Source organism: Strigops habroptila, chromosome 2, assembly GCF_004027225.2.
Source record: "Strigops habroptila isolate Jane chromosome 2, bStrHab1.2.pri, whole genome shotgun sequence".
Taxonomy (NCBI): Eukaryota; Metazoa; Chordata; class Aves; order Psittaciformes; family Psittacidae; genus Strigops; species Strigops habroptila.
This window is the reverse complement of record NC_044278.2, coordinates 114,220,521-114,797,236: the sequence shown is the minus strand read 5'-3', so window position 1 is coordinate 114,797,236 and position 576,716 is coordinate 114,220,521. Positions and strand designations below refer to the sequence as shown.

At 39.2% G+C, this 576,716-nt stretch overlaps 5 protein-coding genes across 8 annotated transcripts; 1 reads left to right on the top strand and 4 right to left on the bottom strand.

The window, feature by feature from the left end:
• Nucleotides 1-7,809: 7,809 nt before the first annotated feature.
• On the bottom strand, nucleotides 7,810-29,402 carry RAB38 (RAB38, member RAS oncogene family). Its single transcript, XM_030476714.1, has 4 exons — nucleotides 29,383-29,402; nucleotides 26,547-26,809; nucleotides 18,479-18,759; nucleotides 7,810-7,962 (listed from the first exon to the last, which is right to left on the bottom strand). The coding sequence occupies exons 2-4, from the start codon at nucleotides 26,749-26,751 to the stop codon at nucleotides 7,810-7,812; spliced, it is 639 nt and encodes a 212-aa protein (XP_030332574.1). The 5' UTR covers nucleotides 26,752-26,809; nucleotides 29,383-29,402.
• Nucleotides 29,403-39,180: 9,778 nt separating this feature from the next.
• Nucleotides 39,181-57,958, bottom strand: CTSC (cathepsin C). Its single transcript, XM_030476788.1, has 7 exons — nucleotides 57,567-57,958; nucleotides 55,966-56,111; nucleotides 48,615-48,781; nucleotides 48,050-48,205; nucleotides 46,015-46,130; nucleotides 41,712-41,843; nucleotides 39,181-40,968 (listed from the first exon to the last, which is right to left on the bottom strand). Exons 1-7 carry the CDS (start codon nucleotides 57,730-57,732, stop codon nucleotides 40,466-40,468), a joined length of 1,386 nt encoding a protein of 461 aa, XP_030332648.1. The 5' UTR covers nucleotides 57,733-57,958; the 3' UTR covers nucleotides 39,181-40,465.
• A 47,979-nt stretch (nucleotides 57,959-105,937) lies between these two features.
• Nucleotides 105,938-359,058, bottom strand: GRM5 (glutamate metabotropic receptor 5). 4 transcript variants are annotated; one of them, XM_030476429.2, is made up of 12 exons: nucleotides 358,999-359,058; nucleotides 357,535-357,690; nucleotides 348,434-349,314; nucleotides 238,152-238,401; nucleotides 162,122-162,357; nucleotides 147,254-147,500; nucleotides 141,923-142,091; nucleotides 138,849-138,975; nucleotides 128,446-129,385; nucleotides 115,785-115,880; nucleotides 114,028-114,189; nucleotides 107,247-108,069 (listed from the first exon to the last, which is right to left on the bottom strand). In XM_030476429.2, exons 3-12 carry the CDS (start codon nucleotides 349,110-349,112, stop codon nucleotides 107,247-107,249), a joined length of 3,729 nt encoding a protein of 1,242 aa, XP_030332289.1. In that variant the 5' UTR covers nucleotides 349,113-349,314; nucleotides 357,535-357,690; nucleotides 358,999-359,058. The 4 variants fall into 4 exon arrangements, with proteins under 4 accessions (XP_030332288.1, XP_030332292.1, XP_030332291.1 ...); XM_030476428.1 differs by lacking the exon at nucleotides 358,999-359,058 and having other exon boundaries at nucleotides 105,938-108,069; nucleotides 357,535-357,875; XM_030476431.1 differs by lacking the exons at nucleotides 114,028-114,189; nucleotides 358,999-359,058 and having other exon boundaries at nucleotides 105,948-108,069; nucleotides 357,535-357,900.
• Nucleotides 359,059-388,344: 29,286 nt separating this feature from the next.
• On the top strand, nucleotides 388,345-437,379 carry TYR (tyrosinase). Its single transcript, XM_030476334.1, has 5 exons — nucleotides 388,345-389,261; nucleotides 399,090-399,306; nucleotides 409,649-409,796; nucleotides 429,724-429,905; nucleotides 436,897-437,379. The coding sequence occupies exons 1-5, from the start codon at nucleotides 388,419-388,421 to the stop codon at nucleotides 437,118-437,120; spliced, it is 1,614 nt and encodes a 537-aa protein (XP_030332194.1). The 5' UTR covers nucleotides 388,345-388,418; the 3' UTR covers nucleotides 437,121-437,379.
• A 21,414-nt stretch (nucleotides 437,380-458,793) lies between these two features.
• NOX4 (NADPH oxidase 4) lies at nucleotides 458,794-560,932 on the bottom strand. Its single transcript, XM_030477485.1, has 18 exons — nucleotides 560,861-560,932; nucleotides 560,152-560,247; nucleotides 549,792-549,902; nucleotides 548,710-548,794; nucleotides 547,971-548,068; nucleotides 545,987-546,014; nucleotides 542,628-542,700; nucleotides 539,265-539,345; nucleotides 534,644-534,869; nucleotides 532,442-532,606; nucleotides 532,234-532,296; nucleotides 515,177-515,237; nucleotides 494,642-494,723; nucleotides 470,825-470,944; nucleotides 467,269-467,377; nucleotides 466,629-466,697; nucleotides 464,559-464,659; nucleotides 458,794-459,510 (listed from the first exon to the last, which is right to left on the bottom strand). The coding sequence occupies exons 1-18, from the start codon at nucleotides 560,915-560,917 to the stop codon at nucleotides 459,390-459,392; spliced, it is 1,746 nt and encodes a 581-aa protein (XP_030333345.1). The 5' UTR covers nucleotides 560,918-560,932; the 3' UTR covers nucleotides 458,794-459,389.
• Nucleotides 560,933-576,716: the final 15,784 nt, after the last annotated feature.

Genomic DNA, 576,716 nt, shown 5'->3' with positions numbered 1-576,716 from the left:
ACCCTCCAGACAACCTTGTGCAGATGGACACATTTTATTCTATTCTGCTTTTTCAGGCTGGTTAGAAAATTGTGGATCTTTGATGTTGTGTTTTATGATAGAAGATTCATGTTCTCACATGTTACTGAAAAGGTTTTACCTTTTTACTATTACCACAAAGGTTTATTATTCATGTTGGTTACTTGTACAGTCCAGGCTTTAAGATTTCATCTGCCTAGGATGCATGGATCCCCCCACATATCTTATGGATTCTATACATCCTGTTTATAAAATATCTAAAGGGAGTGGGACGATCTTATTGTTTATTAACCCCTTTTCCCATTGCGATGCTTGGGTGGAATGTACCTTTTCCCTTGGCCCATTAACCAATTCAGGATGCCTTTTAGGAAGATTAATCTATTAGCCCTGGCAAAAGAAACTAGAAGTTTTTGCTTTATAAAAAGCTATGCTTTATGAACCAATTGACCAAATAATGGTCAATGGTCAAAGGATAATGAGTTTATCAAATGGGAAAAATAATAGGCTGTTTTTTCCTGCTCCTTTTTCATCCAGCAGATACAATTAAAACAAAGTCTAAACTAAGGCAAAGTGTGAAGCAACGTCTAAACTATGTTTTTTCTTCTAAGCTCAATGAGATGCCAGGAAGGATTTACTACACCACAACAGGCATAAAAACCCCCCACAGCTTCCTTCTGCGTTTTCATTATAAAAGGCCCCAAAACTTGAAGACATATCCAGGCTAAATAGCTGTGTAGTTGCTGTCATGCAGACAGCCTTCCATTGCATAACAAACACATAGCCATTAGCAAACAGGGCAATAAGGTGCTCCTCAACAATCAATCAGTAGTTTGACAAGTCTCTCTGGGCTTCACAATAAATGCTATAACTGGCCTCTCAGAGATTCACTTCTGTCTGGAAATTATACCTTTCTTGCACATGGCTCCCAGGGAAGATACAGGGTCCTGTCAAATGAGTCACTTCTGTCAATATATTGCTTTTGTCAGGGAAAACTGAAGAAATTCATAAAATAATGTGGCATATTTAATAGTGCTGCTTCCATCCCCATGCTGGCTGTGTGCTGTATTTTCCAACCTCTACATCACCCTTAGGTGTGGAATCAGGGGTCTTCTCTCAGAGTTAAAAACCTCAAGGTGGAACTGGCATGTTAACCGAGCTCAGACAGAGCCTTAAATATCCATTACCAGTATATTGCCCAGCAACAGACACTGACTTCCAGGGGCAGTTGCCTTTGGGAAACTTTTTTTTCCACTTCCATCAGGTTTATGACTGTTTATGCTTTGCCTGCAGAGTGGTTTATGGATGGTTTAAAGTATCTATTGTCTTTATGAGCCATGTGTTGCAGCACTATTGACTGCCACTGGTGATTAGAAATACTAATGCAGGGTGACACTTGGAGGCAAGATCTAGATGATCTCCATGCTAGTTTTCACTGGGATAGAGTTAATTTTCTTCCTTTCTTCTAGTTGTTTCGAGGCTATGTTTTGGATGTGTGACTGTCTGGGCATTGATTGGTTGGTGGTAAGCAACTGTTTTCATTTGCTTTACTTGTCTTTCTTGGGGTTTATTCCTCTTTGTTATTTTCCTAGTATTATTATTGTTGTTGTTGTTGTTATGATCATTATTATTAGTAGTAGTAGTATTTTTATTATTAAACTGTTTTTATCTCAACCCACGAGTTTCCTCCCTTTTATCCTTCCAAGACTCTCCCCCATCCTGCTGATGCAGAAAGTGAGCAAGTAGTTCCGTAGTGCTTAGTTGCTCGCTGGGGTTAAACTATGACAGCCCCAGTCTTAATGATTCCAATAAAAGCTCCTTACCCAAGTGTCAAGACAAGGGGATGAGATGATAGCAATGGCCAGAAGGAGAGAATTCCTGAAATAAGTTAGGCTTTTTTGGCAAGGCACCCAGTAAAGAAGCAAATTTCAAGACACACAAGGTAAAGAAAAAGTTCTTTGTGTCTTAGAAAATTCATAGAAAATTCATATTAAGTGATAAAAGCTTAACACTGTCAGATTTTCACTAAGTGATTTCTGCATCTTGCTGAGGAACTTGTGGAGCACCTTTCAGTGCCTTTGAGTACGTCTTGAATTGGTCTTGGACTAGTCCCAGATGCTCCTGTTCATCCTGACTCTGGTTGGTTGAATTCCTTGCCTCTCCATTCATTAAGTTGATCTCCTTTGGATATGGCTGAAGCATCTCTGCTAAAGGAATATCTTATAGTGGCCCTTTCCTTGCATGGTCTGTGAAAGCTGAAGGCACGAATTCACAAAACCAGAAGACACGTGGATAGATTAGCATTGGAGCTAGATACCCAGAATTACCTGCTCTGTACCCAAGAAAATATTTAGGCACCTTTAACAAAGATGCCATTCCTGAAAGAAACTGTAGCTTGTCTTTTGAAGTTATTTGAACTCCAGAGATGCCAGGTGCAAAAATTACCAATTGCTATGGAATTGAGCTACTATGGCTTAACTGAAAGCTCATTTCCTGGAAGAAATCAGGCAAATATCAGACTAGAACAACTTTCTCCATTGTTAACATGCAGAAAAGTCTACCAGGAGATGTTCATTTGCTTAGCTTCCACTCCAGGGAGCCGTATGCCGTGGCTTTGCTCAGTTTACTATCTTATCTTTGTAAACTGTTATTACTGCATTTGAAACATAAAACATGGAGATTCTAGTCCTAATTAGGCAGCTGATGCACTGCAACTGTAAAGGAAATGATTTTCAGGAAATGAGTGTTCCCAAATTGAGCAGTCAAAGATATCTCCTTGTTATGAGTGCTAGTGTAGCTGCAACATGGCACTAAATGCTGGGGACTTGGCTGTGGGTCCTGCAGTACCTCCCACCATTAGGTATGAGTATGTCAGGTTTCATTACGAAAAAAGGCAATGATGAAACCAGAATATTAGTTTTGTTGACGTTGTCACTGAAAAGATAAAAGCTATAAAATAAATACTTCACTCACACCACAGGCAAGCACCTCCTCTTCTTTTAATTAATAAAACAATCTAATATTTCTAAGGAATCATGAAAGATCAAGTGTGTAACATTGCTGCAGGTACCAGGTTGTAGGTATAAGGACAGCTGAAGACAAATGTAGTTACTACACCCTAGATATGCAGCTGCCTGATTAACAAATGTAGGCCATTTATTACCCCCCAGACTTCTGAGAATGGAGTGTGTGGTTAATAAAGAGCCCCAAACTGGTGATGTATCAACCTGTGAGCCAAAAATTCTACCTGTAATATCAGACTTTGAACTAAGGTTCTTTGAAGAGCTGGAGCCATGAAAGTTGCATCTGGAATAGCAGTATCAAATAGGATGATAAGGGGACAAAAGGTGGAAAGTTTCTGTTCAGATTGTTAATCATTTAGTCAATGTTAAACAGCAACCTGGATGGTTTAAAAGGGAGGTTGAACAGAAAGTAAGCAGCCTAAATGAAACTATTAATATATATATGAGAGATTGGCTAATAGGATTAAAGCTGAATTAGCTTGTGGCTACTTGTATGTGCTTACTTTGATAATGAATTGATTTTACAAAACACTCATATTCCATGTCTTGTCAGAAATGTCATTTTTTATTACAATAGAGCCTGCGGTCACATGCGTGAATATTGGTGCAGTAAAATATATTTTCATTGATTGTTTCCTGGCAATTGACATACAATTGCATTTTTCACATATATTTAACAATTTGACTTCATTCATGTAGACCAGCTGTTTTAGGAAGCAAAACAAAACTGCTATTTAAACATGTGCCTTCTCCTTCCTTCCCTTCCTCTCTCCCTCCCCTCTTATATGGTCAGGTAGGTTAAAATAGAAGCTACAAAAAAAAGTCTGAAGATAAAATATTGATGTAGAACAATTCAAGCTGCATACACAAGGTGCTGTTGGGAACAACTATTCCTGAACAGAAAAGTTCAATGAAAATATAAGATCTAAAAAAACTGGTGCATAAGAAGAACAAAGCCAGATTTTCAGAGTCCAAATGGCTTTCTGTTGAGAGCTTAACTTGGTCAAATAAATTATGATCTATCTGGAATAACAGAGGAATATTTACTTTTCACTCCATCCATTTTCCTCTCAATAATATGTATATACTTCCCAAGGTATTTAGAGTCATGAGATTTTGTTTGTGTGGAGCTTCGAAGATGGAAAATGTCATCCTTTCATTCCTCATGTTGTGGCTGAGCTGGTAAATGAAGCCTTGGGGTGGAGATGCTCAACCACCATTTTTCATGAGTCATTCAGGCTTATCCCTCAAGCCCGGCCCCTCACTTGTACATCAGCTTGTGGTTTTAGGTGCTGGGGCACCCAAAGGGGCATTTGTGGAGCATTAGAATTAAAATGAATTTTAAACCCACTTTGCAGTATCTTTGCTCACTTGGAAGGTGATAGACTCATGTCTTTTATTACTTATTGCAAACGGAAGGGGGAAAGTTTAATTTTTAAATTGCTGTGCTATTAGGATGCCTGGTCCCTAATGACCAGCAAACAGGACATAGCACAGAATGTATCAATAAAAAAACAAGGAAATTAAACCTGTTAGGGACTGACACAGTATAATTAAATTTTACATTTGTTCCTGAAAGGGTATTGGCACAAACTGAGCTCATTAATTCTAAATTAAAGCTTTTATTCTGGCCTGCCTACGACAACCCCTTCTAAAAAGGCTCTGTTTGCTAGATACCCAGGTGGCATTCACACATTTATTGCATTATAGAAAGAGACTTGACAGATTCTTATCACTTCAGTGCAAATAAAAATGAACATTTAGAATTACCTGCCTTCCTCGGGAAGCCTGATTCTTCATGGTACTCTTCTAATTCTTACAGCACAAAAATGTGTGAGTTTAGAACGTATACCTTGTATAGTCCTTAGTCTAGAAATTGGTCAAATTCTATCCACCATCTACCAGAGACAGAAAATCTGCCCAAGAATTGTAACTGCAGTAAAACCTGACTCAGAAACAATGGAAACAGATGATGAGTTCATAGTTTAAAACAGGTTTATACAATACACTGAAAAAAAAAATCTGTATGTACTTTAAGTGTTTTATTTATGTGGGTTTCTTTAATTACTGTTATACCAGATCTTTAGCCATAGCTCTCAAACATTTGAGAAAGTTACCATTAGCCTTAATGAATATTGCCTAGAAGCTCCCAAAGACAAGTGATCTGAAGATAACTAAAACACATTAGCAACTGTTGTTTGTTGCAAGTTGAGCACAAAATAATTTTTGGGAGAAACAACGACTTATTCTGCTTCACCTGAGGCATCAGATTTATAGGTAAAGCATGGGATTCAGCTCATGAAAACTTAGCCCTTTAGAAGCCATCTGAATATTTAGGTGCTGTGCTCCCCACAGTGTCGGCTCAAGGTATGAATCAAGAGTTATTCTTAATAAGGCATCCATACGACCTAACTTGAATAGTGCTTTCAACTTGAACTAGCTGGTCTGGCACTAGTTCTGTATTTCAGCTTTGTTGCTGAGATTATTAAACTAGTAGCATGACATCTGCAGAGCCACAGTTTCCGTTTCCAACCATTTGCAGCTAATCTAATCATCCCATGCAGTCACATGTTGCTTTACAACCTTGACTAGGTTAACTGAGCTGGAATAATTGAAGCTAATTGTTGCAGCACAGACAAGCCCTGGATAGATTTAGAACATTAAGTCATTACAGCACCACGTATTTATGCTAGAGGGCACTCATATTTCATTCTGAGAAGTAACAGAGCTTGGCATTTGTATAACATATATCTTCAAAGCACAGTGCCAACAGTAACTTTCAAGGAGTGCTGTGAGGTAGGTGTGTACATCAATCCCTATTTTCCAGATGAGGAAATGGAGGCAGAAAGGTTAAGTTATTTGACCCAGTTCACAGCAGGAGTTAAAGGATGTTTAACGCAAGTGTTAAGGGGTAACACTGAAATCAAAACAACTTGAAAATTACTGTCCTTGAAAAAAGCCAGCTCATTATATATATATAGATCCTTACCTCTTTGTGTGTGCACAGATTGATTCTAGGTGTGGATTTTTTATTTTTAAAACCACAGACCTTGTTTTCTTATTCTAAAATTCTGTGACAAAAATATATCAATTTAAGGCTTTAGGAAGACCACACAAAGAGCTATGTCTGTGTCCCTGGCTCTCCTTTGCAGTGCCTACGAAGCAACAGATCATTCAGTGATAAAATCATCAAATAATTTGGGCTGGAAAAGACCTTAAAGGTCATCAAGTCCAACCATAAACCTAGCACTGCCAAGTTATAGGATGACCTTCAGAGGCACACGAACCCCATAGGTCTCACAGAATAAGGTCAGCTTGAGGATTTCCTAAATCAACACCTATTTACTAGCCTTTGAGAGTTTCACTTCATTTCCAACTAAGTGTTCAGTGAAGTATTGCAGTGACGTCTGCAAACACAAGATGTCGTGAGATTCTGCCTCCTCCTCTCCATGGTGTTACACATCTTTAAGGAAAGAAGCCCATCTCAGAAGACAGCTCCTGGCACTGAGAGTTCATAGCTTAGGAAGGAAAAGGCTGAGTACGAACAGAAAATGCAAGTGATTTGTCTACAGCAGGAGACAGGCAAAGTTTGTCTTGCAGGGGCTTGAGCCAGATGTCAAGACTTCTTGTCTAGACACACTTGTCTGAATGACTGCAAATTTTGTGAGATTCTGAAAATCAACCACATCATTTCCACAGTGCAGCTCAACAAATTCTGCACATACTCCAGGAGTGGTTATTAGGACCGTTTCATTTTGCTTCCTGTGATCATTCATACAATTGTGTGTTTTAGAAGAAATGTTCTCAGAAAGCAAATACCCTGCTATTAAACACAGATGCATTCCTGAAAAGTTCAGCTGTTACATTATAGTGTGGATACTGGATTTTTCCATGAGAATCACCATAATGGAGGGATGCATGCAGGGACTTAGAGAATATACACAGTTCAAACACACTGGGACATCTGTGGCATTAAGGATGGAGAGGTAGGAACAAAATGAATTAGTATTTTTCAGAGGAATTACTGGCTTTATAGAATAGATAACCTTTCTGAAGACTCTTAGCTGCTTCACCTTTGAGGCTGTACCCCCGATTCCCTGTTTTGTCACCTCTCACCCTTGACTGATTCCATTTTGCTTCATCTCAAGACAATGCTAACAACTATGAGAATGTAACTCTTCAGAAAGAGGGAGCAAATACTGCATCAGGGTTCAGTCTCAGAAGCTGAAATCTTCTGGAGAACTGAATGACATGAAAGGTTGTTTCATGTTCACTTGTGCTACCTTCTTGTTGTCTCTTTCTGAACAGCTATATTTTCATTATCATCATCTTCCTCATATGAAACAAGATCATTGAAGCCTGATGTGTGACAAAACAGTGCAATTACGATGGTTGCCTGCTCAGTGTATTGAGAAAACAGGCTGGAGGACCAATGGACAAGTAGGGTATTACTGTAGTCACATCACAAACATGAGCTTTCAGAAACCACATTGCAAAGAAATAGGTTTTGGTATCACTGGTGGTGCTATCCCACCAGGAAAACACATCATCACCATGAGTCTCATTTGACCAGTAACCAAGGACAGTTTTGAATAGTTGCTATCAATGAACATAATAAATTTTAGCTGTGAAAAAAATTATGGAAAAATTTAAGTATATTTTTGAGAAAATGGCAATCTGCTTATGGACAATCTGGGCAGGCTGGGTACATTGGATAAAGTATAAATTGTGAATAGTAGTTTTTCAGCTCTTGTGATAGTCTGGAAGTCTCTTAGGATTTGAAGCAAGCTGAACAACTGACAATCTTGGAGGAATTCAAGTGTGGTTTTATAATATCTGGTTCAATAGACTGAACTGGATCACTCTCACTAGCAATTATGTGTTTCACCAAGCATCTGGAAGCTTCATTGATGTTTATATTTTCCTGCATGTGAAAGAGAAAGAGGTTGATTAGTCAATATTAATTACACCAGGCTGCAGATTTCCTGTGCATAATTAAACTTTTTTCTAGGCAACATCAAAAGTTTACTTTCCTTAATAAACAGCTTTCAAAAATTGACAGTATTAGCAATGCTCACTGTAGTTTTTAAGTTAGTTAGGTTTTATATTATGATATATATCTCCTTTAAATTATACACAGAGCTCACTTTCAGTTACTCCAAACTCTTGGTGATTTGATTGCTTCAATAAACCAAACAAACAAGTGTCAGAGGGACGTTAAAGACAGATGCCTGAAGTAAAGCTCTGGAGTCCATATTTCACTGCTTGAATAACAGTTACTCTCATGTTCGAATTATTAATTACCTATCAGCAATTACAGCCATCAACAACACTAATCTTTTAACCCTTTTCCACAGTTTCAAGAGATTTCTGTATACCATGCTCAGAACGAAACCCATGATGATCCAGATTCATTGAATAAATGATACAATTTCAAGTTATTCACAAAACAGTAAAAAGGTTCTGTATCATCTGAAGTCCTCACTTATTTTTAGTTGAGGCTGGTTTATCTCAAATGTACTGCTTCAGAAGAGATATATCACCATTGGTTTCATTTATGAGACAGAAATCCTCACTCTAGGAGTTTAGAAGCAAAGACAAAGAATGTCTTTTTCTACCTGTGGCTTACTTCAACAGCACGTTTAATTTGGAGCAACACTTACTCTTGTTTGTAGAATAGGCAAAGCCGAAACAGCCTGATCAGTGAGACACAGCTCAGAACAGCATATAAAATAAGTAGTAATACTGAGTAAGGATTTTTTTTTTTTTTAATAAAAGCAACTGATACATTTGGAATAAAACCTCAAGTTGTCTGGCATAAAGGCACTCTTCTACTCTAACTATTGGCACTGATTATTTATTTTATATGACAGGATATAGAAACCTCACTGTAGCTTCAATCTTCTGGGAAATCATATCACACACCCGCACTACACACATATAGAAATGCATATAGACATGTATGTATATCTTTATGTATATGCAGATACTCCTCTTCGTCCATAAACACTATGCTTTTACTTGCAATCTAAGATTACCCAGATTTCCAAGCTGGATCTGGAGCCTGTTGTCCTTACACCATAAACACTCATGCACGAATGCCATGAAGTCTACCTTCAGCAAATGCTCAGCATCAATTCAACATAACCTGTAAAATTTAACATGTGAAACCTTTTTCTGCATGTGCATGTTCAAAAACAGTCAGATGAGATGTTTAAGTATGAAGTTCAGCTATAAAGGAAAGAGACCAAATTACATGTGCGTGTGTTTCAGTTGAGATGATAGAACTATATGAAGACCAAAAGCTAAAGTAATGGATTATGTGTAGGTGATTTGTCCTTGAAGTCAGTGGCAAAGCTCCACAGACTTCATTGACTATCCCTTTACACCGCAGTAAAGAGCTGAAACCTGGGGGTCTAACTGAAAATATTAATTAGTGCTGAGATTTCACAGGTTTCTTCACCTACACAGGTGAACTTAAATATTTAATCTTTGACCTCTAAATAGTATCAGTTGGCTGTAAAAAAACAAATCTTCAGACAAAGCACTTACATACTAACCCCTAGAAAGTACTACAGACCTGAGAATCAGCTCTGTACTGAGATGTTAAAATGTTACTGCATCACATGGCTTTCTCAGACTAGACAAGCAAATTCCTCAAGCATTCACCAAATCGTTTTCAGGACACTGTGAAATTTTGTCAGAAAAAATAGACATGAAAAATATCTCTCAGTACTGCTGAGAAAGCTGAAGACAAAACAAGATTGTTAAATGCACAAAACCATGTTAAAATCTACTGCATTGTGTTTTCCTTTATTAATGGAATAGTAAGCACTTCGTTTACCCATGTGCTGCTTCTCTCTTGGGATAGCAAAGTGCATTATTTCAATAATAGGTAAGGACTATCTGAGGTTGTGCCCAAATTGATTGATGCTCAGATGTACTAACAGAAACCATCTTTGTCAGAGACTTAAGATCAGCATTTTATAAGGGTGGGAAAGGGAGAAAGAACCCAAGACCCCGAAAGCATAAAATGGGTATAGGTGGACATCCCTCTTCCCCAGTGGTGGTGGATAGAAGTCCATGTGCCAGACCGGAGACTAAAATTTCAGAAGCAATACAAATACTGCTTTATTTCAGCCAGAAATCAAACCAAAGTAAAATTGGATCACTAAACCTCCTTTTAAACTTCTGTAGCTTTCTGGAGGAAGAAAGCTAAATTTGAACATGCAAATACTGTTTTGACACAAAAAGTCAAAATATTTAGTTTTGGGAATATGAACATTAAAAGCTTCTTTTTTTTTTTTTTTTTTTTCTGCATTGCTCTTTCTTATTTTTAATTAAATTAGTCACCAAATTTGACCCATATTCTTTACCATGTTGTCAACTGCATTTAAGATTAAGTTTGCTGTTTCCCCAGTAGGTGTCTGCACATATCTAGATCTGCTAGATATGTGAAGTGGAATAAGATACAGATAGAGATCACTCGCAGCTCTTTCAGGCCATTCCACCTGAAAGGGCTTCATGCCCATCTTCTTCTCTGCCAAGAGCCATCCCTTCAGATGCGCCTGCTGAAGTTTGTGTGACTGAGCTCTTCTTCAAGCAAAGTGTGCTGGTTTGCTACCTAAAGCATTCACACCCATGTGAATAAAATTCTACCTTTTGTTTTGTATAAGAGGAAAGGAATAAAAAGACCTGTCCATAGTGTGTGTTGGATCAGAGTGGCATTTTCTCATCCTGAACATTTATGTGAACTGTCTAAGCTGCATGAATGGAAATTTCTGTCAGATACAGCAGAGCAAGAGAGGAAGAGTGACTCTAGCAGACAGCACAACTATTTTTGAGCTTGTGTTAGCTCCAGCCTTCTCCCATGGTTCAGATGACAACTGGTACGTGGATGAGAAGTGACATGTTAAGCCACTTGCTGGCAGGAGCCTGTGCTTATGCCAGCAAAGCAACTCCTACTGTCCCAGCTCTATGCCTTGATTGCTTCCTTTCTGATGCTATGTTGCCTTTTGTTACAACCCTAATCCTATGGTGTCTATTCCGTGTCCTAGGTCTGTGGATCAGACATTGCTGTATTCTGGTCTGTCTAATGAAATATTGATTTCCACACCCCTCCTCCTACAGTGTGTTTTGCAAAAGAAAAATCAATATTCTGCTAGGCAGCAAAGCAGCCACAGACAGTAGAAGGTGATCTGCTATCCAAACACAGACATCCAGAGACCTGGTAATTTTAGAGAACAGGAGGTGTTGAAAGGCAATCTGGGGAAGGAAGGAGAAAAGGAGCAGGTGAAAATCCACCCACCAAATACAAAGAAACAAATAATCAGAGCGTAAAATTGTACAGAGAGGAGTAATCACAGACACCCTACTAGTTATATTGAAACATGGAAGCAGCCTCAGTGACACAGATAGAAAAGATGTCTTTCAGTGGGTTTCTGTGTTGAAATGTCTTAACTGTCATCTCCCTTACGGCTTTTGCTCTACACAAAACACCACAGGAACTGTGATAATTGCTGCAGTTCAGACTTTTTTCTTTTGCCTTGCCTTGCCTTTCTTTTCCTTGCCTTGCCTTGCCTTTTCTTTGCTTTCCCTTTGCCTTCCCTTGTCTTCCCTTGCCTTTCTTTTCCTTGGCTTGCCTTGCCTTTTCTTTGCTTTCCCTTTGCCTTCCCTTGCCTTCTGTTGCCTTTTGCCTTCCCTTGCCTTTTCTTCTCTTTCTCTTTCCCTCTTCTTTTCTTCCTCTTTTCCTCTCTTTCTCTTCTTTAGGTTTTACTGAGGAGCCTACTCTGTCTCCTTGGTGGGGCCACTTCTTAATGTCAATATGTTCACAGGTTAGCTAGCTCTTGACATGATACTAGATGCACCTGTAGTGCTGTAGTTTGTTTTCCAGCCTCTTCCATATCACTTCTAGCTTTACAATTCTCCAAACACGGTGGAAGGTTTGTCTACCTGTACTACTTTTAAGGCTGCTATTACTCAGCACTGCATCTTTGATGTGTGATTTACACGGCACCTTTCTGGAATACGGAAGTGCTGCTATGGCCATTTATCAAATGGAGAAAAAGCAGAGCCCCTAACAGAGGAAACTGCATGATCCAGTACATGGTGGCTAGTTGGAAAGTGGGAGATGGCATATTTGATGTCTTCTCTTGATAAAGTAGGAATACAATACCTTTCCTTTCCAAGGCTTGTGGGGGAGCTTTTACTGCAAGACCAAAAAGGAAGGATTTTACCCATATTATGGTTCCTTTGTTGCTCCTTATTAGCCTCCTCTTTCTGCTTTTACTCTACTTCTCACGTTGACAGCCTGATTTAGCAGGCTAGCTTTTATGAAACCCTTTCCTGAGCAGCTCCCCTTGCCCTGTCCCCTGAGATGTCTAACCCATGTCATGACTTTTGTGCCTTAGTAAATCCCAGCACCTGAAAGACACTATCACAGTCAGTGATGCAAGAACTAAGTTGTGAATCCAGCACTCAGTGACTTACTTACCCTGCATCAACCTGCTAATGTCTGCCAGAGCACCAACCTGAACCCAGCTCCTGTGATTATGTCTGACTACTAAAGTTGGTCTTTCTCTTGACCCCATCAAGAAGGAATGCAAAAGTGAAAATCAGCACATGCTACTCTTCATTCTATTGCCAACACAAGGCAAAGGAGGTAACTCCGAGCAATCTCTGAAAGCCAGAAAGGAACACTGGAAGACAAATGAAATTACAGTTAGCTTCGTAGATTGATCTCCTTCAGTTGTATCTCTTCAAAGGGCAGTTCTACGGGAAGAATAGCAACTAAGGGCAGAAAAGGAGAGTTGCATGATTTAAAACCTTTGAACCTATTGCTACAGGAAATAATGTCATAGTTCTGTAATGCAACAATCTACTGAAGGGAAAATAAATACTTTATTGAATGTATCTCAAAGCAGTACACAAGCTCAGCAATCTTCTTTGCATTCTGATTGCCTTCCCCTTTATCTGTCGTCTCTAATGCAGATGCAGGACATTAACATTTAGAGCATTCCATTTTAATACATGAAATATATCCCTGCAGACTAGACTGGTCTCTTAGCTCTTTACAGAAGGAAAAAGGCCTTTGCTAGCTTTATGGGCCTGTCCCACTTCCAGATGAAACTTCTTCCTTTGCCATACAGATATCTTAGTTTTGTCTGTCTGGTTGTTTTCTGGTACAAAACTGCTCTCTTTCTACATTTGGGTAGTTTCATTCTCTGACTGAATCTGGTGCTTCTGAGTCTTACCTTGAAATTCAAGGTGAGGAACAAAGTGTATGCAGGCATAGCTCACTACCATGGGCTCTTGGGGATGTCTAAGCACTGCTTAAAGGCATGACCTACTACTGGAGTTGAGGAAAATCAACTTCCCTTAAGTAAACATTTACAAATTCTGAAATATTCAGGTATTAGATGGGAATTACATCTAATTCTCATCTTTTGCATTTTATCTCTACAATGCACCAAAATGCAGGAGCAGGGAAATTACTTTCAAGATGTTTTAACCTGCACTCCCCTGCAGCAAGCAGTCTGAGAGAATGGCTCCACACACTCCCTTAGCAGAGCTCCCTTGGAAACTACCATCAGCAGAGCTTTATGAAGATATTGTACCATATTGCTGTGGTTGTGTTTCTAGGAAACAACTATACAAGTTAAAAGACATCCAGATGCATGAACATGAAATTCAGGGATGTGAACTTCTGTGGCTGCAACTTTGAAAACAAAGGAATTTCTCTGATTGAATTCTTATAGCTGGTTGGATGTTCTCCAACAAAATTGTTTGACTAACTGACCTTCTAACCTCAACAAATTTATGATTCTGTGAATTTACAGCTTTTGGCCAGCACTGAATACTGTATTTCATTAAAGTGATAGAAAGCTATAGGACAACTCTAATACCTGTGGGATAATCTGAGTCAACTCCTAGTTACAGGAGACAAATTCTGAAAAGGATTCTGCACAGAGTAACTATATATCTGAACTGAAAGCTTCTGCCTTAGTGTCAGCTTCATTTCTTGGTTTATGGCAGAAGCTGAAATATTTTCTAAGGCTCTGTTCAGTGAGATTGGTTAGACTGCGGATGTTTTTTTAGTGAATTAAAAAGACAATGTAGGGACCCACACATCCCTAACTGGGTCTGGCAGTCTCAAATGGACTGCTTTGGTTTGAGTTACCAGATCAGCAGATTAGCTGTAGAGTGTCAGCCTCATTCAAATAAATGTCCAAACCTTGTTCATATTTATGGAAATTGAAACCACATATCACATTCCTCTGCAAGTACAGCTTGGTTTTTTTCAACTTTCATAGTAATTGTCCAGTCAGAAGAACTGATGAATGTGTGATTTAAACAAGGGCTAATAAAGTTGGTTTGTTCACAGAGTAAGAGAAGCAGAACTGCTCTCCTTGCTTTGTGGAAGAAGAGGCTAGATCAGAGAAGAGAGTGACTTTCTGAAGGTCATCTGGTAGATCAGTGTCAAAGAGGACTACTGATTCTTAGCCCAGCATTTGAGCGATATGGTGCACTGTGGACTGCCTGTCAGACCAGAAGCTGGAGAAAGGGCACATTATTATCTAGGTTTCTTCGAGGAGGAAATATTCTATAACATTTTCCTGGTCCAAATATGATGTGTCCAAATAGGTGCTGAAAAACACAGCATCCAGTGCTTCCGGACAATTTGGACAAAACGTGAATGTCCTTTCACCTAATTCTGTATTGCTGACAGCAGAATTACAGCAGAGAAAAGAGGAACTCAGGCATAATCACAGCACAGCTATGGTCAGTTGACAGGTATTTCTGAAGTAGGTATTTTCAAGCACATTCAGTTTTGCCTGACTTGTCTGTTTTGATACACAAATGAGAATGCGTTAGGTGGCTTAAATGTTTAATTCTGAAGTTGTTGACTTAAGAAAAATGGCACCAGGGAATAATATGGAGATGCTTTTTGGTGTAATATTCCAGTGCTACAGACAAAAAATTTCAAATCACTGACAGCTTGAAATATGGTAGGTAAGTTTCAGCATGCTGCTCTCTGCAAGACAACCAGAACTAAAAGATGTATTTTTATAAGTAATCACCTTTGTTTTTCCAAAATGCATAAATCACATTTGGTTTGCTCTGAAGGCTATAACATTTCTAAGCACGTCTCCAGAAAACCTCTGGAGATCTAATTATTCCAAGATACCACAAAAAAAAGAGTTATTACTTATTTGAGCTGCTAAAACTGCTAGCTGCAAGATGACGACTTCTCTGTCAGTGTTACTCTCCTTCAGAAAAGAGTTTCTAACCTCAATAGCAAACATAGCCAGGTTTTTATTTTCCCAGGACCTGAGTTCAATCATTGAATATGCCCTAGGCTAAAAGAACACCAGGTACATGCAACATCCAGTATTTTAAAATAGCAATAATAACTTTTGTTTAGAAAAAAAGCATAGGGTTTAGTTCAGAACATAGACCAAATGGGGAAATTATTCTGATTTAACTTAGCTTAGATGTTGTGATTCTACCATCTTTAGTGGAATTACTCTTATTTGCATCATTTTAAAAATCAGAAGTCTCCAATTCTGGGTGGAAACCAGGTGTGGGATTACAGAAGAACAGATCCTAACCCTTAGTCTATAGCTAAGATCCTAGCCCTTAGTCTATGTCCCCTTCACAGTGGTCTTTGAAGAAAAGTCTTGACATAGATGGATTTTTTTCTGTTCCTACATGATTGCACTGGTAACCTGAGGGCTGCTTGGGTTTCTGAGATAAACAAAGTAAGAAGAATCTAGGTATTTGCTTCGCTTAAAATAACTCAAAATCTTAATTCTATGTGGCTTAGAAAAAACTTGGAAAACTTCCTCCATTGTGTCTATTTTAAACTTTACATGTCCTTTATACTTCCATAGTTCTGCCCAACACTGGCTCCATCATCATGGTAAAACCTCTCTGTGACCTTTGAAATTGTTTGTACTTTCACTCTCTGTCATGACCTGAAATGGCTCTTGGCACAATAATTGCGGTTGTTCTTAAGACATGGACACGTGCTTGCTGGGCATTGATGTATGGAATACATGATACAGCTTCCTTTCTCATAAACCAAAGAGCAGTAACCCACTGCATGACTTTGCTACTTCAAACCCAAAATAATGAAACAATGGCACTGTATACATTGGTCCATCCTGTTCCCTCTCGTTCTCTTTCAAAGTCTTCTAGATGCAGACATTTTAAAAGAAGTTATTACTCATTTCTCTCCATGTGATTTTTGTGGTGGTTTTGCCCTTAGGCCCCATTTTTAATGAATTAGTTCTTGTCCCCAGGTAATGCAGACTCATGTACACATCAGAAATGAAGAAAAAGTAATTCCGAAGAAAACAGCCATATACAGTGCAACACACCACTGGTGAACTGGATTCCAAATAAACACAACCTGGTATTTCATATTATCTGTAGCCTGAAAAACAGTTAGACACATAACATAATATTGGAAAGAGCCAGAGTATGTAACCCTTACAGAAATAATAACAGTTTGTGTTGTAATAATTCCCTAACCCTCCACATCTTCTAGTGACATGTAAGAGATCTTGGCCTCTTTCTTAAAACAGAATTAGGCACTGTCTATAGTAAAATTTAGGTTATCATCTTGGAGAGGAACACTGGATTCTGGTAGCCCTGTGCAGCACGTGTTAGCAAATCAACCATAAATCTGAATTCAAACCAGGTCCTGCACATGAAGGAATGGGAAGCACCCTATTGGTAGAGCAAGATAATTTGAACACTGACCTAGACCAAAATGACTCTCTAAAAATGGCATTTTGAGGAAACAGTAGCTAGTTTTGAGACTAATTCAGTAGACATTGACCAAAAAGACAGAAATCATAGCACCATAGGATCATAGGATCATAGAATCATCATAGAATAGTTTGGGTTGGAAGGGATCTTTACAGGCTGTCTAGTCCAACCGCCTGCAGTTAGCAGGGACATCTTCAATCAGATCAGGTTGCTCAGAGCCCCATCCAAACTGGCTTTGAATGTCCCCATGGGTGAGACATCTGCACCCTCTCTGGCCAACCTCTGCCAGTGTTTCACCACCCTCATTGTACAAAATTTCTTTGCTCTGTCTAATCTAACATTACCTTTTGTCCTATGCTAAAAATATTGTCCCCATGTCTCTTATTAGTCCCCTTTAAGTATCCAAAGGCTGGAATCTCAGCTCAGAGTTCATGCAATGCTTGAGGCAGTCTAGGACATTGTTGTAGTCATCTGCTGTTACTTCTGCTGATTACAAGTGAGATTTCTTGTAAACATTGATGCTTAAAACAGTCAAGACCAGAAGAGTAAAATACAAGTATACACTTCAAAGGTTCTTAAGAAACTTTCATAAAGTGATGAAGATAAATTAAACAATTGAATGTAGCATTTTGGCTTTCAATCTACTAATAATCTAGGTCGAACCAGAGCCAAACTGTTTACATTTAAAACATCAAAATGTTCCCAAGAGTTGTTTAATGACAACATCAGCTTTCGTAAACACGGTATCCATTGAATTGTTCTGTTCAAATTAATATTTCAGACACCAGCTCTCCAAATCTTACATGCACTGAGATCATCTGGGAAATCTCAAGAGGATATACAGGACCACTGTAACTTGGGCCTTTGTACTCTGAAAGTCCCAGTGCTTTTTCTGATTTCTATCTCCATTTTCTTACAGGCACCCAGGAAATATGTACCAAGGCAAGGAATCAAACCTCAGAGCAGCTCATTCATGACTTTGACCATTGATCTTTCCTTCCTTCCCAAATATGTGATTTTTCCTTTTTTTAAAGGCTTTTGAGAATGAATACTTATAACATTAAGCATAGTACAAATGCTGCAATGCTCCTGACTTTGTCTGGAAACTAGCACAGTAAAGCTGTTGTCTCAAATCAGGCAAAGTGTTTACATCAATATTTAGAGATAACTTACTGTTAATAATTATGAAATATTATTATGAATATCATTCATAAGAGGTAGCTTTTGTGTCTTGCCAAAGGTCATCTTCCTCCCAAAGCTCTTACACAGTAAGTCATTAACTGGTTACATACTTTACTGCTGGCCTATCATATTAGAGCAGCTGCAGTTCACAATGTTGCATATAATTCATGGAATCATAGAATCATAGAATGGTTTGGATTGGAAAGGACCTTAAAATCACCTAGTTCCCACCCCCTGCCATGGGCAGGGCCATGTCACACTAGACCATGTTGCCCAAGACTCTGTCCAACCTGGCTTTGCAATAAATTCACTTTGCAATAACAGGCCTAAAAGAAATAGAAATGTATTAATTTACAAATTCACCTTTAACTAATTCCACCAAGATTGGAGCTTTGCAAGGTACACGTTTCAACTGAGTGAACTATTTTAGGAACTAACTTCTTGTACTTGGAGAAACATTTAAAAAGAAATGGAAATGTTACCTTGGCTGATGTTTCAAACCAGCCCACGAAACCATTCTCTTTGCAGAACTGATCCATCTTGATGCCGTTGTTCATAAGAACATCTATTCCCTGGTCGCATTTGTTTGCTAAGAGGACTGTTGGCACAGGTTTGCCGTTTGGAAGGACCAACTTAGAGTCCAAATCCTCTTTCCATTTTGTCACTGCTTCAAACGTTGCAGGTCTTGTAACATCAAAGACAATAAATGCCCCCATGGCTTCTCTGTAATATACCCTGGTCATGTTTCCAAATCTCTCCTGACCTGTGATAGAGAAAGTAGGAAGGGGAAAAAAATGCCACCTTGTAAAAATCACTGCTTCCAATCTACGTTAGTATTTCACATAGCAGGTTTTCTAAGAGAACATTATTGAATGTAGGACTTCTTCATTTTGTAAGTCTCTGGAAAGGCGCTCTTTGTCTAAATAACAAGTACCATGCTAAAGTAATTTGTATGAAAATGAAAAAAAGTATAGCACGAAAAAGGAGTTTTAAAGCAAAGTCCAAGGAAAGTTAATAACTTTTATGACAAGATTGAACTTCAGTGTACAGTCTTATTACACTGCCAGACTTCTAAGTGTGAACGGTACCAAGGGTCTTGGTGTACATCATAGGACTTTAAACAGGAGTCACAAAAAATATAGGTACCAGATTGGAAGATGCTTGATACTATGGTATTTTGTGGGAAACATCTAACAATTGATCTGCTCATGTAGGAAGAGGATCCTACATATTCTCATGCAAGTGATAATAATCAACAGTAACATATGGCCTATAATCTGAGGCCATACCAGGCATTAAAGTAATTATGAATTTACTTTTACTGGCAAACTAAAACATAGAGGTGAGAGAGGTGAATTTAAAGCCTTGCAAACATGGAAAGTTTTCTAAGAGCGAGCTGTATTGCTAGAGTGAAAAGCCTCCTCTGGGAGGAGGCGTTTCACACTAGCTCTATTCAAAAGCTTTATGGTTTTATTTGCTGAATTCAAAGCATTTCTTGGAAGTTATTTACAGTATTTTTGTAAGCTAACGATATATTATTATATTTGAATGTGGACATTTGTAAATGTCTATCATTTTATATGATTAGTATAAAAATCAACACACTTGGCATCAGGATGTGGTATGTTGATCAGCTGTGGGTTTGTTATACACATGCTGTTTTCATGGGAATTTTGAAACAGTATTTCCAAGAATGGAAATAAATTACACAGAATTTTTCTTGAAGTGAAAAAAAAATAGAATTTTCATTCATGTCTACTGCTGAGCTATGATCTGAAAAAGAAGAATTATAAATTCCTGAAACACTTCACAACAGAGGTGTTAAATACAACTTCAAGAGTTTAACAAAACTCCTGTATTGAACTATATGCCTCCATATAGCTGAGAAAAGGTGAGATGCAAATAAACAACACACAGTGGAAACCTATTTCTAGCCTTATTTTCTCAATGTGCATAATTTTGAGGTTAGGAAGACAAGAAGATTGGCAGTCTGCCTCTGACCCTAGGAAGGCTACCTGTGGAGATTTTATCTGGAAGTTGTGTTGCCAGATGGAAGGCTAGGTTGAGAACTGAAGAGTACTGATTACTGGGCTTCTAGACCATGCATTTTCACTTAATGGAAGTAGCATTGAATGCACTTCTGGGGTCAACACTTTCCTTGTTGCAGCAAGGAGAAAGTCATTCACATGATACAGGAAACAAATGTTGGTATCTGTCTTCTCCAAGTTAATATCAGGTTTTTTGCCTTTAGCAAACACTGTGTTCCACTGATAAAGCAGTCTGAAAATACATAATTTCTGGGAAATATGAGTTCTTATTGAAAATTTCTTATGGCTGTGATTTCTTAAAATGTCTTCTGATTCCTGTCAGTAGACTAATCAGATGAATGGCTAAGTCATGTGCTATTCAATAATCTCCTTCTTGAGCAATTTTTCATTTGCAAAAAGGTGCCTTTGAATAAAAGTCAAGGTCAGATTAGAAACTTAGAAGGTAAGTAGCTACATGTAAAATTAGGTTTTGATGCATATTATACTTCAGTGATACTTTATACTTCTGCAAAGTTCTTGAGATGCTTACACTGTAGATGAGATGTAGATGAGTAAGAACTAAACTTGGGCCTTACACAAGAACTAAGTTATTAATTTGCAACATAAATTCATCACAAATGATCAGAGTTATTAGAAGAATAAAAGTCTCTTATGATGTGATCTTCTGGCTCATAGTGGCCCACAAAGTTTTGACAGATAATATGCCACTGATTCCTCCTCCTGCTTCCAGCTGCTTTTGCAGATATCTAGGTTTTTCACTGCACAGAAAAGCCACTGTGTTTGTAAAAGCAGCTTTATGCAGGGAAAGAGAGCTCACCAATTTCCATTATCACTTCAAAGAAAGAGAAAGAATGGAGCTGCTGGCTTAGTAATGTCTGCAAACCCTTTCTGAAGTGGTCTTTCCCCCCGTCAGTTCTAATAAAGATATGAACATGCTTGGCATAAAGACATTAAGCAATTATGAATGGAAAAAGGTGGTTTGTAAACCACAGACTTTTATGTCACTTGCATAATGGCTTTACTTTTACTTTATTTACATTGTAAAAAAATGATCTCTAGTGTTTGCATTGTGCTTGGAGAGTTACATACAGTGTCTAAGGACCCAGGAGGACTCTTTTTGCAGACATTCTCCCTTATGTGAACAAATTCCTATCTATTAGATGAGGTTTCTAAAACTTATTCATTTAACAGAATTACTTATGAAAATGGGAACTGTTTGATGTATTAAAGGTGTCAGAATCTGGCCTTAGGTTTTCAGCAGTACAATGGCTTAGGCAGTAAGTAGGTTAGAAAATAGATCAACCATTAGGCATTCAGTGGTATCTCGTGGGCAGACTTGAACATTATAATTTGTTTTATTGGAAGAGGGACTGGGGGAGATGGGTTTTGCTTTTCATTGGAATGGTCAGAAACTTGTGAAATGTTTGTTTGATCTGGCCCATTTTACTTTACTGCATCCCTTGCAAGGCCACTGGCATCTGGTATTAAATCCCACAAGTCTGATGGCCTTTGCCCACTGAGATGGTGCTTTACGCTGGGATTTATCAGCCCTCATTTAGGTTCCACAAAATTAACTGGGTGTATCTAAGATTAGAGTCACTTTGCAGTCAGAGGCTGAGGAGAGATATTTAGAGGGCACCTTCTCCGCAAGAACAGACATTTAAGAGTGGTCTCATAAGCTGCTTTATGGAGGTATTTAATGTCTACTCTCAACCTCCTGGTGAGCCCAGGGTGAGTAGCTTACACTCAGATGGTTCAGTGCAAGATGCCTAATTGTTAAACCAAGGAATCCTACCCCATTTTGAAGTGAACCCAGTGAGACCAAGGTGCCAAACCAACAAGATTTCCGTTAAGGGGAAGGGCTCCCTGTCTAAAGGGCACCTGCCTGCACATCTCTCCTAACCTCAGTGGCACCTCTAAAGCAGGGATAGGTATAATTTCCTGGGCTTAAAGCAGTCAACAGCTGAATTTTCATAGCTTATAAAAATTCACCCCTCATAAACTTGCCAGCACGGATTGTACAAAAACCTACAATTTTCACTAACCACTGTCATCTCTGATAAATTTGTAAAAACTAATGATAAAGTGCTAACACTCAGATAATTTCCACCATCTCTCCATAGTATTTGAACTATAGTGCTTCCACCATCTCTCCATAGTATTTGAACTATAGTGCAATATAAAAGTTAGTTAGAACTGCTTAATGCCCAGTTTTCCAATGGGTTTTACTTCTTGCCATCATTCCTTGTCCTAAGAGGCAAAAGCTTCTGGGAACCACCATTGCTATATAGAGTGCCTTTAGGTAGCACTGAGAAGTTGGAAATCGTGGAGAAGATCTAAACATTGCAATAAACCCTTCATACCTTTCATTTCAATATAACTTTTGTAATTTTCATCCTTGAATTCAAGTCATTGTCTTTATGGGTTGCAACCTAAGCAAGCCTTAAGATGGTGATTACCACCCCAGAATGTGGAAAAGCAGGCTGTCAGCAGGATCAGGCCCATGGATCTCACCACAAATCTATACTGAATTAAAACCACCACAGGCAGGGACTTATTTATGTTTGCAGAACAGTAATTTCAAGGTAACTTAGCCTAGAAATCACCATGACTATCTTATTTATGCATATGTACTGCAGTGCTTAGCAGCGGCTAAAAGCCTAAACCACTGAGGATGTGCTGTGGCTTGCATTAGTGAACAGCCCATGTACTCATTCTGAAGCATAACAGTCTTAAAAACGTTACAACTGCAGAGACATTTGCCTGTATCTGTGCAAAGACTGACGTTTCCAAAGGTGAAAGTTGCAGGGAAAGGAAATGAAACTGTTCTTTTACCACTGGTATTGCATGGATGTCTCCAGTAGATTGGTCCAACTCTTTATGAGATGATAACCAGCCTTGTAAAGGCAAACCAACATATTTTGGGTAGCAATGAATAATCTAGCCCACACACACGCAGCAGGAGGGATAACAGTGATGCTGTCAGGGCTGTGAAAAAGTAGCAGTGGAAGGGGGAGGCTCTGAAGTGTTGCTCTCTGCCCTCTGCTGCACTCACAGAGCTGCTCCCTGCAGTAAATCTGCAGCTAAAGCTGGTCTTCAGGGATCTCAGGGCTGTGTGGACACACAACATGGAAAGCAGCACGGAGAGCAGCCTTGCAGATAAGCGAATAGCAAATACACCCAGATCTGCTGCCTGCAACAGTTGGTTTCTTCAAAAGCAGCCCCAGCCTGTATCTGCAGGACCACCCCTACCACAGCGCCCTTGTTCAAAACAGGATTAAGAGTTTCTTTTAAAGCTTTCTTTCTGTCAATCTGTTAATTAATTTAAAGGATACTCGTACAGAGGTGGCAGAAAATATAAGGAAACAAAAACAATTGACCGAGGACCAAGATTTAAAGATGTATGACCTATTAGTAAAGGTGATGGCACACTTTCACAGGGACATGAACACCAAAACTGACAGTTTGGGACATTCAATGAAATAAATTGGAACTGTTGTGAAGAAATTAAAGACAAAGAGAATTTTACCATGTACATCTCAACCCAGACACAATAGGGAAAATTCAGTCACCACAAACTTAGGCACTTGACTGAATCAGACATAAAATCATACATTTCAATGCCAGCGTGGTGGTACAGAAATCATAACATCATAAACCATGAAGCTTTGTCCAGTTATTCCTGTCTAACACCCCACCCACAGCTTCAGGAATATATTATCTGTTACAAAAAATACCCAAGTCTTAATGTAGTAGCATGTGATGCAGAACCTACCTTATCCCTGAATTAAATTTTCTGATGTTTAGTTTCCTTATTGTTCAGCATTTATGTCTCATCTAAATAAATGTAGTTTCGGCATTTAGCTATTAGATCTTATTATAGTTTTGTTTACCAAATCAAAGAATACAGAAAAATATATTAAAGAAATACAAACTACGTTTATCTATGAAATTTGATGGCACCAGATGAACCAAATTTGCTTTTTTTTTCTTTTGTCTGTAAGGGTAAATGAGGGTAAACTTCTTGGTGCTACCACAGCTGGAGTATGTCATTGCTCCAACAAAGTCACTGTGTATGTAAATCCTACTACTAATGCAGATAAGCTTGACACTAGTTTTACTCAAAACCTTTTTGAGGAGATTATTTCTACATTGTTAAACAATTTACTACCCACTGACCCACACAGTGAAGTGCACATTACACTTAGTGGTAAGTTCACTGGCTGTATAATGGAGAGGGAGGAGAGGATGTAAGAGCTAAAATGATAATTGAGATATATATATATACATGTACCCACATACATATAGAAACATGTAAATACTGGTATGAGACATTATTGATAGATTTACAGCATTTGTTTCAATTTAAGATGTTCTGAAGGCTAAGCCAACGTCCTTCAACATGGTCAGAGACCAAAAATTTATTTCTTCACCCCCAAAGCTAAACATCGCCTAGAAACAGATTCTACCAAAAGAAAAAGGATGTTCTGAGACCAGTGATTTTATTTTCCTTCCTCTTCTCCTTTCATTTTTGTGTTTTCCAAGTGATGCTATATGACCAGACATAGCCAGGATAAAGCATTTCCACTCCGTCCATATTTCTAAACAGTTCTACTTTGCTTTTATTTTTAAAACATCTTTTTTTCTCACCAGCCAGATGCCTTATTCATGGTAACTACTACGCCAGCACCACACTGATCTGATTTCAATGTGTTCCTTACAGAACTTACACTCTACATACATCTATGAACAGCTGAAGCTCCTTACACAGAAGTCATTAAAACTGAGACAGCAACTCTTTTTATTACTGGCCACTGTCTTGACCTTCGCAGAGATGCTTTGAATTGGGCAATTTATATGAAATTTAGTACTGTGGTGTAATTCTCTCTGTCATGTGTGATAACTCAGAAAGCATGCTAGTCATTCAGTACTACAACTTGGTGTAATTGCTTCTGCAGCCTGACTGAAAGCTACATCATATGATCCACCAGCACATGATTAGTAGTGTAATACATCTCTGAAACTAGGCATGCAAAATACATTCTTTAAGTCCCTGATACATTCAGAATTTACCATTAAATGCTCTTTCTCATGCAGAAAACTTCTGGATGTGTATGTATTTATTGTTATAACTGGTAAGCCATAAAAGCAATGCTTACCCCATCATTCCAACTCTTAATAAAGAAAACTGAGTGTATACGTATTTAATATCATAAACCCCAAAGATTTTACTGATTGTAAAAAAGCCAAGATGATGCATGTTTTCCATAACACAGTGTTGTTGCATAAATTTTAGTACCTTGGTGCCAAATTCAGAGCTTAGACATGAGGCAGCTCAGTGCAGAAGAAAGGCACTCCCTCCACTCATAAGAATGTCAAGAATTTTCTCTTTTCACTAGTTTTACTCTGTGCCGTTCCAGACCAGATCACTGAACCCACAGCTCGGGCCACAGGCTGGCTCAGTTGCCTAACAGCTGATATAACATTCACCTCTATTCTCTGCTTAACGAATGTAACTTCTTAATTTAATTGAGTTTTTAAAATGCCCTCCTTTTTGCTGTAAGCTATTGTGATACCCCTGTACTTGTATTCCTATGGACACTAAATGAGAAATGATTACTTAGAGCATGCAAAAGATGTTATCAAGATAAACTTCTATTTTGTGGACTGAATCAAAAATAATTAATTCCTAGTAAGGGGGATGCCAAAAAAATTGTGGATTTAATTTGAAGCCAAATATAAAAACTCCAAAGCATTGACAGCAACAACATCAAATTCTGTGGTATTTTGATTGTGTAAGCATGCAAGGATAGCTCTATTTCTTTATTCCTTTTCCCCTAACAAAGTAAAGTATCTTTGCTTCATGTTGGCATGAGGACAAGTAAACATGAATAAACAAATTTTTAACAACCAGGATTATTGCCACATAGAAACACTTCTCTTTTCAAAGCATGGCAGAAGTTGTTAATGTTTCATTGGGCTGAAGGAGACGAAAGAAAGGAAGGAGGGTATTTTGAGAAAGTAACTCAGTGATACTTTTTCCTTATTTTTTAAACCATAAAAAAGATTTTAACCATCTTGTTGAATCCCTCATCTCTTCCATCAAATAAACAGTTGTGACAGGAAATTCTTGTTTCTCTCCCTCCCATCACAGAGATCTGTAAGGCTAATGAGGCAAACTGAACAGTGGTAGCTGCAGGGGAAGTGGGGCATTTGAAGTGGGGCATATATCAAGACATAGATAAATGTCCCCACATATATCTAGGGACTTGGGAGGAACACCAGACAGAGCAGGTTTCACCCTGACACCCCTTGTTTGGGGTTTGTTGGCTTTAGGAAACTCCAAAATGTCAATCTGACCACCAAGTTTTCTCTATCTCTTCTCCCTCACCACATAGGCACTGGTAGTTTCCAGCTTAAGGATTGCTACAAATTAATTTGGGTCTATATTTTGTGTTATCTCTGGATGGGTTACAGACAAAGGATTCTCCTCTGTACTCACCAGCGATATCCCAGAGCTGCAGCCGTACCACAGTCTCAGCATCCCAGCTCAGCACCTTCAAGGCAAAGTCCACCCCGATGGTGGCCCGGTAGTGAGGGGAGAAGTTCTGGTGGACATAACGCTTGATGATGCTGGTTTTGCCCACTCCCAGGTCCCCGATCACCAGCAGCTTGTAGAGGTGCTCCTTCTGATTGTGCTTCTGCATCCTTCCTGTGGCTGCGGCTGCTCCCTGCAAAATGATTGCATGCTCTGCCCGACGAATCCTGCCAGCCCAAGGGGGAGAGAGGGAGTGAGGAACCGGGGAGGGAAGGAGAGCAAGGTAGGTGGAGGCTCTTTCCCTTTGTAAGGAAGCAGGATCACCAGGTCCAGCAGGCAGCCCTGCTGGGAGATGAAGTAAGCAAGGGACTGGGGGAAGAAAGTATCCCAGAAAGTTTTGTGTGATGTGTGTAAAGATCAGCACGAGGTGTGTCTGGGATTAGTCTGGCTACTAAAGACCTTGTAGGAAAATTCATGCAGCAGTCCTGTTTCCTGCTTTGTTCCTTGCTGGAAGGACAGAGTTGCTGTTGTGCACTAATTTTACATGCTGTTTTTTAAATGCTGTCCTCCTGGTGACAATTTATCACCCTATGCTTGTTTCCAGACATCTTTAAAATGCCTGTCACAGCAAAAAGAAGAAAAGCAGAAATCTCCTTTCAGAAGTTTCATGCCCCCTTTAAAGTGCAAAAATTAAACCCGTGTGACTTTAACTTTGGATGTGATTTGGTTTTAATCAGTGTAAGTCAGTGTGAATGCAGTTGTATTATTAGAAGGGGCAGTTACAGCAATATAAATCATCTGTACTTGTGTCCACACTAGGATGGCTGGATGAATTTAATTATAACAGAGACATATTTTTAGATTCTGTTAACATAATTGTGGTTGTCTGTTTGTACCTATAAGCATGCTTATAGACCTCATAGCAACCTTCCAGTATCTGAAGGGGGCTACAAGGATGCTGGGGAGGGACTCTTCCTTAGGGACTGTAGTGGTAGGACAAGGGGTAATGGGTTCAAACTTAAACAGGGGAAGTTTAGATTAGATATAAGGAAGAAGTTCTTTACAGTGAGGGTGGTGAAGCACTGGAATGGGTTGCCCAGGGAGGCTGTGGATGCTCCATCCCTGGCGGTGTTCAAGGCCAGGTTGGACAGAGCCTTGGACCATATGGTTTAGGGCAAGGTGTCCCTGCCCATGGCAGGGGAGTTGGAACTAGATGATCTTAAGGTCCTTTCCAACCCTTACTGTTCTATGATTCTATGCTTACATCTGCTGAATGCAGCACACAGCTAATGCTTTGTTTTTTCTTACAACTGGACTCTACAGTGCAAAAAATCCAGATTTATCCCATGACTCCGATAATCAGAAGTTACGAAAGCAGAACAGCATTAGAGTATATGAATGCCAGGGTCTCAACAGTCCTCTGTTTTCCAAAATAAGTGATATCAAACTTGCAAACAATTGCGTGCGTTTGAGTATATCATTCTGCTGACATGACTGACCCTGTATTTTAAATGAAGAACACAGGCACAGTTCAACTAGGCAGCTTATCTGGAGACCACTGTCCATTGCCTAGCGGTGTTTGATTCTTTTAATAGTTTTGATAGTAAAACTCCAGAATTTTCACATTCTGTGAAAACGATTTTTACATTTTTTGATGATCTTGATAAAATGAAAACATATTTTACACTTACTGAAATATTATTTGATGGAGTTCTTATCCAAATGTGCACTGAAATGGCATTAGAAATCTGTCATCTATCCAAAAAGCTGGGTTTTAGTAGACAAAGAATTCAGAACACTTATGTTATGCAATCTTTTATAATCAGTCTTTAAACTCAAACTTTGAAGTTTTTGTATATACACACATGGACAGTGGAAATGGGTAATTTGAGAGGAAAAATTGTTCTGTTTTCCTTCGATTCTTTTTGATTTTAGTAAGAGGCTTTTTTTTTCAGTTAAGATGAATTCTTGTTCTAAAAACAAGCTGTCATCTCTATCATTCTGTTTGGAGAGAAAAGGGCTTAGCCTTGTTAGCTACAGCCATCATAGAATCATAGAATCATAGAATAGTAAGGGTTGGAAAGGACCTTAAGATCATCTAGTTCCAACCCCACTGCCATGGGCAGGGACACCTTGCCCTAAACCATGTGGCCCAAGGCTCTGTCCAACCTGGCCTTGAACACCGCCAGGGATGGAGCATCCACAACCTCCCTGGGCAACCCATTCCAGCGCTTCACCACCCTCACTGTAAAGGATTGTAAAGAATATCATAAAGGACTACAACCAGTTCACTCCAATTGGTCACTACCTTTGCATGATTCAAGCTTATTATAGTTGCTACTTGTAGTGTACAGTCTGTGAATCTTACCTTCACAACACCGCCATTTTTAGGAGAGTATACAATACCCAATGCACTTCTAAGCACTCACAATTCCCTTAAAATTTGATGATTTCCCATTTTAGAGGTTTAAAAAAGAGCAGGCTGAGAGGGTGTAACAATTCAAGACATGACAAAATTGGTGCTTCTGATGAGATTGAAATTACATCTGATCTTTTATACTTCTTTGATGATGGCCAATGCTTGGAGAGCAGCGCACAGAAGATCACCGTGAGCAGGTATTAAGGAACTGGAGGTCTTAGGCTATTAGCAAGAGATTGGCCTACACCCAGAAGCATGAGGCTTTACCTCTCTTCCAAAGTTTTTGTTAGCATTAGCTATAATAGCTCTGGATAATCGTGTTACTTGTTTAAGTTTGCAATTCTTCTTTGAACCTGGCTAAATTCTTGGCCCCAGCAGCACCCTGGTACAATGAGCTCCTCATAGGCTTAACCAAGGTCATCCCCAGATGGCCACAGGGCTACAAGGAAGGTATTCAGTGAGGTGCTCAGATATGGGGTTAGCACATGGGAGGCTTCATTGTATTCAGAGTGATGATTTGCTGAGCTGCTCTGAAGCATGGACTGGAGTGTCTTGCTGAGTGAAAGCTGTACCCAGATCTCCCAAATTTCATGATGAATTGGCTTTGATAGACACTGCCTGCTGAAAGCTCCTGAGGCAGGAGCAGGCCTTCAGCCCTTTCTGGAGGACTGTTCCCACGTCCTGAACTATGTGTCTGCACTGGTTTGGCTTCCTTGTCATCTATAGTCACCAGGGCAGGAAGGTGTGGATGTATTCCTCATTTGCAGTCATGGGGCAGAAAATCTGGACTGGCCAAGTCTTAAGTGATCACTGCAAGACTTGTTTGGTGATACCACCTGACCCCTTCAGGCACATGACCACGTTACTGTGACTCCATGATTTGGTGCAGGGAGAGGTGTCCAGGGAAGTGCACTTAGCCTGGAGCTGGTGCAATGCACTCTGTCTTAGCTGAGACCACAGTTAAAGGCAGCTAATATAAACCATATTAGTTTACACTTAGCACCCACAGGTAGGTAGTTAGCAAGGCTCAGCTGACATAGACAACTTGTTAAGCTGGGAGAACCAGATTGTGCCTCTCAGTCCTTATGTTGCTTCTGGTCCTCCAACAACGCCAAGGCAATAAGAACATGCAAACATGCCACCAATTTAGTTGATATTTCAGTGTTTGTATTTTGTTTGTCTGTGTTCTTCTCTGGAAAATACATACATTTTAAGCTTTATTAAATCAATTATTCAGGTTTTTTTAAATTACTCAGTTATTAAATAATAACTGAAATTCCACATAGCATGTATACCTATGGTGTTCTATTTTTGTATTCCCTGCCTATTCATTATGCTATTTGCCACCATAGTGTCATTCAATGCCCTGCTATCTCTATTTTAACACCTATACTAATATTAATAGAGTATATTAACACTCCATTTTAATTGGCAGGAATTGATGCAAACTCTACACATCTCCATTGTAAATAACAACATTTAAGAGAATTCCATCAAATTAAGGCATTACAAACTGTTTTGGCCTCAGCATAAAAGTGCAACTCATTTTACAGTGTTAATTTTCAGGAATTTCTCGCTATTTCTCTGTCATTAGTAGAGATCTTTTTCTCTGAGAGAAGTGATAAAACTGAAGATGCAATTACGTTGACAGGAATCAAGGACAGCATAACTGCAACCTGGATTTTATCACTCCTCTCTGCGTGGCATATACCACAGAGAAAGATGTCAATCCTGACTGAGCACTACGGTTGTTACTGACGTACATTTAAAGATGACAATGTTGTCTGAGATACTGAAACCACAAGGTAGTAGTTTCTGTCCAAGGAATCACATTCAGACAATTAGAAATGTAGGTACTCAAAGAATTGCCCTCTCATTACCTGTGTTTTTTACACCACAGCTATTAATATTATACTTGGTAGGTTTAAATGTCTTGAAGGGATTGGCTATACCATCATACTGACCTTACTGAATATAACACAATATAAATGACACCATAATCCAGAGAAATGCTAACTATACGTCTGTGTGTGTATGCATATATCTGTATATATACACACACAGAAACTAATATGCTAGATCAGAAGATTATTTTATGTCTTGCTTTAAAACCAATACAAAACATTGTCATTCTACAGGTTTTTTGCCAGACTTTTGTACCCCAATTAATCCTGGGACATGGAATAAATACTAAGTTGTTAGCTACACAGAAGACTGTTCATCTTTTATTAATATGTTGTCTTTCTCATTTCAGTCACAGCATATTCACTGATTTCATTATGGGAATGGTCGATCATGACAAGAATAATCTTTTACACAGAAATAGATTGTTTTAACAAAATGGTGCATTTCCCCCAATTTTATTTTTAGACTAGAATGACTTAATTAGTTTGGATTTTCCCTTCTTCTATTCCAGTGGTTCTTGTGATTAAGACATTCAGTTAAAAATTACTATGACTCATCAAACATACCCATACTGGAATGGTTATTGACTTCTCAAACATAGCTAGAGCTCTGTTTGGATTAAATTATGATCTTCTTAACTTATAATTAACTTAGTAGAAAATGCACTTTATCAGGAAAGATCCCTCAAGGAATATTTAAATAAAAGTTTATGCAACCAATAGAACAGATTTGGTGGTCAGATGCCATGTTACTGTTCTGAAACAAGTTATAACTCCTACACTCAAGTATTATCACTCATTAAAAATTCAGTCTACACCCTGGCTGAAAGCACTCTACCAATAACATAACAATGCAGATTGAATGGGCATGCCCAAGTGTTACCACTTGGGAATTATTATCCAGATGTCCTACAAAACAAAGTCTGGATGGATACAGCAGTGTCTGTTTTAAATCAGGAACTACACTTCCTACATTTTAGCTGAAAACAGCTAAAATCTCACAATTGCAGCCCTGTTATAAAACTGTTAAACAGGCACAAGTTACTGGCTGAGTGTCCAGTTTTGCCCTCCTGGAGCAATGGATCTTTCTAGGGTTGGATATCCTGCAAGACCAAACCTCAAGGCAAGACAGGATTCAGGCAAGAGAAACAGTGAGAACACAGGAAAAGAGATTACAAATTTCTTTTAACATTTAATTCACACTTTTAACATTTAATCTTCTGTTAACAGCCCATGTGTGTATGAATCATTGTATTTAAAGAGTGAGAGTTTGTGGCGCTCTCACAATTACAAACCTTTAGTCCGATAAAGGGACCCTGCTTGGCTACTTACTGCATACTCCAATATATCTTCCATACCCACCAGCCCTGTACAGATGCCTCAGGGCATCTCAGATGGTTTTAGTTACCTGTGTGATTACAGTCAGTGCTCAGATGCAAACACATGTTTCTATTCCATCAGACTCAAAATATAATAATAATTTGATGTAATTCCCTTTCTCAAAACTGATTTTTATTATTATTCTTTTTTATTTTTTTATAGATCCACAGCCTAATAAAATCCAAGTTAAGGTCTATCCTTTGGAGCCTGCAGCGAAATCTTAGATGGGTTGCAGTGAATTTTACACCAAGTACATTTGAACAGTCACCTGGGAATTCACAAACAAGGTGCGACTCAAAAAGCAATAAGGGGAAGGGCCAAAATGTTTGCCATGGGTAAAATCTAATAACAGGGGGTCAGTAATACTTTGGGAAAAATAAAATGGCTTGTCCCTGAGGCAGTGAAAGCATCAGACAGCACCAGAACTAGTTTGTAATGCACCAGCTCCAAATGAACACAGTTGTGTCTCAGATTTGATAAGCAAAGTGTAGGAGCACCCACTGCAGTTGTAGATTGAACCATCACACTAGTTGCAGGGTTGCTACTATGGAGCTACCATAAAAGCCTGGTCCAAACTGACGGTGCTGCAGGTTTAACCGCCTTCAAGTACTGTGAATTATCTGTGTGATGAGGATCAAACAGTTACAGTGCTATAGATAAGTACGTCTAAATCCAGCTAGGAAGTTTCTGATACTCAGTGATCTGTATTATGCCTTCCCATGAGGGTCCACATGCAATCCTCACAGCAGGAGCTTAGAGACTAATTTACCCTGTCCCCCACAGAGAAAACCTTCTTTAAAAACAGGGCTGAAACACACCAGTGAAACTCTTCTCTGATTCATGTAGATTTAAGTCTGATTCCTGGAGACTATCAGTCTCTAATAGTATTCACTCAGCAGCACCAACTTCACGTGCAGGAACATTTTCAAGAGTAGATCCCAAATCGATATGCATTCGCTTAAATAAATTCGCTCGAAACTGCAAATTTAAACTATGGAACACCACAGGAAATATACTCCCTTTACCTGATAAAAGTATCGGGAGTATAGTTTGTAAGTTGTATTCACTATAATTTAAAATATCACAGAACTACTGAGATAGGAAGGTATTTCCTCCTAGAGATCTCCCCTTGCTTGTTCTCCAGGGAAGGAGTAACTCAAGTGTTTTTCCAGAAGGAACCTCTTGATGCCAAAAGAGCAGCCAAAAGGCCACTTTTCTTCCTGTTTCCCAGAGACAAGACTTCAAAAAGGGAATGAGACACAATAAAAGTGTTTATAGAGATAGTGCTGGGCTTGAGCTCCTTCCACCTTTTATTGCTCATTATCTAGCCTGCTCTTGGCACAGTGCTTCAGGGCTCGAGAAGAAAGGCTTAATGCTGCTCAGGCTCTGGATGGTGGCCAGGTCTGGTCCTGGAAGCCTTATCTCAACAGGCAAGACAAGTGAACATTAAAGATAAGGAGGATAAGTAACAGTGTGTGGATCTCAGTCCATCTGGTGAAGGGTTTCCAGATTGGGATGTTTGGCCATGTTCTGAACTGTAAAGAAAAGGGGAAAAAAGAGTCTTTTCTGTTTGTGTATATATTCATACACACAATACATTCTTTTACATATATAAAAAGAATTTCAGGATATATTGCTAAGCAGCTGCAGCTTTTTGTAGCTTTTTATGAACACATTACAAAATAAGAAAGAAATCACTAATCCAGAAATGCAGAATGGGTTAGCTTTTCACATTTTTGACTGCTTTTATCCTGGTTTTAACACTGGTTTCAAACAAATAAACAAAAAAACCCCAAAACCCTGTCCTGGTTTGTCCATTCTGGAAGTTATTTTAGCAATGAGACAGCTGCCCTTTCCACAGGGAACCAGGCTCACATCCCGATTCTTTATCTGATCCATAACACAAGTAAGAGGGCCATCACCCGCCATGGCAGAGCCATCATTTCTTTTCTTTGTGGAAGTGGGATTGCAGGGGAGGGTGTAAATGAATTCGACGATAAACATGAGCTTTGCCATACATGATTGTTCACAGGTTCAAACCACCACAGAAATGAATGCTGAGGATGGGAACTGTACTTGGAGACCTGCAGTTGAACCCTTAAGCCAGAGATTTTGCAGTAATTAACATTGCTTCTCCTTAGCAGCAGCATAGCAAAACTCAAGACCCATAGGAGGGGAAACATACAGCAACACTCTCACACCCACCTTCTTACAAGTGCCATGTTGTATGTTCAAATAGCCTGTTTACCTATACCCACAAATATCACAGTGCTTTTGCCAGGTTTCTTTGCAGCAACAGGGAGGAAGAGGGATGCAGCTACCCATTATCTCCTCATCCTCAGAATAGCCTTCAGGTGCTGGTTTTGGATGAGTCGGTCTTGTACTGTTTCGGGTCCAAAAGTGGTCATGATCTTTTGCCTCTCCATTCTGTTCTGCTTCTGTGAAGCATTGGGATTTGCTTATTAAACTATCTAGTCGTCTTAACCTGGAAGCTGCTGAAAAGGATTTGTCCTTTGGATTGCTCCTTCTTTTAGGATATCCCTTGCTTTATGTTACCTCTTGTTATCTGCTCCAGGTGTCCTGATGGACTACATGCAGATGTGCTGGGAACTTGATATGCTGCATTGCCTCAGCGCCTGCCTTTCCTTCAGCTCATCTCTTCACATCCCTCCTGGTTCTTCCATACCCAGATGGTTCCATTAATTTTCTGTTTGGAGCAGTTTTAATGTTGCTATTACAAACCTCTACCATCCTACTGGCTATGATAGAGCTAACATCAAGTTCTGTTTTGCCAGCCTCTCTAATTAAAAAAGAAAAAACATCACCCTCTCAATGTTACAGCTGAAAAATCAGCCCCTGGCAACCAGGAAGATGCAATCACCGCATTTCTACTTCTTTCCTCAGGGCAGCACACACAGAAAATAGATACATTCTGTGAAAAGAAGTATTGCACTACTTCTATCATCCTACTGCTGAGTTTTATGTATTTGACTTGGCCTTTTAGTTGATTTCTTGTAATTGATTCCCCCCCCCCCCCCCCCCCCAACTGGATGCAGTTTCCTGCAATTATCCTGCTGAAATTTAAACCTGTGCATATAATCCCAAGGTTAATAGAGGGCTTCCGAAAAGGAGGGAAAATTGTAACTGAGCGACAAAATTCACAGAAGCTGCATTAATTTATGAGATTTAGAAGGAAATCTTTGTGCAAAGCAACAGTACACTACAAACTGCAGACTCCATCACCCAATCTGTAAATGCTGAGCTTTTGGAGTATTCCTATTTATAACTAAACAACACCTACATGGTGAGGTGAGAGGGTCCCAAAATAGCATCAGGATTTTAAGTGGGCTCAAGAGATTTAAGAGAACTGTGACGCAGAAGTGGGGCTGGGAGCAAGAAATGGTGCAGTACCAAGAGCAAAGCAGCAAGCCGAAAGTCAGGAGACTGTTGACTTGGGCATCCCAGTTTTCAGGTGAAGTAATGGCCTCTCAGAGCTCACAGCATGTCTGCCTTTAGGAAGATTTATTTTCTAAGATACTTGGTTTCCTTCAGTCATCAGTGCTAACGGGAAGAAAACTCTTAGGGAATCCCATGTACAGTCCAGACCAAAAATCCTATTTATTCTGGTTAATGCTAAACAGAACAATAAAAAAGGGTATAATTTTATATTCTATTATGTCACAAGTGTTGCTCCGAGGGCTGGAGCACCTCTCCTTCGAAGACAGACTGAGAGAGCTGAGCTAGTTCAGCCTGGAGAAGAGAAGGCTCCGGGGAGACCTTAGAGCAGCTCCCAGTGCCTAAAGGGGCTACAGAAAACCTGGAGAGGGGCTTTCTACATGGGCCTGTAGGGACAGGACAAGCGGAACGGCTTTAAACAAAAAGAGGGGAGATAGATTGAGATTAGACATAAAGAAGTTCCTCCCTGTGAGGGTGCTGAGGCGCTGGCACAGGGTGCCCAGAGAAGCTGTGGCTGCCCCATCCCTGGCAGTGTTCAAGGCCAGGTTGGACGGGAGCAACCTGCTCTAGTAGATGCCCCTGCCCATGGCAGGGGGCTGGAACTAGATGAACTTTACAGTCCCCTCCAACCCAAACCAGTCTGGGATTCTATGATGCTCTTCTGTAGCCTGAAACTGCTGAAAAAATGCTTCCTCTCAGTCCATCTTTTTTTCTTCTAATTAATTAAATAAATATGTAGAAATTGTCCCATTTTAATAGAGAAAAAATGTTTTTCAAAATCATCTGACATCCTTGCAAGTGTTCCATTAACAATACCTATAACTGTGTTTTAATTACACCTTGAAAACCACATAGCTGAGAAATATAGCTAAATATTTTTGGAGGTTGTAGGAAGCTTTCAAACAGAACCTTTCAAAGGAGACCAATAGTCTTCACTGTACAAACTAGTTCTAAGCCTCCAGCAATGGAGAGGAAGGAAGTGGATGAAGTGTAGGTCATTTAAAGAAAAAATAAAAGACAGCTTTCAAAATATAATACTGTCCCAGGCTTGCTATTTTAATAAACTCCATTAGTACACATTGTGGTTTTCACTCTCTTCCCAAGACCCCTGGACCAATACAACTCTACAATTACTCAGTCCCAATATCAGCAGTTTGAACAAACCTGGGCAAAAGAGTCTGCTGTTGCTTTATTTGCAGTTTATGGTGCAAAGACTGAGAGCTTTGGAAGTTAAAGGTCACCTTGTGTTTCGAGTTCTCAGATCACAGAGCAAGGAGTCATGATGATCTGGCCACATCCCCTTCATAAACCAGTTGCAGGATTCCCTGAGCAATTCTTTAGCCAGGGGAAGTGATCGAAGTGGAAAATCACCCAATTCCAGTGATGGAAACTCCACCACAGCCCTTGATAGGTTTTAAGGATTTATTACCCTCGCTGTTAAACAGCTACAGCTTATTTGTCCTCTGTATGTATTAAATTTCAAAACACCAAACTTAATATCTCTGTTTGCTGGGCTGATGCTCAGCTCTGTTTTCCCTGTAAGTATTTATCAAGCACGACATTGTCTATTAACCTTCCTTAATCAGTTAAATAGATTGGGCCCCTGCTTGTTCACTGCAAGGCGTATTTGTCAAACCTGTAATTATTTTCCTGAGCAATAGCTTGTTTCCCATTTCAAGCTACTCCAGATAACACATCATTTATAGCTAGAAACCATATAAACAAACTCTAGCCTCTTAAAAAAAAGGTGAAGTTGCAGAGACTTCTGCCAAGCTTAGCCCTGTTCCTCAACTTCTGAGGAGCTGAATACTAGTGGGTGAAGCTGCATTACAGCCCGCACCATCGCAAAATGCAGCAGCACCTCCTCACTTCTACAGTTTACCAACTTTTGAGTTCCTTTTGTCCTGCAGGAAGGAAACGATCTGGCTGATCTTCAGCCTGTCGCTCCCAAATGTACTTTCTCTACTTGGCCCACAATCCCAAATAAAAGTTGAGGATTCAAGCATGTCCTGTTGGCCACGTACTAGCTCCATCGGGATGACTGACATTTCTCTGTGCAACTCTGAAATACACAAAACAGGGACATTCGTGTACTGCAGACAGGCAAACAAGTACTTGAGATGATAGTTGCTGAGGGCAATGATGGTGACAGTCCGCTCCAAGAACTCTTCCATTAGCACCCGTGCAGCTGCCACACACAAGCAGCGAGATAGACAGACATGGGAATCTCTACGAAAATAAGTGTCTTATCCAAAACACATGTACCTAACATGATACGAGGCATGGCAAAGAGCAAGTATTTTTATATTCGTAGTGCCATAAGTGTCAGCAGCAGTTTGATAATGAGCTGATTTCCTAACGGCTGAAGGATAGTAAAAATATCAAGAAACACCAAGATTTATATCCTTATGCTCAAGTGCTATAGATGTTAAAGAAATCCAAGAACCAAGTACATCCATACAAAGCTGTAACTTCATCAAAATACCTGCTTATTAAGAACTGACACTTACAGATGTATGGGTTATTCAAAATGCACTCTATCTGTGTAGTGAAACCACAGGAAGGACAAGCCTGCAGACCACCTACACAACGAAGACCATCTTTTGCACCTCATGAGAGTTTATACTGGTGTCAGCATGGTGGCTTATGTACAGAAAAGCTGCTACCAAAGTTAGGTCAAGCTGTGTAGCTGTAATGTCAGCACAGCAGGAAGCCTGCTGCTGGTATTGCACTGCAGCCAGCAGCCTTGTCTTCCAAAATGAAAGCACAGATGACAATTTTTTCCGTCCTTGATTGCTGCAAGTAATTTTCAGCTTTAGTTTTATTACTATAATTCAAATCAATGCCTGGAAAAGGGTAGTGGGTGGCCTGCTGAGCGCTGTTTATGAGCACATGAACTATCACACCATTATTATGCCCAGTAACACAGCACACAAAAACCATGCACATGCTGCCAGAGGAAAGCAGTATTGCCTCTCCCATCTCAATACGTTTTCCCCAGGGAAAAGAGTTATAGGAGAAGGGGAAGAAAGGAAGTGCAAGAGAAAAGCTGTGGGCTTGGTTTTGTATTTTAGGCAGAGGTAGGTAGAAGAATTGTGTGTCTTCATGATGTTCTACAGCTGCTACCAAGGGGTTAAGGGCTCTTTTGCAGTAACACCAAATAATCCAAGTGGGAAGGAACAAGTGCCCTACTTCCCCCCCAAATTCCCTCAGCTAAAACAATCCAATGCACAATATAAGCTATCCCAGAAGTCTTCGTTCAAATTCTGCCAAAACACAAGTTCTAAATTTCCAAACATGGCTTGGTATTTTTTGGCAGGGGGTTTAAAATACAGAAAGCTAAAACCATGAAGCTATCCTTCACCTGCCACCCAATTTGAGCCAACTGGAGTCAAGTGGCTCTTGTGAAATTCTGCCATTGAAGTAAAAGGGAGTTTTCCCTCCTGCATTAAATAGGATATTTTGATTACAGACAACAGTTCCATTGTGCTGTGTTTTATAAATTTCTCTACACACCAAAAAAACCAAACACTCCCCCCCCCCCCCAGTCAAAACCCAAACCGTAAGATTCTATTTTGTACATAAAAATACTACTTTGGTCACATATTATTTTATCAGATTATCAAATAAGCCACTTACCCATGTATCTGGGACTCTCCTCTTTACTCACTATTTACTCATATGAAGAACAGCAAACACCAGCCCTGCATTAACTGAGTACCATGTTGCAGCTGACTTTCATCTAGCAAGAAATGCTTTATCCAAGTGTTGCAAACCCACCCTCTATATTTCTACCTTGTATATTTGAAAAAAAACAGGGCAACAGATTAAGAGAGCACTGAAACAGGATTAGTGAGGAATTAGCCAATTTACTCAATGAGCTGTCCCACCTCCACAGCAACGACTACCAGACTCCTGGACAACTTGCTTGATAGTGTCTGCTATGATAATCCTGGTCTCCTCTGGATGATTCCTTGTTCCTCTCCCCTTTCATCCTCCTTCCCCACTACTTTAGGTCCTGCTAAGGTAAAAAGTTCTTGACAGGAAGTTCAAAACTGAAGACAAGTGACTGAAAGAACCAACTGCTTCCACAAGTACAAGCTCCTCTAGGAGTGGGGTAATTTTTTTATTGAACTCTGAGATGATCAATTGCAAAGCACAGCAATAAAATCCAGAACTGGAACATTTAGTAACAGCCTGAAATGTAGAATTGATTTTCATTGTCATAAGGGTTTGACATGCAGTTTTTGCAGGGCACTTAAAGCTTTCAAATCTCCTTTTAATCAGAGTAATTGCCCTTTCCCTCCCCAATACACGTATGTTCTAAATTGCAGTGATTTCCTGATTTCTGAGAAGTAAGGCACTACAGTGTCCTTTCAGAGTAGTTAGAGATTATCATAGCAGATGCTTCCCTCTGAGATCCAAAGTTCAAGATTGACTAAGGAAGAAAATACAACTGGTGACTGAAGATGTATATCCAATGATGATATCACCACTGTTATCAAAACAGCCACTGCATTCTAGGTGATCTACTGTCAGACTTGAGAGGAAGCCTCCAGCGCACAGAGCAGAGCTAACAGTGTTCATCCTCTCACCTAGGGACACTGTCTGCTCTATTCTTGAAAACGTCATTAAAGCTCCCCTGTTCAAGCTAGGGGACAGATCCCTATCAATCAGTATATTCTTATGGCTGGGGACAAGGCACTGCATGAAGACCTCTGCATTTATAATTTTGCAATAGGAGTTGCAGCCACTGCAATGCTTTCAATTGCACATTCGTCAGTGCCACGGCGGATTCTGAAGTAACCATCTTCTCCCCATGAGGTGCCCCAGCTATTCTTTACAATCCAGAACTTCTCACCACTTTCTGGCTCTGTACCATAGCCCACCAGCAAGACAGCATGATTGGTCAATTCAAAAGGATTGAAGTGATCCTGAAGCCCAGTGTGATGGTAGATCCCCTCTTTATAAAGCATGAAATCATTATAAACCTCAAAGGCAACAGCCATTGGCCCACGCAGAACAAGCTCAAGCTTCATCAGGGCTTCATTGCATCCTCCATAGAAACCACCAACATAGTGGTACTCAGACGTGTAATAGTGGTAACAGCTGTGCTTGAAAGTGCATGGAGTATCTTGTGCTGTGTAAGGGAAGCAGTCCTCTTCCACCACACCGAAGTCTTGGACATACTTTCCAGCAATGAGGTATGGGAAGCCACCATCGCAACCTAAACAAAAACGCATCTGCTTAGCCCCTTGGAGAGTTATTTGAGGTGGGAGACTCTCCTACTGAAATCTTTTGGAATGCTTTTAGAAACAGTATTGAACACAAACGGCAGTTTTCATTCCAGTAATATTCCCATTATAGCTAGCTATCTGAAACACACAAGATAAAATTCACACCAGTGAGAGCTATACTGGAAAAACTGATGTATGGACCACCTTCTCCAACTGCTCCTAGCATTCCTCATCAGGAAGAGCAGTTAGATGCAGTAAAAAGACCTGTCCTAACACAGAGACTGTCCTTTAGAAAGCTTTAGTCATTGCTTTTGTTGATCTCCCCCACCCCATATGCTCCTCCTCCCTGCAAATATGGTTTGGGAGAATATTTAGTTACACTTTCCCAGGTATGCATTGCAATTTAGCTATATTTTTAGCCCTACTCCTTAGATATTTCCCATCTCCCAGACAGATCTACCTAAAATCCAGTAACATTCTCAGCATGAGGCCACCTACTCCTTGTTCAATCCCATCCCTACAAGTAAAGGTGGGCTGACAACTCTGGAATATTTTCTGCATATATTTTTCTTTAATATTGTAAAATCTTTTTAAATATTTATCTTTCTGAAAAAAATCCCACCAAAATCTAAACCATGGGTGATGGGGAAGGCAGAGAAGTTTTTAATATACAGTTTCCTTCTGCAGCATTCTCACTACTGAAAGTTGTCTTTGCAAGCACCAGCGTACTTACCCTGAGAATACTGGCTGCAAGACACAACCTGCTGTGGACTAAAGATTGGGGTTTGAGTGTTGTTTGTAAGGATACGTATTCTTGCTTCCAGCATGCCCATGGAGGAAAATGCATAACAGCTACCACAGGAGCCTGATGAGAAGAGAAAAAAGAACCATGAAGAGCAGTCAGCAACATAAACAAGGCAAGTCACTTGCATTCAGTTACAACTATTGCTAGAGTTCCCTGGAAAGTGTCAAACCCCACCAGACAGTGATTAGAAGTTGAACACTGATAGAAAAATAAAAAACAAAACCCAAAACGTTAAATATACATTTAGTATTTAGCTTTTAAGCATGCAATTCAAAAAACTTTTTGAGAACTTCTGAGGGAACACTGAGCTTGAGAATCATTGAAGGGTTTGGGTTAGAAACGGCCTTAAAGTTCATCCAGTTCCAACCCCCTGCCACAGCAGGGACACCTTCCAGTAGAGCAGGTTGCTCCAAGCCCCTGTGTCCAACCCGGCCTTGAACACTGCCAGGGATGGGGCAGCCACAGCTTCTCTGGGCACCCTGTGCCAGCACCTCAGCACCCTCACAGGGAAGAGCTTCTGCCTAAGAGCTCATCTCAATCTCCCCTCAGGCAGGTTAAAGCCATTCCCCTTGTCCTGCCCCTACAGGCCCTTGTAAAAAGTCCCTCTCCAGGTTTCTTGTAGCCCCTTTAGGCAGTGGAAGCTGCTCTAAGGACTCCCCGGAGCCTTCTCTTCTCCAGGCTGAACAAGCCCAGCTCCCTCAGCCTGTCTCCATAGGAGAGATGCTGCAGCCCTCGCGGCATCTCTGTGGCCTCCTCTGGACTCGCTCCAACAGCTCCGTGGGCTTTTTGTGTTGTTGCCCCCAGAACTGGACGCAGGACTGCCAGTGGGGTCTTACAACAGCACAGTAGAGGGGGAGAATCCCCTCCCTTGACATGCTGGTCACACTGCTGGTGATGCAGCCCAGGACATGGATGGTTTCTGGGCTGCAGGTGCACACTGCTCGGTCGTGGGGAGCTTCTTGTCAACCAACACCCCCAAGCCCTTCTCCTCAAGGCTGCTCTCAAATCCAGTCTCTGCCCAGCCTGTAGTTGTGCTTGGGATTGCCCCGACCCAGGTACAGGCTCTTGCGCTTGGCCTTGTTGAACTTCATGAGGTTGGCACTGGCCCACGTTCTAGGCATGTCAAGGTCCCTCTGGATGGCAGTAACAGACAACAAATTGCTCTACAATGTTGTTGTAGAGCAACACACTACCGGTGTTTTCCAGTAGTATCATTTAAGAGCTATGCTATTCCTTCAGAATGAACCAACAGGGACCACACCAGCAGGGCTGAGAAGGCTCATAAACTACTGCCTTAAACTATAAGCCTTTATGGAGCATATATGTTAAGGGGTAATGATCTACTTTAAGTGAATGCTGACAATATCCTTCTGGATTATTTCTACCTAACAGTGCATTTATTGCTGCAATTTCCAGTTGAAAAAATATTCCACCTGTATAGCTACCCCTAAAATAATCAACTTCTGAAAGTCAAGTGGTACAAACAGCAAGCTTGATACAGTGGATTCATCCCACCTCCCCTTACTTCCCAAGGACATGTACACTGGCTTTGCAGAAGTTTCCCTTCTGTTTCCCGGCAGAGTTAAGTCTCTCTACTTTTGCATTTAGTACTGGTCTAGTTTTAGGCCTCTTCACTTCCTAGAAGCTTCCTATAACACATTATAAACCTTTGATAGTGGAATGACAAGCATGACAGGGAACGACAATTACTTGGATGAGATCCTATTTTATCTACTGATTGCCACCAAGGTGCCAGATTTCCTTTTGTTTCCTGACAGTAGGAAAGGCAAATATTGCAGAGCTATGAAAATGAGGGAGGCTTGAGGAACAAAACAAAATACTTTCTCCTGAACCGTGTAGGTGTATAAAAGCAGAGCTATTACAAAAGCAAGACTTCATGAAATTGCACCTTCGCTCAGTTAGACATATCTTTGAAGACAAGGGGCAAAATCAGCCTGAACATGAATGCTCTTTGCCCAGCAGGGCAATCCAAAGCAGTGAAAGGTGCCTCCCACTCATTGTACAGTCACAGCATCCAAGAAGGGCCATGCTGCAGAACACTTTGTTGCATTTTGTGTGCAAAAATGTAAAAAATAGAGTTAACAGAACCACTTCAGTCTGAAGTCTGTTGGGGTGGTTGCTACGTTTCTTTCCTGCTATCAAAGCCCTATTTGTGAGGCCCATAGCATAACAACCACACTGTGTCAGCAATGCCAGCACAGCTGCAGTAGTTGCTTTTCTGAGACCTCCCACAAATTGTCTTCCAGAGACAATTAAAGCTTAAGCCCCATCAGATTCCACTTACTGTGTCGCAAAGGGCTGTTACATTATGAGCAGTAAGAAGGAAACACAGCACATCTAGTGAACTATCAGCTGACAAGGCTTTTCACTTACTTTGATTTGCAGAAAAAGCTTGCAGAAAAGCCAGCAAGAAATTGGAACTGCACTCTGAGGCTAACAAAATCTGTACGTTCCCTTCTTCTCCCGCCTGTAAAGTTGATAACAAGCAACAACGAGGCTATCTTCAAAGATGACATCTCTTGGCTCGAAGATGCAGTTACTGCTCTATAAAAAAACTTGAGAACTCAATCCTTTACTTTCTTGACTACAGGAAATGCTACCAGGGATGCTAACATGCTAGCAGTAAATATTACAGTCCAACACAACTGCAGTTGCCTGAAGCCCACCATGTCTCAGAGGATGCACATTTCCCTTTTAATTCTTGTCCACTTCAGATGCTGTATTTGTTTCTTCTCAGGCAAAGAGCACTGACTCTGTGATACCTGGGAAGTCATGATCCTGTTATTCAAACAATTCTCTCTGCATGTGCCAGACAACTTGTATCTTACTGCTTGCAGCCTTTTCCCCCACGTTTTCTTCTAATTAGTCATCTAATAATCTTAATGATATACAACTAAGACTTTCTAATACTATCATTTTAATGAAGCATTGATATCCAGTGCCTCAGAAAAATCACAAAGCTACCATAAGCAAGACTTAATTTGTATGTGAGCAGTATTTGGCACAAGGTCATCTGGAGGGCTTTTTTCCCCCGAAAGCCAAAATTCTAATTTAATGGAACAGAATGTATATTTCACAGAGATTTAACATACTCAGCATGGATTCTCAGATTACAGGAAGAGTGTAGGCAGCTTTATTATTGGAAGCAACAGACTAGTTCTCATTTAGAGAAACTTTCAAGCAACACAATAGAGAGAAAAGGCAAGTTTGGAACCGAGTGTTCAACTGTTTGGAAGGTAAAAGTGCCTTGGGATATTCAGAGTTTACACTAGGAGAAAGTACAGAACTTGCACATACATAGGTCTGTATCATTTCCTGTTACCATCTTTCAGTGATGCCGTGTGTCAGCTTTAGAGTTAGAACTCAAAGGCCTTCCTAGGCTGCTTCTGCTACCAGTATTTGGCAGAACCACCAAGCTATAAGTGGGAGACCTGTGATTTAAGTCATCCCCTCCCCACCATGCTAATGTCTTGATCTCTTCCCCTCAAAGTTGGAATGAGATAGCTGCCAGTAAATGCAAGTTTATTTGGTAGTGGTAGAGCAGGATAGAGCACACCGAGTCCACTCCTGGACTCCAGTATGTAACCATCTAATTCAGGTATCCCACACCAGAGTGCTGTAAAAGCAATCCCTATAAACATACACCAGAATGGTATCCTTTTAAGTCTACTTTGAGTTAAATACTTGCCTATCACAGGAACAAATGTTTTTACAAATATTCTATATTTATCAGTGTCTACACTTTTCATAGTGCATGTACAAGTAGCCATTCAATTCTTGAAGTTATCAGGTTGATAAGATTGAGAGGCAGTATAAACAATTTCATGGGCTTATTCATGAAAACTGCATGATAATTTGCCATCAGCAGGAATTAGGGAAAGAATTAAATGTACATCAGTTCTGTCAGTGTGCAGAAAACCATGACTGAGACTGCTTGGACAAAAACTAGACAGCTGTCTTTATGCAGGGCACTGTGGTAATTGGCTTTCACTCCAGCAAGAGACACTGCTGAGTGGGTACGCCAGTACCACCACCAATTTTGGCACAGTGTTGTCAGCTAGGATTCCACCCATTTCCACAGGTTATTTGTAGTTAAAGGTGCAATCTGTCAACTGCAAGACACTAGACAAACCTTGCTTGTTAACAGGAAATTACAAAGTACAGCAAGGGAGCTCTACAGCATTTCAGAGTCTTGATATTACTTTTTTACCTTGATTCCGAACAGGGCTGACATAATTAACACCATTCACATTTCTCCAGTCCCAGGATTCTGGCAAGCTTGAAGCTTTTTTGAGTAACTCGGGTGTTAGAGGTGCAGGCTTCGGTCTAAAGAGAAGAAAATGCTTCTGAGTAACATATCACACTCTGGTCAAGGAACCAACCGCATAACGCTCAGTTGTCATCTTCTGGCTGCTACTAGTTGTACTTCACACTTAGTGCAGTGCAGTTTGAAATAGACTTCATCTAAGAAGAGTGGGTGTCAATCTCAAGAGATTAGTTTCAGCAGGATGCAAGACCTACTCAAAACTCTCCCTGAGGGAACTATATCATGAAGCATCCACAAGCCACTGAGGTCAAATGCTTCTGAACCAATCTGAAGTGCTGAGGTGACTCTCAGCAACTGTATCAACACAGCTCTGCAACAGCTATTTTACACCTCTGCCATCACGAGTTATCTGACTGCAGAAGGTACTATGCCTTGGCAGCATGCACTGACAGCAACCACAGACTGTTTAACTGCAGACACAGACACAGCTTACATCAACACTTCAATAACTGCAGTCCCACTTACCCTGGAGACTTCCCTGGAGCAAGTTTTTACTGTGACTATTGAAGTATTAATGTTACTTGTCCTTATCTGCTACTTGCAGCCAAATGATGCTTATATATTGGATGCCAGAGAGGGACTATCCATCAGGGACTGCAGTGACAGGACAAGGGGTAATGGGTTCACTTAAACAGGGGAGATTCAGGTTAGATACAAGGAAGAAATTCTTTACTGTGAGAGTGGTGAGGCACTGGAACAGGCTTGACCAAGGAGGTTGCAAATGGGCAGTAAAAAAAAAATCCCTTGCAGTATTCAGGGCCAGGTTGCACACAGTCTCGAGCAACCTGGTCTCGTGGAAGGTATCCCTGCCCACAGGAGGGGGGTTGGAACTAGGTGATTTTAAGGTTCTTTCCAACCCAAACCATTTTATGATTCTATGATATATCTGTAAACCAAGAGCTTCCTGCACTCAGCTTTCACATAACCTGATGCTTGTCCCATAAATCATGCCATTCACAAACACCACGCACTGCAGTCCATTCTGAAAGCATGAGAGGACCAACAAAATACTGTCATGGCACTGCATGGTGCAACAGAGCTTCTGAACAGATTACTGTATTTAAGACCATCTATAAAGTTAATCCTGTCTGTAGGATGAAGACATGATAATCCGCATAATACTCCCATGCAAATCAGAAGTTTTACTGTATACTAGGATCTTCCTCTACAAACATATAATTGCCACAGCTTGGACAAAGTAGCATTCCTACCCGCAGCAGTATTATGAGTGGAAGAAGCAAAAATACAAAGAAGGTAAAACAGCTGTAAAGAAGGGATCTTCAGATCAAAGAATTCCATTTCTCAAATTAATGTACAGGATCATGCATCTATCCCCATCACCACTCTCTCCCATGTGATCTGTAAGACCCTGAAGGCACTCTTAGGGGTACTTCACGCTTCTTCATGAGACAGTCTACTTCTGTTAGAAGACCCTGGGAGCAGACATAGCAAATGATCAAAGTAACCAGGGAACACCTTCAGAAAATCTTGATTAATCATGTTTAATAGCAGAATGCTGTTCACTGCTCTTTAATTGCAGTTATTAACTAGCAGAATCAGGAAGACAGTCAAGCAGAAACTCCTGACTATGGCAAGCAGCTGATAGGTAGACAGGAGAGCAAGATGACGACTTGAGACTGTCTTCACTTCTTCCCTGCACATATGAATTCAGCAGTTGATTACTGGGCAAGATTAAATGGTAGATGACCCTATTTGTCTCAACTGTTTGAGAAACAGGTGCTCAGAATAATCATTCAAATGAAGATGTGTTAGCACTCCATGAAAATGAGCTGGAAAGTCTTGAAACTTGATTAAACAGCTGAACTACAAGCCAAAACACAGCTAAGAAAAGCCAGGACAAATATAAGCAGATTCTCTGTAGCAGTAGGGTTTATGGCAAAAAAAAAGGCCTTAGTACCTTGGAGCTCTGGAATAGACACCCCCAGCTCTTCTAGTTAGGTCTTCTAGGGAAAAGTGCTCATACTCCTTGTATCTTGTTGCTCTCCAGGACTTTTGGTGAGCATTGATAGCATTTACGAAGTCAAAGTTGTGCACATAAGGTCTGCCTGAAAGTCTGTGAACAAAACCAAACAAACAGAACAGTAAGAAAAGGATTGGTATTGAAAAGTAATTGTGTTCTCTAAACTGCATATGGAAAACTCTTCAAATCTGGAAGAGTATTCTGGTAGGTACCGATAAAACATGCAATTATTTGATCAAGAAAATGTCAGACAGACTAACTAGAATGATACAATCATCTTTAGACATGCCAGATTTGTAATTAGGCTTTGCCACAGACTCAAGGTGAAACTGTGTGATGTGATGGGTACACCCTTCTCTATTTTTGTTCATTCGGGTTTATTCCAAACATTATCACTGGCATTAACTTTGCCCTCAGCAACAGAATTGGTCCATACAGTTTAGGTGAAATCTGAAGCAGTTACCAAGCATTTTACTCCAAAGGTCGCCTATCTCTTGCTTACCTTCCCCTGGGTTTCTGGAGAGGTAGTTCGTTTATGTGAACATTTGAGGGAGATGAAGAAATCTTCTGTCCGGTGAAACAAGCCCAATTGTGGCCAAGTACATCATGTACCCACCCTGGTAGAGTCTCATTGCAGTAGCTGGTTACATTCTGTCCTTCTTTTTTGTACTGTAATGAGAAGAGGTTATGCCTGTGTTGAGTAGATGCATTTGCTGGAATAGCAGTAGTCCCCACCCACCCAGCTACTTCTAGCTTTTGTTTCAGAGCAAGTGGCCACACATACTGTAGAGCTTGAGCAGATGAAAGAAACTGATCTTTATCAAAGTGCTACAGGAAGACAAACAGGTTCTGACTTGCACTTTTAGCAACAAACATCCATTACTATCAGTATTAACTAACAGGTGCTAATTGTTTTGCCTAGAACTGAACTCAAACGTAGAAGACAGATTTGGGACTTACCTTCATGGAAAAAAGACAATGAAGTATCTGCTAGATAGCAATTTATAACAAGAACTTGCCTTTTTTTTTTTCCCTTCAAGAAATCCCTCTCCTTTTTCTGAAGATTAAATTTACTGCCTGTTTGGTTTTCTTTTTTCTTGAAAATACAGGTAGATAACCTGAGCAGTATTCACAGCATTTGTGCAACTTTCAGAAAAGTGAATTTAGCAAGTTTCTCACACTGTTTTTTCAGTTCAAACATATCAGCAAAACTAGGAAGGAGGTGAGGGGACAGTCAATAGCAATGCTTCAAGATAAACGAGAGACAAAGAGATAGTCTGTGTAGAAGCATAAAATTAATCAGCCTACCTTTTTGTAGGCTGGCAGACTGTAAACTGCTATTGAACTGGCTTTATAAAGGGGACATGGAGACTTTAAGACCATAGCTCACCAATGACATCTGGATAAAGGGAATTTAAACCGCAAAAGCCATTTTCCACTAGGAAATGAAAATATACCCGTAAGGTCCCAATTTGCTTCCCCCTCGTCCCCCCTAACTTTTAACTGAGAGCCACTGATATGCAGAATTGGCCGAGAAACCTTTATAAAAACTCAATACTTACCGTAGAATCATATCATAGAAAGGTTAGGGTTGGAAGGGGCCTTAAGATCATCTAGTTCCAACACCCCTGCCATGGGCACATGCTTAATTTCTACAAGGTAGTTAATTCCCCAGTGGGTTAGAGGAACTAAAATGAGATAGCAAAGTCATCAGTGCCACAGTAATGACGCTCTCCACTTACTACCACAAAGTAAACTGTCAGATCAGTATTTCATTGGTAAAACCACCCACACTATTTGTACTGCTGCCAGAGAAGGGCTCTGACTAATTAGATCTAGCAAATCCAACAGTATCAGTTTTAGAGGACCTAGCATGAGTCTGCCTGCCCAACAGTCATACAGGGGTGTGACATGGTTGGATGAACAACTGCTGACTCAGGTGAATGCAAATTACAATGCCAGACTCAATCTAAGATGCTGACACTGTACCCAGCACATCTGCAGAACCCATTACAGAAAAGCATCCTTCATGGAGGACAACACTGTGTGACACACACAGGTGTGACCACCAGCAACTGATGGACAACTGCTGCAGGCATTTCCTCTGCAGACTTAAGAAGATGGGTTAAATTTTTAAGTTAATAAAAGACCACTGCAGCCATGCCACATGTGATAATTTCACCAGCCAGTGCTCACAACTGTAGGAGTTAACTCCATCCAGTGATCTGACCAATCTGGAACAACTCCTGTAGAAAGGCACCCAAACTATATTCACAGTTCAAATTCTGAGGTTTGAAAACATTAAGCTTTAATTCTATTTCAAACACATATTCTTGAAGTCCGACAACACACATGACTTTGCCTAATGCGAGAATTTAGCCAAGCAATAACAGCATTAACCTTAAAAGGTTTCATGTACCTAAATTTCAGGGCTTGCTTTTAGATACCTGAACCTAAGGAAGCTTTTTAGTCAAGTTTTTCCTGTGTTGGTCATCATGACATAATTGAATTGCATGTTCAACTCTAATCCTGGTAAAAAATATAATTGTTTAATGCACTCTTTAAAATTTTACATAACCCTAAAAGGAAAGCAAGAAAGTGTGAAGACCTTACTGGACACAACATTTTAACAGGGATTCAGCAGTGCTACACACACAGGCTGCCATCCCATTCTCTTTTACATCTATTGTTCTCAATTTAAGCAATGTTCAGGCAATAAGCCAACTCGAGTTCCAGGAGGCAGGACGACCCTATACATTTAGCCTGGCGGAAAGACTTACAGCTCATCTGTCATAAAATTTACAAGTATGCCTGTGATTTTAATACAGGAAGCACATTCTTAATTAGAACAGGATTGCAGACTTGCAGATGCCCTATTGTACAAAACCACAGAAGATGGTATTACCAGAACAAACAACTGCATCTTGCTACCCGACATAAAATGCAGACAAGTATCAACTAGATACACTTTCTTTCCTCTAGGGAACATTCTGCAATTCAGAGATTTATGCTTTCCGATCTACACTTTAGGGATGCAGCTAAATCCACAGATCTACACTGCCAGTTTAGTAAGCCCAACTAACATGCTGGTTATTTCAGAACAGTCCTTGTTTCTAACCGAATTTGGGGAGTTGGGGAAGAGAGAGAAGACGTGACAGAAATGTTACGTAGTCACTCTAGAAAAGATTAGTAACTTGGGTAGTGGGATATTCTATAATCTCTTTCTTTTTGCTGAAGTAATGCTGATGTTTTAATATGAAGATATGCCAGACTTCTTGTTTTTACTATAGGACTTCTCAAAAGTCAGGAATTTTACCACCTAGCTTAATGGACAAACATTGAGAATCTTACAAAACTGTCTCCCTTTGAAGTGGTAGTTTTAACATTAAATAAATATCAGAAAGATATCGAATAATTGAAATAAGTTAGCCCAAACTTTCCTTTCAGCCTGGCTCTAGGTTTTTATATTATGCTGTTCCTGTTTCTTTTGCATCCCTTGGGGGGAACCCCTCCCCCTGGTCTTTAAAGCTTGATATCTTGCATAGCCCTAGAGAATCCTTCCATCATCCAGCAGAAGCATACACTCAAGCTTCTGCCAAGAGTCAGTATATTAACTTCCATATCAAGTTCAGTATAGGGATGTTTCAGCACACATTAAATAAAAACAAGAGCATTCCCATAAAACAAACAAAGTTATTTTGTGCTGCAAACAAACACCAGGCAGAGAACTACAACTCGTGTGAGCAGAATGCAAGAATGCAGTAGAATGTCACACTTAACTTGCAAGCCTCGAGGGACAAGTCTAAGTACAACAGTTAAGAAATAAGACACTGTTACAGCATCTTTACTTAAGCTATTAAAGCAAACTGAGGAAAAAATACATTGATAAGCTCACCCAATCCACTCCTTTGGTGAGGAAAGTCATTTCCCCACAGTCCCCAGATGAAAGAACAAATAACTTGCAAAAGCAGTGAGGCCCTGAAAGAAATTTTAGTGGGTGTCTGTTTAGCCACAGGAACAAAGGGCTATTAAAAACCCACCAAAATATGCATCACCATTGCTGTGCCTATAGCCAACACAGCACTGCAGCTCTGATGAAGCCACTATTTAGACAAGCCCACAACATTCTTGTTAGTAATTAACAGATTCATTCTTTAACATTAAGCAAAAATACACTGGAGGTTCAATTCGCATCAGTTGCACTTCTATGCTTGGAACACATGAAGTACTGTACTGGCTTAAATACTGCTGTTCAGTTTGCCTAGCAACTCCATCTTCTCTATTGAATGGCAGAATATGAGAAAAGAGTTAAAGCATCATCATAGGTAAATCAGGATGCTTTACCTGCCCTGTCACCTTTAAAATTTAAGAGTAGCCTTTAAGCAATTCATACATTCCTGACAAGCCCAAACCCACAGCCATGGAAGGAGATGTGCAAGGCTTTCTGTGTTACAGCTGCACCACCGCCGTAAACTGCTCCATGAACCAAAATGTTATTCCACAATCAAGCAGTAACTCTAGAACAGTGTTAACACTGTAAGGTTATTTCAGAGTGAAACTAAGCCATTTTACCAAGTAGTAAAACAATAGCAAATTACTCCCTATTAAACATACCAGTTCTGTACCTTCTTGCCGTAAAGCAAGAGACTGCCAGCAAAGATAATTCTTCCTTCCCATGAATTCCAAAAGAACTTTGTCTAATGATTTTCCACATTCTCAACAGCAATCAAGGGTAAGAAAGAGTCTAAGATTGCTTTTATGCTTTCCTCTTGCTGCATTTCTAGGGAGGAAGGCCATTGCCAATTAGCACTCTATTCTACCCCAAGGGCTTCTTGATTATGACCAACTCTAAGCAAATGAAGTCTGATGTGTTTATTTTGCTTTCAGGTACAAATGGTAGGAACATTTTAAACAATAGGCAATCACTCTCCAAAAACCTCTGAAGCATGCATTGATCTGAATATACTACTTGTCCCCTACAAAGTTTACGTAGAAGATGATGGGATAGGTTCTAAAAGAGCATTAACTGCATTTGGTAGAAGAAAATGCATTTTTAGATTATACCAGGACTAGATCTTTTTATTTCTATTTCATATGTAATGCAATATTTACTGGATTGAAAGTAAACAGATATACATCTAAATATGTCACAAGGTCAAGTAGTTCATTAGGAACTACTTTTTTGCCCCAGGTCCCCACTGGCAATTGTGAAATAACAGTTTTGCTGACTATCGGTATTGCAAGTTCTTGCCTAACAAAGTCAACTGGTCAACTCGCTGTCTACAGCAGAAAATGCATTTATTAAGTGCTGTGGTATTTCCTCATGTTTCTTGGACATTATACTTGCCTCTTGGTATTTTGTTGCTTCCTTTACAGCAGCAAAATTATAGAGAGGGTAAATGAAATGGGCTCTAATCCTCTCTATAATATTCAAGGAAAGAAGGCTTTAATTTAAGCATGTCTTGCTAACGGATTCCCTACTACTGACCAATGAGCCCAACAAGTTTGCTATTTCTCAATACCAAAAGCAACTGCAAAACTATTCATTGATTTGCCTACAAAAACTAAGACACAGTCATGACCATGAAATGCAATTAACTGTGAACTGCTGCTGCTCAGATGGATATTCAATTTATTGTTTTGAGTAGCAAGTTGGATCAGATGATATCTAGAAGTTTCTTCCAGCCCAAACTATATGAAAACTGTATAGAATATTGTTTAAGAGTACTCTTACAAATCAGTGCATTTACATTTTCATAAGCACAGAGTAATATACCAGATCAGCACTTCTTAGTCACTTGACTTAGTGTTCATCTTCCAGGGATGTATTTCACATGGTATAGATAGCAGCAGCAGAGCCTTCAGTGACTCTCAACTGTCTTAAAGTTGGTGCCCTACAGACCCATTTACATTCCAGAGCAGGCCACTTACTGTTTCTATGATTAAATTCCTCACATTTAAGACTTAGTTTGATAATCAACACTTATCTCGAGTGCTTACCATAACAACTCTGCATTTCAGTGCAAAATACCAACCTAAGGATTCCCGGTCCGCTAGTTCAGCTACATTCTCCTCAGATGAGTCCACAAAGGCCAGCAATGACTGCTGAACTCCACCTGCCAGAGATGACACCTCAAGCCTGAGCTCATGGATAATACTACAACATACAGTGCCCCACTGTCCTCAGGGAGGCAGCAATTCTGCTTTTGAGGCAGGCCATCCCACCGTAGGGAAGATCTCAGAGATGTCCCTGCCTGGGAAACTTCAAAGTAATTCTGCTGAGTCAAGTATTCTTCAGTGCTATAGCTTTTGCTGTATCACCTGCCAAACCTATGAAGTGCACACAACAGCAATTTAGCATCACTACCTTATACATATGAGAGAATGTCAATCACATATTTCTCCATCACATTTTGCTCTTGCTCAAGTATAAGACACAGGGTCTTACACAGAAGTTGTAAATCTAACAGTTAAGCATGATGAAGCCCTGATTTCCTGGAGATGGCTGAATACCTGCCTGCCAGTGGTAAGTAGTGAATGAATTCCTTATTTTGCTTTGCCTGCACGTGCAGCTTGCTTACCTGTTAAAGTACTTTTATCTCAACCCTCAAGTTTTCATACTTCTACATTCCCCCATCTCACTGCGGAGGGAACGAGTGAGTTGCTGCATGGTGCTTAGCTGCCTACTGGGATTAACCCAGAACAAACAGCATGTAAACAATTCCACCATTAGTCTTGTAAAACAACCTACACAGTCCTTTAACTTAACTGAGTTCAAATCAGCATGGACTAAGTTGCAATTAAACTGGAGCCTCATACATCATTTTTATTCAGTAAGGATTACAGTTCTGGAAGAGTGGATCACTCACTTTCGTTAACATCTGAAAACACTGACTTGAAAATAGCTGCTGTGAAATAAACCATTTACAATGGCTCCCAGGAAGACAATTTAAAGCAAAAGTCATTTCTTTACCCTCCTTATTACTAGCCAAGGTTCACAGATTCTATGCTTGGACAAGGCCTGGTGATTAATAGCAGCTTATGTCAGCCAGACACAAAGATAGTATGTCCTGAAACAACATGTTCCACTGCTCCTGCCTAGACTGCACTCACCAACTGAGCAGACTTGCTGCACAAAATGTCAGTCTCTCAGGCAGCAAAGTCATCCTGCAGAGATTGCTTCAAGCCACCCATCACAGCAGCACCAGAGCACTCCTCACCAAGTGGGTTTTCTCCTGTCTACCCCCTGCCTACCAGCACTGTTTTCAGCTGGATGTGAAGTCATTAACAGGGACTGGAGATAACAGCATTACTCCAAAAGAACAATTATAGGCAGCAGAAACGTTCCTCAGATACTAAATTAGTATTTTGGAATTAAAATCTAAAGATGCTAGAAATCTTCCAGCACGGAGAGCAGATGACTTTTCTAAAGTTTCATGCATTTGACAACACCTTTCAGAAAAGAGAAAAGCAACAATGTTTGCTATTTCACTTGGGTCTCCAGTGCCAGGAAGAAAACATATAAGAAAAATCAGGTCCAGACTACCAGGATAGTTAGTTTCATGAAGGCCTTCAATTGCTTTAAGCATGCCCAGAAGGGAAAGCATCAGCATCTGTAACAGAGTTTTCAGACAATACCTACTGCGGAATATAAATACCTCTCCCCTCCCTCTGCTCCATACACAGCCGCTGATAAAATAAAGTCCTTTATTTGGTAATCTAGACAAACCTTACAGTCAAAGATAACCAAGCATCCCAACCGCCCCACAGTGGCACTGAGGGACTAAGAAGAAGCCTAACTACAGGCCCTTTTAGCAACAGTCAGTGGCACAGAACACTAAAAGTTAACTCACCTTAAAAAATGCAAACCATTTGTAGTCATTTAGCACCATTTCAAAGCCTTGATTGTAAATCAGAGTGAAGAAACCATAGTTGCCTAGACTATCCTGAGCCACATCTAACTTCTGAAAATTCACAAGCACCTTTCTTTCCACAGGCCCTGCAGGAAATACAAACATTATTGCATGATTACTGAATGGAAGGGATAAAAATTAAAAATTAGTACATTGCAACATTTTATTTCAAAAGCGATGCTAAAATAAAATACAGTTGTTGTACCGTCTTCTGCAAAAAACGCACCAAGCAAACACACTTGAGGGACTACACTTACCTGCCAGCGGGTATACATACTCATTATTGCCACTGCTAGACAGTATTTGCACATTTAATTATCAGCACTGAACAGCTGTTACTGGGAAACATCAGCTTATTTAAACGTAACTTGCTATACAGCTACACAGGACTCGGATTCTGTGTCATTCACACATTGTGTTTCCCCCTAAAACATCTGGAATGAAGTATGAGCCACACCATGCGCCTTCACACCAGTGCTCAGGCTCCCTCCACCACCCACCTGACCTCCACTGCTGCCACTGAACCTGCCTCATCTGATCAAAGGGCAGATGATTCAGAAAAATCTTAGAATCAACCAGGTTGGAAAAGACAACTTTAAGATCATCAAGTCCAACCTTTACCCCAGCACTGCCAAGGTCACCACTAACCCATGTCACTGAGGGCCTCATCTACACTGTTTCTGAACACATCCAGGAATGGTGACTCCATCACTGCCCTGGGCAGCCTGTTCCAATGCCTGACCACCCTCTCTGTGAAGAAACTGTTCCTAATATCCAGTTTAAACCTCCCCTGGAGCAGCTTAAGGCCGTTACTGCTTGTCCAATCGCTTGTTACATGGGAGAAGAGACTGACTCCACCTCACTACAACCTCCTTTCGGGTAGCTGTAGAGAGCAATAAGGTCCCACCTGAGTCTTCTCTTCTCCAGACTAACCCCCCCCCCAGTTCCCTCAGCCATTCCTTATAAGACTTGTTCTCCAAAATAAAAAGTATCTATTAATTTTTAAGTAACACAGACATACAGTGATTAAGTAGTAACTCCCAACCACTATCATCCCCTCTCGTAACTTCCCACTCTCTACTTCCTCAAGAGAAGCAGTATTTCTATTTCCATGCTTCCCATAGCCAGCCCTGGCCAGGTGTCACCCTCAACAACCACACTCTGCCCCTGGGACAGCCGCTTCCAGGAAGGGCTGAGGGTGTCTGTGGGCTGTGAGGGAGGAAGAAGTGAACCGGTGGCGCTCATGAAGAGGCTCAGCTGAGTCCAAATCAAAACAAACCCCCAAAACTTGAACAGTAACAGCGCTGCCCGCTGTGGTCACCCAGAGCCGGGGACCCCTCCATGGAAGCCAGCACCACCGCGGGGCCGCTACGGCCGAGACAGGAAACTGCTTCCCCACCGCCCGTTTCGGTTCCAAGGCCGCTCCCTCCCTGGCCCACAGGGACACACACACACACCCGCCACCCCCCAAGGCCGGGCCTACCCCGGGACCCCACGGGCCATGCGGAAGGGGAACGGGGCAAGGGCCGCCGCGGTCTCACCCGCCTGGGAGCAGTTGCCGTGGCGGCCGCCGCCCCGCCAGACGCGCAGCTCCCAGGCGCCCAGCAGGTCGGCGAAGGAGCAGTTGGCCGGCGTGTCGGCCCGCAGAGCCGCGGGCAGCACCGCCAGCAGCACCAGCACCGCGGCCCGCAGCGCCCGCCCCGCCATGGCGCTGCTCTCGCCGCCGAAATGGGCCCAGCCGCCGCGGTCCCCCCGCCAAGAGCGGTGCTGCCGTCCCGGGGCGGGCCCGGGCCCAGGGGCGGGGAGGCGGCGGGGCGGGGCCGGGCCAGGCCTCCACGCTGCCACCGCAGGGGGTCTGGGCTGGGCTGAGGGTCGGGGGACGTGGGGGAAGGCGTGGGGGTGTTCATATATGCGTGTGTCCCAGCTCCGGCAGTGGAAGGTGGTGTCATGGCCCCCCTGAGGGCCATGACAAGGAGATGGGCCCTCACCCAGCTCTCAAGGATATCACAGAATCACGGAATGGCTTGTGCTGGAAGGGACCTTAAAGCTCATCCAGTTCCAACCCCCTGCCAGGGACAGGGACACCTTCCACTAGAGCAGGTTGCTCCAAGCCCCTGTGTCCAACCTGGCCTTGAACACTGCCAGGGATGGGGCAGCCACAGCTTCTCTGGGCACCCTGTGCCAGCGCCTCAGCACCCTCACAGGGAAGAACTTCTGCCTAATAATCTGATCTGAATCTTCATTTTAGATTAGATATTCTTTCACTTTAAAGCCATCCCCACTTGTCCTGTCACTACCTGCCCTTGTAAAAAGCCCCTCTCCAGATTTCTTGTAGCCCCTTTAGGCACTGAAAGCTTCTCTAAGATCTCCCTGGAGCCTTCTCTTCTCCAGGCTGAACAAGCCCAGCTCTTTCAGCCTGTCTTCACAGGAGAGGTGCTCCAGCCCTCTGCTCATTTTGTACTCCTCCCCAAAGGGTGCCCTCCTCTCCGGAGAATGTCCTTGCAAAGATCATCCTCCACCACAAAGGGCATCCTCCTCACTGAAAGGTATCCCTCACCCCAACAGATGTCCTCTCCAAAGGAAGTCCTCCCTTAAAGGCAGCCTCTTCCCAAAGCCCATCTCCCCCCAGAGAGCATCCTTCTTCCTAAAGGACAGCCTCCTGCCCAGATCCCCTGCCCTGCTACCCAGCCCCAGGTCTCTGCACTCAGAGAGGTCCCCTGCAGAGAGTGGCAGGCCAATGGGGTCGGTCCCTGGTGTTGCTTCGGGTGAGTGCCCTGCAGCTGTGAAGGGCAAAGCTTCCTGTCCACCATGGGTTTAGCAGCACAAAGTGACTCAGAGTTTCCACAGCAGCCACGTTATAGCTGTGAAACCATGCAGCACCGGTCCTGCACAAGGCATAGACTTGCATCCCCTTTTGAGACCCTTTGTACACAGCAGCACTCAGCAAAAAGTGCAGAAAATTCCCCCAGAAGCTTTAGCAACGTCTAAAATCTCCCACACCCAACAACCAGACTGTTTGCAGGGGATGGGTGTTGTCAAAGGGTAGAGATGTCTCCAGTGAACTGTGAGCCTCTGAGTGCAGCCCAGCACATGGCTGCGTGTGCAGGGAAGTGATGCATGTTTCACTGTCTCTCCAAATTCGAAATGTGCATGTTTTCACATCCCCAAAGTTATATATGGAGTCATATATAGATTTACTAATAAGTAAATATACCCTCATTTAAAAAAGTTATACAAAAAATAACCCCTTTCAGGGGAACAAAAAATGCATGTAATAGTATGTTGGCTACGAAAATGATGCACTAGCTAAACTATGGGTACAATTTTAAAAGAATTTTGTTAAACTGGTATAAATGTACATGTAGATACTCATTACAGATTTCAACATTTCAGGTTTAACTAAGTCACTTCTGAGCTGAACTGGGTTTAAAATATAAGTGTCCTAATGTATTTTTTATTGATTTAAATCAGATTAGGAATAACATCAGTAAATTTTAACTGTTTTAAGTAATACAATATTCTATCATCATTACTTTGCTTTTATGCCATCTTCTGAATCTTTTGTGGAAGGATTAACTTGACATTTTGTTACTGATTCTTAGAGCAACCAGTTAATAGATGCTCATACTCAGGCCGACAAAGAGATCAAAACAGTGCACTTGTTTTGGGACAGTCTTTTAAGGATCCTGAAGGATGGACTAGGTAGGAAAAGCAGAATTTCCTCTGTGTTACAGACAGGAAAATGTTTTTTCAGTTCACTAAGACTGTGTCAGACAATAGTGTCGGCCATTTCCTTTTAATGCAGTTTGTATGCATTAAGAAAAAGACTTTTGGTTTTGGTTTAGTTTTGTCTGTTTGGGGTTTTTTTCCTATAGGCAGCTACATTTTACTGGACTTGCTGTACGTGTACATATGTTTTGCCATTCCTGATCAAGCCTTTCTAATGAGATGTGGCTGCACAGCATCATCCCATCTCCTTTCTTTATTAATGACATTTGGTTTTTTGGCTCCACACTTTCTGAAAGCAACATAGTTCCCAGTGACCTTAGGAAAAAATAGGTATCACAGTTCTTCATGTTTTATATGCAGGAGCAGCAGAGGTCTGTGGTATCTTCATCTCATCCCCATGACATTGGTTGTGTGATCCTGCTTCTTTGCATTTTACTGTGCTTTGAACCTCAATATTCAGTCTCAGTTTGTAGCCACTGCAGGCTGCCATTGCACAAAATCTTATGGGTTTCTCTTTAATTGCCTTGGAGCCACAAGAGATAGTTGCAAATAGAGATGTATTTTATGTAAAGGGGTTGTAAAATCATTGCCGAGACCAGGCAGAGGTGATTTGGATTCAGTCTGCCCTTGTTGAATTCACTCCAATTCTGCTCTTCAGCTGTAGTTTATTTTACCTGTTTTGGGCAAGGTACAAAATCCCTTGTCTCTAATAGTAATTCTGAGTCAATTACTTCAATGGAAAAAAACCCTCCCTGGTTCACAAGCTTGTCTATATGTGTGAGACACATGGGCCATCATCTGTGTTTAGAGACAGACTTGTCCTTTATCATTACACTCAGGTAAGCTGTTATCTGCTTTCTTGAAGCCAAAATGTTATCAAATCTCTTATAAGACCTCCCTAAGCTATGCTTTATCAGTGTTTTACAACGGTGCTGAGACTGATGGCAAATTCATGCAAGGATGAGCCAAGTCAATGTGGTAGTTTATTGTCCCCAAGGGGAGTGGTTAGGCAAGTAACGTCCTGATAGGTATAGTGTGCGCTCCTCTCTTTTGTAAGGTAATTGAAGTCACTATCATGGGGGGAACACCCTCAAAATCAACAGTGAAAATCCTCCAGAAAGTGAATAGCTTTCTGCTGAAACCAGGACACTGGGTTAGTCAGTTGAATCAGCTCAATGAAGGATCCAGCAGCAATTGCCTAGGGTAGAGGGAGATTTTCCTTTGGTGACAACAGATGTGAAGATAAGCTTACCACATGTCGAATGCTTATGAACAGAATTTTGGCAAATAATGACAAATAAAGCTTTTATTTGTAGCCTGTCCCAATCCTGGCCACTTTGACCTGTCACTGCCTGTGCAAATAGAAGTGGTGTGTGGCGGTATGGTGATGTGAGGCTGAAAATAAACTTGGGAACAAAAACCCCAGGGATGGTTGTTATTCAGTCAGGCCGGTCTGGGAGCTAACCATGACCTGGGTGGTAATAAGCGAGGTAAAGGAGAGAACACAAAGATTATGTGCCTGGAGTGCTTCACAAAAAAGCCTGTTTTAGGGAAAACTGAACTAAAAAAATAATCTTTGTACACCAAAGCTATTCACTCATTTCAGTTGTATCTGTCTGATAAAAAAAATTATGTCTCCTTACAAACTCTGCTAGACCTCTATCAATGTATCATCACCCTTACTGATGGTAAAGCTGTTAGTGCAGTATAATGGGACTAATTTTAAAAAATACAGAACCTAAACATAACTGAGGACTGTCTTTTCCTTTGCTTTTTTGGGAAAGGTGCAAAAATATGAGCATTTTTATGGTCCTGTGTAGGCTCTGAAATGAATTCCTTACTGGAGAATTGTTGCTGTTCTGCAGATGGCTCTCTGCAAGAGCAATGCCCTAATTAGATGCCTTTAGAAAGTGAAGAGCTGTACTCAAAAACTTATTTTTCAGAGTATTAATTCATACATTATTACTATAAAATTTGACTATATTTTTACTGCAGGGTAGTTAAACCAGCTTAGCACTATATATTTTTATGCATGATTGAACTTATCCTGTTTACTTCAGAGTGAAACTACAGAGCCTTACTCCTGGAGGTTTTTAGGAGGGGGTAGCTAATATGTATTTATTTGTTGCTCCTATAAACTTGGGGGTTTTTTAAGGAAGACACTTGCTGTATGGAACAACTCAAATAGTTTCTAGCAATTATGGAGATTAATTTTGTGAACAGAATGAAAAAGATGGTTTCTCAAGTGTGTACGTACAACTTGATGTACAGCACTTGCCTGGGGAGGTCTAAATTGATGACTCAAGTTTATAGCTATCTAGGAAAGAACTATTATTTTTCAGACAGTTGTTTTGTTTTTCCAAGGGGGAATTTATTATTTATTCCCATGCAGGGATAGTAATAAGTAAAACACATAAATAATAAATAATAATAACAAAGCAGTGTGGAAGAGTTCAATTTAAATTTTTCTTTTTAGAAACTGCCAGTGTTTTCCCCAAATATTTTCAGTGTTATTTTATGATTTTCTTCATTGGCTCTAGTGAGCAAAAAGGTAGCTTTCTAAAAAGCTACCGCTGTCCAAAGCTTAAATATTAATAATCATAGAATACTAATACTAATAAATAGTATTAGGGTGGAATTTAAGCACAGTCTAAGCCTGTGATTTTGTGATCTGGTGGGTTCTCTGACTGGGAGCACCATTCTTTCTGGGTACACTAACACACTTGTCTGCTGTACAGACAACATAGTGAGATGCACTGGGAAAATGATAGAGCTGAATAAAAGCCTGCAAAAAAGGGGGAGGGGGAAAAGGGAATAGGAGAACATCTTTAATTCAGATCAATTCACCAAGATGGGCTTTAGCATGTGTTAAAGCCAGTTGTGTTGTTCCACCTGGAAGAACATCTTGCTAATGCACAGGACTGGGAATAGCTGGAGGTAGGGGGAAAGAAATCCTGTTCAATGCAATTGCTTCTGAAGGATCCAAATTGTAGAAGGACATTGGTGGAGGCTGTTTGTTTCCTAAAGCACACTGCAAGGGCGGTTTTCATAGTGGAATCCGATCTCATAAGTCAAATATAAATATCACCTTTCAGTTAGTTTGCCTGGCTTTTGTTCATTGATGACTTATTTTTTCTGCCAACTTTTTCTGAAAGATGATACACAGAATGCTTGGCTGCATAGCGTGTGTGTGTACAAACATAAATCCCTTGTTCCTGGAAAAACATGTCTTACTTTAAATGGTGTTGAATTCACGCTCCTATTTAGAAAGTTAGGAAATTTGGGTGGAAGCTTCTAGAAATTACTTCTGTGATTGTTCTGACTATTAAAATAACAATCCTAATTCCATGTTAAGGCACTATTAAAATATCCAGCTAATGTTCCAGTTGGAGCAGAATAACATGAAATGTTGCTGTAATTAAAAACAACATGAAAATCCTATTATCTTCAAAACTGCCAGGAGCTCCGTAAGTTTTAATATAGGCAAGCTTGACTTTAAAATCTTGTTTCTGGCAGGTATTTAAATCTGTAGGATATTACAGCCTCAAGGCATCAAGGAGGTCTCAGTAGGATGATTTTGTCCAGTTTGGTGTAATCACTCCCAGAAAGATACATCTGAGCAGCAGCATTGCTATGTACTGCTATGTACTGCTGCCTGCAGACGGCAAGATACGTTCTAGTCCTATATCAGGTATGCTGCTATTTGAGAAAGAATGAAAAAGCAAAGGCTATTAGCAATTACAAGTGCTTAGTGGACATCTTTTCTATTATTACTACCTAGAACTCAGCTGAAGTCCTGCCTGGTTTTAAAATGGGGCTCACAGGGTGAATACCCATATGCAGCTTTGCAGTGTGACCTCAAAGCCAAATGCCTGTTAAATTCCGTGTGTACCAAAGAACCATGTGCATACTCCAAATATTCATAACTGCTTTTCCACCCTGAGTTTTGAAAACAAACACTAGGTGCTTTTTCTTTTTTTCTCATATGTCTTCATTTGTTACTCCAAGCTGCCTTGTGGAATATAAAACTGATGCATTTTAAAGTGTATCAAGAGCTTGTCAGTTGGTAGCACTCTTTGGAATGCTGCCAACCCAAAATGTTCCATTTTTCGATCAAACTTGACGTTTGGCAGGAAAAAAATGTCTTCTCCCAGAAAACTTTCTGTAATTACCTTCCTGTTTATGACTAACTTCAGTCTCTAATTGATTTTTACTCCTTCAACACCAGGGCCACAAAAAATTGAGTCGTTCTTGAACTCCTCTTTCACCTTGTTTTACATATGAAATTAAAAAGCTTTTTATCTATCTGAGGCTGTTCCTCAGCTCTTTTGAGACACAGATACAATCAGGCTTCAATCCAAATTGCATATTTTGCAAGTGCACTTTGGTTGTCTCCATTTAAAGGAGATAAAGAAGTTTATTATCAGCTCTGCCATTGCATCTGGGCAATTACGAAATGTGGGACACAGCACTGGTGGCTATTAATGCACTGGGGAGGTGACACCAGAGATGAGGACGTGTAACCTGAAGCCAAATAGCTGCTGGCAGAGCAGAAGATGGGCACATACTGGCCGGGTCAAAATTCAGTTTGGAAATCAGAAGGTAGCTTCTAACCTGGAAGCAGCTGTATTATCCCAAAGAAGATGGGAAAACTGGGAGAGCCCTTAGGGTGGAGCAGAGTGAAGGATTGCAGGGTGCCTGTTTGCCACAGCCCAGACTAAGCTCAGTGACTCGGAGGCACATCTCCAGTCCTACAATTCTGGAAGAATAAGTAGGCATGTATATAAAACGTATTAAGAGCACTTTAAGGAGGCTAATTTAGACTCCTGTTTTGAATTGCTCTTTGATGGAGCCTCTTTCTTTCTGTTTCCACTGTTTCCCACAGTGGGAACCTAAAGAGTCACACAAACATATGCCACCAGGTTTAAATTTGCCTGTTTTCTGAAAGATGCTGAACGAAGAAAACAAATAACAACACTAGGCTGTTCATTTCCGTTACTCAATAGCTGATCATTTTCTATCTTTAAAGAGACCAAAGGTCTTTTTCGGAGAAAATCTTAACTGAGTTACTGTCAGCTTTAATAGGATAAATCAAGTATCAGAAGCTGCTGCTTCTGTTTTTAATCTATAAAGCCACTGAGTTAGTTGTCTTGAGTCATCTTTAAACATGAGACTTAGCTATGAATACATTTGAGAAGCTTGCAGCAAGCCATTCAGTGCACATTCATTTGTTTTTCTTAAAAAAAAAGGGAAATGTTCCCATAATTTCCAAATGTAATTTTCCAAAATATTATTGACAAAAATGCAATGTGCAAGATATTTAAAAGGAATTTGCACCTATTTTGAGATGCCTTAAAACATACCAATACTCTAAAGTTGTGCCACAATATTCTTTGGAACATCAGCACGCAAATACACAAGGTTTTGGACATCATCTGCATGAATAGGGATGCTTTCACTTCTTTTAAATGTGAAATTCCAAGAAGGAGTTGTCTTGTGATACTCAGAATTGGCACACATGCATTGTATGGCATGAGAAAACTAACAGGAGGCAAAGGTGCTTTGCTCTGGCTGAAGTTATCATAAACACATAGTACACAAGCACAGAAAGCCCGTCTGTTCAAATCAACAGTGTTAATTAAACAGGGGAGGAGCAGGCAACAATGGAGCAGGGGAGGTTCCAGGCCTCCAAATCTGAGCCTCTTTTCCAACTCATGTCAAGTGCAAGACAGTTCATGCAGGTGGAAGTGGTACAATGTCAAAAACAGAGGGATGTGCCACGAACCCTCACTTATCTGTAGTGCAACAGATATGTCTTAATCACCACAAAACAGATGTCACCCACACTGAACTAGACTTCTGCCTTTTTTGCATCACTGGTTTTAGAAACAAAGGCAAAAATGTTTTTTACATGTAATTTTCCGCCAGTAGTGGAGGTCACATGTCACAGCATTAACTAAGCTTTAAACGTTATAGAACTACCATCACTATTTTTTCTTCCTTTTTTGCCCAGGGTATTTTTGTTTTCTGGTGGTTTTTTTGTATGGGGTTTTTTTTTTTTTTTCCATCTTTCTGTTCTCAGTTCTCCCTTTCTCATTTCCGCTGTGATTCTCCTCAGCTTGTTCCCTCTTGCAAGCAATTTTTACTTTATTGGAAGTAATATCAGACCTATTACAGAGCTGCAGCATTCGCTTGCATTAACCTTAGGATTGCTTCATAACACTTTCAGTAAGAAGCTGTGGGGTAGTTTTTCACAATGTTTTTCTTTGTACTCTCCATCTATTGTCTCTAGTTATTGTCTTGTCTAGTGCATGGGTAATCACAGGGAGACAGAGCACAAGGGTTAGGAGTTGTGTATTTTGTTTTCATACAGGACCTACCTCAGTAAAGTCCTACAATTCCTATGTACTGTTGCACTGTAAACAATGCATTATTTAATTCATTTGGCTTGTTGGATAATCTTGTGTAAGTTTACAAATGCCAAAGCAGGAAAAGAAGGCTTCGGTAAGACTAAAAATCCACATTTTCTCCAGCCCTGCAGACATGATTGTTTTCATAGCGATAGCATTCCTGTGCTGATCCACATTCAACAGAGACTTTTCATGGCAGCACATAGCAGAAACCTATGAGTTTCTGCTTATAGGTTTACACAGTGTCCACTGTGTCCTCTGGAGACATGCGCAATGATGCTTTCATAGGGAGGATACATTTATTTACACTAGCCCTAGTTTCTAAACCAGCAGTGTTGAGATGGGAGGAGAGGAATGAGGCCTGAACCACCGAGCCACAGCTGGTACATTGTCTTTGTATGTAACCTTCATTTTACAGGAGTGTAAACAGATGCATGAAGCTGCAATCAGCAGACAGGTGTGGCCCATCTATTTAAGAGAGTATAAATCCATTTTCTTACCCTGCCTCACAGTACATGGACACTCTGCATGAGAAGTTAGAAATGCAGAATGCATTCATGCAATCCCAAAGTACTTAACACCACAGAAACCCAGGAAAGACACTGCAGAGAACATCTTCCAGGCTTGCATCAAATATTATTTGATTTGTAGTTACCCAAAATGTAGTCTGGGTAAGTCACGATCCAGCTGAAATACAGTGGCTGGTAATTGTCAGAAGAGAGCAGAGACATGTGGTCAGCACAAAGGCCTGTTTTCTGGAGTGTCCTATCAGCCTCGTGGGATTATCTTGTGTGTGCTGCTATGCTTTTTGGCTGTCCTGCGTCCTTGGGGTGGAGGGGACATCGTAAGATCCATACTGCCAGGATTTTCTATGTGACAGTGGGTGCTAGCAGCTTTGTGTGTTTGAGAAAGGAAAGGTTAAAGCTCCATGTGATATGATTGTAAAAGGAAGAAAGAAACTCCATCTGGGAGGTCTGTACTGAGATTAGCAGTGTCTGCAACTGTGAACCTGCAGCAGTTTTGCAAGCAGCACCCAGATCTCCCCCTTCGGAGCAATATTGCTGCTACAAGGTTGTCCTCTCCCATTCATAGGAGAAGCAAAGTGCAGTCCTTGCTCTGGATTCTTCAAAGACTCATTTATAACAGAAGAGAGTGAATAGGCTGTGTACTTCATTTAGAGAAATAAATGACACTTCTGTTCAAAGAAATCTCTAGCAAGTGTCAAGTGATCATGTCACTTCTTTGGTTACCTGCAAAAGGAATCAGAAGAGTTTAGCCTTCTCTTCCCAGCGTGAAGTGCACATTCATAAAAGCATAGAATCATAAGATCCAAATCAAAACCAAATTTGAGTTGGAAGAGACCTTAAAGCTTATCCAGTTCCAACCCCCTGCCACAGGCAGGGGCACCTTCCACTAGAGCAGGTTGCTCCAAGCCCCTGTGTCCAACCTGGCCTTGAACACTGCCAGGGATGGGGCAGCCACAGCTTCTCTGGGCACCCTGTGCCAGCGCCTCACCACCCTCACAGTAAAGAACTTCTTATATGTAATATAAATCTACCTTTCAGTTTAATGCTGTTCCCCCTTGCCCTATCACTACATTCACTGCTCTTTACACTCATTCTTGCTTTCCTACTTGTTTCTCTATCTCTTGAGTTCACAAGCTTTCTTACTTACATCCTCTCTTCTGGGGAATTGCCTCCCTGCCTGTAGAAGAGCTGCTGAATATAGACTGAATGCTGCAGAAAAGATCTTCCATTGCTGAGTATGAAATGGCATCAAATCCTACTGCAAACTGGAATTTAAGATAGATAGACACCCAAAGATATGGTGCACACCTGTGTGAAATATTAGAATATTTAAGAAGTCAGCATTGCTTGTACAGTCCTCTGGTTGCTCCTTACCTAGTAGGAAGAGCATGTTAATTGTTAGCATTAAAAGCTAAAATCCATGAAACCCAGCACTTGCTTTCATTTTAGGAAGATCATAAAGAAATACGTTAGCCAGTAGGACACATACTGATTGAGCAAGAGCCTGTCTAGAAAAACAAGCATGTTGCAAACTAATAAGGGCTTTCTCATAACTAGTTTCGCAATATATTTGTGTTCTCCAGGATGACATTTAATTCAGTGTTTTCACTTCACTTATTTTGAAGCAGCTGGTTTTGTTCTGAGTTTTGCTTTTAAGCAAGCATGAAAAAAATACAAAATCAGAAGACATGAAAATGTGTTATCGACATTAGATCAACTCCTTTACTGGTCATTATAATTTTGCATCTCCTGACTAAGTTACCCATGCAGAGAGCTCATTTCCTCTGTCCAAGGAAGGGCTAGAAAGCCAAGGACTGAGGGATTTCATGAGGCAAAACAGGAAATTCCATAAGGGCAGAACAAGAACTGCTTGGGTTTTGACATAACCCTCAAAGAAGTTTGAAGATTGATTATTACTATCTTGACAGAATCTGGAGGCTGCAGGCAAACTGATGTGCCTAGATACCTCGTTACCTAAAAAGGCGTTTGGGACAAATAACAGATGGGAGAAGAAAGCAGAAAAGGTATAATTTAGGAATGTGACAGATCTCATTAGTGTTAATGTTGCTACCTCAGCTGAGCTACCAGGACAGAACATATACGATATAACCTCCAACACACATGCAGTACAGCCTTGCTAGACCACAGCCTGGCTTATGAGCTCAGATTGAGGGTGGAAGGACAGGAGTGGGTTACTCAAGGCAGAAGGTTTGCCGCAGGCATCTGAACATCTGGGAGAGTGGTTGCAGGTCCATGTTCATGAGGCCTAATGGAGCTCAGACAATCCAACTGCGCATCAAAGTTTGCAGCTAATCAGCCTTTTGGATTAGCTTAAAGCTTCCAGACAGATGTGAACCCAACCATGCTTCCATGGAATTAATATTTAATATAACTCTGCTTCTCAAGAAGAGGGTGCCTATGAGACGTTTGTTTTCCTAAAGCAGAAAGTAAGAACGCTACACATTTTTTTCTCTCTAAAAAATTGTGTAGCACTTAAATGCTAAAGTGGTACTGAATCATAGAGTCATCATAGAATCATGGAATGGTTCCGGTCAGAAGAGACATTAAAGATCATCTAGTTCCAATCTCTTGCCACGGGCAGGGACACCTTCCACTAGACCAGGTTGCTCCAAGCCCCATCCAGCCTGGCCTTGAACACTTCCAGGGATGGGGCAGCCACAGCTTCTCTGGGCAACCTGTGCCAGCATCTCACCACCGTCACTGTGAAGAACTGCTTCCTTATAACTACTCTAAATTTCCCCTCTGTCAGTTTGAAGCCATCCCCACTTGTCCTATCACTACCTGCCCTTGTAAAATGTTCTTCTCCAGGTTTCTTGTAACCCCTTTAGGCACTGGAGCTGCTCTAAGGTCTCCCCTTAAGGAGCCTTCTCTTCTCCAGGCTGAACCAGCCCAGCTCTCTCAGCCTGTCTCCAGAGCAGAGATGCTCCAGCCCTCGTCGCATCTCTGTGGCCTCCTCTGGGCTCGCTCCAACAGCTCCACGTCCTTATGTTGGATGAGGTACCCCAGGTGGAGTCTCACAAGAGAGTGGGAGAATCCCCACCCTTGACCTGTTGCTCATGCTCTGAGGGAGCAGCCCAGCTCATAGCTGGTTTCTGTGCTGCAAGTGCACGCTGCTGGATCATGGGGAGCTTCTTGTCAACCAACAACCTCAAGTCCTTCTGCTAAGGGCTGATCTCAATCCATTCTCTGCCCAGCCTGTGTTTGTGCTTAATACGTGATACCTGGATTCCTGAGTTCTCCAGGCAAAGCGCTGAGCAGCCCTTTAAAAGCGCATTGATGTTTATGTGAGCAGAGGATTCCTGATGGCTTGTGAGGTCTGGCTGAAGAGGTGTTCTTCCTGCTTGACCTGGGCAGTCCTGTTGCTGCCCTCCCTTGTGAGAGAAACCTGGCATGTACAACACTAAAACAGAGCATGGTGCTAAGCACTGTTCAAAAGTCTCAGGCAAAGCAGAGTGCCTGGGGTTTAAAGTACCAACCTCTGACTGTGGAGAGAGCTGCTGATGAAAGGGACTAAGCAAATATTCATCCCTTAACACCCACTTCTTTTGTGTACTTGGCTTGCAAGAAGCAGCTGTTGTTACCCAGCAGCTAGGTTGGACAAAGTCTATTCGGTTAACGTGAAGTTAACATTTGTGGTGTGTATGGGTGGTAACACAGGGGCTTGGAATCAGTCATTACCACAGATCTCACTGTGAGGACTAATCCTGAAAGCCTTTTCTTTTTTCTTTCTGTACACAGAAAAAAAAAAAATAATTCTGAAACAATGTCGATTCTAAGAATCACTGAATTTATTTTGTGAAATTGTGCCGAAAGGTTTTCTATTCAGACTGAATTTTGGCAGGATGTTTGATAGAATACTAGCTTAGAAATGAAGCACATATAGAAGAAGAATCTTGTTTATTTGTATTAGAGCATCTGAACTATTTCTAGTAGTACATGAAAACACGTAATTAACCTCTTCCCTGAATTGCTGTTTCTATGATTCCCCTTTTTCATGCATGAAGGTTAACAGTAGTTGTTTGATTTGGTAAAGTGGTTTTTATTTGATAGGGGAAAATAGTGCTTTTTAGGTAAAAATCTCTCAGTCTGGATGCTCCTATCCTTTTTCCTTTCACCAGTACAGAAAGAATATGAAACACGAATCCACTGAGATTTTACATTCCTATTGCTCGAAAGCAGAAGCAAAAGACAACATGGATATTGGATACCTGGTGCAAACAAGACGTGTTTCCTGTTGCTGCCCTGCCACCATCTCATTCTGGGAAGAGTCAGAGGACTGCATGGTTGCACAGTTCATGGACCTTGCCGAGAAGGTCTCAGTGCTCTGTTTGCTACTGCATCTTTGTCTCATGGAGCTGGAGTCACATTGCCGGTTATGGGTCTTGCTGACTTCTGGGATACTAAAAATATGCACTAACCATTGGTCCCAGGGTACAACTGGGAAAGGCTGTTTTCAGTTTAAATATATTTCAGTGGTTGTATTCCAAAAAATGAAAACGAACATGTGTTTTTCTAAAGAATGAGCTGCCAGCCAAGACTTTAATGGCAAAATGATCTAGTTTTCAGATAAAACATGGAGTAATAAAACACAGAGAGAGTCATTTAGGTTTTGGAAAACAAGTTGGAGATAAAACCTCAGGGGATTTCTTCCTCCTTTGAAGTGCTCAAGCAAATCTAATTCAAAATAGTGAGAGCTGCACACACCTGACAGAGAGATGTGTTTAGCAGAGCACAGCTTCCATGGCAACTTCAAATGTAGTGAAATCACCTGATTTGGATGGCTGGAGGAAGTGGGTAGTGGAAGAAGGATGTCTGGCTTAGCCACAGATCCACATGTGACTTTGTACAACTCATATGTAAGCATGCAAGTTCACTATCTGTGGAGTTGGGCAGTGCTTTAACATTTTGAGTCATCAAGGGAAAAACAAGAGTAGTTAGCAAACAGAGATGTTCTTCTAGGTGGTCCCAAACATGGAAAAAGGATAGGGGAATGTGATCTCTTCTTATTACTTGAGAGCCAAAACCTTCTCCAAAGATGTATATTAATTTATCAAAAGCATAGTCATCCAGCTGCAGTCTAGCCCATTACTTCTACCTCCCAGACACAATACCTAGCATGTTCAGTGAGAGCCAAAGGGACAAGCTGCATACATCCATGGCATCTCCACCAGCCAGCTCTGTTCAATACCATTAACAGATTTTCCTGAGCTGTTGCCTACTTGTTTTTCAGGCAGCATTCAGCTGTTTTCTGACTGTGCTAACATAAAAGATGATGAAATGTATTCATTCACCAATGCTTCATGCATATAGACGAGCCTAGCTGCAAATAAAATATTTCTTGGAACCTGAGAACTGCCTTCATGCATGCTGATGTTCATTGTGGTGTAATGATAGAGATTGGAGAAAGGAACAAGTGGTAAGCTATGAGTAGGAAATAAAGAGCAGAGGTTTATTAAAGTAACTTTGCAAAACAAGGGTTTAGTAGGAAAAGAGGCAAGGTAATTTCAACCAAGGGGCAAATATAATAAACAGGTTAATGTTTCTTTTTCAGATAGCTTTGCAGGTTTTGTTCAAAAAAGAAAAAATAGGTAGTGATGCATGCACCCTGCAAACCCTGCATTTGTAATCAATAGATCTAATTACATCAAATATTACTCCTCAAATCAAATGGCTTTGAAATAGGCAAAAGCGGTTAGCTGACTAGCAACCGGGATTCAGAAAAGATCTTTGAGCTGAGGCATTCAAACCGTAGCTTAATGCCTTGTGACTTGAGGAGTATGATTAACTCTTGATTCACAGTTCTGAGAACAGCAGCCAGCAGCTACTTCCTCTTGATGGTGCTGATATGCAGTGCACTGCCTTCAGGCAGAGAATGTGTATCTTACATGCTTTCCCAGAAATTCTGCAAGTGCTTTCTATTGCCCCGTGCACTGGTTCTGCTCATACACTTAGATTGAAGATCTTCTTATGCTTGTCAGAAGACACAGAACTTGTAACACTGTGCAAGTCCGCTCTCATGCATTTGGTGCCTACAATTCTGATGAACATCCGTTAACAAACTGGGGAGATACCCATACATTGTTTGCCAGTGTGATATTAACAACATGATGAATGCCAGTTTGTAGGAAGCTACAAGTTTGTGTGCTTGAATGAGGTACATAGATTAGTAAAGTATGTTCCTACCCTTTGCCAGTGGAGAAGAAAGCATCAGATAGTAACTCAGAGCCTAGAATTCAGAGGTCGTTATTGGCTGGAATCAACGTGAGTGGCCATGTGCCTAACCTGAGTGGGTAAATTAAACTGTCTGTATTGCTAAATCAATTATCAGTTACAAACTCATTTTCACACTGTTTGGACTTGGCCTTCTCCGTAGCAGATGTTTTATGGGGAGAGCTGGCCCCAAAAACAACCAAGAAGGAGAGAACTAACTAGCAGTGCAAACCATATAGATCAGTGCTTCAGCTTGCTTTTTGAAACTCTTTGTTTAGCAGCACTCATGTACTCTTAAGGTGCTTAAAGATGAGTAGGATGGCTCATTACCCTGTGGGGCTGGCTGTGTTGTCTGAGTGTACCTTTTGCAAATCACTCCATCAAGAGGCTTTTTGCTTGTCATTGAACTCCACCAGTCAGAGCAGTTCCAGGGGTTATACCTGGGGAATTCCTAGGATATTCTTTTCTAATGCCTAAGCACAGTACTAGTTATTCAAGATAAGGAAATAAGGGGCCAAATGCTCTTTAACAGCCTGTGTGGGCAATGCAGAGGTGATACAGCAACTGTGTTGCCAAACCATGAATAGCACAGATCATCCCTGAAGGTCTAACATCCTGATTATTGATCCTGCTACTACTAGACCAGGCAGCAAAACACTCCAAGCAGTCATACTTCTGCTGAATAAACCCAAAAGCTCATTTTGATGACTTTTTAATTTTTTTTTAATGATTTAGTCTGTGGAAGACACACAATACCTGGTAAGATGATGATATTAGTGGTGTGGTAGACAAAAACCTCTCAGAGCCTGTGGATGCACAATTAGCCTACCAGTATTTTGTGAAGAAATGTAAATCGATAGAAAGAGTTTCCTCATTTTGAAGCCTGAGGCTATGCTTGTTATCTGGTAATAAGAGTCTTATAGCTACCTCCACATGGCCTGCAACTGTAATTCGAAGAGAAGAGGAACAGACAAGTGACACACAGTGAAAGAACAAGAGAAGTTCTAATCAGTGGTTTTATGTGATCTTACTGTTCACTCGTGTTTCTTTTCTTTCCAGTTTCCATCACATGTTTTTGTCAGTTCTAAATCTTCCCCTTAAAAAGGTCAAAGTGCAGCTAAAATCTTATCTTCTGATGTCAGGCATCTTCCTGACTTTGCATCAGACTCTGTCTCATCTCTAAAGATTAACTTGCCTTTGACCCTCCCTAGAGGCCAGATTAGCCCCCTTCTTATTGACTGTTACAGTTCTCCCCACTTGCTTCATTCATTTCAAGTCCAGTGCTTAGAAGGCAATAATTGTTATTAGATGCATTTCAAATCTTCCACATTCAGGACTAAAAAAAGTAACCTACCCCAAACCACACCAAAAAACCTCATCAAACATTAAAACACATCACTTTCAAGAAAGCCTCAACAAGAAAAATTATTTACAAAGTAGGTATATTCATTGTGTGTTAACAGTGCAAACCATACTGTTGCAAAGTGTATTGACCTGTTTTTCTCAACACTACATGTACAGGTGATTCAGAGTTCAATTTAGCATGAAAAGAGTTTGCAGTTCTTGCTAGATTTCTAGCTCCCTCAGCCAGAATAGTATCTATCCTACTGATGAGATAATCTCACCTAGTATTTGTAGCAGAGGATACCAGATGAGAACAGAATAGGGTACAAGATGAGAATGGCGTCAGCAGAGTCTCACCCTGTACAAATTGTATCTTCCTGTACATTTTAGAATTGCTTAAAAGCCAGATCAAGGAAACAACACAGTGGATAAACACTAGGATCTTGTAGATCTGTTCTTGTCTCCCTTCCAAATCTTGCCTGTCATTGCTTCAGATTCCCAGCTGTAAGATAAGGGAATAATTACCTATTAATTGTGGTATTAATTTATTTTCAAGTCATTTGCTTGGACCCAAAAGACTTTTGTTTAAGGTGTGAATGTTTTTGCTTTTCCAAATAAAAACCGTTAAAATGAGCTGGAGAGGGACTGATAAGTGGGCACATATGCCCAGAGGAAATACTCATCCACAAATTCTGAGTAGGAATTTGTCACGTTTTGCAAGGACAAGTGCAGATTTACATTCCAGCTCTGTATATTTTACATTCGTATATTGTGGCCCAGAGAAAAGTGTTGTTCATGTTTGCCTGATTGTCCTAAAAATAGATGCAGACACTACAGTAAAGAAAAACACAGCTAACACCCATAACACCCACTCTCCCCCCCCCAGCTTTGTGTTTAAAGACAGGGAGAACATGAGAGTTTCTGTTGCAGGTTCTTTCTCACTCAGGTTTGAACTGGACCTGTTTTGCTTGTAGCCACACACTTCACCTCCGTTTTTGTTCCATTTGCAGGTCAAATGTGTTGGTTTATTGCCTGAGAGGTCTTGCAGTGTCAAAGAAAAGAGAGCCCTTTGCTGCAATGTGAAAGCTGCGTCATAATAATCTTTGGGAGAGGAATCGTGTCTCAGGCAGAGTTTACAAATACTTTAGTGGGGAGACTGGCTGACCTGGGAGTTCATTTGGAAACTTTTCCAAGATGCTGGGCTGAAAAAGAGAGAATATTCTGTGATCTTTGGAGTAAGAAACTTGGTTGAAAGTGCTTTCTGGCTTTATATAATTTTTCCTTCATCTGGCCTACATTTATGAGCTTCTTTTTTCACTCAGAAGGACAGCTGGATAGAGTTTTTCATAGCAATAGAGGTTAAATGAAATATTGATGGCTTGAATCCTGAAAATCGATGGCTGGAAAAGAGGAACTCTGTTCTGCAAGAAATGCTAACACTTTGAATTGTTAAAATACAGAATTGTAAAAAAAAAAAAAAAGGAAAAAATGTTTCCATAAAATATAATTTCTGGAATAATTAAGTTTCTGAACCATTGAAGTATATAAACTAAATGAAATACTACTATATATAATATATAAAAGATGTATTTTATAAACAATAAGAAAAATAATATTTTAGACTATAAAAGCCATCAAAATGAATCTTAGTTAAGTAGCACTTTCTGAATGTCAAGAAAAAAACTGCAATAAAGGACTCATTGGGCAAGGTCCTAGCTTTTTGAATGTGTAATTTTGATCACGTGCAGGGTAATCAAAAGTGCTCACAGCTATAATTATTTGGCTGACTTTTCATCTTTCCTAAACAACCCCCTAATGCCTATAGTCTCTAGTTGCTTCGATTACAATCTGCTTACCCTGGAGGGTCATAGCTCACTTGGGAAGAAGTAACTTCACAAGAGGGAAGTTTTGCTGTAGGCAGATCTGCTATTTTTGTTTCATTCGTCCAGATCAAATTATTCACAGTCACCTTGTATCTTATCTAGACACGCTGCATGAAGCATTTTCTATCAAGCATGGTTACCACATTGTTACTGTAAATGATGGATTCATTTCAGTGGAGTCATTTTAATCTTTGAAATGCAATTCCACTCCTTAAACCAAGTGTTATGAGGATTCCACCATGCAAGCAGTATGAGTGCTCAAGATATATACCATGTTATTCGTGCAAAGCAAAGAATTAAGAAAGATTTTGGAAAACTCTTTCAAAACTGAAGCAGCAATTAAATCTGGATGATGAATAATTTAACTTGGAAAAACTAGTAAACAGAAAATTACCTCTAATTAGTATTTGCAATGGTTAAGATGACTAATCAGTCCTGAATGCACTTAGGGTTGAATTCATTGCACCTGAGATCACTTACATGAATGGTCAATATCTCTTAAGGCATTGGTGATAGGATGGGATCAAATCAAATTAGAGTTGTCCATTTTTCTTCATTACCTGTGAAGAATTTAGAGGAGTCACCTGGATTTAGCCTACTTAGATGACTTATTTCTGAGTTTTTCAATTTAGGTGAAATGAGTATCACCCTAACTGTAATAATTTAACTTGTACATGTCAAGGATATGCAAGAGTACTGTATGCAGAAATCTACCTCCAGAATACTCTTTGTCCAAAAAAAAGTGATTAATAGTGGGAAAATTAATCCTCAAAGCTGACTTTTCATCAGTTAAAATGTCACTGGCGAGGAGGGCAGGCTGGTGACTAGGCTCTGGCCTGAGGCTTCACTAGCATGAGATACTGCTGGTTGTAACAACTCACAGGGTGAGGAGGTGACAGCAGTCATGAATAACACCATGAGGGATGGACAGATTTTACAGGGGGAGTTGTGTGAGAAAGAGCCACATTGTGTTGATACCTGCAGGCTGGGCACTGGGAACGTCTGGGCCACTGAGGTCACAAAACCTGGGAAACCACTTCAGCAATGCCTGGTATGGCTGAGGTGATTGAGGTAACAGCACCAGACATACCAAATTTGGATAGAAAGGTAGCAAAAGTGGGACTGAGAAGGAAAAATAACTGGCAGCGTTGTTTATTTGGGCCAGGAAAAAGGGAGACATGAAAACGAACTGGAAAAGAACAAGCTTGGGAAAATGGGGAGAAGGGGGAATAAAAGGAGCTCGTATGTGTAAGCAAGTGGTTGGTTAACACTTTTGGCCAAGCCCACTGCCCCATCGTGCAGTCTACTCTATCTCCTTGTTAAAATATGCTTAATTTTTCTGCATTAGCACATTTTCAGTTATGTACACGAGATGTTCACCCACCTCACTAGCTGGTGAATAGGACAAGAGGACTTGTCTGATTCGAAAGAAAGTCAAGATGTGAGCCTAAAGAAAAAGAAGAGGTGAGACAGCTAAGGTAAGACCTATAGACTTCTGTCAAAGGGCAGGTCCTACTGCATATGGACTTCATATTACACCAAGGGATGGTAGCCCCATGGTGCCTGAATCATTGACCTTGTTTTCTGGAACTGAGTATGCACCGACTCCATTTTGAGTTCTTTAGAAAATAGTTTACTATCAGTTTAATAATCAACTTTTGATTCTACCTGTTCTTCAAAGTCTGGCTGTGCTTCTGAGAAAACCTGTTTTGCCAGGAAAGTCTGCAGTTTCTCATGCTTGGGCCAATTCTGATCCAACAAATAACTTCTGTAAGTCACCAGGGTTTAGGAAATTGACTATTCTGCAAAGTAGATGAGCTCTCATGACAATAGGACAACAACTGGAAGGAAAGCAAAGTATGTGAAAGAATGAAAGAATCTCATTCTGAGATTAAAACGTGTTTTTTTAGGCAAGTTCAACAATCTATGTCAATATGCAGTGCTCATTTATTTTCTTTTTTTCTGAAATGTTCAGTTTTGAGTCTGACCTTGAGAGAGCTAAGGAAAAGCACAGAGGAAAACATGAAAGACCACAGATAAACCTTATAAGGTCACAGTGTACTTTGTAAGCCAGTCTTTTTCCAAGACAGTTTCTTACCCTTTGGTTTCTTCAAGTAAAAAGCCTATTGCTAAAGCAAATTACATCAATAGGATTAAATATCAACTGTTATTCTTCACAGGTTTATTTCACCAAAGGTCTTAAATACGCCTTTTTCAAAAGTGCAGAAACACCCTATCATAGCATTCATTAAAGAGACTGTTGTATCCAGTAGAGCTTCTGTTTATCAGCACTGTTTCCATTAACTTCTGTTCTAGGACTTCTAGGGTTTTTCCAGCATCATCTTCATGGTGAGAAATTGAACTAATTTTACGCTACATCCTGCATGCAGTGAGGTGGTACCTTTCAGAAGCTCCCTATGCCCTTGGGCTCTTCAGAGAAAAAGCAGAACTTGTGGATTGTTGCTGGCTTGGGAGATTTATTTCCAGTCTTGAGAAGGTAACCCACTATGACTGAACTCTAAGCATCGACTCTAACTCATTATTTCGTCCAGCTTTTGACATAGAAAATACATTTCAATTTCAGTGTTACCAGCACACAGGTCAGATTTATTTCACTGTAAAATTGGTTTCAGAGACTTGAGATAAACTGTTGTAAAGATGCTGCTAATTCACATCAATGGTTATAGCACCAGCATGGGACACAGGTGTTCAAAATGCTCCAGCTGACTTTGACAGATATTTTTGTTGAAGCTTGCAGCAAATACACCATTGAGCAAAACAAACATCAACAGCAATCACTTCCATGAAACTGAATTTATAAAAGCAAGATGCTCTCTTATGTGTCAAGTCGACAGACCAGGTGGATACCAACATGTTTCAGTGGGAGGAAGAAATACAAGTCACTTTCTTCCCAGGGCTTTGTGTTTCAGCTGCAGATTAATCTTTTTAAAGTTTCTCTTCAGATGATGCTTCTAAATACACTCAGTTTGAAAGGAAAACACAGAATTGGAATAAAGTGATTCCAGGTCATCTTGAGGGGTAGATATCTTGTCAAGAAATTAGGAAATGTGCATAACTAAATATGAAGGAGAATGACAATTTGTGGCAAATTTATTTGGCCTATGATAGCTCATGGAAATGCAGCTCAGTCTGTTGCTAGCATTCTTAAGTTGAAGGCCTATTCAGGTTTGAAAAGTCATGGTGCACAGCAAGAAGACATCAGAAGCTGTAAAACACAAAGCCCTGTTTTATGAATGTGGGTAGGATTTTAGCTTTGGCCCAGGGTTTTCTAGTAGAGATAGATTAACTTTAAGCACTGAAATATGCATGATCTGATACTTGGTGCTTGGAGTTCTCAACGACCTAAATGTGAGACCAAACAGACTGGCTGCATATTAGTGACATATTCATGCTCATTATGAGCTTTTAATGTGACTTGATTTCCAGTTATCTGGTAGGACTACTTACACATTTCTGTTTTACATCTTGAATACGTGGAGACTTTGGAGTGACTGTTGTATACCATGGATACCTAAAATTGGTGAATCCCACCTACAGTGTTCAGGGCTGCTAGAATCACAGCCACTTTGATGATGTCCTGAAGAATTTACAATTGAAGATGAAAAACATGTGGCCATAACAGATGGGGAGAATGAATGTGCCAGTGAGATCAATATATTACCTGTATTTCAGCTCAGTTAGATACAAAATATTTCAAATGGAGAGATGACCTTTAGCAAAATTCTTGCCATACTTCTGGTGTTTTACAGAGAATTGATAGTAACACTTAATTAGACTTCTAAAGTTCATGGTAAAATATTGAGTGCTCTGCTGTGTATATTAGCTTTAGAAACCAGATTTGCAATAATCATTCAGCAAATGCATCTGCTTACCATCAATATTTTTCTGTCACATTCTGATTTCTTAATTAGTGGGATCGACTGGTGGAAGAGACAATATGTTGATATTTTTTTCCCTGAGGGCTACTTATCATCTTTTGATGACCATGTCAAGCTCCCATTCATTTTTGCGATAGCCATTTCCTATCCAAGGGTGTAATTTAGCCCAGGGAATATATCAGCTACAAAATAGACATTAGCAGCTCAAAAGCAGCATTAACACCATATTTTAACTCGTCCCATCGTCATTATGCTTGATGAGCTATTTCTAAGTCTGTCACTAAGGGAAATGTCATTAAAACTGAAAGGCTCCAGATGTTTGGAGCAACTCTGTAAGATGACTTCAAAGAACCAAAACAATCTAGGCGTTATGGGGCAAAATTCTGTAGTATCTAATTCAACAAAATTCTTAGTGAATGTGAAGACATTTTGTGTTTTATTCTCCACATAATTCATCTGTGTAGAACAGTCACTGCTTCTTCCATCATTAAAGAAGAACCTACAGCTCAGACCCTGGAGCAGGCAGTGACAGAGCACAGCCATTCCACTTAACTGCAGCTGGCTACAGTTGCTGCAAGCTCTGAGCAAAGACAGTTGGAAAGGCTAAAGCCAAACTTTTGGTCTTGCAGGTAGCAAAAAGGAGAGAGCAGTTTGGATATGCTGCTGAGACCTAATGTATACGCAGAGAAATAGACTTCTGGAGAAGTATCAGTAAGCTGCTTGGTAGAAATGTATAGAAAACAGAATGGTTTCTCTACCAAATCAAACTAGGAGTGAGAAAAATTGGTGTTAAAATAATTGGTCTCTGTGAGAGATCCAGCCTCACTGGCTTCCTGAAGGGGTGAATTCCAAAGAGACAGAAAAACCTTCACAGCTCAAAGGAGCATATGTTGTTACAGGAAGGTGGACAAGGTCCGAGAACAATTGTGTTAGCGTAACAGACATCTATGATATATAGAGAACAAAGACACAGCTAGGAAAGTATATACAGTTCATAACCAAGAGTCCCAGAAGGGCTTTTATTCATCTGATTTTTTATGACCAAAAGCAAGATGATACAGAGAAGATTTTAGGGAAGGTTTGGAAGGAAAAGGAAAAGCTAAATCTGGGATGAATCATTCCAGTATAAAGAGCATTTTACTATAACTAAGACTTTAGGGCAGACTAAGAAAATAGCGTACAAATGATACAGTCATTAGTGGATAGTTAAATGGTGCGCAAGAACCACACAAGCCAAATTATTCAAACTTGGCTGCTCAGTGTCTGCAACATTTAGAAGTCTCGTCAAAAAAAGCCAAACTACTTCCTTTCAGAAGTGCGAAGGTATGCCTTTCAAGGATGTTTCACCTCAAAGCCTATGGTGTAAGTGAGTACAAAAAAGGTCTTTGTACTTTTTCTACTCTACAAAGCCAAAATCATAGAAGAGTTGAGATGGAAAGACACTTCTGGAAGTTGCCTACTCCAAACACCTACTCAAAGTAGGGTCAACTAAAGATGGTTTCCCAGGGCCTTTTCTAGTTGCGTTTTGAGTATCTTCAAGGATGGACACTCTCCAACCTCTGTGAGCAACCTATGCTGGTGTTTGACCACACTCACCATGAAACAGTTTTGCTTACATTTAAGTGGTATTTCCTGTATTTCTGTTTGTTCCCACTGCATCTGGTCCTGTCACTAGGTGTTACTGAGAAGAGCTGCGCTCCATTTTCCCTCCCCCCGGCCCTGCCCAGGTATTTCTACAGGTATCCTATTGGCAGGATTCCCCCTGAGATTTCTATTCTTCAGGCTGATCAGTCACAGCGCCCTCAGCCTCTTCTCACACGTCAGATTTTCCAAGCCCTCAGACATCTTCATGGCTCTTTCCTGGACTCACTCTAGTATGTCCATGTCTCTTGCACTGGGGAGCCCAGCACTAAACACGGCACTGCAGGTATGTCTGACCAGTGCTGAAGAGATAGGGAAGGGATCACCTCCCCTCTTTAATCATGCCTATATCCTTAATGCTCTACTGATGTAGAATACCGCCATGCTGTACCCATAATCATGGCAAATAGGAAGAAAGGGATAAAGTATCAGTCTGTGAAGACTTGATCCCAAACACTGGTACAGATTTCTGAGCCTATAACGGAGCTGCTTTCATCCAAGACTGACAATACGGGGAATAATTCCTCCACTTATACCTCTGCCCACCCCTCTGCAGTGCACTGGAACAAAGTAACAGAAGCAAAACGTCTCCTTGCAGAGATGACTAACAGCATTTACAGCAGGGATGCTGCCAATAAAAGTATAAGCGGCATCCTAGTGATGCTGCTCTGTTGACAGAGACATCTGACAGCCTTCATCAACAGAGATGCTGTCTATATATTTGGATCCTTATCTGCTTATTTTACTGCTTATTGCTGCTCCTTTTCTCCTCTGCCTACAGTGGTCTTACTAAATTCAGGGCCACCTCGTCATAAACATGATCTTCTCCTGTGCTATTCAGTGCAGCACAATTGCACTGTTTGCAGCATGATTTAGCAGCAGAATTCAGCTCTGGCAGATGAATAAGAGCCCTCACTGCAGTTAGATCAATTAATCTGCAAAGAAATGCTCTGAAAATGTTCTCACCCTGTGGACTGAGAGTGGAATACATTAGCACAGAAGAGTCTATAAGTTTTTGTCAATATACTATCTAATAGTTCATTATTTGGAGGAACAAAAGAGCAGTTTTTACCAATTTGAATAAATCCATTTAAATGTTACATAAATGCATGAGATTGTATCTAGTGTCTGTTATAATAGGTAAGCATTTTAGAAAAATTCTCCTTTACAATAAGGGTATGCCAGATCTGGAATATATTATTCTAGAATAGCCAAGAATAGAGTACATTAATATATCAAGATTAAGGAAGCTATAATACCTAATGTATTTCTATCTGGTGCAGAAATCTGTCTTCCATATAAAAACTAATGAATCATTTTCTCAGTATATCAGACTTCAACTCTCCTGTAATAGATGATACTTTTCACAAGAGTGCTGTATGGACTTTGCAGCAGGAGTGAATTCTGATTCTGGTATTGCATTATCAGTTGCATTGTCTTAATTTTAAGTAATTGTAGGATCTTGGATTCCATAGACATTTTAAAAGATTCTTTTGCAATTAGATTGTCCAAAGAGAATGCCTGACATACATATTTTTCAAAATACACTAGGTTCCTTGGGCCAAACATCAGTTTGACATGTTTCATGTATATCCTGAGGTATTTCACAAACATCCAGTTCTGTATTTCTGTGGATTCTTGTAAACAATTACATTTACCTTTGAAGTTACTACTGTCCCTTCTTTATACAACTCTTTTACTTTTTGTAATTTTATCAGTATCTTGATGTTGATAAGTGTTGAGTGCCTGATGATCTGAGTGTGTGATACACTGTCTCAATTACTGGGAACCATAATAGTTTTAGATGGTCCAAAATGGTGAGACAGAGTCACCTCTGAGGGGTAAGATTGCTTTGCTGTTATTTGGACTGCAACTTCCACATGGACTTTTCTTATCTAATTGTTTACCTTGAAAAAAATTGCTGTGAAATCATTGCCATCAGCACTGACTATTATAGTAACCCATATACTCAATTAAAGCCAAGAAATAGAGTGTAATTGCATTTATTAGCCAGACATTTAAAAAAATCTGATCTGAGTCTACTAAGCTTTTAGCTGTCCTGTTCAACAGCCAGTCCATAGGAAGAAGTGTCAGATAGCTGCTCCAAGAGCAGTCCATGCTGTTACTGACCTTATGCAACTCAAAGTCCTCACAGTTTTTCTGTCTCGCTGGCAATCAGTCACATATTGTTACATGTGCTGCATCCTTAAAGATGCATTCATTTCAAGAAAGTGAGCTACTGAAACGTTAAACTCAATAAAAGATGAAAACACATCATCTTTTGTTTTTATAATTACTATTTTGGCAACCATAAAATACCACAACTCAGTAGAAAAGAATATTCTGCCTGGCTTGCTGACAGCTTTTACCTGAATTCAGATTTCTAGAGTATTCCTAAAAATTGTTAATTTTTATTTGCAACTGATACCTTTGTAGATTCCTAGGATGAGATAATTGGGCAGATGGCAGTACCTTATGGCACATGCAGAGTCAGGTCCTGACTGAGTTAAGTAAGAATATCTCTGAAGAGTTAGGTTGTAATCCTGCTTTGTTGTCAATAAATTTTTCTGCTATGATGAAATTTTTCTGCTATGATTTGGTCACAAGTTCATCACAAATTCTGATACAAACAGAAGCTGTTGCTTTGCAAAGACCTCAGTTTAGAAAAGTCAAGGTGCTATGATCTCTATAGAATTCATAAAGAAGCAGGAGGAAAAAACACATCAGAGGGGTCACCAGGCACTTAATCTGCATGGGCATGGCTGGAACATTGGCTGAAGCTCACTGTCTAATAAATAGATTTCTGGCTAAAGATCCAATTTTAGTTTATATGCTTGGAGCTCTTGTGTTAGTATTTATGTATGTATTCATGTATCTGGATCCTGGTAATGAAAATAACCCCGAGATAAAATATGATCTAAAGGCAAAAGGGAACAGCTGAAAATGCATTAAGAAAATGGCATAAAGGAGCTCAGCCTTCTGAAGATGCTGGATTTGCAACACAATGGTGAAAACAGAAGAAAAAGCAAGAACTGAACCTGTGTCACCCATGAACAAAAAAGATGAAAAGAAACCAGAGAAGTAAGTTAGATTTTTTTTGTTTCATTGGAGGAGAAGAATAAGGAGTGAATGAGATCCTGCTGTCACGAATAATGCATAACATGCTGGAAGACCCCAGGTGACTGATGAGTGTTGTAGCACCCCACACAATGAGGCTGTGGAGAGAAATTTTTTTTAAAGCCAAGAACAAGCAGCAGAAGAAAGAATACATACCAGAGTGAAGAACTTCTGCATCCACATGGACCTCTGAAGGCATTACACAGTCCTATTGAAGGCAGCATCATAAGCAAGGCAGTTGGTTCCAGGTTTTAGGATATACCCCTGAGAGAAACAAATACAACTGCAGAGAAACCTCACCTGCTATCAAGGGCACAAGAATTTGTCCACTGAAAGAACGAAGAAATAGTCAGTAACTCAGAAAAAGGTCACAGGACAAAGAAAAATAACATTTTTTGGACAGGGACAACAGCATCAAGGAGATAAACAGCACAATCCAGTTTGTATATCATAGAAGTCAACAGGAAAGCATAAGCTTCCTACTCCTCTGAAAAATCTTCGAACAGGAATAACTGGGTGAGAATGTCTTTGCGTCTCTTCTTCGTTGCAGAGGTGGTCAATGTAAACCGAGGAACACCCTCGCCAAAAGAAAATCCTGAGCACTTGGATTTTTACTATATGAATTTAATATGAGAAAAGAAACGACATGTTGCTGGAGATTGTTGCTGGAGATTGTTGCTGGCATGAGGAAACTGAAGGCATGCACAGCAACGACAAGCATACCCCATTCATCCTAGTGAAGCAGTGAGTCACAGAACCTGCCACTGAATTCAAACAGTTCAACACCACATGGGCACATGAGCACAAGATGTCCTGTTTTGTGTACTTACAAAGCAACATGAAAATGGCATTGATAGTAAAATGACTGATGACAATGGCAACACAGATAGGAATGAAGAGACAGTGTTGACTCATTGCTTGGATTAGAAAGCACGGAGACTAGTTCTGTGGTTGTCTGCCTCACATGATGGAAGTCTACTGCTGCCAAAGAGTGTTGGAGCCCCTGTGCATTGGGAATGACATCAAATAAAAACACAAAGCAAGAGCGGCCATCCAAATACTGTGGGATGCACAGCAGATGAAGTAGAAGCAAATCAGGCAACATAGAGACAATACTGAAGATAATTATTTCTGTCTGAAGATAGATTTTCAATTTTCTCCAACAGAATATTGACAAGGAGTTAGAAGACCAGGATTGCAGCAAGACTAACACAGATGCATTGGAAAGAAAGAGGCATATAAGCAAGACTAACAATGTAACTGAAATGCTCTGAATCTTAACAAGGGTTAGGAATCACAGTTAAGGCACGTCTCTTTGATGGGATATGTGTTAATGACCCCTGCCTTAAAAAGTGCTTGCATTGCTAAAGCATCAACCAAAATGTTAGAAAAGGCAATGATCTCTATGAACTTTGGAAAGAAGACAGACTACAGAAGGAAATAATAGTGAAGAAGCACTAGAAATTTTAAACATGGCTTGAAAGTAATCCTCAGATGCATCACATCTGTAAAAAGTTCTCATTGAAAACATCGTGTTAGTTTTACAAACAATATTATCCAGCATATCATATATATTACCCAGTGTAGCATACATGCAGTGTTGCAGATACTGCTATGAGAAATTTTGACTTGTCAGCTATGTCCACTGTAATTTTTCTGTGTTATCCTTTTCTGAGATGCCTATTACTACAAATCTTTGGTGGGATAAAACAATAAATAACTAACTCAGAAGAGCTCATCAGCTTGATCATATACTCCAGAACTGACACTTGGCAAGTTTCTGTAATGAAGACATACTGCATTCATCTAATACATGTTCATCATATATGTATACTTCTTGCTTTCATCACCCTGGCAATGAAAGCATCTGTTGGCACAGTGCAGTGACTTCAACAATTTTCTAGGAGAAGGTTAGAACCTCTGGTTCATTCTCAGTTCAAGAAGTGGTAATTGCTATAGAGTTTATTTAGTCATTTTTTACATATATAAGTGATTACTTGGAACAATATGCTAATTTGACATCTTAGCCAAGCTGTCATCAGAAAAAGACTAGAAAAACACCATCAAGTTCTCAAGAGCATCTCCCTAGACAGAGAAGGAGAATGCAATGGACAAGCAAGAATGTCTACTTTTGTAGCACACAGAGCCTTTAAACCCTTTCAATCAAAGAAAGCTCACAGTGAAAGCTGTCTCAGTGTGCGCTTGAGTTGCTCTACACTAGCTCCCTCAGAGGGATAACCTACATTACCTGCTAGTTTATCTGCGTCTTCATAGCAACCATCTGGAGATTCAGAGGGAGTCCTGGAGGAGAGGACCAGAGCAAGTTACTATTCTTCGGGACGAACAATTGCCCAGAACGGGGGATACAGACACATCCTCGCTCCAGGTCTCTGAGGATTTCCATCAACATTCATCCACAAGAAAAGAGAAGTCACTTTTTTCATATGCAGTGAGAGTAACACTAAAAAAGAAAGATTCTGTACTTCCCTCAAGTCTGAAACAGAGGGTCCACCAATACCAAGCCACGTAATGCTGTGCCTACACTGTGAATCTACACTGTGTTAAGTGAACTCTTGGTTAGTTATTTTATTTGATGCTTGATGAGGACTACAGTCACAGCATCCTTACACCTACAGGCTCAGGAATGAGGTCACGATTTCCTTTGGTTGTTCCACAGTCAGGATCTGGAGTTATGATCTTTGTGTTTTTTCTGCCTCTACTTTGTCATTTTGTACTTATATTATTCCATACTTTGAGAATGGGAAATGCAGTCTAAATCAAGAGAGAACAATTCTTGTGGGTGGTCTGTAATAGATTTTTTTTTCCCCAGGAGAATGTTTTCCTCTGTGAAAGAATCACCTGTGCCCAATAGTATCTATCTTGTGTAATTTACTGTCAGCTTACACTGCTATTTCAACTATTGGATATTTCTAAATATGTCTGGCTACACATTTTAAATAGAAGAAAAGGAAAGAAGGCAAAAGGAATTTCACCAAACCCACCAGAAGTGTCATATGAGCCAGACATTTTGGTAGTGCTTCTTTTGGTGAGTTTGGAAATTATATTTTGCCAGAGCAACAAAAATAAACACAGAAGCAAAGCTGAAAGCATTTTAAAGTGACTGCAAGACTGAACAAGGAGCATGATGCTTTGGATTTTCTGGAAATACTTCAGTGGAGGAGTTGATTGTAGTTTAAAATTATGACTGTGCATAGCAGGAGGTGAACAACCCCCTCACAGGAACAAAATGTCTTGCTCTGTGTCTCCACGGGAAGCCAGAGAATACTTGAAGCATACAGAAAAGCAAGTACAGTCATCACTGGAGAGTCAGGCTTTGTAAATCTTGCTCACTTTTGTACACAAAACCAACGAAGATTAAACACCAGTTATCTAAGCTTCCAAACCCATCTCTCACCCTCTGGATTTGTATAGTCTGGTGGCATCCAGTGGGAGGATTTTGTGAAAAATCATTATAGAACTGCTTGGGACTGCTTTATCAAGGTATTCTAGCTAAAGGGTTATACCATCTTTTGGTCACCAGCTTGGGTTGAACATGAAGAGAATCCCTAGCAGTAAATACTACATTATTGTCAATGCCATTGGTAATTCTTTGGGACATCTTGCTTCTTTGAGTAGCACTGGAGAACCAGCTCACACAACACTGTAGAAATAATTTACTATTTCATTCTGATGTAAAAAAAGACAGAGTATGAAGGAGGAAAATCTTGGATTTATTGCTGGTGACATCACATTTTAACTCATTTCAATAAATATGAAATTTTTTCTTGTTTCCACCAGGAATCAGTAAAAAGTATAACTATTGTGACTTTACCTAGCACATACTGAAAATAAATCTCATTTCAGACTAAAGGCAGCTGGTAAGACAATCTTGGGAACAAGTTCACTGGCTATTGCATACCTTTGATATTTTTGAAAGGTTCAGTAGTGCTATCAAGCTTTTAATACTTCACTTTTCATCAGTCAATCTCAAAATATGGGATTTAATTGAAGGACCCACTTAACTTTGCCAATCCAAAAGCCAAGCATGTCTACAAGTGAATTGTCTAGGTTCTTTTCGAGGGGAAGAAATAGACACGACCAAAGTATGCTCAGTCTCCACGGAGAGTGGTGTATTGAAACAGAGGATTGGAGGGACTAGCTCAGAATTACACAGCAACAACTATGGATCGTTTCTACTAATTGGACGGTCCAGTGAAGCATTGGGCAGAGCTATTCTCAGCTCCACGATGAGTTAGCAACTGTGTGTAAGTCACAGTCACTGTACTTTTTTTTGTTTTGTTTTGTTTTGTTTTGCTTGTCTAAATGTCCAGCTCACATAAATAAAGATCAATTAAATCAGACTCCATCTTAATTGTAGCATATTCTAAGATCCATTCTTGGAGTGGAATATGGTAGACTCCAAGATTATAAGATATTTGGACTTTCCCAGTAGAGGACTAAGACACAATAGGTCTCAGCTGCAGAATGAGAAAAGATCTTACTCCTTATTTTTAAGAATTTGTGATAATTAGATGTAATTTTTCCAGGCAAACACATATTTGAGAGTCTGCAGAAATAGGGTGGTTGATACTGTGTCAGAGCTGAAGTTGTGATAGCCAGGTAAGTTATTTTAACAATGGTAATAGGTTTTCTTCTGATGAGTTTCTGGTCCCAATATAAGAAAATCTGAGAAAAAAATTATGTCACTTGAAACATTCAGAAAGTTAGAGCATATGACCAGGTAATCTTAAGTGGTCTTAAAATGTTAAATCTATGTCAGGTTGCCTGTAACAGTGACAGAATAGTAAAATAATAGCCATTATACAATTATATTCTCAAGCATATTGTCCTTTATGTGTATAATGTGACATATGTAAGTGCTGTCTTTCTTATTCTTGGCAGTGATAATATTTAGTGCTTATTTAAGTTTTTTGATCTTCAGAGTGTGTTCCAAACATCTTTCTAATGCCTTGTAAGGAAGGTAAATGCATGATCATCCTGTATTAGGAAATGAAAACAAAAAGATTTAGGATTTAGGATTTTGAAGTTTCCTTGAAGCTGGTATTTTGTGCAGGGGCTTCATCATGTCGCTTACTGTTAATTTTGTCTTTAGGATTAATTTTGTGAAGTTGGCGATCTATATGATGGACCAGTGCTTGTTTAGCTCGTCTTGCCAAAACCAAGTACTTTTGCATAACTTTCAACATATAGAAGTCTCCAAAAATCAATGTTCATGAAAATCTCTCTTCTAAACCATCAAGTTGTAGTGCTTTCCAAACTGCTTCATTTTCAATACTCTTCTGTGGCTCCCAAGAATGTCACTAGTGTTTCTTCTTATTGATTACATTTCATTTATAGTCTCATTGAAGCATACAGGAGACCATGGTCCTCATCCCTCTTCCTTTAATTTAAATCCTCAAGCAGTTGCATTCCTGATTCTCCAAGCACCTATGAATTACTTTATGACAGCATATACTATGCAATGGATGACCATGAATTTTTGTTTTGTTTTTCAATTACTTTATATTTTCTCATTTGCAAACAATGCATTAAATAAGCAACAACCATCTGACATGTCTCTTTACTAGATTTCCTCCTCTCTATGAATAATCTTGATGACTGTTGTGAAAATTGTTATTTGCCCAGTACCTGAAATGAAGAACTGCATTCTGTTTAATGGTATATATATAAAAAATCAGAACCAAAAATCTGCTACAAATGTCTTCTTCTTTAATGGACAAAACCAACTATTTCTGCTGCACAGAAGTGTTAGTGTCATGACATAAGAAAACACTTCTCAGTTGGAAGGCATTAATTTCAAAGAAAAACCAAGCGAGAATTGAGCCTTCAGGATGGCGTGAGTCTCAGCTAGTGCCCTTTGTTTATCAAACCCAGATGATTTTCGTACAATACATGTGATAGTTGCATAAAAAAAATTGTAGCTAATATTTTATCATAATCAAGAAATACAATATTTGAACACTAACATTTAGCCAGGTCGCCGTTAGGTTTCCATCATCTAAATAAAATATGTATGATGTGAGCAGCATGTTCCTCTTCATTCACGGATCACAGGGTGTTCTCCAAAGCTAAGAAAAACAGTATTTCTGTGTCTGAAGTGACAGAAACTATGATGAGGTTCATTGATTGCCTGATGATAATATACTAACTTCTAGAAATTCTGAAAAATGCAAAGGTAGTTAAATGGGGGTCTTTCAATTTCTCTTTTAAATAGCCAATATTATCAGAGATCTGGGATCTACCCATGTTACTTGTCAAAACACAATTGTTTTTTCCTGGCTTTGAAGGTGAAAGTGATAGTACACATGCAAAACAGCAGATGGAGGTAGTAAGATATGAGACGTCATGGATGAATTTATGCATTTCTGTTGTTCCAGGGAAAAGCCATAATGTGGAGAAATCTTCAGCTGAAAAATTTTGGATTGCTCATGTTATACAGGTTTTTGGATTATTGTGTTTAAAACTGAGAATGCAGGTTAGAGAACAGTCTGTTATAGTGTTTGCTGTTGTGATATAGTGTTTGCTGTTGTGATCAGGAGAGGAGCTCAGTAATGCTGTTCAGGCATCTTGTTTTGTTAAGTGGGGGAGAGTCTTCCTCAGATGAACCCATGTGGATGCAGAAAAGGCAGGAAATATTTCCCAAAGCATTCACAAATCAAACATAAAACTGCTCAGACACCAGTTTGTTGCTGCCAAGGGGAGATAGAGCCCACCTTATTTTAAAGAGCTGACCTCCCGAGTTGTGTTTGCAGCTCTTAGTGTCATCACTTCTGTATCATCACCTCTGCAGAGAGGTGCAGATACATCTGCCCTAGCCCTAGACCACCCAAGGAAGTTGTCAATACCTTGATGAGCATGAAAAATAATGGCATGACCTAATGTCTAAGTGTTTGTAAAGTCACAGGCAGATCCTGTGGTACCTCTGGTGAACTGCTACCAGTCCTCAGGCTGGATGGTTTAAAGCTTTCTCAGATTCAGCAACACCTTAATGCTGTGAGCAGCGTGGAGCCTTCATGCTAAATGCAGCCCTGCTTCGTGACAGTGGATGTATCACTTTCCTGGTGTGAGCTTTCTGTTTCTCCTCTTGACTTTTCTATTAGGTTTTACAGTCTTTTTTGTCCAACCTGGCTTAAAAGAAGTGAAAGCCAAGCCAGCTTTCGCTGGAGTTGTTAGCAAAATTGAGCTCACTTCCTCCTCTGTTACCCAGCTGGTGTAAATCAATACAGTTCTGGTGAATTCAGTACTTTATGCCAGTTGCTCTGGTTACAAACTCAATCCAGTATCTCCCTGATAAATATAGTGGACGAGAACAAAGAATATCAACAGAACAGCACTGTATCTTGTATTTCTCCAGTGGAGAAGGTTTCCTTCTCTGCGGTCAGCTATCTGGAGAACAGTGGTGTAATCTCCTTTTGTTACACTGGCCTTAGTGCAGAGTTATCCCCTGATACCCCAGGGGTAAGCTAAACAGGTTCCAGTGGCACCTACTTCTTGATAACTGCAGAGGCTTTAAGTAACAGTTTTAAACAAGAAGAAAAGGCTCCCAGAATGCTAAACAGTTCTGTGTGGTTCACCACCCACTCTCTCTGCTAAAACGTGGTCCATTAACTTGGTATGGCTGATGCAATTTGAAAAGGGGCACCAGTTCATAAAGCAGTCTGCATCTGCCAGTAATAACCTCACAGATGCTGGGGGAAGAAAAAGAGTGGCACAACATGATGTTATGCAGGAGTACTTCTAATTCACTCTGAGAAACATCTGATACTTTGCAGTGACTTTAAGGAGCAGATGTCTTCTGAGGTGAATTATTTTGAGCATGATACGAATGAGAGCCAATGTACAAAGTTTTTCAAAGTTTGTTTTCATCTCTTTGGATTTGTGGACCACTTACGTGAGACTTAATAAGAGTATATAAATGAAGAAAGTTATGAACAAACAGTACATCTGCTAGGATGCAACTATCCATTTATATATGTTTGCATTAAGACCGGAGTATTTATTCAATTGTGAAAGGGTCATAGCAGTATTTCCAGTACATGTACAAAATCAATCCCAAACCTATCTTCTCTATAACAAGCCATATTTCCAGATCTCAAAAGGAGGACTAACATAACAAATATTTATGGGAAGAAGTGGGTAAAAGGAGATGAAAGAGGGAGATAATAGCTATTGCATTCCTTTGCCAAGTTTAAATGGCCATCTCTAGAAACGCATATTGGGAAAACCCAGCTCTTTTAGTGGGGCATTCAGCAATAAATTTTATCTGGCTCCAAGCAACAAAGAAGAGCCAAATTGTCATTGATTTATTGGGGTGAGAGAAGAGGTGTTAAGGGTGTTGCATAGAATTTAGGATTAATTCAATTCTTTGTGCTGCTTAGACTTTGTATTTTGGGGAAATCACCTCATTAGAGGTTTGATTCAAACACAGAGAGGAGATGCTGAAGCTAAGGATCATCCGAGACAAGTAATAAGGCATAAAAAAGAATTGAGGAGGTTGGAATGAAGTGTATCACCTGAAAATTTCCTGATATTTACAGCTTTCTCTACTCCACAATGTGTTGTGGATTTTATTTCATTTTTCTATCTCTTGGTTTATAGCTTTTCATTTTCTTCATCCTTATGAAGCGAGTTCAAGGAAGAAATAATAGGATTATCTCTGATGTGACAAGAGAGTAAAATCCGCAGAGCTGACAGCCAGCACCATTCTTGCTCCACCAAAGGGATTTCTGTCATTAGGAAGTAGGGCTGTGCTAGACAGAAGAAAAACAGTGCTTAAATAAACCTATTTGGAAATAAAACCCTCAGGAAGAGCTTTGCAAAGATATTTTTCCTTGCAGGCTCTTTTTGCAAATACTTTAACCAAGTAGCAGTTGAGATGGGAAGTGCAGAAATGGCAAAGCTAAGGTTCTAGCTGTAAGATTTATTGCACTGGATCAGAATATTTACCTACAGAGCCTAGGCTGAATGAAGCTGTGCTAAGGAAGTAGGATGGATGTGAGGGTTTCAGACCTTTTAAACTGACCATTAAATTCTTCCTGCAGCAGAACAAGGCTCTGTCTTTTTACAGGTCATAAAGATAATTAGCTAAATCCCACTGACTACGAGGTATGAGGGATAGTTCACAGGATGTGTTTGGGGTCAGCCTTAAATTATCCACCATGGACTGACCTCAGTTTACTGCACTGCATAAAAAGCTATCACTGCCTTGTCTTCACTTGGATTTTGCAAGTGCTAACTGCATCAGTGCAAAACATGGTTTTATTATCATTATCAAACACAGAAACACAGCTAATGTAATTAGAAAGGCAGAAATTGCATACTGCATTCTATTCTTTCTTTTAGCAGACTCATTAATTTGGAACTTGGTTCCTCTTTGTCAACTTCTATTTTGACTTTCCATAATGTTTAATATTTAAAGACAGAGAATTTTAATAGGATCATCATACAATGGTTTGGGTCAGAAGGGACCGTAAAGCTCATCTAGTTCCAATCTCCCGCCTCAGGCAGGGACACCTACCACTAGACCAGGTTGCTTCAAGCCCCATCCAACCTGGCCTTGAACACTGCCAAGGATGGGGCAGCCACAGCTTCTTTGGGCACCCTGTGCCAGTGCCTCAGCACCCTCACAGGGAAAAATTTTCTCCTAATATCTAATCTAAATCTACCTTTTTTCAGTTTAAAGACATTGCCCCTTGTTCTACCCCTACACATCATTGTAAAAAGACCCTCTCCAGCTTTCTTGTTGGCCCCTTTAGGCACTGGGAGCTGTTCTAAGATCTTGCCTTAAGGAGCCTTCTCTTCTTCAGGCTGAACAAGCCCAGCCCTCTCAGCCTGTCTCCAGAGCAGAGCTGCTCCAGCCCTCGGAACATCTTCGTGGCCATCCTCTGGGTTAGCTCATGCAGGTCTACATCCTTCTTATGTTGGGTGCACCAGAGCAGAATGCTTTGTCTAGTTAAAGGGAATAGTAGAAAGAAGGGAATTTGGTTGGGTTTTTGGTTTTTGGTGGTTGTTGTGTACCACTCAGCTTGCTGAGTTACCATATTTTGGCTGATGCATAACAGACCATTGGTCTGCTTTAAGCTTGCGCAAAAGTAAGGCAAGCATTCTGTACCTTAAAGTTAAGGGAAAAATATTTGAAAGAATACATTTTACAACAGTTTCATTAGTCCATCAACATGCATGAATTTGGGTGGCCATGGCCAACTGACTTAGTAACTTTGTGTATTTATGCCAATAACAAAGACCTCTCAAAGAAATGAACAAAACCCCATTATCCTTCCTATCTTTATGACTGAGACATACTTTTATTAAGACAAAATACTAAAATAATACTAAACCATGTAAATTTTCCTTTTAAAATCTGTACCACTTTGCCTTAACTGATCCACTTTTTGTGTCTCTCTACTTCTCATACAAAAATATTTATTATGAAAAATTATTCAGATGGAATATGGATACAATTAGTCAGTCAATTGCTATAGATAGTATCACCGTGGCTTTGAATATCAGAAACCTCATTATTGTCTGTCCCGTCTAAATTGACAACAAATAGAAATGTTTGAAGACTGCAACCATGTCATAAAAACCATTATTATATTTGACCTGTTCTGTGACTTCTGTTTTGATGTATAGGTGGAGGAAAAAATCAGTGTTATATCCTCATGTAGGATATATCCTCGTGTTATATACTGAGTTATATATCATTATATACTCATGTTATATCCTCCATGCTTCGCCTGTCGGGAGCTGTGCAATGTGAGCTGACACACTGCAGAAATACAGCATCAGAGGTGCTGATCTGCTCTAACAGGAAGTTGTAAAAAGAAACAGGAAAACAAAGGTGATGAACAATTAGAATATTTTTACTGCCGTCTAGTGTTAAAAAAGCGTAAGCAGACAAAGTCAATTCTAGTGTTTGTATAAATGGCAACTGGAAAACACAAAGTGCTATGTGAAAGAGCAGCCCGTACTATTTGCTGAAGGCTGCATAAAATGCCAGTCATGTACCAAACCCGCTAATGCAAAAAGCATATTCTATACACAAAAAGTACATGTTTATTACCTACCCAGTATGTATTAGGAATTAATGAAATCTGTTTAACCCAGCTAAACAATCTTTCACTGCCTTAAAACTTCATTGAAACCATTGCTGAGGAGAATGAAATATAACCATTGAACTGGTTACTAGGATTTGATTTCCCAGCATCTGCAGCAAAAACTCCTTGAGGCTGGCTTTGAATACTTGTTTGGAGCTCTTCCCCTCTTCCTCGTAGGACAGAAGAAGAGATGAGACTTGAAATTTGTTAAATTCAGAATGATTTTGACCACAGAGTAATCATTTCCTGCAGTTTTGATCCAATTATGTTCACCTCTTAGTGTTCCACCCTGATTTTTTCATGTTAGAAGTTTGAATAAGTCCAAAACAGAGAATATGACTTTCTAGTCTACTCTAGTAAATTTAAGATGAATGGGAATATTTTCTGGCACTGAGATTGACTGACATGATGTAGCCTTTGACTATCCTAGTGAACTTTCTCTCCCAGAAAACTGTATCAAAGGTAGTTGGTGCATTGTAAACCAGGGTATTAGTCAGGAGGAAGTCCAGCTCTAGTCAGGAACTGTGTTCCTGAGAACATGCAGTCTTCAGAAGATTATCCCACTTAGCTGTTACCTGCCAGGAACACTGCCCCTGCTGTGAATGTGGACTGTTATCAACTCCAACACAAATATGGTTAACAATAAACTTCAGACTTACTCACTGGTTAAGTAATGCCATCCCTGAATTCCCATTCGCTTAATTAGAACTGGAATTTGTTTTTCTAGGTTTTAGTTTAAGTAAAAAATAACCAGTACTGGCAGTAATAATACAAAATTAGCAAGTATTGATTAAAATAAAAAAAAGTAAAAGGTTTTAGGAGATTTCCAATGGAATTCAGATACACTGGTTTTTGTAGACACCTTTTTGAGGAAAATTCAAAGCCAAGAAATTATTGAAATTATCAAATATAGAAGTTGGGAAAACTAATACTAATTAACAAAAGCTGCACATTCTCTGGCAAACTTCTGCTGTGGAAACATTATAAGAAAAATTAAATACAGCAAGTAAGACACTGCCAGTCACTCTGAACACAGCCTTGGGCTCTGATCTGTTACACACTCAGAAGTCTCATTCATGCTCATCACCAGTATTTTCAGTGAAATTATTCAGGATTGATATTGCTGTAATCTGAGTCTTTTTTCCTAACCTTGTTTGGTAAAACATACGCTGTGTTTTGCTTCATTCAGCTGACTGCATGTTCCCTCTCAGCCAGTGTTGACTCGTTGCTTCTATCTCCCCATCTATGTTGAAGACAACTGCTATCAATGCAGTATGAGATGATTGAACATCCCCTGTCAGTTATCACTTTGTGAATTTGTTGTCTGCTTGGAGTAGTGAAAAGATAATGAAGGAATTAAAACCTCGCTATGCCATGGTCTGTCATCAGCAGATAACTGAGGAATAACAGAGCAAAAGATAATTCCTATCTTTTCATGTAATCCATCATAGCAGAGCTGGCCTTTTCTATGCAGTCCTATATGACTCCTTTTCTTTGGCATTCACCCTATTTTAACAAAGCTACAGGCAAAGTTTTGCTGCATGGTACAAGAAACATGCACCTTTTGGACTGAATTCAGGCTGCTGTAGCCTGGTGAACTCCCCTTTATTTCCATGTGTATTTGCAGTAGACATGACTTCTCTATAGCTGTGTTCAACCAGGGATTTTCATCTGTGGTTAAGGGGGTTTTAATAAATTTAATTTTAATGGAGACATGCATTTCTTGTTACATCTGGGATACCACTGTGCTTTTCCCCAGCCTGAACAGATGCTGTTTGCTGTTGGAGCAGCAAGGCAACCAAGAAGCCTGGTATTTTGTAAGCTAATGAAATCATCGTTCCAAGCCTCCCAGGGCTATTTGGAAGGCAGCTGGGGTAAACTGTGAGTGGCACAAGCCAAGGCCCACTATTACATTGTTTTAAGATGAAGCTTGGTGAAGCCTGCTGTTTGGCTGAACGCTTTCTGATATTTGCTATTCATATATGGGCAGTGCTTGCCAACTGTATCTTCCCAAAGAAGAATGTGACAAGTCTTTGTGTTTTCAAGTTTGCTGCACTAACTTGATAACAGATTTTTCCTATGGCAATTATCTAACAGCATCTTTCTGGTCAGAAAATAACAAAGACTCAGAAGTGGAAATGGGACAAATTAATCTGCAAGGAAACATTGGCATTTATAATTTATAGCTTGTGGCAGGATTTCACTGGCATGGAAGTCCAGTCACCTTATTAATATAATTGTCCTGCTCTTTAATGCTCTTCCATCCACAGTCTGCTTCATGGCAGTGTAGTAGTGAATGCTTTTGACCGATTTACCTTCAGGTGGGCCTCCAGCTTTGTGCTGGCCTCTTCAGTTGCTTCCTAAATTCATAGTCTTATGATTACTTTCCTAGTAATACCTCAGCAAGTACTTCTAATAGTCATGATTTTTTTTTGTTTTGGTGTCATTTTCCTTATTTATCCTAGTCAATTTATTTAATATTCCATATGCTACTTTTGTTCTTTCTACATAGGTACAGGACATCTCATTTTCATATATTGCCTTGCCGGCATTTAATTTGTAAGTTTGTCATTGATGCCTTAATTTGTGAGCACCCTATGGTGGTTTTCTGTCTGCAGAAGCCAATCTTGTCCTTTCAGTCTTAGACTGAGATTCCTAGGAGTCAATGTCCTCTGCATCTTCTCCAGATTCATCAGTGACGTATCTACACAGTTAATTGTGAGTTTAAAGCTATTCTTAAGGTGAGATTCAACCGACATCCTTCTTGCTTGCACACACGTTTAAGCGTGTTCATAATTGAAGTTCTGGAATGGCTCAGGCAGAGGGTGCTCATGGAGGAGACCCAGATTCTGAGAATTGCTCTCATGAGGGCCATGCATCAGCCCACAGTGTGTATAACACACCTCATAGATCTTGTGACAAGCATTTGAGCCTACTCTTTACCTTACTGAATAAGCACAAATCTGAGGTTCCGCTAAGTAGGGCCTAGGAGAGCCATGAACTTGCTTATCTGCTTTTGTCATGCTCTGCCTCACTTAAGGACACCTTTTGCCTATTGCTGCTTCATGCCCTAGGCAGCTGAAGTAGGACGAATATTATAAGGTGGGACTTTTTAAAAAAACCAGCCTTCTACACTGAAAACAGTGATTTGTTTTTTTGTTTGGGTTTTTTTTGGCAGGAATATAGCAGCACTGGCAGTAAGGGTTCTCTGGTATCAGGCAGCATTTATGGGCCAAACATGAAAGAAAGATCATACTCCAGGAAGCCAGAGAATTAAGACTTCAAACTTTCCAAGAGATTGAGCTTTTACTTTTCTCATCATCGAGTGTCCTGATATTTCTGAAGACATTTAATGGAATAATACCCCTCTCCTTTCATGTGAACACTAATTTGTGATTAAGTCTGGGATGAGATTTATTAGTTTATTAGTTTCTGAAGGTACTGTAGAAATAGAAACTCAGGAAACAACTGAGAGGTAGTGACAGAGCATGACGTAAATTATTTTTTCTTGAAAACAAAACAAAAAAAAATTGGATCCAGTGTTCCAGAGAATGCAAACCCCTCCTCCAACAAAATGTTCTCCGATGAAGCAAGCTATTGCATATTGTTTTCTAAATCCTTGTCTCCAAAGTGCAATGTAATTGCACTGTTTCTTTTGCTAAAACATTTTTCACCTAAAACAGTGTATTTCACTTAAACAACTGCCATGGAATTCTGCACTAGAAGAATTTACTTTGGGATGTGGACTTTTAGGTGGTTCAAAAACATGACATGAACTCACATTATTTTTAGCTGGAGATGGGTATTTTGTGCCTACCAGTGTGTTATGAAACTATTACCCTAAATTCTTCAACACCAAATAAAACAAATCAGGTTGGATTTTCTTTATTCTTTTTTTTCCATTTAGCAGGATAACTAAACCAAAATGTATTCCAAAATCCATTGGCTGGAAACAGAATATATCCAGACTTGAGGTAAGGCATTGATTTCCAGTGGTGACAATGCAGAGCACTAGAAACCAAATTACTAAAGGATATAGAAAATTTTTCCAGATGTTCTGTTTGTAACTCAAGATTAGATGTGAACCTGAAATGGTAGGAGTAATGTGGTTTCTTACTGCAGCTATAAAAATGATGCTTTGATATATGAATTCTCAGCTGAACAGCTTCATTTTCTGTTGTTCAAAACTAGATTATTAAACTGTGTCCTCTTGACCTGAAAATCCATATAGATTGTGTTTGTTTTGAAAGAGAAAGATCAAACTATACTAGAATGGTATGTAACTATTATTTATGAATGTAAAGTTAATCCTTTAAAACAACAGAGAGGAGAAAAAGATTATCATTGAAGAGTTTGTATATGGGCACACTTGGTTTGCAGCAAAAGGTACTGTACTGAAAACATAGCTGTAAGTATTTCAGAGAAAAAAAATCCAGTTTTCAGTCATATCACAGAATTTTTTAATACTGTTCAAAAAGTACCTGACTCTACATAAACACCAACTATAACATGATGTAGACAATCGAGAAACAAGCAAATGTATTTTTCAATGCTAAAATAAATTACATTTGTACAAGTAGAAAGCAAAACCAAAGCTGATAAAAATGTTAAATTTTATGAAAAATCATTTTCAGTTCACATCAAAATAATAACTTTACATTCTCTATTTTTAATAGTATAAGCAGCAACAACATAAAAAAGAACAAATGCTCACAGAATGTTTGAAACCAGTTGTTCATAAGTCATTAGCAAATTAAAAAAAATAATAATTACAAGCACTTGTAGCCCACACAAATCTTTTAGAATTGGCACCGTCTCTCTAAAACATCTATATTCTATATAGATTTCTAATTACAAATACCACCAGCAGCTGCCATATAATCCTATTAGTACATGTAATATACATAGTATATTTGTTCCCATTTGGCAGATTGGAGTGACTTAATGATTATTGTTTGCTAGTACTGTCATTACTCAGATGAGACAAAACCAGCCATATACATCAATTCATCACCTAGATGAATTTTTTACTTACCTTTATGCTTCACTGGTCTGCATCTTTCCTCCTTTTCACAGTATAAAATTGTAAGTGGCAATTGAAGAGATTTGAACAGAGGGTATAGTAATAAACCATAGCAAAAAAAAGTGAATTCAGATAATTCAACTGAAGTCTTTAATATGTGCAGTGCACACTGAAATGGGTAGCAGATGAATTATTTGCCTGTTCATGGAGAGAATTGACTTCCTTTTATGAGATTCATGAAACTGCCAGAAAACTGTGACCTGTTTCTTATTTTTGGGCATATTCTCTTGCATCACTTAACACATTTAGTCAGTACAATTTTCCCATTTGGCATACCTGCTAGAGTAGCAATGATGAAGAAGAATGGTGGGGAGGTACTATTCACCAAGCCTAGCAAGTTGCTTCAAGAATTAATCCAATAAAATACATCTGCTTTTTGATTCAAAAGAAAGTGGGCAGAACATCCTGTCCTTATCATTCTCTGCTGAACCAAATAGCCAAGATCTATAGACTTGGTTGGCCACTATCAAACTTCGATTTTCTTTACATGTATATTAGTCTGGAGTGATTCCATTGACCTCAATAGGTTAAGGGCCAATGCCAGTAAAGGACTTCAGCACTTAAAGTTATGCAGTGTAATAGCTATTTTTGTACTATTTGGCTCTAGTGTGGAGGCCAAAACCCTTTGTTAAATGTCTGGCCTTGGTGTGAAGTTTGTAAGAAGACTTAGGTGCCCAGGAAAGCAATGTAACATGGAAAGAGAGGTCTGATATTACTCTGTGTGAGCCAGTATGGAAATGAAATGCACAGAAAATACTAATTTTCAACTGGGATCCATTTCTGGACATGGCTATACTTTTTGCTTCAAAAAGGGTCCCTTTTTTCTGCAGGCTCAGAGAAGGGGGAACCTCAAGTTTAATTCCTTTGCCTACCCAAGAAGACTCAGAATTTCCCTTTCCGTGGAGGAGTCTGAAAACTCCAGGTGGAATACAAGATGGTTGCAGACACAGAGGTAAGGAAGGGCACGTCATTCCCTCCTGTCACTAAAGCACTTTTCAGGGAAGTATTTAACAGGATGGGGGTGTTAGCCAATGCATATCATAGAAAAAATGTTGTCTCTATTTTGTAGTTGCAGTCTTTGTGTCTCCACTTCTTTTGCAGTCATCTGGTCTGTGCTCCAGAGATTTCTGAAGTATTTTGTGCTAAATGGTCATATACCATCCTTAATTGCATCAAGTGTATGTCCTATCAGGGTCCAGAGTAGCTGTTCCTTTTCTATGCTGGGACTCAAATTTGTTTCTATCTTGTGAAGCTGACATACCTCAACACTGAGTCATTTGAGCACTTTTCAGCTAGGGGTAAGTTTTCAATCACCTCCGATAACGGTAGGGTTTGAATTTAGGTCTCTCACCTGTCCAAATGCTCTAACCCCAAGGCTTATTGTAAGAAAACAGCAGCATAACCAGACCCACAGCCTTAAAACAAAGGATGATTTCTACTCCATTTTGTTGGAAGTATGATCCTATTGGTCTTTGAGGAGTTGTACGCTCTATGTACTCACTCATGGGATATACAGGGATTTAATGTAGGAACAGCTGTTTTCTGGATCCCTGATGGGTTTCAGCATGAGTTAGATGTGTCAAGATAAGGATAGTTCTAAGCATGCGCAGATGTGCAATGCTAGATGCCTCAGTAACGTGACAGTTGAATAGTGATTTAAAAATTGAGTTTTAAATGTAGATATTAAATTCTGCTGAAATCTTAACTTTAGACATCAAAGTCCTTTTTTGGGTCAGCCCTGACATTGGTCTCCAATACAATAAAAAGTCATGGTCACATAATTAATCCTGAGCATAGTGCTCCAATTTCCCTAAGGACCCGACATTTTTTGTATGTCGTCTGTTGCTGTCACGTTTTTTCTTCTCACCTCATAAATGATGTATTAAGCAGAATAGCAAAGTCGCACACTTTCCTCTACAGAGTTTACAACCACAGCTGTGTTGTCTTTCAGTCTGGTCTTGGTGTCTCTAAAGAAAACATCCCCAGGTGAACTCCACTATCATCCGGAGTCAGAATCATGGATTGGCCCTCCCAATTACTCTCTTTGGAGATCTTATTCTCACAGTTTTGACTGCTAAGTTTTCCTTTTGCAAACACAGCAACTGAATAAATATCCAAGCAAGCTAACTTTCTTTTTCTTTTAAAACTTTTAACTGTTATTTTTTAATTAACATTTAATTTGCTTTTGTAGCTGGAAATTGATGGAAGAAGCCAGCACCTTGCGACCAACTAGGCTCCCATGAAACATCAGCAAGTGCTTTGTGGACCATGGTCTAAAAATCTCTGGTCTAAAGCATCTGTATGAGTCTAGGCACCAAATGTTCAGATAGAAATACAAGGAAGCACATCTCTAAATGTCATGCAGTTGTTCTTCAGAACCAATTTAAAATGCAGTTCTTCTTCAGTATTGCTAACACTTCTTCCCAGCTGGCCTGCCAGAACAATTCATTTTATTTCAAGAGCACAGATTCCAGAAGTGGTTACACCTTCACTCGTCAGGGTTGGCCTCAAGAACAAAAGAAACAAGTGATTTTTCCAAGGTCCCTGCAGTCAAGAATGACAATTGTTTCAACTCCTTTAATTCCCTTTCTGGCAGCAGCACTAAGTTGGAAGGCAAAGTCAAGCCATTCAGTTGGTAATTGCACATTCTTTAGTTAGATTGGGAAGTACTCATAACCGTACCCTTTGCTTTATGTTTTCACCCTGCCAATTAATCTTAATGCCCTAAACAGACTAGCATACAAACAGCATAATGAAATCATATATGTCTTTCATGAGTTTCTTTTTCTTGTGTCAAAATATTTGGCTTCTATCAAACGACTTTCCAGCCTTTCAGATCTCCTACTGGGCTCTTTTGAATTACTACTACAGTCACTACCTTCTTCTCACAAAAAAAACTTTCCTCCCTTTGTTGAAATCCAAGCATATAATTCAAAGTGAGACTGGTACATTCAAGCTTGTACAATTAAAATGAATTCTTCCTTCTTTAAATGCCATTAAGGCTGATCTATCTTTCATTAAAGATAGACTGACAAAAAGGAGGTACAATCTCAGCAGGGTCCATCCTTGGTTCCTTGTGCAATTAAAATTTCTGCTGTGGCTAAACGGATACACAAAAATGCATGACTTCTCCCAGAGAAAGAATGAACAAAGTGCTCAAAATTTGGGTTGTATAACATTGGGGTTTTAGCCTCTTACAACATGGATTCAGGTGTTTGAGGGGTTTGTATGTGTGTGGGTGTGCACACATGCATGCATACATCATCTTGGCAATATGTATGAAAGCTGACAAGAAGCTCTGAGCAATAGCTACAGCCAAGGTTGAGCAGAATTGCAATTTGGGAGCAGAAGAGGTATATTTGTGCTGAGTCATGGTTCGACAGTTTCTATTTCTCATTCCTTTTTACCGATTTTATTTTTGAGAAAAGATTTTTATGTCTATCTGTATAATCCTTATTTTCATTGTCGATTGTTTCACAGTGCAGTGAAGCCCACAGATTTTAGCAGGATTACGTTAGTATCAAGTGTCCACCAAACATAAGAAAAGACTACAAAAACTGGAACCTAAAAGGCTAGGAAAAGACCAAGGTGGAGAATGTTCTAGTAAGGACAATTGGTCAACAGCTTAAAGAGTATGAGAACAGATAGTAATAGAAAGCCTTTGAAATTCACACTAACTATCTCAGTACATTCTGTGTATATCAAAACAATATTGTACTGATGGGAAACATATATTATCATATAAGTATTCCATGAACAACATTTAAGTGGTCCATAATCCCTAAACAAGAATGTTTGTGTCACAGACTGATTGGACATGCTCTTCCTTTGAATGTGGGTTGTAACCTGTGAAGAAGATGGTTTCTGCTAAAGACATGGCGAGTTAAGGAATGATGAGACATGCTAGTACTGTGAACCAGGAGGGCAAACCCAAGCCCTGGTCTGGAAACAGTACAGCTGCACGGAACTGAGTCTGTGCTAACCAGTCGTGCAAGGGGCAAGAACTACACATAAGCAGCAGAGACCTACAGTCATGACTTGGTGTATTGACCTTCTTTCTGGAGTAGAGTTGTTTTGTGACCTGCTGATTCATGCTATAGGCATAGCTAGTAAACGACTTTACCTGGCAAAATAAGCATGCCAACAGGCTGCTAATGGATAACACTTCCTTGTGCAGGATGTACGGAGTCACTACTGTATCTCTGTGAGGTGCTAGCCTGGATTCAGTCATCTATTACTTTTGGTTTCTAATGTTGTTGAGCAGCAAGTTGGTTTGCAGCATGCAATGGTGAAATTAGCTTTCCAAAGGAATAGAAAATGCGCTTTGCTAAAGTATGTGAATGTGCTTTCATCTTTCTTTTTTTTGTTTGCTAAAATATCTATTATTTTGGACATGGGGAAGAGAAAGGGAGTATGAATTTCGATTACAAAATATTTGTTATCTTTGAAGAGATAAGATTGAAAGGTTTTGAAAATGAAACATAGCAGCCTTATTTCAAGGCTCCCTTCCAAGAGGCTGTCTTCTATATAAGGCTACATCAACTCAATTTTGAATTGAAGTACATCACTCACCACTTCATACTATCCTTAAATAAAATAAAACAAAACAAACCCATAAAATTTTGGCACCTGAGGACAGCTTTGTCACAAGGAGAGAGCCAATACAGTGTGCGTTTAGGGCCTGACTTACAAGTTCTATGTAACCATACCTATCAAAAATTATTTAGCTCCTATTCAAACTTTAAAACCCTTCCCTGCCCATATTAAAAAAGTGCTGTGACAGTATGAAGTGCACTAAAATGTACTACCTTGATACAGGAAAAGAATATGAGGAATCCCCTTGCTTCTATCAGTTGCTAAGAAACAAAGAAAGACTCTGTTGGTTCATGTCTCATTAGGTCTTCTCTGTTTTAACCTTTGCTCTGTATTGCTTTGAAAGTATTTTTTCTTTTTTTTCTTTTTTTTTTTTTTTGTCACAGTTCATAGCTGCAAGGCATCAGCAGCTAAATACAGTTAAAATCGATGCTTATTAAAGAGTAGCTAAATCACCTCTAAGCAGATTTTGACATAGGGTTTTCTTTGCCCTGTATATGAATTATGATTACGACAACCTTTCCACTGACAGTCAGCATTCATCATAATCCAGATCAGTCTCCTAGAATTCTGTCATTCAAAGTATGGAGAAAATCCTTAGGGTGTTTACCTGTTCCTTAAAAGCAAAGACTATGGGAGCCCAAATAAGTATTTTAACTGGTAACGTTAGCATAAGAATGTCCATAGAAATGTTTTAATTTCTGTAGGGAGTGCAGCTATGATATAGCTTGATAGTGCTGCTAGAAAGAGAATATTCACCTCAACAACTTGCCCTGATAAGGGAATTACAAAACAGTACTCCAGAAAATATTTTTTGCTACGTCATTATTAGTTGGCAACATGGTGAAATAGTCAGGAAATCTTCCTTGGATTTTGTTGCTGTGAAGGTGAATCCAATGTTAACAAATTGAATTTTTGATACTGATAGAAGAGAATTTCATAAACAAATGTGTAGGTTGAGAAGTCACTTGTAAAGCCCTCCACATTGCAGTCACTCACTGCAAAGCCTCAGCTTAGTGTTATCCACGTGTAACGTACCACGGACACAATATGCTTCAACAAAAAGTTTGGTAGTTATTGAACATACATTACTGCTTTTTGAGATCTTCATAAAAAAAAAAAAAAGAAAGAAAGCTTGACAGGTTGGTCCCAGATTTGAGTCTGTTAGAAAATGTACATTCAATGTTTGGTCTTCTATTCTTGATAAAAGATCAAGGTTCACTTCTGGGTAAGGAATCAGCGTAAACAAACCAACCATTGTACAGTTGTTTACAATCTAGTTTCCCCCCCGCCCTGTATATTGTACACACGGTTCATTGTAATACTAAAGCAAAGCACTTGGTATGTGATTGATTTAACAGACTCCTTATAAGCCCTCAAAAATGGATTCAGTGTTTCTGAAAAGCCCATGTTTTTTTAAGGCCACGAAAATCTGCCGAGAGTCATTTTGTCTTTAAAACAGCATAATTAATCTGATGTTTCCACTTCTCAAGTTACTCCTCTTCTTGCTCTCCACTTCTGACAAGATGACCCAATGCCTCTCACTCTGTCTACGTAAACACCGGAGATCTTGAAGGCTTGGCTGTTCCCTCACTACTTGCTTGTAGTAATTGAGATCCAATGTTCCAACGTTGTCTTGAACTACATTCACAACGAAGAAGAACTTTGAGTATAATCTCTGATGAGGAGCGTGTCATACTTTGGGGAGGACGGAATACAGAGAGCTGATTCAGAAACCGGAGAGCTGGGAGATGCACTTCCAGAATCGATGGAGTCTCTAAAAGGAGAAGGAGGAGTTAAAGCTACCAACTCCTCAAGGTCTTGCTTGGTTGATGGGGTCTCTGAAGCGCCTTCTTTGATGCTGCCATTTGAAGGTTTCCTAGCTGGCTGTGAAGCGCCATTAACTTCAATGGCAGGAAGAGGTTGAATCTCTGCAAATGTGGTCATTGTCGTAGGGAGCTGGATTTCCCGTGGAATCAAGTATGAAGAGCAGAGAGGAGTGGACACCATTGTCCCTGGAGTGGCTGTTGAAAGCATCATAGAGTTCAGCTCGCTGATATTGGCTGTGAAGCGAGTAACCACACTACTGATCTGCTCCATGAGGGAACCTTGAGAGGAGCTACTTCGCTGAGGAGGCTCTGACTGGAAGGTGGGGGCATCATCTTCTGTTCGGCTAACGGAGGCAGTTCTGTGGCTCAGGGTGCTGATAGGCGAGGGAGTCTGCGGTCTGTACTGAGCTGGGTATTGCTCTTCTGCTTCTGAAACATCATAAAGTGTTTTGGCACTGGCCTCAGGAAATGTAGCGCTGCTACTATGTCGGCTACTATCTGTGCTTTTGGAAAAAGGCTTGATCACTGCAGTTTGATTTGGGTTCTCTTTTTTGTTGATGTGGATTGACAGCCGCTGCCAAAGGTGTGCTCCTCTGCTGCTTTTCTCATTCTGGGCCCAGGAAACTGATTTCCCATTAGAGCTGTAAACAGAAATGAGATAAGATGGTAACTTGCATCAAAATTGATGGCATAATCACTGTACCTATACCATGGGTATGTGGTATCCCAGAGCTGACTGTATGATTATTCATCATAAAGCTGACTGTAATTTCATCTATATCTATTGCAATATATCTGTATCTATCATTTATACCTATATGTTCTAGGAAAACAAGAAGAGTGTGCCAGTTCATTTCACAAGCCATTTCGTGCCTCCAGCTGTGACCTACTCTTGCTAGTTCATGACCACTACTGACCCCTTTACTGCTGCCATTGGGACACAGGCAGTGTTCATCTTGGGGAAGGGAGCAGTTTGATGGCTTTCCTTCTCTTGGAATGGTGTCAGAAAGGGGGGCTATGGCACTGATGGATGCATGGAGGAGTGAGGAAGAAGTAAATGCTTGAAAGGAATAGGTGAGAGACCTGGACTAGCTGCATTACAGGTGGCAGGTGTGTAGGTTGGTCTGGGAGCATTCAGTGTTAAGGAGCTTGGTGTAGGATGCTGGCCATGGATTCCTGGTGTGGGGCAGGGAGTATAGGCTGGGAGATGGAGAAGTGTAGTCTGTTATGTCTGGGGGAAAAATACCTGTTTATAACCTACTACTTGAAAGTGCTGGAGCAATATTCATAAAGGAGTTAAACTGGTTGTGGGTGCAGAAACGGTTCTAATGGGTGACTTCTTCATCAAGGTACTTGGTAAGTTAGTCACCACCAGCTTAAAAAAAGTAACTTTTAATGGCAGGTCAGCTTATAGAATAAAACTATATTCCTAGTAGGAAAGAAATAACAGACAATATATAGAAGCAGCTCCTCATGATGACCTGAATTTGGAGACAGCAATACACATTTTGCTCTACTGTCCTGCAAAATGAGTCCTCTCAGGGTAATTTCTCTTCTGATCCCATCATACCCTCCTCGTTATCAAAGTTGCTTATTTTTCTTCTCTTGCTACCTAGGAAAAGCCAGCTGTGGCACTTATAAAGACATAGTATGAATCCATTCCTTTTCTTTTTCATCTTCCTTAGGCTGATGAGCTGGTGTTTATAGATACATTAACCTATAATTCTTGGGATTAAGAAAGACCATTAGAAATATTTCTTAACTGAAACAGACAATGACTCTGAAATTATGTCAACAGGAAAAACATACCCTCCACATACAAATAAGCATGATTTATATATAAAATGCAACAGAACTTTAAACAATTCACTTTGGTTTCCAAAACATTTGCTAAAGCCATTTAGGATTTCAGAAAGACAACCACATTGGAGACCCTGGCAAAGTATCACAAATTGTTTGCTTGTTTGTTTGCTTTGAAAGCCTGAAATAGATAAACTCACACATTAGTCTGCAGTGTAACAGTTTGCAAGACACATAGTTTACTAAACACAAATGACTTTATACCAGCCTTTATGTGGAGGTTTGCCACATACTATCAGTTTAATAGCTCTTCCAGTCATCTAGAAGAAAAAAATTATGTGCTGAGTGTAAACAAAACCTTCTTGTGGGTTCACATCCATGATTACATTGCATGGAATTATGATGGATCATGTAACACAACATATGCCAACAGCTTTCCCCTTCAAAAGCAGCATGACAGAATCCAGTAGACAAACACAACATAAACCAGTGGGTATTTTAAGAGAGGCTAGACTGGGAGATGATCTGTGTGAGTATAGAAGGGTTCAGCCCTTTTCTGCAGTTGTCATCTAGAACTTTAACGTCATCTGGACGTTAACTGTTATATACCTACGCCAGAATGCCAGGCAGAACAGCTGGTGCCTTGTTTTGCTGTACCTCAATCAGAACAAGAGAGAAAAGCTAAATCTAACCTGTAGCACTGATTACTTTGAATTTTTGCATCACTGTGGATGCAGTTCTGAGCTGAATAGGAATTGGTACTAACATCTTCCAGAGGCAAATCATTGCTTCTGAGGACCGCATGCTCGTCTCACTAGAACATGTACTCAGTGTGCGTTGAAAGCTGTTTGAGAGCCATGGCTCCTTGGTCATGCTGAGTCCTGAGCTCTGTGGGAGCTTGGTGCCAGCAGCAGGATCTGCATACTTTGGAAGGTGAGATCTTGGTCCTTGTTCTGGTATGATGATTGTGATACCTCCTTCCAGCTCCTGCTGAGTTTGACCTGGACCAGGAGACTGGGTGACCCAACACTTGTAACTTTGATCCAGCAGAAAGAGAGGGCCTAGTTCCAGTTCTGGATGTCCTCCTTGGTGGAGTCTCAACTCCTGCTGAGTTCAGAGCTCAGATTTCAGAGCTGCCTACCACACAGGTGAAATATGCCCTTAACAAGAAGGGTTAGCCAATGCAAATAGAAATGCTTGCCAAAAGAAAGAGGTGTAATCTAGCACCATTCCTGACTTCCAGCACTAGCTTAGAATAGAGAATGTGTCAGTCCCTTCACAGTCACCCTTCAGGAAATGATTATTAAGTAAGGATATGCGGCTGAGGAGCCTGGGGAAAGGAAAAGGATGAAATCTGAGGATGTGTCCAGCCCTTGGCAAGGGCAGCTGACAGTTAAATCTTCAGTGGAGCAGCTGTCACCAGCCCCCAGTTTGTTTTTGGGTCAGTCTTGACTAATGCACTCGTTTACTGCCTTTGCACTGTGCCCAACAGTAACTAAGCTGTATATGTGACTCTAATGGAGATCTTAGTGCTCTAGAGGAGAACAGTGGCTGTTTAATGTAAATGTGATGCAAAAGCCTGAACTACCTGACCATCACTCATTGTGAATTCCTTGCTGTAAAAAAACTGAGTAGAAAGAAAGCAGCAATTTGTCAGTAAAGAATGAACCTTATAGTTAAAATCCTAGTAGTTTGCCGAAAGATAATTGGAATTGTTATCTCAGAAATGTATCATCCACTTTATTATGCTGCACCTACTTACTACAAAGTCAACACTGATCTGGGGTTTGCAATCATTTATTGCCTCTGTTTTCTTATATTGGTTATGATGCTGGGTTACAGATAAATTGCAGTGATAGTACTCTAAGGTTCTGCGCTAACTGCGTATTGCTACTCAAGTTAACTGGAAACCACTGCAATGCACATAATTTAAAAATAGAGAAATAAAGGTAGATCAGAGATATAGACTATGATGTCTACTAATGGAATTGTTTACATTCATTATGCCCAGCTCTGCCCATCCCCTTCGGTGATGGGAAACTTTAAGTCAGGGAAATTCTAGAGTTTTCTTGCAAACGGATTTTGGCTCCTTCAGATGAGAACAGAAGAATTACACATTTGAGCTCCTAAAGGAATTCCACTGGTAAGTTTGGCTGAATCCACATTTTTCTATCCCAATCTGCTTTTCTGCTGGCACATGGCACTGAATAGAGCAAAGCAGAGTACAGGTCATATTTGTAGAAGAGCAAACTCCAATCAGTGACATAATTTCCAAACCAAAATGTGAGCAAAATACTTTTCTTTTGGTAGAACAAACCCTTCTACATGTTTTGATTTGATTTGAAAGCTAGGCTTTTTCCCAGCTTGCTAGACCTACCATGATGTAATATATACAATACATGAAAATGGTATAAACAAGAGAGCTTTCAAAGTCTTTGATATTTTAAGTATTTCCTCTACAATGGTCCACTTGATGACAGAATAGCAATTAGTATATTTTCTCATTTTCTTCCCTTAATCTTTATAGTGAGACTAAAGTTTTGTCTTCAAAGCTTTGTTCTGTGTTCGTAAGGGATATTAACTTCTTTTTATCCAGTTAGGTGTTAAGAAAAGTGTTCCCCTCCCATTAGACCTGTTTCTGTTTGGTTTTTTTACTGTCTAGAATAGATCACTTTGTCCTTTGTTTTGGTTGAGGTAGCAGAATTTTTCTTTCAACATTTCTTGCTCTATTTTATGATTATCTATGAGATGAGGGTTTGTTTAGCCAGATGCTATTAAAGGAAGTCATTCAAAATACAAAAGAAATTAAAAACAGAAAGAGGAAGTGTGAGTCACAAAAGCTGAAAACTCTCATATTTTAGCAAGGTTGCCATTCTCATTAATTACCCGAACTTACTAAGATCAGTTCTAATGATGAGTGCCTAGGGACTAGTATTCGGACAGTTACTGATATAATGTGTAATTATATCAGTATTTGAAAAATATTTTTCCTATAAGTGACCTATATTTGAAAATAGGTCACTTATTCACTTGTTACTAACTTTAAATAAAATAGGAAAATCAGTTTAAAATTATGCAGTTTAGTATTTTCTAAGAAAGCTTAGAATGGATATATGCATAGTATTATTCAGCAGTGAAAACTGGAATACAAGGGGAATCAATAAAAATTAATACAAAATTTTAAGGAAATTTTTGTTCTGTATCATGTATCAATATCAGTATCTAATTCTAGATTTGAAATGATCCAGCTGAAAACAGATACTGGACAATAACTTGATGGAAACCTGTGTTATCTGTTTGCAACCTGTCCTCACATGAACATAATAAGGAATGATTTCAAATTCTTTAATTTATAAGTCAATGCAGGAAAGTTTGTATTTCAGAACACTGATCTAAATTTTCTTGAGCTAAAATTGGCAGCAAAGTTATGCTTAGATGTTTGAATGACTGAAGCAGAGTGTTGCATTCGAACTTGAAGCAATATCATTTTTTTAAGAAGTTGACATAGTGTACTGGTTTCAGCTGGGATAGTTTTCTTCCTAGTAGCTGGTGCAAGTGCTGTGTTTTGGCTTTAGTCTGAGAACAATGCTGATAACACACTGACGTTTTAGTTGCTCAGTAGCTCTTACCCTGATCAAGGACTTTTATATCACTCAAGTAATTTACCTTAAATTATTTCCATGCTGCTTGTTCTATAGAGCTAAATAACAATGTAACACAAAAGTGGAATAATCCAGAGCAAAAATTCATTTTGTCCAGTCTCAAGTTCTAGAAGTAAACAATATCTTTTGCAATTATTTTTCAAACAAGGAGAGCTGTTTTCTGTTAACAGCAAGAGCATTTATTCATATTACTCCTCAAAATGTAATCTCTTAATACATCCTTTCCTCATGAAAATCACAGCTGACATTTATATGAATGACTTTAATGTATAAGGGTGAAGGAAACTACAAAGTGAGAGAGAGTTGATGACAGAAACTTTGCCAATGACCTCCCAGTGCAGTCACCGGTGATTCTGGAGGCTAATGCCAGAGCTGTTTCAGCAGCATGCGTGGTCAGAATGGGAAATGAAATGTCTGATGTCTGAATGAAACATTTCTAGGACACCTATTATCATGACCCAAAATGCAAAAATCATAGAATAAGAATGGTTTGGTTTGGAAGGACCTTAAAGATCACCTAGTTCCAACTAGGTGGACCCTGCCCATGGGCAAGGGCACCTTTCCACTAGACCCTGTTGCCCATCCAAATAGTCTTATAAAGCATCACATGGTGTACCCATTATGGTTATTTTAATGTCACTTTTCACCTGGAAAAATCCCAAGCCATTTGTAATATATAGAGATAGTCAGGCGCTGATGTGAAAATAGTATTGCATGAGGGATTTGAGAACAAGAGCTGAATAATACTGCCCGGTATGAAACAGTACAGCATTTTCCAGACTGAAAGGATGTAAGTGGGATATAGTCAGTACCATGGAACCTCTTTGTCCTGTGAGATGATGAGGTTTTTGCATTATTCACAAATTGTCAGACCCCTGCATCTGTCTTTTTCCACCTGCACTTCATCCCAATGACTTCTAGCACTGGTCTGATACTTACTGACAGGAGAATGGCACCTACTTTCCTTTCTGCAACACCTACGTTCTCTCTAGGAGGTTCCCAGGCTATTTAGTGGCAACAGTGCTTGGCTCATGGAAATTTGACAAGGACCACTGGCCAGGACACTGTGGCTGGAGACAACAAAACACAGCCATCAAATGCAATTGCACTCTCTGTTAAGCAGCAGGTGTTCTTAACTGTTTGAGTAGGTCTTGCAGCTGACAGTCTTGCTGTGGAACTATTAGACTGACACAGTTTCCACTCTTTTTGACTGTTAGGGCATCCTCTTTAACAGGAACCTTTTTCTCCTCTCTACTTGACTCAGATCGATTACAGTCTGGAATGCAAACAGATTCTTCACTGTGAAAATATAAAATATAAAAAAGAAGTTTTTCAAGTGTACAAATATATGGCCAGGCACAACAGAGCTGAACACTGTACAACAAAATACAGTTGTTTGACATTTACATGTACTTTTCTGCTCTTCAAAATTCTCTTATATAGTGACTCCGGATAGCTTTTAAATGAAGAATAAATATCACTGAAAGAAATGCAATGTAGGAAAAATAAAATAATCCAGACAACACACAGACAAGAAACAGAATCCCAGCTGACAAAAAAATAATAGGCATGTATATATTTTATACAACACTCAGTGATGAATGTTCCTGATGTTACTTAAATAGTAGGGGTCCCCCAGGCATGTGCTATGTGGCGTTATAGTTAATAGCCTTATGTACGTAAGTGAGTGTTGTACCCAAGGGGAACATAATAATGTGCAAGTGTTTCACTGAACACCCTCCTGCAATGATAAAGTTCACCTTGTGATATGTAACACTTGGGAAAAGTAAAGGTATAATTTGGTCATACTGTGCTTAAAGGGTACATTGATAAATGCCTTACAGGGTTTGATAAGGAATGAGCAGATCTTTTAATAAATGGTAAACAAAATGCTTCTAACTTGTAGTAGAGTGCGATACAATGATACAACGCTTATTAAAAGTATTGTTTCATGAAAGATTTATAACCATCTGTAACACATGTGGGTTATTAATTTATTACTGAACATGTCTGGAGAAATGAATTTTCTGTCCCATGAGGGAGTTCAACATTTGGAAATCTGGCTGGAATTAAAATGAGATGAATAGCTGAAATTTCCAAGTATTTCACAGGAGTCAAATAGTTTGAAGTATCTAAGTACAAAAACATCAAAATGGCCATATTGAAACAGTTCATCCCAGTAACATTGAAAAAATGTAGATTAGATTATTAATTAAAATGGTAACATTGGTGTATACTGCCATGCAAAATATAATGGCCAAAACAAAATTGAAAATAAATATATAAATTAAATAAAATTAAATTAAATGGAGAAAGTTATGAAAAAGATGTTTTGAACTCTATTTAAAAGTTCCTTAAATCTTTCCTTTAAACCACTGTAAAACTCAGAACTTTCCCCAAGGTATTTTGACTGAGAAGAACCAACGTTTTCATACTGAAAACGTTTACATCAATCAATTTTTCTCTGCTCTTTATAAAAGCTCTTTTGATTGGTCCTAATATAACCCCTAATATGTAGTGGCACCACTGTTCCAGAGGAGTTCTGGAGCTGCTTACTCCCAAGTTTGAATGCTGCCTCTTTCCATCTGCTCTATTAGTTTGATGGGTCAGGTGTAAGGTTTCTCCTCCCCAAAGCACCATTATGACAACATCACACAGGACATGTGGTTCAGATCACTCGAATGAACACGGTGCGGGGGTTTTTTGGTGGTCAGATGGAACATAATACCAGCAGTGGTGACATGTTTTCTCTTCTTTTTTTGTCTTGTCTTAACATGTTATATGGGATGCACAGGAATTACACACAGAGGATCTGGCCTGGCATTGTCCCAGGGCTGCTCCTCTTGTTCACAGACATATCACACTGCCCTATAGGCCACTTGCTGTTTGCTTACCTGGTCATTGTAGCTCTCCCACCATTCCCCATACTCCCTTTTGGGGTGAAACATTCTATTTCCGACTTGTGCGGGGCCAGTCTCCTGCCTTTGTACCTAATAAATCACGACAACAACAGGAGCAAACAGAAAGAAGTGATTGTGTGCTCAGCTTTCTGTGACAGCTGCTGTGCAAAGGGCCATGCACATGAATGCTACTGTGGCAGTGGTGGGGTATAGAGCGAAGCAGACTTGGGAGCGGTGGCATAACTGCATAAAACCCCAGACCTGTGCTAAAGCAAACAGGGCTGTGCAGGAGAGGTGCTCACCATTTTCTATTTTATATATATAGGAGGAGCAATAAGATTCCACAGAGTAAATAACATGCTAACCTTTTGTCTTTAATAATTTCTGGAGTTAGACCATAATGTTTGGCTAAGCAGTTTAAGGGAAACAACACTTAAATTAAGGATCAGCAAAAAATCAGTTGGTGACCACATTTTTAATGCTAAGTTAAACTTTTTCTCTGATCCTCCATCTCTGCAACACTTGACTTATTCCTCTGCCTGTCAAAGCAAGCACCAGTGTAATTGGTTGCATGGATAAAATTTGACTCAATTGTGCTCAATGTTCATACCACAAATGGGCTTTTCTCTCTCTGTTAGCAATAAAAGGAGGCTAGACGACTTGCTGAGATGTAGACATAAAGTCCAGTGAAATCACCCCCAATCACCCTCAATCCTAGAGCCCAGTGTGGTACTATGACTGTTTTGCACTTGGATAAGAAATTCACTTGGATAAAGAGCTTAATACTTGAGGATTTTATCAATCCCTGGATAGGATCCCAGGATAAGACCTAATAATCATTTACTCTCTGAGCACTTGACTGGGATGTGGACATTGAAGAGGTCTTATTCCGGCTCTCTTGCCAGTGGTGAATTTCACCATAATTGTACAAATTCTTGTGCTAGGTGTTGAAATGCCTATTTAAATGCTTTAATAAAATTTGGGCATAATTCCTGCAGATGTCTTCTCAAAGAGTTTTTGATATCCCATTCCCACATGCTATGAGCTGCATTTTGGGTATTTAACACACTTCTGTGGGGAAGCTTGTACATTTTAACACTGCTATGTAGTAGTAATTTATTTATACATTTATACTGTAATGGAATGTAATTCCTTTACAGAATAAATGACTTTATTGTTTATCCATTAACCTAATCTAGATACCAAAAGGTTCCTTGAAGAGGACAACCCTGTAAAAGAGAAATAACCTGAGTACACACAAAGTGAGGCTAAACTCTGGATGCAGTTGTAGTAGATCCTCAGAGGCAGTGCATATTGCATAAATAACCGAGGAAGAAGCTTAGTGAATCTGAGAGTGAACTGGACACAAGTAAAATGAGGTGTGCTCAGTGCAGAGAAGTCCTTTCATTTACAAATTATAACCTTACTGAAAGGAGGAGCAACAGGAGCTCTGTGGACTGGCTACCAAGGTTTTAAGGCAATCCAGAGTACGGTATATGCAGTGCTCCCAGATAGGCATGAAGCTCGCGCAGGACACATACATATTAAATGGAAGTTGATTCCTAGAGTAGAGGAAAAAGTGGAGGGGCTTAGAGTAGATAAATTCACTGAAAATCACAAAGGAAGTCAAACTGGGTCATACAAATTCAACTGGGGCAGCCAGAGAGAAAGAGCAAAGAGAAAAGAATGTGTAGAAACTTCACAGGAAAGAAAAAGGAAATAGAGTTGGAGTGAAGGTGTTAGACATCAAAGAAAGTAGAGTTGAGGAAGAGCAGGAAGGAAACAGAGTTACATTTAGAATCAATAACTAAAAGAGAATCTTTGTGCCCAACAAGACAGAAGGAGAAAATGTCAAGACTAAGAGAAGGAATTTGGAGACTCTAACACTCACAATAAGCTAATTACCAAAAACTAGTCAACAGAAAGAAACAAGAGGTAAGCGTCCTTTATAACTCCGTCCTGAAGAGTCCCTTGTTAGGATGCACGTGACAGAGAAAGAAACCCACCAAATTGCCCATTCCCCAGTCATTAGCATAAATTTCACTGTTCTGAAAGTCGATAGAGGGACTAGTATGAATCTCTCAAGTTTTTCCATCTACTCAAGAGCAAAGTACACCATCAGAAATAGTATGTTGCCACAGAATGCCTCAAAGCCTTGAACTATAGTAACTGCTCCACTGCCATTCATTCAGTACTAAATATCCATGCAATTATGAAAACTGTGTCCAAACTCTAATCAACACTACTAGTGCAGAAAGTGCAGCTAACCAGTGCATGGAAGCTGCAACATTCTTTAGGTCACCATTCTGGAAAGCCACACTAGATGTTCTGCATAGAAAGAGTTTTCAGCTTTCAGAGCAGATAAAGGAAGTGATTTTGCGTTAGTATGTCTTGTGATAGAAAAACGTCTCCTTCCTGGTTGTTAAAACAGAGGATTGCTTTAAAAGGTTTAACCCGAGGAGAGAAAAAACCTTCAAACATTTCTTTGCAGTTGTCATAAAAAATGTTACTGTGAAAACTAATTTTGCATTTCAGCTGGTGTATGGAGGAGGCATAAAACACTATAGTGTGAGCAGTATTTGCAAGAACAGATTTCTTTTTTCATTGTCAGTTCCAGGACTACATATTGGTTAGAAAAGAGAGAGGACTTTGCTTCTGTGAAGAAAGGCAGCTACTAAATTGAAGGATTTAAAAGATTTTGGGTCATTTTTTTGTGTTTCTTTGGAGATTTTGGGTGTGACATTGTGGGCTGTGTAAGTTTTTTGCACAGCGTTGATTTGTCTGAAGAAAAACAGTTAATGATACATACAAATATGTTTTACAGGAGTTGATCGGTGACAGGAAATTTGGGAAGTAATTCCAAGTAATTCAATCACTGCAGTGCTTGTCCATTTGCCAAATACTTTGTTAGGTAAACAGCAGTGTTTAAGTGTCTTATGTTAAACAGCAGTACTCTGCACTCTCCAGAGGGGATCAGTAGAGAGAAAGAAACATTCTCCTGGGCTGAGAGAAACCATATCTGTACTGCCTTGGGTTTTAATGAACTCGAAGTACATGTGATACATGGCAGGAAACACCAGTGCGACTACTCAGGTTTGAAGTTTTTTGTTAGACCTTTTCCTTGCCTTCTTCACCTTCCAACAAAACTCCTCTCGTAGACCAAAATTAGTGGATGCTACAGAAAACAAAGGGGGAATATGGGGATCATCATCCTGAATGAGACCAATAATCATCCACTACAGTGCTGGAGAAACCAGTTTTTACAAGTAGATCCCAACTTTTTTTTTCATCCAGTGAAGGTGTGGGCCTCTTTACTGACAAGAACTGGTAGTCTTTAGGTATAGACTTTATTAGACTATGCTTACATTTTAGAACCTGGCCCCCCTGACTTCATGTTAGGGTGAGACCCAGTTGTGCTCATGACTCCTGAGAGGATTCAGAAAGATTTATAGTGTATTGATGAAATACTGTCTTTTCGCTTTCCATCATTTTGTTAGTCTTTTCAATGTGCTTATAACTGGAACTTGGACAGATTGCTTAATGTTACAAAGCCATCCACCTTTCCATATCCAGTTATATATTTTAGTTGCAACATCTTACATTCAAGTAGTATTTTTCATCTGCAATATTACTTGATCTTGATATTAAGAAATGCTGAAAAACTTTCATTTCCTAGCAGCAGAGTTAAGGCTGGCCTTTAGACTCAGTTAAGACTATCTATGTATGAATATTTGAGCATAAATTGTAAGAATGAAACACAAAATGTTTAGTGTTGTCACTCGAGGGGCTGCTTTGAACTACAAACATACCATGTTCTTGCAAATAAGTTTTGTGAGATTGGTCATGCTATCTTGACATGTGTCACTTTGCACCAAATGCTTTTAGAGGGGTCTCAGCTTATCATCTGTCATTTTCCCATTTATATAATGGCTAAAATAAATGATATATTATTAAGCATGGTATTTTTTGTTCCTTAAAAAAAATAAATCACCAAATAAACATTGTTTGCTTAACAGCACAATTTCAGCAAGCAAAATTACTTTAAAGCTAAACTCACAATTTTTGTTTTCAAGTGCAGCATAATCAAGCAGTCATATGTGATTGCAGCTGGTGAATTAAAATGATATATTTGATGGAATGATATACAAAGCATTATACTGGCTCTAGGGAAGATCAGACCAATACCAAAATATTCCCAGCATGTTTATTTACCTTCTTCCAGAAAGTATTGCTGAAATGCTGGACAAACCATTGTAAAAGAGTTTTGTACAGCAGGGTTTTATTTACACAAGATTTCTTTTCCAGCCCATTCTACTCACTATGGTGAACTTCTATCCTCTCTTCTTCAGATATACATAACAAAAGATGCCATAGGAAGGTCTCATTACTTTATTTATTATTTTCTTCATTATGTTGAAAAGGGAAACTACATCTCATTTGCTCTGCAGCATTTTAAATGATAGAAACTTCTGTAAGTTTATGAAATGGATGGATGGGGCCTGCTTTGCGATGCATTACCTTGGAATTGAGCTTAACATGACATTTTTCAATTTTGCTGAGTTAAAAGAAAGAAATTTCTCTTTTCCAATGTTTTTTGTCAGTGAGCTCTGTTATGCTATGCTGTATATTTAACATATTAACTCTATTTGTTTTTCTAATGTTTTTCATCTTTAGAGCTTGTTTATTAGATTTTTAACCTTCTATTTCTGTTACCTCATTGCTGAAAAGTGGACTGCAAAATTACTTTTCGGGGTTTTTTTGGCAGCGTATAATTTTAAGTCATCAATCACTGCAATGTATAATGCTATAACAAATTGAAAGAGACTTTTGTGTTTATGTATTTTAATGGACAGCTGCCTGGAATTGTATTCATGGTTATTAATTAAAACCCATCTGTAACCAAATGCAGTTCAAAGCCAGCTGAAATTCCAGCTCTTCTACCAGTCCACACTAACTTTCAGTACTCAAGTACAAATGACATTCTTGATAGTTCATACAGGTATTTCCACAGAGGCAGGCTGGCTCATGTCTTGTTTGGATCTTGGAAGGACAGTGGATGGCCTAGTCTTCTGTTTGTCAAATTGATTACAATGCCAGTTCATATCAAAGTTTAGTTTGGAAAGAACCAGAAGTTCCTTTGGTAGACAAATCTGTGCTCAGGTCAGAGGGTAGCCTGCAATAGGATCTTCATAGAATCATAGAATCACAGAACAGTTTGGGTTGGAAGGGAGGAAGGGACCCTCAAAGGTCATCTAGTCCAACCCACCTGCAATGAGCAGGGGCATCTTCAACTAGATCAGGTTGCCCAGAGCCACATCCAGCCTGGCCTTGAATGTCTCCAGGGGTGGCGCATCCACCACCTCTCTGGGCAACCTGTGCCAGGGTTTTACCACCCTCATTGTAAAGACTTTTTTCCTCACATCCAGTCTGAATCTGCCTCCTTTGGTTTAAAACCATCACCTCTCATCCTATTGCACATCATGAGTGCTGATGGACATGAGACCATATGCATGGCTTGTCTGGGTGCTCTTCAGCATGACCAATAAGGACATTGATATTAATGGTATATGGTGATATTTATTTGTCAGCAGAATTTTGGGAGACAGTCTTGAAGGTGATAAAAAGGTAAAAGGGGTAGACAATGCTGTCAAAAACCAGAAAACTCCTCCTCAGCTATTTTTTCCCCTAAAAAATATACAACTGCTGTGTCTCATCTTCACTGTTCTTTCCTTTTCTTTTTTGTAGTGCACTAGCAAGACTGTTTTTTGCAATTTTGAGCATATTTGTGTAACAGTAGGCAGGGAACTGTTTACAACATCAATTAGTTTGCTCAGTTCAACTATGATATTTCATTCAAAATGAAGGGAATGCTGTCTTAATAATATAAAGAATTCCCAAAATTAGGCTTGAATATATATATGCATAGTTAATGCAGCCAAACAACTTATATCAATCAATCAATCAATCAATCAATCAATCAATCCAGCAGTCAGCATTTTAATTAAATTTGAGGGGAAAATTCAAAACAACAACACTAGCAGTGTACACAAATAAAAACCACTGTAATCAGGGCATTCAATATAAATTCATTATACATATGGAATGTTTTAACAGCAGTTTATCAAAATCTTTCAGATCTAATAACTTTCAATGAGTTTCATAAAATCTTCTTCAGCCATTTCACAATACTTGAAGTTTAATTAATCACAGTATCAAGCTTGTCCAAAAAGACACCAAAACTAAATTATATAGGGGAAAATGAAGGACTCAAACTATTCAGAAATCTCTCAATCTAAATTTTTGTAGCATATTAGATTAAAATAGCTCTGAATGATCCATTTGGGAACCGATTCATTAATAAATGCAGACTAATCAGTCAAAAGGATAATGACTTCTGAAGAGTCAAATATTTTTTCCTGCATTCATCAAATTTTTTTTCTAGCAAGGCTACAAAGCAAACAGATACCTGGTATCACTATGGCTAGCTTTTGGTTTTTAAAATAAGAATGATACCTACTGAGCCAAACCTTCACCTCGTGTAAATTGTTACCTGCTCTAATGGCATGGCATGACATCATGTAAACTTACCCCTCACTGTTTTCCCATTGTCTCATAGTACAAAGCCATCTAAGCACTTTTGTGCAATATGTAGTTGATGGTCCCTTAAGCAGAATCTGTAGAAATTAACGTATTTTTCACTACATGATAATTTTTCAGTGACATCTTTTGCCTCAGAGTAATCTCTGGTCCTCTTTCGTGCAGTACTTTCACTTTTCAGCTTCCACTGGGTTTTATTACACTGGGATTAGCAACGGCTAAAAGCTGGTCACTGCTACAATTCAGAGATGGTGCCAATCATTTCTATAATGTAACTTCTTAAGCATTAGTTCTCCTGATTTGCATTCCTTGATAATCTCTTGGCTAGTTCTCCATACGCAGAAGAGTTGATTTAAAAAACTAAAAGTCACCAATTAATTATTTGTCTATTCTATAAAACTTCACGATTTCAAATAATGTCCCTCCAACCCCCCCTTTTATTTTTTTCCAATGACATAAAACCAGAATTGTAAAGGTCTTTTAGTGTAAAGCTAATATAAAAGCCTGATGGATGTGGCACTCATGGGGTACAAGAGACCAAGGCTGGAATTAATTCTCTGCCATTGTCTGATGTTAAAAATCGTTGTTTTCACCAGAGAGTGATTTTCACCAAATCACTCTCTGCCTTTTCCAGTCAATATTTGTTTTATACAAGACAGAATGGTTCCACCAGGCTGCAGTAGGAAAGCAATCCATGCTGGAATAACTGACAGGCTGCTTATATAACTGTATAAGAGGTGATACACGAGTCTTGAGCTCAGTAGCATGAGGCTAGCTCTTCTATATTAGGTTTCATGTTTCTATGAGTAAACCAGTGCAGCTACCTGCAGAAACTGAAGAACCACTGATTTTTATAAAGTCTGTGACTGTTATTCTATGGATTGAAAAAACCTTGTTTTCCCAGGCAATGGACCTGATGGACCTGATGTTGTCTTAGTGTACCATATGACCAATCAGACCAACAAGAGTCTCTCAGCCCTTTGGTTGTGAAAGTTGTGAGTATGAAGCTATAACCCATGCCCTGGCAAAGTGTGGTAAGTGAAAAGTTTTTACAAATCAGTTTGAAAGAGAAGTGTAGTGTTCTTTCATCATCATTCAAAATGTGTCAAAAAAAATTGTTCAAGCTGCATATAAATGAAGATAAAATTGGCATTTGTGCTATAAAGAAATATGTCCCAAAAGAATATGCTGTGGCAGAAACTCACGATCAGTATCTTTTTCAATGGTGTACACATGAGGAATGTGAGCCAGCTTCAGCTTTCCGCAAAACTCCCCCAGTTTTTCTTGTACTCTGTCTTCTTTACAGGACTTAAAGCTCCATGTCAAATAACAGCCCTGTTTCATCTCTCAAGCAACTTATCTTCCTGACGCACAGGGAATTTGAATGCCTCACATTTACATCTACAATCTCTATGCTGATAATGCGCACACATACTCTAAAAGCATTTGATCACGTCTTGATGGCCATGGCTTCAAGTCTATCCATTTATTCATGGATGTGGCTTTCAACCAGTCAAAATTTGCATGGGCTGCATCTGGGAGCCCCTTGGCATGTTGTGTATAAGAGTGGCAGAGGTTTATTCTGATGGTGATTTTTATTTGTCTGGAAATTCAATGTTTTGCAAAGGCTTTCTTAATAACGCAACACAGCAGCAGTCAGACCTCAGAGAAATTGTAACGGCTAAGATTGCTCAAGTTAGTTCAAGTTTACTTGATTTTCAGTGCTCTAAATGAATCTCAATCAGATTCAGAATGTGAAGGAAACTTTAAAACACATCCTGAGAAAAAAAGAAACGTGGGATTTTGGGGAGAAATTTCAATCGGGCTTCTGAAAAATCTCATCACAAGGTTTTGATGCTGAGATAAAATGTGCTGATGTATTATATAATATTTAGACTTCAATATTTTTAAACCATGAATGTCAGCTTGGCTGAGCCAAGCATATTTTTTGTGTTTTATGGATCAAAATAGCTCCTGTTTGAATTGTAACAAAACAGATATAGTCAGTCATCAGAGGGAAAAAGAGAGAGAACTGATAAGGAAGAAAATCAGCTGTTCCTTGCAGAAAACAAAGCAAACAGTGTGATGGTAGACACCTGTTTCCAAAATATTTCATTATGGCACAGTTTGGGACTGTCTGATGTAAACACTAATTATAACCATTGGTGGTCCAGGGCTGAATCCAGTCTGATGGAAAAATCTACCTTGCTTATCATGTTTTCCTCACAGAAGACAGCGAATAGCATTTAACAGCATGTGAGCTTGGACACCTGAATGCTTTTTTTGATGCCTGTGCAGGGCAGACGCTCTGTGCCTTAAGCTGCTACTACTGTACCAGTGTAGCGCTTGAGAGGGAGAAAAATGCTCCCAAATGACACCTGGTTCTTTGTCTAAGATAAAACAAAGTAATAGTGATTATACATTAAAAATCTATGGTTCACCTGATGGTAAGCGTTGGCTCATTAGAGCAAAGGATCCCTATCCTGAATGAAGGCTGTCAGTCCTATCAGTTCTGCAGATGCATACAGAGCAGTGCCCAATTCTGTAATCACACAGTGGTAAACAAACTTCTTAGGAGGAAAGGTAAGAGAAAGTTTGGAACATCTGCTTTATCCCCCAGGCCAAGGTAGCATCACTGAGACTTTTTGGTGTGCAGTCCTGTCTAGAAATACCATAGTAGGAGCTCTGGTAGCAGAAACGGTCTTTATCTCACCTGGGATATAGAGTTATTTGAGAATGAGAAGAGGATAAGTTAGCCCTGTATTTTGGACTCTTACAAAGGGACCGTGTAGCATAGATTATAACAGTTTCTGAGACCTTAAGGTAAGATTTGTTTTATTTATTTATAACCTTCCTTATAACTATGAAATTAACAGGTAAGGTAACTGGGAGCAGGAGGTCCAGATACCTCTCTACTCAGGTTGCTATGGCTTTGGCTCCAGAAGCAAAGTGTTCATCATTATTCATTGTGGAGTCACTTCTGATAATGTCTTGTTTGTTAGCCTTGCTTTTCATGGTAGAATATATTTTGGTGAGTACTGCTGAATCACAGGAGCCCGCATGAAATGGTGTTCATTTCATTGGGTAGTGAATAGTTTTACTCTCTCCTTCTATATATTTAAGTATGTGAAGATTCATTCCAGCACATATCCACAGCTTGCCCGATCTTTCTTAACTGAAGAATACCCCATGCAAAAAGTCATTTGGGACTTTAACAGATGCACTTCTTTATTTAGGCAAAAGCAGTCTTGTGATCTGCCATTTTGCAGCTGATGGGAAAGCTCTGAATGGAGCATTGGCATTATCTGTTTGACAATGACTTGATGCAGTACTACATTGCGCTATAAATTAGTGTCGAGAAGCAAAATGCTAATGATAGGGCCCCCTCCATACACTGGTGACTTAAATAGTATGTTTCTTTAAAATTCAGCAGTGACTCACTCTCTTTTAAATAAAACCCCTCTGAGCTATTTAAATAATGCCATGGAGCTCTAGCGCATATTTCCTTTGATTCTGAGTACTTTAGTGTTTACTTGAATAACTATCCAAACAAGCTTTTGAGTATCATAGTGATTAATACCTTGAAGCATATTACTTTGTGCAGCAATATTATTTTAAAGAAATGTTTGAGTATTAAGTCAAATGGTTGGCTTCTCTTTGCTCATTCTCTACAGTAAGCAGAATTGAAGCTGAAAGTGGTTTTCTGTTCTTTCTTGAACATGATAACAGACATAGCTAGAGTCCTGAGCAGCGTTTTAAATTTATGCAGCACATTTCAGGACTCTATTTTATTTTCTTTCATGCAACCAAATAGGCATTGATTAGAGATAATTTCCCATGGTTACTGGAATCAATTTGCTCTTGGATTCCGCACCCTTCAGGCACACACTGACTAAGCACTGCTATACTCACTGGCATCATCACAGTTTAACCAGCTGATGATTCAGGCACATGGATTTGGAGTGTCGTCTTTGTTGTAGTTTTATGTGTTGATGAACATTGCTGATGACATAAAAGATTTTCTTCAAGTTTCAGATGAAATGTTCTAGTTCTTTATATCTAGGCAAATATGTAAATATGTCAGCTTTGTGTTGCCTTTATAATCCCTATACACACGTATTGGGCACTCTCAATGCTCTTACAGATTGAAAGCATTCCCAAGACAGTGTTATTGAAAAAGAAGTTATTGCTGATGATGATCTATTACATTCTGCTAATAACTCTCTATTTCAGGTGTTATCTATATATTGTGGAATATAAAGAAGTAGAAGCAGTCCTCAAAAAGAAGAAAATGCATCTTGTCTGTGAAGATATTTAACAGCAGGGTACACTCCTTTCTTTTCAGAACGAAACAAAGATTTTAGAGCAGTATCTTTCAAAACTGGGCCTTAACGGATGACGAACAAATCCCTCCCAATCCCAAGATCTTCCCATCATCTATAACTTCATCTTGTTGAGTAAAAAACTTGTGAGATGGCAAATGAGCCCTGAAGCAAAGTTAGGGAAAATAATAATGATCTCAGAGAGGAAGAATGCCCTCCTATTAAGGACATATTATGAAGAATGCCTCTTCTAGCTAGCCTAGAAGTTGTTGCAGGGCTTCTAACCTGAACATCTCAGGTCATTCAGGCATACAGACAGAGGCTGTAGGAAAGGACATTTCAGATAACCATCACTTAAGCTGATAAAGTGTTTATAATTTTAAAATAGCGTCCTACTCTGCACCTGGAAAGGAAAGGGCAGATACCATCATTAACTGATCTCAGGTATAAAATATCTTGTAATAGGCTGGCCATTTCTGTTCCAATTCAAAGTCACTGAAAGAGAAGCATTAGTCATAATCTGACAGAAACAAGTCATCACTTTGGCATAATCTGTCCTTCAGGTATCACTAAGAAAATCCTTCCTAAGTATAAATTCTGGTTCAAACAAAAATTGATGTAATAATTTCTCCTACTTCATGCCAAATCCAGTTGTGAACAACAGCATGTCTTAAAATTCACATGTGTTTCAGTGAGGAGGAAAATCTAGCTACTTGTCACTTCCAGGCTAAGCATAAGTAGATGACTAATAACAAAACATTTTCTCTGCACTTTCATATAGGCAGAATTCTTTGTTTATGCCAGCAGTTAAATAACCTAAATCATCCCCATAGCACTCATACCAAAGTGAGAGGGATCAAAAGATGAAAATGAAACACGGGGCTGGGTGCACTTTTATATGTTCTACCTATGAAGCAGGACCATATTTCTACTCCAGAGCTCTCCTTTGTCTTTAGCATTGACTTTAATTTTTATACGCTGAACATATAAGTTGTCTTCGTGATCACTGAACTCAAATAATTCCTTGGGAAGAAACAAAGGAATATCTCACAATGAGCATCTGTTCAGTGGCAGTAGTGAGCGTCTGAATTTGATGGAGTTAGGAGAATAAATACAGAAAAAGGTATCAAGGTAAAGAAGAGAAGACAGGTGAGGACAGAGAGAAAGCAGGAAGAGATAATACAAGAAAGGAAAATCAAGGGGATAGGAGATACAAGGATAACAGAGGGGTCATATGAATCAAATCCTCAGATGCCTGAGAGCGGCTGCTCACAATGTCACATGTTTTTATTACTCAACGTTGATTATGTAGCACTAACAGCAACTCTGTTGTCTTATTGCTGTGACTAGAGGCAAAACACAGACACTATGCAAGTCATTTGAGGGAAAGAGATTGTAAATGGGTGCATTCAGGACAAGGCAATGAGTTACACTTCTTGTTCTGTTGTTCTTTTCTCCTAAGATCTTGCTTCCCTCTCTACATTAAGTGTACAGTTGACACAGCCAGTAATTCCAGCCTTGTAATTGTTTGCCCACTGGTCTGTCCCCTTTTTGTACAGCATTGGGACTAAATCAAACCCCAAACTGTTACAGGTGTGCGAGAGAGGGCTCACTCCTCTCTCCTCTCCCAGTGCAGAAGTAAAGGGGATTACTACTTTTCCCTTTGTCCTTCTACCATTAGTAACCCTCAGAAGATCAAAATTTCTTCCCCACACTCCCACATTAGCAAACTTTACCTAAGGGTTTCACCAGATGATCCCCTTCGCTTCCATAGGTTGACCAGGCTGCTTGAGCGGCTTGCAGCTGAAGATGACTTTCCATCCCCTACGTGCATGCGGACCACTGTCGATGTGGTGAATGCGCTGCGGACATTTCTTTCAGGCTTCGCAAGGATGATATACACCTTGGGAACAAACATACAGCCGAGGGCCACCGTGGCACTCAGACTCACTGAGAAACACATCGTGATTATCTTGTAGTTGCTTCCAAAATATATTGGCACAAAAGCCAGCCAAATGATGCAGGTGGTATACATTGTAAAGGCAATATACTTTGCTTCATTGAAATTAGCTGGGACATTTCTTGTCTTAAATGCATAAAAGGTGCAACTCAAAATTAATAATCCATTATATCCAAGGGGAGTTACAACACCCAAGTTGGTGGTGTTACAAATCAGGTAGACCTCTCGGATGCTTGGGTAATCATGCATTATGTCTGGTGGCTCCATTATAAAGAGGGCAACAATTATGCCTAATTGTATACATATCAAGATAAATGCAATAACCAGTTGGGCACAGGCACTCATGAACCTAGGTTTCTTTGTACAAATTTTCTTCTTGCTTCCAGCCAGGATTCTTGCAATGCGGTTAGTTTTAGTTACTAGAGCAGAATAACTCATAGCTGGGGAGAGGCCGATGCCAATTCGCTGAAGATAACAGTAAATCTGTTGAGGTTTTGCAATGAGACAGAAAGTGCACAAGTAACCCAAGCAGATGCCGGCTAGAATGATGTAGCAAAGTTCTCGGCTGGATGATTTGACCACTGGAGTATCACGGTACATTATGAATATAGCTGTAACAAACAAGGTGGCCAGCAGACCCAGACATGCAAAAACAACTGCTGCAATTGGTTCAGGATCACCCCATCTGAGATACTGGACTGGGATGAGGTCACAACCTAGAGAAAAAGGAAAATCAAAGGTTAACAGAAGTATGTAGGAGTGACATTCTTTAATGGTATAGTTACATAGGCTTTCCTGTTATTTCTCTTCTTTTACTCTTTCAGCCTTGATGCTATGTGAGCACTGCTTAATAGTAGCCAAAACACCAGTGTGTTGTCAACACCCTTCTAGCTACCAATAAAAAGCACAGTAGTATGAGGACTGCTACAGGGAAAATTAACACCTTCTCAGCCAGAGCCAATACAATAGAAATAAAGGCAGAGGACCTTGATGCTTTGGAGTGCAACTTCCTGACAACAGTAGACATACTGGCACTGCCAGCCAGGGCAGGACAGCTGGAAGGAGATGATGGAGTGGAGGAAATGCAACTAAAAGCTTTAATTTCTCCTATACTTGTATTAAGCTTGACTGCAAATCCTAAATGACCTCAAAATTTGTGACCGTTGTGATCAGTTTGCTACCTTCTGGTTAGGTCTGACAGAATGTCTGATGTCAACCTGACTTGGGGTGGGTCATGGCAAGGCACTTCACCCCATGGGGATGGAGCACCAAGTGCTCATATCTGTATTTTCAGTGGTGAGGGTAATTACTACTGTATGATGGGTATCTGGATGCCAAGCAATCTCAGTTAATTAGGGAACTTAGGACCTCAATGATGAACTTGACTTGATGAACAGGAGTAAATGTAGACATCAGGACTATAATTTGGGGATTTCTACATGTAAGGTCTACTCTTTGCCTTTTCCTTTATTTTTAAGTGGAGATTAAATGTTTTCTAAATCTGACACTGACATTCTCAGTAGTATAAATAATTTCATGAAAAGGTATGGGTAGAAATTAGGCTTAGATCCTCTCATCTACCAGTATTTCTGTATTCTGTATCTCTTCACCATTAATATTATCAAAAATACAGTAGCTACAATGAGGCGGTATACTCAATAGATTGTATGGCAAAAGTACAAGGCAGATAGTTCTGTATTCTTGCAGAAAGCAGAAAAAGCAGAAGGATAAGGGTCAACAAGTCTTTGACATTAGTGCAGTTAAAGGATATAAATTTGCAGTCACTCCAGTGTAACAGAATTGTGCTGTTCATTACTAAATTAATATTAATTTGCCATCCATATTTTAACTGCATTCCTGCGCAAAGCTTTCTGTTGTGATAACAAAAGTATCACCATGTCTTAATGTAACAAAGACATCTACATTTTTATGAAACACTCTTATAGCATTAGCTGATGATAGTTATTTGACTCTTGTTAATTTTAAAGGGTTTACTTATTCATTGTGAAGAAGACAATGAATTTCATTCTGAGTCCATCAAGATTAATGTAGCACAGGAATCACGTAATTAAAATCAAGTTTTTATACCAGCGAAAGTGGTGGAAGAAAAGTGAACACCAGAAAGCATACCCTGGTGTGTGCAGATATCCCCATATGGGTTCTTCCTCAAGAAGTTTTATGGGTAAGTGACCTCTAAATCTATTTGTGGTTTTACCAAAATGTAATTAATATTTTGGTGAAACAAACTGTTACTAGCTTCTAATACTGCTATATGTTCTTGGACAGCAAATTTAAAGAGAAAAGTTCATTATCTGACAGTTGGCCTTTACGTACGGACAATGATATAGGGGCTGAATTTTGCTCGGTTTCTAATGTTGCAGCAGAGGTGAATCATAACCAGGCATTTTTCATTAGTTTCAGTCTATTTCACGCCTTCCTTGCTTTATTACTCTTTTTACATTCTCTTAATAAAATACCTGAGAAAAGAGCTGAAAACTTGTCCCATTTTTTCCCCTATTTCTGGGTATAATTTACGAGGAGAATGCTAAACTGTGCAATGATTTATTCCTCAATTACAGTTTAAGGACTGAATAGTCTTCATAAAGCAACGATTGGTGAGGTTTTCATGTAATAGCTTTGCAGCTAATGGTTTCTGACAATGGCACTTTGCAGAAAGGGACAACTAGATCAAGTAAAAGAAATATGGGAGAACAGCACTATGAGTACTCAAGTTAGGTTGATGGCCAGGATTATACTAAGGTAAAAGCCGAAAAATGGTAATGAAAGAAGAACTAATTCCTATCCCCTAAAAATGTGTATGCTCAATGGCCACTTGGGCAAGATCCTGCCCCACAGCCCACCTCTTATACTTCATCAATATGTCCAAGCACCTGGAAAGTCTTTTCTCCTACCCGGCTCAGAAACTGCAGGTGGAATAGAGCCAGCAGCCTTGTCTTGTGGTCCCTGCAGTGTGATGAGGCAATCTTTGGCTTGTGGAAAGGCTGTTAGGAGCCAGTCCAACTTGGAGCAGATATAGAATTGTTCTACTCTGTGCTCAAGAATGCACTGCTTCTGGGACTGGAGCCCCAGTAAAATTGACATAAAACTGTCTATATGTTATTCTGGCCAGAAATATAGCCAGTGGAAGCAAGGTACTAGATATGCATGTGAATAGCAAGAAAAGCAGATATTAAAAATCAATTTGACATGCTAGGGAAAGGTTTTCTGAAAGGAGCATCCACCAACAAATTACAGATAAGGATGCATAAGGGTCTTATGTGGAAAAAAAAAAGGTTATGATATTTTGGAAAAACATCTAGCTACTTCCGTGATGGGCAAAATTGTGCCATAAACAAGGAGAGGAGAAGCTCTAGACAGCTGGACCACTTCCATATGTGTATTATAACCTGTGCTCTCTCTATAGAGGTAGGCTTGTCACTTATTTCTGATCTTTCAAATTGCATTAAAATTATCTCATCTGGGAGAAGAGTTCACAGATATGAAGCATTGTATTACAGTCCATACTTTCTGGAGGTTTGATCTTGACACTGTTTTAACTTGTTATTATAACCTTGACACCTAAGAGACCTTACCATGCCTTCAGCATTCATAAAAATGTATTAGCTTAACACTGAAAATCCTTTTCATGTTAGGCAATATAAAATATATAATTAAACTAGTTCCAAAGGTAAACATGACACACTAAGGCTTGTGAATAGGAAGCACACTGGAAAGTGACGGGAATTCAGTGAAGTCCCTTAAGTCAACATCATGAGCTAAAGCTTACTGAATCTGCACATGGAGACTAAAACTGTCAGAAAATTACTGCTGATTTAGTAAATTCTAAATATTTTTCAGTGGGGTTTGTCACTCTGGGCAGTGACTTCAACCTATTAACTAAAGACTTGATTTTCTTGGTAACTTCACAGACCCTTCCAAGGATAGCAGAAGTCTAACACCAAGGCTGAAACCTAAATAACAACATAGCCACATCTTATTAATGAGAGTCTCCACACAGAGTCTGGCACATGTTATCCAAAGTGCATTGATGTTATGCTGTTACATATTTTATATTAATGCTTGTGAATATTTCCCTATTTATGTTCCTAAAATTTGGGAAAAGGGATATCTTGATTAGTTATTTGAGTTTTCCCATGCGGAAAGCTGAGATACAAAAATGTAAGAATCAGAATAAAAACTGCATCAGAATAAAAAGCTACAGGGTACCTTTTTTTTTTTTTTTTCCTTAGTAAAACCCCAACTTGTTACCCAAACAGACAAGACAAAAGTGAGGATTATACTCTCCAAAGTCCTGGGTGAGAAATCACCCCCTGACCTCTACGTGGCATGTGGACCAACTAAAGCATGAAAGGACATCTTTAATGCTTCAATACTAAATTCTGGTGCCATGACAAACTACTATCATCTCCAGATCTTTGCCCAATAACAGGGCATGTAGAGGTGACCATGAGCTAGCTGGCTTAGCTGCTGCAGTTCCCAGGCTGACACATCAACTGAAACCACCAGCAAAAGCGGGTTTGCAGAGTCAAAAGATGTAGCTGAGGACTGTGAATGTGTTTATTCTGCCACCTCTGCAGGGCAGGAGTTGGGATCAATCACATCTTAAACCATGAAAACTGGGGCATCTGTAGCTCAGGCGCCTAAATATATACTTAAATATACTGATTTAGCTTTTTACAGTAAAAGGCAAAGCCAAGAATCTTAGAACAATACCTGAAAGTTACTCTGTGACCTCATGGGAAATGATTCCTTAATTACACAAATGTGCAGAAAGAGAGGAGCAACTGATGAATTGCAGAAATCAGCTCCATCCTTATGTCAGCTCTAGTGTTTCCTTTTAAGTTTCACTAAATAAATGCTGGATCTGTGTGTTGTAAATATTTTTTTCCGAATATGTCATGTTTAGCAAACTTTCCATAATGTAAGGCACAATTACAAGTGGATCCGTCTGGCTTTGTTGGCAGATGTCCCTTCATCCAGAGCTGTTCATTGAGCTCAGCATTCTTGAACCAGCTCACCTGAGCCTGAAGCACTGTGTGGCTGATTCTGGAGACTTGGACTGTAAATGCACTGGAAGCTAAAGTCCACACCTTACTAGGAACAAGCAATTGAGGGAAGAAAAGCCCACAAATCCAGCAACAAGAGAGCGAAGAAAATGGCAGCCACAGATCCTGGTCACAATATTGCCACCTGAGCCCTTAACTCATCCTCATTTGCTTTCTCCAAGGTGCAAGCATGAGAGTGACTATGGAAATGGTTACATTTGAAATAAGAAAGAAAAAGAAAAGCGAAATACAGGGCACAGAAAGTCAGGGTGAAAACTGGACATAATCTCTGATGATGTGCATTTATAATGCTAAGAACAACCAGATAAAAATTGTGTCCTCCTACCTTCAGTCTGAATTACAGCCTTACCAATTATGGCCAAACCCAAGATCCTTCAGCAGCAAAATCAATGTCAGCGCTAGCTAAATTGTGTTCTGCCTTGTGCTCACAGCTGTCAGACTACTGCTGTAATTACCGATGGCCATAACTTTATTGCAAGCAACAATGCAAGAAAGCAGTTTGATGGCAGCAAGCAATTACTGCTTGAAAATATTTTGTCCAAGAGATGAATGATTACTTTGCTTGGGGTGGGGGCAGGACGCAGTCTTAAGAGACATCCCAGCCTCAGCCTGAATTGGCATGCCGCAGGAAGAGCCAACCAAGCCCTTATGGGGATCCATCAAGATCAATCATCAAGCATCACCCCTGCCCTTGGTCCCACGAGTGGTTTGCATGAGCCATGGCAGTGTTGTCCCAGACAGTGCCCAGAGCCAAGACAGCATCAGCTCTCAGCACTCTCTGTTCTCTACAGCTCTGGCTGACAGTACGAGCAATGCCCCCAGGACAAGGGAAGCAGTTGTCCTTGTTTCACAGTGAGGAATCCAGACTGGTACTAGCCAAATGGCATACAGCATCAGTGTTGTCACTGCTCTTTGAAATGGCTGCTGCGTCACTTAGGGGTCAGGTGCCCTTTTTTCAGTCCTTTCCATTCGAGGTGTGTTTGGATAATCCAGCTTTTATCTGGCACCTTCAGACAAGTAGACAAGATCATGATGCTGCTATTACTGTACCTTATTTGGTGAAAGCATTTTTGTAACTATAATGAAAACTGATTTCTGATACTTAGCCTTATCCTGGAATGACAAAAAAAAAAAAAAACCAACAAAAAACCCAAAACATTTCAAGAGCTGTAAAATATTTCAGCTCTTATTTCCATGGGAATCCAATCAAGAAAATCAAATAGCCAGCATATTTGGACTACACAGAGGATGAGAAAAATGTCAATACAGCCTGAAGAGAATCCAGGTGTCAGTGAAATTAATATCACCTGCTTTCCTTGCAGTCCCAGAGGTTGCTAGACAAAACTTTGTTTCTGCTATTGTATGCTGTCCCTGAATGACAGAGAGAATAATTGCCTCTTTCTTGCCCCAAAAATGTCCTTAAACAAACACTAGTGATAATTGGACCAAGATGTTCCTACATTCAATGAAAAAACTTTGAGATGCTTAACAAAACTTAGTCTAGTCTTTTCATGAAGAAGGCCATGTCCTCAAAGCCAAGTGGGTTTTTGGTGAACCAAAAAGCCATTCCCATCAAGCTACTGAAAAATTCATATAATTGAAGTTTAGTCCTCAGTGTTAAGAAAATCCCTTCATTTGTATTTAAACATGCCTAGCATCTATTTATCTTCCCTCCACTGTGGTTAAAACACAAAGAAGGGCTTGGACTTAAGCCCATGTGTTTCTATTTCTCTGACTGAGCATGTGGCTCAGCCATATTGGCCATACTAACATGTGAAGTGGTGCTGTAATGTACTGATATTGCTAACACAATGCATGGGGAAGAAGGGGAGTTGCAATAGATTGGAAAGCACATCTTGATACTAAACCAGAAGGAAGAAAATTACTTGGGTTGTGTTTTGGGATGGAGTAGACAAATTTGGAGAAAAGAAATCGAATGACTATTTTTTGATAGTATACCTAAGCTATGAAACTAGAATTTGTGAGGAAATAAAATATGGATGGCTAAATATTCCCTTTCTCACCTCAGCTTCACTTCTAGATGGAGACATTTGCCAGGAATCAAGAGAAACTCAGTCAAGAGAAACTCTTCCTCCTATTTGTCTTTCTAATTACCTTTGGACTTCCTGTACCTTTCTGTACTTCAGAACTCCAAAGTCTTTTTCTGCTCTGAGAATAATTTTGGTTTTTTCCTACATGTACTGCATTCCTTCTGTCTTCTCCCCCCTGCATCTGAGTTCTGATTTTCCACAGGCAATTGAAAAAAGGCATTAATCTCTCTTCCTTTCTGTGAGCACATTACAAGTTTTATATAGTGAAGTTTGTGGCACAAAACTGATGCTGGTCAGTGAGCATAAGAAAGATGAAGCAATGTTTTGTTGTGTTAGCCAAGAAAGGATTCCAAAAATGTTTTTATCCAAGTTCAGGTCTCTGGCAGACAGTGAGGTACAGCTCCACATTGAAAGCCTTCCCAGGCTAGTGGCTTATACATTTACAGGACTCTCATATAAGGTGATCATGCAAGGAAGACTTATTCCAATGAGCTTTTTAAATGTGTAGCCTTGTGGAGCTGTTATTACCTAAGACACAGCTTTATCAAGCAGTAAGGAGACAGACTGCTTCAGTATTAGATGTAGGGACATTTCAAGGAGATTGGTGTATGCTTTATTAAACTGAAGGGAAATTTCCTTGCCAGAATTCAAAGTACATCTCCCTCTCCTTACTTTTTATTCACATGTATTACCAAATCTTATGTTGTAAACAAGACTGAGAGGCAGTTTTTAACAAGCTGCAAAAGTTGGGACTATAAATATGACCATTCAAAATACAGCTCAATATACTGTATGGGAATAGACTTTTTAAAATCTGTTTTTGATATGAAGCTAAATAAGACAAGATCCAGCCCTCACATGAATAGTAGTTAAAAGGGGACTAAGCAGCCGTGAAACTATTGTGATGGGTACCTTGTTATCAGGAGTGAATATTATGTCGGCTGTGCTCATGGAGGCCAACGGGGGGGTTCAATTTCCAAACAGTGCCTGCTGAATTTGTGCCTCACTGAGGAATAAGGTTAGATCTCCTGAGGAACATTGTTTGGCACTGATGTCGAGGGGTTGTTTTGTGTGTATATTGACTTTGGTCCTTATAAACGCATAAAATTCATGTCTAAAGCCAGATGAATGGTTTGCAAAATGTAGCAGATCATGTAATACAAACAAAGCAGTTGGCTTGACTAAAAAGACAACTACTTTCCTTTAAAACAATCATAACTGAGTAGAAAATCATTGACTCATCCTACAGGAGTTTTCGAGGTGCCACCCCACCCTGGTTTTCCATCCTGAGGGCAAAGTAAGACTTTCAGAGGGTAAATTCTTGCACAAGCCCAGATTGATGCCTTGCCTGAGGCATGGAGGTCTGCATGCCCTGGGGAGCCACTCAAAGCACAGAGCCCAAAGGCCAACTTGGCCTGCGATACGGTGCTTACAGGATAATTACCCAAACTTCACCAGGTTAATGAGCAATTCCCATCAGTGGTGTTTCAGAAGTGGGCCTTCTTTCGGTCTGATGAGGCACTTGGAGCAAGTTCCCTCCTAACTGACTTGTAGTAGCTCTTTTTCCAATTGATCTACATTGGGTAAAACCTCAGATGCTTATGGAAACAGAGAGATGAGTTGGGATCTGTCACATGTCAAACAAGAGCCCAACTGGTTGAAGAGTTGATGATTTGCAACTAGTTGACCTTCATAAACTGACCAGCCTGGTGTGGTGGCCTTGTCGTTGCAATGTGGGCTTTGGAGGCTTCTGGATGGCCTATCTAGGATGTGAACCTGTATGAGCTTGCTCCACACCCTCAGTACTCTGCTTTGGGTGACATGTGGGGCTCGGTCTCTTTTTATCCTCTTCTCCGTTCTCCTGGCACAAGAAAACTTTCCTTGATATAAGAAGGCTTTGCTGTCTGATTGCTGAGTGCACTTGAAGGCAGGGCTGGGGGAGCACTTGCAAATCCATGTTATTGCTGTTTCAGTTTTTGCAGTTAGAAGTTTTTTTCTCAGGGAAAGTTTCATGTTTGACATTTTCTGAAAAATAGCTCAGCAGTTTCATAGCTGAATGATATTTTTGCAATAGTTAAGCGACTTAGCTCATATATTACAGCAATGCAGAGTTCCTTACCAGGAAAGGAGTAATTTATATATACAAATCTTTCTACTGGGCAAGCCTTGCCTAACACTCTTCCACTTACATAAATTCATCCAGAAAACTTATTCCTTTTGCCTTCCCTCTCTTTCACCCTAAAATTTTCTCCCCTCATCAATGGAAATTATATGACAAACAAGCCTGTGAGCTCTTCTGGAAAAACCCTGTCTCATCTCCTTTTGCCCATACAGAGCCTGGCACAATGAGAACCTGATCCTTGAGGTGTTTTGAAGTAGTTTGAGTTCTGAGAGTCTGAATTCTTGAATTCTGTTTATTAGTCACAAAGAAGAGAGGCTGTGGGATACAAGTGTTGGAGTAATTTATCTCTAAAGCAGCCAAATTGGTATTCTGCAAGTGCATAGAGATCTACACAAGGAGAACATGAACCCCGTAGTCTAGCAGACGCTGGTGAACAAAGGACTAATGGAGCACTTATGCATTTAGCAGCAGTAACTACAGCAACTAGTTCATAACTTTTTCAGATTAAAAGAAGAAAGTATTGTGTGACTCTTCTGTACCTGCATGGGAGGAAAATAAAACTCTGAAAATTGAGCTCTCTTAATAATTTCTCTGTCAAGGACTTAATTTCCTTACCTGTTTGGGATATGACAAGATCTGCACCACCAGTTAGATGTTAGGACAGGGTTGAATGCAAAATCAGGACTATTTTCTTATTTCTAGATCTAGTAATTCAGGTCTTTAGAAAGCAGCACCAATAATTCCTGGATCAGGTTGAGAAGAGGGAACAAATACCAGCCTCAGTTCAAATGTCTGCTCTGTCCCTGGGTTCAGTCTGACTGAAACAGTCCTCATACTCACTCGTGTCTGGCATTTGTTTCTTCAGCTCAGTAGATGAGCGTTTTCATTGACAGCATAAGCACAGCCACAACTCATTTACCTGTGAGGTCGTCATTGGGCCAGGAGCCGAGCTGGCAGGCTTTGCATGTGTATTCATCATATACATATTCATTCTCTTTACAAGGAGTGCAGGTCCAACAGCAACTCACTTCTCCTTTACGGATCACCTGAGACAAAAATTGACATTCGATTTAATAATGTAAATGTGCATTCATACTGCCCCAGTTGCTAATTTAATTTTTTTAATGCCCCCTTTTTTTAGTAGAGGTTTTTCAGAAGTTTATTTTAGAGGAAGTTTCTTCTAATGATACTTTTGCTTATACAAAATGACACAATTTCTCAGTTCTCCCATCATGTAGGTACCAGAAGAAAGAAACCATCAACGCCAGAGAAATATAAGTGGAGGTACAGAATGGCAATAAGATGCTTTTTCCTCTCTTAGAATTAGTGAAACTCAAAATTTCATAGATGGCAATGTGCCTACAGAAGCCAGCATGTGATACGCAAGGCATATAGTTCACTCCATTGTGGTCCATACAAGGAAGCGTGTCAGCAGTATTATTTCCCTAAGGGCTCATTACCCTAAGATTTTTTGGTGCTTATTTTTCACACAGATGTGAATAATTTGTTAAAACTGATTTTTTCCAGACATAAACTGAACATGCCTTTTCCAGAATTATTTAATTACTGCAATTCTAATTAACATTTAAGAGTGAAAATGTTATCTTTATTCATTTTAACATTTGACCTGATTTCTCATTTTATGATTTACTGCCAAATGTTATTGCATGCTCATAACTGAGATGCAGATTTTTCAAGATCCTTATTTATCATCTCTGGGCACTGAAAACATCTGTGCTTCTTGTCAATATGTCTTTCTTTTGAAATAAAATGTTCCCAGTTTCTCTGCTCTTCCCAAATATTTTCTAAACGAATACTCCCAATTAGAGCATAAGTAGGTTGACTTACGTATCTTTTGCAATGATGAATTTAGCAGGTGGCTTCAAAACCAATGTCTTTATTGCAATTTTAATAAATGTAAAGGAGTATAATCAAAAATAACTAGATTGCTCTTTGCAACACTGCAGTGAAAAAAAAAGTAAATTATATCATTTTCATCAGCTATATGGTGACTTTAGAACTTCAATTTTTTGTTTTGTTTTTAAAATTGTAAAGTATGAAAAGAAAAAAATGCCCCATTGAAACATCTAAACTGGCAGAGAGGCCATGGGAGCATAAGTCATTTGCTCTGCAAGTGTTGAGACTAGAGCTACTTGGAAAACAGAGTATCTGTCCTACAGAAGAATTCACATATCAGGATTTCTTCCCTTTTGAACTAGAATAAAAAGTTTAACAAACAACAAAATTTCTGGTGTCTGGGAAAATAAATTCTTAGAAAGCTCATACTAATTTTTAGACACATATTTTGGTAAATAGGGTGCATTATAAAAATCCATAGTTTTACAATGTATAAAGTATTTAAGAAAATGAAATGGCAAAAGAGAAACCATATGTTATTATTAAACACCTAAACATTCTATCAGAACAACATGTTTATACTTCACTGTCAAACTTTCCACTAAATTAGGTTCTTTTATAAAATACTCAGAATTTGATAAATCTGGCAAAAAAATGATACACCGATAATTTCTTACCCAGCACTAACTGGGGGTTAATCCAGAGAAGTATTATGTAGCCTTCTATGGAATCAAAATAATTGTTATCCACTATTCAGAATCAGGTCAAACTTTTTTGTATGAAATTGCTCAGTCAGCTATTTCTTCACCCTTTTATTTTTCATTTTTTGAGAAATTGTTTGTTGTAGCACTTAACTAAAACCAATCTCTTCTGTTCCTTGTAACAAAAATAATTCTCTTTAAACAAAAATTTATTTTCCCTTCCCCTTGTCATCTGGGCAACCCTTTGAACCTGTACACATTTAAATAAACATATGTCTACACTATTTCAAATGTATAGAGTTGCTTGTATTTGGATTTTATCAAGTCCTTGTTGTTGAGTTGCATCTTCAGTGTTTTCAAAGCCTACATGAGGATGACTCCTGATCTGGAATAATAAATTATTTCCATTGACAATAAAAAAGTTCAGAAATGTCATATAACTGTATATGCCTACATTCAAGACATATACTTTTGGTCTGATGAAACTTGCTAGTAAGTAATCAGTAGATTCTGCCAAAGACCAATTAGTGAATAAAGCATGGTGGCTGTGTCACAAAACTCTGGAAAACTCAGTCTGAAGAGATTCACTTTGTGTCGCAAAGCACTATCAGCCTCCCGTCAGACCTTCATTGTAGCTGCTTGCCAGTTTTGCAGGCATGCCATGTTAACATAGGAGAAGAGTGATGCAGCTTCCAGTGAAACATGTCAGAAACTGCACTTGCTTTTTTTCAGCCTGAGACACTCTGTTGTCCATACTCATCCCCTCATTCCACAGGCTTCTATATAAATGACTGCAAGATAAGCTAAGGTCTTGCAGTATATTGTTTTGCAGTGCCATACTGAAGGATAATAGACTACAATTAATACATGACAGATTCATTTACCCTCCTTACTGCAACAAGAAAGGGAGGAAGGAAAAATCAAAAACCTGGGAAATAAAGAAGCGGTAAAACAAATATGACTAAAAAGAAATGTTACCTACATTTCCTGAAGTTCTATGCAGTGGTAGTTATTGATGTTCTCTAATGATACCACAGATTTAAGATCTGAATAATAATGTTCCAGTCTAGGTGTCTATGTCTAGCACTGCAATAATAGCAATTATTATTTATAATTTATGTGCAATTGTACTGGCAAGTCCCACTTAGGGATTTGCAATCCACTGAATCAGATGCTGTAAAAATATGCAGCAAAAAGCCAACAAACAATAAATGTTCTAAAGCATTTGGAATATAAGTGAGAAAGTCAGTAATTCACAGATATAGGAGTACATGAAAATGGCAACTTATGAAAATAGTGAGATGACTATGATACGAGTAAGTACTAAGTACATAAGTCTTTACATTTTAGTTAAGGATGTGTGATTCTGTCTTCATGAAAGGGTTAGGAAGAACTTACATTCTACACAACTGAAGTAAATGGAGAAAATATTTACCTTTATCTGGCCTTTTTCACAGGGCTCACTGCACACAGATCTGATGATGTTATTTTTCTCTGACCATATTTCATCATCGTCCATTTTCAGCTCACCATTGTCCCAGCTGCCAACATTGATATAATCAAAGTAGTCCTTCCCCATTTTCTTAAAATTCATAATTTCATATCTTTGGAAACAGAAAGGGAAGACATAGCTAAGTTGAAGAGAACATCATAAAATGTTTCAAATTAAAGGAACACTATACAGTCAATATCAAGCTTGCTGAAATAAAAGCAGCAAAATTTCAAGCATTATGCTTGCACTTGAGTCTGTCCCAATAATTTTTATGATACCATAATGTTTCTTTTTCTTTGTATTTTGATTTCTTTTTCTTCTATTAGAACACTTTGGGATTCAGTGACTGAGCTTCTGAGAATGACTGTGTTTATTTAAGGAAATACAATGAAATGAGGCAGACAGGATTCATCCTGTGTAACTTGCAGCACTGAAGCCAACTGCATAGGGAAGCCTAGCTGTCTGAGGATGCCTCCATAGAAAATGCAGAGAAATTTAAACCTATAATGGCAATTCCCAATGCTGAGTGCTTCTCACTGTGCAGATGCTTATTCCCCTTCTGAGAGAGGAAGCCTGAATACAGTTGAGCTAGCAAAGTAAAATTGAAGCAACCTAGGTTTGTGGGATCAAAAGAAACTTCCCATTCTGTTGGACCACAAGATGCAATTTGGTGTGGCACCAGAAAAGAGCCAGGCATCATTTGTCAGCCACAGCCTCCAGGAATCTGGGACTTGCTGGAGGCTTCAGGGAGACCTTCTTATCAAAAGGAATCTTGTTGTCCTGGCATTTGAAGAATAAAATTGAGATTTGCCTTTTTTTCCCTATTTCTTCCACGGCATTGCAGCAGCAAATGCTATTGTCTCCCATCCACACAACCCGGTTCATGTTTATATGATTCCTCAGTCATCGAAACACATTTGATTCCTTGTACAATATGGTATGGAAGAGAAAGAGTATTCATGCCTCCGTCCTGGGCTGCTTTTGGGTCAGAACTGGGTTATCTGGGAACAGAAGTGTTAGGAGCAGACCTAGAGCTGATCAGAGTTTTTAGGTTCATGTTCCTCTTCCTCCTACTTTCTATTTAGCTCCCACAGAGTCTTACAGAAAGTTCATGGAGCAGTGTAGGACTTGCTAGGCATGCCGAACACCAGGCCACCTTTCTGCCTTACAGGCTAGTTCATTTAGCACTTACTTGTAAAGCATGCTTGGAAAGTTGGGCAACTCCTGAAGTGATGATGTCATTCTTTTCTTTACCTCCTCTTTAATGGATTTTGCAATAATTTGATTAAACAACATGAAATTCACCAATGGGAAAAAAGCAATCAGTAAAGACTGAGAAGATAGATTAACATTCACAGGTTTAAAAAACCTGACTGGTTCATAAATGAGGAGACAACTTTTTCCTGGCAGCAGGCACAAAATTAGTCCCCAAGGCAAAGCATATGGACAGGATTGGATTAAGAATGATATTGTCAGAGTGTAATTAGTGAAGTCCAAGTAGAGATAAGTAAAAGAACCAGCTCATTAAATCAAACAGTCTCTTAAATAAGATACCCAAGTATCTCTCTTAAGGTTTGAAGAAACACTTTTAAGACTGACAAACTGTAGCCATACTATATATAGCATCAATACTTTTCCCATGCGGACATAAGACATTTACAGTAAAACTATTCTATAATATTCTCCATCCATGGATTCCAGGATGCTTTGCATCAGGAGACAAACTCTTAACTGCCACAATGGGGAAACTGTGGCAGGGATTGAATGCCAAAATCACACACAGGTCTGGATCAGGACTGCAAGCAACCTGTGAAAGAAAATGAAATGGAGTGTGACTGAATGGGCAATATGATATTATCGATATCATATGATTCAAGAGTCTTTCCAAGAGAAGAAGAAATGATCAATAACAATTTATGATACTCCTGGAGTTTGGAATATTTCACTTTTCATCCTGTACAAAGAAGGAAATGTCTACAGCTTTGAGAATGGCCTGATCAGAGTTGGAGGTGTGAATGCCAGACTGACACAAATGAATTGAACACAGATAATACGTACAAAAATACGAATAAACAGGCTTTTACACATGGTTCTAAACTGAGGGTTTTTGTGTGATGTTCACAGGCATAGTAACGATCTCTTCAAGGATTAAGCAGATTAACCAAAAAGTTAGCCCAGAAGCCACTGTGGAGTCTATTCAACATTGTCATGTCATTGTAATGTCATTGTAATACTCCTCTGAGTATTGCTTTCTTACAGCTGTCAATTCATAGATTCATGGGCAGATGAATGAAAGTACTACCAATGTTTAACAGGCCACAGGACCTAATATAATTATGCCTCCAGTAGCAGTTCCATGCATACCTCCCGAGGGAAGTGCTGGAAAGAAACCTAACAAATTAAATAACCTATTGTCTCAATATGTTTATTGTCTCTTCTCTGTGTAAAACAGCATCGGTGGAATAATAGTAGTAGCCAGACTCAGTAAGTCCATTTCTATAGTGGAGATTCGTGAGTTACTGGATTCCTGCAGCTTCCTCGAGGTACCACAGGGGCAGTTTGTCACTTTAGGATAGGAGAGACCAGATGGTGCAATAACACATTTCCGGCAGTGCCCTAGTCACAGTGTAAAACACTTGTTTCAAAACAAAAGTGCCATGAAGTTGCTGAGAAACTATATTCTATTGGTAGCACAGCCAAAACATCAGCATTTTGTTTTTCTTGCCTTCTCTCCTTTTCTTAATTCCTTCTTTGGAGTTTCAATAGTGTTTACAGATAGTTGTTAATCTTCCTGAGAAATCATGGCTGTCTCTTCAATACTCATTTGTTTTTTCCATGTCTTCTGTCTCACCTAAAACAAGCCCTTCTCTAGACTGTCTATCTACTTAAAGATCAACATACACATAAAGCACTTCAGAATAGGGCCAGGATTCAAAGCATCTTGTGGGATTAATCATCTGTTGTATAATATCAAACCCCTTTTGCTGTACATCAAAATCCTGAGCTATCTAGGTCAGAAAGGCTTTTTATGTTCTGATTTCCTGCTTAACACTACCACCACAGTACAGCTGCAAGGGTTTAAATTTCTGCTTTACAAAGTGAAGATGCAGCTATCAACACAAATGAACAGGGTAGATAAGTTGTTCCAGTATGATTGCACCATCTCCCAGCTGTTGTGAATAGTGTTTGAAAGTGTTCAAAAGACTATGAACTACTCAAAACCTGGACATTAGAGATGGAGCTTCCTATAAAGGCTTAATATGAAAAAGTAAATTTAATTTCAGTGTTGGTTAATTTAAGCACACAGACTGGTTTTAATGATGTGACTGTTATAGAAGAGGGAACAAACAGCTATGTTTCAAAAGCAAACACACAGGGACCATTTTGTCACCATACACAGTTTGAGTAGACAGAGCACTACTGTATCTAACACAACTCCAGTGAGGCTGGGCTTTCTTAAAGTTGAATTACCCCGAAGTGGTCAATTAACATGATGCCTCCATGCTCTTCAGTGAAATGCTGTTGTCCTACTGTGACTGAGCAAATGACTGCACATGATATAATTCCTTCATCATCATTCTTAGAATTGAATTTTAAAAGGCCCAAGACATTCAGTTAAATTCCTTGCATCAAATGGAATTAAATCATGATTGTTAAGCATGCCAACATGAAGAAAACCTAAAGCTAAAGATTTGTTTGCAACATTTAGATATTGTCATTGGTGGTGTTGTGCCATATACCATTTATTTGTGGCAGTTTTCAGTCTTTCTGCAAGAAATGAAGGAAACAGATAGGAATGAGGTAGGATGCAGCCCACTGCATCTGAGTACCATTAAAATCAAATAGGAATCCTTAAAGAGAAGTCTGGAACAAGTCTTTTTAAAAATAATTTATTCAGAAAAATCCAGATTGAGCACTTTTCTTCAGAATTCAGCTATTTGTAAAAATAGAAATGTTTAGCGGAAGTCAGCCTTGTTCACCAAAACAGTGCTGAAAATAAATTTCCATCTGAAATTTTCCTGGGTTTCTGCCAGTTTGTGTCTGAATCCTCCTACCAGCCCACAGTGCATTTCCTTAGAGTCTGAGTATGCAGAGTTTGAGAATTTGTGTCGCCAGAGACACAAACAGACTGCTTTGTATGTGGCTGTCCTGCTCGCTTTTGGGGAGAATGCTGACTTTAGAGGTTTTCAAATAAATCAAATACATAAATAAATAGTTTCTAAAATAGCAAAAATTTTGGAAACATCAAAATATTCTAACCAGTGGATTTGCCTTTTCCTTGGAAGTTAATGCTTTCCTTTCTGTTCACATTAGTGGGAGAAGACAAAATTTAAATGAGTGTACAGGATGAACAATTTTCCCTCTAGTCATCTGTTTACACGGTGCCATCACAAAGATGTATAAAAACTTTCCAATAACGTAGACAAAAAAGGCAGCCTCAATAAAACTGGAGCAAAACCAGTGAATAAGCAGTAATCTACTCATTGAAATATAGGGAAAAAATATAGTTTGCATGCTATCACACTTGCTGTTCATTTTCTGAGAGTTCAATAGGCAGAAACCCAGAAAAAAGGCTTATTACTCTTTTTAATGTACGTTTGTATGGATGCTGCATATATGTCATAGAAAAAGAAAAAACTTGTCTTATATTTCATAGATGTATGTATATACATGTATGTAAGTTATCAGCAAAAGAAGCTTTGTTTAAATTCAATTTGGATTGTAGCAGCACAGTATGAATTTAATAGCAGTCTGTTATGCAAGCGGAAATGTTTTATTTGGAAGACATGGAAACAGATTTTCAATAATTCTGGTGGGAAAAAAATCCCAGATAAATCAATACAATATTTCTGATATTGTTTTACCTTTCTTAACAAACAAACAATGTCTCTTATGATTGCTTATTGCTCAATCAAACACATATATTGGAGCACCTAAAGTGAGAGATAGAAAGCAATGCTGTGGTGGCCATCGTAGTCTATGAACATGAAGTTGAAAATCTGATGGTTTGTAGCGTGAAGTAATACCTATAAATGGTACAGTTGAAAATGCAAATTCATGCAGAAAGATTGTATGGCTCAAAGTTCAAATCTTTAACATGAAACATCATAAAAAATGCACATTAAAAAAGTTATTTTGGAAAAATAAATACAGAAAATCAGGAAATGTGAAAATAAAAGCATGAGATTTTAGCTCTGATGTCAACTCTGCATGCATCTACTATGTACAGTTAACATATCTGGTATTAAACAGTTTGACAAACATCAACGTTACCTTCCTGGCGAGTCACCATTCTCATCAAACAAGATCATGTCCCCAGAGACCCCGGTAAAGTTAGTCTTCATGAGGGATTCCAGGAGCTTCCGACCGTCGATGGGCTTCATGGCGTCACAGAGGCCCACATAGCCTGGACACAGCGACATCTGCATGTTGTGGAGCCCGTAAGCCATTGAGTATATTGCATTGATTACAAAGCCCATCTTGGAGTCCTGAACGTGCTGTGTCCTCAGAGTCATCTGGCCTGTGAGCAACATCTGGGTGGTTAGTACATGGGACTGAAATATGACCACCTCTTCAGACATTTGTTGGTGAGATGGTTATTAATGGTGGAAAAAGTCCTCTTAAGTGCCTTAAGAAGCTCACAGTAGGTGCTCTTACTGGTACACACAATGACCATGTTAAAAACCAAAAAGAAATAAATGAAAGATGATGTTCCCCTTAAATATTATACTATCCAGCTGATGCCTTTCTTTGTGCAGCTCCACAGCAGTTGTTTTTCAATTACTTCTGTTCCATGTGTTTTTTTAAAGCACACATCATGAACATTATAAAATATTTCGGGGAATCCAGGAATTTCTCCCTGCCTGCAAAAATCTCTTCAAAGTCTTAGAAATCTTTTGCTGAAGTGTAAATGCTGACATGGGGTCTATTCTGTAGTGACCTTGCAGACAACACTTTTGTTTCAGAGACATGATAAGTAATCCTGTGCAAACAAACACAACAATTGCTTTACTGTACCAAAAGTTCCTGTGCTAACAGCTCTCCTACTTCTGTATTTCTTACTCTTCTGTATTTATGAAGAGAATGGTGCACTGCAGATGAATGCATTAAAATGTCTGTGAAGGGTTTGATGATGTGGCTTAGGCAATCACTGTTTAACTGGAATTGGTAAACCTTACTTTGTTTGGCTTTTAAAAGGTAATGTCTGGATTTCTATTTTCTGTTTAAGCTTCTGTGAAACACACAATAAAAATTCATTCAGCAACACCCTGAAGGCCTTTTTTTTATAACCCAGTGTTACTAATGACACAGATTCACTCTGTTGGGAGCATCAGTCCAGCTGAGGAAGAGAATGTTGGAGGTTTTCTGCCTCATATGTCGTCAGCAAAGCTGCCAGCTGCACTCCAGCCACCAGATCTTTAATACCGGGGAAGTGGAAAGAGTCAGAGATAAAGCAACTGCATCAATGGTGCTGGGAATTTGTCAGGCACCTGGAAAGATTTGGCTCTGGAGAAAGGACAAACAAAGAGCTCTACTAGAACATTTATTATCCTTTTATCAGCCAAGCAGCAATCCCTAGGAGTTAGAGAGGAGGATGGAGCTTACACCTGCCCATCTGAGCTGCAGGAGCAGGTCAAAGTAAGAGGTAATTTATGCCATGAAAAGACTGATGTACAGACAATATTTTCCTTGAAAGAAATGAAGACTAATATATGACTCTGAGGATGGCACTTGTCTAGTTTAACAATATCCATACAGAAGGCAAGCATACAGTCTGATGTCTAGGCACCTTGGAGACAAGTAAGAATCTCCAGCTGGTGGTTGATCCCATCATAAAACAGGTACATCTACAAGCTCACCTTTTCAGTACTGAACATCACTACACAGTTCTAATCACTAAAACACTTTGGAGTACTAAAAACATCAAGAAGGGTAGCAAAGATACATAGGTTGAACTGAAAATCGTTGTGTAGACGTCAGTAATTGAATAAGGGAACTGAGAGTTCCCTTTTTTCCTTGTTTCATGCAAGAGCTGGCACTCTGAGTTCCAGCCAACCTCGGGAGCAGTGATTGACATTTTGGATAGTTAAATGGCAGGAGCTTGAAATATCTGTAATGGAAAAAAACATTGGAAACAAAACACAGCATTGCTCATTTGTTCTGTTCTAGCAAGGTATTGCTTTTTCCTAATTAAAAATAATAGGCATAAAACCTGCAACAGTGCAGTACATGTAAAACCCATATTAATTGAAATTAAGTGGAAAATTGAACAAGCCTACTACATTGCAATACACAAAACTTGGTTTAACCAATTATTCATCCTCACAATTAACAACTCAGAAACCATACAGTTAATTATAGTAGCCATTAGAATGAATCAGATTTGCATCAGCAACAGTATTTATTATGAAACAGTATTTCAGCTTCTTTATTGCATACGATTACTTAAAAATGTAATAGCTTAATTCTTTCAGGAACACTCTCCATTGGGCTTTGTGCTTCAATTTGACAGCATTATTATTCTGACTTCCTTTAAACATTAAACCTCATTCAGTTCACCTGATCATTTGTAATGAGGCTGCTTAGCTCTTCATAGAAGCTGCTGGCAATTGCCAAAGGAGTTGTGAGGGAATTAGCTGTTATGAGAATTTTAATATACTTCCTGCAGCTGGAGAAAACTTTTCCCTGAGATGTTAACTGCCCCACTTTGCTATACAGGGGCAAATCCAACCTGCCAAGCCTGACTGTCAGTTTGCAGTACTTCAAGACTCTCGTAGTTAAGGGGAACATCTCAAAAACTGAGACAAAAGAAAATTCTTGCTCTCCAATTTACTGTAATGCAGTCTTTAAAAATGCCAGTATTAAAAAATTAAGTCTGAAAGTGGTTTTCAATCCACTTCACAAAGTACTTAGGTACATTAGACTTGAAGCATATAAATGACCCTATTTACCTCAGTGATCCTATGAATAGTTTTGAGGGAAGGCTGAACATTCAAGATAAAAAGTAGTCTCTCAGTCAGAAAAAAATAGCAGAAATATTTTAAATCTATTTCTGCAACAAGTATTATTTAGGTAGCTTTAAGCACATTGTCTATTTAAATGTTAGTGCCTGTTGTTCTTCCTGAGCTGGAACACATATTCTTAAATTTATACACAACTGCTGTCTTCAGTCAAGAACCTTTCCTGACGCAAGATCATCATGAGATGGAGGGGTAGCATGGATGAATTTAATGATGATGACTCCAGTAATGTTCAATAGAATTGACTTTACAGATTAAACTCTTAATAATGAATAGTGAAAAAATCTAAGAATTTGAGGAGTTCCTACAGAATTACTGGGCAGTGAATAAATATCCACAGACTGTAACCCATATGCTTATTTATAACATTCACAGTAGAACTCTTTTCTATTAGATTAAAAAAACCCCATATTTCTATAAGATCTGTTTTTCTCCATCTTTACCATTCCCATACGAGAAAAATTTTCAAAGAAGGAAAGCAAAATTACTTGCTTTCCTGTGGGCTGGGAAAAGCCAGCCTGATGCCATTTAATCTTGGCATGTAGGGATAAGCAGGACATTCAAATGAATGCGTTCATTCAGGTGTGGGCTTTCAAAGCCAATCTCCAAATTGTTCCTGCACACTGTGCTTTGGTTTGGACTGGGTGTCACAGTTTGGGAGCAATGTATCAGCTTTCTTTTGAAAGACAGTAAAAACAGATAAAGTGCCCCAGGAGAGCACCCAATGAAACACAACTGCAAATGGATGTTCAAACTTTAGGACTAGGTTACATCCAGTTTAAAGTAAACCTCCCCTGAGCTGTGAATTATTTTTTGGCCCACAGAGTTTGCAATCAGACTCATCATCACTCCCAGGATGCTGCAGACAGGAGGAGCTGGGGGTACCAAGGTGACCATATGTGTGGGTTAGATACAAAGCTGCATTTCATAGGTCTCCAGTCCATTCTTACTGCAATTGTGACAGGCTTCAGCACCTTTTCTGTGGTAGGACTGGGCAATTTTTTCAGGATGTAGCTCATTTTTCCACAAACATTGTTTGCAATAATATCAACTATTTATGAATCTGTGCTGAACTCGGCCATTATGTCCAAATGATTGTAGAAAGTTATCTGTACTCAGTACCTCAGAACCAATAAATATTAACACTCTATCATGACAATTACTGCAGAATTAAAAGAAAAAATTCTGCCTGATGCAATTAAGATGCACAAGGCAATGGAAAAAGCAGCATGAATCAAAACATACTTAATGAGGAAAGTGGGACAGTACTTGCAATCATAAATGATCAAGCTTTGTGGAATTCTCTGAGAAATGAGGGCATTGCAGGGGTTAAAACACATGCACAGATCTCCCAATTCTGTTCTGTTTATTCCCTTACATTTCTTGTCCAAGTAATTTTGGTAAGTAAATAAGATCTTATTCTATTATTTTACAAGCTGTGAGATCATGAGGCATTCTAGATTTGAAGTCACAGCCATTTCTGTCTACAAAATATTACACAGACAAATCCTCTTGCTTCTGTGCCAAATCTGATAGCATCTATCCATCCTTCAGTTTGCCATCTAATAATACTTCCTTTCTACTACTTTTTATCTATCATCTTTCTTTAGACTAAATATTCCTCAAGAAGAGAATTACTTCTTGTTATCTTCCTGGTTTTCCTCTGCTTAATGCAATGTGGTTGTTATTGGCTGGAATTTTTAAGTGCTATTGCACTCTCTGAAATGGAAGCAAAATTATCCTGGATTTCATGGGAAATATAAGTATGTAAATATTTATTCCATAGATCATTTAGGGATCTAAATATACAGGATTCAAGTGAGCCTTTGCAATATGTTTAAATGCATTAAATATCAGCTTAGGAATTTGCTGCCACTGGAGCAGGTGGTTAATATCCATATTTTTTCCTGCTCAAATATATATTCTGGATATGTCTATATTTAAATCATAAGATCAAAGAATCATAGAATACCAGGTTGAAAGGGACCTCAAGGATCATCTGGTCCAACTTTTCTTGGCAAAGCATGGACTAGACTAGATGTCCAAGCACAGTGTCCAGCTGAATCTTGAAAGTGTCCAATGTTGGGCAATCCACCACTTCCCTGGGGAGATTATTCCAATGGCTGATTGTTGTCAATGTGAAAAATGTTCTTCCTGTGTCCGGCCAGAATACCCCCAGAAGAAACTTGTGCCCATCACCCCTCGTCTTTTCCATGTGACTCCTTGCAAAAAGGGAGTCTCCATCTTCTCTGTAGCCACCCTTTAACTTCTGGAACATGGTGATAAGGTCTCCCCTTATCCTTCCTTTCTCAAGGCTGAACAAAGCCAACTCTCTCAGGCTTTCTTTATAAGGCTTTCCAATCCTCTGATCAACCTTATAGCTTTTCTCTGGACCATCTCCAGAGGGATACAGATAGCTTGTATGTATATTCCCAGATTTATTATTGGGCTGCAGCTCTACCAAAGATGAAGAACAGTCTGAGAATGGTATAAAATCAGAGCATCGCAACATGCCCCTTTTCTGCCCATGCTTCTGGGAGTGACCCACTTTTGGACACTCCAGCAATATCACAGCAGAGGATAACTGTGGGACAGTTACACACAGTGCTGCTTGGCAATACCTTGTGAAACAAGGCTTGTGGTCATGCGAAGGCAAGCTCAAGCACATGCACATTGATGGAGCTTGAGCTGGGGCAACCTGTTAGCATGAATCAGGGAACTCATCTGGGGACCTGGGCAGGGATGGCTTCAAAATCAGCCTTGAACCTATGATTAGCTGTGCAGAGACTGCCCAGCACTAAACTCCTGATCCAAATTTGGTTTTTTCTGTTGTCACTTCTCCAAAACACAAATATATAGATGGTGGAAAAGAAATCACCTTCTTTGACCAGGAAAGTGATCCCTACTGGCAGCAGTTGATTTCTTGTATCTATTTAAAAACAATTAATGTACCAATCCAAGAAAACCCACAAAGAAGCTCATAGACCCACTGCAAGGTGAGCTGATTCTCAGCACAGACGGTGTGGGGCTCTTCTCATGCTCCAGCATTCCTCACACAGTGCCCAGATCTGGCTGCCCCTGCTGATCCATGGTTCCAGCCATGGGATCTGCCTGGAGAGGGGCTGGAAGGAGGAGTCAAACAACCTGCCCAAGACAGCCCCTTTCTCCCACAAGTATGGAAAAACAAGACAGAACCAACCCAAATCTTGTGGGAAATGCTGCAATTTCACTGTTGTTTCCTGTACTTAGCATGCAAATAAACAGAAAACATTCTTCAATGAAATTCCTTATTTTACGGATTTTTGATGTAAAACCTGTCATTCCTCTTTTATTTTCCCCCTAGTTTTTACCCTCAAGGAAGATGAAATACAGTTTTTTTTTCTGTTTGCCAGCTGGTGACATTACAAAGTCTCATCAAGCGGGGCTGCTAAAGAGTGCAAAATTACCATGGTTCAATGTGCTTTTTCTGCTTTCTAACTTTTCCAAAGCTGAGAATACTTTGAGTTTTAAAGAATGGGGAAAGGGTAAAAGGAAGAGTGAAAATACTTTACATTCCAGGCAGTCGCCCCCTTATTTCATTCTCTCAGGAGAAACAAGAGAATGAAATATGGGACAGAATATGAGAGAATATATTTTTCAAAGTGCAGAGCAGTTTGTTTGCTATGCATCAAGTTTAACATTGAAATCAATATAAATTGGCGGGTTTATTTGTTTTATTTTAAAATCTCTCAGTAACGAGAATGCTGTTTTGACAAAATCCCAGGGGACATCACAGAGGAAACCAGAAATTTAACTTAAATTCTCCGACTATCTCATAATATTTCTCCAGTACTAATTAACAAATCACTTTCTATAATTAACAAATCACTTTCTATATAGTTTCTGTACATATGTAATTAAAAAAATAAATTCTTTTTGTTAATTGTTGTTTTGAGAGACAAGAGGCCTACAGAAATGAGTTCTAATTATGCTAGCAAATATGTCTCATGTTCACTTTCTGCTAGTGGTATTTGAAGTTCCAGCCAACCAGTGGGTATTTTCCTTTTTTCCCTTTGCCTCAGTGAATATCTCAAAAACAAAAAAATCAGGACAGCAGACTAATCTTTGCAACAAAGACACATTAGTGCCTATCTCCTGCAGAATATTGTGTGTGATGACTTTGATCTGTCATGGGTCCGTGCTGTCAGAGGTGTGCTCCTTGGGAACACAACAGCAACCTTCTCATGACCTGCATGTCCTAGATGGCATGCCACAAAGTCAGTCATTCCAGAAACATGCACATCTCTCCAGTGAAGAAATGAGTGGAGTCTTATACGGTTGAGGAAAGGTTATACATATGAACTAAGGTGAAGCATAATGTTCATTGATTAAAGACACAGAAAAAGACTTCTTTTGGGACCTTTTACAAAATCCGTCATCCGAGCTTTCTGTTAAAGCAATGTGAAAGAAAAAAGTGACTTAAAGTAAGTTCTCTGTTATTTGTTAGGTTCCAGGTGTATTTTTCTGCTAAAAATCAAATCCAATAGTTTATTTATTTATTTATTTTCCTAATTTGTTTCTTACAGGCTCATGGACTGAAGAACAGAGATAGTTTCTGCTCTATAGGAAATTTCATGTAGTTCAAGTGTCTTTTTCCATTCAAAATTAATACAAACCCTCAAGATTAGATTTAATCTTTTCTGAAAAGTAAATTCTGAGGAAAAAAAAAATATTTGGCAACACTGGAAAATGTCATTTTGGTGCTGAAGCAAAAAGCATAGCGTAACACCGAAACAATATAAAAACAAATTATAAACTTGAAACAAAACACTTCAGTGTTATTGAAATAGGGAAATCAAAAATGACTCATTACAGTGCTTTTCTTTCAAAGTGTGTGACATTGCATCAACATGCTACTATGAAACATTTTTCAAATTTGACAAGCATATATCTTCTAGTGGAATCCACTCAACAAATGCTTTTGACCAATTCTAACTCACTATTTGTAGCTGAAAGCCAATACGAGTGCTGTTACACTTTATGTGATAATTACCACTAAAATGTTAAATTTGAGAATGACTGAGGGACCAAAAGCTGTGTCCTGAAGTGCAGAGAGGAGTGTCAAAAGACTTTTTCCAAATACTTCGTTAATTTTGGTTTTTTACATCTATTTAATCCTATGTGAACAAGACATGTCCAGAGCTCTCACAAATCTGACTTGAGTACTCCTTGGGCACCTACAAACCAGTGGAAGCCTAGCTTCTGTTGTCAAGTTCAGTAAAATCAGCAAGAAGAATAACATTGACAGTAAGCCCTAAGACAAGGCATGTAAATAAATATCTATTTCCTCACACCATTTTCTTAACAGCGTTACTATCCTTTCACCTTCTACAGAATTCAATTTCTTTGGTCATAAATTACGATGAAACACAACTGCTACAGATGCAAAAGCACATTAAATGCTGGCAGACTGCTGAGAGAAAATGACAGAAGCTACTCCAGTTCATCCATCTAATAAGAAATGTATATAGTCTGAATACATTTAATTATAATTTTCTTTTATTCTTAAGACTGGAGAGACAGTCTACCTGTACAGTGATATTATTCTCTTCCAGATAGTTTTCAAGGTTCAAAAAGGCAATGAGAAAAAGAATTCTAATACAAAGAATAAAAATATCTAATATATGGAAAGAGGAAGGCAGGGAGCATAAAGTGAAGGCAAAATAGATGTAGTTTTGTCGTTCAGATTTTGGAGGATTTTGATGAATTTCGTAACAGCAGTGAGAAGACTGAAGTTATTCAAGGGTTTGAGTTACAAATGTCTTAAAATCAGGATCAATGTATATCAAAAAGTATTTCAAATAGGTACAACAGGATATATAGCAGTTTTTAGTGCCACACTTCTTTTTCCTCCAAGTGAGTCAAAAAAATAGTGACATGTCTGTGTCGGCTTCTGGCTCAGATAAATCACGTTTCTAGGAAATTCACATCTGGATCTATGCCTTATAGCTAATCTGCCTTTGAAAATTTCTGGACATTACCTAGCATCACTGTAAAAGTAGTGGTAAACTGTGTTTGAGCTCCAGATCTGAAATGTGAGCTGTAAAAATGAGGTCTGGACCACCCTTCAGTTTGCCACTGCAGAAGCATGAGATGCAATATATCAAGTATCAAACTGAGTGACAGATAGGATATGTTCAGGAGAATTAAAATGCTCTTGAATTCACTGTTTAAGAAAATAGAAATGAATTTTAATTTATTTTTTGCTTTATTTTTAATTGCAGTCAAAAAATACAAGTATAGGAATGCTAAGTTTGGGAATATGAGCTTTAAATGTGACAAATTTCTTGAAATATAGAAAATAGCCTTCCGTTATGACAGCATTTATTTTATTATTGCCTGGATTCTGATTAAAACAACTATGGCATTTGAACTTACATTTAACCAACAGATTATTAGCATGCTGCAGTGGGAAGACTAAACAGTCATGTTTTATTCCTTAGTTCTCTCTGGAAACAAAAGGGCCATTTGTTAACCTAAATTTCTGTTCAGCTGAAATTGTGGGACTTTCTAAGGGTAATTTACACCTCATTAGAAGTAGCTGGAGCTGGATCAGATTCAGCAAACACATAGATAATTTTGTCATTTATATTTTTTGAGCCCTTCTTTACCTTGAGCTGCAAAACTTTTCTTGTATTTATTCCAAATCACCCTAATCTCCCTTTCTGCAAATAAACTCTTTCACTTCTAATTCTGTTCTGTTTTAATTCTGCTTGGAGATATATTTGTTACCCTTCTATGTCATTTTTTGAACCCTTTGAAAGTGTGTTTTTGTCCCAGAGAATCTACATGGTTAAATCATGACCAGAATGTTTGGATTTCTCCATCCTGCTAAGACCCATTGAGAATGATGCTGCAAATCTCATTTTCCCTGTTCACCACTTTGAGTATGTTCTTTTTCCCTATTAGCTCTGCCACTGGCTCCTTGCTCCCAATCATGTCAGACATGAAGGACCGTCCAGAGGGATGACCCTGGCAGGCTTGAGAGGTGGGCCTATACAACCTCATGAAGTAAGTCCAAGGGCAAAGTCCTGCACCTGGGTCAAGGCAATCCCAAGCACAAATACAGGCTGAGTGGAGAATGAATCGAGAGCAGCCCAGAGGAGAAGGATTTGAGGGAGTTGGTTAACAAGAAGCTCAACATGACCCAGCAATGTACACTTGAAGCCCAGAAACCAACCCTGTCCTGGGCTGCATCATCAGGAGCATGACCAGCAGGTTGAAGGAGGTGACCCTGCCCCTCTACTCTGCTCTTGTGAGTCCCCACTTGGAGTACTGTGTGCAGTTCTGGTGTCCTAATCATAATAGGACAAGGAGTTGTTGGAGCAAGTCCAGAGGAGGCCACGAAGATGATCAGGGGCTGAAGCATCTCCCATATGAAGACAGGGTGAGAAAGTTAGGGCTGTTCAGCCTGGAGAAGGGAAGGCTCCGCAGAGAACTTTGAGCAGCTTCCAATGTCAAAAGGGAGTGTATAAGAAAGCCAGAGAGGGACTTTTTACAAGGGCATGTAGTGACAAAGGGGGATGGCTTTAAACTAGAAAAGGGTAGATTTAGATTAGATATAAGGAAGAAATTCTTTCCTGTGAGGGTGCTGAAACACTGGAACAGGTTGCCCTGAGAAGCTGTGGCTGCCCCATCCAGGAAAGTGTTCTGTGACATAAGTTTCTTTCTTCACTTACAGTGCCCTCTGTGTCTTGTCTGTGGTTGATCTTTGTGATTATCCAGCCTCCATCATTTCCCTTTGTGCTTTCTGCACTGCTGCTTTGAACCACAGTATTTACTGTCAGGACTCTGCCACAAATACCTGCACAAGTGCCCCCATCACCTTCCTTCAGATTCTTGTTTCTATTGTTCCTTTAGATGAAGCTACCATTTTTTTTCTGTAACCTCATTTTGTCTGTAACCTCTGCCAGCCAAACTAAGGTGTTGCACTGTTTCATCAGCATCAGTCTCTATTTGCTCTTTCTTGTCCTACACTTAGATCACAAATACTTGGAATTAGTATTCTGCTTTTGCTCTGTGTTTAAGTAACACTTAAAAAAATGCTGTTCCATCTGTGCCTCTGGCTTTTACACAGCATGGGAAAAATAAGGTCTCTTAGCAGCAGAGGCAAACTGATTCATTTTACAGACTGGTAAATGTAATATATATGCTGCTGTTCCTGGTGACTTTGGCGACTTGACTTTTTCCACTATTGTCAGTTGAGCCAGAGTTTCATAACATACTTTGCTTACATTGGGTTTTGTTTCTGCTCTAAAATACATTTATGACACATGAGGAAAAAGTACTAGGAATTTGAGTTCTGGTGGGGACCCTTGTCTATAAAAAAGCAAGTGCATAAATACCTAGTCTTCAAAGGTCCAAAGGCAATCAATACCAAAGGATTGGATTAGCCTTTTATGACCTGAAGATGGTCACTGTGTGGAGTCACTCATCTGGATCAACTTGCACACTTATTTACGAACTTTACTGAATTGCCGCCTTAGGTAATAAAAAAAATATCTGACTGATGCTGGAGGAGAAGCAAAATCCAATTCCTGTACAATCCCTAGTGTTCAGAGGCCATTACATGTCTGCTTTTAAAGATGCATTTTAAACTCTTTGGTCTGACTCTTGGTGTTCAGAGGTGGCTTGTAGCAGCTCTCCTGTGGCATGGAACTGATTACACTGAAAATCAAGTCAGGTAAGTCTGCAAACTTCTCACTTTCTGTAGTGCTCCAGCTGGGCAGAAAACCAATGTACTTAGCAACAGCCCTGACACCCTTTTGGATTAAAAGTGTGTTCAGATCTGCAAATGAAAAGTGGGCTTGATGTTAAAATTTTCATCTCAGTGTGAACTAAGTGTATGCGAAGGGATGGAGACTATTTAGTGCTTGATAGAAATGAATGGAAAAAGAATTATTTTGGATTATCATTTCATAATATCTGCTTGGCATTGTCTATGGGTAGCTTACATAAAAAAAATTAATTTGATTATTGCGAAATCAGCCAAATAAAGAGAATCCAAAACCAAACCCAAAATAAAAAAAAAATTAATAAAACCTCACTCTTCACTGGAGTTGGCTTCATTAACGTGTGATTTCATGTATTTTCTGTCACAGAGGTAAATGTAACTTACCATTACACTAGGCAGGGATGAGCAAAGTAAAACAAACAACTAAATTCATACCTGGGACACACATGAAGTCAATTATATTATCAGACACCTTTCATATCTCATTGTGCTTATTTTCTTGCTGTTTGAATAAGTTGTTTATACTGTTAACCATTTTTCTTTTTTTAATGATAGTGCAACCAGGTTGTGGAGAATAATTCATTGTTTTCCGTGAAAGTAATGGTTATTGCTTCTGGATAGACACCTTCATTTAATATTGACCTTATCTGTCAACACCAATCAGCTTTATGTTCATCTTTTCATCATTATCCCGAGAAGTAAAGAATGGCTTGCCTTTTGGCACAAAAATAGATTTTTATTTCTCTCCAGCACTTCTCTATAAACTCAATCTCTCTAATTGGAATCCTGAGAAACACTTTTAGCATCTTTTTTTTTTACTTAATGCATGCAGCTGTTGGATAAGAGAATGTATTCAGTGAGATAAACTGATAAACTAAAGGGCACAGTCCTGCTTTCTTATCAAGATAAATTTGAAGTAGCACTAATATATTCATCATCAGGCAGAAACTGCCAGGATAGTCTATGTTTGTGACCACTGTGGGCAAGCATCATCTTTACAGTTGTGAAGTCTGAACTGAGGGAATTTAAGATTAAAAATTTGCTTAAAGTTAAGAAACCAAATATGAATGTTGGAATAAATATAAAGACATGATTTTCAAAGTCATATGGGAGATAGGAAATCAGGTAGAAGCAAAAACTACGATGACAGTCTCAAAAATTCATGTTAATTTTAAAGTTAAACTTCCAACATCAAAATCTCTCACTCCTGCAATTCTCAGAGAATACATTTGTGTTTTATCTGCTGGTAAATGTACAAAGTTGTCTAACTTCAGTATTTTTTTCACTTTATCATACACCCTTGCCTAGTTTGGGAATATTATGAGAAAAACAGCACAGGTGTCTTAGCAGTTATGACACACAAAGTTGTGATTAAGAAAATCTACATGTCTTCTTTTTGGCCAACCTTTGAGTTTTCTTTATATAAATTTTGACAGATGGTCTAGACCAAAATCAGAACTATAAAACTGAGTAACATGATGACTAAAAACTTCCTGTGTGAAAACCCTGATCAAATGGACAGTTTTAATTGATTGCTGTGTGTAGTGTTTTTAATTTGGGGAAATACACAACTGAATTAACAGTTTTCACCCTACAGCAACAAGAAAGAATTAAAGCTATTATAATCTGGTTTTCACACTTTTACTATAACCATCCTGGCCTAGCACTGAATACAACAATAAAGCTACAGGAAAAGTAATTGGGACAATCTGTATATTGTGTGTTTGACATTCACGGGTTTTAGGAACCTATTTGAGCTGAGGAGCATTCAGGATCTCTTTATGGGAAACCTTCCAGTGATGAGTGCTGTTCAAAGCAAGCTATTCACGCTTTGTGATTAAGTTGTCTCATATTCATGACTGGTTGACTTCATGTCTAAAATAGGATCTCCCTGCAACCAGAGATAGTGTTTTTGTGTTAGCGAATTTTATTTTAGGCACTGTAGACTAAGACTACGAGTCTTAGGTATCTACGTTTCACAGTTCCCAACCTTTCATGTAAAACAGAAATTAGATTCTCCCAGTGTTGGCAAAAAGTAAGTAAAAAAAGAAACCCAGAAAAGTCAAGTTGAAATGCTGTTGTTAATACAGCACAGTGATAGAAAACAGGTCTTCATTAGCCTGTATCTAGCCATACCTATTGTACTGACATCTCAGGAAAAAGGTCTACATTATTTGTGGGGAAATCAATGAAGTTTACTGCTCAATATGCAGTATCTGTCAATAGTGCAAATAAAACGTGTCAGGTGGTGTTGGAAGAGTAGCAGAAGAAAAACAATGGAGAAAAGTCAGTTGAATGTTGAAAATGTACACTGAGGTTTTGAGATTCCTAGATTCAATTTCTATCTCAGCCAAAGATTTCCTCTTTGACCTTGTCCAAATCAAAAGCAAGACTTACGAGTGTTAAGTGGGGCTTAGGTGGGGTTTTGTGTTGTGTAAATCCACAACTTTTGTCCTTAAAGATATTTCTTGGTCGCATGGGTGTGTGGAATATACTGATATTTTTAGGAGGCAAGGTCCCTTGGGGCTTAGAACTGTGGATGGGCTAATGCCCAGTATGGCACCACCTTATGCCTCAGGACCAGCAGGATGCCCATTGCTTTAGTACTGCTTGGCATCTCATGAAATAAAGAGTTATTAACAGAAGTAATTGAAAACCAAACCACTACCACCACCGACAAACCAACAAAACCCCACAGCAAAAGAAATAAAAACCCCAAACCACCCAAACTGAAAAACCCCAGAAAAATGGATCATATCTTTCTGGGGAAAAAAGGTTTTGACACCGTTTTGCAAAAATAACAAAATGTTGTAGCAGTTTTTGCTAAAATCAGTATGATTTAATGAAAAAGATCAGCTTAAAATGGCATTTCCTGAAATGACTCATGGCTGAAAGAAAATCTGACAAAATCTTTCAAACCAGTTAGTCTTCTACCTGGAGTACACAAATAATCATCACTACCATATGGACTTCAAGTAACTTTTAGTTTATTAACTCTGTCATTGCTCCTGTGAGCTAAAGCTAAAGCAACTCCTTTTTCAGAAAAGAAGCACTGAATTTTGTATTACAAGATTTTTGAAAGTGTTTAGATGCCCGTAGAGTAACATCAAATTTTCCAAATAAGAAGAGTTAGGTATTGAGGCAGTATCTGTTTCCTTAGAAGTCTGAATACTTTTAAAATTGTGATAGTCATCATTTTGGAAAGAGCAAGGATTGCAATTCCAGCCTCTTTACTTCCAACCCCATTCACTATTCCACCAGACCAGGCTGCATCAGTCCAGCATGAGCTGTTTACGCCAGACTTTTAGTCACACTGGTTTATACAGCAGGAGTAATAAATTCACTTACTTGTGCAAGTCTTGTTGTATTTAGGGTTCTCTTGAGGAAACCCTTCCAGCCGGCACTGGAACCTGTGCTGCCAAAATTCCTGAAACCATGGATTTCGGTGATTTGTTTCTGGCCGAAGCTGTAGGTAGTAATCATCAAACCATTTTACATCAGGAGACTGGAGCTTGATCGTTATTCCGCCAACAGCTTCACGCTGGTACCCGTCTGTCACGTCGTACCTGTCTGCCCAGCCATCACTGCAGGGATAAATGGAAGAGGGACAACATTAATCATTCAAAGGAATAAGAAAAAAACTTTCTTAAAAACAAAATTTGGAGCCTAAAAGCACCCATGCACACCTGTGATTCTGTGTGGAGTTTAGTAAAGCACCTGTAGTACTTCTAGTAGAGGAATTCAGTGTTTTCCTTTTCCTTATGTTTGCTTGTCATTGGCACCTTCTACTTAGACGACATATTCTTCATAGAATCGTAGAATCAACAAGATTGGAAAAGCCCTTTAATATCATGAAGCCTAACCATTGCCCCAGGACTGACAAATCCACAACTAAACCATTGAAACAACATTAAAAATCACAGATCCTGAAATCCTCCATCTATCCTCCATCTCTGCATCACACTAATCCTCACCGAGCTCTGAGGAGAAAGTCTTGGATTCAGTGTTTTACTGGTACTGGGTTGATACTATTACCTGAAAGGAGGTGACCTTGAGAACAGGAGCTCTTACAGCATGAAGGGCAGGACTGTGTTGCAGACCATGCTTATTGAGCATGCTTATGGAGTATGGCACGAAGAACCAAATGGAAATTCTGAATGGAGTGATGCTGCTCAAGTAGAAATATCATCTCAGAGCTCAGATGCTAGATAGTACGACATTGCATCTGAAGCAAGAAATCCTCTCTGCAGACATGACTAATGAAGCTGGACAAAGCATCCATGCCTTTCTTGGTTGTTCATAGCTGGAGTATTACAGAGTTGTATGACCTTGTACCACACACAGAATTTTAATCCCCTTCTGTTAACATTTCTGCTTGCAACACTCTAACCACAAGTAGCCAGAAGCGACTGAAAATCCAAATCAAACAAAATGTCACAAACTTCTCAGGGTAATTCTCCTCTCACCAGTTTCACAATGGAGTTTTTTGGAAGTACTGACATTTATAAAGTTTCACTCAACTTCACTACAAGTGTACATATCTAATTAGAACATTGCCAATTTCTACTGTTTTATCATGAACATGTGTCGTGGTTTAAGCCCAGCCAGCAACCCAGAACCATGCAGCCGCTTGCTCACTCCCCCCATTCTTTGTACCCCAGCTCCTGGAGGGATGGGGAGGAGAATCAAAAGAATGTGACTCCCACGGGTTGAGATAAGAACAGTCCAGTAACTAAGGTATAGTACAAAACCACTACTACTACCACCAGTAGTAATAATGATAAAGGAAATAAGGGGAGAGAATACAATTGCTCACCACTCGCCGACCAATACCCAGCCCAACCCAAGCAGCGATCTGGGCCTTCTGGGTGACTCCCCTCAGTTTATATACTGGGCATTACGTGATGTGGTATGGAATACCCCTTTGGCCAGTTTGGGTCAGGTGTCCTGTCTCTGCTTCCTCCTGGCTTCCCCTCCTCCATGGCAGAGCATGAGACTGAGAAAGTCCTTGATCGGAGTAAACATTATTTAGCAAGAACTAAAAATATCAGTGTGTTATCAGCACTGTTACCAGAGTAAAGTTGAAAACACAGCACTGCACCAGATACTAAGAAGGAAAAAAATGACTGCTACAGCTGAACCCGGGACAGGGCTTTTCTTCAGTTTTTCAAAAGCCCCAAGTCTTATGGTGAGAGAATTAAAAGAATCTCAGATTCTTCTCTAAGAATCCCCCTCTTCTCTACTCTCCCTCTAATATGGCACTGATGTTAATGACTATAGAGATCACCTTTAAATCCTAAAAATCAAATAGCTGAAGGATTAAAAATAAGCTTAATTTGTCTTATTTTAAAACTTCATGAGTTGTTTAAAGGGAGCCCTATTTTAACTTAGTGTAACTGATGTAGGCGACCTTTATCTATGCAGTTCTGTTGTTCTATTTTGATAATTTGCTGCCTAGCCTAAACTTTGCTTCTGTGCTGCAGAACACGGAGGAAGCTTGCTGCAGTCACTTGGTTGCCAGCATATTCCCCTGTTCTCTGCACTCAGCTGTCCTCACACAGTGCAGAAATCAAGACCTCAGACAGTGACTTCTTCTGCACGAGACACTATTTTCATTGAAGCCTGGACTCGACTACGTCTTATTAGCACAGCTGCAGTGTCAATAAATATTAGCTTTGCCAGAGGCAAAAATAATATCCAGTGTCTGGAATGAAAATGAAGCGACCGTTGAACATGCTTCAGATTTCAAATGCACTCATTTACTCAGGACAAAAGAGTAAAATACACATTCATGAAAGGAGAAAGATGAACACTGATGTTCAGCTTGAATACAGCACTTGGAAAATTTACCTTCAAGCTTAGATCCAATTAGAGATGGACACAAATGTTAATGTTTCCAAACACACTCAGGAGGCTCAATACAGTCAAATGCTCCCCACTTTCCACCAGCACCATTTGCTGGACAAAGAGTTAGAACCATTTATGGGTTGTTTTGTGCTAAAAGCCACAGAAGATATTTTAAATTTATGGGCGATTTAACTTTTTCTTTGAAACATTCATCTTAATCTCTGGCAAGTTTTCAAGCAGTTTTATCCATCCTCATAAAATCTGACAAGTTTTATAAATGCAGGAAGCGATAGGTTGCCTGTGGTGTGTTTTATTTTTAAAACTGAATAGAATTTAAGCGAATGAGACTTGTGCTGTCAGTATCCCAGCTTTATGAGTTGTCGCATAAACAACTTAGGAAAAAAAATGTTTTCTTATAATTAATTTATTTATCATTTTTCAGAGGAACAGTTTTTTCTAATCCAGCAGTGCTGTAAAATTTATAGCAATACTTAATGAATAGTTATCCCCTCCAAGAAGATTTGCAACAAAGATACCAGTTTATAAATCTAAGTTGTTAAAAATGGCAGAAATAACAACTTCATATTACATAACCCTTCTCAACTTCTCTGCAAAAGGGCTTCTTAATTCAACAGAGCTGCTTTTCGTTCAAACAAGTATTTCAGCTTAGCTTACTGGGCAAATAGCATTTGGGAGCTTTATATAAAAGATGTACTCAAAGCGCGTATTGTAGAGACAACAATGTAGAGATAAGAAGCTTCAGAGAGACAAGGTAGCAAAGCAAATGCTAAACTGGTATCAAAAGGCCAGTGAAAGTGGAGCAGGAAAACAGCTCGCATGATTATAAAAAAAGCTCTGGTAGTATGTGGTATTTAGATTCTGCACCCACAATAGATTAACAACACTTATGGGATGTCAGTGACAAGATGATATAGATATATTTGGGATATCTGAACCTATGACATCCTCTGAACTCAGTAAGAGGAGTAAAGATGAGAAAGAAGGGAACACTGAAAGAAATACCTGCTTACTTTCAATGTCCTGCCTGTCCCTCCTTAGACCTTGTTTCTTCTCCTAATGGCTGGAGATATCACAGTACTCCATTGGTGGGTGCATTATGAAAGGTTCAAAATGGTATTACCCATTGTTAAATTCTGCTGGTTCAACAGAAATTGGTTGTGACAAGGATCTCCAAATATAATTTCCAATATAATTTCCATTCTCACCCACAGAAGTGGCAAGATGGATAGGTTGCCACTAACACCAGTGCAGGACTGTTTGCTGGTGAGACAAACGGTTCTTTAAGTTAGCAGTGGGGTATATAGAATATTTAAGAGAACAAGTGGTTAAGAACAGCTTCCTCACAGATAGTAAAACAAATATGGGTGAACAGTATTCCGGTGATGATTATGAAGGAGTGCTAACATACTGAATGGGACATGGATATCCTTAACAGATCACTATACAAGGTTGTTTTTTCTCCCTTGCATGGACACTGTGCTTTCCAAGTTTATTCTGATTAGGTGAATAGGCAATTCTGATTATCAAAAAAAAATGATGTTGCTTTTTAACCACTGGGCAAATGTCCTTCAATGATCCTTCCAGGACTTATAGATAGACTTGCACATAAAGAAATATTATTGTGAAAGAAAGCACAGCTGCAGCACCAGCAGTAAAAGCCCCTTGCTGAGATATCTGTCAGGTGTACACAATAATTCACATATCTCATTCATCAGCTTGCCAGGGTAGAAAGCTGTCAACAAGGTAAGAGGCCTATGATGTGCAGATCTGGCTGCCCTCAATATTACCTTCACATTCAGCACAGTGGGGAATTGTCTTTCAGGATCATGACATGTTTTCCCTTCATCCAGTTCTTTCGTGTTTATATTCTTTGCCGTCAGACTAATGCCTGGTTTCCTTAAAGGCTGGTGGTGTGATATAGGGTAATATAGGATAACAACCATACTGTATAAAAAACTAATATTGCAAAAAATACCATTTGAGAAAATTCTTGCATACCAAATTAAATAAGGAATCATGGAAAGAAGGAAAAAAGGAAAAATGACATTTGCTGTTGCAGTACTAGCAAGAGATGAAATTAAAATAGGAGGGCCTATCATAATGATCTTTACTATTATCATAATGATCTTTATATGTTATCAGACTTTGTTTGCATGTCTACGTTACCCCAGCTCCCATTTTTTGAAGGATATTCTAGTGTGATGGAGATTTTAGTGAAAACAGTACCCTTCAGCAAACAGAAGGGAAGAGTTCTGCTCCTTTGTTAAAGGTCTCTTTAGTTTACTCACAGTAAATCACAACATAGTTTTATATCACAGAAAGGGCGCAATAAATGCCATGACAGAGCCACCAACATTCACAAAATTAATTAATTAATATAGCAATTAATAAATATAAGCTCAATAAGATAACTTGATGGTTTAGATCGTTACTGTATATACAGTTATTTTAAAATATCTGAACAGAAAAGTAGAGGCAGATGAGGCAGATGAGATCCTATTTAAATGACTGGGTTGCACAGCCATGACCACAGATCACGAGCACCCTGCTCACTTCCTCTCCCACAACCGTGGATACCAATGGTAGGGAATAGGTCTTCAGACTCCTCTAACTGAGCATACCTGAACAAGTAGGACTGTCACTGTAGGACCATATATTGTTATACTGTATGTGCATCGAAGATAGAGGTGCAGAGTTTTTAGGATTATGTTTGCTATGGTAAAATGTGAGAAACTTGAATGTGGTTTCCTGGATTTTTTGTGTTTTGTCCTTTCCCATCTTTCCCATCTTCCACATGAAGTAGTCAGCACCAACAAGAGCTTTCCCAGATGTGTGGCACCGTTTTGCTGACTTCAATCCACTTCGCTTATAATATACAGGGATTGTGGGAGGAAAGGAAAGCAATCTCTGGCAATAAAGTGTTGATATCCAAGAAAGATGAAATGCAGGACTGCGTCTGTTATAAAGAAATCTCCACCTGTGTGAATGAAGTATTTTTGTTTCTTCTGGAAAGAATCACCATGGAGAGAGGAGAACATTCAGGTGAAGAGCAGTACAGGAGCAAGCTCATGCTTGAAGCGTCATGAAGATGTCATCGGAAAGGCAGGTAAGGACTATAAAGACCATTTAATATGCGTGATGGTGATGGCTGTTTTGGGATTATACAGTGCAGTCAAGAAATTGCTAGCCTTCCTGGAAAATATTTACAAAAAGGTGAAGTTAGTCAGTCCCTGCCAACAATGACCTAAGCATTTAATTCCACAAAAGGTCTTCAAAAAGACAAGATGGACATTGCTCCAAGAGTGCTCATGACAGTCAACCGCATGACAGTCAACTGCATGAAGCATGACAGTCAACCGCATGAAGCATGCTACTGATATCAATCTGCTTATTAGGGATAACAGACATTTGCAGACCTGACTGACACCTTCTATAAGACTAGTAAATTATTAGAGTTGCACATCACTGTAAACAAGACAAAGGCAGAGAACTATTGCCAGCTTAAACTAGATAAGAGAATGTCGAAACCTGAATTTCATGGTCAGATTAGTGTGAAAGAACAATTGCTCAGAAGAGATCATTAGAGACACACTTAAATAAATAGATACTATTAGAAAGATTTAATGGGTTCCGGAAAAACAGGCAAATGGAGTAGGAAGGAGATGTTGGCTCAGGCATCAGGGTTTCATTCACATGTCCAGAGATGCAGAACACGGAAAGAATTAGGACTATTCATTACTGGTCATGCTTACAGCTGACAAGCGTATGGTCTGTCCTGTGATAAGTATCTGATTAATGCCATCGAATCTGGAATATGTGAAGAAAGGTTTTTGTGAGCTGCTACCAGACCATTCTCCAAAGCACAGGAGTTACTGATAATAGGGGGTAGGAGAAAAATGCAGTAGCTTGTTTATCAAGTTCTCAGACAGCTTAGGTGACACTACTTGGATACAGGCACAAGTGACAACAGAGACGAGGCTCTTCTGTAGGTGTTTAATCAGTAGGTGAGGACTGTTTGAGAAGTTTAAGACAAAAAGCAAATTGGGTGAGAACAACCATGAAAAATAGCATTTGTGACTTTTAAAAGAGCAAAAAGGAAAAATAGCAGACTTCACCAAGCCTAGAAAATCTCAAGGTTAGATCTCTTATAAGGAATGGAATTGAAGAATTAAAAAGTACTTAATTAAAAAGTGCCATGCAGAGGAAGGATAGGAAATACAGTAACACGTTAGTGAGCCCATCTCAAAGATGGAAATATATGAAAAGAAGCAAGGTCACATTTTCAAGGATCAACATGAAAGAAAATCATTAGATAGTGATAAAATAAAAAAGGTCAAAGCACAAAACAAGCTGCAACAGACAAGGGACGTCAAAAGTAACAGAAAGCACTTCTCTAAGCACTTTATTCTTGGAGGAAAAGTAAAGAAAGTCTTGGCCTGCAGTTCACTACAGGACTAAAGTTACCCAGGACAAAGAGACAAAAGACAAAAACAGGACAGCTTTTAGTATCAAACTTCACAAAAGGAAAACCTAGTGGTTAGTGACAGAGGTAAAGGGTCAACCAAAAAGTGGGAAGGTGATCTAGAAAACAGGCTTATTTCAATTAGCTGAAGATTTATATCCTAAAGAACCACACGCAATCCTAGGGGAGAGATGTCTTCACATACATAGAAAGCTGCTTCAAAAAGATCATAATTTTTTTATCATGTTGGTGTAAGCATTCATGACTTAAACTGGAAGAAGACTCATTTTAGACTTCAAGAAAGTGTTCCTCACAGTAAGGAGTATGAGGAACTAGAATAGCTTGGAGCCTTCTGGGACTGTCAGAAAATAAGATAAACAAATATCCACCTGATATAAATGGTCCTGCCTTGGTGAAGGGAGGGCACTAGGCCACTGACGTCCTGACATTCACTCTGCCCTGTGTTTGTGCTAGCTTATGTTGAGGTTTGACATATGTCTGGGAATGATAATTGTGTAAAACCCAGTGGATTAGAGAAAAAAATGCAGACAGTTACAATAATGTCCCTCCCTCACAGATTCCCTATCTTTTCATGGTGTTTTACCTCACTTCTTACTGTATTTTTCCTCTCCCTGCAGTTGCTGTGGGAAGCATCAATAAAGAACAGAAATGGATTTAGGTTTAATTCTGTGTTTGACTGTGTACACAGCTAGTTCCAGTGCTGAAGTCGGAGTATGCAAGAGCGTGCAGTGGGTCACACACCTGTCTGATGCCAAGCAGCATCAGGGCTGGAAGCACCAAAATTTAGCCATGTGGAAAAAACACTTCCCCATGCACAGGGTGAAAGAAATGGGGTAAAATTCTCCTAATCAGAGATAGCTAATAATTTTGCACAGTCAAGACATTTTAAACAAAAAGGCCTTTTTTTCCCTGAACTGGAAAAGCTTGTTTTTATTGCTTTTAAAATAGTCAGTCTTCTCAAAATTGCTCCAAATGAAAATGATTCTGTTTTATCACTTTTTTTGGGGAGGGTGAAAGAAAGGATTTAGATATATTCCCCAAATAACACTCTCAGTATAATTAAGATAATCCTTTGTATTTTCAAAATAGAAGACAAATTCTGTGTTCCTTAATTTAGTCACTTTGGCCAACAGTCTGCAATAGGAAGAGAGGTTCCTGCAACAGCTCCTCACCATGTTACATGTTGTCTCTACAGCTAACACGGTGCTCTGTATTTTTACACCAGCATAGAAAGCTAGAGACATGTCAACTAGTCAGGTCCATTAAGTTACTCACTATACCAAAAGTAACTTTCCAGTTATTGGCTCTGAACAAACTGTGATCAGTGACAGACAGTGACAGTGAGCTGGGGAGTGAAGCTTTAGGTTCCCTGTGAACACTGCCTGGAATATTCAGCACACATTTCTAAATCACTGTTTCTAAGATTAGACAAAATACTGAGATACGTGTACACAACAAAAATAGATTCCCCACCCTCCTTTTTGTAAACAGTTCCACTTATTTTCTAAATTGGAAATGCAGCAGTATCTTGGAATCAGTTGAGTTGATTTCTTGTCCTCTAAAGTCCCTCCCCCTTCAATCTATAGCTAAAGCTATTACAGTTAATGAGTGCATTCATTAGGCTGTAGACTGGTCTTTGTTATGCAAAAATCTGTTTGTAGGCCACATAATGATGATGGAAACTGCTGTTCTGCCCACGTGTAATCACTTTCCTGCCAAAAATCTGACCGATAGCATTTGAGAATATAGTTGAGATTCTTTCTCCACCTATGTAGGAGTTTGTTGACTGAGTGGCTGTCTTTAATTTTCCTTTCATTGTATTTCTCTGTTCTTACAGGTTTTTTCTATATCTTAAAAGCTCTAAAAATATTAAAGAGTCCTTATGCTCTTCTGCAAAGTGCTGCCAGTCTTGCAAAGGTAAATTTGCTTGATTAATATTGGGGGACTTGGAATTGCTTTTGGTGAGCAGCTGTAAATTGTTGCATTTAGGTGAGTTCATTTTATAATAACTGCGTACGCAATGAATTCTTGTCTTGTTACCTGGCTTTTTTAGATTGCAATTCCTCATCTTTGTCTTCCTGTTCATGCATATTATAAAAATAAATGAATGTAAGGGTAATTCAAAGGAAAGAAATGAACTGATTATTTTTAGGAAGTAAGCCAAACTGTTTTCCCCAAGATGATATTGAGAAGTAGTTATGCAGTGAATTTGATAGATACCTTGCACAGGGGGATTACTTGTAGATTTGCAAAGGGGATTACTGGTACTAATTACTTGCAGAGTATCCAAATTTCCACCAGCTGAGAAAGGTTGTGATGGCAATTTGAGAGATTGGTAGTCTATAGCAACATCTAATTTGCATGAAAACAGAGTTTTTCAGCTGTCCACATCTGTAGTTCAGAGGTGCAAAGTAATTCAACCTGGCTGTAGTCAGGTCTACAACAAAATATAATTCCAAATGTGTGCTGCCCCTTCTTCATGCTAGCAAACTCTCATAGCTAATCAGACTAACGTATGGAATTTATATCCATACGTATAAATTGTATAGACTGTCGCCTAAACTAAAGAGAAATCTGACTGTATGTTGCCCCTTAAAACACCAATGATGTTCATCTTGTGAAACAATTCTTTTTCCTAACAATTCTTTAGGGAGGAAAAAGTAAAAATTTGACATATTACCAGGAAGAAAGGCATTTTGGATGCCTAGGCAAATTAATCAGGTCTCAATGTTGTTTTTTCTAAGATATAATATAAATGTTTGCTACAATTCCAGTCCCTCACTTTTTTTACTGCCTTCATTTTAGAACAATCATTTACATAGAATTTCAGGTTTGTCTAGACTAAATAAACCCAGTTCTTTCCAACTTTCTTTTCAAGAGCTGCTTTCTAAATTTGCTGTCATTCTTCCTGAAAGTGCACAGCTGGTCATTGTCTCTGCAGCCTCAGTGCTACCTTGAGATGCTCTGACAGCGCTGGCAAACAGTGTCAAGTATGTGACCTGGGTGCGGCTGCCAGTGAGTATCAAATTGAGAACTCTGTGGACCGAAGATAAGAGGGCAGTGATTGACTATTGTGATCCATAAAGACATAGGAACGTCCTGTCCTGGGCTAGGGACCCTCTCACGCTTGTCCACTGAAGTAAGCAGGCAGTTCCCACACTGTCTCCAGTCTTCTCCTTATGGCTACCAGGAGAAACTGCTAAGCCTTTAATAAGGGGGTGGGAAGAAAAAGAAAGCTTGCTGATCAGTTTCCTTTCATGACAATGTGTTGGGAAAAGAGGAGCGGCAACCATTATTTTTTTCAGGTTTCACATTAGAAAAGGACTGCTAAAAGAGAGAGTAAAACTAAAGGAAGGCGTGTGTGTTGTTGGAAAACCTAAAATTTGTTTGGGATTTGGCCATCAGACATTAGAACTGCTTCTATCACTGCTTTGTTATAGGGTATAAAGATTACTTCACATCCTTGAAGTATATTTTCCAAATATGGCAGCAGTTTTTCTTTTCAACAATATTAATGCTGTTGACTCATAATTCTCTCTAAGCTCCTCAAACTGCAAACTTCTCATAATGACAGCCTAAAAACCAGCAGTTACATAATGTCAGCAACAGCAGAAAAACAGGAAAGAAAAAAGAATTGGTTCATCTCTAAAACATTTCAAGCGAATACATATTTTTACTGTGAAAATACTGATTTTTATCTTCCTTGGAATACCTGACTTCAGTATAGTTTCTCAGGCACTCAAATGTAATGCATAACGCAATGCAATAGTATGTACATACTAAGCTTATTTAAGCAAACACCAAAAAAATGTCATGTACAGAAATCAGATGTTGGCAGAAATTATAAACAAACCCTACTGTTTTTAAACACTTTCACAAGGTACTTCCTGTGCTTCCCATGCACCCGAAATGGAATCATCTCTGGGATGACCCTGAATGCAGGAATATCCTCAGTTTGTTCTACAGCAGCACAATATGACCGTAAATATAAGCCAATGCTATTTTTCTACTCTCAATTGCCTTTGCTTGCACTGATTGAGAAGATTTTTCATTATATTAAGTCCACCAGGAGAAAAATAGCTTATTGTGAATCACAATTATCTTGTGTCGTTGATTTACTAGGGCTGCCAGGAATGGAATGATTCTCCATTAGACATCCATCCACTGATTTAATGGATATGCAACAACAATCTTTCTTTATGATAAATTTAAACATAGACACATGAATGAACAGGTAGCAGGTAGCCTTACTACTTTAAAAATCTTTCAGAAATGGGTAAAAAATTGGTTTAAGTAAAACCATTCAGTTACTTGACAGAAAATGTAGTACACAAACATATGTGTACACATATATGTATCTATATATGTATACGTATATATATTTCCTATGAGTATATTTTTGATTCATTTTTAGCCTGAAAAAAGTAGCATGCAATAGAAAATCTCATGTCTGTATAACAGCTGTTATGTGCTGCTTTGTATATATTTGTGAAATTATTAAACCTATTAAATGTAATTCAAAATAACACAATGCACCTAACTTTCTGTAGAGGAAGACTTTTAATCATAAATAATTATGTATAAACAATGGAACAGCAGGAGTGAATCAGTATATATGAACATATCTAGATATTCTAAGGAGGTGCAAACACTATACAGACTTAAAATGTCAGACAACAGAAAATTAAATTTAAAGAAACATAAATACGTAATTTAAAGAGTTACTGGAGTTATTCATAACAATGAATATCTTAATACTAAACTTTATTACTTTGGAGACAATTTGTCTGTTTATGACTAATCAGAAACTTTGGGTTGAATCTTAATGTTGTGCTCACACAGAAACAATTTGAACAGTGAACAAAAAATATATATTTTAACAATATTATTTGTATTTTTAGCCTAATAATCTAATAGTACAGGGTTAAGCAGCCTCTTACTTTTTTTACAAATGTTAAATCTCCAGACGTAAGTGTGTAAGTAAGCTCTATGGTAATTCTAGAAAGATTGATACAAGATTTGTAGTTGTACAATGGACAGCAAATTGTGTGTGCAAAAGTTTTAAACTGACAGATATTATGTAGGGTTTTTTCCAGAGAAAGAATAAGTCATTTCAAGCTGATAATTGCAATAATTAGCACACATTAATTAATAAAAAATACAAAGAAATTAATATTCAAAGTCCCCCAGGAAATCATTAATTTCAGTAGTTTTTTAAACATCTAGTTCAGCAAACTAAGCCAAATACGGCAAACGAAACCAAGTCAGACCTAGAATAATGACCCAAACAGGCCAAATATGCTGAATTCCTCCTCCTGCTGAAGTTAACTGAAACTTTGCCACTGACATCAGTCAGGACTGCATTCTTAGCTCTGTGTTCATATCAAGACATATCCCTCTAATTAATTCAGTGCCTGTCTTCAGACAATGTAATGTGTGATCGTTAGCTCATCCCTTGCACTCATGTTGGTATTACCCACAGACATCCATAGAACTGAATTATGGAACAGCTTTATAAGCCCTTCATCTTCTAAAACTCAGTTCAGAATAACTCAGGTGTCGTAGGCTATAAACACCAGTTCTTCAGTCAACCATTTAAGGAGGTAGACAGACACTTTAACGATTATCAGAGAAGGAACATCATTATAAAGGTACATTGTCATCAGAAGGAAGAAATCGTGTCAAAGACCTTGCAACCTGACCATTTCATCGCTTGCTCTACAGCATCCAGTCAGCTTCTTGAAAAGAGTGTGTCATAATAAATCTGCCGACATGACAGAGCTAATCTACACTATGAACATCACAAGATTTGAGAAGTCTGGACTAAAAGATTCTTTGCTGGAGAAAATCATGAATCTCTTATAAAACCCAAAGCAGGTCTACATAGGAATACATTCACATATTGCTGGCACAAACTAATATGAAAACAGAGTGATGTATTTCTTTTGCTGAAGCAGCTTGTATTTCTTGTTTCCACAGATTTAGAAGCATCATTATTAAAAAAGTACGCATGTCTGTGCACTCAACTCATTTTAAATCAACTACTTGAGTTGTCCAGTGCTTGGAGTTAGAAATTTAAGTAAGTAAGTGACTATATTTCCCACACTGAGGCATTGCCTTGATTTCTATGTTGACATCCACACAAATACGACAAATTTAGTATCATAAATACACAGATTTTGCTTTACTATACCCAAACCAAAACTCACCAAACCCAGTATTCTCTCCCTGATGGTGTTCAGTCAAAAATTCTTATATTCATTGAAAAGCCAAGGCAGAATTTGAATGAGTCTAGCAAACACCAACTCACAAGTTCTACCATTTTAATGGCTGAGGATTTATATCAGTAACATAACGGAACAGAAGTCTGATCTGAAGTGGTCTTTAGGCGTAAGGGACCATTCCTATTTGGGTGAAGTTAAGACTGCAAGTTGTAACAACTTTTTCCGACCTCACTTTCAAAACAAGGGAGTACAGGAAATCCTAAAAAAATGTGCAGCCAGTGGCTTCTTTGCCATCCCTTGGTGTTGTGGTATGTCACAACAACCCCCTAACTTCTCTCAGCATAAATATTGCTGAGATTTCTTTAAATTGCAATGACCCATGTGGAGGAAGAACTTTAAAATAAACTTTAAAATGTGTGAGAGAACTCACACGTAAGAAGACCAGAAGATGTCATTAGATCAGGACCATTGCATTTTGCTTAGTTTCTCTGCGCGAGTGGGCCTGACTCTCCTTGCACAGCACTTTTATGGCTCTTTTATTGTACTGATTTGGCAGAGATTAGCTTAACAAAAATAAGAATGAAGCCCAGGTGTCATCTGCACAATAGGTGTGTAGTTGCCTTCTGTATAAGAAGTCTGCCCAAATATACAAGTAGCCAATGCATAAAGTTGAAAACAACAGCGATCCAGAATATACTTGAGAGAAAAGCATAAAAATATAATGAGATGGTCACACGTTAAATAAAAATGTGTCATTTAACAGAATATCTGTATCTAACTGTAAGTCTGTGAAGAAGAAAGCATTAACATACGACTCTGTTCTGGGTGATACTACTGAAAACAATACTTATATTCATGTAAAGCTCTTACAACATCATAATCGGGCTTTAGGTTTCAGAACTCTGGCTATGGTTACCATTAATAAATACTTCATGTGAAATTAATCACCACTTCCAGATCTGTCTCTGCAAACACAGGTCTACCACTAAAATTACACGTTTATCTGCAAATATTGAGGTGCTGTTCTGGGGTTTTTTTGGCTATAAATCTGGTAGAAAAGGCTTTGAAAAGAAATGAGTGTAAAAAGCCTACAGAAAAAATAAAAGCATGTAGAGGTTATCTAGAAAACTTAACTTAAAATCTGTTCTATAGTACGATAACACTATAGGTTGTTATTTAACAAGATCTTTCAAAAATGATATTGCAAAATACAGTTCAGAGTTAAATTATACGCAGATGCACATGGATGACATACATTTTAGAAAATAGCAATGCAAAACCCAATACCTGATTCTCTTTCATAAAATAAATTATAATTTCATCAAGTCCACGTTCTTCTGTGTTGCAATCATATTTCACAGAGGTTGTTTGACAACTGACATTTGAGAAGTACCTTCTTAACATTTCAAAGTTATAAGCAAGACACAGGGCCAGGCAGTATGATTCCATCTGGATTTTTTTATTGCTTTCCTTGATGTATCCAAGCCTTTGATGTCCTAACCCAGTGATAACTTACGATAATAAAGCATAACCTATCATGATTTATCAGTTAATACATAGCAAGCTCCTTCTCTGTGACAGCTGGGTAATTGAAAGGTCTCCAGCTAAACCAGTAAATTATGTGGCTCACATATGATAATATATTTTCTAGCTGTTCCACTGTAAATGGCACAATAATTGTAGGGATAGATCCCTTGTTTAAAATGTTACATATGCACATTTCCATTCACCTTTTCATCAGGATTCATGCTAAAATAAAGGGCAAGACTTCAACTGTTTATCACTAGCATTGTGGGCAAAAAAACCATTGTTTATTACTGGGAATAGTTTAATGAATTTATTTGTTAGAGTGTGTTTGAACTAACCCCCAATCTGAATATTCCAGGTACTAGAAAATTAATTCCACGTTTTATGGATAGAGGGTATATGTTTGAGTAATTTGATTGATACTGGTGAGTATGAACTAAGAGCAACCCAAGCTCTACATATATGCTTTGATTTTCTATATCTTAATTTTAAAATTTAGATCCATAATTTAGCTCATTAATTTAGTTCTCTATTTTTAGTTCTGTGCCTACACTATTCTAGATATTTCATAAAAGTTTATGATAACATTTCTGTAACATTACAAAAGCTGAGGAAAGAAAATCTGTTTGTCAAATGATAAAAAAATGTAATCCTTCAAAGCTAGACACCGTATAATGTGCTGAATCCATATCCATGTTGCCAAGCAACAGTTTACAAGGAAGAAAACGTAAATATAAAAGAAAATATTAGCGTCAAGATGAGATCTATGCTATAGCAGACCTCTAAGCCATGTTGAACAATGAATGTATTTTCTTGAATGAGAGCACTGAGAGATATTATTCTGTTTCACTGGCATAAAAGAGATATTAATCGAGGGCATAGACTTGCTTTCCAAAGTACAAGAAGGATGAGAAAAGCTAAACTGAGAAGTGACTATGAAAAGGGGTAAAATTAGTGTGGTTATAGCGCCTGAGTGACTTTGGAGCACAAAACCAAGTAAGTGCCATGGGAAATTTGGTCATGATGACATGTCTCAACAGCAGCTTTTATCAGCAGAGTTATGTCATTTAAAAATTGTAATAATAGGCTGGCAAATGTCCTGTTTTACATAGAATAAGGGGAAAAAGAAAGGAACCTTTCAAAAGGGTTTATTTTGCTTATGCATCTCTTTTGTCATGAGCTTACGCTAGATTGCTTGGAGTCTTCAGAAGTACCTAACAATAGTAAACCAATGGACTTACCTGACCTTCTCAAAGAAAGTGCACAACAGCTTAAGAAATGCTCTATGCAGTCAAATTCTGGTCTCATGGAAGTCAACACTAATATTTTCAGTGGCTTCAAAAAGAGCAGAGGAAAGGAAACAATGTGAAGAAAAAAAGAAGAAACATGATCTTCCACACTTTGAGGGACATTTTAAAGTTTAGTAGAAATAACCTGCATGACAATTTTGTTTCATTTTCATTTCAAAGTCTATTTGAATATGTTTTCTGGGCCATTTAGTTCCAATTGATTTGCAACAAAGCTGTTGTGGCTTTTCGTACCAGCTAACCCTTTCAGCAAAACTCTGGCTCATAATAAAAAACTTGTTAGTCTAGATATTTGAAAAGGTTTTATTGATCTTTTGAATGCAACTCTGTGATAATTAAATAAAAATTGATTCTTTCAGCTGAGTGTTTCATTTGATGATTTTTAAATGTAGCTTGTTTAAAGTAGAATAAAATTTACCATAAGGTCACAGTTCTTTTCTTTATTTCTTTTTTTACTCCATGTTAAACTGTCTTGCTTGTTTTTAATAAGACAGAATAAGTTCACTTATTTTCCTTTGTCAATCTCAGACAGAAGTATGAGAACATCAGCAAAGGATGCCAAATTTTCATTGGATGATGATTCTTAATCCTGTTGTATTCATCATCCTGGCATGAATATATGTTTTTACTACTTAAAATGAAACAAATATTTATCATCAGATCTTTTTTGGCATCACCCTTTCCTATAAAGTAACATTTTGATATTGTTTTTTAATAAAACCCTGCCTGAAGCAGTTTATTAATTGGGTTAGAAAGTGTGAATGGACATGTGTAAACAGTTTGATGATTGGACCATTAAGCTGGGAGATAAGCGACTTCAAGAACATTTTGGTAATTTCTATGTAGTAGAACAGAAGCAGTGAGTAGACTGAGGGATAAGCAGCTCAGAATAACTTCTGAGGACCTTACTGACAGCTCAGTTCAATATCTATCCTTACTGGAAAGAGAAAGGAGCTAAACACGCTTCCAGGAAGGAGAGCAAGATGGAGGGTTGCGCAACCACAGTCTCGTGGTTGCTGATTTGTTACAGGTGAAATGATGGTGGTATTCTACTACAAATGATTGCTTAGCATGCTTCTCCAGAGATATGTCTCCTGCCGTTACACTATCAGCCCATGAATCCCTTTCCTCTCAGTAGTATCTTGTGAATCTTTTGGCCTGTATCAAGCAAATACAAACAGACCCAACTTCAAAGGTATGAAGTTTGAACATTGTGAAAACCAACTGCTGGAGAGAGGGAAGCAGGTATTTGTTCTGAGTATACTATGCAAGGAAACACCACTGCCACTGCAGCTGCTTATGTAGTTGTGAGCTTACGCAGTAAGACGCTTAGACACTTTCACAATTCATAGAAAATCAGCTTCTTCAGTGCAGTGGGACAGAAATTTAGCAGTGTATTGTTGTATTTGTGTTGGGGTGGTATTGGTTTTCTTGGGTCTTTGGTGGGGACAGGAAAGACAGTGGGGAAATACTGTTGGGTAAATAAGGAAAAATAAAACTCCTCTTGAAAAAGTACTGTTTGAAAAGATAGAGGTGTGTAGTAGGGGCAGAACAACAGTTCACGTGTTACAGATGGGTAGGTAGGGACCATGGTATGCAGACTGCATGGTACCCAGCCATGAAGAATGACTGTTTGTTGGAAACACAGCTACATCATCCTCTGAGACAGAAATATCAGAAGTGGGCAGAAATCAACTATACTTTAGTCAAACTAGTTGTGTCATGTGAAGTAAAACTAGGTCTAAGTAAGTGGCAGGCTTGGCCATGAAAGCCAGAATATTGGTGTAGGCAAGCAGCAATAACTTTGGGCCTGAATAAGCAGAACACAATTTTCCTTAAATGAATAGGTCATAAATTGCATTATGTCTCTTTTTTATTTCTTTTTTTTACCTCGCTCCAAAGTGAAACTGTAGTAATTAATATAATATGATAAAACGTGAAGTGAAGGTGCAATTAATACTGTGACAAAAAAATTACAAGTCATTGCAGACATAGAATTTTTCAGGAAAGAACCTAGTGATGTACAGAAACCAGTTTTACTTTGATTCCTCTCCAGCGTTTATGCAGATTAAGCTGAGTGGGAAAGGTTTTATAATTCGGGAGGAAATACCCTAGTACAAAACACTATCAGATTACGAAGTGTGAGCGTAAGTGGGGTCTGCAGAGGCATTATGTAGGTGGCTCCCCCTAATGGTCGGGCAGACGATGTCATGAACAAGAAGCTGTTCATCCTCCTACAGATTTCACAAATATTTGTTTGGGATTTTTTCTCTGTTTCTGACAGTAAATCAGAGTATCCATAAGGCTGGAATAGTCGAGGGTGTTACAACTGTCTATCTACCCACACAGCATTAGCGTTAAACGGGGTGTGAAGCAGAACTCCAATGAAGGAAAAAAAAAACACCCAGCAACTTGTGCAGATAATTTCATAGCTCTGAAAAGTTTTTGAAATTTGTCAATATTCTTATACTTGATGCTAAAATAGGATTATCCTATCACTCTGTTTTGTGACATTTGAGGTTTTTATTTTGAGCTCATACCCTTAAAATCTCTGCTGTGTTGCAGACCATCCACCCTTATACAGATTTGGAAGAATGAGAGTTTAATCAGTTTTAGTGGGATAATACATTTGATATCTTTAATGAAAAAGGTGGTTAGTGGTAGTGATGATGAGAGTGCTCTAAGCATTTGGGACCTTACGCCTGAAGTCTCTGTAGGCTAAGAACACAAGACTCATGCTTGTCTGTATTTGTCACACATCTATATTTATATCCATCCGTATTTTTACAAGTCTTTTAACCACTTGAATATCGCATAGAAAAGAAAGGTGAAAAAGAGGTGTGGGGAGGTGAAGAGACAAAAAGGAAAGCAGAAGTTCTTTTCTAGTAGGAAATTGTTTCAAAATAGACTCAGCAGCTGGGGTCTGACACAGCAGAAGATTTCTTACATTTTATTCTCTTATAGCCCAGACCGCCTTCTAAAGGTCTGCCAAAAGGTTTGTACAGTAAATTTAAGCACTTAATTTAAGTGAGGATTGCCCAACTCAGAAATTATAAACACTACCTTATCTAAGGTGCCTATGTTAGTCACAGAAAGTTTAGTCTGATAAAACAGTTTTTGAGGTAGTTTAGTGTTATTCAAAATTGGGATGCCTATGTAAGGAGGAAGAATTGTGAAATAAGAATTAAAAAACCCTTAAACATAGTTCCTCAAAATAAAAATATAATTTTAATTCATAGAAAAAAACCTGACAGCTTAATCCTCTGAAATTCAAATTTCCATTCTCTGTGCAGTAAAAAGGGCCAAAGGTTTTATTGCTTTTATATTGTAGAAATGAAGAGAATGTTAATGTGATGAACTGTTAAAAATGGGAGAGGGGGAAAGGAGGCAGGAATCATGAAAATACACAAATAGATGTTATTTTCCTAAACTAGGGCAATGGTTCCCAAACCATGAGGTATGAACCCAACAACCCAAAAAATAAATTCTCCTGATGTATACTCTCAGAGGGATCTATTTTGGCTTTATTAAATTTGGATTATAAAATTGGGAATTACTGATCCAGAACATTGCATGTACAACATCCCCATGTTACTCAGAAAACTGTACTTAGTTTTGCTATAGCATCAATATTCTGTGTCAACAGCAATAATAAAAAAAATTAGAAGTTAAGCTGCTAAGAAACTTCTGACAGCAGAATAAAACATGAGGCTTTGATCACAGCTAGTGTGATAGGGAAAAGACAGAGGGCATCTGGAATGTAGGGGAGGTTTTAATTTGATTCTCTTCTATTCATGGGTTTCTTGGTGTTTTCCAGCAGATTGCTGTCAGCTGTCTTGGGACACTTTCATGGGATTGTGTTTGGCAGCAAAGACTTGGATCATTCCCTGAACAAAATTAACATTATAAGATACAGTTTTTACTCAGCCAACCGAACTAATACAACCAACAATATTTAATGCTCCTAGGTCTCTGCTTTGGCTCAAAGCATAACACTGCCAGTGGCTCATAGAATAGACAGCAGAGAATTCCTTTTTCATTTTAATTTAGGGTTTACTGATCTTCAAAGTATTCCTGCAGGGAAGGAGGTCTTGGCTGTAAAAGTATACACAAAAAAAGTGAATTTAATAATAGAGCAAGACTGCATCTGCAGTGCCAAACTGAAAAAAGAAATACAACTCAGGAACTATCCAACCTGGAATTTGCTGTCATATGTGAATGAAAATAGGAAGGAAGCAATAACTGAAGGCTTCAACCACAGAAAACAATAAAAAAAACCCAGAAGAAAACAAAGAGTGTTTACAGTTAAAGTATAAGAAAACTACTGCAGTTAGTTCTATGAGAGAGGGAGAATTTTTCCCTCACTTTATTCTCTAGGATGCTTGTAAATGCCAAACAACAACAGTAAAACATTCCAGCAAAGAGGCAGCAGTAGTGCAGACTCCAAATCTAGAAGGCGATATTACAGAAGTACTATTTATATTAACAAATATATGGGAGGGGTCATGTTCAGGAAATAGAAGGTTTGGATAGCTGACTATGGTCATTGAACATCCTTCAAGTGACTTATCTCTTGTGTTTCCACTTCCTTTAACGTCGTGTATTTTACCAACATCTATTGCTTTTGCAATAGCCATGCATTCTGCCATGGAACAGCATGATGCCATCGTGTCATGTCTTTGATCTGATGCCATCTTTTTGATCCCGTGCCCTTTCCTGAACATGTCAGATTTTGCATGATGCATATTGTTTTCACTATTCCTTGATGTTTTGTTGATCTAGTAACACATTAAGAAGCCCAAACTATTAAAATCAAGCGCTCAGTAGTGCTGGACATTCATGAGATTTGAGGATTCCTTATACTTGAGAATTTATAATGCAGAAACTGCCCTTTTTGGTGTTTTTTTTTTTTTTTTTCCAAAGACTCATTCTTGAAAGACAAAGATTTCTACTGATGTACAGGTATGCTGTGCAAGATGCTGATTCATTAGAACCATCTGCAAAAGTAGTGTGGATTTGATTTAGATATCTTTTAGAAACCAATTGTAATTCCATTCATTAGAATTGCCTGCTTTATTATAACTTAATTCAGAGTATGAGAACTAAACTTCTTGTCCTAGTATTTTATTCTCTCCTCTGAAACATTTACTATGGCTGAATAGAGTGATGGACAGTGCGAAACCTTAGGTGAACCTGAAAAATATATAATAATATATGTTCTTCATACAGCAATGTGTTTTGAGAACTTAGATGAAAAATTTAGCAGAAGCACATTTGCTTTTTCTTTTTAATGAAAGAAAAAAGTGAAAGGGATTTAGTCTTAAGTATGCAGGCCTCACTTCCACTGAAATAGATGTAAGGCAGTAAAATTCTCTCTCATTTTATCAAAAGATTTGAGATTCTATGAACTTTGTGACAGGCAATTTTCTCTCCTATCTCTTGTGCTTCTTGTGTCTGTAAAAGACAGACAGTCCTATTGGTTTGTTTTTTGTTCCAGGGTGCAGCAAAGTGAGACTTCATGACTGTGGCCTCTAAGGCATGAAATAATTAATAGCTGCCTAAAGTATTGAACAGTGGGACTTCAGCCTTCTGTGAGACAAATTCAGTAATATATTTAATTTCTGAGTTTATATTTAAGTTAGTTTTCCTCTTGTCTTGTTTTATGTGACTAGAAGTAGATCCAGAAAGGAACTTTATGAAAAATCGCTCACTGTAAAGAAAGAAGACAGCTGGTCCCTACTTTCATCTTTTGTATAATGACTATTTCACAGAAACTACAACTCCGGTCCTGCCAGCAGAGGCAAATATCCAGCCAACATCCCTTTGTATACCATTCAGGCATCTTTTTCACTGAGGATTTAATGCTCTCTCCCCATCCCATAGTCTGCTTCTGAGGATGTACACCAGGCTGGATAAAGGAAGTGTGATGAAATCCTCTTGATTGTTCTTTCAAATCTAGCTTGGGTTGAGGGTGTTTTCTTGAGCAGCTTAAGCCCAGTCTCCCTTGGACTGTGCTTTCTCTCTCCTAGTCAAGTGCTGCAACATTAAGCTATTACATGAAAGACAAGTATTGTCTCTGACTACCTGCTTCAGCAAAAGTGGTAATGGTGACTGTTTTTTTTGGGGATCAATCCTGAAACTCTTAGGTTTTCTATGGCACATTCCCGAATTAAACCTGTGAGAGGACTGAGACACTTGAATGTCTAGTTGTAAGTCCCAGTGTGGGCATGGGGTATTAGGACTGCATTCGGATCTATGGAAGTGTATTGGTATGCACTGGGGAAGCCTAATGGCATGGACATGGGCCTCTCCCACCTCTCAGGTCAGTGGTCAGGCAGAACATGGAGGACAGCAAGGTGAGCAGCAAGTGCCTAACTCTGCTTGCAACCTCTGAGACCCAAAGGACTTTGGTCGGTTTGAAGTCACAGGAAGCATTGTGTAATAATGCAAGACCAGAATAAAAATGATGAAAAGAATATTACTCACTCTCTGTATATAGATAAGCATGATTATACCTTAAGACTCTGATTCATTCTTCTACTGGGCTTTTCCATGCTACTCTGCTGGTATTTAGGTGTCTTTCATACATAGCCACACAATTTCATACATCAGTTAACTAACTGATTTAATCAAATCTGGTAGGATTCCTCCTGTGAAAAGCAGTTTGTAATCAACATGAAACCATCATACCAACTCTGTTCTGTCTTCCATTTTGGCCACATGGAAGAGCACAGTGAGTAATAAAACAGAAAGAATAAGGTCAACTACTGCAAAAAAACCCAAATGCATTACTAAGTAAGCAGTTATGTCTGGGGAGCAAGAATAGAGCTAAAACCACTGCTCACCTTGCAGCTGCAGCAAGAAAGTTCAAACACCTAGTATGATCTGAAGTCCTTATAGTCAATTCAGCTTCACTCAACTCGACATTTTTGAAAACTGCAGTATGAATTATATTCATCATTACTAACTAATTCTCAAACATGAGGAAACCTGGGTTTACATCTCTGCGCAACATAGCAGGAATCTCATTAATTTTAATGTTAAAGATTTTACTAGATGTGAATGAGCCTGTGACATTCACCAGACCTGTGAAATATAGTAGCAGGTAAACATTTGTTGTAATAACAGGAAAATAACTTCCATAAAATATGTGATTTGTACTAAAATTCCTTTATTCTTCTGTGCACAGTGACATGACACAGCAACTGATGAACACACCCAGATTCAATTATTGGACTTGAAGTCCCAGCCTGGAAGCAAGGTGTTAGGGCTGTAAACAGTGGTTATAAGGAATGTTCCATTTACTTTAAGTACTGTCTTCAATGCCTGGCCAGACCCTCAGAAATGAGTGGTTCCATTTGGAACCAGACACTCAGAAATGAGTGGTGAGTGGAACTCACTTCCAGCATGCATTGCTGGAAGCGCTAGAGTAAAGATGGCTTCATAAGTTGATTGTTACAAAAGGAGCATTGGGAGACAAAAGAGCAATGATGGTTCCAATCAGTGTCTCATACTCCCAGAATAGCCCATTCCAAAATAAGGCTACTTAAACTTCCACTACAAATGAGGCAACAAGAGCTAAAAATGGAAAGCAGAAACTGAAAGGTATATACAAGATATCCTTCTCAAGGAGAACTCACCATGTGGTGAGAATGAAAAGGAATACATTTGTCCAAAGCCCCTCATTCTTTGGACAAAATGCAGGGAAACAAAAAGACGGTTCCTACTCAGGATCTTGGAAAAAGAAAAATGCCCCGGCTCAAATAAAATAATGGTATAACTTTTAATTGTTATACCGTTACTATATTGTTAATTGCTCAGCAGGTTGGCAAGCAGCACCTTCAGAGGCATAGAGCAGTGACTGGGCTAAACAAGTAATTCTGTGAATTGGCATGAGGAGACACTGCTAGCCAGAGTGCAGTCCCCAAATCCCTGTTACTTGTTTGGTGGCAGTGCACAGGAATCTCAGCAATGGACCAGGGCTGTGGTAATGCTATGTGGTACACAACCGGTGAGTAAAAATAAAGCCCTGTCTCAAACAACCTACGATAGGAGGAGAAAAGATTTTTGAAAAGATGAGAAAATAGTTACAGAGACTCTCTGACATGCTAGGTCAGAATAGGTAGTAATGCAGGGTTGCCACTTGGTGTGAAATCCCTTCCCACATACGGGTGTTTCAGGTACCCAACTTAGTGACACTTTCAGAGGCTGCTAAATGGCCTTGTGGAAAGAACAGTAAGTCTGTGCAAAGAAGTAGAAATTATGAAGATGGATGAATGCAGTTGAGTTTGGAAAATGACCTTTCTGTAGCTCAGCTACATGCCAGTGGCCATTCTGGTGCATTGCAGATCATTAAAAGACCAAAGAGCAGGACTAAAATACATCTAACTTATGCTAGATAACCTGCATCGAGGAGTCAGAGGATTGAGAGCAAAATACCCAACCTCTGGTCTCTCTGGCAAGATCCCTGGGAGGAATATAGTGAGTGATTTAGGATTTTCTAAGAAAATAAGCAAAAAAAAGTAATTTACAAAAGTCTGCACAGTGACGTGCTTATGATTTTATGAATAATTATAAGCACGTCATTGTGCAGACTAGGTAGCACCACAAACTGGTCACTGCTACTAGTGGGTTGGAAATCCCTCTGCTGTACCACAATGGCAGCTGGCTGTATCCAGCCTCCAAAGGCTAGTCTCCTGCTTGAAAATCTCCACTTTAGACACAATACCTAGTTCAGTTACTGAGAATACAAAACTTAAAGGATACGTCTTTACTTGTAAAACATTCTGGGGTTATTGCCTGGCACTGCTGACAAATGGCACTGTGAAATCTGCCCCTGACTAAATGTTCTCTTTCTGTCCATCCCTTCAGCAAGACAGTTTCATCCGTCTGCCTGCTGGGAACAATTCATGTTGTGTTATTTCCCAAACCATGTTCCTGTCCAGGAAAGTGCTGCTGGGTTCAGGCTAAAGTCAAGCCTCGGAGGGTGCTAACCATATAGCGGTTGAGACAATGATGGATTAGTGTTAAACTCTGTGTCCTTAACCAGTTTCTTAACTAGTGAAGACACACAAGAAAACACCTTCTAAGTTATCATATTCAACTGATTTTTTTCATGGGCAATGACTGCTGGACACAAGCTCCATCCTTAAATTACCTGATTTTTCTCACTATTCTTTGGAATGCTGCTCCAGAACCTTAGGGGTTTTATCATTGGGGGGAGGGGAGGATCAAATTTCTAGCTCTTCTTTACTCAGAGCTAATCGATATTAATTTCTTATTTTCTGGCCAGGCTGGAAGGGGCTTAGAGCAACCTGGTCTAGTAGAAGGTGTCCCTGACCATGACAGGGGTTTGGAACTAGATGACTTTTAAGATCCCTTCCAACCCAAATCCTTCTGTGATTCTATTATTCTACGATTTTTATTTATTTTTCTTCTCTTCTATTTCTCCCACTCAACCCTCAGCCTCACTCTTTCAAAGGGAACAATTCAACCCTCTCACTGTCTGTCAACTCAATAGAATGATTTAGTATAGCCTTCCTGTAATATAAGATATTGTTTAATTAATAAGCTTTCCCCATTCCAATTTGAATAGATCTCTGTGGAAACAAGAGCATAGTAGAGTATGAACTATTCCTACTTAGGGCTGTTTGTTAGTGTTTATCTGGTTGGAGAAAAAGAAAGTATTTTAGGTGACCTGCCTCTTCTCTGAAGCTTATTCAAATCCAACTGAAATCAATAGAAAGACTGCAGTTTGCTTCAGAAGTATCTCCTACCTAGTCTTCTGTGAATTTGTACCCTTTTCAGCATGGATGCTTTAAAAACGGTGACAATATAAAATTCTTTATTTCAAAATTTATTTCCTCACTAAAGAAGTTGTTTTAAATTTCCATTGTGGGAAAGTTAATTCCTATGTAATGATTCATGTTGTTTATGACAAATTATGCGAGTGATCCTTGTGGCAGTCCAAACATTATGTCCTGCACAATGTCAGCAAGCATGGGCTGTACCTAGATGTGGTACAACTATGTTGAGAATCTCCCTTCATAGAATACTTTGTTTTGCTCAGCACCATTCATTCTGTCTGCATGGCACCGCACGGATGGATTTAAAGGGTATGAGATGCATTTGCAGTCCAGAATGCTGCCACAAACTTCTTTGGATGGAAGACAAGGAGGCTTGTTCACACACTCCTTCTCACAATATGGTCCCATCAGTTTGAGTCATTCCCTATGTCAACAAGCCTTCATGGATTTGGAGCTGACACTACTTTTGTAATGTTGTATAATGTCACTTCTTGTAATTGTGTTTCTTTTGGATTGCATAAAAGGATTCAGTAGTTCCATTTTGAAAGGATTCCAAGTGAGAATTGCTCTCTGATGCTTTCCTGCTACCCTCAGATCAGAGTCAGCTGAGTCGCACACCCAGGTTTCATATATCACTTTCTTGTTTTCTAAGCCAGCAAGTTTGTTGTAAATTAAACATGATATATATCCTTAAAATAGCAAGTTTATACATGCTGCTCTATGCCAGTTATTGGAAACAGCACATATACTGACAGATCTATCTGGAATTCTCCTTGTACAGTGAATTCATATTTTTAAAAAGAGGCTTTTATTCATTAAATTCATTGACATTCTACAAGATGAGAAGTCATTGTTTTTTCAATAGGTATTATTACCTCAATTCTTTCATAAGTTAGATTTATCTGGAAAAAGCACTCAGTCAAAACCAAACTCTAAGGAAAAGCTTTACTTTCTCAATTACCTCTCAGTGGTAGCTGAATTTCTGAAACAGTAAATCTCCCTTCTCATCATCGGATTAGCCATGATATTTGTCTCCCTTCCTGACATCTGAATTTACCTAGGCTCAAACTTGCTTTGCTTACAAAGAGGAAAATTCTGGGCCTTTGGGTTGTTTTGCCGCTCTGACTGAAATAGATACAACTGTAGCTCTAACTGCTCAAAAATTTACCCATCAATAAAATGAGATATAGGAAAATGACTAAAAATTATGCAATGATTTCTGGATTTAGATTTGTTTGTTAAAAATAGTAACATCAAACCAGGATAATTCCTGATCCTCATGTTATTATATATATTAAATTTCATATTTCCGGTGTTATTTTATAAGGGACAAATATTTTTGAATACTTTAATACAATTTTCAAGTATACCTTTGTTTAGAAGTAATTTTTTTCTATTTATGGAAAAAAATCACATACTTCAGTTTTACACATCAATCTAATAATTTATTTTTGGCAGTTCTATATTTTTTAATCTAGTTTCCACATTTAAAAAAGACAGACTGAAACTGCAGGCACTTGAACACCTGTGAGTTATCAAACTTAAGGTGTTGTTGCATGATGCACATCATATTAGAGGAGGTTTCCAATGACTCAAGGTGAGCTATAGAAGTATTGACTTTACATTTTCCCATTGCAAAATGTAAATTATTGTTTTAAAGTATATCATTAGGTATAATTGACACTCCAGACCTTCTCCAGTAATACTGATGTGCAGTGGTGGCTGAATCAGAGAAATAATTGTGGCAGTCAGATTAGCAAGAAGTGTATTACTAAAGCAACGTCGGGAGTCCTGTGACTTCATAAGTTAAGAATGAAGAATTTGATTAGAAAGTTCCAGTCAACACTTATGGGACATTGTACAGGAGTTCTGTGAGAAGATTTACATTACACATACATGTAAATGTTTCATTTGTAATAGTCCTTGCATTTTTGATACTAAATGTGATCAGAGCAGGCATTTGAGAATGAACAGAACATGTAGGATAGCAGTGGTGATATCCAACCTCAGCATAAAGCATATACACTTAGGTTTCTCCATGTAAATGTCTACATGCGAAGTAGGCATCCTGTTGTAGTGAATCTACATCAAAGGATGATTCTGTTGTTTGCGCAGAAATACCTCGTGTAGCTTTAGGCATGGTGAGATATCCTGCCTGACTCCCTTCTACCACTCCGGAAGGTGAATGTTTCCCACAGGTCTTGTGCCATATCTGACACCCTTATATAGCTGTTTTATATATCTTAGAGCATATTCAGTAGGTCCAGATACCAGTGTATAAACAATGGAATTGAACTCTAGTTTTCCCAGTATATATTGACTAAAGTTCAGTTCAGTTGTTTACATAAGAACCTGGAGATCATTGAGATCCAAGAAAGATATTTAAAACCTATCTGGACATGGTCCTGGGCTAGTGGCTCGAGGTGGTCCTGCCTGAGCAGGGTGTCAGACCAGATGACCTTCAGAGGTTCCTTTATAACCTCAGCTATTGGGTGATGCTGTGATTAATGTAGTCAGATACATTAAAAAGTATGTGACTCTTTTCATATGACTCAGGAGTAAAGGCAGAGTCTGAGGTAAGAATACAGAGATCAGGAACCTTCAGAACACAGCAGATGATAGTAACATTGGCTTAAAGACAATGCACTCTCAACTCAAGCTCTTAACTTGCCCATGATGCAGTAGTAGGAGTTGGGGCAAGAAGCAGATTAGAGACTACATGCTGCTGAAGTGGTGCTGAAGCTGTATCAAACGTGCTGCAGAAGGCTGAAGGTTTCTAAATGGTTTTGAGTTTTAGCTGTATTCAGTGCACTATGAGTTGAAATAATTTGGTCTAGAGGTAAGAAAAACTTATTAAAATTAAGGCTAAGTTGGACAGAAATAGGCACGAGAGTGCTGGACAGACAGCAGTATATAAAAAGCCAATGGATTCACTTATATTAGGTGATTGTGTAGAAGCTGTCAAACTGACACCCAAGGTGTGAATGCTGACAAAAAAAGCTTCAGACAAGGACCAAGATGGAAGTCAGCTGTGTCCTTCAGCAATTTTCCTTAAGCCTTTAGAACCACTTCTGTCTTCTCAGCTTTGGACTTCCCTAGCTGACTGCTGTCCTCATCCTAACCTTGCCACGATACTGGGAAAGGTTGCCAGACAATCTCTCTCTATCAGATGAGACAGTGGTAAAAAGCTGGAAGACATGAACCAGTTAAAGACAATACAACCTCCTTCTATCATTCTCCCTAAGTCTCAAAGCAACCATAGAAACACTGAGCAACCTAGGCAAAGCAGATCAGTTTGACAAGAGATATGACAGAAACCTTGAGACTACAGAACATCTCCAAGCATTATACTAGATACGTTTTTAAATGAGACTAAAATAGGCACTGAGCATAGCCCTGTTCATTTCCATTAATGATTGTAAGCCTTTCAGTATGTCTGTATGCTTGTACGTTTGTATATGCTTGTTCATCCGATATCCAGTATGGGATTGTAGTGGGTCTCTGGCTGAGCAGGGTCTCTACCACAGGGAAGAGAAAATATAACAAAATGCTCATGGGTTGAGATAAGAACAGGGAGAGATCACTCACCAATTTCTGTCACAGGCAAAACAGACTCGACTTGGAGAAATTAATTTAATTTCTTATTGGTCAAAGGGTAAGATAATGAAAAATAATATCAAAACTTAAAACACCTTCCTCTCACCTCTCCCTTCTTCGTTGGCTCAACTTTACTCCCAGTTACTCCACCTCCTTCTCCCTGCAGTGCAGGGACATGGGGAATGGGGGTTGTGATCAGTTCATCACGCGTTGTCTCTGCCAGTCCTTCCTCCCCAGGGGAGGACTCCTCACACTCTTTCCCTGCTCCAGCATGGGGACCCTCCAATGGGAGGCAGTCTTCCATGGCTGCAGGGGCACAACCTGCCTCACCATGGGCTGCACCATGGGTTGCAGGGAAATCTCTGCTCTGGTGCCTGGAGCACCTCTTGCCTCCTTCTGCACTGACCTTGGTGTCTGCAGGGCTGTTGTTCTCACATATTCTCACTGCTCTGTTCTGCTGCAATTGTGCAGGGTTTTATTCCCCCTTCTTAAATACCCCCTTCTTGTCCCAGAGGTGCTACCACCATGGCTGATGGGCTCAGCCTTGGCCAGTGTGGGGGTCCATCTTGGAGCCGGATGGGGAAAGCTTCTGGCAGCTTCTCACAGAAACCACCACTTTAGCCCCCATGCTACCTAAACTTTGCCATGCAAATCCAATACAGGGATTCTAACCTGTGCCACATGCATCCATCAAATACAGGAGTAATAGACTCTCTTATTTCCTTCAATCTTGTCTTAACACACAGAAACAAAGAACTCCAAGGACATATAGAAGTACTCACTGCTCTGTGTTTATTCCTAGCACACAGACACTAGAACAGCAATAAAATTGCTGAACTTGAGTTGGAAAAGCATTATGGCTGTTGGCAAGCAATGATCACAGAAAATATCTTGCTTTGACTCTAAAGTTCCCATATTCGGAGTGTCGGTTCTCATACCAGTAAGCAAAAGCTGTTCCAGCTTCTAAGAGAACTCAGGCTATGATTAAAAAAGAAATAAATATCTAAAAGCATAAGCACTAATGCAGTGGGTCAGACTAAAATTACATGGGGATCGGTATGTTGCCTGTGATGTTTGCCAGAAGTGGCTGTAAGTATAGTTATCTTCCCACTGCTAATTTATGCTCATTTCCTGCTACTGGCAATTTAGCAGCTCCCTGAACGAGAGGTGGCACTTGGACCTGCTGCATTGAATAGTCACCAGTGAGATTACCTTTCCTGAATTTGTCTCATCCTTTTTTATTGCAGCATTTTAGGCTCAAACATCTTAACTAAGTCCCAACACTAACGCTGGCCATGCAGGCAACAAGCTGATCCCAAATTCTTTCACTACCCTGTGGCTTTAAGTATAGTTACCCAATTTTCTTATAATAGGTTAATATTTTGATGTTATTTACATTTTCTTTTTCACATTTTTATGAAAATATGCTAGGGATGATATAGGTGCTGATCATGCAATAAAACTTTAGGTTCAGAGAAAGAAGGCCAAAATAATAAATTCTACTTCATGTTCTTGCCTATGGTGAAGAGAGTTTCTAATGATCATATTTGTTTGCAGTTGTTTCTAAACATAAAGGATCCCATGGTCCTTTTACAAAACACTGACATTACAAGTAAGTGTAGGTTAATCAAAGCCAATTTTGAATATATGATGTTTTAAAGCATGTGATGGGTTATCTGATTTTGTTCAAGAGTGAGAAAATATTTAAAACAATCATCTCCACTTTTTTTTTTGTTTTCTATGCTCTGCCCGAGAACAGAGCAATGATTTCAATGCATTAAATCAGGAGAACTTTACCTACATCCCAATTTATTTCGTACTATAAAGTAGCAAAACACTCTTTCCATTGCTTCTTTTTTCCATGGTGCTGGTTATAATAGATTCATCTGTGCTTTCTCAAGATTGACCTCAAAGAACATGAACTTTATTCAGTTTTGTAAGCAGCAGAGACAATGAAAATACAGAAGGTTGGTCTTCTGAAGAGCTTTGCACCAAAGAGAATAGCATGCTCATCATTAGCCTCTGCAGAAAGCTAATTATCATTAATCTGGGGTGTTTGGGAACAACGTTTTTGTAAACTTAATACAATTGTTACAATGCAACAAAATATCAGAGACAAACTGTGAAATTCATACAAAGCCAGTTAAAGGCAGCAAAAAAATCATGGCATATAATTTTCTATAATTTAGCTAGAAAATGCAGTACACACTATAAATGGACCAAAATAACCTTCACTTTAGGCAGCCTTCTTTTCAAAAAGCAATTACAATTTATTAGCCTTTGAATTTTGTTTCTCCTTTACAGCACTGAATAGAACATAGTTTTTAGCTTCAGAGGTCTAAAATGTTTTATAGAAGCTTTGTTATAAGGTTGTTCCATGTGGCAAATATCCTCTATCCAATTTTAGGAAAAAAAAAATTAAGCTCAGTGGTGCATTTTTGATCCTTCATTTCCAACAGAGACATTCTTCAAATCTTCTCTATTCTTCTATATTGCATTAACTAATATGGTATGTAATCATGTCTCAGTTTTGCACTGCAATCTGTTATCACAGACCTTCATACTGACACAGTCCTATTGGCTTATATGAAACTCTGCATGGGTGAAAGGGACTGCTGTACGGCAGAGACAGATGTTAAATTGGAAAGAGTAAGAATAACTTTCCTATGCAACATGTGGAGGTTAAGGAGAGTTTGCAATACACAATTCTGCATGGAATTTAACTCAATGGGCTCTCAAATGGAAGTTCTCTTATGTTCAGATTCTTGTTTCTCCTTCGTTGACCAGACTGACAAAAAGCAATGACTCCAGATACTAAGTTGCAATTAAATGGAATAACAGCAAATGAGATTTTCCAAATAATGGGGAGGAAAACACAATAAACAAACTAAAGAAGAACATATATTCTGGGACACCTAGGGAACTTTAACAATTTCCTTTTGTACAGGAAGGTTGGACTATCATTAACAGTTAATAATAAATAAAAGACAATAAAACCCCTCAAGTAAAAGACAATAAAGCCTTAAATAAAGGACAATAAAACCCAGTAAGATTAATGCTGTTGCTTATTCTGCATAAAAGAAGTTATTTCTTTCACAGGGTGCTTATTTCTTAAGCATTTGTTTCTTATCTTCTCATGGCATGGCAAGCAGGGGTTATTTCATGACAACCAAGCGGCATGAAATCAGAAGTGTGCTGTCTCATTTTTATTGGATTGATGTCCACTCCTGTTGCAAGCAGTTCACAAAATCTCCTAAAAGTGAATGCAATCCAGTGCTTACCACTGCTCCATTGTTCTGTTACCACCAAATTGGAGAGAAAGAACACGCTGGCAAATCAGTGCGCAAGAAGAAGATCAGGGCTCAACACAGCAAGCTGTGTAACACTGAAATATAATTCACTTTTATGATGACACACCTCATTACTTTCTTATTCCTTTTGAGAAAAACAGATTGGGGTTGTACTCTATGTCTTGCCAACAATTGATACCCAGTTATTACAGACAGAACACACTGGCTAAAGAAAGTAGCTGGTCGAAAAGTGTTTCCAAAAATAAAAATGATATGAGGAAAATGGGAATGGAATGTCTGTAATGTAATGTAAATGTAAAAGTTTGGAATTATGCTCATTTGCCCTTGTATAATCAAACAAGGGAAAGAACGATAGCAAAAAAGTTGTAGAATAATGGTATTATTTTCCTAAGCATAATTATATTTCTACCTTTTTTAGTGGAAATGCGTTAGAAACCTAAACAGGTAAAAGGCTGGCAGCCTGACACACATCAGCTATTGAACTGCTTAGATTAAAGTTTAGCTGTCAGGAATATCATGCTCATTTTAGTACACGCTCTATCAACCAGGAAAAATCGAGAAAAAGCAAAGATTTAACAGGTCTGTCAAATCTGTTCAATTTGACAGATTAAGCCAATGCACTAAGGTATATGGTTAAGGAAATGAAAAACATATTTATATTTGGGTAGGTAAGTTAATTTTTTTTTTTCCAATTAGTTTTATTTTCTGGTGAAGATGAGTGTTTTGCCACACAGCTGCTTTGTGAATTAATATGATCTTTGTTGCAGGTATTCACCAAAAGAAGAAATCACATGCAAAAGAATATTACCAGCCAGTCAGGGAAGAGGTCTTAATATTTCTGTTTGATTTTAACCTTCCAACGTTCATTTTTCCAGTATGAATTCCCATGTATATGGATATAATGCATATACAAAAAATACAGAGAAAGGAGTTTAAAGTAGCACAAAGCTTCACTAAATAAAACAAAGGTAATGGTTAATCTGGATCCTCTCCTAGAAAAGTGTCACTGAAGATAAAGATGCCTATTGTCCTGTTTAAAGTCCTTCTAGTACACAAAATGGTTGCAAAGACAGCTGAGGACACTTACCTCTTTGCAGTAATGGCTGGAATCAAACATCTCTATTTTAAAGTCTGCCTGTAACTCAGAAAGCGTATTTTTTATTTAACCAAGTACAAATTCCCTCACTATTACAGTAACCTTCAGGAGTTACAATTTAGAGCCTCATGTGATGGGACCTGTTCATCAAGCCAGAATTCATGTACCAGTGCCATCAGGTGTGAGAGATTAAACTGAATCAGAGGTCTGCACTACCTCTGCAGATCTGAGGAAGACATCATCCTTACAGGGTACAACACGGAAGAGCAGGGCTGCTTACTGGTCTGTGAAACACTGATGCTCCTGATTCCTCCACTGAGGAAGGAAAGGCGGCTGTAGTGCTAAGAGATTTAAAGAGCTTGCATCTGGCATTGCCACCTGTGCTTGTATAATTGCAGCCAATGCGATCTGAACAGGGCTTCCATTCATGACAAGGAGTACAAGACCTACTTATGATTTGATGGTGTGAGCAAAAGCTGCTGGAAATGGCCTTCGTGGTTTTACTGAGACGTGTGAGACTTTTGTTTGTGCAATGGATACTTTGGTAACATCTCTTCCTTCTCTCCACATCCCCATACACAACACATGACTTTTCCCTCACAAAGGATAGAAGCTCTTTAGTACTAGGTCATCACAACATCACAACACTAAATACTTCAGTTTCAAATATTGGTGGTCCTGCAGTTACTGCTTAACGAATACAATTTGCTTAAAAATAAGATAATCTAGAAGCCACAAAAGCTGCATCATTTTGCAGTAGATGTTGATAATCCTCATTTGTTTTATGACTGTACTGATTTGAGTGGATTATAAGGACAGCTCACTCAGAGAAAGCTTAGTGCAGCTGGGTATCATATTGAAACACAGCTTCCATGTTTGAGCTGCAATGTCCAAAGGAGATCATCAATTTTAAATCACATTTCTGCCTCAGATTGTTTTACTGGATGCTATTATGAAAACACCTGTGCTTCTCAGAACTGTAAATTGTAATTTATCAGAAATTTGAGTATTTGCATTAGTCTGTGCCTTTGACATCACTTTGTGTCTAGTCTGTGCTATTTCTCAGGCTGCTACTGTAAAGCAAATGGTTTTACTTGTGCATTTCCTTTGATCTTATATCTGAGATCTACAAATGTAATTAAGTGGGATATCAACATTCCTGTCAATTTGCCAATATTGTCCTGACATGCAGCTTCCAAAGCAAAGAGAAAGCAAACAGCATTTATTTAAGATATGAAAATATGACTGTAAAATAATTATCTTGGGGCAACTGGTCGTAGATATACACCTAAAAGAAATTTCTAACCAAAACATGGTTTTAAACTTTACTTAGGTTTCCTGAGGCTTTTCTTTCTATTCTTGTCCATTGGTTCTAGATATTTATATGTACTCTCATAAATTGCAGTGTTCCGACTTCATGTGTTTTTTCACCTGTGTACTGTTTTCCATATCAATAATAGCTGTTTGATAATTTAAGAATGCTGATAGAAAAGGCTGTTGTGTGGTAGCAAGGAATATGTACATGATAAGGTAATTTTATGACCACTGTTTGTGTGCTGGTCAGTAAACAGCTATTATAGAGCCAGGATTAGAAAGTTTTCAAATATGAATGCTCTGGGGTCTTCATTGCAGCTTGCAAAAGGACTCTATTCCTGGGATTGTTTCACACATAAAAACCCTGTACATGATCATTGCATCAAAAAGGGAAATTGAGTCAGGCTGATTTTATAGTACAACCAATATTTAGTACTTGGTTAACAGAAATTGGTTATCCTCTGCATCCCTTCCATAGTAGTCAGTAGGCTTGTGATGCAGATGCTTGCCTACGGCTGGCAGTGCAGTACTAGCCACTTGGAGGAAAATGTACTTCTCTTCTTTACAGCTTAGAAATCAAACTGAAAGTTTCATGCAGTCTCAACAGCTTTCACAATGCAATAAATATATAGTGTTAAACAAGGTTTGAGAATTTAAGAATCTAAGACTTGCAGGATTTTTGTCCAGAAAAAGGGTGGTAATGGGTATATAAGATAAACGTCTAGAGCCATTTCAAATGCTCTACAGTCTGCCACAGGACATGAACAGGGCAGGATTCATTTTCATTAATTATAAGCATCTAGTTCTATTTGTGATGTCTAAGGGTATCCCACCCATTTTCCAACTGCTGCTTCAGAAAGAATCAGTAGATCCTATGTCATGTATTCCAGCTCTGTGAGGATGTCCTAGATATCTACACTAAACACATACACACTTGCACACAAACCCTGTGGTCTGGATGACTTCCTGGTTACTAAATTCATAATCAACACATGAATCGCAAAACACTAATTGACAGATATGGTCAAAGGTATTATGTGGCAGCTATTTGCGAGCTTACATTACATAATATGCATTCCTGGTGTAATTCTATCTTCTAGTGGATGAATATTTATTCTGTAAAATTATTGACTTAATTTGAAACCTTTCTGAGTAGACACAAGAGAGAGATAAACAGGTTTTTCTTAATCTTTCCCATGATTTATTTTATATTTGCTGCATTACCCAAAGTAATGTCACTGCAGTTTGAAGCTCTGATATTTTCCCATCAATGTCTTGGAAATGGTACTGATTTACACCTTTGGCGAATATTGTCTCTAGCATCTCATTCTGTGTCAGACTCTCACATTCAGAGTCTCATACTGAGACTCTGCAAGTGGTGGTCCCAAGGACATCAGTATAGGTAATCAAAGAAAACGTGAGTTAGGATTAGTGTGGCAAAGCAAATGTCTACAAAGTAGATGTCAATGTCTGATTAATGACTCTCTTGCTAGTCATTAGACAGAAAGAGAAAAAATCCAACTGTAACAAACGTAAAAAAATGTGATGGGAAAAATTACACTAAAGGCGAAAATTATACTCCACATCTGTCTAAGGGGATGAGCTGAAGCCACACCATTTCTGAGGTACAGAAGATGAATCTACCCATGATATCTACTTAGAGAATTTTTAAGATCTTGATTTATTTTGGGAGTTCTGATAATTGCAGTAATAATTTTTTAAAAAGATGAAAATATCTGAGTTTATCTTGATTATTCTACGCCTAAAACCACATACACCCTGTCTTCCAGAAATGCAAGTCAGCAGTTCTGCTAAAACCTTTGGCAACACTCAAAGCTTTACCATTATATTACTTATATAGGGACCAACCATGTAGGTTATATTAGAAATACATAGTTTTATAGTCCTCATAACTGCAACCCATGACTCTGCCAGCTGTGCGCCTGTCCCACTCCATTTCTCTCTCTCCCTGTGCCTCAGTTGCTGGGAAAAACTGTGTGACAATGGTGAACGGAGGAAGGATGGTGGAGGAAGGGTGATCTCCCGTCACACTCTCAATCACAAACATTTCCTTGGTGAGACTTGTTAAGGTCAATCCACTAGTGCAGGAATAAGGGCAATGAAGAGGAAGTGTATTCACTATCATTATTTGTGCTGCAGAGCTCACTTGAATAAAACTTTTGTGCTACTGCAAGTTGTAATGTAGCTGACAACTGCCATGGCCCCTGCACCCTGTCATCTCAAAAAAACCCAAACGGACAAGTGTTGTCTCTACATAAATCTGTACACAAATCACCCACTTGTGTAGACATATTCAGAGTTTGAACACTCTTCCTCAAAGAGATTCTACTGTGGGGAGAAAATTCTTCTCTGCCTACTGATTCCTGGAGCCAAATCCACCACTTTCTGCCCCAAATCCACACGTTACAAGCAAGAAGACACTAATATGTTTTTCTGTGACAAACAATCTACAGTGCAATTTTTTTATGATGTGTCAACCAGCCCATGATTTAACACTTTCACTATAAATTATCTACAAAGCCATTCTAACAACTATGACTTTCTGTACAGTGGTGATTTTCAGGTGCTTTCTAAAGATGTACAGATTAGAGTACTCAAAAAGATTTCAAAATCAGGTTCTTTTTCATTTTGTCTTCTAAACTATTACTCAGTTCCAGATGTTCTTTTCCCAGATAAATCAAAGGCAAGAGACCTTGTACTGAACTCTTTTTCCAGATAGAAGGTTTAGATTTGATGCCATTCATGTTCTTGTTCTAAGGTTAAGAAACTGCTAATTTAGAGAATTACTTATATAAACTCCAATCATCTTCTGTTCTTCCAGGGTTCCAAAAATGAATTCATTTCTTTGGCTATCATCTTGTAAAAGAAATAAAGACAGAATAATGGCAAAAAAGACTAGATTTTTTTCTGAGAGAAAACAAAGCTGTTATTCTATTTCAGCAGTGCATACGGTGCTTCTGTTTTATTCTGCAAGCACTCCTACAGGCTTACACATATAAAGTATGACATTTATAATGGTTTGTGTGTATGGCAAAGCATTGCTTAGCTAAGGCTGTGTTAATGAATCTGCTGAATAATACTCTTTTTTCTACTTGTTAACTCAGTGTGTTCTGTTTGTTTCCATCTACTACATTCTTATATGTTTCTTGCCCAAGCCTCAGGTGTGTCATAGCAGCACAGGGACATCCTGATGCTGTAAGAAGTGACTCTGGTGTCTAAATCTAGAAAACTGGACATTCTGATGGCATCAACAGGTTCTCTGAACATGACTCTTGAAAACATGGTGACTGAACAGGGATTTGTGTTCATCAGTTAGTTTATCCATTTCGTAGTTGCACTGGAGATATATGCATATATATAGTTTCTTCTGCTGTGCCCAGACATTAGTAACTTTACAGAGTCTCTGAGCAGGTGTCAACCATTGCCGTCTTTTGTTTATATTGCCACATGCTTCCTTCCAGTCAAGAAGCCTGATGATGCTCAAAGGGAAAACAACAAAATTATGGTTTGATAGTCTAGAACCATAGAACCACAGAATCATAGAATCATAAAATCATAGAATGGTTTGGGTTGGAAAGGACCTCCAAGGACCATCTACTCCAACCCCTCTGCCATGGGCAGGGACAACTTCCACTAGAGCAGGTTGGTCCAAGCCCCGCCCAGCCTGGCCTTGAACACTGCCAGGGATGGGGCAGCCACAGCTTCTCTGGGCAACCTGTGCAAGCACATCACGATCCTCATAGTAAAAAATGTCTTACTTTTGTCCAATTTAAGTCTATCTTCTTTCAGTTTAAATCTATTGCCCTTTGTCCTGTTACTACAGGACTTCGTAAACCTTTTCCCAGTATCTTTCTTATAAGCCCCTTTTATATACTGAAAGACCTCAATAAAGTCTCCCTAGAAACTTAATTTCTCCAGGCTGAACAACCCCAACTCTCTCAGCCTCTCTTCACAGGAAAGGTGTTCCAGCTTCTGATTATTTTTGTGGCCTTCCTTTGGACTCACTTTAACATGTCCCCGTATGTTTTGTGCTAGGGGCCCCAGAACTGAGCACAGCACTCCAAGAAGGGTCTCACAAGAGCAGAGTAGAGGGGTAGAATCAACTCTCTTGACCTGCTGGTCGTGCTCCTTTTGGTGCAGTCCAGCACACAGTTGGCTTTCTGGGCTTGAAACACATATTGCTGGGTTATGCCCACTTTTTCAATCACTAGTATCCCCAAGTCCTTCTCAGCAGGGCTGCTCTAAATCCCTTCACCTCTCAGCCTATATTGATACTGGGGATTGCCCTGACCCAGATGCAGGATCTTGCACTTCGTGTTGTTGAACTTTGTAAGTTTTGCCATGGATCTACTCCTCAATCCTGTCCAGGTCCCTTTGGATAGCATTCCTTCCCTCAAGTGAATCAACAAGGAAAATAAAACTTGGAAAGGAAACTTGTACTGCTTTAGTGATCAAAGTGGTCTCTTCCACTCAGAGTTTCTGTAGATTCAAATTTGTGTTCAGGGTAGGTAGCTTGAACCTGAGCAGCCCAGTGGGCAAAAACAGGGAAAATACTGCTTTGCTTAAAGCTACTTTTGAGGGTGAGACAGGCTTCCAGATGGGAACATTTGTAGTTTTAAGGGACATTTTGCCACTGTATTTTTGTTCCTTTCTGTCTCACAGACAATATAATTACATTCCAATCATACACAGCAGACTACCAGAGAGAAATGGTTTGCTGTATGACACTTCTGTTCAGTAATCAGAGATACTGCTGAACTACATTGGGTCAGGCTCCTGAAAATAACCCTCGTTTACTTTCCATCCACTAATAAAGATGGGAAAACAAGCAAACTGCTTCTTTATGTTCTTTCTTTAGGAGTAACAACTTATCAAATCCTTCTGAAGTGAAATACAACGTCCTTTAAGCTAGGGTCTTGAATACTTCCAATAACATGTGGTTCAGGGATGGAGATTGATGAATGTCAAAGGAGAGAAGCCAAGGACTGGACTTCAAAGACATAGTGGAGTGGCCATTCTGGGTTTGAGCATGATTAAGGGAGCAAAGTGGGAAGAGCTGTTTTCAAGGCAATCATTACAAAGAAGTGACCACAGTTAAAAGCAGGGAATATGAAAGTCGAGATGTAATGGGTAGTCTCCATGTGACATTTAGTTGACCAGATCCACGTCCAGCACCACCCTCCTGAGAGCATGAGCTGGAAGAACAGATCACCACCTCTACATTTCTCGTCATTTTAGGACAGATATGTATTAACCACACTCCTTTCTAAAAATTGTGTGAGAGGAGAGAAATGGCAAGAGAAAGGAGGAAGAGGAAATAAAACCAGGAAAAAGGAATACGAAAAGAACACTAGAGGCATAAAAAGAGACATAGATTATGTCAAATGAAGAGATAGGAGCAGCAGGAATGGAGGAGCAGGTAGCAGCGTATGGACAAAGAATTATATTCCTACAGTGACAATGAAGGGAGATGTACTAGCAGTAGTATAACAGCAAATAGGATCTAAGTATGAGATTCACATGCTGACAGAGGGACAGTTTGACTTTTTATGCGTTACCAGTGACCAAACTGCCTGCCTTATGCAGAATCAGGACAACTCAAGTCATAAAACACCATGTATACAAAACTGCTAAAGAAACAACAATGAAAGAGCTCCTACTGTTCCTGCCCAACAGCAAATACACAATGAAAAATGGCAAACTGCAAAAGTGAAGTTTTACAGATCAAGATGACATTTCTGCTTCAATTTTTCCCAAAATAACATTCTAAAATTGATACTTTGTATCTCCATACTGCTTTCCTGTTCTCCCAGCTCATGCTCTCTGTGGAGCTTGTTTCAGTGCTTTCCCACCCTCACATTGAAGAACTTGTGCCTAATATCCAATGTGAACTTCCTTTGATGCGGCTTTAAGCCATTGCTTCATGCCCTGTCAGGAGTTAGCTATACTGTGCTTAATGCATCCCAGGATACATTTGGCCCTTTTGGCCATCACAACAAGTTGTTGACTCATGGAGTTTACCACCAACCAAAACCCCTAAATGCCTTTCTGCAGGGTTGCACTTGAGATGCTTGTGCCTCCATCTATATGTACATCCAGGATTATACCACCTCTGGAGTGAGTCTCTTACATTTGGTCAAGGATGTTTACCCTCCTGATTATTCTCCTTCTGCACCCAGCCAGAGAAGAAGCAAATCTTTACTGGTCCTGGCTATTGAGTTTAACCTAATTGTATCTACTTGCATGTTCAGACTTAAAAATTCCCAGTTCAAACACGATATGATCCCTACTGAAGCAAAATAAATTCACTAAAAAAGTGGCATCATTACAGGTCTCCTGATATGCGCATAATATTAATAAGTACTAAATCCAACTAATGCCTCTGTAGACATGGCCTTCCCAGTGTTTCCAAATTTACATTTTCCTCATCTGAGTTTCTATTCTATGAAAGAGTGTGGCATTTTGCTTTCCTATCCCAGTTTCAGTGCAAAAACCTCTTTTTGCAATATTAACACTACCCAGAGGACAGTAATGGATTTTTATACCATCTTTAATAATAATCTACTTATAAATAAACAGGGACTAAAATAGCTCTGAAACCTTTTTTGCTTCAGGGACATTTGTAGTCAAAATACAGAACCAGAGTGTTTATTTGCTAACTGATTCCAAACTCATAAGGAACTGAACCAAAGTCCCAAATCTAAGGCCTCACCAAGCTAAGCTAAGTAAATGAGAAACATGAGCTTTTCAATGAAAACTTATCTCTAAGAGTAGCAGTTAATCAAGAACATCCATCAAAATCACACTCTGTAAGCATATGTGCATGTGAGATGCCTGTTTTATCACAGATATTTTAACAACCAAAAGGTTTCTGTCCATGTCTTCTCTCAATCCTGAGTTTCTTCTAGCCCTCAGCATTATCCATTACTACCTCTCGACTTCTTGCCTTTTGCTAACATGCTCTACATCTTTTCGTAAGGAAAAGCAGGCTTGGACTTCTTTCTGTTTCCGTGGAAAGGATAAGGAACATAGTACCCTTTGCTACCTTAGACCAATATTCTATGTTTAACTGTGTAGCAGATCACAGTAACATGGAAGATCCTTGTTATCATTCCCCAAGGTTGATATTGCTTGAAGATGGTTTTGGTGCATGTGGCCTTTGACATTATATCATTTACACCTAGTTCATCAAGATACAGAGGCTAAAGCCTGTAGACTTAACTTTTATAGGTCATGACATTATTTCAAGTCATCTCAGTGTACAGGAAAACATGGAGTCTACTAGTAATGATAAGAGCTTCATCCAAGTTCCACAATGAAACTCTCAGAACAAAGAACCCAGCCTCTCCTAAGACTCAGATCATTCACACATCAGGAAGGACATTCCACAGCTTTTTTTTATTTTAAGAAGATTAATCTTTCTAATGTATGCACCAAATAAACAAAGGAATTAATCAGAAAAATAGCATTTGATTTCTTATGCACCCAAATATACTAGTTGAGTACTACTATGTCGGCAGCACCAAAAAGTGAAGCCCACTTATTACTTTTATTTCCTCACACCTGAGCAGCTCTTATAAACCTAATTCTTGCTCCTGGCAGAAGTATCTTGCTCAAAAATCTTTTTCAAATAGGTGAAGTACTTGATATATATCCTTCATTGAAAGATATTTCTTAAATGAGAAATTTTCGTACACATCCAAAGATGTTCTACTTTCTGCCTTGATAATTCAGAGAAAGGGCCTGAAATGTCTCCTGCTGCTGCTAACAACCTTTCTCTGTGATAATTAGCAAAACTTCTTCCAGAGCAATTTACTACTCGATGTGAGTAAAAGCATCAGAATCTGTCCTGAATTAGTATCTCCATTTACAAAGTATCTGTCTTCTAGAATAAAAGATCTTCAGAAGCCCAAGAAGCCAAGCACTATTGTTAACAGAGAGAAGATAATTAAAATAATTGGTAGTTCCTTGGTGCTTGAAGTGCCAAGGTAGGCAGTGAAATAGGACAAGATGTTTGCCTTCTGTTAATGTATTCATGCACTGTGGTTTCATAGACCTTTGCAAGAATTAATGCAGATTGTATCCTTTAGGCCTCCCCATGTTGAGCACTTTCTGGAGCTGGCACTGGGACTCCTTAAAAGTTTCATAGTTCAGCTGAAGGTGGCATCTATTTCTATGCAATGAATATAAAACCTAGCAAAAGATTCTAATTACTGAACAATTACTGGTGTACATCCAGACATATCTGTATTAAGTGCTTTATAAATCCAGCTTTACAAGTCTGCCAGTAAGCAAGGATGTCAAAGGTTTGAATTTTGCTTTGCTTAAAAAAAAAAGAAAGAAAAAGAAAAGCTTGCTGGTACCAGCATTCATTCAAAGCAATTGGCAATTTTTACTTTTGTACAATGTATTTGAACTTTAACGCTATTTCAGCTTTCCTGCCTGACTTTCAGATCACTCCTTTGGCATAGTCTGATAATCATAGAATCATAGAATCATAGAATCGTGAGGGTTGGAAAGGACCTTAGGATCATCTAGTTCCAACCCCCCTGCCATGGGCAGGGACACCTTGCCCTAAACCACGTGGTTCAAGGCTCTGTCCAACCTGGCCTTGAACACCGCCAGGCATGGAGCATCCACAATCTCCTTGGGCAACCCATTCCAGTGCTTCACCACCCTCACTGTAAAGAACTTCTTCCTTATATCTAGTCTAAACTTCCCCTGTTTAAGTTTGAACCCATTACCCCTTGTCCTACCACTACAGTCCCTAAGGAAGAGTCCCTCCCCAGCATCCTTGTAGACCCCCTTCAGATACTGGAAGGCTGCTATGAGGTCACCACGCAGCCTTCTCTTCTCCAGGCTGAACAGCCCCAACTCTCTCAGCCTATCTTCATACGGGAGGTGCTCCAGCCCTCTTATCATCCTCGTGGCCCTCCTCTGGACTCGCTCCAACAGCTCCATGTCCTTTTTATGTTGAGGACACCAGAACTGTACACAGTACTCCAAGTGAGGTCTCACGAGAGCAGAGTAGAGGGACAGGATCACCTCCTTCGACCTGCTGGTCACGCTTCTTTTGATGCAGCCCAGGATACGGTTGGCTTTCTGGGCTGCAAGCGCACACTGCCGGCTCATGTTAAGCTTCTCGTCAACCAACACCCCCAAGTCCTTTTCTGCAGGGCTGCTCTGAATCTCTTCTCTGCCCAGCCTGTAGCAGTGCCTGGGATTGCCCCGACCCAGGTGTAGGACCTTACACTTGGCTTGGTTAAACTTCATAAGGTTGGCATCGGCCCACCTCACAAGTATGTCAAGGTCCCTCTGGATGGCATCCCTTCCCTCCAGCGTATCAACCGAACCACACAGCTTGGTGTCGTCGGCAAACTTGCTGAGGGCGCACTCAATCCCACTGTCCATGTCGCCGACAAAGATGTTGAACAGGACCGGTCCCAACACTGATCCCTGAGGGACACCACTCGTTACAGGTTTCCAACTGGACATCGAGCCATTTACCACAACTCTTTGCGTGCGGCCATCGAGCCAGTTTTTTATCCACCGAGTGGTCCATAATCTTATTGTTCAGTTTGCATTAATAAGCTTTCTGAGATAATTCTGAATGCTGGTAAAAATACATATGAAGGCAGCTGTATGTGAGCAGGTGGTGGGATTGTCCTGCGGATCACAGAAATGCAGGAAAAGAAACAAATACAACAGACCTTTGGCATCTTGATGGTTTACTTCATATCATATTTGATTCACCTATGTGGCAGATGTCCTTTCTTTAACCCTGTTCACCGTGTTGAGAGTTTGCAGTGGGACTTTCCTCAGCTGAGGCCACCTGATGAATAGTTTTCCACAGTAACAGGGGTAGCTTCTCCAATAACATATCAGAGAAACTGGAGAGTTACCTCCATATGGCTATATCTATATGGGTGAAGAAAGCAACTTCTTAGATGAAGACTAACTTCGAGACTTTTCTGGCTTTGAAGCCAGGAGTACAAACTGGTCATGCTCAGGTTAGACAGTGTTTGTTCCTGGGTCCTCTCTGTGCTCCACACAAGGGTGCCCAGGACATAATTATTATTTTTGTCATCAAGAAGAGTCCTTTATACAGGATATCTAAATAATAACACTTCCAACTTAGGCATGTCATTTAATGCTCCATTTAGGTAGGATAATTCTGGGCTGTAGATATCTACTTTCTCAGAGAAAGCAAAGATGTTGCTTTGCTTCAGGTGCAGATCAATAACAACTACATGACCACTATTACATGACAGAAGGCAAGTCAATAATATCATGCTATCACAAGCCAGTAAGAGGCAAACTGAAATGCCCAGACAAGCCATAGCACTGTGTGACATTGCTAGGTTTATAAAAACTAGATATTTGAAAGAGAGCTAGTGAACTCTGTAGGCTTTTCTTGGGTCTCATCATTGGGGTTTCTGATTATTTAAGTTTCTCCTATTCTTAATTCTTACCCTATTTACTACTATAGCTATAATATTCTGCTATATTTTCTTATCTGAAACATGATTTTCACATATCTGTTGATTTCAAGGTACAATAGCATTAATTGGTGTAATAACATGAAGATTCATGTGTTCAGGTGAACTGAAGGTTGAACATTCTGTGCTTTGGTGTTTATCTTAATTTTAGAAAGATCTAAAACCTTCAGAAATTTTTTCTTTTTTTTTTTTGTCAGTATTTTTTATGATGATATTGTGCATAAATCTACTCGGTGATATGTAATCCTAAGATGTATATAAACCTAAGATAGAGAGGACCCAAGTCTTCCAGTTCCAGAAATATCTAGGGTAGAAAGTATATGCTCTGAATCAGCATTTGTAAACACTGGCCTTCTAGGGTTGGAGGAATCACTCAGCTGAACATATGTTCCATTTGCACAGGGAAATGAATTTGGTTTGAGGATTATTACAGTGTGAAAAGATAAAAAGAACTTGAAATTACAAAATTTTTTGTAAGAAGCAGCATGACCTTTTGGTCAGCTTGTCTCTTTTTTTCTCCGACAGTGAGATGGGTACAGGGCAGGAACATAAAAAGTGATTCAATCTCAAAGAAGAGATAATTTTCTTCTATCTACCCATAAAGTCATTGGCCAGATTTACCCCACAGTCTGGCAAAACCCAGGCTGAGATCCCAGATATGGAAATTCTGCCAACTGCAGAGAAGGCAAAATGATGTTGTACTTTGCAAGATCTTCAGCCAGTCAGTGAAAAACTTGGTGCTCAAATATGAATGAGATGTCCAGAAAATGTGCTAATTCAGAGTGATTTACTAAGAAAAGCTCTTGAAGCTAAGATCAGGCGTTAATGTCTCTCAGGATGCTTTTGAGGGTTTCTTTCATTAAATTTTTAACAGATAGTTGGCTCAAATAGTGCTTATATTGTTAACATATTGCTATCTTTTACTTGTAGGGGTTCTTGGTATGCCTGTACCATTCAGTCTTTGGAAAAGGCAGGATTGCTCACTTTGTGATGCAAGTCACTAAGGAAGGAGCTGTTTGTTACAAGCAATAAATGTCACCTTTCTGCTATAACCTTTACAGAGAAGAAACACACTCTTTTGAAGTACAATTTCTGGCTAACATTTTTCAAATGGTTTCTTTAAGTCCTGAGAAAAATATATGTTTTCTATGCTGTATTTACACAGCAATTTTACATTCCAACCAAAAGAGGACTTTGTATTATTCAGTCCTTGTGAAGAGTAAAGATAAAACTGCTCTTCATGGCAGTAGTGCAACTCTGGAATGGAAGCATCTTGTGCCTTTACGAAGCCATATAACCAAAAGCATAATTTGGCCTATGATTTTCCATGTGTTTTGGAATAAGAGTGACTATACAAATGTAAATGGTTGTTGCTGTTATTAGCACTGGCAGTACCAGTGTGACTGCAAGAAAAAGCAACAAAGTATTCTATGTATCCAACCAGTTTTCTAGTGGTTATTTCTTTTGCATCTATAGTTTTGCATGATATTTTAATAAAGTACCAAAGTCTTCACTCTGATGCCCATTCTCATAATATTGATTGTATTATGATTGTCTGGAATAAAGCCTGCAATTATTTCAAGTAAAAAACTGGATGAAAAGACAGTTCTCTTCAAAACAAATACAGCTGCTACCGGAGGGCAGCAGTTTCTGACATTTCAAAGGGTTAGCTTCTCATTTTTCCTTCCCTTCCCTTCCCTTCCCTTCCCTTCCCTTCCCTTCCCTTCCCTTCCCTTTCCTTCCCTTCCCTAGAATATGCCACACTTTGCTTCAGTGATCTTTAATGACATAAATATTAGTGTATCCATTAAGAATAGCTAACTCACAGCATTTCAATATTTGAGGAACTGATGAGTAACCCATGAAGTACTACAAAAAAACACCGATGTGAGATGCGGAGGAACTTATTTGATTCTGCCAGAAACCAATTGGAATCCCTCAGCTCACTGCAGGTCAAAAGAGTATATTAAAGAGAAGGACTGACTATAACTTAGATTCTGATGGTTTCATAAGGAATTTTTGTACAGTCAGCATAAGCTTACATTCTGTTGGGTCTGGAATGGGTCATGACGTTCCCAGCAAGAAAATTCATCATAGCTGGATTTGAGTTTCATGAAGTGAATGTCAGAGTTCATTATCTTTTCTTAAAACTGTCACTGGGGTTTTCGGCAGCCACCAAGGTAAAATCATCATATCTTTAAAACCTCTCTTCATATATAGTGGTGGCACAGATAGGAATCTAGTGAGGATCTAATGAGATACTGTATTAACAAACTGGCAGGAAACAGTTACCCTAGATTTTGAAAACTGTTGGATACTTTCTTGTATCTCTAAATCTTTTAATCCCTTGAAAATAGTGCCTTGAGGTAAGTGCTTGTAAGTAAAAGACAGTATCTTCAAAAAGTTTCTATTTAGGGTGGGATTGTCTCACTTTATTTAAACTGCTTTAAAGTTAGCTGCAATATTCATGCAGAGCATGAATCACCCACTCAAAAGACACGCATTTAAGCCCATATGTCCTAAGTGCAACTCATCTACCTACACAACTGTAGAGAGACTAAATGACCGCATTATACAAGACAGTCAACATATAGGTATAGTGGGATAAATCCTACTCTTAGGCTCTGCTAATCTACAGAGATCACACACAAATGTCACTTAAATTTTAGAGTAGGGGTTTGATGAGAACAGACTAGTGTTTTATAATGTGACTTTTTAATAAACTCAAATCCCTTGAATAAAAGGGACATGGAATGGGAAGATTTTGATCCTGAGGGATTAGATTAATCTTTTTTAGTAAATTGATGATAAACTCCCTCTATATGACAATACATATATACAGCATAGCAAATAGTCGAGTCAGTGTAGACAGTATGGTATAGAAGGAGAGGACATTGGAAGAAAGAAATTAATTATTTCATAACAAAGCTAGAGACAGGACAAGATTTATGAAAAAGAGGAGATTTTTCATACAGCAACTGAAATCAGTACAAAACTTTCATCTAACTTTTCAGCTGGATTTTGGAACATTGTGAGAGAAAGTTTCAGGGTGAAAGAGAAGAAAGAACCTCATTAATTTTTAAGCTTAACAAAAGTTGTCAGTGAAAGGCATTATGGATTCGTACTAATTATAATTTGTTAAATGTAAAACAAATCCATTTATTTAGACTTCTAAATTCCCTTCTGGATAATTTAACAATTTGGATGATTGGATTTAGCTGGATGCTGGATGATTGTGAGGGAAGATCTTCGCCCTGAACACTTTTGAAAAATGCCAGACATTCTAAATTTAATATTCTGGCTTTCCTATCTCTAGTTAGTGGTGTGAGTGGTCAAACATATGCTTTATATTTACAGTCTTACATATCGTATAGGCTTATGTCTAAAAAGAGTCAAATAAATTAGCCCATCTTTAATGAGCTAAATATAATGCTTTATTTTATGCCTTCATTATTCCTAGATTTCTTTTTTTTTTTGGCTGCTGATGTGAAATTGTACTAGAGACAATCCTAATAGAAAACACAAAGCCAGAGGTTAATGCCTGAATAATAACAGAGAGACCTACCCAGACAAGTTTTGCTTTCTATGTTTCTATATGGCTGAATTAATAGTTCTTCACATTATTTCAAAATCCAAAGGTAAAAATATTCATTCTACTTCTTTTCAAATCTTTTTCATCCATTCACATCAGTCAATTACACCTCAGTTCAGCAAAGCACTTAAGCACCTGAAAAACTTAATGACAGTGAAAAGTGTCACCAAATATTTCCTACAACCATCTTTTCCAATCTTATTATAGTGTTAAATTGGTTTTGTATTTTTGCTGATGTATTTAGAGGCCATCTAATTTAGCCATAACTTATTATTACTTACATTTATTTTTGTCCTGCTTCATTTTATCTAATTTTAAATCTTTCAAATGCTAAGGTTTTGTCATCTTGTCTGTATACTGGAAGAGTATCTGAGGTTGCAGAAAAGGACCACATGCTCATAGTTAGGCAATATGTTAGTGCAGGGAATGTGGGCAGATGAGTTTGAGTATGATGTGTCTATATAAAGATGAACTTGACTGTGGTGGTTCTGAGTATATAACAAGATATCCTTTCGTAGGGAAGGGTAATCATATCCAGTAGCAATGCCAAATGTGGCTCAGTAGGAATGTTATCATCCACTGTCGTATTCTGAGCACTTGGAGGAGAGGAACTTTAGAAGACCCAAATGTTAATTAGATAGTTATATGCTATTGACTTTAAATGGTTGCACCTGCTAAAGGCAAACCTGTCAACATCAAAAGGATACTGTAAAATATGATGGTGTTACTATTATGGGTCTAGTCTGCAATTTAAATAATGAATCAGATTATTCACATGCACTGTGAATCCTGCCCACTTCTGTTTGAGGTTCTTCCTTGTAAAAAATCTTTTCCTCTTCAAATATTTTAATATATCTATTTGATCTCTTGAGCAGCCTAAATTGCTGCTCTTGTCCTTGTATTGCTTGACAGAATGCCTTAATTTCCTCATGTTGTGATAGAAACAGCAGAATAAGGGTTACTGGCTTCTGTCCTTAAAGTGTGAGTGTTAATCATCATTCTCCATAAAAATAATGAGTTCACATATCTGCTTCACATGGGATGCTTAAGATACATGTAAAACTATGACTATCGCCCAGTTCTGAAATCAAAACTTCTAAAACTGTGCTGGAAATGTACTTGAATAAGCTTTTACTGTGGTCTCTGGTTTGCTCCGGCTGAGTTGCAAAAAAACAATTTAGAAGACTTAGAAATACAAGTGCTTATGGAAAGTCTGTGACTCACTCACTGCTCAGCAGCCTCACTAAAAAACTGAGAAAAACATAGGACTGGGAGAGTCTTCCCAGCTCACTAAGACCAGTTCCCTGATGACATGGATACCACATGACATAATCCCTTTCATAAACTGCTCAGGATCTCTCTGAAAGATAATTGGGTTTTGGAAGCTTGGGTTTTGCTGCCACTACTTGATGTGGAACAACTGTGTAAGAATTGCTGGATATTGGTCTTCCTAAGAAATATTTCTTCCTTTTCAACTTTTAATGACATTGTATTTACTCTGACCTACTGTATTTACTGAGAGGAAATATGTCATCTTTCTTCCTTCACTGTGCCTCACAACAAGCTTTCACTATACAGGTTTCTGAAATGGCCTTTTAACTCCTCAAACCACGCTCTAGTACTTTTTCATGCACGTGCTTCTGCATGCATGTTCAAGTTGTACTGGTTTTTTATAAACACAGAAGACTCTATAGACCCTTCCAGACGAGACTGTAAAGACAACCATAGTGGATCAGAAAAAAAGGTTCTGATCTATCTATTCAAGTATTCCTCTCAGCTGTACCTTAGACAGTGGTTCTACATGTGGGAGCAGTACTACCTGATCCTTGCTGGAAACATCATCAGAACATTTTAAGATGAGCAAAGCACAGCCATAGAACATGTATGTGGCTACCCCTTCCTGGCAGTGTTCAAGGCCAGGTTGGACAGGGCTTGGAGAAACCTGGTCTACTGGAAGGTGTCCCTGCCTGTGGCAGGGTGTTGGAACTAGATGAGCTTTAACCCAACCTCTTCTATGAATCTATGATTTTATGATGAATTACGATGTGCATGTGTTTACTTTATGATATTTCTTATTAAGTGCATGCTTACAGGGAAAGTCTTTCCACTGAGGGCAAAGAGTGGAAACTCTGACCTTGGTCAAATGATCTAAAAATTAAGTGGTGTGGTGATGCATACTTTTGAACATTGTAGCATAACATTTTCCTATTTGAATTACTACAGCCTTCTTTGTCTTCTCGTTCAATTTTCTGTTTCTTTTTTGTTTTGACAGGGTGTCTCCATATTAGCATATCAGCAGCTTTCATTAGTGTTCTTCTATTTTTTGTGCCTTGTGCCTTTGTAAAAATAGTAAACTTGGCCCCAAGACACATCTTTACCTTTCCTTTGCTGCAATATTTTCTCTTTCAACAAAAATAGTAGTCATGAAATTTTGATCTTTTTTTTGATTTTTCAAAATGTTTACTCTTCATTTCATTTCAGCTAACATTTTCTTTTACTGGCACTATACCAGCTGCCTCACAGAAATTCAGGTGATGGATGGAATGCAATCACTTTTGTTGGAAATTTATTTGTTTTCACAAAGAAAGTTACAAGGTAATTCCTGTGCAATCTACCTTTGGTGAGTATGTTGCATTTTATTTAATTTTATTCCATTTTCTGTTTATCTCTGCGTAGTTTGAAGCAAAATTTAGAAGTCTTTAGTTATCTGCAAGTCATCCCCATTAAACATGGACTTTCATTTACCAAGAAGCCTTAATACTACCTTCACAACATCATTTACCAATTTCAGCAGCATTCTGGGATGGAAAACTGTGTCATTGGGTGCATTGGCTACACCTCAATCAAGCTGAAAGAGCAACCCATAAAAGGGTAGTGAGAACAGTGTACTCCAAATACTCTCCAATCTCTACCTTCTGTTGCTCAATGTGACTGCTTTATGCAAACACAAAGAAGCTTTTTCTGCATGTCCAGCTGTTTGTTAATCTGTTAAGCATATTCAGATATGGTTTCATGTGTTCTGAACATTACATTCTGACCACTCAGGAGTCTGGAAGCTTTCAGACTAACAGTTGGTGTAGTCCAGACAAGAGAATCTAATCCTGAGATAGTGCTAAGGACAGCTTTTAATAGAGGATTAAGATACATCTTCAGTTTTACTCCCACCTCAAATAGTTGAATACCAGTTCCATACTCATGTCTCCTCCTCCTCACGTGGCAACATCACCTTTACTGAAAAATGAGAGGAAAGTATTTATTCAGCTTTTGCACCATAGCTAGGTTATCTACCATAGCTGGGTTATTCTTTTTTTCCTAAGTGCTACTTTTTTTGATAGAGAATTTTTGGAAATTTCGTGTTAGCTTGGAAGCCAGCAATATTTTTTATGGCTTGCCATTGCCTACAGAAATTGGTTTCATTTGTCCTTTCAATCACTGCATGGCACTGAATGATAGTCTCTGGGTATTGGCAGCTCAAGTTCAGCCTATAATGAAGAAGACAGGGAGGTAGATCCTACAGGTTTTATACATCTCCATAACACAATGTAATATTGGGCAGATACTAGCCTGGCTCCCAAAACCACTTAAGCGAAATCGCGTGGTGCTGATAGTGAGTTAAGAAGCCCTGTCCCTTTTAAGAAGGAATGGTTAGTTGTGACCCATAGCCAAGCTGATTTTGGCTGCATAAAATGATCAGTTGCAGACGGTTTGGGGTAACATTCAATGACTTTAATGTGCTGTGTGGCAAAATTCGCTGTTTTCATTTGTAGCAGTATATAAAAGTGTGATTTAAATATAGTTATACACTTATACATAAAAGAATGGCTTGCTGCTGCTGCTTTTACTGTTTTTAGTAAAGTTTAAAGATTGTATGATTGTTAGTCTTACTTGTCTTTAGGCAAATTGTTGTGATATCTTCAGGCAGAAGGAAAAAAAAACCTTCCACTTTTGCTTCAGGTTAAAGATTTTTTTGTATGAAAGTTACCAAAGCTTTAGAAAAAGTATAACTCAAACTTCTGAAAACTTCTACTAAATAAATCCAGGTTTCACTTTCCCCTCACAAAGAGGGTATATGAAACCAGAGAAGTCTAATGAAAGCTCACTCCTCCCTGACTCCTTCTAAGTGTAAGCTGATCTTTTGCCATGTGTTTAAACATCTGAGTTGTTGCTTCTTCCATTTAATTTCTTCAGGAAAATTTATGGCTTATTGTATTTCACCTGGTGTAGGTGGAGATTAATCATTAATTAAATTTAAATGATATAAAGGCAACATCTGTTACTTAGTAACACAAGTGTATGATTATACTCTGAGGTAGTTAACTATTTTCATAAGCCTTTTTGAGTAAATTACATAGCTCATTAGTCTTAGAGTCACCTGCACCCTACACAGACTCTTTGCTAGTGCAAATTATGCACACAAATTGCTTTGGGGGTATGTTTGCCCTAAACTATGCCTGCTGGGGCTGACATGATTAGAATAGGGCTGGTACCTGCTTGAACTGCTGAGTCACGATACATCACAGCTGGATTCAGCATGCGTCTGTATTTTGCAGCTTGCAATGCTACAACTGCTATTGCTAGAGATTCAAAGAGGACTTCCTGAAGCATTTAGCCTTATAAGCAAACAGAGAAGTTGAGGGAGAAATAGCTAGGTAACGAGGAGATGGTGGAAATCCATATGTTATTTAAGATGCATGAAAATATACTTACCCATAGAAATGGGGTCATCTGAGATAAAAGGGACAAAAGAACAAGAAATCTAGAGGGCTCCCTGGAGCAACATAAAAACTTGGGGAAAGATGGGACAAACAAGATAAATCGATGATTAAACAAGATATTGGGCAGGTTCCCAGCTGCTTTAAGGAAGCTTACCTTCCCTGACATGCAACTAAGCATGGATGGCACCCCTACATGATTTGCAGCATTTCCGGTTGAGTCACTTGTTTCTTCTCTGTTGCAGCTGATGAGAATGATGAAAATCTGGCTACATGAAAATCAAGTGTCTCTTGCATGAAGTGCATCACACCCCCCACGACCATTGCATAGCTGACTTCTGCACTGTCTGTGTTACGGAAAGGTGTGTAAAAATGAGACAAGACCTGAAGTGAGGTGAGAATGAAGGAATTTGTATCATTGCAGATCAAAGGTTGGATATTGCATCCTGAAAGAAGGCGTAAACAAGAAGAGAATTACCATTTTGGGACCTGATGATTTATCTATGTTCTCTAAGCTTTGATAACTTGTTTACCTTCTTCCTTGTGTGCATGTGCCACCCACAGATTGCAATATCTGTCTCTAGCAGCACCTGAATGCAGAACCACCAACGAACGTTGAAGCATTACCAAGTATTTGTGCAGAATCAACCACTGTTACTCCAATTCTGCTACCTTAGCTCCTGTTCTCTGATTGCAAATGATATTTTTTTCCCCAATCATTTCCTAAATATTTTTAATTCCTAGCTGAGATTTAAAGCTGAATATCCCAGATGGACATGGATAAGCATAAACAATTATTAGGAGAATGACGCAAGCCAAAACAGGATCTCAGTTGTATTTCTTGTGCTTGATCCTATAATTTTTGTGCTCTATTCTACCAGGAAGTTCTGATAAGTCAAAATTATTCTATTATTGCAACAAGTGGGAGAATTTCAAAAAGTCCTTTATAATGAGGTACCTTCTAAAAAGTTGATGCTTATTAACCAAATCTTTTAAAAACCAACACAAAATAACCTTTCCACTTAAAAATAAATCTCAGGAGAAGTAACACTTCAGGTTAATTTTGAACTTAACTTTGCTTTCAGTTGATGAGAGTCCATCATGATCAGGATGAACTGAGAGTTAAATGACACCCTGAAAGTTTCTGTCCTTCTGTTCGCAAAATTCTTCTTAGCATGTATAAATACTTAAGGATAAGACACGTACTATTTATCACAGCAAGGCCCCAGCCTTCTCTTTATACTTACAGTCAACTCTAAATACTAAAATAAAAACTTGAAACAAACCCATTTAACGTAAAAATTCCATGAGACACAACTGAAAATCACTGAAGTACCTGGAACGACAGAAACTGCACATGGAAATCCATTCTGGGCCATAACCAAACACAAGGACTTCCTACCACTCTCAAAAGATGTTTTATTCAAGAACAAGTGGCTGAGCATATTCTTATTGTAAATATTTGAAATAAACAAGTCTATTAAAAAAACCCCAAAACAAACCAGAAAAGGGCTGGACATAGCTAGCCTGTGATTAGACACTGAACAGACTGTTTCTGACTGGCATTTCTTGGAAAGCTATCAGACTTGCCACCTGGCTGTAGCTGTTTAATTTGTTTGTTTATTAATTAATGTTACGTTGTTCTTTTAATGCACATGTTTCAGAAATGTATACTAAAATCTTGTGAAGACATTTGGCACTGTTTATAAAATGGCTACTACATTGTCTCAACAAAATGAAGGGCTCTGTTAACCTGCGGCTATCACACCGCCTGTCTGGACTGTCTGTGCATGAGAACAGATTAGGCAGGCAGAACCAGATGCCGATGTTCACCTCCCCTAGCTGTACACAGTAATGGAAAATGGACATTTGGATAGGTGCCTTGCCAACAAGCTAAAGATTTCAGTAATCATTGCTAAAAAACCCTCAAACTCAGCTTGACAATCCCTCAGATCCTATCTACAATTAAAATTAGGCATATGTTTAACATTTTTCAAGGTCTGTGTTTAAATTTAAAAAATGGAGATGAGTGTCAAAAGTTTGGTTGAAATCATGTAAATGTTTAGAAATAAGTAACTGAACATATTCAAAATACTACACGTAATTCCCCAAGCCCACACATACACACAAGATTTTGCAAAAAATTATTGTCACATGCATGAAATACTTTCTAATATCTTCTGGAACTATAGACTGAAGAATAAAGAAGCAGAACAAGTGTTGTATGAGAATAGTCATATCTATCAAGACTTTTTGGAAAATAAATTCCAGAGGTAGCAACACATAATGGCTACTATTCCTGATGACTATTTCAGCAGGCATTTTACTAACAAATAAACATATATAAATTTTCTTTACTTGTTTCATGGAAAACAAAACTCACTTTTTGGATTAAAGCCACTGACAAGTACGCAGACATGAAGAAATGTATTTATTCAATAGAATTTGATCTAGGTGCATGCCTACACTCATTCTGAGATTCTAAGCAAATTAAAGCCAATGCTGTTCATACTAATCAAATATTTAGCCTTAGATTCAGTCCCCAAACACATGGTAAACAGAACCACCATGGAAAATTACAAAAATGTAATAAAAAAAGACCCGTTACTAGAGTAGGTGATAACTCTGTTAAATGAGCTTCCTCCTGCGTTCTTTTTCTACTTTACACTATGCTTTGAGCATTGGGACCACGCACTTTTTATTTTAGTGTATGTTTTAAATAACATGCAAGAAAAAGCAAGCTCTGAATTTCACTCTTTGATCATGAAGCTGGCACTCTTCTTCTATCAAATAGTGCTAAGTTGAAGTAAGTTTTACTACTGCTTTGCTGTATTGTTTAAATTGATAGGTCCTTTTCAGGGAGAGAGGAAGAGAAAGATTTTCAAAACCATAGGGGTGAGGTTAACTTTTAAATCATAGAATCATAGAATCATAGAATCGTTTGGGTTGGAAGAGACCTTAAAGACCGTCTAATTCCACCCTCCCTGCCATGGACAGGAACATCTTTCCACTAGATCAAGTTGCTCAAAGCCCCATCCACCCTGGCCTTGAACACTTCCAGGAAGGGGGCAAATCACCTGTGAGTTGTTTAGCCAGATCTCACCAACTGGAATTTGATTCAGTTTCCTATATGGGCTAGGTTAACAGATATAAAACAGGACTTAAAGGATATCCATACTCTTTTGCAGTGGCAGCTAGGGGCCAGACAGAGTAAGATGCAACATCTAAAACTGACCTCTTGGATTCCTTCTATAAGAGAATGAAAGACAGAAGGAGTCTACTTTAGGAAGGATGACTTGCCCTCTAAAAATGCCTGTCTCTTTCAATTTACCATAAAGCAAAACTAATTTACCAGCTTGGGCCAGATATTCACCAAAACCATCCATAGCCATCCATGGCTAAACCTAAGTAAAGCGAGTCCAGTCCTAAGTCAGGGCCGTTAATGACTTTTTCTAAGGATCAAAGATATATTTTTACCCAAGTTAAACAGTTCTAGTCTACATAACATACCCAATATTGCTTCAATGTCTTGAGTAAACCCTTTCCACCTATTCTGTAAGTCATATATATATAACATACATTATATTATTACCTGGAAGTCTTATGTAAGTCTTTACTACAGCTTAAGTTGGAGAAGAGAGCCAGCTGGCTCCTATGGACAACTTTTGACCCAGACTGCAGTTCGTTACCACTTACAGAGATAAAGTTTGGTAGTGCAGATTTTAAACCCGAACACATGCTAAGTAGCCACAAATTTAAAATCATTCAACTTCAAGGTGACAGACATGCTTATACTGCCCAATTTCTTTATGTAAAATTTCCACAAAATACAACACACTGTTTTTGTCTGTGTCACCACTAAGTGATAATGAAATACAATGGACAAGATCTTGATAAGACGTTTACAGCTGCCTCTGATTCCTGTTGAAATCTTATATAAAAGACAGCAGCTAAAAAGCTAAGTGGTGTTGCCACTTTTCTGCATTGATACTTAAATAATCATAATTTGAGCTGCAAAACTGGCATCAAATGGGATGTATTATTGGCTTGCCATAAACACAAGTAGTGCATCTTTAAAGTAATAGCTTTGTCTGGACCTGTTTCAAGCCCTGAGGATGGTTTAAAACTCAAATTTCTACAAAATTCATGTGATGAGAGGTAGTTACTAGTTGGAATTGTTAGTTTCAGCAGTATGTAACTAATACTCTTCTGCAGGCATAAGTGCAAACTATATTCCAAAACACATCTCCTTTTGGTTTTGAGTTAACAATTCTATAATTCTATGATTCTATGATTCTGTGATTTTCTCTTGTCATAGGGCATAGGGGTTACTGCTCACTACCAATTAAGATTTTTGAGAGCATTCATAATTACTTGTTTTCTAGCAGTTATAGGAGAAAAATGACTACGAAAAATCGAAGTGTTTTGTATTATTTTTGGTAGCCTTTGATGATGAATTTTTAAAGCCTTGTACTAGTAGGATGAATGGCTCAGGGGAATTAAGGAAGCTTCCAATTTCTGCTAAGGAAATTTTTTTCCAAGTAGAAGCGCAGCTGATGATCTGTTTCATTATCACAGTAGTTGTCTTTGTTCCTTAACATCATCTCTTCTGTAACTTTTATGTTTCATTTTTCCTTTCCATTCAGTTTATGATTGTTTACATTCTTCTCAGTGTAACAGTTTTTCCTCTGTCCTCCAATATATTATTATACTGTGTCTTCCTTTGTTTGTAGATACAATTTTTTTCTAGCTCTTATCCATTAGTTCAATTTTTTCTTCATAATTCATGTATCCTTAAATTTTGGAAGCCATTATCCATCATTATTCAGAGAATGAGTAAAAGCAACTTAATTTGCCTATATACTGGCATGTAACATCAGATCTTCTCTTTAAGTCTCTCTTTGATTTTTCTCCAAGGCTTTTGAAAATAGAAATAAAATTTATCGGCTATTTAAATAAATTTTTACATATATTAGCTTTATTTGCATTAGCTCAATTCACACTTTAAAGTTCGCACAACATCTATAATAGTAATAGGAGTATTGTTTTCTTGCTAGCTGTACTTACTAGCTTACTGAGGAATATTTTGCTAGTGGTTGTAAATCCATTGTCATAATTAATTCTAGGATGAAGGACAAAACCCCAAACATGACATTTCATTCAAATCAAAGAAGGCCAAAATAGTTTGATTGGACATTTTCAAGGAGGGAGAAAAAGGAAATGCCTTTGGGTTCTTTTACAGTTAGAGAAAATGTCACATATGTAACAAATCTTGTGTTATTTTATTTATTATTGATTTTAAACACACAAATATCTTCTGAGTAATCCATGGGCATAAAGGACAACTGCTTTACTTTTAGAATTTGGACACCAAAGAGACATTTAGTATGAATAAAAAAGAACAGGTTTCTTTTTAGGATATGCAAACCCTAGACCTGGTTTTAAACATTACCACAGAATTTCCATATGAGCAACAATTTCTACTTGAGGAACAAGTGATTTTGGTAATGGTTATGCAGATGGATGTGGGCTCCTTTTTCTATTTTTGAAGTTTTTTAAATATAGTCCAGGTTCAGACCATCAGGATGACACTGAACTTGTGTGAATATACCCTTCCTTGGAGATCATCTTAATGAAAATTGTAATTGGGGATTTACCCATATGGTGCATACAGCCTATGACTATATTTAAAACAGTGCAATTAGTAATTAGGCAATATAATTTTCAGCTATTAAGGAAGTAAAGTCCAACAGTGCACATTTTTCCCTTATTAAAGGTATTTGAAACTCTGAAGGTTATTCGAAACATCCAGTCTCAGAGTCTAACATTAGCTGATTAAGCTAATTGGCTGATTTCCCTTTATAGACAACAGAGGGGATGATTTATAGCAGGTGCCTCAGATTTCCAACCCAAATGTTGAATAAACAGCATGAGTGCTACCCACTGTATCTTCCATACTCATTGGCTTATACTGATCTTAAAAGTCTACTCAGGGATCACCATCATCTTTTTTCACCCAGAGAGGCCTGTGAATAGGACTGGGTGGAAATCTCATTTTCATCTTGAGTAAAAGCATGCCTACACTGTAGTAATTTCAGTCAATGAACCTGTGTGCCCAAGACAGAGGATGAGATGACACTACCCCACCTGAAGCCCAGGACTGCAGTCGCTCAGCTGTCCCAGGACCCAACACATCAGACATGATCTCCCACATGGAAACACCTAGGACATCTGAAAAATGCTTGCAGATTCAAGGAATGGGAGACCATGCACAAAAAAACATCCGGCGTACATATAATCCGTCAACTTTTCCCTTCCTGTTAACATTTCAATGTCCCTGCAAAATAGATAGTCAGCCAAGAGTTTTGGTTCAGAACAAATACAATTCATTTCCCTTAAAATGATACATCATGTTTGCATAAAGCACTTGGGTATTTTTAACCTAGTGACTCTCCTTCATTGTGCTTTTCAGCCTTCTGGAAGCTTCTCTGTGTTGTGAGCTCCTTGGCATGCCAGCAATTCAGCTGCCATAACAAAATGCACAATTTTAAAGAGCTTGTTTTTAAATTAGTGTCATCATGAGATATTCATTTGTGAAGTGCTTATTTATCATCTGACATAGATTTCCATGATAATTCTCAATTACTTTACTTATTGTACTTACAGGATAGTGAAGTCATCAGAGAGATGATGCACGTAAACACAAAGTCAAAGGAAAACTGACAAAAGTGAGAAAAAGTATATAACAAGTATATGCCTTTAGTATCCAAGAATAGCACTATTTCTAGGATTTCAGAAAGGAAAAAAAATCACTTTTACAATGACAGAGTAAAAGATCTGGTTATTCCAATAAAATTTGTCTGTTAGGATCCACAGTCCAGGGTCTTTTTGAATGTGGAATTTCTTGTCTCATCAGAACTTGAAAATGTCCCCACTTTCCAACCGGAAGACAAGTTGAATATTACAGTCATAGAATCATAGAATCAGCTAGGTTGGAAAAGACCTTTAAGATCATCAAGTCCAACCATTAACCTTGCACTGCCAAGTCCGCCACTAAACCATGTCCCTGTACACCACAGTTTTTAAATATCCCCAGGAATGGTGACTCAACCACCTCCCTGGGAAGCCTATTCCAATGTATGACAACTGGTTTCGTAAAGAAATTTTTCCTAATATGTAACATAAACCTTCCCTGGTTCAGCTTGAGGCCATTACCTGTTGTCCTATCACTTGTCATTTGGGAGAAGAGGCCAACCCCCACCTCACTACTGCCTTCAGACAGTTGCAGAGAGTGATAAGGCTCCCCTTGAGCCTTCTCTTCTCCAGACTAAACCCCCCCAGGTCCCTCAGCCATTCTCATCACACTTGTGCTCCAGACCCTTCACCAGCTTTGTTGCCTGTCTCTGGACCAGCTCCAGCACCTCAATGTCTCTTTTGTAGTGAGGGGACCAGAACTGAACATACTCTTCAAGGTGCAGTCTCACCAGTGTCGAATACAAAGGAACAATCTCTTCTCTAGTCCTCCTGGCCACATATTGCTGATACAAGCCAGGATGCTGTTGGCCTTCTTGGCCACCTGGGCACAAGCTGGCTCATGTTCAGCTCCTGTCGACCAACACATCTGAGACCTTTTCTGCTGAGCAGCATTCCAGCCACTCTTCTCCAAGCCTGTAGTGTTGCATGGGGTTGTTGTGACCCAAATGCAGGACACAACACTGACCCTGCTGAACCTCATACCACTGGCCACATCCTATCGATCCAGCCTGTCCAGATCCCTCTGCAGAGCCTTCTACCCTCCAGCAGATCATCACTCTCACCCAACTTGCTGTAAACTGCAAACATACAGAGCGTGCATTTGATCCCCTCATCTAGACCATTGATAAAGATATGAAACAGAACTGGCCCCAATACTGAGCCCTGGGGAATGCCACTTGTGGCTGGCCACCAGCTGGATTAAACTCCATTCACCACCACTCTTTTGGTCCTCACCATCCAGCCAGTTTTTTACCCAGCTAAGATTACTCCCGTCCAAGTCATAATCCATGAATTCAAAATAGTAACTTAAATAATGTTCAGCACTGACACAGCTATCTACTCTCAACACATTTCTTAGAACATTGAAATTGAAACGTGAATTAATGAATGACAAATTCCTCTTACACAGTCTGTAATAATCTGGCACAGGACTCTAATGCATAGGTAATCGGTTAGTCTCTCTAACCTAACACTTGAAGAACATGTCATATAAGAAACGCAAGCTGAATAGGCAGTGTAAAATCTGCGACTCTCATAAACAAGTATTTTTTGTTTCAGAAAACCAGTTTTAGGTGAAAAGCAAGGCAAATATAGCAAAATCAGATTTACATTTTTTTACCTCTTTAAAGGTAAAGATAATTCAAGGCTCCAGAGAATGATTAACCCAAACACAGAACTTGTTTTAAATGTAGAAGAAAAGCCTTTATTAAGATACTTGTTTTCATTCAATTGATTTTTTTCAATAACCAAATCCTCTAGGATACAAAATTCAATTTAGAAAACCAATTTAGTATATCTTAATTAAATACCAAAGAGCGTTGTAACATTTTTTCTAAGATATAATAACAAGACAGACAATTATGATGTTAATTCTGAAATAAAAGGAAAATTGTGCCTGCAATTTGCATAATGTCTCTGAGTTTTGGATTACTTATGTGAGGAATGGCTGAGAACAAGCTCTGATTTAAATGACAGATTCACCTGTTTTGTCGTGAATGCTCAAAATCTCCATGTCTTCTTTAAGCATGTGAGAGATGATTCACCTGTAAAAAGCTCAGACAGGGAATGAATGGACTAATATACTTTAACGCCTGAAACCAATAGTTGGGAAACTACTTAATTAGGAACTGAGAGTAGAATCTATCATTAATATTAATTTAGAACTTAAGCTTCATAGATGCCATATAGGAGTGTGGGGTGTTAAGACCTCTGCAGGCACAGGACATAAAAAATCCTTAGAAAAATTCCTACACAAAATTAAAACCAACATAAAAATACATGAAGATAGGGGAATGCAGATAGTATGATCAGGTAAAGTGATAGCTGATGCTCTTAGTATGCTAACTATTGGCAGGCTTTTAGAAGGAGCACAGAGGAGAATATGCGAACAGAGACTTAAAGGAGGATGAGACATTTTGTGGATCTTTACAGAAAGCACGTCCCAGCTGTAACAGGCTGCCAAGGCAAACAGTGCTTTGGAGAAATCATATCTCTCCCTGAAATACTCATGGGCAGAAGCTTAATTCATAAACATTATTTTTTGCTATTCCTCATGGTTTGGCACAGAGTAAGGTTAGCATCTCGTCTGAAATGAATTTTTCTCAAAAAAAAAAAAAAGATCAACAATAAACAAATAAAATAAACCACCACCCAACACAGTCAAAGAAAATAAATGTTTATTGGTATTGGTTACAGCTGCTGTGTCTGATTTGATAGCCCACATAAATGCCATCTTTAGAACAGTTAGGAGAACTGCATTCACAGTGTGATACAACCATAACGAATCTTATCACAGGAAAGGAGGGTAGTGCCCATGGAAAAAACCCACAAACAGTGTAATAGCAAAACTTTCTAGCTGCAAAATTTTGCAAATGAGGTATTGAAAATAATTTAACTTGTAACACTCTAGAAAGTTTTTTTACTCCTGGAGATTTTTTTTTCAGTACTTTGAAAGAACACAGATTATTAGAGTTGAGGACTTCTAGAAAAATTCTTTTCTCTCAAAATAATTTTTTCATTTTTTTCTAAAGTGAATAATGAAAAATTGTTGGCAATCAAGTTTCAAATGCAATTATGTATCAATTTCATTACTGAATATTAATCAGTAAATTTATTTAAAAAAATAAAAAGATTTCTTTTGAATACACAAGTTTCCTGGTTCTTGACCACTGATGCACATTAAAAAAACACAACACCCATGTCTGAATTAGGAATGAAATTATGATGTAAACCATCACTGCTTATTCTGAAGAGAAATATGTCCTTTTCTCTGACATGTATGACTCAACGTTCAGACAATACTCATCTCAAAGAACCAAAAAGGGTATATCTTGAGCTCAAAAAGAGCTTCACTCTTTGAGAAGAGGAACAGTCAAGCACTGCCTGCTATAAGGAAGCTCTCAGAAAAAAATATTATTATTTCCCTGCCTGGGATCTATATCCTAACCTTGGGCAGATTCCTGGGCACTTCACAGGAGAGCTCAGACCAAAGATGTGTGGTTTCAACTGGTTGATTCGAAGCACCTTGACTGCATTCCTGTGAGCATTCCTTTCTGCACCTCCCAACTGAAGTATTGTAGCTGAACGAAATGCAAGCTCTGTGGTACCTGCTGCTGTTTGTTATTACTGTTGTTCCCAGGGTGCTGTTTTGGCCCTATTGTTTCCAACTGTTTTCAACTGAGGAGTTAATGCTTTGTGGAGTATGAATCATTTAGTCTTCTGGCTACAAGAGCACAACCAGAATGAAATAGCAAACTGTCACAGGGCTCCTGGCTGCCAGTAGCTGAAATTGGCATATTAAGTTCAATGTAGTGTAAAATAATGGGGAGAGATGATTAGAAAACACTAATTACCTTTACCCAAGCCCTTGTGCTGGGAGATCCTGCATGACAAGAAGTTATGGAGCAGGAAGAAGTAATTAGATCTCTGACAGAGCAATTGCTGCATAAGTAATTAAGTTATCTATTCCCTTATTATTGCTACATGACATCAGTTATAGATCTTATAGTAAAAAGAAAAAATATACATAAACCTTCTCAAAAGCTTCAGCTGTGAGATGACAGCTTCAGAAGCGGTTCTATCTTTGATTTTTGTTTTTAAAGAAAAAAAGCAACTCTGTATTTTTTACTTTTCTTTTTTGTAAGGTGATTTCAAGTAATCAGCCATTGACAAAACCAGATGAACAACCTGCAGTTAGTGTTTTGGTTTCTGGACATTCACTAAACCATGACACACTTCTATGCAGGAGTTTCTAGATGTTTGTATAAATATCTGTAGTCAGAGCAAATTACTAAATACCACATTTTAGTGTATTATTTCTGCTTAACCATCTGCAAAATCTCTATTAAGCGTACAGCTAACATCAAGCCCTCTGGTTTGTGGCAGTCATCCTCCTCAAAATATTGCTGAGCTGACAATACATTACAGTATAATTTTCATCATGTCAAAAGTGCTCAGGTAAAATCAGGTTATGGATGGTTAACATGCACTTTTTGTCACTCAGACAACAACTTCTGGGTGATGCACATTTGGCTGTGAAAAGTGAACTGATTTAGCCAAACCCTGAAACCTTTGAACACATGCAGAATTTGGAAAATTATTCAAACAGGAACAACTTTTGTTGTTCTAACTGCTAGGGTACTAGGAATAATTTTTCTTTTGGTATGCATTCATATAACTGTATTAAAAATCAGCTCAGCCAATCATGGTTAAAAAGAGTCAGCATCCAAGGTTGACATTGATTTGTACATATCAGCACTTAGAGACGAAGAATGTATACCAGCATACTAGTTAAAATGTATTAAATCACCATGCTTTATAACTATACATTTTCCCAGGATAGAGATAACTTATTATGATTTGGCTAGTCTCCATTTCCTTTATTGTTGCTAATCAACATGAATAAAGGTTGAAGAATATAACCCTTTAGTAAATATAGATTTTAGTTTATTAACTTTGCCTTCCTAATTAAAATACTGTTCATTTAATCCATTCTGTTATTACAGTATTTCTAATTAATAGGAAAAAGATCAACAGAATTCAGCTCGGGCATCATTCCTTGAAATAGTACATGGCTTTTTTATCTGCTCTTCCTGAAAGCAGAATATTCTTGCCAAGATTTATAATGTCTTTTCAAGGCAGTAGTATACTAAATTCCACCACAATGTTTAGAGAGTTTTGGTATTTCATCCACGTTATCAGTCGCCTTCAGCCTTAGCCTCTGGAGACACAACAGCTTCACTAGAAACTATCAATTCAGCCATAGTGAGGGGGAAATGCACTGCTCAGTGTGCTACTTTGTCATTTTAATAGCATGATAGAAAAATGAATTACACCACAAGTTTACAAATCAGAAGTTTTCATCACTCCAAGTAATATTCTTCCATAATCACTCAGCGGTGTTAGTGTGGTGGGTTCCTTGGTATAAATCTCTGATGCATGGGTAATGTTTTTATGTTCAGATATTTGAGGTGTTTTAAGTACAATTAAATCACCTCAAATGTGGACTTAGAGAAAGCATCTCCCTGCCTTTATGACTCCCATTTTCCTTCTGTAACCAAAACATGGAACGCATATAATAGCCATGGAGCTGGGACAACTGAGTGAATAATGTCCTCGTGGTCCAGTATTTCTTTCCCTTTATCTGCCACACACTTTTCTCCCATTATCTACACAAAGGACCTCCTTAAGTAAGATGCAAACAGAATTGATGGCAGATTTGCTGAGAGAAGAGACTGTTCCTGGACCACATGATCTGGAACAGATGCTTGTTATCAGGAAATGGTCACATGGAGCTACAAATCCCTGGGTCTTCCCCTCTTATAAAAACCTTCTCTGTACCCAGACACGTGTGTGTGGTTTGTGTGTGTGCAGAGAGTCACTAATCCTAAGTGCAGATTCTGGGAATGATGCAGATAAATCAAAAAAGGAAAGAGAAAAAAAGAAGTAATGGGAAATAACATACCCACATACTACAGAGAAAGATAATAGAAAGGAAACAGATCTTACCCACTAATCAGTACCTTCAAGCAAACACCTATGTGTCACCATGTTAATTTTAAAGGAACAGAAATAGGTTTGGAGTTTTTTTTTGGCAAACATATGCCAAGCATTTAATGGAGATCATTTTAGGCTCAGTTAACTTCATTAACAGAAAGTCTATAGCTGCTCTAAAAATCAAAAAAATCTCAGGATAATACAAACTTTCATCCTGTTCTGACCACTACATCACCTTTAAACCTTTCTAGGAATATATATTGGATCACACTTTCAGTCTTAGTTTTAATGTTTTAAATAGTTTCTTTTTATCATGTAGCGTACACAGAATGGTGGAATAACACTGCTGGAAATTAAGTTCTTAATTTCTTTTCACTTCTTGAATTCTCTCTTCTCAAGCTTGAATAGAAGATGTCCTCATTGTTCCAAGAGTATTTTTAATTTCTTTTCTTACCCTTGGAAGAGTGTCTTTCATCCTCAAAATAGGCTCACCTCCGGAAATTCTCTGTAGGTGTAGCCTGTCACTCTCAGTAGACATATTTGAATCTTAAGTGAGCCACACACAGACTTCTCCAATTCTAAGTTTTGATAAACTGTAGGATAGAGTAGAGCTTTGAAGTCAAAAGTAAAATCAGAACCTTATATTTCTTTAGAGACGCACCCACAAATCATAGAATCATAGAATCATAGAATCATAGAATAGTCAGGGTTGGAAAGGACCTTAAGATCATCTAGTTCCAACCCCCCTGCCATGGGCAGGGACACCTCACACTAAATCGTGTCACCCAAGACTCCATCCAGCCTGGCCTTGAACACTGCCAGCGATGGAGCATTCACAACTTCCGTGGACAACCCATTCCAGTGCCTCACCACCCTCACTGTAAAGAACTTCTTCCTTAGATCTAACCTGAACTTCCCCTGTTTAAGTTTGAACCCATTACTCCCTGTGCTATCACTACAGTCCCCAGCATCCTTGTAGGCTCCCTTCAGATACTGGAAGGCTGCTAAGAGGTCTCCACGCAGCTTCTCTTCTCCAGGCTGAACAGCCTCAACTTTCTCAGCCTGTCTCCATACGGGAGGTGCTCCAGCCCCCTTATCATCCTTGTGGCCCTCCTCTGGACTTGCTTTCCCCCTAGTGCTGCTGACTTGATTTTATGCAGAACTGCAAGTACGGATCTATTGGGAATATAGAGGTGTCTTTGAAATGGCCACACTATCTGTTTTTTAACACTGTAGGTCATCTCATGGATTTGTCCTTTTGCAATGAAAATAAATCTTATATAATACTTCAGGATTATTTGCCACCTCTTTTTCTGTGCTTTTCCCCATGTCTTATTTCTGCTGGGAGAATAAAAATCTCATGTTATTCTGAAGTGTAAAACGTTTTCCTTTCATACTGAAAGTTGTCAAAGCAGATTGAGGGTAAGCATAAGCATAAGTCTTCAAATATATAAATAGTAGTCTTAGAAAGGCAGTCTTAAAACTGCTTACTTTGTTCATATAGATGGGACAAGAAGTAACGGGCTTAAAAACCCTTTATAAAGGCAAGTTAGACATTAGGAAGAGTGTAAGGAGTAGTTAAACATAGAAAACAGTTGCCTGAGGAGGCTGTGGAATTTTTATCTTTAAAAGATTTGAAGCAGATCCATCCAAAGATGGATCAGACATGAGATAGAGATGAAGTTGCAATGCAGAAGTGATAGGCTTGAATCGTGAGTTCCTAGGCACTGCCATTTTCTACAGTACTAAGGCACTATTCTACTCAGGTATATTGGCTGATAAAGCTATCTTCCCTTTGTTGTTAATGCTAGCCCTAGATGAGAAAGATCACATCCCTCAGGAAGTAAATAATTTAATTGGACACAGTCATGATTTGTCATGTCATGAGAAGGATATATTCATTACCAGTGTCAACTCATTATTTGTTTCCTATTGAGCAAGACTGCCTATTGAGCTCACTGAAGTAGTGTTGCTTTATGGTAGCACCTGCATAATCAGAAGAGCTTGGAGCCTCATGGTCCAAACAGCAACACAGGTACATAGTGAAATACAGTGTCTAGCCTGAGTTGTTCACTGCCTAAAGTTGTCATGAAAGACAGTTACAGGAAAAACCTGAAAATATATAAATGTAGTAACATGCAAAATCACTAATTAACATAGTGCCAGTACTACCATTAAAGCTCCTATCTCCTAGGACTAAGCTCTGCATTCATGACATATTCCTGTCTGTACTTCTTCCTTTTTAGTCATAGAAGTGTGCTGCACATGGGCTTCCCTTACAAAGACTCCAACTTTGATTGAGGATGTTCCTGAACTACAGATCAGCTGTAGATTTACGAATGCTCTAGGCAAACTTTGCTCCCTCCATCCTGGCCTGGTGTCACTTTTTGCCAGTCACCTGCTGTTGGCCACTTCCAGAAACTACATATCGATTTGGTGGACCTTCGATCTGACCTGATACCACCATGTTTATTTTCTGATGTTATGTTTTCAGATGCGTATGACCTGGATTTCCTCTCAAAGACATATGTATCCCTTATTGGCATAAACAGAAGGTGTGCTCACTTGCCAATATGCACACTAGGAAATTCTCTGATGTTTGACACCATGTCACACCCACACACAACCCAGGAAAGATAGAGCATTCCTGCAAGGGCAAAATGAAAACATTCTTCCAAACGTGCTTAGGGCTTACCCCCATTCCCATTACCTCATCCATATAAGTGACTGTGAAATTGCACTGCAATATGCAATATTTATTAGAAACAGGTCAGATAGATGGATACAAAAAAACCCACAAAAAGAATTTAAAGAGAGAATATAAAATTAAGAAACAGCCTTGGCCAGCCACTCCACTGCTTACACTACATCAGGACACAGGTGGGGGTTGCTATTGCTCACCTTGAGGGTCTCTGAGCTACAAGGCTGCCAGGCAAATGGGGATCACAAAGCTCCTTTTCAAAAGTAAGTTATTCTTTACCCTCTAGTCTGCTTTAGCTCTAAATACCATTTAGATGTTTGGATAGACGAGGGAAGGCAGCTTTTCACTTCCCTAATCTCCTTTACAACTCTAGAAAAGCAAACCTTTGTTTTACTGTTAAGTTCTTTGTCTTTTGGGTAGCAATGAAGATTCTGACTTAATGCTGCTAATTGTAGTGCATTTAATTACTAGGTATAATATGATAGCTGCTTCCTTGTGCTACATATTGATGCCTGAACAAGGGAACTGAGAGATAAATAAATGAGACAGTTTCATTAGTAGAAATTGCATTCAGGTGAGGCTGTAGTGGGCTCCTACCTACTATGGATTGAAGAAGAAAAGAGCAGACTTTTCATATAGGCTGGGGTTGCATGACTGTACTCTGAAGGTATTTTTTCACCTGATTATTTTGTCCCGGGAGAAGAGATTTGCGCATTTATGTTACACTTAGCTCCCACATTTTTGTCCAAGGTTATCCCCTTAGAAGTATTCCAGATAGAAGAATTTTGGCTGATTAATTTTTCCCTGAAGCAGCAGAAATAACCAAAAATGAATTTAGAGCATATTTCAGCTCTGCAAAATTTCATATCCTGATTTATTTTACAAGAACTTCTCCATCAGTTGTGCTTGTACAAACAGAAAAAGGCACGTTAACCCACACAACCCATCTTTCCCTACTTTCAGAAGGGAAATTACATCCTCTGCAGTGAGATTTTCTTCATCCAACAGACACTTTTATAAGTCACATGAAAGATCTCTTTTTAAATTATTGAAAAGAACTCATTTCCCACAGATCATCTATCTTTAATTTTACTTCAGCAAGAGTTACCCTTTTTGGTTGCTAACCAGATTTTCTTCATCTATTGCTGAGTTTCCTATCAGCCAAATTACTCTGGGGACTTCTTGGAACTAATGGTCCACATTTTATTCTGTCTCCTCATATCTGCTACTCACACTCTACTTAGCTCTTTTTGCTGTAACATCTGTGGGACTCAGAATCAATAAGAATTTCCTCCAATCCATCTCTTTAGCAGCTAAGCAGGTTTCTTTTATTAGGAGTGGTGATTTGTGCAAGTCACAGAATACATGCGCTGTTCTGACAAGAGTGGGCACTGTTTCACTGGGCCTTTTGCCCTCCTGCAGAGTCTCACTTAAATCACTTGTGATCATCACGCTACTAGAACTGGTGTCCTCCCTTTAACCATCGTCAGTTGGACATGGTCTGCACATGATGGCATGCTCAGAGGTACAGTCTGAGACATCCTGAGACACAGTCTTTTGCAGAAAGAACAGAGTGAAATGCGGTTCTTAATCTTTGCAAGGACATTTAAGGACACAATCATCAAGTCCTGATTGCACTTCAAAGAAACTCTGTGGGATGCCGTGTAGCTCTAGATTTCCCATCCCTTTGCTGCAGGTACTGTAACCAAGACACAATTTTATATTGTTTCTCTAAACCTTTGACTGAATAAGTATCTAAAAGCCATGTGGAGATTGAATCAGACTGATAAATTTTGGACATGTTTCTCCAACTGGACAGCCGAAAATCAGAGGCACTACTAGAGTCTAAGGGAAAATTTTTCTATATGTGTTAGATTTTTTTTTTTTTACTGGTGGTGTACAATTTTGTAGAAAAGCAAGTCCAGATAATCTTAATTAACTTCTCTTTACGCAGACAAGGTAGTTACTAGTGGAGTGAATCTGGCACATGATATGTATACTGGAACGTGAAGTCCAAGTAATTCCTTGCAGATCAATTCTGCCTCTGGAATGCCATTTGGAAGATGGAGATGTTGATGATTTTATCTCTATATGCCTCTGCTTTCCTTTCTCCTTTACCTTCTCCTCTCTTTAAGATAGGAAAAGTCCTACTGTCTTCCATTCAGAATGACAAATCCTTTGCAAAATTTCTATCTTTTGCTCTGTAGGTTTGTACAATATTTACTTTTATACTATTAAATAAACCAACTCAGGGGCAGTTCTCTTGTCTGGAAGTGAAAGGAGTGCAAGGCTTGCATCCATGAATCTTAACATTCTTCTACCCCAAAACAGAGTAGCTGTTGTATATGCCTAATAGTTTCTATTGTATTATAGAAAATCATGTGACCTGGCACCAGTTTGTTTAATCATTCCAAAAGATGTTTTGGAACACTTCTAGATGAAAGACATCAGATAGATTATCACTGGAGAGAGTTATCACAAAGATTTTGTCCAAACAACAGAAACTATCAATCAAGAGGCGTACGTACATGAAAGACAATTTCAGCTATTGGGGCTGACTATTACATAAAATGAGGAACAGCTGAAAATCTCCTACAACCAAATTGATTTTATGTACAAAAATGGTACTCCATATTTCCTTCTGAAATATGTTCTAAAGTTATTTTGCTATGCAAATTTTCATTTAGTTTCTAATGAATTTTATCTGTGGTGGCATGTGACCTGTAGATGATGGAAGCAGAAAGGACAAACCAAAGAAGCCTATATCTTGATCAAGTTCAATAACCATTAGTTTAAAATAACTTCTCCTTTTTTCATGCTTGAATGTCAGCACACTCACCTTTTTATTTGAGGTTAAGTCCAATTCTTCAGGGTGCATGAGGTAAGTATTTGCTGAACATTTAAAGTGTTTTCCAGGAATCAAAAAGCTCTGGAATGCTAAAATCACTAATATCTTGCCATCCTTCACCTCTCACAGACAGGCAATGCAGTTTCAGGACTACATAGTACGTCAAGAGTGGAGTGTTTATTGAAGGATATATTTTCTTCCTCCCTTGGGGCTGTACAGGGAGATTTATTTATACACACTCTTCTTGGTCACTCCATTTTCTGTCTATCTGAGCATAAAACAGGTACTGTGAATCCATAACTTCCAAAAAACTCAGTAGTTTTGCAAGGTTTAGGATTGGAAATGTTAGAATATCAGAAATGGAATGAAAAAAAACTAACAAAAAAAGCTAAGGGGAAGTGGAAATGTTACTTTCTTGTGTTTTGCCATAGAGCTACTCTGTGGCTTTGGGACTTTAGTTATCTCTGTACATTTAAAAATAAAATAAAATCTTTCTCCACAGAACAAGGAGGAAGCAAAATGCATTTGTGGAGTAACAAATAAGTATTAATTAGTAGATGAAGTTTTCTGTGTGAGCCCACTGCATTTCAGTGACAGGCACTCTCCCTACACTTAGAGTAACCCTTTAAAACCTTCCCAGTTGAATGAGCAGCCCAGAGCAACTCCAGGATCAGAGCATGAATGAAAATATAAATCCTATCCTAGTCCGTTTTCTAGCATAGCTTCACAAGACAAATGAGTTGCATGAGCCTTCTTTTATTTCAGATGTAGCTCTTTCCCCTTTGAGTGCTCTGAACCATCTGTTCTTTTCAAAATCTTAAGTGCTTTTTTTCCCCTGCCTAAATGATGCACAAAAGAGTCTCCAACATAATCTACTTGTAAAAGCTAGATTTGTCCTAATGTCACATCCATCCCAGGTCAGCACCTTAGGCTGTTCTCCACAGAACCAACCAACAAGCCTAGCTCTGAACCAGCAGTTAAATATTTATAGCCAACAGAGCCAAACAGCTTAAGCCAAGAGAGCATATAGTACATGAAGGTACTGGAAAACAAAGCTTTAAATCCCTACAGGAACTCAGGCCATCAATGGAAAACGACAATATTGACTTGTGCCCCATCTACATCAAGAAGCTTTTCTGCAAGTTTCCTGCTTTTTCTTTTCCTCTGCTGTGAAGCCCAGAGATTATCCCATGGTAGATGGACAACATTTTTGTAAGAATTTACATTTTTGTGGAACATAACTGCTCCACGACATCCCACACTCTGCGTGAGTCTTGCTGCGCTGCAGGGCCATAAAACAGTCAGCTCTCCTGACTAAGGGTGACTCAAAGCCAAACAAAAGTCCTCAGTAGGCAAAACTAGTTGTTTTATTTCTGGCTTATAGCTGGTTTTAGTGCCAAATCTGAACCAAATCTATTGAAAAGAGATGGGAGGCTCCTAGATCCTTGTGATCTCCAAACTGCAGAGCCATATGTGGAGACACTACATTACTCCAGCTATTCTCAGCTGTCTGGTGCAGCCATAGGAATGCTCTGGTTGGGTGAAGATAAGTGTAATTAGTTTACATATGTACTCAACAGCTACTGGCTGGGGACAGGTTAGCCTATGTCTCAGTAGCCATTACCTTGGAATCTCTGCTAATAGATAGAAAGGATAGAAAAAAGTTCTCTCTTCTTTTTTCTTTTTTTTTCTTTCTTTGTAAACAGTTCATGTTCATGTGCATTTTTTGCACAAATAAATTGTATAGTACTGACATAGGCATGGACACACATGAATTGTTCCAGTATAATTAAGAATTTTTGTTTTAACTTGGAACAGTTTACAGCTTAGACTTTTGAGAGAAGCTATCACCTTCAATTTACTGAATGGAAGTCATATGTTGAATAACAACTTTCTTATAATTAGGCAGGACAGCTCCAACTGCAGCTAGAAACAGGTATTTTTCACTGAAAATAAGCAAAGCCAGTTCTCTCTAGACCTTGCTTTTTTGAAGAGCTAAGCTGTATTGCTCCATTCTTATTCACAATCATCAGTTCCTGAGGTCCTTATTCATAAAAGCATCTCAGAGGACTAAATTTAGCACTGCTGTACATAAACAAGTTCCATAAAAAATTAAGTGTGATTTGGAGTCTGGAGGAATTAAGGGCCAACATTTTTTCTGAAAATGATGCTTATGTGCTTCTAAATTTGGGTGCTGCTGCAGAGAATTGGCAACTTCTTGTGTTTAAGATAAAAGAAGACAGCAAAGGTCCTGTGGCACTAGCTCTAGCTAGAGAGAGTAGATGTGGCATTTGATCTGCTTTACTCTAAAACACTGGCAAGTAGGCTTTTCCACCAAAGCTAGTCATGAAGAGGGTCTTCATACAAGCCCTTTTCTAGAACGTGATACCACCAAGCTACTGGAAATGTCCACATTACAACCAGGAGACCTAAGAAGGTCCTATTTTTCTCCATTAACTATAGAGGGAATCCTGATGGTTAGCCCTCATGGAAACGTCTAAATTGTAGACATCTAAATATGCCTAGATGAATCTCACTCTCAGAGCTCTAGTCCACTTGGGTGTCAGTCCAGAAAGGGACCAAGATAAGCCATGGAAGACCTTACAAATAAAATGTATTTGAAAGGAAGGGTGGACACAGCTGCCATAAGATAGGGAAATAATTAAGAAATTCAAATCTGAAATTACCAAAATGTAGATGATGCCAAAGAGAAAGGGCAGAGGCAGGAGGTCCTGTTGTTTCCTGTTTTCTTTCCTCTTTAGGGAAGCTGCATGCAACAGGGCAGACTGGGAATAGAGGCTGATGTCCTACCATAAACTCAGCATCCCAGCTTCCCAGACAGCTGAGCAGGGCTTCTGTCCTTTCAAGTTTCCCTGAAGGTCTCAGCAGGACATTTGTTTTCACTGACATGGTTATATTTGTGTTCCTTTAGGGTTCATGCTTGGGACAGCGTTGGGTCATCCTTCTAATAATGTGCTGGAAAACCAGGAGGCCACATCAGCTGACTCTTAGTATGCTCCATTTTGTGGTCAACACACCATTTTTTCTCATTTCATTTGGGTCCACTTGTTGAATATGTGACAGAGATCCCATTAGGTTTACATCAGTATCTTTATTTTTATGCTGACTAGCCTAGGGTCTTTTCCTGCTGAGTGAACACATCTGAGGCAGTTTTTCTTTCTCCCTTTGGCAGTTATGGAAAAAACCACTGATATCACTTAGCTGAGAGGATTACCTACATGTTGCTTTTAGGACAGTATGCACATGTCACCATATTGGCTCAGGAATAAAAGGTGATGGTTAACAAACTTTGTTTGGGGAGATCTATTTCAGGTCCACCCAGAGGGCACATGAGCAATTCTTAACACAGAGTTACTCAAATGAAGCATAGCTTCAGGCTGTATATGTACACTATGCATTTTAAATTGCAGAGAACAAAATAGATGATACAGATCAAAAGTTTGTGTGTCAGTCTTCCCTTACACAATGCTATTAAGACTGGCCAAGCAGCCTCGAGTTTGCCTGGCATGTCATGAGAATGGTGCATGTCTTTGTAGAGTGTGTACGATCATGATGTGGCTGACATTGCTTTCTGTCCTTTTAGATACACACATGTATAGCAGAGACTATGAGTATGTGCTTTACATATGCTTGACTGGACTGTCTTATTTTTCTGCCTTACTTAGTGAAAAGGCTGGGTATAAGTGCATGGTGTTACTCACCTGCCCAGCAGCAAAAATTCTCCAGCGAGTCCCAGGCGTCTCATAGCCATTAAGAGACCTCTCACGGTCATGCCTTCACAGAAGCAGGCAACCACTCTTGCCTTGGGCAGATGGCTCCGAAGCTTTCGTAGCAGCTTGTCAAAGCTCTGTTCACCAGCATTGCTATAGATCTTGTAGGAATGTGCAATGCAGATCCCTTCCTTGGCTGCCATATCTTTGAAAGCTTCCATTCCACTTTCACCATAGTTTCCTAAATACAGAAACACATGTGCATGTATTAAAATTTGCAGAAGCTTTTCTGGCTTTGTTAACAGCAAATATTTTAAAGAATTTAGAGCATATCTACACAGAGATCAGTATACCAATCTTAACAAAAGAACATTAATATTTTTCTTAATCAAATTTTCAAGTTAAGAGCAACAATATGTCTTGGAAAGCTCACTTTTGCCTGCGTCTCTGCTGAAACCAAAGACTATTAGATACCTCAATAGCTATGAGGATCTGGTCCACAATGTGTACAACAATGTATGTATAAATTGCAGTATTTTCTCATTCTCTTCAGTTGACTGAATGTGGACAAGTTCTTTGGGGTTTACTTCAGGAAATTTAAAAATACACATTCAGAATTAATTTTTATGTGTAATATTTTAAATATAAGCAAAATAAAATGATGATTCATAACAACATGACTTTGTTCATAATGCAATCTGAAAAGCAACAAGTTTTTAACTACACTGAAAGATAAAAATTATTCAGTTGAAGAAAAATCTTTTAGAGAATAAGCAGCAAAATTGAGAATTAGCATTATAAGGATCAGAAGATCAAAAATGGACTAAGTTTACTTCTGTGTGGATTTTGTTTGGTTGATTGTTGTTGCTTTTTTTTTAAAGAAATATCTACCAAACCAACAGGCAAAACTTCAGATTTTCTTTCAATCTTCTCTTATGGGATAAACTGGTAGTAAATATTAATATAGATACATTATTATTCTTTATTGTGTCTTACCATAGAAAATGTCTTCATTGCCAAGCCTACATAAAAGGCACAGTGGGTGTACTGATGGGGGTCAGTCACATGTAACTCCCACCACACCCCAAGGCCATCTAAAATAAGCTGTTTGACAGGAAATACAGTACTTTGTTTAAAATTTTTCTCATTTAGGCCAATCTGGATCACCATTAAATGTTCTGTTTCACTTTTCCTAACAGAAAATAAATAACAGAAAATAAAAAGGAAAAAAAAAAGACCATATCGAACTTTGCTATAGAAGATGAAAATCTGAGAAAAAGCTGATCTATAGTACATCTCAAAGAGATTGAAATTCTGAAGACTTAATTTTCTGTCAAAAAACTGTCAATGGTAAATTCCTGGTCAGGTGTAATTGACTTACAGAACCGGATCTCTTCAAAGCTCCAGATACTGCAGTCTTTTCTTGGAAGTGTTATAAGTGTACAAACTGTTACCATGAGGCTTTCTACTCAGCTGAGAATAGGTTTAATTACAGTATGGAAAAATAGTAGGTCTTGCAATGAACACGAAGTGCATTAACTCTTTTCCAGTCAAATCAAGGTTGCTCTGGCACAAATGCCATGGTTTCATCATGTATCAAAACAGGGAGATTTTGTGGAACCATACAGAAAGCAGTGTGTCATCCAAAATGAGGGGAAATATATTAAACTACCAAGGCCACTTAATAAAGTGTTGCATTCTTAACATTTGGAATAAAAACATTTTATTCCAAATCTGAGAGTGACTGAGTTCTCCAACTGGGAAAACTATAGCTGTATGGCATGAGCTCAGGGGAGATTTGATGAAAACAGAAAGCAGCTTTGCTTCAAGACACTCACACAAATACACCAGTGGAGCTCTTGTCATGATCATTGCTAATTAAACTCTACTTAATTATTCATAGTGAATTCCCCTGTTGTGCAAGAGGTTTGATGAGGTATGTATATTTAATTTGAGCTATACTGTGGGGATAATGGACACTCCTTGATGGAAAAAGAAAATCTTTTCTGCTAAACTCTGCTAAACATGTTAGGATGAATTCCTTCTGGGCTATCTTTCTTTCTATGTAAAACCTGTACGTGTATGAAGGTATACACTGAGGGAATGGGAGTGGGAAACTGGGTAAATTACATTACATCACATCATTTACTTGAGGATGAGTTGTGAGGTTCACAAAGGAAAAACATCTCCATGCTTTCCGTATGGAACTAGGCTCCTCATGGACATTTGATTCTTGAGCTGTGGCATATCCATGGTAGTACGACCAAAACTGACACAGCAAGAGCACATTTCCACTGACAGGCAGTTCCCGCTCTTCAGCCAGGTCTATGGCACAAGGAGAAGGGTAAAAGGACTTTAGAGCTTGCACACATGGATGGACAAAGTGAGGACTTCGGCAGCCTGAGTCTGAGAAGGAGTTTGTAGTTTCATTTCCAAGTGAAAATTAATTCAGAACTGCTAAACTGGAATGAAAACAACATCTTCTGTGAGTCCCCTGTGATGGAAGCTGTCTACATCCTGGCAATTTATCCATGTAGCTATTTTTTTTCCACCTCTAAAATTTAAAGAAAAATCCTAAGGAAAAGATAAGCAGAAGGAAGGATTGATTTATTTTTGCTTGGCTAGTTCCAGGAAAGACTCAGCAAATAACACAAGCTGCAGCTGAAGTACGGTCAATTTATACTCAGTTCTTCCTCCCCCTTCAGACCTCCCCACTTCAGCATTTGGAAAATGGTATCTCTGTATTGTGACTGGTTCTGCTGTAGGAGGTATCACAGTTTTTTACTGGAGGTACATCTCCTCTTGAAAGTTTGTCTATCGGTGTAGTAATCAGAGCTGCTAGCTGTTGATGTCTTCTGTAAATACACCCTATACTCACAGCAACAACTGGCAGCTGGGTTCTCTTCAAATGCCAGCCTGAATCCTGCATGTTGCCTACCTGAACATCTGGCCTTAAACCCAGTTCAAAACCGACTTGCATACGTCTCTCCATGTTAAAAAAAGAATTGATTGCATCACCATGTAAAAGACATGTATCCCTGCTTCAGATTTGGAATTTTGTTCAAAACTCAAGCATATGCATCCCCACCTACAGTCTAACTATAACAATCTGTTAGTTCCACTTCCCATGAATCAGTACTAGAAACTATTAAGAAGCTTGAAAAGAACAGATTGTGCTTTTTTTCCAGATGAATCTTAATATAGTACGGTACATAATAATACTTCAATTTGATGGAAAAGGGTCAGGCAAACTGCAGGCTGCTCTTGCTGCTCCACCTGCCCAGCAGTTGAGCCAATTAAACTAACTAACCATAAACCGTTAAGATCTTATCTGTATTTCACAGCAAACTAACAAGGCTTTTAATCTTAAAAGAATAAACAAAATACACTGGCATCCCCTTTATGACATTAAAGGTTATCAATATGAAATAAAAAGTCCATACAGCCAAATAGAATAATGAACTACGTTTTCTCCTGTCCAGAGATTTTTGCGGCATCACACATTCATTTTTTATTACAAGAGCTTTTTTATCATTAGCTGTAGCTGCACTTGCAAATTGTTATCAGAGAATTGTTTGGTTTATAAGAGAGTTTCAGTGAACATAGATGAGAATCAACCTTTAGGAGAGATTTAGGATGTAACATTGCTTCTGGCAGGACGCAACGAAAATTCACAAAGTGAAAGAAGAGGAGGCTCAAGTGAAACTGCAGAAATGTATTATGTCATTCATTTAGAATCATAGAATCACAGACCGGTTTGGGTTGGAAGGGACCTTAAAGCTCATCTAGTTCCAACACCCTACCATGGGCAGGGACACCTTCCACTAGATCAAGTTGTTCTAAGGCCCGTCCAGCCTGGTCTCGAACACTTCCAGGGTTGGGGCAGCCACAGCTTCTCCAGTAGAGAAGTTGCTTTAGCTGGTAATAATCCTACCTATCACAAAGCATATTTATATAGGTAGAAGTGCTACCATCACTTTATAGACAAGGAAGAACAAAACACAGGATAATATTCTATGCTGTATCTGAACCACGGAAAAGAAGCCAAGCCGGGTTACAATTCACAGTAGATGTTTTGCAGGCAATACAGAGAATGGAGAGCTTCATTTTTTACCAGGTTTCATTAACATCAATAGATGAACTTTGCCAGAAATACCTGAAAAAAATCTGAGTAGCTATACTTCTGAAAATCCATGTGGGCGTAGTAGAAGATATTTATGAAAGGCAACATTTTGGTTGATTATCAGGATGATCTTCCTGAAAGTCAAGGATATGGGGGTGTAGAATAGTTTCCCATACGGAAGTGTTAGAGGTTTCTTTGACTGTTACAGTTCAAATTAATCATGGCAAAACACCAATAGTACCTACTAATAGATATTGGCCACATTTAACTGCTGTGACTGTATGAATAAGGACATAATAACAAATCTTTTGAGCTCTTACAGCAACAACATGCCTCCAATAAAACATGATCAAAATCACAGCCTCCCTGTTACAGTTATGTCTGCAAATAGAGCAGGACAATAGAGAGTTATTTCATTCTAAAGGGTACAAACAAAGTGAAATCACATGTGCCTGAACTTCTGGAGTTGTCTGTGTGATAAAAAAAGAAAAATATTCTAACCTATTTTGGTTTGATAAAAATATTTTATTTATATTATTTTTAAATGGGATTTGAGTTTTTATAGTAAGTATATATGTATAAAACAATAAAAAAAAAAAAAAAGTCATTTTGAAAGCAGCCCATTAAAAAATACCTTAAATGAGAATAGTTCCTCAAACCGTATTTTGCTGAAGTATCTCCAACCAGATCTTTTCCTTAATAATCATGCGGAGACTGGGCTATTCCACTTCAATTATCTTGCATGCTAGATAACAAATTCAAGGCCTTTGAGCTCTTTCTTTGTAAGATAGTAAATCTGAAAGTCTGAATTTAGTGGAAATATATATATGTACACACACCTGTAAGGATACTACCCTTTTTTAATAAACTAATTTCTAATATTCTGAACACAAGTAGCTAAATGCTGCTCTGGTGAAAGGGCAGAAAACCAGAACAAGTCTCATTAGGCTTTCCTCAACATGACACCATGTTGTATTTCCAGTGTCATGTCTCATTTGGAGCTGCACATCAAAACAGCAGTTCTGAAGCTTCTTTATAGGGGCATTGCAGAACTGTGACACAGAACAGTATGCCACCAAGATGGCAGAACTCTTGATGAAAATATGTCCTGTTGTAAGCAATTAGGTCTCACACCAGAGTTGTTTTGCTGTGAGGTTATGCTCTTTGTCAGGAGTTGTTCAGAAGGTTGATGTGTTGCTCCTCATGCAGACACAAGTGATTATGTCAAGGGAAGGTTTCTCCAAAGAAACAACTACTTAAGCAAAGCAGCCAGGCAATGTTGCTGGGCTTAGAGAGGTATCAGAGAACTAGAAAACAGTAATGGAGCAGCACAGGGCAAACATTCTCCCAGTAATTAGTTTAAGAATGCTACCTACTCCATCATTAAAATTGTCGTACCTGCCTGCCTTAAGCACAGACAACTCAAAGTGATTCAAAGGCATGATCTAACAGCTAAAGCCTTAGAAGGGACATAAACCGCTGATAACTTCATTTAGGACTTGGTCCTTAGCTATCTATCTGATTATGGAGAACTCGTATATCTATTTCTTTGGATGTTTTTTTTTCCATTCAAATTGAAAGCTCTTCGAACAGCATTTATCTATTGCTAAGTGTCCATAAAACTCAGACCCGACTGCCTATATCCCCAGTGACTTGACAGATGAAGATACTACAAGATGTGTTAATATAAAGAAGCATTAGTGCCATGACATCATACTGGCTATAAACTTAATTTCCTTCTCTGTGAACAGTTTTGAGATATTCAGTTTTTTACATGTGAGGACAAGAAATACCTTCATAATCACGAAAATATTAGCTAACCAAAAAACCCCATTTCAAATCCTCTTAAAATTCAATTTAGCCTGATTGAAATAATTTGTTGATTTTATAACATTTAATTTAGATATTGACCATTTTATCATTTCATATAAGCCTCATATTTCTTCCTTTGGTATAAAATAAAACCAAAATATGTATTTTGAATCAGGAATATATTTTTATTTCAAAAATAATGAACTAAACTATTTTGACATTTAAAAATAAATTCAACATGTTTAATTAAGAAATTAATTAAGGTCTTTTCTGTGAGGTTTTTAAGTTTCAGCTACTAGGTATTTTCCAACCAGAAGTTTTCATTCAAAGGTATGCACACCAGCTTCATTCATAAGGTCTTTGTTTAAATAACTAATGTTTAAATTGTTTTAGTGAAGTAACACACAACATACACCCAACATAACTGTACTTAATTAAATTAAATACATCTGTTCATTATGTCCCCATTTAAGAGAGCTCAGAAGTATCACTTTGATACCAAAGTTTCTCTTCTCTTTCTCATCTTCTCTTGGCTATTTTGAAATAATAAATTCATTCCTCTTAAGAAAATGATGACCTACTTTCACAGTTTAATGCACCTCATATCTGTTTATTTTTAAATTATCACTTCATAACTTTAAAAGAAAGTCTCATTTAAACACTGCTGCTATGTGAGAAAAGGGAACAGTCTGGAAACAGCCTTTTCTGTATGCTTCCTTTGATCCATCCTGCTAAGTGGCGCGTCTGCAGCTTTGTGGCCTTGTCCACTGAGCAATGTTTGAAGTCCTCTGTGATGCTAATGTCTGTTAAAGGATTTTAAGCTTGACAGCTTTTTCAGAAACCTGCTGCTATCTCTGACTACTCTCCTGGTTTTCAGACTGGAGAGATTAAAAATTTTCTGTACTTTCTGTTTGCAAAATAGCTCTTTCTATCTATCTAACTAGGATATTTCCCTTGGATATTTCCTGTATCATTTCATCCTTTCATTTCAAAATGAAACCATTAATGAATGCACTGCTCCTGGTGGACTCCACGGATACTCTAACTTTTCTTTCATTTTAATTTTTTTGTTTGATTTTCAGATAGAAATGAGGACACATGAGACTGACAGTATTGGGCTGGAGGCTGTTCCTTTCAGAGACAAATGCTGTGTCAGAAAGAAGAATTTGCAGTGGGAACACTTCTGTTTATGAACACCCCTTCTTTGTGGGTGTAGTGAATTCCCAAGGAATGCAGCTACCTGGGGCTTCTTCACTGGTGTTTGGACCCAGTCCCAGTTCTGGCTTAGGCTACTAATTATATTAATAATATTATATATTATTAATCTCAAAAGAGCTGGCCCCTTGTACTGAACAACATCACACTTCTGTGTATTCACAACCTGGAACATACCTTCATGTAATATTAATTCTTAATTGTGTTGTGGCTTACAACTGGTCTTTTCTGAAATATACCTGGTGTCCTATTCTGCTGCTGCTGTAGTTAAGCACTACCAAAAGTCATCAAGAAAAAAAGAAATATAATTCAGGGATTAGATAGATTCTGAAGGCCTTCAATTAATCTTTTCAGTTTTCTGGTAAGCCCCTCTCTTTCTGTTTTATCTCTTAATGTATGAAATGGAGGTAAAAACATTCTCTTGACAGTGGTGATGTGAGAATAAAAGTAGTATAGATTGAGAGAAACTCAGATAACTGCAATAATGAAGGCCACATTTATGCTGAGCAGACTGAATGAAAACTTATAGTTTTGCCTCACAAAAACTTACATTTAGTTGTAACAATAACCACATTGTGTTTATTACAGCAACAATTGCTATCCAAACAGATGTCTAACATCTGTTTTAATAATAACACCCAATATTTGCCACGGTAATTGTAGATGGTGGCATGGATACTCCAAAGAGAGCACCTTAATTTCATTTTAGCTGATTGTGCAGATTCATATTCAGCATGTTCGTTTGGTACAAGAGTGGGTTTCATGACTCCTGATCTGAACTTTGAACGGAATGAGGTCTATCAGAAATCCATGAATAATTAGAGTAGTAACTGAAGGGCAGATCTATGCATTTCCAGGAGTGCTTGTCAAGATATTTTGAGGGGGATAATATGAAGTTTCTTGGGCCATATTAATAATTCTTTCAGTATACTGTGTAGGATGAGAAGGCGTATAATGTATGACTAACTACTTTCTTGGAGATAGTCTTATTTTAAACACATATTGGATAATTGTTTCCTCTTGGTGGGATAGCAAAGATTGAATCTCAAGAATATTTGAAAAATGTTAGGAGTAGAGGTCAACTTCGGATTGTAACTTCAGAGGGTATTACCAAGGACGACATTACCATACTCAGCTTTTGGATGCAGAAACTAAAGAAGGAAAATATAGTAATAGACCAGGGTTGAAGGCAGCAGTATGAGTTCCTGAATTTCAGAATAGGCTGTCCTAGGGCAAAAGAATAGTTAGCTATTAATTAATTACAGAATATTTTTTGTTTGTTTGTTTTAGAACAGTGGTGGAGATTTCATGGCTACCTTGGACAATCTGTTCCAAGCCAAACTAGTCTTTTCATAAGTTTTCTTTCCCCAGTTCTTAACTTGTTTTTCTATTGTCTTCTTTCAATTTAAGCCTCCTATATCTTGTCCTATCAAATATGAGAATAACCTCTCAAGTGAATGTTTTCAGAAATCATAGAATCATAGAATGGTTTGGATTGGAAGGGACCTTAAAGATCATATAGTTCCAACCCCCTTGCCATGGGCATGGGCACCTTCCACGAGAGCAGGTTGCTCCAAGCCCCTGTGTCCAACCTGGCCTTGAACACTTCCAGGGATGGGGCAGCCACAGCTTCTCTGGAAAACCTGTGCCAGGGCCTCACCTTAACAGTTTTGAAAACAATCACCATGTCTCCATTTATTTTTGTCTTTTATTTATTTAGTTTTTAAACAAAAATTATACAAGACTAGTTTTAAGCTGATGACCCTGCTTTCCACACTTCTTTTCATATTTCCAGTTTTCTTGTGGTTGATCTACAATTAGTTCATGTTGTCCATACAGGATTATGTTCAGGTTTTGTGAAGATATGGTATTTTTCCATCTTGTATCTTGCCTGAGCAGGGTAGAATTGAAAGACTACTTCATATCTCCAGAACATGCTACCTCCTTGTATACTTTCTGTATGATATTTCCCTATTGTAACAATGGAATGACACTGTTGACTCAAGTTTAGCTTGTATCCATTTTAATCTTTTAGGTCTTTTTTTTTTTTCTGCAGAATATCTGCTCAGTTGATCATTCTTCATCCAGTATTTAAGCAGTGGATTATTCTGTTCTAGGAGTAGCTTCATCCAGCACAGTGCTGTTTACAGATTTAATAACCATACCCTGTTTATCATAATTCAATTCAGTGTTGGAAATATGAATTAAAAATGATTCCAGGAATATCTAAGAAGGTCATTAAGCTTAGCTCTGTTGTTGGAAAGCTAACAAGTGAGAAATACAGTCTCAGTAAAGTTTTAAAGTCAGTTGCTCACCTAACACAGGAAAGTCTAGATTCATATCTTCTTAGTGTGCTTATAAGAATGTTCACGTGTGATAATAAAAAAATTGATTTTTAAATACAGTCACTTGTAGATTGACTTGATATGATTTATTTTTGAAGAATACACATTGTGCTTTCTTTATAACACCAGAAGGAAATTGCTTGTTTCTTGTAAACCATTGTTTATTTGTTGCAGAAGTTAAATTAGGTTGGCTGAGCTCTTTCTTCACTTTCTTTTTCAAGATAGGTAGTGCTACCTCATTTCAGTTTGTTGGAACCTTATCCTTGTGCCAAATTTCTCTAGAAGAACCATTAAAGTCTTCAACACTGTTTCAATCAATTCAGCAAGGTAGATGAACCAGATGTTTTGAGAATTTATCTTTATCTAATCTCTGGAAATTTCTATAATTTCCAAATTATCCTTTACTTATTCTAGCGTGAGGTAGAGTATGACAGAATTTAGGTACTTGAACAAAATGCAATCCTAAAATCCTTAAGCAACTGCTGCCTAGATTTCAAATTGTCACTATTTATCAAGTCTTCTTAACATTGAAGTCTCCCAGTATGCATAAGATGTCTCTACTTCCAAATGAGTCACACATCCTGAATTATTTTTTGGCCAGGAAGGTCATTTTAATAAGATGAATAGATTGTGGTCTCATCTCTTTTGAATTATGTCTTTTTCACCCTCTTTCCAAGAAAAATAGCTTATATAGTGGTGAGTATAGCACTTTTTTTGGAAACTGAAGAAAATGAGTTTGAACTCATTCAGGATAAGGAGAGAATGAAACCTAAATTTTAAATATGTGCTGGGAACATATTGTAGTTACTAGGATACAGCATAAAAAAGTCAATCTCCTCCTCTATCCATGTCTTAAGAGAAAACAAATCTATTTTCAGGATGAGGTTCAGACTAGGAAACCAGGTGAACAGTAAGAATTTAAAGATTTTGTGATCTATATCTGCTGTGTTCTTTATTTACTTACAGCATGGTTAGGAGCCATGCTACATTTTTTATGAACAAATATATTCTCTACAAGAAGGTTCTATGTAACCTGAATGCCACTGTTGGGAACAGGGATGGAGCAAAGCGAAGCTGATCTTATAGTATAGTTGACATTACATTGCAAGTTTCAGTGTTTTCAGGATCAGCACTGGCACTTGGCATGGCAGATTAATGAATGTTGAGAGCATTCAGGACAATCAGTCTGTGCTCATTTAGCTGGATCTCTGTCAAAGTGCCCTCTCATCATCATGATTTCAAGGCTGCCATTGACAGTAAAGGAAATGCGTTTTGGGCACTGCCGTTGTTTGCTTAGCCATTAGAAGGAACACCATCAGCAAAAGGCTTACAAACAGCAATAGTGCAGATAAGTTTTGCCTAGAGGGGCATTTAAACATATATGCAACTGTTCTAGTGCTCTGGGCTCTCCTGGGAGAACACAGGGTAGGAGCCTTTGGGCCAAAGAGCAGATGGCAAAATGATCAGAGGACCCAAAACTCTTTTTGACCAACCGTATCAAGAAAACTCTCAACTTTATACATGTAGTATCTTGTAAAGTACAAAATATGACACAGCAGGATGTTTACTCATATTGTGCCTGAAGTTGTCATGAGAGTTGACATGTTAAGTATAGGAATGAAAATTCAAGGCATGAAATGCCATGTTTCTAGAACGATAATGTACAAATGCAAATATTTTAAATATACAAATCGTCTAGAAAGCAATTGTGGTAACTACTAGCGGGAAAAAGGAAAGAAATGTTCCTTACATGAAATAAATCACAAAATACATGGCAAGGATCTTAAGAAATGTGAATTAAAGACTAAGTTTTAGTTTAACACTTGTGCAGTGTCTAGCTTGAGAAGATCACTGCCGGAGTAGTCATAAGTACTCTTAGATCTGGAGTAATAATAGCAATAGTGGTAGTAGTAATAGTAGTAATGCTGCTACTGCTGCTAATGATGATGATGATAATAATAATAATAATGATAATAATGACAACAACAATAACAACAACAACTGGTAATAGTACCTGAAGCAAGAAAATGGGAAGAACAAAGAATACTACTTAAATCATTGGTAAACTGACTCTAAAGTGCTTAAATTAAACAGTGTTTTAAAAACAATGGTTATACTTTTCACTGTATATTAACTTTGACATTATTTTTAATGGGTAAAGTTTATCTTGACGCCTCAGAAATGTCAGCCTGTCTTATTTGAGTTCATTTCCCTCAGACCAAAATAATAGAATATAGATTTTCTTGTGCACTACAATATAATATGGATAATATACTACACCTATTGCAAGTAGATTTCTTTTGTGTTGTAAAGTACATGTTACATTTCTATGCAGCTAAAATTGCATATATTATAATAAAATACAAATTAACCAAATTTATCAAAACATTCCAAATGAGCCCATAAAACAAAACATTCCTATAATGTTGAAGCAAAAGATTTTAATGGTTTGTAGCATTTTTCTTTAAAGAATTGCCATTTGTTAAAGAATTAAAAAAATTTACTTTTTCTTCAGAGCTAGAATTTTAAAGTCAGAATATTATAAACTGGATTCCCATCAGTACCTGATGCTATTTTTTATCTTAATTCCAGAATAGACATATATTTTTAAAAAGGCTAGAAAGATACGTGATGTTACATCCTTTTAGAGGTATACCCAAAGGTCACAATTAGGTCAAAAAGGCTGTGGCAGGAGACTTTCCCTCTGTGTTTCTATGAGTAGTTCTGAAATCTAAACCTGCCTGGACTTAGTTTACTTTGAACTATAAGTAAGGAGCACATAGGAAGAAGCGGCAGGGAATAGACTGAGATATTAAAGGGATTTTTTTCCTCCGTCTGTTTTTAAACTTCCTCAGAACTTCATTTTCATTTTTACCTTCTCAAAGCCACTAAATCACAAGGCTCTTGAAAACCTCACAGACCTGTTTAAACACCTGATACTGAATTTGGTGACAGCGTTATCAACAATTAAGTGCTTCATTATAAAATGTCTTTTATAAAAATCCCCAGGGTAAATCCCAGGAGGAGGGAGAGAAGAAATAAAGCAAAAAAATAATAAAAGAACAAACCAAACCCAAACCATCCAGTGTCTCTGGATTTTTTTTTTAAGTACTGCATACAAAGAAATTACACCAGTCTTCAGGATTTCAGCCCCAGATTAGATATCATCTGTGCTCCCTATCAGGCACAAGGATCAGGGCTGACTGAGGAAGTCAAAGTCCTTATCATTGCATATACACTCAGCACATTATATTGATTTCAGATATTAATGGAGATCATAAAAATCAAACCACACCACAGCAGCAATCGATTTTCAGAATAGTCTGGCCCTAGTGCACTGTGACAGGCAGCGTTCATGTGAGGTGATAGATAAACAAAGAAAAATTCTCAAAAGTACAAAGGTGGCACAGATAGGTTAGAGAGAAGAGGTAAACTAAGAGGGAGACAGATAGGTAGCAGGGGGAAGATTTTTTACTAATTGCTTTGCTATTAAAGCAATGTTGTGTTAAGTATTTCTATTCTTCAACCGTGTATCTTTAAGTACTATCATTATGAATGCAACTGGTACTAAATATTATTTGGACATCCCAGCTAAGGTCTTGGCCTCAGCATGTAAAGCATGACACAAAGGCAGGGTAAGAAAGTCTATTTTCTAAAATAGAGAATTCTAATTAGACAAGAAAAGCAAAGAATGAGGAAGGAAATAAAGTCACATGAAATGAAAGGACATGCAAAATGTCAGGCAACTGGTTACTTACTTACAAAAGAAAGATGGATTGTCCCCAGTAGCATTTTCTAGTTGGAATTTCAACCCTATTAGTCAGGATCTTAACAGTCATTCTCCTGGGTGGTCCATAGTTTGTGCTCCACCTATATCAAGTGGAGTGCAATCTATAGTTCCATCTATAGCTTCCAGCACCTGCAGGAAGTGATACATCTACTTATCTCACACATTTGTTTTTCTAGATGAGGTGACTAGAGTTTAAAAGTGTATCATAGAATCATAGAATCATTGAATCATAGAATGATCAGGGTTGGAAAGGACCTTAAGATCATCTAGTTCCAACCCCCCTACCATGGGCAGGGACATCTTACACTAGGTCTTAAGTCTTTAGCTTGTGATTATTCCTCCATCAGCAAATTAGTTTAAGTACACCACAGCCTAAACATTCTCATCCTGCATTCATGGAATTCTCATAAATGATAAGTGAGTTGGGGTTTATATCTCCTTGGGAACAGAGGACTGAAGCACAGATCTGCTGTTCAGCAGTGGAGTATCTTCACCACTGAACCACTGACTAAAGTAGGAATACCTCTGCCTTTCTGATTTGTTAGTCTAATTCCAAGAAAATCCTCCGTTCCTCTCCTCCCAGGGAAAACTTCTTGATTTGCAATGTGTTTTTGGACCAAATATTCGATGTACTTTTAGAACAGAAAAAAGATTTTTTTTATCACCCTTAAAAATAATTTTCCAGCTCTAGTGAGAGCTTCGTCAAAGAAACAATTTAGTCTCCCAGTTAAGGGTAGGAAACTGAGCCAGAGAACAAATCCAATACTAGGGTTAGGAAATTTTAGACTATTAAGTTCCAGTGAAAGAACTGGGTTATTTAGAAAATTTTTGGTTATTTTGGGAAACCTCCCATGTTTCTGTGTGCTTCTGTGGATCCTTCCACTGGCTGACTGTGCCTTAGGGGAAAATATTAGTTAAAAAAAAACTTCCTAAGGATAAGGTGATAGACTACTTCCTTTATCTTCTTTTGGATGGCTTAGAACCAGCTCTGAAGATTTAATGATTTTATTATGGAGTGGCTGGTATCCCTTTCACTATTGAAGTCACAACCAAAACCGTTAATCGAATTTTGATCACCTGTTTAAGCTGAAGAAAAAACAGAACTTCAAACTAGAAGTTATTGAAGAATAATCAGTGGCAAATTGACTTTGTTTGAATAATTTTAAGTGAATTTGAATCCTTTGCAAACTATTCGTCTGAGGTAAATAGCTTTTTCTAAGGACTTTTTTTCTCTTATTTATTTAGCCAAATGTAATCACAATCACTATAAAAATTTGAAACAAATGGATTTTATTGTCCATGCCCAACTCCAACATATTGCAGTGTTGTTTTTTCAACTGGTGCAATCTTCACTGAGTACACAATGATAAGTTATTTAGACATAAAAATATAAAAAATGTTAGGTCAATCCGCCTGTCTGTCTTGCAGTGCAAAGATGCAATATCATATAAGAAGTCCTTATTTGACAAGTGTATTGCTTATTTGTGATTGAATTTGATAGGGAGTATATCAGATCAGATTTTCCCAAGAAGTTCATGTCAACAGGTAAAACTTTTAGCTGAGGTTATTCTCATCTACTGGGATTTCAATGCTATGTGAAACTCACACAAGCATTTAGTGCAGAGATTAATTGTTCATTATTGGTGCAGGAAATACAAATGTTTCATTTGAAACATTGCTATAAGACAGAGACCAACCTGTAATTTACAAAAGTGGTAATGAAGACATTGATTCCTGTCAGCTATGCAATTTCCTTGCAGTACTCCTCCTGACGGTAAGGAAATACATTTTTATCTCTTCAGCCACTATTAAGTAATTAAACAACCACTATTAACTAGCTGGACCATTGGCAGATATTATTGAATCCCTCCTTATTGTAAATTGATGATTCTTTCAGACTAGTTGTTTTTCAGTTTAAGCAGCTAGGTCAAAAAATGCCCTCTTGTTTCAGTATGATTTAAGTGACTGTTGCCCTTTATGTACATACATCTGGATCCTAAGCCTCATTTAAACATTTCACTCTTCAAGTTAGTCCATTATTACAAACTCAATTCTAGATTATGTATGTTATGCAATTTAAACAAACCTTCACCATAAAGGTAAAGACAGACAGCACCTCCATACTTGAGGTGCATAACAATTTCACCCTGGATCCTTCCCTTGAGTCAGTTGCATCTAAAGCTCATTTTCCATGCTTATTTCAGGACATGAAAACCTCATTGCCTTCCTTTGCAGTTTGTCCTCACAGTTATACAACCTCAGTCTTACACATATATATTCCCAACAGTTTTTATATTGCCTTCATAATAAATATTTACCCTGTTCAATTCAAAGAAACACTACTCGAAAACCAGGTCAGTTCTTGTGACAAACTTATCTGATTTTTCAGACCTTTTTTCTTTTCTAATTGTCTCATCAACTGTAATGGTGTGTTTGCTTAAAAAAGGCCACAACAGTGCTGAATGTTGATGCTATGAAATGTATTAGCATTTCAAACTGAGCAGACTGCACTGTCGAACACACCACAGCTGACTGCTCAAATTGTACAAGAACTAATGGACCACAATGAGCAGGTATCACAGCATGTTAATCTCAGTGTAAAATAGATTTGAGTTTAAGTAATGATGCTCCCACTTGGACGAGATTCCAAAATTAGTGCAGAAAGCAGCAAGCTTTTGGATCTGGTGCCAGGTCATCAGGCAGTGCCTTGAACAGATGCTCCTTATGGAATTTATTGTATGAAAGAAGGAACACCAGTTAATCTGATTTACAAGGTTATGCATAATATTTCTGCATCACAGATTTCCAATTTGTTATAAGCAAACAGCTTTAATTCTCCAATAAATACATTTGAGAACATTTGCAGTGGGCTTGTTGGTATGTATATAAAGAGCTGCTTTGCAAAGATCCCTATCCCTATAACATGTAAAATGATTTTTAATTCTGAAAAGTACATGAATAATGTGGGTAATTTTAACCAAAGGCTGCAATAGCTGTATAAATTAGGTTTATAAGTAAAAATAACATTAACAAGGCTGGCAGGTGGAAAATCTCTGCAATGATGCCTGCTGGCCTCCAAATGATCAGGCACATCCCTATGTGTGTTCCTGTGTGAGTGAACTCACAGGTTTGTCAGCTTATCATTGCTGTATTGCAGTATTAATGACACTTTTTTGCTTTTGGGTATGGTTCCTGCATAAAGCTTAATGATTTTATGTTGATTTCCTCTCACTATAAGCAGTTTAAGGCAGCAAATCCTGATTGAAATTCTGCAAACAAATACATCTGTCTTTCCTGCTTCTGTTTGTGGGGTACAAAAGGAACAAACGAAATTCTACATTTGTTTTATTTTACCTTTTTCACCAGTGCACGACATGCTTTACGGGGTTTACTTGGGTATCCACTAATGTTTTTGCTATTCCCATTTCAGCTATAATACATTATTATGTGAGAATACCCTGTTCTGAAACCAAAGACTGATTTCTTGCAACCTCCTCTCTTCTTTTGGAAAGATTATGTATTAAAACTTTCCCATGAAATTTCCAACCTGATTTCCAGCATCTGAAGGTTTCAAAGAGAAAAGGGCCTGCTCCCATCAGCTTGTTGTCATCTTTCAAACAAAGGATTTTTTTTGTTTCCACAAAATTAATTACTTGATTTTGGTCAAACTAAATTCTTCAGAATTCTCTTTAAGCACAGCAAAAACACAGGGAGTTACTGTTTTCTTTAAGGTTTAATATAATTAATTTACTAGTAAGATCTACAGCTTAAAATTGTTCCTCTAACCTGATGTTCATGTAATAACCAGGAGAGTATCTGCTACAACGTCTTGATGGCAATGTCCTTGCAAAGCTGGGTAATATACCATCACTTGAATATGGCACGATGAGTCCTTACCTTTCACTAAGGCATGGGTCCTGGACTAATGACAGTGGGGAGATAGCAGAGTGCCTCCTGCATTCTGAGCTACTGCAGAAAATAACCATGTAATACTCATCAACTAAGTAGCAGGGCAATAGCAAGGGAACAACCTAGGATTTTAGAGCCTTGAGGAAGACTTTTGCTTGTGTCTGTGGAAAGTGTGTTCTGTATCATCTTTTGCAGCTAGAACTGGATTAGTGACACTATTCAATGTTTATTGTCATTCACAGCTGCTTGGCTATTATCTGCTTTACGGTAATGCACAGAAGCTGCGATCAAAGGATCTTGATCCATCGTACTAATCACCATGAATACAAACTAAAGACATTTTCAGTCTCAAAGTGTTCAAAATGTGATGGAACAAGAAGATGTGAAATTTGGAAAAAATGAAAAACAATGGAAGATATGGGAAAAAATAATAAAATCAAAAGTTAATGTTTTGCAGAGAAATCAGAATTTCTACCGTAGAATTCCCTCCCTTGAAAACAGAAAAGAGTAAGGCTACAGTGTGAAAGTGGGTGGAGTGAAAAGCCAAATAAAATGCAGTTTCTGCCTTAAAGATGTGCTGTCAGTCGTACAAAAAGTGTGTTGTACTACTGCTTAATAACTGTTCTGCTTATTCTTACTGCTCAGTTTAAAATATATTCCTTATAGCCAGATAGAAGGTATAGACATGAAGAATATCCAGCAGCATTACTATCAAAAGTGAGCATCCTTGTGTCTTCATCCGATTCTTCACCCAATCCTGTCTTCAGAAAACTGTCCTCCATAAATTTTTATTGTTCAGACATCCCTGCTTATTCCTGAAACTTCTTTGTCCTGGTTTCAGTTGGGATAATTTCTTCCTAGTAGCTGATATTGTGCTGTGTTGTGGCTTAGAAAGAGAATAATGTTGATAACACATGAATGTTTTAGTTGTTGCTGAGCAGTGGTAACACTAAGTCAAAGACTGCTCAGATTCTCATGCCCTGCCAGTGAGGAGCCTGGGGGCTCAAAAAGCTGGGAGGTGACACAGCCAGGACAGCTGACCTCAACTGACCAAAGGGATGTTCCATACTGGATTGCATCATACTGAACAATAAAACTGAGGGGAGGTGGCGAGGGGCTGGTGCCCAGTGCTCAGAAACTGGCCGAGCATCTGTAGGCAGGTGGTGAGCAATTGCATTGTGCATCACTAGTTTTGTGTATTCTTTTATCATTATTGTTTTCCTTTTCTGTCCTACTAAACTGTATTTATCTCAAGCTTTAGCTTTTTTCTTTTCCCGAATCTCTCCCCCATCCCACTGCCAAGGGAGTAAATGAACAGCTGTGTGGTGTTTAGCTGCCTAATGGGTTAAACTACAACATCCTTTAACTTAAAAAAACTCTGGTCTACCAATGGTCCTTCTGCTTCCTACACACAAAATGAATCTACATCTCTGACCATGTCTTCTATGAAAGTGATTTTACTGTGGTTACGGATTATGTCTGATTTTTGCTCAGTTCCCAGTACTGCTATGGACGCCTTGAGGAACTGAGGGAAAACACTGAACTTTCTGTATTCTACGTCAACACTGCCTGTCAAGAGTTTACATACATGGAAGCCAGGTAATGTAAAACTGGAAGAAGTTGGCCATAGTTACCAAAACTTTAAGTTGCTACCTGACGTGCTGGGAGTCAAGGAACAGAGCACATCCAAAATATTTGTCCAAAAGCACAACTCATTTCTTGGCTGGGGGGAAAGGCATTGCTTTCAGCCACCCAGGCTCACCAGCTCCTGCTGTACCAGAAATAACAATTCCTTTGTAACCTCTTGAGCTAGGATTCATCTCTTATTACTTTAAACATTTATATTGTAGACATTTGGTTAGATGAAGACATCACACAGTGTCTTGCTCTTCCTGTCTCTCCTCCTGTCCTTGATTTGAAGTCCAAGTTTTATTTGCCATGTTTTTATTAACCTTAGCATTGGTTAGCAATTCTCCATCTAAATAATGCAGCTTCCAGAGTCTAGTCCACACAGAGGAATGGAATTGAGACACTCCAAATTATCACTTTTGTGGGCTATAAAAAGAAGTTCATTTTCATTCTGAGTAGCCTATAAACACAATCAATCCCATGAGGATTTGCATCATTATTCAGGTGTAAAAGCTAATGGGGTTTTGGTCCAATTCCATTTATTTAATGTTCCTCAAGAACCTTTGGTCCTTACTGCTGCTGCTATGAGCATCAACATAACTCTAAAAAGAAACTCAATAAAGCTGATTAAAATAATCAGAATAAAATTAGACTGTTCCTGAAATGAAACAAGAATAACTCAAACTAATAGAGGAAAAAAAAAAAACCCAAAACACCCAGAAACATGGGAAATGAACTAATTAAACCATGAAGAAAACAATACTAAATTTATTTTCCCAAATTGATAATAATTAGTAGTAATAACTTTTTCTTACATTCAATGAGTCACTCAAGAATCTCTAAATGCTAGTTAAAAATGAATGTTAATTTTTTCCTCATAGTCACTGCTTTGGAACCTGAAACACTATGATTAGGTAAATGCCCCAGACTCTTTCTCTAAGCTATTGGCAGAGTACATAAACTGTCACAGTCCATTGCTCTGATCAGTTGTCTGTCAGTTCTTTACTGCAAATCAGAAAAATCTTTGAGAATGATCATTGTTGTAGTTAATCCCAGAGGGCAACTAAGTACCACACACCCATGATGGGATAGGGAGGAAAATCTCATACCCTTCGTCGCTGGCACAGCATGGGTAACTGGAAAGTCCTTGATTTAGAGTAAGCACTGCTTAGCAACAACTAAAACATTGGTGCGTTATCAATCAGCATTATTCTCACACTAAATCCAAAACCTAGCACTGTACCAGCTACTATGAAGAAAATTAACTCTATTCCAGCCGAAATCAAGACAGTCATGCATACAAGCAATGAAGCATGATATTTTGTATTTTTATCAGGTATAAAGTGGTGTGTGAAATCCTGTTTAAGCAGAAAACCCTTTCCTCTCCAACTCTGCTGACCTATGGCTTTGTATGTGTCATAGAATCATAGAATCAACTAGGTTGGAAAAGACCTTTAGGATCATCAACTCCAGCCATTACCCCAGGACTGCCAAGCCATTAATACGCATCAGAGAAGTTAATGTTAGACAAAAATGAAGGGGCATGTGGTTATTCTAGTCACATAGCGCCAGGAAAAGCAAAGGGCAGTATTATGGTTTCAGAAAACTGAAGATAATCACTGCTTAATTTCTGCTTATTATTCAGGAGAGACATACCTGGCCTTCAAGGATCATTCCAAAATATCAATTACAATAAGCCTTAAATAATTAATCAATCAGTCAACCATATAACGCATATGAAACTAAGCTGTTTTGCAATACCGCAGAAGAAAAAAGAAATGCCTGAAGAATAGCCTAAGGGCTAATCTAACAGGAATTGCTGAAAACACACACTTCAGTATGTACTCTCTAACTCTGCACTTGCTGTAGGAGTGGAAAACCATATAGGATCTAAAACGCCACTTAGTTTCAGGGAAGATGATGTATATTCAGTTTGAACTACTTATCTAGTATACAAACCAGTTTTTAAAATCGTTGTCGTCTTTCAGTATACCATCATACTTTGTAAAAATCATGTTTATTATACTTTTAATGTAATCCCATGGTTCAATCTGAACATATCAGAGCACTCTAAAGTGGTTAATAAAACCACAAGTGCCAGAGTTAAATAATAGCAAAAAAACCAAATAAACATGATTATGGAGTATTTTCCTGATTTTTGACAAGTAAACAGGCAGAAAAACCTTTCTAGGAACTCTTATGCGACAAAAGTTGTTGTTTCAGTTCTGCAGAGCGGTGCTGCAGAGGGGCTTGGGACCTTCCAAAGGATTTCATCATCTTTCAGAAATCCAACATTAGATATTTCAGACTAAACTCTTGAAATGTGAGGCCCTTCCCCCAAATTCTTCCTTTTTTTTTCTTTTTTACCCTTTTAAGCTTTATGCCTTGCATGATGTGACCTGAGATGCACCATCTTTCTCTGCAGAGCAGGATATTGAGGTCACATTTTGTACATAAGCAACTCAGACAAAATTAAGCTTCTCTTCAAGCATTATCACTGGCTTTAATATGAAAATACAAGGTAAAATTTCACTTAGGAAACCTGAACACTGTTTTGGGTAAAGAGTCTTCTAGAACTATAAATGTACAATATGTATAGAAAAGTAGATATCTTCATTTAAACACCTGAATTTATTATACTCTCTGCATTCATTTCATATGGAAATCTGTTAAAACCAGCACTGGCTACACTGTTATATGGAGATGATTGGGAATTTATGAGATCCCTGTACATTAATGTTGACTGGCTCATTGATTATGCTCTGAGGCCTCTTCCGTACCATGAGACAGGCAGAATATGTTCTGCTTTCTCCCTTTCCCAAGGCTGTGATGACCTCATGTTGTTTTTCCATTCCTTCATGGTTGTCCATGAAAATAAAAAGAGAAGAGCTAAGGAATCACAAAATACTTTTTTCATCAGTCATAGCTACAGGTCAATTCAGTCTAAAAATGGATTACCACGTTTGTATCATATCTGTGAGAACAGGTATGATGCTTGCCTTTAAAGCTGTGAAAGCATTTTAACTATTCACTGTGCCTTTAAACCCCTATAGATAAGCTTTAAAACATTCTATAGAAACCCAGAAAAATAAACTTGTTCAAGGTCATATAAAACCACTTAATGAAACAGACAATCAGTGATGGAATATAGAAGTCTAGTTTACCTGGTCTTTATAGACGTTACGAATCACTGACCTCAGCAGAAGTGCTCTAGAATAATAGACCACAAAGTAAACTCAGGACAGACTTTCAGCCTTCCCACTGAGTGAGCTGTCTTGCATTACCGGGTCTGTCAAATGTCTGTGTTATTTGAGCTCAGTTTCTGCGGTCGCATATTCCTTTATTCTGTTATTTATTAATATGTATTGGCAGGCATCATCATCTCAGATATTGTGTGTTTCACTTCAGAAGGGCTGCCAAGATAATACATCTTAGTCTGAGGGCATTTCACTGATGTGGACATAGCATCCTCAAGGGAGTCTCCTCAGCAAAGATGCTGGTTATTAATGCAGGCATGTATCTATCATAGCTAAATGTATCTCTTCCTCTCTGGCATTGTGGAGATTTAGAAATGTTGACATTTTTCAATAGAGTCCTTTCCTGCTTACCACATGAAGAGAAATTCTGGAAGGACAGCTGGCCTTTTAGAAGTGTGAAAGAACACATCCTGCAGCAGAATTTAGAAATATCTTTCCCAAACACTAATAGATGTTCAGTAAATAATTCTAAAAAATTAAACAGCCATCATATTCTTATTTTTGGGTTTATGATTTTATCCCCCCAGCAACCCAGGGTATTCCAGGTGCCTATTCCTTGTTGCTCCAAATTAACAAAGTATTTATAGATACGCTTAATTAAGGTAATTCCAGTAAAGTCAGCTGGATTATTTGTTTCTGCAGTTAAAGGTGTGCTTAAGTGTGTCTTTCCATTGGCTCCCTGCCAACATACTTGTTTTCACTTCCAGTTGTTTTTCCTTCCAAGGCTGTTTGCAGCTTCTCCTCGCTTAATCTATCATCTCTCACTGCATCCTGAAACATCACTTTCACCTCTGATCAGCCTGTGATGTCAAGCTCCTGCACCTGCTTGTTACATTTTTAAATAGGCATTTCTGTGTGCTCTGTCACAGCTGGGAGAAGTACTTCATAAATATCTCCAAGCTCACTCCATTGTTCTCTTTAAAACTCTTCAAAACCATGACGCACCCAAAACTCAATAATGATTTCATTGCTGTAACACTAAGAATAAAGTATCACCTGTCATCTTGTCAAGTCTCATTTTCTTCGTATGTGCATGTTTTATACATTGATTGTAATATAAAATTAGTTAATCGGGGAAGAAAACAACCTCTCCCCTCACCTAGAAACAATACTGCCATTGAAAGAAGTCCCCCCATCCTGCTCTTTGTGGTGTCTTTTGACTCCTGCCTACCTGACACAAAAAAATAGTGCTGTCAAACCATTGACTGGCTAGGTGACAAGGATATGCTTGGTGAGATTTGAGCAGATCTTAGAACTGCCACTAGGATGCTAAGGAAACAAAACAAATGTATGAAGATACCTAATATGTGCTACGTCGACTTGTACTTTTGGTGGAACAGGATGCCCTGGCATTGCCTCCAGAGACATCCACCTTCCTTATTCAGTCAATAGGAAAAAAGAGGATCAGTGAGACATGTGGACTGGATAACTTGCTACTTCAGAGGACCCTGCCTCATTCTTTGAGTGTTTGAGAGCATAGTGTGTCCTTTCTTTTAGTTAGGAGCATATGAGGCCAGCTTCTCAAAATTTCAGGGCTGTTGTGCCCACTTATGACATTTAAATCACGTAGCCTGGACTCTACAGTCATATTTTACAGTCTTTAGAGCAAAACATCTTTTAGCTCTGTGCTTGCACAGCTCCTAGCAGCATGTGATCCTGGTGTGCAAAAGAGTGCCATATAAATGAGACATTCATAGTGGAAGCAAACAAAACATCATCTTTAACCTTCCCCACACAACCAGTAAATATATTCTTTAGCCAGAGTGTTAGTCTGCTCATGAATAATTCAATTAAACTTTTACTACTCTGGTAGCAGAACAAGGCCATTCAAATACAAACTGGCTAATCATTTATGGGAACTCATCAATTAACTTTTAGTTGAAAACGTAGTCCACTTTCCTCTCCTGAGCTACCTGTGAACACAAACTGGTTTAAGAAAACAAGGGTTTAAAGCTGTTTGCTAAAGAATTAATGCAAAATTATATCTTTCAAGATGCTTAACCATTTTCTGCTTATGGGATCAACACAAATCACATTGACTTGTGTCTTCACTGAATCACAGAAATAAAATAGTACAAAAGCATTACATTGGCACATTTTCATGGGGGACATATAATTTGGGGTATAACTGGTGCAACTTATCAGGATTTATGACAACTTGCATGAACCAACAGATGTCAGAAGACATTTAAGTTAAAAATTATGTGATCCCACGAATAACTGTCCTGAGCCAATCATGTATTTGCAAAAAGATTTCAAAAGCATATATCTAAAATTTTTTATGACTGGCTTTTAGTATTCTCTACAGTAAGATAGCCATTTTTCAAACAGACACAAAAGTTATGCAGAGTACAGAATTTAAAGTGTATTTTTACCAAGCTTGTAATTCATAAAATAGTACAACCAAATACAGTTTCATTCTACTAGGAGTCCTAGTAAATTTTCCAAATGGTAAGCCTTTATCAAACTAACTAAATTTCTTGACTACTCTCAAAATTCATTCTCAGATCTATATACAAAGACAATCACAGAAAAGCCTGAAGTATTTGGCATACCTTTCTTACTTTATTTTCCTTTTATATTCCAAAATTTATTTCAAAAGCAGTTTGTTGAGAAATTTAGTTTTAAAGCTCCATGCAAGGAAATTTTGCAGAAGCATTTTTCATACAAGCAATTTCAAGGTCTTCTTTGGGGGAGGAGATTTGTTTTCCTATCAGTAAACACAAATAAGGCCACATGGCTTAGTTTCTGTGCGATTTATAGACTCCTCATTGTGAAAAAGGCAATTGGTCAGAAACTGAAACAGATGGCAATGTTCAGAAGGAGATATAGATGATCCTGGGATTGACTAGAAATATAAGCCCTTATAACGGGATGAACAGAGCTGTTGTATGTGAGGTAGGCTGGTTGATATCTAAAAGGGCTCAGGAGATTTTCAAAACCTAAAGGAATTAGCAAAACCCAACTGAAGGAGAATAGATAAGCATATGAATAAGCATGTCAACATCAAAAAAATCTGAGGAACAGCTTAATGTAAGGCCACCTACGACCATTTTCTTGACAGCTACGTATTTCTTCCTGCCCCCACATTTAGGACTTTGAATAGAGGCTCATACTGCATATACATGACAGGAGTATGGAGCATTTCTTTTCTTCTATATGTGCTGGCAAAAGGGCTGGGAAATGCTTCCAGTGCCTCTACGGTCATGCCAAAACTGTGATTTTGTCCCTCTAGCTGCCAAGACAAACTGGTGACTTAGACTATGATATAAGATGACTTCAATATCCTAATTTTCTTCCTTAAAATAGAAAACATTCATTTTGCTTCCTTTTGTTTTAAACCTCTTGCAAGTTCATTCACTTAATTCTGAAGGTAAAGAATCAAATCATATTCTTTGCATCATATCTACCAAGATTTATGTAGTGACTGAAGTCAAACACTGGAGAGAGTTCAATACATCTCAATTACTTTTATACCTGTGCCATGCACTCCTTGGATGAAACAAGAAGTCACCTGATGATGATGTGTCATCAATAGCAAAGAGTCTTGGGTATTCCTAATCATTAGAATATAGGAAAATTAAATTAAATTTATCCTAACTAGATGTTTCTTTATTTCACAGCTTAACTTTCTTCTTTTGCCTTACACTCACATAATTTTATAAATCATGAATTCTCTCTAAAATGCTTTCAATAATATCAATAATTTAATTTATTTTTATAATTCTATTTGTGATGTTTTATATACTGAAAATTAAACGATCAGTAAATTTTTAAACAATTAAAAAAGGAGCTAAAAAAAGCTGTTTTTTCTTTCTCTAATCTACATTTTCTTTTCTCTGTAGGGAGCCTATAAACTCTCAAAGTCAAAAGACTCTCTTTTCTATCTGTCTTATACAGAAATCCAGTCTTGATAAGGTGTAAAATATGGATTTCAAAGTAGAATTTTCTGTCAGAGAGACTTTCTGAGACAAATCTCTCACTTAAAAAAAATTTCATTTCCGTATGTTTTCCATCCTCTTCTACTAGTCTGCACGTAAGTAAACGAGTTGGACAAGATTCTGCTATGTTGGTAACTGGAAAGGCAAACTTTACATTTATTCTTAATTTTTTAAAATTTATTTCATGTGAAAATATGTTTCTTGAAAAATATTTTCCTATATTTTTTTTGTTTTTTTTTTTTTTTTTTTTCCCTAGGACTTTTTTTTCCTATTAACCCCAAATTTTATCATGGGAAAGAAATTCACATCGAACAGCTTTAGTTCTAACACAGTCTCTAGTCTTGAGCAGTTTCTGAGAAAAGGCAATCTGGCATATCTTTGTGATCAGGTAAAAAAGTTAAATCAGCTGAAGAAGTTCTTTGTTGCAATTAGCTTTGAAATGCCTTCTTTTAACTTTCCTACATGATAAAAAGCCTGAGGAAATATCATTAACTTTTAACATTCATTATCCATTTGAACCAACTAGTAGGTTCAAAAAACTGCCATCTTGCACTTAATTCAGCTTTAACGAGCCTTGTTCATAGATACAAGACATAAACTAGTATCTTGCTTTCTCCCTAGATATCTTTTTCTCTGTGTGAAAGTCAGTGATCAAAAAATGCTGCAGTTACAGCCACTAATAGAAAAAAAAGATGTTAGCCTTCACTGTCTCCATCAGGAATTACTTATGGTGGCTGCCTTAGCCCTTAGCTCCTTCATGTAAAGGTACTAACCACTGAGTTTGAAAAGCAGTCTCATTACTGTGTCAATCCACAGCAATGCTGCCCCTGACAGTGTCAGTCACACCCTCTCCCCTCTCCTAGTCACGCCTTCTCACCTCCTTCTTTCCCTAGCATTATCAAGCTCATGACATTGCAACCACAGAAATCTGATCTATTTTCCTTTCCCAAGCCGTCTATGTAGCCAGTGCTAGGCAGCAACCGGAAAACACAGCAGGGCAAAAAGGTGGGTGGAACAGATTCTGTAAGAAGTACAAGCTCAATGTGAAAATTTCCCAATTATCACACAACGGGGGTGTACGTGTGCATGTGTCTGTAGGAGTGGCACTTACACCTCTTTAGATCTGGCTAAGAGCTTCAGTCAGTATCCTTTATTTTTTCCTACAGTCCTGTAATTTCTAAGGACTTTATTGGAGAAGGTCTCTTCCTTAACCATCTGCCACAAAATACTCTTAAAGGAATGAGTGCATATACGCAGAGAGATCACTACATAGACAGAAAGATAAACTGACAGATTTATATAGCTCCACCATATATTTATTTGGATGCAGTGACAGAAATGTTCATATTCAGCTTGTTCCTGAATAAAACATTTCCATCTTCGCACCAAAATGAACCGGCCTGTGTTCACCTTTTTTTTTCCTTCTATTTATCAACTTTGAGCTGAGTTTTCAAATTATTTTGTTTACTTTTAAACTGCACTTTTCAGAGAAAAAAAGCCTTGTTAAAATAATATCACATGGTTTTAGAAACAATCAGTGTTATTCCCTATTGCTCTGAGGAGACGCCATTCAGGGGAAACCTTGAAAGAGGTCAGACTAGCAAGACCAAAGGAAGTCACAGGAATGCTTTGACAGTTAGCTTGTTTTCTACTTCACCTGATGCACTAAATGGCCCAAAACTGAGTTCCCAAAATTTAGTTATCTGCTGCAGACATCCCTCCAGAGGCATAGAAAAATTGAGAGGTCTGTCTGAGGGTCAAAACTCCTTTAAATTAAAATATTGTAGCATTTCTCCTGCACTGCTGATGCCTCATACTAGTGCTAGTCCCTCTCTCATGCTGTAGATCTGAAATTCCCACTGTATCCTTTGCCACCATGGCAGCTGAGGTACCTTTCTTCCCCTCCCTCTCCAGAAACAGAGTCAATCTGATCCTCCCAGCTTTAGGAAAAGCAATTTAACATCATCAAAGAAAACTTTTTTCACTGGCTTCTTTTGTGATGTTTCAGTTATCTTTACTGACTAAAACTGCTATGCAGCCAATCTTAGCATAATACATTTTATTGGACTCTATAGCAAGCTCTCTCCTTTGGCAACAAGCCACTGCATGAGCTGAAAACCAACAGGTTTGGATGAAGATTACAATCTTCAATATTTATGAACTACTCTATTGAGAACCCGTCATTGTTTGGGGGTATTGAAACTGAAGTATTGTAATAATACATAAAATGAAACATATCAAATTAAGTAAATGGACTTCATACATCTTCCGGTACAAAACACTTTTTTCTTCTTTTTTAAAAGGGATTTGTTATCTTCTTTCTTTCATGTTCAATTATGTATAATGAATTCAATGATGGATTTTGATAAAAAAATACTTTGAAACATTATTTATAGCTGAAAACTTCCTGTTAATGAATATGTATTATATCAAATGCATCATGTTAGAAAAGAAGAATGAATAAGTATGGACTTGTCCATCTCATAGCTTCATTTAATCTCAGAATCTTCGCACCCCAAAATATCTAATATCCTTCTCTGAACAGAAATAAAAGTATTTTACAATTTAATATCAGTGCTGTTCTTCTCTGGGTTCAGTAAACATCAATTCTGGTTTTGACAGGGTTTACTGAACATGTTTTTTACCATTTACACTTCCCGAGAAAATCAGCAGCAAAGCTAAGAAAGGAAGCAGTTTTGTAGAAGATGAAAATACAGTGCACATCTTCCTATTGTTGTAGAAAATGAGGGAAAGACAAATGTGGAAGTGCCCAAATATTATTTTCTAAGGAAATATATCTCTTTTTTTACGAGCAGAATTGCGATAGACAGCAGAACTCCAACAGAGAGTGTTGTAGAGTCCAAAAGTGTACTGGGTTTGCATGTCAAGGTTTTGGTAGTGGATGAGATGCAGTGATGGCTTCTGTGAGAGGTCAGAAGCTTTCCCCGTGTTGAATGGAGTCAGTGCCAGCTGAATGGACCTACCAGTGGCTGAAGCTGAGTCCATCAGGGATGGTTGTACCACCTCTGGGATAACGTATTTAAGAAGCAGGAGAAATTACTTTACAACCAGGGAGAGGAATGAGAATATGTGAGAGAAAGAGCTCTTCAGACACCAAGATCAGCGCAGAAGGAGGCAGAAGGTGCTCCAGGTGCCAGAGCAGAGATTCCCCTGCAGCCCGTGGTGCAGCCCCTGTTGAGGCAGGCTGTGCCATGGAGGTCCATGGTGGAACAGATATCCGTCTGCAGCCCATGGAGGATCAATGCTGGAGCAGGGGGATGCCTGAAGGAGGCTGTGACCCCGAGGAAAGCCCATGCTGGAGCAGGCTTCTGGCAGGACCTGTGGCCCTGTGGAGAGAGGAGCCCATGCTGGAGCTGGTTTGCTGGCAGGACTTGTGACCCCACAAGAGAACCACGCCAGAGCAGCCTGTGTTCCCTTGGTACTACTACAGGACCAGGAGGTCCTAAGCTGAACTTTACCAAAAGCTGAGAAAGCATGTGAAAAAGAGCATTCTTTGCCACAGAAGGGCATTTCTTCATATTCTTTCTATACATTTGGCCAAACTTAGAGTGAGAATACCAGTCAAAACTAGTATTTCTCTGCTCTACTGCAGGTATTTTTATACCCTGATCAAGGTATTGCTGCTATTTAAAGCTATGGCTGTGCAAGCACATCTTGGTTTTTTAACCCATTACTACCCATAGTAGCAATGTTGAGCACATCAGGAAGAAGCTGAAGAATCAAGATCTATGTGAGTGGTTTCACTGTCTTCACCAGGGATTCTTACGTAAGTTAAACAAACATGTGCATATTTGCTGATTCATGCCGTAGCGATGAAAACAAATTGACTATGATTTCCTTGCCTGGAATCAGATTTCCAAAACCTTCACACATTCACAATGCCTACCACACAGTTTTCTTTATTGCACTTGACAGAAAACATTACATTAGAAAATTATCACTTTTGAAATTACATGTGAAAAAAATAAAACTGGAACATTTTGATCTCATCAAAACATTAATTCTGGTATTTTTTAAATGGAATTTCAATTTTCAGTTTGAAATGTAAAGTTGTAAAAGAATACTACATTCTACGGTAACATGGAACAGAAAATGCCAACAATATGAACAATTCTGATTAATTCAAAATAAATTATTTTTAAATTTGTACCTTTTAGAACAAAATAAAAGCCAAAACTTCATTCTCTTTTAGAATGAAAATAAATGTCAAAATTGAAGATACTTTAAAATGAAAACTCATGTTTTGTTATTCATGTGAATTACTGGTTTCATCAACATCATTGAACTACCCAAGTGCCTAGATGTTTTGTACAACTGGAATTCTTCTGCTACAGTGTCTTCAGTAAGTCAGCCAACTATTGTCCTCATCCTAAATAATATATTTATTAAAAAACCTTGTTTGAGATCTGAAATAATCTAGCTACATGATATTATGGTCTCATATTCTACTCTATTCTGTGCCTGGTCATGTTGTTTGTTGGATACATGTTCCAAATTACGTCAGAGTACATTTCTTCATGTGGTACATAGCACAGAAAAAACAGATCTCTATGCAAGAGCTGGGTAGCACTGTATTATAACTAATAAGTAGTAATCAGCACAAAAGCAGGAAAAGCTTGATTGCAAGAAACAATAACCAAGGTTCTTCCAGGTCACAAATACCCATCTGTGAAGAATCATATCATTTATTCAACTACCCATTTAATGTATTTGTAGTTAGTCCTTGCCAAGATATGAAAATACCAGTTGATGCCTTCCAAACTACACAATTTAAGAGTAAAGTTCATTTGATGGAACTAAATTATTAGGAATATTTAAAGACCTTTTTTTTTCAATATAAAAACATTGAGCAAACATGTTATTGATTCAATTGTCTATTCATGGTTTATGTCCAAGAGTAAAGGGAACACTGCTATACAGTTTATAATTTGGAACTGATTCTCCTTTATTCGTAATATAGCTACTTTGAAAACAATGTATCAGAGGTAACACAGAATACAGGCAACAAAGCCATATTTGAGGGTAATTAATTGTTAGGAAAATGGATGAAACTAGCACAGAATGCTCACAAAAGATTAATCAATAAAGATGAAGAATGGTGAATGAGGGTGTTTGCCAGTTTGTAGGAAAGTTTGGTTTCTAAACTTTCCTTTTTAGACACACTGCTCCTAACCCTCACTATTCCTACATTCAGTACGACAACACCAGTAACGACTGCAGTGCCAGGTCTGAAAACTAGCGGTGCAAGGTAACTGCTTACTGAGACCTGAACGAATAGAAGAGGAAGTGCTAGCTACCTGCTAATTACATCACACCTCTATTAGACTGTTCACTGGCTACTCAATCTTTTATTCATGTTATTTTGCTTGAGACAAAACCTTTTCTTCTACTCAGATCACTTGTTGTTTATGAGTAGTACATCTTTTGGACAGTCAGCTTAGTGAAAAAGTGGCTTCTTGAAACAAAGACATGCTAATGAATATGTTTTTAATTCCTGACCAAAGTGTCCCCAAACATAAGTGATGGGTGACCTTTGTGTTGTCAGCCTAAAATTTTCAATCTCATTGATGAGCTTTCAGAAGGAACAGTACAGAAAGGTCACCAATACATATTTAGCAGGTTCAGTTTCATCACTATGTACAGTGTTTCAATGTCACAGTGAATGCGATAGCACAGAAAACAGCATCTATGTTTAAATATCAGATTGGAGAAGAGCAAAGCGGCACACTCACCTATGATTAAATTTGGTTTGACCTATTACAGCATTAAAGACCATGTTTTACCATCTAAACTTGGACTTGAATGTGAAACTTCTCTCACCATAAAAGATTCCAGGTCCAAGGTCTAGGGTCAGATCTTCATGTTGTATGAAATATGATTCTGAAATGGGCCTCTTAACAGAATGCACACTTCCCAATCAGAACAAAAATATTTTATAGCAATTTCATATCAAATGAGGAAGATTTAGATTCTCAGTGTTCTAATATCAGTTGCAAATTCCTTTTCCCTTATTCTTGCCAGAAGTCTTGACCTTTGGAAGTACATTCAGCAAGACTGTCAACCAAACAGTTGAGAGGAGGAAGAAAGTCTAAAATGAATATTGTCTGTCTAGGTGAAATAAATTGCTTGGAATAAGATTTCTATTTAAAATATTAGAAGTGTCTAGTGGAACAAATCTACCTCATCTTCATTCAGCATAGTTACATGCAACCTCCTGGCTTTCAAACTCTTAAAAAGGTGGATCCCTCCAGTAAGGTGTCATTTCAGTAAAATATTTTGGGGTCTAACACACTACTACATTAATCCATAATCATATGCTGATGGGAGATCAGAAAGACAACAGAGAATGATTTCCAATAATGGAACAATGGAGCATTTAGGAGGATTCACCTGCAGCTTGTGTGGATCATCCTTGAAACATCCTTTAAAGTCTGGGTAAGTTGGCCGAATTTGTAACTGGTCCCTATTCATACTCTGCTGGTGACAGTCTTGTGATAATTTGGTAAGGCCCCGGGATCGTTAATATTATGGCAGTGTCCTGCAATGGAGTACTTGCCAATGAAAAATCTAAAGGAAGAAGTAATTAAGCTCTCAAAAGCTTGCAATATAATTTAAATGAAGATGTAAAAGGGGATCATAACTCAAAAGAAGGGAAAGTAAAAATGTAGTAAATGGTAATAGAAGCATAGAATATATTGGCCACTGATGTAAATGTATATATGACTTCACAAGAAGATTGGGAAGTTTAATTTATATTTGATCTTCAGAAAAGAGGTCACTCTTAATTACTAAGTGTTATTGCCATTATCTATTATTATCACTAATGTTAGCTTTAAGGATCAGTGATGGAAGGCATGATGAACCCAGGAGGTATCTTAATAATTTAAGTCATGTAACTACCTCTTAAAAAATAATTACTTTTTAGCTGTGAAGCTTCTTAAACAGAATGTTCATCAGTCTTCACACACTTACTTTACACTTATCCTCAAAACTTCTTGCTGAAGAGTTTATACTTTTTGGCACCATGATCTTTGCAACGTTAGTCATCTTAAGACCTAGAAATATGGTGCTGAAAAGGAAATTCTATTGGGTAAAATAAATTAACACAGGATGGAACTCAACTGATCAAATACAGTCTGTTATCTGGACTCTCTTCATGGTGAAATGATACAGGCACTTTTAAAGCAAAATCCACCTTATTTTGAAGGAAACATTTAGTACTGTTTGAAGAAAATGTGGCATGAAATGCCTATTTCTCTGCAGTTTTGTGTCAGTCTTGCAGTGGGTACAAACAGATGTCCTGTGTTTCAAGAAGGTATCAAATAAGGAGGTGCAGTAGGAAGAAGATAGAGATTTGAGTTAAGCTATAGACAGTAATTATTAGTGTATCTGACTAGATGGCAAATCTTCAAAAAAATAAGCTGCATATGAAGCTATATTACCAGCTTAAAAAAACCCATATGTTTGTTTGCATATTGATTTTGAAAATACCTCTATTTCAACATTATTTTGTCTCCACACATCATACAAATTGGAGTGTTCACAGACAGCGGGGCAGAGTTCATTTGGTGTTGGTGGCAGCAGTGCTCACTCTTTCTATATTTGTGTCTCATCTGAAAGACTTGTCCCAGAAGTGGGAGATTTAGGCTTGATTCCTCCTCCTACAGGAGGACCTGAACATGCAGCTACTGTTGTTGAAAAGTAATAACACTAGTTATCAGGTCATATGCTAGTATGGTTGGAAACATCTTCCTCCTCTCTTGATGAGACATGTCAGTGGGCTCATAAGGCCAAGTAAACAAAAGGGATTCTGATTTCTATTCCTTTTCTGTAGAGATGCACTTTTAGGAGACATGGAGAACAGTAATGTGGCTATCCCTGGATCAACCTGTTGCATGGTCAGTAGGCCTTCCCTTCCCCTTTATTTTCCATCTAGTAATTACCGACCATAAAGAGTGCAGGAAAGCAGATGCCTTCTCTGAAGAATATTCAGACACTCCTAGACTTGATATTCCATATGGACAGACTCAGGATGTTTCCCAATGAGTGTGCGGTATCTCTGAATAAACCTCTTGAGCACTACCACTACCTCTCTGTCAAAAAAGAACACCATCTATGTGGAGAATTATTAAGGCCTAGTCTAAGTGCTCTGAATAACTCCACAGGACTAGATACCTACAGGATTAGATGTTATAATGCCTAATTTATTACTCAAAGTAAATGATCTGACCATCCCTCTGTCATCCCATTAGTGTTCCATAAGTTTTCCAACACTTTTAATACCGTTAAAATATTTTGGTTTTCCTGTTTCAGAGGATTTTATTTTTACTTTGAATATGTCTGGTATTTTTCCTCTGGGAAACAAAGAATTCTTATGAATGCTTGTGTTCCTAATTCTGTCAGGACACAACTCTAGTCTTGCTTCCATGTAGGAGTAATCTGTGAGATAGGAAAGAAAAGCATAATCATGGTGACTGACCATTTCTTCTCAACATGCTACATATGGAAGAAAAGCATCATCAATCAATTTTCAATTGCCTTCCACTAGAATATTCTGATTTACCTTTTTAATATTTTTCATATTGCAATAGGAGGATGTGAGTGGAGTGGCATGTATTATCTTCACAGAAAAATAAAATAGCTCAGTATGTAAATTTGAAAAAATCAACTGCTATTTTTAGTCACATAAAAAAACTGGCAAAAAGTCTAATTAAACTTTTTTCCTCTTTTGTATGCCTTGCTACAATCTATGGCAAGAATGGAAACAATAACTCTGAATTATTCAGAACCTCTTGTTTGGACACAGCAGGAATCTGCCTTTGGATAATAGACAGCTTTGCAAAGGTATTCATCTGACTGTCTCCCACATATAGCTTCTTTTCTATTATCCTATATATTACTCACTGCAGCTGATGCTTTCATATCTCGCCTTTGCCCCCTATGTTACCCCTCTGTTCTTTTGTTCTTAGACTGTCTATACAAATCAAAGCATGCACAATGAGCCCAAGCACCACTACCTGCTTCTCCACCTTTACCCTCTGTAATTTTTGCACACCCTTTTTGTAGATCTCACTATAGATCTAGCAAATAGAATAAGCTACATTTCCCTCCTCTTCCACACCTACACATTCAGCTTAAGGAAACATTTTATCATTTGTAAGAATACTTCTCCATAGACCCTCAGATTAATAGAAGAAGAAGAAACAAAGAATGCAGCCAGCAAGGAATTTGTTGTAAGATATCCAGTATGATCTCATCTGCAACTCCATTTTGAAGGTGCAAAACTCCCCAGCCTGACAGTACAATTTAGAACAGAGAAAAAAAGTGATATAAAATGCTTCCTAGTTAGAGTTAACTTCCATTTTATGTGCTGTTTTCCTAACCGTTAATGACCAAACCAGGGGCAAATAATGGTGAGTCATGCCCTAAATGCTTATGTATAGCTTTTAAATTGCTCTGAGTATCACAAACCTCTAGTCTGAGTGTTCAGTAATGGGAAAAGACATTTTATTGGTACTGCCACATTCACATGAGCAGCTGATGTAATTATACAGATGCATATCATAGGAAGCAGAGCACCTGGAAGTTCTCACAATAACAAAGCAACGGCATTGGTCTTCAAGCCCTCCAGGCTGCAGACTGCCCATTTACTTCAGGCTGCAGCTGCAAGCTCTGCCCAGTGTGGGAGCAATGCAACTTCTATCACTCCTTGGTGATTATTCCTTATCTGGCCCTCTGTTTCTTTACTCTTTTTCCCTTCCTTTACTTGGAATTCTTGCTTTCTCATGAAACAATTCCTATTGCTAGCAAACAGATTATTCAATCCTACTTTTCTCAAAGTGATCAAAACATCTCATGCCATATTTAATACAAATGAACTGGTTCTCAGATTTTGATCACATTAGCCACTGACTGAATTAGGTTGAGTTTCCTGCAGCTTCTTTCTACTGCTAAAGTTATCTTTTTCATGCCTTTAGCCTACTCAGTATATTTAGTTTCTGACTCATTTCTTTAGAGCTTTGAATTCTTTTCTGACTCACTGGGAATAATTTATTCTGTTTTGGTTTCACTAGGACAGGTTTTCAGATTTCATCTCTTAAATGTCATCACTAATGTCTCAAAGTTTGTTTACAAATGACTTTTTGTCTCACACAGAGGAACACTGATGTCAGATGGTGTTTCACCAATCAAAGCTGTTCCAAAGCTTCCATCTCCTAAGATATTCTCTCTGTCTGCAGCTTGTTAATTAATGATTTTTTCCCACAGTTCACTGGTGGTTAGCTCTTTCCTCTAAGGTAAAAGGTTGCCCCTAAGCTTGTTTTGAATAAATGTAATATCATCAACTATAAGTAAACAAAAATAGCAGGGATCCCATGTGCACTGTCTTCCAAAATTAAAAAAATAATTAAGTTGGCCAAAAATGATATGAGGTATCATTAATGAATGTGGGGTTCTACTTATTTGCCTTCTGGTCCTCAGAATCTAGGATGTATTTGGCTGATATTTCCATTTTGTTCCCTGCAAACATAAAGCCAGAATTTTCATTTGGCTTTTGAAATATGAATTTTTCCTCAATTTATGGAATGGAAGGACTTGGAAAGTTTAAAAGAAAACATGCCAATACTATCATTATCATTATGAACTACGTGATAAAAATTATATCTGTATTATTAAAATAACCACTACAAAAATTGATTACTGGCTCCCAGCGCCATTTATGTGCCCTAGTGTATCCAAACCATCTGCACAGGGTTGGCACAAATGACACAGGCTTTACAGGAAACCCAAATCCTTCTGGAGCAGCAGCTGAAGGCAAGGTGAGATATCCGTTAACACATAAAATAACACTGAATATTTAGAATTAAGCAACCGAATCCTAGTCTCTGTGTCCACAATGTACAACAATGTCTATTCTAAGTCTCACACGCCCATGTCACAGTGGCTTTTTCACAGCATGACACTGAAGAAGTTTATCTATAGCCTGAGGAAGCATAAGGGCATAATTCAGTGCTTCGGCAATACAAAGTCCATTGGGATAGTGTAGCAAGATTGTATAGAGGCCACTTGCATGTACCTCAGCTAACTGTCACCAGCACCACAGCTAACTGAGAGCAATAGACAATACATGGTGTGACACACATTGCAGTGTACCTAAGTCAGGGCCTGGAGTTCAGAAGTGGACTCTGGATCATAGTTACTACATTAGTGTAGATGCAACCTTAGTGGCAGCAAGGGTGAAGGCCAGTTCAGAGACAGTCAGTCAAGACACCTAAGTTTAGACATCTACACTGAGTTGCTTGCATGATTCAGGACATACAGGATATACATATCTTTTGGGACTGGCAGATGGAGATCAATCAGGACAAGTGTATGAAATCTGGTACCTAATTTCTGGTGAGATGACTAGTCTCTGGGCTCCACTGAATAGATCTCTAATGACTATCACGGAAGTTTAGACCAACAGTTCACATACACCCAAGCATATTTCAATGTCTTAATCTGAAATTAAAGAAGTCCTCTAGAAGACTTTTTTTTTTTTTTTAATAATTTTTTTATCAATACCATCAGCAAATTGTATTATGGTCCAACTTTCAAAAAGTTTACTTAAAAAGAGAAATTAATAACTTGGAGGATCATTAACAACTTGAAAGTATGAAGAAAATGAAGGAGTGTCCATAGGTGTGAAAAATAAGAACTAAGCAAAAGCAAGAATTTCTGCAATAGCTAGGATTATTTCATTCATCATATCCTCTGTTTCAGAATAGGAGTTGAGAACTGAGTTGTCAAACAAAAAATGTAGGCCAAACATATTGAAAAAATTCAGAAAATGTCAATGCACAGTATTTTGATCTTTTTTCTGATTCTTATTTGTTTTAGGTTTTTGCCTGTAGATTTTTGTCTTTGAAATGCCAGTTGTTTTTCTTTGAGATAAGAACAATGATGATATGTTGGAATTCATCCCTTATTTAGACAAAAAACGGCCATTGCAATCAGCTTTTCTGAGGTATCCAGGGGTCCAGAATGGAATTATTTGGATACCTGAAATTTTTCCAGATTTAAATAGAAAATTAGAAATGCAAGAAATATTCAGTGAATCCCTGAGTTAGGATGGCATATCTCTGTTTTGTGAGTCACTCACTTACAGAAAATTAACAATTAGGATATGTATTTAAAATAGGTCACCTTTTGATAAATATTACATCCATGACATAAAAAATAGTAAAAAGTAGGGCAATATAAGCAAGAATAAAATAATCTCTTTTTATACCAAAACAATGAGAAAGAAATTAAAAAGCCAAGATCTTAATGTCCTTCAAAAGGATGCAGCTTCCTTTGAAAGTAGCTTGCCAAATGACAAAATATACTTTAATAAATTTAATGTGTCTTAGCCCCAAAAATAAACACAAGTACACAATGAATGGATCAAACTATGTGAAAACCTTGAAAATGTGAGTTAAAAATTCTCATTATAATCCATCTTTTAATCTCTGGTTACTATGTAGAAGCAATTATTAGTGCTTCTGGGATTCATAACAATAGCAGTGAAAAATAACTTATTGACATCAATTTTCAGTAGCAGATCTTGTTTTCTAAGAAGTGGAAGCGGCTGGTCTCTCTGCCTGTTATTGCTGAAGAACATCTCAGGCGTTCCTATTTTGTCTGTTTCCAGATAGTCTACCATATAGTCTGTTTTCAAACCAGTAGCTGAGTTTTTGGCTGAGTTTTGGCAGAATAGGCACATCTATTTGATATAAATCCTAACCAAAGAAGATAATGAAGTTTAGCCAACTGAAAAGAAATCAATTATGTATCATGTTTAATGGGATGTGAAAAATTGGTGTTATCAAACCAACATAATTTTTAAAATTAAATTAGAAAATAGCTTGATAAAGTTAATAGTGTCGATAAGATTCATTTTAACCTAGTAATTCACAATATTTTAATCAAGAAACCTGGAGAAAAGTATTTTAGATATTAAACATCACTTTAAGAATTGACTGATAATTTGCAAATCATGTAAAAGGGGAATTAATGAATGTAATGTAGCCAGATCCTGCAGGGAGTAATCCTGGACCTTCTGGCATTTAATGTTCCGATTAAAGGCCTGGAGAAAAATTAAGATGTGTTAATCAATTCCAAAAACAGCATGAAGAAAGACGAACTGCAAAATATAAACAAAAATAGACCAAAGTTATGGAACATCCTGGATGATTCAGCAAGTTGGGCATAAACTAGTGAAGTGTTTGAATATAGCCAAATGTGAAGTTATATGTCTAGGAATAGAAGAAGAGGTCTCTGTTGTAGAATGGAAATCTCTATTCAGACAATCAATGGCTCCTGGAAAGGACTTAAGATAATTCAGTAGCTAAGCATAGGTTGTTGGGCAGTAGTATATTCAAAGGCCCTGTATAACCTGAGGTAGACTGAAACAGAGTAAAGGGCCACCTTATTGATATGTTTGGCTTTGATATAACTGCTAGTGTTAGACTAATTTTGTATAAAACAACAAGGAGAATGATAAATTGATGATCATTTGGATAAAGACCATCAAAATAATTAGAAACCGTATTGTATAACAAAAGATCAATCTGTTTGGCTCATACAAATGAAGAGCAACTTCTGTGGCTCATTCACAGATTACTAAACAGAATAGGAGACACAAACGGACATGCAAAGTAGGATTATTCCATTTAACTTTAGAGGTCTACTATGTAGAATTTTTACATCTTTATATAATATTGTCTTGTAGCTTAAAAATGGGTCAACACAAGGAATCTCTGAAACATGTTAGAGGATTTTCATAGCAGTGCCTGTCTAGCATCAGCTAAGCAAGCATCTGTAGTAACTTCTGCTTAACAGAGTTGCCACTTTAGTAAAGGAATGAACTGTGCTGCTAACTGTAAATTTATATACAGAATTCAAACCTGTCTTACACAGAATTTTTTATTTCTTTTAATTATAACAAAATGAACAATGAAATAATTATACTGTTAATCTTTGCTTTGTTTATAGGAATAATCAGCAGAACTTAACAAACAAACAGACAAACAATCAAACAAATTTCTTTCCACTGGAAAGTTATTGGTGCTATAATGGTGCTATTCTGATACATGCAAAAAAAGAATATGGTCCAATAAAAAGATAAACGCATTTTTTTCTTGTTTTCACAGTCCTCACTCTGAATGTTATGAATAAGTATTCAAATAAAATGATCACAAAACTAAATAAATTTTTAAACAACAGTTCTTAGAACAACATCATGCCTATGTACAAATGTAGTTTGTTGTTTGATGCTGTAAAAGGTGTGTCTAGAGAAGGCTGCAGGAAGGTACTCAAACAATTTCAGGCAACAAAATTACCATAAGACTGATTTTTTTTATCTTCTTATACTTACGGTACAGACTTTGTATTGTTTTGTGCATTTTTTCTTTTATTTTAATATTCTAATCCTGTGAATGGCAAAAGAAATCAGTCTTTTATTCCTCCTGGGCAGCCAGACATCAGTTTTAGGTGCAAAAACTCACACTGATTACTATCTGGTAAAGGTCCATTGGGCTGACTTTAAAGACCTAATTTTGTTGAAGATTGGTCATTGCCAGGAGATGTCACCACTACATTTGGTCTTCCATTTGTATACATACACATTGGCAGCTTCAGGAAAAAGACTGAAAAATCAAATGGCTATCATTACACTCTTCTGAATGCTTTCTTTCTTCCCACACCCAAACACGACATTCTGGGAGGGACAATCATACTGATTTTCACTTACTGTATCTGTTCTGCTCTTATATAAAATTGTTTGTTGTCCAGAATTGTCACTCAATCACTACTCCATAAGAACACTCTTCTGTTTTAAAAGTATTAATCTCAGCTTTATACAGGCTGAGAGCATGTAAACAGCTAATTTAATAAAACCAATCAAAATTCATGTTGTACATTTGACTTGTGAAGAGAATGTATTTTTTCAGCAGATTATCATATGCAAGTAAGCAGCAGGCTTTGCCTGACCTTATTTGCTCTAGTTGAGAGGGACAATTTTCTCCTATGTTAGAAGGATGGAAGAAGGTGCAGAGAACACTTGCTCCCAGGTTTCAAATTAAGGTTGTGTCAGACAGGCGCTCAGTCAGGCACAACTGGTGGTACAAATATGTCCTGGTCCAAGGGAGAAAGGACTTCCTCAAGCTCAGAGGGAGAAGCTAAGTGACTCTACAACTATCGAATGAAGGACATTTTTCAGAATGCTCATGTTCTGTTTAAAGTTGTTTTGAGCCCTCTTCATCTACACTGACACTATGTATTTGTGGCAGATAATGAGGGACTCAAACTGAAATAAATGTCCATATTGTGGCCTGATTCAAGGAGAGACAATCAAGTAAATTAGGATTTATGGCTGACATGCTGTCCTTACGTGATCTCATTATACATCAATACTGCAATCTTCTCCACCAGTGGGATAACCATCATACGTATAACAGTATGTGGACATTATAAGGGTGATTTAAGGATGGAGCTTAAGTTTTAATTTGGAAATTTCTTGACTTTGTTTAAAGGTGGCTTGCAAGTGACTTAATACAGAACCTAGTTATGTAGAGATGTAATGCAGAATGATGTCTTGTGTTCAGGATTAGTTTGAAGGCCTTGGGCTGAGACTGGTCCAATTCTGCTGGTTCTCAGTCAGACCCAGTGAGCAATTTTTAGCCTAATCTTCACAGCAATTTAAGGCTTATTCAACAGTTATGAAGATCCCCAGCTTCCATAATTGACAAGAAATAGTTCAATAAAGATCATATGATGCAGGTTGTTGCAGATTAAATGCAAATTAAAACTTTCACATAAGTGATAGTGCAGGAAAAACTGGAGAAGGTTGGAAGAATTTAGTGTGTGATCACCATTAGGAAGAAAATCTTCCAGAAGGATAAAACTTCCCTGTTATAGCCACAAGAATGTCACAGCATTCATATACCCTGTTGCTTCAATATTAGAAGAGATAGACAATCCATTTCTACATGGTAAAATATCCCAATATTCTCATTTTTGGAAAAGGGCAGGTAAAATCCCACAGGACATTTTCAAAAACTCAAGAAAATGCCTTGTATTCCAGACTAATGAAGCTTGATCTCTTTAGTTTGTCAGAAATAAGAACAGGGTGACTTGATTATGATACATAATAGAGTGGCTGATGCTAGTATGATGTTGGGTTGTTAGGAAAATGTTCTCAGAAGTAAGAGACTTTTATCTATAGGGTGGACTAGTGTAACAGCAGACCACAAGGAAGTACATTTCTGACTTGATCTAGCCTACATGCTGGCAGCTGGGCCATGCAGTTTTGAAGGAGGGAAGCCATCAGTTGTTAAATGTCTATATCTCCCAGAAACCTGGAACTGGAAGCAAGAATTTCTCTCTTGTTAAGCTGATCAATATACAGAACAAAAAAACAGGTGAATCAATCAACTACAGATGTCTTCAACTCACAAAATCAGGTACAACTTCGGCAATGCAGGAGAGAGCTTGGTGAAATTCATAGGCTTTGTCAAAAAAGAGCTAGATGAGCTATTCTGAAGGCTCTTTGTTCTAAAATATGAAGAATGATATTCAGAACAAATATCAGCAAGTGGTAGAGAAGGAATCAGAAAAGCGATGGTTGTGGTGAAATGATTTGGAAATATTTTGACTATGTTTTCTTATTTCAAGATAATAATTTTAAAAATTCAGAGCAAAGATCAAAACCACCATGCAATCTGCTGCTTGAAAATAGTAATTCTATAAATTTTCTTTGATGAAAGGTATAATGTACAGATCTTAAAAATAAGTATGGTCCAGGTGGAAGGTCAAGTACATAATGACATTCCAGGACACTGGAAACAGATTTTTTCTTTTTAAGGTAGGTTACATCTATATTAAGCTTTTACCCAAGTGGGACAGTCCTTACATAGGCCATAAAAAAAACAGTTCACATGTTCACATAGGAGAGAAAATGAGATTATTACTTTCACACTTCAACTTAGAATCATAGAATCATAGGGTTGGAAAGGACTTTAAGATCTTGTAGTTCCAACCCCCCTGCCATGGGCAGGGACACCTTGCCCTAAACCATGTGGTCCAAGGCTCTGTGCAACCTGGCCTTGAACACCACCAGGGATGGAGCATCCACAACCTCCTTGGGCAACCCATTCCAGTGCTTCACCACCCTCACAGTAAAGAACTTCTTCCTTGTACCTAATTTAAACTTCCCCTGTTTAAGTTTGAACCCATTACTCCTTGTCCTACCACTACAGTATCTAAGGAAGAGTCCCTCCCCAGCATCCCTATAGACCACCTTCAGATACTGGAAGGCTGCAGTCATGTTTTCAGTTAGATTCTTTCTGAAATGTTATGAAAAAAATATTAATGTATTTTCTGCTTCAGCTTGTTTCTCTGTGATGTCATAAAACAATGAAGCTAACCAACTCATCAGAGAACAAGCCACCTCTAACTGCTATAGATTTTAGGTATCCTTGCTTCTTACCACTCTCCTGCTTTCAGAAAGTCTGTTTCTAGTTTCTGTAGGGTTCAAATAATTTCAACTCATTTTGCACAAAACTTGGGAGATTTTGCAGGTGCGCACACTGACAGCAATATCAAATATGAAGGAATAACAGTGAGAATTTAAACTAACCACTATTAAACTGTGCATACTATCTGTTATTAAGATCTTGAGCCTTTTAAGGTTAATAGGGAAGTTTTAGTGGGAAATGATCAGATTCTAAAATGGTTTTATTATATTAAATCAATGCAAAATATATCTGGAAGTATGGAAAAACAATATTACTTCAATAAAGGAAGCACTTGTGAAACCCAGAAACTGTAACAGAAAGAGATGGCCAACAGTTAGTTAGTCAATTTTAAAAACAATAAATAAGCATTTCAGCATTTTTCAGACTGAAATTGAAACCAAAAGTTCAGAACTTACTGTAAAATGAAAATTTTGAAAACTTTTCAGAATCGATTACTTTTTAAAAAAAAACTAAAATGAAATTTGAGGCTTAAGGTACATTTCTGGTGTGAATTTATGTTGTCATTTTTTAATGTTATTTCACAATGTGTAAATATTTGTAGAGCAAAATGATGCATCATTGTTTATCAGATTTTGAGATGCCATTCACATCATGCATGAAGAACAAAATGTCTTGAATAATTGCAAAAATAGGAGTTGTGAACAATATGACAAGTCATCATATTCTGAAGTGATGTGACACGTCATTTTGCTCTACTACTATTGGCATATCATTGAAATTCTGTAAAGCAGGTAAAGCTGTATGGAAAAAGTGGTAGTACAGATTTTGTCTTATGTTTGTATTTTATTTTTTTAAAGTTTTTCATGGAAAGAAACAAACATTTTTCAAGAGGCCTTTCATTCAACTCATAATCATATACTACTTTTCTCTAGTCTTTCAGATTGTTCCTATGTCTCAAAGAAGAGATGAGATGTGGTGTGATGTGGTGTGATGTGATGTGGTGTGGTGTGATGTGGTGTGATGTGATGTGGTGTGGTGTGATGGGAAGGAAAGGAAATGGAAGGAAAGGGAAGGGAAAGGGATAGGAAAGGAAAGGAAAGGAAAGGAAAGGAAAGGAAAGGAAAGGAAAGGAAAGGAAAGGAAAGGAAAGGAAAGGAAAGGGGAGGAAAGGAAAAGGAAAGGGAAAGGAAAGGGAAAGGAAACGGAAAGAAAGGGAAGGAAAGGGAAAGGAAAGGGAAAGAAAGGGAAAGGAAAAGGAAGGAAAGGGAAGGAAAGGGAAAGGAAAGGGAAAGGGAAAGGGAAAGGGAAAGGGAAGGGAAAGGAAAGGGAAAGAAAGAGAAAGGAAAAGGAAGGAAAGGGAAGGAAAGGGAAAGGAAAGGGAAAGGGAAAGGGAAAGGGAAGGGAAAGGAAAGGAAAGGAGAGGAAAGGAAAGGAGAGGAAAGGAAAGGAAAGGAAAGGAAAGGAAAGGAAAGGAAAGGAAAGGAAAGGAAAGGAAAGGAAAGGAAAGGAAAGGAAAGGAAAGGAAAGGAAAGGAAAGGAAAGGAAAGGAAAGGAAAGGGAAATAGGAACAAAATAAAGAAAAACAACAGCAAAAGCAAAAAACAAAAAAGAAAAGATAAAGGAGAAAAGTCAATCATTCTTACCAGGACTTAATCATGCTCTAACCAATAAGTGAATGAAAAGGCCATATAATCTAAATGTCATTCTAACTCTATCAAAACATGTTTCAGCTGACTTTAGCAAATCACATGCATGATTGCATTTGTTTGTACCTAAGTAGAGCAAAATAAACTGAATCTTGCTGATAAATCTAATAATAGTCTATTCCTATTAATACTTTTACTAGGAATGAGGTCTGCTGCAAGATTAAGAAGGGGAGCTCTCCTCCTATTCTTCAAATTGCTCTTCTCTGATGAAATATGATGTTTTAGATATTCCCTTCCCCCCATTATGAACTATATTAATTCTTTTCACAACATCTCTTGTGGGACAGAGATCTAGCCTGAATGAGGGAAGGAATAAGAGTTCTGCTGCTCTCGTAACCTTGTATGCTTTGGGAGCAGACACTACAGTTCTGGACCAGAGCGGGAGAGGAGTAAAGCTGCCTTAGCTCATCCTGCACAGTAAACCACAACTAACTGACACATCTTCAATTTTCAGTGGTCAGTGTTCACAGTAAATGGTTTGTAATCAATCGGTGCAGTGAAACAAACAGAGAAATCATGTTAAAAATACTGAGTGAGAGAAAACAGTAAAAGCCCTTGAAGAAATCACAATTTTCACTTCAATATCCTAGAAGAATAAGAAAGATCTGCTGATGAATTATATTTACATTGTTGTCTCAGATCCTGTCTGCTTCACTTCAATAATACTGCAAGACAAAATCATGATTTTAATGCTGATTTCTAAGTACTTCATTGTTGGCAGTAACAGAAATGGTTTGCATAATTAGAACAGATTAGGCAGATCAAAGTTCTTGAAATCACATTGTATTAAGAATAGTTCTATGTTGTGACATCTACAGATCTCACTGAAACCGTCAACACTGGAATGTGACATGCTAACCATAAACCATGATAATCACTGTGAAAGACACAAATATTTTATCTACCCTTTTTTTAGTGTTAGTCGAGTTTTTTTTCCCTCAGTTATTATAGAAAGTTATGTGCAAATATACTAACAATCAGTTCATAGAAACTAATGTACCAGGTACTTTAAGTGAATTCCCATTCCTGACAGTGTTCAAGGGCAGATTGGATGCAGCTTTGAACAACCTGGTCTAGTGGAAGATGTCCCTGACAATTGTAGGGGGATTGGAACCGGGTGATCTGTAAAGTCCCTTACAACCCAAAATGTTCTATGATTCCATGATTCTTGGTTATATTTTAATCAAATTACCAGTCAAAAAAAAGGTACTATTTACATACAAATAAAAGAACTAGACGAGGTACAGATAGATTATTTAGAAGTTCAGTAAAGATTTCATTTTCCTCCTCATCTGTCAATTTTCTAGATTAATCTGGTAATACAAGATCATAAATACATATTACAAGACTCAGTGATGAAGACAAAGACCCAATTTATAAAAGGTAATCAGGTTTGTAGAATGTTCACTTAAAGCACCTCTGATAGGCTCTTTATTTTCCAAAATTAATAAATTTAATACATTGTATTTCAGCTAGCAATTTTAAAATTCTCATTTGGGAAATTCAATGAAGCTAATAAAATCTGGTTTTATACACACTGATTTAATATTAACACCGATTCTGAGTTTTAGGACATCAGAGACATCAGGTTTAGGACATGCACTGCATGCAGCTTTGAAATAAACCAAATCAATTTCGGGGTGTTGCCAGTTAGGTGATCATTTCCATAAGTAAATATTGTACACTACATAAATAACAGATGGTGGCTGTGGACAGGGTTTTTTTTTTTTCAGTTTGCTCAGAGGACTTTATGTTTTTCTAGTTTAAACAATACTATGGAGATGTCAACAAAAACATCAGGTAACATCTGTATACAGGCTGCATTTTCATATATTAGTGTGGAACTTTGAAAGGCTTGATGTAAAGAAAACTGGAATAGATATTATTCTATGCAGAATATGTTCCTAAAATAATCAATCAGATCTGATTACTGCAAGTAAGCATGGTCTGTGTTTGGAAGCATAATGCTGTTTTGTGCAACAGACTTGCACTATGTGACCTCACATCATGGTATCTGATAAGGCAGTTGGGGAGGTTCAGATGATTGCTTTCTTCTGAGGAGGTGGAACATTGCTGAGAGAAACAGAAAAGTCTCCTCTGAATAGATGGGTTCTTGGAAATACATCAAGTTTACCATGCATTTGGGCAGAAGTGCTGGATGTTAGGATTCCTGAGGTCACATTCTCCTCCAGCAAAGCTTTCTGATGGTAAAGACAACACTGAAAACTGAAAATTATTTAGAAATTAGAATTATTGGCACAGATTTAGGTCAATCATTCTGGAAGACATAGAGGATAAGTGAGAGACAGAGAGGGAGCCAGAGACATAAGCCATAGGATCTCCCTGATGACATTCTGTGAAACCTCTCAGACCAACTGTTTACACAGTAGAGGATTTGCTGCTGTCCCAGGGTGGGTTGATACATGCTGGCAGAGATGTGCATATGGGAAAGAATTACCCTGGTTTTATCCTAATCAAAACATTTCACACTGAATATGGCTCCCAAGACACTGATTTCACTATGCTAAACCTAAACAATGTTAGAATTATCTGCAAGCTAAATATGCAACTAAGCTCTTTAAAATGTTTGAATAAAAAGCATGAAGCTATCAAATATTTGGCAGATGTGTTACCATTGACCAATCTCATAATAATCTGTTTTACCAGCATGGGGCTTTTTTAGTTGCAACATCAGTGCTGCTGACAGCAGGATACAGCTTGGAGCCTGACATTAAATGACTTCTTGCTCAAACAACCTACATCATTTCCCCACAGTAAACTGCTGGTGTTGTCAGCTGCAAGGTTACAACTACCATCCATCAGATGCAACATCATTACTAGCCAGTTCTAAACCCTGCAAGCCACTTGCAGCAGTTAAGGCAATTGATGGCACATTCAATGCAAAAGAGAACTATACAGTCAAAACCAAGGTAGTAGATCAGTAGTTTTGCCTTATACTTTTTAATATAAAGAACTGCAAAGTGAAGGGTAATTGTTACAAAGCTAGTTGAGCAAATGTCAAATCCAAGAACAAGGGACATGAACTTAATCTGGCAAAGAGACAGCTACTAAATTACTTTGGTCAGAATGTCTTTCCAGATAGAAGAGCTGCAATATGAAATAAACCATCAATGTCAAATTCGGCACAGTTGACATATCTGTTTCTTTAAAACTGGATTGAAAAGGCATTTGTATGAAATAAATATGGCAGAGTAAAACTGTTGAAGTAAATATGGGCTTGTTAACTTTTCTTTTAGTTAACACTTCTGTTCTTCTGCCTTTCAAATAAATGTCAGCTTAATACAGTTCTAACAATTTCTTTGTGAGCTTTTCCAATATAAGGAATAAACATAAATGTATTGGTGATGACATTAAGTGTTTGGCAAAAGGTAAACACTAATGCCTATAATATCTTTATTTTATGAGAAAAATATGCCATAATACAGGCCTCAAGGGTAAGGAGACAGCAAATGTAATGAGAATTTTCCATGTGATATATCAACAACAAGGGACAAAGAATTTTTAAATATTTTAAAGTTGAGAAGCCATATCCCATGGGTCCTGGCAGGCAAGGGGATAAGGAAACAGAATTAAGTAGCTGCTATAGTCTTCCAAAGCAAATAAGGGGCTACAAACCAAATCCTTTTGTCCTTTGACTGGAGAAGGGATTTAATGGGCTTCTGTAAGGGTCAAAAATGTCTAGATAGGGAAGTTGCAAAACCTGATGGCAGACTTAGAAGTAATAGAGGTGTTTGAGTGGATGTCCTCCTATGTCCAAACTGCTTGCAAGACTTCACTCCAGGGATGAAGGTTTCGAGACCAAGGTCTGAGAGAAGTCTGTTGACATTACTGATTATAGTAGCAGATTCGGAGTACTTCTTGTGTGAATTGCTAACACCTCAAAGGCTATTGGAGAGTTGTCCTTTCACCTCACTGATTGTTCAGAACTTCCCAATTATAAATAAGCCCCTTTGCAGTCTAAATATCCATCTGAGGAAAATAAATCTGCAGTGCAGTGCCATGGGAGATGAAATGCTAAGTTAAAAAACTCAGTTGACTACTGCTTACAGTAATCAGTGTCCATGGCCTGAAGCATGTTAATCATCTGTTTATAAATGCACTGGTAACAACTGAGAAAGGCCAAGCAGTTGAAAGTTCATGTCAATACTGAATTTTTGCCCTCCAGGAAAGAGGAAAATTTTCCAACGGATGCTTCCCTTGCAACCTACAGCCTTTTCACTGCAGCACTGGAGCATTTCAGTGTCAGAAACCCTTTTCGTAATAAAGAACACTAAAAAGTATTTAGGACTTGATAAATGGGAACTGATCCTACTGTGCCCTGAGGAGGATAAAGCTCTCTGTAATTGTACAGTCTTTTTCCCTATTTATGGTCAGGGTAAACAGAATATATTTATAGTCACATTCATAAAGATGTTAGCAGAGAAAAGGTGGGAGTGGAAATCCATCTTCAGATACATAGCCAAAAATAGGTATCAGGACAATAGAAAAATATATGCATCTAATACGTATCTAAAGATTTTATAATATTTACATTTAAATAACTTGCAAGTACCAGAGCTGAATTAATTCTTCTTTATTCATTTGTGCACAAAGCAAAATAAGGGCAGAAGTCACAGCTGTTTGGATTAAATTATTTTGCAAATGGAAGCAAGATATGGTGGTTTGAGTAAAGAGGATACACCAATCTTCTAATTAACCACACAAACCTGGTCATTGATAGCTATTTGAAGATTGTAAATTAAAAATTAACAGATATGTTTTCTTGTGTATAAATCTATTTATAGTGAGATTATTCTATGCAATAAACTGTAACAATCTTTACATGGATCAAGGAGCACTTTTTAGGGTCACTCAAAATTATTATTATGAATACTTGGTTAGCATAAGGGATTTAGTTATGATTCTGCAAATAATTCAACTGTATGTTTGGGGTTTTTTTAACACAAATTGTTTATTATTGCATCCACAATGGAGTGTTTGCTCCAAGTATTACTGGCTTCATCTAGCTACATGTTTTTCCTGGAGTACAGTAGACTAGACTGAGTCTCATGTTATTAGTTCTTTAAATATTTCATTTATAAAACTTGAAGAAAGCTTTTTTTTTCGTAGAGATAAATGTCAGACAGTGTTAAAGTGCTCACAAAAATATTCTACATATTAACAAAGCAATGCTGTGGAAAAACACTCTCAAAAATATTGCCACCTTTTCATGTTCCACAAACGAAAATATGAGAGAACACCCTGTCCTAAGCTCATGGTGGTCATTCGTGACCCCTTCTCAGTTTATGAAGAAATATAGCCACCTAGAATGGGAGATGTCACCACTGAAACTTTACTCTTTTAGAAGAAAGCAAGCTAGCATCTAGCAGAGCCGCATGAGCATGTATTTCTAGATCTCCCCAGAAACACATTTGACTTCTAAGGCAATTTTATGTTCTGCATCAGTATTTATAAGTTATGATGTTATTAAGTCTCTGACAGGTTCCCTTAAAAATTAGTTAAAATTAATCACATTTGTACAAAAATGTAGCTTTGAAAGGAATGATTGAGATGTGTTTAGCAACTCATTTTCACAGGGGTTTGGTTTTGCCATTCACATTTAACCTTTAAGACCTGCAACCCAAATATTCTTTTAATGAAGTCACACGGAAGTATCTAACCTAATAATGCATGCCCTCCATTTCAAAGAGCAGAGGAGACTGTGCCAGCTCTTGAAGTGAATTGTATTATGTTAACTGGGAATATGATGAAAAGGGTGCATGTGTTTCTTCAAGATTTTTTGTAATGATGAGGAAAATACCTGCTGTTTTCTATCATCTATCTGTTTATTTCCATTATATTTAAATATCTTTTCAGTTGTTTGTAAAAACTGCAAGTGAAGATTAAAAAACATTACATTGATTTGAAAATCCATTGTCCAAACTGATGTCTTCTCTTCACACTTTCCCATAACAATCAACAGAAAACTAAGCAAAATGTAAGTGGATGGAAAGAAACAGATTATACTATGCATGATATGTATTATTGTAGTGACCTCTACAAATCCTCCCTTTGCCTTTACCATTGCCTTCGCCATTGCCTTCGCCTTCACCTTCACCTTCACCTTCACCTTCACCTTCACCTTTCCCTTCTCTCTCCCTTCTCCTTTTCCCTTAGCTTTCCCTTCCACTTCTCCTTTTCCCTTAGCTTTCCCTTTCACTTCTCCTTTTCCCTTAGTTTTCCCTTCCCCTTTCCCCTTAGCTTTCCCTTCCACTTCTCCTTTCCCCTTAGCTTTCCCTTCTCCTTTCCCCTTAGCTTTCCCTTTGTGCTGGGGTAGAGTTTTGGCTAGGGTACAGTTAATTTACTCTACAGGAGCTAGTATGGGGCTGTGATTTGGATTTGTGCTGGAAACAGTGTTGATTACACAGGGGATGTTTTAGCTATTGCTGAACAGTACTTACACAGAGTCGAGGCCTTTTCCGCTCCTCATACCATCCAAATGGGCAAGTGGACTACGGTTGCACAAGGAATTGGGAAAGGACACAGCCGGGACAGCTGACCCCAACTGACCTTTTCCCTTTCATGTCACTGAACCTGCTTCAGATATAAGAAACACCAGATGGAAATGGTTTGAGAGAAGTCTGTAGCTATTTGAAAAATGTGTCACGTTCTCTACTTTGCTCAGTCTAGAAAAGGAAGCTTTTTTCTGTCTGTACTTCAGATCATTCCATGTAGAATTCTTTAGCTCAGGCTTCTAGCTAAGGAAGCCGTTCTTCCCTGTGTTCGCCCAAAAAGTGATAATTACAGATTTTTCACTGCATCCAATCCTGAAGTAACTATCTGGTCTTCATACAGCTCATTAGAGCTGATGTTACAAGCAGCTGTTTGTTTATCACAAAATCCATGGCCAGGATCATTGGAAAACCCTGTTGGCCTTTCCAGGACTATTTGAAAACTGTAAAGAAATTTGCACTTCCTTTTTGGTAGAAGACAGGAATTAAACACCTCCCATAATAGGCAATGTATTATTCTTTCTACACCTCATGATGCATCTTTCATGTAAAAGTAGGGGTGAATAGCCTGGATATGTGGGAAATAGAGGCGGTGATGTAGGAGGCATAGGCGGCAATATAGCAGACATGTCTCTTGTTATCTACACTTTCTCTACAGTTGAAATAGACTGATACAGCTCTGCCTAGCCAGAATATAATGACACACAATCACAGCATGGCTGAGGTAGGTTGGAAGAGACTTCTAGAGACCATCTGGTCCAACAGCACTTCTCAGGCAGGGCCACCCAAAACCAGTTGGTCAGGATTGTTGTGTAGATGGCTTTTGAACATCTCCAAGAATGGAGACTCCACACATTCCATTTCATACTGTTAATAAATGAAAAACTTCAAAAAAATTATAAAAGAAGATAAACAACATGAAATGTCCCTCGGTTCCCCACAATTGTTTGCACTGAGTTACTGCAGAAAGGCAGTAATTTTCTGAGTGTTTTTTTTTTTTCTCAGTGTTTTTTGCTATTCTTCGTAATATAGTAATCTGTGAATACTCATCATTATGTGTAAGCACTATGGAGAACTTAGCCTTTGTCCTGACATGAACTGCTTGCTATATCATATCAGCTTTAACAGGATCAAACAGGGCTAAACAGCCTTATTTAAAAGCCAGCTTTACTTAACCAGCTTTTTACAGTTTTTTTTTATAGGTTTCCTCCAGAAAGGGTGAAGGTTGTGCAGACATTGCAAATCATAGTTGATAATCTTGTCATGCTTTATTTTAATGTTTCATTTATAATGTCCCTACACATAGTCATTGGAAATCATTACTAATTCATGTTATCTCCTTGGGAACACAGTTTGGATTACAAATTCCAGGCTCATCAGCAAAAAACGTTATAACCTAAGAATATAAACTGAATTTTAGTTGTTTCTTGACAATCAATAACAAGAAAACAAACACTGAATAAAAACCCTCTGATAATCTTTTGTCCTAAGGAAAACAAATAAAATTGTCAGGTACTTCATTCCACACCAATTTAGGACTGAATTCTGCAGCAGGTCAATTAAGCTCTACAGTATAGCTTTTTCTATCACCAACCAGACATTTGTAAGGATTTAGTAGAGTTGCTTCAAGCTACTCCAAACTAATCAAAATGTTCTACAAACACAGCTGGTTTGTGAGCACCTTTCCAAATCTTTGCATCCTCTATTTGTACCTGTTTCAACAGGTTTTATTTTTAATCTACATTTCTAAGTCCAGATGAATTAACTATTGTTCTCTCGTTATTCTTTGTAAAAAAAGATAAATTACTAGTCTCCTATCAGTTATTGCTTAATAAATGCAAGTCTCCCTTCTAAGATGCCACTGTCTGCAGATCTCGTGAAAGATTACGACTAGAATTCTTGAATACCTAAGCAGCCTCTTTCTCTTATTCTTTCTTCCTTGTTGATGGTGCAGTGTTTAAAATCAATATTGTGATTAGCTAAGGAACAATTTATTGTATTCCATTCAGTGGCTAAACATGTATCTCTTTTTCTTTTTTCCGCCCTTATCCTTTGAAACATTTACTTCATTGTAAACTGCTAAAGAAAAAGAGGCTTAGACTAAAAGCTTGTTCTGCTGATTCCATCAGAAAAAAAACCAACAGAACAACGACAAAAAAAAAAGACGAAAGAAAAACCCCCAAACCAACCAACTAAACAAAAAACCCCAAGAGACTGTATGAGAGAGAAAAGAAAAACAGAAAACAAAAATCCCACACTTCTGCAGTGGGTTAGAAAACAAAAATAGTTATGTGTACTAAGTAAGGTTATTCAGATTTTTTTATTCCATAACAGTGCTTACAAATCGAACCACCTTTTTGTGGCTAAACTGTTTCAACTGGTTTTGTATGGAAGAAACAGGACTGTCTTCCCCATTTCCCTCCCTGATTTTGCTTGACGGTAGAGATTTCTTTCAGTGTCCTCTGAGAAGCTCCATTTTATTGAAACTAGTCAGCTTTAATGTATGCAGCTGGCACGTTCCCATTTATGGTAGCTGCCAAATCTCCAAAAAAGGGGACAACTTCTCCCTCAGAGTGCTGGGTTGGTCTCAGCATCTTGAGGAAGTACCTTGGGCAGCTTGGTAGCTTCACCAGCTCCTCCACAGAGGACCCAACAGCCTCCAAAATCCCTCTTTATCTCCTGTGATTATTTTTTGCAGAATATCTCATATTCTTGACTGCACATGGCTTATCCATACTATCCATAAAGAACTACAGCCAGGGCCTTTCAACCTGATGTATATCCAAGAAGGCACAGTTTTTCTTCTTTTGTTGAAGATGCAACTGCATGTTGATGTTATGATTCACCAGATATTGGAGAAATCTGTGAAATCTTGTATAAATTTGGCTGCCTACCTCTCTATATCCTTAATGAAAACCTCTGTTTCCTTCCCCATCACCAAGACTACTATAGTTAGAAAGGAACATCTGAGACAACCCACATTTCATACTCAAGGAAGCTTATTCCAGAAAAAATGAAATTAAAAAAGCCAAAACTTTATCCAGAGAAGGGTGATGGCTAGAGAAAATTAACCCTGCCTTGTGCTTAAACTGAAGCATCCCAGGAATCAAGTCAGCAAAACTGGGGCAAATTTGGAGAGTAAACAGGGATGAGCTGTTTGCTACAAAGAAGATGAGGGTGGTGAAGAGGAAGAAATTTGGAGGAGAAAAAGCAAATGTAAGAGACAGTGAATCATAGTGCAAATAGGCATGTCCAGCTTATTTCTGTGGTCAGGAAATACCCGGGGTTCTTTCCCTTCCATTGGCAACTGGGATTGCTAAGAGTACTACTGAAAAAATAAAAATATATAAAACAATAATAAAATAATAACAAACCAAATAATATTAAAATAATAAAAAAGAAACATTTTAAAGCTTTTAGTATTTATCTCTATTTGAAGAGAACAATATTAGCTTTCAAATTCTCTGAATTCACTAATGATTTTTGTGTCTGTCTCTCTTCTCTTGTCTCACCCATGAGCAAACATGGGATTCATTTAAAATAATTAATGCATCACAGTAAAAAGCGACCAGAATATCTCTCAATTAATACCTGCCACACTTTCCATGTGGCTTCTAGTAGCACATTTTAAACCTGTATTTTTTCTTCCAATCATTAAAACATCTTATTAAAGAAGTATTCCTGGAGAGTAAATGAGTACTCCAGTCAGCTTTAACCTGTGAATCATGAGGAAGAGGTGTTAACAAGTTAAATCTGCTGCTGTCCAGGTGTGCAAAGAATTCCTTCAAAGCAGTAATTTCATGAAGATCATTAATTCACTTTTTTTTTCTACAGATAACCAAGAACAGACTTACATCCTCAATAGCATCTCATGTTATTGAGACTCCTGCAGTACCCTCTATGTGTACAGAACTCAAGACTGTAGGGGTATAATAAAATCTTACTGCACCTTATTCATAGAAGAGTGAAAATACAAGGCAAAATTTTATTTTTTATCCACTGTCTTATGGCAGATAAGAGATCCTTCTCTCCTCTCTAAGCTACATGTTTTTCCTGACAGATTTCAGGTCTGTAAGTTATTTTGCTCTTTAAATTTTAATATAAACCCACCATCCATCGACCTAATTAAATGAAAAATCCTCTATCAAGCACACAGAAATTTTATGTGTGTTATTGCTGGTCCACTTTAACATTGCTACATTTGAATTTCACTCAGATAAGGTTTCCTCTAAGTGTCCTCTGGGCTACTGAACACAAAAGCAAAATCACAACATTTCCACTGGGGTTTCTGTGCACACACTGAAATTCAGTTTCTCTCTCTGCTGGATGGTTGCAGAAACACAACAGCTGCCTCCTAATCACTTGTCTCTGCTGTTCAGTCTCCCTAATCACAGAAATATTGGTGGCTGAATAACTGAGCAGGGAGTATTACAAATTCTAGTTTTTACTAAGTTTAACAGAAAAGGAAATATTCTGGTGACTTTAAATCTCTTGTGCAACCTCTGCAGCAAATGGTGGGCAAAAGGGAAGGTGCACAGAGCACCTCCTCCAGCACCCCATGAGTGTGAGCTTCTGAGGCATAGGGCAAGAAAACTCAAAGGTCTCTGAGGCCATAAACTACCATAACTGTCCTCTGATATCACTTCCAGCACAGAATAGGTCACTGAGGGATGGAGACCGCTTCTACTGGTTTACCAGCAGTAAGAAAGCATATTTTAATGTCTCAGAAGAGTAAAAGACTTTGACAATCTGAAAAAAATAAAGAAACTCAGGCTGAAATCTCAAAGCCTGGAGTCATTTTTATCAAGGTAGAGAATAGAGAACTTATGTTGGACATCTATACTCCCACATTATCAAACCAGGGGCACATAGGCTTTAAAGGACCCAGCTACCTGTTATCTTTATCAAAGGATGCCATCCTGCATACATCGCAGCAGAAATGAGCATGGACCACTACCTGAGAAGTGGAGTCAGCTGCAAGTGAGGTTGAGTGGGATATGATTAATGCTTTAAGAGATTCAGTCTTGTGAAGAAAAATCAGACCTACTCTGCACATCATTTAACAGGCAATTATGTTTAAATAATTCAGTGCTACCACTTAAAGGTGAAAACAGCATTTTCTTGCATCTGACTTTCTAAGTTGTCAGCACGTTTCTATTACTAGGTAATAGACTAGGTAGTCTAGAATTCCTTGTTTATTGAATGGACCTTATTAAAGCACTTCATATTATTTTTATGTGTAACTAACTTTTCTATACATGACCATTTTAGCAGTTATTCGAGGCTCTAGTAATACTCCATATCATATCATACCATTGGCAATTGACACAAAGACATAAGGGAATTTAACATAAGAAATTACAGACCTTATTCATTTTGTGTGGGATCAGTAGCTTCAGTATGGAACACATTATGGCTTTATCATAACCAACTGCCTTCTGTTCCATATACTAGAGAATGTCTCAAGGAAGAGTCATAGAATCCAAGACCAAAATAAGCAAAAGAAATAGTCTAGCCTGATAACTCTTGCTTTTACTTTTAAAATACGCTAAATCTGTTTATCACAAAACCTTTTAAGTGAATTTTTATTTAAAGGTTTGTACACAAGTTATGTACAATGAATTACACAGGACATAGCACATTCAATCTAGGAGGTTTTGATGTCTGTTGGCAATCAACATTCTCCTCGCTTCTCGATTTAGGTCAGACAGCAGGATGCTAATAATACAGATCACAGTCTGCATGGTAAATTTTCTTCTTTAATTCTGAAATATTTATAAAGGTCTCAGATCTCTAGATCCAGCAGTGGTAACTTAAATTGGAAGAAAGAAATTTTCTATCTGAAACAGTGTTCTCTGATCATATTTTCATCTCTTTTCTGCTTAGCAGGAGACACAGAAAATAATGAGATTTTTATTATTCTAGAAACTAACAAAAAAAAAAAGCCTATACTTAAACCCTCAGCTGAATCAGGATTTCGTATCTTAAAGCAATTACATTATTAAATCCCAATTCTTCAAAACATTTAATTACTGCACATATCTCTTCACCTATTATGGAACTGAGAAGTACACGTTCCTGAATCGGGGTCACAGAGATAGTCATCAATGTTTATTTAATCTCACTGTGACACAAACTTATTGAAACCTTCAGTAAAGAAATGGACCAGACTCTACTCTTGGTTAGTCTTCAAGAGCTCCAGAAGAATGGTAACCTGTCCTTTCATGTTCCCAGAAACAAAAATATGAGCATTCTTTTTTTCAGCTCCCTTACAAGAGTTTTTAATGTTCATTGCTTTTAATTAGCCAGAACATAACTAGTATTTGTATTAAGAAAAGTTCATGCATTCAGTATATGTATATACTGAATTGAGTAACTGTGTTTAAATTGCTGTCATTCTCTATCCTTTTTGAGGATCACCATCTATGATTATGAACTCAAATGATTTTAATTAAAACATCATCAGATTCTGAAATTTATATATCAAACGAGAGGTGGCATTTTGTGTAAGAGGCGAAAGCACAGTTTCAGCAGCAGCTTTGCACACATCCCACAGTGCGTACCACCATAAATTCACTGAAGGAAATGTCACCAAAGGACTTATACCGTGTAAGTACAGCAAAAGGCAGACATACTGGAGGGCAGATCAGAGCAACATACATCAGCAGGATGCAGGAAGCACAGGGCCTTCATTAAGGGAGAAAAATTAACATCCTGTACAGTCATAAAAGCCACCTTAATGGTGTGACTCAGCTTTTCAAAGAGAAACTATGGCCATGTATTTTCCATGCTGTGATTTACTGTTGGTAGTTGCCGCCACTGCAAAAACTGCCTTGTTTCATGAATTATTAAGTAAGGCCAAGATGATTGTCCTACTTGCCACAAGGTCATCACAGTCACAGCCCTCTGCATTGTACCTGTGGTGTTGGGGGGTGGGATTTGGAATACAAGTGTCTTAACCCATGCCTTTAGGCTTTGGAACCAAGTAAAAGAGTAGTAGGAAAAGCCTCAGCTTTGTTCCACTAGTAATATCAATCTTTGTTTCACAGAATCAGGAGATAATTGAAGCTGGAAGAGATGCCTGGGCATCATGTGGTTGAATGACCCAATTACGCTTGGATCAACAGGGCGTTGTTTGGTCAACCTTTAAATATTGTCAGGGACGGATATTCTGTATCTTTCTGTGCAGCTTATTCTGTTGTTTGATCACCATCATTGTGAAATCAGAATTTTTTTATTTCCTGCTTTTTGGTTCTTTGATGGCTTCATTGTTCTGTATGTGTCTTTAAATATGGAAACTTCTCTGTGGAAAATATGCTTTGTGTTTCTTCAAACTCTTTATTCACACTCATTTCTGGAATGGAAATTTCTGCATCTAATTAATGTTTTGTCTCTCCTAGTACCTTTCAGTTGAACTCCTCCATACCAGTAAGTGAAATAGGGTTAAGACATGGATTAAAACATGGGCCTGCTGTTGACTATACCATTTAACTGTAACTGAAATTCCTTACGTGGTTTTGCTCAGGTTAGACAACAATGTTCCAGGCTGGCATGGTTCCTAAACCAGCATGGACCAGAAGACATTCTCACCATAGTCAAATTGCCATGAGAGGAACATGGACTTTTTATTATAAATCTCACAGGATGGGTTTTTCAACTGCTTCAAATTTCTAGGTATAGTACAGGATTTACTTCTATAAGTATACATACTCTGAGATTCAAAGGATACTGCATCATGCTTTTGAAAACAACAAGCTAGTTCATTGCATTGAATTGCCTGTGTTCCTCAAAGACGGAGATAACGAAGAAAGTGCTGAATATTGCAACACATTCCGTATGTATAGAATGATAGTGTGGACACAGGAGTTATACAGACATGGATGACAAAAAAGCTCATATGCTATTTAAACGCCTAAGAAAATGTCAGGATCTGCTCTTTCACAAAGTAGGGCATAGGTTTTTGGAAGTAGATTGGGAACTTACTTTTCTACTGAACAGCATAATTAGGATCTCATTCCAACGGAAACAAGAAGTCCACAGCTTAAAAACCCAAATCCTATATCATTTGGTTATTCCAATTACACTTCTGCGGAAATCTTCGGATTGTATTCACGCAATCTATAACTGATGATAGAAGCTCTTGTGAAATGGTGACTGATTTCAATAGTAGTAGAATCTATTAGCAGTGACCAAATTGATGAGTTCTACTCTTATCTGTAGAAAATACTCAATGCCTTGAAAATTACTTGATTTCTTCTTATTGCAGGTTTTGAATCTTCTTGATAAAGCTATTTTAAAGAACATACAGATTAAAGCAGAGCTAGTTAATGTGTGCATCCTCCAAAAAAGGTGTAATAATTTCTAATTAATTAATTGCATAAATATTTATCTTAAAAATTAATCTGATCAGAAACAGTGAATTGTATTCACTATTTCTTAACATTATAGCTAGTCAGATTTGTTGGGCATTCTCAGGAACACCATTCCTTGGGATCAGCTAAACAGTGGGGATTGTAATACAACACTGATGAAAAAGCTCTTTAAACCACTCCAAACTCCTTTAAAAAAGACAAAAAAATACACAAACAATATTTGTATGATAAATTTATTTAGAGGCCTTTTCCTTACTATACTAAGAGAGTGCCCTACTATACTAAGACAGAGAATCTTTTCTTTTAAGAGAGTGCTTCTTCACAAGGAAACGCAGGATGAATATCACTCATGAATTTTTCCTCTCCATTTCACTTTTTGAAGGTGCTTTCCCATTTTAAACATATTCTTATTTACTTCCAAGGAAAGCTGAAGACTCAACATTAAATTCTCAGCCTGTTTCTAAGTCACTTACTGCAGTAACACTTCAGATTTGGCAGCACAAGCAACGTTTTTTCACACTAACCCTTTCCTATTAGCAGCTGATACTAATTGCATTTTTAATAAACTATGTCTTGACAGAATGTCTTACACAAACCTATTGCCTTCTACAGCCTGGGGCTAATATCAACAGTATGTTTTTTCTCAATGAAATTCCAGCAGAAGGTTACATATGTACCCCTGTTTATTATTGTCACAGACGTGGGGTTAACAGGGTAGAAATAAAATCTGCCTGGATTACAGTGGTACTAACTCTCACAATTTAATGCAAACCACAGCTGATTTTTTTTTTGTTTTCTTAACATCCCATGTCCTGAATTCATGCTATTTATAGGGAGAAATACAGTCTCTTCTGGAACAGAAAAATTCTTAGTCCAGTAGATGCAGAAAAAAACTAGAAAGCACAGCTAAAGTGTACCTGAAAGGCTTATAAATCAACAAGCAATAAATGACTATTGATTAAATCAGTATTATATCATTAGGAAGAGGCTTGGAATAGCTGGGATGAAAGGCTTGGATTGCCCATGGGGAAGGAAAAGGGCAAACTATTACTTTATCACATAGTTTCTTAGTGCAGAGGTACCTAAATTTATTACAATTTTAAGGCATGCAGTAGGGGCTGGTAAGGGCACTCATTTGTTTTAATGATCATAGATGTTAGTAGATTTTATGCTTATGCATGATTGATTGAAGACAGTAATATGTCATTCAGGGATCAAGAAAATTAGATATGTCAATTTTTTGGCTGTCAGGACTTGAACTTTCAAAGACTGATAGAGCAGTCAATGAATACCCAGGGACTGAAGGATGCCCACTGATAAAATAAGTTCATTTCCACAAAGGTGGAAGAGTTAAGGAAAGAAACTTCACCCTAAACTTTCCTCTGCTTTCAGGGTGATTACGCGAAGCCTTTAGAACATCACCAATTAATTGTTTATGTATTCATAAATATTTATTTTACTAGTTCCAAACCATTGGTGAACTATTCGGTCTGAAAAGGCATGGAACAGTGGCACAGGGAGGCCCAACATTTCCATTCTCCTGAGACAACAAGGCAATACCTGTGTGCTGTGTTGCCTTGAAGAAGCAGCAAGTTGTTTTATGCCTGAGGAATTATGCTGCTACTTTCCTTCCGGAAGAGCAGTATTTTGAGATCCTCAGATACAATACACTTTTTTCTGAAGTACAAAATTATTAATAATATTTAAACAAGTCAGCTGTCAAGGTTTTTGTATCCTAAATCAAAGCATTGTTCCAATGCTTGTTGCCATAGAAATTAAACATCTCAAATCCTTCATACAACGCTATTCACTTCCAATACAGCCAGTGTACTTTTCATACTAATCAGTATTTAATTTGAAATGTTTAAAGAAGTATTATACCAGTCCCTGAACATGGAGATGGCAATATTACTAAAGACATTTCTGTTTTCCTGAGCAGGCTTTCAGTTCAAGAAGAAAATTGCTGGCAGTTTGAAAATGGAAGGACGTATTTCTGTAGTGTAAGAAAATAAACAAGCCTGTTTCTTTATCTAATTGAGTACTGGTCTGATTTTTTTAATATAGAAATTTTCAAAACCACAGAACAAGAGGTTTTGATTGTGTTTTTTGTTAAGTAAAGATTTATTAAACATAAATATAAGCTAAATTATATATGAAGATGCCTTCAATAATGGAAAAAAAGAATTATACTGTGTGAAGATCTTGGTAGCATTTCCAGAGTGGAAGTCAGAGAAGACAGTGGAGGACCCATTGTGGTTTCAGGCTTTAACCAGAGCTGCCTTTTCTGACACAGCTTCTAAGAGACCTCTCTGCACATCTGCTTCTTATTCACAAGCTCCCACAGTTCAGCCACTCTCCAATTAGCCTCTAACTTCAGCAAAGATACTTCTTGATCAATCAGGTCTAAGGCTGTCAACCAGCATGGGCTAGCACCCACAAAATTTCCGTTCTAAGACTTGTGGACAAACACAATGCACAGCAAAAGAGGCTGTTTCTCCAGAACAAAGGCAGATTCATAATACTTATAGGACTACAGCATTCAGAGAAAAAACTGGCTTATGCTTTACTAATTTTTTACCGTCTAGGCTTTTAATGATCTGATTTAACCTTGGAATCTTCCATTTGCCTATAGTTTTGACAGCTATTTGTGAACTGCAGATCTTCACAAACTATTCTTCAGCTGCTGCAGAGGATTTGGCACCTTTTCCTTCCTTTCTTCCCTCTCCAAAGACCAGCCCTCTTTCTCTTCTAAGCCATTATCAGCAGTGTTGGGATTAGCCATCACCATGGTTATTTGTTTAAAAGGATGCCCTATATTCCCACTATTGTTTTACGATTTATGCCTGGTTTCGATAAGTCACTTTTATCTATCTGTATGAATTCAAGCTGGGTGATATCAGACTGACAGACTGAGATGTAAATAAGTTTCATAAAGAAAACACACTCATCCAAAAATTTCTGTGCTATCTGTAACATATTGTTGTCTTCCCCATGAAAGTCTGGACTGTAAAGAGAAGCGGGATTGCTTGTCACAAGTGAGGCATGCTCACATCCTTTTCATGATCATGTAGGTGGGCTAAATTGCTGGATGGGGAAGGATGCAATTGCCTGAACACAGATTCATAGTTCTGTTTTGGAGGCTGTAGAATTGTAGCCCTGTTCATATATATTTGTCATTAAAGGTTAAAGGCCACAGTCTTTTTATTGGCCTAACAGTGTAGGGTTTTCTCTTGGCTTGCACTGGTTTTAATTTGTCTTAACTGTGATAAGAGTAGTATAGTTGTCAGTTGACAATTGCCTGAACTTATTTCAGTTTTAGTTTGGCTTTGTAAAATTGTGTGTTGTAACCCCTAGTGTCAACTAGTAGACAGTAAAAAAGGCAGCTTTCCTGTGTAGAAGGAACTATCTATGGCCCTAGAATAAAAATATGAACACAGAAGTCAATTACTGGTCCTTGAGTGAGCACAGCCCTGTGCGTCAGGTAAAACTAGTTTCAGGGATAACAAAGAGAGAAAAAAACCTTAGTGTGATGTGGAACTGCAGTTCGGTGAGGAAAAAGCTAGTACGCAGATTGTGTCAACATATCAACCAACCTGAATCATATGCAACACCATAAAATAGTGGGGGAAGAAATCCCTGCCATCACTACCATACTCCTCCTGGTGAAGAATGGGGTCTGTGATATGTTACAGTAGGACACTCCACATACGCAACAGCACATGCACACACACTTTCTTCTCAGTGAAGATCAGCTAATACTTTAGTTAGATCAATACTGAGTTTGGGGCTCTGCTTATCAACTATATCCCCTTTTTGCCCATAACACAATGTTAAGCTGAAGACCGTGTCCAGCTTGGCCATTAGTGCTCTAGGGTGGAGTGGGTCACCTGTAGCTTTTGCAATATAGCTGTGTGCCCCATGAAAGTGCATTGAATGCTCTAGGATGTTTCAGTAGCAATCAGAACCCTGTTTTGCAGCTGAATAACATCCTCGATATCTATTTCTTTTTCTCCTTTCTCTTCCAAACCACCCTTTCAGCTGCAGAAGGAAACCACCATGGAAGTAGCTTTCAGTCATACAAGCTGTGCCTGCACAGGGCTGTTGCCAGCTACATCTGGCAACCACCCTAGCTCCAGTGAAAGGGAACTGGAACACAAAAGCTCACTACAAAATGTTGTGTCTCAGTTCTCCTCCTGTTTTACGGTAGAGCCAGATGGAGATGATGAGCAGGCCAAAAGGAAGGTCAGCAGGAAGTCAGGCAGGTGAAAGTGAGATAGTTGACAGGCATTCTAGATATGCAAAATCTCAAGTAGAAAGAAATTCTGGGCAGCAGGCAGTGAAGCGTGATGGTTATGGTAGCAGATTCAGATTTGCCATGTCAATGATTCTAAAACAGCCATCAAAGAAAATAATTTATTCCTTTCACCTGTGTATCAGTCTTGTTATACAAAGGAGTTTTATTGAGGCTTAATGAAAGACATTAGGTTTTGAACCCAGAATAACTGCTTTTGCTCCCTGTTGTTGCTCTTCAGGTTTCCAGCTTCTCATATGACATGGATCACATACAGTGCTTGGGTCTCTTATTGCATCACCATCAAAAGGAGGTTCACCATTAATTTCAATAAAAACAGGAATAATCACCCGTAGATTTTAAAACATACCACAAGATCTATTGGGTGTGAATAGTTCGTTTGTGATGTCCCAGAAAAGGATTCTTGGAGCAGGAATCTTGTTGTTCATTCTCCTCACCTGATCAGAGCAAATGGAAATGCATTGATATGTCAAAAGAAGGATGAGTTCTATGGTGATTTTGTCCTTGCACACTAACAAACCCTCAGGGGATAACACAAGAGTTGCCACAGTGATCAATTTCCTTATTTCATAAGTACATGTTTGCCAGTGAGGCAGCACACAACTGCATTTCTCATCTGTCACTTAGCAAAGTTGCCACCAAGTTCACTAGCAGTCTGGCTGAAGAATTTGCCTGTATTGCCAACATATGAGAGTGCTACTTCTTCTACTAATACAATCTTTTATGGCAAAACACAATGACAGCTTCTTCTTTCTGTTCCACATTAAGGTTTCTGCATAAATTTAATCAGTACACCGTGGACCACCCACAGGCTGTCACACAAAGCACTTCCAATGTAAGAGACAAGCTTACTGTACAGCTTCTCAATTATGGACCAAAACTCTCTCATCTAAATTCTGTTCATTCTTTAGTCAAGTATTTCTTGCAATCAGTGACTAGCAATCTAATACATAAAGTCTCTTTTCCCCTGTAATTTACTTGGAGAAATGAACATACTGATCTAAATAAAGATAGTATCCAGCTTCTCAACTCATTTTGGCCTTTCTTTCAAGTGTATGGACAGACAGCAACTATTTAATTGATAATTCAACTATGCAGATTTACAGATCTGAATATTTAGAAGGTATATCTTCAAATATCAAAAAGGCGTACACTGAATATTCATTTTGAAATATTTTTTAACATTTTGAAACATATAGTCATTCAAATATATTAGCTATCACCAAGCATCTACCCATACTCTGTAGGCTTTCACCTTCAGCAGCCAAAGGATGATGTTTAGAAAGAACATACTGATAAAATTGCAAAAATATCATGATTGTAAAAGATTCTCCCTCAGCTTTCAGCTGAACACAAAACATTGTTTCACCTTTAAAAGAAATTCTGCTAATGTACTAGCATCAATTTTCCAGCAGTGGTAAACTGTGATCCAGGAAACTCATTTTTCAGCATAATAACCAGTGAATTGCTCAGCTTGTATCTTTGAATGGCATGTAGCTGGGAAAATCAGCAATTTACTTTACCTCTCAAAACAGAGAGCCGTAACAGACATTTTTAAAGTGGCACACATTTGTTATGCAATGTAGTCAATGAGCTTTAGATTATAGATAGTCAATAATTATGATTCCTGTGTGAATTACTTTTGAGAGAGTTCTCTGTATGCCTTCCTGAGAGCAGAGGAAGCTGGAGAAACTGACAGAGGTGGTTCTGGGAGTTAGATTTTGTCAGTGAAGGTGACGAAGAGAGAGACACAGTCATTAGGGATCACTTGGGGTTGACTAGAATAGTCTCCCAACTATCGTGGTGGCGTCCAGTGACTGACTGGAGTGTTACTGCTACTGGATGAAGCTTAGAGTGCAGTTAACGGGACTGTGAAGTTGTCCTGATGGTCACTGATAGCTGTGGTTGTGTGAAATAATGTCGGGATGAAACGGATCTCTGGGTAGAAACATAACTGGGCTATGGAGAGTGGCGAATGGGCAAGGATGGTATGGTCTGAGGACAGTGAGTACTAAGGTGAGAAGGCTGGAGTGATACTACCAGGACATGGAAGAAGTTAAATGGGTACTGAGATATTGGAACAGTGCTTAAGTGAGATTGGATGTGATGGAAATGAGGGAGTGGGAATAGTACAAATACTAAAGGTTAGAGACACTGGATATGAAAGGACTATATAATACTGGGGTTGGGAGGGCTAGAACAACCCTGGAGATGGGAATTTGTATGGGAGGAGACTGGGGAGATCTGATCTCACTCAGCGGACAAAGAACAACAGGGAGAAGACAGGCTCAGAGACACACGCTGGCCTAATAAGGCACAGGGCACACGTCTAAAATGGAATCAGCGAAACATTGTCTCTAGAAGCGAAAGATGAGGGATGCCATATCTGCTCCGTGCCTTCCTCTGAGATAGCTCAGGAACCTCACTAGCCCAATGAAATCATACGTGAAATCTGTTTTAGCTTAGTGAAATCATTCCCTTACGAGTACAAAATGCTATCTGATGTTTTATCTTTTTCATCTTTACTTTAAAAGCAGTATCATTTCTATCCATCTTACAGACGTGCAGGCAGGCTTAATTTCTGAACCACTTGGAGATTCTCAGATGAAATAGCTGCATAAATGCATGTCAGTTGGAAGAGTAGATACACGTATCCTGGTAGGTATCTGTTAAGTGCGCATAGAATAGCATGAGATCTACACTAAACCATGTGAGGCTTAACTAGGCATACACGATTTTTTTTCTTACCCTAACACCATCTAGTACTGAAGCTCACTAATCCCAGTGGAGTTCGTATAACTCTGTCTTGTCAGTACTCGTTACAACATATTGGTGATATACGGGTCTTACAGAAAGGTTGGCAATTGTATAAGCATTAAGATGTATCCTAGTGATAACAGATTGTCAGTGAAATAGGTTTCCAAGGGAGGTAGTTGAAGTTCTATTCCTAGAGAAACTGAAGAACGGGTGAGATAAATTGGTGGTGAGAAAGCAACAACAGAGTCAGGAAAATAGCAGGGGACTAAACCAGATGTGGATTTATTCTGATCCTGTTTTGTGATATATCATCGGTTTTTCAGCATTTGCTTATTAAACACGAGAGCAGCAATAATAGCAATTGACACTTCTTAACAATAAATCTGAGGACACCGAGTACCTTTCACTCATGAATAAAACAAAATTAAAAGCAAGGTATAAATGACTTGGATATATGTGATCTGAGTTTAGAAACATAGGCTGGGAGAATAGTAGATTCTTAAAAAACTATCCAGAGTTCTAACATAATTATTGCTCATAAGGTTTCATAATCACCATCTAGAAGTGACCATCACTATCCATGTAGAAAAGACAGATGCATGGTACTGTGGATGGAAGACTGAGAACCCAAAACCTGCCACTAGCAGATAATTTGGAACTATCAGAGCAGAATCAGATTCTCAGATGAATTTATTAACATATATTTCTTCTTCGCCAAGATAATTTTCTTGCTTTTAAAGTCTACAAGGAAATTACAGTCTGTATGACTATTTTCACAATTTATCTTAATTAACAGCCTGAGCCTTCATGTACATTCCAGATATTTTAATATTATGCAACCAATTAGTACTATCTTTATTCCCTTAACTCATCAATGGAAATTTCCTTGCATATAAAGATAATTCCCAGCTTGATCTCATTTGAAGATAGAACTAAAAAGATCTGGAAACCGAAAAAGGTTTTGTAAACATAGGCATTTTTAAGTATTCTGATTGAAACATTTTAGCTATATAGATTACACAAGGGAAAAATTTGTATACTGGGGTACAAAAGCTATCAGTAAGAGATGACTCCAGCTGATGTTAGAGGTCACATCCATGTAGCTGTCAAGTGCCCGGTAAGCTAATATCTCTCAGTGTTATTTCCAGAATTTAAATTGGAAATAAGCCGTATGCTTTTAATACTGAAGGTAGTTAGCAACTTCAACAAGCATCCAAAGGAAGCAAAAAATACATTATAACTTTAAGTTTTTGAGTAAGTCTTTTCTGACACAAATTGGCCAGAAGCAGCAGTCAGGTCCTGCTACTCAAGGTCCTAAGCTATGCAGGTCAGACAGAACTGCAGTTTTTCTTTCTAAAAATCTGACTATATAGGGAAAAAGCAGCCAGATCCTTTACCTCAGCATCCATGCTAGTCTATGTCTAGCATCAAAGCAAAACAAACACACCACTTACCATCAACTTTCATGATCCTGAACTTGTTTACACCAAACAGAAACCTGGATTTCAATGGGTTGCCAATACTAAGCATTCTAAATTTAAAGGTTTTTGACATCAAAGCATTTCCTGACTGGATAAAAATAAGTTGCGTCTGTTTTCTTGCAGCTATGTTTTTCCTATTTAACACAGAATTTGCATTTTATGTTGCTATTTTCCCCACACACACACCCCGGTCTTGCAACTGTGATTAAATATTATATGACTGTAAGGACAAGGTGAAAACTGTAGACTAGAATTGACTATGTACAAAGAAAAACGTTAAACAGTGTTAATGATGTGTAATTTGTTTGCCTCCTGGTGACAACAGGTATTTATACTCTTTTCTGAAAGTACATCTCTCTTGCGGTTGAGGAGATTTAGGTAACTGGCATTATCAGAGCTTATATTAGTTTTTTAGTATATTCGATGTTTAGTAAATATCCATATAAATGAAAGGCTATATATTCTAATTACTGTCTGTTTGGGTTCATTGCCAATGTAAGGACATACATATGCTTATTTTGGTAGATACAAATGTGTTACCTTTTCACAGTGAAACATCCCTAGTAGCATATAAACTGTTTTTCAGACATTCGAATTCTTTTACATCATTCTTCACCTAAGCAGAGAATGATTTATAGAATAAATGAGTGTTACATATCAATAACTTTTTTAACAGAAATCTGACAGTGATCAAAAATGAAAGGACATTCTCCACTTGTTTTAACAAAGATATCTGTGCAAGATCTATTTGCATAATATCACAATATTTCACTGCCTGTAATAGTGTTACAACAGCCTGCAAGACTGGGAAATTTTAAATTTGAGTTCATTAGGGCAATAATGTGGTTATATATCAACATGTGGTGAGACTGCACCTTGAACACTGTGTTCAGTTCTGAGTCCTTCACAAGAAAGACATGGAGGTGCTGGAGCAGGTCCAGAGAAGGGCAAAAAAGCTGGTGAAGGGCCTGAAGCACTCCAGAGAAGGGCAAAAAAGCTGGTGAAGGGCCTGAAGCACAAGTGTGGTGAGGAATGTCTGAGGGACCTGAGGGGGGTTTAGTCTGGAGAATAGAAGGCTCAGCTAGGACCTTATCACTCTCTACAACTACCTGAAAGGAGGATGTAATGAGGTGGGGGTCAGTCTCTCCTCCCAATCAACAAGTGATAGGACAAGAGGAAATGGCTTCAAACTGCGCCAGGGGAGGTCTAGGTTGGATATTAGGAAAGATTTCTTCCCCGGAAGGGTTGTCAGGCATTGGAACAGCCTGCCCAGAAATGTGGTAGAGTCACCATCCCTGGAGGTATTTAAAAGATGTATAGATGTGGTGCGTAAGGACATGGTTTAGTGGTGAACTTGGCAGTACTAGGTTAATAGTTGGACTCAATGACTCCAACCTAAATGATTCTGTGATTCTATGTTAAGACCATTTCCAAGTTAGTGTCCAAACCATTAGACTATATTCTCATACAATTCTTTTCTCAATAAAATCTCATAGCTAAATGTATTTATCTATGTCTATTACTTTAACTGGGAGTGGAAAGGAGGATGGTAAATTCTTTATGCTGCCAACATAAAGAAATCTATGGCAAATATCCATATCACACACTTCTATTCTGTACACTAAAACACAAAAGATCTTATTCCTCCCTACAAAAATCAGTGCCAAATCTCTTCATGCTAACAGTGGGATAGGAATTAACCAATTTTTTTCTGGTGCAAACAAAAATGAAATAAGCAAGCATGGACTGGTTGTTGAAGCACTAAGCTATGTAGTTTTAACACAGATTTAGTGTACATATAGCTTGAAAAAGGGTATTTAATTAATCTTCCTAGTGAAGATGTTGATCTATATGAATGTTACGGAAGAATTACTAGAACATAAACCCCCATTTTCTTGATGGTTGTTCTGGACAGTTAGTTGTGAGGGGGAAAGGGTAGCTTTATGTAGTTTTCCCAGTTATCTTTTCTCCTTGGGTGGTATTAACTCTGTGAGCACAATGCATTAAACACTGCATTATTAATAACTATCTGATGTTAAATTAAGAGGGTTGTTGGGGAGACAAGCTGAAAGAGAAAGTCATGATCTATGAGAACTGCTGACAAGCTGAGATGTTTCAGGACTGCAGAACCAAAGGCTCTGAGGAGATTGACTTGACCTTCAGACTAGCTTGCCAAATTGTTTCATGACTAGCAAAGCCAAAAAAATAAGAGAAATTATGTCTAGACTAAAAGTGAGGAGCATTTCAGGCCGATGCCAACCTTATGAAGTTTAACCAAGCCAAGTGCAAGGTCCTACACCTGGGTCGGGGCAACCCCAGGCACTGCTACAGGCTGGGCAGAGAAGAGATTCAGAGCAGCCCTGCAGAAAAGGACTTGGGGGTGTTGGTTGACGAAAAGCTTAACATGAGCCGGCAGTGTGCACTTGCAGCCCAGAAAGCCAACCGTATCCTGGGCTGCATCAAAAGAAGCGTGACCAGCAGGTCGAAGGAGGTGATCCTGCCCCTCTACTCTGCTCTTGTGAGACCCCACTTGGAGTACTGCGTACAGTTCTGGTGTCCTCAACATAAAAAGGACATGGAGCTGTTGGAGCGAGTCCAGAGGAGGGCCACGAGGATGATAAGAGGGCTGGAGCACCTCCCATATGAAGACAGGCTGAGGAAGTTGGGGCTGTTCAGCCTGGAGAAGAGAAGGCTGCGTGGTGACCTCATAGCAGCCTTCCAGTATCTGAAGGGGGTCTACAAGGATGCTGGGGAGGGACTCTTCCTTAGGGACTGTAGTGGTAGGACAAGGGGTAATGGGTTCAAACTTAAACAGAGGAAGTTTAGATTAGATATAAGGAAGAAGTTCTTTACAGTGAGGGTGGTGAAGCACTGGAATGGGTTGCCCAGGGAGGTTGTGGATGCTTCATGCCTGGCAGTGTTCAAGGCCAGGTTGGACAGAGCCTTGAGCCACATGGTTTAGGGCAAGGTGTCCCTGCCCATGGCAGGGGGGTTGGAACTAGATGATCTTAAGGTCCTTTCCAACCCTTACGATTCTATGATTCTATGATTCTATTCTATATTCTGGACACTTGAGGATAGCCAGAAAATCTGTTTAGATCAAGTGTTACATTTTTCCCCTAAGTGTTGCATTTAAATTAATAAAATTACTCTGGCTTAAGAAGGCTCTTTGATGCTCAGTTCTTCACCAAAATGGTTCACAAAGGAAAGAGCTGTAGGTACCAAACCTGGAATTACCATGCAGTAACAAAGACACATGACAGCTTTGAACCAGGCAACAAAGCACAACACTAAGATGACTAAGTCAATGGAGAGCAGAGCTGGAAAACCCACTCGTAACAGGACAGTCTGGCTTTTTCAGACAAAGTCCAAATAAGGTTCATATAACTTATCTTGGCACTGCACCTTACTAAGAGGTGTATTGTATTGCATAAACTTAGAGCTACAGTGCTTTACATCCACTATAGAAACAGGAAAAAAAATGTGTGATTATAGTCAAGAGGAAAAAATCAAAAGGATCATCACTTTTAAAAGAGAACCAAGGTTAGATATATATTATCTAACAAGACAGGTTCAGAGGTTGGGTATGAACACCAGCTGTAACAACATTCATCCATGCTATTTAATCATTATCATAGTTCCTATGAAGTTTCTGTCTACATCAGCTAATACTGTTCTAAACAGTGTGTGGCTATGGCTCAGGGACGAGAATGGACAAAGACTATTTCCACTGGACAGCTGTATGTGACTTCCTATATAATAAGAGTTTAGATGTACAGATTCAAGCAATATCATGTCAATGGGCCTTTGGTTCCTGTGTTGTTTTATTTAGTAACACCGATGTAGCCAGAGAGACTGGTGGGATGGTGGTGGTGGTGTGTATGAGACGGATCCAGCTGTCTTTGAGCCATAATATTTTTCTCTATAATGCACTGAAAAGGATCTGAGAAAGAGTATTGGTAATGCAGGATGAAACTCAGTATCTTAGTGTCGTGGACTCAAACAAAATAATTCACTTTTTACAAGGTAATTAATTTGCCATCAAGCTTTTGAAGCACTGGAGAAAATGTATTCGTAGGAGATAATCAACGTGTTGTTGAAGAGGTCAGATTGGCACAGCATCCTTACAAAAACAGACATGCAAGCTCAACCAGAGAAGTAAAATTTACATAATTCCTGATGTAGGATACAGTCAAGCTGATGGATGAGGCTGGGAGTAGCAAGACTGAGAAAAGACAGTACTTAAAGCTCATTTCTGCAAACTTTCAGTATAGTGCACTGCACATATACACCTCCATTCTCAATCATTCCATATGCTGCAAGTCTAACTGCTACACACAGGAGAATAAAATATCTTGTAGGGGCTGGGTTATGGGAAAAAAATATTTCCTCATGTAAATTAGAAATTGATGAGTAAGATGCCAATGCAACTGCAGGAAATGCAGCCAAAATTACATGAAGTGTGGCTTTAAAATTATAAATGTGGTGTCTTTTGTGAAAATTCTGCATATGTAACTCATAGAATTAAGAGTAAATGTAAACTGAAAAATCTACACAGAGAAAACAAGCCTGTAAAGCTGATTTTTCTCATCTTGTTGTAATTCAGTCAAAAACAAATATGTATAATCTTAGTCAAGTTTTGATGACTGGCTGTAGTCTAGGTAAGTTTCACTGAGCCTGAGATTCTCAAAGTGTCGTAAAAGTTGCATGTTTCTACTTCTGCAACTTGAATTTATCTAGCGGAAAATATTGATAAAGAAAACAAAAAAATTGCAAACCTTTGTGCAGCTGAAAGGTGGAAATCGAGTTCTTTTGAACTAAACTGAAATTGAATCTTTCTTTTGTGGCTGAAGAACAGAAGCAGAAAGAGAATCGCATTTGAGATAGGAAAATATGCAAAATGCAGACAGATGATGAGAGTTTATGAAGAGGAATCAATATCTTTGAAATTCAGTGGGAACCAAGCACATGACTCCTTGAAAATCCTAAACACAATTCAAATTTTATTTTTCAAATGTGTCAGGCAGCATTCGTTTTAACCATCTTATTTACTTCTAAAGCATCTGTTGTGCCTGGATCTAAGTGCTACTTGGAGACAGAAACATAACTGCTCTTAAAATTGCAACTTGTTCTGTAAAGAAGGCTCAAAGGCAAAGGAATCAGTAAGTCAGAAGTTAACTGGGATCAGCATTAATGAGGAGGTAGAAGGGGAGAATGTGACAAAGGATAAGGCGAGGAAACCAAGGCCAGGGCCATGGACTCCCAAGGCTGCAGGTAACTCAGGCTCAGGTTGTTACTGGAACTAGCTGTGGCCTGGGTCATTCTTTCTCACTGGAAAAAGTATCACAGAGCAGCCTTTGACCCTATCTTTTACCTTCCAAAACAGGGTGGCTGTAATCTGACTGCTTATCCTGACTGCTCAATTGTCCCCTGGACTTCCTGTACAAGCATTCATCTGACCAGTTCAGGGAGTTTGCTGCCAGTTTAACAGGACAGATGATCAGATATCATATATTTCAATAGGCAAGGGACTAACTGCCTAGGTAGTAGCTCTGTGGGAAAAAGACCTAATGGTCCAGGTGAACAAGGAGTTAAACATCAAGTGTGCTCTTGCAGTGATGGAAACTAATCACATCCTGGAGCAAAAGCATACCTACCAAAGGAAGTGACTTTTCCCTTCTGTTTAGCAATAAGATTAACAACAGGCAAGGAAAGTTGAACTAGCAACCCAAGATGAATGCCAGACTTGAACAAATCTCTTCAATAAGGAGGAACAAACATGAGAATACCAAAATTTCTACTGCTGTTTGCCATTTCTCTCAAGAAGTTACCTAGATTATTGACATACAGACACACAATGACCTGGCTTTTTATAACTGTGATATAACTATAGCCACGATTGTCACGCTAGGCTTCCTCTAAGGTCAGTGGGGGAAAAACAGATGCTTCTGGTGCAAGATTCATTGATGTCACTGAAATGAAATAAATTTAATTCTGGAAGTGCCTATGTTTCTCTTTTGGCAGTAGAGACCCAGTCATGACCTTCTCAGCAGAAGACACTAGTGCTGTAGACATATACCTTGCTTGGTGAATCCCTCATGCTTTACCAATTTCAGTATGAAGAGTGTTTCAGGATATAGGACTGCAAAGTGAGGATTGTCTAATGGAGCTTACATAAGCTCCCCCTGCTGCTGACCAGTACTGTTAAAGTTTTGGTGCCAGGGAATGCAAGAACTTTATTTTCTGATGAGCTTGCTTTTCCCACCCTTTCCTCCCTAGTTTCCAGCCCTACTCCTCACTCTCAGCCATCCCAGAATCACTCATTACTTGTAATAAATCTGGCTCAATTAATTTCCTGAACATAACTAAAATAAGGGTTCTATTGTCCATTAAAAGCAATGCTCATCATACTCATTTATTTATTTAATAGCTTCCTTTTGTTACTTTGGAAACTTCAATATCACAGATTATGTTCAAGAGCAATTCAGTTTTCCACTAGTGAAATTACTTTTTCACCCTATCATATTAAGATCTACATTTTGATTTTTCCCTTCATCATGTACAAGCCAGGGATATAAGAAAAGAGCACACAAAGGCAAGATAAGGTAGGGCACCTTTTGCAAGAAGAAGAATAAAATATTTGGCATGTGTAAGGAGGACAGAAACAGGTTCTAAGCACCATACTTGATAAGTACACCAGGCACTTTCTTTATATTTTTTTTACTGGCTTCAACAAGCTCTCCTTAAATTAAAGAGACTTTTCAGAATAGTGACTTCATAAAGAAAACTGGAAAGGCCTCAAGATAGGGCCTATGGCCAAAAGATGGTCATTCCTTCATTCACTGAAGTTGCTAAGCCACTGTCCATCATATTCGAAAAATCCTGGCAGTCAGGTGAAGTTCCCGATGACTGGAAGAAGGGTAATATAACCCCCATTTTCAAGAAGGGGAAGGTGGAAGACCCGGGGAACTACAGACCAGTCAGTCTCACCTCTGTGCCTGGCAAAATCTTGGAACAGTTTCTCCTGGAAAACATGCTAAGGCACATGAAAAACAACGAAGTGGTTGGTGACAGCCAACATGGCTTCACTAAGGGGAAATCCTGCCTGACCAATTTGGTGACCTTCTATGATGGAGCCACGGAACTGATGGACAGCGGCAGAGCAGTTGACGTCATCTACCTGGACTTGTGCAAAGCATTCGACACTGTCCCACATGACATCCTTGTCTCTAAATTGGAGAGACATCAATTTGATAGATGGACCACTCGGTGGATAAAAAACTGGCTCGATGGCCGCACGCAAAGAGTTGTGGTAAATGGCTCGATGTCCAGTTGGAAACCTGTAACGAGTGGTGTCCCTCAGGGATCGGTGTTGGGACCGGTCCTGTTCAACATCTTTGTCGGTGACATGGACAGTGGGATTGAGTGCGCCCTCAGCAAGTTTGCCGACGACACCAAGCTGTGTGGTTCGGTTGATACGCTGGAGGGAAGGGATGCCATCCAGAGGGACCTTGACACGCTTGTGAGGTGGGCCGACGCCAACCTTATGAAGTTTAACCAAGCCAAGTGCAAGGTCCTACACCTGGGTCGGGGCAATCCCAGGCACTGCTACAGGCTGGGCAGAGAAGAGATTCAGAGCAGCCCTGCAGAAAAGGACTTGGGGGTGTTGGTTGACGAGAAGCTTAACATGAGCCGGCAGTGTGCGCTTGCAGCCCAGAAAGCCAACCGTATCCTGGGCTGCATCAAAAGAAGCGTGACCAGCAGGTCGAAGGAGGTGATCCTGCCCCTCTACTCTGCTCTTGTGAGACCCCACTTGGAGTACTGCGTACAGTTCTGGTGTCCTCAACATAAAAAGGACATGGAGCTGTTGGAGCGAGTCCAGAGGAGGGCCACGAGGATGATAAGAGGGCTGGAGCACCTCCCATATGAAGACAGGCTGAGAAAGTTGGGGCTGTTCAGCCTGGAGAAGAGAAGGCTGCGTGGTGACCTCATAGCAGCCTTCCAGTATCTGAAGGGGGTCTACAAGGATGCTGGGGAGGGACTCTTCCTTAGGGACTGTAGTGGTAGGACAAGGCGTAATGGGTTCAAACTTAAACAGAGGAAGTTTAGATTAGATATAAGGAAGAAGTTCTTTACAGTGAGGGTGGTGAAGCACTGGAATGGGTTGCCCAGGGAGGTTGTGGATGCTCCATGCCTGGCGGTGTTCAAGACCAGGTTGGACAGAGCCTTGAGCCACATGGTGTAGGGCAAGGTGTCCCTGCCCATGGCAGGGGGGTTGGAACTAGATGATCTTAAGGTCCTTTCCAACCCTTACGATTCTATGATTCTATGATTCTATGAATCCCCACTTGGCAATACAACCAAAAGAAACCCTGTGAGAGTGTATTTTTCCATTGTTGTTGACATGCCAAGTCAGCATGTTCAGCAAATATTCAGCTAAATGAAGATGAACAACACAGAAGTATTTGACTAATATCAAGTAGCTGCATATCTGGAAAAGACAGAAAAAGGATGGCTGTACTAGCATTTTAGTAGTAGAGGGGGTTGTAGCCCACATGCATTTTCCTTCTGGTGTAACACTTCTGCACCCAGTCTGTGTCTGTCTTTGTGGATTCAAATGTTCTTTTATGACTTAAAAAAATTATCAGAGGGATAAAACCCCTTTTCTGTGAGGAAAGGCTGAATTTGCATTGTTTAACATGGAAAAGATAAGGCTCTGGGGAGATCTAATTGCAACCTTTCGATACTTGGGGGCATATAAGAAAGATGGTGAGGGACTTTTTAATAGCGCCTCTGTCAATAGGTCAAGGGGTAATGATTTTAAACCAAAGAGGGTACATTCAGACTAAGTAGAAGGAAGAAATTTTTTACAATGAGGGTGGTGAAACACTGAATCAGGTTTCCCAGAAAGGTTGTAGACACCCTATACCTGGAAACATTCAAGGACCTAGTTGCAAAAGTGTTTTATTAATGTAACCTTTATATACTGAAAATGAAAGCAAGTAGAATATGCACCAGACCTTAAAGCTGACTTTGTAGCCTGCCACATTCGTTTAACCCATCATTTGATATAGTGTTACACAGCAAACTCTAATTGTACTGATTGGAGATCATATATCACCTCTTCCCTGAGACCTTTTTTTGGCTATATAACTACTGACAGCCGAGTTCTTTTGCATACCCACATCTGTCTTGCTGTGCTAAACATCTGCTGAACCTTTCAGAAAAAAGAAAAGACCATTTCAGAGGACAGCAGTCTGGGGATAAGGCCAAGAAATTCACTATTTATGCTGTACGGCTTTCACTTCTCTGCAACTTGTCAAGCTGGTATACCAAAGTCAGCCGAATAGATATTGCTGGCAAGATTGGCTTGACAGCTTACAAAAGAAATCCAGGGCTCTCATTTTCTGCTGTCTGAATAATGCCTCTAATAAGTACAAAAGCAACTGGGTATTTCTTCATTCTGTAGCGGGTATTTCTTCATTCTGTAGCAGGTATTTCTTAGAAAATAATGGGTGTATCTACATTTAGTTCAGACTAAAAGTGTACTTCTGAAGCAAATCTCCCAATTTCCCCTTTTATTGTGCTCTGGTTTACATGGTGATATGCTCAGAGAGTATGACAGCGAGGTTCCTGGTGAATGAAACTAAACAGGAAGGTGTGCTCCAAAAGCACACCTATTGCACAACAGCAGTAGCACAAATTAACAAATGGACATTAACTCTCAAGGAGTAGCAGAGAGCTACTTGCAAGTTAAAAAAACAAACAAGTTGACATTTACAGCATTGACATCTGGTCCTTAGTATCAGCAGTCTTCTACAAACGTAAATGTTGTGACCCTACTTTATCAGTGCACTGATACTGGACTGATAGTCCACCGCTGGGACAATATTACCAAGAATTCTGACAAGCAGTTGAACTACACTTCCTCAAGACAGTAGCAATTCTTCGTTGTTCACCTTATTTTTCCAGTATCATATAAGGTACAGCTTTTGCTTGGCTTATGTCAGTTATCAAATTTCTTTTGTGAGAGAAAAAATCAAACTCCACAAAGAAGAATTTGATTTTCCTTATGAAAAAACAGCTGACACTTTTAGTGAGTTTCTCTGTTTTTAATCTTAAAAGTAATGAAATGTCCTGTATGTTTTTAAATCCATTTGCTTTTTAGCCTGACAATAGATGGATTCAAAAGATGAGTGAAGATATTACTGAAGATTTGTGAGTCACACTAAAATTTGTCATCAGCTCAGACAAATTGTTAAAAGTGTTTACAAGTTTGTTCCATGGTACCATGTTTGCTGAGTCATGAATATGGACATGTTACTGTGACTGTTACTTGCCCAAAGAAGTGGTAAATGCTCCATCCCTGACAGTGTACAAGGCCTAGCTGGACAGAGCCTTGGGTGACATAGTCTAGTGTGAGGCGTTCCTGCCCATGCCAGGGGGTTTGGAACTAGATGATCTTAAGGTCTTTTCCAACCCAAAGTGTTCTATGATTCTATGACTCTATGACTGAAGGAATGAAAGGCACAGAGAAAATTGTCCAGGAGCTTGGAATTTTAAGTCTGTTTGCCCTTACAGTCAGATGGCAGAACAGAAAATCCATATATCAATCAAAAAGGAGCTGCAAATGTTTGAATAGAAAATATGGATTTTCTATTCTGCATTCTAAACCCATTATGAGAAGCACTGCAGAAAACTCAAGAAAAAATCAAACTGCGGGCAAAAGTTTTGTTTTTCTCTCACTGGATGATGTTAGGGAAACGTCACTGAGCACACTTTTGTGATGTGTAGAATGAAGAAAGTAATTGTTATTTCATGGTTAATGATTAGGAATAAAGCTAAGATCAAGTTCCAAAGCAGTGTGAACTGAATTGTTAAGAGGCTAAAAATCATGAGTTACAATATTTGGAAGACAAAAATGGTTTGGGAATTAAAGGATGGCAATTCAATTCACTGAGAAATGTATTCCGAGTTTTTTTCCCCAGGCCTCCTAAACAATATTAACTGGAATGAAGTAAATAGATGAACTGACTGTTATTGTATGTGACTTCTCTTTTGCATACAGCCCTAATCTATTTACATGAGGACAAATCAAGACTAGAGAAGTCTGACAGATGACTTAGTTCATTTATTTGTATGAAAAAGTAAAACTCTAATATCAGTTTTACACTAGATAACACAGTATTTCCCAACCTGAAAGCTCCGCCCTTGTGGGAAATGTGAGGGACTAGTTCAGGGTAAATGTTCCAGGAAGGATTTTAGTCATTTGCCACAGTCTCTGGGTTTTTAAATTTTGCTTCATTTTTAAAAGATAATTTCCAGCTGTTAAAGACTTAAAGAATATTTTTGGAGTCTGCTTCTGAATCTGCAGAGAGCTCAAGGAATCACTTTGATGTATCAAACTGAGACATTCCTTCCAGGGATTGCTAAATTCATATGCCAGTATTTTAAGTATCATCACAGTAATTATTTTAGTATGATCAGAGTATGTGACAGAGGACAGAAAGTTAAAATGGGTGGTGAAAACTACGCTAAGAGGTTATGCAGTAAGGTGGCTGCAATAGTGTGATAGATTTAAATCTGTTGTTTATTTTTGGGTTTCAGTTTTGTTTTTTGTTTGTTTATTTTTTCTCTGAAGTGCATGTTTGGTTTGCAAAAGGTAGGATGAGAGCAGGGCTGTAATATGAAATAATTTCACAGAGGCAAAAATACCACGTACTTGCGACTTTAGCAATAAAAGGCATAAGGAGGCAGTAGCTCTGAATTGTAGCTGGACATTTTCCAACTGCAGATTACACATGCATTTCTAAGAATGAGACTAACTCAAACCACCAAGAGATTCTCAATCTGTTCGTTTTCCAGCTCAGCCTCTAGCACCTTCCTAGAAGCTCCTCTTTAATTCAGAACAAGCCCCAGAATCCCCATGGATGCACTGTAATAGGCAGAGGCATCCAGGCTAGATGATCTAATGGTCTCTATATCCTTGAACACTCTAAAACTTCAAACCTATGAAAAAGGATTTGAGAAACAAACCTTGCTTCATGTAACACTGCAACCAGACTACTGTCAGCTTCCTTCTAGCTCCTGGCTGCATTTTTGCTGTTTGTTTTCCTCTCTCAGCATGTCTGGACTTCAGTTAGATTATTTAGCCTTTTAGAGGGAGGCTGCAGCACTTGACAAGTGGGGATGTGTGTGGTGGAGCAGCAGCCCTGACTGGAATCCACTGAGTAAATCAGTGGAAAAGCAGATCTTACAAAGGGTATTCAAGAGATGGCAGTGTTGCACTCACCATCCATCCCTGCTGCTGGAGATTTCATCTCAGCTGGTCAGGTGTCAGTGGAAGTTTTCCAGGCTTTTCAGAGACCTCTTTTCTTTCCCCTCTCCAGTCTTTCAGCTTCTGGTTTGCAATTTTAAATTCTAATTATGCAACTGAACCATACCCACTAAAAAGAATGTGTAAAATGCATGGGTAGCAACCTCAGGGTAAGGGACATGTTAGAGGTTCTCCAAAGCTCTCTGAATGGAGTAGCAGTTTTCCTAACAGCCCCACAGTGAAATAAAGCTGTTTTCCCTCTATCTGGAAATACTCAAGAGTGCCCAATACCGCACAGATGATCACATGTGTTCAGCACCATGCATTTGAGGGACTGTTGAATGTCAGAGCAGTAATCCAGCAAGCAAAGTGTGAACATCCATAAGCAGAGTTAGCCACTGATTTTAAAAGGGAAAAAGAAACAAAGGCTGACTGATACAGGAAACAGTCACTGCTGATGTTATATTGGCTGGTGTCTGCAAGCTGCAGTAGAGCAAAATTATGTTAACATTATTCTGATGATATTCAGAATCAATAATGCACAGCAGCAAGTAATGGGGAATGTCTTATTGACTTTCTTGTCTTAGCTTGCAGCCCTATGAATTGATACATGGCAGTACTGCCCTAGAGGCAAATACTCAGGCAATTTTTCACCACGTGTGGTGGAAATCGGGTGCCAATTCCTCCAGTATCCAACTGGAAGCCAGAGGAGTGTCTGCAGTGGGGGATGAAACTGGGAAGGGGCTGGCAAAGACCTAGGTGGTATGACTACTCAAAAGTGTATGCCAGACTCTTCACATCACATCATTCTGGACAGCAAGAATAGTTTCTTAAATTGAAAAGGTGTCAAAGCCTCAGCTAAATTCTAATCACTGTTTAAATGTAAATGGATATGCCACCTAGAAGAAAGTTGGAACTTCGCAGGGATGGTTCCATTCATCAATACTTAATTCACATATGCAGGATCTTAATTTATATGTTGTTCCACTACACCACTTGGCACCCATCAGCAAGAACAGCTGAGCTATGCATCTGGGACTGGCATCTGTGCTGACAGGAGTCTTGTGTTCACATGTCAAGTATTGGCACAGGGCACCTTTTTTTTTGACCTTATTTAAGGCAGAAGTCTGATGTAGAATATCACAGCAGTCAGAACCAAACCACCGTGCTGATTTCAAGGCACAGAGTCTCTTCGAACAGCATCATGAAGAAATGCAGTTTCCTGTGTTTTTAGAACTGGATGGGTGCATATAACCCATTTTAAGAAATAACAGGGACCTTTGCTCTCTTCATTCCCAGAGACTTCACAGGATGTTACCAGCTCTCAGTCCCTTTTAGCACTAACCCATGGGTTGATATATGAATCAGTTGATATACGAACTTGATATATGAAGAAAGGTTGAAAGAACGGGGTTTATTCAGCCCGGAGAAGAGAAAGCTCAGAGGGATCTAATTCCTGTCTTCTAGCATCTAAAGGTCATTACAGCGTACACTACAGTGCTCTTGTCACAGCAATCCATGTGATGGGACAAGAGACAAGGGGAACAGGCTGCTTCAGGGGAAATTCCGTCTACACACACACAGAGACACAAAAAAAATTCTTCACCATGAGACTGAATAAAGATTGGAATAGATAGACCTGAGGATAAATGGTGGAATATGCCTCACTGTAAGTTTTAGCTTGACAGATCTTTTTTATTTGCAATAAAAAGCCACCAGTAATATTATTTTAATATTGTTTTATTAAAAAAGGATGTTTTAATGTTTTATGTTCTTAATTTCTGAAGTGCTTAAATGCAATACAATTACGTATCAACAATTTCCCCAATGACATGCTTGTCTGTATCTGTTTAAGAAACAAAATCATCTTTTAGCATTGTGATTTTTTTTTTATTAACACACACGTGTCTTCCAAGATATAAAAAGCCACATAAATGCTCATTGCCTTACTCCTGTGAGTAATTTTGCTTTATCTGATAAAAAAAAGTGTGACTTGATGCAGAAATTATGAACACAAAGATTTGTCCTATAGGTACCCAGAGATGATGCTAGGTAGCCATAAAAATGAAATGCAATTAAGGCTTAAATGCTACACTGTTATTAAATTAATTCAAATAGTGGAAGCTTTTAAGCCTGTTTTTCCCATCTGAATCATCACTTTCAAAATGCATATCTTTGAAGTTCAAGATTTCAAGGTTGGGTTTCTTGATGAAAAGATAAACATTTTCACTTTTCATTCTGTTCCCGCAAAGGCTTCTTAATACTTGTAGATTGTTTTCTTCAGAAGACATTGTGTATTTGTCAATCCCCTTCTAATTGCATCTTGTCTAATTTCAGCCATATCAGACAAAAAAAAAAGTGAAAGGAAGTCACAAAGATGTTAAGTTTTCCAATAAATTTCATAAAACAAAAATCATTGTCAATGTAAAGGGGAGTTGCTCAAATCTCTGCCAAGGGAGCAGGGGCTAGAGCTCAGCCCTTTTCTGCTGTGTTCAGCAGCACCTGTTGATAACAGTCCATGTGCTGCCTTTTGACTGTGTGGAGGAAGCAGCAGACACGTAGTTGGGTACCAAACCAGGGCTAGTGAGGTGGAGGAGTTAAGGAGGAAAACCCAGAAATCTGGAGAGGCTCACAAGGGGCTCACAAAGCAACTTCGATTACAACCTCAAAGAAAGAAAAACAAGCAATGAAACAACAACAACAAAACATTTTGATGACTCTACCTTGTCCTGCAAACATTCCCCAGAGCTCTAGATTTCACCACTCCTCAGCAAGGAAGCAGGGAAAGTTTCACTGAGCCCACCCTCCTCCTCAGGTTTGACATTCACCTCTACCACTGCTAAATGTGGATGTCTAAAACAATCTAAACTGTGAAATGTGCATTATCTTAAGTCCTCCTGACTTCCATATGTTCATGCTTCCCTGAAGCTTTACACAAAGGTAAGGAAGATCTGAAAAACTTTCCATGCCATATTTATTATTTTAGACACCGGGGTCAAGAATTCATGAGTTTAAGCTAACGGCTGAATACCTGTACAGATAACTAATAGAATGATCATCTTTACAGAAATCTGAAGGTATTAGGTAAAATAGAGATTTATCTGATGAATTGACAGACAGAAAGGACTTTGAGGTAATCCCAGTTCTTTGAGGGCATGCTTCAGGACATGCACCACTCTGCACCTTTCCACCTCATGTCTTTTGTATGCATGCTATGGCTAAGTAAACCTTGACATGAGATGATTTCTACACTTAAAAAACAGAGGAAGATGAATAAGGGTACAGATTATCCAACCACAGGATTCCCTTGAAACATAAGCTATGAGATATTATCAGACATGACAACCTGGGACAAACAGATCTTCATTTACATGCTGGGAGGCTATTCCTCTTTCTCTAGGCATCTCATTAGGACTGGTATTTTCTTTTTTAACTGCTGTTGTTAAAAGTTGACCAATTTGCAGACTGGCTTATTCCGTCTTTTACTCAATCCCTTTGAAATCATTAGTGAATTAAAATGTTATGTGAGCACAGGCGGTAGAAGTCAGCCTAGACTCTCCACCCCCTCCAATTCACAAATTCCCTGAATGTTGCATATGTGAGTCAATATCAAACCCCTTGTCTCCATGGAGAGAAAGCATGGCATTAGGTCGGATGAAGCTGAAGAGTTGATGAAAACAACTCCATATCCTTTCTAGCACAGGATCCTGTAACCAGTATGCTGTTGGTTTTAAGGTCTTTTCCTCATGCAAACAGTAGATGATGTTTGAGTAAGAGTAAATGCAAAGTATGTTGGTTCTGAACATCTCTGTCACTAGTCAATGCTATCTAGTGTACCCCAGGTCAGTAAAATTAGATTTTTAAAGCACTGATCACATTTTTAATTATTCTGGTATTTTAAAAAGGTTTTATCAAGAAGAAAAATACACATAGCCAAATATGATTGTTTTGGTTAAGCTTAGTCAGAAACAGAGACATATGTCGAAGCTCCCCAGTCCTGGATCGCATAAACTGATTTGGGCTTGAACAGAGTGTGATTGTTTAGGAGCCGCTGACAGTGAAAGAGAAGGCAGGAGTGTGTCATGCACTGCCTTGAGTAGTCATTGACTCAGAATCCCAGATTTCAAATCCTTACTAAGTGATGCAAAGAAATTATCTCCAGAAAATAAATTAATAAAATAAAGGGGTCAATCTCTATTTTCAGCAGGCTCCTCAAGCCATCACTACTGACTGCTGAGTAATTGCTCCCTGACATCACAGCATAATAAAATCAGGTTGGTATCAGTAAAAGGCAAGCCTCTCCCTGAGAAAGATTAATTTCTTCTTCAGTACGTCTTTATGAAGGTGAAATCTTCCTCTCTGTGAGGCTGATAGCCAAGCAGAATTGAAATCAGAACTGGAAACCTTCACTAAGTTTGTTCAGGAGAAGCCAAATTGAAGCACATTTTACAGACAAGGATTTCTTCTAGCTATAAAGAGCAGCATGTATAAAGAGCAGCATGTTAGCTGCGAGAGCCAGATTTTGATATCTCTCATACTCATGTAAATCTAAAGCACATTTTTTGCATTGATTTGAGGAGCTCTGTATTTATACCAAGCTATCAGGATGCATCCATCAGTCAGGACGATTGTAGCCTGAGATTAAGACAAACAATCTACAAATAAAGACAACAAATAGAAACCTCTATGAAGAGAGGTCACGGTGAACTATTCTTTCCATAGAATAATGTCTCCATGGAGACAGACACATTCAGATTGGAAGCAAGACAACTTTTAACAGCAACAGTAATTAACTGTTGCAACATAATTAAAGGATGTAGCTGATTAATCATCTCCTGGAGGTCTTACATTTAGACCAAATGTCTTTCAGTAAGATATACACTGATTTAGTCACAAGTTCATGGGCTTGATAACACTCACATTAAAGGAAAGAATGATTTCTTCCACTGCTTGATTTACTGGGTAAAATTCCATGACTTGTGTTACGCAAAAGGTCTGAGTGTCTGAGCAGATGGGTTTCTTCTGGCATTTAAATCTATGGAGCAATGTGAAAACTCACAACACACAATCCTGCCTTTGAGTGAGCAGGTAAATAAACCATGGCTTCAGCAGTATACAGAAAGCAATCTTTAACATATTCTTTTAATTATTCATTTGACAAGAGGGTCTGCACATGAGTGGGATGAAATCTGGCCTTCTGCTTCCTTCAGACAGGTAATCGTTTACTACAAAAGAGGAAACTCTGCTCCCCACATTTGTAAAGCTGGCGAGCAAGAGCAAATGAGGGACAGGAAAAATAGAACATACACCATTGCTTCCTCTGCACTCCCTTCTCCTTATATACCTTTACCTCTTCTCCTTTATACGTTTACCTCTTCTCTTTATATACATTTAACTTCTTTTGCATATTTGCATTTGGATATAACAGATAGACCCATGCAATTTCTTCTTTGGAACAGACCCCAATCATTTTACATAAGAGATATGTGAGTATTTATTTATTAATGTAAACGTGTGAATGTTCACATAAAATATGTGCCATATATTTATGTGCCCATATTTATGTGCCCAGAAATATATGTGCCCCACTTCTTACTCTTAAAAGTTAATTAGTTTGAATTATTTAAATATACTCATCATAGGTAAACCTGAATACATCTTTGCTTTCCTGTGAACAGCATTTATTCAAGATAGAATCCACTTTAGATCTCTCGACACAGTGAAATATTGCTTGCTGTCTGAATGCATTTGTCAGAGAAAAATAAAGTCAAATCATCAGCACTGAATCATTGTAACATAGACAAAGGTGTCAGAAATCTTCAGTACAGCTCCTGGTACAACTGCTGATAATATTGTCTTTCATCTAAGAATGTAGACTTCGAGTGACCACAAAGTCATTCCACATGACATAGAGACGTTAAATTACGCACATGTATGAATGCATACACACATGCCGTACAGATTTCCAAATAGACATTCAGTAATCCTGAAATTAAACCCTTTCATCTTTCTGCAATGACCATAAAAGCTCTAGTTTGTTTTCCTAGAAAGGGTCAGGCTGGAACAATTCCACTCTGCACCAGTCTGATCACAGTGTCTGTAAACAGGCAGATTCTCATAACACAAATTTATTTAAAATTAACAGTTATATTCCAAATTAAATTTCCAGTGTTACAGAAGATAATAAAAGATTAATTTAAAAAAAAAAACCCTTAGCAACATATTAGCATCACATATTATCCCACATCCAATATGCCTACCTCCCATCTTGAAGTTCTTTTTAGCTTTTAAAACTATTGTTTGATACCTAAGAAAGATACCACAGGACTTCAAAACTCAGCACTGCTTATATTCACATCCTCAGCTCTATAGGAACATGTTCTTTCTCTTGACAAGAAATAGGGAACATTTACTTCATTTTCCTCCACCTACCTACTTCAAGTTACCCTGAGTACATTGTGAGGAGCTTTGTGGATCTGCTGCAGAAAGTTCATACTCTGACAAAATTAATTCAGATGCAGTTCAGTGGGAAAAATAAGGAACTAGCAGCCCTACCTCTCTTGGACACAGTTCAGTAAGACATGGCCATTCCCACCCCAAGTGCCATCAGTGAGATCAGGACTCAACCTGATCTTGGTTTCTATTACTTGTACTTGTATCCTACTGCATGAAACAACAGGTGACCCAGGCTTAGTTTTAGGATTCTGAAGTCCTGCTCCATGAGCACAATTTAGAAATATCCAGTGACCACTGCCTCATCCCGTGTCCCTCCATCCTGCAAAAAGGGGGATCACAGTCTGTCTCATAAGACTGTTGAGAGGATTATATCTGAAATACTGTGTTAAGAGAGGAGTAAGAGTCAAAATGCACTGTGGTTTATCTCCTTGCTTATCTCCCACATAACAATTCATCCAGAGAATAGAATGAAGTTGGAAGAAGCTTCTGGTGAAACCCTTTGTTCCAAGGAGGGGCAACTTAGATCAGGTTGCTCAGGGCCTTTTCCAGTCAAGTTTTGAATACCTCAAAGGATGAAGACTTAACCTCTCTGAGGAATTTGTTGCAAGGTTTACCATCCTCTTGGTAAAAAAAGAAAACCAAAGTCGTACTTCCCTTTGGTAACACTTGTGATCCCACCTGGATAAGAGAGCAAACAAACAAAAATGGATTCAGGTGTCCAGCTATCCAGTTACCTCAGCCTAGAATTAGGGCCTGCCCTGCATAAGGCTGAAGGTGCCTGATTAAGCTAGATCAAAGCCCTTCCCCTTACTTGAATTTCACATAAAACCTTTACCTGGGGTTGCTCACTTCTTCAGTCCTTTTTCACATGTGATTCAGGCATAATAATTCCTATGCGAGAAGTGAGCTTCTGTTTCCTTCTGTGCTTCACTTGAAGCAGAGACTGCAGATCTCCTAGCAGTGGGAACTGTAAGGCATGATGATATGGGTTTCCTTCAATTTCTCCAGTCAGAGATTTTAGTATTGTATAAACTACTCAAACAGTCAGTGTGCCCAGGGAAGAGCAAGAATACAGCTTTGAAGAAAGCACTTGCCTTGGGCAGTGAGATTCCAGTCTCTGATGAGGTCAGTAATGTGGATCTTATAAAAAGACAGTTTCAAAAAATCCAGTCTCTGGCCTAGAATTTAGAAGTATACTGAGATATATCTCATGTATGGGGGGCTTCTTTCTTCCTTCTTTCTTTTATTTCTTTTTTTCCTTTGCTTCTTTGTGTAGTCAGTCCCTAACTGGAATCTACTCCTACACTGAGAAAATTTTATTGATCAATTATTTTTTCCTACAATTTGTAATTAGCATATTAGGCAGCCCAAAATCCATTAACTTATTTCTTTAGAATTATGCAGATTCCCTCTATGTACAAAACTACATTCAATTCAATTCTGCTTTCTTTTTTTATTGCACAGTGGAGTTCAAAAAGAGAAGGGGACAGGAGAATTGAAGAACAAGCCACAGAATTACCTCTGCTTAAGCTAACTAATGAATAACAGAGCATTTTTCTTGTCTCCTTATCTAACTTGAACATGGCATAACCATTGGTTTATTTGAGTGATGGTGTAGATTTCAACATCAGGCTGTATACCCTGTGTTCTATTTATCAGGGTGTACTGCATCCAGTTTATAAATTGCTGTTCTTTCCCTATTTGCAGTCATGAAGCTCAACTCATTTCAACAATCGTTATTGCCAGTGTTTTTTCTGAGAAGTGAAATTAAGGTAACCTGAAAATTCATTATGTCTTACTGTCTTCATCAAGATTAAACATGCCAATGTTCTTACAAGCATTTTCTTCTCCTCACTGTTATTTTCAAAGGTTGTGGGAGTGTGTTTTCAGATGCATCTCAATTCCACTGTTTCTTTCAAAACACATATACATATACTGCTGAAGATCATGCACGAACTGTAACTCAAAACAAAACCAGCTGCAGTATGGACAAAAAGTTTGTCCATTGAAAAGTTATTCTAGAGCCATATTCACCTGTAGTGTTGGAAATCCTTCTAACATTCAGCCTACGCTTATTAACAGTTTTCTTTCAGCCATCATTTCCATTCAATGTGATGTCTTTAAAACACTAACAATATTACTCAGGTTTCATTTTGCTCCACTAAACAAAGAGAAATCTTCTGGGATCCTGTTTCAAGATAGGCTCTTCAGATTACACTAATAACCCTTCTCCACTTTGATTCTCTCTTCCCTAGGCAACAATGACTACCAGTCTGCAACAATCTCATGATGATTTACAGAATCCAATATAGCAGGACAAACACGCTTCTGTTTTTTCTAACAGTACCACTTCAAAATTCCATTGGCCTTTTACATGTCTGTATCGTATTGGCTTCCCCTTTCTCCCACACCCTGTCTTCATAAGTGATGAACTCTCGGGGAACCACAGAAATGAACATTAATCAGTAAGGAAAAAGGAATACTTGTGGCAGAAAAGACAGGAACTTTATCACTCTGAGCTTCACATTTAGTCAATAAAGATCATTATGCACTTTAGAACTACTCCAGAAGCCACTTTTAAAAACTTGAGTCCCCCTTGGCAGGTGTCAGAATTTCATACTGATTTACAGAAGAAGCTTAGGATGACTATGCTCCTGGATTCAACTATATAGGCTAGATACCTAAAAGCAGGGAAGATTTTAAGTGCCTTGTACAATTTCTTTTAGCCTAGTCTCCAAAATCATCTAAGTCTTCTTGTACAATTGCCGTTTTTTCTCCTTTCTACTGGTTAATGTTTTTCCATCATTAAAAAAATCACAGAGATTAAACTAATTATATTTACATCATCAGTTACAAAAGATCAGCATGAACCTAGTCACAGTGTTGATCACTAAAGACTTCTATGAAGAACCTTACATAATGTCAAGCCTTCTTTTTCCACGTCACTCAGTTTCCTGCACACCTCAGTTTCATGGCAGAATTTTCCAACCACTGGGAAATCCTAAGCCTAAATCTAATAGCACTGTATCAGCACTTAACAGACCTGAACAAGGAAACTCATACCACATTTTCTCTCTTTAGGGAGAAAAAGATAAATTTAAATCAGTAATCCCATTAAAAAAAAAAAAAAGAAAAAAAAAAGAAAAAATATTTCAAATATCTGAATATTACATTTACTTCCATATCCTTTTCTATAATTTCATGTGAAAACAAACGTGCTACAGATACATGGTCTGTGGATGAGGAGATCATTCCACCTACACAAATATGCATCAAAGCGTATCCATTGTCTATGCTACTCTCCAGTATCACACTGCCACCCCTGAAAAAAATGCTTTCTTTAAAGAACCCCAAAGAGATGGTCTAAAAATCCCTCTAAAAAAGACCTTGCTGTCAAGTTCACGATTTCACAGATAACTAGTCTCAATCCTATGGGACCAAAATTATCCAACAATCCCTTTGATTTTACTGAAGAGTTTTTCTTCCATTTCAGTTGTGGTCATTTCCACTTCCATATTCTCTTTCCTGCTAATCAACTGGATTTGCCTTCATATTCTATAGTCTTCATCTTTATGAAGACTGTTATTCAGCACGTGAATTTTAAATACATACCTAAAGTACCCAAGTTAAGAAGGCAGTAATCCAAGGTCACTAATGAAGAGGTTAAATAAAATGAAGGGTTGAATCATCTCTTGGAAGGGTCTCTCCATGGAATGGATAGGGTTTCTGGAAAAAATCAGTTATCAGCTTGAAGAAAAATGAAACCGAGCCATCTTTTCTACCACTTTTATGCCAAGAAATGTTTGTTTTGTCTTAGGGCCAAGATTGAATTAATGTTGACTCAATCTGTTCTTCTTGTTCTTCGTAACTTTGCACACAACAATGGCAGATTTTAGAGATCTGGTTTTATTTATTTTGTGAGATTAAGCTCTTCTTGACTTTTACAGTTTTTACTTTATCACTATTTTAGACAAATTTGGTGGTGTTCTATGACAGGGCTACGGGATTAGTGGACAAAGGAAAAGCAGTGTTATCCAGGTAGACGTCATCTACCTGGATTTGAGCAAAGCATTTGACACTGTGCAGAACAACATTCTTCTCTCTACACTGCAGATGCATGGATTTGATGGATGGACCACCCATTGGATAAGGAATTGGGTGGATGGTCACACTTAAAGAGCTGCAGTCAAAGGTTCGATGTCCAAGAGGAGACGAGTGACAAGTGGCGTTTCTCATGGACTGGTTCTGGGACCAGAGCTGTTCAACATCTTGGTCGCTGCCATGGACAGTGAGATCAAATGCACCCTCAGCAAGTTTGCCAACCACACCAAGCTGTGTGGTACGGTCAACACACTGGAGGGAAGGGATGCCATTCAGTGGGGCCTGGAAAGGCTCTAGAGGTAAGCCCATGTAAATCTCATGAAGTTCAACAAGGACAAGTGCAAGGTCCTGCACCTGGGTCAAGGCAATCACAAGCACAAATACAGGCTGGCTGGAGACTGGATTGAGCAGCCCTGAGGAGAAGGACTTGGGGGTGTTGGTTGACAAGAATCTCAGCATGATCCAGCAGCATGTGCTTGAAGCCCAGAAAGCCAACTGTATGCTTTCATGCAGGGCTGCATCAAGAGGAGCAAGGCCAGCGGGTCAAAGGAGGTGATTCTGCCTCTCTACTCTGCTCTCATGAGATCCCACCTGCAGTCCTCCATCCAGCTCTGGGGACCCCAACATTAGAAAGATGTGGACCTTTTGGAGCACGTCCAGAGAAGGGAAACAAAGATGCTTAGAGGGCTAGAGCGTCTCTTCTACAAAGAGAGGCTAAGAGAGTTGGCCTTGTTCAGCCTGGAGAAGAGAAGCCTCTGGGGAGACCTTAGAGCAGCTTCTAGTGCCTAAAGGGTCCAACAAGAAATCTGGAGAGGGACATTTACAAGGGCCTGTAGGAACAGGACAAGGGGGAGATTTAGATTAGATATAAGGAAGAAGTTTTTCCTTTCAGGGTGGTGAGGCCCTAGCACAGATTGCCCAGGGAAGCTGTGGCTGCCCCATGCCTGGCAGTGTTCAAGGCCAGGTTGGACGGGGCTTGAAGCAACCTGGTCTAGTGGAAGGTGTCCCTGCCCGTGGCAGGGGGTTGGAACTGCATGAGCTTTAAGGTCCCTTCCAACTCAAACCATTCCATGATGATATGTTGATTTTATGACATCGAGGGTATATAATTTAAATAAACTTTCTGAGGGATTTTAGAGCTCTTCCCTCCATTCCTGGTGGGAAAATCTATTCCCGACAGATCTCATTCCAATAGATACTTTTAACTGGGATGAAAACTTTGGATAAGGAAGCCATGTATGCCTTAGCGCCCTTTTTGCCTTATATTTGAATGTCTGATCCTGAGTAGTTTAATTAACATAATTCCTTATCTTTATTAATTTCTCAAATACCTGCTCTTTTGAAATTGCCCATCTTCCAATAAACAATAATGTTTATACAAAATATATTCATTTAATTAAAACTGAGTGAGCTCACAGCTAGCACTTTTTAGTGCCTCGTTATTCATTCCAATAAAACAAATCACATTTAATAATAATAATACATTTTCATCTATTAAATATCTCAACAATAGGTAGAGAACTGCAAACGAATTATGATCCTTGGAAATCAAAGAAAAATATACAAAGATTCTAGTGGATTGAAGAATCTATGTGTTTGTGCTTGTAATCATAACTGCTTTCTTTAACCTATGCCCGCAGGTTAAGAAAGATATTTATCAGGAAACCAAGGTAGCATTTATATTAGTATATTAAAGCATCACCAGAGAACATTCCCTAGTACTGAAACATGATTCTCTGTGGCATTAAATTGTTATAATAGTCCCTGGAATCATTTTTGCCTGGGTCAAATAGGCCTGTCCCAGATAATTCCCAGGCACAGTTGGAGACAAATGTGAGTCATGAAGTACTCAAAATAGGCAGGTCTGGTATGATAAGATTGTACCAGCTTTTCAAGAACAATCAAATGAAGATTCTTCAGGTATAGCAATGGAGAATTCAGACTTACATGGCATTTGCTACTGTAAAGCTCTCAAGGAGGATTCTGTCTCTTTATGTTCACACAAAGGCTTCTGCATAATGGAAGACTGGACAAGAGGTGGGACAAGGACAAGTAACATAGATCGGTCTGCATCCACTGCTTAGGTCCAGTCCTCATGATAGAAGATTTGATTGTGTAGGGATCACTGCAGTGGTTCAGAAGGGAAGCAGGATATGAGTTAACAATTAGAAAACGCGGTGCTTAAGCTCAGCCCTTGGCCTTTTTTTATTTTGTGATGTGCATATTCCCAAGGAGATTCCATTCCCTGTCCCAAGCAGCTTCAGGTTAATATATCTCAAAAAGGCTAGAATTACTCTAGAAATATGAGAAATATAAGGTTTTGACACCAGAACTGGAATAGTGTCCAAAGTTCCACATGGGTGCTTAATAATTTTCAGATACAGTTTTGAGCTACCAACATATTATAAGTACCATTTTTCATGTCAACAACACAAATATGCAGAAACGACATTTTGATAGCCATCGGTGATCTCCAACAGAGAGACATAAACTCAAACAGAGTTTATTCCAAGATGCTGGTTTTACAGAATTTACAGAAACATAGCTGGTTTTGCTTCAGATAAGACCAAAGACTAAAGGGAAAAGTATTGTAAGGAAGAAAAGTAATAAACTGATTGCCACACACAGTAAGAGTGCTTGACAAAACATGCAATTAAGACAAGAAGGCAATTCACTCATCAGCATCGTTCTTGTTCTAGCAGATAATAAAAACTTGTCCAACATGCATCCAGAAGTCTATTGTCTATCAGCAAAGGCTATTTTTTGATTTGACAATTCTTAGCCAGTTGAACTGCTCAGAGTAGAAATAGCAAAAAGGTTCAGAGCTCTTGCTGAACAAGAACCCTGCAGAGTACATGATGGATTGAAACTGCCATCTCTTTTTGTCTAATCCCTGCACTTTCTGGACTAAAGAAATAAAACAGTCAATGAAAGAAAAAGACTCAGGCTTTAACAGCAAAGTAAGTCAAGACTGCATGTGCTACTATATGAGAATGGAAATTCTTTTCATAAATTACTTATAATTGCATATATGTGCAGGAGCTAATATGAAGGTACCTTGGTGCTAGGTGCTGTTCAAATGCATAACGAGAGAAAAAAAGTTTTCAGTTCACATTAATAGACAACAGCATCACCATGATGCACAAAAAGGTGCAGAGTGGTAGAATAAAATAAAAAGTAGTTTTCTTGGCTTGTGAGAGAAATCCTGATGTTCCTGTTGAACAACCTGGCAATGCATGTGTACACTAATGGTGCAGTGCAGAAGTGCATGACAGGATGCCATACAAGCACAGCACTGAGTCAAGACTATGTAGCTCAGACCAAGAACCAATCTAAGCACCCAAAAATTGCTTTTTCTACAACTAGTTTATCCACAGACAGCTCAGATATCTCTGCTTGGTACTGAATTCCTGAATAACTCAGGAGATTGCTTGACTGCAGAACCCAGGGTTTCAGTACTCCTGACCTAAGAAAGGCTAGATACCTAATTAATATGTAGTTTGTAAGTAATTGGTAAGCACTTATTATTTTTTTGTAAACTATTTATACCCATAAAGCAATGTGTGATTGAAAATAAGGCAGTAAATATCCTTTCTTACTACAAAATCTTTCATATCAGAAACTGTCACTTGGTAACTTTTTGGAGAGTTTTCAGTTGCAAAGATTACACTGAGTCAAAAACCTCACTATGGACTTTAGAATTAGCACAACAGTTTATAAATTGAAACATTTCAAGCAAAACCCATAAATAGACCATTTTCACAACCTGACCAAATTCCCGAGATATGTAATTACTTGGTATGTTGCCCCAAATACTTTTTAGATTATATTTAAACCCACAGCAATCAGTCTTATTATTTATTCAGTAAAATTTATGTGCCAGGCAAAATACTAATCTTTGAAGTCAGAGCATCTTCTCACATACCCATGCAGATTAACAAAATAATTTCACTGCAAATGTCACCATTGCTGTTTTTAGAGGATAGCAAAAACAGCCATTGGGCAGATGAACTCTGACCCATGGCTGTCCAGAGGTGTGGTGTGTAGGTGATAAGACTATGGCAATTTCCACTAACAGAAAATGAAAATGCACAAACACTCACTCTTCCTATTTTGAAAAACCTTTTTCATTTTAAAAACCTCCAACTCTTACCCTTTCTTATAAAATGTTTATCTATTTTCTAGAAAGAAAAAAGAAGGAAAATTCTATAAAAATATTTTCCACCCTAATGAAGAGAAATATTTTCCACCCTAATGCAGAAACAAATACGCAGAAAAAAACTTTCAAATATTGTCATAGTTCTAGTTATGATTTTTCACAAACTCCTCTACAACACTGTGAAGTAATTACTCATTTCTTGCTTATGTAATGAAGCTAGTAGCACCTCTACCATGATCATATCAAAATGACATATTTATCTAGCTAGAAAGAAACAATCAGCTTATGAGAAGTTATTAACATGATTGATTTGAAGAGCCATTTTATAAAGAAATATTCAGTCATTTCTACTTGACACTTTTAGGACAAATCAACTGCTTATAAATGCAAACATAGTTTTGAGTTATTGCTGTATTCCGTAGTCTGCTTTTGCTTGAAATTTAGCTATGTCTGAAGAAATATTTAGTCCCTTGAGAGCACCTTGCTGCATTCTCACTTCTGATCTAAGAACAACTTCAGGCCTTGTGCTCCCCACTGACCAAAGGTCTGGGAAACAAGATAGGTGTCATGGTTGACCTCCAGCACAACATATCAGCTCTCAGTCCTGTGGTTCCCTAGTAGTAAAATTATATTAAGTTTGTGAAGCATTTCTGAATAGGGTCCAGGGTGTATTAAGTACTCAGATCTAGAAATTTTATCAGTGAAACAGTTCATCTTAAGCACCATTGTTATTTCTGCCCTTTGTTTCTCTTAACCTTGTGCACTCATCTTTCTCCTTCACCTAGACTTTTGACACCCTGCTTCCTCCCCTCTGACTCCTATTGGCATTCATATACAATCTGCACAGAGTTCACTCCCACTCTTCCACAGCCCACCTGATAAAATCTATGATGAAATTGCTGCAAGTGGCATTATGCAGTGCTGATATCTGTGAACTGACATCCCAGCGAGACAGACAGGACAGGGAAAGCACTGCCAAATCCAGGTCGCTTTGTTCCAGATTGTCTGTATACAGAAGATGGCAACGGTCCATTGTTTTAGGGACTGTGGCTACCTTTGGCCAATTTTCTGTATGGACATGACTGCAAAATTCTGAAATGCTACATTCTGGGAAGACCTTGACAATTCTTTTTCATTTATCTGTATGCACACTCTTACACTGCCCTTCTCTCCCCAAACGTTCCACCTTGGAAGTAAAACCTCACCTTTTATTTCAGTTATATATTAAAGCTTATGCTCTACACATCTTGATGAAGCCATGCGTGTTGCAAATGTAAAATGAACTCCCTGATTTGCATAGGCAAACATACTGTAAGTTTCTGTAAGGCCCATGCACGTATAGCGAATGGATCCTTTGGGACTTGCACCTGTATTTCAGCTGGCAGCATAATTAGGTCCCATATGGTTAATGAAATGTAACATGTCAGTATTTTGTAGGCTGAGATTTGTCACACGGAGGTGTTGGATGTAACACCCACTCTACCAACTGTTCAAGAGTAGAAAAAACAAAATCAGTTAAAAGCTTGTATGTAAAAGAGAAATAGGAATCAGCCTTCAAGCTTTTAGTTTTCCAGGCTTCCAGTGTCCTCTGTCTCTCCGCTTTCCTAAGAGAGGCATGTCAATCAAGGTACTTCTTCTCAATAACGTTTCATGGTACCTTCTCTAAGGGCACAAACTTACACTTGGTATCGGAACATGTACACAAATTACATGTCTGTGAGCTTCTCTGCCCTACATAACTAATAGTGTCTGAGTGTCCCTTACTCTCCAAAGCATTGATCCCCACAACACTTCCATCACACACTTGAAATGTGGGTGTTTGGAGCAAATGCTTCAAAGACACCCATGCGTGCCAATCCTCAGCCTACAAAATGCCAAACCATTACAAAATCATTAAGCAGGCCCCCTTGCAGATGGCTGAAGACATGTCCACAGCAGGCTACAGAAGGGGCTGCAAGCACATGCAGTGTAGCTCTGATCTAGCAGGTTGTGCTGAACCACTAGTTGAGATCCCCAGCACTTCAGCATAATGTCCCATGCTGTACTTCCCAATGGACTGATCAACTTGAGCACAATACTGCAGTGATACAGCCCAATGCAACCTCGGTGTTTCTGTGTGGTGGGTTGGCTCTGGCTGTATATCAGGTGCCCACCAAAGCTGTTCTATCACTCCTCCTCATCAACTGCACAGGGCAGAGAACATATTAAAAAAAGGTTTAGCTGTCAAAATAAGAACAGGGAGAGATCACACCAATTACTGTCATAGGTAAAACAGACTCGACTTGGGGAAATTAGTTTAATTTATTACCAATCAAATCAGAGTAGGATAATGAGAAATAAAACCAAATCTTACAACACCTCCCTTCTTCCCAGGCTCAGATTTATACCTGATTTTCTCTACTTCCAGCGTGGGCTTCCCATGAGGTCACAGACTCCTTTAGGCAACCCCCTTTAGGCATCCCCCTGTTCCACCATGGGGTCCTCCATGGGCTGCAGGTGGATATCTGCTCCACTGTGGACCTCCATGGGCTGCAGGAGCACAGCTACCTCACTGTGGGCTGCACCACGGGCTGCAGGGGAATCTCTGCTCTGGTGCCTGCAGCACCTCCTCCTCCTTCTGCACTGACCCTGGTGTCTGCAATGATGTTTCTCTCACATATTCTCACTCCTCTTTCCAGATGAAATTGCTGTTGTGCAGTAACTTTTCCCCTTTCTTAACTGTGTTATCCCAGAGGTGCTCCCACCATCGCTGATGGGCTTGGCCTTTGTCAGTAGTGGGTCCATCTTCGAGCCAGCTGGCATGGGCTCTATAGGCCATGGGTGAAGCTTCTGGCAGCTTCTCACAGAAGCCACTCTTGTGTCCCCCCCATGACCAAAAAATTGCCATGCAAACCCAATACAATCTGAACTAGCCTCTCCACCTTAAGGCGCGAGCGTGATCTCTAAAATGTGACCAGGACCACATGTGTAATCCAGGAGAGCACAGAACTGGGTCTCTCACTTCCATGTAACCATCCTAAACTCCCTGCTACAGAAGCCACTGCACTGTCTTGCTCTCCACACCCAATATTCTCAGGCCAAATTGTCTAGTTCTGGTGATTTAATTTGACTCCACTCCTGACCAGAGCAGTTTAATGGGGCTAGAAGAACAGATAATACTATTTTTCTATCCCAAAGAGACATAAGCTAACCAAACGTTTTCAGCTGATCTAGTTAAAGATGTCCCTGCTCACTGTAGGGGGGTTGGACTAGATGACCTTTGAAGGTCCCTTCCAACCCAAACTATTCTATGATTCTATAAACCACAAAGGCAGAACCACAGCACAGAGTTGGGGATATAATAGTCTTCCGTTTCATAGCCTGGCTTATTGTGACACAAAGACATGTGGGTGGACGAGCTTCACCACTGACCTGACAAGGTCATAAGCAACCATGCGTGACTGAGAGGCTTCTCAGTACCTTGCCTCCTGGGTCAGCACCATTTACATGTCACTCCTCCCACAGTGTGATGCCTAAAGGCGCTGTCTAGCCCTGCCTGAACAGCCTGTGAACAGCTCACATAGCAGAATCTGTCTGCATAAACTGCTGGCTGAACACACATGAATAATGCATAGACCTGTAATAAAATCAGCTTGGGAGCAGGGAAAGAAAAGGACTATGTTAGCCTGGATGATTGAGACAATTTTAGTTAACAGGAAAGAGGCCAGAGGGAGAGGTAAGGAAGGTCATGTAATTGAGGAAACAGCCACATCGGAAATGGTGGAAGAAAAGAGAAATTGGTAAGTCTACAAGTCAAGTAACCTTCACTCTTCAATAAAACCTAATAGCAGAATGTTGTTATAACTGTAAAGCTTACGCTCCTTAGCTGAATCTTAGGTAGTTTACCAAAAGGAACTGTATTTCTGTCTTGTTCCAGTCCTTGCATAAATCCAGCTTCTATACAAAATCCATAAGGTTGAGATCCCTGAATGCATACTGTACCAGATGCTTCATTTTGAGCTGCTTAAGCATGCTGACATTTATGCTTTTGCAGAAATGCCTTTGGATATGGGAAAAAGAATATAAATCCCTCTATAGAAATTCTGAGACAAAAAAACTGTCAGCCCCTTATTGAATAAGACATAGACCATCTACATATCCTTTTCAGTAGGTATGAAGTTACCAAAAAAGAAGTGGAGTATCTAAATACCTTGTACAGTGGGCTTTCAGGGAGACATGCAAGTCAGAGAAAGAGAGCATCTGATTCTACTTCAACATTTTCTTTAAACCCCTTAAATTTGAGCTAGTCTCATTCCTTCCCTTTAGAGAAAGAAATAGGTCAGAAAAATTGCTTGTCTTTTTGCATATGTATGAAAATGAACAAGGTAACTTCACATCCCACAGCGCTGTTGGAAGAAAAAAAAATTATAAAGCACTTTATATATATATAACCATGACTGAAGACAGATGAGAAGCTTATATTCAAAAGATGATATACACACTCTCATATTCTCATTTTGGGCACATATCCTAATCTTGAAAGCTTCTGCTAATGTGGAAAGCATTTTAATCTTGTATTTTTGTGTGGTAAATATGAAAGAAAAAGGAAGAACTGTATACCTATAAAATGCAACCTGAAGTTCTGTTCCACTCATAAAACTACATGAGCAGTACCTGCACTGTTTTTTACTAATTTTCCTCCCTGGACTTCTTTGGAAACCTATAATAAAATTCTTCTCTGAGCTGCAAAACCAGCATAGAAATGGAAAAGGAGGTGAACCGCTCTGCTAGTCCTCTCTCAACAGAAAGTACAAGATCCCTTTCCAAATTGCTGGCTTTTGCTCCTTTTCCAACCCTAAATATGGTTCCACCCGCTGTCAGGATGCATCTCTCTTGCCTGTTCAGCACAACGTTGAGATCACAGCCATCTACTTTCTGCAAGCCAGGGTGCACCCTCAAGTGAATGTCACCATGCTCCCTGACTGCTAGCTCGTCTTGCTTACAAAGACTGTCTCTGAAGCAACCTGGTGGAGAGAAGGTAGATAGGACATGGTGTTGGGTTCTTCAAGCGCAACAGATAATTTGGCCAAGAACCTTATTCCAATGTAATTGAGAATTAAACTGGGTATGAAGATTGTTGAAAATGATGAAGACAAAATAGAAGAATTGCAGCTTATCTTTTAACTTCAAGGCTTTGTTTCTAAATGAAAAAAATGTCCTGTTTTTCACTAGATGTTAAATTTAGTGAAATTTAACAACTGCAAATGGAACAACTGTGATATTCAAGCTTTTAAGGCAAAACAAATATAGAAATTCTGAATAATAATCTAGTTAGAATTATACATTTTTAATGAAAATCCAGACTTTAAAGTCTGAACTTTAGAAGACATCTGAACTAAGTCTGAATTCTTCAAGTGAAAGAACTTTAAAAATAGTGTGCAATTTTGATGGCCTTTACTTTAGCTAGGGCTTGGTTGATAGCCATACTTCAAGTAATAGCCATTCCTCACATATTGTTTGTCTGCCCTTGGACAATGTAATTGATTTTATGTGGACGCTTCCACATATATCACCTGGATCATTTGTCTGGCCAGCCATAAATGTCACCAGACACTTCTAGAGAAAAACAAAATCAAACCCCTCAGTTAGAGGAAATCTTAACTGTAGTTTTTCCAGTCAGCATATTTAAAATTATAAGTTAAATTACTTTAGTTTAAGAACAAGACTGATATATTAATGGGATTGTCTCAAAATTCAGTTGCCAAGCTACATGGTAATTGTTCTGTTAATAACCTTCCCAATCACTACTTTAATGTGTACACATACAATGTAGTCTTGTATAAAAGTCTGCATTACAACATGGTATGCCTCCACATCATTAGAAGCCTGCAATCAGATTTTAGTAAGATGGATGTAATGTTATCCGCTCTCCAGCGGCCTCCAGATTAAATTAAGGAAAAGTCTATAATTTTTGATTCACCTCCAAAATCACTGTTTTCTCTATGATTCAAAAATCGGCTACTTAGAACTGCCTTAGGAAAGACTGAAAAGTTTAAAAGACTCAGCACAAGCCTTTTTCTTAGCTTTCAGAGAAATCACAAGTTAGTCCTTGTAAGTAGTATAAGAAGTGGACCTTGATGTGTGGACCAATGTAAATATCTATTCTGCTTTTTAACTATACACTTAAACATTTTTCTGTGATATTAAACTACCTATAATATGCTTTTGATGTGTAAAGACACAGAAAAATGCAGGGCATCTTTCTTTTCCTATTTTATGTAGGAAATAAAATTCTGTTGCCTAGCAAAGTCCTTTCATACTTGGTGTCTTAAACTAGCACTCTGGAAAGTGAGTTCTCATCCTACTGCTTTCAGTGATGTTGGGTAGCTTTCTTCTATTATTTCCCTCCTCCTCTTCCTGGTTCCTCCAACAGGGCCCCGATGTCCCCTGAATTCTCTATAGCAGCATCTATGCTGAGGAACATAAAATAATGTTGGGTTTTTGACATTTTTGTCCTTAAAATCTAGGAAAAATTAATTCACAAATTCATAGTTTAAATTTCCCATTACTAGGTAGCATGTATGGAGAAAGAAAAATCTATGGTATCAAGAATAAGAAAGAAAAGGAATACAACAGATGCAAAAATGTTCTTTTGAGCAACCTGGTCTAGTGGAAGGTGTCCCTGCCCATGGCAGAAGGGTTGGAACTAGATGATCTTTAAGGTCCCGTCCAACCCAAACTATTCTATGGTTTATTGAATACCACAAATAATCACAAATAATGAATAATGGGACCTAGTTCATCAGCCCCTGCTTAACTATTGTATTAATGAGTTGTCAATGTATCTAAAAATGTTTAATTTGTATACAGGAGTGGTGGTATAGAAGACAAATAAAATTGGCAGGGAGGGAACCTTCCAGCTCTTCCTTGAGTAAAAAACTTTGTATCAATCAAAACTGTCAGCATTAATATTTGTGTAAAAATTCTAAAAAGTTGGCACCATTTTAAATGAAATTTCCATTTGACTTATAAAGTTATATTTATCGACTCTTAATATAACCACAAAACAAGCAGTTTATTTTGATCAACTTCTGAATTTTATCATAGCTTTCATTCACTGATAAATTGTTGTTATTTTCGCTCTCAATTCTGACCTGAGGTAAAAAGTACTTCAGGAACTTTTTTTTAATTGCATGGAGTATGTTTTCCAGTCAAGCCTATAGCATGTAGTCTTTCATCTCAAAGAAAAAATATCAACAAGTGATACAGGAAAGTGAACCACTGTCACTACCCATGGTCGCCTGATAGAACACGTTAGAAGGACCATCTTTCATAAAACTGATCTGACCCAACAGGTACTGTGCAGTGCAACCTTGCTTCCTGAAAGACTTCCAAATCTCATCAACATGGTAGATCCCCACAAATGAAGAGGTGTACTCTGGGGATGGGGACAAGAATTGTGACATTGCTAAGCCTAAGGCAAAAGAAAAATTTAAGGTGAAGCTGGAGGATGCTGGACTCCCACTGTCTCTTCTCAGTGAAGGCAAGTTTCATGACACTGTGGCTTTCATTGAGTAGCTAAAAAGTCTAAGTGACAGAAAAAGTGACATTCAAACACTTAACCCCAAATGAAAACAAGCAAAGCAATACTTTGAAGATCCAAATGTCCTGTTTTTTGCTGAGTCCACCTTATATCATTCCTTTCAAAGTGATTTTGTTGGGGAGTGCTTTAGCTTTAAAAGAGTACACCTCCTTGCTCAGCTTCCCTTTGCTGTCTTATGGTATTTCCCCTAAAATCCTTCATCTCCATTTCGCTCCAGAGTATACCTCTCATTTTATATTTTTCTATCAGTCAGGCTACTTTACAGTGGTTATGTCTGGCCTGAGCAGTCTGCCAGTGGTGTTGAAGTGCTGTGTGGCGCATCAGTCACTGCAGAACAGAGTAAATATTAACTTGATGCTACTTCAGTTTTCTATCTCAGTATTCCCAGTTGATTGATAGCATTTCCTTACTTTTCACAGTTGTGATGGTAGGATAAATATTTGGAACTGGGCAAAGAAAGTGCCACATCTGTTATAGATGTCAACATTCAATAAAACTGAGCAAACACCTCAACAGGGTAGGACTGGAACTGGCTTTTTAATTTCCCATATTTTCTTTTAGACGGGAAATACTCTTTATTTTTGGTAAAAGATTAGTGTGATTGAGAGCATACAAAACTGTGTTCATCTTGATCCCAATATTTCTGTTTAACACAGTTTTAAAAAAAGTAATTTCAAAAATAAAAAACCCTAAGTATTTATTTTGCCCAAGGGCAAAAAATAAACATTGCTAAAATAGAACATTCTTCTGTATTTAGATAGAACATTCTTCAATTTTCAGAAACAGATTTTTAGAAAAAAGATTTTATTGAAATTGAAAATATTCTCATGGACTAATAATGACCTCTTTTGCTATACGATTTGGGGGGAGAGGGGTTCTGCATATAAAGCATGAAAAAATATCACCTATACTTAAAATAAAATTAATCTAATTTTCAATCATATTGTTATCATAGTCACTTGCTGAGGTGATCAGCTCTAGAGCAGGCATGTTCTGCAACAGAGCACGGGATCATCGAGTACAGGGTGGTTTTCTGAGTCTGGGAAGCCTCAGGGGAGCACAGAGACCCACAGCCTCTGGCCAAACAGCCAGAAACTCCCCCAACAGCACACACAGAAGGAAGGGGGGGCAGTAAATTGGAAGAATGGAAGCTTGCAACACCAAGGACCTGAAGGAGGAAGATACTTCCCCCGAAGTCTGAGGTGCCCTTGCAGAACTGCTTCACTGCTCTGCACACTGAATATGAAAAATCTGTCACATCAAGAGGGATGTTGTTGAGCTGAGTAAGGCAGCCAGATCTACTCCCTATATAACAACCATCACAACTAAGAAAAGTGATGGGTCATAGTAGCAGGCAACTCTTTTATGAGAGGCACAGAGGCACCCATTTACTGACATGACACACTCTATAGAGAGGTGTGCTGCCTAGCTGGGGCTTTTATCAGGGATGCCACAGGGAAACTACCAAGCCTTGTACAGTCCACTGACTATTATCTGCTGCTATTGTTTCACAATAGAAGATAAAGAAGCCATCATGGAGAGGTGCTGTGCTGTGTTGGATCTTGTTCTCACCAACAAGGAGGGGCTGGTGGGGAATGTGAAGCTCCAGGACAGCCTTGGCTCCACCTGCATGTCATGGTGGAGCTCAAGATCCTTAGGGCAGTGAGGAGAGTGCAGAGCAAGCTCACTACCTTGGGCTTCAGGAGAGCAGATACTGGCTTCTTCCCTGGCAGTGTTCAAGGCCAGGTTGGACGGGGCTTTGAGCAACCTGGTATAGTGGAAGCTGTCCCTGCCTGTGGCAGGGGGTTGGAACTAGATGCTCTTCAAGGTCCCTTCCAACCCAAACCATTCTATGATTCTATGATTCTGTGATTCTATGTTTCTATGATTATATTTTGTGAAAAGGAAATAACATTTCTGACCATGATGTACCTTTCGTATCTAAAGGAGAAAAATCTAGAGTCCAAAGGAAAAATCTCTGCAACGTCATATAAATACAATTTGTTCCAAGCAGCAGGTTTAAGGTCAACTGGTTGCAGCTCTTTCATTCATTTCTTCATCCTATTCGCACAGACTATGACTAATTTTCAATTTGCTCTTTACTTTGTAGCAAAGGATGCAGCAAAAATAGTTTTGCAACCAGGCATATTTGAACAAATAGGAATGGAAATGTGTGAAATAACCTTCATCTACAGGAAAAATTAAGTTCTGTTTTTGTTATGCTTGCCTGAGTACATCCTAAGAAAATGAATGTGAACCACTTCTTTATATGCACTTATGATAAATTTGAATGCAGCAAAGTGATATTAAACAAAGAGGACTTTGAAGATGAGGATAAGAATGACATTTGCTTCAATGTTTACCTGCAAAGATGTCTAAAGAAAATGTTAACAAAGTGTCTTCTTTCTTAAGGCTGTGCTCGAAAGTAAATCACGCCTTTTACATAATAGAGTGAAATTTATCCCTTGCCACCCCCAATAAATTTGACTTATTGTGCTTCAATTGTACCCCTGTGCAGTTCTATTTTTCCAGCATACATCACCTCTTAATTCAGAGTGGCAAAATAAATGGTTTCCAAAGGCAATAAAAATTGCCTTTCAAATTACTAATTCATTTGGCTCCAGGCAAGTTTTAAGCACAGACTCTCAGGGATTGACCTTGTTTCTGACTAGGAAGGCCTGATCCAAATGTCAGTCTAGTCAATGGAAGTGTATTGACTTCAAAAGGGCTTTAAGAGGCCTTCAAACCACAATGATGGGAGAAGAGAAAATTGTATATATTTTCCTCTGATCTTTCACAAAGATCAGGGAATGCTTTTGTATGGGAAATGAGGTAAATAGTTTTTTGCCTCTTGTGGCAGACAGCCAGCTTTTCCCTGGTTTCCCTGACCATTTCTGATTAGTTGTGCTGTTGAGTGGCTACGCAAGAAAAGCCTGAGACACAATGCTTCAGCTGCATGTCCCATTTGCCTGCCAACCACCACTACCCAAAATCCAAGTAAAGGCACTTATTTTCTTCTCTACAGCCTTCTATGTGCATTAGTTTCCCTGGGGGTGGATAACAGTTACATGAGCTAAATAGGATTCCTTATGTGCTCTGAGAAATCAGGGAACTAAACTAGGGGTCTTCTCTCTGCTGAGCTACTTTGTCTCAGAGAGAGGCACAGACTGAGCTCTTGGCTACATTATTGGCTTGCTGTCTGCCTGTGAAGTTGGTTTTAGAAGTCAGTTGGTTTAGTTTAAGGAAAGTTTGTTTAAGCTCTGCTCCTGTCACATTGATGGAAAAAAAAAAAAACAAAACCAAATATCTGTAAGGTCAGCTCAAAGAATTAGATCAGTATGCAAACTTCAAACAAAATGGTCTCCAGTACACTCTACATGCCTGTTGTAGCAATCCATAAATTTGAAGACACTTGCTACAGGCGTTAAGTCCTCAGTACAAGGAGTTTCCCACTGGAGTTTCTGATCAGTTTCTCTCTTTGCCTGCTCACTTCTACCTCCCTGTCACACAGTGCTAAAATCTCTGTTCATGAGAACACAGTGTGACCTGGACTTCAGAACTGATGAGGATTTTTTTTTAAAGTTCCTTTATGATGGGTGAAAAGTGTTTATTTTGAAGCCAGATTGGTTCAGAGTAGAACCCCACAAATCATTAAATGCAAGGAAGGAAGAGTTGGAGAGTGAGGGAAGATAATAATGTCAGTGGCACATATCATTCCTGTAAGACCTGAACAAGGGGAGTTACAACCTAAGACTATCTAAAAGACTTGCAAGTATTTCTGATTGGCGTACTTAAAACACATTGCAGTAAATGGCGATGACTATTGCTTTATAAGAAATATCCTTCATTTGTTACTCATATTTCCTATTAATTGAATGGCAGAAACTTCCTCCTTAAAATTACAAGAGCTCCACTGACAATAGAGTTTGCTACCTTCCCATTCTTAGAGAAAAAAATTACTCTTACTAATTATTAGTACACCTTGAGACATCACCTAGATTAAACTGTGATGGTAAATGTCAAAGGAGCAAACCTTATGAGAACTTCTCAAAATTTTTTTGTATTTTAAATATGGAAATCTTGAATAAAGATTTAACTACACAACTCTAGGTCAACCTTCAAAAATATTAATCCACTGCAGACACAGAGAAGTAGTCTGTACAAAAGGAAAGATTCAAACAAGAAGCTTTTTATTACGAAGCTGCTGACTTACGCCAGGCTCTTCTTATGCTAGACCAAAAGGAGACCTATAACTTTATCTGCTGGTGGAACTACTAAAGCCATCAAATGACCAAGCTTTTTCTGCCTCTTCTTTTCTCACCATCCACCTTTGAAAGAGAGGACCCTCCCTCTCCTTGGAATTTTTTCCAAGAAACTAAAGATCATATTTCCCAAAAGTCTGTTTAATGCACGAATATTAGCTAAAGATAATGGATGTAGATGGCCAGAATTACTGGAGGTGCTGAAAGAAGGACTACTTTCAATGGGTTGGCAAGAACTTATGTTGACAAAAATTGCAAGAAGCAGGATTCAACTATTTTTTTTTCCCTATTTTGAAGTAGTACCCAGGAATGTAGGACACTGAGTAGAGGGACATATTCAGGATGTTTATAAGTGAACAGATACTATATTAAAATGAAAAACAATTACAAAAATAGAAATAATATAAATAAATCTTTTTTTTTTTTTTTTTTTGCTTGTTTACTTGATTTCTTTTCTTTATCATTTGACTATAGTGTTTTTTCATGGTGTTTAAAAACAAAATCCTGTTACTGGAAGGGATAACATCTGCCATTATCTTTGGAAAATGCCCAGAACTTCAGACATTGTCACATTTCAAAGAAACACCTTGACCAGTTTGTATTTTTCTATCAGATTACAAATACCACCTGTTCTATTGTTAGAAAACTTTTGTGTGGTGTTATTTAACTGGAGAGCATATTCATCATGACCAGACTATATAAATGGATGTTAGAATCATAAGGTTCCCAGAACCCCAGTTGAATGTTTGTTCGCTGGAGTCCAGAATTATGTTGCTGCAAATATGCTATGAATGATATGAGCCCAATGTGAGGCTTCAGGAATTAACAGTGTACCACCTATCCTGTCCACTTTAAAACTAGGAGAAGTGGGCACATGTACTAGATATATCATTCATCATTTCTCCTTCTTCACATTCAGCTCCTCTGTCATTTACTACTCTTGTCTTGCCCATAGCAGGTATCTCTAGCTTCAACCTTTTTGTCCCTGTTCCCTTCTTTTCAATGAACAGGGCAAAGTTCCTCTGCCATAAGATTAACATGCCATATGTTACCATCTGCTCCAAACAGAGTGCCCACAGGAAGTGGTAAAAGTAAGTATTCTCACTCTGTGAAGAATCAGACCTTGATATAAGCTTAACAATTCCCACACTGAATAAATAAGCATCCCTTCTCAATAAGCAGAGGTGTAAAAATCGTTCATCAAAAGTAGTAAGGATAGAAAATCTTATGCTAATGTATATATCAGTGGCGTTATTTTTGACCATGACGTTATTCATACATATTTGTGAAGCGAAAGCTGCGCACTAAACCATGCCAAAGGCATCAGCTGGCACAGAATACCTTCACTACATGATGTGACGCAGAGTGATTTATACACTGTTATATTAAACTGATAATATATTCGTGCATCCCCATACAAAAGAGACTGCAGTTATTTACCAGCTTTCATTATCGTGATGGAAACATGATTTCAGTAATCTGCATGCAAGTTCTAACTTGTTTGGGTTTTTTTAATACTGCAGAATGAGATCTCTACATATCTGTAGGAGGAAGATCTCTACATACTAGCACTGGCCCAGCATCTCCCCGAAAAGGGCTTTGGATAGTATAAAGTCTGCCAGAGAAGCACACTCAGTGTGTGGGAAGGACAATCTGCTTTCTATTGGTTGTAATAAAGCCAACAGCATCTGCTGCTGTTCAGCAACGTTGCCACCACTACTCAATCTCTTAATAACATTTTTCATTCCCAGATAATATTCTGAGCTTTCCATTCGGTGTTTGCTTCTTTGAACAGAGATGGCTCGGTGATATCCTAAAATTCATCACAGAACCTAATTCCAGAAAACTCATTATGTACTGTTGTCATTAGACAGGAGCTGGTGAAACCTGCTCTTAAAGCAGTATGAAATTCTAGTCACTTACAGCAAGATGAACCCACTCAATTCTGCCAGTACAAGGAATAATGAAATCAGGTAAGCTTTTCCATTGCAATTCCCTTTAATCATGCACTCTTTTGAACACTGGGTAAAAAGCTTAAGCTCTAACTCATACTCATAAAAAGAAAGCAATTTAGTACACAGTTCTGATCTTCTGGACATCTGATGAAGCATAATTATGTGAAGAATATTTGAGGAGACTTCCCTTGCTCACTCCTGAAACCAATGGCCAGATGCAGAGCAAGAATTGTGCGCAATACTCCATGAAGTACTATTAAAATTTAAATATTAGCCAGAATTATGTTTTCTGGTATTCATGCCTCTGTGGTTCAGGTATTAAGGAAGAACACATTCTGACTCAGCTACAGTTTCAAATTATGATTTAGCTCTCTTATGCACTAGGAAAACCAGACACTTTCTCATTACCCGCTGATAGTAATATCGTCAAAATGATTATTCTATACAAATACAGTGATTGGTAGATAAAGAAAAATAAATACATGTCGACTAAATTAAATTAAGGTCACTTAGGAGACTCCAGAGTAAGCACTTCTAGCAATAAGTAGCTCTAGAGTACGCACAATACTATATTTCAAACTTTGTTTTCAGCAATTATCAACATGATGCTACTTCAGCCCCATAGAGAAGGTGAAGTTATTTTTAAGTAAAAGCCTATCTTGTTGACAACTGACTGACGAAAATCCAACATTGAACACCGTAATCTATTAGACCACATCAAAGTAGTTCAAAGTCATTCTTAGATGGAAAAAAATAATCTTTTACCTTCAGTATGTACAGCAGAAACATAGGTCCAGTTATAGCGCTTGACAATGTCCACCATAGCCCGTGCTTGCTGTGCATCAGATGGCACAACTCTCATAAAATACTTGAACAGAGTTTTGTCACTTAGGTCCATGCTTGTGGCAGAATAAGCAATCTGAGGTATATTGAAAAGCTGCAACAAGTTCTGGACCTGGATAGCAACTGAGCTAGAGCCAGGTCCAATGACACCAACAATGGGTTTCTTGGAGCGGAAAGATGATGACGATCCATCCACACATCGAACCATCCCTTCCTCTTCTTCTGATGAAATAAGAGAGTCCCTTATGAACTCAATGCTCTGCTCCAGAGCCACAGCAGAATGCCAGCAGGAGTCTCTTATTTCACATCCTAGCGTTATATTTGGCAGCAGTGTGGGGTCCAAATTAATTCTGTCAAGGGTATGTAGCATTGCCTCCACTCTCTGAATGCCATACTGCTCTCTTACTGCACCACATTTCCTCTCATGAACCTTGTCAACGGTTGGTTGGTGATGGACAGAGAATAGAGCTCCAATGATAATATCACCAGGCATGTGTGCAACCACCCTTCTTTCATTGGCCTGTGCTGAAACCAAAAGCCTGAAGTTCCCACAGACATCTTCCTTCAACAACAGGATTGCAAGGAACAGCAAAAGGACCATTTTAGGAATGGTTTAGGCTGGTAGAGACAACATGATGGAACAAAATCGGAGAGCTGGTGAAAAGCAGTTATCAAATCTTTTGGATAAAAGGAGCACTATGCTGATGGTTAACCAGGAGTTTGCATGTATTCTCTAATGAATTGCCATCATCTCCAGGTGGACAGCTATGCAGAGTTGTACATGTGATCATAATCTTCATAACCTTCAAAAATAAATAGAGAACTTTAAAATTAGTTATAATGTCAGCTTTATAATCTGTTCTAAAATTGCACCTATTCCTACTGCTGTCAATCATTGAATCATAGAATAATAGAATGGTTAGTGTTGGAAAGGACCTTAAGATCATCTAGTTCCAATCCCATGCGCAGGGACACTTGATACTAGACCAGGTTGCTCAAGGCTCTGTCCAACCTGGCCTTGAACACTGCCAGGGGTGGAGCATTTACCACTTCTTTGGGCAACCTATGCCAGTGCCTCACCATCCTCACAGTGAAGAACTTCTTCCTTATATCTAACCTGAACTTCCCCTGTCTAAGTTTAAACCCATTACCCTTTGATGCTTATAATACATTGTCTCCTATATACACTTACTTCCATCATTATCAAACTGGAAAATATGTTTCAGAATCTTAGGCTTGTCCTTCTGCTGGTATAAATCAGTGTCTTTCTTTCTGACACTCTTGTTTAAAAATTCTTTTGGGAAATACTTTCCAAAGCACAACAGACAAGTATTTAATTCCATAGAAGAAAAATATTGCCATTCCTAATGTGTGTCGTTAAAAACAAATCCTTTTACTTTCAGACACTTTCTATATCACAAATGCATATGTCACACTAATGCACACTAATGGCAGCACTATGTCATCAGCTATAGCACCAGGAAGCTGCTGTTGACAGACCTGTTTTTGAAATATTCTAAGGAATGCAGAATCTGATTCTTCAAATCTGTAAATCTGTTTTTTCTTTGTAAAACATAACATGGAACAAATTAACTTTTAAAATATGTTAGGATTAAGGAATCTGATTTTGGTATTAATATTTGTATTTGTTTCAAGCAGCAAATTTTTTAGCAGAGTAACAACAATTCTAAAACACCAGAGCAGAGAAATTCTTTTCAGCTTTTTATATCCTTAAATCAAAAATCACCAATAAGCATTTTGACAAATCCTGGTGTTGTAGACAACTATACAGACCTCACTGGAAGAAAGAAATCAGCATGAGACTATACAAATGCGTTAGTACCTAAAATATTTGATCTGCTATGTTTGCTGATAGTCTGCAATGCAATCTGCACTCAACTTTGGTGTTGATGAAGGATTAGAAAAAGAAAAGAAAAAAGAAAAATATTAAAGAATTTCATCTCTTGGGCTGTGGTTAGTGGAACTTGAAAATGTTCTGTACCTAGCAGCGGATTTGCAGCAGGAGGCTTCTGGTTTTAAACATAGGGCTTAAACATTCCTGATTCCTGATTCCTGAGCACATTAAAGTATCATCTATTGATCTACACCTGCCAGTGCATCCATTGATAGTACAGAAAGTTAAGCACACTCTTAAATCTAGGAAGATGCTGAGCTACTTAGTGAACCATGCACCCAGTTCCATTATTGACGAAACAACTGCAAATTTGTGGGACAGAGCCTGATCTCAGTTTTATTCACATAAATCTTTAGATATAAATAAAACAAAACAAAAAAAAAAGGGGGAAGAAACCTTCATACATTTCAGACCCATCGATCGTTCCTAATCCATTAACAATGACTCTAAGAATACTTAGGTTTGTAAAGTGAAAGAAACCCTTGTCATAGAAAATCTACCTCTGTTTCTTATGGTCTGAAAATCTAGCAGTATTTTAATCTTGAATTTACCCCTCATAGCTAGGTCATTCCATATGGTGCCACAGAGAAAATCTTCCTGACTCTAAAGATGAGACAAGAAAACCTAAAACCAGTTTTCTGCTTGATGTAAGCCTTGTTTAATTATTATTTCATCTAGACACCTATAGGTTATAAAGCTTTACACAGAGGAAATAACGCCATACTTCTGTGAGCATTCCCAAATGAAATCTAAATCCTTAAAAAAAGAATGTAATAAAAATGGCTTTGTAATACTAATTTCAATATTAATAAATTCACGTAATATTCATTTTTACTAATAAAAAGTGTTAACAATGAAATAAGTTTCAGATAACTGTAGAGAACTTCAAGAAGGTTTTCTTAGTCTGTGAAGAGTTGGCTTATCAATACTGCAAGCCTTTGCCACTAAGGAATAACAGTAGTTCAATTAAGGTTAATTAGTCTCTAATTACAGAATATCACTACTGTTTATGTCTTCCAATTGTTTGTTCCATGACTCTGAAGATGGTAGCATATAATTTGTAAGCAATATGAAGGATGATGGACAGGGGATATCTTTGTACTATATCACAGCTATTAAATTCCTATACCTCCAATTAATTTAATATATTACCACTTCAAAAAAAATCGTTAATTACTTACTAACTTGCTAACATTTGAACAGAAATAGTACTCTGTTATTTAAAACCATGGATGCTTATTCTTCTGAGCTTCTCAAATTAAGGTTACATGTACAGAGCACAAGTATATCTAGACAAATGCCAGCTCTGCCTCAGACTGTAACTGGATGTACAATTAGATGCCTTTTTATAACCTAGCTGCCTATGCAGCTGCATATGTACAAAGAGAGAATTCAGAGGATTGGGGTGAGCTTGTGACACACAGAGACAAAAAAAAATCCAATCCCCATCCACCATTTGAATTATACAACACACATCAATCAGGTTTCCGGTCAAGCTTATTAATACCTGTTCTTGGTCTTATGTTTCAGAATTAAACAATTTCCTTAGAGGATATACAACAAAAAGAGGGCAGCAAGACCATTTTTGTACTTCACTCTAAAGAACAGCTGTTTGCTCTTCTCAGTCTACAGTTGAATCTATCAGTATAAAATTACAGAGTAAAGAATGAAGTAAAGCTGAAGGTCTCCTTTATATTTCTGGCTCCATAGTAATTACAGGTCTCATGGCTAGGCGGTTCCTATGGCCCAAAAGCAAATTCTGAAAGCATTTAAATCCTTCCATTCCATAGCATCCAAGGGAAAAGAAGAGGCCAGATGCAGACTGCAGTTGCTCCACAATTAATGAACTTTCTTCATATAATCCACTGTACTAAAGTGAAAGTCAATTTACTTGGGACTTACAAAGCTCCTACTAATTACACTATGAAAACTGCCTATGTTTTACACAGTTAGGCTTAGGACTCATATCCAAAGCATCTGAAGTCAATGCTTTCTGTGGGATTTCATGATGCAGTGAAACAACCTATATATTGAATTTGTATTGACATGACTAAGTGAGCCTGCTAAATTTCAATGGATTTGTATTTGTAGAACAGATATCTGGTTCTATGGGCTTCCTCTTGCTCTCATAAACCTAAAAACCACAGAATGATTGAGGTAGGAAGGCATCTCAGGAAGTTGTCTGATCCATGCACCCTGCTTGAAGCAAGTTCAGCTAACGCAGTTCTCAGCTTCATGTCCAGTCAGGTTTTTAATAGCTCTAAAGATGGAAACTCAACCTTTCTGCGCACCTTGCTTGACCACAATCACAGTAAAAAGGGTTCTTTTTTAATGCTTACACAGGATTTCCTGTATTTCAATTTGTGCTTATTGCCTGTCATCCTTCCACTGGACACAGATGGCTATGCCATGCAAAGATGCCATGAGACTAATCAAGTAACACATCCCATTTTAGGCCAAAATGACTGAGCAGAGAGATGATAGACTAAGCACACTAATTACATTTCCTGGAGAACATCTTCCTGAAGAGAAAATGGCCAAGGGAACTGTTGTAAAATTCACAATTTTACTGTTCTTCTTCCCCAAGAGAATCACATGCAAGTCACTTTACATTTTGATTACTATTCTTTCCTACTATAGGAAGCTTATTATTACAAGCAGAACGAGTACTAAAATAAAATTAAGCAAAATTTCATAAGCATAAATGTAACTCCTGCTTAAATTGTTAAGGATAACCCTAAAGGGAGTTTGACACACTGCAGCCTTCAGACTGCGAAGAGAGGTAGCAGCAGCATGGAACACAGTGAACTCTTGAATGTATGCATAAAGTAATGGGAATTGTTTCACAATTAATAATTTGTCTGCATTTACTTGTTTTCATTGATGGACAAGCAAATCAACATGAACAGCACTTAGGGTCAAATTTACTTTTCACACTGTTCAATTTTTTCAGCATCAAGGGAGTTATTCCCAGCTTACTGCAAGATAGGCAAAATGGAAAAAGGCACTTAATTACTGGTATATCAAGGTTCCTAGCTTATTTCAGCTACGGATCTAACTATAAATGAATCCTGAAGTCATATGCTTTAACAACAGATGACAGACACTTTTGTCTCAGTCTGCTGGTGCACCAGCTTCACACTCGGAGCAACTGCAGAATAAGACAGAAAGATATTTTTGCCTATGTGTCCTTTGCTCAGTCTTGCCCTAGACAAAAATGTAAGGGCTACCCAGATGGCTGAAGACACAGTTCTGATGAAGCACTCGACATGTTCCTATAACCTCTGCTCTCCCTGGCAGCAAAAACTTTATGCCAAGTGTCTGTCAGGACAAATTCTCAGCTGGGCCTTTAAGGCAGAGTTCCAGCTACTTCATGTTGAGGTTTAACCGAGTAGAAAATGAGCATCTGCAATATTCCATGAAACATCACACAAACCTTTAAATTATTTACTTTAATCCCAAATGCAAGTCCACCTACTTACAGTCTGTACAGACCAAAAGAAACAAAACGAGTTCTAATATCTAACAGCATTAATTAAATCTTAATTAAAAAAATCAGACTATGAACAGCAGTCCACAAAGTGCTGATTTTCCACTTCGTATATGGCCGAGAGTTTATGCATGGGGCACGTCTGACTTTTCTTAAGGGCTTCTACTACCGCAGGTGTAACAGCGTTTAAACCCGAGGAATGAAACCCTTTCCCGCTGTGACTTACATCATTATAGCAGCGCCCACTAGTGACCCCAAAGTGAAGGACCTTCTTGTCCTTGCAATCCGAATTCTCTTGGCTGTGTGGCTTCTGGCAGGTAAAACACAAACTTAGCAACGGGAAGTCTTTGATTTAGCCTGGTTTTTATTAGGAAAAAAAAGCAAAATAGAGAAAGAGCGGCACTTTCTTTCAAGTTTCTTCTTTGCTACATAAAATTTTGTGCTTTTACGGCTTGTGTGTTCATAGAATCTAGATCTTCAGGCAGATTTAAATTATAAAAATAAAATGTCAAATTACTGAATCACAGAACAGTGCTGTGATGGAATGAGGAATCATGGCCCAATCTATGAAAGCACTTAGGAATATGCTCATTATTAAGCACATGAAGAATGCTATTGATCAAACACCTGTGAAGACATCTAAAGTTTAAGGTCTGTTTGAAGGATTTTTGGTATCAGAGCAATCACAAAAATTTATGCTCCTAAAATGAATTGATTTGTAGTGAAAAATTTTACTTACACGCTATGTTTGTATAGCTTCTGACCATGTACCTGCCAATTCAGTGCTTTCCAGGCATTCATTTACAGTACATACCACAACTAATTCAATGTCATAAGATATGAGAGAATACGATGATCCATAGGCTATGGAATGAATCAGTATATCCCAAGGAGCTAACCTAGGTTTCATCATCAGAGAAGACAAAACCTTAGCAAGCAGCAACTGGATTACTGGTTCAGAATCAGTCCTGCCACTTATCTCACAGTGAAGATCATTAGACAGCAAAAGATGGAACTGCCTTAGAAAAACGGTTACATAAGGAGAGAGACCTGTCAGCTCATCTCAATGGGGACTGAAGTGAGGAAAAAGTGTACCTTCAGGATGCTAAGCCTTTGCTCAGTTCAGCTGTTGGCATTGCAAACTCTAAGCATTGGGTTCAGTCTATTCTGGCAATCCTCTTCCCAATGCCATGGAGAGGTTCTCTGCAGGAGGTCCCATTCCTTGAAGGTAGTTCACTTTGGTCACAAAAAACTTGATGCACTCAAATGGTCCTTAGTCGAAAATCATGAAATATGAGCACACTGTTCTGGTTTGAGATTTCTACTGATGTTTAAATTTTCCATTCACCAAAACACACACACACACACACAAAAAGAATTAAAAAAATCAAACAACCATTAGTTATTGCATTATCGGCTCTGTGAATTCCAGCGGGCGTTAGATCGAGCCCTTTGATACAGGAAACAGCCTTATACAATAGGAAAGACTATGGAGCAGCTTTCTGTAATTCCACTTAGAAATGGGAGAAACTTAATCAGTGCAGAAGAATTTTAACCATTTGGCCAGAACAGCCACTGAAAATAGCAGACTAATGTGCTGAACTCATGCCTTCATAGATAATAAACACAGAATGTTATAATTAGATGCAAGATCTTTAGCAATCCTGGGAAGTTTTTCCCCATATTATGCCCACACACACTTTCTGGTTGATGGAACAATTTTGGTTTTAATATGCAGGTGCGTAACAGCAAAACTTGCACTGATCTCTGCAATTCCGCTAAATATATATACTAGTTACTGCTGCTGTTACCAAAAACCTGTTATACCCTATGATGAGGGAACTAATAGCCCTTGTGTAATCTCAGCTGTAATCATAGACATTTTATTAATTAACAAAACTATTATCTGAACAAAATGTATGATCTGGAGGAGATGATCAAGAAAAAGCAATAGCAATTCCAAAAAACACCCATTTTCTAGCAAGTCACAACAAGAGTGGTGTTACAAGGACATTCCGGTACTACTGCTATACCAAAAATACCACAAACATGTTGGCAAATAAAACAACAAAGAACCTGTGTAGAGACCCCCAAAATACTCTCTGATCATTTGAAGTAATTATTAACCCTGGAATACCTGATCATGTAGCATAAATATTAGTATGCAGTTAAAGAATTTGAGAATTCGCAAAGTGTTAGCATGGGATAGAAATGTTTAGGAATAGAGTAATAAAAAATAATCATAGAGAATGAAAAGTCTGGCAGTTAACTCCTCTGTATATCTTTCTTTTTCAGGATTGTTTAGAGTGGTGTGTTTTCAAGACAATCCTCCACCACTCTGCTTTCAAGATGATCCCACCACTCTCTCCTCAAGAATAGAAGAAAGAAACATCCAGCCTCCCCCTACACCCAGTCACCCTCATTGCCCCCATAAAACCCTTCTGGAGCAGTAGATGGAATGGAAGTGGGGGTGCTGGGGTGGTGGAGCCCCGGGGTGGGGGACAGCGCTGACTATGGGCATCGGGCTGTGGGCAGTGGGCAGCAGGCAGCGGCAGAGTGGGCAGGGGGCAGCTGGCAGCCGGCAGCAGGCAGGGGGAAGGGAACAGTAGGCAGTGGGCAGCAGTGGGTAGCAGTGGGGAGGGCAGGGGCCAGCGCACAGGGGGAAGGGGGCAGCGGGAAGCAGTGGGGCGCGCAGGGGGCAGCAGTGGGATGGACCGGGGACAGCAGTGGGGCGGGCATGGGGCAGCGGGCAGCGGGCAGCCGGCAGCAGTGGGGCGGCGAGCAGAGAGCGGGCGCTGTCCCTGGTGCTGAGCATCTCCGGCCGCCAGCGATCGCCTCCCCGGCCAGCTTACGAAAGGGAAAATAGAAACCGAACCTTAAAACGAACCAGTGGTGAAAATTGCCGTGGTGGTCACATTTGCCATGCAGGACCACGTTCTTTACAAGTAAATTCAATACCTGAAGCTGGTTCTTACAGGAAACTACCGGACAAGGTTAACTCCCTGCATAGCTACCTGCGCTGCTACAACTCGGTGGCTTTGCATACAGACGTGTATCTATGCACACACACAGGTTCTTAGGTCTCTGTCTCCCTGCTTGGCTAGTGGTATCGCTGTCCTTCTCAGCTCTTAATGAATCATTTCTGCACGCGGAGACATTGGCTCCAATTATTAAACAAGGAACAGACGGGACTCGCCGAGCAGAGCCAAAGTGATTTGTCCCAAGGTCACACAGAAAAGTCTGTGGCTGAGCTAAGCCTGGCTGTGTCTGGAAAAAATACATTCCCGCTTCCATTATCTCTTCCTGGCAAGACAGATCCTCAATAGTGAGCATAAGGACTATATCACACACAACACCAAGCCCAGGTGTTGCAGTACCCTGGTCTCTCCCAGTCCCGCAGATATGCTGCTCCTGGGGATGGATCAGTGCCTGCTGCCCTCCAGTGCTCCGACCAGTTGGCTTGCTGGTCCCCCAAGAGCTGTGCTTGTCCTCCGGCAAGTAGGGCACAGGACAAAAGCAGGAGGGAGGGAGGGAGGGGAAAGAGTTACTCCTGCATCCACAGGGTCTCTGCCTGCAACCCAGGGCACAAAAATCCCCTCTCCCACCCCGCAGCATTACCTTGTCGGTGGCAGCAATTGCTTCTTCCTACAGTGGCGGCAAAGCAGTTCTTTCAGTGGCAATAATCAAGACGGGTAGGCACCTCCTATTTTCAGCCACAGCAGAGATAGCATTCCTCACACAGACCTTCTGGAGCTGAATAATCCTCAAATGCCTCTGCAAAGATCACCAGCAGGTGAGCCCCGCTCTGCTAGCATTGTCACTCCTCCAGCTATGGGCACATCCTGTTTTCTTCTGATCACAGGCAAATGCTGAGGACCGAATACCCTACCCCCGCGAATGCGTGCACATACACACGCCACGCAACACGCTGCTCTCTCAGCATCACCCAAGTCTCATTTGCAAGAGGCGTGAATGGTCCCTGGATTTAAGAGGGGGGTGGGGGTGTGGGGGAAGTGGATGGGAGGGGGAGAAGGCTTTAGGAGGAGGAATAAACAAACAAACGATGAAACAACAGATGGGTCTTTGCTCTCTGCAACCACAGTCTTTGGTCTTCCTAAATACTTGCTGCAGCTTGACCCACCTGCTTAAACACCTCTGTCCCTGCTCTATGCACGGCAGCAACCTCCCTGCATCTATAAGGGGCTTAACCCTGAATTCTGCCCTGCAACAAAATCTCTCCGGATGATCTGAAGGTTGCAAAGTCCCTGACACCTCCCTCCTGCACTACCGTCCAGCAAGTAAGAAAGCAGTATCATCCGAATAAAAAGATTAAGAAAAGGAGGTGGGGGGGAGCGATAGCTGCTTCGGGAGGGTCTGTTTAAAACCGAGTCTCGGGGCAGAGTTTACCCCTGCGGTCCCAGCAGCCGTTTGCGAACGGCCGGAGTTTGCCTCTCCCCCGAGCGCTCCGCTGCCGCGGGCCGGGGCTGCGGGCTCGGGGGCACTTTGCACAGGGAGAGCACTGGTCTTCAGAGCAACTTTTTAGTGCCACCAAGTGGCATAGATCCCTCCAAGAAACTAAGCAGCCTGAAAGCCCTGGGCACTGCCTGCTCCTCCCTGGCAAGCGGAGAGAGGGGGATGCGAGAGCAGCGACCACCCTCCCCACACGCACACACCCAGCGCTATCAAGCCAAAGGAGGGACTGGTTGCCACTAGAAGGACAGGCTGCCGTCTCCAGCCCTACGCCCCTTCCCTTGGCTGCAGGGTGGCAGCACCGGGCGAGAGGAGGAGGGATGCCTGTGCCAAGGGCAGCCCGGCGGGACGTGTCCTTTGCCCCATCCCCGCCTCTCCGCAGAATCCACCCCCTTCCTGCCGAGCTCCCTCCCGTCCTCTCCCTGTCCCCTGCGGCTCCCTGCCATCCCCCTGGCTCCACAGACAGCATCCCTGGACCGTTTCTGCAGGCGCACTGGTGTGCCTACCTTCTGCCCACCAGCTCGGTGCCCTTCGGCCCTTCTGCCTCCTCACCCTCCCATTAACCCCACAGCACCTCTCTCCCTGCTAACTACCTGCTCCCCACATACCTACCTTTCCTTCCCGAAGACAGCCGAGGCTTTACCTTCTCCTCCGGCATCCCTGCATCCTCCCAAAGCTCCCCCCCTCCCTCTCTCCTTCTCCCCCTCACGGCTCAGCCCTACACACCCAGGCTCCTGCTCTCAGCCACACTCAGCCCTGGGCAGGGACCCCCGGCACAGGCCCCGGTAACCACGGCTTTGAAAGGGAGATAAGGGAATTTCGGGGGGTGGGCACGCGTGTGCGGGTGAGAAGTGTCCTAGGTAGCCTGAGCCCCGACAAACTCAACACGTCCCCACACTCCTACTGCAGCAGCAACAACAACAAGCAACCAGGAACCATCGCAACACAATGCCAGAAGATCATCTCTTTATTCAAAGCTATTATTAGTAAATAAATAAATAAAAGGAAATAAATTAAATAAATAATAAAGCAAAATGCCATTTAAGTTAAGAGCTGATCTGGCATTTAAAAGGCTGCTGGGTCCGACCGTTTACCACACTGTATTTGCAGGGAGGATTAGCTTGTGCATCCATTTTTGAGAATTAGAAGCCCTTCTCTGCTGCTGCTACACAGCTTGGCACTCCCTGCTGGTCCCCCCCTCTTTGCGTTGCTGCTTAAAATATTAACTCTTTTTTTTAAAACAACTACCAAATGACCCAAATCCTGGCCACTACATGATGTGGGTCCTGCAGGGTGATTGCACTGCCTCATCCAACCTACATCGTGTCCTCCTCCACACCGCTGCCCATCTGAGGTAGTTTTGATAAAGTTGTTAGGGAATAATGGAAGAGGGACTGTCTTGCTACAGCTCCATCCATGCTCCTAATCCCCTGTGATCCCTTTACTGCTGCCTCTCTTCCACCAGATGACCAGCTTGATTGCTCCTTGCATCCCAATAGATAAAGAATAGGGATCCCATACATCCTTACCATGTGTTGGAGCCTGACCTCTTTCTCCTTCACATCCTTGTTTGGTCCCAGACTCGGGCTGGCTGGGAGCCCATCAGCTGGCACCTGCTTCACATCCTTCCCCAGCTCTCCTGGCTCCTTCAATTGCTGAAGCTCTGGCAGAGGCCAGTCATTAAAACAGAGGGCCTTGTTAGTGTGTTTGCTTTTGGTTCTGTTTCTTCCTTTTACTCAGCTCCAAGACCCTCTGTGCTGGTGCTTAGAGGGATAGAGGTAGGTTAGGTGGGAGGGGAGAGACCACTAGTTACCAGGGGCTTCCCCTTTCCTGTCACTGCCCTGGTGGAGAGATGGGTAAGGAGGGTCCTTCCTCTTCCTTCCCACATCTGTGCTCCTCTCAGACATTCTTTTTTTCATAACCATGGGCTGTGAAATTATTAGAAGGTCAGAAAGCTGGAAACAGAGAAAAAGAGGGGACAGATATTGTAGAGAAAGCTCAGATCAGAAGGAGGAGAGAAGGGATGTGTCTGTAGGAGGGGAAGGTGAGACTGAAGGTAAAGTGGTATTACTGTGCACAGAAGAAGGAAGCAATGTCAGAGGGACCTGGGGAGAATAGAGCCCCATTGCTCCGCTGGGGCTGCCACAGTAGTTCTCTGGCTTCCCCAGGAATGGTGTCTGTGATGAGGGAGCCAGAAAGCAGCCACCTCCCGTTGACAACAGCGGCAGCCAGATGGCTGTCAGAAGGGTGGGTGATTGACAGCAGATGAGGAAGATGATCCCCACACAAGCAGGACACACAGAGTTGTATGGATGCAGCCCCAGTGAATACAGGGCAGCTTCTACATACACATCCCCAAGGACTCCCCATGAATCAGAGCCCAGAGTCAGAGTTCACTGTGCCAGATGTTTGGAGCAGCTGGATCAAAGATTAAAGGAGGCAAACAGAATGGATGGGGGTGGCCATGGCACTTACATTCCTAATGCCTCTTATTAACCTTTTTAACAGGGTCCCAATACAGGCTCTTTTCTTTTTCGCTCTTCCACCCCCTTTCTCTCCTCCTCTCTTCCCATCATTCACAATTGTTTTACAGAACCCATAAAATTAGTCACCGTCTTCTCTGTTAATGCTAGATTATTTTTTCCCTATCAGGAAAATTCCTCTCCTATTTTGCCACTATTTTAAAGGTAAATAAAATGAAAGCTTCCTGTACCTGTTTGCAACAGCGTCAGTAAAAAATAAACAAACCAGTACCTGAATAAGGAGACACAATGACTACATTTTATAAGCCCACTACTGGTAACACTCCTTGCTTCTGTGGCAGTAGCACCTATAGACACTAACACATTGGCCAAGGCTGAACACATTCTGAATCTCTGCACTCTGAGGAGCTCATGCATACAGAAAATTGCAGGGGTAAAAAGGGTATGAATAAGTCTCTAGGTATAATCAATATCTCCAAAGACCATGTTAACTACTCTACCATTTTAAGACTAAAATAAAGAGGTTAAGGGAATACTAATTTGGGTTCTTCTCAGTTCCAGAATGAATAAACCTGTAGGACACAAGCAGCACAATCAAAGACTGGGTGTGGAGAAGAAGGTGATATTGTATTGGCCAGCTCATTGGCAGCTCAAAAAAACTCCACAACATATATATACAACATTTAGTGCCTACTAGACAAGATGGAGGAGGTGGAGCCAGGGGGGAACAATCTATCATGCTTATAGTTAACGACATAATTAAAATCAGGACAATTATTCTTTCTTCCCAAGCAAGTATCCTAACAGCAAGTCTGTTACACAGAAGGAGACTAAAAAGGTGCAAAGTATGCTATACAACACATTTTGAAAGAAAATAGTAGCCTGTCAGGGTATAATAAAGGTGCTACTCTTAAAATCCTCAGTTAGTGTTGTCTTTCCAACCTTGAGAAATACAAGGGCCTGACTTTATATAAACCTTTTAGAGGTTTATGTATAAACTTCATGTTCTCTTCAGAGCGAATACAGGGAAATTGTTTTTTGTAGGGTGACATTAATTTCATCTATCTTAAAGAGGCATTAAGATCTGCCCACATCTCTTCATAGACTCCAGAGTGTACCTAATCCTCATAGGAATACCTATATCATGCTTTTAAGGAATTTATGACTAATTTTTGAATCTTGGTTGTACATAGATGTAAAGGAGGTACTGAAGTGCCAAAGACTTCCAAGACTGTTCTAGTTCTGTGCAAGGAAGTGACCCAGCTCTTAGTAGCTGGGAAAACTCAGAAATCCGAAACCGAACGTAGCTGTGAAACTCCTTGAACATTGTGCAGTCCCTGGGTAAGGATTAGAGGATTTAAATTTAGATTTAGATTTAGAATCTATGACTGGAGGTGGCTATAAGCTGTTGTTTGATCTGGCTCATAAGTGGAAAACAGGACATGAGAGGAGAAGACAGAATACAGAGCTCTGAGTAGCACAGTTGCAAGAAGAGTACAAAAGGGGAACACAAGCTCATGTATATATATATGGAGATTTTTGTGAGTAATAATGGGGTGCATCAGATGTAGCTAAAAGATTGTAGAATACAGATGTTCTCAGATTTGCCCACGAAAGAAAAGAAAATAGGAAAATTAAATCAATTTGCAGAGTATCTGAATAAAAACTATCACAAAATGGTTGAATTTACTCTAGGGAATTGTTCTGTGTGTTCTCCCTGTAATTTCTTCTTTGCTCTTTCCAGAGAGTGAATTTCATGTATAAAGTGTCTATCCTTGCCAAAATGGGGAAGTAGAATTTTTGCACCATTGCAAGTCCAAGTCATGTTAGGAGTATTCAGGGCTAGTAACTCCAACTGAGGAAATTTGACTTATATTTTGCCCTTATGAATAAAAGTATTATTCCTATTCGAGGTCACAATGATGTTATTTCAATTGTTATAAGCATTTTCAATTTTCTAAAATTGATAAAAAAAAGACATCTATGTTATTTCTACTTGTTTACTCTGTTATTTCCAATATCTTTATGTATGTATGTATTATATGTTCTGCTACCTTCTCCTACACAATTCCCATCACTGTTTTCCACCAAAGAATTCCAGAGCACTTGAAAAGAGACTCAAAATGGGTGCGTAAGGATGATAATTAAATGCAATCAGCATGCACACTTTGAAAGGAGAGTTTGGGGTATAGACAGACCTCCCTCCTGAAATCCATAGAAATGCACATGACTCTACGTTAAAAAATTAATTAAGCTTCTCACGAAAATCCATACGTTCCTAAGACTGTTTTTTTCTGTGCTGCAGAAAGTGTTTTGGTGTTCTCATATCACTCAAAATTTGACACTGGTGCTCCTATTTCTATTCAGTGAGTTCCAATCTGAGTGGGGGAGTGCTTCAAATGAAGGCTGAAAGAATGAAACCTCCAATTATGCTGCTGTGTGGTGCGCAATCTTGTCTCTGCAGTGAGAGTAGAGTACTGACAGGGTGAAACTTAACTAGTAGGCTCCTCTTGGGATTTGAACTCATCCTGCTTTATGTCTGCACCCCAGACTGGCATCTTCTGCTAAACAGCAGGGAGGTGATGGGACTGTTTATTGTTGTGAAGTCCCCAAACCTACCCAAAATGAGATCTGGTAAGTGCCACTGTTACTGAGTCATCTGAACAAAAGGCAGAGAAGTTCCTGGCTGTGAAGCAGATTCTTCCATGGGAACTTTACTCATTCCAGGATCCAGACATTGCTCTAATGAGGAATTTTAATATCAGAGGTATAAAACGTGTTGCTATAAAGCGTCTTTGGAGTATCCTCTTCTCCAGGCTGAACAAGCCCAACTCTCTCAGCCTCTCTTCATAGCAGAGGTGCTCCAGCCCTCCGATCATCTTTGTGTCCCTTCTCTAGACACATTTCAAAAGGTCCACAGACCCCTTGTGTGGGGGCCCCAGAGCTGACTGCAGTGCTCCATGTGGGGTCTCATCAGAGTGGAGTAGAGTGGGAGAATCACCTCCCTTGCTGGCCATGCTGCTGGTAATGCAGCCCAGGATACAGTTCGTTTCTGGTCTGCGAGCGCACACTGCCAGGTCATGTTGAGCTTCTCGTCAATCAACACCCCCAAGTCCTTTTCCTCAGGGCTGCTCCATCCAGTCTCCTCCAGCCTGTATTTGTGCTTGGGATTGCTCTGACCCTGGTGCGGGACCTTGCACTTGGCCTTGTTGAACTTCATGAGGTTCACACTGGCCCAACTCTCAAGTCTGCCCAGGTCCCTCTGGATCCCACCCTTTCCCTCCAGAGTGTTGACAGCACCATACAGCTTAGTGTCATTGGGAAACTTGGTGCACTCTATCCCACTGTCCATGTCACTGACAACACTGGTCTCAATACCAACCCCTGAGGAACACCACTTGTCACTGGTCTCTGCTTGGAGAAGGAAGTTGTCATCAACACATTCCAGGAACTTCCTGGATTCCTTATGCCCTGCTATGTTGTCTGTCCAGCAGATATTGGGGTGGTTGAAGTCCCTCACAAAGAGCAGGGCTTGTGAACATGAGGCTGCTCCTATCTGTCTATAGAGGGCCTCATCTGCTCGGTCTTTCTGGTCAGGCATGGAAATAAACTGAACAGCCTATAAACATGATGAATTTCACCTGAACAAAACTCTGTCATCAAAATGAAAGTGGCAAAACATCACTGCAATGCTACACACTAGTAACTCTACTGGCTGAAATACACCAGTAAATACACTGTCATTTCTATCTATTCCTGGCCAGCTGATTCCTCCTGCTGACACTGTGATCTGATTCCGTTCCCTCCATGAACAAAGGAACTGGCAAAAGACTGGAAAACACATGGCATAGAACAACCTTGCTCCAGCAATAATACAGACTTGGATCAGCATGTGTATGGTTGGCAGTCCACCTACCACAGAAGGTGACTTGGAGCCAGCTCTGTGTCCTTTTGCTTGTAGCTCTTTCTGTGCAAAATGTCAGCTGGGAAGGAGAACATGCAAAAGTGGAAGGGATCATAAACACAGCATAATTTCAGTCCCTCCTCCCCTTCCTGTAGGACATCAAAAAGAGAGAAAAAGAGAACTAAGGCCAGCAGTAACCAAAAGGTGCTACGTTTGGTATATAGCTTTAAATTAAAATCCGTAATATTGCTTTCCTAGGTAAACAATTACTGTAGTTACCATAGGAACAATGAGTGGGCAAAAATGTCTTTGTATTTTGCATGACTACTTTTTAAGACCCAACAATGAGAATGGTGATTGTTCACAAATATACAGTTTCTGTGAAATTAAGTTTTTATATGGCCTGTTGAAGAAGCAGGTGCACCTCATTTTTTTATTGGCACGACTTCAGGCACTGAGCAAACTCCTGAGTTTGTGAAACGTTTTTTTTGCATTCCAGAAATGGAAAAGATTGATGAAGAAAATAAGTAGATCAATTACTTTGAGCTATAGTTACATACCAAATGCATTTCTCTTCATTTACATATTGCTGTCTTTTTCCCTTAAGTAAACCTTTCTACACAAACACCCAAAAAGTTTGCTCTGTCAAACTGCATGTTTCTACAATAGACAACTTTTCCTTATGTAAAAATATAGGGTTTTTTTCCTTTTGACTACCAATGTCCACTAAAAGCAAATAAAACAAAAAGAAAAGCAGTTTGTTTGCTGGATGTTATATGACACTTGATGTCTAGGGTTGCGTGATTAAGACAAAACCACAGTTGAACAGTCATATTCTGTTTATACTCAGGGATTCCCAAGTCTCTCTTCTGGCTTGATCATGCAAGGTTGAAAGGATTGTGCCATAACAGTGTGTTGGCTGAATAATCTCATTGCTGTGGACCAAAATTATTTCCAGTAATGTGCAAGCTTAAGCGTCTTAGGTATTGAGACTGGGTACACAATGGAACTCTCCTTATCACATGTAGACTACTGTAATGTGATATCCACCTCCGGTCATCTATACTTCCTTCATGATCAATGGAGAGGGACTGGTACTTGGTTGATGCAATTAATGTCATTCCTAAGAAGACTTCGAGTGAATTTACCTTATGATTGATCGATTTATGGAATTAAGACTAATTGAGGAGCAGATACCTACCTTATGAACTACTACAGTTAAGTGGGATGAACACATGACACAGTTTTGATTAAAGGGAAAAGCAGCATTTAGGAACTCTTCACCAGGGACTGTAGTCATGGGACAAGGGGTGATGGGCTCAAACTTCAACAGGGAGATTTAGGTTGGGTATAAGGAAGAAATTCTTTACTGTGAGAGTGGTTAGGCACTGGAACAGGTTGCCCAGAGAAGCTGTGGCTGCCCCATCCCTGGCAGTGTTCAAGGCCAGGTTGGACGGGACTCGAGCAACCTGGTCTAGTGGAAGGTGTCCTTGCCCATGGCAGGGGGTTGCAACTGGATGAGCTTTAAGGTTCCTTCCAACCCAAACCAGTCTGTGATCCTGTGATGATTAAAATTGTCCATTTGAAGTAATTGTCAAGAGCAGGTATTAACTTCCTTTTCTGGAGGGAACAACTGTCTGTTTTTTCCCCATTATGGGCCACTTCCTGAATGTGCTGTGCATTAAAGCAGCACAGAGACATGGTGTGCTCAAGAACACTCTGCGCTATTCATTTGTCAAACCTACCCTATTGTACATATTCCTAATGCAGCTACTCCCACAGCATTAAGCTGGCAGAAACGCTTATCACAGTGTGGCCCCACTGAGATTCCTAGTATGAAATCTGACCTTAAGAAGCCATGTGAAAACACCACTGAGGCCCCAAGAAATTCTGAGACACAATTTCAGACTTAAACAGGAGGAAAAAAAGAAATGCATGAAAAAAATATTTGGTTAGAATTAAGTCTTTGAAGGCCTGATGGATGACCACTTGGATTAACTCTGAGGGCAGTAGAAGTAAAAAGGGACAAAGAATGAGTAAGGGAACAATGAAACCCCTCTTGTTTGACCTGTGTCTTGGTAGAAAAAAAATCAGTTGTGGTTTTTTTTTCCAGATATGAGTACCAGTACAGAGCTACTACACTGGTATTAGAAAACTGCAGTAACTTTTCAATGTTTCTCTAGATTTCTATATAGAAGGTAAAATGTTTGCCTGGCTTTACACACTTTTCCTAAAGGTGGTGGTTACTTATTAAGAAAACCCAATTTATCTGATGTAAAGCTGGAGTGAGAGGATCCCAGGCCTGGTTAAAGCCATACAATATCCAAAGTCTGCACTATGACAGAAAAATACTTATTCTTATATAGGTGGGTGGTTTCTTGATCAGTCCTGAGCCAGCAGCCACTGAATGAAGACTGTATATAAAAACAATGTAAAATAAAAGGCCAAATCTAAGAAAGAGAACCAGCTTAGTCTTTCCAGTGGCTCGAGGACATGACTAAGGAGAAAAACCAGTGGTAAAAACTTCAGTAATGACTATGCATAGGTCACTGCACGAAGGACATTGTTTTAAGCAGAAAAAAGAAACAACCCTCAACTCTCATCAAGTCAAAATTCACACATGAACTGCCCCCAAAACATTTCTTTGTCCACTGGTCTATTAACCACATTGGAGTGAGAAAAAAAACCCTCATAATATGGTCCATTAGTTTGTTAGAACCATGTCTGAGCAGCCATTTCCTTATGAGGTGACACTAGTATTTTCCCAGTAAAGAGCTTCAGTTTGTTAGGCTTTTCAGAAATGCTGGTACTATTTTGGTTTTCTTGAGACTATTGTTTTGATTACAAATAAAGAAACATGATTTTGCTTACATGGAGTTTAACATCTTTGAAACCAAGGATGTAAAAACTTTGCTGATACAACGAGGGAACCAATTGCACAAGACATATCAGCCTACATGGGTTTTTTTTTTAGTTTTGGACATAAAGCATTTGCAGCCTGTCTTTGAAATTGACACTACTGACATTATTCTTCCAGCAGCAAGAGAACGCCTGTGAATTCTCCACAAATACCCTTAATAATTTCAGTCAAGAAATTAATCTAAAGAGCAGAAGTTGAATGTGGAGGAAGACTATGAAGCAACTACAGAAAATACAATCAATTTGGTATTGATTTGCTACTTGAAAGATGATTTAGAGAGTGCACCTTGCCATATTTTCTTTGTGATCATCTTCAATAAATTGTTTCCAATGATAACAAGTTTGTTTCTTGTGTTGACTGAAAACAAATTACTCCTGTAGCCAAACGCAAATTATTCAAAGATTGTTTCTGGAACAGATAAGGGAGTTTTAAAATAATATTAGGAAAATCAGAAAAATCACCTTAGGCATCTAAACATTCAAGGCTTTGTCCTTACAGTTCAGCATAATATCTAAGCACTTTATCAGATCAATTGGTGCGATAGGCAGTATTCATCACCTCTCACCTTGGGCTTTTGTGATAGAGATTTATTATTGTTTTCTACAATATCTTCTACCAAGATGCAATTTCAAAATGTAATTTAACAAACCATGTTCTCTTTTCAAATATTATGCCTGTTAAGACACAGAACTTCACTCTGCTGCAGTCCTGTAAACTGCATTCCTCCAGGGTTTTAATATCACAACTGTCCATGTAAATTAAGTTTTATGGGGTTTCTACCAATTGAAAGCTCTGCAGATTATCATTTTGCTGTGTGACCTTCTCTTGAACCTGTTAAAATAATCAGGATTTTGATACAAGAAGAAAAACAAGATGAGTAGTTAGCTCCACATATTTTAGAGCTTACCTTTTCCTCCATTTCATGTCAGTCCTCCAATTTTCATAGGTGAGAAGCTGAGCAGCCAATCTTCCAATTTATTTTTTTTTTTTTTTTTTTTTTTGGGTGGGGGAGTATGCTGAAATCAGTTTACAAAGAAAGTATGAAAAGCAAAACCTTCAAATGGACCCTCAAAGAAACTCGCCCACCCCAGATGTGGCAAGTGCAGATAACAGTCCCCATGGACTTCAATAGGAAGAAGCAGAAAGAAAATATCAGAAAGAAAGAAAATATCAGAAAGAAAATATCCATAAATTCAACCAGCAAACTTCATCTTCCAAAATTAAGAGTATAAAAATGCCTGTATAGTGAAATCCCATCTGTTTGTCCACTATGCTTTGGACTACTCAGAAAAAAGGATACTATTAATTTTACTTAAATTTTTGCCTCAATTGGCATAGAATACCCAGTACCAGTCATCACTGGTTGGCCTTTCAGCAGCCATAATGTGAAAGAAGTCAAGAATTCCTGACAATAGAAAGGTTTTAATAGACTTTCCAATAAAATACTACATTTCCAATAAAATACTATATAGGCTACATAAAAGCCTATAGAGATAGCAATACTAAACAAAAAATAAATGCAAATTAATAAATGCAATATAGCATTTCAAAGATTCAGAAGCTCTGCATATTTTCAAAACTTGCAGACATTTGAAATATTGGAATAATTAACTAAAAATACCCTGTCAGAACACTAGAAGTCTGTTTATACTTCGTATATCAATCTTTACTGTTTCTTGTGAAGGACAGTCATGTAAAGCAGGTATCTTGACAGAATTTTGGCATTCAGATACTCCGGAGATAGGAGACACACTTGGATGATATTCTGCTTTGATGAGCTTTCAATGTCTGCATGAGAAAACAAGGTTGGAACTAGAAATTCTGCATCTTCATAAAGATATAGATTCAGACAGACTATCAAGAAAGAACATCTGAAAGGTCTTCTAGTATTCAGAAACCTAAGAACTGACATTTGTTACTCTCTCTTCCCTTCCCTTACCACAGAAAAAGCAAACAAACAGAATGAGTACTGAGATGCAAGCCTCAATACATTTTTCCCCATGTGTACATAATCAACAAGCCATTTGTTCTGCAGTAAAAGCTGTTTGATGTGTTGCCTCAAAAGCACCACAAGAAAGGCTGATAACATCCTTCACCATTTTAGAGGCAGTAAGGACCGCGCATGCTCAGTGCAGTTATCACCTAGGAAACAAATGATTGCATCTTATTTTTGGCATAAGGCTGTAGGTGTACGAAAGATCTGAAACATGCTCCCACACAGTGCTGAACTCATTCCTCATGATGCCAACAAGAGTTAATGAGCGCAGCCGCTGGGAAGCACCTCCTAGGGGTAGCCAGAGAACCACCCACAGGCTCTAGACATGATGTCAGGGCTCCTCACCAAGTGAATTCCCTAGGAACAGTCTGTTATGGGTTGGCATAATGCACAAGTTAGGCCAGGCAATCATAAGAGGTTCTCTGGGGCCGAAGATCTCCTCATAAAATCTGTGAGGCACCCAGAAGCAGCATGCATCAAGATATAAAAGCATTCAAATGGATTTTAATGAAACAATTAATTTAAGTGCTCTTCAGATCTTGATGTAAATTGCCTCTGCATCACAGCATTACAGTGGGTTGCTTAATAAATTGATAGATTTTAAGGCCAGAAGGGACCATTATGATCATCTAACCTGACTGCTTGCATAGTACAGGTCAGAGACTCTCACCCAGAAATTCCGTAACTGAAGCCCATAACTTTGGACTAAGCAAGTGCATCTCTTCCCGAAAGCCTTCCAAATTTGATTTAAAGACTTTAAATAATAGAGAATCCACTACAGTCTTAGGTAAACTGTTTAATGGGACATTATCATAGTGTTTTTTAAGGTTTTGCATCTTATTTTTAATCTTCAGTTTCCAAATTTTTATCCAACGTCTTCTTTTTTCGTGCAAGCAGATTGCAATATAATTATGACCTACTTGGAAAGATCTTGATTGTGAAATCTTGTGCAGCTTTGCCGACTACAAAGTATGTACATAGAATTGCCTTTCCACATTTTTTTCCTTCTCCCTGAAGAACCACCTGTATAATGTTCTTAAGACAGACAACCATGTCCTTACCTTTGTTCCGAGATCAGCATCATCCTTTCCATCTGTTACATGTAAATATTTGCCATGATAATGTAGCTTTTGGAAAATAAACATTTGGTTTGATTTCAGTGTCATCACACAGGATTTTCCTAAAAAAGAAATGTCTGCAAAGCACTGTTAGGCATACATTTACATGGAAATGGATAGTTTACACTGCCTCATCTTTACTGCATAGTAACACAAAGTTGATTAACTCCAACTTCAAAAAAGAATAAGCTCCTGCAAGATTATTAATGCACTACGTCTTCACTGTACCTCTTATTTCACAGTTGCCTCCCTCTGTAGACAAGCCCAGAGCACAAAATGATGTCTCATTCTAATATTAACAGACATATGTGCAACCTCATAGACAGCAGGAAATATCACTTGTGATTTATACCCAGAAAAAAAATGAGAATGACCTCTTCTAGAGATCTGCACATTAAATGGAATCATATAAATGTGATGGGTAAATTTATATGTGACAGAGTAATACCGGTATGTACCATTTAACAACCTAGTCTGCCACCATTGTGGTTTGTAGCATTCATCCTATCTGCACTGTGATGGTCCATCTGCTAGCATTAAGATTTAGTTATTCTTTTTCTCTGTACTGTGCCTGGCACAACAGGGTCCATTGTTGGGGGCACATGCATGTTACTATAGCAGGAATAAGAAATGCTATCCATAGTTTACTTCAGTGGGACTCAGTGTGCACATATGGTCTGTCCATATGGAGCTGATTTCAGGATGGGTTCCTTTATGTGCAGAACCTTATGGGTCCATCGATAAAAAGATGAACTTTTCAATAAGGGAAACAAGTAGAGAAGCAAAAAGTGAAGCTGATAGCCAGAGGCCATAGTATTTTTTTTCCTTTCAATTTTCACAAATTAAAAACAAAACAAAAACCAGCTACCCAGAAATTAAAATCAAGACTGCCTAGATTTGAGCTGCTCATTAATTCTGGATACCACTTTGTGTCACAAAATGTTAACATTATAACCAAGATATATGCTAATAGAATTAATAGATAAATGCTCTTATTTGCGGAGGGCTATTTCTGATTTTGAGCAACGTAATGGATAGCTCTATTCCAGCCTGATAATATTTACAGCTTATAGACTACTGTGTGGTAGGCTGAGGTTAAAATGATCATCTAAAAATTCCATGTCCTGAGACATCTGTGAAATTATATCATCTTTGCAAAGGAGAATGCACACAAACCAGTGTTAATTGTAACATTCATATTTCTGACTTAATCAAATGCCTTTAAAGCTTGATGATAACAACAAAGCTGAAATCAGCAAAGGGAGTGTAGCAAGATGGAGCCAAAACAAGGATCAAGTGATAAGAAAGTAGAACATTCCTGATGTCTAAGCCACCACATTGGAAGGTTCTGACCATTGAAAACAGCTTGACCTCCCTCCAAAACACCTATATTTGCAAACAACTCTTTCAGAAAGGCTATACAACATGGTTGCTGGCAATCCTGTTACTTCAGTGCTAGCTCTGTAATGAAAGACACCACAAAGTGAAGATCAAGGATGGTATTTTTACTTGGACAATAATAACTTCTTATGATGTAAAGGTTACAGGACAGATAACTAGGGTTCTGTAGGTAAATTTGAAGAGGTATAGATGTATGTAATGGATCACAGCTAAACTGTCTGTCTCTGCAGCCTTTATTAGCATCACTGTGAATTTCTGTATGTGCCCAAGTGAAGAGCAGACCCCCAAAATCCCATGCTAGGGCTGTATTTATTCCTATAATTACTGGCATTTGTTCATTTTTATTCTGACATCCTAAAGTCACTGTTTACAGCAACCTGTGCTATCCCTCCTGCTTTTTAAATTTTTTTTAACTGTAGTTATGTTAAGACTGTGTTAGACTGAAACAAGTCACACATTCTTTATTCCTGACTCAGATTTTCTCCCTAGTCCCTTTTCTAGAAGCTGCTTAGTGGGGTTATTCTATAGCTTCTATCTTTTACATGCAGCTTTCAAAAACTGTCACTTTTTGGGTACAATAGCTCCAGAACTGGCCATCTGCTTCTTGCCCCAAGGCTGATCAACCTACACCTTTATGCCATAAAGAAGCTTGCATGGGATACTGTCAAGGGGGAGGACGTAGAAGACAGTACATATTTTGCACGTATGTGTGTTGTAATAAATTCAGGACTGCCTCAATTTCTTATTTAGTTTTACAGTTATAATATTTAATCTCTTTTTGACTTTCTGCCTTTGTAAAGGAGACAGATTGCAAAATGACTCCTCTACAGTAGCCAGACTCATAACATGTATTAAGTGAAATGATCTATTACACAGGCCACAATACTTTAAGACTGAAAGTGTCACTTTGTAATTAAAGTGTCAGAACAGCTGGGAAGATTTATAAGGGTGATATAATGAAATTATTATTCTGAGGTTTGCCTGTTTCTTGTAAATTTTGTCTGCTACTAGCATGTGTGTTAGCCATGTGGTATTTATAGCTTAGGCTTTCAAAGCATAGTTTCAGGGATTATTGTATGAAAAATTAATGTATAAATCTTTGAAAATCAGATTAGCAGGATAAAGTAATAAGAACATTGTCAAAATAAGAATAACAGCCTGGTTTCCCAATGTGTTAATTCTATTTTGCAGGGTTCTGAAGACATAGCACAGGTTTAAATGTGTAATGCCTTACACATAACACCAGCCATGTGTAGATTCATCTTGCCCAGGGGAGTCCTCTTGAGAAGCATAAGCTAAAAGCATTGAGGACATGGCCAAGCAGAGGAAATGTGAGTTCACAAATGGTGATACTTATTGCTCACAGTGGATCTTCAAAGTCACACAGGTAAACAAATTGAGCCTGGTTCACTCCCTTAAAGGTTTTCAGGCTGTAGTATGACCCACTCTTTCGTGCAGCTGAACTTCAATTCAATGTAGATGTAAACATGACTTTTGACCTATGCTGGCATCACAATATACTTCCAGATGCCTTTCTAATACTGAGTAAATTTTTCACTATTTGTAAACATGATTTGTTTTTGTGACTAGTCAGATAAAAACTATTATGAGCTTATTCAGATCCTGTTTCAGATCAGGACTCCCTTTTTTAGGTATCACTGCACATGATTTGACACAGGAGTTGGGTGTCTAAACTTCTTCCACTTCTGATCTGAAAATGTAGAGCAGGAGGCACTTGTCTAAATATAGATACCTGCTGACATCCAGGATGCAATGGGACATTGGAGACTGCACCGGGCTGGCAGAACAACATGGGAGGTGAGGGAGACTTGCACCTTTTTGGATTCAGAGGTGGGACACCATTGGGCTATCCTCAAGACTCAAAAGTCACTAGGTGTCTACACTTCACAGACCTCATCCCTCTCCTAGTCAGCATGTCTGGTGGCATCCAGAATCTTACAGGTAGATTCCTACAGCCCTATTCAGTTGCTCAGATAAATAGCATCTAGAGCCATTGGAGATGCCTAAGACTATTTCACCAGTATTCTAGCTGCCTTGTCTAGAAGATGCCAGTCTGTCTCATGGTGTATCTTCTAGGCCTTTCCATCTGAAATAGCTCTATGTCACCCATGACACCTCCATGGAGACACATGCTTGCAGGTATCTAAATTTATGCATCTTAACTCCCCAAAGAAATTGTATCTGTCAAATACAATTTGACTTTGAATTAGTTTCACCTTTTGCTTTTCATAGGGCCATGCAAAGCCTTTACATTCTAAAAAAAACTTTGAAAGAAAATGTCAAAATAAAGCTAGATTAATCTGAAATTTAGCAATTTACAAAATATTTTGCACATGTGAGTTTTCCTCTATGTGTGTGTCTTCAGATTGTGTGTCTTCAGATCTTTGAACAGATATTTAAAAGAAAGTAAGCCATTTTTTCATTAGTAAATATCGGATTGATCATTCCAAACCAGAAGCAAATTCAGCTTGAATTCAACTAACAGCATAAGAGGAAATTAGGATGAATGAAGATTTACTTTGAGCAATTTCAATAAAATATATGGACTTCTTATTTAAACATGGCATTTCAGGTTAAATTTCAATAAACTAAAATAAAACAAAAATATTAAAACCTTTAGATAAATCATACAGTAAACCCAAAATTTAATGAAGGGTTTTCTTTTTTTTTCTTTTTGAGGAAATGATTTTTTTTGCTATTTCTTTTGAGCTACAGTGATTTTTTCCTCTTCAGAAAAATGGAATAATACTATACTGAATAAAAAACTACGATTGTTATTATCCAAATGCAAAACTTAATACATATTAAAGTAGGATCAAGAATGATGATCATCAGTCTTCTTTATATTGCTATATTTCAGATAAGACTATTTCTCCTTCCCCCATTTTAATTGTCGCCAACTCCCCATCCTCTATCCGCATACAATATGTGCAGTAATAGAACCATAGAATCATAGAATAGAATCATAGAATGGTTTGAGTTGGAAAGGACCTTAAGATCATCTAGTTCCATCCCTGCCATGGACAGGGAAACCTCGCACTAAACCATGTCACCCAAGACTACATCCAGCCTGGCCTTGAACTCTGCCAGGGATGGAGCATTCACAACTTCCTTGGGCAACCCATTCCAGTGCCTCACCACCCTCGCAGTAAAGAACTTCTCCCATTACCCCTTGTCCTACCACTATAGTCCCTAACGAAGAGCCTCTCCCCAGAGCATCCTTATAGGCCCCCTTCAGATACTGGAAGGTTGCTATGAGGTCTCCACTCAGCCTTCTCATCTCCAGGCTGAACAGCCCCAACTTTCTCAGCCTGTCTTCATACGGGAGGTGCTCCAGCCCTCCAGAACTGTACACAATACTCCAAGTGAGGTCTCACAAGAACAGAGTAGAGGGGCAGGATCACCTCCTTTGACCTGCTGGTCACGCTTCTTTTGATGCAGCCCAGGATACGCACACTGGCGAGCCGGCTCATGTTAAGCTTCTCATAAGCCAACACTCCCAAGTCCTTCTCTGCAAGGCTGCTCTGAATTTCTTCTCCACCCAACCTGTAGCTGTGCCTGGGATTGCCCCGACCCAGGTGTAAGACCTTGGTTAAACTTCATAAGGTTGGCATCTGCCCACTTCACAAGCCTGTCAAGGTCCCTCTGGATGGCATTCCTTCCCTCCAGTGTATCAACTGAACCACACAGCTTGGTGTCGTCGACAAACTTGCTGAGGGCACACTCAACCCCACTGTCCATGTCACCAACAAAGATGTTGAACAAGATCGATCGCAACACTGACCCCTGTGGGACACCACTCGTTAGTGTTTTCCAACTGGACATTGAGCCATTGACCACAACTCTTTGAGTGCAGCCATCCAGCCAATTCTTTATCCACTGAGTGGTCCATCTGTCAAATTGATGTCTCTCCAATTTAGAGACCAGGATGTTGTGCGGGACAGTGTCGAATGCTTTTCACAGGTCCAGGCAGATGACGTCAACTGCTCTGCCCCTGTCCATCAGTTCCATGGCCCCATCATAGAAGGCCACCAAATTGGTCAGGCAGGATTTCCCCTTAGTGAAGCCATGTTGTCTGTCAGCAACCACCTCATTGTTTTTCATTTGCCTTAGCATGCTTTCCAGGAGAATCTGCTCCAAGATTTTGCCAGGCACAGAGGTGAGACTGACTGGTCTGTAGTTCCCTGGGTCTTCCATTTTCCCCTTCCTGAAAATGGGGGTTATATTACCCTTTTTCCAATCATCAGGAATTTCATCTGACCACCATGATTTTTCATCAGTACTAAGCAAACTCTGAAAATTTAACAGTTCTATGTTTTAAAAATTGGCAATAAAGCTGTAATTAATCTCCTACATCCCCAAGAAATATATAGCAGCTGCAAAATCCTTCTCAAAAGTCCTGATTACTCCTCAGTTCTTTAAAAAGATGTAATTTTTTAACATTATGACTAGGCATCTTTTTTCACTTGCTTTTCAATGAAATTACCTATTATCATTTACACAATATTTATGACAACCAGCATGACATATTCCATATATTTCAGGCTTTAATGCTTTTTCTCAATACCATATTTCACAATATAATTTTTACTATATTAAAATTTGAAATTTCTTTGACACATTTTTATTTCTCTCAAAAATAAATTTTATACATATATTTCCAGTAACTGGAAAAACCTTTTGGTTAATAAAAAACTCTAAATACACCATAAAATTGATCTATAAAAGAAACAAACCCTCTGAAATAGTACATTTTCATGATTTATCAAAATACTTTAGTTTCCAAGTTTCTCAAGATTTTTTCTTCATCTTTCACAGTTATTTTTTAAGTTCGTTGGTTTTTAGTCAATGGGGAAATAGTCTGGGAAGTACAGATTATCCTGTAGATGTGTCTACTATGCGTGATATATAATACACGATAATATGTTTAGCAATATATTCATATATACAAATGTAAACATGCTGCAGACTCCCTTTACAGTAAATAGTAAGAAACAGATGCTTCTAGCATGCAATTCAGATCATTTTGAGGTTGATATCTGAAAAGACCATATGGATTGCAACTAAAATTGTCCACTTCTCTCCTTTGATTATAAAAACCTGGAGTGACACACTCAGATGCATATTCCTGTTTTTACTGTTTTTGCTGTTTTTACTTGGTAACTTTTTAAAGTGAAAAAGGTTTTAACTAGGAAATACCCCCAAATCTGGGGCATTCAAAATCATTAGCCTTTAAGGAAAAAAAAAAAACTGTATTATGCCTTGTTATCAAAAAGGAAAGGGGAGAAGTTGAGGAATGAAAAATAACATACTGGAAGAATTTTGCCATAGAATTCAGCCTGAAAACCTTCAACTATAATTCTCAGCAAGGAAAAGACTTGAAATCAGCCCAGGCACAAATTTCAGCTTGGCATGCTCTGAGATATCCTCTTTGTTTGTTGTTTCCATAGTGATTGTATTCTGAAGTCAACATATGTATAGCTTCTTTTAGTCAAAATTGGATATTTTATTTTAAATCATTGTGCTTTACGTCTTCAGTAATATTTTTTCTAGAAAGAGAGAAACACTCCATGTCATGTATTTGCTTATATACCTAGTAACATTGAATTTTTCTTTCCATTTGTAGAAAATATACCGTTCACTGTTAGAAGGAAAGGTTACTTATCTCTTAATATTGTTTCTATTTCAGAAGGTTGCCTAGAAGTATAGTAAATATTACAAAGCAACTGATACAGCAGTATAGGTGATAACTCACATTTAAAAAATAGAGCTCTTATCTAGCCTATTTCTTTGAAGAATGAATGTAAACTTATCAGTACAGCCTAAAAAATCCATAGGCGAGTTCATTGTTGTGATAGATGTCTTTGGCAACTCAATCAGCAACTCATTCAGGGATGTTTTTATTCTTGTTGCATTTAAGAAACAGGAAAATGTTTCACTGAAGCTGAATACAAAACAATGCCATACTGGTGGGCAGCACATGGCATCTCTGTTGAGTTCAAGGACCACTCAGGCTTATTTTGGTGAGGCAATGCTTGGTTAAATGCAAGGTTAAAATTACCTTTCTTACATCTCACCCTGCTGCAGTTGTCTCCATCTGGGCTGGTCACCTTGACTTTTCTTTGTCCTAATGGAGAGAAATTAGCACCTTCTGACAGTGATTAAATTGAACTATTTTGGTAATCTATTTTCGAGTGAAATGACTGAAATGACATGCTGGCATTTCCTCTGAAGGAAGCACACTGTTACTAGTTCAGGTCTGGACAACTGAAGTTAGGGCAGATGAGTACCACTTGGACTTCTATTCATTTGTATTTACTCATTTATCACATTTGCTGTATAAAGCTCTGCATGTGGTATCCACTGTTACACTACTGGCAGGAAGCGGCGCAGCAAGTATCCCACAATTTTTCATCCACGAGTCAATATCAGTATGTTTAGATTATACATAAAAGAAAAAAACTGTCAAACATAAAAGACTTGAATAATTAAGATAAAACTTCCAGCATCAACTGCAACTTACCAAATTTTAGATTTCTATAATGTAGGTATTGTACAGCTGAGTAACCTAAGCTCCCATAATAATAAATGTAAAGGAATAAATATTTTGTTTAGACTATTTTAGGTATTTTCTTTGCTTTAGTGGGAGATAATTTACATCTGTGATTAAGATCACGGAATCACAGAGTCATAGAGTCACAGAATCACAGAATGGTTTGAGGTGGGAAGGGACCTCTGGAGGTCATCCTGTCCAACTCCCCTGCTCAAGCAGGGCCACCTAGACCCAGTAGCTCGGGACTATGTTACCAAGAGATAATAGCCTCAGGCTGCACCAGGAGACTTTTAGATTGGATATTGGGAAAAATTTCTTCACTGAGAGGGTGATCAGCCATTGGAACAGGCTGCCCAGGGCAGTGGTGGAGTCGCTGTCCCTGGAAGTGTTCACAAACCATGCAGATGAGGCCCTCAGTGATATAGTTTAGTAGTGGCCTTGGCAGTGCTGGGGTAAAGCTTGGACTTGATGATCTTAAAGGCCTTTTGCAACCTAGTTGATTCTATGATTCTGTGTCCAGATGGCTTGTGAATGTCATCAAGGACGGAAACTGCACAGCTTCCCTGGTCCTGGCACTGGGCACCTCTGGAAAAAGCCTGGCTCCATTTTTTTTATATTGCCCCTGCAGTGATTTATGTACATTGAGGAGATCCCCCTGAGCCTTCCCTTCTCCAGGCTGAACAGTCCCAGCTGCCTCAGCCTTTCTTTACAGGAGGGATATGCCGGTCCCTTAATCATCTTCTTAGGCCTTTGCTGAGCATTCTCCATTATGTCCATGTCTCTCTTGTATATGAGGAGCCTCAAACTGGACACAAGACTCCATGTGTGACTTTACCAGTGCTGAGTAGAAGGAAAGGATCCTCCAGCAACTTCTCTCCAGTAACTCTAAGCTTCAGTAACTGTAAAATTCTCTCCAATACCTGTAAATCAGTCCAGACGAGTAGCTTAGATTCAAGTAGTTGCATTTGATTAGAAGAATTCAACAGCTAGGGTAGGATCTCCATTGACAACAATGAGGTTTATCTATATCCTTTTCCTTGAAGATTTTTTTTCTTCATCACATTTCAGTCCATCAGCAAAGACAAATGGTTCTTCTGCACATAAACCAAAGATAACTTATTGTCTGAGTAAAGAGTGACATAGATATGTGCTGGAAATGTTGCAAGTTCATGTGTGACATGAACTTTGTTTAACTCTCAAGCTAAACTAAATGAGGAGATAGCAAAACTGGCAATGGTACTGAAATCAGCTCGCTTCTGCTGTATGTTCATGAAAATTTAATTTTGTTTTTGTTGTTAGTTTTGCAACAAATTCTCAAACACATTAAAAATAGGCTTTGTGTTGCTTTGGCAGAGGCTTCTTTATCTCTCACAACTTCACTTTTTTTACCTGTGAATGAAGACAAAATACCTAATTATATGTCATACCAATACATTAACATTAACCATTTGCAGTTCTCTGAGTGACATAAAGTATTCAAAGAACAAGATGTCCCACATTGAAATATATTGATCACACTGAAATTAATTGCGTGCAAGGACAGATTAAAATTGTGGCTTGCACACGATCAGTTTGGTGGTTATTAGCTTTTTCTTGTCCTACCCATGTAAATAAGTCTATTAATAATTTAGCTAACACAAACTTTGAAAAACACCCCATTAACATAAAAGTAACTACCCTGCAGAACACCAGTCATCCAAATAGTAAGGCTGAAGTCCAATGTTTTTCAAACACTGAAATAGAAAACAGGAGGTTTGCCCCCATGAAATGAAAACATTCCCAAAAGTAGAGCAGAACTGACACTTCTAGTTCTGGAAGATCCTGAAATATCAGACCTAGAAAACTTGAGACATCACTGTATATAGAAAAGCTACAGGCAAATGTTTTTAGAAATTTCTTAGCTTTATATGTTTTCCATGGGGGAATCTGATACCACCAGCTCATGGCATTGCGGCAGTGTATGCTTTCAAGCATGATGTGCAAAATGATAATAAAATACTGAAAAAATAGATTCCTTGAGATAGAATTCATACAAAAGAGATTGAAGTCCATCTGTCTCTTCATTACTATTTGCTCATTTTTGGTGTAAGGAGCAATTAAGATTAGCTATATGCACACTGTCAGTAATTTTCACACTGTAACCCACTTTCAGTACTTTCAGTAGTGTCCTCACCCCTCCTTAGTGGTGAGGCCATCTTTGGCCATGCTGGTAGGCACATGCTATCAGGATGCCTGATATTGCACTGCAGTTTGCACACATTTAAAAGCATTTTACCTAACGTAACATTAAAAGCAGCTTTGTGAATTGTTTTTTGTGAGTGGAAGACCGAGTTCAAAATAAACTTAGCTGTATTTACTGACAGAACACATTAAAATTTACTAACACACACAAAGCTTTGTCTAGCAAAACCTTATTTGTTTCTGACACTGAATTTATTTTAAAGTGTAGCAGTTCATTGTTGTTGGCGTGCCAGTCCAAATCGCCCTAAATATCCAGCTTTGCATCAGTGCACACCACTAAAGTTTCACTGTCACTGAAACAATATCCTATTACCATACACCACCACTTCGTACCAGCTTGTTTTCCCAAACCAGCCAGCACACACACATACACAGAGAATAGCACCTGTGCATTTATAATGTAGATAAAAGTTTCTTGTAGGGAGATAGGCACATTGTGACTGTTGTATCTGAACACAGGCAAGTGGGTAACAAAAAGATTCTGGCCTAAGCACAAGGCATTTTACTATTTTTATGTGTTCTTTTAAGAACTTAAGGATTGGTATAAAGTTCCCCTTGGGAACTCAATCTGAAGTTTTTGCTTCTTCAACCTCTCAGGTGATCTGCCAACTCACTGGTCTCAGGACTCAGTCAGTCCTTCACAGTTTCTGAAATTAGCCGTTCCACTCAAGACTTCATGATTTTATTGATTTGTTTTTCTGAAGAAAACCCATATTTTGATAAAAGTGCTTTAACGATAAAATTGCTTAGGGCAAGTCTGTCTCATGTGACTATGGAAGATTTAAGGTTAATTTAAACATTCTAGTCACAAGAATCTCTTCCACTTATATTGGAAATGCTAAACACATTTCTTCTTAAATAAACCTCTTAAATTTATCTTAGTTAATAACTTAGTACCCTTCATAACTGATGCATCAATTGCTTTCCGAACGATGTATTTTTGGTATATTTTACACATATGTTCTCTGGTTTGAGGAAAAGAAATTACTCCCAGGAACATAGTTGGCCATTCATTTCTTTCACTTAGGGTTCAGAGACTTCTGGAGCCAGAGAGGTTGTTTTCATACTGAACAGGCCTTGATAATTTTTTTCTTCCTGCATTTGTCTAGTCAGTTTTTAAACCTATGAAAATTTTCAACTACAACAGATGTGGCAGCTTAACTACGACTTGTAGGAAGGAAAAACTCTTTTTGCTTGTTTCGAACATCCTGCATCCTAATGGCAAAAAGTAAAGAGAAAAATTACAAAAATCGCTCGTAATTCAACTTCTCTGTGTTATTCAAAACTGTCAGCTATTATCAGAATCATTGCACATTACTTTGGAAGGAATTTTTTTGCCTCATTTTCCCAGATGCTTAATGCCTTACCAAGACATTTTGTTCTTTATTCAGAGAGTTTGCAGTGTGAGAAACTGAGTTTCCTATCCATTATTTGCATTGAAGTGAAATTGAATGTCAAGGTCTTATTTATATATTTATTTAGCTGTGGAGTAATTAGTGAAGTTCTGCAGAGAAAGTAAAATTCTATACAGTTTAATTCTTCATTAGAGCCATTATTTGGAAGGGAGGGGTGGAATCGGAGACTACATCTAATATTTGAGTCTTTTGTGTAGCTGGGCCTTTGAGTATTGTCAGACAGTTATGGAAGGTTAATAAGATGTTTTGAATTCTAAACAATGTATGTCTTTTTCCCTTATCTTTCATATGCTGTAGAGAGGTTTAAATTAATAGAAATGTGAGTGGAGCTATTATAATTGCCTACTTTATTATCTGCATTTTCTCCCTGCAATGATCTAGGACTGCAGAACTGCATGATCTTCTCTGCTCTGCAGAGTGAGGGAAGCAAAATGAAGACACTTGTTGTTCTCCCACAGACGCTGAAATTTGCAGCTCATCTCTTTCTTGACCATTGCAGCACAGGAGGCCCCTGCTTGAAAATCTTGTAATAAAGAGCAGTCTTGGAGATTAAGGAGCATTCTCTTTCTGCAGCTTTCATTCTTCCATTGCATTCTCATAGAAAATTGTATATTGTAGATTCCATCAGTCTGGTTTTATCTGATTTGCTCCTTCTATCAAAGTTGCCAAGACAAGAGGGTTTCAGGCAAAGCAGAAACTGTGAACTTAAAGAACCCATTAGTCATGGGTTTAGGGCATTCTCTGAGGTATCTGAAAGTCTAGCCAGTCAAGCTGCTTTTCAAACCCGAAGGAAGTAAAGTTTACTGCAGGTTAGGGTAGTATTCAGAGGAAAGAATCTGAATGCAACATATGAGACTAATTTCTTCTGTACATATATTTTTCCACTGAAACCAACCACATTTAATCTCATTTCAATGGGGTTTTTAAATTTTTAAAATATATTTTAGAGATATGAAAATTCAGCATCTTTTCCCACCCACAAAGTTTTTACTTACCTCAGCAAATCTCTGGGATGAGCTTTAGAACAACTGTAACATCCTCCTCGCCATTTTTGAGTATTCAAGGAGTTTTTGGTGGTGTAGTGAAAGAATCAATTTATGACTAAAATAATATGTGTTTAAAATCCAGAGAAAAGTATGCATATGAACTGCTTATCTGATGCACAGGTGCCACTTCCATCTACAAGCAAAGGCAAGGTTTCATGGAAGCCCAGCTGCTCTTGGCTCAGAAGAGGTTATATGAGATGACCTCAACCTCAGAGGGTCCCAGCTGGTTTATATACACATACATGTCCCAACTGATTCTCTCATTCTTTTTCCAGATTTATGTTTTGACGCTGCAAAGCCGTGTTTGCTTTGCCACCAGGCTCTGCTGAGTCCTGCTCTGTGCTAAATGTCACTCTCATGTTTTTTAATGCACTATTCGATTATCTGTTTTCCAAAGTGTGCACACACAAAACCAACAGGTAGCTAATAGGAGTTTTTATTATTCTGTGTCTCTGCAGACCTGGATAACTGGAGTAAGACAAGTCAATGAGAAGGGCCTAGAGGCATTTTTTAGACACAGCTGTTTCTGAAGAAAAGCCAAGCATGGTGCGCAGCCCCAGAGGAAGGCTCCCCCCAGTCAACCTGCAGAGTGTAAAGTTTATCAGAGGACACTGGAAAGGAGAAGGAAGATTATAGCGTTTTAGCTGAATGAGTAAAACTCTGCATAGAATCATAGAATTATAGAATCGTAGAATCAACTAGGTTGAAAAAGGCCTTTAAGATCATCAAGTCCAACCATTACCCCAGGACTGCCAAGTCCATCTCTAAGCCATATCACTGAGGGCCTCAACTACACGGTTTGTGAACACTTCCAGAGATGGTGATTCCACCACTGCCCTGGGCAGCCTGTCCCAATGCCTGAACACCCTCTCTGTAAAGAAATTTTTCCTAATATCCAACCTAAACCTCCCCTGACACAACTTGGGGCTGTTTCCTCTTGTCCTATCACTTGTTACTTGGGAGAAGAGACCAACCCCACCTCACTACAACCTCCTTTCAGGTAGTTGTAGAGAGCAATAAGGTGCCCCCTGAGCCTTCTCTTCTCCAACTAAAGCCTCCCAGTTCCCTCAGCTATACCTCATACGACTTGTGCTCCAGACCCTTCACCAGCTTGCAGATGATTGAGACACAGCTGTGAGGTACATGATGCAAGGGCAAAGGACGTAGTTCCGCAAAATGCGTGAGCCAGTCCAAGAGACCTCCAACAGAGCAAAGACTGGCCTTACCTCTCCCCTAGTTGTTTCCACCACTAGTTTTCCATGACTTAGAGTGCTTGTCCGACCTCAGCAGGCCAGTTCCTCTTGGGAAATAAGAAGATCGTTAACCAGAAAAAAATACTAACAGTTTCCTCGTAGGTTGCTAAAAAACTTTCTGTGCTTTCAGCCTCAGTGAGCTGTTAGATGAGACAGGGATTTCCTGAACCAGCATGCTATTATCCACCTAGTTAAACTCGGGCCCTAGCCTGCTATCAAGGCTAAATTCATGTATTAGCCACCCAGTAGCAAAAAATTGTATAATCTTTTTCCTCTGAAAGCTGATAGAAAAGCATTCAGACCCACTTACCAAAATTTCCACTCTGCCCAGCATGCTCCAAAAACCCAGAAGCCAGGCTGCTCTTCAGCAAAGAGCTGAAAGCAGAGGTGAAGTGTATGTGGAGCGTAAAATAACTACAGAAAATATTGCTTCAGCATCCCACTTAGGTGCTGTGCTGTCATCAAGACTGATAGATACCAGATAAGTTTTGTGTCACCTGCAGCAAAACCCCAAATCATGTAGATTATAGATCAATATGTTAGTAACTTTCATATACTCTTCAGTCTATAACAGGAGAAAAGCCTCTTTGCCTTTTGCTGCTGTTTCTATACTTTTATTGCTCTGATTGCATCAGCACCTCTTCTCACTTGCTTTGAGTTGCAGATCAATAACTTTTTTTTCTTATTCCTAGATGTGTCTCTAATGTTTAGCCCATATTTTCAGACCAGTTTGAATACCTATTTTCTGGTGCACCAAGTCTGTCTCTGGGACTTCCACTATCAGATCAAAAATAACATGGCCGCCACATAATAAAAACACTGATCTAGCAAAATTCACTGGTTCAATGTTGTTAAAATGGATAGATTAAATTTATGACAGCAGACTTTGTGACAGATCAAATATCGCCTGTCCACACCTGTATGTTTTTGCTAGAACAAGTATTTCTTGCCTTTGCATGCTCTATAAAACCCATTAATCAATAGCAGTGGCCTTGCGTTCTCTGAACTGATCGAACAGCGTAGAGGCTGGGGATTCACACATGGCCCAGGTTACATTAGGATCAGGAAGATGGTTAATCTGCTAAAGCGAAGATTCATAACTGTGATAACACATTTTAACCTGTGAAACCAACCAGACCTGTGAATTCTTTCTGCAAGTGTTCAGGGTCAAGGCTGGCCAGGGTGACAGGAGTGCTTTTACTTGCTGCACAAGCCAAACTTACCTAAACCTCACATCGAATTTCAGAGTAGGGGCCCAATATCCCACTCATTTCTGAATATGCCCACAGTTACATCTATCAGACCACCAGCTGTGTGGACTGTATATTAGGTATGCTGGTTCCAAGTTAAAAGTTGGTTACTTACAGCATGCAGAGTCATTTCTGAGTCTGGGGTTGTCCTCCTTTCATACATTCAAATGAGTGTTTAAGCCTTATCTTCAAATATCATACCAAAAGGTCTTTGTCTTAGGCTAAAAAGTTTGTGAGAGTTTCTAGTCTGCTTGTTATGCTGGGTGGAAGCACAGGAGAGCTGCAAAGTCCCACGAGGTCTTTTTAATGAAGATAATTCTGTGCAGATGCAGCATGTAAGGTATGACTGTCTCATGTTTTGGTGATTTGACAGTCACACATAGGAACAGGAACACATATTTTCTTACTTGATTCATGCTTATGGCTGTTGATAAATGGAAAGTTTAATTTCCCAACTATTATCTGAATCACTGCCTTATTCAAAACAGGGCTCTGTTCAACAGAAAGTCAAGCAGGGTATGTGCTGCTCCTCAGTCACATTCCTCATTCAGAATTTCTCATTCATACTGTTTAACAGAGGATTCCATTGTTAACCAGTTGCTTCAGAAACTTGTCATATGACAACTGTCAAGGCTCAGATTCTTATTTTATAACATTGAACATAAAGTTTCATTTGAATATAAAAATAGGGTATTGAATGTATTTGTGTGTATGAATATCTGCCTAAATATATATTTAAGGGCTTTTCTGGTTTGCTCTGAGGCTCTACCTCAAGCCTTTCCCAATCCCTGTAGCTTTTCAGTGAAAATTAAAAATATATATAATTTTCCTCATGTGTAGTAGTTTTGCACTAGACTCCATGAGAGGAACAGTAAACGAAATAAATTGCAAGGGTTTCCCAAACAACCAGGCACAGAGAAAATAAAATAAATCAAACAAGCAGCATTTCTATGATGAAATCTGTTTTACAAGCCTAACCTGGAAACCAGGGGAATCAGTCAAACAACAGTAAACATCAGCCTGTGGTTAGAAATATTCTTCGAAAAAGCAACTCCTTTTCCTTTGCCCTTCTTGCTCCCAGCTTCCCCATCACAGGCTCCCTGGCAGTGGGATTTGGGGATAATCTCCTGGAATACCTGAGGCGTAGAAGCCAACAGGATTAAAGCACCTCGTGCTCCTCAGCACAGTCATGTGATGAACTGCTGATCCCAGCAAAAGGCATCATTTCCCAGAAAATTTCTCACTTCATTTGCCTATAAGTTGTTCTTGCCCTTCTGAGATTTTACCTAAGCATAAGGAAATGATTCACAATGTTTTTAGTAAAAAAATAAAACCAGCAGAACCACTCTTGCTAATAACAGTGATGCTGAAAAAAAACCATGGATAATTCATGTTCAATTTGCCCAGCAGTAAAACAACTGCTGTCCCTTTGCTTCAAGGGGCAACTTCAAAGAATGTGTAACTTCTAATGCCACCTGTGCAGCTCGATTAGCTCTGATCAGGTTAATGTACAAGAAGAAAGTGGTGGGTGGTCTGGAAGCTGCACAGTAACATATTCAGTAAAGAACACAGATATGATGTTTGCAGACTGCTCAATGGGAGAAAAACATCAGTTAAAGTTTGTTTTCCAGTTGCCTAAAGTGCTTTCTGCAAATCTATTGGAAGTTTGTCTGTATTCCCCACAAAACTGCAGAGAAGTTCTGGAGGCAGATTTTGGTGTGTCATTACCTGTCAAAGCACTATGGATTCTAGGGAAGCAAAAAGTTGTTTGGTTTTTTTTTTCTTAAAAGTTCATCACTTTCTTTGTGAAGTTATTTTGCCATATGCCAGGAAAGGCAGCTTACATTGAAACACAAAAATGCCAAGCCAACCCATTTATTCTGTTTCTGCCCTATGTTCACACTTAATCCAACCACATTTTATGACCACTTCCTCTTAAAAAAATAGAAGTTTTACCCCTGAATAGTTTATTTTCTGATTTTGAGGTTCACTGTGCTTATTTAACTGATCAGATTTTTCTGGGTGTTTTCTTAAACAACGATTTACTCTACAGCATATGATCAAAAAAGGAATGTGAAGAGCTGACAACAATTTCTGTGTCCAGATTTTAATTTTACTTCCTCTGCAATTGTCAGAGGAAGGCAATCATGTGCTAGGCAGGAGATGAAATTTTATAAGTGCCTGTATTTTGGAGCTCATAAGGGGTGGGGGAAAAATGTCACTTGGCTTTCACCCAGAACATGTGATAATCAGATTAACTCCAAAGTGTATTTTGTGTGTAAATGCATTCAGGTATGGGGAAGGACATTGGAGAGTGCACTGTAGAGGTAGTCAGCAGTGAAGTGTTCCTGGTGGAGGTGAGGAATTTCTTTCACACCCAGGACTTTGGAGGAATCAGAGGCAGCACTCCATGCACTGAAGCATAACACCAATGTTCTCCTGCTGCTCTGTGAGGATGTCCCTGTTTGCAATGGGTTTTCTGCTAGCCATCCTTCAGCCGTCCACTGGGCAGTTCCCCAGAGCCTGTGCAAACACACAGAGCTTGCTGAGGAAGGAGTGCTGTCCCCCCTGGGATGGAGACGGGTCCCCTTGCGGGGAGCTTTCCAGCAGAGGGTTCTGCCAGAACATACTTCTCTCTCAGGCTCCGCTGGGACCGCAGTTCCCTTTCTCAGGAGTGGATGACAGAGAGGACTGGCCCTCTGTATTTTACAACAGGACATGCAAATGTGAAGGCAACTTCATGGGATTCAACTGTGGGGAGTGCAAGTTTGGTTTCTCAGGACTCAACTGCACTGAAAGGCAACTGAGAACGAGAAGAAACATCTTCCAGCTCACCACCAGTGAGAAGGACAGGTTTCTTGCCTACCTTAACTTGGCAAAGAACACCCCTAGCCAGGACTATGTTATTGCTACTGGCACATATATTCAAATGAACAATGGCTCCAACCCCATGTTCAGAAACATCAACGTGTATGATCTCTTTGTGTGGATGCATTATTACGCATCTCGAGACACACTCTTAGGTGGGTCTAATGTGTGGCGGGACATTGATTTTGCCCATGAAGCCCCTGGCTTTCTGCCTTGGCATCGTGCCTTCCTGTTGTTGTGGGAACGTGAGATCCAGAAGATAACAGGTGATGAGAACTTCACCATCCCCTATTGGGACTGGAGAGATGCAGAGGACTGTGTGGTCTGCACTGATGAATACATGGGTGGCAGACATCCCACCAACCCTAATTTACTCAGCCCAGCATCATTTTTCTCCTCGTGGCAGGTAAGGAAAGGCCAAAGGTAAGGGGAAGGGGAAGGGCATGATCCTACCTGATGTTAGGCATGTAAGTGATGTGCACAAACTGGGAGCTTACAGAATCACAGAATCAATTGTTAGGGTTGGAAGGGACCTCTGGAGATCATCTAATCCAATGCCCCTACCACCTAGAATGTGTCCAGGTGGGTTTTGAATGCCTCCAGAGGGGGAGACTCCACAACCCTCCCGGGCTTAGCCATGCTGCTTTCCCTTAGACATTCCTGGAGAGAAAATAAGCACTACCACAGAGAGCAAATTGGTTTCTACGTGAACTTAACTTCATTTAGAGCTGTTCATTTGTTTCTTTGTCTATTCTCTCTGTGACTGTAAGATTTAGGCTGCTTAATTAGGAACCTAAAGTTAAGGTGGAAGGAGGAAAGTAATGCCTTTAAGTCCAAACACGGCCTTCAGCAGGCTAAACAGGCTTGAGGCTGCTGTGGCAGTCAGGCAAGAAAAAGCAGGATTTATGTACACAAATTGCTAGGACACAACCATTGTAAGTTGATTAACTTACTGAATGATGGAAATAGAAGCAAGGAGTTTTCAGGCACTCTGCCCCTCTCACAGTGGTTTACTCCGTCTAAGAGTTAAAAACTATCAAATTAAGCTAATCTGCTTTCAATTTAAAACAAATAAACAAAGAAATAAAACAAATCTTTAGCACACAGAAGAAGCAGCTGTGTAATTCACATCAGTAGTTCCAAAGAAATTTAAGAAATAATCTCTGTTGCTAAAAAGGGGCCAAGAAGTAAATTCAATAGCTATTCCTGCCACTTAAAAGCACTGCAAATTAGTCTGTAAACCAACATAAATTTACATATTTAAATAGGTGATGTGGTCTTACATAGCTGAACTGTACTGTGCTGTGCTAACACTGAGAGCTTCTAGACTTTTTGTCTTTTGATCGTTACTGCCACATTGCCTAAAATACAGTGACAAAGGTCTATTGGCTTCTACAGACACATTCCATCATGACAATAGCAACAGTTGCTTCTGGCACTGAAGTCTATGATTATGTTGGTGTATATTTATCTTTGTTCTATTTATTTCTGCAGCAACAGCCCAAATAAAGGTTGGGCAGTTTTAATGATTTAAAAGAAAGTGAAAGAGATACAAGCTCCAGCATCTCTGTGATATTCTAGCATTACAAAAATGCAACTGGGATTACTGGGCCTGATGTACTGTATTTAGTTGTGATTCATGCTTTCTGGATCATATAGTCTGTGTATATACCTGTAAATTCAAGCATACAGGTACTGTAACAGACCTATTTTAGGATATTCTCTGGCATACATTTTGTATGCATTGACTGGTTTTCCTCCAACTAGGTACTTTTCAGGGACTACTCCCAGGAGAATGTTTTCATGCAGCCACCCTCTTTGGGAGACTAAGATGATTTTACTGACATAGACATAGATTATTTCATGCCATTTGGCCTCAGTACCCAGGAAATTTCCTGGCCACATTTAATTTACCAGTGTAGACATAGCCATAAAATAACTATAGCTACAAACATGTATTTTCATCCAATTAGAAGACTTTGCTCCTTTCTAACAGTATGACTCTGGATGAACTTTACTAAGTTAACTAGATTGCATTACTAGAATCAAGTGGATCAGTTGCTGTTTTGCACTGAGCTCAATAAAGAATTATGTGAAAATGGTACAGGTGTTAAAATGGATTAAATTTAATTAGAACTGCACTAGTTACATGAGTCAAGAGGAACTATCAGTACAGGTATTGGATGAAATAACCAAGGCAGGGGGAGGCAAGTAGTGTAAAGGAATTGGCAAGTTGCTAGCAGAATTTTCTAAAGGAACTGGAGGGGTCAGATAGTTATGATAATTATATAGTTATAGTTATGTTTAGGTCATTTTTATTAAAGATGTTATAAATCATACCTGGATTCTTAACATCTATTTTTATTAAAGATGTTATAAATCATACCCGGCTTCTTAAAATCTTTCTATCCTGGTAGTAAGCACACAGAAAATTTGCGAGAAGCAGTGAATATATTTAAGAAACAGTCAGGTTTATAATTTCTCATATAAGGTCAGTTCCCACAAATATATTTGGAAAATAAATACAAATTTTTATGAAAAAGTTGCTTTAGCATGTATTTTTTTAATAACCTGAATAGGTACAACAAAAAAAACCCCTGTGCAATGTTTAAAATACATTGTCAGTGTATGTATGAAAGCTCTAAGTAAGTTCTCTGCTCATATGTTTTCCAAGTGATTTCTGATAATGGATGCTTACCACTTCTATTTTTCGGCCATTTCTGGGTATGTTACACTTCAAAAAAAAAAAAACCAAAATAGGACTACAATAAATTTACCTTCAAAGGCTTTTATTCTCTTCTGACATCTTCTATCTATGTATAACTGCTGTCTTATCTCGAGAAAGAATGAAAAAGATTGAACAGATCTGTGTTTTCAGTCAGTGAGTTTGGCGTGAAGATACAACACGAACTGGTGTTTCTTTATTAGCCTCGAATACAAATTCAGACAATTGCTTATGATGGAATAACAGTCAATACAGTTCCTTCAAGAAGCATAAAGTAAGAGATCAGTATCTCACTCCAGAAATTCAAAAGGGAACAAAAATAGCCTAAGCTTGAACCGGAAAACAGCCACAGATCTGCTGCAGAATACGCTGATTATCCAAGCTCTGTAGCTAAACAGAAAGAGAGAAAAAAAAAGAGGAGGATCCAGAAATGTGAAGGAATTTAGGCTTTCAATAAGAGCTCAAAATAAAAAGAGGGCGAGAGAAACCTTTTAAACAACTCATCTGTAATATAGTGTTCTTTTTGGATTTTAAGTCTCTTTCCATAACAAAACAATGCCTGCTATGTTAGGCAATAGTTATAGATTTCTTAAAAAGAAAAGGTAAAGTGCTTATTTGCAGAACAGCATCTCTTTTTTAATCCCTAAAGAAAGGAGAAAATACTTTATTCCATTGAGAAGTTGCCATGGCAACATGGAGACCCATGAATAAATGCTGAAATTTTTGCTTTTGCCTTACTTTTCCTTCAACATGCTGCTGTTACCGTTTAGCTGAGTGAATTATCCATCCACATTTGTCTCATGTTTATCATCTAAGTGACACTTCTGATCCCTTGCCTTGGATTTTACCAGCAAGACTATCAGAAATCTTTAGTGTTGTAATTTGTTTGCTTGGCTTAAGTTTTAGGGTAGGTGGGAAGGATTTTCTCATGCTTTCAGTTACTTGCTTGCGATGATTCAAGTGTTGAATTAGAAATCAGGACTGCATGACACCTACTAATGTTTTACCAGTTTATGCAATTCTATGTTGACTTAATGGAAAGCTATATGGGAAATGGAGAACTTCCATGACATTTGAGAGTTTTTTTGTCTTGCTGCCCATTTCTATAATTATTCAAGATAATAGATGTCCTAAAAAAAAACCTAACAAAAACCAAACAATAATAATTATGCCTCATTTAAATAGTAGTAGGTGAAATTCTTCTCTCCTCTGTGCCAGAACTAATCTGGAGAAATAACAGAAGCAGTGGAGTTAGTTACAAATGTATAAAAAGCCTTCTGCAAATAAAATCAGAATCTTTCTACTGGTAGTTACATTAGAGCTTGGGGGTCCCCATAGTGTGCCAGAGAGATGATAAAGAAAATAAAGCAGGAGAATGGAAACCCTGGTTTAGTTCTTGTGGCAAGCAGTCTACAGCTCCAACTTTAGCCCCCAGTATCTTTTTCTCTCCTAAAAGATGTGACTTGAGAGAAGTAATTGCATAAGGTGGAGAGCTGTCTGCTCTCAGATGTGCTGGCGTAAGCCTGCAGCCAATTCTTTGATGCAAGCACCAAGAATTTCCTTTGGAATGTCATTCTGTATCACCCTGTAGAACCACTTACACAAATGCAAAGCTACTACAAAAGGGAAACAAGTTACACAAATAGAAAATGGATGTAGTGCTCCTGAACTAATAATGACAGTACTTTAGATCCACTACCTGAAGATACGACTTCATAAGAAATATGAAATGCAGCTATTCAGACACAGTCATTTAATTTTAAGTACAGTTTATCAGGGAGCTGTATTGCTATGTGAATAATCTGAAAGAATCATTTGAATTGCTGTTTTATGTTCACCTTTAAAACCAACCGGATATTTAAAAAAATACAAACACCAGAACCCAACAGTTCTTAATTCTTAAGTCAGCCAAAGTCTTACATTCATCTGCTTGTGGACACCCAAGTATCTCATGAACTCAGTGTCTTTATTTCTTATTGCATCTTAATTGTTTTTTGTGCCAGCTACAGGCTGGTAAATTAAAAAGCAACAATCCAAATGGAGCAAGTAGCTACAAAGGAAGACTTTATCAATCATAGAATCATAGGATCATTGAGTTGTAGAATACCAGCTTGGAAGAGACCTCAAGGATCATCTGGTCCAACTTTTCTTTGCAAAAACACGGTCTAGCCAAGATAGCCCAGCACCTTGTCCAGCTGAATCTCTATCAAGATTGGTCTCCTAACCATATGCTTACATGGATTATAAATTTGAAATATTTCCTGTTGCAAAGAGGTAACTCTCTGCATGCCACACCTCAGTACTACAGCCTGAGGGAACCACGATCTGTGCACAGCAGGAGCAGCAACTCAGGTATCCTCAGCCTCTTTATGTCACTATAATCTCAAATCAATTCCCCTTCTTCTGTGGGATCACGAGTGTGTGACAGCAGAGTTTGGCCTGTGGTTGCTTGGCTGTTCCCTAGTATATAGCCACGCTTGCTCAGGAGTCATGCAGTCTAAAACATAAGCATCTTCAGAGGTGTATAAATTAATAGCTAAGGAATGTAATAAAAAACTGGTTTCTTAATAAAAGCAGCTTACCATCTCTCTGTAGAGCAATGTGTCCTAGTGAATTTGCAGTAGATGTGGAGACAGCAAGACCAGCGGTACAGCTGAATGACTGAAAACAATACAACAGAACAGGAGACAGACAGAGAGCAGGGAATCATGCTCTGCCAAACCAGAAAGTGTTAATGAATATTTCAGCATGATTTGACAGCAAAGTTTCCTATTCCACCCTAGCACCATTTTGAGGTGCTGAATAGGATATAAGTTACCCCTCAGTTCTGGGTTGCCTCTGAGCAAAGAGGTAAAACTCTGCCAGCTTTTGTCGAAGGTTGAGAAAATACCTTGAAGGCCCTGGGTTTGTTTCAGTGTTGTCACTTCGTGTTTGTCTCATCTCCTTTTAGCTTGGATTTCATAGCTTCTCCAGTTAGCGCATATGCCATAAGGGTCAGAAAGATAATTAATGACCTTATCCTTACACAAAGATGTTTCTTAGAATTTCTCTGAATCATTGCTTTCCAAATTTTCTTCTTTTTATTCAGTTTTACCTTTCTGTTCCTGTTAAGATTCAGGAGTATATGGAGAACCAGATATAAATATACACAGTGTCTTAATGAATCTTTGATCTGCTATAGATACAGCACCTTTTAAAGTTCTGCCTACAAAAGCTAGCTCCCAAAGTACAGTTCATTCTGTTGCTGGTTATTTGGGGGTTTCCTTGCATTTTTCCTGTTTGGTGAGTAAATGGCTTCTGGACGTCACTTAGCTAGGATTAGATTATGCCAGACCCTAACGCAGCCAAAAAAGTAAAAATTAAACCTCTTTACAATTGCCAAATATTTTAAATCCATTGTGAGGGCTGCATTTTTCCAAATGTTCAGGTATGTTACCTGTACTTTATGTCCCTGTGAGCTCAGCTCCAGTAAGTACAAAGAAACCACAAAGAATTTCTCACCAAAACCCCCAAAGCTTTGAATTTAAAAATAGCAGGCAACGGTCTGAACACTGCTGAAGACTCCTGAAATGCAATTCACTTTATTTAGGCACAGGAGCTGCTCTGTCTTTTTGAAAGAAGAAAGGGTTTCCCATTCGCAAAAAGGTGCGAGACAGCAGCAACGCGTCTGCACATTTACAGTCGGATTTCTAAGACCCGATACAAAGAGCTGTGCTAAAGATCTCAACTGCAGTGCGCGGACGGATGTTTTTTGCTGGGTGCTACAAGACCCAGGAGCCATGCTGCATATTCTGGACTGCCATCTACTGGCATTTGCTCTGCTAACTACTTACATAAGCTTTTCCTAGGAGTATCTTCCCAACAATTTCCCTGGAGCTGATGGATTTACGTATGAAGGAGAGCAGGCACTCGGTGCAGTTTGAATATGAAGGCTTGTCCAGGGTGAACTGAGAAATTTGCTTAGGACTTTTCCGAAAGGGAACAGAAAAATCATGTTTCTAGTAGAAAGTATTCCTGCTGAATGGAATGCAGGCAACGGTGTGACCCATTTTGTGTGTGCTTTATGCAGATTACATCCAGAGAGGACCATTTGACTGATCCATGTTCTGTTACCACTTACACACCACATGACTGATAAACCAGCAAATTATAGTTTTAGAATAGACCCATAACTTATATTACCTAAGTTAGACCTTTCTGTAAAAGTATCCTGATAATTCTATGGTCAGACATTATTTTTTACCTCAGGAAAAAATAGCAGAAAGTCACAGACAAGTATTTTCATTCCTGTCCCTTATGTTGGCATTTCTTGACCATGAATTAGTTAACAAATACCTTATAGCATCTGGCTTCTATTTAGGATGAATTTGGTTAGTCAGACAGCTAAGGAGGGATACACTCTAAATGGCAGAGAAAAATTAGCACTCTAACAATTTATAAGCCTCATAACATTAACAGTTGCATTAAATCCCATTGAAATTGATAAACAGAACAAAGGGGAGGTGTTCCTTTGTTTAGGTATATTTGAACTCATGCTTGAAGATTCCCTGTCGGAATATCTGGAAAGCTGGTCTTGAGCAAAGCATCTGATTGCTCTTTAAGACACAATGGGAATATATTCCCAGGGCACTGAGGGGAAGATGAAAAGATAGGAGATGGCAAGACAGAAGATATGGACCTGAATGAAGTCCATAGAAAACAGAGTTAAACAGAAAATCCACATGTATTTTCTGAGCCAAATGCCAACTGTGAAATGGGCTGAGTTTCACCAGCAAAGACAGACTTGCTTTCTTCACCAATGCACTTCTACGGACATAGGACTGTGCATTTTTATAAACAAAGAGGTTACTGGAGCATCTCTTGAATCATCCCCCTATTTTCCTTCTAACAGGAATAAACTCTCAGTAACACAAAGCAATCATAAAAACAGCACTGTAGTTATGCTTTGTTTGCAAGGGTAGGTCTCTCCACTACCTCTCCCTTCTCAGTGGAGATTCTTAGAAAAGACCTCTTAGAGGCTTAGTCCTGATCTCAGTCTCTCTTTGATGCACAATTCTGACCCATTTGGTGAGCTTCGGGGGGGAATGTGCACATGAAAATCTCTGCTGGACAACTCCAACTCTCTGCTGGACAACTCCCTACAGACTCCAAGGGCACCTTAGTAGTTTTAACAGACTACTAGGGCAGATTTCTGTTAATAAAGCAGTCTCTAAAGATGTATTTCTATGATAAGCTTTCTTATCTTCTCAAAAAAAAACCAAACCCAAAATGACGAGAATGAGTTATTCATGAGATTCATATTCATAGGAAATTTATCATTTAAGAACTCCAGATTCATAAGAAATCTAGGTCATATCACCAGCTCCAACAGACATTTTCTAATGTGGTCAAATCACTCAGAAAAGGATTCATCTCATCTCCTTCCACTCATTCAAGTTAGTTAGGCAACAAAGCAACTTGCCTTTGGCTCTGTCTTTAGTTACTTCAGAGGCACATCCATACCTCCAGGGTGTGATTCATCCTATCCTAGTGCAGAAACACAGCATTAAGTGGAACACTCTTAATTTTGCTTTCCTTGCTAATTGCAGTCCAGAGACTGTTTCTGCATTGATTTTTTTATACATTCTATTTCATTGACTTAGTCAATGGAGAGAGTTAGGCACCCCTAGAGGTAAATACATCTTACCTACCTGACATCTGGCTTAGGACGGCTGAATCACACTCAGGAGATGCCTCTCTCTCTCTCCTGACTGCAGAGGTCACCCTAAAGTGTTGCTTCAGTCCAGCAATTTCTACTGGTGAAGTGAATCTCCCACTCACTTCCTGCACTAAGAGAGAATCTCATGTTCTTCCATCCCATTCTAGCAGACATGATTGCTTTCACTCACCTTCTCATTCATTGTTTCCATGAAACAGAAACACACCTCCAAGATGAAAGAATTCTGGAGGTTTCATTGTTGTGTTTTCTCCTCTGTCCTTTCTCCATACAAAATTCTCGTTAACTATGTTGATTACTTGATAATGACAGAGTCTCACATTTTGAAGGGATCTTTGATGATTTGGACTTTTATTTGTTTTGATGTGTTTTTCAATAATAAAAAAAAAACCCCAAACCAATAGATAACAGTTTTGCTTCAGAGCCTCAGCCTCACCTGAAAGAGATACAAAACAACTTCTTGGAGTTTTGAGACACTGTTGTTCTGTTTCATTTTCATAGACCCATCAGCTGTAACACTATACACACCCACCAAACTCTCTAGTCTGATCTTCTGCTTGTGTCATTATATTTTCCTCCATTTTCCATACCGACTCCATGTCAGGCAAGTTCCTGAATAAGAAGTAGAAATACAAGTTAATACTTGTGCTAACTTCCTGTAGTTTTATTGTACCAGAATATGAAAAAAAAAAATCCTCCCTCTCATTCTGATCACTTCTCTGGCCAAGAAAGGTGCACAGTGAGAGCTGCTATAAAAGCTCATGATCATCAAAGACTCACATTCTTAGATAATAAATACATTATTGTGGCTTAAAAAGATATTGAGCAGCAACTTTGTGACACTTACAGACTGCGTGGGTAGTTTTAACTCATGGCAAATGTGAAGGAGCTTGAGTCAGCCAAAACTAGCTGACTGTCATTTGAGGTTACATTGAACTTCCTTTCTCTTCCAGGAGTCTCAAATTAGACTAGCAGCTTCTAAAGATCATATGACAAATAATGACTTCTTATGCGATGGTAACTGGACTTTGCCTGTAAACCCAAAACATTTATACAAATTATGCTGCATTCTGACAGTATTTAATATCTGCATCCAGTTGTAAAAGTCCTTTTCCAATACCCATCACTGTGGTATCTCAGTTGGTGATACATGTTCATCCTTGCAACATTCCTCGGAAGTAGAGCAGCATCTTTTCCTATTTCGTACATATAGCATCATCAAGACATAGTGAAACTAAGTGTCCATTTAGTCTGACCAAACACAGATATTTTCAGAATAAAAAGGTTTTGGGTTTGGGTTTGGGTTTTCTTTCATATTCAAAGCCAACAATTCCCGCTCTTACTATGTGGGGACAAAAATCTGTGATTCTGGCTTTGTTCAGGAGTCTGCTGAAGCCAAAATCCTCCATTTAGCAATCGCAGCCGCAGATTTAACTCCACTTGTGTCCTGATTACCTACTATTTGTAGGTAACACTGAATTTAGCCTCTGTGAGTTTTCAAGGGTATAAATGAGAACTGATGCCATAGTCCTACATGGGTAGCTTCAGATACAGACTAGTGTATTCTTTTAAAATGTGCACTGTACTAAAGGGGTATCTTCTTTGAAATAACCCAGCTTATATTCGAATCATACACAGAAAATTTTAAAATTAATATATATTCTTTCTTGCAACAAACTTACTACATTGCACATTTTCTTCACTTTTCAAAAAATATATTAACCTAAGTACCTCTTCTGTTTGCTTTTATTTTTTACAATTGCAAGTATGCTAATAGAAAGTGTTTTATACAGGTAATTTGTACTCAGTCTGAAGAGTACAACAGCCGTGAGGCTTTATGCAATGCCACAAGCGAGGGGCCTATACTGCGAAATCCTGGGAACAACGATAAATCAAGGACCCCAAGGCTTCCATCCTCAGCCGAAGTTGAATTTTGCTTATCACTGACTCAGTATGAATCTGGATCCATGGATAAAATGGCCAATTACAGTTTCCGAAACACTTTGGAAGGTAACGTGATTATTCTATTATGTCATTTCCATCTGTAAACTGAGTCTCTCCGGGGTTAGAGCCTTTAAAATCGGCTGTTTGAGTTGATTCCATGAAGCACCACTCAAAAAGAAATAATAAGTTATGTTTTCTCCTGGAATAGCAACAGACAGAAAGAACCATATTAAAGGCATTTAATAAGAAAATAGAAACTAACATGTTAGGAGATATTGTCTCCTGATATTGTCTGCACCAGGCACAGCAAAGAAATGTAGAACTGCATGAAAGGAGACCATCTAACATATCTAAAAAGAGACAATCTACGTACACATAACTATCTCCGTGTGGGTTACAGGTTTGGCCTGGAACTCACTGTCTTCCAGAGGCCAACAAGGCTGAAAAAGGGTGCTGCCACTTGGCATGTTATGTCTACATCCTTCAACTGTGAACTGCATAGCAGACTTTTTTACAAATGCTAAGGATTGGGGATTAAGTTATACCTCAAAAACGACCCTTAGTATTATTTCTGAAAGAATTTAGTTACTTATCTTCATTATATAACTATCCAACCTGGTTTGAATGTTCTTAATGTGCTAGTAAACAAAGGTCCTTAGCTAAAAGGAATAATTATTCTTAATTATCTGTCTACCTAGACTTTTTTGAATCTTGCTTAATTGCTAATGAATAAGGATAGCACATTATATATATCAATTAATATTTCTACAGTATCATACATCAGCTGAATCAAATATTATCTATTTTTGATATCCCAGAGATTTTTGCTTGCAAGGAACTGTGCACGGGCCAAAATAATGTGTTATAGGACCTCATGTGAGGATAAGAAATCAAAACTTTTAATATGTTCAGTATTATTCTTAAATGCAGTGTGGAATGCTGTAAAGCTTTCTCAGGCGGAAAACAAGAAAATGAAGCAGTTTAAGCTCTAAAACCAGTCAAAAATGTGGAATTTATGTGCTGACAATCCAGACATTAATTGACTCCAGCTCTGGACATAGCTGTGCTTTTTACCTTTGAAAACAGAAACCACACAAATTAAGGGAAGAAAAAGGTGAGATAACTGAGTAGAGATTTGCTCACATTTTTGTCCTTAAAGTATGTAAATAGATGCAAAGGTTGGAATAGGAGGAGTAGAGAAAAGGGAACTGAAATAAACAAGTCATAAAATAGTGAGAGTGTACCATCGTGCTGATAGTGCTGTGAACAAAAGCAAATGCACAGTCTATGGAAGTTATGCTGAGCCACACAGGGGTTTGCTGAGAAGCAGAGTCAAAACAGACCACTCACTTACAAAGCCAAAAATTCAGTATCATGACTTCTCATTAAAAAACAGTAATTGAGTGAGTACTTGCATAAAAAGGGCAAAACCTGCATTTTGTCAATACTAAGTCTAAACTGGCAGCTAAACAGAGTCATAGATCAAGTATACCCCTTTGATAAAAATGGATGCATTCGCTTATTGAAAATAACAGTAGCTATGTTCAGGAGAATAGCACAATGATCAGGAAAGCACCTTCACTTCTCAAAGAGCCTGGAAGAAGTTATTGTAAGTCTAAAATCGGAGTCAGTGTTTTGTTTCATTAATCTGTCAAACCTTTTTCTCTATTCTCTGTCACTTTAGTTTCATGGCTAGCAAGCACAGTCACACCTGGTCTTTGTTAACATCATAATGTCTTCTGCCAATCACACTTGAAGAGGGTCATGCTTTAATCTAAATAATGGTAATATCATTGCATCTTACAAGAGCTCTTCTGGATCAATTTTTTCTTCGAAGTGAATTCTTTTGTTCTGTGTAACAACCCTTCAGAAGCTGAAGAGTGTTCATCTTTCTCCTAACTGAGGTTATGAAGCTCCAGCTCACCGCTGAGGTCATTTGGAGCCCTCCAAATACCACACAAGGCATATCATGTTTGCCACTAATAAGTTCTAATGTTTTTTCTTGTGATTTAGATAGTTCTTCTAATAGACTGGAGGAAAAAAATACATGTTCTTGTAGATGTATGCAAGCCAGATACGATTCAGAATTCATACAGCTTAGGCAGCTGCAGAAGCTATATTTTGTTGGTCATAGATTCTTCATTTTTTCTGGATGAATCCAGTCAGCTCAACATAGGGCAGACCATGTCTGCTTTATCAATCCATCAAGATGTGCCCTCCATGACACATACTGTAACCCTCTCAGATAATCTGTAGGACCCTTCCCATGTGATTCCAAAAGGGAAGAAAAGAGCCTGAGCAGCTCCTTTTCTCCTGGCAGTGGAGGTGAAACTTTGTAAGTTCTGTGATCCATACGGAGGGAGCCTGGGAAGCTGTAGCTTAGTAGTGTAAGACTGAGGCAATGAATGTCCCCTCCTTAGTAGCTCTGTAGACATGAAACCAAAACAACCTAACATTAGACCCTCTCTAATCTAGGGGAAATCCTGTTACTAAAGTGACCATGTTTGCTCATAGTCCAACTCCCAGCGCAATTACCAGATCCTACGTTGTTGTCTAACTTTTATAGCTTAGCTAAAGGAGATCTACAGTGCTCAAGGGCTGATATGGAAAAGACTAAAAGGCAACAGCATGATGTTATCTTTGTTTCCAGAAGAATATTTCTTTAGAGCCAGAGACCACTGAAGCAAAATTGTGTCCACAGCATCCCATAATAAGGGGCTTTTTGGTGATGAGTCTGCCTGAATGTGAGCCAGGTGTGGCTCAGTAGGAATTTGTCTATATTCCTGTGGACATGAGGCTTATTCCATCAGACACAGCTTTTTACATATTTTTTAATTTGAGGATATTTTATTTTTTAACTTGAATTATGTCAACATTCAACTTTGCACCACAGGACCACAAATATTTCTGTCAACTAACTTATTTAGCCAACAAGATAGTGAACTGCAAAGTGAAGCCAAGAATACATGGCTAATGTTAAAAAAGATGGTGGAAGTTTTTCAACAAGTTTTACTGCCAAAAAACTTCATATTGTGTTAGCTCCTTTCTTAGAAATGGCCTGCTTATTTTTTTCATTGTACAGATGCCAAGCTTAAATTGCCAGCTTGCATTTATTATGTCAGTGCCTACTTCTACATGACAACATTCTTACAAACGTAACACTCTGTATTTCCTAATACTTACTACTTTTCCTAAGCAAAAAACTTTTCAATCCTTCTTTACTTGTTTGCACAAGTTTGTGCCAACACACCTAAGGTCAAATTCTAACCTCTTTTAGATCCAACATAAATCCAAAGTAAGTAAGTCCATTGACTGTGTTGGAGCTACTCTAGTGACCAGAACCAAGCTAGAAACTTGTAGTTACTGTACTTGAGTGGCTCCTGATTTACACCAATGTAAGATTTACTCTTCAGTTTTACTTCTGTAATGAAAATGATTTTTTCATCTCTCATTTAGAAGAACCAAGGATATAGAAGATTCCCTTCTAGGCAAAACTTTATGCTCTTCCATGCTTGAGTGTACTGGAACAAAGACAACACCTTTTTACCCTTAAAAGGGGTAGGTATGAGCATCATAATGCAGGCTGAATCTCTGTTTGACTACTAGAAAATGCTGCTACAGAGACAGAAATTTTGTCTCTTGAAGAGTAACTACAACAGCCACAAACAGCAAAGGTCAATATTGTTCAATATCGACACTCCCCTGAGGCTGAGCACATGGGTTGCCTTTTCACTTTGGGACAGGCCAGTTTCTGTTTTAACTGGAAAACAACAGGTTAAAAGCAGCTTGCACATTGCCCCTTGAAGTGAAAAAAAATATTTTAAATAGGATTTGTTGAATCATGGCCCTAATGGGAACACTGTTGACTTCACTGGACACTTCATGGATAGAAGATGAGAACTGAAAATCAGTTTAGTTTATCAGCATCAGGTGAGATCCGAAATTGATTAGATGGCTGCAAATGAAATAGTTGGGTTTTTTCCTTGTGGTGTTCAGTTTTGGTGTGACACCTCAAATGCTATCTCCTAAGTATAAGATATGGCTGAAAATCTTAAAATTTCTTTTAATTTGTGAGTAAATTCCACATTTGAAATTATTTTACTTATGGCAACTTCAAACGAAAATCAGTGCCTTCTAAGTTTGGCACAAAATAACAAAAGAACATTTAAAAAGAAAAAAATTCTAAAACTCTATCACTTTCATTATTCACAATTAACTCATGATACATGGTATCAAGTCGAGCCATGTCACAGCATTCCACTGTCTGTCACAATTAGGTATTGTTACTGCTGTTCTATCATGAAATAATAGAATAAAACATCAAACATTTCAATATGTAATTTCATTTGAATAGGACATTTTCTTTTTTTACTGAAATAAGAGATTTTCATCTGGAAAAGTATTCTCAGTTTTTTCACTGTGATCCATATAGCTAATGAAAAATGGTTTCTCAAAATGAAGTTTGCCAACAGAAAGCTTCCAATTAAAAAAGTTTTACCCTACAGCCAACATTCTCGCCCAGCTCAGACGTCAACCTCTGAGTAAATTTGTGCTGCACATTGAGGAAGTGCTGTCAACTTGCAGAGGGCTGTTACTAGAGAACTAGAAAGACTATTGTCCCCAGACCACAGTGAAGCTCTACAACAGTCATTTTAAGGAAAAATCTTGATGGTGACATGGTAAAATTAGACAATCACAAACTTTCATTTACTAGAGCCCCTAGGCCAAATTCTGCAGATCTTGCAACTACCTTGCTCTAGAGACATTACAGTAATAACATTGCTTGAGAAAATACGTAAGATTTAAGCCTGAAAAATTTCCTGTGAGATTGCCAATGGCAGAAAAACTCCACAAACATAAGCCAGAAGAACATCACTAACTTCAAAGACCAGCAAGGATATGGTCTTAAAATTCTTATACCCTTCCTATTTTAAAGTAGATGTATCTATCTGACTTGAACTTGTCTAAAATGTGAAATCCATATAAAGAATAAAATCATCCCAAGGGAGAGCAGGACTAAGTAAATCAGGCAGTTGGACTCATAGAATAATAGGATCAGAGAATCATTTAGGTTGGAAAAGACCTTTAAGATCAAGAGGACTCTGTGGATGAAGCGCTCTACAGACAGATAGGAGCAGCCTCCCGCCCGCAGGCCCTTGTCTTCATGTGGGACTTCAACCATCCTGATATCTGTTGGAGGGATGGTACGGCCCGGCAGAAGCAATCCAGGAGGTTCCTCGATTGTGTGGAAGACAACTTTCTCTTTCAAGTAATAGAGGAGCAGACAAGGAGAGGTGCCATGCTTGACCTCGTGCTCACCAACAGGGAGGGACTGGTTGGAAATATGACCCTCCAGGGCAGCCTTGGCTGTAGTGATCACGAGATTGTCGATCTCGTGATCATTGACCCCAACCATAAACCTAACACTGCCAAGTCCATCACTAACCATGTCCCTACACCTACACGTCTTTTAAATACCTCCAGGGATGATGACTCCACCAGTTCCGTGGGCAGCCTGTTCCAACGTTTGACAACCCTTTCAGTAAATACTTTTCACCTAGTATCCAATCTAAACTTCCCCTCGTACAACTTGAGACCATTTCCTCTTGCCCTATTGCTTTTTACTTGGGAAAAGAGACCAACCCCCACCTCAATAAAACCTTTCAAGTAGTTGTAGAGAGTGATAAGATCCCCTCTGAGCCTTCTCTTCTCCAGACTAAGCCCCCCAGGTCCCTCAGCCATTCCTCATCGCACTTGTGCTCCAAACTCTTTACCAGCTCCGTTGCCCTTCTCTGGGCCTGCTCCAGCACCTCAATGTTTCTCTTGTACTGAGGGGCCCAGAACTGAACACAGGATTCAAGGTGCAGCCTCACCGGTGCCCAGGACAGAGGCACAATCACTGTCCTGGCCCTGCTGGCTACAGACCAGGATGCTGTTGGCCTTCTTGGCTGCCTGAGCACAATCTGGCTCATGTTCAGCCATGAATCAGCACCCCCAGGTCCTTTTCCATAAGCAGCTTTCCAGCCACTCTTCCCCAAGCCTGTAGTGTTGCACGGGGTTGTTGTGGCCCAAATGCAGGACCCGGGACTTTGCCTTGTTGAACCTCATACTACTGGCCACAGCCCATTGGATCCAGCCTCTCCAGATCCCTCTGCAGAGCCTCCTACCCTCCAGAAGATCAACACTCCCACCCAGCTTGGTGTTGTCTACAAATTGTCCTAACAACTGAACTAGAAAGTCATACAAAACTAAAATTTATTTTGTAAGAAAAACAGTTAAGAAAGACATCTGCAAGACTGTTATGAATCACTCCATAATGTTAGGGATGCCACAGATGTTAAGCAGACAGCTAAGGTAATCATAGGAGATAGGATTATTAGAATGGTTCCTCCATTCCTGTAGCACTGAATGCTGCTAATACTCTCCAAGTCCTGCAAAAACCTATGCAGAGCTTTGGTCAGAAGCAAATGAGCAACTGAGGAAAACACTACCCATTTTTAATATAAAAAGCTTTGCCCTGGACTGATTGTACATGAACTTCCATGGTCTCCATTATTGGATTGTAAAATCCAGTTAATATAATTAAATCTTTATTAAAAGACATACACCTTACCTAACTGCATATTCACTAAAAACCACCTATATATCACCCTAAAAACTATCAGGCAGCCTTAATTTTGAGTGGCATCAATAGCTCCTCCTACAGTAAACTCTGGGCTAAATCCCCATCTGATTTAATCTGGCCTGACTCCGGTGAAGCTACTTCAAACCCACTGAAGCATCATTGCTGACTTACAGTGCTATGAGCAGAAGCAGAATCAGGTTTATGATCTCTTAAAAATGTGATTTTTCTCTTACTGAAACCACTGGTAAAACTTCCAATCACTTCAGCGATGTAGACCCTAATGGTTATTTTTAATCCACCATAATTAAATAAGGGTTTAAAAGGATGTCTGAATTCTATAGCTTCCTATAGTGGGCAGATGATTTAATAGCTCACTTCCATGAGGAACAGTCCTGCTTCTCTGTGCAGTCTCTGCCACCCAACAGTCAGCTCTCCTTTTTTAGTACCAACCAAAAAAGTTCTCATCATACCCTTACATGAGATGCTGTATCTCAGTAGGCTGGAAAAAAACTGAAACCCCACATTCTAGGGTAGTTTACTGCCAAGATAGTGAGTTAAATCATCTAGTACAAGGACTGAGGAGGTGTAGTTACACATGAGAAAGGGAGGCACAGCAGGGGGCAAGGCAGGTGGAGGACGTGGAGTTCCCTTATCTAGATGCAAAGAGCTCTTATTTCAGCTTGCTGCAGTTGTAGGTCTGTAGCCTCACATTTGCTGTGGAGATGATTTTACTGCAGCCACCTCAGCAAAGTTTCCAGTACTCTGAAAATAACCTAATTTTTTTCACATATTCTTTTTCATTCACTCTACCCCATTTCATAGTATGGGGTATTGTATAATATAATATACAAATGTATAATATTGTATATTATATAATATTTATTAATAATTATTATATTATTAATTGTTATATAATAATTATTATAATAATTATTATATAATATATATAATAGGTGATTGTATAATATAATATACAACCACCTATTCATCCCGAATAGGTGATTGTACTGAAGTCTTTTTAGAAGTCTGAGGGAAAAGAGTAAGACCCAGGGTCTTATTCTTATTCTTATTCTTATTCTTATTCTTATTCTTACTCTTATTTTTATAAAGTAACACCACATTGTGTTTTTATTCCTGATAACAATTTATATGGAGTTTTCATAACAAGAAATCAGATATTAGAACTTCTCATGCATGTGGTTAAACATGATGTCACCTTTGACACTGGCTGACTGCACCACAATTAACTGGGAGCTGCAGGGTGGGGTTGCTACATCTGTCCCATTTACAGAGTTTTGATTAAGATAAATTGCTTGTGTGCAGATGTTCCATGAAAAGTTGTCCAGAGCCAAAGTGAGTATTCTGTATATTTGTTTATGAATTATTAGACCAAGTGTTTGCAATGCATTAAGAAATATCCCAAGAAGTATCCCAAGTCTGATATAAACCACCTAGCCTTCTGCCTACACTCTGCATAAATTTTATCTTCCTTAAACATACTTATAATGCAGCTGAATACAAGTAGAATAGTTGCTTCAGAATGATATACAGATAGATCATTTTCAGTTATTATTCACAGTAATTTCCTAGTACTGCTACATTGCCTGATTCCAATGATCATACACTGTGGCCATCAGCAAAGAAGGCCAGACTTGTTGCCATCTGTTCCTGTCTAGGAACCTGTCTAGGATCCTGATATCTAGCCACTGACAATGTACTTCATTCTTCACAGATAATATTTTAGTCTGCTGTTTCCCCTGATTGACAGCTAGGTAACAATATTCACCACCAGGCAAATTTCTGTGGACAATGTTTTCCCTTTGAGAACTGCCCATTGCTGTTTGTGTCACCAGGCAGCATCTTCAATAATCCCAGTACACATGCAGTTATTTGTAGGCATTAACATGTTCCTCTTTCTCGCCTAAATTCAGACTCCCTCCACCCTGAAGTCTTACAGTTTTCACCAGAAGCCAAGTCTACCTCCTCCAACTGTCCTGATTATGTTTTCTACTCTGATTTTTCTTGAATTTCTCAAAATCTTAGTCCTACTATTACAATCAGAGAGATGGATGGCTATTATGGTGTGTTGGTTCCTAGGTGCCACAGCTATGATATGACCCTTGTTATAATTAGCAGTGGTTTTATGCCAGATGCTTTTTCCCCTGTTTGAAGAGGTTAACAGACAAGGCAAAGCCCAATGAGGGACTTTAGAATAACAAACCAACACAATCATTTCCCTGTAGGGTCTAAAACTCAGCATTCCAAGTTCACAGAGTATGACATTACTCGTAAGGCATTGCTAGCCATGTCTCAATAAATACTTTGTGTGACTCACAGAGAAACAAATCCAAAGAGCAAAACAGTTGGTACTGAGGACCTGAATTCCATGTTAAACATGAGGTTTTTGACAGGGAAGGGCTTCTTTCACACCAGCTCTAGTTCAGTCCCATGAATTGAACACCCACTGATAGTCGGCACATTTTAGATTTCCTCCAAAGGAATCCAGCCTGCAAAGTCAGGGACTGCCCTGTGATGTGAGTCACAGCATGAAACAGAAGGGCTGTTGGAAGATTCACTTCAAAAGTATATTGCTGATCCTTGTTCAAATGCTAGTTCTTGGTCCAAATAAGTAAATAAAGGAAGTGTTCAAATTGAGGCATTTCCCCAAGACAATAGCTATGATCTTTCTTTTCCCCACCTTGCAGACATGATAAACTGCAACAGTACTGGGAAAACACTGAGGACCAGCACAAGCATGTTGTTCACAGCCCTTTTTATTTGATTATTAAATTGCAAAGATGTTTTAATATGTCTCCACTATGCTTCCTCATCCTACAGCTTACACAAATTGTGAGAAGACATCTTCAGGAATCAGGTCAAAGAGAGAGAACAGAGAGTTTTTGTAACATGGGTTAAATAGTAGAACTAGCATCAGGTTAAGAAATAGATTGGGAGGACAGTGTATGTTTCTGCTTTTACTCTCCTGGAAAATCCCAGAGAAGGATCAGATAGTTCAGTTGACTTTTCTTAGGAGTACTTAAAAGCAGGGAGGAAGCTCAGCTGTTAGGAATACGAACATCAGAACTGAGGTATGGACAGGCTACCAAAATAAAAACTAATGGAAAGACTCATCTTCCAGCACTTCCTATTTGGGGTTGGTCTGCGTGACCTCTTCTGAAAGGCCATATTTTAAGTGCCTTCCAAAATAACAGGAATCTACAGACTTTCACCTTGCAAGTCTGACTGTGGAAAATTATTATTTACCAAATTCTTTTGTAAAAATTATTATTATATTGTGTTGGTTGCTATTAATAAAATAACGTGTTCTATAGAGACAAAACAATATTAAATGACTATGTGATGAGATAAAATATCCTGTTTTATCTTAGGAATCTGTAAGTATAGAGATCAAAAGTGAAAATAAAGTGAATAACTTTTCTCAACATAAATAGATGAACATACACAAATGTCTGCAGTGATTATGCTGCCTTCTAACAGCCAGGCACAATGGACAAAGAAATTTAAAAATATAAAGCAATTAAGCAGTACATTTGCTGACATGCTGCATTAGTTACATGGCAAGACTTTTGATTTAGCTTATTATAATTTCATCTTTGCTATGCCTTTGAAATATATTACCACTCCTTTACAAGTTTTCTTAAGCCCTTGTCTAAAAAGCTGAATGTAAATGAAGTGAAAGTAGGTACTTTGATCTTCAGTCTTACTGGAAAGAGAATTATATGCATTGTCATATCAGCATATGATTTCCTCTTGAATATACAGGCTTTGCTGATCCACAGACTGCAATATCAAACATATCTCAAAGCGGCTTGCATAATGCACTTCACATCTACATGAATGGTTCCATGTCCCAAGTACAAGGTTCTGCAAATGATCCTATCTTTGTACTACACCACGCATTTGTTGACAGGTGAGTTTAATTCTTCTTAGTAAACACGATTTAGTTTGTGGTTTTATAGTGTGTTTTACACCTACATTTCAAACCTGCAAATATTTTACATGCCTTTACATGCACAGCATGTAAAGACATGTAGAACTGATCTCTGCTATTATTTGAGAGCAAGTGTCTTTCCTAACCTGTCTCTATGTTCACTGGACTAAATATAATTTGACAAGTTGATAAATGCATTCTTCTTTTATTACCAAGGTAAAAATAATTCTTCAGTGATGTCATAGTGATTAATATATATGCATGTGTATGTCAGGAAGTTTGGACCAAAAGTGTGTGACTCATTTTAACACGACTATAATCAGTTGGAGCAATTCCTTTACATTCTAAATGTCAGTGCTGTTTTAATTTCTATTCCATAAGGAAAATCCAAGCTTGCTATTCATAAATAAAGAAGAAAAAAAATCTGTATTTCAGTGTGATAAACAAAATTGTGACTGTCTCTTGATGAAAGAGAAGAGTACAGCTGTGCAGAATGAAAGGAAAGCAAACAGAAGGATATCATGTTTATTAATAAGAAAGGGTAGGGGAGCACAGTTTTGCAAGAAAAGAGTGAAATTTCTGTGTTTAGGACAGTACTCCAAGATTTAATGGTGACCTTAACAATTTCTATGTCACTAGAATACATGCAAGTGGCTACAAACAATCTGCTGTGGATGACATTACACCAAACTGTGATGACTAAAGAGCAATAAAGAAAGTCAGCTAAGCAAAGGCCACACAAACAACCCTTGTTCTGAAGCACTTTATGTCTTCTTACCTCTACTTCCTCTACTTTCCCACCATGCACTGTGACTTGGCTACTGCAATGCTTAGAAGAAAAACACTATTACCCTCTACAAACTTTGGGGACTCTCATACATTTTTATGCTTAGAAACCTACAGACTGAGACTCTGCCTGCATGCGGCAAGGCGTTTATTTGGATGAAAACCAGAATGGTTTCTTCATTTGGGTCACTGAGGCATGCAGCACAGGAGGGATGAAGATTACAACTTGCAGACATCATCCTGAAGGGCAGGTTTTTAGTTCCAGGCAGTTCATACCAAAACTGTTATATAAAACTTTATTTTGATTAACCAAAGTGCTAGTAGGTATAAAAAGGCAAATTTGAAGTCAGGTTTTTTCTCCTCAGTTTATATATTTAATGAGCCTAATAGTTATATTCTTCATACATTGCACATCCAGAAATAGGACATCAGGTCTAAGCAGGTCACTCAGGTATCACTGGAATGGTTCCTTCAAAAGGTGACCCACCTGTCTTCTGCTCCTCATTAGCCTTCTGGAGGTGCCAGGTTTGAAACTCTTTGCTGTGAGAAGCTTTTCTTCAGAACATTTTAAGAGTTAAGCAGTGTAGCTTAGCTGTGATCCACCCATTGATTGCTTAACAGGATGGATGCACAAGGGTTTCAGGTGGCGAGTCTGGCACCTTGAAATTAACTTTCCAGCATCTAGGCTATTAAAGAATGGATCAGTTGAATATTCAGAGAAAAGGAATGCAGAAGAGAAAGCATTATGCTCTGCCATACCAAAAGAATTGTTTTCTGTAGACATTTACGCTTGTATGAGACCAACACATCTCTTAGCTCCCACTCACTGCAGGGCTTAAGTAGGACCTTGGTCTTCATGCTGACCCCTCCCACAGAGGAATTTCATTCATAGTCATTATGAGCCCTTGGAAATACTTTTCATAACTGTAGCTGTTAGCCATTTTAGACAGAAAAATTACTTGCAAAAGATAACATCGTTAAATCCTACTGGTATTGAGTAAATAAATCACTGCACAGGCACTGCAGGGGCAATACAGATATCCACAATGCAACGTCATCCCATCTGTGGCAGAAAGAATCTTTACCAGTGCTCTGCAGCTACTGTGTATATGGCCTTTAGTACACATGGATGTAAAAACTGATAATAATGCTGCCTTTTGTGTAAGTAAGTGACAGAAATGCATTAGCATGATTAGTGTTACTTAGCAGCCTTATCCATGACAGATTAATCATGCTTTCAGTTATAATTAATAAGTAGGTGACTGATAGGTACGTACAGTACATTTTAAAAAACCTTGTTCCTCTCTACATAGATTTTAAATCTGAAGGGCTGCAAAGAAGTTATTTTCTGAGAGGCAAGCAAGGATACAAAGAATAGAGGAAATAGTCTCCACAGCAGCAGAAGCACTTTTTTTGATCTTTATCAACTTCTGTCATGTGGGCAGAACACTTTACAGCACTTTGCTATCACAACATTGCGTGAATGGGCTTTTGACTAACTTTTTAACTAAATATTTTCTATGATTCTATGATTTTATAAATATTTTTGGTTTTAACTAAATCTATTCTATGATTCCATCGTTCTACAATTCTACCTTCTGTCACAGATAGCATTTCTCCCAGGCCTCTCTGAGGACATGGAGAGTTGTGAGGTGAGGCTTTAATGGCTAAGGCTGTAATAAGACTGGACACCGGCAACCATAGGTCTGCTGGGTCTTGCAAAGGTAAGGACCAGCTCTGTGTCAAGAAATCAAGAATGATCCACCACTTTGAGCATCCACATAGCATCTAAAAAGGGGATTCCTCAATCCACAGCAAATTCCTTGAGGGAAACTGAGCATGTAGTTTACTCTCCCAAACTCACATCTCCTGGAGATGTGTCTCCTTCCCATTGATTTCAGTCAGACTTTTGAGGAGCTGTTGATCAGAGCTTCAGCTAACCCATCTGTAAAGTGGGTGATATTAGATGCCTACGCAACAGGGACGCTGTCAGGGTGAATGCATTAACGACTGTGAAATGCTCAGTTACGACCATAATAGGAGTGATAGGAGTAAGGCAATAGATCATTGGAACTGATTTTACATGGAAACATATGGTACAGAGGAGGATAAACAAGTGTATATGGAGTCTGCTGACAGGTGTGAGCCAAATGTTAGGAGCTGCTTTCCAAACTGAGCAACAGTCAGCCTCCCATCTGCTACCCCCCAGCCTTTCCTACCCAGGCCTGATGTGCAAAATGAGGGAAGGATGGATGGAGCAGAGGTGTAGTCGAGATCTCTCAGGTGAAAAGCAAAGCATTTGCTTACAAACGCTTCCTATTTTTTTTAGGTCATTCCCTTTCAACGATGCAGAAGTACAAAGGTACCTACCTTTCTTAGCACTGATAAATCAGGCTCCTTGCCTTATTAGCTAGCTAGAAGGCCTAGGCATCAAACCTCGGTGCTTGGTAGAAGCAGATGACAACCCCCAAAATTATTAATTGTTAATCGAATGGCTTAAAACCAAAAAGATGCAACAAAATAGACATTCAGCAAAAATGAGAGTTTTTTAGCTCTCTGAAGCATTTCTCTAATTGCAAGTCTCTTTGCTATTCAGATATGCTCTACAGTCAGCACAAGGGAATAACAAGGGAGCAGTCAGCCCACTCAAGCTGGAAGGAGCAGCTGCACAAGCAGTGAAATCAAGGGCCCATAGTCCCACTTGAGCTCACTAGGGTGTTTTCTGTGCTCTGAAAAGGAACTCCTCTCTATGCTGCCTCTTTCAGACCCTCCATCCCTACAGCCACACAGTATCTTCATCTGTTATCTCTGCACTTCTGTCCTTTGAATGTTTCCTCCATCTTTCTTCTCCTTTGTTCTGTATCTCTCCTCTTCTTGACTTCCACATCCCACCCCAACAATTCCCCCTGAAACCTGCAATAAAAACTAAATAGCAATGGGAAAAATAAGTCACCATTAAAGATCTCTATACTACTTTATACCTGCAGCTAATGCAATAGGGTCCCAGTTCTCATCTTATTTCTAAGCTCTTGCAGTAATGGATGGGGTTTACTACAATAATATGGATGACTTTCAAAGGCCCTGGTTTTAGAACAAGCAGTTCAGAACTGATTTTCTAGATCACACAATAGGGTGTAGAATTTCAGTCTCTTACATATCTAAAATCGAGTCTTGTTAGATTATTTCTACAGCTATACTCAGACTGTCAGTTCTAGTGATGCCACCACTACAGGACCTTTTTCTCCAGCTTTCATGAATAACCACACAGCTTAGAATACTGCTGCAACCGTCACTGCATTAACCCAATGCTCTGCCCAGGTGTTCTTCTCTGTTTATACCCTTCTACCATTTCTTTGGTCTCACCTCAAATGAACCGCTGTTGTCTATTTTCAAGGCCCTTCACTGCCCATTCCCAAATCATTCCTTATTAATTGATAAGGAACTCATTCACCCCTCCAGTAAGTTCATAAATCAATCTCCACCTTACAATCTGTTTGGCATTCAGACAAGTCTCTCCATACTACACCTGACTGGGCATTGTGCAACTTACACATCCATGGATTCAACTCTATCATTAAGGGATTGTCTAATTGCAGTGGTCTGTGCAACATCTGTCATATTCTTAGCCTCTGACTGTGGCTTTCAGGTATCAAAGCAATGTGAGCAAGAGGAGATGATAGCAATTGTTTCATTTATAATCATATGAAATGACAAGAGACAGCTGGACATCCCTATGCTGCCTGTTGCTTCAGTTACTCTTGCTTGCTATCAACAGGACTAATTCTTGCATCAAAGAGACAAAACCTCCAGGATGGGGAGGGTTGTGTGTCTGCATCTGTGTGTGTGTACATGTACTCTGCTAAAAGTAATCCAAGCCAAGCATAAGGTCACATAGACAATGGAGACCTTTTCCTTTACAGACACTTACATACATGCATACTTTCAAGCAGGTGCAGAAGAAACTCTCCTACGCATCAGCTTCAGAGCCCAATGAAAACGCCTCAAATTCCGCCTTATCAAGTCAAATGTCTCTGTGCTGTTCAGCAACATCAGCTGCCATACACTCCTCTGCAGGATGCTAAAATAACCCCTTCAGCTTCAGTGGCAAGCTGGAGCTGGGAGCGTTAGCAAAAGCCAGGCTCTGGCTTATTTGAGGATCTAACAATAAAATGTTCCTTATCACACTGCTTATCAGTAAAACGTTAAACATGAAAGTATGTATGGAGCAATCTGTTCAGAAATACATTAGAACCCAAAATCAACACATCCTGATTTTCATGCCAGCAACGCCCCATTCCCTAAGCCAACTTTATGGACATTTTCAGTCCCTGTGGACTCACCTTCATGCCAGTCCCTTCTTCCACTTCAAAAAAAAGAGTTAGCTTTATGTCAAAAGTGATTTTGTCAGAAAATACTTTAGCAAGAGGAAATTTGGTTTTCACTTCCAGGAGATGTCAAAATAAAAGCTTGTTATTTTTACTCTGTTTTTGAAACAGAACATTTTCATTTTCTCTTAAATGTCAACTCAGGTTTTTTAAACCAAGAAATGGCACAAGAAAAACCAAGTTGTTCTCTTGTTTTGAAATGTTGACAGGAAACAGGAACTTTTTTTAGCAGTTAAAAACTATTTGCTTCAAGAATTTGGAACATTTGGAGAGAAAGCATTCAAAAGAATCCTTAGAAATTCTTGTAAGGCAACACTAGGTTTCCAGACTTTGATACATGAAGTGTAATTCCTTACCCTGAACTGTCTCCAGTAGGAGACAACACAGACAAAGCATGAGGACAAGAAATTATTTTCTCCATTTGGTATATGGAAACTCAGAGACACCAAAACAAGTGACTTCAGCACAGCTGAGATGGAGATTGTAATACAATGATATATCAGTTAATAATAAAGCGGAGAGAAAATCACTGCATGAACACTGAGCATATGATTAATTTCCTTCCTTGATATGGGCACAGCAAGACTCTCATTTCTTTCCAAGGCATGTTTGCAAAATATGATGACACAGCCTAAAAGTCACATTTTTCCAGAGCTAAATGAACTATGGCTTGGAGCCACATGAAATCTGTTAGACAAAAGCAGGTCAAGAGGCTGCCATTAGCAATATACTTTCTTCCTCAGTAACAGCAAACCTCCAGCACTTCTGCATCACATCAACTCCAGGATCTTACAGCCTGTGCCCAGCACTGTATCCTCCCAAATTCCTGCATAAAAGCAGTGGATAAGGTGAAATCTCCATAATTGTCCCTGGCATGAAGGTGAAACACAGTTAAAGTCTTCTACCTGGTGAAACCATGAGCATCACTGAGCTACTGCGACGCCCAGGGGTAAACAAGTATAGCTTTCCTGAGTGAAGCCCCTGGGATTTGCTCCTCACTTAGGGATGGTTTGCACCATTTCCAGAACAGAGCTGTGATATTGGTGTGTAGCAGGACAGCCCCTAATGCTCCCAAATGCTACTTTACCTCCTAAAAGCTTTTGCATGTTGCTAATATATCTTTTGATATCTGGCAGCTGTGTGAAATTTTGTGGAAGCTGGTGGGTGTTACAGTCATTTCTTACTCAGGATACATGTGGAAAACTTTAGGTTGTCTTTTAAACATCTAAAACATCTGGATTATAAAAATGCTACTGCACCAAAAAAAGAGAGTAAAATAGAAAAAGAGTGTGTTCATGGTGTGGCAGAGTACTTAAATGTGATTATTGTGGAGTAGTAGAAAAATATCCAAAGAAGCCCCCTTAAACCATTTTATCTGTAGGGCTATGAGCAGTGAGGAGCACTGTATAGGAGATGACCTTGGCCCAGAGAGCTCCCTTGTCCGCTGGCACCTGGGTAAGTGAGGGTATCAGCACTGGAGCTGATCAGAGCTGCATCACAGCCACAGCTGGTGGAGCTGCTAGTTTCTCCCTTAAGGAAACACACCTTTGGTACTGGCTAAGCTGTATTCTTGAGCTACACTGCAGCCATCTTCTTTTAATAACAAAGATGTCTTACTGTAATCAGCAAGAATAAAGTCAGAGTTACTGACTAGTGACCAGCATTTCTGCTGAGGCACCTTTTTGACTTTTAATCAGATGAGTGCACTCAAAATACTTCTTTTTATCTCCACTCAGTATCTGGCACAAAGTGTTTGTTTAAACTCAAGTTCAGAAATCACTATAATACAAACATCCACAATACAGGTAATGTTTAAGCCATTACTTTTGTATGCTGTAAGACTGAGCCTGGGAAAGTTATCTCCCCACTTCCAAAGCTCTTGGGGGAAACAATAACATTCTTTCAATGCATCCTGGGTGGCAGTTGCCTCTTCTCCCTGCCCCGTGAGTATTGCATGGCTCCTGCTGTGAACAGAGCCCTGGTCAGCATGCACAGTTACGTCCCACCAGCAGGCTCTGCAGCAGGGCAGAAAGGTAGACCAGCTCCCACCCTTCTCTGATGCTTAACAAAAATCACCTTGTTACCAGCAGTTGCTGTGCAGGAAGCCACCATGCCACAGGAAACAGCTCTGTTTTAGCAGGAAGGACATCAGAGTAGAAAACAACTCTCCAGCAAAGCTTTTCATATGAGGGCGGGCTAGGAATGACTGGTCACAAGCTTTATTGGCACACACAAACTCCTACAAGTATGAGATACGGAGCAGATCAGTATATTGAAGGGATGGGGAACTCAAGCATGGAAATCTTTAGAAATGAAAGCATGGAAGGATTTGTCTTAATTTTGTTTCCACTTGGGGATGTCTACAAATGCGCACAAGGACACACACTCCCTCTGTTACTATAAACCCTTGGTTGGCACTGAACTGGAGCTGCTAATATTCCCCTCTTAACCTCTCAGGCTTAGCAGCATGTTAACCAGAGCTACTCAGCTTGTTTGATGGAGCTGACTCACTCAAAGTGGGCTCAGTATGTGGGTAGAGTGAGTTCACATCTACTGCAAAATACCACATAAATATATCCACGGAAAACAGAGCATAAGTGGGAAGGTTGGGGTGTTGCTGAGAAACACAGCTCCCCAGTATCTCTCCTTTAATATTCCCATATCTGAGGCTGACAGGTAACTCATACACCAAGATACTTGAGCTGAACTCTAACATCTACTTCAGTAAGCCCAGGCAGTTCCTGCTATTGCAATTGCAAAGCACCTAAGGGGATAGAGGAACAGCCTTGGAGGGTCACACCACAGGTCCATCTAACCTCTACCATGGCTAGACTGGTGGTCAGAAGCAAATGTGAAGGAGTATAGATCTAGAGCAACCCTCCTCCAGAAGACCTCCCTGCTTTGCCCATTGGACAGGCAAGGGCTGAGTCTATACAGTACACTTGAGGTTGCATCTGCGTCTAAAGTAACCCACACTCTTAAAAAGAGTGTGTCAATCCACAGGTAGACCAGGAGATATCAGAGACAGAGAGAAATATGGACCAGGAACAGATTCTGCAGATAAATATTCTTTTTATCAATTAAGCATACGTAAAACCTTTAGTGCTGCTGATCCACCTTGTTTTAGCAGAACAGCAAGAGGAAGGTTAAAAAGATATCTTCGAGATTATATGTGAAATACAGTAGTCGGCAATCTCACTTGCCATGTCATCATTGAGGCTAGATGTTTATAATAACCTGTTCTGCTCTTAAAAATCAATAATATAGGAGGTGAAGTTCAAATAGTTCCATTTAAAGTGCATGTTTCAGATCACCCTTACTGCAAGATTTTAGTTCGGCCAACGCAGTTACAGAACGGATCACTATGTACACTACATATTATGCAAGTGATTAGTATTTTTGAGAAAGACAGGTTACTTTGTCCTGAAACTTGGCAAAAGCCGCATGGCTACTCTTCACCTATTCTTTTAACACTGGAGGAGGAGAAAGCTCTCTCTGTGACATAGCCATCAAGACAAGCTCTGATGCAGACAGCTAGCATAGCATTGAATTTCCTTCCTGCAGTACTTCTGCAATAATAGTTGATATAATTGTTCAAATTGTAAAAAATCACAGGAAAACATGGTACTTTTCTCACCCACATGTAGCTACCTTCTATTCATCAAACAAAATTATCACTTTGCTAACATAGATGTGATTTATATATTGCATGCCCTTGTGAACCTCAATAATGACAATCTCTCAGTCTCTAAAGAATTGAATTACTGAGCACAGGAGTGGGTTACATAGAGTCAGTCCAGCTACCTCCACAGTAGTCCATTTTAATCTGCTTGTTATCTTTCTCTTCAGAGGAAACTAGTTATTAGACTTTGGAGCAGCTGGCTTTTGTATTATCTCTTACTTCAAGTGATGTTTTTCCATTAGATGCAAACCATGGCAAAGATGAACCTGGGAAAGTTAACACAGGATATACACTCCAGCAAATGTTTTGGGTTTTTTTTTCCATGCAACACATGGTTGAATTTGTATTTCCTTATTTAGAAAGCACACAGGACACACCATAACGTCTGATCTATATCTTGTGGTTTGCAGTACTGGACAGCATTGGAGACCTAAATCTTAATGAGACAAATATTTCTAGCCAAACATTGCCCTGGTTTGACAGCAAGGAGTGAAGCAACACACAGGATGACAGCTATTTTAAGGAACAAGAGTTTTTCTTCTGCACCTAGGAAGAGTCGTTGTTGGCTTTCATTGGTGTAAAACAGGCTGGCTTGACTAAGAAAAGTGATAGGGTTTAAATGAGATATCTGGCCAAATCTCAGCACAGATAAGCCTGACCTAAACTCAAAATTTCTTTCCAGTAGAGGTGCAGAATAAGCTTCTGCAGGAGTTAGCTTGCTTTGTCAATAACTGGGTTACAATGAGGCACTACCTATTCCTACACTGACATTCCTCTGCACAGATTCCTATGCTATTTGCAACACTCAGCTCCTGCCTTTAGTGTCATGAGTGATGTGTCATGTTCAGCTTACCCATTATCTCCTTCTCCAGTAGCAATAAAGTTCTTTATGTTGTAATCCAGCAGCAACTGATCAAACGTAAGCTGGGCTCAGCACTTGTTGGTTCATCCTACCCAATTTTCTGAGAAGGCAGGAAACATTTCTGTGAGGTTCATTGACTGAGAAAGTGGGTTACAGGCCGCTCAGTGTTTTAGGTTTTGTGGTATGGGAGCCATGCCCCAGACTTATACACAATGGGGTTGAAGACCCAAATAGCTATATAGGCTTCCCGGGAAGAGTTAGGCATTTCACAGTGTGACTCAAATAAATGGGGACAGCAAACAGGGAATAGAAATGCAGGACTGCAGCATCTCTCTCCGAGAAAGAAGTGGCATTTGGTCCTACACCATCAAGAGCAATCTCTGCTCAGGATCATTTTATCTGAATCCTCTGCAGGACTCGCATGCCTGAGCAGCTTTTTACACTAGAGGCTTGAGGATCTGCTGCCTTTTTTATTTTAGAAGAGAAACACTTGGAGCACTGCATGACTATTGGAGCAATGACTGGAAGCCTTGTAGCCCTCTGCATACAAATAAGCATGCTAAACAGCAATGAGTGATCCACCTGCACCTTCTCCAAATGGCTATGGATACCGAAATTGTTTGACAGGAAGAGGAACAGGTTCAGCTGGAAACCCTGAAGACTCTTCTCTTCCCTTAATCCTACCAAGACGTTGATGGCATTTTAAAGATTAGGGGAAAAACTGATCTAAATTACATTGGTCAAGTGAATGTTAAAAGTATCTCATAATCCCAGAAGCTACAGTAACCTTGAAGCTTTCAAAAAAGTGGGACATGGGCAAAGAAAGTGGGATTGGTTGTCTCTTAGATGCGATTGGTTGTATGGCCTTATACCTTTACTGTCTCCCTCCCTCTTGTGTCCTTTATTTGATGTTTTCCAAGCAGCCAGTTTGTGGTGTGCCATAAATAAGAACAAAGGAGATGGAAGGAAGTGCAGATGCTTGTAGTGGGATGATGAAGCAGAGCAGCGCCAAGATCTTCAGGCAGCACATGGCTCCCCAGCCCTGGTGGTACTTGGTAACGGGTGGGAAGGTGTCAGCATGGTGCATGCTATTATGCCTCATCCAGAGAATGGTCCTTTAGGAGGCAGCCTGCAGCCAATATCAATCTGGCTGGATAAATAAGGGGCTTCATGTCATCTACACATTGCCCCCCTGTGTTGCAGGTGGTCTATTCCACTGTGGTCCACAGAAACAAACAACTTTTTGGTTCAGAATGTGGAGTAAAGGAAACAATTAAGTTGGCCAGATCTTTCCTGAAAATAAATATTCATATTCCAGAGACATATAATGGATCAACATGGGGATATGTGCTCCAAGAGAAAAATCAGAAGCACATTATAAGAGGGAACAGCTCCACTCAGCTAAAGCATCCTTTTTTGTCTGTTTTGTGCAAGGCTGTGTTTAAAGTGTTAGGGGTTGACAAATCTAGAAGCCCAAAGGTGGTATGACTGCCGCAACTCCATGTTCTTGGGTCCAACCAGTAGTGAGGCTGAGCATGTATTCCCAATAGTCACACATACACACAATTGTGATATATATGCATATGCATATATCCATATGCGCTCGACCATCTCTGCACAGATCGACGCAAGAAACACAGCACTCACACAAATTATACAGCACCAACAACCTCAAAGAATCATAGAATCATAGAAAGGTTTGGGTTGGAAGGGACCTTAAAGATCATCTCGTTCCAGGGACACCTTCCATTAGACCAGGTTGCTCAAAGCCCCATTCAACCTGGCCTTGAACACTTCCAGGGATGGAAGTGCCCTCTTTGCCTGACCAGGATGAAAGCCTGTTATGGGAAAATATATGTACAAATATACACATATATACATAAACAGTCTAGATTCCCCAGTAACTAGCCTTAGACACCCAGTCTACCCATTAACTGAATGCCCTGATCTCCCAGTTGCCTCACCCACAGGCAGACATACACATGCACACATGCAAGAAAAGGTCTCTGTGGTATTCAATCCAGGGAGTGGCATAGAAGTAACTTTACAGTGGAACTGCAAGGGTTTGTGGAAAAGGTGTTGTGCCCAAGGACACTTGCCACAATCTGCAGCTTGGAATTGATGGTAAAAGCCTGGATATTCCCCTCAGCTGGGACTAGACACAGACTGAACACTGTAACCCAGGGCAGTCCTCAGCAGTGGTTCAACAACCAGGGACACATAACCTCAGAGGCTTTGGATGGTTTTCTCACAATAATTGGGGGCAGCATCTTAATTTTTAATCAGACACTTGCATTATGACCAGAGTAATTTGTTTACAAACTGCCCGAGAGTCCCTGTAGTGTCTTTAGACAACTTTATACAAAAAAAGAATAAAAGGACACTGCAATATAACTGCATACATCGGCAAACAGTACAATGTCTTGACTTTACAACCTCAGCATCAGCAGCTGTTCCAGGACTGAAGCACCAATGTTACTCCCAAATGCTTGGGATGGGAATTACCTGAGGTGACTTTGTCATACCAGCTGGCTAGTGCCAACTTCTAAAGTGATGACTACTGTGTAATCACAGCCCTTGGACTGGCATTTCAGCTTTCCTCAATTTGTTTCCTTCTCCCTTTCATTCCAAAAGTAAATACATGTTGCTTGCCAGATTTTTTCTATAGAATGTCTGATCTCATGATACTGAAATAAATTGCATAAAAGAGCTTTATGCAACCATGTTTTGCCTTCCTTTTACCATAGCTAGGCTTATCTAGCTTCAGTCTCACAACTGTAGATGAGGAATTAAAGTCTCTTGTCAAACCTGGCACAACTACTGACATGGCTTCAGATTTGAAAGCAATAGTTATTAGTTGCTGACAAAGTTGCCATCCAGCAGCTGAACTGTTGGCACTGCGTGCTGCCTTAGCTGAGGCATGGGTTTATCAGACTACTGGGAAACAAAGTGCACAGTTTCACTGTTGTTTAAAGTCAGCTTAACTTGGTATATAGGTTAAGAAGAAACAGTTGTGCTCACCAATCAGTGGTACCTGGAGGTGCTCTCCTCTGTTCCACTCTTGTGCTGGTACTGGCCATCATTCATACAAAAGCAAAACAATCGATCAGGTCTGTTACTTAATCACACCTCAGCTATCCCAGAACAAATGAAGCCAAATGAGATGTTTAGTTTTAAACCAAATTAGTTCCTTAATCCTGGTTATGGCATAGTTGTGCAAATGCTTAATGAAGGAAAGAAGGTAAGAGGCGGGGGAAAGCAGGATTGTCTCCTCTGTAGTGGTATGAACCCAAAGTGACCATGCAGTCACTGTACATCCTGTAATCCTCCCATTGGGGAAACCTGCAGTGTCACACATGTTCCTGGTTATGTGGCAGAGGAATTCATATAGAAGTATGAAACCTCTTCTTCCCCCTTTCCTTCTCTCCAGCTGTCCTTAATTGCAAGGTAAAACACACTGGATTAAACTTCTCTTAGGAAATCTTTCTGAAGGGCCAGTTAGGTTTACACTGTGTGTCAGTGTCTCAGTGGTGACTCAATACAAGGAAATTTTTAATAACAGATATTTAAAGTCTGGTTTCTCCTCCTACACTGGAATCGGTCAAATGGAACTATGCTTATGACTGCGGATGCACTCTGTTGGGAAACGGCTCTTAGGAGAGATGCTTTTCAGAATGATGCAGGAAAGGTCTATTCTTATTGTTTTAGTCTACTTTTTCTAGGTTTTAATATTTCCCTCCCATAAGCAGCATCTCTTTCAGAGTACACAACACTATCTGAAACAGTGTGAAGTTATCCAGCCTATGTACAGCAGTGCTTTTATACCCTACTTCATATTTCCCACTGGCAACATAAACCCATTTATTTCTTGACTCATCCTTTCATCAGCTACAATCCCATTGCATATATTATTCATAGAATGATATGAATTCAGAAATATATATTGGTGGCCTTTTTTAAATCATCCTCAAATCAATCTTATTTCTCCCCACTCTTTAAACCAAGGGGTTCTCTTTCAAATTAATTTTCCACTAAGTCTCATTTAATTTCACTTTCTATAATTTGATATGTATGGAGCAGAACAAGGAAAATATTCAGCTCTATTTATGTGCAATTAAATGGAAGTGATATACTCATGTATTTTATAGATGGCTTTAATTTTTTCTGTAAAAGCACCTACCTTACCACACTAAAACCCTTTGTGAAAGCAAAGTCTACGTCTCTCAAATGAAAATTTAAACTACCAAATCATCAACATACCAAGTGGGAGTCTTTATTACTTTTTACCACACACCAGCTCTTTAGACTTATCAGTGCTGGTACACACAAGTATTAAACTCATTAGCAATTAGAGAGATGTGTATACAGATATATCACAAAAAAAAACTTAGATAAAATTGAGACTTCATGCTTTGCAGTGGTATAACCTGGCTCCATGAGGTATCATAGTCCGGTAGACACAAAGTGGCCCTGTAGCAGAGATCCCACTCCACCACATGTCTAGTATGAACTTAGGCAAGGCGTTTTTACTCTGTGCTTATTTTCTCTAAAACAAAATGGGGCCTCTAACACTTTCTACAAATTATCTAATATGCAGGATGAATATTCTTCACATCTGTAACTTTTTGTGAATCCTTCTGACCGGATTACCTCCCTTAGCAACTTCTGCATCAAGCATGTGGCTTCTGACTGAATCATGGGATTCAAGCGATAGTGAATTTAGCATGTCTCCAGATCAGTTTTTCCAATGTTTAAATACAACACTGAGCCTTATTTTAGCCTAAATTTGTCTAAATCCAATTCATTCTACAATATTAAAATTCTATATCTTACCAAAAAAATAATCTTTGCATGGAATGTTGATCATCATAGTCTAGTCATTCTAAAACCTTTGGTATTTAATTTAATAATACACCTACTCCAAAACAATTTCTACTTTGGAAGTGCAATATAGAGAGACTGAGCCTCTTTGAGCTCTGAATGTGAGACAGGGCACCTTTCAAAATTCACATTATCCCTTTCAGTTCCTTAGTCTCATTTGGGACATGCACTTTGAGCACATTGATTTCCAGATGGAAACAGTCTTTGCTCTAATCTATCTAGATAGAATTATTTTTTAATCTGTCCAAGGCCTTTAAATAAAAGATACCAAGTCACTTTTGCTTACTGCTGAAGAAATACAAAGGGCATTAGGGTTATCAGGAGAGTAATCTCCATTTCATTGATTTAATTTCCATATTTTAAATTTCTATTTCTTAAGTCCTGATTGCTCATGACCCTTCTAGGTAAGACTTTTCACCCTGACGGAGTTATGGTTTATTTGTGCTAGATCCCAGATTGCGTTATCACCATTTCTTTTCTCTGAATAAAATTCCCATTGACTTTTGATTCGCTTTTCTCTTCTTTCTTTTATCCCCCTTGTCTTCCCCACCACTCTCACATCCCATCTGCTCTCTTCAGCACTGCCAACATCTCCCAAATGACGCCAGTCTAGCTGGGATTGCAATGCTAAAAAAGTCTCCATCTCTGGAAAATATCACTCCTACCTATACAAATAACTAATTATCTGCTTGCCCTCTTTGTCTACATGATGAAGAAGAAAGTAACCAACCAGAATGTGGTAGGAGTCAGACAGATTTCTCTCTCACTGAACTTCTGCCCAGTACTTTTGTTTTCACAGAAGGAGTATGGAGATTGGATATCACACAGGCCTCATCTGATTCTTCAGCTGTCTTTTTTCATCTTTAAAATCATAGAATCATAGAATCAGCTAGGTTGGAAAAGACCTTTAAGTCCAACCATTTGGTCTCATTATGTCAAGATAGGGAGGCAACACGGAATAAAACGGCCCTTCAGATGTCGTTTAATTCATAGTCTTGTTTTTGTCAGGCTCTGAGGGCCAGGGAGGATGCAGAGGTTCATATGAAAAGAAAATAATAGCAGTGGTTTGCCAAGATGACCAACATTTCTACGGAGTTCAGGTCTGCTGCCCTACTGCAAACCTATCTTTTCTTCTTGGAACTTTGTCACTCCACAAAGGGACCAGCTAATTGCATCAGCATTTTTTCTCTCTGCATGTAGCATTAACTCTGCAGTCCTAAGGTCTTCCAAGTTTGCAGCTACTGAGCAAAGCATAGAAAGTACATATTTTCAAGGTACTAAAAGGAAGTAACTTACAACGTGGCTGCTTTTAAGAGAAGAAAAGAAAAAACATCTGTCAACTCTAAGTTGATCAACATCTGACGAAGTAAGCACTGATTTTTCTCTGTCATAGAAACCACATGCCTGTTGTTGGATAAAGCAACTGTATTTGTAGACCAAGGCACATGAAAGAATTGTCAAATGATCCATTGTAACTGTTCACATGTGTTCTCTCTTCCTACAGAAAAGGATACCACTGCATGAAGGAGAGCACATTTGATGCTAACTGCATCAATGTAGCCAGGGACGGAAAAAGCAGCTTATTTGAGGGAAAAAAAAATCCTACAACGTGTAATTCAGTGGTCACAGTCCTCTGAAACAAAGAATGCTGTGATTTTTTTTTCTCCAGATATATTCTTTTTTTTTTGGCCCAAGTCTTTCCAGTTAAGACAAATCCCCAAGGATAGAAGCACTGTGACAATGTCAGTACTTGGCTGATGGCAAAAGCCAGAGGCTACTTCAGGATTTGAGTTTTGCTAAAAAATGTATGAAGGAGTTAGCAGCCTCAGTTGGGGAGTCATAAAATGTGACTCTCTGGTATGGAATGGCTTATGGTGCCCAACAAGAACTGTTTGTACTTCATGACAGAGATGTAGCTTAAATTGTACCCTCTTCATAGATTTTTTTCCGCAACTGGATATAATTGTGAGGTTTCCTTTTCCACTAATCTGGGAAACCTTTTTTGAAGGGCAGGGTTAAGATTCCTTCTTTCATATTTTTTGTTAAAAAATATGAGTGAGGCAGGGAAATGGCAGTGCCTCCTTTTAAAAGAAGAAATACAAACAGATGAGGATGTAAAAAATACTACTGATATACTAAATCTGACAGTTTTCTCAGGCAAAAGAAGAAAAACATGAAGGTTTTAATGAAAATACAGAGCATGATGCACTATCTTGCCAAGAAAAAAATTAGTGTTGTGAGCCCATCTTACTGAACAAGCTGGGAATAAGTGGAAAGAATAAATGTGACTTCAGCCAATTGTTCTATTAGCAAGCAGAATATGATCCTAATATTTCAAATTGACAAAAAAAGAAAAAAAAAGTCAAGATAAATGTACAGGGCAAGCTATTGTAGAGGGAGCAATGGAAAGTGTGACTTTTAACACCTTAAAGGATGTTTCTGAGATTTCTACAGTGGCATATAGATATGTTAGATGGAACAGATTTCAATAAAGACTACAGGATTTTTAGGCTAAAGGAGAGAACTGTTCATAAACAACTCAATGGGCTGTGTAACATAGCTTGTGCATTAGCACAACTCATCATATCAGTAATTAGAGGCATACAATTGCATCTAAATCTAAAGATCAGCTGCAAGGGCAGACAATTCAATGTTCCTGCTACTGCTAAGAAAAGCTCGATATCTAATGCGGGAACCATACTGCAAATGAAGGAATCCAAAAGTACATATGTTCATTTCCATGGAAATGCTTTGCATTTGCATGCTGCTTCAAAGATTACTGGCCTAAGGATTCTTCTTGAAACTGCTTATGAAACAGCAACATTTAAGTCATCCAGAGAGGATGCTGCACTTCAGGGCACGTCATGTGAAGTTATTCAGGCGAACGATGACTTCTAGTACCTTGTGATCATCAGACCTCCAGATTTTCCGAGTGTTTTCTAAAAATCAACCCCAAGAGGTACTCAGCTTGAGCATTCCAAAGTTAAGGTATAGATCATCACCAAACTGTGAAAACCTGATTCAAATCCTATCCCTGCCTTCTTTTTAAAATATTACCATGTTCCCATAACCAAAGTATCCCTGTACTTCTGACAGCCCTGTTCTGTGTGGAAGAGAAGAGTTATCTCAGCTCCCACCTACAACTGCTGGGAAAACAAGGTGCTGATAATAAGTGTGCCTTGCCCAAGACACAAGTAAAAGCCAGGCAAGGAAAGGATTGAAGTCCAACACACCCCTCTACCCCTCCTCAAGCTAAACTAATTGCCCTGAATTCCTTTGTATTCTGTGCCTTTTTAAATGATTTCTGAATTTCTTTATGCCATTCTCCAAAGATGTAATCTGATTACAGAGTTTCTGTTCAAACTTTCTTGTGATAACTGCAGTGAAGCCTTGATATCATTGTCTAAATTTATCCATCTGAAAGCTTCAGCTAAATGTTATTATCCTGACAAGAGTTTTTCTAGATGGAGTTGATGAAATTAACTGAAAAAAAAGACACAAATGAAGATTTTAATCAAGATTAATACCTGCTTTGTTAAGGGTTGACAAAGTGTATGAACATAATGATGTTGTCATCTATTAAATCTTTTGATCCTAAAAAAAGAACCAAGGCTTTGGCCCTGCCTCTGTTTTGATGAGTGTGAGAGGGCTTTAATTTGGTGGAGTAAGCAGAGTGTTTCTCAACATTTCTGCCCAAAGACAAGAGATAAAAATCTGCCAGCAGAGTCCTTGGATATTCTGCAGAGATCCTGCAGACACAAGCATTTGCATTTAGGATCTGTGTTGATGGGTTGAGTCCCTGAACAGATGCTTATTAATAGAAGATAGGGGGAAAGTCTGTGTCCTCCAGTCAGGGTCCAGTGTCAAGGAGGAGCAACTGTTAAACCAGGATCTTAAAGTACAATCTACAGGTCTCTCTAGGCCATTTCCATCCCTCATAACTGATAAAAAAATTCAGTGATCCCTCCCTGAGCTTGTTGCTGATAATTCCCTCCTAGCAATATCTTCTGATCAAGCATGGTATCTTCTTTCTTCATGCATAAAATACCTGCATCTGCTCTCCCTACAGCATCTTGCCACCTCTCCTATTCCAGCATCCAGGTGTCAGCTGAAAAGCCATGGTCATCCTGTACACAGCAGGGGATCAGGGAAAGAATTTGAGGATTGAAACAAAGCAAAGAGTTGAGAAGAAAAAGCTCAGACACAAAGGGAGAACTGAGAATGTTTTGGAAGGCTGTTAATTTTGCTTTCCAAACACACCCAGTTGCTGACTTGAAAATGTCAATACAAACTCTTCCTATACCGCAGCCTTTAAGCTCCCTGCCTCCAAGTTAAACAACAGACATACAGCCCTGTGCTGACAAACAGCTAATGGGAGACACATTGGCAGAGAAAAATGGAAAGGAGCAGCTGAGGTCAGACGTGTAACAGCTTGTATTTGGTTTATGTGGCAAGGTTTTGGTACTGAGAGGGCTGAAGGGGTGGCTTCTGTGAGGACGTGCCAGAAGCTGCTCCCATGTGAGATGGAGCCTGTTCCAAGACAGACCTGCCTCTGACCAAAGCTGCGCCCATCAGTGATGTCAGTAGCCTTTCTGTGATAACATATTTAAGAAAGGGCAAAAAAAAGCCCTGCATAACAGCAGCTGGAACAGAGGAATAAGGATATGAAAAACAACTATGCAGACACCAAGGTCAGTGAAGAAGCTATGGCTGGAGAAAGACTCTTTCCTGACAGCTGACCTGCTTTATCGAGTTTTGGACTCATAAATCTTATCCCTTCTTCCTCAAATGTTTTCACTCCCCTTATGATGTCAACTCAGCCATGGTGTAGCCATGTTTTAATGCAGGCACAAAAACCCTTGGAAAGAAAATAGAGGAAGGGGAACAGGACTGACTGAGTAGCTGGCAACAAGACCATTCACAACCAGCTATAAATGTTTCTGAGGGTGATGAGGAAGGACTGAGATCTTCAATCTTTTTCTGTTTATCCCTCACAACCATGTGAATTACTGAGCAGAAATTGCATTCAGGTCACAGAGAGACAGTGAATTGCATTTGTGGAATTTAAAAGCATATTGAGCCTCTCTGCAGCACTGCAGGCCTTTGCTTTCTGTAGGTTTGCATAGGAACTCAGCACTAAAATAGTTAACCCCAAATGAGTTGGAAAGCATTACATGCACATGAACACCAGTCACTGCATGCCACTCTGTCCCAGGGTTTACAAAGTAAGCATCAAAATTATTTTTTAATGTTCAAAAAGAAATTTTTAGCCAATCCCCACCATTAATGGACATGCTTTATCTTCTACAGCATTTTTGAGCGATGGTTAAGAAGACACAGGCCCATGCTAGAAGTTTACCCAGCAGCCAACGCACCCATTGGGCACAATCGAGAAAACTACATGGTTCCCTTTATCCCCCTTTACAGAAATGGAGAATTTTTTAAACCTTCAAGAGAGCTAGGGTATGACTATGAGTATCTGCAAGAACCAGGTAATGTTACTATTTAGGTAAATGTCAAATTTGTTGCCTATAACCTTGAATATGTCTGTAAAATGAGAAGATATTAAAAAATTCTTCTATTCCAGTTTTTCCCTGAATACAGTCCCAAATTGTACCTCCTTATTTTCACATTTCTGGTCTGATGTAGAGTCAACATGATGCCATTAGAAAAGTTTCAACTGAAAACCAGTCACTGACATCAATGCTATTTATCCTAGCCTATTGAGAGCAGAATCTGGTCCAAATGGTCAGCTTGTGATCAGAACTGGGGAGTGGAAATTACCCTTAAATCCCCATGGTAAAATACACCATGGCATCAAAGGCCAACACAAAGTGTGTGCAGCACTTAAAATCGTGATCCATTGACTTTGTGCTTGCTCTATGATTATTTATATGAACACAACTTAATCAATCACAATGCTAATTCCCTTTAATCAAAATGAATTTTGCACTGTTTAGTGATGGGTTTGACTTGCACTCCTATTCAGAGGTAGTTTTGACCTGGACATCTTGGCCATCTTCAGACACAGAGAGGACAGAGACTCTTGGGGCTGTAGCTGATGGGGAACCTCAGGTAAAACGAGTCTCTTGCTCATAGTAATGGACCTCATAGCTTCTCTTGAGTAGTACCAGTTTCCTCATTGTTTAAGGGAAGGGTTAAATTCTGTTAAAATGTTGCCTGGAACTGAGGATTGCTCAGATACTTTGGCCCAATCCTTTATAAACCTGTACCATTGGAATGATCAGACATATATGTCTGACATGACATGTCTCTCTCAACACTGCCAAAAGCTATCCTGGATGTGGGATGCAATTATCCTTGCAAAGCAGTGGCCAGTGAACAGGTAGGTTACTGGGCATGTTTGCTTTCTTGTTTGAGGCAGAGACATTCTGTGAACGTGTCTCTTCAGTTAAAAGTCAATTAAGATCTGAAAGTCCAATAACTATATAGCAAAAGCATCAGGGACATTTTAGCAGCGCTAGAATTCTCATAGCTTCTTTCTTGTCTTTATCAAAACAGTATCAGTTCTCAGGGCATCCCTGCTTTTCTGACAGTTTGCATAGTAATGGGGGTGTATGCTTTCTTCATCCTTGATAAACAGTCCAATCATGCATTTAGCTTGTTCCTTCACTTCTCATGCAAAATCTAGCGTGTGATTTAGTCACCCAGAAAACACATTTTTTGCTATTTTATGTGCAACGAAAGGAATCTGCAGCTCTCCAGTATAATTGTCTAAGGCTGGTTTAATACTATAACCCAGAGACAGATCATGCCATAAACAATTTGGCCAACCCCAGACAGAAAATAATCTAATAAATGATTCAAATATATTCTCGAAATTATTAGTTTAGTCTTATCAGTAGTATTTTTGCCTTTTTGTTCATGCTGCCATAATTTAATTCCCAATCAAGACCAGTAATATTTATACATATTTCTAATGAAAGCAATTAGTTTCCTGAACTCACATTATTCCTAGAATCGTACCACTCAGAAGAAGTGCCAAATACCATGACTTTCAGAAATACTGAGTCTGGAATAGTTACTGCAAAAGAAAGCAAATGGTAAAATATTTACCAATTAATAATTCCCTTATGTTTCTTCCTGGTCTCTTTCCTTTTCCCATGGGAAAACACAGTCCTCAGAAAATTAAATTCTTATTAAATTCTGCCCATGTTTTTAGCACGGAGGTAAGGAAAGTAATTCCTTAATTATTTTGAAAGAGCAACACAAAGAATGAAATTCAATCTCATTTAGAAAGCCCAGATAATCCTCAAATGTCGCTTAACCCCTTGTTAATCTCACTGAGAAGAACAGAGTTTAAGCTATTTTTTATCTGAAGGGAAGACCTAGTTACAAATGGGAAGTGGCTGGAACCTCAAAATGCAGATATGCAGATATGGATTTTCTGAGTGCTCTAGTGTTTACTCCCAGATTTTTCTCAAAGTACAAATGCTGGATTCCTGTTCAGAGGAACAAAAGAGTAAGCAGGAATTTCTTGGTGGAGGATCTGAAGCAGGTAAGCATGCTGACCCTCCCTGAAAGCTTCTGTGTAGTCAAGGGGGAAAAGAAAGTCTGTGACTGGCAGCCAGGAGTTACCAGACAAATAGATCTGGGTGGTCAAGAATAGGCAGCATTTCATATTCCAAATGAGAAGGAAGAGGAAAGGCAGAGGAAGAGGACAGGACAAAGTGAGGAATGAGCACAAAAGACCTGGCTCCATCCTGTTCTCAAGACCAGGCTTGTTTGCTGTTAAAAGAAAGCAGCTGACAGAAAGCAGCTAGGGTAGCAGTTCTGAGTTACAGCACCAGCGACTTGGTAGAGATGAAGCAGGACTACACAGAGCACGGTGAGGCTGATTGCAAGAAATAAAACTTGGAAAGAATCCAATGACAAAATAGCATTTTAATGCTAAATCATATTGTTGCTGTGCCCCTGAGGAAAAGCTGATGCCTGGAGCCCTGCTTTCCACTGAAAAGCAGATTACTGTGTGACAGTATGTTATTTTAATTGCAGCTTCATTTATTTTTATGCATATGGCAGCCCTGAAGCAGAAGTGGTCACAAAGAGTGTGTGTGGAAATCCATCCCTCAGGAATCAAAGACACATGTCAGAGTTTAGTTACTGGGGAGCTCATCTGAGCAGAAACCAGAGCAGACACCAGCTTTCCTTGACATGAGAACCATGAGCTGTAAAACTACCACAACTGGCATGGCTTACTGAAAAAGAACATTTGTTAGTATCAGTAAAATGATTTGGAAGACTAACGGCACCACCTAGCAATAAGCCGTCAAAACAGTTTTCTATGGCAAGAGCTTTTCCAAGTACTTATATTTCAGGTCTTGGGCTAGGACTTCCCTATTTTCTTTTTCTTCTAGAAATAGTAACAGATAAATTTGCAGACACATCCTTGACTTTCCCCCAGAAAATCTCCCTCTCTCCATGGGAACAATTTGATGACCACTACCTGTGTAGCTGGGTGAAAGCAAGCAGATACCCAGTTATAAACCCAGGAATCTAACCATTAGTGGCAATTTTTGGAAATCTTAACTAAGGATCTTTGACACTCAGGGCAAAGCACGGGATGAGAACATTTTGATTACAACGTAGAAGGCCAGGTTGCTCATGCATGTGTTGTAGGAGGAGAGTTCAGATCCAGAATCAGACTGCAGCTCATTTCTATTTCTGGCTCTTCAGCAGTTTGGTTGCAAAATCACATCCCAGAGAGTAAAAAATCTGGCAGCTGGCAAATACAATACCACCATATTTGCGCTGAGTCTCCCAGCTCAGGAGCACACACTGTTGGCCACAGTGTGAAAGGGTGATGTTATGTGTGTAGGAGCCTATGATAAAATAGTGACATGCACAATAAAATGTAGATGCTGGGACAACAGAAAGTAATTAAAGGTGGCAGTACTTGAAAAATGCTGGCTTGGGAAGTTGTTTACATTTCTGAATTAAATAGAAGATGAGAAGAGAGCATTTTGTCCTGAGGTTCTCTTCAGGCAGAGATAAGGCGGTGTAGATTAAGGTTAATTAAAACAGAAGGAGAGAACCAAAGAAAACAGGATGCAAAAATACATCCCCCAGAAAAAGGAATATGTTCGATATTTTGGTGGTTATATAATGATGCTTAATGGAGGAACAGGAATATGGATTTTAAAACTGAGGGTTTTTTGTTTTGTTTTGTTTTTTCTTTTTCCTGGGAGCTATTTTGGGGTGGGAGACACACCTTGCTTCACCTTAAAATTACACAGTTGTGCTTTCCTACCCTCTCAATGAATTCCAGGAACCCACACAAACTAGACTGCTGGGTATTTTTAAATTATATTAAAAAAAACCCTAATTTGATGTATTAAGGGTAAGAAATTATTTGTTGGTGTTACCTAGAGTTAGCACTGTCTTTGAGAAGATAGAGTATGTCAAGAGTTGACTGCTAAGACCATGGCTGAGGTTAATCACTGCTGTTTTCCTGTCAAAAAGAGCAAGACAAGGAGATATTGTTGGTGTTAGTCACTAATGGTAGGGTAGATATCAAGCACCATCCCAACCTGGCTTCCTCTTGCTTTGTCATGAACCTATTGATGAAAAGGGCAGTCTTAATCAATGTTCATGGCAGCTTTCAAAGAGGATTATCGTTAGACTCTAAACATTGATATAAAAGGAATGGAATTGGCGTTGGCTAATGTCTCTCACAAAGCAGCTATGATTCCCCATTACCACACCACTCCCTTGACACTTTTCTCAGGTCGTCATCAGCAAACGCAGTTGCTGCACTCTTGGGTCTTGTGCAAATAGAGATTAAAGAATTATGGTAACAGAATACTTGAAATCCCAGTTTGCATGATTTTTGCTGGGCAGACAGTCCAGTCATAGGTTTACTGTTGTGTAGAATCACAGATTAACAGATTATGGGGTGTCCTGGGGTGTTCCATTCTCTGAAACCCAAGAGTTGCCATGGCAACTTTGTGACAATGATGCCAAACACCTTTTGTGTAGCAAAAAGAAATAGGCAGTAGATGCCAGGAGGTGGCTTTTGCCTTTGAGCTAATTACAGAAACTCTGAAGTCTGAGGCTGAAAGCAAGAGAAGGGCATGTTTGACTGACTATCAGGATATAATAAAATAGGTTAATCCCTTCTGTGACATCTCATCATCTTAAAATCATGTTATCTTTTACCAGGATGAAGTTAGCTCAGACTTCCAAATAACATTGATGGAGGAGAGAGATGGTTCAGGGACAAAGTATAAGATATCACTTAGAAAATCCTCATGTCCCAGACGAAATCTGCAAAGACGAGGACTTTGTGATAATTCTCTTTTTCCTAAACATGATAACATTATCAAGTTCCTGTTACGTATAAATTTTCTTTTATCATATACACACTCCAGTTTAAATAGCTAGATTGTTTCTTATTTAGAGGTTTGCAATATAAAAGAGTTGATTTAAAAAAAAATGGAGTTACAAAGTCAAGCACACAAAGTTAAGAAATGTCACCATTAAAGTTGTCTATGTAGCTGTAGTTCACCATCCACCTCTACATGTCTGCATTATCTTTAATTGCACATTATTTTTACCCCAGATCCACACCTCATTCACAACACAGCATAGGCAGGATTCTTTGAGAATTTCTTTTGATTTCCATTTTCTCAGTTAAGCAGTGTACAGCCTAATGTATGATTTATTGCATGCTTTTAAAATGCTATCCTGAAGATATTTCCTCTCACACTTTTCTTTGGTGCCAACCACTATAGCAGCTGAGTCCTGAAGAAATATTAATTTACATTCACAATACAAAAGACTCAGTGAACGGTACTTTCCTCATTTGACAGATGAGAAATGAAGGACTGAAGAGATAATGTACCTCATACCCAGAGGTTTGTGCGGTTCACTCACAAACATCAAGATCCTAATTTTTTTTGTCATTCTTAGTTTTATATAGCATTTATATGTCTAATGAGGTCAGAAGTAGAAGGCTCAACATGCAGACTCTTGCAAATACAATCTCAGAATACAAAGTTGGATTAACTGGAACCCAAGGACCAGAGAAATAGTATCAAAACATTCCCCAAAGTGAAGTTGAGCTGTAGGAACAAACAAACTATATTCAGCCTAAACTCAGTCTAAATTGGAATTACATCTTAGAAAATGATTCAGATGTCAAGTGCTAAGGATAGCTTAACCTTACAGGTGCTGCAAATCAACAGCATCTTTTCAGAGCACAGTGCACATAACAGCATATGCTCAGAAGCACCATGATCCAAGAATTTATATGGGATTACTTTTCTGAGCACCAGTGAAAATGCAGGATGGCAGGAAGACATTTAAAGCTTTCGTGGGTATATACCACACTAAATATGGTTGAGCACATCTAAATCAGTCCAGGTGCATGAATACTATTCAAGAATAAACCACCATAGGTGGTCCCAGAGAAGTTGCCCAGAGAGGTGGGGTTTTGGCATTTTTTTTCCCTTAATAGCTAATAATTACAGCTAATAATAGTAATTAAAGCTATTAATTGGGAGATGTAGATTCCAAATCCTCCTTGGCCCAAGGGCACAGGTATTCTCATTTCTCAAATTCAGTACAACAGGTTGTTGAGCGTATTGTGAACAGGTCACATTCCAACTGCTATCAGGAAGTGAGAGACCTGTTTGGCAGGGTTTGGTTTTCATAACTCATTAAGCCATAGTGAGAAAACCAGAGAGACAGACACACAAATTCATACTACAAGGCAAGAAGGCAGCTGGTTACCTAACCAGTGAGATTTGGATTCACCAAAGAAAGAGAATGTCTTGTGCAGAGTGATCGGAGAATAAATGTCTACTGCCTCTCCCCACACAAGATCTATCAAATTAAACAAGCAGGAGACAGGTTCAAAATTAGTGAAAGGAAGCATTTTTTCCCCCACTTGACATGTATTTAAGGCAGGGATTTCCTTGCTGCAAGAAGTTGTGATAAAAGTTCAAAGAAGAGCTAGAAAAGCTGACGAAAGGGGGAAAAAAAAATCCCCCAATGGCTATTATATACAATGACACTACATCTGGTTCAGGAAATCCCTGAGCTGAAAATTGTTAGAGGCGGGGTAAGCATTGCGTGAAAGGATTTTAATAGACTTGACCCATTCTTAAACTCTTCCTGGTGCTCTGCTTCAGTTATTGCTGCCAACAGGATGCTGAGCTAGCAGGACCTTTGGCGATATGGTATCAAACTTCTTGGGTTATAGTCTTACAGTTCTGACAAAACCATAAAGAGCACTGGGGACAGTGAACTTGGTTCCTGCCTTTTATAAGAAGATTGAGAAACAGACTATAATGACTGAAGAGATTTGTTGAAAAGTATTTGTGACCTTCAGACAATTTCTATCAATGTAGTCTCTTCTTTTGATCAGTATTATCTGTTATACAACTTCTTTAAACTGCCAGCACATCACACCATGTAAAAGGATCTTTCTTCTTTCTTTTTTTTCTGTTTTCTTTCCAGAACTTGGTTCTTTCCAGGAGTTTTTAATACCCTACCTTGAGCAAGCCCGTCAGATCTGGGCTTGGCTAGTCGGAGCAGCCGTGATTGGAGGCATCATTACTGCTGTGCTCACAGGGCTCATCCTGGCCTGCCGGAAGAAGAGAAGAGGAACTTCTGAAGAGATACAGCCCTTGCTCACAGAAAGTGAAGACTACAACAATGTGTCTTATCAGTCCAATTTCTAGAGGCCTCTGGTAACTCAGTGATGTTACTAAGGTGCTAATCAAGCATGCAGTGTTTGATTCATGTTTACAAATACCTTGTTGAGGTGTGCTGCATAAGCAGGATGAACAGTCTTGCTCCTCAAGCCCCTTGTAACCTTCATGTTGTAGTATCTTATCAGATCCACTCCTACAAACATTTCCCAGATTCAACATAAGTTACCATGCCACCCAAAGAACACCATGTACCTCCTCCTCTTGATTAAATAATGTTCCTATGAAACCAGACTGGTTTGTGTGTTGCTGGCTTTAATATATAATTCTCTGCTCTTTTATTTGCTCTTTTACAGCTATAGGATCCAATCTATGTGTTTGGTGTTCGGATTTAGTGAGAGATGTCTGACTGCACCACCAGTGCTACATTCCCTCTGTGTTTGAACGTAAGAAAGAGCAGGAATAGCCCTTTATTTTAGTGAGCAAAATATGTGGTGTCTCTGAGCAGAACGAATGATCCATAGATACATTTTTCTTCTAGGATAGAAATATTTTCCCTCCAGCTCCTGTAATGTCGTGTTTGTCTTTGATTGAATGTTAGCAGCCACAGAAAGCAGGCTCGCAGAAACCACTTCTCACTTGTCTCAAATGCTGCAGTTAGTCATCTTATATACCAGCTTGTAGTCACTGGGAGCTGAGAGGGGTTTAGGAGACGAAACCTAGCCTCACTGTGTCCACCTCTGTTCAGTTTGACTTAACAATCATTTATATTATGGTTAACTTTTGGTTGCTCACTATGTATATGTTCCATATAAGCAATCCATACATAACAAAACAAGGTGTGGTGGGTTGACCCTGGCTGGATGCCCACCAAAGCCACTCTATCACATCCCCTCCTCAGCTGGATGGGGAGAGAAAACACAACAAAAGGCTTGTCAGTTGAGACAATGACAGGGAGATCACTCAGCTGCTACTGTCACAGGCAAAACAGACTCGACTTTAGGAAATTAATTAATTTATGGCCAATCAAAAGTCAGAATAGGATAATGAGAAAAAAAAAAAAATCTTAAAACACCTTTCCCCAACCCCTCCCTTCTTTCCAGGCTCAACTTCACTCCCAGTTTCTCTACCTCTTCCCCACGAGTAGTGCAGGTGGACAGGAAGGGGCGTCAGTTCCTTACATGTTGTTCTGCTGCTCCTTCCTCCTTAGGGGAGGACTCCTCACACTCTTCCCCTGCTGCAGCATGGAGTGCCTCTCTTGGGACACCATCCTCCATGAACTTCTCCAATGTGAGTTCTTTCCATAGGCTGCAGTTCTTCATGAACTGCTCCAGTGTGGGTCCCTTTCATGGAGTGCATCCTTCAGGAACAGAGTACAGCATGGGTCCCTTCCATGGGGTACAGGTGGATATCTGCTCCACCATGGACCTCCATGGGCTGCAGGGGCACAGCCTGCCTCACCATGGGCTGCACCACAGGCGGAGGGGAATCTCTGTTCTGGTGCCTGGAGCACCTCCTCCTTCCTGCCGCACTGACCTTGGTGCCTGCAGTGCTGTTCCTCTCACATATTCTCACTCCTATCTCTGGCTGCAGTTTCTGTTGTGCAGTTTTTCCCATTCTAAACTATATTATCCCAGAGGCACTACCACCATTGCTGATGGGCTCATCCTTGGCCAGCGGTGTGTCCATCTTGGATCCGGCTGCATTGGCTCTGTTGGACATGGGGGAAGCTTCTGGCAGCCTCTCACAGAAGCCACCCCTGCAGCCTTCCCCTGCTGCTACCAAAACCTTGTCATGCAAACCCAATACACAAGATATCTAATTACATGATGAGCCTTAAACAGGAAGAATCACTCCTTTTTTTTTGGATGATGACTCCAGCTGGCTTTCAATAGTTCCAAAGCTCATCTCCAGCCAAAAAGCATTAATTCATAGCTGTCCCAAAATGATCTATACTGTTAGTCTGGTTCAGAGTATTCCCATCACTCTTTGGTCTTCTTTTAATTAACAGAACATGGCAAGGGCCATGCCTTTGGGGCTGGGTAGACCTGCTCTGCTGAGGGAGATGCTGCCATCTGGGTTTATTCCAAGTATTCAGGATAGTCTTGTGGTTATAATGATAGGTTCAGCCTTTGGGAACTGCAGAACAGGACACCTTGAAGACTGCAATGAGCCACAAGAAGTTTCAGAGGGGCTGTGAGAAGGCTGAGGGAGGGAAGGTGAGTGGGTAGGAAGGGGCGACACTGCATCATTTGAAACTGGGGGAAATATGTACTTTGAACATTGGTCTGAGTGCTCTTTTCTAGTCAACAAATGCATGGGACCTCTCAGATGAGCTATTTTCTTTCACAGCTGCCTCTACTGAACATCCTCATGGAGCACTGAAAGGCATTATTTTGACAGGTTTCAACTGCCCAACTACATGGATTCATTTCAATTTCAGGGCAATTGCACTGGTATTTTCCCCTGAACTACAGAAATTACAGCCTTTTACAGAGCAGATGAGACACAAAACAGCAAGGGGTTGGTATGTCTGTTGTGAAGGGTGCACGTAGAGCAGATGTTCCTATAAGAGCTGTCCTTCTGTGATTTTTCACATCAAAGTTTTCATATCTCTCTCTCATAGAAATCCTGCTTTGCAGGACCATGCAAGGACATTCACAGTCTCCCAACTATCCTTAACTGAACAGTAATAGTCACACTAGTAGGCAAAATGGAAAGTGGGAATAAAACTACCAGTGTATTCCACTAGCAATAGAAGGAAATGTCTACACCCTCAAATCTAACCATATCCCATCCCGAGGAGCTAATAAGTGATATGGGCTAAAATCACCTCCAGCTCAACCAAACACAGGCCTTTTGCTGAATGAAGATATTCTCTCATGTGAAAGACTCTGTTCTTAAATCCAAAAGAGCTGTCTTTTTTCCTATGGCTTCTAACTGATGATCTGAGATACTAGTAGATGAATACTCCCCAGTACCTTAGAAAGTATTAAAACCAAACACAATGCATGGTATTTAAAATGTTTCTTGGCACTGAGGCATAGGCAGGAGGAAAGTTGTATTATGGTAAGATTTCAAGGAGTCAGTTCAGTCATTAAATTTGTATTTTATATAACCCCAGAATATTCTATTGGTAGAAAGAAATACTAACAGCAGACGAAAACCACCCCTATTTAAATTTTAACTTCATAAATGTCGATTGGTTTCAAAGTCAGATAAACACAAAAATTTTTACGCAGTCTATTTGAGGTCTCCACTTATTTTACAACTAGTAACTGTTTGTTTAGTTCCTCTAGACTACTTCAACTAATTTAAATGGGAGGAATAAGCCTCTTATAAGCACCCCTTGGTGCTCACTGATTCTTCTAAAAACCTTGCTTGATGTACCTATGGTTTGGTTAAAACATTTAAAATTATTATGTAATTCTTATTCTGCATAATTCTTCTGAACAAGTATCAAAAAGGTAATGAAGAACTTTGAAAGGGAAATCTTTAGGAACTGAGAAGGGTGGGATTGAAATAAGATGTGTTTTTTATCCCATATCGGTTCACAGAATCCTAAGTTGCAAGCTTGCCTGGGAATCTTGAACTCCCCACTCCCACTCGGCTATACCGGACAGATGGAGAGCTGGGAACACACAAATGGTGGCAGCTGCAGTGGAACTGAGATGTAAAGACCCATTCAATCTATGGAGGGAGAGTAGAAATCCCACAAGCTCCCAGGGACTTCCCAGGCAGAGATGTGTCTCAGGCAGGAGCCTGGAGCTGGTACACCTCTGGGGTCCCCAGTCCTGGAGTTAGAACGTGACAGGAATATGTTGGAGCTTTTCACCTTAAAATCCCAAATGTGCAGCTTAGAGGCAGCCTGAACGGCTGCAGCAGTTTGCAACAGACTGCGGCAGAGCCATGATCCCTTGTTGGGTGGATGCTTTGGCCGGAAGACAACTCCTGTTCCTTGGAAGTTTGTTGAAAAAATGCCTTTCTATAACATATTTCAGTATCGGTAAATCAGAATCATAGAATGCCAGCTTGGAAGTGACCTCAAGGATCATCTGGTCCAACCTTTCTTGGTAAAGCATGACCTAGACTAGATGTCCCAGCACCCTGTCCAGCCAAATCTTAAGTGTGTCCAACACTGGGGAATCCATCACTTCCCTGGGGAGATTATTCCAAAGGCTGGTTGTTCTCATTGTGAAACATTTTCCTCTTGTGTCCAACCAGAAACTTCTCAGGAGTAACTTCTACCCACTACCCTCATTTCCACGTGACTCCTTCTAAAAACGGAGTCTCCATCTTCTTTATAGCCGCCTTTTAAATACTGGAACCTGAGGATAAGGTCTCCCCTGAGCCTTCTTTTCTCCAGGCTGAAGAAGCCCAGATCTCTCAGCCTTTCCTCACACGGCTTCCCAGTCCTTGGATCATCTTTGTGGCCCTTCTCTGGACCCTCTCCAGCCTGTCCATATCTTTTTTGTATAATGGGGACTGAACATAGTATTCCAGATGTGGCCTGACAAGAGCAGAGTACGGTGGGTTAATGACATCTTTATTTCTGCTGGTGATGATGTTATCCTTAGACAAACTGTCCCGATAGAAAAATCCTAACTATATTAAGCAAGCTTATCTCAGCCTTTGCAATATTCAATTCATTTTCACATCTGTCAAGGTAATTTTTACCAAATGTCTATTCCTTGCAAAGGATGCGGCCATGTTGGTGTCTTCTCCACAAATCTTCACCAGTGTTCCCTCAGCCTCCTGCCTTTGGCCATGGCAACTCACTATGGGTGGAAGGATGAAAGTAGAACTTTGCCTTATTAGGTTGTCTAAATACTACTTTTTGCCAGCTCTTGATCATTCCTTCTTCCCCAAAAGCATGGAAGGCATAATTCATACCTTATGACCAAACACATGACCTATTAGTGAAAGTCTTTTTATGTCCTGCTCTGATCATCTACCAATTCCCAGATAAGCTTTTTTCTTTCCCTTTTCTTCACTGGAGGCTCTAACAGTATGTTTCCTTTCCTCATAAGTTTCATCACAGAGAACTCAGCCTAGCTCTATTTGATGAAAGGGAATTTGTATCCCCTTTATACTTGTTGGCATACCCCCAGACATTTTTCCCAATTGATTCCTACTCAGTCTCTGGTCTGGAGACCATGTCTGCTTTGAGAGGGAACAAAGAACATGGTAGCCCTGTTTCAAAGTTTCAGCCAACATGATCTGTGATAGGGAATATATAGTACAGTGTATATTAATCTTAGTAACTAGGGCAAAATTGACACAAACACCACATGATGGTTCTCTCCATCACTGTGGTGTTTCTACTTAGACCACTGGCCTGACAATAGTTTGGAGTTAAAACTCTTCAGACATGTACCTGACTCCAGGCACATGTAAACCCAGCTGGTCTTTTCTGAGCAAACTGTTTGGGTTTCTCCAGAGTGGGACGTGAACACCACTATCAGGTGGGGATTGATGCACCAATCTTAAAGCAACCATTCTAGGACAGGAGAAATTGTCCTGCACACACACCCAACACTTCCCATGGACTTCTTAGGGACCCTGCATGTTAACTTGGACCAGTCACCTCACTTCTGGATGGGTCAGAAGGACGGAGAGAACTCTTTCAGCACCATGGCACTAAATATTTTCTTGGCACACCTCACTGGCGCTGGCAGGAGGTACTGTGCTTTCTGTCCGCAGGCTACAAATGCAATGGCACATCATTATTCTTCTCAGGGTCGGGTTCAGGGTTGTGCTTACTCCTGTGCTCAGAGGCATGTAGGTTAAGTGTTGAAGGACCTTTTTATTTTTTCCCCTGAGACAGGAGCTGGAGCTCCTGCCTTTTTTTTCTATTGGGAATAATGTAATGCTATGAGGCTGTGCTTCCCTGTAATGTGGACACCATCAGAGTGAGCAGAACTTAAATGCAATCCTGCCTTTACCTTTCCTCTGTCTGGCCAAGGTGACTTGAAACAAGAAATTTCGCATTGGCATTGGGCAGCTGGTTGAGGCTTGGGGAGTTCAATCTGATACAATCAATGTCAAAAATGGGGTATCACAGTGCTTGGTGCCATAAAATCTAGGTCCTGTGTATGTAGACCATGCGACCACATAAACCTTGACCCCAGTGGGCACTGAGTTAGGCTTATCTGAAAGTACTTGTTAGATGAGGATCCCACCAGCATCAGCATCCAAAGGATAATACTTGCAGTATCAGCACCATGTTGTTTCACACAATGAAAAAGAATACCACATGGCTGATGTTCATAAATCTTGTACAGGACACCTGGCAGCTTCATTGTAAAGTTCTCAGTATCGTATGTGCCTGGCCTTTGCAGGAGACTGTTACCTCTGTGAAGTCTTTCATTTTCTAGCCTGGCTTTTTTCTTCCCCAGGCTGTTAAAGAGTCACATTTAGCCAAGGCAGGACAATAAGCAGCTGTCAGTCTTTTTCATCCTGTTCTCCCTCCCATATTTTCCCCAAATTTGTATTTTTAGCACCTGTCCTCTCCATTGAGTTAAATCTGTAATTGACCATCTGTGTATACACGTGTGTAGGGATGCAAGTCATTTTGAATCAATCTCCATAGTGAGCTGAAAATTGGCAGAAATGAGACCTTGTCATTAAAAATGGCCTTTTACTGTGATTTTTGTAATGAGCTTTGAATTAGATATGAAGTAGCTATTATAACTATAAAAAACCAACTATTTCTGCATATCCATCTTGCATCCATTAGGCTTTCTGATGTCCTGTTTTATATATGGACATTTCCCCAGGAGTTGGACTGTTACTGACTTCTCTTGATGGCATCAGGCATGCAGAATTCACACCGTGCCAAAACGTTCTGGAAATCTCCTGGATTAGTAAAATATGTAGAGAAACTAGTTCTTTCCATGCATAGAGACAAAATCCCTTTTGAAACAAGAACTTAGCAATAACCAGTAATTCTGGACCCTAACTGTGGCTTGGCACTTTGGATCGCCTCCCTTCATGCAACTCAATTCAGCCCTACAGGACTTCCTCCTATCACCCCATGCTGCGCAGTTTTAACCATCAGGAAAAGGAATGCTTGAGAGATCAGTGGTGGGATTGTCCCACATTATTTGGGCTGCCATCTACAGCTGATAGCAGTAGAAAATAGACCACAGGGGTGGTACCTAAAATCTGAGCGTGTCAAACAGATTTGAAAGGAACTTGAATGTGCAAAAAACCTCCCTGCTCTTTCTCATTGTTTGCTAGTAAAATAAACATTTTTAGGCAATAATAATCAAATAGGGTGTTTTCAACTGAGTTACCTATTGTGGACAAATTTTCATATATTTTCCTGCAATCATAACAATGTCAAAATGTTTCTGGTTTGAATCGTTTCTTGGAAATTTTAAGCACAACCATTTCACTGTGCTACATTTTCAAACTGCTATACGACTTTCCAAGCACCTCTGACAACAGTGCCATAAATAAGAACAAAGGAAAGTAGTCTGCAAAGCCTCTTAACTCTTAGTGCAGATCCATGCACCAGGTTTTCTTTGCCTTGCATACCAACACAACCCTCCTTCTAATCAGATTCTGCTTTTCCTCACCGGTGACTGATGCTGAGGAGCTTTTCTACCACATTAATGTCATTACTTATCTTCACTCCCTTGTGCAAGCTATTGCAATTACACAATACCTACCATGTATTGTGTAATACACATATTACACAATACCATACATACCACAGAAGAAAGTATATTTTTGGGAGAAGTGCTAACAGCTTAAGTTCTTTGTATGAGACCCCTTCATGCAAAGACAAGAACATTACAAAAATGTGCTGGCTATTTTGTCACAGAGCTGAACATGTGAGGAAGATCTGCTAATAAGAACTTGAAGTCCTGGACTGTCTTCTCATAAATTTACTGTGAGATTGGCTGGGTGGAAGATACTGATCCATTAATGGTGCTCTGCTAAATTTACTACAGACTGATTTCATTGTCAGATGACCCTGCTGTATAGAATGAAATATAGACGTGGTTAGATACTTGGAAAAAATGTCAAATGACCAAGATCACAACATTATCCATATACAGAACCATTTATTGGTGTAATTATGAGAAAATATGATTTTTTTTTTAAATTGAAGCATAACACACATCCCAGAGTGACAGAGCTACAGCCATTAGCTGATAGCAAGATACTTATGGCAACAGAGGTGCTATGTAACTGTATTCTTATTATAGTAGTGACAGTTGTACAACATGTGTGCATATGTGTAGACAAACCCTATTAGGACTCCTTTTTCTGCCCCTTTTCATCTGGATGACATTACAGACATTTTTATCAAGAGCAAGTGAATGTATGATTTGTCCAGTCAGAACAGCAGCAATTTGTTTTAACTTTAATCTTGTCAATTAATGCCATAGTGACCATGGAAGATACAGACCACCAGAGAATCCAGGCTCCATGTGTTCTCTTTCACACCATCATAAACTTGAGATGCTGCTGTAAAATTCATTTTAGCCTTTTAATTCTATAGGCTGTGGTCCCAGTTATTTATTCCACAGGATTGACTTTCAAAGCATCATCCTATTAACATTCAGGGAGAATCAGGCTCTTGACAACTCTCATTTGAAAGCCTAAATGAAAATAAGCATTTCTGTCTTCCCTATTGCTACCAGAAAAGGTGCTTGTCACTTCAGAAAATCAGATCACTTCTAGTCAGACTTCCTCTTTCACTGGGACAAATATGCTTAAATCCACAAGTCTAGACACCAAGACTTAAAAATTATAGCCTTTTGTCTCATCTCAGGAGCCATGGCACTGCTGTGCTCCAAACAGGGATGTCTGCAGGGAGGCTGCCACTTCAGAAATTGTGTTTAGCAGTCTGGGTACGGATGACAGATTGGGGAATCACTGCAGCCACCATAATTAAGGTGACATCCTCCTACAAGGAGACATATTACTGTAAAAAGTTACAGGAAGGCTCATTTGGAAAATTAATCTGTAGAGGGATCAGAAACTTTGGGCTAACAAAATTAATTTTCAGGAAAACCAGAAGAACAGTTTTGGGGAGGGAGAAAGGACAAGTTGTTAGTTATTCAGACCATCAGTCATCAGTCCACAATGTACAATTTCAGATAAGAAAGTGCACCGTTATTAAGCTCAGCCTAATGCTTACACATATGCTCAACAAGACATCAGAAAGAGTAATGATAAATCATGGAGCCATTAAGTTCATGAGAATTAAATTTGGGAGGAGTTGGAAACGGGAGATGGATGAGAAGTGCAGATTATTTTAAGTCATTTCACATACAAAAATGATGATGGTTTTCAGGAGAAATAATCCAAGTTGCATTGATTAGAAATCAGTCCAATGTGTCACCCTTCAGCCCTCCTGTAACATCCACGTGGTTGTAATGTATGTTGGGGCACATTTAAGGTGAAGCAGCAGGTTCCCTGCAGTGAACAAGGCTTTAACTGGATTGCACAGCTGCTGCCCAGCTTTCAGGAAGCTGATGGGACCAGCATTAGGTCCCTTTCACCCCAGAATTCAGAATCAGTAACAGGTATGGAACCAGCTACGTGTGCTCTTTGGATGGTCTCAATTTTGTAACACATACTGCTTTTGCAGGCAGTTATCCAGCTGAGACATTCTAGGATAGGGAGCCAGTTCACACCTAAACAGCACCCACATTTGAACCCATAATGTGCCGTGTTCTCCAAATAGATGCGTATGTTCCTTATAACATCAATGCCGGGGAAAAGGAGTTGGGAGATTTGGTTCATTAAATGACTGAACTTCATGAGAGGTTGGTGCCTGGATCGAGCAGACAGCTGCTGCTCAGCCCACGGCTGCTGTTTTTCTCTCTAGAAAGCCTCATCTATCAGCAGGAGCAGCCTTTGACTGCCTTTGCCCACCCTTCTGCTCACCTTGTTATCAAGGATTTATCATGATCAATGATGCCTGTATAGCACTGGAGTGGGGAGGAGGAAGCACAGTTTTTCTGTTCTGCTGGGAATATAGCAGGCTGCAATACTTTGCCTGATGCCTCGTGTAAGGAGAATTTCTTATTTGCTTCAGCATTTTTAGCCAACTTTTGTCAAAATAAATAGCCCCCTCGATTTTTGTGCTCCTCTTCCCCAACTCTGAGAGTTTTCTCTTGATCAAATGCATTTGTGAAATGTACTGTTTCCCATAAAAAGTCTCCAAATATCAGACAGAAAATCAAACCTCATTACTTGGCCAGGGTAAGGTGAGTGGGAAAGGATATTCCTTTTAATGAAAAACACCATAATCATTTTTGAAAATACAAATTTTCCCCCTGATAGCTCTGCCCAGCATGCCAGTGGCCCTGTGTTAAGTATAAACAAACATGTTTTATATTTCCACAGACCAGGAACTTCTCTGAAGTGAAGATATTAACTTCTTCTACATGTGTTAAACCTAACGACTGAAAATAAATAAGAAGGAATATACACATTTATGTTTGTTTTCTTCCTCATCTTGCTGCAGTTAAACTCCTCACCCTGGAGGGATAGTACCTTTTGCCATCATTCTATCAACGTTACTCTGGAATATGAAAGCAAAAGATACAACCCTGAGATTTAAATATGCAGTTTGTATGTCCTTACTTCTCAAAAATAAGTAATTACCCAGAACTTTTGACAGCAATTTCACATGCAGTTTTCCTAAAAAAACCCCCTCCACATAACCCTGCCAAATGCAGACATTAGATGGATGGCTACCGGGACATTCAATGTCTTGCAGAAAGATGGAGTGGGTGCCTTTGTTCGCAGTGCACCAGGAAGACCCCTAACCACATTACTGGGAAGGGAATGATGAGTTTTAAAACAACTGTTCAAGATGATTGGCTGTAGAATCAGCAGTGTCTTGAAGCTCATAAAAAAATATCAGCTCTCCATTAAGATCTATCAAAAGCAGGAAGGTCTCAGCAGGTACTTCAAAGAAAACACTGTGAAATACTTTACCAGACCAAGCAGACTAAAGTGAATGCCCAGTCACTCAGTCAAGCTCTCCAGTGCTCATCTTCACTGGGAAGGCTTTCTGCGCACTTTTGATAAGGTAAAGAACTTTGTCCATTAGTGATTTTGGTGGGCTAGGGTCAGGTAGGTGCTATTTTCTGTTCCCACTGTGCTGTAAGTGAAGACACACAGAGTGCAGAGGACAGATAACCTTCTCGGTTCCAGAGGTGGGATGACTGTGTATGAGAATGAGATGATATAATCTGCTTCTGAGATGTTTTCATATTTGCAGATACAAAAAGAATGTATTTGTCACAGTCCTTCATTTTGAATGGTTTGGATTCACTCGAAATTTCAAGAGGTGGCGTATGAAGCAAGCATGTGCCTAATGTTTTAACTCAGAAAATGACTCAGGGTGGATAAGCAAGGGTGCCTAATACAATTTTGGTTCTTTCGGTATCCTACCCATCTTCCTGCTGTTGTTCCACAGGATCCTGGGTCTCTTGCAGCACATCTGCCAACTCTATGTGGACGTTTCAGCTAGTTTGGGGCACCTCAGTATTAGTGACCCCGTTTAAGCAGTGAAATCCCAGCCTCCCCTGCAAGCAGTAAAACATATGCACATATGCACATACACAGTGCTTCCACAATTAAAGCAGTATGTTATTAATGAAAACCAGGTCACAAACAGCAACCCAACCATGTTTTGTTCAGTCTTGGAATGGTTGTTTATTCCAAAATCATGAAGCTTCCTGTAAAGTAAATACCTTGAGAGTACAGTGCCATAATTAAATGATGAATGAATGTATGGTGCTTTGTCAAATACAGTAAGAAAGAGACATAAACTCACATTGGGGTGTCCTGCTAATATAACAGAATGTAACAATAATATCTGAACAGCAACAGAACTCAGCAGCCAAATACTTTAGTTGTCAGGATTGTCATTAAGATAAAATGGCTAATTTGGTCTAGTATTTTTGGAAAGAAGCATCCTTTCCCTACAGCAACTGGGATTTTGCAATTTAACTGAGCAAATTTGAAATTAAGGGCTATTTGCCAGGCAATTCCATACAACTCTTTTCAGGTGTGACTGCCCCTGTTTTACAGGTAGGCAAAAAGAACACGGGATTTTAGAAAGAAGCTTAATGCAGTTGAATGAACCTGAATTCTTCATGTTAATCTGAAAATCCTAACCAGAGCGACTGGTTTGTAGGGAAACACTGTAAGACTATGGGATAAAGCCCAGGATTTCTCCCTGTCTGATCCCTTTTCTAGCCAACTGTTTGCACCTACCCTCAAAGCACTGCATAATTAAGAAAGGGTCACTATGGGAAAAGATTTCTGCACATGATTTGGAGAAGAAAAAAATCCCAACAGACCCAGGAAAAAGAGACAGAAGAAAAAGAAACACAAAACAAAGCTTGTTTTATGATCGACTTTCTAGCTGTGTCTTATTATACAGCTCCCCTGCAAAAGCTTTGCTTCATTTGATAGGAACTAGCAGAGTCAAATAGCTCATTGCTTACCCTTTGAAGGTTTACATAGCAGGCAGTTATAATAGTGACCTATTTAAATCCTCCCAGCCAGTGAAACATAGTTCTTCTGTTGTGATGGGGGCAGCAAGCTGAAGCTACAAAATGGGCTGTTTCATATGACAAGAGTATGACTTGTTTATGGGCATGAACCCACTAAGCACTATTCTTTTTCTTAAAGTCAAGCCTGCGAAATTAAAAATCAAAGTTCAGGACCAACTTTTCTTTCTGTTCCAAAACTTGGAAACTAAGCAGACATTTCTCTTCAAACAATTGTACCACATCCTTACACAAAAACTAAGAACAGATTGAAATTATACTAATGTAAACAGGCATCTCTGAAAAGAACATTGAGTACTCAAAATTGTGGACATTTATGCTAGTACTTTCCCAAACAGTTATCTTGCACATTGTATAGAGATACAAAAGTAAATGTCACCTTCCTTTTAATACATTATTTTTATTTCTGCTCTAGTGGAAAAAATATAATTACAGAATTGGAAATTCAGAACAAATTTTCTGTCTCTTTCTTTGGGGATAAGAAAGTGTGAGGGAAAAATCTGATCCGCAGTGAAAAAGTCAAGACCTGCAACTACACAAAAGACAGGGGCTTCATTTTTTCTATCACGTTATACATGTTAATTGGAAATAACTACTTCCAAGGCTTATTTCTTAAAAGAAAAATTGGAAAGTTGAACTTAGTTTATTGCTTTTTCCAGATTTTAGGGATGGCAATGATTTCATCTGGGGTCCGTATCTTCCTTCCTGAGACTGGATTTTGATTAATTATTTTCTGTCTGTATAGCACTCTGGTTCAAAGAAGTCCTTTGACTAGTGGGATTACAGGCTAAGGTCTTTTCGGGATATCTCCCCTCCTATCAGTGTGTTCTTGGACATTTAAAATGCCAAAATCTCACATGGCTTATGAGCCCCAATCCAAAATGAGATAAAAGTGGATCATTTGCCTTCTTCCTTTCCAAGATAATTCCTAACTGTATATCCTCATCACCACAGAAACCATTATGAGATAACAAGCTGTGGCTAAAGAAGGCTAAATATCCACCATATTCCCCGCCCCCAAGCTCCCAGCAGCTGGCTCAGCGTCTGGGCTCAAGTTATGGAGCAGCCCAATTCTAGACCTGCTGCAGACATTGCCTTGAATGATGCTTTACTTCAAAAGGAAGATGTCCACTTGTCGAAGCTCAGATTGTGGTAGTATTGCTTAGTTTCAACAGTACTTTTTACTAATGAAGGCTTGAAAGACAAAAAAAAGAAAGAATGCTTTACCATTAGAAAATAATAGGTTTTTTCCAGCTGGATTGAACTCTTCTTCTAAGCATCTTGGAAGATTGTTTTAAAATCAGACATGTTTTGGACATGCTAACACTTCCAAAGAAAAATATAATGTTTGTTCGCTTGTTCTTTTTTGTTCAGGAATGAAAAGATGTATATATAAACAATGTAAAACCATGGAACGCAAAAAAATCTCCATATGCACATTATGGAAGTGATGCAGCTGGTACAGTTAAAATATATTCTTGGGCCTCAGTTTGAGGAAAAATGTCACAATTATGACTTTGCTCCTCAGCTATTACAGACCAAGGGAACCATTTCTTACCCAAATGGGCTCTTGCGAGTGATTAGAAGGAACACAGGGAGAGAAAACCTCAGTGGGATTGAAGGTTTCACAACCTGGTGCATATGGGCTAAGGCTACCTGCTTCAGATGAAAATAGCTAATTAATAAGCCCAGAGCTTCATCAACATATGAATCCTGGAAGAGGGTCTTGGTCACATGTGAATCTCAGTGAAAGCTCTGGCCTTCTGCAGCCACAGCAGCATCAGTGCCTCCTTCTCAAAGATGCAAAGCAGAACATATGTGTTGGGAGCTGTCTGCTTAACAGCACAATACTTCTTTCCCGTTATAAACAATGAGCTCTCAAGCTCCCTGAAGCAAAGAAACCAGGCAAGAAAATATTTAATCAGTGAAAGGAGGAATTTATATGCAGTCAATAAACTGGGGCTATATGGAGATAGAAAATGTAATTGAAAAAAGCAACCCTTTCCATCACTGCCCACTATCCTGAAATGCCTATGTGCGAAAGCAGAAACATGACTTAATTTCAGTGACGGGCACAAACGATCTTACTTTCCCAAAACCAAATCCCTGATTCTCATTCAGAAGATTACATAATCTGTGTCATTATGACCTGTCCCTGTTTTCTACACAGCTGCCCTTGTGGCACTGCCCCTCCTCTCATTCTAAAAAGCATCTCCAGCATTGTGATGCTGCAACCCATCATTTTCTTAAAGCTCATCAAAGTGACTGCAAGACCCCCATTGGATTGTGCATACAAGAAGTGTTACAAAGGCTAGTGTATGCTATGATTAAAATCAATGACCTCTGCAGTTCTCAAGGTGTTGTTTTCCTGAGTTAATGGAAGCAGAGGGTGGGAGAAACCTCTTGACACAACATGTGCTATGGAGGGAGGAAGAGCAGAGTATTGTGACACATGACTGAGGATGTTTCCAGTGATCCAAAGGTTAGAGCACATCTCTAGATGAAGGCTGAGGGTATGCAGAGAGGAAGGGATGATCTGAAAGCTCAGCTCCCACTGAGCTTTCTCTTTCATGGAGAGGGAGCAGACTAAGATTAATGAAAGCCCCAATGCATCCAGCTCCAACAGACAATGATACTTCACTGTCAGGTAGAGACCCTTTGCCAAGTTGCATCTCAGCCATGTTTTTAAACTCTGCTTGGGGACATTAAGTTTTTCTCAAAAAGTGTATATCAGACAGTTCCGAGTGCTTAAGCAATCAAAAAGAATGATGCCATAGGTGAATCTTCGCATTCTTATAAAATATTTTTAACAGTTAACTATGTTGCTCTGACAGAACACAGGAAAAACACAGCATCTGTGTCTTCTCTGCAGAGATTTTGCCATTTATTCCTCATGAACACTAGTGAAAATATAGACAGGGTATATTCAGTGGAAGCTGTCATTCACCATCCTCATCTTTGTTCCAACATCTTTGAAGCATCTCACACCTAATGAGGTACAATAACATACCTGCTCCCAGTCACTGAAGAACGTGCCTCTACAAAGCCACAGACATACAAAGGGTATGTACGTCCATACCCTCAGCTAACCACAGTACTGAGACTGCACTCAGGAGTCAGACCAGCTCATTGTCTATACAATTCACCCTCATATACGACAGATCTAAGCTCCAAGCTGGAAAGGGCACACAGGTAGCTCACCCAGCTGCATTTAAACTTGCTTTCACCTCACATTGCAGCCTCAACCTGAGAGCCCTTGACTTTCCCTGATGCCAAAGTGTACCTTTAGGCTCTGACTCAGCACCATTCAAAGACGTGACGGCCAATGTTCTTACCTGGCCTGCTTCTGGCTACAGATCATGTATCACTGCTGTGTTTCTCCTTAGAACAGTTTTCCTCTTTGTCTTAAACCTCGCCTCTTCCCAGCGGCTTGCAGAGCTTCTGTGCAGCATTCCCACCCAGGCTGCACTGAGTGCAGCTCAGAACACAGTCTGCTCTATATGTTCTCTTATATTTTGCATTTCTCTCAGATTATTAAAGGGAGAAGAAAAGGCTCAAAGGCGTTATTTATTCAATTCAGAAGCAACCTGTTATCACTGTGTTACACTTCTAACACGTGAACACCACTACACAGCACCAGGAGGGCATCCGTTATCCCTGAAAAAGAAATGACACGCTCTTTTGAAATCAAAAGATATGCTCTGCTGTCGATGAATATATTCTTGGCTACAGCACAAGGAGGGAGTTTTCACTTTTCCTCCCTCACTTCTCATCCAAATTTCTTCCCCAGGGTTGTAGAGTATGAGTTGAGCAACGTGACCTTGCAATGACAGAATCCTAATGTGGGACTAGTGCACCAAAAGCAGTGCAGTAGTGTCTCTCTTCTCTGTGTTGCTATGTACACTAGACATTTATGTAACACTGCTTCTCATCCTCAAGGCTGTCCTTACCTAGGGTCAGCAGCAATGAACACAGAATTTATTTACTGAACTGTCAAAGCTCCTTACTGCTGGCACAGAGGACTGTTCACTGCAGTATTTTGGTGAAAAGGAGTTAAAAGCTAAAGCCATTCCCAACCCCAAAGCTGCAGAAGTAGATGCTTTCTGAATCAGGTTAACTCAAAAGAATCAATGGTGGATTTATTCCAAACTGATTATTTCCAAGGTATATGCTAAAATATACTACTTCAGTGCTTTAGCACTGAGTTGTGCATAGAAAGGCAATGCCTTTGCATATGTTAGTTCTCAAACCCCAGGGAGACTTGTATCTGCACCTAGACAACAGGGTTTGCTTTTAATTTCTAAAGTTGAGAGGCCAAGAAGAACGTCTCTCTCCTTCCCCTTTGCTCTCAGGTTCAAAATATTTCATCCTATTCATTTCTGGCATCCATCATCCTCTTCTGCCCTCCTTGGTTTGCTCCTCAGTTGACAGCAGTTTACCTGAAGCTTCAGGAGCTACTCTTGGCTTCCCCCTTCCTTGTGTAACAGTACAGATCATGAGGAAGAAGGTGCAGATTTTGGGCTGTGGGATGGACAGACTTTGCCAGGAAGAAGCACACAGCATGGAAATACTTTTTGCAAGGTCTGACATCCCCAGAAGTCCAAGTCCTCTGTTAAGAGGCAATCTAGAATTAGGATGGGTGGCTTTCTTCACCTTTCTCTGATCCCATCCCTCTTACAACATGGGTGATGCAACTATCAGGATACTGACCCTTCACAAATACTCATCCAGCCCTTTAAGGAGCAGCATTTGTTGATAAAAATCTTTGCGTTAGAGCATTTGTTAGACATTTCACTGCAGCAGAGGACTCAGGGTTCAACCCTAAAAGAGGCTAGCTAATTAATCTACTGTATCTACAAAGGAAATTCCAGAGCTTCTGGGATTTGCTATGCTTATTACAGGCACTAAAATATCAGGTTCTTTATGGGAATGAAGATTCTCATTTCATCTCCATGCATTTCACCAGCGCATCACTATAGTGGCCTTAATGAAATACACCAGCAGCAGAGATGCTGCAAACCCCAAATCACCATTCACAATTGAGTCATCAGCTGTATCATATATATACTGAAAAATGTATGCTCACTGCAGAAAAGCTCAGTTCAGCACAGGCACAAGTGGCATTTTGATTAAACCTTGCCGTTAAATCCTTTTTGTTAAAACAATATAAACTGGTTTTGTGAGGGGTGGAAATCTGCAGACAAATCAGATACATAATCCAGAGAACAGATCCAGCTTGTCTCAACTGGCATGTTTATGAAATGATTGCCAGGCTGAAGTGAAAATTAATCTCTCTAGAAGCCCTTTTATTCTTCGAACAAGTAAACACTGCATTTTAATAACTATGTCTCTTCTCTGACTTAAGAGACTTGAACTGCTACAGGCAATGACTAGTTAGCCTTCTGCCTGCCTCTCCAAGCAACGTCGTGCAGTTTGAAACTCTAACCTGGTGCGTTAGTGCTGAGAAGAGGCTTTTCTCTTAGGCTGCTGTTCCAAAAGCAAATCTCTTACCAAAACATTACTTCTCTGTTCTGTTATAGCTGAACTGCTGTTCCCAACACAGCTGGTCTGCCACTTGTATTATCTGCCCCTTCTCAGCCAGCTCCAAATTGCTTTCTCACCTATGTGTTAGAAGCATTAGAAGCACAGGGATGACTGCACACTTGCCTGCCTGCACTGGCTGCAAAGTGTGCTCACATGTTGCTCTGTGCTTATATCAGACTGTGCATGGATGCAAGCATATGTCGTACTTCTTTCACCTGCAGGGTACATCAGCTAACAAGATAGATGAAGACCTGGAACCAAAGGGAATGATGGGGATTCAGTGCTGAGGGAGAAAACCCATCAGGATGCAGTGGGTGCACAGTGCTCTCATATACATCTTCACATCAAGCTAGTGTGGGCAGGTGTCTTCAAACACAGAGAGGGTTTATCTCTTTTCCCTTTACAGCCACCGTTCTCGGTTGTGGCAAAACAATCATAATTTTTCAGAAAAATGGATTTGGCTTAAACTTCCTACACTAAGCAGTGCAGTCATCAGCTAGGAGTCTGTGGTATGCCCTGGTGTCTTCTCCCCAGCCCAGGCTCCAGGTTGTATGCTGTGATCTCTCATGCTCCTTTCAGTCCTGTCTCCTAGAAGAGCAGACAAAAGACAAAGGAAGAACTCACGTGCTATCAGTATGATACACCGAAATAGCGAAGCGTTACTTCAGACTCAGGGCTGTAATAATCATCATGGTGGGATGGGCTGAAGTGGGGTAGGATGGGTGGGTGGGATGAAGTCCTTTAGATTTCAGAAGTGAAGGTCACTGCTGTACGAGGGCTGGATTCCCATGGCACGGAAAGGGCTTGGTTTCCACCATGGTTTAAAGAAAAAAGTCCTGAAACATTTATGATGAATAAAATACAAAGTTCCCCATTGAGCAAACACTCAGAGGACTGCAGTTTTGTGGCAGACTGAGTGAGAAGTGGCAGAACATAGTGAGATCCTTCCCCTGCCAGCAGGACACTTACGACAGACTCACTTGCAGGACTCGGTGTAAAGCATAAAGAGATGTTCAATTATGTAAATCCAGTTGATCTGTAAATGTGGAATTAAGTGCTGCCAGCCTTCACTTACTTGTCTGGCACTGAGTTATATTTTCACGAACACTTGGCTTACAGATGAAAAAGCTATGGAGTTTAAAAGAGGGCTCAGCTCAGTTTTGCAAGCTGAAGGCATGCTCAGAAGCAGCAAGGACAATGCAGCCTGTAGAAAGACCATGTTTATTGTAACAGCTGCTCCTCCTGAAGCCAAGTCACAGCCACTAACCTGGCTCAAGGAAAAGATAAAAAGCAGCTGAAGGTTTTAGCCTTCCCCAAACTCACCCTCACCTGATCTAGCAATCACTCGCATCAGCAGTAGAAAGGTTTGCACAAAATAAAACACAAATATAGTTGCACATCAATTAGATCTTTTCACTGTGGGTGCACTAAAGTGATCCCAAAATGTTAATTAAGCCTCACAACACTCCAGAAAGGTTGACAGTCCGAAGCCTGTTTCACATGTGGGTCAGGGCTGAGGCCAGTACCGGACAAAGGCAGAAAGAAGAGACCTTCCCTCTGCTTATATCTTGCTCTGACAGCACTGCCTACTGTAACAACAGGCATTTAACATGCCTACACACAGCGTCAGCTCCTGCTACAATGCAGAACAAGAGCACAGTACTGGTATTACTATTTTAATTATAAAGTGCTACCTATACAGCAGCTGAGCCAGGAAAAACGATCTGTTTTAGCACAGAGCTAACTACAAAACTAGCTGCTCATTATATGGTAATGGAACCGATATCTAGGAGATGTGAAACCACAAACAGCATCATGATTAGATGACTCTAAACTGTATTTAAAAAACATTAGATACCAGATCCTAAACCAAGAGGTTTCCTAAAACAAGAGGATCATTATCTGGTTGTGGTTAATAGATGCAGTCATGATTTCAATCACGCCTTAAGCTAACTGCCAGCAAACAAAAAAGCCTGTAATATCAGCAATATCCAACATCTATGCATTTTGCCATCAGTGTTATGTTTATTACAAAACCCATGCAGGAAGTATTAGAAATAAATCTTCATGATTAAAAAGGATCTAATCCTTTGCTGCATACCTCCAGCTTTACAGTGATGGATGAACAAGATCCAATGGGAAAATTATGATCCTTCCAGCCTCAAAAAAACATTTAAAACCAGTAGCTGCAATGTAGGCTCCCATCTCACACTGCATTTCTGATTTGGCTTCTCTCCTCTAGGCTACTTTGAGAATTCTCATCAGTAGAAATAGGTCCATCTCTGGCTCTCTCCTTCCCCCCTGAATCTCAAATAGGGAAAAGCCAGAGCTAAAAACTTCAGTGCAAAGTCCAGACACTGAGGAACACATCCCCAGTGTGGTTTCACTGCTGCACCTCCACTGCGGGCAACTCCTGAGCGGAGCTGCCAAGGCAAAGACCAAACTCATTTTCACTACTTACACATACAACACGCCTATACACCACCTACTAGAAAAATGCTTCCCTCTGAACACTGATGCTGACACTTGCAGATCCCTGTACAGGGCTTGTGCTGTGAGCTGAAAATTAGTGTCTTTCCTACTAATATAAAAAAAGGTCTTTATTGGAAAGATGTAAACCGAATCAAATGCACTGTGCTAAATACAGGTGAACCACAGGCACGAGAGATGCTGAGCCATCTTATGTCTGTGTATACTGCAAGCACTACCAAGTACTGCTCCCAAGCTTCTCCTAGACATTAAGGGTCAGGTTTTCTGCATGTGTAAAGTGATGTTGTTGTATTAAGGTGCACTAGAATGATGCCTATTTATGCCAGCTTTAGTGTCTGACCCCTGCTTAAATGCCCTCTTCTCAACAAAATAAGGAAAAGGGGGTAAAGAAGAAATAAAGGAAATTGGGTCAGCTATTGGACAGAGGAAAAAGAAGTTGCTCCTCAGAACCAAAAGCTGTAAAGTGCCTGTTTCAACCTCTAGCCCTTCCATGGCAACTATCAGCAGAGTGGAAAACAGCATGGGGAGGAGATGGGAAGGAGAGCTTAAATTTGGATGTTTCAGATCCTCCCCTTTGGAACATACTGAAACCTTACTGCATCTCCTGCAAGATTTCTATCTATCTCCCTCAGAGGGCTTCATTCTTACTCTGCTGTAGACGTGGCCTGATCCCGTTTGCAGTGACATTAGCGCAAACAAGTGTGACTCCAGGGGAGGTACCCAAAGGATGAGTCAATTGAACATTCTCTGGGACCTCTAAAATTGGATTTCAACCTGCTTTGTTGTAAGATAATCAGTAAGAGCATCTGAATGCTTGAAATATTTGACATTCAGGGCATGTGAGAGCAGAAAGAGCGCAACTTCCATGCTGAGTGCCTGGTATAATAAAACATCATATCCTGTCTGCTCCTGTTAATCTCTTTTCTTGCTCCATCCTTCTGGCTGCATAAATCACACCTATTTTGCAAACTCACTGAATGCTGAATCGATGCAAGACACAGAGCTCTCCATGTACAGCTGTTTGCTTGCCAAAAGGCTGTGACTTACATCACGGTGAAGTCTGCCCACAGGTGCCACACACTTGTGCTCACTTTTGCATAGGTTAACGTACATCATTTCCCATACTCCACCCTTTCTTCAATTCAGGGTCAGAGCATTCACATACACTATAGCAACAGACTAGGATAGTAACACTCTATATTTTAAATACAGAATCCCTATTCTGCAATGTATAAAATCTTTAATATGGAGTGTTTCCACCCCAAAGCCATGAGATTTGTATACCAACAAAAGCAATAGTCTTTGTAATACACTATTTTGTTATTTGGATTAACCTGGGGTTTGGTTTACTGATCCAGCTTCAGAGGACTGAAGTGGAAGAAGTTCAAACATTCCACAGATTCTTCTTCCACCAGCTTTTAAAACAGTTGTGTCTCTCCCAGCTTCTGTAGTTTTTAATTAACAGAAACAACTCCAAAGAATCACCACAAATATTGTGTAAGCACATTTGGGTTTGAGCATAAGCACTTACTATTTGCTGGTATACTGCTGCATCCATCATTTTCTAAAGTCTTAAATAATCATAAATAAGAAAATCTGTGCTATTCTTTGGTACATTTCTGTCTGTTTAAACCACAGCTGAACTTTTAAGTTGTACAAACAAAAAATAGCACTTTCATCTTCTAGAGAGTCTTGCTAGTCCAACAGGCTTTCAGCTGAAGGATTCCTTATTATACTCAAACCTTGTCCCATACGAGTTGCTGCTGTTGCTCAGTTTATGAAGTATCTTAGAGATTTTGTTTGGTCCACAACAGAAAACTCCAATGGTCTTCCTGAAAAAAAAACAAAACAAAGAACAAAGTTATGACATTGCAAACAAACAGTAACTTCTAATCATAAACAGAATTGGATTCTGGCTTCACTGTATTAAGCCAACTATGCACAGATTTTAAAGTGAAAACAGCTCACTAGACCATGTAGTTAGTGCTGCTGAAGCCACCAGATCTCTCCCAAGTATCCCCACAAAAAGCCTTACTATATATTTGACTACAACAACTCTTCGGAAAAAAGTGCTTTATCTTAGTCTCAACCAAGTTATAACACCAAGTTATGAAAAATTACTACTTCACACTCTATTTTTTAGCATGATTAATCACTTTTTTGCTTAAAAAATGTGTCTCACTGTAATGACTTCTTCTTCAGTGTAAGTCATGATTTACACCAGCAGAAGATCTAGTCACTAATGGTGATTCGTTATACCAATTAAAACAGAGCACTACTAACCCATGATTATTTCTGGCAGCAGCAGAATAATTTTACTGCTTCAGTTTCACATTAGCACGCAATCTTTCCTTCAACAGCTAGATCAGAAAGCCTTAAAGCCAAACACAGAATATGATCCTTGTTCATCATCCACAGCTATCAGCCCAGGTTCATTAGTTAACCTGACTTTTTCATACCACTCCACCAACAACAGCTCTTTGCTCTCTGGTCACCTTAATCACCGGCTGTAAGTCAGACTTACAGTCATACAGCATCTGAGGGCTCTGAACAGTAGCCAGCATCAGAACAGGGCACATCCACATCAGTGGGACTGAGCCATTAATGATATTCATCATCTCTCTTCTTTTGGAAGATGAGGAGAAGGGAAAGGAAGAAGCAGGGAAAGAGGATGTGGTGCTGTCTCTTCTACATCATGAAAAAAATAATGAAATTCTTCATTTTCCTGTTGAAATTGTGCCACTACAGAGAAAGATCTTAAAGATTTACTGGGATGGAGGGTGAGCACGCAAGAGGGAACATAGCTCTAGTTATTGTGATCTACAGCACTCACTAAGAAGCTGGAGACTTGAGTTCTGGTCCTTGTTTCCAGGACTCTTTCAGTATTTTATCTAGTAGCTACTTAATATAAAATATTTTAGCACATGCAGGATAATCAAATGCACAGTTTAAAGCTGCCTGTGTCCGTGTTTGGTGAGAGAAGGGAACTAACACATATAGGAGGAAATCTTTGACGCATACTGTTGTGTGTACGTGCCTGATGTTAGGCAGCAGCTCTAATAGCATGGCAATCCACGCTGTATCAGTGCACAGCAACACTGGCTTGGTACAACTGAGGACTCAAACATCAAACAGCATCACGAAGTTACGCAGGTAACTTCAGTGGTGCCCTTGCGCAGACTTTCACTGCCTTCTATCACATCATCTCCCATATCAACCCATGGTAAATATTCACCACTTGTACTTTTCTCACCCTAATGTATATCTATCAAACTCTCCTGTCCTGGCAGTACTCCTCTTAAAGGTAAGGGGTGTTGTGTGGCTGTATTTGTAGAAATAATGAGAGCACTATTGCTCGTTGCTCTCAAATAAGATTCCTCAGCACTTGCAGACTCTGAACATCCTCTAATCTGTGCACAGTGGAGAGAAAGGATGCATGAGCTACCAGCAAGAATCTGTCTTCTACTGTGTATTCAACTGAGAGAATCAATGTTGTTGGGTTTTTTTTCATTAGTTTGGTTAGTACAGACAACTAATAAAACCAAAAGAGTTTGCCTCTCTCCTTTTCATTAGATATATGTAGCCCCTAACACACAGACATGTCTGAGCAGCACATACTACTACTGTGTTCCCATCCCAGCAACATCCTTCCAAGGTCCATAGACTTTTTGGCTAGTAAACAGAATCACAGAAAGCTTAAATGATTTGCCTAAGGTCACACAAGAGACCTGTGGCTAAGAAGGTTTCCTGAAACTCAGCTGAGCCACTGCCTGATGATGAGCCAGAGGCTCTCAACTTCATTCATGGGACACCCACCATCAGCATCTCTTCTGGACATATCATAGAATCACAGACTGGTTTGTGTTGGAAGGGACCTTAAAGATCAATTAGTTCCAACTCCCCTGCCACGGAGAGGGATACCTTCCACTAGACCAGGTTCCTCAAAGCCCCGTCCAACCTGGCCTTGAACACTTACAGGATGTGGCATCCATGTACCACAACCCTTCATGCACCACTTGCCTCCCACAGTTCACTCCCCATGTCCTCTCCCACCTATGCCCCATACTTCCTTGCTTGCAGACACCTTCCTTCTTCCCTGCCTTGCTTGGCTCCTGCCCTGTGGCTGTGACAGAAACAGGCAGCAGCTGAAAGCAACTACTACATGGAGCAGCACACTACTACCCTAAGCTGACAGGCTTTAATTGTGTTTGGGTCAATGGCTCACTTTGTTGCTCAGATGAAAACAGGCAGCTAGGGAGTCTTATGTCTGAAAATCTATATAAATAACATCAACATGTTTACAATTAGGGAAAGTATGTTATAGGACATTCTTTGTTATAAACATTAATATAGGGGTTTACTCATTCAGAGCACTAAGGAAATAGTGTTCTCGGTGTTCCTATGGGATGAGTAGGTCAGCACTTATTCTTACATCTATTTTATGATCAGTAGGAGGTGAGGCAGAGGTGAAATACTTTGCTACCCAGAGAATAAGAGTCAGAACTTGAGATATTCCAGTTTCAAACCCACATTTATTCTTAGAGAGAGCTTTCTCCTTTAAAGTGCATGAGAAATGTACTGTGGTACTCCATGCCTTTCCTACAGATATATGTGTCTTTTTCTAGGTCAGTCTCCATCTGGAAAAAAAAGCACACATCCATTTGACCAATTCAAAACTGAGAAAGCGTGGCAGCCAAAGCACGGTGTAAGCTTTTCAGCCAGGACATGGCTGAATAAGAACAAGGCTGCTGCTTCATCCCCAAGAGAAAGCACAAAACCTGAGACCAGTAATTTATTATATAAACTGTCCCAGTGCCCACCGCTGGGACTGCGGGTGTCATATAAAATATCAACAGTAGATGGCATGCCTCTGCTCCTCTTAGTCCAGAGGAAAGACTCGGGAACCTGATGCTGGGTTGTCCCATGTCATGCTCTGAAGGTCTGGCAAAGCTCAGACGCTTACAAATGCACTTTGCTTACTTGGGACCCAAACAGCAACAAGAGCAACAATTCACAAACCACAAACCAATGAGACGGCTAAACCGATGAGAGGTTTGACAGCTGCGTGTTTGTTTATGCTCAGCTTTCACTAAAATCACAAGATAAAAAGTGGAAAATATCTTGGCTGCCCATAAACAAGCCCAAGGGGATGACTGCAAATACATGTGAAAGCCCGAACAGTGGCACCAGATGTTTGAAACAACTGGGAGACCAGGAAATTGAACTATAGGGAAAAACTGAAATTCCCGACTCCTTCGGAGAAATAGGGGGAATATTTACCTACAACAGGTAAGTTTCTGTGGGATGGACAAGTTAGGGGTTCCGTTGCTGTCTATCATGTTACATGTAACTACGTCTATAGATACAGACCTGTATCTACAAACCCTGATACAGCAAAGGGTGAGGAAGCCTACATCTGAGCAAGCTGCAGGATAATCAAGAGTCAGAACATTATGTAGGTACTAAAAGACACTTTGCTTGCAAATGGTGGCTCAATTTTAAAGACCTGATATGAAAATGCAGAGAAAAGGGTACCTGAAGTCTAATTAGGAGTAATATGATGGAAAGCACAAAAGAAAAAACATCTATGATACCACTAATAGCTTCATCTATATTATGTGCACTTACAGCCTTGCACAGAAGTGGCAGAAACCTCATCATTTTCATCTTTTAAAACTGCATTCACACAGTTAAACAAAAAAGATATTAGAATGGAGCATAAAAGGTCAACAGTCCTCTATGAAGAGGACTAAGCCAGCCAGTCAGCTTGCTTCTGTGGCCTATATTTCCCTTTCTTTCCCATCATTCTTTACTACAAAACCCTTCTCTAAGTGATATTTGTTTCCACAGTGTGAGAATATTACTAGGGATGTCCCTCTGTAGCAGCTTTTGGGGCATCCTGTGAAGGATGCATCCTCTAGGACCTGAATCCAAGATACATCCATAGTCTCAGCAGCTTATACTGTCAACTATGATACATACTAGCACTCAGTATTTCTCAAGAGCCAGGGCTCAGTGTCCCCATGTCATGTCCAGCCTCAGAAGACAAGAGTCAATGGGCAGATGTTCACTTTGGAAGTGCAGCAGAGGACAAAAAGTTCTTGAGGGAAAATTCTGAGGATGAGAGCACCTCTCAATCTGGTGCACCTGGATTGCTACCAGCAGATACTGAAGGTAGTTTGCTCCCACCCCACTGACTTTGCCAGAAGCAGATTAGGAAAGATTCACACAAACCCTTCTATCAGATCAGCTTTTAAGGCAGAAAGCTGCCAGCAGACAGGTAAAATACTCAACTACCAAAGCTGGATGTGGACAAAGACATTCCGCAGTCTAACTGCAGATCTTTGGTTTACAACTGTCTTGTTTCAGACCGCAATATGTTTGCCTAGCACAGTAAAAAGGCACTGCCAGGTCTTAACAAAGAGTAAAAAAGTGCCTGGAATGTCCAAAGACATATCCTCTGAATAAAAAAAAAAACCAGGACAAATTCTTTCTTGTGCATTTTGTTTGTAAAACAGCACTATAGATCATGAAAATTGTAGGAGAAATCAATTGTTTTAAAAGTCGCAATTTTATCTATAAAAGCAGCACATGTTGCAAGGAAGATATTGCCATGGACAAAAACGTATCTCCATGCAGTGAGATGGAAATCTATTACTTTTATTTTCTGGACCACTGAACAACCTAGCTGCACGGAAAGATGAACTGTTCTGAGTGTAAAAACCACAAAAGTTTCAGTATCTCTCACAGCCAAATAGTAGCTAATTTCAATATCAACAGTTTAAACATTACACTCTAAGATAAAACCCTAAAATACTTTCATGCAAGCATAGAAAGAGATCACCAAACTGTGGCATCCTTCAAGCAGGCTGGTACTTACCGTCTGTTACACTTTGCTATTTCATCGAAAAGGAGTTTCCACCTGGGTCGTCCGATCAAAAGCCTTGAGTTTAAAGCTTGGTATTTTTCGCCAATTATTTTCTGCAAGAAACAGAAAAAAATTTCATTCTGCCTGATTTGCAAATTGCCTCATATCACCCAGGGCTCCCATTTCTGACATTGGCTGACTTACCATATCGCTGAGGTGTAAAACCTGAGCACAAGTATCAGACAGTTGTGATTAAAACTGCCGCCATTTCACACATGAATATCTCTGCTCACTGCCTTCTCAATGGCTCTTGCTGGTGTTCGTTATACATTGTTCTTCATGCAGCTGCTCATTAATCTCCCCATTACTTTTAAACCAATTTATTTAAGCCATAAAACAATAACCACACTCCTATTATTCATTCCCTCATTGGCTTTTAATGCTAAGCTGGAAGAAACACTGCTGATGCAAAATTCATATTTCTGTCTGAAGTCTTTTTTTCAAACTTTGTACAAGTAACTATTAAGATGACTATGTCTGAAAAAGTAACAAGGGAAATCTTACATTTCTCCCTAAGAGTAGTTTGCCAGCTGTTTGGAGCTGCTGTAATAGCAGAAAGCAGCCAAAAACTGCTCCCTGGATGGAAGGGCGCTGCCCTTCCTTGGTTTTCTGTCCTAATGCGATAGAAAGGCAAAGAAAATTCACATCTTCTCTAGGCCTCACACTCACTCCATTGCTGAACAACCTGAAACAGTGCTCATACCAATGCAAACAGTGTCTTGGCTAACTCATGCTCCATTCACCTTTTATATTCAGGAGGCATTTGATGAAGGATGGGCTTGGCTCCCTGCTGTCACACAGTCATGCTGCTTCTGAGCAAAGGGAGCATGAAGTGAAACTGCTCTAATTCTGGTAGCAGTCAGCACTTTGGGCTAACATCAGTGAACACATTGCTGTATAGCAATGGAGAGTTGAATTTAACTCCCGCCTGAGAAATCATGAGCAGCGTTATGGTTCATGCCAGTTTTGTTCAATAGCCACAAAAGAAAAGTGACTTTAGACTGAAAACAAAGTTGACTTCAATAAATTCAATAGCTGCTTGATGCACAATATTAGAAAACGTGCTTTGAATTGTCTATTATTACAATTTTTCTGTGTCATCACAATGCAGTCCTGCATTGAACATAACAGATTCATGAACCAGGTATCTTCAAGCACCCCATTTCAATTGACATATGTCATCCAGGCATTAAATTTGTGGGGCACTGTTCATAACTGCTGTAGCTAACACATCATTTAGACTTTGATTCCTACCAAATAGTGTTTGATAGTGTTCCTACCACAGCTGTGAATGCTATGCTATCTCCACCTGATACCAGGCAGATCAAAATCCTTTGGGCATGGTTTCTTACTGCATTTCATGTTTTGTAGTTATTGTTAGGTTTGGTTCTGGGCTGACTGCAGTCAATAGAAAGCTTTCAGACACAGCAGGGTGAAGAATCAGGCTCATGTGCTAAATAATGTAAAATGAAGATCATAAGCATAAATAGCTCCAGCAGATGCTCTGGGATTGGTAATACAGGACTATTGACAGTTCAGTACAATTTCAAGTCTCATACATGAAGATATTTGTAACTTTTGTCTATGTTTGTGGCAAAGAAATACAAAGCTTTTAAAAATAGCTAGTTTCTCTCAAAATATTTATTTGAAAGGAAAATTTGAGCTTGTAAGATCCAAGAACTATTGTGTTTTGATTCTTAGCCCAGAAATGATGTAGATTTCCCATCAAACACAGCCAACTGTCTGGTCCGTGACCTGGCCTGAAAGGACCTCTTTTCTAGAAATGGAAGATATGGATATCTGCCTACACCTAATCAAGTTACAGCTGCTAGACTAGATTCTCTTAACACTGCAGGGACAGACTTGCTCTCTTGCCCTAGTAATGAATCAGTCACTTGGGTTTATGGCCTCATTTCCTGTTTTTACCATCTGCAGTAATTCCCTTTTGCCTCTGACTGACAGTTTGCATTGTCTGCTACCCCAAGTTCTAGTTCTGTTTACAAACAGCATTTAGCCACATACCTGTATTCCATCTGTTTGACTGAGGTACAGCTGGATATTTATATAGTCTGGTCGATTCTCCTGCCAAAGCTGGGAGGATGATAAAAACAGCGAGTAAAATAATATCCCTTCTCTTAATGTAAACATAAAGTCACTTGTGCCCACTGTGCTGAGGAACATGGGTTTCAGCATCAATGAAGCAAGCTTTTTAATGAAGAAGTTATGCTTGCATGGCAGCCCTTTTTGACCTCCAGAATGTTGCACATCATGCTGTATACAAAATACTATCTTAGGAAGCTACACTGCTCTTAAATTGTAAGTCTCCCTCCTTTCTCAATCTGTCTACCAGCCAAAATGCTAAAGACCACTCAAACTCCCCAGCCTGTTCTTTCTTCTTCCATTTCATAAATTTCACAGGTAACTGTCCAGACCACTGGTACATGGCAGTGCTGTGCAATGAAATATGGGTGACAGATAATTGGTGTGTGCAGCTCCAAAAATAAATGGAGCCTGAGTGAGGTATCCCAAGCAGAAGTACTGATGGAGCTCGCTTGTTTTGCGCAAGGATGTCTTCCCCTATAGCGTGCCAGTTGCATGGTGTGGACATACCTAGCATTTATTAAGTTGTCAGTATCCCTACAAGCAGTATCCTCCCCATTACCTTGTTATGCAACATACACAGCAGATCTGCAAACCAGCGGAAAGACTCAATGTCCCTGCACACCCAAATGAAGTAGAGTCTTCTGAGCTTGTAGCATTTCCAGCGGTCACTTGAAAATAAAATGTTTGGGCAATTAAAAATTGTTATTTTAAAAGGAAACGCTAATTAAGATGTTTTATATTCATTACTGGAAACATAAATTTCCATTAGATGCTAGCTGCTAAATTGTTCTTCATCCTACGATACATCTGACACTGAAATGACCAAAGGATGATCCTGAGAATATTAAATCTCTAGCACAGGGCTAACACCCTTCACAGATACTGTTTCTGCATTAGGAAGTTGTCAGCTATACAGATGATACAGGCAGCAAATATGGATTCATGCATCATCATCAAACTTCTATTTCAAAGCAAAGCAGACATTCTAAGTTCAAGTGTATTATGTCAATCCTTTATTAGGTTTACAAGGCGACCCATAAGAGGAAAATATTGACAAATGCAGTAATGTCAGGACTTAATTCTGCCTTTATATTTGAAAGGCTCTGGCTGATTATAATTAATACTGTAGTGAAATCACAATGACCAAATTAAATCAGAGCTCCATTATGTTAGGGAACTGTGTGATGTATTACAGTCCTCAGAAAATGCTGGTGCGTAAATTGCAGCCATAGGCAGATTCTGGCATTGCATTTGGAAAAACAGACTCTCATGTCGGATTTCTAACTCAAATAAAACATAAATATAGTGCAAGGGTAGGATTGAAATGAACAGAGAAAGAAAATATAAGTGAAAAAAAAAATCCTGATGATTGATGAGTTCAAACAAAGCACAAATATCCAGGCAGTATCTTCTTAGTTGCCTAATGCTGTTTTCTGTTGTTCCGATCACTAAAATGGTGCACAGATGGTTTCCTCCTTTTCCTCCTAAAATAGTTTTCAGATAGATAAGGCCATAGCCTTTCAACTTCAAATGCTAGTCCCAGGAGCCAACCCCAGTTGAAAAGTTCCGTGATATATCTCATCATACCCACTGCATATTATTTCAAACTCTAGCGTTGCCAGCATATCCAGCAAAGGTATAGTATTAATGGATCTATGTAAGTGATGGGTCCAACCACCATCTTACCTCTCCATGCCTCTAATCTCCACTGTAAGCCTGAGGAGCAAGGATGGAGACATTCTGAGCAGCATGGAGAGCCTGAGAACTCACCTTTCATGTCAGCTCCCCACAGAGAGAAAAAGAAGTGCTTTAAGACTGAGGAATAGGGTGTCTTTCAAGCCCTGATTTCATCTTTTTTATTTGTAAACTGTTGACATGCAGAGCAGAATTTCCTCTCTCTTCTTCTGACTGCCTATTCTAAGACAATCACTTAGGAAGGGTCACAATCTGGTCAGATGTGACAAGATAACTATGAGTAGCAGCAAGAAAAATAAGTGCCTTTCAGCATAAAAAAGGATAAAAAAAGAAAAAGAGAAAAATGCGAGGCATTTTGCATTGAAATGCTGTCATTCACTAACAAAACACCACTCTCGGTGACGAAACACTGCAGCTGGAAGAAGAAGCTGGACTGCAAAACTTAAGATTTAAAGTACCACTTCAGACACACACACTTGGGTCTACCTCCAACAGGATATATTATGCAATAAAAGTGCAATCCCCCATTATAAACAAATCCATATGTATATAACACTCCTTGTGTGTTTCTATGTTATTATGGCCATAATAATAGCCATTATTTACAGACACTTCTGCATGAAAGCCACCAGCTTTCCTTAATGCAAGTTGTATTTTCTTAAGAATAGGGCATAGGGTTCAACAGTTAAGTGGAGGGAAGGGCAGGAGCAGGAATTAAACTGTGTACATACAACAGGAACCCAACTGAGCAGGAAACAAATGACTGTGTGGACAGGCTGCTGATGTCCCCTTCAGAGCTGCCTGTCCTTGACACACCAGGGGTGTGTCCTTGACACACTGGTCCCGCTGCTCTGCAGTGCTGGCATCATAATGCAGTTTGCATATTCACACCTGCCAAAATCTGCTTCTAAGCCAGGGCAAAGACAACAGGCAGATCATCCACTAAACCAGTGCTTTCTTGATGTTTAAATACTGAGAAGGGAAGCAGGCTACGACCGTTACTTCTTTCCCAGAATCACATAATGATTCCCCTGCACATTGTACAGTGCAGAAGGGGAAGATTGGCTACAAAGGCAGGTTATGGGATTGGCTGCTTGGAAGCCAATTTATGGCTTTATCCAGATAAATGTACTTTACAAAAGCTTTTGGACACTGACCTTCTAAGGCAATGTCTGTGCAAGTTCCTGCAGCCTCTGATAACACACCGGTAGAGGCAAACATCTCATTACCTGCTGCTGGCCCATCGTTATGCTCTGTGACATTTTTGTTGAAGACTTTTGTCAAGGATAATCCATCACAAGGAAAATGGTCATCTTATCCACCTGGGCCCCAGGCGTTCAGCAAAATGTACCCTCTTTTTCAGAGAATGATCAATACATTCTCAGGAAAAGAAAATGAGGGAACCCGCGATGGTCTTCGGGGACTGCAGCTCTATCAGACATGTGGGGCTGATAATTTTCAGAAGCACTTAGTACTGTCAGGACCAGCCCAGATCAAGGACAGAAGAATGTGCACAGCATCTAAATTCCAGGCTTTAACTTCACTTTGGAGTTAGAGCTGGCCATTGGCATGTTCTTCTTAGAACAAGTGCTTCAGCTGTGCATTGTAACACTCTCACAAAGCCAGCCAGCCTTTCAACATTTCAGGCAAGTTTTGCTGCTTCAGTTGGCTGTTTATACAGTGCCTATGAAACACGGGTGCTTAACCTGTGACTAGAGCTCCTAGCCAATGCTCTAGCAAAAATAAAATTGATAAAAAAATCAATGCAATCATAAAAGCAAGCCTGTTTCACACAGCTTAGGATTTGGTGGGAATCATGTTGCCAGTGTCACAAAAACAAGAGGCAAAAGGCCTCGTCTGAATAGAATGTCAAAGGCTTATGAAAAAGGCATATCTAAAATTTAAACTTTTTAAATGGAGTTAAACATCTGAATGGAATCTGAATCCAAGTTGACCCCTTTCCTTTAAAACCTAAGCTTACACATTTGCAGAAGTCAAACAGACCACGAAGGCTGGCCATAAGTTCCCAGAAGACAGACTGTCACAATTTCCTGACTCTCAAAACCTCACTACCGTAGCCCATAGCCTCATCTAATCTGGGACTAGGGGAACAAGGCTAGCTGAAGGGCTGCGACTGCATTACGGGCTAGTCTGGTGCCAGGATATGAAGGCTAGTGACACTGTTCTAGTTCAGGTGGATTACTGGCACAATTCTTCCACAACTCTTTAGGTTACTTAGCCTGTAAGACGTGATTTATGCTCTTCAAGGGACATCCCAGTCCTCTATCGATCTCCAAGGAATCACTCACTCACTTATGTTATGCTAATTGGAAGTTTTTAAATACTCTGACAGTCTTTTTGACATGCGCTACTATAGTAAATTGAGGGGAAATGTCTTTAAGAGGCTTAAGCTCACTTACAGCAGTGTGTTGAGTATTGACGCAAATGGTGTAACTCCAATACCTCCAGCCACGCAGAGGCTGACCTCATAGTTCAGGGATTCCTCAAAGGGGCTTCCAAAAGGTCCATCCACATACAGTCTGCAGAAAAAAACCAGAAAGAACAGTTTTAGAGAAAGCTGCTAGAGTCAGAGAGAGGAAAGGAAAGTGAGCTGGAGTTAAAAACCTACAAAGCATTTGCTTCTATTTTTTATTAGTCTTGGGATGCAGAACGTGAATATCTTTTTCCTGGAAAGCTTTATGTGGAGAGAAACCAATGTACAGGTGGTATGAAAAACTGTTATATAAAATCTCTTGGCATATTCCATGACTAGAAAAGCTAATTTTTTAATCAAACAAGTGGAGGTGACTAAATTATGACTGCCCTTTGTGTCTAGTATTAAAGGGCAAAGAAAGTGCTGCACTGGAAACAATAACAACTTGGTGGTTCATACGGAGGAAGAACAAGAGTTTGACTACTCCTGCCTACGAGGTACATCTCTTGAACATCAGAAGCAGCTGAGATGGACAAAGGGTTAAAAAAATCTATTTCTCCTGGCTTCTTATAATGCTTTTCAAAGGCATTCAGGGAATAAATAAGAGGTGACACATATCCTTCCTGCAATGTGCAAGAGGAACAAATTAACATCTATTCACTCTTTCATTTCATGTCCAGAACTTTTGACTCATGCCTCTCATTATTTTAACAGGTTTGTCCACCTTTTTTAAAGATCATTTAGGAGACTGAGTCCCATTTCCAACCCATTTCTAGAACAGTACATTTAGTCAAGGTCCATTCTGTGTACAAGTGGTTCACTGGATGATCACAATTTAGGTAACTGGTGAATACAGCAAAGTGTGTTGGGACCAGTGCCCAGCAGCTCAGACTAGATATTTACTCACAGCTAGGCTGATTGAGATCAGCCTCTGACCTGAGAGCATAAGAAAGCTCCAACATGTATTAGTTTTATATACACATATACTGGTACTATTACACAACTACGTCTAATGAAAGGGCATAAGCTTCTCTTTTACCACATCAGACAGAGAATTAAAGGCAGAGATGTCTTTTTTCCCAGACAAAGTCTTCCAACCCTCACTGATTCTTTCCTTCTGAGGGTTGGATCTTCTCCATAATTCCAGATCCCAGTCTGATCTCATTTCATTTAGTTTTGTGGTCTGGCCCTTGGCATCTTACTAGTCAAGACTTCTTGTCTGGGTGTCTTTCGCCAATATGGTCCTTTCTAGGAAATTTCTTCCATACCTCTGCTATCGCTGACCTCCAAATGCTGCATATATTAGTCTCCTTCTTCTACAGTATCTAATAAGTACCTACTTTCTGATGGATCTGGAGGCAAAAAGGCTGATCCTTAACTATGCCCTATCTTGCAAAATCCTTTTGTGGCTCTAGGTGTCCTACCCAGAAAGAAAGGAAGAAGACACTGGGCCAGCCACAGACATCAACAGAAGGTATTGGAAAAGCTGCAGTAGTTGGTTTTAAGTAACCAGAATTCATCCTTGATATTCCTAAGTAAGCAAACCTAAGTATGCTTATTATTATTTCTGTCTTTATATTCTGAAGTTACTACAGTATATTCTTGGAGATTCTCAAAGCTTTTCAACATCAGGTATGTTACTTCCAACATGATGAGAATACTTGGAAAACAAATTCACTCCTTACTTAGGAAAGATTAGTTCTTTTGCACAATGGGGCCAAGAAAAACTTAACTGGACATGTGCATACAATATGAACAGAATGTTAAGTATCTTCTCATTAAATATTTTCTGTTACATGACACTTTATACCCTATTTGCTTAACATGAGTTTATTTTCCAATAATGAAATGATGCCACTGATGAAGTTGCTTGTTTAAGAGATCTTCTGAACACTGCACTGCCATTTAGCTGAGGAAGTAAAGCAGTATCTCTTATTTAAATAAGCAATAGGAGAAATGTAGAGAAGCAGGTCATTACTCTGAAATGAATCTGGTCCAGGGGACATTTTGAGAGAAGTCCACAAATGTTATGGGTCTCCGATGCATATCCCCACAGAGATCTAATTTTGGGAAATGGAAAAAGAAAAACAGCTGGATAACGAAGATCAGCAAGTGAAGTGCACTATCATTCCTGACATACCTCTTATCCGTGTGTTACCCTCATCAGATCCTGCCTAGCTGGTGAAATCTGGAGAATCACTCCTAAAGGTATGAAAAGCATAAGCACAGGCCTGTGAGGGAAATTCCTTGCATTTGGCACAAGCAGCACTAACTTTCATTTGGATATACAAACTTAAAGCCAACATTTTGGGGAAAAAACACAAGCAAACAATACAAAACAAACTAGCAAAGCAGATTTTTCCAGAAATTACTACAGTGGATGTGACAATAGTCATATACTGTTGGGGTGCCACTTAGCAGGACTACATTTAAGCCTACTCAAGGACTATCTGAAGTATGTATGTTTATCTCAGAAAGGACTAAACAATTCCTGGAAAGCCTGTGTGCCACTGAATACCACTGACAGAATCAGAGCTGAAACATGCAAAACTACATCTGGTCACCACAAACCAGTCAAGCATGGTGCATAATTCTATGTCAGAAACCCAAGAAACAACCTTCAATTAAATCTGTGTTTTGGTCAGATTGCTCCAGTTTGTGGCCCATTAGCCCCATCTGGCCTGCAAAATATGTCTATCTGCCCACTGTGTCTTCCTCTGAGGGAGTGAGGAACAGTTGTTTGGACAGCAAATGCAGTCAGAGAAGCCAAGAGCCTCCTGCTGTGCCTGCATGTGGTCCAGTACAGAACAGCCAGAAGTCACCACTTCCAAGTGTCAGAAAGAGAAATGGGGAAAAAGCTGGAGAAATATTGCTACTGCATTAACCCACTCCACGAGACTGCACGAAAAGACTCATTCAAACAATAACATGATCTCCCTGGAAGATTTTGTTGGATGTCATAAACACGCACTATTTAATCCCATTTTACTATGGAGATAATTTATAACTAAAGGAAATGTGGCTCTGATGCCTTAATGGAAATACTCATTTAGGAATTGATCCTTCTTTCATTCAAGTCAGTGGAAGAAAGAAACCTTCTGATGCTATATCAATCAGTGCAGTGACAAACAGAGCAGAGATTGAGTCATGCACTTTTGCAGAGATTGCACAACTTTTGCTTCCTGTCAACATGTTCCTACTTTCTTTTGGTAGTACTGAAAAGTTTTGCATAAAATCAGTTCATTATTGCACATGAAATCTCACTGCGTTCAATAAAAAGACAGACAACCCAAGGGGGTTAAAAGATGGCTTTTTGTTTCTTGAGTTGGGCCTCAGAAATATCATGGTACCATGCTATGCTCTCCTATTCCCCAGCTTTAATTTAATTAACATGAAGGAAGGGAATGGAATTTTACTAAAAGTTTAGAAATTCCCCCTTCAGGCAAACTTATTCAAGTAACGAGCTGTTCTTTCACATATATTCATTTCCAGTCTTAGGAGTGGTCTCAGTTATTCTGGCACAATTTCTTAGCTCACAAACAGGAAAAAAGCTCCTCAAAACAGAGTATATCACAAAAAAAAAAGCAGAGCACATTATTAAAAAGCATCTTACAGATAGCTGGTGAACATATTTTCTATTTAAATCACACTCACATTCTACATTCTGGGGTACAGAAATACGCCAGCAAGCACCAAGACAGCTTGTTCCAATGCTGGGAAATGAAACTGCACTAACATGGGGCTGTCCACAAACCAAGGGACACTGTTTCAGGAACACAGGCAGCTGTACTGCTTTTGAGACCCAAGTTATAGAACCATAGAATCATAGAATGGTTTGGGTTGGAAGGGACCTTAAGATCATCCAGTTCCAACCCCCCTGCCATGGGCAGGGACGCCTCACACTAGACCATGTTGCCCAAGCCTCTGCCCAGCCTGGCCTTGAACACTGCCAGTGATGGAGCATTTACCTGTTTGGGCAATTTTGGGCAACCTGTTCCAGTGCCTTACCACCCTCACAGTAAAGAACCTCTTCCTTATATCTAAACTGAACTTCCCCTGTTGAAGTTACTATTTTCCATAAGGAACTGCATAGTGATGTATGGTGTGATGTATGCTCACACCTCCGTTGGACTTGGGCCTCACTGCTATGCTTTACTTACGGGTGCCTTTAGAAAAGTTTAATGCTTATATTGTACTTCACTACCCAACTGTAAATGCTGATGTTACTTTTTCCTGCAGGCTCTTTGGGAGCTACTGTGAGACATTATCTGGGATATTAGTGGAATAACAGATGGATAGGGGAGTTAACTCAAGAGCTTGTAGGAAATTTTAATTAAAGAAGTATCAGCATTTGCAAGCTAAGCAAAGTGCTTGGGTACAAAGTACTGCACAGAGCACAGAAAGGGAAGTCCTGCTCTGATGGAAGTTAAATCTTACCCATGTCAACAGAGTAAGGATTTCACCCAGCAGTATGATATTTTATATCCCCGGAGCAGTATTCAGTTTGTTACTATGACCAGTTGTAGGTATCTTTGTATGAGCATACTAATCCCCAATACAGTCAAATGAGATGCAATCAATACAGTTAATGGAGTCTAGAAAGAGCTTCAGGATGTGACTAATTGCTCTCTATGTCTACTGACTGCAGTGACTTAATCCAACAGGACCACAGAGATCAGCGTTCCTCTGGAGCAGCAGCTAAAGGGCAAGCAGAACTGAAGAGACACCAGACACCTAGCCAGAGGTACCTGAATCTAGACCTAGATATCCACTGAGATACCTGGAGCTTTGATACCTAGCTCACACAGACATCTACAGCTGGAGCTGAATCCCTCCCCTGATTCCCCATGAAAAGCCCATGTCATTGACTTCAATAGGTTTTGGTCAAAGTTCTCCAAAATCACAGTAAAATCAACTAAATAACTCCCCTTCCATGCTCGTTCTTTTCTTTAACTTGTCCTACCAAAACCAAAGTTCAGTACTGCCATGAGGGATACAGCCTAAGAACTCCAAGACTGATGGCTGAAATGACCTCCTTACACTCTTATGCTGCTGCAACTCTTATGCACTAGAGAGATGCTATCACCTCCCTCTGATAACCCATAATACCAGCCTCCACCTGCACATGATAAATATTCAAACAAGTGCCTTCATGTTCCTCCCACACTGCCCTTCATGCCTGGGAGGAAATCTCTGTGAACGTCTGCAGAGCTATTTCATTATCTCCCTTAAAATTCCTTCTTAAGACTTCTCTTTCCTCTAATACCTAAAAAACCCACAATAAACCACAAGTTGACAGTAGTTAAGCTGCTGATGGGCTTGCTGTTGCTCAGTTATATCCTGGCCCAGGACTGCCTGAATTTTGCTGTCTGATTGTATCCATCTGTTGCCTCCAATTCTTCTAGTTCAAGTTGGTTTGGTCAGGATAGTCTCTGCTGTGTGACTCTGTATCAGGGTGGCTTCCTGATGCAGGACTTTCTTCAGGGCTCTAGGACAACACATGTAAGCAAAGAGTTACTGGAAACCATCCGATTCTGAAACTTGCATCAGAGGCAATCTTTCATATGGTAGGCTTGCAGAAAGCAAAACTGACTACAGAAGTGTTCTAGACCACTTTGGAGCCCAAGGCTCAATTCACAGCTTTTAGTAAAAACCTAGCTACAACAAATTACACACTTTTGTTTCTCAAAGAAGCTGTGCCTACTACTATCAAAGTGTTTAAAGTATTTTCCACAGCAAAAATCAAGACAGCTGCTTCATCTTTTGAAGTCAACGTATGACACTTCGTGTTATTATTTAAGCCTCAATTAACAAGTGTACACTGTGACACTATTTTTCCAGAGGTCTTGTGATTATAGCGTTTCGGTACTAACAGCCTTTTGCAGATAAGAACCAGCACTGAACAAAGCACATCATCCTTGGTTCGTATGGATTTCTGAAATTAAAATGGCTTTCAAGGTTTAAAAGTGTAACAAAATGTGACAGATAGCACGTGAGATCAGAGATTCCCATGTGTTCTCCTGACATTGTGAAGGATGATGTTTTCATTAAAGAAAATGGCAGCCCCTTAGACAAGAAAGCTTGCAAAACCCAGTGGGTCCAATTAACTTCATATACTATTTTGTGCAAGATTGCAAAGGGTTATGATTCTAATTCAGATTTCATTAGGAGATCCCATCCTTTTTTAGCTGTTTGAGTTTCATTTCTGATTCACATTTTTTCCTTTGAACTCTCGGACCAAGTTCATTTTTCTCAGAATTTAATTAATTTTCTTATTACTCATTGCTGCGTATAACAGGAGAAAAGCCTGAAGTTTAGACCACTCACTTACTTCACTAAAAAGGTCTGTAAAACCACTGAGAACTACAATCAAGTATAATTATGCATTTAGACAACTTTGTACTCTGAAAGTACATGTACTTTCTGTACCAAATTCTTGGGTCAATATTTTTAATTAATGTTGTAATAATTCTTCTCCATGGCAACTTTTGTATTTCCATTTTTATAAAATGATTCCAAAATGTGCTTCTTTGATTAAAGATCACACAGTTTAATTTTATATTATAAAAGGAAATCAAATTTTCCACTTCCTTACCAATACAGCATCTATTTTCTGCAGTGCCTTGCCTCTCTGTAAACTTGTCTCTTACTAATTTTGCCTCAGCTAATAAAGTAAAACAAAAAAGAAGAGTACTTGCAATGACTGCACTACCTATTGTAATTCACCTTTTTAAAACTCAGCCTGTTACAACATTAACTGATAAGATGCTGCAGACCAGCAACCACAATTAGGTTGAATATGTTGGCAATGTTTCTCCACAACTCATACATTTTCACAGTAATCTGCCCATCTCACTACACTACAAACAGTATTTCTGCTTTCGAGCAATCCACTTCCATATCTGAGCTTTGGTCTCTTTCAATATTTGCAAGAAGCTTTTTCTTGCCTATATTGTTTCCTTTGGTGGTCACCTCAGAGTTGCCATCTAACAGACGGTACAGGTTCTTTTTACATGTACTGCTGATATTAGTACTTAGCCCTCTTCCTCACCAGGTATATTATACTCACTAAGACAGGTTACCCCACGTCCTCGGGCCAGTGGAAATACCAGCAGCATCAGTATCTCAGCATACTATGGGATACCTGAAGCAACTGAAGCATATTGAAGCATACTGATGCAACTGGATTGCAGATTTCGGATGCTGATTCAAGTTTTTCACACCACTAATTATTACAAATTAACCAGCACTGGAGGTCTAATGCAGATCCCTCTGCCAGGGTTTGGGAATTTTCAAGTTATGTAAAAAGGTCTACATGGCAGTTTAGGACTCAGGAAAGCCCAATAGTTAGTAGATATATGAGATGTAGCAGTCCCCCACCCCTGGCAGCTGTTTTCCACTTCCAAATATACTCAGGGGGCATAATATGCCAAAGCTCAAAATACTTTTTTTGATAGAGTAGGCTGGGGAAAAAGAAGACCACTCCAAGTAGACATCCACACTGACAGCAGGCTTTACCGGTAATGCTCCAGTACACATTAGGGATGGGGAAAGGAAAGTGGCACCTGCTGACAAATCCCAGGGATGACAAGTGCAGAAATTAAAATCCTAGCTAGGTATCTGCAGAAACAAAAGTGGAGGAGAGAAGCAGGTGGCTAAAGTGCTGGAAGATATAGTTGGCATCAGATTAATCTGAAGACAAGGCCAGGCAAATCACGATCTCCTCCAAAGGCAGCCTGCTCAGGCTCTTTGGACTAGATTTAAGTGAAGATGAAGAATTCAAAATGAAGAGAAAAAGAAAAAATGAAGAAGGGAAAATCTCACAACAAATTCTGCAGTTGAAATGAAGTAGTTAATCCTGCAATAGAATGGGATCCTCCATATGTAGTAAACCTAAGCACAAATATGCTACCTAAAATGTAGTAAGTCCTCAAGAAAAATTGCTATGTCTCACTGCTGACTCTTTTCTACTTTAGGGTGTACATTAGGTAAGCAAAGTGACTTAGTCCAGTCACAAGCCCATCTTTCTCTGGAAAATTCTCTTTGTCAGGAAATGTCTCTCACAGCTACAGTTCCTTTAAGGCAAGATATTCTCCATAAGCCTCATATCCTATACATGTGCCTATAGTAGTAGGTTTCCTTCTGGGCAGCTTCACGAAGCAAGTAATTACTGGTTTGGGAGTCTATAACGTATCTTTGCTTGAACTTAGCTGCCAGGAAGCCTAGAAAGAAATTCTCTAAATATTGCTCTGACATTTGAGGAGCGAGGTCTGCAAGATAATGATAAGGTAGCTTCAGATGGCTTCCAGATGTTCAGTGATGGTCAGACAAGCTGATTTTCTTAGGCAGACAGTCTCTTATCTGGAAAGGCATATAGAAAACTGGCAAGGCCAAAATGGAAAGAAAGAATACGTTCTGAATGCTAGACTGAACCCTACACAGTTGCAGTAAACCAGCAGATTAAGGATGAGATCACCCAACTTGGAGAAAGAATTTATGAAGTCAACATAAGCCTATAGATGAGTCTGCATGGGCAGAAGCATATCAAGCTACCAGAGAATATAGTGCATTACATCACAGAAGAGCTCAATGCAGCCCGGACCATCTTGACTTCTTCATTGTTTTTCTCTGAATATGCTCCAACTTCTTATTTCAAGTTTCAAGAGTGAACAGCCCATTATTGTCTGCAGTGTTCCAATTTCAGTCCTGCCGAGGCTCTATATAATGGCCTTATCATTCGTAGGTGGTGGTGTCATTATTATTACCTTTCTAGACACACAAAGATGCCTCTGTACAGCCCTTTTATTCAAAACAAAGAATTTTTCATACCTTGCATTTTTAAATTCCTTCAAACTCTTACCTTTCTATGTGCTGTAAAATTACCCATAACAGTCTTATTTTTAGCATTTCTATGAGTTTTGAGGTGCTGAGAGTGAACAGGTGACACTGAACAAGACAGATGAGCAAGTGACTTGTTGAGAGAGAGAGAGGGGACTAGTGTTTAAGTACTTCAGATATATAATTCCTTTTATAACCTTTCGCACCCTTACTTTTCATAAGTATTTTTAGAATATAGAATACATCTGGCACAGAGACAGGGTCTAAGGCAAAGGAGCTTTCTCTGTAGGTCCAATACCAGTTCTTAGGCCAGGCTCCCTGAAGTTGCTCCGTGTGTGCACAGAGAAACTCCACTGTGTGTGACTGGTCTTGTCGCTCTAGGGAGACAAAGCAAATCTTGACCTGGGAGACTTCTTGTATAAAATCAGTGTCCTACAGCTCCACGCTGGTCAAGCTGATTCATTATCATTGTGAAATGCAGATCACAGGACTGTGCCTCAGGTCTGACCTCAAATGCCACTTTTGATTTACCAGAGAGGAAGACAAGTCCAGCCTTTTAATCCCATCTCCCTCATGCTGGTCCACTGTCATTTCCAGAATGTCATTTACATCCTTGGCTATGCTCTTCCTTCTGGTGAAACCAGGTAGCAACACTTTCTCAGACCTTCCCTCCTCCAATGCTTAATTTAATAGGTTGAATACAGTGACAGACACAGACAAAAGGCTGTTACAAAGTGCTATATATGATCCTATCATTTCCCTTGCCCCATGTCACTGTTTCTTCTTCAATGATGATAATTTCTCTTGGCGAACTGTTTGACATTTCTGCCTATTCCAACTGATCTTCCTTTTCTTCCACCCACCTCCTGAAATTTGCCAGATCATTCAGAAATTTCAATCCATCTGCTCTGAAATACACTATCCTCCCTGGTGCAATATCATACAAGGATTTAATTAACTTGGTGTTTACATCTCCCTCCTTGCCATTCATTATTTGATACACTGAAAAGAACAAGTACCAACATGAACTGCTGCATATTTGATACCTCACCCCTTCTAAAAATGTCTGCTTAAGAACTATTTGCTGCTTGCTACCTGACAGCAGTGACTTTTAACTTTCTTTTTAATACACTGTGCTATATTCTTATTTAGACAACACCTTCTGAAATTCTCTATCAAAACAAACCCCACACAACAAACAACCAAAAAAACCTCAACAAACCCCAAACACCTGATTCTAGGACAAAACAAATGGCAAAAATGCCTCTGAATTCCAGGATATCAGGATTTAGTTCTGCAGTACTAAAAGGTATATTATCGAGCAGATATCCACTATACAAGTGGATAAATATACCAAGTCTACTCTTTACAAGTTATCCTGCTATAGTACCCATACTTGCAAGTAAATACCCCAGGACATGGGCAGTACACAGTGCATGAAATCCCAGTGCTCTAGGTTCTGTGTATCTACCAAACCTTGTTTTCTGAAGAGCTCATTCTGTATCCACCAGCTGGGTAGATGATAAGGGCAGTGAGACACTGGCACAGGTTGCCCAGAGAAGCTGTGGCTGCCCCATCCCTGGCAGTGTTCAAGGCCAGGTTGGACAGGGCTTGGAGCAACCTGGTCTAGTGGATTGGAACTGGATGAGCTTTAAGGTCCATTCCAACACAAACCATTCTATGATTCTATGGTATGTATATTTCTATATAAAGTAAATGGCATGTGGAAAACCTATGATATTGGTGTTCCACATGCCATTTACTTTCTTTCTGTTTAAGGGTTCCCTTAATAATTTAATTTAAACAAATTATAAAGTAAAAAATGGGCTGACAGGTGAATACTTTCTGATTGTTCCTTTCTGAGATTCTGAAAACTGCATTTTTATTTTTTCCTAATGGTTGGATTCATCAACCATTTGCTAAACCACCACCACATGTTTCTAATACAGCTACATTTATTGTGGAAGTCCCAAATGTCCCTAATCAAAACATACTTTCCCCCTTGGGGTAGGAACTTTACAAAGAGGCAGCATGAATGCAGCAGCTTGAGTGCTGTGCTAGGATCCAACCTGCTATCTGCCACATCTTCCTTAGGACAACTTGGGCAAGTGAGTTTGACATGGTGTGACAGCACCTACCTGTTAGACAGGAAGAGTTATGTTTCTCAGAGAAGAGCATTGCAACAATGACTTCATTAAAAGGCTGTGAGACACATAGATACATCTATAATGGTGGTCATAAACCTCATCAATATATGTATCACAGTCCTTAATGGGCAAATGAAAGGAAGGACAACATTACACAAAGAACTGTTTCTAGAGAGTCATTGTTTTACGTTTTCCATTTGTCCAACTGCTTTTATCTGCAGACCTCACTGATAAAGTTTTAAAATGGGTAAGTGATAGCTTCATATCTCATTGGAGAAGTCTTGCCAAGACAAACAACTGAAAGAAAGGGTAAAGATGGCTGTGGATAAAGGCACCAGCCCTGTTACTTCCTTGTTAATTCTATTTCATTAGTTTGGTTAATCTTACTTGACAGTGCTCAAACACTTGAGTGCACAGGGTTTTTTTTACCACCAGTCACCCAATGATAATAAAACCATACATGATTTAGAAGCACTTTTGTCATTTTTTTTTTGTCGAAAAGTTTTATGGTGCAATGTCCCTTGAACTTTCATTCTTCAAGGGACCTTCAGTGCAGAGAAGAGCAGACCCCAGACGCAGAAAAATCGAGACACCCTTTATGTTTTTTTCACAGATGCTAAATATTTCAGTCATGACGCTTCTCCTTGGATATCATAAGAAGGACGGAACAGGGGAACAAGCCAAATTTAATCGGCTTTTAATTGCCAAAACATTTCTACACAGTGCAGATGCTACTCGCTGGTGCCAGAATCTGAGTGAAGGGCCAAATAACTGACAACAAAGTTAATTCAGTCAGGGGGGTTCATCTGACCATGTACAGCTGTCATAGCCAATGCAGAGATAAATGGATTTCTTAAGCTCCAGTGATGCTCTTTATTGCTGCTTGTAGCCAACCTGCTCTATTTTGTTATCAAATGACCTGAGAAAGCCAGCTCAAATTTCAATAACCGCTGTTTGCAATCCCTTAAAGTGGATTCCTTAATTGTAGTGCAAATTTGCACGAAGAAAACAAGAAGTTAAGCATCAGCCACTACACAGCCAGTTACTGCCATCTAATAACATGAAGGCAAATTGCACACAGAATGCAAAAATGCATTCAAAAAGCAAAGTGCTGCTGCAGATGGCACAGTGAGAGCTAGAAAAGTTCCTTATCTCAAAGTGCTGCTTGTGCTGACTCTGAAAGAGGGAAGCAAGGGTTGAGCCCCAGGAGACAGCCCTTCTGCTGCACTTAGAGCTTGGAATTAGATGCTCGGGTGCATGCTAGTGGCACCATGGATGAAAAAAAGCCTTGGAGATTCCAAATTCACAGCCTGTTTTCTCCTGGGGACACAGCAATCTGCAAACAAATCAGCAAGAAATTCGTTACCCTCCTCCCCAACACAAGACAGAGCTGAAGTTGTCCATCAATACCAGCGTCACTTGCCTGCAACAGAAGAGCCCAGTAGCACTCACTACAATCAGAGCCCTGTGCAGCTGAACAAGCTCCTTATAATTTGCTCTGCTGATCCCATAGGCAAAACTGTTCTTTTGAATTAAGGTATCTTTCTCTGTGTAATGTCTGGACTGTACACAAAACAGAAAGCTACATCTGTCTTTTCTTCCTTCCTGCTCTCCTTGCCCCTCTCCTTCCACCCTCCTGCTCAGACCACGCAACATTCAGCATCACTGCTCCCTTCCAAGCTGTTCAGATACCAAACATAAGAGTTTTTCCTTCTTCTTCAGTTCACCAGCAAGTTTGACATATGTTAGGGTTGACATATGAAGCAAAACTTCATGTCACCTCATTGAAACGAAAGAGGGCCGACAGAGAGTCTGGCATGTAATGATTGTCCTTCACACAGAGTTTGATCTTTCTGGGTGGAAAGCAGCATAGCATTTCACTTGGACACAACTGAAACATGCTACCAGTGACTTTTACACTTCTCAGATCAGCTGTCATTCTTCACAACAGCAGCCCTTTGCCTTCTCACTCAGAAACATTGACACAAACACTAAAGTGCCTACTGTATCACCCTAACTCACAGATTTTGGTACTTTCTAGTCTTTCTTGCAGCTTATACTAAAAAATTATGGAAAGCCTGAGTTCGTTTCATAACTCTACCAGATTTTATCTTATACCAGCTTGAACAAAGTGCCAGTTTCCTAGATTTCAACAAAGTGAGTGGGATCTCTCCAACACACTTCAAAGTGATGGAGTGATCAACTGAAACCCTAGAACTGCTTCCCTTGAAAACTGCAGTGGCAGGAGGTACTCTTGTATATTATTAAGATCACAGAGTTTCATCTTCACAGTGCCCAAATGCCCAGAATATCACATTTATGACTCCTTCACAAGATAACGTTACATCTACATGATTTGCCTCATCCATATGGAACACATAACTGCGGATGAAGCAAAAGAAAATGTGTGGACCAGTTCTGCAACCATTGCTTTGCCCTTGCTCTGGTAATAATAGTACCATGTGATGGCTAAATTGTCACTGACGACTTCCATTGCTCAATATTCCCTAACAACATAAAAAGTATGGCAGAAATAATAAACTACAAATAGCTTTCAAAGTCTTTTGAGAGGGGATGCAAATACCTTTGTTTTGGAGGAAACACTGGAAACAAATGCCTGCTTCAGCTATCCATGTAAAAAAGGATAATTTAATCTATTTTAAGGCCTTCAGAATTGGTTTAGCAGAGAAATCAATATAATAAAGAAATTCAGTGTGTTGGTGATTTGTCTAAAAGAGGAAGTAATTATACCTTAAACATTCCAGTATTAGAAATCACCAACAACAATCTGTAAAACTATTTTAAACCTTAAAGACATGGTATACAGTGAAGGGAAATTCAAAGCTATAATTTCCTTAGGTAACATCTCAATGCACCGTGCAGAGGATTGCTTTCCCAGTCCTCAGAAGTGCTCAGGCACTAGGCTTTCATTAGACACTTTTGAGTACTTTTTGGTACCATAGAGAATAGAGAGAACACTTACACTGCCAACTGTATAGGTTGTAGTATTAGGTTACTGTACTGGTCAAGCGGATTTGGGGTAGGAGGACTGACCCTGCTCCCATGATTTTTTTGGAGTCTGCAGCAATTTTGCCTGACACGAGCTCTCAGAGGAATGAGGAAAGTTCATTGCACAGTTTGGTTCAAATGAGTTTCAGCCGTACACAAACTTAATTTAAATCTCGTACGACAAAGATACCTTGACAGCAACAGATAATTAAGTCATAAAGCATGGTGTTACATGAAAGCTATTAGGCTCTAAAGCAAATTATTTTAGTGTCTTTACTTTCTGGCTGGTGCCTATAACACAGCTTCTCTCACTGTTTTTGGGGAAGAAAACTGCCACTGCATTCATGATAGCAAAGAAAAGCACTGCTAGTTACTGAACACATGTAATGCCTCACTTTAGGTGCAGATGCTTAGACGGGTAATTTTCTGACTAATCTGTAGCCCGAAAAATTCTCCTATTAAAAAGCAACCACGAGGAACTCTGAATATCACCCAATTTATCTTCATCATCCAACAACTCAGTACGTATCTTCTATTCAAACAGCTTTTGTGTTAGGGCTTATCTACTTTAGTCTCCAATTCCGCTCATGAACAGGCTCAGCTAGTTGATTAGGCAACACTCAGAAAGGATTTGGCAGCTAATAGCATGGGCCGTTGCTATTCTGCAGCTGCTAACAATGTTTTCCAGCTGCTAGCTGTCTGGATGTTCAAAAGTACTTGTGATTCTTACAAACCACTTGACATGGTTGTAGAAGAACTTTCCTTGGGGCTTGGCCTACTGGGCACAACCTCCCAGCATCAACTTCCGTCCCCATGACTGAGGATAATTAACATCTGGAATAACATACTATAGGATGAGATGGATTTTCTACTGCTGCCAGTTTTTAAGAGGAAAGCTTTAGCCTAGGGGTTGAGACACGTTTCTCCATGACATGGAGTTGATGTACATGTTTACTTGGGGATGGATGCTCAGTTCTGGGTGGTTCATTTGGCATCCCACAGATCTCCTTTCCATTTCTCAGAAGAGACGGTGGACAGCTGTCAGATCAATACAGGCTTCTTGCTGCCCCTGTTTATCATCAAGAGCTTAAAGCCCAATGTGTTGCACGAAAAAAGAAATGTGAAGTTTCCCCCTCACATATACTAAAGAGCATGGCACTCAGAATTGAACACTCCAGTTGCTAAAACTGAAATCTAGGCTCATGTCCTGATAAGAACAAACCATCCTTGCTCATTTTATGCAGAACTAGAATATCAATATCGTACATGTCTCCTCTGGCTCAAAAGCTCGTGCTGTTACGCAGAGCATACACTTGCTCTGCTACCCCAGGGGAAGCAGCAGTGTACACTGTTTTCAGCAGTATTAAAAAACATGAAGAACAACTTGTGGTACCGCTGAGATACTTAAAGAACAGTTTACCTGCTTCTTCAAACCTTGTTTGGGGAAGGGCCAGAACAGCAATGAGTGTTGCTAAATTTCTGCCCTCCTTAGAGACCAGGAAATACAATTTTTCTTTATGTCTTATATGAAATCTAAACGGCAACATGGTAGGCAACTCTTTTTTCCCTCCCAGTTTCTTTCACATGTTTAGGGGCGTAATATTGTCCAATTTCCCTTTTATTATAGCCAAAATAGTTCTTTTCTCCCTTTGCAGTAAGACTAACAGACACCAACAGAAGACGCTGTCTCCTTTAACAGGTTCTACAAAAGAAAACAGCCTCCGGGGTTCCTCACTGAAAGCATGGGGCCAAAAATGTGCAGGTAGGTGTATAGGAGTGAATGAAAGATGCTGTTCCCTTTTATCCATAGAGTCAAGGAGAAAGTCACCACTGTCAACAATCACAACTCCTTAGCACTTGTTTTTCAAGAACCTGGTGCTTGGATTTCTGTAACTATGGTAATTGTGAAACTAATTTTTAAACTGATATAAGCAATTTTTAAAAAAGACTATGAAAGCTGGATGTAAGGGATCACTGTAACTCTTGCATAACGAATCAAAGAGCTTCACTAATAATTTCTGCATCAAACTACTATAACTTCTGTTTGAGCTGCTTAGAAAAACATCCTTCAAGACATCTGGTGGCAGATAATTCCCTCAAGTCTCACACTGATCCTCAGCAGCAGGCAGGTATATATATCAATTAAATCAACAGGCTTCACCAAGAATTGTGCCCATGCTCCCAAACAGAATGAAAACCAGCTGTAATGTTTTGTCTTTACCACTCACTTTGAACAAAGCAATGATTTAATCTCCCAAATATTTTGAAAGGTTTAGGCATCTTTTATTTTCAATCAGCCCTTTCCCCTTCTCAACTGGGAGTACTGCAATGTTTTGCATAAAACAGTTCATAACTGCTAATGAGCCACAACTATGCTACAATAAACAGACCTAAGTTAAACTTGCATTCTAGATTGCTTGGCACTTAAAAGAGAATATCTATGCACATGAAGCTTTGATTTTGCTTGTATGTTTCTGCACAGATCTCTCAGAGGATACAGGTTTTCCCCCACATTTCTCTACATCTGAAAGATTTGTACTTTCTTCAAAGTTTCTTAGATTCCAGGTCTGAGATCTGTTGAAGTTAGCAACAAAATTCTCCTTGATTTTAAGGGGACTGGTTCAATCTGTGACGTCAGCACTTTAATTGAGGCCTTTGGAAACAGAACAATCTGTCTTTATTTTGTACTAGAAGTTTCTGGGGCACTGATATGCTAAACAAATATAGCCTCTGTCTCGAGGAATTAATGCTCACATTTGAGTTTAATGTGCAGTCCTAAATAGTTCAAGATAATGACTTTGTCTTGTTTGATATTTTGTGGATGTGTCCACATGAGTCTTTCTTTGTAGGATCTTAGCCCAAACATGTAGTGCACAATATGAATTATGTCCTCTTTCTTTCCATTTCCATTATGGTTTCACCAAAATCTAAATCCAACACTTGCCTTTTTGGTGACATGATTACTCATATAACATGACTGTTGTTTTTTATAAACAGCTACCAACCTTTACCCTATTGCCCCTGTTGTTCTTAACATTTGGTAAAGATCCCAGGAGAATGACAGGAGGTTTTCTTGTCATGGAGCTCAAAACTACACTGGTCTGCAAACTACAAGATAACCTTGTATCACCATGAGGATGACCAGGGGGCTGGAGCACCTCCCATATGAAGACAGGCTGAGAAAATTGGGGCTGTTCAGCCTGGAGAAGTATCTGAAGCAGCCTTCCAGTATCTGAAGGGGGCCTACAAAGATGCCGGAGAGGGACTCTTCATCAGGGACTGTAGTGATATAACAAGAGGTAATGGGTTAAAACTTGAATAGGGGAAGTTCAGATTAGATATAAGGAGGAAGTTCTTCACTGTGAGGCTGGTGAGGCACCGGAACAGGTTGCCGAGAAGCTACGACTGCCCCAACCCTGGCAGTGTTCAAGGCCAGGTTGGAAGGAGCCTTGAGCAACCTTCTAGTGGAGGGTGTCCCTGCCCATGGCAGGGGGTTGGAACTGGATGAGCTTAAGGTCCCTTCCAACCCAAAACTTCCTATGACCAGAAGTCCCAGGAAAAAAAACCCATGAGGGCTCAGTGCTGCTGGTGAGATTATCAGCTTCTAGCCTGCATTTTGAAATTAATCTTGGAGCGCTTCAAACCCAGTAATTTTCGTGCTTAATGTACAATGCTACACAAAGCATTTAAAGTGCTTGTGTGGGCACTTCTGAAAGGCTCCTTCACTTGGCACTTTCCCATCTGATTTCAGCAATATGGGCAGGCCACGTGTTTTTGCAGTAGAAAACAGGATAGAAGTTATTTTAGATGAGAGAGCCAATTGCAAGCAACTGAAAGGATTGTGGAAGACCTGATTTCTATTTCTGGTCTCATCCCCAGAAGAATTGCTCCTGTGTGACACTGGTAACCCACATCAGAGCCCCATGCCACACTTTGTCCTCCGTAACAAGAGAACATCTTTTGTAAAGCACTTCACAGAAAGCCCTTTATAGAAAAATCACCCTGTGAAAGTTCACCTCTTAAAATTAGAAATTGCTTTGCCTTTACAATGAAGACTGAGTGACGAAAACATAGGTCATGATTTTTCCCCTTGTTGGACACCAATGAAGATGTTGCTTTTGTTTCTAGTGCAAACTGAATTGGGTCTCTAGGCCATGATCCTGCTAACTGCTCTCATGCATGCTTAAATCTGAAATTCAGGGGGAAAGCACCGTCACTTCCAGAAGCCACAACTCACTACTTTCTCTAGTTAGACACAAATTATCTTCCTCCAAAAAGAAAAATGTTCTCAAGACAGTTACAAATAAGATACAAGTTTTATTCCTGGGGTATTATTTATGAAATATTATCAGTTTCTTGGCTCGGATCTCAGGCTGTAGTAGGTTGGCATGGATCCATTACAGATCCATTACCATCAAAATGAGTAGGAACCAGATGGCACAATGGTTTAGGGCACTAACTTTCTGCCGCCTATTTGTCTAGACTACTCCATGATGAGAATTGAATAACACCATTTGGCTTTGTTTGAGCTGAAACTTTCAGCAGCTTTTCAAAGATGACCTTCAAAAATATGTATTTGAAGATACATATATGTATAAAAATCAAGATCCTGTATTTTCTCTTATTTTGTGACATGAAAATGACCAGTATTTTTGTGCATACACAAGAATTCTACCTTAATTTACTAAGAATATATGCCAAAGAAAGGTGTGTAAGTAAGTGTATGAGTGGTGGAAAATAAACGTATTTGGAACACACTGTTATTTCATTACACCTGCTAAGTTCTAAATTCATCTTTTTTTCTCCAAAGTTCAACACCTTGTCACTCCATTTAAATAATAAGAAAGCACTCAATTTACATTGTCTCTCTATTTGACAACAAAGAAGTGATGTTATTTCCTTATATGCCCATTATGGAAACAGTTACCAAAACACTTTTTGTAATTCTTGCCCATGTTTAAAAAAGAAAAAAAATAAAAAAAATAAAAATAAAACTTTAGAAAGATTTTAAAAACAAAACCCCAAATTATTAGAGAGACACTTTTTAAGTAAGCCTTACCCTGCAGAATAGTTTTATTTATTTGTCTGACAGAAGGGTAAGTTTTTAAATCACCTCCAGCCTCTTGCATGGATATGTAATTTCAGATAGCACAGGACTTTCTTGTCTAGCAGAAAATGGTACAGTGAGATGGCAGAGATTGGAAACTGAAGTTAAAGAAATAACGTCATACATATGTGAAGTAATCAACAAGTGGAACAAACTGATCTAAAGGCTTGTGAATTTTCCAGTTTTTAACATTTCAATTTAAAGACTGGATTCTTTCTAAATTCATGCTCCGCTTGAACCAGAAGCTTGCTGCAGGGATTATCAGTAATGCTCTACGGCTTATGTTAAGAAGGGACTCAAATTAGCCGGAACATAACAGCTCCTTCTGTTCTTAAAATCTGTGAATCATCCAAGAACTTTTCCACCAAACCCACAGAAGATAAGAATGAAGACTGAAAATATTTCTGAAGTGGGGAAAAAAAAGAAGCAAATAATCCCTTTAAGAAACCCACATGTGTATTTGAGGATTTCATTAATATCTTGAAAATATAAAGCACAGCTGAACTGTCAAGTCACTTGTATACAGAGAAATTTGCTAAAAAGCTGTAACGCCAGCAGCATTTCTGGCACATCCCTCTCAAGTGCTGTTTTGTGCAGTGTCAGCCTCCCTCCTGCGTTTTTCACCCACCAACCTGATTTCTCACTCTCGCACTTCTTTATTACTTCCCTTATCATTCCCTTTTTCTTTTCTTTTCTTTTTTTTTTTTTTTTTTAATTTTTGACATTATCAGGCCCAGCTACAAAAGACACTTCTCTGGTGTTACCGGGCAATTGCTCATCCTTCCCTTGTGCACACAGCACAGGCAGCCAGGAGTGGAATGGAGTCAGCAGGAAAAGACCAATCAACCCTGGTGGGACGGAGCAACCTGCACCCCTGCTGCTAGCACCAACCACCCTGTCACATGTTGGACCCTAAAGCCCAATTAATGACCATAATAGAGTCTGTCTTCTTCAGGAGCAATCCTCTGTAGCCTGTGTCAGCACTTCAGTAGTTATTGCATTTTATGAGTAAAATGTATTTTATGAGTAAAATGTATGAAAAAATCCATGTAATAAAATACTAGGAATGTCATCAATGAAGCGGGCAACCAAGGAAAACACAAGCTTGACACCAGCATGAGAAAAGCTCCTGCAGAAATATGCTAAGAGTGAAATCTTGAAGTGTTTTTTATGACACATAGGAGCTACAATGATCATTGTCAAAGTAATGAGTCAGGATAAGACTCACTGCAACAAGTTTAGTTTGTTGGCGGGCCTGAGTGTGTTGGGGTAACTCACCTTGGTGACTTCAGCACGCTCATGGAGATAGGGAGAGAAGGAACAAGTGGCAATTCTGTCTGTGATTTGGTTCACATACAGAGGCTTTTCCCAGGCAGATACACTCGGAGGCAGCTACGTGCCTCAACCCATTTGGCTGCCCACAGCTGCAAGTTTATTCTTAGTTTCAGGAATGTGAATCCTCGCAGACAGGATGACGGCTTCATGTGAGCTAGCAGACAAATTTTCTCCTCACAGCATTTCTCTCTGTGGATGGGTGGGTTTCCTAATGAGGTGGATGAGGGGGGTCTAGTGACGTCTAATTTCTGAACCATGCATTTCATCCTCTGACAGTCACTTGAGGTATTAAAAAGACTTGCCTGGATTAGACTGGTCTTGCCAGTTCAGTAACCTGTAACTATGAGCAGTGAAACTATGAGTTGTTTCATTACGAAACTACTATAGGCATTTATGGGACAACATAATTCTATATTCCTTCCCCAATAACTATAATTTTTCCAAGACACAGTTATGTTGCGATGTGAGTGAAGTGTAAGAGAAAGCCAAGCTCTTTCTGCTCTGCAGCCTTGTAAAGAAAAGTTAGAGGATGTATACCACAGGTTGGGCTGGTTGGCTGGATGCTGTACCGATGTGCTGGCATAGCACTGGATCTCAGTCCACAAGCCACGATGAAAACTGATGCTCGTGATGCCACACTACTTGTGGACACACAGTGCTAAGTCAAAGAATTCAAAGTGATGTGCCATGTGGCTTTATAAACCTTAATCTTTGCAAGCTCAGACTTCTATAATAATCTCCATGTGCCAGAGTAGGTATTTGCTCCTTGGCTAAGCCAAGACCAGCAGAATAAACCCAGGCAAACACATAAAAAGACCCTGCATTCCTCCCTTCATTAGCCAGAAGTGCAAAGTGTGTTTCTTTGACATGTTTACCCCAGCAAATCCAGAACAACGTGCATGCATATTCTAAAAAACGTCTTCCAGCCATTCCAGTGCACAGACATCTTCTCTGAGAACAAACACATCCCCAGTATTATCCTGCTGTTCCCTGGGAAAGAGTTCAGGTTGTAATATAATAAATGTACAAGAACATAATTCAGGCCAGAACATCAAGGTTTCTATTTCTTTCAATAATTGATGGATTACAGTTTGCTCATTTAGGCTTTAATATTTATTACTATGACTCTGAATATCCTGAGAAATGTGGAACATCTTCCTATCCAATCTCCTTCCTTTGGACATGTCTCTTAAACATGTGCAAACTTTTGTCTTTTCTACTTACTAAACCTTGCTTAGTCAAGCTATACAGCTAAGTCATTACTGAAACTTTTTTTTTTACCTTCCATATACTTAGGATTTCCTTAAGCATTACAAGTTCCACCTTGTGCCCTAGGACAATTTTTCATTAAAATGGCCTTACTGCTCAGATCCTTACGTAGTACAACCAACCATTGCTCAAATGAAGTCAATGAAAGGAAACTGATTTATAAGATCTGTCTGTTCATTACCTTCATTTCTGTTAAGTGACCTTTCAATGAAAATGAGCATAGGGAAGGGACAAAAACTGACATGGAAATAAGACATGGGAATATATATTATGAAGATGAACAGGTTTTCTGCCTTGCTGAACACAAATATTTCACAACCCCCAAGGAAACTAGGACATGTCAATAGTCTTCAACCAGCTTCTAAGTGAACTATAACACATGATAAATTTCTGTAACAAGCAAGCAAATTCGCACCAATCAATGATGCTATGAACAGAAATCTATTGCTTTCAAGAAGATATGCAAACTTCTTTTTCAGTTAGGTGCCAAAGTTTGGCTGATTTTGTATATTAAAGGAATCAGTCAATCTCACCAAGTAATGTGTCTGAAAACATGTATCATTTTGGGATGCAAGGCCACTTTAACTTCAAATAGGAGTAGAGCTCCACAATATAAGCTATTTTTGTATGGTCTTCAAAGGGCTGAAGCATCCATTGAACAGAAGGCAACGGGCACTCATTCACCCATGCATCTGACAATGTGTAATATTGCTAGTAGGCTGTACTTGCCAAGAATGCTAGTAATAAATGGAATGTAAAGAAATGGAAAGTCAGACACCTTAGGAATGATTTATATAGAAAGAAGTCTGTTCTTTGAGGAAGTATGATAAAGTAGTTTCTCAGACCAGTTTGACAGTGTCTATACCATAAATGAAAACATCTATGCCAAGCAAAGTGTTCTCCTACCATGGAAAAATAACTGTTCCAGTGCTCTGAAGCGTGAGGAGAAAAATAATAATTAATAGAAGTACTCGTGAAACAAGTAGACCAGTTTATCCACCTAAGGTGTCTCCCACAGTTTCATATATCGTACCTTCACAGTAAGTAAAACAGTGGCAATAGATAATGCAAACAATAAATTCAGGGGGATAAAATCCTGTCTCCCTCGGAGCCAATGCAAAATTTCACCATTTTCAGAATCAGGATTTCATCCTTGATTGCTTTTATTTTCAAGAATCCACAGTGAGGAGGTGACTGGTTTTCAGCACTCAGCCCCTCTATTTGTTACCTGCTCTTCAGAAAGTTCGTATTATCAGATTTTAAGAGCTGTACTTAATACTTAGCTCCACTGGCTTCTTATGTATTTCAGGAAATAATCACTAAAATAAATAACTTTGCTTATTTCCATTATCATTGCTGGATTAGCTCCAGACTTTTCATTCTTCCTTCTCCTCTCCCTGTCCATCCTGCACTAGCCTTCTTTCATTGCTCACTCTGGTTATGGTTAATGTGAGGACTAGTTCTTTTTCTTCTCCTTCTTCCCCCTTAACTGCCTCTTTTCAAGAACTAGCTGAAAGTGACTGCTTCTAACCAATATAACAAGGAATATTCATTGTTTTGTTCAGGTATGTCACCTGAGAGAAGAGGTTTTGTCAAGGATACTCCATACATGCAAGACCTCCTAAACACATAACACTTCTCTTTTGGTTTGCCTGACCATATATCCCTAAGAAGGGCAGAAAAAAAATGTTTTCTAGTGTTTGCAGGCTTCCAGAGGGGAGCCTTTTAAAACCCACGGGAATCTGTCACCCTAAATGATGGAATCCCACAAGACAAGTGCGAGGATTAGCCTGGCAAAACATCTGCCTATGTCAACACAGTGTCAAGTGAAACAAAGCTCCACCAGACACTGATCCAGGCAACTTAACGTCTGCACTGTGCCACCACCTCCCTGCTGACAGCTGGGCACACTCGCAAAGCACGTCTGCTTCTCCCTGACACCACTGAAAGCCTGCAAAGCTCAGTGCAAGTGTGGCTCCCTGACAGCTCTGCTGTAGGACTTCACACCAAAAGCATGTACAGTGCTATAAATGCTTCAGTCTCCCTTGCTGCAAATAGATAAAGAATGTATTTCTCCCAAGAAGACAATCTTACTTACTTGGGATAGCGCCTCTGCTGAAAGATGGGCAGAATCTCTGTATCTTGACTGGAATGTAGAAGCAGTAAATCCCGAAATCTTTCTGTCAGGACAAAGAGAAAAAAAAAGGAAGAAAAGAAAAAAACAACAAACCCAGACTGTGACTCTGCATTCAAAGGTCAGGCCACAAGTAAGCAAACAGCAATATCAGTGAATTCTCTTCTCCAGCAATACTTACCAGAGGACAAAGCTATAGGGAATAAAATCTATATATTCATACAAAACTGCTGCTTACTGCTTCCTGTAAACCTTTCTAGTAATACTTTTAAAATTTTTTTTTTTTTCTTTCATCCAATATTGAATTTCAGTGGTGCTTACAAATTTCTGACATCTGTGTACAGGTCTTCTGGATATCATACACAGACAGCCATAAAGAGTCCCTGCCTTGAAGAGCTTAGTCTGAACAGAAAGGAGGCGCCACTAAGAATTCACCAGCCACTCAAGGGTCACAGTAGTCTAAAGAAACATATTAATTAATTAATCTGAATTAAACTGCAGTACAAGTCCTTAGGTAATTGATTAATTGATATTTTCAAGGATGGTTGGAAGACTGGATTGGCTTTGGTTCACTATTATGTATTTAAAAAACTACATCACAGGACCATATGCAGTAAGTAAGGTTTTTGTAATTCGGCTTTACTGATCACCAAGTGAAGGGGTGGCTGTGGTTGGTGTAGCTAACTTGCTCTGACGCATTTCTCTTAGAAGTGGTTAGACTCAATACGCGAGCAGGATCTGTAGGAGCTTCTATCAGTATCAATTTCTCAGTTCCTGGAAGATGCAAACCTCCTCAAAATTCACTTGATACTCAAACTTGCAGATAGAAAGGTGTTTCTGACCCAGGTCAAATCCCCTCAGCACACCTCATAGCTCTCCATAGCATGGGACGTGCTGTGTTTCCTTCTTTCCTTCCATCACCTGCAACTTTTATTTAACCACTCCTCCCATGGCACAGAAAACTAGGACACTGGTGATGCCCTTCCCAGCTTTGCATGCCCTACTCTTCCTGCAATACCTTATAACGGTGGTTTGATGTCTTCAGCTACAGGTTTTACCTGTCATTTGCTAAATGACAGTTTGTAACCTCTGTTGTGCCTAGTAGCTGTACTATGGAGTTTTCCAAACCAACTATCTGTTCCATGTAAGTTCTTCATTCTGGGAACTGAACCTGAGGGTAAGTGCAGTCCTCCCGCCCCTTATATCCCTATGTATCTCAAAATATCCTCTAACACTGGGTTTACAGATAAGGATATCAAGGGGCAGAAAATCAGTGGAGAAAAAATATGAATCTCCCAGTTCCGAAAAAGAATCATAGCAGCTTTCTTACTTCTTACAGGTTAGCATATGATGGCTTTCTTAACATTCAGTTTTATTTACTGTTATGTCATCATAACCAAACTCCACTAATTTGGATGCAATTCTACATAACCTCCAAAATGAAAAAAAAAGCAATCAAACCCATACTTAATGATTCTTTGATGAAAGCATGATAAATTCAGAAGAATTTTGTTCATCTTTTGTTAAGGGCTCAGTTTTAAAGGTCAATAGCCTCAGACGGTCTAATCTAGTCTTTCATCAGCTGCCTAAGATGTATTGCAAACATCTCGGAGAGGTAGCAGGGTCTGCCAGTGAAGAAACAAGGGCTGGTACTTAATATCTTTGTTCCTTTATTTCTACACCTCTTCAGATTAATTTTGAATATGATAAACAGTTGTACCTCCAAATTTCTTACTGCATCTTCAAAGTGTAACCTAATTTTCCCTGTACCTAACTAGGACACCGACCAGATGTGGGCAACAACAATAACCGCAATGCTGTAAAGACGGAAGTGAAACTCAAGGAGCATCTTTCAGGGAACACACTGCACATTGTCTTAACAAAAAGCTTGTCAATACAGTTACTTCTCGACCTCTTGCTGAATTTTTAGGAAGATGCAGAGATTTGCTTTTTTCCTCAGTTCCCTGGTACATGGCAACACGCTATATGTGGGCATGCCCTTTGTCCACTACGATCTTCAAAAGACACTGGACAAGAACTGAAAGGCTTCAGGAAGCTTTCACTGGTGCAAAATAGCCACGTGCGTATATTTCAGAACAACCACATCAAATTCCACCCCTACCTCAGGACTTTCCCAATGCAACTCAAGCTACTACTGCATCTCTAGGAACCCTTTCTAAAAAGGCTTTGTATGAACAACAGCCTCTGCGTGTGCCTAGTGAAGGAATGAGAAGTTTTCAATGGAAAACACTGAACGACAGCACTTGAGGGTTTTGACCTCCAGAATATAGTGCTAGTCACCATGATTAAGGATTTGTCTTTGGGGTGGTCTGATTTATTTATCTTTGAGGGCTTATAACCAGGTGTAACAGCAATACAAAGCACGAGAAGACATGCTCCTCTTAGTTCAACAGTGTACAACACTCCATTCCATGTAAAGTGAGTGAGGCTGGTTTGGCAGACCTTGCAAAGTGCCTGTGACTCTCTGGGAGAGACAAAACACATCTTAGCGAGGGTGCATATATGTCCCACTCCATTGTTCTACCCAAGACGGACAGCACACAGGCAAAGGGCCATATTCCATCTCTATCCTGTACTCCATGACTCTTTTTCTTGTGCTGCTGCCCTTTCCCATTGATCCAGGCTACCTGGCTGCACTCCAGGACTCAATTCAACAAGCCACAATCTTGAAAATATTTTGAATAGTAATGTGACAGGGCTGGCCAGTACTGGAATGAAAGCAGCCAAGTTACAGCATCTGAAATTGGCCTAAGCAGCTTCCCTACTGGATCCTGTTTCAATTAAAGTCAACTTTTATTTTTTTCCCCACACTATGGCAAATTTCCCAGGCAGATGTATTTTCTTTTCACCGTACGACTTTACTCATTTTTCCATGTGTCTTGGTTTAACCCCAGCCAGCAACTAAGCACCACAGAGCTGCTTGATCACTGCCCCTACTCTGCAGCAGGATGGGGAAAAGATTAGAAGGGTAGAAGTGCAAAAACTTCTGGGTTGAGATAAAGACAGTTCATTAGGATAGAAAAGGAAGAAAATAATAAGAGTAGTAATAATAATAATAGGATTAGATCATACAAAACAAGTGATGCACAATGCAATTGCTCACCACCTACAGTCCGATGCCCAGCCAGTTCCCGAGCAGTGGCCCTCAGCCAGCTTTCCCCCCCCGTTTACATACTGAGCATGATGCCACATGATATGGAACATCCCTTGGGTCAGCTGGGGTCAGCTATCCCAGCTGTGTCCCCTCCCAACTCCCTGTGCCCCCAGGCTACTTGCTGGCAGGGCATGAGAAGCTGAAAAGTCCTTGACTTAGTCCAAGCACTGCTCAGCAGCAACTAAAAACATCAGTGTGTTACCAACATTATTCCCATACTAAATCCAAAACACAGCACTATACCAGCTACTAGGAAGAAAATTAACTCTATCCCAGCCAAAACCAGGACACCATGGCAACACTTAGGCTATATGGTAGTATTCTACCTCATCTCAAATACATCCTACAACTTCCTGCAGCACATGAAGCCTCCATGACCTGTAAATCCAAAATGGTTACATATTTTGCTGATATGTGGAGATAGGCTTTTTGACCAGCTTAAAATTCCATGATTCCCAGTCCACTAAGCCTCACGGAGTTTAGTTCTCCTGTTTTTTCACCATCATTTCCTTCCCTCCTGATTAGTCATCTGAAAGACTAATGACAGCCCACCATTCACACAGCTACTAAAACAAATACAATTACACCTAGGAAGAACCCAGAAAGTTGAAAATTCTATTTTAAACTTGCTGTTTATATTTATTTAAGGGAAATAGAGAAGATTTTACAGAAAGGCAACTGGTCTTTTAGTTTTCCAACCTAGGTGAATAAACAGTGATCATCCTTCTGTTCAACATTTTAGTTTATTTAAGCATAGGAGAAAACAATATGAAATCAATTAATCATTACACAGGAACCTTCCAGTCACTCTAAACATGCAGAATAGTCTCCTTTTCTTTGAAGAAAGTCTCTGTACACTCTGCTTTCCATCCTAAGCTGCATTTGCTTCCTAAAAAGTGGTCAGCTCCTTCTCTTTTTCTAGCTGTGTGCTTACCAGATGGTAATCCTTCTCCCTTCCTGATTCTGGCATGAGCACATCCTTTCCCTGCTGGAACTCTAGGTGCTTTCTTATCTCTAAAATGTCCCACCTACTATGTCAAAATTAGCTTGGACAGATTTATTTCTAACTAGACCTTTCTCATTTACATTATAATCACACATACTGCATGATTTGTTAGTGTATACCCATATATCATCCAATGAAGAAACACAGTAAAAGGCAATTCTTGTCCAAGAAACCTTAAAAGGTTGGAAGATGAATGACGGGAAAGAAAAAGCATCACTTTCTTTGCTTCAAAACAGGGAAGAGAGATGTTGAGGACCACAGTTAGACTATTTTGTATGTCTACCATGACAAGACAGCAATGAGTGACCCAGGCTGCCCATTAGCTATGCTGCCAGACTTGGGTTCCTTGGACAGCCAATGAAGAGAAGCAGAAACAACACCAAAATTAAGCAGTCTTGATACTCAATATTGAGTCAGAAATCCTTCTGTAGGTTACACAGCAACTCCGTGGCAGAGCTGGGGATTAGCTTGACCATTGGAGTTCAAAACCAATGTCTTAAGAAACTGATTTTCTCAGAGGTTCTTACTATACTTGAATGCTATTTCTGTCATGACAGCAGAGTTCATTCCACAGCTAAACACTTACAAAGTGCAGCAGTAAAACAGGGTCTAGAAACAACACAAAAAGGTAACTTTAAAAAGATATCTTTATAAATACACACTCTGAAACAAATGTTGTTTATGCAGATTTTTTTAGTACTGAGTTCTACGATTGCTCCCTTTGACCATCAAGGGCTGTACTTTGCTTTTTGAACTCCCCACAAGCCAATGCAGAGAGGCTCTGCTACCCTTTTCTTCACTAGTGGTGCACTTTCCTCTTTCACAACATGCCAGCAGAAATGATGAGGCATCGGTATATCCCTTTCTGGCTTTAAGGTAAAGTTGTTACACTTGATCTAAAAAGTCCTTACATTCACAAAAACAGAAGAGTCAACTTATGCCACAGGGGTATTCAACTGGTTCTCTCTTTGTAACTCGTAATCCGATACAGAAACTAGAGAAAGCCCAACCTTTCAAAAACTACATGACATTTTAACACTGAAATGGAGCTACCATCCAGCTGTGCAATTACTGCTACACTATCCAGCACTGCAAAGCTCCAGAGGGTATATGCTTCTAAAAAGCTGAGCAAAAGCACAATTCATCAGGCTGCACTGATTCACAACAAGGGCCCCCCTACCCTAAGATCTTGCTTCACATGCAAAAACCTTAAGAAGAATCAGCGCAAGGCAAGACCCTCCTGCTGTCATTTTCCCAGCCTCCAACCATTTTTATCTCAGCAGATCTCCTGATCCTAAGGTGGTCTGCCTATTAAGGAATGCCTTGACTTCTCTTTCAAGTACTGGCCCAGTCCTCCATGTAAACATCCTGATCTATCCCACATCCTCTGACAAGGAGTTCCATGTTTCTCTCACCTACTACATGAACATTCATCACCTCATGTTTGCTCTGAAATGATGTCTTACTGACTGTATTTGATGGCCAAAAGTTCTGATACTGCCAGAAATCACGAACAGTCAAGAGTTACTCATCCCCTCTTGCAGTGCTATGCATGATTTTGTAGACCACTGCTATGTTCCCCTAAATTACCTCTTTTCCAGGCTAAAGAGTCCCTGCATACTCAGCTGTCCCATGTTTGGAAGCCTTTCAATGCTTGTTATAATCTTTGCCATTCCTTCCTGAACCATGTCCAGAATCCTGCCTGAGAGATGAGGACCAGACCTGCACTCAAGATTCAAGTCCTGGGAGCACCACAGAATTACCCAGCTGCACAGTGATCGCCTCTGCTTTATTCTCTATTCTTCCCCTAATAAATTTCATCCTTATTGCTCCTGAGCACTGAGCTGATGTCTTCATGGAAATAATTATCACAACGCCAAAGTGTTATTCTTGGGCTGTCATGGTCACTTCATCTCCAGCCATGTGTATTAGTTTGTCACCAAATATATCAAACATCACTACATACCCATATGCATACATGCACTGGTATTTTTAGCCAGGTCTATAAATAGGCTTGCAAGCGTAATACATTTTATACATTTGAATAAGCTATAAGAGCTTTTCATTAAACATATTTAAATGGCAGTCACAAAATAATGGAATTAATCCCATCCAAGGCTAAAATTTTGTATCGTAATAAAACCACGATGAGTTACTGGGAACTCAATCTTGGGCTTTGCCTATTCACATTTTGTCTCAATTTAGACTGTAAGCATGGGATCATTTCACCCTCTTACTAATACAGACACATTCATTATTACATTCAAATATGCAAGTAAATTACTCCCCCAAAAAATCACAGAATCACAGAATAGTTGAGGGTAGAAGGGATCTCTGGGATCACCTAGTCCAATCCCCCAGCTCTGAGCAGGGTCTACAAAAGCAGGTTGCTCAGGGCCATGTCCAGTTGGGTTTTGAATATCTCCAAGGATGGAGACTCCAAAACGTCTCTGAGCAATCTGTTCCTGTGCCTGACCACCCTCATGCTAGAAAAGTCTTTTTCTTAAATTTAAAATTAATTATTTCCTGTATTTCAATTTGTGCCCATTGCCTCTTGTTCTGTCACTGGACACTACTGAGAAGAGACTGGCCCCACCTGCTTTACTCCCTCCCAGGTTAAAAGCAGATAGGACAAAACATTTTGGAGAGAACAATTACATGCCATGACACTCGGATTCAAGATCTACTGAACCTTTCCCTGTGCAACATCAGGGATGATTTAAGGCTGATAAGATTATATTTTATCTTTTGCCACCGTTACTGAGTGATGCACACCCAAACATACACCAAGCCAGTCTTGTGCAAAGCACTCCTACTTCAATACAACAGAACAGGAGCAATGCACCAGCAGATTTTGGCCTAGCAAAAGATGCCCCTATAGAGACGGCACTGCTAAGCACATCCCAGTTCTTTGTGCCAACTCCTTTCCTAAAAATCACCCTAAATTTCATTGATATAATCAGCAGGTCTGTTTAAGGGAAAAAAAACCCCCAAAAAACTAATATCAGTATTTTGTGCTGTTTTGTTTTTTGTGCTTTGGGTAAAACTGCAAACCCATGTCCGCTTGAGAGGAGGGACAAAGCAGGTTGGGAGTCAATGGTATCCACGGATGATAGACACGCAGTCAAGACACTGACTTACCATAGGTTTCATCCATGCTGGGCAGGTTAGATGCTTACTTCTCTTAGTTGGGGCAGAGATGGGAAGGAAAAATGCTAAAGAAAAAACAGTTTGCAAAAGAGAAAGGGGGTCTCCTTGTTAATGCACCCTTGCTCCCTGCTTTGCTGTAGAAGGTGGTGCTAAGACTGCCCAGCCCTCTTCCCTCCAACTGGAGCTTGAATGGTGTTGCTAATCACCACAGCTTAACTGATGTTAGTAAGGTCTCTAAGCATAACTTTTACTTCCTCCCAGCTAAGCTGAATACCTACACTGAAGATGCTAAGTTGTTCTCAGGGTCTGTGCTGAGGCCCAGAGGGAAAGCTAAAATACCCTAAATACTTAAGGGACAGTGCTTGGACAAAACAGCGCTGATATACACACACCCTGTGGGGGAAAAGCCTGTCCAGCCAACCACTTAACTAAACTAAAATGCTAGAAATAACAGTAACAAGGCTCCAAATAAGAAATAAAAGAAACTCCATTTATATATAAGAATCATTTCCCTTGTGTTTTCAGCTGTCCATGTCTTTCAGATAACACACACAAGGTCTTCTTTGAAAGCACTCCTAGCACTAGCTGCACTGAAACATAACACAGGATAAAGTGATCAGAGCCCAGCTGGATCCTATTTTCTATATAAATTTTCTAGTCAACTGGGGATGATCCACTGGAAAGAAATGCACATTTTTTCCAAAGACCTAATCACATCTGAGGCTCCATTTCTTATAATATCTCTCAAAGGGCAATATCAAAACCTTCGCAGGAAATCATTTGAATGACTAGCAAATGAAATGAGCCACCAGATACTGGGTTTTTTCTCTTTTTTTGGATAGGTGATAAAATGCAATGCACACAAGTGTATCAGAAGTTTGGTTTAATTTCACCCTGATGTGAGCAATTCTGTTATTTCTTCTTACATCTGAATTAGATAAGTCATTCTTGAGAACTTAAGCCACACCACTCCCTGAATATAAACTGCTATATATAACCTCGTCTGGGTAGTTCTCATTTACTCTTAATTAATAATTTCTTAAAAACACATGTATTTGCTGCCTTAGCACTAGCTCTTGTGTAGACTCTTTAAAATATGCTGCAAGGTTTTATACTGGATTGTCTCCATCTTTCAACTATTATGTTATGAATGTAATGAAATACTAAATAGACATCTTTTTACATGACAGAAGGTCTGTTACCCCTCCAGTCAACAAAAAAAGTATTCTCAGCCTTGGATGGGAGAGAAAAGCTTTTCTATGTTACTAGGTAATAATACTGCATTGACAACTATTTTCTAGAACAAAGAACCAGTGGTTTAACATGATTTAGGTCACACAGTTTCTCACATCATTGTAAGGAAATGTAAGGAAAATCACTTCCAAAAAAGTGATTTTGCCAATTTCTGTATCTATAAGCAGTAATTAGATATCTATCCGTTGATTCTTTTAGATACCAGTCATGATCTGGCATACAACAACGCCTCAGTGTACCATCACAAATTCAGCAATTCAAAAGGGCACAAAACCAATAGCAACCTCTTCATGAAGAAATGGCACATGCTGGTACGTATGTGCTGAGAAGTATGGGAGACTTTTACAGAAATATTATTTCTAAACAAATTTTTGGATCAATGAAATGCTGCTTTATTTGGAAACTGCACTGCCACACTTGTTAATAACGGGGCACAATTAGCATAATCCCCTCAACCCCCTAAAAACATGCAAACATCAAATAACAGAAATGATAAAAAAATTCTTCCTTTAATTATGAATGTTGCCTTTTTCAAACCAGTCACAGCTAAGCTCAAGAGACACTCAGCTGACACAGTGTAAGTAAAATCCCTGAGGGAAAGCCCTGTGCTGTCAGGCTGGTATCAGCCACTTGGCAAAGCACAGCAAAGCATCACAGCTGCATCTTGGAAAATGTGCATGGGTGTCTATGGCATTTTCCTTGAGGAAATGGCACTTAGAGTGTGCTTAATGAATATGGGAATATGTTAAATTTATGGGAGGAGATAGTCCTTAAAACTGTTTATCGCAATGAAGAGTACAAAGTGCCCACTGATTTATTTTCATTTCACATTAGATGCGGAAGCTTCTCGGAGGCTGTAAGTGTCCTAGTTACCATTGACAGTACAGGAAAATCATCATAGCAGCCATTTCAGCAAAACTCAAAATAGCAATAACCTCTGAAACTCTTCCTCTCCCCAAAATCCCCCTTTAGCACTGAAAAACGTGTCAACAGCCCTAAGTAAATGCTGCCCTGCAGTGAGTCCCCACCTTGTCCAATGCAAATAGACACACAAATATGCCTGTTTGGTTCCACAGACCTTCGAGGCTCTCTTCCCAGTAGAGCAGCATTCCCCTTCACTCATGATCATGAGTTATACTTCAGCAGGAAGTTATACTTCAGCATAACTTAAGATTTTCTGGTTCCAGGTAAGTCATAAAGCTAAGCAGCCATCCACTGTTTATCAGCTTCTACATAGAATACAGGGTGCCTTCAAATTATTAAAAGCACAGTGACACTTTGTGTAAATCATTGTTCAAATTTTACTCTCTATAGACGGTCAAACATTTTGCATCAAAATATGGTTTAGATATGGAGAATTTAAGAGAAAAAAAAATTGAAATCTAAAAAACCCACAAATGTTGAAAGTTTAGGGATGGGTGTGGATATTTATAAATAAATAAACTGCAGCACTTCATACAAGTCACAATGGAGTTTTCTCACATGCCCATCTCTTTTCTCAGTTAGAGTTGCCAGCCGGACTGTATCTGCCACAAGGCAAGTACATTCTCTCTCCAGGAGTGAGACCACTTCATAGTACAGCAAATATACCCTAAACTGGGAGCCCAGCCAAGAGAAGAATAAGAAAGCTGGAGACATAGAAAACCTAAGAGGCAGTGGTGAGAGCATTTACAAGTGATATTTTTGGCTTTCAGACAGTATTTTTGACCATATGAATTTTTCAGAGGAACAACAATATTTCTCATGGAAAAGGTAAATGAACTTTAGGAACAAAAAGGGGGGGGGGGGGGGAAGTATCTTCTGTTCATTTTTACCAGTCAATCTTATTGCTCATACTTCTGAAGGAAAAAGTTGCTTCAAAAAGTAACTGGGTTACTTCATTCCCTGCTCTTTGTTTTGACTTTGCTGCCCCTTTGTTAAACCTGCTGAAGGCACTGCATGCCTGAAAGACAACCTGCTTTTTCCAGCTGTTTCAGATGATCTAATAAAAGATATTACCTCCCCCTGCAAAACTTGCCTCTCATGGAATATTATTTCATTATAGAGTCCTGTGGTCTGATCTGCTACAAATGTCACAAACTATTTAATACGAAGTATCATGATATCCTTTTTGAAACAAGCTCTGTCACTTTATCCCCGTTCTGAGCAAAAAGAGCTTTAAATAAAGAAAAAGAGGAAGAACAAGAACATTCCTGAGCTGCAGAAATGTGGGTTATAATGTCAGTGAAACCAAATACAGGCTGCACCCTTCCCATCAGCTGCTGCATTTCATACCAAAGTGCCATTTATTGCCATCACAGCACACTCTACGCCGCATACCACAATGGGCAAGACTGCAATCCCATTCACAGTTTGGAAAGTCATTTCCAGCCTATAAATTCCCTCCTACAGTTTGTCCTCACAGCGCTTTAGTTAATACAGAGATAATTGAGTCATTTGTCTCATTAAGAAATGCCACGTTCAGCACGTAGCAACTGCCATTTCCAATTTCACTCAAAATTCAGATGCATTAGCAATAATTTACCTTGCAGAGTCTTAAACTTTATAGAGTATTTAAGGCATTTCTGCCTTGACGCCTTTGGAAATTTCAAGGCCTAAGAAATAGAAAATAATTGGGGTTTCATTACACACTAATTAAATGACTGACACTCACAAAAGGATGCTTTTATATTAAAAACTGGATTGACTGGCATTCTGATAGGAACTTGCCCACACATCTGTATTCTGCACTGGGGTATCCACTTTTTTGAAGCACTGGACCATGAGGTTCATAGTCCAGTACAGACCTGTGATTGGCACATAGTTTCATGTGTGGTTTAAGTTTGTATAGAATATCATATTATATCACAGAATGGTTTGTGTTGGAAGGGACCTTAAAGATCATTCAGTTCCACCCCACTCTGCCATGGGCAGGGACACCTTCCACTAGACCAGGTTGCTCAAAGCCCCATCCAACCTGACCTTGAGCACCGCCAGGGATGGGGCAGCCACAATTGTAGCCATAAATATTTTAAAGTAATAGCAGATACAAAAAAATATCTATTTCGACAAGTTGTGGAAACCTGCTCTTGGCCAATTGTCATGACACGATTCTTTCAGTGCAAGTTCTGAGGTTTGGTTTGGTTTGTTTCTCTGAAGGAAGAAGTAAAACTTTTGCAGCAGTCACATACCCTTTTTTTTCCACAGAAATCCAATTTCTACAGTTGACAACTATATAGTAAGTAGGTGGCAGATTTTTATTAATAGTATTTAGGATTTAATGGGACAGCTCTCCAGGGGAGGACTGGGGCAGAGAACAGCTGTGGCTGCAAGACTGGCTGTATTTCCTTACAGTGAAACCCAAATTCTTCAGCTAGTGCTTGATGGATCAGAGAAACACCACATATACTGAAGTCAAAGGACTGGAACAGGAACAGGAAGATGTGTGTGGCACATGAATGCAAAGCTCAGTTGCAAGGGGCTGCAGGGAATTACTGCTAAAATTGGGGTGGAGGATCTGCTTCACATGAGCAAGGGCAGCACTGATTTTAATGTATCTTGGAATAGAAAGAGATTTTGGAACAAACAGTTGCTGTTTCAAGGAAGTCTGAAGTTTGGGGTGAGGACAAGCAGCTGGCAAAAAGTGAGGTAAATATACTTACAGAATGAAGGAGAGAAAATAATGTAGTAAAGGAGATGGGATATCCTATCAACAATAATATGACAGCATAAATACACTAATATGATAGCAAGGAGCTATAGAGTATTTTCTGTGGAAATACAGTGAAAATGTCATTTGACCATGTTATTTGATCGCAATGACATGTGCAATGTTGTGGGAGTTTTAATTAACTCCCACAGTTAACTGCTGAGCACTGAACAAATTCTGAGCAAGTGATGGCCCCTTTTCCTTTCAACCCAAGCTTAGACAAGGCATCTGTAGAAATAAGCGGACAGGTAGGAGAGACCAAGGAATAAGGAGCAATACAAGGCACCATCATGATAGGTAGTCTTCTGACTAGCCCAGCAACCACCTCTGCTTGGAGTCTTTATGGCAAAAGATAGCTACACCTTAGATCTTACCACAGCCCAAATCAATGATGAGACCTCTGATGAGGTTTTAAATACTTCCGTATTTAAAATGCATGTTAAAGTGTAGAGGGTATGGAAAGCAAATAGCCAGATAAAAGCAAGATCTTGAACTTAATACAACAGATCAATCAAACAGAAGGTTCAAAGGTGCCATGCTCATTTTCTTTAAGTATTTGCACACTGTGAGGCAACAACTAAAATGCACATGCATTTTCCAGTCATGGTTTTTGCCTGGAAATGAAGGAGGAAAGGGGAAAGATAAAAATGGGAAAAAAACACTGAATTATGACACCATCACAAATTTGAGCTTCATTTTCACAAACAGCCCAGAAAGAGCCCGTGGATATCTACAGGTTGAAGTTGAAAAATCTGCAATCTATTTCAACCCCAAGTTTTGGTTTTTGCTTGTGTTAACTTCTGCATAGAAATTATTCTAAGAAATTCTAAAGCATCACGCGGGCATTGGGAGTGCATAAAGATAAGTGCCCCTCTGAGCATAAAAGTTTATAAATATCAACAGTTTCTATGGAAGTTTTTTGTTCTTTTTTTAATGTTCCAAATTTGAAAATTATTTTCCTAATTAACTACTACATTTTTACAATCTGTTGGAAAAGGATCCAAATGAAACCTTTCAAACCTACTTTTAAGATATTTTAACTAGCAACTGTTAGTTAAACTGTGGCCGCTCATAATTCCAAGTCTGAAGTGTGTCTGCTTTCTTCTTCTGCCCCTAAGGGAGACATTTTAATGAACCGGGAACAAAGCAAGATGATGTTTGGTGGGGATTCTTCAGCAAAACTTAAGTGGCATCTAGGGGAGTCCACTACTGTCCCCAGGGAAGTGCAGGCATGCATGAAGAGCTGGCATTTTAATATGAACTCTCCCATTTCACTAGGAACTATTACATATCTGAGCTTGCTAAAAGTGCACAAAGGAACCAGAAAGTCCAGCCAGACTTTGTATATTCATTGCTTGAAGCAGCTGTGTATACCTCTGCACAGAAACTACCACAAGAATGGAACCTCCCTAAGCATCCCTAAGATTAACAGGAAAATGGTAAAACACAGGCAACTCCAGAACAGCAAACACAGCATATAAATAGCAATTACAAACCCAGAAATTTGCCTGGCAGTCCACTCAAGTACATGTCCTAGAGCTTTTCTTTCTTGTGAGTCTTTTTTCAAAGTAGGGAGTAGGTTTTTGTCTTTTTTCACTACACTCATTTAGATCACGTCAGCTGCTACATGTTAATGTGCTCCACAGGTTTCGTTCCCGTAGTTTGTAAGGACACTTAAAACATCTGATGCACTGCAAGGAATCCTTCAACCTTGTATTCTTGGATCAATTCTTAACTACAGCAACATCCACACATCCTGTGCATATTTTATCCAAGGATAAAGATAATTTACATCATTCAGCCATGTCATTTTCTACAATCATTGCACGAATAAAAAAAGCCTGGGATATGCAAAAGGTGGAAGTTTACAAACAACAGGATGCATGAAGAAAGGACTGCAGAGTAGAAGAAAAATCCCTTCCAGACAATGTTTTCACCTAAAAATCTTCTTTCCCATGTAAAACTCATTAACTATTCAAATCAGAGTTGACTCAAGATATGCTGGTTTTGGTACTAAGCCAGTTGGAAGCCAACTAATGAAAACTAATCTAGGTCTAGAGCCAAAAATTCAGATCTGTTCACCTTCAGCATTAATGCCTTAATCAGATGAAAAAGGCTTTCAGCACTGAGCCAGAAAACTAAATCTGCTCTCCTTCTCTTTCTCCATTCTCTTAATCCTGTCTTTTATTGAGTTTGTTTGCAGTAATAAAAAAAATAATTAACGAGCATTAATGGCAATGAAGAATAAAACTAGTATTCCTTATGGCACATTTTGGCTAATTATATTGTTAAAGAATTTTAAACCTCTCAGTAATGTAACAATATTACTTTTATTACTAATGTCAAATTTTATAGAAAGAAACACAATTAAATCTTTTTAGCACTCAATTCTGGTATCTTCCTTAGAAGTTTAAGTAGGATTCACTGACAATGTAAGAATTGGTACTCATAAAATCTAATAGGAGAAAATAACATCTATTCCATCTCTGTCTTCTGCTTCCAAAACCACACATTGATTTTGCTGGAACAAACGACAGTACCACGTCATTAACACCTCTATACCCTGCCAGGAATCTCATGGAACAACTAAACACAACAAAACACATGTTACTATGGAATGAAAAAGACCCAAATCAAACAAAGCTTGAGGTAACAGCAAAAGACTTGACCAACTGTTCATCGCTGATGACTAAATATTTTTAGAGAAACTCGGTAGCAGTTATAGTGATCCTGGGACAACCTTGTCACATCCTGCTGGCAAACTTTGTAGTCTTATTATACCTCCTTGTCATCGGTTTCACACACTCCTCCAGTCTGAAGCAAAATCTACTAAGAATATCATAGATACTGACTGAATGATCCACTACTTCAATATCTCTATAACTGTCCCTGGGGTGACTGAAAACGAAATATAACTTCTTTGCTAGCTCCTGCTCTTGCTGATAAATTCCAGCAATGCACAGCAATGCACAGTGAGGCTTGGGATGTTTCATGCATTCTCTAAACTAGGAGCTGCAGCAGCTTAACAAGGTCACATAGATACTCCTGAATCATTTGACAAACCCTCCCAGCCCAGCAAGTTCAGGTCATTCTTCATTCAGAGTTACTCAAAAGGTATGTTTATTTTCTTCTGGTGAGCACGCAAAAAATCCTTAGCCTCCAAAATCCCAAACAACTGCCTTAAAACTGTTTAAAAAAAAGAAATCTAGGGTGTGTACTCTTTTCTGTCTCAGGTTTTAGTCCATAGGGAGTTAAACAAGGGCCATGCTTTCATACATTTCTGGAAAATTGTTGTTTTTAACTGAAAAAATGTTTTGTTTTGTTTTTCTTCGTAAAACTTCCTGCTCCAAATCTGGACCTTCTAGAAAAAGGACTATGACAGTATCTGAGAAAAATTCACATCATACCACATCAGATTCAAAATAAGGTAGTCAGTGCCTAAATGACCTAATGAACCTGTGCATCCTCATCTCTAGCAGGAAGAATTAAGCAAAGATACATATTTTCTGACAAGACCTAGAGTTTACCAGGGTGATGCAGATCAGTACCCCATGATCTGTCCTAGCTCTAGGTGGAGAGTTCCGGCACACATCAACACCTTCTGCTGCCATGACATTTAGTAACCTATAGGACAGAAGTCTTAGATTCAATATGTGGTATTAAAATGCTCTTATGGCATCCTCACAATCAATACCATGCTGCGCAGAAGGGTGGTCAGGCCTTGCAAATGTCTCTAGGATCATACACAACTACAGAGGAGGAAAATGTCACTACAAGATAACAATTACTGGAGAGTGAAGAACAGCAGCAGTGTTTTAAACACGGTCCCACATCAATTTGTACCAGCAACACACTTGCAACATAACAGCAATGTTTTATTGCCTTAAGACAACGCAGTTCACCTTAACACCTCTGAGTGCTGTGTATTTATTTTCCACAAAAACATGCTGCATGGCCTCAGAAGTCTGTTAGTTTGGCATCATCAATATCACTTTCTGTCTCGCACCCTGATGTTTGTCTGGTGAATGAGACACATTGTCTTGATACACCGCCACATTTTTTTTCACTGCTGTGAAGTGTCTGGACACAAGGCATGGCCCACGGCCTCTCTTTTTCCCCTTTGGAGGTGCCAGACAAAATGTCGGCTTTAAAACTAAAGAAGCAGTAGTACTTGACGCAGCAGCAAGGACAGAGGAAGCATAAGGCTGATAGATGACAACGCTGAGGACAAACTAGACAGTAAGTGGGGCAACAAAAGCTTTCGGAAAACCCTTTTGTAAATACTAAGCCAACAACTTGTTCAAAGGGAGGGAGAAATAGGTGAGCACAGAGATATGAGAGAAGCAGAATGAAACAAAGGTGTTTAGAGGGGAGGTGAGTAACAAGATCAGCTTATCAGCTAATCGTGTATCTCACAGCTCTGATTCATACACAAGCCATTACAGGGACTTCAATGATACTGTAGGGTTTAAAGTGGCCATTCACCAGCTCAGCTGCAATAACTGTCAGAGGAAGACACGCTGATTTAGCTTAGAGCCAGAGGGTAATCCAACCTGCAGAGCTTCACCTTTGCCATTACCACAGACTAGCCACTGTAAACCCAACATACCTTGGGTGTCTACGTCCTGACAGGCTAACTAAGCTGTGCTCTACAGCCATAGGTTTCACCTCTGTAATATGATGAACTAATTGCATTAACAGTAAAAGCCACCACAATTCCATAAAATGTTTTGTTAATACAATAGGTGCTGACTTAAGCAGTCATATGTCCACAAAAGGATAATGTCCTGGCTTTGGCTCGGATAGAGTTCATTTTCTTCCTAGTAGCTGGTGCAGTGCTGTGTTTTAGCTTCAGTCTGAGAACAGTGCTGATAACACACTGATATTTTAGTTGTTGCTCAGTAGCACTTACCCCAACCAAGGACTTTTCAGTCTCATGCTCTGCCAGTGAGGAGGGGCACAAGAAGGCGGGAGGAAGCAGAGACAGGACACCTGACCCAAACTAGGCAAAGGAGTATTCCATACCACAGCACATCATGCCCGGTGTATAAACTGAGGGGAGTCACCCGGAAGGCCCAGGTCGCTGCTCGGGTTGGGCTGAGTATCGATCGGCAGGTGGTGAGCAATTATATTGTGCATCACTTGTCTCCCTTGGGTTTTATTCCCCTCTCTCTTTTTCCTATTATTATTATTGTTGTTGTCGTTGTTATCATTATTGTTGTTATTATTATTTTACTTTAATTATTAAACAGCTTTCATTTCAACCCGTGGGCTTTACCTTTTTTCTCATTCTCTTCCCCATCCCACTAGGGAAGCAGGGTGGGAAATGGGTGAGCAGCTCCATGGCACTTAGTTGCTAGCTGAGGTTAAAACATGACAGTAATTATGTTATCACAAACCCATTCGTTAGGGAGATCTGTAATAGCTATTCCATTATTCACAGTAACTAGTACACATGGCAAAATACAGAAAAATTGTATTAGGAACCTCTATATGGGAAAAATCACAACTAACTGTCAATTACTAAACTAACTACCTCTGAGTTAGTGATGTATATGTAACTAGACTTTCTTTACAATGAATGAAGAGAAAAAGCCATGCTTAGGGCTTGGCTTGTCTCATAAACTGGTCAAAGGCCTACAAAAGGAGCCATGGGAAGTATTTCAGGTGAAAGGATCTGCTACACTGGCATCAGAGGGCACATTACAACACCAGAACCTGTGTGTCTCTCTTCTGTGGCAAACATGAAAACTAAGCATGATACAATTACTAACATTCGCATAACACAGATGAGAAATAAAAGTGCTTAGACTTGTATTGGGAATTTATCTAATGGGAGGGAACGTTATGCTTTTATCCAAATCTGCTTCTGAGGAGGACAGGTTCTCAACTCTTCTAAGCTCAGATAGTACTATTTTGATTTCATGAGAGCAAGAAATGCATTGTTTAGGGGTCTGGATTACCATTTGGTTTGCACAGCTACTGTTTCTGAGGTTCCTTCCTCTCTTCCTTATTTTTCTGTCTTATGTTTTTAATTATTCAAATCATTGCTTTAAAAGGCAATTAATAGTATTGCCTGAAAATCTACTAAGTATCTGCTTCTATGCAAAAAATTACTTCTGGAGTCACGGCCTTTTACAAGAGCCACCTCTTGCAGCTTCTTCCATTGCACATCTAAAATGATAAGCACTGGGATATGGGCAATAAAAGACTTTCCAATAACAGCAACTTCTTATCAGGAGCTGACCATCCTATTACCTCTACCTTTTCTCCTGACATGCAGTTGCTTTCCCAACCTACAAAACAAAGTCACTAAGGCCATGAGGTATTCTATTAAATTTTCAAAACTTAAGACTTGGTGTCAGAGACTTGACCCGAAACATAACTCGCGGAATTGGTTTGCCAGCAGCGTGCATCCGCCCTCAAGACCTACAGTTAATGGCAGGAAATTGCTCCTTCACCACATCTCCCAGGTGCAGGCAGCAGAAGCTAAAGGGAGAAATGACTCAAACTAACCGGTTCTTCTCTGCCTTACATAACATATCTGCGCTACTCTTTCATCCTTTTAATTTAAGCTTGTAATTGAGTTCTCTGAAATAAACTGTTAATTCTCTTTGGTGTCAGGCATAAACTGTCAGGAATGTAAAAATGTGATACACAAGAGAATTTGAATAAATAGGATAAAGGCTGAGAGAACGGGTATTGAGAAGAGCTCAAATAGCAGTATTTCACACAAAAACTCCTCCAACCCAATATCCTGTGCGCAGAAGCAGCCATTAAAGCATGCTTAAGAAAGATAATAAGGAATGCCGCAAATATAATCCTTCCTCAAGCAGTCAGCAGATTAGAGACCATGAATTGTCACAGGGCTTAAGGGACTGAGTGAGAACAGGGCTCCATAGTACAGATGTGGCATAAAGGGCTGGGTGAACTGCCTGCTTTGAACCCGGGAGAGATATCCCTGTTTAGCAAAACTCCTACAACAAATGGTCTTTGTAATGTGACGATGTCCTGAATCTCATACAGTCCTATCTAGGCAAACCTGCCTCTCAATGGAGAATATAGATACCGAGTTGGGAGCATAACATTTAAATGCTAATAGAGACCATTTCACACCACAGAGGCGATCAGAAAACGATGCCACTTCTTTTGGAAAACTCATTTAGGCAGTACTTCTCCACCCCACTTGTCCCAAAAGCCTACTGTCCTCTCCCAGGTAGGAATGATGCCTGTGACGAAAGAGAAATCATATTGGGGCAGACCAGATGTTAATTAGCCTCATAATATTTGTCTGACCAACATCCTATACTTCAAACATGAGCAGAAAGTCAGGGTGATTATGGAGCATACGTGCATATGGCACTGTCCTCCCAACCTCTGCCTATTAAAGTTTCAGTGACTTCCACAGCCAAATATGCAGCCAGACCAACAAGTTCAACAGATATTCATGGACATATTCTCCCTGAATTGGTCTAATCCCTTTTAGGGCAACAAGCTCATTTGACTCAGTTCCACAAACACACAAGCTGATACAAATTAACATGGAAAACAATTCTTCATAAGAAAGGAACAAGATGGTGTTGTGTATTTGTCTTCCTTACAAGGGAATGCTATGCTAAGGAAGAAGAAAGTCAGCTTCCAAGGAATAATGACAACTATCACTGGAGTACACAACTGTCACAGGGAGCAGCAAATCACTACTCTCCTCTGCGGGGAATCCTGGCTTACACCCCTTGTCTGGAGGACATTCAAAGAGCAAGGGAAGAGCATGGAAGAACATGAAAGCAACCTGTAATCTCAGTGTACCACAGGCGTTAATTAACCTGGCAGCCATCCCAACTGCTGGCATCAAAATCCGCTTATCTGGGAGCTGCACATTTCAGCGTTTCTGCAGACACTACTAGGCACGGAGGCACGGCTCTGCATAGGGCAGCAGGCTACCAGGATATAAGGGAAAGAAGCAGAAACGGAGGAACACTGAAAATTATGACATTGCAATCATAAGATCTGTTAGTAGTTGGAAATATGCGTTATCTGAAGAAATGTACATCTGAATAAAGCAGGGGTTGCACCAAGAATGTAATAAGAACTACCGTGGGAAAACAAGCATGAACGATCTCTAGTGAGAATACACCACAACTAAAATACAGTCATGCTGAAGCCAAAAAGGGGTAACAGTTCAAGAAAAGGTATTTGTCTCTGAAAAGGAATTGGTTTTCTACATACCTGTCCAGTCTCCTACTACTTTAAGGTGGACCCCAAACGTTGCTTTGGTATCTGTAGGGCACTAAAAATATTAAATATATTAAGGACTACTTCTGAGTAACAAGAAAATAACAAAACACATTCAAAGCACAGCTGTTAAGACAGAACCTGGGGTAAATATGTCCTTCCTGAGCAGCCGTACCAGCAGCTATACTGGTATATAGCTACATATATACACTTTAGCAAACAAGTCTAGCATCAGTAGAGTTCAGAAAGCCAAGTATGGATAGTCTTCACTCAGTCTTAACCTTTTCTTCTGGTCACAGAGGGGTTTGGGATGGGCTTGTGATTTGGAGCAGCCACTTCACTGAGCGTTACTCAGCAATGATACCAACTGATGATCCAGCAGTACAGAAATACTCCCTCTACTATTGACACTTATCGTTCAAAATCAGGAAGTGTATCATCACTCCTAAATCAAGGTATTTAAGAGATTCCTGGTTCCTGAATGTCAGGGCACATGTTTTCAAGCTGATCACTCTCACGAAACTGACACCTTCTAAATGGAAACAGATTTTGCTGCACTTCACAAGAACTTAAGAGTTTGCAAAGGGAAAACACCAGATTGCATGACACACCATATTTTGCAGTCATTATTCTCCCATTCTGCACCTATGTCCTTGCCTTGGGGCTACTTACTTGTGACTATCAACACAGGAATGACATTATTTACAGTCTTATTCACACCACAGTATCTAAAAACCCCCAGTCAAGCCACGTCAAAGGTCTAAGGAGTGCTGTCAGTTTTGTTCCTTGTTAGCTATAGGAAGATTTCAAATGCACTCTCTGGACAGCTTCTACAGGTACACCAAGTGATTTCACACATAAACAGGACAAGCAACTATTCCTTAAAAGAATATTCTTCACTTTCCTTTTATAAACCAACACCACTGTTTTCTTGTCCACAGAAGATATTACTATTGAGTTTTGACACCTTTCTTAGAAACTGTAATGACTGATCCAAGGTCCATCACGAATCCAACACCCAACAGATGACACTCCTGGTTTTTTTGTTCTACTGCTACAGACAAAAATGAATTCTCAGGAGAGGGCTTAAATTCAAGGAAATCATCTATATTAGAAATAAAAGAGGCCCAGGTAGTGAATCCAAGCTCCAAATAAGCTATCAACCATCACTTCTTGGCTCTGTTCTGGACCGTTGCCATTAGCATTGCCAAGATAATCTGTTGAGGAGTGGGAAACCTGATCAGTTCCTATCAGTTCTCTACTTAGCAGACACAGATAAAAGGTTAGTATTCTCTATATCTTGGCCAACTTAGAACAGGGAATGCAATGTCCCAACTAGTCACTCCATGTTCCTGAAGGGGAAGAGCATTCTTGTTAAGAGTACTCATTACTAGAGAGGCTCATATTTAGTTCCTTGTCAAGTATCCCTATAAAGTTTTGGTACAGAAACTTATGTCAGAATTATTTCAGCAACTCTTAGCCTTCAAATAAAATGGCATCAAGGGAGGGATGCACGCAAACCTCACACAATGAGGCCATTATTTGCTGTGGCTCATTGCAATGTCTTCCAATAAAGATATCAAGACCAATTCTCCACATAGAAGTATGTAAACAGCCTCTCAGCTAGAAACTTGCATACTGGCTGCAAAAAGATCTGTTCTCCTGGGAGTGTCTCTAACAGCCTTTAGCTGAGTTCATTTTTCAGTCTGGGCTGTCCCAGGGCTCTCTGTGTTTTATAGGAGGTTGAGTGATGTTCTTAGTCCAATTACGCACAGTCCCAGTTCAGCATATCTTCTATAAAATTGTCTGTCATTCCCTCCTTCCATTAAAGTTAAAGGCAGAATACCCCTTGTCTCCAGCCAGAATAGTTTCAAATCTGTTATCTTTTAGATTACCCTTGTGATTATCTCCTTTCTGCATTACTCTGAAAAAAAAAGCCAATAAAAATTAGATTTATTTCTTTTTTGGACTTTAGAAAGCCTATTTTGATACTTATAACCGGGTATGAGACTTGTGGAAAAATCTTACTGTGCAGCTAAATCTTACCAGAAGAAACACACCCATCATCTATGCTACACGAAATGAATTTCCCCTGTCCAAGAGAGGGGGAAAGATTGTAGATAGTAAAGCAAAGGGCCACCAAGACAATGAGAGGATTGGAGAACCTGACATACTAAGAGAAGTCAATAAGGGAATGCGCTCATGTAACCCACAGACCATTGGGCATGTGTAAGGAAGTGCAATGAAAATATCCGCTTATGTATTTAACCTTCTTCATGAGATCACAGAATCATAGGACAGCTGAGGCTAGAAAGCACCTCTGGACCCTGCTCAAGCAGGTCTGTGAGAGCAGGTGGGCCAGCGCAGTGCCCAGTTGTGCTTTAAATGTCTCCAAGCATGGAAACTCCACAGACTGTCTGGGCAACCTGTGCCACCCTCGAAGAAAAAAGTGTGGGTTTTCTTATGGCCAGATGGAGCCTCCTGTACTTCAGTTTGTGCTGTTCTGTCACTGGGTGTCCCTGAGAAGAGTCTGGCTCCATTTACTTCAATACTGCATCAATTCCAGTTCTCTCAGCCTCTCTTCATATGAGATGCTCCAGTATCTTATTCATCTTCCTAGCCCTTTCTGCTCCAATATGTCCATGTCTTTCTTGTACTGGGGAGCCCAGAATGGGACACAGAGCTCCAGATATATCTCACCAGTTCTGAGCAGAGGGTCACCTCCCTCAACCTGCTGGCAATGCTCTGTCTATTACACCCCAGGAGGCTGTTGGCCTTCTTTGCTGCAAAGGCACATTGCTGGCTTATGGTCAGCTTGATGTCCACCAGGACCCCCTGGTCATTCTCTTCTGAGCAACTTTACAGCCAGTGAGTTCCCATCAGTAGTACCTCAGGTAATTCTTCATCAGGGGCAGGATTTGGCAATTCCCTTTCATGAACTTCACGAAGTTACTGTCAGCCCAGTTTTCCAGCATCCCAAGGTCCTTCAAATGGCAGCACAACCACATATTGCATCATCCATTCTTCCAGGTTTTGTACCATTTGCAAGCCAGTATTGACCCCTGAGGTACAGTACTACTGAGGTACAGTACTACTGACTGGCCACCAGCTGGACTCCGTGCTACTATCACAACCCTTTAAGGCCAGTAGTTTTCCACCTACCTCCCTGCCCATTCATCTACTCCACACTTCATCAATTTCTCTATGAGGATTTTATGAGAAACTGTGTCAAAAATCTTGTGAATAATGATGCTCTTGGCCATTTTATGTATCTAAGTCTCTGATCACCTAATTTACTTTCAATTTGCCACATCTCATCTTTAAAAGGCTGCACAGCTAAGCAGTGCTTCAAGATCCATATTACAGTCAGCTCATACACATATTAAACTGACATCTACTTATGTTCTATGAAGACAAGCACAAGCTGAAGCACCCTCTTAAATTGGAAATCAAGAGAATAAGCACATGAGCCTTGGTCAAATAAAGGTGTATCAAAGTGGCCTCAGCAATGCATGATGTCCTCTCTGCAGCTGTGAACAAAACCAATTAAAATATGTTTTCAAAATGTGTTTTGGCAAATAGTGCTTGGATTTCCCTCTGCTCCTTTTAGTCTGGGAGCCCTAAGAAACAATCCAGTGACAATTAACTCTACTGTGGTGGGAGCTGCATGCAGCACCTTATTCCTTCTTACTGCCCAGTACAATACCCAAGAGGAAATTGTAAAGATTAGCCAATCTTGAAGAAAAAATAAAAACCAAACAATTTCCTTTTCCTTAAATAAATGCTTTCCAAACAGGTAAATCACTAATTTGGATAGCCTGTAATGAGAGGAGATATTAGACATTGTTAAACAAACGGTCACAACCAGTAAGTTTTTCAGTAGTTCATTCTGCATTTTGAAGAGTTAAATGAACCCCATCTGCCACACTCATTTGATTAAAATGCTATGGTACATAAATTAACTGTGGCAGCTGTGCAATTACATGAACCTATGTTAATCTCATTCTGACCTCAAGCTATCTATACCTTTAAAAAGTGAAAGATTTTTCAGGTGGGAATGTCTACGCTAATCAGGTTACCTGCCAGCATTTGGCCATCCTCCAAAACCAGCTGAAAACCCAAGGAATTCTGTTAAGTTTAGTAGAGCTGTGTAGATTTACACCCCTGGAGAAACCAAACTATGTTCTTAGCATTGAAAAGCTGGTAGATTTCTTCAGAGCTGTTAATCACATGACAGCAAGTTTATAATGTCTATTTTTATTTCTGTGTGTATTTTCACATTCAAAGCAGTGAGAATACTATTTTATATGTAGATAAAACTGATGGAATACAAATTATTCTATGTCTCAATGAAAAAACACCTTTCCATGTATTTCTTTTTTTTCCTTTTTTTTTCAAGCTAACTTGAAATACAAATGCAAATTACCCCATAGGGAACTTGAAACAGTCCCTGGAGAACTTTATGCTTATAAACCACAAAATTACCCTTACCAGTAGCTGCAGCTCTACTATTTACCTCTATGTTGACATAAAATATAGATATTTTTTAATAATCTTAATAAGTTAATTACTGGTTAATGCACTACTAGATGAATACATACTTGAAATGTATTTTATCTGTTTTACATTGTGAACATGATCTCAGTTATCCTCTGTGCTTTGCTTTTAGACAAAGTGAGTGAACTGATTACTGTTGGATCATAGCAGTAATACTTTACACCCACTTGATAATGGTATAAAAATCTACTGGAGGCGATGAGCAATGGAGAAATCTGTGCATATGAGAACACAACATACAGCAAATGAAAACTATGTTATTGGCATCTGTGTTTCCAGCTCAGAATACCATGAATATTTAACATCTCTGGTACCTACTCGCAGCCAAGAATCCTGCCCAGAAAAAGAAACAGGACAAACCTTACTGAAATCATTTTAATGGTATTACATACTATTGAAATATTGTATACTACACTTTTTACACCTCGGGGTGCAGGGAGTTGGGGTGAGTCAACAGCAAACTAACAAGAAAATAGAAAGTTAATTTGAAAGTTTCCGGTTCTTCTGTACATCTCTACCATAAGAATTATGAAGACTCTTTAGAGAGCTATTAGATTTTGATTACAGTGCTGTCACAGAAGTGCTGATGCATACACCAGGATAACATTGCAGAATATCTATTATCAGAAAAAAGGAGATGAAAGGGATGCCCAAGTTATGTACCACCACGTGGCTCTGCAAATAAAGCTCCTTGCAAGTTCCTGTGGACATACTGCTCTCAAGCTGATGCACCACCGTAAGCACCATGTGTCTGGCGCTGTAGTGGGTGGCCTGTATTGCGCCCAGCTAGAAAAACAAAGTGAAACCTCATCTTTGATTCTGGGAACTACAAAGCTATTGCAGAGTCTTTAAATAAAGGGAAACTCCTTCAAAGGCGTCTTTTACTTTGGGGGAAAAAGCCATGATATGATCCCAATAGGGAATTGCAGATACCCTGGCAGGAAATGTAAACACTGCAGAGTTCCTGCTTTGTTTCCATGCCTCTGCCTGCCTGCCAGTGTGAACCAGCTGCACCACAAACCCCGTTTCATCAGCCTATCCTTGCTCCAGACTCGGACGAACCCTTACACAGATCAAGAGAAACACATTAAAGGCTTAGCACGCTTGGGAAAGAGGTGGAATTGGGGGGGGAAGAGGACAACTAAACACAATGTATTTTCCCTCCCATAAAGGAGAAAAAAGAAAAAAGAAAAAAAAAGTTTTTTCAGCTTTTTCAGCTGAGAAAATGCGAACCTCAGGAGCGCAATAAGCTGTAGCTTGTCTGTTTTCATACAGAACTGATATAAACATTCCTAAAATGATTCATCCTGCCATTAGGAAATGAAGAGGAGTGATGACAAACACAGGCATGCTATATAAAGGTAGTCAAAAAATAGTAGCTAGACTCCAGTCTGACTCTTAAGAGGTGAACTCTGTCACACTGGGCTACCCATGCTTTAAACTAATGAATCCCATAAGCAGCAGATTTCAGAGGAAAAAAAAAAAAAAGGTTAATCTGAGGAGTTATTCTTTTAAACACATCTCTGCCGCAAATGCTGGGAGATTCTCTAAAAGGACTCTTATTTTTCTGTTTCATGTTATTCTACAGATTGGATTTTGTCTAAAAGCTCTCCCTGTTAAGAGACTTGGCCTTACAGCTATCCTAATTTAACTGGCAGACATCAGCAGACATCATAACATCTTTGAATGTGGGGAAATCCTAACCACGGAACATGATTTGAGTATCAAGGGTGTCTGGATAATCAAGCCGAGACCACCATGCCTTGAATACCCATAGCTTCAGCCAGAGTCTTCCCATTGCACAGCTGACTCCTTGCAAGCAGCCCAGCTGCAGAAACATATCCCAAACACCTTTCCCTTTTGCTTTCAATTCCCTTGTACTCCTTGTTGTAGAAACCCAAACACCTGCAGTCTAGCTAGTGGAAAAACCACACCATAACACTGTGGGATGCTCAGGATGCGTCACTGGTCAGCTGCAGTGCCAAGAAGGATCACTCTGGTCATCTGGGGTCTAACTTCTTCTGTAACATAAACCACAAACCCACACCCAGCAGTTCCTGTGAGTCTGTAGTTCACCCTTTACTACTTCACTCCCTGCAGCCTCAGTTGTTAAATTACTCTCAGTGTTCGAAACAATCTCTTTTTTTTTTTAATGATGTCTCAATCTATGAGCATTTGTTCCTTGATTTCACTTTTGCACCACAAGAAAACACAAATCTTTACTGTAACAGATACCTTAGGATTGTAAATAGACAAATAGTAGCTGTAAAACACATACAGTGATGCATAAAAAATATACTGTTGAATAAATAATATGCAATTACTTTTTTAATTTTCTAGTAAGTCTGTAATAGCCCAACTGCTACTCTATTGCTGCTACGGATACTCTTCTACAGACTAGCCAGTGTTTCTTCGCCTCTGCAGCTCAACCAAGGTAAAATACCTTGCTGACTACCCTTTTACCCCAGCAGGCACATTATACTTCACAGACTCATGCTGGAAGGAACCCATAAGGATCATCAAGTCCAGCTCCCTATAACATAGTAAAAATGTTTCAATCCTAGCAATATTCGACCCACATAAATCCTGCATTTCAAGTCACTAGCTAGTAGAAAAAACAACCCACAACCTTACGGGATGCTCAGGATGCAAGTCTTTGTCCCTGAAGGAGTAGAAGGCAGCAGAGTGATGTCTCTGCCCAAGGCTGCCTCTCCAAGTCCTCCAAGGGTCTGCGGACACATTGCCAAGCCATACTGCTGTGCTGACAAACACAAGAACAAGGAAACTAAATGGCATAAAAGTCTCCTTCTCCATCATCCTTGGGCAGCAACTATGGGCCATCTCCAGACTCGTGCTAACTGGCTCCCTGTGGCGTGAGGCATTCATGGAAAGAACCATCAAAGGATCAACAGGTTTTCCGGTTGGATCACCAACACCTTTAATAACACTGTGTCCCTCCAAACTACCCTACCAGCACACACAGTATTTTGCCAGGATAAAGCACAGATCCCAGCCAGTCAGCTGGTCTTAACTTTAGGACAGCAAGAGGCAGGGTGCTTCATTTCCTCTAATACTTTGTCCACATGTTTAAAAGTTGTGCTTGGCTTTTTCATTTTGACATTCTCCTGCACTTCCTAGACCTTTCCCTAACCCTAGCTAGCAGCTAACTGCCTCTGATGGGAGAAGGCACACTACTGGAGTCAGCAGATGCTTGATATACACTGTAAATTTACTTTCATAATATAAGAAAAAAAATAGCGCTCATGAGAGGGATCAGACACCTTCTGTTTAAAGTATCTGCTGAATCAGGACTCAAGATTTAGTGAACTCAAGTGTAACAATTTCTATATTCCCTTGATCCAAAAGAGTCAGATTTGTAAGTTTAAATGAAAGTAAAGGTTTACATAGGGTTTTTATACAGACTCCAAGACTATTAAACCCAAAACCAAACAAGAAGTCTAAGGAGGCACAAAAGGCGTCTGAAATATTAATCTATTTTATTCTTGTTTTACTTAAATTCTTTGTCAAACAGCTGCTAGATTGTCTATTTCTATGAAGAGCAGACAAGCTCTAACAGTTTCTTTAGTTTGCCAGCAAGATACTTCATATCTGCATTTCCCTAAATGCTCTGTAACTCATCTCTTAAAGATAAGTTTCATAACCATTTGCACAAGATATTTAACAAATCTCATTAGAACGTCATCATGTTAGATTTTGCGTTTATTGTATTTATCTGTCAGTATGAACTTAGCTCCTGATGTCCTCACATACTTCTTACTCAGGCAAACTTCCAATGACTTTTCAATTATTTTTTATGAAGTATTTCAGAATTTGGCCTTAGGCTTTTCCTGTTGTGGATTGTTTATTTCTCAAGTTTATAGGACAGGCTATGTTTTTCTCCATCATCTCCAGGTTTGCTCCTTGCACAGTACAAAATTTCTTGCTTAAAACAAGCTTTGAGCTAAAACTTAACTGCTAGACTCTTAATACCTTTACTGATTTTAAGTTAATTCTGGATTACTCAAGGATAAAGACAACCGTGGCTCTACAAAACACTGATTTTCTCTTACAAAAGCAAATGCGTTACTTGTAACAGTTGTTTATACTCATGTATTATTTGCTGACACCTTTCTGACAAGGCATCAAACTCAAAAATGTAAATGTAGAGATCAGGGCCATCATCTTGTAATCTGACTATGCCTAAATTCAGATACCAGATGGACTTAAATAGAGGTGTGGAGGTAACAAGGCAAACTCAATCTATAAAAAAAATCAAACCAAAACAAATAAAAAACCCTAAATGGCAGAAAATCTATGAATAAGTAATAGCTCTGAGACTATTTAGGTACAGTACTGTAATTAGTCATCCACATCCAGAAACCTCTTTCAGGCAATTCTTCTACCTACTCTGAGATGATTAATGGACTTAAAAGTTTCTCTGCCTAGGGTTCAGTAATTATTACTTTATAGGATTTTAATTTGGATAATAATCAGGCAATGTAGTCTTTCTCAGTAATATATACTTGGATTTTGTTTGTGGATCTGACTACCTGCATATGCAAACTTGTCCTCTCCCCTCCTCAAAAGAGCTTTGACTTCCTCAGAAATGCACACATACTGGCTCCCTAACTTACTACATGTCATAAACGACTTAGCAGAGATTTGACCATCCATATGTACGAGCAGAGAATTCAAGCCCCTCCAGGCTTTTTCTTTTCTTACTCATGCAGAACTATGTGTGGAAGAAAAGGAAGAAAGACGTTGCACTACAAATCCTCCTGATGTGATCTGCTTCAAATTAACCATCTGCGCAAAAAGACAGAGAATCAGCAAAAGGGCAGAACTTCTTGGAGCTTGTATGACCAGACTCTTCCAGGTTCTACTTCAATGGGATTTAAAAACAGATTCATTATGCAGCATTGAAATAGGGGAGGTCAGAGAACATTGTAACAAGGAGAAAATTTATAGTTTCAAAGAAAGTTTCGAACTACCTGCCACAGGTAGTTAGTTATATCTGATCACCTACTACCAGAAATAGGATATAGACATTGGACGAAGAGCCCAAACTCTCTGGAGGATCTGAAGAAGCAGCCACTCATGCTAATATAAAGCAGATGTTTTATAAAGCCCTAGAGTCTGAAGGCTGTGGTCTTTGCTTGGGTTATTTGTTTTGGTTTTATATTTTGCTTTATATGTGTCACTTCCATGCCATCTGCCTCTATTAACTCTATCTTGTGAAGCTACTTATCAGTGGATATGCACAGTATGTCTTAAACAGAGAGGCAGAGAAAGCTCAATAGGAATTTATGCTATTTACCTCTGTTTGAGTACCAGCAAGAGTATCTTGGGATACCTATTAATTTGCTAACTTTAAAAAAAAATTGTTAATTTAAACAAAAGTCACTAAAGGACAACTTCAGTGCTGAACCAGTATTAATCTGAAAAGGCAACAAATATCAAGCTCAGGATATATATCTCTTGGAATGACAGATGAGGTCCTAGTCTGCTTTATAGATATGAGTAAAGTACAAGGACATTTATCCAAAATATTTAAGGTTGTACTGTCCACAGGAGCAGAAGAGGTGGGACTCTTTCTACATAAACAGTCAACTTCTTACACTGCAGATTAACATCTTCAAATTAAACCTTCTATTTTAATAACAGGTGCCTTTTTAATTGTTTCCAAAACGGATTATGGATGCTTAACGGGGAACCACAGGATGGGAGGAGGCATTCTACCAATGGTGCTGGGTCAGGAGGAATGATGGAGAAAAGAATGAAATCTCTATGTCAAGTCAGTAAGTGAAGGTTGACCTACACAAACCAGGCAATGCTTTTTCTCTGCCTGAAGACTCTGAACTTAGTGAGCTAAGATTTATTGTACTGGAAGGCTGCTATAAGGTCCAGAGACCTGAAACGATAATTTATTATACGCAATCGTCAGAAGTGAAAGAGGACAATCCTTTGAGACCCAGTATTTTAGCTGAAAAAAACCCCCAAACTATTCCAAATAGCAGCTCTATGCTGTTGCCATAAAACTTAATGAAGCCTTTCCATCAGCACTTCAACTTCAGCAAAGAGGATTCTGCAAACTAACTCATTCAACCACCAAGGCACCTGCTAAGCTCTACTCCATAGCCAGCACTGTAAAAGGCAGCAGTAAGAAAGACTCAGTTCACTACTGCATGTACCATTAGGACTAAGTTTTCTTTCCTTCTCAGAGGTGGTAATTCTGTTTTAGAGATGGTACCCACTGAAAGAACAGTTTTGTACAGTTTGCATTGCTCCATGCATGCACCAGAAGGAAGGATTTTAAACTTTAAGCTGTTCAGACATCAGTTTAGGCGAGCTCTGAATTCACACCACAATGGCAGAACAGTATCTCCTATCTTTGTGCAATGCAGATTTCATCTCCAAGGGGAGGCAGGGGCATGACAGCAGCTAGTGACAACCAAAACTGTCACAAATCTGGTGTAACAGATCATTTGATCCTGCATTTGTGGATGTTTGCTGCAGAACACAAGTTTCACTAAACCTTAGATCCGAGCCATCCCCAAATGAAGAATTAGCCTCTTAGTTTTGTCCTTACTTCAAGGTCACAGTCTAAGTCCCATGTGAAATTATGTAATTGCTTCCTACCGTCTTTTTCCGCAAGCAAATAAACACTACTAAAACAACAAGGTTACCAAGCTTTATGAGGTGCTAGGAGTAGACACCAGTCTTTTGGTAGCCAAGCTGTCTAAACTGCAGCTTGTGAGAGTTTGTGGCCTGCATTGACTCTAGGAGATTCAGCAGAAACTACATGAAAGGACCCAGTGCATCTTCTGAAGCACTTAACATCTGCAAAACAGAAGGCTATTTCCATGAAGCTTACTTCCAGTCACTGCATGCCAATGCAAGACATTCCAAAGACATAGCAGAAAAAGTGACTTCTTTTGTAAGACACTAAAATACATTCTAAGTTGGAATCGACTTCTGAAGTCATTCATTAGCAGAAAAATAGAAAGCATGCAGCTATAAACGGTCAGTACTATGGTTTCGTTCTGCTGCAAACAACCAGTAGTGTATTTAAGTGTCTGGAAGGAGAGTGAACTCAATACCAAGTGGAAAATACAAGATGGAGTTGGAAAGAAAACCAATGCCACCATAAAACGCAAGCCTTGGACTCTTCTTGTTATACAGGTTAAAACAAAGAGTAACCAGAATGAAGCCAGAGGAAATAAATACTTCCCAAAATGTTTTGGTAAGAGGTGGGGCTTTGTATACTAAAGAGTAGAAGCAGTATTTGGGTATTTGAACTGTGATGAAGGACCCTCCTTACTAGTAGAAATCTGTACTACTGCTAACACTTGTTTTCTTTTCCAAGATTGTTATAGACAGTGACATTTAAACTGTATTCCATAGCAGATGAGTTCCACACTTTCTTCCACAAAAATGTAAAGAAATGTCAGTCTCAGGAAGCAGAGCACTAAGAGATTTCTGATGTTTCCTTGGATGGTCCGATCTCCAGACCACACTGTGCACTTGGTCTGAAAGACAAATCTCCATATTAGAGTTCATCAAGTGGGAACACACAAAAATAATTTGACCATTTACAAACCCTCAACTAAAATATTTGTTTACAGAAAATATTTCTCCCTACTACAGATTAAAGTATCTTGGAGTTAACTGTATTCTGCTCAGATTCAACTGTAAGATGCAATAACGTCCTACCAAGTAACTCAGAAACAAAGGTGCATAGGACTGAAAATGTTACTAACACTGTTTTATACTGCATATAACAGTTCTGTACAGAAACCAGTAAAAGAAACACAGTAAAACATGTTAAAAAGAAAGCACTTTGTTAAAGTAAAACCAAAGACAATGGAGCAATGAAGACAATATGAAGTGAGTAGCCCATTATGAACTACCTAGCACTGGCCAGCGGGTCATTTGCACGAATCCCAGGTGTTGAGTAACCCCTTCCTATTCCAAGCCCTTCCAATGGATAACAAAGTCAAGGAGCCACACAAATAAATAAAAAGTCACTTGCGAATAAAAACCAGTGGAAGCACACTTCAAAAATTGAGTTTAAAAATGCCAGCTTCCATATTGATCGTGAGAGGAAAATGGGACCTCCGAGTGCTTGAACTTCAGTGTGTACAAGTGACACTGGCAAAGGCCAAGGGAGGTGATCCTTCCATTTATTCAACACTGGTGAGGTCACACTAGCACACCCAGTACTGCGTTCCTCACTACAAGAGAGATGGACATACTGGTGAGAGTCCAGCCAAGGCCCATGAGGATGATTGTCTGGAACATCTCCCTTACGAGGAACGCCTGAGGGACCTGGGACTGTTCAGCCTAGAGAAGAGAGAGATGAAGGGGACCTTATCAATGCATATAAATACCTGAAGGGAGGATGCAAAGAAGATGCAGAGAGGCTCTGCTCAGCAGCACCCAGTGGCAGGACTAGAAGCAATCGGCAAAAACTGAAACACAGGATGTTTCCTCTGAACATCGGGAAACTTTTTTACATTGAGGGTTACTGAGCACTGGCTCAGGTTGCCCAGAGAGGTTGTATAGTCTCCATCTTCAGAGATATTCAAAAGCTATCTGGGCATGGTGCTGGGCAACTGGGTTTAGGTGGCCCTGCTGGAACAGGGGAGTTGGACATGTTGATCTCCAGAGGTCCCTTTCTATCTCAACCATACTATGGTTCTGTGACATGAAGCCTTTGACAACAGAGCCAGGACACAGGTTAGCAATGAAACCAGACTGGCAGCTCTGAGTTCAGAGCAACACACATTTTGCTTCTCCAAATTCCCTGTGTGCATTTTGCATCAATGACTTCTGCTCATTCCTCCCATCAGCACGGAAAGAACTCTTTCCATAGACAGAAAGGAAAAGAAAATAAAGGACGCTGCACACATTCCTGAACAATGCCTACCTCTTTATGTCCACTTGGTTACGGTTCAGAGCTCCCTCTGGCTCTGAGTGAAGCACATGGGAGCTTTGCCAGAGTGCAATGGGAGTGGATTCAGGCTCTTTACATAGCCTCCCAGTGTTTCCCTCCACCCTGGTGTTATGTAAGAAACTGAGCTAAACTGTAAATATTACACAACCTTGAAAAGGGAAGGGACTAGTAAGATATCTGCATGACTCCTTCATGCTGATACACCCCTTCCTTTCCACTTCTTCTTATAGTCCTTGCTTAGAATATAAAGATATACCTGAACTTGACACTTCTCGTCTTTTAAGCATACTTCAGGCACAATGAGATCTTTCATCAGCTTAAATAGGACATCACATAGAGCCTGGAGCCAGACCTTTTAGTAGGGCCTGCTGCAATAAGGACAAGAGCTAATGGTTTTAAGTTAGAAGAGGGTAGATTCAAACTAGATATCAGGAATTTTTCATGATGAGGGTGGTGAAACACTGGCACAGGTTGCCCAGAGAGGTGGTAGATGCTCCACTCCTGGAAATATTTAAGGTCAGGCTGAAGGGGGCTCTGAGCATCCTGATTTAGTTGAAGATGCCCCTGCTTAGTGTCAGGGGATTGAACTATATGACCTTTAAAGGTCCCTTCGAACCCAAATCATTCTGTGATTCTAAGCAGGATGACAGCACCAGAAGCGGGCTGCAGTCCTCCCCCTAGCTCTGCTGCAGTCACTGCTGCACTGCACTTCCAGTATCCGAAGGCCCACGTCCCCCTCATGTTGCTCTTGCTGTGCCTCTGAGCACCACGATCCTACACCAGCCTAGGAAAATAACCCAGGGATTATCATTATCCAGGAAAAGAAGTAGCAGTAGTCTTCCAGCTTGCTTGGTAACTACAAGTAGGTCAGATGGGAGCAGAAAAAACTACTCGGTTAAGCTATTGCCTACACACTTTATAAGCACAGCCCCACGTCTGGCATTATATTAACAAAAAAAAGCCCTCTCTAAGCAGGACAGCAGCCCAAGGCATATTCTATGACCTAGAAAGACATGTGGAAATGACTATCCCCTGCTTAGGCTGGGCAAAAAGATTGTCATAAACCTAGACAGTTCAAATCCTCATTATGCTGTAAAATGGCCATTTACCCAATAACTGCATTTCTCCAGCATAGTTGATGTTCTACTGAAATATGTCTCTGGCAATAAAAATGAAGCTCAGTAACACAGCGGTAACTTCGTATCTTGTAATAGATAAAATATGTGTGCGATCTTGAAGGGTATGTTGTTACATTGAAGGATATCACTGTACTTTAAAGCGTACAGCAATGAGGATGAATAGAAATTGCCTGGTCTAGTATTACACAGTTAAAATACAATGCATTGTATGTGAGTGGAAATTGCTAGTTCTAATGCTACATATTTAATATCTGACTGTAAAAATTACGGTCAACTAGATTTTATTTATCAACTAGACTTATGTGTTGGTAATATACTGCACATTTTCTGAATATGAGTTACTTATATTCACTAAGAACACTCAAACTCACAACAAGAGCTCTATTTTCCATCTCTCCTAGATCTAGAAGTTTTCATGCAAAAGTAAGTTTTCAAAACATGCATTATTATAGTCTTCCATTTTAAATACTCGATGAAATCCTCAACTCTTACAAACAATCTGGCTTCAAGAAAACATCTAATTCAACTTCATCCTATGATCTAACCCAGTAGGTCCATATCAGCAGTCTCTTTTCTAATAAAAAAACTCTCATCATAACAAATTAGAAGTTTTGCTAGAGAAAAGAGAATTATACCAGGCGTAATACTCTTTGACAACATTATTTCTGGAAATTAGAATCACACAATCCACTATTTTAGCAGGGTCCTAATACAGAAAGAGTAAAACTTTATAATAGAGTCTCATAGTTTCCAATCTGTGCAACTAGTACTAAGGATCAAATTATTACTGTTATTTTAATTTCCACTGAGTTGGACAGAAATTGAGAACATGATGTTTTGAGGTTAATGTTTAAATAAGATCTGTCCACTGGTGTAAAACAGGTCAAACTTTATTAAGTATAGCTATGGTAGGACCAAAGGAGTTTAAAGAGTAATCTGAGATTTATGCTGCTAACTTCTTTATATTTATCTTCTGATCACTAAACTAATAAAAAATCTAAATAGATATTGACTGTATCAGTCTGCACAAAAATGATACTGACTCTATCATTCTGTTACCATTCCATCATACTCAATGCACATCATTTTTCAGCATTGCATATCTAGCTATCTATCTTCATGCACTACAAAGACGAAAGCCTTAAAAATTGCCTCCTGGAGTTAACAGATAAATTATACATGCCCCTGCTTTATACCAGTACAGTGAACAGCTAGGAAAACTTTGCAAAAATCAGGCTGTGCAAGTGGCAGTATTACTTCTGGCTATTACCAAGCTATCCACAGGCAGCTTCCCTTAAGTGAGATTCAATCCCAGATTTACAGCATGAAATTTATTTTGGGTGGAATTTAGTGTGAGTTCGCCTGTGACAGTACTTGCCTCCTGTCTTGGCATATAGATAAATATATTAAAACAAAAAAACCCAAATCAAAACACTCCACAAAACCAAAGAACTGGAAGCGGACAGGACCTGGTTATGCCTTGTGAATTTCAGGTAACAGTACCTGAGCTGCTCCATAGCAGTAGGTACAATTCAGTGGGGATAAAGTATCAGTTATCAGCTCAAAGAAAACAATCAAATATGAATATTTATCTCCACTGTCTTCTTGAAGAAGAATATCTGTTTCAGGCAATCCTAAATCCTTTATTCCCTTTGAAAGGAAAAGGATGCCACTAATATTCAGCCTTGGACTCTGCTTTTTGTAATAACATAACCAGTGCAGTACAGTGACTTTTTTGGCAGCATCTCCCAGGCCTCTGCACTGCTCACTCCTGCAGAACTTCTGGTCTATTTATATACAATTTCACTTTATTCCAGTCTGTCTCCAAGGGGCCCAATTCCCATTCAAGCATCAATTGAGCTGAGCGAATAATTCCCATGTTGTATGATTTCACTGGTATGATCACTTTGAGTCATTGATATATCTCTTAATATAAAAAATAAAGCAAGCTATTTAGAAACTTCTTTTTTAAACTTGATGTTTTTCTAACTTAGGAAAAGGCAGTTGCAGGAATATATTTTAATTGATTAAGAAAGATGACAGAAAATTCATTAAAATTTGTGCTCATTCTGTGTTAAGGTCTACAAAAATGGCTGAAACATCTTTTATGAAACAATGACCAAAATCACACTGATTTTATGTATTTATCTATCATTGTTTTTCACTTATGGAAGACTCTGAAAAAAGTTCCCATTATTCTTTTCTCAACAGTGGAGAAAATTAAATATGTATTGAGCACTGTCATACATAATAATCATGCCATTTCTTATTCATTGGTACCCTCATAAATGAAACATAAGTTTTTCTGGAAGAAATTTTCACCCTGAAGGAAATAAAGGCCATTTGCTTACCAAATATAAATGAAAGGGAAAGTATAGAAAAAACTTAATATTTCTTACCATTGTAAGGGTGAATGGATGGCTTTCCAGTGCAGACACTCTTGGACAGTGTAGAATAACATACTGAAACAAAATCAGCCAGAGAAAATAAAATGATAGAAAAGGTATGTTCAAAACATTCAGTGATGGGTTAGTATATACAAAAGTCATCCCTATAGACAATGCTATGTGAATAGCAGTGATTTTTTTTAGGGGCACATTAACTCACCTGACCAGGTCTTGCTTTAAAGTCATCTTTTATCATCCTTACTTCAAGGACGTTGGAGGGATGACTTATCACTGAAGTTATTGTGACTGGTTTATTGCTGCGGATGTAGCGGTACAGCCTTTCCACACAGTACAAGCACAGAGGTCCAGAAATCCAAAACCAGGTCTATGGGAGAACAAAGAATGCTAACTCAAAGACTTTCCATGTTATGTTTCCTAATTTCAAAACTACATGAGTGCTTGCAGGACCTCATTCCACATCCATTGGGAACAGTGTTCTGGTCACAAGTAACCTCCACAGCTCTCCACATGCAGAAATCCAAGCACGTTGTGGAGGCTTAATCATTCTAATTGGCAGCATCATCCACAAGCACAAACAATTTCAATCATAAAATTCATCAGAAACAAAATGCTAATGACCTCATTTGCAATCATGTTACTCTGGTTTTATGTAGTTGGATTGCGACTGGTTTCAGCAGTGAATGACACAGTACATACATTGCTTCAAAATCCAACAAACCAAAGTACTATAAAACTGGTTAACCTTTCTGAAAAAACACTGTCTGACTTGCAGTATTATTTGACTATTACCTTCTTTTAATCATGTCAGGAAAAAAAAAAACAACTAAGAAATAAGCATTCTTGTGCTATAGAATTTATGCTTATATTAAACTAGTGTAAAATCATAGACAAGGGAGAGAAATGGGCACTTCTGAACCACAATTCATTTGCCCCTGTGGAAGACGTGTATGCTAGATAAATAATGCCCTGGAAATGCCCATTTCTCTGGACTGATTATAAAGGGAGCCCTGGGTGACTATCTCAGATGGAGACATTTGCAACTGCTCAGCTAAATCCCATCCTATCAGTCAATTTCTAAGAGCTTACGGCAGAGCTAACCACTAATTCCACATCTGCTCAGCCATTCAAGCCATGGCACTGAATTGCTCTCAACCCCCATCCATCTTCCCTTCCCGACTTTTGAAGTTACACATCAGCATCTCTTGCAACTAGTGGAGCATTTGATTTCCTCAAGCATCTCTGGCCTTAAAACCTTCAGTAGCTCAGAGGAAGTGGCATTACTAAGTGCATAAACCATTTCCAAATCAAAAAAAGTCCTAAATCATGTCACAAGCTGCCAGAAAAAACACTGAGTGGCCATTTGCTTCCACGGCTCTTCTTTTCCCATAAATGGCTCTAAAGTAGACATCTTAAGCCCCTAAGAAGACTGTCTGTTGACCCGTGGGTCATATGGAGCCACATTTACATTGATGCTTGTAATTCAGGAGACTTATGACAACAAAATACAAACCCAAAGAACTTTGTTGGAGGACTTCAATGTAGAATTCACTGTTTCTTATTATGACTACATGCTTCATAGTAAAATGGGTTCCCACTGCACCTAGTATGGGACATATGTGTTCTACAGAAAACAATGATAGTAATAAAGCAAAACTCCTGTGAGGTCTATTATGGGACCACCTTGAATGGTGGGTCTTGGACTCCATATTCCTGAACTTCCTCAGGCTATTTGCCAATATAGCCCAGCTCATCTTTTCTCAAAAGAAAAGAGAAAATTTGGATGAATAAAAAGCTGCTGCCACAAAGCATAAAGAATCAAAAGGAAAACGGAAAACAGAAAATGAAAAGGCTTTTCTATCCCCACTGTCATCATACTCATTTACCCATGCCACATATAAAACAATCCTGTCTGCAAACAACAGGCTATACAAAGCCAAACCACAACCAACTGCAACCCAGAAATGAATATTAGGGCTTGCATCCGCATGGTAAAAAAGAGAACAAATGGAGTTTGATTATTTCAATTAACTACTGCGACACAATGCTTACAAAGGGACCTCATGAATATGTTATATAAATGTTTCCTCTGAAGTGCTACGCTGTAATTTAAAGTCACATTTATAGCAAGACCAATACATCTCTTATTGTGTCGTATAAAAAAGAACATTACAGCCAATCTCTTGACATTTTTCCGCCCTCTTCTATGCACCACATTGTAATGCAGTTCAAGGTTTAATACAGATTGTTTTTTTCCCCACCAAATCTTTGAATGCCTTGAAAGGTTTTTAATAATATTTTCCATTATTAAAACATCTGGTCTGGAAAAGCAATAATTAGTGGTTATGGCTGACTGAAAGACTTGGCATGGCTTGTAATACCTGAAACGTCGGATCATACAGACCTCTGGGAAGTGTGACTGGAACTTGGGTTCCTCGGAACAAATTCTCATAAAGCTATTTTGTACAAAGGGTTCTGGTACTAAGTCCTCTGGGAAAGGTTCAGTAGTATAGTCAGGGAACAGCTCTTCAAAAGCCTTTGGCACCGTCATGTTCTGTCGGAATGTTTTGTTAGGATTAAAGCAACCGGGAGGGTGTTCCTCTAAGTTAGTCTGGTACTTGAGCACTCCCCTACAGGAAAAAAAAACAGCAAAGACACTGAATTAACAGTCAAAACCAAGTATACTATATTAATTCAGAGAGGGGTTTATAAAGCAGTCACAAGGCTCATCTTCCGTAAGAATTTTTATTCCATTTGCTTTCAGGACTTTCAATGAGGTCGAAGCTTTGCAACAATAGAGCCCTCTGTCACTAAAGGCAAGGTTTAACTTTTCCAGCTCACTTGGCACTCTCCCATTGAACAGCCTCAAGCTTAATACTGCTTGAAAGGGGGAAGATATTGCGGGAGCCTTGAAAAAAATTAAATAATCACATTTCCAGTTCCATCACACCCAAGCTGTTTTCACTCACCCTCCCTTCAGTCAGCAAGCCCTGTTTTTTAAGGCAATCTGGAGCAGAAGTGGCCTAAATTGCCAAATCATAACTGCAGGAATGTCCCCATTACTTGGGTTTTATCAGTTTTGCACATAATGGTATAATTTGCTCTTTGAATATCATATGGTCAAATTGAAACGAAAAAGAAAGTCCTGCATGATAGCCAAGGAATCTCTCTTGCAAATTATTCAGCAGGCTCCATGCTTGTTTTTTAAGCTAAAGTTAAATTTATAGTAAAATGAAGTGAGAACTTTTCAGCTGCAGATAGAAGCTATGAAGAAAGAAGTGGAAACCTGAGACACTTTGGGTTATCTCAACATGAACTAATCATTGGACATGGGGAAGCACCAATAATACTAGTAAGAAAATTCCTCAGAAGTTCTACTTGCCTCCAAATCTGGATTTGACGACAGTAAAACTACAAGGAGGAATGTTTAAAATAACAAAGGGTTAAATGACAACTGTATAGGATGATTCTGGGTGGGAAATAAAGCACATCAACACAACGTCTAGTGAGATGTGCGCTCTGAGTGCTAGGCCACGCAGTCAAGGCTCATCTCAAGGATACAATCAAACTTAAGGACACATGCTTCTCTCTCCTCACCCCAACATACACACACAGAGCAGCAGTGACAGAGTTTAATTCACAAGAAGAGAGACAAGTAGGACATCTGCAATATTCCCCACTTAAATGCACTCCGACAGGCTACTGGCAATCCTCCCTACTGAAATGAAGTCCTGACAGGTAGTAACAAGCTTCCCTCATGGTCCAATGAATAATATACAGCTTGGAAGTTAAACCTGCTCACTCTAAACTACATGTCCAACCCTGGGAGAATTGCTTGGGAAGTGTCCATGTGCCTACAACCATGCTTCTGTCTGTATTTATTGCCCGATCATGCCTATGACTTGCATCTGGCACCACTGTCGGTCATTGCATATTTGCAAAGTGACAGATACCCCTTGCATTATGCTAGTTCTCTGCTCCATAAATATTATGGTGCCTCATGGATTTAGCTGGAAGTCACGGCACATGCAATATTCTTCCAACCAACCTTGTATGCATGCCTGACAGCTGCTCCCACAGCATCTCTGTACCCAGAACATCCCCAAAGAGGATTCAAAGATTTCCTTGAGACATGAATAAGTGAACTGCAAAAATGAGCATCCCCCTCCAGTGATGTCTAGTTTGTTTAAACTATTACAAACATGCTAACTGCATGGCAAACTGGGATGACAAAGCTGTCTGTTAACAGCAGCTGCAATGACTCCCATTTCTGAAGCTGTCAAGGAACAGCAAGTTGTCTTACACACCCAAGAGCAGTTCCCACAAGAGATGAGTTCTGCACAACTCTTAAGGAGCTTAAGATATATCCTCATATACTTTTTTGGTGCAATACTTGAATACATAAAAGCTCAGGATGGATATCAGTAAGCAGAAGACAGACATCTTAACCAAACAAAACTGAGAGAGACAAAAAGGGTAAGTAATGTGAAAGTGTCCTACAGGCTGAACAACACAGCATGCAGGATTTACATGAGCATACATCAACCTCTGTCCCAATTTCCCGTGCCCAAAATAGAGATAAAATTCACTTCTGGCTAAATCTGGAAAACATATATCATTATTTCTTGAGATTTTTATGATGATAAACTAGAGGTCAATGGTTCTAAGTGGTTTTAGAGGGAATAGCACTGCTCCTATTTTCTCATCCCCTTCCACTGCTCAGCTCAAGGCGAGTTGCTTGAGGGGGTCTGCTAAAGGTAAATGTGTAGATGGAATCTTAAGACTTTTCACCCTTTCGAAGTTACATCCTTGGATAACTTCAGTGGCAGCAAAAAGGCCTTATACTCAGCTCCTATGAACTAGCATAACCCACTTAACTCCACAATAATACCAAATTTTGATGAGCTGAGTATCTGGCTCCAAAAGGTTTGTATGTTTTACAGCTCTTTACATTTGGTACTAGAAGCATCAAATTTCTATTTTACATAAGCTATTTTCTGTTGTTGCTATTAGTGCCTTAAAATACAGATAAATCAATGTAGATATGCACCAAGCTTTAAGCCACTAAAATGTTTGGAAGTCATGCTGAAGAAGTACAAGAGCAATGGAAGTCTTTAAGGATAATTCCCTGAAAGACTCTCCTTTCCCTTATGTCAGGGATGAAAGAACAAACCAGTAACATAGGACAGATGACTTACATCACTTTATATACTGCTGAACAGTGCTTGGCTACCCTGAAGCAGAGGATACAAGAAGAACACACACATAATAATTAGAAACAAAGCAAGAATTCAGGAATACTGTGGAAATACTCAAAAGGAGACACTCCCAAGACAGACAGATCCTCACCCAATCTGCCACAGGAGCTGCCTTGCTCTGTAGAGTAACTGGCCATACGTCTGCAAATCTCTAAGACATGCCATGCAGGAGTCATTTGGACACCTAAGTATGGGTATCTAAGCTTCCTTTATTCTCAGAAGAATAAGAATCATCTTCTAATCAGTATCACGAATGGAGCCCAGAAACCAATCCAGCTCACTTGAGTGCAGATCTTTGTAGCAGCAGGTTAGTTGACACATCCTTCAGGCTCCATTGACTGTATTTATTAGAACTCATTAGACAATAACGGGAGAAAGACCTTAGAAAACATGTAGAGACCTACATTTCAGCATCTTAAACTTGAACTGACTCCCACTCTTCATGACTCATTCTGCTCCCACTTTTAATTGACAGTTCTTTCAGATTTGCACTGAACTTTCCAATTCAATACTAAGAAGGCTGTGTACAAGATACTTGTCTAATGCTTGGTATATTACTGCAGTCTTGGTTTGCAAACTTCTCCAGTTAGACTTCTTCCTTCATGAAGTGGCAACACGAAGTAGTTAGGAATACACTGGGCAAAGGATAATACATAAGGAGACGAATAAAACTGTACATGAAAAGTACTCCGAAGGCAATCACTGGAACAGACTGCCTAGGGAGGTTAGAGGATCTCAGGCACCAGGTGTTTTCAAGATGTTAGACAAATACCTGTCAAGAATAATTTAACAAAAGTTCATCCTCCTCCAGGATGAGGAGAACACGTTAGATCCATCTTCTCCAGATATGAACAAGAGCTATGCCACAGCAAAATAAGTAAATAAATAAACCCAGAGAGAACTGGAATTGTGTCCAGGAGTTCCAATTGTTTTGAACTCATTCTTTCAATTCATCAGATCTCAAGCTGCGTGTTTTGTTCAACAACATACTCCTATTGTGATCCTGCCAAGCCTAATTACCTTTCAATGTTTATTTTAAGCAGCGGTGCTCAGTGTCACACAGTCATTCCAGCACCTTGTGTTTCAGTAGATGTTTGATTACACAGAGAAATAAACCTTGTTCAAATGCACCTTCCTTTCCCTATACCAATCTTTGCACCTACTTCTACAAAGGGAACTTCTGAGCTGTTAAGGAACCAGATTTTCACACAGCATAGCTTGTGGAAGCTGCTTTACCTTGTGACAGAGCCAGGTTTTGTATGTGCCTGATACAGACCTGACCATCAGCTTCATGGCACTGGTCTAATATTTATTAAAACAAGAAGAAAAACTAGTACATTTTGTCTCATAGCAATGAGAAGGAGATAATTAGGGAGAGGCTGCTCCTTCTGCAGGAGTCAAAATGGGAGATAGAGAGGAAAAAGAAAGGGATGAGCAACTTTGCTTTACATTCTCTCAGCAGTCATGTAAGAAGGAGCTGAAAAGAAACCATGTTTTCTTGATTTCCCACTAGAAACTGGTAAAATGGACAAGGAATAAACTTGTAAGTGAAGAAGTTTGTGCTAGCTGGCTGTAGTAACACACAATTGTCAAAGCTATAGTGTGAAGTTTATTTAAACAAACACTTGCTGAAAAACTGAAGGGGATAGCATCTTGTCAAGAAGTTGCCCCACTGTGCACAAGCAAGCTCAGGAAAGGCAGCAATCAAGGGAACCACTCTTTCTGGTTGTGCTTCAGGAAAAGGGATTGTGTTTTCCATTTACTTACCCAGAAACGTGCAGCATCAGAAGCATATAGAAGACAAAGAAAAGGTTGTGTGTATACCAGAAGATGTCATAGTTTGAAACCCTGAAAAGAATAAACCATGGTTCAATGCTGTTTCACTCAGATGGAATCAGTGCTGATAAAAGTGGATCTGTGCACACAGGACAGATCATTATATACCACACCGTAATGTAGAATACTCAAAGCCCAGTACGTATTCCTACAGGCACACTGTACTTGCAAATAATTAAGTATTGACAAGAACAGGTGACTGGCACAGAAGCAAAAAGCTGAGAAAGAGAGATGAAGAACACATAAGTACAGAGCTGAAGAACTCTTCCTAAATTAGGAGACTTCACTGCTTTCGTAGGTCCGACTTATCCCTTATCAGATCCTTATAGCTATTATAGTTCTTCAGCCTCCAGACTTAAAACTCAACCTCTTTAAAATGAGTGCCTCCTTGCACCCTCCCTGTCCCAATACAGGACTGCGGTGTTTAATGTCTCACTACTAGAACAACATACAAAGAGGTAGCATATACAACAGCAGAAGGGTGGGTGGGAAAGGTAGAAGAAATTCGAGAGGGTATAAAGTGGAAGGAGAGACAGGAGGAAGGGAACTAAAGCAAGGAGGCAACAAGAGGACAGGTAGGAGAAATCTTGGGGCAGGAGACGACATACAGTGGGGCTTAGGACTGATGATCTTTGGAGGAACAAAAGGAACATTACCACTGTGAAGATCAGGAGAGGTGAAGGGGAAAGATGACTTCCTTTCATCAGTAATTTAAGTAATGCAAAAAGAACCAAGACCAAAGAAAATATCCATCTGGAATTGTTTGCTGTTAAGCTTGTTTGTTTTTTCTTGAGTAAAATAGTCACCAGAAAACGACAACAACCAAATGGTTAAGAAAATACTTTACTTCATAGCACACAAGTGCACCTCTCACACTACACAGCATGGTACGAAAGTTATTTCTAAAACCAAAAATCCTACCCCATAACCAAAATAACTGTTAAACAACAAACAACCTAAACTGTGAGAACATAGTTTAAGAAGCTGCTCCTCTAACGTAACTAACTTTTCTCAGAACCTTTTCCCCTCCTATGGCCTTTTACATAAACAGCTACCTTTGCTTCGACATATCTGAAATGTACACTGCATTTGTTTCTGTCAACACAGGACTCACTTTCTCAAGACAGAAAAACTAATTTTGACAATACAGGGGCCACCAAAGTAAAATCCAAGCAATGGCAGTTCTAAGGAATCCAGCAACTGGGCTCTGAAACCCACTCTTCACCTGGCCATCTTTCTCCTATTCAGCACCACACTAACCTTTTTTCCTTCTTGAGGCTGATCAAACCATTTCTAACTATCCACCCTGGGAGCATTTCCATGCAGCCACTCATCAGTATCAATAAGGAGCTGTGAGGGTGAATACCAGTAAGAAAGATCCGAACAATACTTACTTTCCCCTTTTAAAACACTAGCAGCTAGTTCAATCCTCCCGATACTTATTCACACAGTTTACTGAACAAGTAAAAGCACAAAAATAGCAGGATAATCATGCATAGAAAAATTTCAGGAAGCACATATGAAGGAAGCAATGATTAAGTAGATCAGTGTGCAAGAGCGGATTAGGGCTGAAATCCAAGAGCGTATAATAGTCTTCAAATAGTCTATTTTTTAAAAGCCCACTTTCTGATAGGCAGTGAACATTCTCCTAAGACTATAGTGTGAGCTTAGCCATCATAAGGCACATGAGAATCCACAGGGAAAGAGATTGGAAAGGGACAGAAAGATGCACACAGAAGCTTGTTTCCTCAGGAAAGAACACTATAAAGACAAGCTTGAGCCAGAGGCCTGAGAGAGAAGCCAGGATAAAATTTCTAAACAAGAATTACTGCTGGAGTAACAGGAGATGCAGATGATCTCTTTAAGGCTTTGATTCTGCTGGCTAAATGGCACAAAGACGGGAAAGTATTTGCACATATAGTAATTGAAGAAGGAAGTAACAGGCACGTAACTTAAAAAGATGGAAACCTTTGTTGCGTGAACCCACAAATTATTATTTCCAAGAAAATGTTTGCAACTAGATGCATTTTCCCAAGTTTCCCAATCATTAATACACACTGTTCTTTTCTTTTAATTTAACACGGCCTTGGAGAAAACAGGGCTTTATTCTGGCTCACTGCTGCAGAGTGAAGTAATTGTTTTATTTTTCCATCTTCCCAAAACTGGCTTTCTTTTGCAAGTAGACCCATCTGTGTGGAGTATGTAATGTGCAGCCATGCCTGACATACAGCACAGCAGTCATATCCTGCAGTTCTGTAGCCTCACAAAAGTCTCAATCCTGGAAGTATCTTTGTCTACAAAAAAAGCACAAGTATTTGCTGAACTACTTTCCTGAATTAGTACCTGATAACATTGCTACTCTGGAAAGATAGATTTAGTTCAACAAAGTTCAAAACCACACATCTAGTTCACATCAGTCAAGCACCATTAATGTTTGAAGATACGGAATTAAAATACCCTTCAGTGTTCGCTGAACTGAGATGAGGTATTTACATAATCAGTCTCTGAATTCACCAGAGACTGCTATAAAAATCAAGGGGCATTTCATATGTTTTAATTGCAGATTCCAAGCTTTGAAAAGGCTACAGCATTGAGTGAGGTCCTCCAAGGTACCAGTCACTCAAATGTACTATAATAGGTGTTCAATAATGTTGGTGAAGAACGTGAACACATTGGAGAGATAAACATTCAGAAATCCCAGCAGATACTCTGAGTGAATACTGCATTGTTGTTTTGAATTATAATCGACATTAAAAAGAATGTATCCGTCAAGCAGAAGCAGAGCTTTAAAAAACCAACATTCTACATTCTACTTAAATAGCACAATTCTATTTTGGTTTTCTTCATTGCAGCTTTTTTTTTATTGCTGGATTTTTTACAGTTTGGTGAAAATAATTAATAAAGTTATCAACTTATTTTACTTCCAGTGTACTTAATTTATGCATTGGACAGAACTTTCCATATGGTTAGTTTACTGCCTTCCCTCTACAAACAGGAAAAAAGAACTATTTGAATTTTTAAAGGTCTAGATTTTTAACTGTGCACATTCCTCAAACAGTATTTTTCTGTGAAGGCGATTTAATCAGGGTTTGTGATTTTTTTGAATACAAAATTCACTGTGATAATTTACCCGCAAGCTAGTAAAAAAAATATAGAGCAAGAAAACTGGCACTTTTAACACTCATTTAAATGCTTCTAACTCATATTGCATTTACTCTTCATTCCCTCTGATCGGTATGAAAATATGATTATTCAAATTGAATTTTTCAGCATAATAATCAGAATATGGCTTACCTGATGGCATACGTAGAAGCTGTACACATTAGGAATAATACTAACACCATAATGACTCCAGTCAGACCTGGAACTAAAATGGACATAGATAACTTGCATTTGAACTGTGCAGAGGTATACTTGGTCCTATGACCTTTTAAGTAAGTGGAAATATTAGACGCACAAATCACGATTCAATCAAACTCTTGCATGCATTTATCTACTGAAGACAATTCATGTATCAAACTAGACAGGGAAGAAGAGCTGTTGTGTAATTTCCCAACATCCCAAAGAAAACTGCCCTTTTCCTTGCATTTCACCATGCATCACTAACTTCCTATTAGGCTTTGCTCCTGTACTCTTCTGCTCACAACATTTGCCTCTAAGCAGGTAGACAAGAGCAAATCTTGTCTGTTTATTTGTAAGACTGACTGGACAAGTTTCTACATCTCTTTTTTACTCCAAACACTAAACTCTGTTTATCCTGACAATTAAAAGCCTGGTCAGAGACAGAATTTCAAGCAAATCAATTTCTATGCAAGCTGTCACTACAATTGTTTGCCAACCCATTTCATCCTGGAATGAGAAAGGGCCTGAAATTACTCTCCATGGCATTGTATCGTGGCTTGAAATTGCTGCCCACAGAGCAAGATCTGTGAGAGTGATCCACAGCCAGCATTTGAGAAGGAAAGGTTAAAAATATTAAGGATTGGAGTCATCTGCTCAGTGGCAGAGTTGTATGAGAACTAGTAAAGCCTCAGCTCTTTTTAAAGTCAAAGGAGAAACAAGTATTTCTGCAGCATGATTCCCCTCACCCTAAAGAATTCTGTCCATAAAGTACATTAAACCATCAGCCCAAGGCTGCTAAAGTTATCACTTTTTCTGAGCACCTTATCTTCAAAATTGCCATTCCAGGAACCAAGAGCCTGAATTAAGAAGCTAAAATCCATGGCAGAGTGCATCAAAACCTTTTACTTCTCAATGAATCACAGTTTTTCAGCATAGTCTCTGGTCACCCTAAAAGCCACATGCTTGGTTTTAAACAAAGTCAGCTAGGCTAATGTCGTCACTAAACCTAAATAAGTGCTGGTTTGGTGTCAGAATATAAACATCTAAACCAGCTTTCATGGTTTCATTCACAAATTTTAATGGTCTGGGATCTTTTACAGGATCCCACTCTAATAAGAATGAGCAATTTTTTTTAAATAATTGATTGTGATTTTAGACTTTTTAGCAATTTCAAATCTTAGTTTTTTACAAACTTCTCAATATCCAGCTGTTGAAAAGTCTGATACCCCAATTCTGATCCATCCCAAACCACTCCTTAGTTTTACAAACTGTAGGAAAAATCCTGGTCCTACAATCAACAGAAGTTTTGTCATGGACTGCCTAAGAAACAATTTCACTCCTTCATGGAAAGGTTACAATTAAAAGTGCTTGCAATAAAAAATGTGCACTTTTTCAATTGCCTCCTTCTTCATTTCTTCTTTCTTAATCTGATTTGATGTGTAATGTGCAATCAATCTCCCCTTTGACACAAATACTTCCAATCCTATTGCAGTACAGCACTTGATCCAGCTTCCTACACTGTCATTCAAGCCAAGGTGTACAAGGTCACCTTTTATGTTCAGTTCTTCCAATTCTCTTCTCCATCAAACTGCAAACATGGAATCACTCACAACCTTGCTCCAATTCATCAGTGCATGTTTAGTGTTTCCTCTCCTCCATGTCTCTGTTTTCCTCCAGTAACTGTAATCTTGAATACTTGTTCAAGTATACTCCCACAGCTAGGAGGAACATATACATGATATGTATATTATATGTATGATTTTATATATATATTTTATATATATAATATAAATATATAATGTTATATATAATATAAAATCATACATATACATATATAAAGTATATATATGTGTGTGTGTGTGTGTGTGTGTGTGTGTGTATAATCTTGAATACAAGGAGGTTCTTTCCCGGACAGATCTGAAAAGCCATCACACTATAAATTCTTCCAACCCTTTACTCCTTCTCTTCACTGTGTTAAAAAGAAAATACCAGCCAACAAATGTAGTTCTGAACTGTTTGTGAAGAGACCATATTTTTGCATATTTGTACAGCTTCCAGCACAGCAAAATCTTGGTTCCTGTCTGGGCACTCCTTAAGCACAAATAATAATGTTAATTACCAGTTGTTATGATGGGGCATGATCTGAGTAGTTTTAAATTCAAGATGACTTAGAATCACTGCTTTTTGCAACAGTGTGCTCGAACTTCTGAAGATGCAATATTTTCCTGGCTATCAGAGGGTAAAAGGACTTCCACCTTGCAGGTGGTCTGCTCAGCTAGAGAGGTCTCAAGGTGTCCCCAGAAGCCAGCACAATATTTAATGGGGCCTCTACACTGGTTCTCCACCTCATGTCCTTCTCCTTCATCCAAGATATTACATGCAATCTTTGCTCTTGTTCTGATTCTCCCTCCCCATCTTTAACTCCCCCACTTGTCAGTTACCCTCTTTCAAGCCTCCACCACTGATTCACTGACTATGCCAATTACCCAACCTATTTCCAGTTAACAGGCACAATATACCTCAATTTCTATCATGCCACTTTCTCGCTTCCTCTATTCTTAATTAATGTAAACCTTCTTTAGGGTTTTTGGAAAGCACTTTCCTACTGGCTGCTAATTCTAGTAAACCTATTGGGATTGACAGATCTAGTACCCCATTTACTGCTGTCAAGATAGACTCCTTGGGACCTTGTCCTGCATGCTACCAAGTTGGGATTTTTGTGTTTGATGTAAGTAAGGGTAAAAGAGAGATGACATCAGGAAGAACCTTTACCTGCTTGTGAAGCACTACAGCTCAGGCTTGTGCCCACCCCTGTATACCCAAACATTGCTCTCTTCTAAATTCCTGCACCAAATATGTCTTTGCTTATTTATTCTTTATGAGTGCTGAAGCCTGATTCCCATCTAACAGTTTAAACTGCTCTGAAGTCAAACCAACCTTTAAATAAACTAGCTGAAGCAAGAAGAGCACTTTTTTTTTTTTTGTTATGTTTCTTTTTTTCTAGAAATTGGATCGTTTAAGAATTTGGGTTTAATATTATACAGAATCTCTATTTTAAACTAATGATTTTCCACTGACTCATCTGCACAACAACAGCTTTGAAGATGCAGCTCATCCTACTACAGGGCTTATGTAACTCCTCCCTCCTGACTATTGTATAAGCAAACCCAGGTTATATTAACACAAATAACACATTGCAACCCAGCTGAATACAACGAATGGAGGATGGGAACACAGAACCACAATGTTTTGTCTGGAGAGTGATGATGAGAAGCAGCAAACTTTCTCATTTGGTTTTGCAACAGACTTACCAGTAGCAAAAAGCAGTTTCCTTGGGTCCTGAAAAAAAGACAGGAAAAAGAAAGAATCAGCATACATAATGTTATATCTGTATGAATAATATCATAATAATAAGTAGCTCACAAAGCTTACACACTTGGAGGCATAAGCAATCCCTAAACGGGGATGCAGGAATGGATTTGGTATTTGGTAACAGCTTACATTGACTGCAATTCAACATAAACTAAACCTTCAGCCTTCACATTCCCCCCATGAAGACATTCTGATCTGTTATGAAAAATGGGGATTCAGATAGTTTTACAGTTAATTATTTTTGAAAGCTCAACTTTACTCAGTTACCTCATACCTTTGGGAAGACAGAGTAGATTAGAACAGAAAGATATTTTGAATTTAAAGGAAAGACAAGTGGCAAGCATTCTACTGCCAGTAACATTACCAAGAGATTTGCAGTGGACTCTAGTGAAGCAGGACTGAACACAAAGGAGATGACAAATACAAGGCCAGATGTTCCTGTGTCCTTCACCACATGTGTTAGGGAAAGGGGATATGTCAACCTCACAGGAAACTGCCTCACTCCCCCTGAGTCCTACATGTCATGAGATTCTGTCTTCACAGCAGAGAAAATTTATTTTCTTTGGAAACTTGCAGTAAAATGCAATAAGGGGAGGTGAGCAGCTTTCATACAGGTCTGGAAAAATGAAGCATGCCTCTCCTTGACCTTGTCTGCATCCAGGTGTGTGCAGCCATGTAAAGAAGATGACAGTAGCATCCAGACTGCCCACCATAGTTAAAAACCAGGTTTAAGTGGAATTCAAGCACATAGGTTCACGAGCTACTAGTGTACCTAAAATCCTGGAGGTTTTGATTCTAGAGTTACTAAAGACTTGCTATTATCTCCATTTTCTATTGCAAAATTCCCAAGGCTGCTTAGTACAGGCTGCCATGAACACCCTGGCACGTACTTGCCTGAGGCAAGCTCCCGCTAATGTTCCTGCTGAGGAATATTAAGTTGTGGTCTAAGTCTTTTGGGCCACTCCTAACACATGCAGCCACTCGAGGTCAACCCAGAACCTCAGTACAATAGTTGGTGTTGGCATGTCTGTCTGCCATAGAATAGCTCGGTGATTAGATCATTCACCTAGGGAGTGGAAGACCTTGGTTGTTGGTCCTTTTGAGCCTGGGCTGAGTCAAGCTCTCCTTTTCCAGGAAAGGATGCAGCTGGGATAGGGTCATTCTAAATATTTCCTAATGAAGCTGGTAGAAGAGAAATGCAGACTTGAGACTAGAATCAATATAAACAGAGATAATTGATTGTAGCCCAAAAAAAGAAAAGAGTCCTGGACTCTGGTCTTACTCCTAAAATCTGCAAGTCTCTCTCCAGTGCCAAATGCATAACCAAGGACCGGTAGGAAGGACTAGGAGTCTGGTGTGCCTGCAAGAGATCTGCATCACAGCCAGAGAAACCAGGCAAACCAAGTAGAAGTCAGTAGAAGTCAGCTTCCAGCCCAGTTCACGCAGATAACAAATTCCACCCAGCATATATACTCCGGTTCCCACTGCAATTCAAAGATGTAAAATCCTCACTATACTCAAATCCCCAGTACCTATCACATAGTCCTATATTGTAAATAGTGGAAATGAAGAATGTATTTTCCCAAACAGCAGCAGAAGTGTCTCAACCAAGCCCACCCAAGGAACAGAGCGAGGTAGAAGAGAAGCAGGAACATAAGGTGCAAGGTGAAAGGACTTGATGATGGAATTCATAATCCAATAGGACTGAATCCTGCCGGCTTTAATAAAAAGTGCTTAATACATGCTTTGTTCAGAGAAAGAAGTAAAATCCACAGAAATTCACATGATGGTGAGTTTTCAGTGCACAGAACAGCAGCACTACAAAGATCACAGGATGGATCAGACAATAGAATTGAATATACAAATAGCCATATATGTAAATTATGTACTTAAAAGCAAAATATGAAAGGACAGCTGGCTCACCTCACCACGATAGTTCGCTACATTTATTGCCAGAAAGTCTTCATTGTAGTTCTCAGAGAAGTTAAGAGCGTTCACCAGATGAGCAGCAACATGTAAGACTAAAAGAAACAGTAAAGCTGAGATCCATAAACAATAGATGTTCCTCTAAAGTAAAGAAAAATAGCTACCCAGATGCCAGGCTAAAATCACATCATCTGCATGAGATGCATCAGGGATTAAGGAATTCTTTTTCAAAAGTAAATCAGATTATAGATATTCACTGCAGAAAGCTGTATGTATTTTAATGTATTTTACCATTACAGCAATCATTTCCATACTGCAATGCTTCAGCTTGGAGACAACACTGAAAGGCATCCACACAAGAACATTTTTTCATCAAGTTGGGTATTTGTCTCCACTGCTCCCTCATCTGCAGATAAGTTAGTAGAACCCTATTTCTTCACTGAAATTCCTTAGGCACAACAGAGGGTCACTTGTAATGGCAGATTTTGACCTGTTCTCATATACCTGTCCTTTTAGAAACTGGAATTTTAAGGAAAGGCTCAGCATTAGAATATAAGCGCAAGTGTTTACAGGAAAAATAAACCACAACCCACGCACAGCTGAGAAAGTATTCGCAATTTAAGGTAGGGAAGCACAGAACAAGACTACCCCCAAATGTACTGTACAAGAAAAAACACAAAGTGCTGCTTCAGTGTGTGTTCCAAACAAGCTGGTGCTCAGCACAGTAAGATCTCACCTGAAAAGATGCATATCGTAACACCACACGTCACATGGAAAGTTTTACTTTTATCTAGCAGCCTTCTGGTTTTCCTGCTGGCAACCTAATAAGAGAAGAATTCAAGCAATCTCTCTTCTAAAACAAAGCAAAGAAAAAAAATACTAACAGCAACTGAGGTGATGTAATAGCAGCTTCAGCTTTTAACACTCTTGCATGCCCAGTACCTAATGTAAAAATAACAGGATTATTTCACTGAGCCAATTTTGAGGCCTTAATGAAGAAATTATAGTGAGATCTGTATTAGATGATAGATGTCAAGAGCACATAAAGTAATGTCCCTTCTGGCCTTAAAATTTAGGAATTCCAGCACTAATTGATGTCGACATCCGACTCCCTAGTGAACAGGATCAGAGTGAAGGGTGCATTTGCATACATACATGCATCTATAGACATCAAATCTTACAGGTATTGTCGTATGATGAACAGAACTCACAGGTTCAATTTGCAACCATTTAAAAACCACAAATGTTCCTCAAAGCGTTATTTAAATTTCTGTAAAAGCAACTGGTGAATCACAAACAAACTAAACTATTGTTTATTGAATATTAGTACAGAAAACAAACCCTCTTAGCTCTGACAGAACTTTTTCTCCCATGCTAATGAATATATCAGATCGAGTATTTCTGTTCAAGGTTTTGTCACCTCCAGTAGGACACTTCTGGTCATGCAGAGACAAAGTCCTTTTGTTCTGTTGAACTCTACTAGGAAGCAGTAGAGAGGACACAGATGGCTTTTATATTAGAGTTGGGAAAGAAGGAGACTTTGGCTACAATTTCACAGCCTTCCACAGGTTACAATTCCCTGTCCTTCAAAAATGCACTGAAAAAACCTTGCTTACAAGTCCAATCAAAACAGACAATGCCAGCCAAGGCAGTCTTCAAAGGAGTCACGAATCTAGGATTAATGTCTGATACTCGCTCCATGCAAGCCCATGCTGTATAAAAAATAGGGATGCAACAGATTTTTTCTATTGTTTTTAGGCTAAACAGAGACCAGGGCCCTCATCTTCGTCACTGCTGCATTCTGAGGACAGTACTTACCTTCTGAGATCCTCGCAGGAAGGCCAAGAGAACACGGCACATAGGTAGAAGGACCAGGCAGCAGTTGAGATTGAGGACAGATGCTGAAGCTCTGCTAACACACAATCCTAGCTGAACAAATATAGCAAGAGTTAGATTACAGGGAGAAAAGACACTCTAATGGTTCAGGTGTCAGTATTCAACCTCCTTTTCTTTGCTGTGAAACTGAACAGTTCCCATGCTCATCAGAATAGTGGAGTTTCATGATGTTTTACATGTTCTGGAAAAAACATGTTTTACATCAAACTAATTTTGTCATCAATAATGTCATCAAATGACAACTTTCTACTGAAAGAACTATTATCCTCATCAGTGCCCAAAGCCACATGGAACAAAATGTATCTGAGATTACAATAAGTGTCCATTGAGAAATTACCTGAACGCTTCAACAGACATAATTAAATCAGAAAGAGAGATAAATACCGTGAAGACACTACACAGTCACTTAAGTAACGTGTAATGATTTTCTGGTAAGGAAGCCAGAAAAAGATGTTAAAAAAATCGTATTGATCCAATGAAGCTCAAATGGTAATATTGTTTCAAGGACTGTTACAGAATCGTCACAGAACTTCTCATCCATTCACACTCCGCAGTGCCATATTTGGACCTAAAGAAAGTAGGTTTTCTTCAGTTTAACTACTCAATAGCTGGGAACTGTAATGAAATCTAATTTCACTAATACTTTCACTGGTATACTTGGAACTTACATAATTAGAACAAAACCACTTGTCAAATGAATGAACAAAGCACACATTAATGTCATAACCCTGTATTTTTTAATCTTATTATATTCTCTCATTCATTTATGATTTTTAAAGAAGTTAGCAAAATGCCTTTGTTCTCCTAGTTATTAGGCTGAATTACCATTTTACTAGCTTATATAAAAGATGCTTTTAGACTGTCAACAGATTCCTGGAAGGGTATTTCTTACAGTGTTCTCTAATACCCAAATTTTTCAACTCCTGAAGAAATTAATAAAAAACTATTATAAGATAATTCAAATACTGCAGAGATATGTAAATTACTTGATCATGTAAAAATTATCTCATTAAAAAATATGAAAGATATATTACTTTTTCAAAACAAAACTTTATGTCAAAAAAGAACATTTTCTATTTCTCAGTAAAAAAAAAAATCAGCAGTGAAACATTTATTATATTCATATGCTAATCATCAAGAAGAAAAAAATTGAGAGAAACAAAGTGTTTATTTGGAAATTCTTTTTTTCTTTACAAAAATTATTAGAAAAGCCTTGTAATTCAAAACTTATAATTGTTATTAGTTGGTTTTTACAGACATCTACATGTCACAGAAATATATGAATATACAAACTAGTAAAAATAAAGTACACAATATAACTGGATTTCAGCATGTCTAAGAAGATCATAGGCACAATGGCATGGCAGGTGCTTCTCACTGTCATAAAACATCAAAACTGCCTGCTGCCTGCTCTCACAGTTAGTAACACCCCATTTGTACCCCATATTCTCTGCAGTACATCTGGGCACAAAACCAGTAGGCAAACAGAAGGTAAAGATGCTCGAGATACCTGAAGCACCAACCTCTCCACCTAAATCCTGTTTCTTTTCTGGCCACTTTACATTACCTAGTGTTGGACACAAGTGCTAGGGACCTCCTCACCTGACATTACCACCTTCCACAGAAGAAAGCAGTCATAAGGGCACCCTCTCTCTAAGTTGCCCAAGAGAAGTAGGAGCAACTACCCTACAAATTCTGCTCTACCCTGTTCTCTGCCATGTAAATGTGGGATCCATAGCACATGTCCCTAGAGCAGATCTCACAAAAGTTACATTCAGAGGGACACTTACAGCAGAAGCATCTCTAACCTAATGAATTACAGAAAATCAGACTGGAATGAAGCACATCACTTAGCTCTTTCCCACTCTCCGGACCTCCTCCACAATTTCTTCCAATGCACTGTTAGTCCTTTTTTTCCTGACATAAAATCTCCCTCTTCTGCTTCTATTTCATGTTACTTCACACTCTGTTCACATGCACAACAAGAGATTATTTTGCTACTTTTCCCTCAGTAGTCATGCTCTTCAGACTTTAGGTCCCCTTTGCACTCTCCCAACTGGTCTAGAGCTCAAGTGCAATGACTACAATTGAGCACCAGCTACAATGGCTGCAGCCTTAGAAACTAAGCTGAGATTTTACTGAATGTCAATGTCACTCTCCACTTCAAAGTATGATTTTAAAAGAAAATGCAAACAACCACTATAAATATTTCTCTATCCTTGCCCACAGTAGCTTAAAGGGACTTTAGAACATTGTAAATACTTTTGGACTATCAGATAAAATGCAATACCCTTGAAATGATTGGACTTAATGGCAAGTAAAATGTCTCTACAGTGTGCTGTTTGCATATACAAGACTGTCTCTATTTTCAATAATTATCATTCCCCTAAAGGGAAGCTAAAAATGAGCTTTATACCTCATAAAAGCAGTAACTTCAAAAACATGGTCATTAAACACATATAAGCACTTTTATTAGAGCTTGCTGATGTGCTACAGTATTACAGTGGTTAAATGAGCATGATTTGAAAAACCCAAGAATTACGTAGAACTAATGTTATGCAAAACCCAGAAGCAAACTGAACAATCTTTACAGCTCTTGAATAACACTCAAGAGGTGAAAAAAAGTTGCAATTACAATTAGTAAGTAAAGCAACTTGAAAATTGAAATAATTTCTATTGTATGACCTATATGACTCATTATTAGTTTGTCAAGAGCTTATGTTGTCTTGGAGTTTAAACATAAACTAGGCATGATATTTGTTATCCTGCTTTATGACGCACAACTATTCTTCTTACAAAAATTCAACAAAAGAGTCTAGTTTGGAATAGTCTAGAATAGAGTTAATTCTACACTGCACAGCATTAAATAAATGAAATTGTTTAGTGTAAGATATAAGTAAAATGCCAAGCAATTTAACTGTTGAAAAAAACATGAACCAGTGATGATGAATAGAAAAAGCTACCTGACTAACCTCCATGGACGTTTTTCCCATTTGCTATTTAACAAATAACTATTTAACAAATTACTATTTAACAAAATGTTATTTAACAAATAGCAAATATTCATGACAGTGCAATTACTGTGGAAGAATGCCCTTATGTTAATTTAATTCAATGCTATTGGTGCCTCTACAAAGGGAAAAGAGAGCAGGAAACGACTTCTTTGAATATGCAGTGCACTTCTAGGAAAGCGTGATGCAAACACTTTCACCAATGGTTCATTTAAGGTTTTATTCTGAAGAAATAAAGTTGGGCAATGCTTGCTACAAAATGCCCATGACCAATTTGAAAACAATGATAAAAGTAATACATTTAGCAATGCTTAGAATCACAATTCATGCAAGACTTAGAAGAATAACAGAGTACTAAGCTTCCTCTTAACATATACTCAAAGGCGAAAAACATCCCCACGAAACTAATTCTTTCCAAATGGTTTCCAAGCAGCTTCATTCTTGACTTCCTTCGCATTGCCTGGGTGGCATGGTAACAAATTAACATTGTTGGATTTTTACACTATAGTACAATAAAAGATGATTTTTCCTCCAAGACAACTCACTGGTTCTAAAAGGGAATATATATCCTTATTATCCTTCTATGATTCTATGATTAAGTAGTTAAGAAATGAAAGAAATAGAATCCTATTTCTTTCTAAGGTTATTGTTTTAAGGAAAAAAAAAGTATTATTTAATGTTAGTACTATATGAAATTTCTGTGGGATCAAAAAACAGAGGACAAACCACTCCAAAAATCTCTGCTGCACAATCTTTTTCACCCACCTTTGCTGATACCAGATCCAAGCATTTGATAACCTCCTTCTGTACTCTGCCTACCCAGTATCACACACACTGTTAGCCCACTTCAAGGAGGGGAAAGAGGCATAGAAATACTAAAGGATTAATCGAATTCACAGAGATGATTTGTGGCAGGGATAATAGGCAACTTTTTTTGTCACCATTCACTTGTAACTCACTAAACAGACATTTCTTGAAGGTCTTCCTTCTCTTTCTGTCCACATATTAAGGTCACATCTCATTTTATAAACAGTCCCTTTGTATTAGATGTACTTCTCCTTCTACTTAAATAGGTCATTCAATCTGAAGAAAGCAACTATCTTAATCTGAAATTCAATATTAGCTTCCAACTTCTCGGAAAATCTCCAAACAAAGTGTATTCACTTACAAGATTTCAGACCAAATGTTCATCTTCATTAATCAGTTTGTTTGATTTGTTAGAATCCTGACCTCAGGAAATACAATTTTTAAAAATACATGGTTTAGTGTGAGGTGCCCTGCCCATGGCAGGGGGGTTGGAACTAGATGATCTTAAGGTCCTTTCCAATTCTGACTCTTCTATGATTCTGTCTGTGTTGCTGAGTTACAAGTTTCGTTTCGTGCCAGGCAGAATGATACACACACAGACTGGAAGTGATCTCAAATTATCTTCCAGATTTGAGTGTTCCAGGCCATCCTTCTTCTGTAGCAAGTGCAAAGCGTTATAGCATTTTATATATTAATATGCAATAAGAACTTGGATGGTTGATCCTGCAAGATGCAGCATGAGCTAAACTCCACGAATTTGGTCATGATTCAAGGGATTAAGTGTACCTAAGCCCCCTCAAGAGATTCACAACACACTGCAACTCATGGCCAGATCAGGAAGTTGCTTATTGTCCTATCTGAGTCACAGTCACATAGGAGTAATGTGATGTCCACTACTAAGGGCTTCCTTTCTGTTGAATTACTTCCCCTTATCACAAACAGTAGGTAATATGGTCTGTAAAACTGATCTTCTGGAGTGTAATGCAGCTATTCTTAAGACCTACCATTGTTGAAGTACCATAGGAACCCTGCAATAATTCATAATATAATGAATAATCGACCAATGAAGCACTTTGGCCATAATCCAGTTCTGTTCCACACAGAGTATTATGCCCTGATCATCTTACAACAAGGAGCAATGATGACAAGACTATTTTTAACACCAGTCTACACGATACAGTAGCAAAAATTTCAGTTAATCACTCAAGATGTACCTCTACTAATTGAACCTCCATTATTAAGAGATTCACAAGAAGTTCTGCCAAGGTGGAAGTTCTCCCATAAAAGTTAGTAATACAAATGTCCTTTACAGGACAGCAAAGATGCTGGACTATGGAGTGTCCACAAAGAACAAGGGGTTGGGGGAAAAAATGTTTTGGCAAACAAAAAGTCTAGAATAAGGCAAAGAGAATGCAAGAACTGATTTACTTGCAAATTCAGGGGACTATCAAATCAGGTCTTGTGGATTAATACCCTCAGTCTTCATCAGGGAATCCTGCATATATATTTATGTATATATATAGCTTCCATAGCAACATAAATCTATTATTAGATGTTTTTGACACATGTAAGACTCTAAAGAGCAAATCCTAAATAGCCTGGTTACAAGACAATTAAATAGCAAAACCACACTGCATTAAGGAAATTAAAGAGTCAAGATACACAACTCCCTCCAATGCCTAGATGGGGAGAAGCAGGCTGCAGGGTGGTAGCATAAGGATCAATGAAAGCAAAATTTGGCCTCAGTTAGTAAAATCTCTACAATTACAATAAACTAGCAAGGAGAGACATACAAGTTAATGGAACATCTGGAACATATTCCAAGCAGTGAATAAAGATGACATAATTGTACTGCACAGTAAGAAGGCGGCAACTGTATAGATAAAAAAAGCGAGGCAGCATTTTTCCTTTTCTGTCCCATTTTCAGTTATTCAATCTCTTCCCAAAGAGATCCTTCTGAGAATGCATTTTCTTCACTTTGGTCTGAAACCCAGAAGCTTATCGCTTGCATTAAAATCCATTTGACAACATTAGAGTTATTTGAGCAGGGACTAAAGAGTGAACAGGGAGAAACCTTTTATGCCATGACAAATGAGCCCAATGCACTTTCTGTTCATAGAGAACTCAAGCAACAAAACACAGGTATTTCATTTAATGCTGCTAACAGCAAGACTTAAGTTCTATAATAAGTCCAGTACTGAATTCAGGAATGAATATGTGGGCCAGACACAAGCAAACTTGAAAAAAATATAGCCAAACTCATCTGAAGGGAGAAATCTTGCAGTCTGCAAAGAAATGAATCATCTGGACCATTTCTCTGACTGAGCAGGCACAAAACCTCCAATAATGAAGATTTTGGAGTTATGTCAGGTAATTTATGAATCCTCCCTTCTGTAATACATGCCTACTTCATTCTTTAGTATATATCATAATATACAGCTTCAGAATATTCAGAAGATCAGAATACTCTTTCTCTTTTTGCCACATTCTTTTATAAGAAATCCATGCCTGTTAGGTGTTTCCCAGGCTTGCCTTCTTTAAGCAATGTAAGGCCATAAGTTAACATTTATTAAATTATGAAAAATTGAGATTCTGCACCTGAATCATGTTCCTGAACCACCAGCAATGAATGCTTTCATGCAGTAAGACTATGGTCTGCAGTGTTAGCAGCAATTAAGCATCCAAAGGGAGGGTTCATCAAAGCAAAAGTATTGGGAAGTGCTTTACATCCACTTAGGTTCTGGTTGAACTTGCACTGCAAGAATCATATAATCACAGAATGATTCTGGTTGGAAGGGACCTCGGCATGTCTCTATTCCAACCTATAAGCAGGTTCAACACGAAACTCAGGCTAAGTTTGATCAGGGGTTTGCCCAATTAGGTTTTTAAAACCTCCAGGGATGGAGATTCCACAGTGGGAATGTGGCCATAGGACTCAAACTAAACAAAGACATGTGACTCAACATAAATTTACCCACTAAATTTTTAGCGTAGAATAGGCTGATTAACCTCATCCTAGCACATCAGTGCCTTTGACTTATTTATTCTCTTTGCACTTCCAGGACACCACCATGTTCTTGGTGCCTTTTTACAGGTATAGAATTAAGGACCAGAAAGATTGCCATTGAAAGACTGAGCAAGATTTACATACCTAAATGATTTTAAAATCCTGTGCTAAGTACCTTGTTCAACATCGCAGAAGGTGCAATAGGAAAGGAATGAAACTGAGACTCCTTCTGTGGAAGGCTGAAGAAAAGTGAACCACTGAATGAAAGACTGACCTCATTCTTTCGCCTTCTTCACAAGAGCAAGAAAATACATGGCATGAAAATGTGGCAGAACTGAATATATTCAGGATATTCAGTCCAAGATCTCATTTCATAGCACAATCTGATTTCCTACAGCAACTCTTCTTGTTCTCCATCCTGTTACTTGGTAAACAATAAAATTACCTGTGGTAAATCTTTCAGTGCTGCAAGTGCAGTTCTTAAGGAGGTTTTAGGCTATTGGAGCATACCAAAAGAGAAAAGAACACCTTAGCAGACCTCACTGAAAAACAAGAGGATTTTTTTAATTCAAAAAAACCACCATTCCTTTTTGCCATTTTTTGGTGACCGACTGGAAAAAGGAATCAATTTCCATGAAACTATCTGTAAAAATTTCATTCTGTTAAGACAAAAAACCCCAAACTGTTGAATTATAAGTGAAGAACTTTCGTCTAAATCTCAGAATATTCAAACATCAAGAAACGGCACACAGAGGGACTGCAAGCCACTCATCCACATGTGAAATGGAGAGCAGAATGGTTACGCAGACAGGCCAGTGGCCCATCTCAAACCAATATAGAAAACAGAAGAGGAGCAAAATTCCCCATGAAAGGTAACAGCAGCAGTAGCATGGGTACATGTATGGCTTTCTGAAGAGACTAAAATTGGGTTCAGTTTTCCCAACCTTTGCAAAATATTGAAGAGAAGGGAGAAAACTAATTCTGGGGTCTAAGGATGATATTTATACAAACTTTGACCCAAAGTATCTTTTCGACTTGGCTCTTCACTTTCCTCCTCATTTTAGAAAGTCTCTAAACTTCTTTGGTATTCTTTCCCACAATTGCAGACACAGCTAGACAAACTCAAACACACGGTCTTCTGGTCCTCATCTCTCGACCAAGACAAGGAATCTGTTGCTTGAATCATGTCACAGGTTCTGAACACACGTTATCTTACTTTGCATGTGTCTTTCATTTTGAAGTATAAGAAAACCAAAAAAAAGATCAGATAATGAGCTGGTACAAGGCAGACAAGTCTTCTGAATTGAGAAGAACTTTGATGACTGATACCAGCTGGACTGTGCCAGAATTATAAGGTTCTGGCAGTGGAGGGATTACAAGGGTGGCCTCCCTGAAAAACTGCATGTCCGACAGAGCCAATGCCAGCCAAATCCAAGACAGACCTGCCACTGGCCAAGGCCTAGTCCATCAGAGACAGTGGCAGCGCCTCTGAGATAGCTTATTTAAGAAGGGGAAAAAACTGCTGCACAACAGTATCTGTGAGAGATCAGTAATATGTGAGAGCAACAGCTCTGCAGACACCAAGGTCAGTGCAGAAGGAGGCAGGAGGTGCTCCAGGCGCCAGAGCAGAGATTCCCCTGCAGCCCATAGTGCAGCCCATGGTGAGGCAGGCTGTGCCCCTGCAGCCCATGGAGGTCCACGATGGAGCAGGGGGATGCCTGAAGGAGGCTGTGATCCCACGGGAAGCCTGTGCTGGAGCAGGCTCCTGGTAGGACCTGTGGGCCCGTGGAGAGAGGAGCCCCCACTGGACCAGGGGAAGAGTATGACGAATCCTCCCCTGAGGAGGAAGGAGTGGCAGAGACAATGTGCAATGACCTGACCACAACCCCATTCCCCATCCCCCTGTGCCGCTGCAGGGGAGGAGGTAGAGAATCCGGGAGTAAATCTGAGCCTGAGAAGAGTGTTTTTTATGAAATAAAAGGTGGAAAGGGGAAAGGTGTTTTTTATGCTTTGGTCTTATCATTACGCTACTCTGATTTGATCGTTAATAAATTAAACTAATTTCCCCAAGTCGAGTCTGTTTTGTCTATAATGGTAATTGGTGAGTGATCTCTCACTGTCCTTATCTCAATCCACAAGCCTTTCAATCTATTTTCTCTCCCCTGTCCAGCTGAGGGTGATAGAGCAGCTTTGGTGGGCACCGGGCATCCAGCCAGGGTCAATCCACCACACCGGCTGACAATCTGGCCCAACATGTTGACCCAAGAACATCTGCTTTATAAGCAACCCACTTGCTCTGCCAGGAACAAACACAGTTTCTAAATGGATGCCCTGGTCTACAAAGCCATCAGAGAGCATAGTAATATTGAACACATTCTCATGCTTTTTCTTTCAAGAAAATCATCATCAGGAAGAATTTAAGTATTTTCATTAGCTTCTTTTTGCACTGCTTTTGCTAAGATTAATTTCTTGAACACATCCGTGTCAGCCACAAGAAAAACAAAAAGATAAAAGTAGATCAGGTCAACTTACTTTCAAGCAAGTCCACAGAAGCTTTCAGAACTCACAAGCTACGGTAATGATATCAACCATGCAGAAAAATACATCCTGGATCTACCAAAGGTAAAATCCAGAGGCTCTTCAGCAGGTTAGGATGTGCATCATCTGTGCTTTAACCCCATGTCAACTTCCAATTGAAATCCACCCCTGAGTATGACATGGTGCTACAAAGCATCATGTTATTGACCTCAAATCATGTTATTGTATTCTCAAATTCTGAGCGACCCTAGAGCATTTTACAGAAAGTTGTTAACCCTTACTCTATCCCTTTGGATAGAAATAATTTCAAACAACTGCAATGGCATAGCTGTGGATAACTTCACAAGACAGTATCTCACTTCCCCAAATGATCTTTTTGAGTACTTCTGGTGGTGGTGGATGTTACCCTTGCTAAGTCAAAATGGTCATTAAACCATTCAGACTCCATGCTGATGCTGTATTAGATAGCAAAACTAAAAGTATATAGATTACAATGATTTACACAGAACGGAGGATCTATGAGGACGACAAAGGCTGAAAAGGACTACGACTTATCAAAAGAATTCCTTCAGCAACAAGATTGGCTAACATTTTGATAACAAAATTTGAGTTCCAGCCCTCTGTTGAGCATGTTTGTATTCCTGTGAGCCTGCCTGCAGCTGGGAACACTTGGAGGGAAGCGAGGAAGGGGAAGGAGACCTGCCCCATACTTGACTGGCACTTTTTCTTCTCAACACTTCACTTTTTACTCCTAAACAACTGTCAACAGGATCCCAGTGATCTCCTACTTGATCTTTCCCCACTCTGCAGACCTAAACAGGCAGTTTGTGTCATCCTTGATTAGCAAACGCATTCTGCCCCATTCCCACCTCCCAGCATGCCAATTTCCAGGGCAAAAAGTAACGTCCGGGTCACTCACCCCTAACATCTGATGCAAATAGTAGTACTGAAGCCCTTGATAATAGAGCAGGAAGGTTTTCCAGAAGAACCATACATTGAGGGAGAGCCAGAAAAACTGAAATGAAAGAGAAACAAGAGATTGTAAGTGCAAGTTACACGTGCAAACTTCCCAGTGTTGATTTCATTCATAAAAGTCATATCCTTGCAGTTTCATAAACATATGCACATGGAACAGGAAAACAAACATCAAGCGTTTGGCATAAAATACATTAAAATATTAAAACGAATAGCCCCTAGGTGAGAAATCTTCACTTTCATTGAATTTCACAAACTTTACCTACTGAGAGCTGCCAAACCCCCCCCGCTACAGAACACTACTGCAAATCTCTAGTTAAGACACTGCAGTCAAAGACTCCGGGAATAAAAACTAGCAACAAAGAGACAAAGACAAAGGCAGGAACAACTTGACCTCCGAGAAGATGCATCTTCTCCCCCAAACTTTCCCGAAGAGGCTCTAACAAAGAGCGAACGTCCCGAGCGCGGCGGGACGCGATGCCCGCGGACACCCGCACTGTTCCCGCCGCAGCACACGCGTGTCCCCCCGTGCCCAGCGCCGTGCACCAATAACTCGGGCACCGAGCGCGGCCGGCACCTCCTCGACCCCCCCGGTGCCACCAGGGCCCAGCGCCAGCGACGGGACCACCCCCCCACCCCACGCAGCCCCCTACCAGGAAGAGGTGTTTGCCCCCCTCGTTGGCCAGCCAGCTCCTGCAGGACAGAGCCATGGTGCGGGGCCGGACCCGGGGGGTTCGGGGGGGCGATGTGCGGGCTCGCCCTCCTTTTCAGCCGGGCCGAGCCGAGCCGGTCCTCCCCTGTCCCCACCCCTCACCCCCCGCCCGGGCTTCCGGCCGCCGGGGCGTTGCGCTCCGGCCTCGCCGCGCTCCAGGTCCCCCCATCCCGGCCCCGCTGCGGCCCCTGCCCCTTTGTCTTCCGGGGCTCCCCCGGACCCGCGGCGGAGGAGCGGGGGGCTTGGCAGGGGACACCCCCGAGGGGGCTCCGGGCCGCCGGGGTCTCGGCTGTGGAGCAATGTGGCCGGCTCCTCGCATCCTCCCACCGTGAAAAGCGTGTTTTCCCCACGGAGAATCCCGTCTGTGGGGTTCCCCGTTACCCCAACGCTCCCGGCCCGGGGGAAACGCAATACAAGTAGCCGGAGGGAGTAGGGGAGCAGCCGTGAGAGCAGCTCTGCTGCACTTCGGGAGAAAACAAAGAGGCTGCCCAAGAAACTACTGTCTGGACTGCATATAGAGTCATAGAATAAGCTGGGTTGGAAGGGAACTTCAAAGGTCAGCTAGTGCAACTCGTCTGCAGTGAGCAGGGGCATCTTCAAATGGGGTCCTTGAAAGCTGGATAGGCCAGATTGTGCTACTGAGAGCCTGATCCTGCTCCATCAGGTGTCCCCAGGGTGCATGGGGAGAGGCAGAGACTTGTGCCTGGCACAAAGCAGCCGAGTGTGCAGCACCCCAGCCTCAAGAAAGGGTGCTGCAGGCACCTCCAGATCCAGAAGGTGCTGTGGGCATCTCCGCATCCACAAGGTGCTATGGGCACATCCCACAGGGTGCTGTGGACATCTCTACATCCACAAGGTGCTATGGGCACATCCCACATGGTGCCGTGGGCACCTCCGCGTCCACAGCGTCCTGTGTTCTGATCACTACGCTTTGCAACCAGTCTGCTTTTTGTGGTGGCCTTCATGTTTGTTTTGGGTTTGGGTTGGGTTTTTTTGGAGGGGGAGTTGCATTGGCCACTGATTCTCATGTTGAGTAAAAGCTTTTAAAACCCCTTGTTGCTAGCAGCTTGTAAATAAAACACCCTCATGAGTCACCGGGGGAGCTCCCACTGAGCCAGGCACTGTGGTGCACACATTGCTCCTTGAGATAGCAGCAGCAATGATAGCTGGCAGCAGAGCAAGGCTGTTCTTCTGGGAGATGCCAAGACCAAGGAACAGTGTGAGAAGTCTCATCCAGTTCAGCTTGAGCTGGCTGTCTTCCTCTTATGACTCGTAAACTTGCCATGTTTTGTGTTTGTCATAAGCCTCATACCAAGGGAGGAAGCTAAGTACCATCTTTCTCCAGTTCCATGTAGAGATGGGAGGGAGCATCTGACCCAAGTACGGTCCTAAGCATAAAGAGCATGAGTAGGGCATAACTCCTGTGAAAAATGGTTGGGGATATTTTGGGTCTGTTTCAGAAAGTGGCAGGATTTCTGGGGCTGTATTAGGTTCCAGGTGAAGTTTTGGAACAGGACGAGAGAGAATTACAATTATTTTATATCATCAAATGACACTAAAAGGAAAACTAGTGGAAAGGAAAAGAGATATTTTGAATTTAACACTCACCAGAACCATAGTTTGATGCCAAAGCAGCTCTAACAGCAAAGGAAATAGTATAGTTTATGTCGTTTGCTATTTCCATTCATTTTCTTGTTTCTGTTGGAATGTAAAGAGAAATGGAAACTGCTTACAGAGAACCAGATGATGAAACTTCTCTAGGCAAGCATGTCAAAGCTGAGATGACAGAAGATAAAACTCGTTGGATATGTTAGGCCTAATAATGTCGGCCTCAGCCAAAGCTGCAGCCTCAGCAAGCACAAACGAACCCAAAATAATCTGCCCATGCCATATTTGCCCATTAGAAATGTCTCTGAAAAATCAGCTTAGGCAGGATTTGGCCCACTCACATGAAGCTGATGACTCACGAGCCAGCAAATGCACTTCACTGCCCATTTAATGAGTGCTGTAATTCGTGTGGAGTACATGACTCATGCTACATCAACATGGGATCCTACATCGTATCTAGGTACAGAGCATGGAGTGTGTTTTTGTAGAAAACATTGCCTTTTGCTTCCTCCCTGGAAACAGCCAAGGGGTTTCCTTGGTACTTGGGATACTTGAATCAGTATCAAGTAGAGGCTGGCAGAGACCAGTGCAACAATACAACTGTGTTCTTCTTCCATAGAAAAGGCTGAGTTTGCATGTAGCTAAATTGTGCCTTCCCAAGGACCTCTGGAAGTTTTCTGTCTTCTTTCTCTGTTTTAAACCATCCCAGATGTATGTGAGCATGTGTTTTAAACTTCCTGGTAAAAGCACTCAGAAGTGGACATAGATGCTAGTTATAACCTGAATAATTGGAGAAGTTATGACTGTCAAACATCATTTTAGCACCAGCTCATCTCTTCCCTGCTTCATGAACATCCATCCTCCAATTATGCCATTCCCGGTGCTTCATCCCACCAGCTGGACAGAGCACCCTCAAGGCAGACAGTCCCTCTTAGAGACCGAACACATACTATCTCTGATAAGATTGCTTCTGCTGCATCAGCAAACTCACCCTGACTGCACACTCAACTTCCAAGTCTTCTTTCTGTCAACATACCTACAGTCAAATCTACTCTCCCAGAGCTTATTCAGGTACTTTACAACACTGCTGAGTGTTGTAGTTAATGTTACAGACATGGCTTAAAAGGTTTCTGGTGTTGAAACTTTGCTGATGTACCTGAGAGTGATCCAGAACAACACTGTGTCCTTCCAGTTGGGGAATGATCCGGGCATCTTATCTTCTGCTCTATTGCAAGCTAGATTTAGGCAGACAAACCCTTAATTCTGCCTGCATCCCTAAGGAGGTTGATCTGGGGGATGCCTTCTTGGAGTATTTACCCTTAAGACTGAGATCACAGGTGGAGTAGGAAATGTTGGTGCCTATTTCATTACAGACAATGAGAAAAGTGCTGTTTCTTCATAATAGTGGAGTGATTAGGCACTTGCCCAATAGTGGGAGACCTGGACCTTTCTTAGAGAACTGAAGCCATTGCATTCACATCCCAGGGAAGTTTCCTCACCACTGCCTTTTAGGAGAGTCACAGAATGAAACAATCTCCAAGTGAGCTACTGTGCAGCCAGGAATGCAAGAGAAAGAAATCAAAGAAAATCGGAAAACTAAGCTGGCCATGTAGTAACAGCACACATCTAAGGAAGGGAGGAGATCATTGAGGAAAAGGACATTTGGGATGCTCGCTCATTTTTTGTTTCCATTGGAAGAAAAAACGTGGAACAAAGTTCAAAATGAAAAATATTCAGGAGGAAACAGCAATCACAGGAGAAACCAGAAGCAGAAAGGTTTCCTCGCAAATTAACTTCTTGTATTCCTTTGAAACTTTCATATTAAACTTAAGCTGCATGCTGTTTGTCTTTATCATTTTTCCTGTAAGTTTAGTGTGTAGTCTCAACATAAGAGTAAAATAACAATCAAAATGCATGTCACCTTTAAGATCTGTGCCACGTGAGTAATATCCTGTGAGATGGCATATGGCTTTTATGGAATTTGGCATTACGCGTTGTGTCATTTCTTTCCTTTTTTTGAAACTGGATCTTTACATTTGCTGCATACCACAGGATCAACTTGCTTTCTTGTGTGCTCCCAAATGGACTTGGAGGCCTCCCTAGGGTGGAATGCTTCTCCAGGTTTGGGTGACAGCCAAGTTTATTAATTTCAGTAAAGCTGCAGTGATTCACAGTAACGCACTATTTACTGCTGCCATAATGTCAAGTGTTAGGCATGGTCCAGACCCACACCTTACCTTACCAGAAAAGTACATTTTATGCCCAGAGACTTCAAATGAGAAGTCAGACAACCACAGATGGGGATCTGATCTTTGATCCTCGTAGACAAAACAGGATCCTTATAGATACTGTAGCAAAACAGGCAGCAAGGCATGAGTGCAGTGATAGCATTAGCAGGCTCTGTTTTGTGTCCGTTGAAACTCTCTCTTAAACCAAACCATTCAGCCACAGCTCAACTCCATGCCACAACTTCAAAACTGTAACAGAAGGTCCTACAGTATTTAGTCCTCAAATAACCTTCTACAGATTCCTGATTCAAACAAGAAAGAAAACTTCAATACACGGCAGCATCATTCATCATGAAAGAATGCAAGCACATAGCACATGGGGAAAATGTGTGTAATAAATACAGCTGGAGTGCATTCCGTGACAATTTGAGAGAAATGTCAGTTATATTTATTCTTCCAACTGTTTGTAAGATCTTTTTGAACACTTTTTACAGAATTGAACCACATATCTATGGATCATTAAACATGCAGCATCTTGCACCATATAAAATGTTTTAGGTCCAACCCACTTTCTACTGAAATTATGGGTCTTTCCTTGATTTTGCTATAATTGGGGACCAGGTCTGAGAATAGTACAGGGGTTAAAACATATATTGCATTGATTTTAGAGACTAAAGGAACTATTATATTCCCCCAAACTGGCATTACAGAGATTCTCAACCAATTATTTCTATATTTGCTCAATAAACTCTGTTTGAGCTTGAGCATTTTTTTAAAAAACAAAAATTGCGGGCCTTATTTAAAAACCTTTGAAGAGGGAAATAAATGCAACCTTCCAACCTAAATGATCCCTTAATTCATTATTCTGTGCTTCCTCTTTTTTGTGGATGCATCATATTTTGGGACGAACAGGACTAAACCATTTCGAGAGCACTGGCATTATCATGTATTTTGCTGTTACATGGAAATCCCTTTTCTCTTCAGTTTCATATAACTTATTATCAAGTCACATTTTTCACTTGTTCAAGGTTAACTGAATAGGCTGTGCATTTAATTTTTAATTATTTCCTCCAAGACAATGTTTCCAGAGTTGGATGGATTTTAGCACACATTTCGCCTTCCTTTTTGAAGATGAAATACCATCTTTTTATAGAACAGTCCAAAACCAATGTTATAGGTAGGAGTACAGTATCTCAATACATCTTATATCATAGAATCATAGAATGGTTCGGGTTGGAAGGGACTATCGAGTTCCAACCCTGCTGCCACAGGCAGGGACACCTTCCACTAGAGCAGGTTGCTCCAAGCCCCGTCCAACCTGGCCTTGAACACTGCCGGGGATGGGGCAGCCACAGCTTCTCTGGGAAAAGTCTGTGCCAGTGCCTCAGCACCCTCACAGGGAAGAACTTCTTCCTAATATCTAATCTAAATCTCCCCTCTGTCAGTTTAAAGCCATTCCCCCTTGTCCTGTCCCCACATGCCCTCATAGAAAGTCCCACTCCAGATTTCTTGTAGCCCCTTTAGGCATTGAGAGCTGCTCTAAGGTCTCCCTGGAGCCTTCTCTTCTCCAGGCTGAACAAGGCAAGCTCTCTCAGCCAGTTCCCTCACGACCCACAGATGCATCTCCTCTGGCCCCGTGGAGTTGTGCGCCTTCACGTTCCTTAGATGGTCTCGAACTTGATCTTTTCCTACAGTGGGCAGTTCTTCGTTCTCCCAGTCCCTGCATTTGCCTTCTACAACTTAGACAATGTGGCTGGAGCACTTGCTGGTGAAGACTTAAGCAAAGTTACTGTGTTTGCCAATTTAGCTACAGAACTGCACTGAAGATTATTAATGCTTCAAGATCATGAATAAGAGCTATCAAACAGAGCTGGTGAAACAATCACACTGACACAGAACCACTGAATAACATTCCCTTGTGATATGCACGTAATAGAAAAGTGATACCCTTCAAAGAAAGACCAGAGCTTTAGCGGAATCGGTAGTAACTGAGTCAGAAAAATACATGAAATAAGTAAAAACTGGGCAAGAAATGCTTGATATAAGCACAGCCACTTCTCAGGCAGAGGGGGAGAGCTGGTTAAGAGTACACAGGAATAATTTAAGACAAGAAATAAAACATTCTTTTGCATCTCCAGTAGCTTGCATCCCAAGGTGATGTACAGCACACGAACAATGTGCCAGGGCATCCTGATTCAGCGCCAGGACACAAGGGTCAGTGCCAAATAATCTGCAGTAACCAAGTTTCCCAGGAGGCTCATCAAGAATACAACAGTCCTGTTAAACTGGAAAATTTTAAACAATTACAGTACAAACTACAGCTCTTATAGTTTAGAGAGCATAGTTTACAGAAACTCTTAAAGTGTACAGTACAACATCCAACAACATGCTTATGCAAGCATCATAAATATCAGCTTTGATAAACACTCATAATTCCCCAATTCTTGGGACAAAACTTTTTTCCTCAGAAGAGTGTAAAGTTAAAAGCATCAAAACTGCAGATCCGAGAGATTGGCATGTTCCTGCACAAAAACTCTGCCAAAGTGGTGTTTGCACTCTTACTATAAAGTTAGTGGGGCAGGAAGACAAATTGGAAAGGCAGGGGCAAAGGAGGTCGTGAAGCTAACAGAGGAGCTCTGAGAACTAATTCTGGCTTTTATCCATGATCAAAGAAAAGTAAAATCAGGAAAGTACTTTTGATACAGCAAGATAAAAAGTGACCAAATTTTGGTCAGATATCCCAGATACTAGAAATTCCCACCTGAGGAAGAGTTAATTTCTTCGTCTATTCACATTGTCACACCTCAGAATCCTCTTATAAAAGTGCCTCTGCCAATTTTTATTGCTCTTACTTAATCTGGGGTTACATTTGTCTTTGTAAAACTTCCTCAAATCACTCATTTAGACTACTTCTATGGAATTTCACTGCTGTCTCCAAATTTGAGAAAGAAATTCCCATGGGAATGGAGAAAAGAGCTATTCAGATATATCTCCCCTAACTTCTCTTGCTTTAAAAGTTTACCTTCTGAAAGATGCCTTTAGGCTGCCTTTAAGATGCATCTTGCTGCCTGGGCAGATAGGGAATCTGAACTCCAATAAAGGCTATTGCCAGAGATACGAGAATCTCCAAATGCCCACGTGCAGATGGAAGGTTGTAATAGCACAAAATAAACCCAAATAAAACCCCCCAAACCAACACAAAACCACATAAGCAGTGGCTGCAGCATGCCAGGCCAGTAGTATAAACTTGAGGCAGAAAACATGACTTTGCCACACAGCTGCACTTGCTGGGGAGTAATGCAAATGTGGTGAAAGAGCAAGATCTGCTTAGCTTGGAGAGAAATATTGGTATGGGATTCAATCAGACAAAGCAACTACGGTTGGCAGTAATAGTGCAAATACTAATGTGGGAAAGTGCTCTACCACTCTTTAAATAAAGGGGAACACCAGTAAGTGAGTAAACATTTATGCCCTGTTCATGATTAAAATTAGCCTGAAAACTAAATGAGGTGCAGCAAAGTACTGGAACAGCTTTCCAGTAAGAGTAGTGGGGGGGAATATCCTTGTTAAATGTTAGAGCTCTATTGTTTTATGAAAAAGACTATATAATATCTTCCAGAGTAAGTGGAAGGCTGCTAAATTATCCCCTTTCAGAAAATGTCTTCCAGTCCAAACACACCTTCCAGCAATTGTTACAATGACTTGGGGCTGCCACCCAGGGCTCTGAACAGTCAGACATAGCCCTGACTTCACCACTCCTTCCATTTTTATTAGCAGCTTTTTGGGTCAGAATTGCCAAGTTATTTGTGACATTTTATTTTCAATTTAATATTGAACACAATGTTCGTCTCTCTTTTAATTAAAATCCTCTCGAACTATTATTGCCACAATTATGGGGCCTTACTCCAGAATTCAACTATTTTTGTAGATGTAATACTTTATATCCTTACTTGGCAATTAACTGCACTGCAAATTGAACTCGTATTCCTTGCTTTGTACAACCTACAGAGGCAATCAGTTTGAAAAAGCCCAACAACATGTGGAACTTTCTGTGGATCACGTTGCATTTAGCGCTAAGACAAGGTAAACAGTATCAGGCAAGATAGTTTAGAGAAGAAAGATTGTGAACATTATGGGCAAGATTATAGGGATAGACTTGAATCCCCTATTTTATTCAATTAGGCTCTCCTCCAGCAAAGGTCTTAGGCACACATTTAACTTGAAGAAACCCAAGCATTGAGATCCAGTCTAACTTTGCTTACAGTTAAGTAAAGGGATTTCTTTGCTTGGTGAGGGATTTCAGCACATATGTAAATGCTTTGTTGAATCAAAGTCTTGCACAGGAGTAAATGAGAAACAACATAACTGAATTGCATGGAATTATATCAGTCAGGCTAGGAAAAAAATATGGCTAATATTTCTCCTTGTTCTCCCCTCAGTACTCTGAGTAAGCAGAGCCAATTTTATTAGAACGGCCATTATAGCAAACTGTGACACAAAATGCTGCTGGCTTGAGAACTTTCATTTTAAATGCATTTAAAGTTTAATAACACATTTAAGTGTTGTTGAATATCTAGAGGTTTAGGGTTTGCTTGCACAGATACCTATGCTTATAGTTATTCTATGACTTTTTTTTCAGACCATGCCATTCTTTTGCAAATTATCTTGGTAGAAAGTTAGGACAACTCTTAGTTATCTGAAACTGTTTTGGGCTTTCTTACTAGACAGTCTTCTGGGAAAAGCTGAAGATCTCTTCAATGTATGATAAGGACTTCTATTGGAGTTAATGTTCTTTATTCCCCCAGAGCCACAAGCATTACACAAACCTTTGCAAATTAATAAAACAGTATCTGCTGAGGCTACTTAAACTGAACCAACCAACAGCATCATGAAAGGTGAGTGCTGACTTTGTGTGAGACCAATTCCACAACTGAGAAATAAATACTCCTGCAGGGCAGTCACACCTCTCGGCTACTCAGTAAGCAGACTATTTGCACAACCATTTAGTATCCCCCTACCATGTTTTATGACAGCACTGTTTTCTTCTTCTTTATTTACGTGGTGCCTTTGAAAAATTTGCTGCAGTCACCTTGCTGTGTTGCAGATCCAAAATATGTTTATCCAAAATATCTTACCCCTGAGAACTGGGCCACTGTGGATTATGTTAAACCTCACTGAAACCAAGGGCTGTAACCAAACTCATTTCCCTCAATTCTCTCACTTCAGAGAAGCATAAGAAGAAGTCACTGAGGTCCATCAATGAAAAAAGCTGTTGAAAAGAAATATTCTGAGAAAAAAGGCACATTACTGCTCCAAAAGGCAAGTGCGACAAAGCTGAATTTATTATAAGGCAGAGTTTGCTAGATGTTGACTAAAAGTAAAGTTTACGATTGTACATGGAAGTATTGCAAGCTAAAACCAAAAGAAGAAATAGAAATTCCAAACCACATGGAAGAAATGGAAATTCCAAACCAAATAGAAGAAATAGAAAAGCTGGGACACCTTCAAAAAAAGTATCAAAATTTGTAGCTGATGAAAAGCCTGGAGATAATCCTTTTTGTTACCAGATCCCTTGCTAGCAAAATATAAGTGTACATTCTTTACAAGCAAACATTTCTTGCAAATACTTGTTTTATCAGGAAGTGCTTGTTTTCTTCATGCATATTTTGTCCAAACATTTTCTCTTTCTGCAAGTCTATTTCCATTGATTAAAAATAAAGGAATAATGTAGATAACAGTCACATGGTTTCTTCAGTTAGTGTATGTTCAGAATTAATTTTCAGTAATTACAGTTTTTATCTCAGAGAAAATATATAACTAACTTGAAAAAAATGTAAGAATTATTCTATCGTTATTCATCCTTTTTTATTTAAAGTATTATGAACACTTTATAAACTAGAATAGATGAATAACTTCTATTATGCTGGGCTTTTGGAATTACAGCAGTAATGCCTCCTTACTTGGTAATTTGTTGTCTAAAAGCAGTTTCACTCTTTAAATGTTCTTTAAAAGCAGTTGTTTTTTCTCTCACATACACAATTTGAAGCACATTAAATCATTTAAATGATGAATGATATACCATGTATTTTTGAGCAGATTTTTTGGATGTTCTTTTTATTGCCCTGTCCCCTCAGTGGAATTTAAGCTATCAATCATCTACTTTGGAAGCCAAAAATGTGAATTGTGGTATCAACTAAACAGCTAATATTAATTCATTTTAAAGAATTCAGGGGGAAAGATTTATAAAGATGTTTAAAGTCCAAAGGTCAGTAAACAACATAATTTTTTAATAATTTAATACAAAGCAAATTTTGCTATTTGATAGAGACACCAGGGGAAGTTCAAAAAACACTTGCCAGGAATGAAATGCATTTACATTTTCCTGCCAGTAAAGGTAACTGACTGACATCAGAGTCAGAAAGAAGCAAACAAGATATAGTCAATTCTCTGTGAAAATGAAAAACATTTTTCTGTAATTAAATTGCTTCCCAAAGGAAATAAATTTTTCAGCCCAGTGCCAGAGTCTTTCATCAGATAACATTCCCCGGAGTCTTCAAGGAGAGTGCTGGAACACAAAGGTACTGGCATTTTTAAGTACATAAATCTGTAAGATTTTATTTGACAAGAATTAATGCTTTTAATAGGAAAAACCCAATTCAGGAGAAAATGTTTTTATTAGCTGGTTGCTGCTCACTTCTATTCTTAATGTTTCTCTCCTTTCCTGGTTTTGCTACACATTGGTAAAGCAAATCACAGCTACGTTCTCCTCAGGTTTCCCTGCAAGTAGAGGTACCTGTCATCTAGACTGGACGTTTAGGATCTTGGATACATTTTTTTCCACCAAGACATGCTGTATGGAGAGGGAAGCTGAGGACTATAGCCACTCATCTAAAATTTCAAGACATAAAGCAACTTGGTCAATTTATAACAGCTGATCTTTTGTAAGGATTTTAGCTCTTTTTTTTTTTGGAAGTAGATCCTTCATTGCTACATCTATGTCTACTCGCAGGCCTCTCCAGTATCTGCATAACTTCCTTACCCTGCAGCTGGAAGGAGATGGCACTACAAGCAAACCACACACCCCTTCTCTCTTCCCTGCTGGAGTATCATCTGTTGCCTTAATAGAAATATTTACCCTTTTAGCTGAGAGCAGTAATTCTACTAGCATGTTGCAGTCATTATCTGCCATGAACCAGTAGGTAAGAGATACTGCAAGGGCAATGTTCATGCCTAGGTGACAGTGCTGAGCACCTGCATGGTTACCACATCCCCCAATACAGAAAAATAGGCATCACTCACTGAGCAGTGCTACCATAGGACTGCTACAACAGTACATCCCATCTTCCAGGCAAACCTATGCATCATGTGAGTGCTATTTATATAGCCACAGTCCTAAACTTCAATCCCTTTTATCAAAAATTCACAGTAAATGTGCTTATGTGTATATAAAAACAAATCATATTTACTGAAAGTAACATTTTTTTGTTATAGACACAACCAAAGAAACCATCATGATGAAAAATTGGAAAGTGCATCTTAAAGAACCTGGTAGCATTTTATATTTTTGGCCATTTAGTTTGTGTCCCACAATATTTGTAAGCATCGTTGTTTTCAATTTTAAGTATCTAATAGAAGTACTTTTTACATCCATTTCCTTTTGTATTATCACTGTTGTTAGTGATAATATAAAACTATAAAAAGTCATATAAAACTATAAAAATATATACAGTTTATCTTTTTAAATAAAGAACTCCCAGTGCTTTGGAATACAATTGTTCTCATCAAACAAAGAATCTGTACCTACCACAGAGAAACTGTCATTCTCGCTGGGGAATATTTTGATTGTTTACCGTTGTTGTTCCATATAATGTCTAAATTATAGAAGTCACAATTATCTACTGAATGCCAAGATAACATTTGATTTTAGGTTTCCCACTGAGATTTATTCTTTATCTTTGCTATAGAAATGAAGGACTGGTATTTAGAAATCCTAATGTTCAAAGAAAGTAGATGACAGCCATGTATTCTGAGGCTGGCTCACTCAACCTTCCTCCTGTAGGAAGAAAGGCAGCAAGAATGTCTTATGTGTGCAGAGTTGCAGAAATAAAAATAAAAATAAAAATGTAAAAATAAAAACCCAAACCATAAAAAAAACCCCACAAACCAACCAAACAACAAACACTTGGAGATTTGCAGCACCGCACCACATTAATTCACACAACTCAAATAGCACATCTACTTTCTGAAAACAAGAATAATTTACAACATATTAATGTTCTACAACATTCCTAATCACCACTGTTGCCCTTCTGTCGCCTGCATTATTTTAAGCTAGCCTGGACAGTGATATTTCAAAGTCATGTCTTTCAAAGGAGTGTACTGAAGTGTGGTCAGTGCAATTCTAATTTAGCTGGACATTTTTCATGTTTGATTATCAAACCATATGCATGAAAGAAACATAAAGGAATCATAAACTGATGTCTAATATCTTGCAATATAAAAAAAAGGAGAGGAAACCTAAACCATTTTGTAACTTTTAGAGTTGTTTGTTATTTAACCTGTTTGTTACATTAAAAAATGTTTTCCTGTTATTTCAACAAACTAAAATGAAGTAACTGAACAGTATGACAAAATTCCTAGAAAAGTCAGTTCCTTGGCGTAACCTAGCCTGAGGGCTGGAAAGTTTGCTTTTGGTTTCATTGGTTTCATTCCAGAGACAATAAAGTTAACATAATATGGAAAAGGTCTGGCAATATTATATCTGAAAAGGCATCGCTAGTTTACACCAAGATTCATGTGTTTATGTTTAAAAAACACACTTAAAAGAAACATTCTCAATGAGTGAATACATGAGGAGAACGGCAGAAGTGGTTTTTATACATGTAAGTTACCACTCATAGAATCATAGAATCATTTAGCTTGGAAAAAACCCTTAAGATCATTGAGTCCAACCATTAACTCAGCACTGCAAGTCAACCACTAAACCATGTCCCTAAGTGCCACATCTACACCACCACTGGCCAACATCATCCTTGACTGTGACTTTCCATCTTTTCCAAAGATAGGAAAGACAGGAGAAGATGGACTGAAGTCAAGACAATTAATATGAAGGATATTCATACCGATAATAGGTGGTACAAGCCCACCAGCATGGCCAAGTTTTTTGTAAGCATGATACTGAAGGATCTGATGGAGGTCAATGACATGGCTTTCAAGAGTTTTACATCAAGCTCCTTTTAGCAAGAAAGGCAAAATGGGAAAAAGCCCAGTATATGTTTGCTGGTGAATTTAGCAAGTGGCCCAGTACTAGTCAAGGTTGGCGATTGACATTGTTATAGCAAATGCAAGGTAATAACCACCGAGGTACTTCATAGCCTAAGTATTTTATGTGTCAGTGAAAGGAGCTATTCACCACAGTGATATATAAAAGTAAAGAGGAATTTTCCATATGAAGAAGGACAGTTCACAAATCAGTGTCAAAAACTTCAGTACTCGTGGCAGGGACAGGCTGCAGTAACTTCACATCCTGTCTGCAAAATGAGATCAGTGACAGATCCCTAATCTTTCAGTATTCATGTAATGCAGGGAAGCACAACTGGTTTTACTAATCCTAATGGGTCTAATGCGATCAGAACAATAGAAACCTAGACAAACAACTGGTAGGTTTTTTTCTGTGAGCTTAATACCCTGGTTCTTTGTCTCACTAATGTAGCAGTCAAAGGCAGTTCAAAAATAAAACAACTATTTCGACATTAACACACAATTTTCTTTAAACCCTCTAACTCTGTTTTTAGAGTCAGATGTCTTAGACATCAAAGACTCCTCTGCTCAGACTGTCATCTACCCTACAGAATCCTACAATGTCTGTGTAGAAAAGCAGAGTGTCATGCTGTCAGAGGGAAGATACTGCCTCCAGCCTGGCCTGCCTGACAGCCTGTGGTTAGGGTACCTTCCCACATAGCGTGTAGGGTAAGTCTAATTCCCTGAGGTTGAGGAGTACTTTCAACATTCATCTTCCAACATCTTGCCTATATGCTCTCACTGTCAGGATATTGAATGAAAACAGATATCATCTTATTCTGCATTTGAAAGAAAAAGAATCCAGTGGCATTTAACAATGTTCCCAGTTTGATTTGAGCTTTGAGACCTACCAGTTGTAGTCATTAAAATTTTCAGATGAGAACATGACTTGGGTGAGAGCATGTAATGGGCAGCTTGATACCTGCTGGAAACAGGAGATGCCTAGGCCTGCGTAGAAGCAAATCCTTTAAGATGCTTGAGAATTGCTGTCTTAAAATGATTCATCTAAAAGAGCATAAAGTAGTGACTGAACTCTGATAAAACAGAGATATCATCTTATTGGGAAGAAGAGTCAGAACTGTGGTACTTAGGGCCATGCAGGTGCCTTGAGCATCCAGAACCATAACCACAATGACTGAGCAAACTGCCACAGTACCAACAAAATGAATGGTCTGGGGACAGCTCCAGGGAACACATATTTGTGTGACAAGGTCCAGAAAGACTTAAGAAACCTCCCAAGGTTGTAGAGGACAGAGGATCATAGAATCATAGAATCACAGAATCATAGAATCATAGAATGGTTTGAGTTGGAAGGGAACTTAAAGATCATTTAGTTCCACCCCCATGCCATGGTCAGGGACACCTTCCACTAGACCAGATTGCTCAAAGCCCAGTCCAACCTGGCCTTGAACAGTTGAACACTGTGGGGCAGCCACAACTTCTTTGGATAACAATAGATACTCAGAAAAATATGGTAGCAGACTGACTGGGTAAAAAAGTTTAAAAGGGGAAAAAAGAGTAAAAATCACCACCTCTCAAGAAGAAAAACCAAAAACCAAACACTAAAACACCCAGACCCACTGTAGGACAAGATGTGTTAATCAGGCTGTTTCTTCTGTCTTCAGAAGACTGTCTCTCTACTATTAATAAATCTTGTTGTTTGGAGTCTTTTTTAAAATTAGATCCTTTGATGTATAGTGCTCAGCAAATGAACCATCTTGCTGTTCAGAATTCTCGTTTTATTTCTTTATTTCTTTTTTATTAATCGTCTTAATCCAGTGTGTGGTCTCACACTTCTCCGCATTGCATTGCACACAATATTCTGTTTCCTTGGGAGCTTTTTTATTGTGTGCATTACTGCAGAAAATAAGCATCTCTAACTTTCAGAAGTGATGATATGTCCTCATTTTAAAGATAAGAAACTGAAGTAGAGTGATTTGTCCCTAAAATGCTTACTGATTCTGAGTGGGTGAAGTTCTTCAGTTCCTTCATCCTTCATTTTTTCCCTCTTTTGATTTCCAATTCTCTTGGCTTTCCATTTGTTACATTAAAAGCTTTACAAGACCAATAGCCCTCCTCATCTTTGGGCCTTGTCAGTGCTAAATAAACAAAGCAGGATGGCAGGAGGTAATATTTTTCCCACACAGATAGAGCAAGAATTTGCAGTTTTGGCCATCCTGCAAGGCGCATGTCAAGTATTAGTTTAATTAAACAACAGTTTGGAAAAGAGAGAAAGTTTGAGCTTTCAGTACCTTTTATTTGCCTCCACTTTTTCAAAACAGTTCTCTAGGCTTTGCAACATACAGGCAACATACAGTTCACAAGAGAATTGCTTTACGAAGTATGTGCTTTCCAGCCCACAAGGACAGGTATTTCTGTAGACTAAACATAACAGACATGTCTCTCTAGCACTGCAAAGCCATTCCACTTTTCAAAGTTGACTGTCCTTTAGGATCTACTCTATGTAATGTTAAGTGATCCAAAATGCAGAAAGACAACATGTAATTTGTATTATTATTTATTGAATTCCAGACATCCAAGTTCAGGTTATAAAAGTCTGAAAAATGCTTTAGAATGCAATATCCATTCCAGGTCAGGCAAATGGCCTTACACACTGCCCTGACTCTGAGGGCAGCCAGGGCCATATGCCTAAACTAAGAA

Bases quoted from the DNA above. Each gene is read 5' to 3' on its own strand.
- CTSC (XM_030476788.1), bottom strand. From the start codon at position 57,732: ATGGCGGGGCGGGCGCTGCGGGCCGCGGTGCTGGTGCTGCTGGCGGTG. The intron at 48,206-48,614 runs GTAAGCAAGAGA...TTTTGTTCACAG, and splicing joins CTCCAGAAACCCAGGGGAAG to ACTTTCAGGCAGACCTTATG. The intron at 46,131-48,049 runs GTACTAAGGCCT...TCTTCTCTTTAG, and splicing joins GTCTATTCCAGAGCTCCAAG to ACCGAAGCCTGCACCTCTAA.
- GRM5 (XM_030476429.2), bottom strand. From the start codon at position 349,112: ATGGTCCTTTTGCTGTTCCTTGCAATCCTGTTGTTGAAGGAAGATGTC. The intron at 115,881-128,445 runs GTAAAGTTTGCT...GTGATTTATTAG, and splicing joins TCATCTGGTGAAACCCTTAG to GTACAAAGGCAGGAGACTGG. The intron at 114,190-115,784 runs GTAAGCAAACAG...ATATTTTCACAG, and splicing joins GGGAGAGCTACAATGACCAG to TGAAGAATCTGTTTGCATTC.
- NOX4 (XM_030477485.1), bottom strand. From the start codon at position 560,917: ATGGCTCTGTCCTGCAGGAGCTGGCTGGCCAACGAGGGGGGCAAACAC. The intron at 549,903-560,151 runs GTGAGTGACCCG...ATATTTGTTCAG, and splicing joins ATTTGCATCAGATGTTAGGG to CTAGGATTGTGTGTTAGCAG. The intron at 542,701-545,986 runs GTAAGTCTGTTG...TGTCCATTTTAG, and splicing joins GAAACTGCTTTTTGCTACTG to TTCCAGGTCTGACTGGAGTC.
- RAB38 (XM_030476714.1), bottom strand. From the start codon at position 26,751: ATGCAGAAGCACAATCAGAAGGAGCACCTCTACAAGCTGCTGGTGATC. The intron at 18,760-26,546 runs GTGAGTACAGAG...TCTCTATCACAG, and splicing joins GCAGCTCTGGGATATCGCTG to GTCAGGAGAGATTTGGAAAC. The intron at 7,963-18,478 runs GTAACATTTCCA...TTTCACATGCAG, and splicing joins GGTTTGAAACATCAGCCAAG to GAAAATATAAACATCAATGA.
- TYR (XM_030476334.1), top strand. From the start codon at position 388,419: ATGTTCTCCTGCTGCTCTGTGAGGATGTCCCTGTTTGCAATGGGTTTT. The intron at 399,307-409,648 runs GTAACGTGATTA...TTGAATATACAG, and splicing joins TTTCCGAAACACTTTGGAAG to GCTTTGCTGATCCACAGACT. The intron at 409,797-429,723 runs GTGAGTTTAATT...TATCTTCTACAG, and splicing joins CACCACGCATTTGTTGACAG to CATTTTTGAGCGATGGTTAA.